Raw genomic sequence first — 482,679 nt, 5'->3', positions numbered from 1 at the left:
TGTGTTTGATTTCTGGATATGGACTTTGTATCCTGATGTTTTGCCAAATTCATTTATTAGGCCAAGCAGTTTTTTGGTGGAGTCTGTAGTATTTCCTATGTACACTATCATTTCATCTGCAAACAGTGACAGTTTTGTTTCCTCCTTTCCGATTTGGGTGTGTTTTATTTTTTTTTCTTGTCTGATTGCTGTGGCTAAAACTTCCAGTACTATATTGAATAGAAGTGGTGAAAGTGGACATCCTTGTCTTGTTCCTGATCTTAGTGGAAAAGATTTTAATTTTTGCCCATTGAGTATGATGTTTGCTGTAGGTCTCTCATATATGGCCTTTATTATGTTGAGGAATGCTCCCTCTATTCCCACTTTGCTGAGTGTTTTTATCATGAGTGGGTGCTGTACCTTATCAAATGCTTTTTCTGCATCTATTGATATGATCATGTGGTTTTTGCGTTTGCTTTTGTTTATGTGATGTATTACATTTACTGATTTGTGAATATTGTGCCATCCTTGCATCCCTGGAATGAATCCCACTTGGTTATGGTGTATGATCTTTTTAATGTATTGTTGTATGCTGTTTGCAGTATGTTGTTGAGGATTTTAGTATCAATGTTCATCAGTGATATTGGCCTAAATTTTTCTTTCTTTGTTGTGTCTTTATCTGTTTTTGGAATTAGGATGATGTTGTCCTCATAAATAGAGTTTGGGAGTCTCCCATGTTTTTGGATTTTTTGGAATAATCTGTGAAGGATAGGGGTTAGCTCTTCCTTAAATGCTTTGTAGAATTCTTCTGTGAAACTATCTGGTCCAGGGCTTTAGTGTGTTGGGAGTTTTTTGATTACTGCTTCAATTTCTTTTGCTGTTTTTGGTCTGTTCAAGCTTCCTGCTTCTTTTTCATTGGAAGATTATATTTTTCTAGAAACTTGTGCATTTCACCTAGGTTTTCAAATTTCTTAGCATACAGTTCTTTGTAGTAATTTATTACAATCCTTGGTATTTCTGGGGTATCAGTTGTAATCTCTTCTCTTTCATTTCTGATTGTGTTTATTTGGGTCTTCTCTCCATTTTTCTTGATGAGTCTGCTTAAAGGCTTGTTGATTTTTTTTATCTTTTCAAAGAACCAGCTCCTGTATTCATTGATCCTTAGAATTGTGCTTTAAGTCTCTATGCCATTTAATTCTGCTCTGATCTTGGTTATTTTCTTCCTTCTGCTCGCTCTGGCCTGTCTTTGTTGTTGTTCCTTGAGTTCTTGTAGACATAGGGTTTGGTTGTTTGTTTGAAATGTTTCTAACTTTTTTATGCGGGCCTGTTTTGCTATGAACTTCTCTCCCAGGACTGCCTTGGCTATGTCTCATAAGTTTTGGGTTGTTGTTAGTTCATTATATTTAAAAAATATTTTAAAAAATAATGCACAAAGAAGAAAACAAAGCTTCTCAGTATCCTGTCATCCAACCTCCTTCACTATGCCCCACATAGACTTGGGGAAATCTTAAGGCAGAAAAGGTCTGACTCCAAAAGAGCCTAACCAAGGAACCATCAACATTCTGGTTCTTGTTAAAATAAAAAACAAATGGAACCCAGCCTTGAAAATTCCCTGAGCAGACAAAACCCCCGTAGTCATACAAAGCTTAATTTAGCTTATTTTGCAAAACTAAGTTGACCTGAATCATTCTTTGGCTTATGCCCCTGGAAATCAGAAAGAGAGCTTAAAACTCTTTCCCAAAATTGACATGAGCTCACTAATAATCATATCCCCTTTCATTAAGAAAATTCTAATACCAAATCACTATAATAAGCAGTCACTGCCTCTTTATTATATAAGCTGCTTTATAAGAGTACTCCTAATCATTTCACATTATGTTTGCAAAGTCTGTTTGGTATATACACAATAAACTTATGCTTATTACAACTTTGGTGATTGATTGGTTTTACATCTACTCTTTTGGAACTTTTGACATCCTAAATACTAAATGTACTTCCACTCCTGTCTTCAAAATCTTGGATGCAACCATGGAGGGGGTGTAGAAGAGATAGAAGGGGCATAAACCTAAGGTGTCTGAAAACTTTTAGGGCACCTACTGAAGTGTGGGTCCATTCAGGACAATTAAAAGGAGTTATTGAAAATTAAGCAATTATACTACTCACAGTCCTAAATTATTAGACTGAAATTTATGGTCTCTGGATTATTTTATTTCATTTCCTTTTCTTAAAAGGCACTGAAGTTTCTGAATGAAGCATACCATGTGTCTGAATGAAATGAGATGCAAAGCCGGAGTCCCTGAATATAGGATGAAAACCCCACAAACCTCAAGTGGTGGAAAGGGGAGGGGATTGTGTGGCTTAAGATACTTTGCATAACAAAAGGCAAGTTAATAGCTATGCTGCCACCCTAGGTAAAAGGTCTATGTGACTTTCAGAGAGCTTATACAGCACCAGCATGAGAGGCAGGAGCCAGCTGTCAGTGCATCATGGGGAACTTTTGCCCTGACTAAACATGGCTGCCGAGAGAAGGTAAAGGATATGGGGGAATTGGTAAATGCAGCACATCGTAGGAGGGGCCAGATGTGAGGTCACATAGGAAGTACCTGACTGAGCATTTAAAATAAGGTTGGGCTGAAAGAGAAGGGGATTTTGCCATGAGGTCTTACAGGGGAAGCAGCAAGCAGTTATGCAGTTTCTTGTGAAGCAGTCTGCCATTAGGGCTGGTATGTAAAGTAGAAGCCATGCCCGCCAGGAGTCAGGATTCTGTCATGCAGCCTGGGGTAGTGAGGAAGGCAACCATGCGGGCTGAGGAAAGTGTATAAGGAGAGGGCTGATGGAGCTGTGCAGGAACCTGACTAACCAAGCATGGACTCACGGGAGATGCTTTGGAACTGAACTGTGACCAGGAATGTAGACTTCTGCTTCTCTGAAGGATGTACAGAGGAGCAACTCTCTTGGGACATGTGCCTCCCTGGACTCCAACATGATCCAATGTAACATGGCACATGTTTCCCTGAACCACTCATGGAAGCTGAGGACAGTACATTCCAGATCCTGAAAGAAAGAGTTGCTGTGAGAGGATGGCAACTCTGAAACACATAAGTATATCTTCCAGAGGGGATAGAGAACTGTTTCTGCTACAGGCTTAGGAACAGATAAGAATATGGTGAACTTTTGGGCATGCTATTGGCTTATAGCCTGGTGAGGAGCAAGGGAAGTGCTGGGTTTCAGGGGAGAGCAAGACTCTGAGCAGGAGTGCACTCAGCCACCCTGGGATTGGACCCCTGTAAATAAAAATCTGTTCCCTTTAACACTAATTTTTGGGTCATCATCAAGGTGACATGAGGACAGACTCCAGTTTGCTCACTTAAAATTAATGCTACTAAAACATAGGTAGGTACCTTTTTACTCTGCCTACTTTGCATAAAATGAAGTGACTAAGATGGCTTTTTCCTCTTTAACTTTAGACAGGTTTTTCCTGGCTCTGAGTTCTGAACTCCCTTTTCTTAAAGTATTACTTAAGAAAGCTTGCAATTAAAAATTCTTTTTTGTTCTTTATGTCAATGTCTGGTTGCATTTTGCTTGCTTGTTTCATTGATTTGGGGGGAGAGGGGAAGTGGAGGATAATAGGGGAAGGGCCATCAAGGAATATGTATAAAGGACACATGGACAAAGCCAAGGCGGGTGGGAGACAGGGATGTATAGGGTGGGGAGGTTGTGGTGGGCTGAAAATTGGGACAACTCTACTTGAACAACAATAAAATAAATAAATAAATAAATAAAATTTAAAAATAGGAGTTGGAAGATGGCAGTGAGGTAGGTGGGAGCTTAATCTGCTTGCTTGTGCACCCAACTGGGACACCTAGCTAATCTTCTGAAGAACAGTGAACAGCAAACAATATCCCAGCTTATATGAAATTTGGAAGTCAAAGGTTGCAGAAGACATTAAAAATCAAATGGTAAAGAAATTTTGTAAGTGGATGGGAAGGTTGCTGGGCCCTAAACCTGGGGCTGCAATGCATTGTCTGTGGTCCCTGCTGCTGTAGGAGCTTTGGAGGAGAGCCAGGTCAGCAATTCTAACTGTGCAGCTCCCTCCCCTCCCACAGTAGGAAAGCCAGTCCTTCCTAGGTGAGACCTGGATGTGCTGGGGGCATAAAGATGCAGTTGGAGACACACAGCAGTGGGTGTTCCCCATCTTGGACTGTGGTCACTAGGTGGGACAGTACCAGAGAAATCAGGGAGCAGGGAGACACCTGGAGATGGGAGAAGAGTTGGGTCATGACTGATGGTGACCCAAAGAGTCTCAGGACTGGTCAGAGAGTTCAGCTGTTTGAAAAGCTGGGTGCTTGTTAAGAATGGCAGCCCACAACCAAGGGAAATTTGCAAAAATTAAAAAAAAAAACAGGTATGCAGTCGCTGTGCAAGGAAATCTTTCATGCAGTAGCCTGGTCAGTGAAGAGGGAGGAGGAGGAGGGGTGCCACACGAACTGATCAGAGGAGAGCAGCAATGGCTCAGAGAATTAGCAGACTCCAGAGAGGTTTAGTTTAATTGGGGAACTAAACTGTCTAGAAGGGACTTTGAGCATGTGCAGCATACAGGCCAGCAAAGAGGGAGGAAGAAGAGTGCAAGTGTGCAAGTTACTCATAATCAGGCACAACATGGTGGATTAAAGGAGCTGACCTGGTTCAGATGGACACTGGGGGCAGTGCAGTGCTCTGAGAGCTTGGGCTGGAGGCTGGGCACCTGTGAATATTGTAGCCTAGACCTAGTCCCCATCCTTGCAAAACCACAGGAAAGGAAAAAAGCAAAGCCCAGCCCCCCTCTGCCTGCAGCATCAGGAAAGACCAACAGAACTCCCTTGGTGGATTTAAAGTCAGCAGAAGGCTTCCCCTCCCCACCCTAAATGTGAGACAATAAACCAGGAGCTGTGAAAGGACGAAAAACAGATCCAGAGAGATGAGAAGGCTAATGCCAACAATTGAGAAACAGACAAATTTCACTTTGCTATCCTACAGAACTTGCATTTTATTTTGATTTTTATTATTCTCTCACTATTTTTATTGCTTTTACTTTATTACACTTTTAGTTCTCTTCTTTCTGCTTAGTTTTCTTCATTTTGTTTGTTTGTATAATTGCATTTGTTTGACTGGCTTTCTTTGGTTTCCCCTTCACATTGCATTTTAATTTTTCTTCTCTCACTTCACTCATATTCCAATAACACATTACTCTTGGTCTTTTACTTTTTATTCTTTTTATTCAGATCATATATTTCTTGTCATTTTATTGTTGTTCCAATGCCCACATAGCACCCTTCCCTGGTCTTGGTCAATTTCAGTATCTTCCTGAGCTTTATTACTATTGTGGTTAACTTTATTCTCTCACACACTATGCCAAGTTTCTATCCCTTTCTCTCACTGTATCTCACCATCTAACTTAACATAAGTGTTCTGCTTTTGGAGTCAGCTAACTGATGGGAACCGCCCTGACTGGTATCAGGAGCTGAAACCCCCACCTAGGCTAAGGCTAAGGGAACGCCCTTGGAACTGTAAGCCAGCAAGGAGACAAAAGCTTATCTCCCTGGCAGGAATGCTGCTTCTTCTGCTTTATTCATAACTGAACCCCAAAAAGCTTGGTCGGTTAGCCAAAGACGGGTAAGATTCCCCACGGGGGGAACGACCTAAGACAGGCACGATCACTTTGGGAGGCCCCACAAAAGAAGGACTTGGGGGGCTGCAGCAAAAGGGGGTGATGGACCCTCGCTCCTCAGCTTTGACAAAGCCTGAGTTCTCTTCGTCTGGGAGAAAATCTCCTTATCTCTTGGTTGCCTTAGTTCCCTTGCTCCACCTAAGCCTGAAACAATGACAGGGTGGTGCAGCTCTGTGCTGAAAAGGGTGGATTCCCCAGGTGATCAGGCCTAAGAAAGAATATGTAAATTACTGTGAAACCTTCTTTGTTTAGATTGCTCTCAGTTGAATGAGAGGGGTGCAAGGAGGAAGTTAGTTTGTTCCTCAAAGTCTTACAGCTCTTTGACCCTGACTCAATAGACTGGCAGAGTTCCTTGTTTTCTATAGTTCCTTACTTCCCCCTAATGAGTACTGTACTTTACCTGAATTATTATGCAAAATGAGCCTAATAAAAGCAGGTATGGATGGTAAATTGGCGCGCTCCCCACTAGGGGGGGTGGCCATTTTGTCCCTACTTCCCCACAGAAACTAGTTTGTCTCTGTGCATGTTTTTTCTTGCGTGTTTATCGTCGAGCCACCCGCAGCGTTCTGTGGTCACTGCTGGCCGGTGACCCACGCAACAGCTAACATTCTTTCCCCCCTCTAATAAAAGTCATATCTCTTTTATAAAAAGTGGCTAGTTGGGTGAAATATCATGGTGATTGCTGTGCTTCTCCAAAGGATCTCCTATCTGTTCTCTACTTGTTGATACTTTAAATCCCCAAAATACTCTTGTGCTATCGACCCATTGCATCTTCACCCAGTACAATATCACATTCAAGATAAGGTGGGAGTTGTGAATATTAGTAAACCTGCTGGAGGAGACAACCCACCAACAAAGGAACCGCCAACAGGAAAAATCCAAGCACAAGAGAGCTCACACAAAAGAAAAAATGGCAACCCTAGAGCATCCAGACAAGAAGACCAAAGACACCGCACCACTGAGTCCCACAGAACTCCTGACATACAAGTTCACCCTGTAAAGACAGCTAGTAAAGCAGAGCATCAGGAATCTCAGAAACAAACCAAAAGACTCACCAAAAATGGGAGACAAAGAAAGAACCCACAATTGAAAGGAATGGAAGATTCCCCAGTAAAGGAGCTAAATGAAATGGAGGCAAGCAAACTATCAGATATATAATTCAAAAGAATGGTTATAAAGATGCTCAAGGAACCAACAGACAACTATAAGGAATTGAGTGGAAACTACAGCAGTATGAAAAAGGATATAGAAGCCACAAAAAAGAAACAGGAAAAAATGAATAATACAATGTCTGAAATAAAAACACACTAGAAGGAATTACAAGCAGGCTAGATGAAGCACAGGACCAAATTAGTGAGCTGGAACACAAAGTAGAAAGAAATACCCAGGTAGAGTAGTTGCACAAAAAAAAAAAAGACTCAAAAATATGAAAATAGCTTAAGGGAACTGCAAGACAACATGAAATGCAACAACATTTGATAATAGGAATACCAGAAGGAGAAGAAAAGGAGCAAGGAAAAGAAACCCCATCTGAAAAAATAATGAGAAAAAGATTCCAAACATGTAAGGGGGAAACCCAAGAAAGTTCAGGAAGCACAGAGGGTCCCAATCAGGATGAACACAAACAGGCCTACCCTAAGACATAGCATAATTAAAACCCCAAGTTTTAAAGACAAAGAGAGAATCTTAAAAGCAGCAAGGGAAAAACAAGAAGAAACATACAAGGGAGATGTGATATGGTTAGTAGCTGATTTCTGAACACACACACTTCAGACCAAGAGAGAATAGTAAAAAATATCCCAAGTAATGCAACCATGATTATTCTATCTAGCAATGCTTTCAACTAAAGTGGAAGGCAAAATAAGGAGTTTCCCAGACAAAGAAAGCTGAAAGAACAATCCTCCACCAAACTTCACTTCAAGATATGCTAAAGGAACTGCTATAAAGGTGGAAGAACAGTGAGAGAGAGAGAGAGGGACAGAAGGGATGAATAAGTACCTATCAAAAATAACCTTAAATGTTAATGGATTAGATGCTCCAATGAAAAGACATAGGATAGCTGAATGGATAAGAAAACATGACCCACACAAATCCTTCCTATAAGAGACCAATTTAAAAAAACACCAACTTACACAGACAGAAAGGGAAAGGTTGGAAAAAAATATTCCAAGCAAATGGACAGGGAAAATAAAAGGTGGGGTAGCAATACTTACATCAGACAAAATAGACTACAAAACAAAAGCCATAAAAAGAGGCACCAAAGGACACTTCATAATACTTAAGGGAAGAAACCATCAAGAAGACATAAACATTGTAATGATACATGTAGACAAAATAGGAGCACCTAAATATATACGGAAAATCTTGGAGAACTTCAAGGAGGATATAGAGAGCAACACAGTTACTAGGGGATTTTAACAACCCAGTGTCAAAAATAGATAGATCTTCCAACTGACATCTCAACAAAAATATTGCAGCATGGAACAATGCCCTAGATGAAATGGACTTAGCTGTTATATATAGAACCCTTTCATCCCACAGAATGAAAATACACATTCTTTTCAAATGTACATGGAACATTTTCAAAGATAGACCACATGACAGGACACAAAACAAGCCTCAACAAATTCAAGAAAATTGAAATCATATGAAGCATATTCTTGAACAAAAAGGGCTTGTAACCAGACACCAGCCTCAAGGAAAATATTCAAAAACACTCAAATTCATGGAGACTGGAAAGCATGGTATTAAATGATGAATAAGTTAAAAATGAAATCAAAGAAGAACTCAAAAAGTTTCTGGAAACAAATGAAAAGGAACACATGACAGTAAAAACTTATGGACACAGCAAAGCCAATCCTGGGAAGGAAGTTCATAGTGATACAGGTCTACCTAAAACAGATAGAAACATTTCAGATAAACAACCATACCCTACATCTACAAGAACTGGAGGAAAAAGAACAAAAACACCCCAGAGCAAGTAGAAGGAAGGAAATGACCAAAATCAGAGCACAAATAAAGAACATATAAACTAAAATAACAATCCAAAGGATCAATAAATCCAAGAGCTGGTTCTCTGAAAAGATAAAATTCAAAAGTCTTGAAGCAGACTCATCAAGAAAAAAAAGAGAGGCCCCAAGTAAACAAAATCAAAATAAAGAGATTACAATTGTTACCACAGAAATACAATGGATTATAAGAAATTACAATAAACAACTATATGACAAGAAATTTGAAAACCAGGGTAAATGGATAAATTTCTAGAAAAATATAATCTTCCAAAACTGAATGAAGAAGAAGTAGAAAGCCTGAACAGACCGATGAAATCAAAGAGGTATTCAAAAACCTCCCATCACACTGAAGGCCTGGACTGGAGTGTTTCACGGGAGAATTTTATATAGCATTTAAGGAAGAGCTAACCCCTATCCTTCTCAGACTATTCCAAAAAGCACAAGAAGAGGGAGGACTCCCAAACTGTTTTTATGAAGCCAGCATTGTTCTAATTCCAAAACCAAATAAAGACGTGGCAAAGTAAGAAAACTACATGCCAATATCACTCTTGAACATTGACTCTAAAATCCTCAACAAAATATTGGCAAAATGCATCCACTGAAAAAATCATACAACATGATCAAGTGGGATTCATCCCAGGGATGAAAGAATGATATAATATTCACAAATCAATAAATGTAATACATCACTTACACACAAGGCAAAAACAAAAATCACATGATCATATCAATAGATGTGGAAAAAGCATTTGATAAAATATAGCACCCATTTATGATAAAAACACTCAGCAAAGTGGGAATACAAGGAGCATTCTTCAACATAACAAAGGCCATATACAGGACACCTATAGCCAACATCATACTCAATGGGCAAAAACTAAAATCTTTCCCATTAAAATCAGGAACAAGACAAGGATGTCTGCTTTCACCACTTCAATTCAACATAGCATTGGAAGTGCTAGCCACAGTGATCAGACAAGAAAGAAAAATTAAAGGCACCCAAATTAGAAAGGAGAAGTAAACTCTCACTGTTTGCAGATGATATGATGGTGTACTTAGAAAACCCTATATACTTGACCAAAAAATTAATTGACTACAAAGTGAATTTGCAAAGCAACAGGGTTCAAGGTAAACATTCAGAAATCAAAAACATTTTATACACTAACAATAAAAGATCAGAATCAGAAATTAGTAAAAAGTCTGATTTGCTATACCAACAAGAAAAATAAAGTACCTAGGAATAAACCTTACAAAGTAGGTGAAAGATTGTACTCAGAAAACTACAGAATATGAAAGAAAGAAAGGAAGGAAGACATGAACAAATGCAAACATATACTAAGTTCATGGATTGGAAGAATTAACATCATCAAAATGTCCATATTTCCCAAAGCAATTTATACATTCAAAGCAAACCCTATAAAAATAATAGTAATATATTTCACAGATACAGAACAAACACTTCAAAAATTTATATGGAATTCTAAACAACCCCAAAGAACCTCAACAATATTGAGATAGAAGAGCAAAGTAGGAAATATCCAACACCTGATATAAAACTATGTTACAAGGCCACTGTAATCAAAAGAGTATGAAACTGGCATAAGAACAGACATAGACAAATGGAATAGAATAGAGAGCCCAGAAATAATCCCATGCCTCTATGATCAATTAATATTCAACAAAGGGGAAAGAAGCATAAAATGGAGTAAAAGTAAGCTCTTCACCAAAGGTGTTGGAAGAGTTGGAAAACTACATACAAAAAAAAAAAAGAAAAAAGAAACTTGATCACAAACTTATACCATACAAAAAAATAAATTCAAGATGGATAAGGACTTAAATATAAGTTGTGAAACCATAAAAGTTCTAGAGGATAACATAGGCAAGAAAATCTCAGATATCTGATGCAGCAATATTTTCACCAATACGTCCCACAGAGCAAGGGTAATAAAGGAAAGAATAAACAAGTGGCACCTCATTAAAATAAACAGCTTTTGCACAGCTAAAGAAAACAGAATTAAAATGAAAAGAGAACCAACTGTATGGGAAAATATATTTGCAAATAATACCTCAGACAAGGGTTTGATCTCCAAAATATATAAAGAACTCACATGACTCCACTCTAAGAAGACAAGCAAACCAATTAAAAAATGGGCAAAGGACTTGAACTGACACTTCTCCAAGGAGGACATACAGAGCTTCCAGAGACATGAAAAGATGCTCAGCACCGGTAGCCATCAGAGAGATGTAAATTAAAAGCACAATGAGATACCTCTTCACACCAGTCAGAATAACCATCATAAACAAAGTAACAAACAACAAGTGCTGGAGATGTTGTGGAGAAAAGGGAACCCTAGTACACTGTTGGTGGAGTTACAGACTGGTACAACCACTATGGAAAACAGTATGGAATTTCCTCAGAAAACTAAAAATGGATCTGCCTTTTGACCCAGCAATTCTACTGCTGGGATTATATCCTAAAAATCCTGAAACACTAATTCAAAAGAACCTATGCACCCCAATGTTCATAGCAGCATAATTTACAATAGCCAAGTGCTGGAAGCAACCTAAGTGCCCATCAGTAAATGAGTGGATCAAAAAAAAACTGTGGTGCATTTACACAATGGAATACCACTCAGCAGAGAGAGAGTAAAAGCTCCGACTCTTTGCTACAGTATGGATGGAAATGGAGAGCATTATGCTAAATAAAATAAGCCAGGTGGTGAGGGACGAATAGCATATGATCTCACTTTTAACTGGAACATAATCAACAGAAGAAAAAAGAAAACAAAATATAACCAGAGACACTGAAATTAAGAACAATCTAACAATAACCAGAGGGGAGTGCGGGAGGGAGGGGACAATAGAGGGAAAGGTTTTCAGGAACTACTGTAAAGGACACATGAACAAAACCAAAGGGGAGGGTGGAAGCAAGGGAGGGAGGTGTGTTTGTCTGGAGTTGGGGAGAGTGGTGAGGGGGAAATGCAGACAACTGAAATTGAACAACAATAAAGCAAAATTTTTTTTAAAAAGCAACTGTGTGCGGCTGCTTTGTAAGGAACTCTGGAGCAGCAGCTGCCTCACCCTGAGAGCCAGCTCTCCCAGAAACTGAGTAGCTGGGCAGAACCAGACACCAGAGCTTGTCCCACACTGCGTGCCCAAGAATGAGTAGCTAAGCAGAACTGTGCCCCTGCTTGTCTCACATTGCACACAAAAAGGCTGAGTACCTGAGCAGAAACCAGCACCCACCTTCTCTTAGACTCCACACCCAAGATAACTCACTGTGAGCAGCTGAATGGCTGATTTGAGCCTGGTACCTTACAGGGGACCTGGGAAACAGGACTGGAAACTGCGAATATTGCAACCCACACCTGGTCCTAATCCTCTCAAAAATATAGAAAGGGAGAAAAGCAAAGCCCATTCCCCCTCCTTCTTGGCATCTAGGAAGACTAGGGGAATTCACTGAACAGCTTTAAAGTGAGAAGGAGGCATTATTATTATTACTATTATTACTATTATTTTCTTTTTGGATCCTCTCATTTCCCTCCCTTCTTTTTTCTTCCCCCAAGTGAAACAGTAAGACCTGGAATTAAGAAGTGTCCAGAGACAGATCTGAAGTGGGGAGCACAAGGCTAACCCCAAAAACTGAGAAACTGAGACAAATGTCACTTTGCTATCCTATAGAGCTGACATTTTATTGGGTATGTGTATTATTATTATTACTTATTTTACCACTTTTATTTTATTAGTATCTTTTTCATTTTCTTCCTTATGTTTAGTTTTCCTCATTTATTTCTCTGTTACTTGCATTGCTTGACTGGTTTTCCTTATTCTCTCTTTATTGTATTTCAATTTTCCTTCTCTCACTTCACACATGTTCCAATAACACACAACTCTTGATCAGGTACTTTCTGTTCTGATTATCCAAATCATATATTTCTTGTCATGTTATTGTTGTTCCAGTACTATTGTAAATAATTGTTCCATACAATTGTACATACTACACAGCAACCCTCCCTGATCTTAGCCCACTTCACTTTAATTGTCAGCATTATTATTGTTGTGGTCAACTCTATTCTCCCTCTCACACTATGCACACTTTATAACTTTTACTCTCACTATATCTCATCATCTAACATTGCACAAGTGCTCCATTTTCTGGATGCAGCTCACAATCATCCTCCCCTCTACAAAGAGTCTTATCTCTCTTACACCTTTTATCAAAAGTGACTAGTTGGGCGAAATATCACAGTTAATGCTACACTTATCCAAAGAATCTCCTATCATTTCTCTACTTGATGGTACTTTCAATCCCATAAAATACTCTCCTGCTATCTTAGTCCATTTTGCCTACCCCCAGCCCCTGATCACATACAAGAATAGGTGGGAGCTGCAAACATCAGTATACCTGCTGGAGGAGAAGAACCACCAACAAACGAACCACCAAAAAGTAAAAGCCCAAGTACAATAAGAGAGCCCACACAAACAGAAAAAAGAGCAACCTAGAGCATCCAGACAAGGAGATCAAAGAGACCACACCACTGAACCTCCTGGAATTCCTACCATAGAAGTTCGCCTTACAAAGACGGCTAGCAAAGCGAAACATCATGAAGCGCAGAAACAAACAGAAAGAGTCACCCAAATGGGGAGGCAAAAAAAATATACAATCAAAAGGAATGGAAGACTCCCCACTAAAAGAGTTAAATGAAATGAAGGTAAGAAAACTATCAGATATAGAATTCAAAATAATGGTTATGAAGATGCTCAAGAAACTCACAGACAATTACAAGGAACTAACTGAGTGAGAACTACATCTTCATGAGAAAGGAACTGGAAACTATAAACAAAAACCAGGAATAAGTGAACAATAAAATATCGGAAATAAAAAGCACACTAGAAGCAATTACAAGCAGGCGGGGTGAAGCAGAGGATCGAATGAGTGAGTTGGAGGACAAAGTAGAAAAAAACACCCAGAAAGAGCCAGAAAAGGAAAAAAGACTCAGAAAGAACAAAAAGTTGGTAAGGGAACTGCTAAACAACATGAAATGTAACAATATCCATATAATAGTGATACCAGAAGGAGAAGAAGAAGAGCAAGGGATAGAAAACCTCTTTGATGGAAAACTTCCCTAATTTGATGAGAGAAAAAGGCACACAAATCCAGGAAACACAGGGAGTCCCAATCAAGAGGAATCCAACAAGGCCCACTTCAAGACACATCATAATTAAAATGGCAAAATTCCAAGACAAAGAGAGAATCTTAAAGGCAGCAAGAGAGAAAGAGGAAGTAACATGCGAGGGAGCCCTGATAAGACTAGCAGCTGACTTCTCAATGGAAACACTCCAAACCAGAAGAGAATGGCAAGAAATATTCCAAATAAGGAGAGCCAGAGGCCTACAACCAAGATTACACTACCCAGCAAGGCTCTCAATTAAAATGGAAGGCCAAATAAGGAGCTTCCCAAACAAAAGAAGTCTAAAAGAGTACACCTCCCTCAAACCAGCTCTGCAAGAGATGCTAAAGGGACTGCTTTAAGAAAAGGAAGGAGAAGAGTGGGAGAGAGAAACACAGGTATGAAGAAGTGGCAAAAAAATAAGTGCTTATCAATAACAACCTTAAATGTAAATGAATTAATGCTCTAATCAAAAAGACATATAATAGTTGAATGGATAAGAAAGCATGACCCACACACATGCTGCCTACAAGAGACCCACCTCAGAACAAAGACCTGCACAGACTGAAAGTGAAGGGCTGGAAACAAATTTTCTAAGCAAATGGAAAGGGGAAAAAAAATGCTGGGGTAGTAATACTCATATCAGACAAAATAGACTTCAAAAAAAGGTCCATAAAAAGAGACCCACAAGGTCACTTCATAATACTCAAGGGAAGAATTCAAAACAAAGACATAAACATTGTAATTATATATGCATTCAAAATAGGGGCACCCAAGTACATAAAGAAAATCTTGGAGGACTTCAAGAAAGATATTGACAGCAACACATTTATAGCAAGGGATTTCAACACCTGATTGTCAAAAATGGATAGATCTACCAAATAAAATATCAACAAAAAATATTGTGGCATTGAACAATGCCCTAGATGAAATGGACTTAAATTATACATATAGAACCTTTCACCCAAAGAAACAAAATACTTATTCTTTTCAAATGCACATGAAACATTTGCGAAGATAGACCACTTGATACGATACAAAACAAGGCTCAACAAAATTCAAGGAATGTGAAATCATATCAAGCATTTTCTCCAACCACAAGGGACTGAAACTAGAAAAGAACATCAGGAAAAAAAAACAAAAAATATTGGAACTCATGGAGATTGAATAGCATGCTATAAAACAATGAGTGGGTTCAGAATGAGATCAAGGAAGAAATAAAAATGTTTCTGGAAACAAATGAAAATGAACTCACAACACTCCAAAACATATGAGATACAGCAAAGGCAGTCCTGAAAGGTAAGTTCATAGTGATACAGTCATACTTAAAAAAACATAAAATAATTTCAACAACCTAACCTTACATCTACAAGATCTGGAGAAACAACAACAAAGACAAGGCAGAGCAAGTAGAAGAAAGGAAATAACCAAGATCAGAGCAGATTTAAATGACGTAGAGACCAAAGGAACACTTCTAAGGGTCAATAAATCCAGGAGCTAGTTCTTTGAAAAGATAAACAAAATTGACAAGTCTTTAAGCAGACTCATCAAGAAAAAAAGAGAGAGGATCCAAATAAACACATTCAGAAATGAAAGAGGAGCAATTATACTTGATACCACAGAAATACAAAGGATTGTATGAAATTACTATGAAGAACTATATGTGAAGAAATTTTAAACCCAAGGAGAAATGGACAAATTTCTAGAAAAATATAAGCTTCCAAAATAATGAAGAAGTAGAAAGCCTGAACAGACCAATAACAGCTGGCAAAATTGAAGCAGTAATCAATAAACTCCTGACACATAAAAGACACGGACTGGATGGTTTCACAGGAGAATTCTACAAAGCATTTAAGGAAAGCTAACCCCTATACTTCAGATACTGTTTAAAAAATCCAAGAAGACAGAAGACTCTCAAACTCCTTTATGAAGCCAACATCATCCTAATCCCAAAACCAGATAAAGACACAGCAAAGAAAGAAAACTGGAGGCCAATATCGCTGATGAATATAGACGCTAAAATCCTCAACAAAATACTGGCAAAATACATCCAGCAGTGCATCAAAAAAGATCATGGAGCATGATCAAGGGGGATTCATCCCAGGATACTGATATATTTGCAAATCCATAAACATAATACACTACATAAAAAAGTAAAGGCAAAAATTACATGATCATATCAATAGATGCAGAAAAAGCATTTGATAAAGTACAGCTCCGATTAATGATTAAAACACTCAGCAAAGTGGGAACTGAAGGAGCATTCCTCAATCTAATAAACATAATATATGAGAGACCTATAACCAACATCATACTCAATGGGCAAAAATTTAGAGCTTTCCCACAAAGATCAGGAACAAGAGAAGACTCCACTTTCACCACGTCTATTCAATGTAGTATTGGAAGTCCTAACCACAGCAGTTAGACAAGAAACAGAAATAAAAACATCCAAATTGGAAAAGTAGAAACAAAACTGCCATTGCTTGCAGATGACAGGATATTATACATTGAAAATCCTATAGACTCCAGGAAAAAGCTGCTTGACCTAATAAATGAATTGGGCAAAACAGTGGGATACAAAGTTAATATTCACTAATCAAAGCCATTTTTGTATAACAACGATGACATATCGGAAAGAGAAATCAGGAAAAAAAAATCCCATTTGATATAGCAACAAGAAAAATAAAGTACCTAGGAAGAAACCTAACCAAGGATGTAAAAGACCTGTACTCAGAAAACTACATAACCCTGAAGAAAGAAATTAAGGAAGACACAAACAAATGGAAGCAGGTATTGTGTTCACGGATTGGAAGAACTAACATCATCAAAATGGCCCACAGCAACTTATAGAATCAATGTAATCCCTATTAAAGTATCAATGACTTATGTCACAGACATAGAACAAACATTTCAAAAATTAATATGGAACCATACAAGACCCTGAACAGCAGCAGCAATTCTGAGAAAGAAGAGCAAAGTAGGAAGGATCACAATACTTGATATCAAACTGTATTACAAGGTCACTGTAATCAAAACAGCGTGGTACTGGCATAAGAACAGACACATGGATCAATGGAACAGAATAGAGCAGAAATAAACCCAAATCTCTATGCTCAATTAATATTTGACAAAGGGGGCAGAAGCATAAAATGGAGGGAAAATAGCCTCTTCAATAAATGGTGTTGGAAGATCTGGACAGCTACATGCAAAAAAAATGAAACTTGCTCACCAACTTACACCATACACAAAAATAAATTCAAGGTGGATGAGAGACTTAAATAAAAGCCATGACACCATAAAAGTCCTAGAGGAAAGCATAGGCAGGAAAATCAGATATTTCATGCAGCAATATTTTCACTTATATGTCCCCTTCAACAAGGGACATAAAGGAAGGGATAAACAAATAGGATCTTATCAAACGAAAAAGCTTCTACATGGCTAAATAAAACAGCATTAAAATGAAAAAAGAACCAATTATATGTGTAAACATTTGCCAGTGATACGTGGGACAAGGGCTTGATTTCCAAAATAGATAAAAAAGTCACACAACTCTACTCCAGGAAGACAAAGAACCCAATAAAAAAATGGGCAAAAGACTTGGACACTTTTGCAAGGAGGACATACAGAGGGCCCAGAAACATATGAAAAGGTCCTCAGCATCACTAGCCATCATAGAGATGCAAATTAAAACCCCAAAGAGGTACTACTTCACACCGGTGAGAATGACCATCATAAACAAAGCAACAAACAGCAAGTGTTAGAGAGGTTGTGGAGAAAAGGGAACCCTAGTGCATTGTTGGTGGGATTACAGATGGCTGCAGCCACTGTGGAAAACAGTATGGAATTTCCTCAGAAAACTAAAAATGAAACTGCCTTTTGACCCAGCAATTCCACTGCTAGGAATATATCCTGAGAACCCTGAAACATCAATCAAAAAAGAAACTATGCACCCCAATGTTCATAGCAGATAATTTACAGTAGCCAGGCTCTGGAAGCAATCAAAATGCCCATCAGTAAATGAATGGATTAAAAAGCTATGGTACATTTGCACAATGGGATACTGTGCAGCAGAAAGAAAAAAGGAGTTCCTACCCTTCAAGTAAGCATGGATGGAACTGGAGAGCATTATGATAAATGAAATAACCCAGGCAGTGTGGGACAAATACCATATGGTGTCACCTTTAAGTGGAACCTAATTAACAAAACAAACAGGCCAGCAAAATATAACCAGAGATGCTGAAATTAAGAACAATCTGACAGTAACCAGAGGGGAGGTGGGAGGGGATAATGAGAGTGAAGGGAGGAAGGGTTCTCAGGAACAACTTTAAAGGACACATGGACAAAACCAAGAGGAGTTGGAAACAGGGAAGGGAGGTGGGGATGGCTGGCATGGGGGGTACTGAGGAGTAAATGCCAAAAACTGTACTTGAACAATAAATAATTTTTAAAAATTATATGGAACTATAAATGATCCCTAATAGCTGCAGCAATTTGAGAAAGTAGAACAAAGTAGGAGGGATCACAATACCTGATATCAAACTGTATTACAAGGTCACTGTAATCAAAACAGCCTGATATTGGCATGAGAACAGACGCATGGATCAACGGAACAGAATAGATACCCCCCAGAAATAAAGCCAAGTCTCTATAATTGATTAATATTTGACAAAGGGAGCAGCAGCATAAAATGGAGTAAAAATAGCCTCTTAAACAAATGATGTTGGGAGAGCTGAACAGCTACATGCAAAAATATGAATCTTGAGCACCAACTTACACCATGCACAAAAATAAATTCAAGGTGGATAAAAGATTTAAATATAAGTTGTGACACAATTGAAGTTCTAGAGGAGAACATGGGCAGGAAAATCTCTGATATTCCATGCAGCAATATTTTCACTGATATGTCCCCTAAAACAAGGGTCACAACAGCCCAAAATTTATGAGACACATCAAAGGCAGTCCTTGCAAAGAAGTTCATAGTGATACAGGCCTACTTAAAAAAATGGAAATATTTGAAACAACCTATGTCCACACCTACAAGAACTCGAAGAACAAGAAAGACAGTCCAGAGAAAGTAGAAGCTAGAAAATAGCCAAGATCAGAGCAGATTTAAACAACATAGAGAGTAAAAGCACAATTCTAAGGATCAATAAATCCAGGAGCTGGTTCTTTGAAAAGATAAACAAAATTGACAAGCATTTAAGCAGACTCATCAAGAAAAAAAGAGAGAGGACCCAAATAAACACATTCAGAATGAAAGAGGATAGAGTACACCTGATACCACAGAAATACAAAGGATTGTATGAAATTACTATGAAAAACGAAGAACTATATGACAAGAAATTTTAAACCCTAGGAGAAATGGACAAATTTCTAGAATCATATAATCTTCCAAAACTGAATGAAGAAGCAGAAGGCTTGAACAGACCAGTAACAGCTGATGAAATTGAAGCAGTAATCAAAAAACTCACAACACACAAAAGCCGTGGAATGGACAGTTGCACAGGAGAATTCTATAAAGCATTTAAGGAACATCTAACCACTATCTTTCACAGAATATACCAAAAATCCAAGAAGATGGAAGACTCCTAAACTCTTTTTATGAAACCAGCATCACCTTCTTCCCAAAGCCAGATAAAGACACAACAAAGAAAGAAAACTTCAGCCCAATATTGCTGATGAACATAGACGCTAAAATCTTGAACAAAATATTGGAAAACCACATCCAGCAATACATTAAAATGAAAATACACCATGACCAATTGGGATTCATCCAAGGGAGGCAAGAATGGTACAATACTGACAAATCAAGAAGTGTAATATAGCACATAAAGAAAATCAAAGATGCCCTGGCTGGCGTAGCTCAGTGGATTGAGCGTGGGCTGTGAACCAGGCATCGCAGGTTCGATTTCCAGTCAGGGCATGTGCCTAGGTTGCAGGCCATGACCCCCAGCAACCGCACATTGATGTTTCTCTCTCTCTCTCTCTCTCTCGCTCTCTCTCTCCCTCCCTTCCCTCTCTAAAAAATAAATAAATAACATCTTATAAAAAAGAAAATCAAAGACAAGAATCACATAATCCTATCAATCGATGAGGAAAAAGCATTTGATAAAGTACAGAACCCATTTGTGATAAAAATGCTCAGCAAAGTGGGAATATAGGGAGTATTTCTCAACATAATAGAGACCATATATGAGAGATCTACAGCCAACATGATACTCAATGGGCAAAAACTAAGCTTTCCCACTAAAATCAGGAACAAAACAAGGTTGTCCACTTTCACCATTTCTTTTCAACATAGTATTGGAAGTTCTAGCCACAGAAATTAGACAAGATAAGGAAATAAAATAATCCAAATTGGAAAAAAGGAAACAAAACTGTCATTGTTTGTAGATGGCATGATAGTGTACATAGAAAATCCTATAAACTACACCAAAAAACTGCTCAACCTAATAAATGAATTTGGCAAAACAGCAGGATACAAAGTCAATATCCAGAAATCAAAGGCATTTTTTAATATCATGTATGAAACAACAGAAACAGAAATCAGGAAAAAATTCCCATTTGATATAGCAACAAGAAAAATAAAATACCTAGGAATAAACCTAGTCAAGGAGGTAAAAACCTGTACTCAGAAAACTACACAACACTGAAGAAAGAAATTAAGGAAGACACAAAGAAATTAAGGAAGCATATGCCATGTTCATTGATTAGAAGAATTAATATCACCAATATGTCCATTCACCAAAGCAATTTATAGATTCAATGCAATGCCTATTAAAGTACCTATGGCATATTTCACAGATATAGAAGTAACACTTCAACATTTATATGGAACCATAAATGGCTACAGCAATTTTGAGAAAGAAGGCTGAAGTAGGAGGGATCACAATGCCTGATATGAAACTGTATTACAAAGCCACTGTAATCAGTGGCCTTGTAATCAGTGTCCCTGTAAACAGCCTGGTAGTGGCATGAGAACAGATACTTGGACCAATGACACAGAATGTAGAGTCCAGAAATAAACCCAGTGTCTATGGTGACTTAATATTCAACAAAGATGGCAGCAGCATAAATTGGAGCAAAAATAGCCTCTTCAAGAAATGGTGTTGGGAGAACTGGACAGATATATGCAAAAGAAAGAAAAGAGAAGAAAGAAAGAAAGAAAGAAAGACAGAAAGAAAGAAAGAAAGAAAGAAACTTGAGCACCAACTTACACCATGCACAAAAATAAATTCAAGGTGGATAAAAGATTTAAATATGCCCTGGCTGGTATAGCACAGTGCATTGAGTGCAGGCTGCAAACCAAAGCATCTCAGGTTCAATTCCCTGAGGGCACATGCCTGGGTTGCAGGCCATGGCCCCCAGCAACTGCCCATTGATGTTTCTCTCTCTCTCTCTTTTTCCCTCCCTTCCCTCTCTAAAAATAAATAAATAAAATCTTTTAAAAAAGATTTAAATATAAGTTGTGACACAATTGAAGTTCTAGAGGAGAACATGGGCAGGAAAATCTCTGATATTCCATGCAGCAATATTTTCACTGATATGTCCCCTAAAGTAAGGGTCATAAAAGAAAGAACAACCAAATGGGATCTCATCAAAATAAAAAGCTTCTACACGGCAAAGAAAAACAGCATTAAAATGAAAAGAGAACCAACTGTATGGGAAAACATATTTGCCAATGATACCTCAGACAAGGGTTTGATCTCCAAAATATATAAAGAACTCACACAACTCCACTCTAAGAAGACAAGCAAACTAATTAAAAAATGGGCAAAGGACTGGAACAGACACTTCTCCAAGGAAGACATACAGAGTGTCCAGAGATATATGAGAAGATGTTCGGTATTGCCAGCCATCAGAGAGATGCAAATTGAAACCACAATGAGGTACCACTTCACACAGGTGAGAATGGCTATTGTAAGCAAAGCAGCAAACAAGTGTTGGAGAGGATGTGGAGAAAAGGGAACCCAGTGTACTGTTGGTGGAAATGCAGACTGGTGGAGCCACTGTGGAAAACAGTAGGGAATTTCCTCAGAAAACTTAAAATGGAACTGCCTTTTGACCCACCAATTCCACTGCTAGGATTATATCCTAAGAACCCTGAAACACCAATCAAAAAGAACCTATGCACCTCAATGTTCATAGCAACACAATTTACAATAGCCAAGGGCTGGAGGCAACCTAAGTACCACTAGTAAATGAATGGATCAAAAGACTATGGTATATTTACACAATGGAATTCTATACAGCAGAAAGAAAGAAGGAGCTCCTACCCTTTGCAACAGCATGGATGGAAATGGATAGCATTATGATAAGTGAAATAAGCCAGATGGTGAAAGACAAAAACCATATGATCTCACCTTTAAGTCAAACCTAATAAACAAAATGAATAAGCAACCAAAGTATAGCCAAAGGCATTGAAATTGAGAACAGGCTCACAGTGACCAGAAGGGAGAGGAGGGGGAATAATTTGGGGGAGACGTGAAGGGATTCCTGAAAGAATTATAAAGGACTCATGGAGAATAATAAAGGGATGTGGAAACAGGGGAGCGAGGTGAGGAGGTCTGGGGTGGTGGAGAGGGGAGGGGGGAAAAGGTAGAAAACTGTACTTGAACAACAATAAAAAATGTTAAAAAATAATTTTAAAAGAACACATGGAGAAAGTCAAAGGAGGTAGGTTGAAGGGTAGGAGGCAGCGATGGGTGGTGCAGGGCACATGATGGGGTGAAATTGGAGACAGCTGTACATAAACAACAACAAAAAAGGAAATTAAATATTTAATGTACTTTTAAATATTTAAAAATAATATAAAAACTCTCTTTGTGCTCTAAAAATATGTGCAGTTCTTTTAAAAATGCCCTCTTTCCTGTTTTACCCAAAAATGTCTATTCACAAATATCTGGAAGCTACCCTTTGCAATGGAATCACCAAGGAAAATAGCTCCCCAATTTCCAGTTTTGGTGAAAGGGTTGGAGCCTGCTTCAATTAGCACCAATCAGCAAGCACAGATGGCCTAATTCAGAGAAAACATTTGCAAACTCAGCAAATAACTCAATGGTTCTATTGAAAACTTCTCCCCAATGGCCTCAAGCACTTTTCTACCGTTTCAGTTCAAACCTGACTAGCTTACCAGCCTCTGTTCAGCCCAAAGGAGCTCATACTGAGCTCTGGCTTTCCTCCCTTATTCCAATAGCCTTGCTTGAGGTTTCGCTTGCATGTTTAACTTTGGTGCAATTTTTCATCTGACAGAGAGTTAAGACAACTTAAGCTACTTAACTCCCACATCCCTTTAAGAATTTTTGCTCTGTTCTGGCAATTTAAATATTGCTGTCACCCTCTGGGATAGGTAGAAGGAGTATGCTATTTCTTATAGATAAGGAAACTGAGGCTCAGTGAAATCAAGAGATTTTCCTGAGGCCATTGATATAAACTGAATGGTTGTGTCTCCCCAGATTTAAATGCAAAATCCTAAACAACCACATGATATTATCAAGAGGCAGAGATCTTTTGGGGGGTCATGAGGGTGGAGCCCCCATGAATAGGACTAGTTTTTTGCTAAAACAGATCACTAAATAGCTTCCTCAGTCTTTCCATCCTGTGAGGACAGCCGGCAGTCCTCTGTGAATCAGGAACTGAGCCCTCAGCAGACATGGAATCTGCATGGAGCCTTGATTCTGAACTTTCAGCCTCCAGATCTGTGAGAAACAAATTTCTCATGTGTAGGGCAAATGGAGTCACTCAGGCTCCCTCACCCGGATGTCCAGGCAACTAAGAGAAGCAGTATTCCCATAACCTTGAGAATGGGCCTGCATATGAAGAATTACGCTGTGTTATACAATATCTTGGCATCTTGCCAGCTTTGTGTGTATTTAGTATACAAGAGAGTTAGAATCCCCAATGGCATGACATAAGGCTTGCAGCATGCATGGATCCTCACCCTTGAATAAAGGCATGTTACACATCCCAAGGGCTCTGCATATATTCTTCCATCTGCCCGAATCCTGTGTGAGTCTGCCCAGCTTTGAAAGGCTACAAGACACCATGTTTTTAAGTCAATCAGTATTTGGCATTCTACTTAGCAATCCCAGAAGACTAGGACAGTCACACAGCACTAGAATCAAAACTTTAGCCTCCAGGGTCCCTGCTTTCAAAGACTGCACAGCCAAGAGAAGATGCCTAGGAACATCTTTCTGTGTGATGTGTTCTGGCAAGCATCTGTTGGTGCCCGGGAATAAGGGGAAGGCTCTGTTACTCTGAGGGTGGTGCACAGGCTTTCTGTGTAGGGGGTACACTCTCTCCTCCAGGACCTCGAGGAACAGTGGCCCAAGCGGGGCACTGGGGTAGGGGTGGGGGTCTCAGAGGCATGGGAACCAAAAGCGAAAGGTCCCGACACTCACCCCTCAGGCCTCAGAACAGCTTCCACCGTTGAAGGGCGCGGGCTTCTTCCCAACGCCCTCCCAAACCGCATGGAGTACAGAGCCGCTAGTCTCACCAGAACACCGAGGAGGGGTGACCACTCCCGGCACGCGCTGCTTGCCACTACCCCTCCCAGCTCACCCCGTCTCCACTCTGTCCCCTCCAGCGTGCTCTCCCTCCAATGAGTCCTGCCCAGCACCCAACCCTCCTACATTTACCCGCACTGATCCGCCCCGTCCTAGCACTTGCCCCTTTCTTGTACCCTAGTCCCTGGGCTCCACCCACTCCCAGCAGGCAGCTCCTAGTTCAGACCCTTCCCAACTGTGCCTCTGCCTAACCCTGGCTGCCTCCGCTGTGTTCTCCCTGGCTCTGCCTGCTTTGACTCCCTGGGAGGTAGTCTTCCCCCCATTTCATCCCCACCTCTACAGGTTCCCCTCTTCCTCAAACACCGCACTGAGTCCCATCCCAGACCCATTTGCAAGAGTAGGACGTTTAAGGAGATTCAGTGGCCGCCTTCTAAGGTCTGTAGAATTAGCAGTGCTTCTAGGGTTGCAGGTGCAGAGTCCAGCAAAGCCCTCTCACTGGCTCCCATTAGCTCCCTCCTGGGGTCAAGTCAGCATAAAGCACACGGCCCATGCAACCCATTTTTCTGGGTGTGCCTCTCCCCACCAACATCCCTCCTATCCACCCACAGTGGCTTCTGCTGGTGACAGCTCCACTTGCTTATCCCCCACCAGACTCGTTTTGCATGTTGCCCAGATCCACTAGGCACTCAGTGGGCTCAAGTGCAAACATTCCTCTGCTCCCTAAATCTGATGATGGTCCCCTGGGCTGATCCCACCCCAAGCCACCTCTGATGTAGCCTAACATTTGGACTCATAGGTTCCGAATTCCGACTCTGCAGACCACGTTATCAAGTGACTGCTTGTCTGGATCCAGGAAATAGGTTCTTTTTTCTTATTATTATTCTTTGTTATTGATGTTCAAATACAGTTGTCTCCATTTTCCCACCACCACTTTCCCACCCCCTGCCCATCCCTACCTCACACCCTCAATTCTACCTCCCTTTGGCTTTGTACATGGGTCTTCTATACATGTTCATTTATGACCCTTTCCCTTCTTTCCCACTTTACTTCCCTCCCCCTTCCCCACTGGTCCCTGCCAGTTCTTAATTTCAATCTCTCTGGTTATATTTTGCTGGCCTGTTTTTTTGTTAATTAGGTTCTACTTATAGGTGAAATTATATGGTATTTGTCTTTCACCACCTGGCTTACTTCACTTAGCATAATGCTCTCCAGTTCCATTCATGTTCTCTCAAAAGGTAGGAGCTCCTTTCTTTCTGCTGGGCAGTATCCCATTGTGTAATGTATAACAGATTATTGATCCATTCATTTACTGATGGGCACTAAGGCTGCTTGCAGCACTTGGCTTTGTGAATTGTGCTGCTATGAACATTGGAGTGCATAGGTTCTTTTGGATTGGTGTTTCAGGATTCTTAGGGTATAATCCAAGCAGTGGAAATGCTGGGTTAAAAGGCAATTCCATTTTTAGTTTCTTGAGGAAATTCCATACTGTTTTCCACAGTGACTGCACCAGTCTGCATTTCCTGCAAGAGTATGTAAGAGTTCCCTTTTCTCCACAACCTCTCTAATACTTGTTGTTTGTTGATTTGTTTATGATGGCCACTCTCACCAATGTGAGGTGGTATCTCATTGTGGTTTTAATTTTCATCTCTTTGATGGCTACCGATACTGAGTATATTTTCATATGTCTCTGGACACTCTGTATGTCCTCCTTGGAGAAGTGTCTGTTCCAGTCCTTTGCCCATTTTTTAATTAGTTTGCTTGTCTTCTTAGAGTGGAGTTGTGTGAGTTCTTTATATATTTTGGAGATCAAACCCTTGTCTGAGGTATCATTGGCAAATATGTTTTCCCATACAGTTGGTTCTCTTTTCATTTTAATGCTGTTTTCTTTGCCGTGTAGAAGCTTTTTATTTTGATGAGATCCCATTTGGTTGTTCTTTCTTTTATGACCCTTACTTTAGGGGACATATCAGTGAAAATATTGCTGCATGGAATATCAGAGATTTTCCTGCCCATGTTCTCCTCTAGAACTTCAATTGTGTCACAACTTATATTTAAATCTTTTATCCACCTTGAATTTATTTTTGTGCATGGTGTAAGTTGGTGCTCAAGATTCATATTTTTGCATGTAGCTGTTCAGCTCTCCCAACATCATTTGTTTAAGAGGCTATTTTTACTCCATTTTATGCTGCTGCTCCCTTTGTCAAATATTAATCAATTATAGAGACTTGGCTTTATTTCTGGGGGTATCTATTCTGTTCCGTTGATCCATGCGTCTGTTCTCATGCCAATATCAGGCTGTTTTGATTACAGTGACCTTGTAATACAGTTTGATATCAGGTATTGTGATCCCTCCTACTTTGTTCTACTTTCTCAAATTGCTGCAGCTATTAGGGATCATTTATAGTTCCATATAATTTTTTAAAAAATTATTTATTGTTCAAGTACAGTTTTTGGCATTTACTCCTCAGTACCCCCCATGCCAGCCATCCCCACCTCCCTTCCCTGTTTCCAACTCCTCTTGGTTTTGTCCATGTGTCCTTTAAAGTTGTTCCTGAGAACCCTTCCTCCCTTCACTCTCATTATCCCCTCCCACCTCCCCTCTGGTTACTGTCAGATTGTTCTTAATTTCAGCATCTCTGGTTATATTTTGCTGGCCTGTTTGTTTTGTTAATTAGGTTCCACTTAAAGGTGACACCATATGGTATTTGTCCCACACTGCCTGGGTTATTTCATTTATCATAATGCTCTCCAGTTCCATCCATGCTTACTTGAAGGGTAGGAACTCCTTTTTTCTTTCTGCTGCACAGTATCCCATTGTGCAAATGTACCATAGCTTTTTAATCCATTCATTTACTGATGGGCATTTTGGTTGCTTCCAGAGCCTGGCTACTGTAAATTATCTGCTATGAACATTGGGGTGCATAGTTTCTTTTTGATTGATGTTTCAGGGTTCTCAGGATATATTCCTAGCAGTGGAATTGCTGGGTCAAAAGGCAGTTTCATTTTTAGTTTTCTGAGGAAATTCCATACTGTTTTCCACAGTGGCTGCAGCCATCTGTAATCCCACCAACAATGCACTAGGGTTCCCTTTTCTCCACAACCTCTCTAACACTTGCTGTTTGTTGCTTTGTTTATGATGGTCATTCTCACCGGTGTGAAGTAGTACCTCTTTGGGGTTTTAATTTGCATCTCTATGATGGCTAGTGATGCTGAGGACCTTTTCATATGTTTCTGGGCCCTCTGTATGTCCTCCTTGCAAAAGTGTCCAAGTCTTTTGCCCATTTTTTTATTGGGTTCTTTGTCTTCCTGGAGTAGAGTTGTGTGACTTTTTTTATCTATTTTGGAAATCAAGCCCTTGTCCCATGTATCACTGGCAAATGTTTACACATATAATTGGTTCTTTTTTCATTTTAATGCTGTTTTATTTAGCCATGTAGAAGCTTTTTCGTTTGATAAGATCCTATTTGTTTATCCCTTCCTTTATGTCCCTTGTTGAAGGGGACATATAAGTGAAAATATTGCTGCATGAAATATCTGATTTTCCTGCCTATGCTTTCCTCTAGGACTTTTATGGTGTCATGGCTTTTATTTAAGTCTCTCATCCACCTTGAATTTATTTTTGTGTATGGTGTAAGTTGGTGAGCAAGTTTCATTTTTTTTTGCATGTAGCTGTCCAGATCTTCCAACACCATTTATTGAAGAGGCTATTTTCCCTCCATTTTATGCTTCTGCCCCCCTTTGTCAAATATTAATTGAGCATAGAGATTTGGGTTTATTTCTGCTCTATTCTGTTCCATTGATCCATGTGTCTGTTCTTATGCCAGTACCACGCTGTTTTGATTACAGTGACCTTGTAATACAGTTTGATATCAAGTATTGTGATCCTTCCTACTTTGCTCTTCTTTCTCAGAATTGCTGCTGCTGTTCAGGGTCTTGTATGGTTCCATATTAATTTTTGAAATGTTTGTTCTATGTCTGTGACATAAGTCATTGATACTTTAATAGGGATTACATTGATTCTATAAGTTGCTGTGGGCCATTTTGATGATGTTAGTTCTTCCAATCCGTGAACACAATACCTGCTTCCATTTGTTTGTGTCTTCCTTAATTTCTTTCTTCAGGGTTATGTAGTTTTCTGAGTACAGGTCTTTTACATCCTTGGTTAGGTTTCTTCCTAGGTACTTTATTTTTCTTGTTGCTATATCAAATGGGATTTTTTTTTCCTGATTTCTCTTTCCGATATGTCATCGTTGTTATACAAAAATGGCTTTGATTAGTGAATATTAACTTTGTATCCCACTGTTTTGCCCAATTCATTTATTAGGTCAAGCAGCTTTTTCCTGGAGTCTATAGGATTTTCAATGTATAATATCCTGTCATCTGCAAGCAATGGCAGTTTTGTTTCTACTTTTCCAATTTGGATGTTTTTATTTCTGTTTCTTGTCTAACTGCTGTGGTTAGGACTTCCAATACTACATTGAATAGACGTGGTGAAAGTGGAGTCTTCTCTTGTTCCTGATCTTTGTGGGAAAGCTCTAAATTTTTGCCCATTGAGTATGATGTTGGTTATAGGTCTCTCATATATTATGTTTATTAGATTGAGGAATGCTCCTTCAGTTCCCACTTTGCTGAGTGTTTTAATCATTAATCGGAGCTGTACTTTATCAAATGCTTTTTCTGCATCTATTGATATGATCATGTAATTTTTGCCTTTACTTTTTTATGTAGTGTATTATGTTTATGGATTTGCAAATATATCAGTATCCTGGGATGAATCCCCCTTGATCATGCTCCATGATCTTTTTTGATGCACTGCTGGATGTATTTTGCCAGTATTTTGTTGAGGATTTTAGCGTCTATATTCATCAGCGATATTGGCCTCCAGTTTTCTTTCTTTGCTGTGTCTTTATCTGGTTTTGGGATTAGGATGATGTTGGCTTCATAAAGGAGTTTGAGAGTCTTCTGTCTTCTTGGATTTTTTAAACAGTATCTGAAGTATAGGGGTTAGCTTTCCTTAAATGCTTTGTAGAATTCTCCTGTGAAACCATCCAGTCCGTGTCTTTTTATGTGTCAGGAGTTTATTGATTACTGCTTCAATTTTGCCAGCTGTTATTGGTCTGTTCAGGCTTTCTACTTCTTCATTATTTTGGAAGCTTATATTTTTCTAGAAATTTGTCCATTTCTCCTTGGGTTTAAAATTTCTTCACATATAGTTCTTCATAGTAATTTCATACAATCCTTTGTATTTCTGTGGTATCAAGTATAATTGCTCCTCTTTCATTTCTGAATGTGTTTATTTGGATCCTCTCTTTTTTTTCTTGATGAGTCTGCTTAAAGACTTGTCAATTTTGTTTATCTTTTCAAAGAACTAGCTCCTGGATTTATTGACCCTTAGAAGTGTTCCTTTGGTCTCTACGTCATTTAAATCTGCTCTGATCTTGGTTATTTCCTTTCTTCTACTTGCTCTGCCTTGTCTTTGTTGTTGTTTCTCCAGATCTTGTAGATGTAAGGTTAGGTTGTTGAAATTATTTTATGTTTTTTAAGTATGACTGTATCACTATGAACTTACCTTTCAGGACTGCCTTTGCTGTATCTCATATGTTTTGGAGTGTTGTGAGTTCATTTTCATTTGTTTCCAGAAACATTTTTATTTCTTCCTTGATCTCATTCTGAACCCACTCATTGTTTTATAGCATGCTATTCAATCTCCATGAGTTCCAATATTTTTGTTTTTTTTCCTGATGTTCTTTTCTAGTTTCAGTCCCTTGTGGTTGGAGAAAATGCTTGATATGATTTCACATTCCTTGAATTTTGTTGAGCCTTGTTTTGTATCGTATCAAGTGGTCTATCTTCGCAAATGTTTCATGTGCATTTGAAAAGAATAAGTATTTTGTTTCTTTGGGTGAAAGGTTCTATATGTATAATTTAAGTCCATTTCATCTAGGGCATTGTTCAATGCCACAATATTTTTGTTGATATTTTATTTGGTAGATCTATCCATTTTTGACAATCAGGTGTTGAAATCCCTTGCTATAAATGTGTTGCTGTCAATATCTTTCTTGAAGTCCTCCAAGATTTTCTTTATGTACTTGGGTGCCCCTATTTTGAATGCATATATAATTACAATGTTTATGTCTTTGTTTTGAATTCTTCCCTTGAGTATTATGAAGTGACCTTGTGGGTCTCTTTTTATGGACCTTTTTTTGAAGTCTATTTTGTCTGATATGAGTATTACTACCCCAGCATTTTTTTTCCCCTTTCCATTTGCTTAGAAAATTTGTTTCCAGCCCTTCACTTTCAGTCTGTGCAGGTCTTTGTTCTGAGGTGGGTCTCTTGTAGGCAGCATGTGTGTGGGTCATGCTTTCTTATCCATTCAACTATTATATGTCTTTTGATTAGAGCATTAATTCATTTACATTTAAGGTTGTTATTGATAAGCACTTATTTTTTGCCACTTCTTCATACCTGTGTTTCTCTCTCTCCCACTCTTCTCCTTCCTTTTCTTAAAGCAGTCCCTTTAGCATCTCTTGCAGAGCTGGTTTGAGGGAGGTGTACTCTTTTAGACTTCTTTTGTTTGGGAAGCTCCTTATTTGGCCTTCCATTTTAATTGAGAGCCTTGCTGGGTAGTGTAATCTTGGTTGTAGGCCTCTGGCTCTCCTTATTTGGAATATTTCTTGCCATTCTCTTCTGGTTTGGAGTGTTTCCATTGAGAAGTCAGCTGCTAGTCTTATCAGGGCTCCCTCGCATGTTACTTCCTCTTTCTCTCTTGCTGCCTTTAAGATTCTCTCTTTGTCTTGGAATTTTGCCATTTTAATTATGATGTGTCTTGAAGTGGGCCTTGTTGGATTCCTCTTGATTGGGACTCCCTGTGTTTCCTGGATTTGTGTGCCTTTTTCTCTCATCAAATTAGGGAAGTTTTCCATCAAAGAGGTTTTCTATCCCTTGCTCTTCTTCTTCTCCTTCTGGTATCACTATTATATGGATATTGTTACATTTCATGTTGTTTAGCAGTTCCCTTACCAACTTTTTGTTCTTTCTGAGTCTTTTTTCCTTTTCTGGCTCTTTCTGGGTGTTTTTTTCTACTTTGTCCTCCAACTCACTCATTCGATCCTCTGCTTCACCCCGCCTGCTTGTAATTGCTTCTAGTGTGCTTTTTTATTTCCGATATTTTATTGTTCACTTATTCCTGGTTTTTGTTTATAGTTTCCAGTTCCTTTCTCATGAAGATGTAGTTCTCACTCAGTTAGTTCCTTGTAATTGTCTGTGAGTTTCTTGAGCATCTTCATAACCATTATTTTGAATTCTATATCTGATAGTTTTCTTACCTTCATTTCATTTAACTCTTTTAGTGGGGAGTCTTCCATTCCTTTTGATTGTATATTTTTTTTGCCTCCCCATTTGGGTGACTCTTTCTGTTTGTTTCTGCGCTTCATGATGTTTCGCTTTGCTAGCCGTCTTTGTAAGGCGAACTTCTATGGTAGGAATTCCAGGAGGTTCAGTGGTGTGGTCTCTTTGATCTCCTTGTCTGGATGCTCTAGGTTGCTCTTTTTTCTGTTTGTGTGGGCTCTCTTATTGTACTTGGGCTTTTACTTTTTGGTGGTTCGTTTGTTGGTGGTTCTTCTCCTCCAGCAGGTATACTGATGTTTGCAGCTCCCACCTATTCTTGTATGTGATCAGGGGCTGGGGGTAGGCAAAATGGACTAAGATAGCAGGAGAGTATTTTATGGGATTGAAAGTACCATCAAGTAGAGAAATGATAGGAGATTCTTTGGATAAGTGTAGCATTAACTGTGATATTTCGCCCAACTAGTCACTTTTGATAAAAGGTGTAAGAGAGATAAGACTCTTTGTAGAGGGGAGGATGATTGTGAGCTGCATCCAGAAAATGGAGCACTTGTGCAATGTTAGATGATGAGATATAGTGAGAGTAAAAGTTATAAAGTGTGCATAGTGTGAGAGGGAGAATAGAGTTGACCACAACAATAATAATGCTGACAATTAAAGTGAAGTGGGCTAAGATCAGGGAGGGTTGCTGTGTAGTATGTACAATTGTATGGAACAATTATTTACAATAGTACTGGAACAACAATAACATGACAAGAAATATATGATTTGGATAATCAGAACAGAAAGTACCTGATCAAGAGTTGTGTGTTATTGGAACATGTGTGAAGTGAGAGAAGGAAAATTGAAATACAATAAAGAGAGAATAAGGAAAACCAGTCAAGCAATGCAAGTAACAGAGAAATAAATGAGGAAAACTAAACATAAGGAAGAAAATGAAAAAGATACTAATAAAATAAAAGTGGTAAAATAAGTAATAATAATAATACACATACCCAATAAAATGTCAGCTCTATAGGATAGCAAAGTGACATTTGTCTCAGTTTCTCAGTTTTTGGGGTTAGCCTTGTGCTCCCCACTTCAGATCTGTCTCTGGACACTTCTTAATTCCAGGTCTTATTGTTTCACTTGGGGAAAGAAAAGAAAGGGGGAAAAAAAGGAAGAGGAACAGAAAAGAAAAATAATAAGAAGAAGCTCCTGCTGACTTTCCAGCTGTTCAGTGAATTCCCCTAGTCTTCCTAGATGCCACAGAAAGAGGGGAAATGGGCTTTGATTTCTCCCTTTCTGTGGTTTTCAGTGGATGGCAACCTGGTCTAGGCTGCAATATTCCCAGTTTTCCAGCTTCCAACCCACATCTTCCATGATCTGCTAGGTCAAATCAGCCACTTAGCTGTGCACAGCATGAGACAAGCTGGGAGGCTTAGTTCCACACTTGGCCATTCAATCTCTGGGTGCATGCAGCTGAAATCACCCTTGGGGTGAGCCAGCTGCTTCTGGAGAGTTTCTTGCAAAGAAGCTGCCCCCTGTTCTTAACAAGCACACAGCTCTTCACACAGCCCAACTTGCCAACCATTCCAGAGACTATCCAAGTCAGGGTTCAATACTACCCAACTCCTCCCTTCTCCAGGTGTTGCCTGGCCCCTCAATTTCTCTGGTGTCTGCATTCACAGTTCAGCAGATGTGTACTTCCTCTGTGAGTCTCCCGTTTCATCTCTATTCCCTCCAGCAACTTCCAGTACTCAGGTCCCCCTTGGTGCCAGACTTCCCTCCCTGCTCTGGTAGGACAGGGAGCTGGTGATCTAACTCCACTCCCCATATCCTGCAGCAGGTGCAGGGCCAGGGGCCACAGCAGCCTTGGTCCCTGCACAGATCCCAGGGACCTTACTGTCCCAGCATAATCTCCTCACTGTCTATTTTTCAATGTCCTGTGCAATTTTTTGCCTCCAAACTTATATGAATATAAGCTGGGATTCTGTTGGCTGTTCATTCTGTTCCTCACATGATTGGCTAGGTATTCCAGCTTGGCACAGGGAGAACTGGGCTCTGCTCCCACCCACCTCACTGTCATCTTCTCACTTTGTGTCTTATTTTTCTTCTAAAAGTTTTATACCTTTAGCTTTTTTAAACATGTATTTTATTGATTATGGTATACAGTTGTCCCATTTTCCCATCTTTATTCCCTTCTGCCCTGCACAGGCTCTCCCACCACCATTTCCCTCCCCCTTAGTTCATGTCCATGGGTCATACATATAAGTTCTTTGGTTTTTACATTTCCTATACTATTCTTAACCTACCCCTGTGTGTTTTCTACCTACCACTTTTGCTACTTATTCCCTGTACATTTTCCTCATTCTCCCTGCTGCAACTCTCTGCTGATAAACCTCCATGCGATCTCTATTCTTGGAAATCCGTTCCTATTCTAGTCGTTTGCTTAGTTTTTGTTTTCATTTTTTTTTCTTTTCAGGTTCCATTGTTCATAGTTGTGAGTTTCTTGTCATTTTACTGTTCATTTTTTTGATCATCTTGTTTTTCTTAGATAAGTCCCTTTAACATTTCACATAATAAGGGCTTGGTGATGATGAACTTCTTTAACTTGACCTTGTCTGGGAAGCACTTTATTTGCCCTTCCATTCTAAATAATAGCTTTGCTGGATACAGTAATCTTGGATGTAGTTCCTTGCCTCTCAAGACTTGGAATACTTCTTTCCAGCCCTTATTGCCTATAAGGTTTCTTTTGAGAAATCAGCTGGTAGTTTTATGGGAACTCCTTTGTAGGTAACTATCTCCTTTTCTCTTGCTATCTTTAAGATTCTATCTATATCTTTAATCTTGGGTAATGTAATTATGATGTGCCTTGGTGTGTGCTTCCTTGGATCCAACTTCTTTGAGACTCTCTGTGCTTCCTGGATTTCCTGGAAGTTTATTTTCTTTGTTAGATTGGGAAAGTTCTCCTTCATTATTCGTTCAAATAAATTTTCAATTACTTGCTCTTCCTATTCTTCTTCTGTCACCTCTATGATTTGGATGTTGGAATGTTTAAAGTTGTCCTGGAGATTTCTAAGCCTCTCCTCATTTTTCTGAAGTCTTGTTTCTTTATTCAGTTCTGGCTGAATGTTTATTTTTTCCTTCTTGTCCAAACCATTGATTTGAGTCCCGGTTTCCTTCCCTTCACTGTTGGTTTCCCGTACATTTTCCTTTATTTCATTTTTCATAGCCTTCACTTTTTCCTCTATTTTGCAACCATACTCAGCCAACTCTGTGAGCATCCTGATTACCCGTGTTTTGAACTGTGCATGTGATAGGTTGGCTATCTCTTCATCACTTAGTTATATTTTTTCTGGAGCTTCGATCTGTTCTTTCATTTGGGCCATATTTTCTTTCTTTTTTTTCTTTTTCTTTTTTTTTTTTGTCTCTGCATGCCTGTTATATAGTAAGGGGCTGAGACTTGGGTATTTGTCAGGGCTTGGAATCTGACAGAGCTATTTTGTGGTGCTGTAAGTGAGCGAGGGTCCCAAGAGGGAATAGTGCTGCCTACTTGGATCTCTTCTAGCTTTCAGTCCTTTCCACTGCTACACACAAGCAAATTATACCCTTTTGGTGCTAATTCCCAGATGGGTGTCTTTATTTATGTTCTAGTACTCTGTGGTTCTCTCCAATGAACGGTCCTGTGAGGCTGGGAGGTTCTCCCACTGCCTCAACACCATATAGGTTTTTACAGTCATGTTTTGAGGCTTCATTTCCCCATGCTGGAATCCTTGGTTATGTGGTTTGTCTCGCTACCCTGTTGTTCCTCCCAGTTTATCCACATGCAAATTGGGACCACCCACTCCATCAGCCACTGCCTTGCTCACCCTGGTTCTCCAGCTGCCTTTTTGCCTAGAATCCTCTCCACCCTGGCTGCCTGTCTCTGACCTTTGTACTGTACTGGGTAAATATTTCTTCTTTAACTCCTTGGTTGTCAGACTTCTACACAGTTTGATTTTCTGGCCATTTTGGGTGTTTTTTTGTTTTTAAATTTGTCATTGTCCTTTTTTTGGTTGTGTGAGGAGGCAATGTATATCTACCTATGCCTCCATCTTGGCCAGAGGTCTTATATCTTTAGCTTTAATGTTAGATTTTTTGTTATTGCATGATGTATAAGGTAAGGGTTAAACATCATTCTTTGGCATATGGAAATCTAGTTTCCTCAGCACCATTCATTGAAAAGACTATTTTTTTCTTTATTTCTTGGTGGTAGAACTCTTGTTGAAGACCAATTGATCAGAGCTATGTGGGTTATTTCTGGACTCTGAATTCTATTCAATTATCTATATGTCTAGCCTTGAGCCAGGACCACATTATGTTAATTATCATCACTTTGTGGTAGGTTTTAAAATAAAAAGCAAACTAAGCAAACAACCAGAACAGGAACAGAATCATAAGCATGGAGATCATTTGGAGGGTTATTAGCTTGAAGGGGGAAGTGGGGGTAAGAGAGAAGTGATGCAGGGATCAAGAAACATAATTGGTGGAAATAAAATAGACAGCGGATGTCAAGAATAGTATATAGGAAATGGAGAAGCCAAAGAATTTACACTCATGACCCATGGATATGAACTAAGGGAGGGGATTGCTGGACAAAGGGGAATGCTGGGCTGAGGGGGACAGAGGAGGAAAAATTGGGTAACTGTAACAGCATAATCAATAAAATATATTTAAAAAAAGAAAGTTTGAGTATTTCAACTTTGTCTACTTTTTCAACATTGTTTTGGCTTTTTGTGAGTCACAATTCCATATGAATTTTAGAATCAATTTTTGTCAGCTTCTACAAAATGGTCAACTGGGATTCTAAGAGATTGCACTGAATTTATATATCTATTCAGAGAACATTTTCATCTTCACAATATTAAGTTCCAAAATTCATGAAAATAGCATTTTCCCATTTATTTAAATCTTTAACTTCTTTCAACAATGTTTTGTAGTTTCCAGAAGAAAAGTTTTGCACTTCTGTTAAATTTACATCTATTTTTTGATGCTATAGTAAATGGAATTGTTTTTATTAACTCCATTTTTGAATAGTTTATAGCTAGTCTATAAAAATAAACGTATTTGTTGTATATTGCTCTTGCATCCTCCTCCATCCTTGCTCAACTTGTTTATTAGTTGTAATAGTTTTCTAGTGAATTCCTTAGGATTTTCTATATACGATATCATGTCATCTGCAAGTAGAGATAGTTTTACTTGTTATTTTCTCACTTGTATGCTATTTATTTCTTTTTCATGTCTAATGGCCCTGGCTAGGGTCTGAGCAGAGATGATGTTAACAGAAGTGGTAGGAGCAAACATTCTGGTCCTATTCCGGATTATAGGGGAAATCTATCCAATTTTTCAACATCGAGGATGATGTTAGCTGTGATTTATGAATAGATGACCTTTCTCAGGCTGAGAAAGTCCCCATCGATTCCTAGCTTATTGATAAAATGACAAAATTTAAAAGATTTACACTATCAACAATTGCCATGGACGTGGAACAACTTAAACTATCATCATCTGGTAAGGGGAATATAAATTGATTAACCTCTTTTTCTTTTTTTTTAAATTTCAATCATTGTTCAAGTACAGTTTGCTCCTTTTTACTCCCATTCCAGGCCACTCACCCAACCCTGCCCACTTCCCTCCCATTACCACCATCCCCCTAGTTTTTGTCCATGTGTTCCTTTCAATTTTCTCCTGTAAACCCTTCATATTCTCCCCTGAAATTCCCTCTTCTATCCCCTCTGGTCATTGTCAGCCTGTTCTCTATTTCAGTGTCTTTGGCTATATTTTGCTTGTTTCTTTGTTTTGTTGATTAGGTTCCTGTTAAAGGTGAGATCATACGGTATTTATCTTTCACTACCTGGCTTATTACGTGTAGCATAATGCTTTCCAGATCCATCCAAGCTGTTGCAAAGGGTAGGAGCTCCTTCTTTTTTTTCTGCTGCAGAGAATTCCATTGTGTAAATGTACCATAGTTTTTGATGCATTCATTTACTGATGGGCACTTAGGTTGCTTCCAGCACTTGGCTATTGTAAATTGTGCTGCTATGAACATTGGGGTGCAAAAGTTCTTTTGGATTAGTGTTTTAGTGTTCTTAGGATATAGTCCCAGAAGTGGAATTGCTGGGTCAAAAGGCAGATCCAGTTTTAGTTTTATGAGGAAGTTCCATACTGCTTTCCATAGTGGTTGTACCAGTCTGCAGTCCCACCAACAGTGCACTAGGGTCCCCTTTTCTCCACAACCTCTCCAACACTTGTTGTTTGTTGCTTTGTTTATTATGGCCATTCTGACTGGTGTAAAGTGGTATCTCATTGTGGTTTCAATTTGCATCTCTCTGATAACTAGCAACATTGAACATCATTTCTTGTGTCTTTGGACCCTCTGTATGTCCTCCTTGGAGAAGTATCTATTCAAGTCCTTCGCCCATTTTTTAACTGTGTTGCTTCTCTTCTAAAAGTGGAGTGGTGTTAAGTTCTTTATATATTTTGGAGATTAAACCCTTGTGTGAGGTATGATTGACAAATATGTTTTCCCATACAGTTGGTTCTCTTTTTATTTTAATACTGTTTTCTTTAGCTGTGCAGAAGTTTTTTATTTTTATGAGGTCCCATTTGTTTATTCTTTCCTTTATGTCCCTTGCTCTAGGAGACATGTCAGTAAAAAAGTTTCTGTGTGAAATATCTGAGATTTTCCTACCTACGTTCTCCTCTAGGACTTAAATGGTGTCACAGTTTATATTTAAATCTTTTATCCACCTTGAATTTATTTTTGTATAAGGTGGAAGTTGGTGCTCGAGTTTCATTTTTTTTGCATGTAGCTGTCCAGTTCTCCCAACACCATTTGTTGAAGAAGATATTTTTATTTCATTTTATGTTGCTGCTTCCTTTGTCAAATATTAATTGACCATAGAGACTTGGGTTTATTTCTGAGCTCTCTGTTCTGTTCCATTGGTCCATGTGCCTGTTTTTATGCCAGTACCAGACTGTTTTAATTACAGTGGCCTTGTAGTATAGTTTAGTGTCAGGTATTTTGATCCCTCCTACTTTACTCTTCTTTCTCAAAATTGCAGCAGCTATTTGGGGTCCTTTATGGTTCCATATAAATTTTTGAAGTGTTTGTTCTATGTCTGTGAAATAAGCCATTGGTACTTTAATAGGTATTGCATTGAATGTGTAAATTGCTTTGGGCAGTCTGGACATTTTGATGATGTTAATTCTTCCAATCCATGAACATAGTATATGTTTCCATTTGTTTGTGTCTTCCTTGATTTCTTTCCTCAGTGTTATGTCGTTTTCTGAATACAGGACTTTTACCTGTTTGGTTAGGTTTATTCTTAGGTATTTTCTTTTTCTTTTTGCTATTTCAAATGGAATTTTCTTCTTGATTGCTTCTTGTGCAGTTTCATTGGTGGTGTACAGAAATGCCTTTAATTTCTGGATATTGACTTTGTATCCCGCTGTTTTTCCCAATTCATTTATTAGGCCAAGCAGTTTTTTGGTGGACTCTATACGATTTTCTATGTATACTATTACGTCATCTGCAAACACTGACAGTTTTGTTTCCTCCTTTCTGATTGGATGCCCTTTATTTCTTTGTCTTGTCTGATCGCTGTGGCTAAAACCTCCAGTACTATTTGAATAAAAGTGGTGAAAGTGGACAGCCTTGTTTTGTTCCTGATCTTAGTGGAAAAGATTTAAATTTTTGCCCATTGAGTATGATGTTGGCTGTAGGTCTCTCATATATGGCCTTTATTATGTTGAGGAATGCTCCCTCTATTCCCACTTTGCCGAGTGTTTTTATCGTAAATGGGTGCTATACTTTATCAGATGCTTTTACTGCATCTATTGATATGATCATGTGTTTTTTTTGTGTGTGTTTGCTTTTGTTTATGTGGTGTATTACATTTACTGATTTGTGAATATTGTACCATCCTTGCATCCCTGGAATGAATCTCACTTGGTCATGGTGTACGATCTTTTTAATGTTTTGTTGGATGCAGTTTGCCAGTATTTTTGTTGAGGATTTTAGCATCAATGTTCAACCGCGATGTTGGCCTGAAGTTTTCTTTCTTTGTTGTGTCTTTATCTGGTTTTGGAATTAAGATGATGTTGGCCTCATAAAAAGAGTTTGGGAGTCTTCCATCTTTTTGGATTTTTTGGAACAGTCTGTGAAGGATAAGGATTAGCTTTTTCTTAAACACTTTGTAGAATTCTCCTGTGAAACCATCTGGTCCAGGGGTTTTGTGTGTTGGGAGTTCTTTGATTATTGCTTTAATTTCTTTTGCTGTTATTGGCTTTTTCAGGCTTCCTGCTTCTCTTTCATTGAGTTTTGGAAGATTATATTTTTGTAGAAATTTGTCCATTTCACCTAGGTTTTCAAATATCTTGGCATATAGTTCTTTGTAGTAATTTCTTACAACCCTTTGTATTTCTGTGCTACCTGTTGTAATCTCTCTTCTTTCATTTCTGATTGTGTTTATTTGGGTCTTCTCTCCATTTTTCTTGATGAGTCTGCTTAAAGGCTTGTCAATTTTGTTTATCTTTTCAAAGAACCAGCTCCTGGATTCATTGATCCTTAGAATTGTGCTTTTAGTCTCTATGTCATTTAATTCTGCTCTGATCTTGGTTATTTTCTTCCTTCTACTTGCTCTGGCCTGTCTTTCTTGTTGTTCCTCAAGTTTTTGTAAACGTAGGGTTAGGTCGTTTGTTTGAAAAATTTCTATCTCTTAGGTAGGCCTGTTTCGCTATGAACTTCTCTCTCAGGACTGCCTTTGCTATGTCCCATAAGTTTTGGGTTATTGTGAGTTCATTTTCATTTCTTTCCAGAAACCATTTGATTTCTTCCCTAACTTCGTTCTTGGCCCATTCATTTTTTAACAGCATGCTATTTAATTTCCATGATTTTGAATGTTTTGGGTTTTTTTCCTTGGGGTTGATCGCTGTGGCTAAAAGGAGTTGGTTTCTAGCTTCAGTCTCTTGTGATCCGAGAAAATGCTTGGTATGATTTCAATGTTCTGGAATTTGTTGAGGCTTGTTTTGTGTCCTATCATGTGGTCTATCTTTGAAAATGTTCCATGTGCATTTGAAAAGAATGTGTATTTAGCTTCTTTGGGTTGGAAGGGTCTATATATATCAGTTAAGTCCATTTCCTTTAGGGCATTGTTCAATGCCATAATATCTTTGTTGATATTTTGTTTGGAAGGGCTGTCCATTTTTGACAGTGGGGTGTTAAAATCCCCCACTATAATTGTGTTGCTGTCAACATCTTTCTTGAAGTCCTCTGCGATTTTCTTTGTGTATTTGTGTGCTCCTATGTTTGGTGCATATATATTTAAAATATTTATGTCTTTTTGGTGGTTTCTTCCCTTGAGTATTATGAAGTGACCTTCTGGGTCTCTTTTTATGGCCCTTTTTTTGGAAGCCTATTTGTCTGATATCAGTATTGCTACCCCAGCTTTTTTTCTGTCCCTTTGCTTAGAAAATTTGTTTCCAGCCCTTCACTTTCAGCCTATGTACGTCTTTTATCCTAAGGTGGGTCTCTTATAGGCAGCATATGTGTGGGTCATGTTTTCTTATCCATTCAGCTATTCTATGTCTTTTGATTGGAGCATTTAATTAATTTACATTTAAGGTTATTATTGATAGGTACTTATTCATTGTCTTTTATGTACGTGTGTTCCTCTCTCTCTTTCTCTTTTCCTTTCTTTTCTTAAAGCAGTCCCTTTAGCATCTCTTGCAGAGCTGGTTTAATGGAGGTGTATTCTTTCAAACTTCTTTTGTTTGGGAAGCTTCTTATTTGGCCTTCTATTTTGATTGAGAGCCTTGCTGCATAAAGTAGCCTTGGTTGCAGACCTCTGGTTCTCATTACTTGGAATATTTCTTACCATTCTCTTCTGGTTTGGAGTGATTCTATTGAGAAGTCAGTTGTTAGCCTTATTGGGGCTCCCTTGTATGTTACTTCCTGTTTTTCCCTTGCTGCCTTTAAGATTCTCTCTTTGTCTTGAAATTTTGCCATTTTAATTATGATGTTTCTTGAGGTGGGCCTCTTTGAGTTCCTCTTGATTGGGAGTCTCTGTGTTTCCTGGATTTATGTGCATTTTTCTCTCATCAAATTAAGGAAGTTTTTCATCATTACTTTTTCAAATGGGTTTTCTATCCCTTGCTCTTCTTCTTCTCATTCTGGTATTCCTATTATATGGATATTATTACATTTCATATTGTCTTGCATTTCTCTTAACCCCTCTTCATTCTTTCTGAGCCTCTTTTCCTTTTCTTGCTGTTTCTGAGTGTTTTTGTTCTACTTTGTTCTCTAATTCGCTAATCTGGTCTTCTGCTTCATCAGTCCTGCTTTTCATTCCTTCTAGTGTGTTCTTCAGTTCAGAAATTGTATTCTTCATTTCCTCTTGGCCCTTGTTGATAGTTTCTATTTCCTTTTTCATGTTGATATTGTTTGCAATGAGATCATTGTAGCTGTTCTCTAGTTTCTGGTAGCTCATTGTCAGTTCATTGAGCTTCCTGATAATCATTGCTTTGAACTCAATATCTGATAGTTGAGTTGCCTCTATTTCATTTAGCATTCTTTCTGAGGCTTCTTCCTTTCCCTTCATTTGGGGATTGTTTCTTTGTCTTCTCATTGTTCATGAGACTCTTCTTGTTAGTCTCTGTTTCTTAAATTGATTTGTTCTCATTCCCTGTAATTATGGTGTGAACTTCTATGGTAGAATACCTGTGAGATTCAGTGGTGCAGTTTCCTTCATGTATCCTGGTGTTCACAGCTTCCCCCTACTCTTTTTTGTGATAATTTGGAGGAGTAAGGCAAAATGCTTTAAGATAGCAAGACAGTATTCAATGATATTTACATTAGCAACCAGTGGAGAAGAGATGGGATATCCTTTGGCTACATATAATGTTAACCGTGATCTTCTACCCCACTAGCCAGGTTTTAGAAAGGAGGAAAGAAGATAAGACTCTTATTGAGGACAAAAGGATTGTTAGTTGGATCTAGAAAGCTGTGAGGCTGTGGGAGGTCAGATTCTGAGGAGTCGTGTGTAAAAGAATAGAGACAACCCCCACAATAATATAGTTCAGGAAATTGTGAAGTGGGCTGAGATCAGGTAGGGGTGTTGAGTAGTATTTACAATTGTATGAACTAGGTCTTATTTACAGTAATATTAAAGCAACAATCTTGTGGCAGAATCTATGAGATCTAGATAACAAGAATAAGGAGTATAGAACCTTGAGAGGTGTACCCATGGAACACAGATGAAGGACAGTAAATTATCAACACACTGTGACTGAGAATACAGGGGGAACCTATCATATGACAGTATAACCAGCCAAGCAAAGAAGATTACACAGCATGAAAAAGAATATCAAAATACTATTAAAATAAAAAATGTCAGAAAACTGAGGAAAAGATAATACAAATTTGCAGTAACTTGCAGGCTCAAAAAAAAAGGGGGAAAAAAGCAGAGGATGGAATGCAGGAGAGATAAATTTTGAGTGGAAGGAATAATACTAGGATGAAAGGAAGAGAAACATAAGTAATTGAGAGATATAAAAATAGTAAGAATTAAAAAATAAAAAGTCAGTTAAAAAAAACAAGACAGAATGAAGCAATCAAACAACAACAGTCAAAAAGAAAGAGAGAGAGAGAGACAGAGAGAGAGACAGAGAGAGAGAGAGAGAGAAACCTCTTGTTGGTTTCTAACTGGCCAAACCAGTTTTTCTGGTCTTGCTGGCTTCAGCAGGCTGAGGGGCATTCAGAAATGCTTTTCACTCTTCCCAGTCAAAACTCAGTCAGTCTCTAGGGTACTGTCCCCAGGGCCAGCAGGGCACTCTCTCCAAAGCCAATCCAATGTCCCCCTGCAGGACACTGGATGTGGGTATGGGTGCTCCCAAGCATGCTCTCCGGAACTCACTGCCACATGGTCTCCTGGGCTCTGGGGCCCCGCAGAGCTCTTGTATCTTTTCCGGGTTCACGGCGCAAGCTCCGGGGATCACGAGGAGACCGGCCCTTCCCCCAAATTTCACCGCGGCAGGTTCTATGTTCTCGGGAAGCACCCACATCTTTTCTGGGTTCACGGTGTAAGCTCCAGGGATCACGAAGGGGCTCGCACTTCCACCAATTTCCCCGCTGTGTGCTCCAGGAACACCCGAAGCAACACGTCCCCTATGGGTTCACAGTGTGAGAGTCAGAACTCCCAGAGGGGTGTGTGTTCCACCAAGTTCACCACTGCAGGCTCCAGAAACCCAAGAACCCTCAAGTTCTTTCCTTGTTCAGGACTGTGAGGTCTGGGGCTTCCACAGATCCACACTTCTACCGGCCAGGGGGTGCTGGTGCATGTCCAGGCCACCCCTGGTCTCGCAGGCTGGGGGCACTCACCCCTCCCAGGGCTGTGCATGGGTGTCTGCAGCCCCTGCGAGACTGTCTCCCAGTCCAACTCCCCTCTCTGTGCCTTCAAGCAACAAGGCCTCCCCTCGTGTTGCTCAACCCCCATTGTCCCAGGGAGGAAGCAGTGACTCTGCTCTCTCGGGTGCCCTGAAGCAGACCCAGGAGCACTGGGCCTGGGGACTGCAACCCCTCTGGTCCCCGTGCTGATCCCTGGGTCCCTGTTGTCCTGAAACAGTCTCCTTACCATCTGGTTTTTCAATGTCCACTACAATTTTTGATGTCTTGTTTTCATAAAGGTTGCAATAACCTAGGCCCCTTGCTCTGTTCCTCCACCAATCTGCAGGTTTCTCTTCCCTGCATAGAAGAAGGGGATCACGTTCCCTCCAACAAAGCTGCCATCTTAGGACCTTAACTCGATTAACCTCTTTCGAGAGCTGGTTTCATTTGCTAATGTTGAATGCATGCATGTTATAATTAACTAGTTTTATTTCAAGGTATGCTATAAATTCCTCTCTCAAGGAGTTGCAAAAATATGAACAGAAGGTTAAAAAAAACTTTCATAGGAAACTCCCTCATGGCAGTAAATTTGAGCAATGAAAAAGTGCTCTGAAAACCTGAGCTGGGTACATTATGCCTGGCTCTCAAGAAAAAATTACAAGGCACCAAAAGGTGGGGTGGGAGACACAATTTTAAGAGACAAAGGAAGCACCAGTATCAGACATGGCAGGGATATTGGAATTACCAGACTGTAAATTCAAAGCAACTATGACTAATAAGGGCTCTAATGGCAAAAGTAGACAACATGTAAAAACAGAGAGCACAGACAGCAACATAGAAATCCTAAGAAAATTTTAAAAAGACACTAAAGATAAAAAATTCTATAACAGAAATGATGAATGCCTCTAATGGGCTTATTAGTAGACTGGACACAGCTGAGGAAAGAATCTCTGAGCCAGAGGATATATCAACACAATACTCAAAAATCAAAAAGCAAAGAGAACAAATGTTGAAAAAAACAAACAGAATATCCAACTACTATGGCAAAACAATGAAAAGTATAATATGTGTGGAATGGGAATACCAAAAGGGGAAGAAAGAAAGAAACAGAAGAAATATGTAAAACAATAAGACAGAATTTAACCAAATTAAATAAATATAAGAAACATCCCATGTTCATGGGTATGAATATGTGGATTCAATATTGTCAAAATGTCATTTCTTCCCAATTTGATGTTTAGATTCAATGCAAACCCAATTAAACTGATTCTAAAGTTTGTATGGAGAGGCAAAAGATATACAATAGTCAAAACAATGTTGAAGGAGAATAACCAAGTTGGACTATCTGTAAGGTTTTCTTAGACCCTGCTGAGGAAATAAACAGCCAATTAGCCATGGAAACAGGCAGATGAGCTTTATTTTGGAAGTTTGTGCTCCCAGCGACGTTTTTCCCCTGCCCAGAGAAGGGGCTGAGAAAAGACCACGTGGAAGAAGGGAAAGGCTGAGAGTTTTATAAGGCTTGACTTTGTGCGGGAGCCAAGGATTGGTTCTTGGTGAACAAAGAAGCAACTTAGCATTGGTGGCTCCTGGTCGGATGTCAGTCACCTCTTCTGGATCAGAGTTCAGTTGCCATATTACTTGTAGTCCAAACGGTGGCCATATTTGTAGTCCAAAATGCTAATTGTAACTAGATTCCCACTTGTCCTACCCTGCCCATCTTGACACCATCATTATCCTACTTCATGACATAAAGTAAAGTGACAGAAAATCAAGAAGTATGGTGTTAGCAAAAATCAGACAAATAGGTAAATGGATCAGAATAGAGAGCCCAGAAATAAACCCACATAAATAGTCTTTGTTAAAGAAGCAAAGACAATACAATGGGGCCAAGATAGTCTTTTCAACAAATAGTGCTGGAACTGGACACCCACATGCAAAAAATGAACCTGGACATAAACATTACACCCTTTGCAAAAATTAACTCAATGTGGATCACAGACCTAAATGTAGAATGTAAAACTATAAAACTCAGAGAAGATATTGTAATAGAAAATGTAGATATACTTATAGGCAATGATCTTTTAGATACAACACCAATAAACTTAGACTTGTATCTTAATTTTATTAAAATTAAAACTTAATTTACTGCCCTGGCTGGTGTGGCTCAGTGGATTGAGTGCTGGCCTGCAAACCATACGGTCACCAGTTCGATTCCCAGTCAGGGCCCATGCCTGGGTTGTAGGCCAGGCCCCTGGTGTGGGGTGCACAAGAGGCAATCACACATCAATGTTTCTCTCCCTCTCTCACTACCTTCCCCTCGCTCTAAAAATAAATAAACAAATAAATATATTTTTTAAAAAGCCATATGCTCTCTCCAAAAGAAAAAGTTAAGAGACTGAGACTACAAGCCACAGACCAGAAGAAAATAATTGTAAAAGACACATCTGATAAAGGACTGGTACCACAAATATACAAATAACTCTTAAAACTTAACAAGAAGAAAAAAAAACAATTAAAAACTGGGAAAAGATTTTGATCTCACCAAAAAAAATATACAGGTAGCAAATAAACATATGAAAAGATGCTCTACATAAGTCATGGAGAAAATGCAAATTTTCTATTAAAATACCAAAATCTAGAAAACTGACAAAACCAAAGGCTGTTGAGATGTGGAGCTAAAGGAACTTTCATACATGGCTGGCAGAAATGCATTCCAGGGAAGTGCAAGTATACACCTTCTCCTCAGGGTCTGTCAGGGGTTAGCAGGGAACTTCTAGGGGTGCAGGTGCAGGGGTGTGTTAACCCTCTTGCCTTGTAATTCCCACCCAACTCTGTCTGGAGAGATACAGTTGCCAAAGATTAGACAACATGACTTCCACTCTTGGGCTCTACCTGGTCTGAAATACCTTTCTTCTTCCCTATCTGCAAATGTAGCTTAATGGTTTAGAGTGTGAGTTCTGGAGTCTGACTTCAAGGGCAGATCCCAGTTCCTCTATTCACTTTCTGAGTGACTGAACAAAGCCCTCCTCCACCTCCAGCCTCAAATAGACAGTAAAGCTCATGACAACACCTACTTACCACAGTGGGATATAATTCATAAGATGATGAACAACAAATGCTTGGCACAGTACCTGATATAGTAGAATCAATAACCTGTCCTTGTTATTGTGGTTGTTATCATTATTAACTTCATATTTAGCCTTGGTTTATGCCCTGTCCTTTATAAAATCTTATCTAACCACTTCTGGTCAAAATAATTTCTCTCTTTTCTTTGAATTATCAAAAGCATTTACTTTTCCTATCACTGATTTGGCAGCTAATATTTACTGCCCTGCATCCTGGGTTACCTTTCTGTGTAATACTGTTTTATTTCTTCCTATCAAGTATAAGATTTTTAAAGAAAAGGCCTAAGTCTAAGTTGTCTTATGTATCTTGGCTTTTTATGTGATTGGGACCTTTACATCTTGTCCGTGGAACCCACCCCACCCTCTCCATTTAAAGGTAAAGTTAGCTGAGTCAGTTATTCTAAGAGAAAATTGTTCACGAAAAGCAAGGGTTAGCTTGGGATACTGAGGATGGAAATGGAAGTAGAAAATAGGTTGGGATCCTCAATTCTATTTCCAGATGGAGATAGAATAGAAGGAATTTTTTTTTAAATAACTGTCTCCTTTCATTTATGATCTTCCAGTAGATCGCAATAAATTAAGGGGAGAAAAGGAGCCCTGTCATCGTTTGCACCCATTTCTCCCGCCTCTTCTTTCCCAGGTAGGACGACAGATACAGCAAACAGCAGAGCTTGTGGGGAGAACAGGTGGGGTGCCAAAGCTCCTTGCAAGGACACTAACTACAGCTCAGGAACTGAGAAAGTGGACCCAAAAATACTAACTTCCAGGCCACCACCTCAATTCCAACGCTGGGAAACCGGAGGTTGGAGACTCAGCTCCCCAAGCTGGTGTGGGAGGGGCCGAGGGGTGTGGAACCTATCTTGCTCCGCCCCTGGAGCTGGTCGGTGACTGCCAGGCAGCACCTCAGGGCTGCGCAGGCTCTTTTCGGGGCGCAGCCTAGAGAGTAGGGAGAGCAGTTTCCTTGCTCAAGTTAGCAGGAAGGCAGCAAGATGAGCTTAGCACCAGCATTTCTGAGCGCGGAGGAAGTTCAGGGCCACCTCCGCAGCTCCAGCCTCCTCATCCAGCCTCTGGAGGTGGCTCTGGCGAACTTCTCCAGCGGGCCACAAGGAGGGGTCACGCAGCCAGTGCGCACCGTGGTGCCGGTGGCCAAGCACAGGGGGTGAGTAAGGAAAGCCAGGGCTGGTGGTTGGGGGTAGGGTGCTGGAGGAACTGGGAAGGAGGAAGAGTACAGGTACGGATGAAGCAGAAGGAGAGAAGGAGTGTTTGCCTAATCACTGCTAATAACAGCAGCCACCTAACACGTACACTCCCCAATGTGCCAAGTGCGCTCTTTACAGGAATTACCTTGTTTAAATTCAACACACTCTCCTTACAGGTAGGTATTCATGCAGTATTTTTCCGGTGGGAAAACTGAGACTCTGAGAGGTTAAGTGAAGTACCCAAGGTTGTCCAGTTAATAAGTGGCAGAACTGGGATGGTTTTTCTCATCCAGACCTGGACTCTTGAACTTGCTGTGTATATTGTCAAAGGGAAAGGCAGAGGAATGGGGGTGTGAGAGGGCCAGTATGGCAGTAATAAGAAAAGAGAAAGGAAGGTATGTGGGGCCAGCATTGGTGGGGAGAGGTTGAAGCTGCTCCCTCTCTCCTTGTAGTTTCCTGGGGGTCATGCCTGCCTACAGTGCTGCAGAGGACGCTTTGACCACCAAGTTGGTCACCTTCTACGAGGGTCACAGCACCACCTCCACTGTCCCCTCCCACCAGGCCACTGTGCTACTCTTTGAGCCAAGCAATGGCTCCCTTCTGGCGGTGAGCAACTCCTTGCCCTGGGGTGGAGTGGGGCCCTGGCCCAGAGCCAGACTAGGAATTAATTCTCCATGAGCCCAGAGGAGTTTTGATTATGACTACACATGCCCTTCTCTAAGTGGCTGGATACCAATGGCAGTGAAGGTTATCTGTGAGCATGAATCTGCTTCTAGATCCATAACCCAACAACAGAGCCCACTGCTGCTTCTAATGTGTGACATTGTAGAGGTAATCTCATCATTCTCTCTGGCCCTATACCAGTTACTGCAAATATGCAACTTGAACAAAGCCAGTAGCCAAGGAAATATTTAGTGAATCTCTGTACTGTGGAGGAAAAGGGGTATTCTGTAACCCCTGGAAATCTTTTCTGAGGGGTACCCAGTGTCCTGTTTTAACATTTGACAGTATAATACAATAGTGGTAGCCCACTTTTATTGAGCATTTTGTGTGTGTCAGGCTTTGTTCTAAACACTTCACGTGTATTAACTTTTTAACACAACCATTCTGAGGTAAGTAATATTATTACCCCCATTTTTCAGATAATGAAACTGAATCATAAAATAAGTGTGCCAAATTTACTTACCCAGGCTTAGGCAGTTAGTAAGAGGCATGGCTGGCCTTCAGACCTACTCAGTCTAAGTCCAGGGCCTGTACTTTCTTAAGACTATGCTATATTGCCTTTCTAACTGCCACCTGCTGAGAGTACTTACTGTGCGCCAGGCAGGAGAAACAATCTCATTAAATTCTTTCACTGTCCCTTTGTGGGATTTTCTTATTACACCCCCACCAATTTCTGTTGCAGTCCCAGAGTCACTTTGTTTGACATCACACAGATGGTTAATGAAAGACCCAAGAATGCCTACTCTATACCCTCCAGGCTGACTGTGATGCCAGGCATCTGAGAACTCGTCAGGGACAAGGACAATCACAATTTCACCTGAACCACCCCTGGGTCCTTAGCTCTTCCTGCTCCCCAAGGAACCTAACTGTTCATTACTCCTCTGGGAAGAGTATCTGGCTCTTCCCACCTATACTCATCACATGGAGATGACATCCATCAGTGGTTTCCCAGAAAAGTGTGACCAGCTCAAACTTCCCAGTTAAATGATAAGGCTTTAGATCTTTCCTGAATCTGTTCAGTAGTGAGGGATTCACTTTCTTGTCTATAAAATGAGAATACTAATACCTCCCAGTGAGGATCAAGATGAATAACTTATAAGTAGAGGAGAAGAGGCCGGCATAATTCAGAATCACTTGGGGAGCTTTTAAAAACAAGGATGTCTGGCCTGGCTGGCGTAGCTCAGTGGATTGAGCGTGGGCTGCGAACCAAAGTATTGCAGGTTTGATTCCCAGTCAGGGCACATGCCTGGGTTGCAGGCCACGGCCCCCAGCAACCACACATTGATTAAAAAATAAAAATAAAAATAAAATAAAAATAAATTAAAAAATTAAAAAAAAAACCACAAGGATGTCTGCCTGCCCTCCCAGAGAGTAAGATTCAGTTCATCAAGGGGTCCTATCCCAGTATCTGTATTTTCACAAATCTCCCTGAATATATAGCAGGAGTTGAGAGCCACTGAGGTAGAGTTTCATGGCTCTTGCACAGATGTCAAATGACTTATTCCTCAGGTTCCTCCTTAATTTGGTGTTTTGAGAATCCCAGGGCAAGAAAATGAGTTATTCTTGAGGGTTCAACATGTGCTAGATGTTTTCATGTATGTCAATGCATTTCTCCACAAAAGCCTCTGTATGGTTGGCATTTTCTTTGTTTTTACAGGCGAGGAAAATAAGTGCTTAGAGATTAAGATATTGGTTCAAAGTTGCATTTCTTGTAAGTGAAGGAATTGGATACAGGTCTGACACCAAGCTCCTCCTCTTTGTAGGATATGATAATACTTCCTATGGATACTCTTTTAGAATGCCTTCTCTCCACTTAAGTAGTGAATAGGGGTGCTCCTTGCTCACTGTCTTTTTCTCCAAGGTTATGGATGGAAATGTCATAACTGCAAAGAGAACAGCTGCAGTGTCTGCTATTGCCACCAAGGTAAGACTAGTGCTTGCCTGTGTTGTTGAGGTGAGTTGGTGGGTTGGATCAGGTGTCTCAAGCTTGAATGTCTAAGGGAGAGGTAGGGAACTTATTTTAGTTTTCCTTTAGACAGAGCTGGAACTCCACATGCCAAATAGGGGGTGTCTGGTGAACACAGTGTTTCATGAATTTATTAACTACCATTTAATGAGCATGGCCAGATTCCAGGTACCTTACATGCATTATTCCTGATCTTCATCTCAATCTTGCACAGTAGGTATCATTACCTCTAGTTGCCAGGAATAGGGAATGTGGTTCAGAGAGGGTATATAAGTTGCTTAGGATCACACAGCTACTAAATGGCAGAGCAAGAATTTAAAATTTGACCCCTTTCACTCCCAAGTTTGCTATGTGCCCCTGTACCACACAGTTACTGGTAAGTCTATAGTTGCCCCATAGGCTAGAGCCAGTACTGTACAAGGAGAAGAGAAATAGAGCCAAACAGATCCAAGCTAGACTCCTATGTTCATTCAGCCAGTATTCACTGAGACTCTGCCACATGTCAGTCACTGTTGAGGATGTGGCAGTGAACAAAACAGAGAGTGGCACATATAGGGGAGGTTAGACTATAAACAAAAAATTAAACACATAGTATGATTGCTGAAAAGATAATTAGCAAACAAGAAACATCTTTTGAGTTTAACAATATGTCAGGATTTGCTTTAAAAAAACACTGCCACCAGCAACAAAAAACAAATAGTATATTGGAAGGATGAAAATGAAGCAAAGTTGAGAGTATTGGGGAGGGATGAAATTTTAAATTATCAAGAAGAGACTTCACTGAGAAGGTGACATTTAAGTAAAGACTGAAGGAAGTGAGTAGAATGGGGAGGAAAGGATGCACTCCTCAGGCAGAAGGAATTGATGGGATGGTGCTGTTCCTAAGTAGAGTCAGGGCATCCTATAACAGTATTATTAGAGGTTAGAAGAGTTTTAGAGCTAAGAAGAGGACACCTAGAACACTGAGTATGGGGAATATAAAGAATATGGAATCTTTTACATTAAATGGAGAAGGACAAGTTCTGGGGACGCTGGTTTATGAGATGTAAGTATGAAGGAAATGTGATCTACCAGAGGGTGGGACCAGCAAAGACCAGGTGTTCAGATTGTGAGTGTGTTAATGGGGAGGAAAGGTGAGGATTGACCTGGTAATTGGATAAGAAGGCGTAGACTAGGTACATACCTTGATGAACTGGTTTTTAGAAATTATACCCAGGTGCAACTCAAATTAAAATGATAAATGGGCTTCTTTAGAAATGTCCATTGGTAACTTAGGAACAGAGTGACTCTAACATTGCCTTGCACTGGTAGGTGACTCTGGTCCTTTTCAAAATAATTTCTAACCCATTGTCTCCACTTATCTTTGGATTTCAGTGAGAAAGGCAGAGCAAACATTATTGACCTTATTTAATGCACAAGGAGATGGAGACTAGAGTTTCCTGAAGTTACACACCAGACAGCTGTGGGGTCTTCCAAGGCTTCCTGGTCTTCTTGTTCCAGATCAGTAGCTTCCAACCCAAGCTATGCAGCAGTATCAGCTGGGAAGTTTAAAAGAAAAAAAATTAAGTTCCCAAAACTCTGAATCAAAATCACTTGGGGTGGGGTTCAAGAACCTAGTTTTTTTAATAGTCTCTGGTCTATTCTGATGATCAACCAATATGGGAACCAAAGTAGTCTAGACCCACATCTTGCTGCCACTGTGCTTTGTTGCATTGACAAAAACCTGCACTCCCAGAAGAGCTGAGAATCATTGGACTGATGATTCAGAGTGTAGGCTGAAACTCCACAGCTCTATTTCCAGGGGCTCAGATAGGGTATTCTGTAAGGAGCAAAGAGTCTGTTTTACTCTTTGCCCTATAAGAGTACAGCGTTTTCTTTTTCACCTCTTCTTTTTCATTTAGGGCTTTTGGGAGGAGAAGCATAGGAATTCTCAGGTCTGACAAACATTGTACCTTCTTTGCATTTAGGTTAAATAGAACCTGAGTTGGGAGCTCTAACATGCTTCCTCAGGGAACACTATATATCAGGGTTTATCCTTGGCATGCATTTATTCAACAAATATTTGAATGCCAACCAGGTGCCAGGCTCAGTGCTCAGACACAGAATGGTGAGTAAAAGCATCACCAAGTCCATTTAGACAGACAAATACTAATCCAAAGATCACATCAATAAATCTGAAACCCTGCCAAATACATTGAATTAAAGGAATGAAGTGCTGTGAGAGTGTAAAACAGGGATCTTGGGAAGGCTTTTCCTGTGTAAGGGATATCTGATCTGAGATCTGAGGGATAATAGTAGTTAGTCATTGAGGGGCAGAGGGGAAAGTATCAGGCCCAGGAAACAATTTGTGCAAAGGCCCTGTGTTTGACAGAGGCACATGTGCTCAGGAAACTGCAAGGAGACAAGTGTGGCTAGAGGACAGGAGAGCAAGGCATGAGAAGGGACTGGAGAGCTCGGAGGGCCAGACCATGCAAATGCAAATAAAACACAGACTTTCCAACTCTTTAAGTGAGAAACTAACAGATTCATCTATGGTTTTTTTTTTTAATTATCTGCATGCTTACAAAAAAAGAATGAAGTGCCACTAATCCTGTTATGGTTTAATAAATTTTATAAACATTATACCATTTACAAAAAGAGATATCAGATATTACATTACTACCAAGGCAACAAATTATCAAGTACGGCAACCCATCAAAATTAGACATTTAGTTTAAGAGGTTGAAGGTTATTTTTACAGGACACTAACAATTTCTGAATCCCAAGTATATACTTCCAAAAATAGATTGATATTAACTGAGAACGGAAGACGATTTAGTTAAGAAAAAAATCACCTCGTTCTCCTTATTGGACAGATGTGTAAGAGTGGTAGTTTTGTGGATGCTGTCATTTTGAAACCTTTTCAAAGTAGATTCTTTGAACTACAGTTTATGTCACAGGACAGTATTTCTTCTGAAGCTATCAGAGAACATCTGGTAATATTCCTGAGACTTTTTGGCCAGTAATTAATGATTAAGAAGATGTTTGCATTTAAGGCTACACTTCAGAGTTTCAATAATTAGCATTGTAGGAAAGAGCAGACCCAAGAAGCTGAAATTTTTGCTAAATAAAACAGAAAAAGCAGAACAGGGTCTCACTTTAAAAAATGGTTCAGGAGACAGTGATGGGGGAAAATTGTGCACAACTGTAATTGAACAACAATAAAAAAAGGTTATTACAATTGCTATTTCTGAGTAAATTAGGCAGGCAACTTTAAAAAAAAAAGGTTTGAGGGGCAAGTGATGTCTTTCCTCTATACCAGTATTTTTCAAGATTCTCAAGCAATCTGGAGACATTTTTGGTTGTCTTAGTTGAAGAGGAGTAGATAGGAGGTGCTACCAGCATCTAATGGATAGAGGTCAGGGATGCTGCTAAATATATTGTAATGCACAGGACAGCCCACCCACCCATTTCCTGTCAACAAAGAGTTATCCAGCTCAGATTTCAGTAGTCCTGAGGTAAAGAATCCCTTCTCTGTTTCTTATAGGTAATAGTATATATGTGCCAAATATGTGCAAATAAGATAGTTCCTGTCTTCATGGGGCCTATATATCAGTACAGGAAAATAAAACTGTAAACAAATAAGTGCTATGAAGTGATGAATCCTTTCAGGGAGGTCAGAAAGACTTCCCTGAGATGGCAAGATGAGTTGGTGATAGAACCCCACTTCCAATTGCAGACACACATACACCCTCTGTCATTGCCACAAATACCAGCTCTACATTCCTCTTTAAAGGAAGACAGAGGCTTGAGGAAGGATAAACAAAGAGGGTCTTAGAAAATACAGCTGAGAACCCTGGGTGTCAAGGGCACCTGGATTCCAGAACTATGAGAAGTGGGTGGCTACCATGGGGCAGCACAGGAGAAAGAATATGGGCTTTGGAGAATGAAAGATGTGGTTTTATAGCCCTCCTGCATCATGGGATAGTTGTAGGGCCCTGAGCAAGTTACTTAACCTCTCTAGATCACAATTTCTTCATCAGTAAGAGGAATATAGACATAGGAGTGTCTAGCTGATGTGGTCATTGTTTGGACTAAATGAGATTATGCAGATAAAGTATTGGTATATATTAGATGCTCAGTGAAAGCACCTTCCTTCCCTCCCTACTCTCACAAGAGGAACAGAAACACTAAATGACATCTCCCTGATTTCCCAAGAGATTTTAAAAAATATATTTATCATCTAACACTATAAATTTAAAGGGTACAATGTGTTAATTTTGTATATTTATATATTGTAACATGATTGCCATTATAAGGATAATTAGTATGTCTATCATTTATACAATTATCCTTTCTTTTTAGTGGTTAGAATAATTAAATTGTTAAAAAGTTTGCTGATTATAATACAATATTGTTGACTATATTCACTATACTGTACATGAGATCTCTAGGGCTTAATCTAAAAAAAGCCAAACTGGTGAAAACAGAGTTAAATGGTGGTTACAAAGGGACAGGGATTGGGGGACAGGACAGATGTTGCTCAAGAGTTCTTGAGAGAGCTGAAGACAAGGCAGGAGTCATCTAATACACAAACTGTATTTGTTCCTCATGGAGCTGCCAGTGTCCCCCTTAATCTTTTCCTTCTCATTTCTTTCAAATAGTTTTTGAAACCACCCAACAGTAAAGTGTTGTGTATCCTTGGGGCTGGGGTCCAGGCATACAGTCATTATGAGGTCTTCACAGAGCAGTTCTCCTATGAGGAGGTAAGTCTAGGGCAGGCTGGGAAGTGGGAGGTGGGGGAGCTACTGTGACCTTTGTTTCTGTTCTGTCACTACAACATGGATTATGCTGAAATAGTTAGGTGGAGAATCCCATTTAGACCATTTTTTTTAATCCTCACCTGAGGGTATGTTTATTGATTTAGAGAAAGAAGAAGGGAGAGAGAGACATCGATATGAGAAACAAACATTGATCGGTTGCCTCTCATATGCTCCCTGACTGGGGATTGAACCCCCAACCTGTTGGTGTATGGGACAATGCTCCTAACAGCTGAGCCACCTGGACAGGGCTAGACCATTCTTTTAATGACCTGTCCAGAAGTCCCATTTTAGGTGAAGAGTAGGGGGAAGGCCTAAATCACCTCTTCTCAGTTTTTCAGTTCACAGGGTTTGCCTGAGGAATCAGTCAGCCTACTCAGTTAAAGGATTCTATTCTATTATATAATACACTCAGTTGTCCTTTTGGCCTTTTTCCCTGCATCTCTTAAGAGAACCTGGGAGTGTTTAAGTATTCGGAGTTATGGATCCAGGAACTGGGAATGAGACCTAGAGAGTAGGAGGCCACAGCATCCCCCTTCTCTATCCCAGATATGGGCCCACCTTTCTCTAGTTCTGGCTCACACTTCCTACTGGGAACATTTGATTCTGCTTTTATTTAATTTTTTGTATGTGTGTGAGAGGGATGGAGCAGATTTGAAGTATGATTTCATTTAGGATAAAAATTGTACCTCTGCTTTGGGAAATGGGGAATATAAGGAAAAAAAACAAAAGAAAAATGCCCTTTTATCTGTTTTCAAAAACAACAACAGTTCACATTTTCAATCTTATGTCACTAACTTTTTATAACATCATTTTAATCATGTTAGATATACAAAGTTATATATCCTGTCTGTTTATTAAATGTTCTAACATCATTATTTTACAGATTCCTTAATGTTTATATATTTGCTTAACTTTCAATCAAAAAGGGTGGTATGGTTAACCATTCTGTTATGACTGAGCATATTGTATTGGTTTTCACCTTGGTTGATGAATTTATTTAGATGTAATGTTTATATTTATTATATTTCCTTATGAGAGATTTTTTAGGTCTTATTTTCAGTTGAAGGCTAACAACCCCCTCCTCAGACATGGATATCTACTAAGCCAGCTATCAAGTCCCCAGCTCTGTAGTTACTGTAGTAATAACCTGTAGTAGTAACCTGTAGTTACTACTCTTGGCCTTGTCATCTGCTAACCACTTCTCAGATGCTTCTGATCTTTAATTCCATACATATCCTTCAGAGATCAAGTTATTCCATGCAAGGCACTGCCATAGACAAGTCCATACCTGCTATGACTCCTTTACAGGGGCTCAAACTTAAAGTGTGGCTTTCATGTTAACTTTGCCCAATTATCATTTGCATTTTACAGTCACAAAAACTTAGGCTGAATAAGGTTAAGTAATTCAAGGGTCAGTAAGTGATTCTAACCCTATCCAGATCCAGACCTTGCTCTGCTAATTATTGGGCTATGTAGTAAATTCATGTGTTGCATGTACTGAGCTAGAACTAAAAAACTTTTCCCCTTCTTTAAGAAGGAAGAGCTAGAAAAAAGTCATTTTCAAATATGTGGCCAGGTGTCTGCCCAGATTAATGGTGTATCCTTGATGAAATGTCTGTTCTCCCTAGAGGATGATTTAAATAAGCACAGCCCTGACCCTAGGGTGGTTCAGCTTTCCTTGGCACCTCTAGGCTTGATGAAATATAAAGAGCCAAACAATCATGACCCCAATGTCCCTCTTGTTACCCCCAATGAAGGTGAGGATATGGAACCGCACCAAAGAAAATGCTGAGAAGTTTGCGGACACAGTGCAAGGAGAAGTACAGGTCTGTTCATCAGTCCAGGAGGCTGTGACAGGTGCAGATGTTATCATTACAGTCACCATGGCAACAGAGCCCATTTTGTTTGGTGAATGGGTGAAGCCAGGGGCTCACATCAATGGTAAGCAGAGTGGCTTCATGAGCCATGGGTAGTTGGTGGCCAGCTCCTCCCTAAGCTAGACCAGGGAGTTGCATCTGCAGAGCTGTGTTACTCCTGCAAAATGCCTGAGCTTCTTAAGTGCTTCAGAAACATGTGAGCCCTGAAAAATAATAGTCACTGTAAAACATGAAATAAAAATCACAAAGCTGAAACTAAGACAATTTCTACATAATGTAACATTATGGCAAATGGTCAATCACAGGTCAGTTTTCAAATGTAATGAAGTTTACATGATAAGAGAAAATGATTACAGCACAAAAGACATTTAGTATGAAATGTGATTGGTTTTTAATATGTGATCAGATGGGTGCAACTCTAAACATAAGAGCTCATGGGGACTGTGAAGATCCTCAAATGGCCATAGGGTAATAGCAAGAACTATTGCAGGTGCTATTCTAAATTCTTTATGTGCATTATATATCATTTAATCCTTATAACAACTTCATAAGGTAGTAGCTATTATTACTATGATCCCCATTTTACAGATGAGTAAGCTAAGGCACAGAGAGATTAAGCCACTTGCCAACTGGCCAGAGGTCCTTAGTGGCAGACTGGGATTTGAATGGAGGCACTCTACCCTCAGAGCCCAAGCTCTTAAATACTACTCTGTATTATCTTTCAGTAAGAAAACTAGATTCTGGTAAGTGAGCAGACCAACACTAGAGAATTTAAGCATGCTATCAGGGCCCCATGTTTTAATGACAAGCATGTAGTGTGAACTCAAAACCCAAGATCTCTGTATACATTGGCAGATGAATTCGCAAAAGTCCAGTGTCATGATTATGCATTCATTCATTTACAAATGTTTATTGAATTTCAGCCATGTGCCATTACTGCTATAGATACTGGAGCTGTCACAGTAAACCAGCACTCAAGGTCACTGCTTTCCTGGCGCTTACATACTTTTGAGGGGAAATAGTGAAGAAGTAAACAAATAGGTGAACTGGAGAGTTCCAGCCAAAGATAAGTTCTGTGAAGGGAAACAAAACATGATATTTTCAGGAACTGAACAAAGCAAATTGAAGGTCTGAGCCTGCAGAAATGGAGTTATGATGGCATTCATAGGCAGGTAGTAAGTGGCTTAGCTCATAGGCAAAAGATGGATCAAGTCGGGCTTTATGGACAGTAAGACCATTTCTGAAGGGATTTGGGAAATCAAAGGAAACCAGTTCTTGGTGAAATGGACAAGAACTGAATTTTCAGCAAGACTGACTTGATGGTTTTTTTTTTTTCAGCTTAAAACAGCACATATTTATTATCTCACAGTTTCTCATTCAGGACTCTGGGTGTGGCTTATCTGGGTCCTCTGCTCACCAAGGATGAAACCAAGGTGTTATCCAGGCCACAGTTTCTTGGGGAGTGTGGAATCCTCTTCCAGGCTCACATGGGGTGGCAGATTCCTTATGCTGTAGGATGAAGGTACCCATTTCCTCGGGCACCTGTATGCTCCTAGAAGCAAACTATATGTTCCTTACCATATGCACACTCCATCTTCAAAGCCAAATAATGGTAGAATCTCTGTCACATCATATCCCTCTCACACTTGAATCTCTCCCAGTGAAAAGCCAACTTGATTTTGAGTCAAAACATCTCTTAAATTTTCCTGGCCTAAGGACAAAATTGGTTTATGTGTTCACAGAGGTGTCAAGTATACTTAAGAAAAGTGTGTTATAAGTGCAGCTAACAGGGAAATGCCAACAACAGATTTGACTTACTTTACATTCTGGTGGAGAGGTAGACTCAGTTCCAGCCCCCCTCCACTTGCATCATGCCACTCATGCCCCACCACCCAGTGTGTGACCCTCATCCATTCTATCCCCCTAAAGCAAGGTCATAGTCCAACCTGAACCAGGACTCCCTTTGCTACCTGGCCACTACTCTATCTGACTGAGTGGCCTCAAACAGCCCCCTGAGAATTCGCCCTGCCCAGAAGAATGTGGGGAACAGAGCAATGAGAAGAGGTGGTCTAAGAGGCTGGGGTTTTTCCCATCACCTGGTGATTTATTTATAAGCTTCATTAGTGATTTTATTCTGTAGACATCCTCACACAAACAACCTTCAAGAATTTTCCTTCAAGAGAGTAGACATTTCTACCACTCTCTTTGAAAATTAGAGTATCAGACTTTCTGTCTTAAACCATTTTGCCTCCCCTCTCCAACTGATCATAAAAAAGAGTAGGTGGAAGCTGAGAACACCAGGATACCCACTGGAAGAGGAAACCCAACAACAAAGGAACCACCAATAGGTAACAACAGAAGAAGGTGAAGGAGGGAGTGGAAGCCACACTAATCTCAATCTAGGAACTACCTGTAAATACAATGAAATAGTAGAGAAATTACCCAGAACAAACAATTGAACAAGAGCAAGGGAGAATCCTCAAAACCTTGTACACATGGAAGAACCACCCTCAAAACAACCTGCCCGCACCAGCACAATAAAATACAGAAGGTGGTGGACTCAGTTAACCAGCTGGTCGGAAGGAACCACCAAACAAAGACCCAACAACAATCAAAACCCAAAGACAAACAGAGCCAACTTAAACAACAGCCCAAGACCTGTGAGCTCAGGAGATCAAGGAGACTGCACCACTGAATCTCACAGGTCTTCTACCATAGAAGTTCAAACCATAAACCCAGGAAGTCACAACAGATCAATTTAAGAAGCTGAGGCTAACAAGAGGAGTCTCACAAACAATGGAAGACAAAGAAACAGTCTCCAAATGAAAGGAAAGGAGGAAGCCTCCAAACAAATGCTAAATGAAATAGAGGCAAGTCAACTATCAGATATTGAGTTCAAAGCAATGATTATCAGGAAGCTCAATGAGCTCACAGTGAATTACCAGAAACTACAGGGAAACTACAATGAACTCACTGCAAACTATATCCACATGAAAAGGGAAATAGAAAGTATCAACAAGGGCCAAGAGGAAATGAAGAATACAATTTCTGAACTGAAGAACACACTAGAAGGAATCAAAAGTAGGATCAATAAAAGAGAAGATCGGATCAGTGAGCTGGAGGACAAAGTAGAAACAAAAAAAAAACATCCAGAAAGAGCCAGAAAGGGAAAAGGGGCTCAGAAAGAATGAAGAGGGATTAAGAGAAATGAAAGAAAATATGAAACATAATAATATCCATATAATAGGGATACCAGAAGGAGAAGAAGAAGAGCAAGGGATAGAAAACCTATTTGAAAAAGTAATGATGGAAAACTTCCCTAATTTGATGAGAGAAAAAGGCACACAAATCCAGGAAACACAGAGTCCCAATCAAGAGGAACCCAAAGAGGCCCACTTCAAGACACACCATAATTAAAATGACAAAATTCCAAGATAAAGAGAAAATCTTAAAGGCAGCAAGGAAAAATAGGAAGTAACATACAAGGGAGCCCCAATAAGACTAGCAGCTGACTTCTCAGTGGAAATGTTCCAAGCCACAAGAGAATGGCAAGAAATATTCCAGGTAATGAGAACCAGAGGCTACAACCAAGGCTACTTTACCCAGCAAGGCTCTCAATCAAGATAGAAGGCCAAATAAGGAGCCTCCAAGACAAAAGAAGTCTAAAAGAATACACATCCACCAAACCACCTTTGAAAGAGATGCTAAAGGGACTGCTTTAAAAAAAAGAAGGAAAAGAAAGAGAGGAACACAGGTATGAAAATGGCAATGAATAAGTACCTATCAACAATAACCTTAAATGTAAATGGATTAAATGCTCCAATCAAAAGACATAGACTAGCTGAATGAATAAGAAAGCATAACCCACACATATGTTGCCTAAAAGAGACCCACCTCAGGACAAAAGATGTACACAGACTGAAAGTGAAGGGCTGGAAACAAACTTTCTAAGCAAATAGACAGGGAAAAAAAAGCTGGGGTAGCAATATTCATATTAGACAAAATGGACTTCAAAAAAAGTACCAACTGAATATTTGTCAATGATACCTCAGACAAGGGTTTCATCTCCAAAATATATAAAGAACTCGCACAACTCCACTCTAAGAAGACAAGCAAACCCATTAAAAAATGGGCAAAGAACTTGAACAGACACTTCTCCAAGGAGGACACACAGAGGATCCAGAGACACATGTAAAGATGCTCAATATTGCTAGCTATCAGAGAGATGCAAATTAAAACCACAATGGGATACCACTTCATATTGGTCAGAATGGCCATCATAAACAAACAGCAAGTGTTGGAGAAGTTGTGGAGAACAGGGAACCCTATTGCACCGTTGGTGCGATTGCAGACTGGTACAACCACTATGGAAAACAGTATGGAATTTCCTCAGAAAACTGAAAATTGATCTGCCTTTTGACCCAGCAATTCCACTGCTAGGATTATATCCTAAGAACTCTGAAACACCAATCCAAAAGTACCTATGCACCCCAATGTTCATAGCAGCACAATTTACAATAGATAAGTCCTGGAAGCAACCTAGATGCCCATCAGTAAATGAATGGATCAAAAAACTATCGTAAATTTACACAATGGAATTCTCTGCAGCAGAAAGAAAGGAGCTCCTACCCTTTGTGACAGCATGGATGGAACTGGAAAGCATTATGCTAAGTGAAATAAGCCAGATATAAGACAAATACCATATGATCTCACCTTTAACAGGAACCTAATCAACACAACAAACAAACAAGCAAAATATAATCCAAGACACTGAAGTAGAGAACAGGGTGACAGTGACCAGAGGGGAGAGGGGAGGGAATTTCAGGGGGAAAGGGGAAGGGTTTACAGGAACAAATATAGAGGACACATGGACAAAAACAAGGGGTGGGGGTGGAAATGGGAGGTAGGTGGGGAGGGCTCGAGTGGTGGGCTGGGATGGGAATAAAAGGCAGAAATCTGTATTTGAACAATAATTAAAATAACAAAAATAAAGAAAATTAGAGTAGGGGAGAACAGCAAGGGAAAGAACAATCAGAGAAATCTGCAAGGCATGTAATGCTGCCTTATATTGGAATAAGATTTTACAGCACTTTCCCCAGGATGACTGGTCCTGGGCTGGATCAGACAGCAGATGTGTTTTGTTTGGACCATAGAATATTCTAAAAATCAAGAAATAACCCATTGAAATAGATTTCCTGCTTTGAAAAAAAAAAGAATTAGAGTAACTAGCAGTGGACCTGCATTCTCACATGCCTGCAGGTATCTGGAGCTGACCAATGCCTGCCCCCTTTAGAAGGATCTGCTTTCTTCTGTCTAGTTGGGTCTCCTCCATTTCCAATCCCATCCCATCTGCTCATAGTCATCACCTGCCTGGGCCTGCCGGTGTCTGGTTGCAGCCTGTACCTTATCCTAGTTACTTGTGCCAGGAGTCATCATTATGGTTCAGGCTCTGCAGAGGACATGAACACTTGTCACCTGTTTGCTTTTTACTGGAAACTCTCCATGACTCTGACAGCAGGCTCTCTCATCACACTTAAGAGATAGTGGTTGGGGGTGAGGAGCAGGAATGATGAATAAGCAAACCGATAGAGGAGTGTGAGGTATAAAGGCACTGCACATGATGTTTGTTTTGGGGTTTAGGAAAGGAAGTCACTGCCCCCACAAATAGAAGCAGCATGAAAGGAATGGCACTGTTTTGGAGCCACAGGTATACATGCATTAGATATATAACCTTGACAAGCACTTTAATTTCTTTGAGCCCTAGTTAGTGCATCTTTCAAATGGGAATCAGACATGAAGTGAACTTGTAGGGACTATAAATAGGATATGTGAAACATCTCACAGATAGTAGGTATCCAATAAATGAAAGCAAAGTTACCTCACAATATTTTAGGAATAAAATAGGATATGAAGTGGAAAGGCAAGAAATGGCAGGTGTTATTCTTGTTAATGTGTAACCGGTGTTGCCGATTGAGAGGTGTTGGCCTAGAGACATGAGACATTCTGAATCTGAGTATATCCACACATCCTCTCTCACCATATTTCCCCACCTGTCTTCCATTCTTGAGTGTGTTTAATATCCCTCATGACTGTTTCTGGGCTCAGGGTCTGTTTGCTGTTTCTCAGCTATTGGAGCCAGCAGGCCTGACTGGAGGGAGCTGGATGATCAGCTGATGAAGCAGTCTGTGCTGTATGTGGATTCCCGGGAAGCGGCCCTTAGAGAGTCTGGAGACATTCTCCTGTCCGGGGTGAGCCTCCTGTACTGTAGCTGCTTCTCAGATGGCCTTGCTGGGGTCCCAGGCTTACATTAACTTCCCCTTCTCTTTGGCTTGCTCCAGACTTCATTCACCCCCAACTCTTTGTAGGGTGGGAGAGTCTAAACATATCAATCATTCCTAATCCCCTCTCAGAATAATATGGCCATTTTGCTGGTTCCATGTGTACTTTTTATCCCTTTTGCCTACAGAGAAAAGCTTGCTGGATTTTTTCATTGGACTGGGCTGTCCTATAAAGTAGTAGGATTAGGAGATGAGGTCTGTTGCAGCCAGAAAACCTTCCCAATGTGGCCAACAAAATAGGACTATGGTTGGCCACATTTGACCTTCTTTTTCATTTGTAATCAGGGCATGTAAGCCAGAAGGGGACTGCCAAAATTAGTGATAACATAAGAACATGCCTATTTCCTACTGACACAGGATCCTGGCAGGACATTTCCTGGCCACAGACTTGTATCTTTGCATTCACGGTATCACAAAGGCAGAATGTACCCAGAAAGGTTTCTAGGGGGAAGCATCCCCGTGACATCATCCAGTTTTCAAGTGGTCTATCAAATTTATCTTTTATCCAGTTCAAGGATGCCCTCCTGCCTGGCTGTATAAGCCAGCTGGAGCATACATGAGCTCCATGGCCTGGGCCCATGTGTATTCACTTCACAGGCTGAGATCTTTGCTGAACTGGGAGAAGTGGTGAAGGGAATGAAGCCAGCCTACTGTGAGAAGACCACAGTGTTCAAGTCTTTGGGTAAGGGCCATTTGTCCCAGGGCACAAATCTAACTAGGTCAACAAGGCAGGTTTTTGTCCATTGGTGGGAGGAGGAATGAGTCACCAGTTTCCATGATTGACTCATTATGAAATCACTTGGGTCAGTTATTTACATGTCTTAGTGTAGTGATTAAGCCCATGAACTCTGGAATCAGGTAGTCCCTGGATGGATTCTCTTCTCTGCCACTCCTTGGACATACATCCTTGGGTAAGTGACCTCACCTCTCTAAGCTGCTGTTTCTTTACCATATGTTACCTTGAGTTTTTGTGAATATTACGTGATGTATGCATGTAAAATGATTTGCACACAGCAAGCATCAGCAGTCCATCATTTAGACCTATGTCTAAATGAAGCTACCCTTCAGAGGCGGGAGGTGAGGGATAAAAAAGTTAAAATATGGAGAGCTTAAGGGAGATGTCAGGGATGCCCAATGTGAGAGGGACTCAGATAAGAAATATAGCCTGTGACTGCTTTTTGCCCTTCTTCTCTACCCTCCCACTTGCTGGTTTGAGTAGAGCTTCCACAGGGAGCCCCAGTACCACCTGAGTTGGTATAGGCAGAAGTCCAACAGAGGATGGTCTCAGTCTTCCCATAAGCCCAGCCCTCTCACCACACCAGATTTAAGGAGATGTACATACATAGAAACAGCTGGTATTCAGCTGATATACTTAAAATATTGAAATACTCCCAAACTGGTTATAAACAAGTGACTGCTCCTCAAGAATGCCCACTTTCCCTCTGTAAAGATCTGTATTTCTTAAGATCAAGCTCCAAAGCCTCAGTTCTCAGCAGAACATGAAGAATGCTCTTTGCCACCTACATTCATACCAGTGGGTCATTATTGGTGGCTTGCTAGCTGGTAATATTTTTTAAATCTCTCATGCACAGAGAGACAGGCAAAGGCAGTATAAGCTTTACCCAGATTCTGGTTCAAAGACATCACACTGATCCAGTTGTGTCTGAAAGTCTTTGAGTTCATAACAGATCAGAGGTCAGCCAACTCCTACAGGAAACAGAACGCTACAGAAAACTGCTTTATGCTCTTGAGTGATTGCTGTTTTCTCATTTTTGGGACTGGTTTATTGGCACATCCTTCCATCTAGCAGGTGCATATTAAACACCTATTATGTGTTAGGCTCCATACTAGATGCAGTGGTGGCTACAAAAAATAGTAAACACCAGACTCTGTCCTTGAAGAACCTATACCCATTCAAGGTTAAAATATGTATCTAAAATGACAAGACAAAGTGGGGTCACTGAGGGGTTCAGAGTTTGAACTAGAACAGGAGTCAGCAAACTACAACCTGTGAAGCAAACCTGGCCCACCACTTACTTTTGTACAACCAGCAAGCTAGGAATAGTTTTTACATTTTCAAATGTTTGGTGCGGGGTGGGTGAGTTGAACAAGATTTTGTGACACATGAGCATTATATGAAATTCAATTTTTCATGTCCATAAAGAAGTCTGATTGGAACACAGTTCATTTTTTTTTTTACCTATTGTTCATGCTGCTTCTGCACTAACTACAAAGGCTGAGTTGAGTGATTGCAACAGATACCATATATGGCCCCCAAAACCTAAAATATTTACCATCTGGCCCCTTACTGAAAGTTTTCTGACCCCTGAATTAAACTTTGAATGATGCTTAAAATTTGTTTGGTGGGCATTTCTTGCTTCATTTCATATTCTATGCCTTGTCCTGCCCTTAGCAGACTCTAAGCCTGAATTTACCTGGATGTCAGTCTTTGTTACCCTGGTAGATGTAAGCACCATGGATAGTGCATCCAGAAACTCTTGGTCCCAGGGCTGTTTCAGGAAAAGCTGTTCTGACAAAAAGTGAACCAAATTTCTCTCCATTCCAGGAATGGCGGTGGAAGACACTGTTGCAGCCAAATTAGTGTATGATTCCTGGTCATCTGGTAAATAAAACGAAGCAATGTTGTGTTAAACATGGATGCTGCAGCTCAAGAGGTGTTGCTTCCAGTTGTCTCATAATTTCTAAATCAAAAGAGGGAACCCTGTGCACAGAGATCTATAGTTTTGTGCTCATCATGTCTTATCTTAAATAATGAGATCCACATTTGTGTTTGTATTTAGTGAAATTAGGTGGTCATCCCTTCTTTTATGCCATATTACAGCAACACTTGCCTTTCCAGGTATTTCATGGGTTTTTGTTATTTCTGGAAATAAAGCAATTTTTCACTTCTGCAGTTCTTGCTTTGATTACTTCTAGCCCTGATGGCAAGGAAAGTGAAGGGATCGGGTGTTCCCATTCACTCATGGGGAGCTCCGATAACTATAATTATTTTTTCTATTTTTTAAATTGAGATACAATTTATATACCATAAAATTCACCAGTTTGAAGTGTACAGTTCAGTGGTTTTTAGTGCATTCACAGGTGTGTGCAACCATCACCACTGTTTAATTCCAGAACATTTTCATCACCATCAAAGGAAACTCCATACCCACTATCAGTCATCTCTCATTCCCCATTCTTCTCAACCCCTGGCAACCACTAATATATTTTCTATCTTTATGTATTTTCCTCTTCCGGACATTTCATAGAAGTGGAATTATACATTATGTAGTATTTTGTTTTTCACTTTCTACAGTTGAAGTTTAAAGGAACAATTAATTCAGCTTTCATATTGGCAAAGGCTCCTTTGGTCACAAGTAGTAGAGACCACCACTCAAACTACCTTCAGCTGAGTCAGTGAATGAGGAGTAGAATGATTGACTCTTGTTATTAAGAAGCACCAGATGATGGTTTCAGGTATAGCTGCATCCAGGGATTCAAAGTGTCAGCAGGACTGTCTTGCTCTCTCCACCTCCCACCTCTGTTCTTGTGGCTTCATTATAAAGCAAGTTTTCCCCTGGTAGTGGCAGGATGCTTGCCAGCAGCTCCTGAATAAGTCTGTCATCTCCAGCAACCCCAGCAGAAATAGAGATTCTCCTCAATAGTTAAAAGTCCCAGAACTGAGACTCACTGGACCATCTCGATCACATGCCTAACTCTGTGCCTAACATCATGGCTAAAATAGATGGAATACTCTGGCTTACATTGTGTAAGACAGAACCTGGCTTCTTTGATAGGGAAGTGGGAACCCTTTACTTGGCCTCATTTGCTCCCTGACACCTAAGACCCAAGTTAATTCTGACTGTTTTGTTTATATATTTTGAACCAATCTTTGGGATAATCACAGACATAGTATTTACTCTTTAATTGCAAGAACAGGACATGTTGAGGGAATTGTAGATAAGCTTATGGAGTCTACGAGCTAGGATATCTTAATTAAAATAAATTGCAAATATTCAAAAACCTACAAGTTAACCTTCTAATAACCTGCCCTGGCCTCACAGAAGTTTATGTTATTCACTGTGATAAAGGGATTATATTTGCTTCCTTCTTTTTAACCCAGCAATTTGATGGAATTTTTATATAAGGTTTTTAAATCCATGTATCCTTCAAATTTATACTCCTTTATTTCATCACAGAATTGACACGAATGCCAAGAGGATGGTTATGGTGAGAGCTTTCAGTTCTACTGGCAAATATACACACCTCTTCCCATATTTTTTTAACAAATTGCTACCCCTCTCCCTCCAGTAGAGCAGCATGGAAAATTCCATCTAGAAATGATCAACTCAATAAAGCAATTAGAACTAATTCCTACAGAGCTGACTTCCAATAACATTTCCACTGGCCTGCTTTATCTTGTTCTCTCAAAGCACACCTTTACATTTCCATAACTCTATATTCTATTCTTCAAATAGCAATGTGGGTTTCCAGCTCAAAATTCCTTGTACCACCTCACACTGCCTCTCATTTGCTAGAATATGTCACCAGCCTTTCTAAATCCCTTTTACCTCTGACAGTGATACAAAGCTCTATTGGAAAGCATCCTTTTTGTTAACAGCAGTACTTTCTTAGTGGCTTCTACTTTTATATCTTGGCAACAAGTGCCTCATCAGGAATATTTTAGGAAGTACCCAGGTCCTGGCACCTACAGTAATAAAGTCCTAATGCCACAATTGTTTTTGAGGACTTCTATGTGACAGCTGCTTCTTGCACATTATAGAAAGCAAATACAACTTCAATTTATTCCAACCAACAAAATGCAGTATTTGTAAACATAATTGTTCCTTAGGGCAGCATTTTTATTCGAAGACTGACAGCCTCTCTGAATCCATGCATTGTGGGAGAATGAACCAATTGTTCATCAGATTTCAGCACCTGTATCCTCCCTAAGCTTATGTCCTCCATGGTGTTTCCTGAAATAACCCAAACAGATGTGAGTCAGGAAGCATGCTCAAGAAACAACTGTTTCTATTTTATACACATAGTTGATGGTAAATTTCACTTGATGTAAGTCTGGCTTTAAAAATCCAATGAAGCTTAGCTATTCAGTAGGGTTTTGATTTGAATTTGACATTGTCACTCAAAAAATGTCAGCAGCAATGTTGCAAATTTATATTATAGTATACTTGAATTTAGACATGTAGCAATGATGATAGCAGTAAAAAAAAAAGCACATAATGAGCATGAAAACGTAAAATTTACTTTTACAATCAAGTTTTCCCTACCAAGAATCTAGATTTTTTCTTCCTATGTTTTTTAAAGTTGGAGGAGATACTTACCCTTAGAAAAATCATCAAGTATGCCAGACTTTTTTTCCCATGTATTTTTCTTCTTTCCCACCCCCTTGCTTAGGCACTATTTTAGTCTGCTCATGCTGCCATAACAAACTACCACAAACTGTGTGGCATGAACAATAGACATTTATTTTGTTACATTTCTAAAGGCTGAAAGGTCAAGATCAAAGTGTTGACAGATCTGATGTCTCCTGAGGCCTCTCCTCTTGGCTTGCAGATGGCCGTCCTCTTGCTGTGTCCTCACAGGGCCTTTTCTTTGTGCATGTACATCCCTGGTATCTGTTCTTCTTAAAGGACAAGAGTTATATGGGATTAGGGCCCCACACTTATGACCCCATCTAACTTAACAAAGGTACTATCTCCAGATACAGTTGTATTGGATGGGGCTTCAGTACATGAATTTGGGGAAAAACAATTTTGTTCATAGTAGGTATCCTATATTCTATTTTTCTCTTCATTCTCCCTACCTCATATTCTGTTCTCAGGTGGGGGTACTATAGATCCATTTTCATTACTTGTAAACCTGCAGACATCTGTTAAAAGTTTAGACACATTTAAGTTGGGTATCAAATCTTAGGCCAATAGAGGAATTTTAATTTCCACCAACAAAGTGTAGAGCTAAGGGCAGAATTGGAGTTGGAATCCCCGGAGCATGAAAATCAGAAAGTGAAAAGCAGTGTGTTGAGAGATTATAATCTTAAATCCAGAGTTGGAAAAGTAAAGAGAGTTTTTCCTCTTATCCCTCATACATTTAACCCTTTCTAGATTCAAAAATATTAAAAAGATAATCAAAGGGAAATGCCAGTTTTTATTCCCATGTCTCCTTGAGTTTCTCGCTGGTGGTTTATTTTCTCTATAGGTATAGAGAATTTCTCAAAGTAGAGCTTGGGCCTCTTTTTTAGGTGGGCAATTCCAAGAGCTCAGACATCATACCCAGTGGTTTGGCATTCAGTAGAGAGAAGGTATTGCCTGGAGTGCTTCCAGTAGACCACAGCATCACCCCACTGTTGCATGCTCACCCTGTTTGGCCAACACTCGGTCACAGGCTGGTGTCGACCAGTTGCCCAGGCTGTTGGAGCACTTGCTTCCTTCTGTTTATGGCATTGAGAACTTTCTTCCTGGGACCCAACTGCATTTGGATGCTCTGAAGATCCTCATCAGAGCAAAGCAACAGAGCTTCTAGATCAATCTGCTCTCTCATAAAAAAGGAAAGAAATTTTTCCAGGTGGTGAGACTGTAAGAATACTTCAAGGGGTGTAGCATCAACCATGTCTTCCTCCCACTCCATTGCATCCTCATCCCAGGGCAGGTCATCTTTCAGGCTGTTCTCCTCTCCCTCCTCACCAGCCACCAGTTCATCAACCTGTGCTGCTCCTTGTCTCTGAAGCAATTCACTGGACATTTTAAACTCTAACTCCTTCTTGGTATCTGAGATGTCTTCAGGGCTTGTTATTCTGTTCCTTCTAAAAACAATATTTCCTAGTCCTGGACGGCTGAGAATGGATTCATGTTGCACACAGCTGCCCTCTGCTGAAACCTGGAGCTTCTCTTTGAAATCCCCTGAGAATGTGTCTTCTTCTTCCTCTCTGAACATATCCATCACATTCCTCTGCTCATTTCTGCACTCCTTCTCTACCTGCTCTGATGTATCTTTATTCTTCTTGAACTTTATCTTGAAGGTACCTTTAATGCCCTTAGACAGTGACCCAAATGTGCTAGAAGCAGAAGCATTTGAAAGGGATGATCTGGAAAAAGTGCTCTTGGAAGAAAAAGTACCAGATTCCTCTCTATAGGTGCGGGCCATCTTATTTTCATGCTTCTCCTGGAGCCTCTCACACTCTTTGATCTGCCTCCTGGCATTCTTCTGAGACTGCTCCTTCAGCTTGGTGACCTTCTTGGGGTTCATGATGTTCTGGGCAGTAGCTGCCTTATCCAGGAGAGAAACACATTCATTCTGCTCTCTGCTAGCAGCAGCATCCAGTGGAGACTGTAAGTCATTGTCCAAGGCAAAGATGTTGGCACCAAAGTTGATTAGGAATGAGACACAGTGGGCATGGCCATTGGAGGCTGCGTAATGTAGAGGAGTGTTTCCCCAGATGTCACATCTATCAGGGTCCCCCCTAGAAAAGAAAATATCAAAAACACATGCTAATTTTTTCTCTGAACAGAAGGTGCAAAAAGTTAAAGAACAAAATGCATGTTAATCCTGACTTGGCACTATTAGAAGATAACTTCTGAAAGTCCAGACAACAGACATCATATGGTCAGAAACAAGAAGAGCCCATCTCTACCCTGGGTCTTATTTTTTAAATCAGGAAAAGATTTCCAAAACACTCCCTCAAAAAACGACTTTCATGTCTTATTGGCCTGAATTGAGTCACATGCTTAATGAGAAGGAAATAGAACTACCATGTTTAACTAAGATTAATGGAAATTTCTGGACCTCTGGTCAAGATGGTGGCATAGACAGGCATGGCTTGCCTCTTCATACAACCACATCAAAATTACAACCAAAACATAGAACAACCATTACTCAGAACTGTCAGAAATTAAGTTGAATGGAAGTCTGACAACCACAGAATTAAAGAAACCACAACCATCCAGACTGGTACGAGGAGTGCAGACTCAGAATAGGCTGGTCTCTCACCCATGTGTGGTGCATAAAAATTCAGGAGGGATATCTCAGGAGCAAAGAGTCTCAGTCCCACACCAGTTGCCCACACCAGTTGCCCCCACCAGGGTTCCAGTGCCAGAAAGATAAATCACCATAACTTCTGGTTGCAAAAACCAGTGGTGATTGAGTCAGTGGAAGGAAATTCTGGAACCCCAAGCAGTTCCTCTTAAAGAATCCACACACAGGCTCACCTTTTCAGACTCACTCCCCCTGAGCTCCAGCACTGGGGTAGGAGCTTGAAAGGCACCAGTGGCATACAGGGAGAAGCTGAAGCGTCTGGCATGAAAATGAGCAGAAGCCATTCTCCATTTTCTAGACCTTTCACCCACAGAGCTGGCAAGCTGGTACCATTTATGAGACTCCATAAATTTGGCTAACATTGTTTGACCTGCCTTGGATATCCTCAGAGATTCTGCCCCACCCAACTTACAGATCCACCCAAGCTGCTTTTCCATGACTGGTGGCTCTTGGCTTATGCATCACACCTTCCTAAATCCTATCAAACAAGCAACAGCTAGCCTCAGTGAGTCCCAGGCATGGCACTAACAGTGTCCAGCCTAGATTCACAGCTTGGCTTTGCCTGGGAAACTCCAAGCCCAGCACAAGTAGCAGCTATCTCAAATTGCTTTATAGCTTAGGTAGGATGGCCCTGTGAAAAACACAGGTGGGGGCTGACCTTGGCCTGCACCACCCAGGAAACCCCAGGGCCAGCATACTCAGTGGACAGTTACAGACCACAATGGAGCACTACCACCCTGCCCCTGGACAGATCTTCCACAGAGGGTGGAGGTTGGTGGTAAGTGGTCACAGCCAGTCCTTGCAGGTGACTGGCCTGGATAAATCCCTCCCATTGGCCTGCTAACAGCAATAAAGACTCAGCTACGAGAGGAGAGTATACTTAGTCCACACAAAGGGTCCACCTTGATAGGGGAGGCTGTGCTACTGGACCCTACAGGGTACATACTACATTAGGCCATGCTACCATGACAGGGAGTCATAGCAGCTCTACCTAATACATAGAAACAAACAGGGAGGCTGCCAAATGAGGAGACAAAGAAACATGGCCCAAGTGAAAGAATGGATCAAAACTCCAGATAAGGAACTAAATGAAATGGAGATAAGCAATCTATCATATGCAGAGTTCAAAACACTGGTTATAAGGATACTCAAGGAACTTAGTGAGGACCTCAACAGCATCAAAGAAATATAGTCAGAAATGAAGGATACACTAATTGAAATAAAGAATAATTTAAATGGAGACAACAGTAGAGTGATGAAGACCACAATCAAATCAATGATTTGGAAAACAAGGAAGCAAAAAACAAGCAATCAGAACAACAAGAAGAAAAAGAATCAGGATTCTGGCGAAGATGGAAGTGTAGGGAAACACATAGTGCCTTCTCACACAACCAAAAGAAAGACAACAACAAATTTAAAAACAAAAAACAACCAGAACTGACAGAAAATCAAACTGAATGGAAGTCTGGCAACCAAGGAGTTAAAGAAGAGACATTCATCCAGACCAGTACAAGGGGCAAAGATGGGCAGTCAGGCAGAGAGTACTCCAGGCAAAGCAATGGCTAGAGGACTGGGTAGTCCCACATTCACATGTAGATAAACTGGGAGGAACAACTGGGGAGCAAGATAGACCAAGGAACCCAGAGTTGAAGTACTGGGAAATAAAGAATCACAGCCTCTGACTGAAAACACCTGTAGGGGGTGAGGCAGCAGAGGGAGAAACTCCCAGCCTCACAGGAGAATTTGTTGAAGAGACCCACAGGGACCTAGAATGTACACAAACCCATATACCCAGGAACCAGCAACAGAAGGGCCCAACTTTTTTGTGGGCAGTGGGAAAAGTGAATGAAAACTGGCAGAGAGCAGAATGAGCAGCATACTTCCCCCTTGGATGCCTCCCCCACATACAGCATCACAATGCAGTAATGTGGGTTGTCCTGCTGCAGTGAACACCTAAGGCTCCCTGCCAACTATGTAACAGGTATGCAGAGACCAAAAAAAAAAAAAAGAAAAAAAAAAGAAAGCCCAGATCAAAGTGCCAGAAAAAATACAACTAAGCGACCAAGAAACAGCCAAACTATCACTTCAAAACACTGGTAATCAGAATGCTCAGAGAATTGGTTGAATATGGTCACAAATTAGAAAAAAAATGAAGGCTATGAGAAGTGAAATAAAGGAAAATGTACAGCAAACCAACACTGAAGGGAAGGAAATTGGGACTGAAATCAACAGTTTGGAGCAGAAGGAAGAAATAAACTTTCAACCAGAACAGAATGAAGAAACAAGAATTCAAAAAATGAGGAGAGGCTTAGGAACCTCCAGGACAACTTTAATCATTCCAACATCTTTATCATGGGGTGCCAGAAGAAGAGGAAGAACAAGAAATTGAAAACTTTTTGGAAAAAATAATGAAGGAGAACTTCCCCAATCTGGCAAAGGAAATAGACTTCCAGTAAGTCCAGGAAGCTCAGAGGGTCCCAAAAAGGTTGGACCCAAGAAGGAACACATCAAAGCAAATCAGAATTACATTAGCTAAGATTCTCCAAATAAATAAATAAATAAATAAAAATGAACTTACAACAATCCAGAACTTATGGGAAACAGGGAAAGGAGTCCTGACAGGGAAGTTCATAGTGATACAGGCCTACTTAAAAAAGATAAAAACATTTCAAATAAACAACCTAACCCTACATCTACAAAAACTGGAGAAACAACAACAAAGACAGCCCAGAGCAAGTAGAAGGAAGGAAATAACCAAGATCAGAGCAGATTTAAATGACATAGAGCCTAAAAGAACAATTGTAAGGATCAATAAATCCAGGAGCTGGTTCCTTGAAAAGATAAACAAAATTGACAAGTCTTTAAACAGACTCATCATGAAAAAAAAGAGGACACAAATAAACACAATCACAAATTAAAGAGGAAAAATTACAACTGATACCACAGAAATATAAAGGATTGTAAGAAATTACTACAAAGAACTATACACCGAGAAATTTGAAAACCTAGGTGAAATGGACAAATCTCTAGAAAAATATAATCTTCCAAAACTCATTGAAGAAGAAGCAGAAAGCCTGACCAGACCAGTAACAGCTGATAAAATTGAAGCAGTAATCAAAAACCTCTCGGTGCACAAAAGCCTCAGACAAGGCTATTTAACAGGAGAATTTTACAAAGCATTTAAGGAAGAGCTAACCCCTATTCTTCACAGACTATTCCAAAAAAAAATTAAAGAATATGGGAGACTCCCAAACTCTTTTTATGAAGCCAGCATCATCCTAATCCCAAAACCAGATAAAGACATAACAAAGAAAGAAAACTTTAGGCTAATATCACTGATAAACAAAGATGCTAAAACCTTCAAGAAAATATTGGCAAACTGCATCCAGCAATATGTTAAAAAGATCATACACCATGTTCTGTAGCTCTGTAGCCAGAGCTACACCAGCCAGGGCTGATTGTTCTTTCAATAGAGTAAATATACATGTGTGCATGTGCTCAAAGGGAAAAGTGTGGAAGGATATACATCTAAATACTGATGACTGCAAGAATTAATGTGATTTTTATTTTAATAATGTAGCTTTTCAATATGATGGGAAATGTTAATAAGTAGTATTCCTTTAAAAATCAGAGAGGAAAATATTTTCATTTTAGAAAATAAAACAAAACTAAAAAAATCATGGACATTTTAAAGGCAAAATGAAATTTTTATAATTGGGGCCATATTTCTAGTGTAGGACAATACATGTAATGATTGCTTCCATCATTAAATTTAAAAAAGAAAGAAAAATAGTTTTGTAGCAAAGCCAGAGTTTGGATCTTAATGGCTACCATGTGATCCAAGTTCTTAAACAGACAGTGACAGATAAACACTGAAATTATCAGACTGAAATAGATTTCAATGACTGATTAACTTCTAAGTTCAATTTTTAATTTTTCCCTTTTTATCCCCCTTAAATCTAATTGGCAATTTTATCTCACACAGTTTCCTGAGGATTGGCTATGGTCAAAGTGGGAGGTGACTTCACCCCTGGAAAACACCTTTTTTTTCAGCCTATAGCAGGCCAACTCAACAGAATTGGCCTTAAGTACTTCTGGAGAAAAGAAAAAAAAAATCTGAGATGTACAAGAATTGATCAGAAGCCAAGAGTTGTGAAGGAAAGAGTAAAAAAAGCAGGTTTAGAAGAATTTTTGTGGCCATAGTCAGTGTTTAAAAAATATAACTTAATGGACTGGATTTTGAAATTATATTGAGAGAAATCACTATGTCAAATAAATGGGCATTGGCTGAACTATACAGCAAATTGTGCTGGGGTAAATGACTAACCACTTGGGGAAGACATAATGAGGTCAAAAGCTCAAAACTTAAATCAAAATAAATAATATATGAATTAAGTATTTAAAATAAATATTTGATAAATAAAATACTTGATAAATACAGATAAACACTGAAATTATCAGACCGAAATAGATTTCAATGACTGATTAACTTCTAAATTCAATTTTTATTTTTTCTCCTTTTCTAGGGGAAAAGTATCTAGGCATAACCTCAAAGTTAGAATTACATACTAAAATTGATAGGTCTAAGTATATAAATTAATACTTAAAATATATGCTTAAATATATTTATATTTTAAATCGTTGTTGTCAAAAACAAATTATGAATTGTGAAAATATTTGTAATATAATGATAAAAGATTGGTATTAGAACTTTAAAAAGAATTTTTTATAAATCAATGAGAAATGTTGAAGACCCCGATAAAGTGGGAAAAGGTTATAAATACATCATTGACAAAAGTAGAAATAAACAATGGCCAATAAACATAAAAAGAATTTTGAATTTCACCTGTAACCAAAGAAAAGAGCAATAAAGACATAATGATATATCATTTTGGATTTATATTGACAAAAATGGGCACTTAATTTCTGGAAAACAATTTGTCAATAAACACAAAATATTTAAGTTGTGCACATGCCAGTTGATTCATAAATCTCACTTTGGAGAGTTTATCCTCAAGAAAATGAGAGCAAAGTTTATTTACAAAGATACTCATTGCAGCACTGTTTAAATAATGGGAAATATTATCCAAAAACAGATTGACTAAGAAATATATTTATTGGACTTCTGGCCAAGATGGAGGCATAGGTAGATATACTTTGCCTCCTGACACAACCAACAGAAGAAAAACAAAAAATTTAAAAACAAAATATAACCAGAACTGCCAAACAATCGAACTGTTTGGAAGTCCAACACCCAAGGAGTGAAAGAAGAAATATTCATCCAGACTGATAGGAAGGGTAGAGATGGGCAGCTGGGATGAAAAGGATTCATGGCAAGGCATTAGCTGGAGGACTGGGACAGGTGAGGTGGTGGTTGGTGGACTGGGCAAGGAGCCTGATGGCAGAGCAGGTGGTCCCACATTTGCATACAGATAAGCCAGCAGGAATAATGGGGGAGCAAGATAGGCCATGCAACCCAGGGTTCTAGCATGGGGAAATAAAGCTTCAAAACCTATGACTGGGCAGGCTGTCCTGGAGTAGCCCACCTGGTTTTGCTGATTTTCTGGGCCTGGAGCTAAAATATAACTGAGGCCTGGATGTTATCTCCGGAGAGCAAAGGCCAGGGGAGGGGAGATTACCCTGGGAGTGAGAGGTGAGGAAAATGCATATTCTGGCTGACTGTGAGATGGAAGATCTGTTACGATAGTCAGCTGGACTGCTGTTTAATGTCATATTGTAAGAAGAAGTAGGTGGGAGCTGTGAAGACCAGTATACCTGCTGGAAGAGGAAACTCACCAACAAAGGAACCACCAAAAGATAACAAGGGAAGAAGGTAAAGGAGGGAGTGAAAGCCACACTAACCTCCACCCAGGACCAATCTGGAAATACAACTAAATGGTGGAGAAATTACCCAGAACAAACACCTGAACAAGAGTAAGAGAGAAGCATGAAAACCTCATACAGACAGAAGAACCAGTTTCAACACAGCCTGTCCACACCTGCACAACAGAATATAAGACATGGTGGATGGAGTGACCCTGAGTTAACCTGCTGGAGGGAAGGACCCACCAAAGAAAGACCCAACAATCAAAACCCAAATACATACAGAGAACTGACATAAATGAAAACCCAAGACCAGCGAGCTTAGGAGATCAAGGAAACTGCACTACTGATCTCACAGGTCTTCTGCCACAGAAGTTAACACCCTAAATCCAGGAAGTCAAAACAGATCAATTTTGGAAGATGGCGGTAAGATAGGTGGGAGCAGAGTCCACTTCCCTCTGTGCATGGGTGAAAAACCTACCCAATCTGAGGAGCAGAACGAACAGCAAATGGTATCCCAGCATATATGAAGATTGGAGACCAAAAATTGTAGAGGACATTGGAAAATCAGACAGTGAGGAGAGTGTTTCAGGATAATAAGGTTCCTGGGACCAGCGTGGTGGCAGCCCCAGTCCCAGCTTCCACAGGGTCTGCCACAGGATTTTGGGGAGAAAGCCAGGTCAACAGCTCCCTCCCCTGACAAACAAGGTTTGAGCAGCACCAGGAGGGACCTGGATGCTTGAAGTCATGGGGAGGGAATAAGGACACAGTGGCAACACACAGGGGTGGTGTGCATGCACTGAGACTATGGACCCCAGCTGGGAAGAGTTGGGCAGTGACAGACCCTGACCTGGTGAGTCCCCAGTCTGGTTGGAGAGTTGGACTAAGTGAGAGGCCAGGCACTTGTTTGGAGCAGCAGGCTTGAATAGGAGGAATTTTTCAAAAAGAAAAAGAAAGAAGAGGCACTCGGCCACTGTTTGGGGAATTCTCCTTCAACAGAGGCCCCCACCTCCTAAGCCCCTACCCCCTCCTGGCTGTAATAGCTGTGCTCTTGCTGTGATGGTGAGGCCCTACACTCTGAACCTAAATCTTGGGGATAGTGTGCACCCAAACCTGTGCAGCTACCTGTCCTGCCCAGTAGCAGAGGTTGAGCATTCATGGCCACAGCCCTCGGGACAGTGCACACCTGATCCCACAGCCCAGCCACTGCCTGTTGCACCCCAGCAGCAGAGGCTGAGTACTCATGCCCACAACCCCAGGACAGAGAGCACCTGACCCTGCTGCCCAGAGGCACCTTGCATTTGGCCCCTGCACTCCAGAGGGGGCAGCAGAGGAAGTGTGCTCTAGCATTTGTCTGCAGTAGCATGCCTAATGGCTACCTAAGAGGAAGGCAGAAAAGCACCCCCAAAAGGAGAGCTGAAGGGCTCAGGGAGTCAGCAATCCTCAGAAAGACTTAACTCTGTGGGGAGACTGAACTACCCTGAAGGGACTCTGAGAGTCCCTAACATCTAGGACAGCAAAGAGTGAGAAGACGGTGTGTGAGTTGGCCCTAATTGACGCACCTAAAGGAAAGTGCAACTGGTGGACTAAAGGCTTAGGCTGGGTAAAGAAGGGCACTGGGGGCCTGCGGAAAACTGACCAACTAGGCTGGAGGCTAGGCAACTGCTAAGAGTGCAGGTCAGGAAGGGAGAAAAGCTAAACCAGTGCCCCCAACCCCCACCCTCAGCCTGTGGCAGCCAAGAACACCAGCAGTACTGGCTTGGCCTGTTTAAAGCCAGCAGGGGCTATTTTTAAAATTATTTTTCTTTTAATTCCTTCTTCTATTCCTCCTCTCTTTTTTCATTCCTTCTTCCTTTCTTCATTTATTTCCTTTCTCATTCCTTCTTCCCTCCTTCCAATTTTTTTCTTTCTTTTTCTTTTAAATTTTCACAAGTGAGACAATAAACCTAGAGCTGTGAAAGGACCAGAGTTGGACCCAAAGAGGAGTCCTCCCAACAACTGAGACAGTAAGATAAATTTCACTTTGCTACTTCCAGAGGATTTGCAAGTTATTGTATATTTGTATTATTATTGTTTTTCATTATTTTTATATCTTTTACTTTATTAGCATTTTTATATTTCTCCCCTTTGTGTTTACTCTTCTTCACTTGGTTTGTTAAACTACATGGTTTGAATGGTTCCCTTTGTTCTCTCTTTTACAGTGTATTTTTAATTATCTGACTTTCACTTGACTTGTATTCTAATAGCACACTACTCTAGGTCCTATACTTCCTGTACCTGTTATTCAGATCACATAGATTCTGTCATGTGAGTGTTGCTCCATTACTACTGTAAATAACTGCTTTTTCATACAGCTGTAAATACTACACAGCACTGCTCCTGGATCTTAGCTTACCTCACTGTTTCCTGAACTTTATTACTGTTGTGGTTAATTCTATGCTCTCACAAACTACACTTATTTTCTATCATTTACTTTCACTTGACCTCATAATCTGACCTCCCACAAGGTCACTGCTTTCTAGATCCAACTCACAGTCCCTCCCCCTCAAACAAGACCCTTATCTTTTTTCTGTCCCTTCTAAAAAGGAGCTGGTTGGGTCGCACTTAACACTATACATATCCAAAGGATATCCTATCCCTTCTCTAAGGGTTGGTATTTTAATACCATAGAATACACTCCCACTATTCTAAACCATTTTGCCTTCCTCTTCCACCTGATCACACAAAACAGTAGGTGGGAGCTGTGCAGACCAGTATATCTGCTGGAAGAAGAAATTCACCAACAAAGGAACCACCAAAAGATAACAAGGGAAGAAGTAAAGGAGGGAGTGAAAGCCACACTAACCTCCACCCAGGACCAATCTGGAAATACAACTAAATGGTGGAGAAATTACCCAGAACAAACACCTGAACAAGAGCGGGAGAGAAGCATGAAAACCCCATACACACACAAGACCCAGCTTCAACACAACCTGTCAGCACCTGAAAAACAGAACACAAAGTGTGGTGGATGGAGTGACCCTGAGTTAACCTGCTGGAGGGAAGGACCTACCAAAGAAAGACCCAACAACAATCAAAACCCAAATATATACAGAGAGCCAACATAAATGAAAACCCAACACTGACAAGCTCATGAGATCAAGGAGAATGCATCACTGAATCTCACAGGTATTCTACCAGAGAAGTTCACACCACAAGACCAGGGACTCAGAACAGACCACTTTAAGAAGCAGAGGCTAACAAGAAGAGTATCATAAACAATGGAAAGACAAAGAAGCAATCCCCAAATAAAGGAAAGGAGGAAGCCTCAGAAAGAATGCTAAGAAAAATAGATGCAAGTCAACTATCAGATACTGAGTTCAAAGGAATGGTTATCAGGAAGCTCAATGAGCTCATAAAGAATTACCAAAAACTACAAGGAAACTATAGTGGACTCACTGCAAACTATATCAACATGAAAAAGAACTGAACTATCAACAAGGGTCAAGAGGAAATGAAGAATACAGTTTCTGAACTGAAGAACACAGTAGAAGGAGTCAAAAGCAGGATTGATGAAGCAGAGGACTGGATGAGTGAGCTGAAAAAAAAAGGTAGGAAAAAACACCCATAAAGAGCAAGAAAAGGAAAAGAGGCCCAGAAAGAACAAAGATGGGCTAAGGGAAATGCAGGACAATATGAAACATAATAACATCGGTTTACTAAGGATACAAGAAGGAGAAGAAGGACAAAATAGAAAACCTGATTGAAAAATTATGATGATGAAACTTCCTTAATTTGATGAGAGAAAAATGACACCAATCCAGGAAACAAAGGGAGTCCCAATCAAGAAGAACCCAAAGAGGCCCACTTCAAGACACATCATAATTGAACTGGCAAAATTGTAAAACACAGAGAGAATCTTAAAGGCAACAGGGGAAAAACCGGAAGTAACATACGTGGGAGCCCCAATAAGACTAGTGGCTGACTTCTCAATGGAAATGCTCCAAACCAGAAGGGAATGACAAGAAATATTCCAAGTAAGGGAAACCAGAGTCCTGCAACCAAGACTACTTAATTGAGAGCAGCAAAGCTCTCAATTAAAATGGAAGGCCAAATAAGGAGCTTCCCAGACAAAAGAAGCCTCAAAGAATATACATCATTCAAAGAAACTCTGCAAAAGATAGTAAAAGGTCTGCTTTAAGAACAGGAAGAAAAAAGTGAGGGAGAGAGGACTACAGGTATAAAAAAATGGCAATGAAAAACTGCCTATCAATAATAACCTCAAGTGTAAATGGATTAAATGCCCCAATCAAAAGATGTAGCACAGCTGAATGAATAAGAATTCATGACCCACACATATGCTGCCTACAAGACACCGACCTCAGAAAAAAAGACCTTCACAGACTGAAAGTGAAGGGCTACAAACAAATTTTCCAAACAAACGGACATGGGAAAAAAGCTGGAGAAGCAATGCTCATATCAGACAAAATAGACTTCAAAAAAAAGAGCCATAAAGAGAGACCCAGAAGGTCATTTCATAATACTCAAGGGAAGAATCCACCAAGAAGACATAAATATTATAAATATATATGCACCCAACATAGGAGCACCCAAATACACAAAGAAAATCTTAGAGGACTTCAAGAAAGATATTGACAGCAACACAACTATAGTGGGGAATTTTAACACTCCACTGTCAAAAATGGGCAGATCTTCCAAACAAAATATCAAAAAAGATATGGTGGCATTCAACAATGCCCTAGATGAAATGGACTTAACTGATAAATGTAGAGTCCTTCATCCCAATGAAGCTAAATACACATTCTTTCCAAATGCACATGGAACATTTTCAGAGATAGACCACATGATAGGACACAAAACAAGCCTCAAAAATTCAATAAAATTGAAATCCTATCAAGCATTTTCTCCAACTACAAGGGACTGAAAATAGAAACCAACCCCAAGGAAAAAAAACCCAAAACACTCAAAATCATGGAGATTGAATAGCATGCTATTCAACAATGAATGGGTCAAGAATGAGATTAGGGAAGAAATCAAAAAGTTTCTGGAAACAAATGAAAATGAACTCACAACAACCCAAAACTTATGGGACACAGCAAAGGCAGTCCTGAGAGGGAAGTTCATAGTGATACAGGCCTACTTAAAAAAGATAGAAACATTTCTAATAAACAACCTTCTATGCCTAAAAGAACTGGATGAAGAACAACAAACACAGCCCAGAGCAAGTAGAAGGAAGGAAATAACCATAATCAGAGTAGAATTAAACGATGTAGAGACTAAAAGCACCATTCTAAGGATCAATGAATCCAGGAGCTGGTTCTTTGGAAAGATAAACAAAATTGACAAGTCTTTAAGACAGTTCATGAAGAAAGAAAAATGATCCAAATAAACACATTCAGAATGAAAGAGGAGAAATTACAACTGATACCACAGAAATACAAAGGACTGTAAGAAATTACTAGGAAGACATGTGTGCCAAGACATTTGAAAACCTAGATGAAATGGACAAATTTCTACAAAAATATAATCTTCCAAAATTGAATGAAGAAGAAGCAGAAAGCCTGAACAGACCAATAACAGCCAGTGAAATTGAAGCAGTAATCAGAAAACTCCCGATACACAAAAGCCCTAAGTTTCACAGGAGAATTTTACAAGCATTTCAGGATGAGCTGACCCCTATCCTACATAGACCATTCAAAAAAAAAAAAAACCAAAAACACAAATTCAAGAAGATGGAAGACTCCCAAACTCCTTTTATGAAGCCACCATTATCCTAATCCCAAAATGAGATAAAGACACAACAAAGAAAGAAAACTTCAGGCTAATATCTCTGATAAACATAGACACTAATATCTTCAACAAAATTTTGCAAACTGCATCCAACAATACATTAAAAAGATCATTCACCATGATCAAGTGGGATTCATGCCAGGGATGCAATGATGGTACAATATTTGCAACTCAGTAAACCCAATACATCACAAAACAAAAGGAAAGACAAAAATCACATTATCATATCAATAGATGCAGAAAAAGCATTTGATAAGGTATAGCACCCATTTATGACAAAAAAAAAAACAAACCCTCAGCAAAGCGGGAACTCAGGGAGCATTCCTCAACATAATAAAGGCCACATACAAGAGACCTACAGCCATCATCATACTCAATGGGCAAAACCTTACAGCTTTCTGACCAAGATCAGGAACAAGACAAGGCTGTCCACTTTCTCCACTGCTATTCAACATAGTATTGGAAGTCCTAGCCATAGCAATCAAACAAGAAAAAGAAATAAAAGGCATCCAAATAGGAAGGAGGAAGCAAAACTGTCATTGTTTGCAAATAACATGATAGTAAACATAGAAAATCCTATAGGCTCCACCAAAAAACTACTTGACCTAAGGTGAATTTGGCTAAACAGCAGGATACAAAGTGAATATTCAGAAATCAAAGGTATTTCTGTACACCAATGATGAAATATCATAAACAAAAATCTGGAAAAATATCCCATTTAATATAGCAACAAGAAAAATAAAGTACCTAGGAATAAACCTCATCAAGGCGGTGAAAGACCTGTACTCAGAAAACTACATAACACTAATGAAAAAAAATGAAGGTAGGCACAAACAAATGGAAGAAAGTACGATGCTCATAGTTGGAAAAATTAACACTGCCAAAATTTCCATACTACCGAAAGCAATTTATAGATTCAATGCAATCCCTTTAAAGTACCAAAGACATATTTAACAGATATACAGCAAATATTCCAGAAATTTACATGGAACCATAAATAACCCCAAATAGTTACAGCAATTTTGAGAAAGAAGAACAAAGTAGGACGGATCACAATACCTGATAAGAAACTGTATTACCAGGCCACTCTAATCAAAACAGACTGCTACTGGCATAACAGAATAAACAAAAATCAATGGAACAGAACAGATAGCCCAGAAATAAACCCTAGTCTCTGTGGTCAATTAATGTTTGACAAAATGGGCAGAGACATAAAATGGAGTGAAAATAACCTCTTCAACAAATGGTGTTGGGAGCTTTTGAAAGCTACATGCAAAAAAAAAAAATGAAACTCAATCACAACTTACACCATGCACAAAAATAAATTCAAGGTGGATAAAAGCCTTAAATATAAGTCATGACTCTATAGAAGTTCTAGAGAAAAACATCAGTAGGAAAATCTCAGACATTCCCTGCATGAAAATGTTCATTGATATGTCCCCTAGAGTAAGGGACATAAAGGAGAGAATAAACTAATGGGACATCATCAAATTAAAAATCTTCTGCATGGCTAAAGAAAACAGCATAAAATGAAAAGAAAACAAGTAATTTTGAAAACATTTTTGCCAATGATACCTCAGACAATGGTTTGAACTCGAAAATATATAAAGAACCCAAACAATTCCACTACAGGAAGACAAATAACCCAATTAACAAATGGGAAAAAGTCCTGAAGAGACCCTTCTCCAAGGAAGACATACAGAGGGCCCAGAGCCATGTGGAAAGATGCTCAGCATCACTATCTATCTATCAGAGAGATGGAAATTAAAACCATGATGAGATACCACTCCACACCAGTGGAATGGCCATCATAAACAAATCAACAAAAAACAAGTGTTGGAAAGGATGTGGAGAAAAGGGAACCTTAATGCACTGTTGGTAGAAATGCAGACTCGTGCAGCCACTGTGGAAAACAGTATGGAATTTCCCCAGAAAACTACAAATGGAACTGCGTTTTGACCCAGCAATTCCACTGCTAGGATTATATCCTAAGAACTCTGAATCACCAATCCAAAAGTACCTATTCATCCCAATGTTCATAGTAGCAGAATTTATAATAGCCAAGAGCTGGAAGAAACCTGAGTGCCCCTCAGTGAACGATGGGATCAAAATGGATCAAAATCTATGGTACATTTACAGAAAGGAATACTACACAACAGAGAGAAAGAATGAGCTCCTACCATTTGCAACAGCAAAAATGGAAATGTAGAGCATTATGCTAACTGACATAATCCAGGTGGTGAGGAACAAATTCCATATAATTTCATGTTTAATTGTAACCTAATCAACAACAACCAAAAAAGCAAGCAAAATATACACAGAAACATTGGAATTAAGAACAATCTGACATTAACCAGAAGGGAGGTTGGAGGGGATAATGGGAGGAAGAATTTTCAGGAACAACTATAAAGGACACATGGACAAAATCAAGGAGGGGGGTCATAAAAGGAAGTGAGGGAGGTGGGTTTGGCTGAGGTGAGTGGAAGTCGTGGAGGAAAAGTGCAGACAATTGTAATTGAACAACAATAATTAATTAATTAAAAAATTGTAAATTTACTTAAAACATTATGAGAAGTTTTTTATGAATCCATGTTCAATGTCACATAAAATAAATGTACCTGTGCTCTTGCAAAACAAACAAACAAACAAACAAACAAACAAGCAACTCTGAATTTAGAAGCATGTGGAGGTTATGGTGGTGGGAGAAATGTCCGGTCTCACAGAAGAGATCCTGTGGAGAGGATTTGTTGGAGAGATCCACAGGGTCCTAGAATGTACACAAAACCACCCCACCCCTGGAATCAGCACTAGAAGGGCCCAATTTGCTTGTGGGTAGCAGAGGATGTGACTGAAGGTCTGCCAAGAGCCAAGCAAGATGCATTGTTCTCTCTCGCACCCCACCCCAACATACAGCACCACAATGCAGTCATCTGGGTTGCCCTACCCTGGCAAATACCTAAAGCTCTTCCCTTTACTACATAACAGGCACACCGAGACAAGAAAATATGGCCCAAATGAAAGAACAGATCAAAGCTCCAGAAAAAAACAACTAAGCAATGAAGAGATGGCCAACCTATCAGATGCAGAGTTCAAAACACTGGTAATCAAGATGCTCACAGGAATGTTTGAGTATAGTCACAAAACAGGAAGAAATGAAGGCTATGAAAAGTGAAATAAAAAAATGTACAGGGAACCAACAGTGAAGGAAGGAGACTGAAACTAAAATCAATGGCTTGGAGCAGAAGGAGGAAATAAACTTTCAACCAGAACAGAATTAAGAAACAAGAGTTAAAGATAAAAATGAGGAGAGGATTAGGAACCTCCAGGACAACTTTAAAAGTTCCAACATCTGAATCATAGGGGTACCAGAAGGAGAAGAGGAAGAGCAAAAACATGAAAACTTATTTTAAAAAATAATGAAGGAAACATCCCCAATCTGGCAAAGGAAATAGACTTCCAGTAAGTCCAGGAAGCTCAGAGAGTCCCAAAGAAGTTAAACTTAAGGAAGCCCACACCAAAGCACATCATAATTACATTAGCCAAGATTAAAGATAAGGAGAAAATCTTAAAAGCAGCAAGAGAAAAGGAGACAGTTACCTATAAAGAAGTTCCCATAAGACAATCAGCTGATTTCTCAAAGGAAACTCTGCAGGCAAGAAGGGGCTGGAAAGACATATTCCAAGTCATGAAAGGCAAGGACCTACATCCAAGATTGCTCTATCCAGCAAAGCTATCATTTAGAATGGAAGGGCAGATAAAATGCTTCCCAGATAAGGTCAAGTTAAAGGAGTTCATCATCACCAAGCCCTTATTATATGAAATATTAAAGGGACTTATCTAAGAAAAAGAAGATGATCACAAATACGAACAGTTAAATGACAACAAACTCACAACTATCAACAACCAAACCTAAAAACACAAAAATGAACTAATCTGGAAGGGGGAGGGGGAGAATGGGGGAAAAGGTACAGGGAATAAGAAACATAAATGATAGGTACAAAATAGACAGGGTGAGGTTAAGAATAGTATGGGAAATGGAGAAGCCTAAGAACTTGTATGTGTGACCCATGGATATGAACTAAGGTAGGGGAATGATAGTGGGAGGGTGGGGTACAGGGTGGAGGGGAATAAAGGGGAGAAAATATGGAAAAACTGTAATAGCATAATTTAAAAAATACATTAAATTTTTGAAACAATATATTTATTGACTAGAATAACAATCTCTGAAAATTAAATTATAAAAGAATATATATTTACATGGAAAATTTTTCATTATATATTGAGGGTTAAGAAAATGCATGCTACCAAAAAAAGTCCAGTTAGATATCATTTTGTGCTTATAAATATGTACATATTTCATAAACAATAACTACATGTACATACATTATATAATATCTATACATGTACACATACATATAGGTTTATACACACTATAAATATTATATATATAACATACAGAATTACATCATAGGACATGTTTTCTATATAATCTGTGTGCATATATATGATTTAATTTTCTGGGTTCAACTTAAGCTACATTTGTCATAAAAAAAAAACAAACCAAACAGAAAAACTATTAAGTGTAAGCTTTGCACAGTGGCAGTATCATAGCCAATGAGGTTTATCTGAGGTGTGATTATTGCTCATTGAAAGCAGTTAAGTGTCATTTTTCAGAAATAAAGACCAACAGAAAAGTAAGTATAAGATAATGTTTCAAGCATACAAAGGAGAGAAGGAAGGAAGGGGGGAGAGAGAGAGAGAACACCTAGGCATTGCCTTTTAAATTGGACCTCAAGAAGGGCAAGGGCTTTCACTGGTTGTGAAGTAACTGATATCTTGTATTTGGAGCAGATGTGGAACACTAAGAAGTTGGAGAAAGTTTGGAAGAAAAAGAGAGATGGTATGGTGCTATAATCTAGAGAAGATTGATTGATGGTGATGGGGGTCAGGGTGCAGTCTGGGAAAAGAAAGTCGATCAGGCAAAAGGAATGGAAAAACACCACTCTACTGACTCCTTCATTCAATTCTCAACTCAGAAACTCTGTCCACCACGTTTGGTTTTTCTAACTTTTCCTAAAGTGCCTCCCCACTTCAGTAAATGGTGCCAACACCCACAAGATGTTGAAGCCAGAGCCTGGGGCCTTGATCCTCCTATTCCTTTATTTACCGATTCCAACATCCAGTCAATTACAATTAATTCTACATCCAAACTACAACTTGAATTCATCCATATCTCTCCATTATCATTGCTGTACCCTTGTTCATCTCAACCATTAAAAGAGCCCCAACTGTCTCTCTCTCTCTCACACACAGCTGTATAGCTGCCTGAACAAATTTTGTAAACACAAATTGACCAGGTAGCTGCCCTGCATAAACCCATAGGAATGGCTTCCCATGCTCCTTAACAGAGTTTACAAGGCTCTGTGATCTGGTCTCATCTCTTACAACTTGGCCTCTCCCACTCAACCCATGTTCAGCCATATTCAACTTCTTCAGTTCCCATAATGCACAGTGCTCTCACTTAGAAACCATCTTCCTTCCATTTTCATCTGGCCAACTCCTTCTCATCCTTCAAATCCCAGCTTAAATGCTCCAGAAAGCCTTTCCTCACCCCCTAGATTAGGAGCAATGCTTGTGTCATCTATTTAGTGCCCTCCATTTTCCTCTTTGTAACACATGTCATACAGGACTTGCTTAATTTTTGTCTGCCTCTCTCAATCTGATAACTATGAGCAGTCATTGTATCTCTCTTATTGAGTGCAGCATCCTGGCAGCTAGCAAATGGCTGACACATAGCAGGTATCTATAAATAAATATGTATTTAATTAAAATAAGTTCACTGGACTTATTTTAATTTGTTTACATTTTCTTTACCCCTCTTATATTATAGTTGCCAACACTACCTAGCACCTCTGGTAACAAACAGAAGAAAAGAACCAGCTAACTTCTGAATTAGAATTTGTGTGTGGGAGGAGTGTGTGCATGTATGTATCTGACTTCCAGAAAGGTAATAAAGGTAAGACAGGCTGAAGGTCTCGTATACAGCTTGTAAAGTCAGCAACTTCATCTAAGAATCATGGGCTTGTACAAGGATTGAGCATTAATAAAGGCTGTGGGATTTAAATGGCATAGATAGAAATATATGATAACATCATTTGTTCAAATAAAGGTTGGCATTTTAAAACCAAGTAGAACAGTGATCTCTTTTTAAAGGGAAAATAATTTAAATTTATGGACAATAATTTTTAAGGCTCAGAAAGATATTCTGTTCCTTAAAATTTCTTCCCCAATTAAAATATCTTCCCCATGAGGCAGCTAATATGCCTTAGAGTTCAGGGTTTTCCCCCTGCATGTGGCTCACAAAGGATGAGCCATCCCCATGGTGCCAGTTCTCAGTGAGCAAAGACAGTATCTCTGGTTGGTTTCTCCCTTTCTCTAAAAATACAATTATTTAGACAGTCTAGAACAGGGGTGTTAAACTCATTTTCACCAGGGGCCACATCAGCCTCATGGTTGCCTTAAAAGGGTCAAAATAATTTTAGGACTGTATAAATGTAACTACTCCTTAACTGTTAAGAAGTTGAAATTACATTGAGCCCTTTGAAGGCAACCACCAGGCTGATGTGGCCCCCAGCAAAAATGAGTTTGACACCCCTGGTCTAGAAAGATGGCAAAGTAATATTTTCCCTGAATTCCCTGCCTCTGTCTACTGGTCTGCCAAATCCTACTGTAAATAGGTTCCAGTCAAAATCTTTAGTCTGGCCCTGGCCAAGGGTCTCAATTTGTTGGAGCATCATCCCATACACCAAAAGGTTGCAGGTACTATCCCTGGTCTGGGCACAATCTGGTTGCAGGTTCAATCCCTGATCAGGGCATGCACAGGAGGCAACTGGTTGATGTTTTTCTCTCACATTGATGTTTCTCTCTCTTTCCTCCTCCTCTCTCCCTTTTTCCCCCTGCCTTCCTCTCTCTCTAAAATCAATAAACGTATCCTTGGGTGAAGATTAAAAAAAAAACTCAGGTTGAACTTACCCTCTACTGCAGATTATTTCTAGGGCTTCTAAATTCCCATGGTAGGCTGCCAGGAGTGTGGGAGTCATTCCATCTTCATCAGAAAGGTTCAGATCTCTTTTGGTAGCCTCTTTCAGAAGTTCCAGGTAGTTATCACTAGCAGCTTGGTGGTAGCGAGTGGACATTTTTTCTACTCACCAATACTTGGCCAGATGTCACTCTCAAGACAAAGCAGGATGTTTATGGAGCAGCCTTCCTATGAAGCTGGTTAATCAGTGACAAGGTAGAGTGTCACCCAGGGCAAAGCTCATTCCAGCCTCCCTGCTTGGAAGGCAGCCAGAATAGTTTATGGCACTGAACTTGGACCTTTTCTTTCCAGAATGGCCATGACTTTGAATATTGAGGACTACTATGTTCATCAAGGGCCAAGATGGAGGCATAGGTAGATATACTTTGCCTCCTTGCACAACCAAAAGAATGACAAAAACAAATTTAAAAACAAAAATTAACCAGAAATTTCAGAAGGTCTAATTATATGGAAGCTCAACAACCAAGGAATTAAAAAGGAAACGTTCATCCAGACCACTAGGAGGAGCAGAGACTGGCAACCAGGGCAGAGAGGACAAATGACAAGGGAGCATGGGGGCCAGGGCAAGCAAGGCAGTGGCTGGTGGATAGGGCAAGATGGCTGCTGGTGGAGCAAGCAGTCCCATATTTGTGTGTGGATAAACTGGGAGGAACAATGGGGGAGTTACACAGACCACACAACCCAGGGTTCCAACAAAGGGAAATAAAGCCTCCAAACCTCTGACTGTAGAAACCTGTAGGGTTTGTGGCAATGGGAGAAATGTCCAGTCTCACAGAAGAGTTTGTTGGAGAGATCCACAGGGTCCTAGAATGTACACAAAACCACCCCACCCCTGGAATCAGCACTAGAAGGGCCCAATTTGCTTGTGGGTAGCAGAGGATGTGACTGAAGGTCTGCCAAGAGCCAAGCAAGAGGCATTGTTCTCTCTCGCACCCCACCCCAACATACAGCACCACAATGCAGTCATCTGGGTTGCCCTACCCTGGCAAATACCTAAAGCTCTTCCCTTTACTACATAACAGGCACACCGAGACAAGAAAATATGGCCCAAATGAAAGAACAGATCAAAGCTCCAGAAAAAAACAACTAAGCAATGAAGAGATGGCCAACCTATCAGATGCAGAGTTCAAAACACTGGTAATCAAGATGCTCACAGGAATGTTTGAGTATAGTCACAAAACAGGAAGAAATGAAGGCTATGAAAAGTGAAATAAAAAAATGTACAGGGAACCAACAGTGAAGGAAGGAGACTGAAACTAAAATCAATGGCTTGGAGCAGAAGGAGGAAATAAACTTTCAACCAGAACAGAATTAAGAAACAAGAGTTAAAGATAAAAATGAGGAGAGGATTAGGAACTTCCAGGACAACTTTAAAAGTTCCAACATCTGAATCATAGGGGTGCCAGAAGGAGAAGAGGAAGAGCAAAAACATGAAAACTTATTTTAAAAAATAATGAAGGAAACATCCCCAATCTGGCAAAGGAAATAGACTTCCAGTAAGTCCAGGAAGCTCAGAGAGTCCCAAAGAAGTTAAACTTAAGGAAGCCCACACCAAAGCACATCATAATTACATTAGCCAAGATTAAAGATAAGGAGAAAATCTTAAAAGCAGCAAGAGAAAAGGAGACAGTTACCTATAAAGAAGTTCCCATAAGACAATCAGCTGATTTCTCAAAGGAAACTCTGCAGGCAAGAAGGGGCTGGAAAGACATATTCCAAGTCATGAAAGGCAAGGACCTACATCCAAGATTGCTCTATCCAGCAAAGCTATCATTTAGAATGGAAGGGCAGATAAAATGCTTCCCAGATAAGGTCAAGTTAAAGGAGTTCATCATCACCAAGCCCTTATTATATGAAATATTAAAGGGACTTATCTAAGAAAAAGAAGATGATCACAAATACGAACAGTTAAATGACAACAAACTCACAACTATCAACAACCAAACCTAAAAACACAAAAATGAACTAAACAGACAACTAGAACAGGAACAGATTCACAGAAATAGAGATCACATGGAGGTTTATCAGCAGGAAGGGGGAAGGGGGAATGGGGGAAGTGGTACAGGGAATAAGAAGCATAAATGGTAGGTACAAAATAGGACGAGGTTAAGAATAGTATGGGAAATGGAGAAGCCTAAGAACTTGTATGTATGACCCATGAATATGAACTAAGGTGAGGGAATGATAGTGGGAGGGGGGGTCCAGGGTGGAGGGGATAAAAGGGTAAAAAATAGGACAACTGTAATAACACAGTCAATAAAATATATTTAAAAATAAAAATAAATAAATTAAAATTTTTATTTATTATTTTTAGGAAGAGAGGAAAGGGGAGAGAAAGAGAGGGAGAGAAATATCAATGTGTGGTTGCTTCTCACATACCCCCAACTGGGGACCTGGCCTACAACTTAGTCATGTGTCCTGACTGGGTATCAAAGCAGCAAGTCTTTGGTTCACAGGCCCATGATCTATCCACTGGGCTACACCAGCCAGGGAAGTTTCTAGGTATTTTTTAATGGAATCGAAGATGAGATTGTTTCCTAAAATTCCCTTTCTGATAGTTCAATATTGGTATATAAAAATGAAACCAATTTTTGAATATTAATTTTGTATTTATTTCTGCTATTCTACTGAATTCATTTATTTGTTATAGTAGTTTTTGTTGGAGTCTTTAAGGTTCTCTACATAGCATCATAATATCTGCAAATAATGACAGTTTTACAACAACAATGAAATATCAGAAACAAATTAGAGAAAAAAATCCCTTATACTATACTAACAAGAAAAATAAAGTATCTAAGAGTAAACTTAACCAAGGAATTGAAAAACCTGTACTTGGAAAACTACAGAACACTGAAAAAAAGAAATTAAGGAAGATACAAATAAATGGAAGCATACACTGTGCTCATGGAAATAACATCATTAAAATGTCCATACTACCCAAAGCAATCTATAGATTCAACTCAATCCCTATTAAAATACCAATGGCATATTTCACTGATCTAGAACAAATACTCCAAAAATGTATATGGAACCAAAAATAACCCTGAATAGCCTCAGCAATCTTGAGAAAGAAGAACAAGGTAGGAAGGATCATGATACCAGATATAAAACTAAATTACAAGACCACTGTAATTAAAACAGTCTGATACTGGCATAAAAACAGACACATAGATCAATGGAACAGAGTAGAGAGCCCCCAAATAAACCCACGTCTTTATGGTCAATTAATATTTGACAAAGTGGAGATGGCAGCTATGTAGGTGGGAACTGAGCCCACTTGCTCATGCATGCAACTGTGACACTTAGTAGATCTTCCAAAAAAACAAAGTGAACAGCTAACAGAATCTCAGCCAATATAAAGTTGGGAAGCCAAAGTGTGCAGAGGATGCTTCCAAATGGGTGGTAAGGAGGTTTTATAGACAGATGGGAAGGTCCCCAGGCCTGGCACCAGAGACTGCGGTTACCTCAGGTACAGTGGAGGAGAGCTGGGTCAGTGATAACAGCCTAGCAGCTCCCTCCCCTTCCAGGGTGGGGAAGTCCCAGACCTGAGCCCTGAGATATCTGTATGTATAAAGTAGCTGGAACTGGGGGTATACCCAGGCTGGTTCAGTAGTTTCCAGCCTGGACAGTGCCAGAGAATTTTGGGGATCCTGGTGATAGCTGTAGCATGGAGAGGAGGCAGATTATGACTGGCCATGACACAGATAGACTCTGGACTTGACAGAGGGGTGGACTGCATGGAAAGCAAGGTGGTGCCTCATAGTGGAAGCAGTGTAGAAACAGACTTTTTTCAAAAGGGGAACTGAGGTGCTCAGTGAAGGGACCTCATACAAACAGCAGCCTGGTCAACAAAGCGGGAGGAGTGGGGGCATGATTTGCTCCCACTCAGTGTACCTCACACACTGATCAAAGTGGTGCAAATTGAGGTGGCTTATCCATGCTAGCGGGATGCAAATATTCAGAGTGGAGGGTGGGGGCTGCACAGTGCTCTGAGGGCATGGGCTGGAAACTGGGTCCCTGTGACTGCAGCTCAGGCTGAGCCCCCAACCTTATGGAACCACAGGAAAGGAAAAAAACAGAGCTCTGTCCTCTTCTGCCTACAGAAACCAAGAAGATCTGCAAAATTGGCTAGGCAGGCTTCATTTTTTTCTCTCTCTAAAGAATAAGACAGGAAAACCTGGAGCTGAGAGAAATCCACAGACAGATCCAGAAAGGAGTCAGAAGGTGAACATGAACAGCTGGGACAAATTTCACTTTGCTCTTCAGCAGAACTTGCATGTTTTTTAAATTTCTTTTTCTTCTTTCATTTATTTATTTTTATTGTTCATTTTGATTTTTTATTCTCCCTGTCATATTGCATATTAATTTTTTTCATGAGCTATTAATTAACAGACAAGGCCTAGAGATTCATGTCTTCTTGGACACACCTACACTGTAACTCTGGAGGCCTGTAGTCTTGGTGTGCTGGCTTCGAACATGAAGACCCCAGAAGTGGCACAGTCTTCTGGGAGCCTGAATTTTCTTAAGCTGTTCCAGGTCTTCACAAACCTTGTTGTCCAGACCATTGGCCAGGACCTGGCTGTATTTTCCTTCCTTCACATCCTTCTGTCTTTTCAAGAACAGTCTGGAATCTTGTACTGGTGTGGGTTCTGCATAATGGTATTCACCCGTTCCACCTCATCTTCTGTAAGTTCTGCCATCAGGGTGAGGTCAATGTCTGCTTTCCTCAACACCACATGAGCATATCTTCACCTCACACCCTTAATTGTGGTGATGGCAAAGGATATCTTTCATCACCCATGGATATTGGTGGTGAGTACTCACAAAATGTGCTGGAACTTCTCAGGAATAACTAGAAACATGGCTGCAGTGGCATGAAGGCCTCCTGTAGAAGTGCATGTTAATTTTTTTCTTTCACTTCACTCATGTTCTAAATAACTAATTTCTCTTTTGGCCTTTTATTTTTTATTAGTTTTATTCAGATTATATATTTCTTATCATACTATTGCTGTTTCAAAACCCACACAGCACCCTTCCTTGGTCTTAATCTATTTCACTATCTTCCTGAGCTTTATTACTGTTGTGGTTAACTTTATTTTCTTTCACACTACTCCAAGTTTCTATCCCTTACTATCACTATTTCTCTCTCCATCTAACCTCACAAAAGTGCTCTTCTTTCATAAGTAAATTCATATTCTTTTTCCCCTCTAATAAGAGTCCTATTTCTTTTCCACCTTTTATAAACAGTGGCTAGTTGGGTGAAATATCACCGTTATTGCTGTACCTCTCCAGAGAATCTCCTATCTGTTTTCTGCTTTTTGGTACTTTAAATCTCATAAAATACTCTTCCACTGTCTTAATCCATTTTGCCTTTTCATGCCCCTGATCAGATGAGTGAGGAACTTGATCTCATTGTTTCTCTCTCCCTTTTTTACCCCTTCTCCCAACCTGGGCTTTACTCCTTACACTTATTAGGTTGCCTACTTATCCTCTCAAAATCATTTTTCTTTACTGCAGACATCTCATATTCACTATTCACTTTTCTACAATATTCTTATTCCTGGTACACCTTTATTAAACTTCAATCAGCTGTCATTGTATCAACCTTCCTGTAGTTTTCCTGCAATTTTGATTCTATTCATCTGGTACCTTTTCAATTTTACTTCAAACTTCATAGTATACTCTACCCTTTTCTTTCTTTGTTTCTTCTTCTTCTCCTTCTCCTCCTCCTCCTCCTTCTTCCTTCTTCCTTCTTCCTTCTTCTTTCTTCTTTCTTCTTCTTCATAAACAATACATTTACTTTTACAGCTTCTGGAGAGTTTTCATAGTATTTTTCTTTTTTTTAATTGTTGTTCAAGAATAATTGTCTCTATTTTCCCCTCACCAATCCCCCCTGCTCCACCCCCACAACCTCCCAACATCCATTCTATTCCCTTTTGTTTTGTCCATGTGTTCTTTATACATGCTCTTTGTCAACTCTTCCCCTGTTTTCCCCCATTACCCATCTCCACCTTCTCCTCTGGTTACTGCCAGTTTGTTCTTTATTTCAATGTCTCTGGTTATATTTTTCTTGCATGTTTGTTTTGTTTACCCCAATGTTCCCATCCCCCTTTCATGTTTTACTTATATTTTAAATTTTGTTCTCTCCCTTTCTTTGCCTTGGTTCTATCCCAACAGTTATCAATTGTTATCCCTCTTATAAAATAATAACATTTTACCCTCTTTTAGTCATCTTCTATTCCCTTTGAAATACCCTAAATATCTGCATTCTGTTTCACCTTTATGAATCTTAGTTCAATTGTGGTTGAGATTGCTGATATGGTAGGGGGATTCTTTATCCTGATGTAGGTTAAGTGGTCTGATAATACTGTTTTATTAGTAAAAACAATGTAAAATAGCACAAGACAAGGTGGGAATTGTGACTACCAGTAAGCCAGCTGGGGGGAACTCACCAACAAAGAAGCCACCAACAGATAATCCCAAGTACAACAGGAGAGCCCACACAAACAGAAGAAAAGAGAAAGCCTAGAGCATCCAGACAAGGAGATCAAAGACAGCACCACCAAGTTACACAAAATGAATTACATAGAAGTTCACCCCACGAAGACACCTGGCAAAGCAGAGCATCCAGCATTACAGAAACAAACAAAAAGAGTCACCTAAAATGGGGAGACAAAGGAAGAACATCCAATAAAAATGAATGAAAGAGTCCCCAGTAAAAGACTAAATAAAATGGAGACAAGCAAATTATCAGACATAGAATCCAAAAAAAATGGATATAAGAGCACTTGAGTAACTCACTGAAAAGTATAAGGAACTGAGTGGGAGCTACAACAATATGAAAAAAGAAATATAAACTATAAACAAGAACCATGAATTAATGAAGAATATAGTATCAGAAATCAAAAATACACTAGGGGAAATAACAAGCAGGCTGGATGAAGCAAAGGACTGAATTAGTCAGCTGGAAGAAAGGTAGAAAGAAATACCCAAGTAGAGCAGTGGCACAAAAAAAGGGACTCAAAAAATATGAAGATAGCTTAGGGAACTCCAAAACTACATGAAATGCAACAACATTCAATCATAGGAATACCAGAAGGAGAAGAAAAGGAGCAAGGGTTAGAAAACCTGCTTGAAAAAAAGAATGACAGAAAACTTCCCTAACATGGAGATGGGAAAAACCACACAAGTTCAGGAAGCACAGAGGGTTCCAATTAAGAGGAACCCAAAGAGTCCTACTCCAAGACACATCACAATTAAAATGCCAAATTTTAAAGACAAAGAGAGAATCTTAAAAGCAGCAAGGGAGAAATAAAAACATACAAAGGAGCTCCAATAAGGCTAACACCTGATTTCTCAACAAAATACTACAAGCCAGGAGATAATGGCAAGAAATATTCCAAGTAATGAAAATCAAAAGCCTGCAACCAAGACTACTCTACCCATCAAGGCTCTCAATTAAAATGGAACATGAAATAAGGAGTTTCCCAGACAAAAGAAGGATAAAAGACTTCAACCCCATCAAACCAGTATTACCAGACATGCTAAAGGGACTGCCTTAGGAAGATGAAGGGAAAAAATGGGGGGAGAGAGGAACACAGGTACAAAAGGGGAACAGTGGTAATGAATAAGTACATATCAATAAGAACCTTAAATGTGAATGGATTAAATGCTCCAATCAATAGACATAGGGTAGCTGACAGATAAGGAAACATGACCTGAACATATGTTGCCTACAAGAAACCCACCTCAGAACAAAAGACATACACAGACTGAAAGTGAATGGATAGAAAAAAATATTCCAAGCAAATGGACAGGAAATAAAAAGCCAAGGTAGCAATACTTATATATTAAAAAAAATAGACTTCAAAAGAAAGGACATAAAAAGACACACAGAGGGACACTTTATAATACTCAGGGGAAGAATCCAAAAAGACATAAACATTGTAAACATATACACACACAATATAGCCATACCAAAATATATAAGAAAAATCTTGGAGGACTTCAAAGAAGATATAAACAGCAACACACTTATACTAACAAATTTTAACACCTCTGTGAACAATGGATAGGTCTTCCAAACAAAATCTCAACAAGGATATTGTGCCACTGAAAAACAAACTAGATCAAATGGAATTAAATGATACATATAGAATCTTTTATCACAAAGAAAAAATACACATTCTTTTCAAATACACATGCAACATTTTCAAAGATAGACCACATAAAAAGACACGAAGCAAACTTCAATAAATTCAAGAAATTTGAAATTGTATCAAGCATTTTAATGGACAAGGGCTTGAAACTAAAATTTACCTCAAGGATAAAACCTCAAAAACATTCAAACTCATGGAGAGTGAATACCATGCTATTACCAATGAATAGGTTAAAATTATATCAAGGAAGAAATAAAAAATTATCTAGAAACAAATGTAGATGAACACGCAATAGTCCAAAACCTATAGTACACAGCACAGGCAATCCTGTGAGGGAAGTCCCTAGTGATATAAACCTACATAAAAAAATAAAACCAAATAAAATAAACAACCTAACCTACTTGTACAAGAACTAGAGAAACAACAAAGTACAGAGTGACCAGAAGGAAGGAAGTAACCAAAATCAAAGCAGAATTAAATGACATAAGACTAAAAAAAAAATCCAAAAGATCAATAAATCCAGGATCTGGTTCTTTGAAAAAATAAAATCTACAAGCCTTTAAGCACACTCATCAAGAAAAAAAAAAAGAAATGGCAAAATCAGCAAAATAAGAAGTGAAAGAGGAGAAATTATAACTCTTACTACAGAAATATAAAGGATTGTACGAAATTACAATGGAAAACTATATGTCAAGAAATTTCAAAACATAGGTGATGGATAAATTTCTAGAAAAATATAGTTTTCCAACACTGAATCAAGAAGGAGCAGAAAGCCTGAACAAAGTGATAACAGATAGTGAAATGAAAGGTATAACCAGAAAACTCCCAGCACACAAGAGCTAACCCCTATCCTTCTAAGACTATCCAAAAATTCCAAGAAAAGGAGACTTCCAAACTTTTTATGAGGATAGCATCATCCTAATCCCAAAACCAGATAAATACACAGCAAAGAAAGCAAACTACAGGCCAATATTGCTGATGAATATAAATGCTAAATCCTCAATAAAATATTGGCAAACCAAATCCAGCAATACATTAAAAATACCAGACACCATGATCACATGGGTTTCATCCCAGGAATTCAAGGAAAGTACAATATTCAAAAATCAATCATTACAATAAATTACACAAACAACAGGGAAGATGAAAATGACATGATCATATCAATAGATGTGGAAAATGCATTTGATAAGATACAGCACCGATTTATAATCAAAACACTCAGCAAAGTGGGAGTAGGGGGAGCATACCTTGACATAAAAAAGGCCATATGTGAGAAACCTACAGCCAATATTATAGTCAATGGAAAAATATACCTTTCACAATAAGACCAGGAACAAGGCAAGCATGTCCACTTTCACCAATTCTATTCAACATAGTACTAGAAGTTCTAGCCACAGAAATCATACAAGAAAAAGAAATAAAAGACATCCAAATTGGAAAGGAAGAAGAAAAATTGTCATTGTTTGCACATGACATGTTAGTGTACATGAGCAACCCTATAGGCTCCACCAAAAAAACTATTTGACCTAATAAGTGAATTTGGCAAAGCAGTGGGATACAAAGTCAATATTCAGATATCAAGAGAATTTTTGTACACCAACAACAAAATATCAGAAACTGAAATCAGGAAAAAAATCCCATTTACTATAGCAACAAGGAAAATAAAGTACCTAGGAATAAGCCTAACCAAGGACATAAAAGATCTACACTCAGAAAACTACACAACACTGAAGAAAGAAATGAAGGAAGACACAAATTAATGGAAGCATGTACCATGTTCATGGATTGGAAGAATTAACATTATCAAAATGTCCATACTACCCAAAGCAATTTATAGATTCAATGCAATTTCTATTAAAGTACTAATGACATATTTCACAGATATAGAACAAACATTTCAGAAATTTATATAGAACCATAAATGTCCCCAAATAGCTGCAGCAATTTTGAGAAAAAAGAGCAAATAGGAAGGATCACAATACCTGATACCAAACTGTATTACAAGTCCCCTGTAGTCAAAACAGCCTGGTACTGGCATAAGAACAGACACATAGGCCAATGGAACAGAATAGAGAGCCCAGAAATAAACCCAAATCTCTACAGTTAATTAATATTTGACAAAGGGGGCAGCAACACAAAATGGAGTAAAAATAGCCTCTTCAACAAATGGTGTTGGGAGATCTGGACAGCAACATGCAAAAAAATGAAACTCGAGCACCAACTTACACCGTATACAAAAATAAATTCAAGGTGATAAAAGATTTAAATATAAGTTGTGATGCCATAAAAGTCATAGAGGAGGACATAGGTAGGAAAATTTCAGATATTGCACAGAGCAGAGTGTTCACTAATTTGTCCCCTACAGCAAGGGGCATAAAGGAAAGAATAAACTAATGGGATGTCATCAAATTAAAAATCATCTGCATGACTAAAGAAAACATCAGCAAAATGAAACAGCAAACCAAACATATGGGAAAATACATTTCAAAATAATACCTTGGTCTCGGGTTTGGTCTCCAAGATATATAAAAAACTCACCTGACTCCACTCCAGGAAGACAAACAAACCAATTTTAAAAATGGGCAAAGGGGACTGCCAGCCAAGATGGAGGCACAGGTAGACACACTGTGCCTCCTTGCACAACCAAGATAGGAACAATTTAGAAACTGAATAACAACCAGAACTGATAGAAAATTGAACTGTATTGAAGTCAGACAACCAAGGAGTTAAAATAGACATATTCCTACAGACTGGTAGGAGGGGTGGAGTTGGGCAGCTGGGCAAGGGTCATGGTGCAGAGAGCAGAGAACATTGGGAACAGGGGCATAAGGCATCCGAGGCACTCAAGACCACAGCACAAGGACCCTGGGGGCAGAAGTGGCAGCTGGCAGACCCTGGCCAAGGGATGGCAACCAGCAGACCCAGCGAGGTGGTGGTTGCAAAGCAAGGCACTGTGCACAACCCAGGATCCCAGTGCTGGGAAATAGAGACTTGGGGCACTGATTGAAAACACCTGTGGGGGTTGAGGTGCAGAGAGAGACTCCTAGCCTCACAGAAGAGGTCATTGGAAAGTCCCATTGGGTGCAAAAGCCCACCCACATGGGAATTGACACCAGAGGGGCCCAGTTTGCTCAGAGAGCAGAGCAAGCACCATTGTTCCCTCTTGGACCCCGCCCAGACATACAGCATCACAACCCAGAGACTGGGGTGCCCCGCCCTGGTGAACACCTAAGGCTCCGCCCTTCATACATAACAGGTGAGACCAGCCCAAAGGAAAAAAAAAGGATGGCTCAAACAGAAGAACAAATGAAAGCCACAGAGCCCATACTTTTAAGCAACTGAGAAATAGCCAGCCTATCAGACGCATAGTTCAAAGCACTTGTGATCAAGATGCTCACAGAATTGTTTGATTTTGGTCACTAATTAGATGAAAAAATGAAGGCTATGCTAAGTGAAATGAAGGAAAATGCACAAGGAACCAATAGTAATGGAAAAAAAAACTGGGACTCAAATCAATAGAGTGGACCAGAAGGAAGAAAGAAACAACCAAACAGAAAAGAATAGAGAAATAAGAATTTTAAAAAAATGAGGGGAAGCTTAGGAACCTCCAGGACATCTTGAAACATTCCCACATCCAAATTATAGGGGTACCAGAAGGACAAGAGGAAGAGCAACAAGTGGAAAACTTATTTGAACAAATAATAAAGGAGTATTTCCCCAATCTGGCAAAGGAAATAGACTTCCAGGAAGTCCAGGAAGCTCAGAGAGTCCCAAAGAAGTTAGACCCAAGGAGGAACACACCAAGGCACATCATAATAATTACATTAGCTAAGGTAAAAATAAAGGAGAGAACCCTAGAAGCAGCAAGAGACAAGGGTACAGTAACCTACAAAGGAGTTTCCATCAGACTGTCAGCTGATGTCTCAAAAGAGACCTTACAGTCAAGAAGGGGCTGGAAAGAAGTATTCCAAGTCATGAAAGGCAAGGGCCTACACCCAAGAGTGCTCTATCCAGCTAAGCTTTCATTTAGAATGGAAGGGCAGATAAAGTGCTTCTCAGATAAGGTCAAGTTAAAGGAGTTCATCATCACCAAGCCCTTATTTTATGAGATGTTAAAGGGACTTATCTAAGAAAAAAAAGATAAAAAACATGTATAGTAAAATGACAGCAAACTCACAATTATTAACAACTACACCTAAAACAAAAACAAAAAGAAACTAAGCAAACAACTAGAACAGGAACAGAGCCACAGAAATGGAGATCACATGGAGGGTTAGCAACATGGGAGTGGGAGGAGGAGAGGGGGAAAAGGTACAAAGAATAAGTAGCATAGATGGTAGGTAGAAAATAGATGGGGAGGGCAAGAATAGTATGGGAACTGTAGAAGCTAAAGAACTTATGACACATGGACATGAACTAAAGTGGGGGAATGTGGGTGGGAGAGAGTGTGCAGGGTGGAGGGGAATGAAGAGGGGGTAATGGGACAACTGTAATAGCATAATTAATAAAATATATTTTAAAAAATAAATAAAAATAAAAATGGGCAAAGGATTTAAACAGGTACTTTTCCAAGGAGGACATATAGAGGGCCCAGAGACACATGAAAGCATGCTCAGCATCATTTGCCATCAGAGAGATGTAAGTTAAAACCATAATGAGTTACCACTTCACACCAATCAGAACAGCCATCATAAGCAAATGAAGAAACAAGTGCTGGAAAGGTTGTAGAGAAAAGGGAACCCTAGTGCACTGTTGGTGGGAATGCAGGCTGGTGCAGCCACTGTGGAAAATAGTATGGAATTTCCCCAGAAAACTGAAATGCAACTGCCTCTGACTCAGTAATTTCAATGCTGGGATTATACCTTAAGAGTCCTGAAACACCAATTCATAAGAATCAATGCACCCAACATTCATAGTAGCACAATTTACAATAGCCAAGTGCTGGAAGCAACCTAAATGTCCACCAATAAATGAGTCGATGAAAAATCCCGTGGTACATTTATCAACACAATGGAATACTACACAGCAGAAAGAAAGAAGGAGCTCCTACCCTTCTTTCTTTCCACCCAACAGGATGGAAGGAACTGGAGAGCATTATGCTACATGAAATAAGCCAGGCAGTGAATGGCAATTATCATATGATCTCACCTGTAAGTGGAACGTAGTCAACAAAACAAACAAGCAAGCAAAATATAACCAGAAATACTGAATTAAAGAGGAAACTTAGTGACCAGAGGGGTGGGGGGAGAGTGATAATGAGCAATAGGGGAAAGTCAGTCAAGGAACTTGTATAAAGTACAAATGGACAGCCTCAGCTGCATATCTCAGTGGATTGAGTGTGGACCTGTGAACTAAAGTGTTGCTGGTTTGAGTCCCAATCAGGGCACACACATGCCTGGGTTTCCAGCCACATCCCTGGTAGGGGACACTCAACAGGCAACCACACATTGATGTTTCTCTCCCTCTCTTTCTCCTTCTTTTCTCCTCTCTCTAGAATGAATAAATAAAATCTTTTTTAAAAAAGAAAAGGACACATGGACAACGACAAAGGGGGTAGATTTGAGGGTGGGGAGTGGGGATAGGTCAAGCAGGGGGCCTGAGATAGGAGGAAAATGGATACAACTGTACTTGATCAAAAATTTAAAAAATTGCCCACTTAATAAAACCAGTGCAGGTCTCAACAAATACTAAATAGTGAATTTCATGCAAACCATGTTTTCTACAGACACTACAATAAAATTAGAATCCATCAAATACATTTATATATATATAAATATATATATACATTATATATACATTTATATATTATATATATTATATATATATATATTATATATATTCAGAAGGTATCCTGCCATGTCATATGAAAAATAGAGACATATATTGAAGACACAAGATATAGGAAACATTGTACATAGGACAATGATGCCTCAGTCCTGTTCAAAGTTGGTGCCTTGGGACCTCACACAGTTTTCCCATTCTCCATCAGCTGCCCTGTTGTATTCTCCTGAATCTCATTAGTGGTCTGAAATCTCTTCCCTTTCAAAGGTGATTCTAGTTTTTGGAAAAGCCAGAAGTTACAGGGTGCCAAATCTGGGCTGTAGAGGGAGGGGTGCTGAACAATCTGGGTCATTTGATGTTTTGCCAAAAACTCTGCATGAGACATGCTGCATGAGCACATGTGTTATTGTGATGAAGCTGCCAATCAACTATTGCCCATGCTGGGATGTTCTGAATCACCTAAATAGTTTCTGCATAGGAATGTTCAAGCTTAATGCAAAATTTGATGCAGATTCACTGCTCTACTCATTCAGTCCTTTTGAATGTGACAGCCACACAGTACACATTCTCACTCAGCAGCATCTACTGCCCCCACTGACTAGTACAGTGAAACTGTCATTGTTCATGCATGAGGCATTCCAGTCCATTCTCCTCGGCTGCCAGGTTAGATTGATGTCACTCAAACCATTCTCATTATATTAACAATGGCTGGACATTTTATGAACAGACCTCATATATATATGTATATATATACATATATATATATATTCATTCTCTAGTGGTATAGTTTTACATACTTTTTCTCATCAAATATATACCATTTTGCACTGAGTTTTTTCTCTTAATTCACCATACATTTTTTCTATATTGTTAGAAAATCTTTAATATGTTCAGATACTAGTCCACTGAATTGAGGTGAAGTTCTATTTTTGAAATCTGTAACTGTTTAGTCCTCATCTCTCTTTGTCTAAGTCTTTATTCTAAAATAAATTATTTGCCTTCTCTGAGAAAGTACAAAGCTTTCATCTGCAGTTTCCTCACAATAGTAATTAGCCCCAAGAGTCAATGTTCATTCCTTTTTTCTGATTTCTATGAGACTCACAGAAGCTGTAGAAGTAGCTTAGAGGGTAACATTATTTAGCTGCAAAATAAATTTTTAGTTTAGCCCAGAGAGTGCAATATCCAAACATGGTTGTGGATACTTTGGGAACAAGGTAATGTTGTTCCTCAATTTATTTTTGCATGAGCCACTTTAAGCACAATTGCATTCATTAATGCACTCTAAAATTAAACATAATCTACAACCTGAGAAAGGACTTCTCAAAGACAGATTATTTGTAGTAGAATGCTAAGTGCCAATATAACAAGGAGTCTGGTACCAGATGAAGGTGATGGTGGTGATTATGGTAATAATGAGAAGAATAGTAAGGATGAGGATGGAAGCAAAAGAGGAGGACAGAGCGATTATACAGGAGAGGAAGAAGGACTGGAGATTCAGGGTAAGGAGGAGAAGGAAAGTTTCTTGATTCCAGTAGTACTTACAACTTGGACTCCAAATTTCCTATGAAATGGTAAAAAATGTCCCAGCTGTTTTTGAAATGGTAAAGATCCTGGAATCCTTTTGGCATTTTCTTGGGAAAAAATCTTCCTTGAAAGAAGGGATGGAGAGGGGAAGGGGAAGTAGCAAAAAAATCCTGAACTTGCAAATCCTCCCTTCAGGATGAGGGTGAGAAAGAGAGTGGAACTTGGAGCTAAAATACCTGGAATCCATATGATCTTCGGCAAGTTACTCCAGCTATTTGAGTCTCCATTTCTTTGTGGATAAAATTGGGGGACATTGCTCATGATCATATCATCATTACTTAAGCTAAGTGGGACTTAATAAAAAAGTAAACAGCTCTGAGAGGAGGAAGATGGAGGCGTGGTAGGAGGGAGCAGATTCCACTTTTCCCTACACATGGGAGAAAAACTACCTGATCTATGGAGGAACAGAGCAAAAAGCCAACAATATCACAACATTTATGAAAATAGGAGATCAAAAATTATAGCAGACATTGAAAAACCAGACTATAAGGAGACTGCTTCAGGATAATAAGGGCCCAGAGATCAGCACCGGGGACCAGGGAGGCTGCAGCCTGAGGCCTGGTGCTCCCGAGCATGCCTCAGGGCACTTGGGAGAGAGCTGGGTCAACCACTCCCTCCACGGCCAAACAAGGATTGAGCAGCACCCGGAGAGGCCTCATTGCTTGAAGGCACAGAGAGGGGAGTGAGGACTGAGAGACAATCACACAGGGATTGTGAGCACCTACACATAGCCCTGGGAAGAGCGTGTGTCCCAGCCCGTGTGACCAAGGGCAGCCTGGTTGTGCGTCCACACCCCCAACTCGGACAGAGTGTGGTTTTGTGGAAGACCCAGACCCAACAGCCCTGAATACACAAAAAGTATGGGCACTCTACAGGATCCCTGGTGCCCACAGCCGAGAACTTAGGGAAGCGCACACCCTTCGGGATTCCCAGAGCTGACACCATGAATCCAGAAAAGGCACAGGTGCTCTGTGAGATGCCAGAGCCTGCGGTGGTGAGCTACAGAGAGTGTGCTTAGGAGTGCGCAGACCCACACCCAGGGCCCTGTGGAGAAGCACCAGACCACATCTAGGGAGAACACATGGCTAGCCCTGAGGACAGTACCCAAGAGGCTGAGTTCTGCCAAAAAAGGGAGAAAAGAAATTCCAATTGCCCCTCAGCCTGCTGAAGCCAGCAAGAACAGAAAAACTGGTTTGGCCAGTAAGAAACCAACAACAGGTGTTTGTTTTGTTTGTTTGATTTTGTCTTTTTTAAAGTAACTTTTTATTTTTTAATTCTTATTATTTTTATATTTCTCAATTCCTTATGATTCTCTTTCTTTCACTCTAGTGTTATTCCTTCTTTTCCAAATTTATCTCTTCTTCATTCCATCTTGTGCTTTTTTTCCCTTTTTTTTAATGAACCTGCAAGGTATTGCATATTTGTATTATCTTTTTATTTATTATTCTTACATTTTTATTTTAATAGTATTTTCATATTCCTCTTCTTTCTGTCTAGTCTTCTATGCTTGGCTGATTATACTGTATCGTTTGATAGGTTTCCCCTGTTATCTCATTCATAGTGTATTGCTAATTTACTGTCCTTCATTTGTGTTCCATTAGCACAGTACTCAAGGTTCTATACAACCTATTCTTGTTATCTAGATCTCATAGATTCTGTCATATGATTATTGCTGTAATATTACTGTAAATAAGACCTATTCCATACAATTGTAAATACTACACAACACCCCTCCCAGATCTCAGCCCACTTCACGGATTCCCAAATTCTATTACTGTAGTGGTTAACTCTTTCTCTCACACACTACACCAATTTACTATTCTTTACTCCCACCCTACCTCAGAATCTGACCTCTCCAAGCCTCACTGCTTTCTAGATCCAACTCACAATCCTTTCCTCCCCAGCAAGAGTCTTACCTTCTTTCCATCCTTTCTAAAAAGTGGCTAGTGGGGTGGAAGATCATGGTTAACATAATACATAGCCAAAGGATCTCCTATCTCTTCTCTACTGGCTACTACTGTAAATATCATACAATACTCTCTTGCTGTCTTAAACCATTTTGCCTTACTTCTCCAACAAAAAAGTAGGTGGAAGCTGTGAACACCAGGATACCTGGAGACTGCACCACTGAATCTCACAGAAGTTCACACCATAAACCCAGGGAGCAAGACAGATCAATTTAAGAAACTGAACCTAACAAGAAGAGTCTCACAAACAATGGGAAGACAAAGAAACAACCCTCAAATGGAAGGAAAGGAGGAAGCCTCAGAAAGAATGCTAAATGAAATAGAGGCAACTCAACTATCAGAGACTGAGTTTAAAGAAATGGTTATCAGGAAGCTCAATGAACTCACAATGAGCTACCACAAACTACAGGTAAGCTACAATGAACTCACTGCAAACTATATCAACATGGAAAAGGAAAGAGAAACTATCAACAAGGGCCAAGAGGAAATGAAGAATACAATTTCTGAAATGAAGAACACAGTAGAAGGAACCAAAAGCAAGATTGATGAAGCAGAAGATTGGATCAGCGAGCTAGAAGACAAAGTACAAAAACACACCCAGAAAGAGCCAGAAAAGGAAAAGAGGCACAGAAAGAATGAAGCCAGATTAAGAGAAATGCAAGACAGTATGAAATGTAACAATATCCGTATATTAGGGATACCAAGGAGAAGAGGAAGAGCAAGGGATAGAAAACTTATTTGAAAAAGTAATGATGGAAAACTTCCCTAATTTGATGAGAGAAAAAGGCACACAAATCCAGGAAACACAGAGAGTCCCAATCAAGAGGAAACCAAAGAGGTCCACCTCAAGACACATCATACTTAAAATGGCAAAATTTCAAGACAAGAGAGAATCTTAAAGGCAGCAAGGGAGACACAGGAAGTAACATACAAGGGAGCCTTGATAAGGTTAGGAGCTGACTTCTCAATGAAAACACTCCAAGACAGAAGAGAATGGCAAGAAATATTCCAAGTAATGAAAACCAGACGTCTGCAATGAAAAGTACTTTACCCAGCAAGGCTCTCAATCAAGATAGAAGGCCAAATAAGAAGTTTCCCAGACAAAAGAAGTCCAAAAGAATACACCTCCACTAAATCAGCTCTGCAAGAGATGCTAAAGGGACTGCTTTAAGGAAAGGAAGAGAGAGAGAGAGAGAGAGAAATGAATAAGTACCTATCAATAATAACCTTAAATGTAAATGGACTAAATGCTCCAATCAAAAGACATAGAATAGCTGGATGGATAAGAAAGCATGACTCACAAACATGCTTCCTACAAGAGACCCACCTCAGGATAAAAGACCTACACAGGCTGAAAGTGAAGGGTTGGAAACAACTTTTCCAAGCAAATGGACAGGAAATGAAAAAGCCAGGGTAGCAATACTCATATCAGATGAAATAGACTTGCAAAAATGTGCCATAAAGAGAGACCCAGATGGTCATTTCATAATACTCAAGGGAAGAATACACCAAGAAGACATAAACATTGTAAACATATATGCACCCAACATAGGAGCACCCAAATACACAAAAAAAATCTTAGAGGACTTCAAGAAAGATATGGACAGCAACACAATTATAGTGGGGGATTTTAACACCCCACTATCAAAAATGGACAGATCTTCCAAACAAAATTTCAACAAAGATATTGTGGAATTGAACAATACCCTAGATGAAATGAACTTTACTGATATATACAGAGCCCTCTATCCCAAAGAAGCTAAATACACATTCTTTTCAAATGTACACAGAACATTTTCAAAGATAAACACATGATAGGACACAGAACAAGCCTCAACAATTTCAAGAAAATTGAAATCATACCAAGCATTTTCTCAGATCACAAGGGACTGAAACTAGAAACCAACCCCAAGGAAAGAAATACAAAACACTCAAAATCATGGAGATTTAATAGCATGCTACTAAACAAGGAAAGGGGCAAGAACAAAATTAGGGAAGAAATCAAAGTTTCTGGAAACAAATGAATATGAACTCACAACAACCTAAAACTTATGGGACACAGCAAAAGCAATTCTGAGAGGAAAGTTTATAGCTATACAGGCCTACCTTAAAAAGATAAGAAATGTTTCAAACAAACAACCTAACCCTAAGTCTACAAGAACTCAAGAAACAACAAAGACACCCCCAAAGCAAGTAGAAGGAAGGAAATAAACAAGATCAGAGCAGAATTAAGTGGAGATGAAAAGCACAATTCTAATGATCAATGAATCCAGCAATTGGTTCTTTGAAAAGATAAACAAAATTGACAAGCCTTTAAGCAGACTCATCAAGAAAAAAAGAGAGAAGACCCAAATAAACACAATCAGAAATGAAAGAGGAGAGATTACAACAGGTAGCACAGAAATACAAAGGATTGTAAGAAATTACTAGGAAGACCTGTGTGCCAAGACATTTGAAAACCTAGATGAAATGGACAAATTTCTACAAAAATATAATCTTCTAAAACTCAATGGAACAGAAGCAGAAAGCCTGAACAAACCAGTAACAGCAAAAGAAATTGAAGCAGTAATCAAAAAACTCCCAACACACAAAAGCCCTGGACTAGATGGTTTCACAGGAGAATTCTACAAAGCGTTTTTAAGAAGAGCTAACCCCTATCTTTCACAGACTATTCCAAAAAACCCAAAAAAGATGGAAGACTCCCAAACTCTTTTTATGAGGCCAGCATCATCCTAATCCCAAAACCAGATAAAGACACAACAAAGAAAGAAAACTTTGGCCAATATCACTGATGAACACAGACACTAAAATCCTCAACAAAATATTGGCAAACTGCATCCAACAATACATTAAAAAGATCACATCATGGCCAAGTTGGATTCATCCCAGGGATGCAAGGATAGTACAATATTTGCAAATCAGTAAATGAAATACATCACATAAACAAAGCAAAGACAAAAATCACATGATCATATCAATAGATGCAGTGAAATCATTTGATAAGGTACAGCACCCATTTCTGGTAAAACCACTCAGCAAAGTGGGAATAGAGGGAGCATTCCTCAACATAATAAAGGCCATATATGAGACACCTACAACCAACATCATACTCAATGGGCAAAAACTAAAATCTTTTCCACTAAGATCAGGAACAAGACAAGGCTGTCCACTTTCACCACTTCTATTCAATATAGTACTGGAAGTTTCAGCCACAGTGATCAGACAAGAAAAAGAAGGTGGTGAAAGGCACCAAAGGAATCCAAATTATAAAGGAGGAAACTGTCACTGTTTGCAGATGACATGATAATGTACATAGAAAATCCTATAGACTCCGCCAAAAAGCTGCTTGACCTAATAAATGAATTTGGCAAAACAACAGGATATAAAGTCAATATCCAGAAATCAAAGACATTTTTGTATACCAACAATAAAACAGCAGAAGCAGAAATTAAGAAAAAAATCCCAATTGATATAGCAAAAAGAAAAAGAAAATACCTAGGAATAAACTTAACCAAAGAGATAAAAGACCTGTATTCAGAAAACTACACAGCACTGAAGAAAGAAATCAAGAAAGACACAAACAAATGGAAACATATACCATGCTCATGGAATGGAAGAATTAACATCATCAAAATGTCCATACTACCCAAAGCAATTTACACATTCAATGTAATACCTATTAAAATACCAATAGCATATTTCACAGACATAGAACAAACACTTCAAAAATTTATATGGAACCATAAACGACCCTGAATAGCTGCTGCAATTTTGAGAAAGAAGAGTAAAGTAGGAGGGATCACAATACCTGACACTAAACTATATTACAAGGCCACTGTAATCAAAACAGCCTGGTACTGGCAGAAAAGCAGGCACATGGACCAATGGAACAGAACAGAGAGCCCAGAAATAAACCCAAGTCTCTACAGTCAATTAATATTTGACAAAGGGGGAAGCGACATAAAATGGAGTAAAATTAGCCTCTTCAACAAATGGTGTTGGGATAACTGGACAGCTATGTGCAAAAGAAAATGAAACTTGAGCACCAACTTACACCTTACACAAAAATAAATTCATGGTGGGTAAAAGACTTAAATATAAACCATGACTCCATTAAAATCCTAGAGGAGAACATATGCAGGAAAATCTCAGATATTTCATGCAGAAACCTTTTTAGTGACATGTTCCCTAGAGCAAAACACATAAAGGAAAGAATAAACAAATGGGACCTCATCAAAATAAAAAGCTTTTGCACAGCTAAAGAAAACAGTACTAAAATTACAAAAGAACCAACTGTATGGGAAAACAGATTTGCCAATGATACCTCCAACAAGGGTTTAATTTCCAAAATATATAAAGAACTTACACAACTCCACTCTAAGACAAGTAACACAATTTAAAAGTGGATAAAGGACTTGAACAGACACTTCTCCAAGGAGGACATATGGAGGATCCAGAGACACATGAAAAGGTCTTCAATATTGCTAGCCATCAGAGAGATGCAAATTAAAACCACAATGAGATACCACTTCACACCAGTCAGAATGGCCATCATAAACAAAGCAACAAACAACATGATGTAGAGATTGTGGAGAAAAGGGAACCCTATTGCACTGTTGATGGTACAACCACTATGGAAAACAGTATGGAATTTCCTCAGAATACTAAAATTGGATCTGCCTTTTGACCCAGCAAATCTGCTGGGATTATATCCTAAGAACCCTGAAACACCAATCCAAAAGAATGTATGCACCCCATTGTTCATAGCAGCACAATTTACAATAACCAACTGCTGAACGCAACCTAAGTGCCCATCGGTAAATGAGTGGATCAGAAAAGTATGGTACATTTACACAATCGAATTCTGTGTAGCAGAAAGAAAGAAGTAGCTCCTACCATTTGCAACAGCATGGATGGAGCTGGAAAGTGTTATGCTAAGCGGAATAAGTGAAGCAGTGAAAGACAAATACCATATGATCTCACCTTTAACAGGAACCTAAACAATAAAACAAAGAAACAAGCAAAATATAGTCAAAGACACTGAAATAGAGGACAGGCTGACTGTGACCAGACAGGAGAGGGGAGGGAATTTCAGGTGAGAATGGAAAGGGTTTACAGGAACAAATATAAAGGACACATGGACAAAAACTAGGGTTGGGGGGTGGAAATGGGAAGGAGGTGGGGAGGGATGGTGGGTTGGCTGGATTGGGAATAAAAGACAGAAAACTATACTTGAACAATGATTAAAATAAAATTTTTAAAAAATTAAAAAATAAAGAAACAGCCAAATAGAACCATAGACATGAAAAAAGAGAACAAACTGACATTTAGGTATTTCACTTTAAGAGACCCTTCTGCCCAGATACCACTTCGTTTTGCCAATGGCACAGACAAAAACAAGGTGAACAGTCCTCCAAAGGCAGCACTGTAAGAGATTCTCCAACCAATGTTTCTCCTCCTCCACACAAAGTGATGGCATTATCACCTCCTGCTTGATGTGTTTATAATTTGGGGCCTCTGTTGCTTTTTTAGCCATGACCTGACAGCTGGGTGGTCAAAACAGATGTTCTATCCACCATGGAGTTCAATCTTAGCCAAGAAGATGGACAATTCAATTGGATGGAGAATTCACCTACAACTTCAACCTACCTATAAAACAGTCCTGTTTTCCTTTGCTCAGACAGAAGAAAAGAAGGGACAAAAGTTAGTGGTAGTTGATACTTGCACTCTACCCCAAGAAACACCAATGCCAGCAAAGTAGAAACCAGACTTCTCCCTTATTGTTCTGGAAAACCATTCACTTCTAATTTGGAAGGAAATACAACAGTTTGTGCAACCCAGAAACACATATTTTTATTAATGAGATTGACCATGCACCTCAAGAGATTTGGCTTTCTTAAGCAGACTGTTCTCCAAAGCTATTCATGTCTAATTACAGAGGAAATTAAATTCACTTGCATAGTAGAAGCATATTTTTATTTCATAAGAAATAAAAGATTCAAGCAGAATATTTGCTCTTAACAAAGTTGCTTTATCTAATGAGTATCTTATTATGCATTTTAATAAAGAGAAAAGCAATACAGAAAGTAAAGAGAATTACAAAAGCCTATTGTTGCATGGAAAACTTATAGGAATCAGAAGAAGGGTAGAATAAGGCATATTAACACAATACTGTAGGTGTTAAACTTGGATTTATAAGACACACATCTGGTGAGGAAAAGACATTTTCAAATGCATTTTTCAGAAAATCACTTAGACGTGTTTTTTCCTCTTCAGCATAGTAATAAAACTCCACAACCAATTTGATGTTGGGTTTTCCTACTCAAAAGAGATTTTACAACCCCACTTCTCATTTGAACCCATATATCACTCTTAGAATACGGAGTACTTTCTTTCTTACATCAAAGGCCATTGGCATTATTTTCCTTAGAAACATTACATACAAATATGAAACAATCAAAGGAACCATTGTCTGCCCCTTTGTTTTCCTTCTTCAAGTGAAAACATTTATAAAAATATTTAGGTGGGTAAGTTGGCTATTGAAATTGTAATGTCCCAGTGTCGCAGGTTTGATTCCCAGTCAGGGTACATGCCTGGGTTGCAGGCCGTGACCCCCAGCAACCGCACATTGATGTTTATGTATCTATCTATCTATCTATCTATCTATCTATCTATCTATCTATCATCTATCATCTCTATCTCTATCTCTATCTACCTCCCTTCCTTCTCTAAAAATAAATAAATAAAATCTTTAAAAAAAAAAAAGAAATTGTAATGTCCCTGAAGTGTTGGTTAGGTTTAATTTATTCACATGAATTTCAAGCCATTCAATGCTCTAGTTTTAATGTCAGAAAAGCAGACAGAGCTGTTATTGTACCATCTGGTTTTCATGAGGAATCTCTTGGCATATCTTGAGTGTACATTTTATAAATGCTACAGCTGGGTGGTCAAATTCTCTATAATGTGCATACTGGGTGGTCTAATCAGAGACTATGAATTTAAAGTCTATATGGATTAAACCAGCTTTGTTAGCTGGACAAATTTCCTTTTTCTTATGATTTTTCCCTTCCTAATTAATTATTGGTTCTGTCAATTGAAGACTTCGATCATCTATAGTAATCATATAACCTGAAACATCATCCAAAGCTTAAGTTCCAGAAAAACTACAGGAACAATGATTACTAGAAGGTCTGTATTAGTGCCATTTTGTTTTAACATGGCAGTTTACCACAAGGGTGGCATGTTATAGCACCCTATAGCAAATCATCAGATGCCATCAACACCATTCAACTGTCTCCAAGCTGATAGCAGGGCTAGGAAGACAAACAAATGTAAATGCCAAGCATTGTGTTGAAATAAAACCAGAATACAGCAATGGTTAGGAACACTGGTTCTTAAGGCACAGGCTGACAGACATGCAACCAGAAATTTGATCCAACCATTAGCTTGGGCAAATTACTTCTCTCTGAGCCTCGGTTTCCTAATTCATAAAAATGGAAAACAAAACCTTTCAAAATAACTTTCTAATTATTCACTGGGCTGTTACAAGTAATTACGAAGTTAATATTTGTAAAATAATTACACAATGAATGGTGCAGTCAGTACTCAATGGATGTACATTACTACCAATGTCAGTGATGGTCATACTAGAAGCAGAAGTAGGGTGGAAATAGTTGTGCTGGTAGTGGAAAGGTAGAGAAGTCCTCCCTTCTTTAGATTAATTGTAAATGTATAATTGCTATATTTTCTTAAACTATTTCTTTCCTCTGCATTTTTCTTCTCAGTCACAACTGGGACCTATTTTTGTTTGTTTGTTTGTATTTGGCCCTGATCCTTGTCATGATACAGTGAAAGGGGAATATGTTTTACAGTCACACAGAGTTGTATTTCAAGCTGGGAATTTGTATTCATTTTCTCAGGCTGTCATAACAAAGACCTCAAAACTGGGGTCTTAAACAGAAATTTATTTTCTCACAGTTTTGGAAACTAGAAGTCCAACATTGAACTGTCAGGAAGGCTGGTTTCTTCTGAGAGATATAAAGGAAAGAGTCTGTTCCAAGCCTCTCTCCTTAGATTGTAAAACTCCACCTTCTCCCTGTGTCTTCACAAGGTCTTCCTCCCGTACATGTCTGTGTTCCAGTCTCCTCTTCTTACAAGAACATCTGTCATATTGCATCAGGGCCCCACTTACACACTTGATTCTGAGGTACTGAGGATTAAAACTTCAATAACAATAAGAAGCATAAATGGTAGGTACAAAATAGACAGGGGGAGGTTAAGAATAGTACAGGAAATGGAGAAGCCAAAGAACTTTTATTTATGACCCATGGACATGAACTAAGGGGAGGGGGAGAGAATGCTTGTGGGAGGAAGGGTGCAGAAAGGAGGGTAGTAAAGGGGAGAAAAAAATGAGACAACTGTAATAGCATAACCAATAAAATATACTTAAAAACAAAACAAAACAAAAGACTTCAACTTCAATTGGGGGTATGGTGGGGGAAACATTAAGATCATAAGGCTTTCAGCTTAGTAACTATCAACTGGGAGGCAAAATTTATTTCAAGGACCCTTCATTTCCTTTTTATTCCTACCTCAAAAGTCTATGCATTAGTGTCTAGCACAAGATATATACACAGTGGGCCTTAATAAAAATCTCCTTCCCTCCTTCCTGCAGACTCACCAAATCACACGGTTTTCAAGAACCACTATTCCTTCCCAGTACTCTGTTTGAAATGTGAATGATAAAGGTGTGGATTACAAGCCTGCAAGGGACCCAGAGAGGAAGGGGTGGATTACAGAGATGCCATGAGGGGAGATTTAACATAACTCAGCTGTTACCTAAATAAGAGACAATCTTCAAAAAATGAGCTGAGTTCCAACCTGTGATACCCTGATTAAGATAAAAATTCCAGAGTGTTTGGTTGTTTAATTAGCTTCAGTCATGTGCCTAGCCCTCAACCAAAGGGTGATGGACACAGCTTGACTAAAAGTATCACCAAAATGATATCTAATGTGAAAGAGACTTACTTCCCTACAGCCACATCATGGTTACATTAACAAAAGAAGAGAAAAGGAGATGGGCAGAGAAGAATATACCTGTCTGTTTTCAAGCTTAGTTACGTATGCTTAGATTTTATGTATTGTATAACTACTCATTTGCTCTCCCCCTTCAGAGAGCTAGCCCCTTAAATATAGAATCTTTGAACTCTCACAAATGTGCCCATTGCATCTCTTGAGACTTCAAACTTTCATGGTTGCTCAGTAAATGCTCCCATAGGAGGATATCTGCTGTTTCATAATTTAAAGCTAGGGTGAGATAGGAATTCTGAAAGGATGCTAAGCATCACTAGCCATCAGAGAGATGCAAATTAAAACCACAATGAGATACCTCTTCACCCCAGTCAGAATGGCAATCATAAACAAATCAACAAACAACAAGTACTGGTGAGGTCGTAGAGAAAAGGGAACCCCAGTACACTGTTTGTGGAGATGCAGATTGGTGCAGCCACTGTGGAAAACAATATGGAATTTCCTCAGAAAACTAAAAATGGAACTGCTTCAGGACCCAGTGATCCCACTGCTGGGATTATACGCTAACAATTCTGAAACACCAATTCAAAAGAACTTATATACCCCAATGTTCATAGCAGCACAATTTACAATAGCCAAGTGCTGGAAGCAACCTAAGTGCCCATAAGTAAATGAGTGGATCAACAAACTATGGTACATTTACACAGTGGAATACTACTCAGCAGAAAGAAAGAAGGAGCTCCTACCCTTCGCATCAGCATGGATGGAACTGGAGAATGTTATGCTAAGTGAAATAAATCAGGCAGTGAGGGACAAATACCATATGAGCTCACCTATAAGTGGAACCTAATCAATAAAAGAAATAAGCAAGCAAAACAACAAGAGAAATTGAAATTAAGAACAAACTGACAGTAACCAGAGGGGAGAGGGAAGGGGGGTAACAGAGGGAAAAAGGGGAAGTTGTCAAGAAACATGTATAAAGGACCCATGGACAAAGCCAAAGTGGGGGAAGGATTGAGGGTGGGAGGTGGGGGTGGGAGGGGTGGGTGGAAAAAATATAAATAAATAAATAAATAAATAAATAAATAGTCATAGCTACCTATTGCTACAATTGTGTTGCCTAACAAACCCTCCGAACTAAGTGGCTTAACCATAAGCACTGATTTAGCTCACAGGTCTCTAGTCAATTGGTGCATCCTTCTGTGCTCAGTTAACCTTGGGCGGATTTACCTCTTCTTTCATCATTAGTGAACTGATGAGTAAGCTGGGGAGTGGTTGCTCTAGGATGATTTTGACTACATGGTCTGCCTCTGCTACTTGTGATTGTCCATCACCTGGCAGGCTAACCTTGGCCTGTTCTCATGGTGCATGAAAAATGCTAAAAAACAAAGCTTAGGTGTAACAGGCCTCAACAGACCTAGTCTCAGAACTGGCAAATCATAGCAACAAGAAAAATAAAGTACCTAGGAATAAACCTGACCAAGGATGTAAAAGATCTACACTCAGAAAACAGTTTCTACAAAACTGAAGAAAAAAATTAAGGAAGACACAAACAACTGGAAGCACGTACCATGCTCATTGATTGAAAGAATTAGTACCATCAAAATGCCCATGCTATTCAAAGCAATTTATAGGTACAATGCAATCCCTATTAAAGTACCAATGACATATTTTACAAATATAAAAGGAACACTTCAAAAATTTATATGGAACCATAAATGACCCCAAATAGCTGCAGCAATTTTGAGAAAAAAGAACAAAGTTGGAGGGATAACAATACTTGATATCAAACTATATTACAAGTCCCCTGTAGTCAAAACAGCCTGGTATTGGCCTAAGAACAGACACATAGGCCAATGGAACAGAACAGAGAGCCCAGAAATAAACCCAAGTCTCCATGGTCAATTAATATTTGACAAAGAGGGCAGAAGTATAAAATGTAGTAAAAATAGCCTCTTCAACAAATGGTGTTGGAGATCTGGACAGCTACATGCAAAAAATGAAATCTGATCACAAACTTATACCATACATAAACAATAAATTCAAGGTGGATAAAAGGCTTAAATATAAGTTGTGACACCACAAAAGTCCTAGGGGAAGGCATAGGCAGGAAAACCTCAGACATTCTATGCAGCAATATTTCACCAATACGTCCCCTGGAGTAACAGACATAAAGGAAAAAATAAACAGATGGAACCTCATCAAATTAAAATGTGTCTGCATGGCTAAAGAAAACAGCATTCAAATAAAAAGAGAACTAACTTTCTGGGAAACCATATTTGCCAATGATACCTCAGACAAGGGTTTATTCTCCCAAATATATAAAAAACTTACACAACTTTACTCCAGGAAGACAAAAAACAAATTAAAAAATGGACAAAAGTCCTGAACAGACACTTCTCCAAGGACAAACACAGGACCCAGAGACATATGAAAAGATGATCAGCAACACTAGCATCAGAGAGATGCAAATTGAAATCACAATGAGATACCACTTCACACCAGTCAGAATGGCCATCATAAACAAAGCAACAAACAACAAGTGTTGGAGAGGATATGGGGAGAAGGGAACTGTAGTGCACTGTTGGTGGGAATGCAGACTGGTGCAGCCACTGTGGAAAACAGTATGGAATTTCCTCAGAAAACTAAAAATGGAACTGCCTTTTCACCTGGCAATTCCACCGCTGGGATTATACCCTAAGAGCCCTGAAACACTAATTCGAAAGAACCCATGCACCCCAATGTTCATAGCAGCACAATTTACAATAGCCAAGTGCTGGAAGCAACCTAAGTGCCCATCAGTAAATGAGTGGATCAACAAACTATGGTACATTTACACAATGGAATACTACTCAGCAGAGAGAAGGAAGGAGCTCCTACCCTTCACATCAGCATGGATGGTACTGGAGAGAATCATGCTAAGTGAAATAAACCAGGCAGTGAAAGACAAATACCATATGATCTCATTTTTAACAGGAACCTAATCAACAAACAAACAAGCAAGCAAAATATAACCAGAGAAATTGAAATTAAGAACAATCTGACAGTAACCAGAGGGGAAGTGGGAGGGAATAATGGGGGGAAGGGTTTTCAGGAACAACTATAAAGGACACATGGACAAAACCAAAGAAGTGTGGAAGCAGTGGACCGAGGTGGGGATGGCTGGGGTAGGTGGGGAATGGTGGGGGTAAATGCAGACAACTGTAATTGAACAACAATAAAATATTTTTAAAGAAAAAACTGGGGAATCATTACTACTATTACATTCTATTGGCATATTCAAGGGAGAAGGAGGCTGAGAAAGGAGAGTTGGGAACAGTCTGATGGTAAAGCACAGTTGCAAAAGATAGGAATATGGGGAGAGGGGATAGACTGGGACCTTTATAATCAATCTACCGTATCCTTCAAAACAAACATTTAACATGTTTTATATTTTATCAACTGAAGGAATGTTGCATTGTTGATGGGAACATTTCCTCTATTTCTGTCTTGACCATTACCCTAGCTGTTAATGTCTGTATGTAAATGAGTTTGTATTTAGAACTTCTGAGCCTTCTCTCTTATCCATTTATCTAAGATGCCCTATCTGTTTTTGTTTATTGACTTAGAGAGATATAGAGAAACAGAGAGACATCAATTTGTTGTTCCACTTATTAAGCATGTTTTGGTTGATTGTTGTATGTGCCCTGACTAGAGATCAAACTTGCAACCTTGGCATATTTGGACAATGCTCTAACCAACTGAGCTACTTGCCCAAGGCCTAAGTTGGCCTGTCTTTATAGCTACAGGTCAACAAAGCCTTTTATTCTTCTACCCTAGTTCTTTCAGAATTCTTCACTGTAAGGAGTTTCATTCAATTTGGATCTGTCTAAATATCCAAAGGGGAAAACGACATTAACATTGTACAGTTACATTGTTAAAAGAACTACCATGTGATGTTCAAGAAGATTCTCATTGACCTAATCTAATTTTTCCAAGTTAAATTCATGTTTGATATTTGAAAGCTATTTTAAGCTATAGTACCATACTGGTAGAAGTTTCTTATTTATCTCATACTGCTGAATTCTAATAAATGCCATCTTGTACTTTTAAAGCTAAGTGAACTGCAAGAGAAGCATAAAGTTTTAAAATACTCCCTCATGCACACATATGTGCACACACACAAACACACAGAAATTAATAATTAGAAGGAGCTTGGGAACAAGCATCAGGACCTGATTTCTCACTGAAGCTCTCCTACTCACTTGCTGTATGACCTTGGGCAAGTTACTAAAACTCTTAGGCTTCACTTCTTCACTTTACAGTAGGGACCTGAACCCTGGCACTGTACTTTTATATCATGGGCATTATACTTTTATATCGTGAAGTTTGAACTCAGGGACCTTTGATTCTATAGGTTCTATAGCTTCTATAGATCATTTGTATACAAATCAGATTGACTGTTCTCATTTTAAAGTGATTTTAATTGACTTAATTCAGTCAGTACAGAAATAAATCAAATCATAAAATCAGGAATCTTCCATCTCCCTGTTCCTATTCCTAGGGATGATATTCCCAGTAGAGCAAGAGCACAAACAAATCATAATAAATGACAGTGGTAAAGTGCCCAGCTAGCTAGCCAGACTAGGGTGAACTGCCTTTAGACCTGCACAATCTGCCCCCAGGGTCACACTGTTAGCTCTCTGGTGTACCCTTGTACACTTTTAATGCAAATACTCATTTCTATTCCATTTTTTTCCTATTTACATTTTTATTTTTTAGATTTCTTTTTTTTATTGTTGTTCAAGTTCAGTTGTCTCCATTTTCCCACCTCCCACCCTCAATTCTAACCCCCTTTGGCTGTATAGACACACACACCTAGGTTTCTTCTTTTTTTAAAGGCAAAATACTAATTATGCATACTAATTATACAGCTCTAAAACTCCAGTGTTATTGTGGACATCTTTAATATCAGCATTCAGAGATCCAATTGAATCCATGAATTCATTTTTTTAGGACCTGAAGAGGAGTCCACAGATTATCTAACAATATCCTGATGAAGACATTTAGGTTGTATTCACTTAATATGTTTACAATTGTGAAAAAATTAAACAATAGGCTTAAAATTTAAGAATGATAAACTGTTGTTTATAAGAACATAATTGCAGAAATAAGGAGTGCACCTGTACCAATGAGGGAACAACTCTGTGTTGCTTTATGTATAACAACCTAAATCTCCCTTCAAGAAATACCTGGTGGTTAGTAACTGAGAAGCAACCTCATGACACTCAAGGAGAGACCAAGGCATCCCCAGAGAGGAGAGGAAATACCTTTGTTGTCATAAATTAGCAAACGTACAAAAGCTCATTGAAAAGAATGTGGAAAGCCTACATTGGAAAGAGATATCACTGTTTATTCAGTAAAACACTAAGGATTTATATCATTTCTGTAAAGATTTTAGTTTTCCTAACTATGATATGAGACACCATCTTATTATGGAACAGCTATATCTTCCTCATTCTCACAGCTGGCTGCCCTGCACACATTTGTATCCTCATGCACTTGTGCAGGATTGGTTCCTATGAGGACTAGTGCCACTTGTTCAGTACTGTCCCAATCACAGCATGGTCTGGAACATGTCCCAGACCATGGGACATGCTGTCCCATGGACACTAAGCTTGGCACACTCACTACCTTCACTAGCTCCCCCAGTGGACCCCCATCCCTCTATGCCTCTTGTCAGGGCCTTTGTGCTACCTCTTAGCCTCTCAGAAGCCTGCTTTTGGGGCTCTGACCTGAGCTGCCCTTTCTAGGGCAAGCCCCACCCTCTTGAGAAAAGTCTTGCAATGAGTCTGAGGGTGAGGCCTGGGAAGAAAAAGCCACACATTACCCTGTTATCTCTCTGACTGCCTTCTTAACAGGTGTTTCTGAGTCTTGCTTCCAAATTCCTTTCTCTGTATTCTCATCATAGTTTTAACCATTATGGTAGCAAATTACCTTCACATTTGTAGAAAAGGTACCTACCACTTTTGCAAAATAGTCTTAGGAGGAGTGACTATTCCTTTGGTGCTGCTGCTCAGAATCTAAATCCTCTCATCCTCTCTACCCCCCAAACCTATTTATCCTGGATTTTGCTCCCTCTTCCCAGTTCTGTTGGGACTAAACCAATTAGTTTCCATAAAGAGGCTAACCACTGGCAACCACTTATCCTCTTTCCTCCCTCCTCCAAGTATGTCTCCAATTTTCCTGATCATAAGACTCACCTGTAGTGTTTGCTGAATATACATTACCCCAAGGCCCTGCCCCTGGAGTGCCTGCTTCAACAACTTTTAAGTGGGACCCAGACATTTGTGATATTAATGGGAGCCCCACATAATCCTTTTGATCAAGGATGTTGGGGAACACTACCCAACCTACTTCAGACACCTGTAACAAGGAGTGGAGATAACTCCCCAAGATATACCACAAACACAACACATAAATCAATAATTGCAAATACCACCCACACACAGAATTTGAGCACATCTCACCTGTTATGGAACATGTGTTACAGAGATCTAGGTGGCTCAAAATGCAATGAAAGATGCTGAAAAGATATGTTGATTTGTTCTCAGATAATCTTGAGTTCTCAACCCAGCCCTGACAGTCAGCAGTCAAAGTCTGGGCAAGATGCTTTGCCTCAGTTTCCTCATCTGTACTCTCCCAATTGCTACATACTATGATATTCTTATTTAGATCACTACTCACTTTGACCCAGATTTTCTATTTCCAGGAATTTTTTTCTGAGGAACCAGGGAGATGTACAAGAATGTCTATTATACCATTATTTATAATGACGAAAAATGGGAAGCCACCCTACTGTCCATCATTAGGGAACAGTTAAATACTGCTTTATTTAGACATTGAATACTATGCAAACTTAGAATGATAGTGGAGATCTTTATGTGTATACGGAAAATGTCTATGACATGTAAGGTAGTAAAAGCAGTTTATAAAAAAGTTTAAACTTCAATCCTAGGTTGTGGTTGTTGTTTTAAGTGTGTAAGGTGTTTGTAGAAAAAGTCCATAAAGTTACATACCTAGATAGTAGCAGTGGCAAGATTATGAGTAACTTTTTCTTTTTCTATCTGAGTATAATTGTCTGCATTTTTATTTTTTGTAGTACATTTAAAATTTATAGTTGGGGGAAATAACGCTTCATCCATTTTGTAAAGCTAATTCTTCCTTGCACATTGATGTCTGCAAGAGCCAGGAGACTAGGGGTTACTTAAAGAAAAGATTTGCTGCTTAATAAAGGTAATGAGAAAATGAGATGTCTTTTTTCAACAAAGCCCATCACACTCTTTCACCTTACACTGGAGTTATAAATACTTTGTCCAAAAGATGCTAATTTTTCCCAGTGTTTCATTCACCTGGAGATCATTTCGGGAAACTCTGATTTTGTGGCTGGCCTGCAGAGCAGCTGGTGGAATTCCCAAAGCCAAATATCAGGATGGCAGGACTCTGCTTGTTTCAGGACTTTTAGAAAGCCTCTCCTTCCCCAAATCCCTCTTCTCAGCTGGGAGGGCTGAAGATTCAGGTGTCTCCAATGGGGAGTAGGCAGGGTCTTCCCCAGCTTCCTGTTCTAAAAGCACAGAGCAGTTCACCCCTCTACCTGGTTGATCTGGCAGTGCTTTTGGCCATGGTGTGCTGGCAAAGTGGATGTGGTGGGAGTTGCTCAGGCTGGTTCAGGACAAAGTGGAGGTGAGTAATTCTTGGGGTAGATGGAAGGGACAGTGGCCTTGTCTGGTTAAGGACATTCCCTAACTCTCTCTTCCATCCCTTTCTGACACCTACAGGTCCCTTTCTCTATTGTTATCCCTTGTGTCTTCAGTGAACTCAATAGATGTTACTCATTTGGGGATTTCTGCCTTCTCAGGTATGCCTCTTGAGTGGGGGAAATGCCCTTAGCATCTCTGAAGCAGATTAGAGCTAGGGTGGTTAGATGACCAGGAGACACAAACGTGGGTCAGACAATCTCCATCACCCCCTTTTTTACCTTGAGCAAGTCCCTGGATTTTTCCATTGCTTACTATGGCTTGCTATATAAATGAAAGAGCTTGCAAACACATCTGCACTGCTTATTTCCTCATTGCCTCAAGCTTTGTGGCACCCAAAGAACACAAACCACAACACTAAGAGCCCCTCTGTGAGAGTAGTCTTCAAGCACAAACTCATGCTTAAGGAAAACAGCAACATAACAAGATCAGAGCTGTTTCACTTGAAATGAATTTTTAGAAATGTTCACCTAGTGAAAATGCAGAGTGGCAGATTATAGGCAGAATTTAGCCTTAAAAAAAGTGTCGAAGACCTACTACCTCCACTTCCATCAGCATCACGGTTAAGGTTCCAGCCTGGTTCCCATACACACTAACAAACTCAGGCTTATCCCTCAAGTGCTTTAGAAAGTCCTGGGTATTTAAATAACACCTTCCTTACAGTGCTTGGTATCTCAGATTGTAGTTATGTCTTTCCCACTAATTTGTGAACTCCATGAGGGTAGGGGACAAGATTTGCCTCTTCCCACTGGTATCCTTCTTGACACCTGCTGGAGAGGAGAAATCCCTCCATATAATCCTGTGGAAATCTTGCCTCCTATAGTTCAGAGGCCCCACATGCTCTTTGCTTTTCAGGTACTGTCACTTGCCATGAAGATAGAATGATAGTGGAGTTTTCAAACAATCTTGGCATCAATGAATGGCATGCATCTGTGATGGGTAGGTAATGTATACAGTCTTATCTTAATCTTACTTAGTAAAAAAAAAAAAAATCTCCTGACTTGAGACCAGCCCAATTTCTTCTAGTAAGCAGGACCACACAAACTCTGGAGCAACTGTCATCTAGTTCCCAGGATGCCCCAAGGACCCCTGATTTGCATGACATCATCAAGAGAGGAAGACCTTGTCTTTCTCTTATCTCAGAACCTCCTGGGGAATTTTTACTTGGGCAAATCACAGCATTGGGTTATATCACCAAGATGGGACAATAGAAAGTGAAATAAAGTGTGTTAGAAATGGACTGGCAGTATTGGCTATGTAGCTTTGGTTGACTGTCACTGAAACATACTCCTTGACCATCTTCTGTCTACATTGCTCTGGCTTCTGTAGATCCATTTGGTCTTGAAATGCTGAATTGCACTTATGTCCTTGACCCAGAAAATCTTACCCTGTGGGCCCCATATGAGACCTGTACCAGGACAGTGGTAAGTAATTGCTTGAGGAATGATTTAGGAAGTAGTGATGTAGTAGTTACTAATACTAACCTAGTAGTTAAGGATATAGGCTTTGGGATAGAACAGTGGTTCTCAATCAGGGGTGACATTTTTTGTCTCCCCAGAGGACAATTGGCAATGTTTAAGGACATTTTTTTTAGACATTCTTGGTTATCAAAACTGGAGAGGGGGAAAGCTGGTACTGGCATCTAGTGTGTATAAGCAAAGGATGCTGGTAATTAGCTTACATTGAACAGGGTAATCCAGGCTTCCCTGCATAACGCAGAATCATTAGGCCTGAAATCCAATAATGCTGAGGTTGAGAAATATCAGAATTGAGGCCTTTGGCTTGTGTCCTGGCTCTGCCACTATTTATGTGTGACCTTGAGCAAGTTAGTTTACCTCTCTAAGCCTCTGCTTGCCATTAGAAAATGGGGGTTAGGGTACCCTCTCTACATGGTGTCTAAAAATTAACGATATAATGTAGGTAAAGGACTTGGAGCAACACCTAGGTAAAACAAATTCTCAAACATGAGCTAGTTTGATGTGTAACCCCCAGGAGAAATGGGAGGCTATTTTGGTGCTGACAAAGAACCTCTATGCTGTAAAAGCAGGTGTTGAAAAGCAAGCCACTGCTGAGCAATAGGATTGCCCAATCAAGGTTGATAGGAGCAGCAAAAGGAATCCTCAAGTTTTAGTATGAAAAGAACCACCCAGTGATCTTGGAAAGTACAGACTTACCTCATTTAGTTGATGACTTAGGTCTGGGGTACACCATATAAACCTGTATGTCTAATAGGCCACTTCATCTGATTCCACAGTAAAGAGCTCCAGTAATGACATTTTTTGCTTCCCAACTTCATAAAGTTTAGAGCTGCAGTCCTTTAGACCAGAGCTCTGTAAACTACAATGTGTGGATGATCACCTCCAGCGTAAGGCATGTGTGTGTGTTGGTCCTTGAGCTAAGAGTGACTTTTATGTTTTTAGAGACTTTTTAAAAATATATTTTTGAAATTATATATGGCCTACAAAGTATAAAATGTATACTAACATCAACAGAAAAAGGTTGTCTGACCCTCCTTTGGACTGAGTTTCCTAAGGCAGGGGAAATGTTCACATATGGCTGTCCCAGCACTGTGGCTGCTGCACTGATGCTAAGTGTATCAGAATGACTTGGTAGAGGCCCCAAACCAGCCAGGAGTATGATACTTTGACAAAGGGTAAGTCTAAAAAGAAAATAAAAACTCAACTCCAATCCCTGAAGTTCAAGCAACTGTTCTCTGCCAATGTATCTGATAAACAAGGTTCCTCTTCCTGGGATATCTAAAGTGCTAGCTAACTAGACTCTTGGTATAGGAATGAGGAACCTTACAAAACCTGCATCTTGGGTAACTTTAAGAGTGTTGCACTCAGCAGGTTAGATGGTATTCTGGAATCACCTTTCCCACTGAGGTTCCAGCACTTCCTGTTCTTACTATGCCATTTGCATTCAGCTTGGTCAGCACCAGATGATGATCAGAGTCATGGACAACAGTGCTGCTATAAGACGCAAGGCTTTCATGTATCAGATTAGCTGTCCAGCTGTGCAAGCAGGAGGAGCCCATGAGCACCCAGGATCCACCCAGTGCATGAAGGATTTCATGTCTGTGAGTGAAGCAAGCTAACTACTTCTCCTATGGCTAATGCAGGGGAAATGGGATAGTCCAGACAGAGTTGGGCTAGGAACTGTGGCTTTGGACTGATATCCTAAGCACACTAAGTTTTTGTTTCTAAGCCCAGAGTGGGAAAAAATAACAATTTCCTTATAGGGTGTCTCTAAAAATTGACTGAGAGAGTATATATACTGCTTAGCACACCATATCTGTCAATAGAAAGGATTTAATTGGTAGCTACAATCACATTAATAATCTTTTGACAATGAATATCCATTATGTGCCAGGCCCTATGCCAGATGATAGGATACAGTAAATGAGCAAAGCAGCCAAATCACACACTCGTGGATTTTATAGTCTAACATAGCTAATAGAGACAATGGAAAGATTCAAGAAATATTCATACTTTATTATAGTAATAATGGTAAAAATCTAGTTTTTGAACTTACAACTGGAGGGGAGCATAGATCTTCTTCTGGCTGCCTTCTGGTACCAGAAGCTCTCAGAGGCAAGATGATGTCTAAGGGCTCAGCTGGGATTTGTGTCTGGTCCTGTGCTTCTCTAACTACATCCCATAACAGGGCTTCTTGGTGTAGGAACTACATGGAGCTGTTCTGGGTGTCTTCCACATACTGTCAGGTAACACAATTCAGAAACTGTCCTCCAAATCAAAGCCTCATATCACAAATTTTCTTCCCTTACAGTTTACCTTTCACGCTGTAGCTGGCATGGCTGATGAAAACATGGTATGAAAGTAATTCTTTAATTTACAGACCTAAGTAACCTCTTTTTCTATATTAAAGGTAACATAACTTCAGTCCTGATTAAAATATTAGATGATGATAGTTTTAAGGTTAAGAGGAGTGCCTGCCCTCTAAATGAAACTGTTGACTTTAGGATCTCCAACATCAGATGGGATGGAGCATTGAGGTTGGTGATGGTGCAAGAGCCCTAACTCTGACCCTTCTGGAGGCCATGGAACAAGGATATAATGTCCTGATTGACAGCTATAAAATGACCATACAAGTGTCATTCAATGCCACTGGAGTGACTCACTACATGGTAGGTGTGAGTCTCTTTTGCCACCACCCAGGCACAGACCAATATTTTTAAATCCAAGCATGATCTCAACTATGTCTTCAAAGTAATTGAGCCTACAACTCATTCAACAGGTATCTGCAAGCTTACCATGTACCAACACTGTACTGAGTACTAAAGATACAATGTGAACAAAAGAGATGGTCCTTACTTCAGTCTGCCCTCCCTCTTCCCCATAGATCTATATCTACCATATAATGCAGAGTGAGAGTACTACTCAAATCTGTAAATTGAAGTGTTCTGTTTTTGTTTTCATTGTTCTACATTGTGTCTTATAATAGGTATTGGTGCTTTTGGAGCCAACAATCAAGACTGTATGTTAAATAAGTTAATGTATCAAAGTACTTAGAACAGGTCTTGGCCCTACGTGCTCAAATGTCAACCGTTTTAAAAAGAAGTCCTGAGTCTTATAAAGACTTTTTCTGAATTACAGTACCATAAAAATAGTCATAAAATAAGAGCAGTTTTTGCTCTCTCTCTCTCTCTAAGTGATCTGCTGCAGGCCACATCAGTAGACAACTCTAGCTTGCCTGATATTCGAAATACAAAATTTTAAAACTAGAGCACCTGGTAGTACAACCATTGGACAAAATGCTTAAATTCTACTTGTGTCAAAATAGTGCCTAATACTTGAGTATATGCTTGCCTAAACTATTCTTCTAGCATTTTTAAGGAATTCAATTAATCCAATGTCTTTGAAAATGTCTCCCTATCCCCCAGCAAGGTAATAGTCATCTCTACACAGTACCTCTGAAGCTTATCTATGTAAATTTTGGACATAAGACCATTTTATCATCACAAGTGACTTGTATATCAGGTAAGGCCCTAGAAAGGGGAACTCCAGTTGTAGAAGACATTTGGGTTTTGTTTTTTTTGAGGGGGTGCTTAATCAAAGCTGATCATGGACATCCTTGTCCATCATTCCCTCCAGGTCCTGTGACCTGTAATGCCACACACATGACTCTCACCATACCAGAATTTCCTGGGAAGTTAAAATCCGTGAGCTTTGGAAATAGAAACATTGCCATAAACCAAATGCATAAGCATGGGATTGATACAGAAGCAACAAATGGTCTGAGACTGCACTTCAGCAAAACTCTTCTTGAAATGAAAGTAGGTTCTATTATTGACCATGGAGCCTGAAAAGTGTGACTTGAAGCACAGTCTTATAGGTAACCCTGATATAGCTGATGACTGGTCCACAAATTACAGCTTCCCGTGTAACAGGTTAAGACTCTGGAAGGCCTCATTGGATCACTGTGCATAAGTAAATTCTCTAGTAACTGAAATTCATTTGTGAACACCAAACCTCTTTGACCTCCACAACGAAGCCTTCTTCAGTTTTTCTCAGCTCATTAAATAATACAAACCACTTACAAGTTTCTAATGATGAACATCTTATGCCCTATTAAAAAAACAGGACAGCTTGACCCAAACAAAAGTATCCCAAACTGTCCTCAGAGTTCAGTCTTGACTGATGCTATTGCCAGGGACCCAGAGTAATCATCCCAGTGTGTGGGTGTCTGTGTTGCAATAACATAACATTATAGAGTTCTTTTCACTCAGACCTGGCTTGGCAGGATACTCAGTTCTTCTTTGGCATTTGATCTGTTAAGTCAAGCTCCTGGTGCTTGAATTAAACTCATACCTAAGAGCATGAGTTTAAAAGAATAACTTTCCTGGAAGTGAGGAATCCTGCTCTACAGAAGTGATAGGGTCTCTCTCTTGTTCTGACTTAAAAGGAAACCATCTATAGTATGCCCTGCAGGTAGTCAAGGTACTTCCTTTCTACCTTCTTAACTGCTCAGGGCCCAATTTGAGGGCCTGTGGCTGCTAATTGACATTCTTCTCTCATTTCAGTTGTCAGAAAAATGTCTGCCCTATCAGTTCTACTTATCTTCACTCAAGCTGACTTTTTACTTCCAACGGGAGATAGTATCCATAGTGGCTTATCCTGAGTGTCTCTGTGAGTCACCAGTTTCTATAGGTAAAGACCTTTTTTTAAAAAAAATGGCTCTCACATTCTTTAATTTGTCTGTAGCCCTTCTAGTACACATGAGAAAGAAAATACATGGAAGTTCAGACTCTGTATTGTTCATACTTCATGGAAATGAAAGACTGATTAGGTCAGATATCAGTCTAGCTGCTATGATTGGGCTTTAAGGAAGACAATATTTTCAAAAAATATATATAGGTAGATCCCACTATAATTGTTCATGTTTAAGTAACCAGGGTACATTTTTGTATTGGGAGCCTGACCCTATTATCTAAATAAAATTGCTTTCAATCTATACTAGAGGGATTATAAAAATTTAAGATTTTCTCCGAACTTTTGCCAATTCCTTAAAAAGAATATGGAGTATTTTGTCATTCAGTATTGCCTCAGCCCCTGTGCTTCTATTACTCACTGATCTTATCAGGTCAAACCAAATAGGGAAACCAAACCAAAATTAACTCCTGCCTCAACTTCTCCCAAACTACTCAGAATTTGTAAGTTTTGGAAGAAGAGACATAAGGACATAAGGCACTACACTTTAAGCCACAAATAATATGACTCTTAAATTAGGATTTTCTCATGGGTCTCTTAGTCTACATGGTGCTTCTTTCCATGTCTCCTGCTCCTTCTTCCTGTGGATGAAACATCCCTCTATTCCTACAGAGCAGCTTCACTACTGTCCAGGCACCCTGGGGTCTCCCCTTGTAACTCAAGCTACTTATCAAGGTATTTTTCCCAAAGACTTAAGACATATTCTGGTGCCTCCTGGTGAAAACCCAAATGTTTCCTTCATCATACTTCAAGGTCGACAGATGACAACATTCACATGGCATCTAACTAATTACAGGTGAACTGTGTACTCAGGATGGGTTTATGGATGTCAAAGTCCATAGCCACCAGACAAGACCAGCTCTCAATCTGGACACCCTCAGAGTGGGGGACTCATCCTGCCAGCCAACCTTCACAACTCCATCTCAGGGGCTGGTATGGTTTCACATACCCCTGCATGGATGTGGAACAAGACATCAGGTTAGTATGAGCAGATAGCAAGAGGTTAAGACTTGCCTTTGAGACAACTGGTAAACACTCTAACTTTTCTCTAACTTTAAGTTCAAGGATGACAAAGTCATCTATGAAAATGAAATACATGCTCTCTGGGCAGATCTTCCTCCTAGCGCAATTGCCAGAGATGGTGAATTCAGGTGTGAACCAATTGCTACTTGACTTTTAAAGCTCCAGATTAAATTCAAAGTTTTTTTAACCTAAAATTCTTTGTACTCCCACCTCCAACAACTCTTACAGAATGACGGTGAAGTGCTATTACAACATGGATGACATGTTAACAAATACCAGCATCAAAAGTCATTCCCCTTCAGTGGCACTAGTGAAGCCAGGTCCACTTGCCTTGATCCTACAGTCCTTCCCAGGTGAGACATTACAACTTGAGAAATCTGCTTAAATATTTCAAGAACTCTTCACTAATCTGATGCCACCAGACAAGTGTAGTAGTTGTGATACTTAAGCTCCCATTGCAACCATCAACTACTTGAGTACTGAAGAGGTTTCTATTCCATTTAAGATAACTCCTACCTGAAACCTTATGGGGACAAGGACTACCCTGTGGTGAGATACCTCCGCCAACCAATTTATCTGGAAGTGAGTGTCTTAAACAGAACTGACCCCAACATCAAGCTAATCATAGATGACTGCTGGGCAACACCCACTGCAGACCCAACCTCTCTCCCCCGCTGGAATATTGTAGTGAATGGGTAGGTATTCTCCACACATAAGGAATCCCAGCTGACTCATTAAACTGCCAGAGAAGAGAGAATAAATCCTCTTGCACTTCAGAGGAATGCTACATCACAAAGTCCCTGATATTTGTCCTGGGATTTTCAGTAATTAGTCCTTGGTCTAATAAATTAACCATACTTTCTATTACCCCGAATCTAAAAGAATGGAATCTTTCCCCAAAAGGTCTGTCCATAATATTCTTTTATCTGGACTGAAAATAGATCTCCACTTTCTATTTACTGAACACCTACCATGTGCCAAGTGCTGTGCATTCTACATGCATTGTTTGAATCTCATTGCTCCATGAGATTCTAGCCCACTAACTTTATGAAGAAGAAATTCAAGCTTTCTGCTTAAATAACTATCCCAAAATATAACTTAATAAAATGGTGCAATTTGGATGTCCAATTGGCTCTAGACCTGAACACCACAATGCTCTAAAGTTATAACTACACAAACACTTGTGCTCTGCCTACTTGGCTCTGCACCTTCCTTTTCTTGAAGCTGTTGTCATCTGTTGCTAAGCTCTTAGACTCTAGATACAATCCTGACCAAGAACCATGTGTAGCCAGCATCCATGCAGCTCATTCCTTCACTCCATTCAAAACCTATTTAAGTGTCCCCTCCTCCATGAAGTCTACTCTGACCCTCCTGCTCATGTAGCCTGGTCTAACTCTTCTTTGCTTGGCACTTACCACCTAACATACTACTTTTTATACCTCTTATTCCCTGCTAGCATCTAAATTATAAAATGATAGGACTTTCCTACCTTTTTTTTTTTTGGTCACTGGCATATACTACCATAATTAGTATACTGAGACATAACAAGTATTCACAATAGTAAGAAGAATTAAGCCTATGTCATATGAAGACACATAAAAACTTGTAGCTTTTGTTGAGTTTAGCTGGCAAGCAAATAGGCACTTAAATTGTATCAATACAACTTTAATAGTGTTGCATGCACAACTTAGGATTCCATGGATATTGTGGGATAGGAAAGTCAGAAATATAAAGTAAAATGTACAGGTGGAAGGTATAGCAATAGTCCTGAAAGTGCTACATGTGACTGAATTTGGGCAAACACTGAGTTAGACTCAGTTAAATGTGGCTGATGTCCTTCCTGGTACATGCCTCTTAGCTGTGAATACAACCTGGACAACCACAGAACCACTTTCCATCCAGCTGGCTCCTCTGTGACCTATCCTAATCACTACCAGAGGTTTGATGTGAAGACCTTTGCCTTTATATCAGCGACCCAAGTGCTCTCCAGCCTGGTGAGTAATTAACAAGTCACCTGGAACAGGATGCCTGTCAGGGCACCAACCCCACCTGACTCTCTCCACTTCCAGGTCCACTTTCACTGCCATGCCTTCATTTGCAATCAGCTTTTGCCTGATTCCCCTCTGTGTTCTGTGATGTGCCCTGTGTCATCTAGAAGCAGGCGAGGTAAAAATGTCAAGTCCTCATTACTGTCAATTTACTCAAAACAAGCCTCATCCTTTCAGAATTTAAAGAAGAGTGCCTCATTCTTTTTCTAGTCCCAAGAGCCCAAGAAACTTTAGTCCAGTCTACCTTACCTGTATGAGTCTGAGATGGGCAGACTCTTCTTAAGCAGTCCTATAGACAAGTTTGATCTTTTGCATATGTGACTAAAAGGTTAGTCTTCCTGAGTCTAGGTAGACTCTGAGCCTAAAATTCTTTGAGAATCCATCCTGTCTTTAGAGTAAGGTGTTTGTCCTGTTCTGCAAAGGCAGGCAAACTGCACAGAAGATCAGGAATGCCATGGAGATCTGCTCTAGAAACTCCATAGACACACCTCTTACCAGTCACCACTCACTATTTCGGTGTTCAAACCCTGTATCTGTCTCCAGCCACAGGGGCCACTGAAGAGAAAAAAATACTAAGTCTTCCAGGACCTATCCTCCTGTTGTCAGATGGCTCTTCGGGCAGAGGTATGGATTCAAAGCCTAGGGCCCTTTCTGGTTTCAAGTTTGTGGCTTTACGTCAAATTTAATTATGCATAAATAACATATGCTTAGTGTAAACCTGAACAAGAAAAGACAGTTTCTCTTCCCAGAGATAGCTTCTGCTAAGTCTCCTGTGTACCCTTCTCCAAATCCCCCTTTAACACGTGGTATTATATATTCTACCTGAAGTTCTATAACTGCTTTTTAAAATTATATCTTACATCTATATAGAGACCTACCTCAGTGTTAATAACTAAATAGAATTCCAATTAGGTTACTTCCAGTTTTTTCATTAATGCCAAATTGGAAGCCTCTTAAATGTTTGCCTCATAAACAAGAACTACAAGATATGTTTCTAGATGTAGGACTAATAAGCCTGAAGGAATGTGCCTTGCTCCTGCCACACTTAATTTGTTCCTGTTAATATCCCACATCTTCATCCCAGGTGGTCTTAATTTTAGGCTTAAAATTTGAAATTAAGCTTTCCTAAATCCCTAAGTAATAACCTGCAAGAGGTCACATACTTGAGAGAGCTGAGCATTTCTGCTGGTGCCAGGATGTTGTGTAAGACAGCAGCCTGGGAATATAAGCATCTTTCCAGATATCAGCCAATTGACTTTAAGTCAGTAAAAGCAAGTGGGAAATGGGACAACAGTGGGTATGGAACAGGGAGAGGAGAAGTTTGGCTCAAGGGGTTAAAGCTATACTCTGTTGCAAGCTTCCCAAATGAATCCTTTGATATTTAATTTTACTTCCTTTCTGGGGAGCCCTCACATGTAAAGCTTCAACTTTAACTTATGCCTAAGATTTAATTATGACCTTAAGACTTGAATGTCTGCTTCTTTTCCAGATGTTGTATATTCTAAAGGGCATGGGACTGCTGGATATATTGCTTTTAAAACTATGGCTGTTGTGGTTGTCTTAGCAGGTGTTGTAGCAGCTCCAGACCTCATCTATTACCTGTACAAAAAAAGAACCATAATGTTAAATCATTAATTGAATTTTCAAATAAAGTGGTGGAAGTAAGCCTCTTGCTTCTATTTTCTCATTAAGATTAGATGAAGTTCAAGGATTATTTCTTGCAGTTGCTTTTCTTTCAAGTGAACATAGTAGCTCTCCATAATCCTCTGGGCAGTTTTTGTCTGTGTGAACATGAATAAGGAAATTGATGACTTCAATGCTTCTGGTCACTTAGTTTTTTTCTGACTCCCACCTCCAAAACTGTCAGTGCCAGAGAATTCAATCAACAGTGGGGATTAGGTACAGCCTACCTCTGGGGGTGCATTTAGGTGACTCCAATGCCTTTTACTCTTCCATTCATATATACAAGATGGAGATGGGGAACAGGAAGCCACCCTTATTCTTTAGCATAATTTATCTTCTCTGTAAGGGACTGGAAACCAGGTGTTCCCAAGGCAGTAACCTAGCATCCTACTTAGGAAATATTTCCTAACTCAAATTACTCTGTCAAATAAGTAGACAACTTTCCCCAAGAACTTAAAGGGATTTAGCCACATATTCCCTGAGCTCCAAATTCAATTAAAGACCAGAAATCCCTTTTGGAAGAGTGTAAGGAATACTATGAGGTTCTAGTTTTCTCAGGTGTAATTACAACATCCCTAATCTAATAAAGATTCTCCAGCTGAATACCAACCTTTCAGCAGAGCCTGGAGAGCCACTTTTCCACTCCTATGCCTGCATTACTGCTTCCTGTGGCTGTTTCCTGTGGGTACCCATCTTATGCCAAGCTGCAGCTATATATCATCCATATCATTGTCTGCTTCACACTCTACATAGCTCTTAACTGACTACATTCAAGATATCAAACAAAAATAAATTTATTGTATCCTTCAACTAAAAAAACCTCTGGATCTAAATTAGAATTTTTGCTAAGAAAAAAAATTATAAAGCTTTTAAGTCTCTGTACATGGTGGGGAGGTGGAAATAGAAATATGGAAGTCTTTTAATGTTTTGTAGAGTTTTCACCCTCAACTGTGAGTTGTCAGTCTTGTTTTTTTCCTTTTTTAACATTTAAATTATTTTATTGTTGTTCAATTATAGTTGTCTGTATTATCTCCCCACCCCCTCCAAGCCCATCTCCCCCTCTTGCTTCCATCCTCCCCCTTGGTTTTGTCTATGTGTCATTTATAGTAGTTCCTGAAAACCCTTCTCCCCACTGTCCTCTTCCCCCTCTCTCCTCTGGCTATTGTTAAATTGTTCTTAATTTTAATGACTCTGGTTATAGTTTGTTTGCTTTTTCCTTTTGTTGATTATGTTCCAGTTAAAGGTGAGATCATATGGTATTTGTCTTGTTTATTTTTTTATATATTTTTTCTTTTTATTTTAATTGTTCTTCAAGTACAATTTTCTACCTTTTACCCTTATCCCAGCCCACCCCCCCAGTCCTCCCCACCTCCCTCCCATTCCCACCATCCCCCTTTGTTATTGTCCATGTGTCCTTCATACTTGTTCCTGCAAATCATTCACCCCTTTTTCCATGAAATTCCCTCCCCTGTCCTCTCTGGTCACTGTCAGCCTGTTCTCAATTTCAGTGACTTTGCTTATGTTTTGCTTATTTGTCTGTTTTGTTGATTAGGTCCCTGTTAAAGGTGAGATCATACAGTATTTTTTCTTTCATCTTCTGGCTTATTTCACTTAGCATGATTCTCTCCAGTACCATCCATGCTGATGCAAAGGGTAGGAGCTCCTTCCTTCTCTCTGCTGAGTAGTATTCCATTGTGTAAATGTACCATAGTTTGTTGATCCACTCATTTACTGATGGGCACTTAGGTTGCTTCCAGCACTTGGCTATTGTAAATTGTGCTGCTATAAACATTGGGGTGCATAGGTTCTTTTGAATTAGTGTTTCAGGATTTTTAGGGTATAATCTAAGCAGCGGAATTGCTGTGTCAAAAGGCAGATCCATTCTTAGTTTTTGAGGAAATTCCATACTGTTTTCCATAGTTGTTGTACCAGTCTGCAATCCCACCAACAGTGCAATAGGGTTCCCTTTTCTCCACAACCTCTCCAACACTTGCTGTTTGTTGCTTTGCTTATAATGGTCATTCTGACTGGTGTGAAGTGGTATCCCACTGTGGTTTTAATTTGCATCTCTCTGATGGCTGGTTATGCTGAGCATCTTTTCATGTGTCTCTGGGTCCTCTGTATGTCCTCCTTGGAGAAATGTCTGTTCAAGTCCTTTGCCCATTTTTTAACTGGGTTGCTTGTCTTCTTAGAGTGGAGTCATGAGTTCTTTATATATTTTGGAGATTAAACCCTTGTCTGAGATATCATTGGCAAATACGTTTTCCCATATGGTTGGTTCTCTTTTTATTTTAATACTGTTTTCTTTAACCATGCAGAAGCTTTTTAATTTGATGGGGTCCCATTTGTTTATTCTTTCCTTTATGTCCCTTGCTCTAGGGGACATATCAGTGAAAATATTGCTGCATGAAATATCTCAGATTTTCCTACCTATGTTCTCCTCTAGGACTTTAATGGTACCACAACTTATATTTAAATCTTTTATCCACTTTGAGTTTATTTTTGTGTATGGTGTAAGTTGGTGATCCAGTTCCTTTTTGCATGTAGCTGTCCAGCTCTCCCAACACCATTTGTTGAAGAGGCTATTTTTATTCCATTTTATGTTGCTGCCCCCTTTACCAAATATTAATTGACCATGGAGACTTGGGTTTATTTCTGGGCTCTCTGTTCTGTTCCATTGGTCTATCTGTCTGTTTTTATGTCAGTAGCAGGCTGTTTTGATTACATTTGTCTTTTTTTAAAACCTAATCCTGCTTGGGAAGGAATATTATATATACTTAATCGTCATGTGACACTGTAGGTCTTTACTATTGAATCTTTGGTCTTATCTTCCAAAATGTCCTTTCATTCTCAATCCTCTTGTTAGATTCAGGTAGTAAATCTCAACTACATAAATGGAGGAAGGGAACAGCTATACCTATACTGTAAGAGGTCTGGTCTTTCCAGAGTAGGGGTGAGAATTTCAAGTCATCTCAAGACCATTCTCTGGGCACTGCTTTATAAGGGAATAAATCATTCTGCTAATGATACAGCAAGAAAGAGCCTTGGATTCAAAATTTTCTGTGTGACTACACCATGTTAGCGTTAACCACTAGAATCAGAAATATTGCATGTGTTGTACTTTTTAAAATGGGAACTTAAAGTGTTGGCCCTTAACTGGCTTTCTGTTCCAGTATGGTAGGCTGATTAATGACTACCTCCAAAATGTCCACACCCTAATTCCCATAACCTAAATATTCTTCCTTTTACATGGTCCCAAATGGATTTTACAGATGTGGCTTGAGGTCTTAACATGGGGAGATTATCTAAGTGGGCCCAATCACAAGGATCCTTATAAAACAGGAACAAGGATCAGAAGCAGAAGTCACAGTGATGTGAAAAGCCAATGAATGTGAGTACCTCTAGCAGTTGAGGGAGGCCAGGAAGTAGATTATCCCCTAGAGCCTCCAGAAGGGCTGTGTCCTGCTGCTCCATTTTGACTCTGACTTCTAGAATTGTAAAAGACTGTTATAAGCCTTTAACCTTGTGTTATTTGTTATGGCAGAAATAGGCTAATATACTCTCTAGTGGGTCACTACCCACAACTTGAAAAACACTTGCTAGAATTGCTAATTTTGCTAATGAGAATCTTGAGCCCTATCTTATTCACAAGTTGTATAGAGTCACCAGATCAAGGTGACCTCGACCTCAAGGCTTCCCTACAGCAGAACCCAGTCCTGATGTGTTTACCACAAATGTTGAGGCATAGCTATAAGAGGACGGCCAAGCTGGTTGTGGAGCATTGGCTGGGATGAATACTTGTTGCCATGGCTGCCTGGACAAAGTATAATGAGCTGTTTATTAAAGCCCCACTATCAATTTCTGAAGGTACGTGGGGGAGGCAGTCTTATCTGAGGGACCACGTGGGGACATAGTAAGCTCAAATCCTAAAAGGCTGCCTTCTGATCCAAACTAGAGTTTGCAATCTCCCTTATCAGTAGCAATGGACTGTAATTGTCATCCAGGTGCCAGGAGGTGGATGAAGGACATTTGGGATTCTACTTTACTAGGAAGTTCAATGGAGGTTACAGGGGTAAGACTGGACTTGTGTGCCTTAGCAAGCCCCCTCTAATGAACTTTACCTCCCTGCCCCATTCTGCTGCTTCAGGCAGTTTTATGGAATATGTAGGGTCTCTAAAACAAGATCTGAGCTGGGATTCTGGATCTATGTCTTTTTCATTATTTGACCTTGGGCAGATGGAACATCCTCTGAGCCTATTTCCATATATGTAAAATGGGATAAAACCTACTTTGCAAGCATGTGAGTGTTCAATGAGATCATCAGGGTATTGGTGTATGAGCTGCCCAGTCAGCAGTGGGGCCATCTAAATACCGATATAACCATTATGGACAATAAAGGGGAGACATACTAAGCCTGACAAGCTCAGGGGAGGCCTACATGGTGGGCCTTACACACTCAGTGGCCAAACTAACTACATAGAATGGTCTAAATGTAAACTTCTTAACTAAAAGTGAGTCATGGTAGGTAGTCCATGTCTTAGGCTGCTATTGTCCTTGACATAGGTCAATCTTTACCTAAGCTGAGCCAGTCTATTGTCTTTTTGCATCTATGATAACCTATTTTTGGAGAGTTAGAGTAATCCTGATGGAGTAGGCAGTTACAGTGGCAGAAGCACAGTAGCAACAATAGGCCAGATACAGAATGTCACCAGAGTGAAAAGTCCTTGGTACCTAGCAATGGAGAAAACTATTATAAGCTAGGACCTTACCTCTACAGTGACCTTTCCTCCCCCAGAATGTCATAGTTATGCAGTTTAGATCCCCTGACCTTTCAAATCACTAGTCATGCAGTTTAGACCCCCTTAGAGGATGGACAAGGAAGCCAGAGAATAGCCTCATGTGACTTCCATACAAGCCTTTGCATGACCACTCCCTTAAACATTAAGCCCTTGGGACAATAGGGTTCTGACCCACGTCAAATAATTGTAGGAAGAAAGCCTTGGTTCTTTGAACACAGACAGAGCTTTGGTCAAACTAGAGATGACATTTAGACCTCAGTTGTATTTCAGCTCCAGGCCCAGAAAAGCAGTGAAACCAGACAGAGTACACCACACCTGGCATCAGGACCAACTGTGGTGGCTAATGTGGTAGAGATTATTACTCTGAAAGGACACACTTGGAATGCTGATGAATACTCTATTGAGATCTTTCCCTGAGATCTCCCCTAAAATCCTTGCCTTTGGCACAACTGGTTGGAGTGTCATCCTGTGCATCAAAAAGTTGCAGGTTCAAATCCATGTCAAGGCACTTAAAGGAGGCAATTGATTAATGTTTTGTTCTCACACCAATGTCTCTCTCCCTCTCTCCCCCTTCCTCTGTCTAAAGTCAATAAACATCCTCAGTGAGGATTAAAAAAATAAAATAAAGCCCTGACCAGTGTGGCTCAGTTGGTTGAAGTGTTATCCCATAAACCAAAAGTTTGTGAGTTTAATTCCAGTCAGGTCACATGCCTGGGTTGTGGGTTTGGTCCTGTTTGGGGCACATGAGAGTGGCAACCAATGGAAGTTTCTCTTCCACTCCTTCTTTCTTCCTTCCCCTCTCTCTTAAAATAAAATCTTTAAACAAATAAAAATAAAATAAAATACACCTCCCACCTTTGGAAAACAGAAAAACCTTTAAAACAGGGGACCCAGTATTTTCTCTCTCTCTCTCTCTCTCTCTCTCTCTCATATGCACACCTTCTCTCCCAGGTGCATACCTTTACTTTTGCAATGGGGTAGGTCAGACCAGAGGTCACTGGAGAATAAGGGACCTCAGATCTAGCAAGAGCCAGCACCTCCCCACCCCTGGAAGGGTGCTGAGGCAGCAGATTAAATACCCCAAGGGGTGGAGTTGAGGAAGGAGGCTGCTGCTTGAGGCAAACTGTAAACAAAGACAACATGACTGTACAAATGGGCCAGCAGTCACGTCACTTGTAACATAGCTGGGGTTGGGGAGCTCATACAGCACCTGCATGAGCTGTGGTGGCTGGACACCCCACCCTGAACAGACAGTTGTGTGCCTCTATATGGCTGGGAAACTTTTGTCCTTACTAAAAATGGAAGCCAAAAGAGGGTCAAAGATAGTGGGCAGCTGACAAAAATAGTAGAGATTGATGCACTATAGGAAGAGCTGGATGTTACGTTACACAGGAATTTCTGAGCTAAGCTATTAAAATGCAGCATGCTGGGAAACATTTGGTTAGTAAGCTTTTTGCCATTCTCCTGGCTAACCTCGTCAGCTGCAGGGAAATGGAGGTCCTGAGACTTGGCAGATCCTGGAGACTATGTGGTTTGGAAACAGCCTCAGCACCCCTCCCACACAGAAGAGGGTGGTGGAGCTGGTAGCACTGCAGGGCCCTGCCTGGCCAAGCACACAAACACACTGGTGAGCTGGTGGCCAGAGATAATGTAGCCCAGTGGAGAGAAATTGATGCTGCAAGATGGACTCGGGCAGGTGCACACAGATTCGTAAGAGATGCCTGGAGCTGAACTCTGATTGGGACTGCTGACTTGCAGACTTTTGCATTTCTTGGAGGCCAATACTTTTAAGTATCATATTCTGAAACTTATCTGGCTTGGCAGAGGGCAGCAGGTCCATTTGTTTTGGGGTGCTTTAAAGGGAACAGGACTTAATGGTAGAAATTTGCCATTATTCTAAAACTGTATAGCCTTTAAAAAACAACCACTTTCCTTTTTCACTTAACTGTTTTCTCTGGAGTCATGCCCCTTGGTGGCAAGCAATCAAACCCCACTACTCTTTTGGAATACCACTGGCTGGTTCTGTTAACACTTTCTTTCTCTTAAATTCCAAGGACCTTTCTTTTGCCTCTGCAATTTGTTTCTTGAGTCCATGTAGCCAAGCTGACTTACTTCGTCTGCCTCTGTGACTTTCTTTCTCTAAATAAACTGTCTCTTGTATTAGAGTTCTTGACTCTGAGTTGCTTCATAGCCAAACTCAAGAACCAATATCTAACATTCATTGTTAACAATCCCCTTTTGCAAAGGGAGATCCAAAATGGTGGTGGAGTAAGTGGAAGCTACACTAACCTCCTCCCAGGACCAATCTGAAATTACAACTAAATTGTAGAAATAGTCCTGAATGACCAACTGAATACTAGCTGGATAGAAGCCTTAATACTACAGATAGAAGAAACCACTTCACCACAGCAAGACAGATAGGGATTGCAAAGGAGGTGCAAGAGGCCTGGCTGGGCTCTCAAGGATGGCAGCTGGATTTCCAGAGGAATATTTCAGAGGTTGGGGGGTTTCCCCTGAGAAGTGTGGAGTCTAAACCCTAAGCTGGATCCCCAGGGGAAAGGAATCCAGATAACATCCAGCTGTGAAAAGCAGCAGGGTTTCTCACTGCCAGGGAGAAATGGCTGGAGACACGGAGAGCCTCTTAAAAAGCCAACACACAAAATTTAATTTGCAGCCACTTACCCTGGGATCCAGCAGAGGGAGGGCAGAGTGGACTAGAGATGCTTAAAAAAAGTCTGGGGTTGGTAGCTCTGGAGAGACTGAAGGAAGAGCTGTAAGAATCCCTCTGCTGAGTCATTTCTCATACCACAGGAGTCATCTTTCTCAGGTGGGGCACTCCTCTCAGGAAGGCTATGTTCACAGGAATTACTATGTTCCATCCTGTGGTGCTAAATCTGGGCTGCTAATTACAGCTTAAGGCTATAAAACTGATTAGTTCAATGAACTAAAGTGGGAGGACAAAGAAACAGATCTCAAATGAAAGAACCAGAGAAATTTCCATGAGAAGAACAAGATGAAATGGGGGCAAACAATTTAAAAGATAGAGAGTTTAGAGTAATGATTATAAGGATACTCAACAGCAAGAAGATATAGAAACCATAAAAAAGGTCAGTCAGAAATAAAGAATGCACAGAATTTGTTGATTATGGTTGCAAAATAGAGGAAAAAGTGAAGGCTATGAAAAGTGAAATAAAGCAAAATGTACAGGGAACCAACAGTAATGGGAAGGAAACTGGGACTCAAATCAATGGTTTGGACCAGAAGGAAGAAAGAAACATCCAATCAGAAAAGAATAAAGAAACAGGAACTCAAAAAAATCAGGAGAGGGTTAAGAACCTCCAGAAAAACTTTAAACATTCCAACATTCAAATCATAGGGCTGTCAGAAGAAGAAGAGGAAGAGCAAGAAATTGAAACTTACTTGAAAAAATAATGAAGGAGAATATCCCCAATATGGGAAAGGAAATAAACTTCTAGAAAGTCCAGGAAGCTCAGAATCCCAAAGAAGTTGGATCAAAGAAGAAACACACCAAAACACATCATAATTAAGTTACCCAAGTTTAACCATAAAGAGAGAATTTTAAAGGCAGCAAAAGGAAAGGAAAGAGTTACCTACAAAGGAGTTCTCATGAGATCATCAGCTAATTTCTCAAAAGAAAGCTTACAGGCAGGAAGGGGCTGGAAAGAAGTACTCAAAGTCATGAAAGGCAAGGACCTACATCCAAGAGTACTCTATTCAGCAAAGCTATCCTTTAGAATGGAAGGGCAGATAAAGTGCTTCCCAGATAAGGTCAAGTTAAAGGAGTTCATCATTACCAAGCCCTTATTATGTGAAATGTTAAAGGGACTTATCTAAGAAAAAGATCAAAACTGTGAACACTAAAATGACAACAAACTCACAACCATTAACAACTGAATCTCAAAACAAAAACAAAAACAAACTAAGCAAACAACTAGAATGCAGCAGATACTGGCTATCAGTATCCATCTCTGCTGCAGATGCTCATCAAAACATGAGAAAAACATACACAGAGACAACCATGTCCTGTGGGGAAATAGGGACAGAAGGGCCACTCTCTCTAGTGGAGAGCGCGTAGTCTCCATCCTCAAGAAGATTTTTATTGAGAAGACAGACGTAGTTTGTGGATTCACAGTCTGGCAAAAAATATTAAAAAAAGTAAGTGACTTACAAAGGTGCAGACAGAACCCCCACTGTGATTGGGGTTTTATTTAACAGGGCTCAAAGGGCAGTTTTGGTTTCCTGTCTGTGCCTTCAAATTCTAATCTAATAACATCCTCCAGCAAACAGATCTCACAGGATCTTGCATATTCTATGTCCCAGGCCTGATTACCCCAGGGGTCTGCTGTTTCTGGTCTGGGCTGCACCGCCCCTGCTATTTCCACAGGCCTGAGTTAACAGAGAAGACAAAGGCAGCCAGGAGACTTGGATTTCTCACATCTAAGAACAAGGACTCAGGCTTTGACAAAGCCTAGGGGGCAGGGGTTGATGTCCATCACCCCTTCATATCCACAGACCCGTGAGTCTCTTCCCTTAGGGCATTCCCACGTGATTGAGTCTGTCTTAGATTCATTCTCTTTCTTAGAGAATTGTTACCTGTCATTGACTGCCAATCATGCAAAGGTAGCCAGGCATTAGAACAGGCAGTGTTCATGTCAGGGAAATAAGTTTTGTATCCTTAGTGGCTCCTGGTCTGGAGGTCTTTCACTCAGCCTAAGTCACGGGGGGTTACAGCTTCCTGAGACCAGGCAGGGCAGTCCCCAGCACTAGAATAGGAGTAGAATCATAGAAATGGAGATCACATGGAGGCTTATCAGTGGGGAAGTGGGAAATGGAGAGAGGAGGAAAAAGTACAAGGAATAAGTAACATAAATGGTAGGTAGAAAATAAACAGGGGGAGGTTAAGAATGGTATAGGAAATGGAGAAGGCAAAGAACTTATATGTATGACCCATGGACATGTTGGGGGGGTGCAAGGGAGTTGGGGGGGCAGAGTGGAGGGGAATAAATGTGGGGAGGGGGAATGAGACAACTATAATAGCATAATCAATAAAATATGTTTAAAAAAGAAAGAAAGAATGCAGCCCTGGCTTGTGTGGCTCAATGGATTGAGTGCAGGCTTGCAAGCTAAAATGTTGCTGGTTAGATTCCCAATCAGAGCACATGCCTGTGTTGCAGCCCAGGTCTCCAGTAAGGGGAGCACAAGAGGCAACCATACATTGATGCTTCTCTCCCTCTCTTTCTCTCTCCCTTCCCCCTGTCTAAAAGTAAATAAAAACAGTTTAAAAAAGAAATAAAGAATGCAATATCTGAAGTAAATAAGACAGTGGAAGGAATAAACAGTAGGTTAGATAAAACAGAGGATAGAACCAGTGATTTGGAAGACAAGGAGAAAAAACACCCAGGCAGAGCTGCAAAAAGAGAAAAGAATTTTTTTAAAAATGAGGAGAGATTAAGAAACTTTTGGGACAGTATGAAGTGTAACAACATCTGCACCATGAAAATACCAGAAGGAAAAGAGTGAGCAAGGTATCAAGAACCTATTTAAAGAAATAATGGCTGAAAACTGCCCTAATCTGATGAAGGAAAAAGACACACAAGTCCATGAAGCTCAGAGAGTCCCAAAACAAATTGGACCCAAAGAAGCCTGCACTGAGACATATAATTAAAAATGCAAGGCTTAAAGAGAGAATCCTAAAAGCTGCAAAAGAAAAGCACATAGTTACATACAAGGGAGAACCAATTAGACTGTCATCTGATTTGTCAACAGAAGCATTTTAGGCCAGAAGAGAGTAACAGTAACATGAAATATTCAAGGTGATGAAAAACAAGGATCTACAACCAAGGCCACTTTACCCAGCAAAGCTATCTTTTAAAATCAAAGAAGAAATAAGGAGCTTCCTAGACAAGAAAAAACTAAAGGAGTTTACTAACACCAAATAAGTACTGCAACATATGTTAAATAGCTTGCTTTAAGGGGAAGACAGAAAAGAGAAAAGACAAAATAACAGAGGAAAACTGTCTAACAATAAAATGTCACTACATATGTATCTATCAATAATCACCTTAAATGTAAATGGATTAAATGCTCCTACCAAAAGACTTGGGGTAGCTGAATGGATAAGAAAAAAAGATCTATATATATTCTGCCTCCAAGAGACAAATCTCATATCGAAAGATACACACAGGCTAAAGTAAAGGGATGAAATAGATATTTCATGCAAAAGGAAAGGAAAAAAAGCTTGGGTTGCAGTACTTATATCCAACAAAATAGACTTTAAAACCAAGGCTATAGTAAGAGACCTAGGAGGACACTGCATAACAATAAAGGGAACAATCCAACAAGAGGGTATAACCCTAGTAAACACACAACCAAGATAGAAGCACCTAAATATGTAAAGCAAATCTTGATGGACATAAAGGGAGAATCAACATAAATATAGTCATAGTCAAGGATATTAACACTACTTTGACTTTGATGGATAGATCTTCTACAAAGAAAATCAACAGGGAAAGAAGAGCCTTAAATGACACACTAGATCAAATGGAATTATTTGATATCTTCAGAGCATTTCACCACAAAGCAGTAGAATACACATACTTTTCAAGTGCATATGGAACGTTTTCTAGGACAGACCACATGTTAGGGCACAAAACAAGGCTCAATAAATTTAAGGAGACTGAAATCACATTAAGCATCTTCTTTGACCACAATGCTATGAAACTAAAAATCAATCACAAGAAGAACACTGAAAAACACACAAACACATGGAAGCTAAATAATGTTATTAAACAATGAATGGGTCAATGACAAGATCAAGGAAGAAATCAAAGATACCTTGAAACAAATGAAAATAGGGACATAACAATCCAAAATCTGTGAGACACTGGGAAAGCAATCCTAAGAGGCAAAGTCATAGAATTACAAGTCCATCTCAAAGAAAGAGAGAAGAAAAGAAAGAAAGAAAGAAAGAAAGAAAGAAAGAAAGAAAGAAAGAAAGAACGAGTGAGCTCAAATAAACAATCTACCTTCACACTTAAAGGAACTTGAAAATCAACAGCAAACAAAGCCCAAAGTGATTTGAAGGAAGGAAATATTAAAGATCAGAGAAGAAATAAATGAAATAGAGTCTAAAAAATGATATGAAAGATCAATGAATTCAAGAGCTGTTCCTTTGAAAATAAACAAGATTGACAAAACTTTAACCAGACTCAACAGAAAAAAAGAGAAAAGACCCAAATACATAAAATCAGAAATGAAAAAGGAGAAATAACAACTGACACCAAAGAAATACAAAGGATTGCATGAAAATATTATGAACAACTATATGCCAACAATCTGGACAACCTAGATGAAATGGATAAATTCCTAGAAACATACTATCTTCCAAAACTAAATCAGGAAGAATCAGAGGATGTGAACAGATAGATTATACCTAGTAAAATTGAAGCAGTAATCAAAAAATTCTCAACAAACAAAAGCTCCAGACCATACAGCGTCACAGTTGAATTTTACCAAATATTCCAAGAAGAACTAATACCTTTCCTCAAACTATTTCATAAAATTCAAGAACAGGGAAGTCTTCCAAACTCATTTTATGAGGCCAGAATTATCCTAATCCCTAAATCATATAAAGACACTACAAAAAGAGAAAATTATAGGCCAATATCCCTGATGAACATAGATGCTGAAATCCTCAACAAAATATTAGCCAATTGAATATGGCAATGTATCAAAAAGATCATATACCATGATCAAGTTAGATTTATTCTGGGAATGCATGGTTTTTATATTTTCAAATCAATAAATCTTATATACCACCTAAACAAAAAGGAAGGGTAAAAATCACATGATCATATCAATAGATTGAGAAAAAAGCATTTGATAAAATTCAGCACTCATTATGGTAAAAACTCTCAGCAATATTGGAGTACATACCTAAACATAATAAAGGCCATATATGACAAAACCATTGCCATCATCATACTCAATGGGCAAAAACTACAAGTGTTTCCCTTAAGACTGGGAATAAGACAGGAATGTCTGCTTTCACCTCTCTTATTCAACATTGTGCTAGAGCCCTAGCCATAGCAATCAGACAAGAAGAAGAAATAAATGGCATCCAAATTGGAAAAGAAGAAGTAAAATTGTCATTATTTGCAGATGATGATACTGTACATAGAAAACCCCAAAATTCCACCAAAAAATGACTGAACTGATCATTGATTTCAGGAAAGTAGCAGGATACAAAATCAATATCCAGAAACCAGTTGCATTTTATATGCTAATAAGAAACTAACAGAAAGGAAATTAAGAAAACAATCCCATTCCAATTGCTACAAGAAGAATAAAATACCTAGGAATAAACCTAACCAAGGATGTAAAAGACCTGTATTCAGAAAATTATAAAACACTGAAGAAATAGAAGAGATAGAAATAAGTGGAAGCATATACCATGTGGATGGAAAGGAACAGTAGGTTTAAAATGTCTAAAGAATTCTGTAGATTTAATGCAATTCCTATCAGGATTCCAATGACTTATTTCCCAGAACTAGAACAACTATTTAAAAAATGTGTATAGAACCACAAAAGTCAACAATGATCCTGAGAAAGAAGAACAAAGTTGGAAGAATCATGCCACCTAATATGAGACTCTACTATAAGGCCGTAATAATCAAAACAGCATGGTACTGACATAAGAACAGACACATAGATCAATGGAACAGAACAGAGTCCAGAAATAAACCCATACCTTTATAGTCAATTAATATTCAACAGAAGAAGCAAGCACATACAATGGACTAAAGATAGTTTATTCATTAAATGGTGGGAAACCGGCCAGATACGTTCAGGAAAATGAAATTGTACCACCTTCTTACAATACACACAGGAATAAATTCAAAATGGGTCAGAGACTTAAATGTTAGACCTGAAATCATAAAAATCCTAGAAAAAACATAGGCAGCAAAATCTGGGACATTGCTTGTAGCAATACTTTTTTCTGGCATATCTCCAAAGGCCAGGCAAAAAAAAAAGAAAAATAAACAAATGGGACTACATCAAACTAAAAAGTTTTTGCACAGCAAAGGAAATCATCAACAAAATAAAAAGACAACCCACAAGATGGGAGAACATACTCACTGATACATCTGATAAGGGGTTAGTGTCCAAAATTTATCAAGAAATGACAAAACTCAGTGTTAAAAATCAAACAACCCAGTTAAAAAATGGGCAGAGGACCTGAATAGACACTTCTCCAAAGAGGACATACAGATGACCAATAGATATATGAAAAGAGGCCCAATGTCACTAATCATCAGAGAAACACACATTAAAACCACAATGATACATCATCTCACACCTGTCAGAAGGCTGTCCTCTATAAATCAACAAACAAGTGCTGGCCAGTATGTGGAGAAAGGGGAACATTTTTGCACTGTTGGGTAGGAATTCAGATTGGGGCAGCCACTGTGGAAAGCAGTATGGAGATACCTCTAAAGACTCAAAATGGATCTACCTTTTGACCCAGTGATCCCAGTTCTGGGAATATATCTGAAGACACTCAAAACACTAATTCAAAATAACATAAGCACCCTATGTTCACTGTGGCATTTTTTACAGGCGCCAATATATGGAAGCAGCCCAAGTGTCCATCAGTAGATGAATAGATAAAACAACTGTGGGACATTTACACAATTGAATGCTACTTGGCTGTAAAAAAAGAAGAAATTTTTACCCTTTGAGACAGCATGGATGGACCTGGAAAACATTATGCTAAGTGAAATAAGAGAAGGTCAGAGAAAGACAGATACCATATGATTTCACTCATATGTGGATTCTAATAAACAAACTGAACTAAGAAAGAAAATGGGGACTCATACATGAAGAGCAGGATGACAGCTGGTAAGGGTGAGGTGAGGAGGGAGAGGAATTGGGCAAAAGTGAAAAAGGACTCATGGACACAGACAATAGTGTTGAGGCAGGAGATAGTCAGGAAGGAAACTCCAGAGGCCCCACAGGGCTGAGATGAAAAATATCTATACATGACAAATACCCTCCTAAGACTGGTTGTTCCTGTTTTCTGGGATAACTCTGAATCATGGAATGTGCCTGCTCACTACCCCTGATTCATTATAATATCATTATAATGAATTAACATTGTGGGACTCCCTTCTCCAGTAGCCAATCAAGAAAATCATGGGAAACCACATATGTGCAGTAGCTTTGAAATCCAACTCTTTGTACCTGCACAGGAAAAGCCCGCCAAAGACTAGCCAGGGAGCTTCTGCCCTATAAGAATAGAATCCCCCCAGCCCACGTGTTCCTTCCCTACTCAGAGTTGGCCCACTCCCATGTCCTGTGGAGTGTACTATTGCTTAATAAATCTTCCCTCTTTCTTTATGCTATAAACTTTCTGTGTTCGGTTCAATTCTTTGTTCTCAATCACTAAGAACCTGGTTACCTGTGCACACCTGTGACAGTGTGGTGATTGCTGGGGGGCGCGGGGGGTATAAAGGGACTAAATGGTAATGGGAAAAGTATACAATAATGATTAAATTTTTAAAAAATCCCCTTTGTCATATCCCTCAGGTACAACTTTCAAACAGAATAGGGGACTACAGAACATCTCATTATTATTTTGTTCCCTGCATACCATCTCTATGTTCTGTAAATGTTGATTATTAATCCTCTACCCACCAATGTAAAAGAAATATGTCTATTCATTTTACTTTTTATCCAATCTCAGGGATTTTCCCACTTTGCTTTTTATAGCCTCCCTAGTCTATCACCAATAGATTTCATATAACTCTCTTATGGCTTCCCCTTTGATTATACAATAAAATAACTGTTAAACTGCCATTTTCTCGATCCATTGAGATTTTTTTCTTCCCTGCAATTGTCATCAGTTTGGCTCAAATAAACTAAAAAAAATCTCTACAGTTTTGGGCATTCTTATTCTTATGTTGACACAACAGCACTCTTTTAGGCACTTGAAATAAAAAACTTCAAGATAAACAGTAAATGTAAGTTGGATAAAGCTATAAGTCAGATGAGAGGTTCTTAATCAGACACATATTTTGTAAGATATACATGTCTGAATTGAAGCTTGTAAAGCTAGAATCTTTAAGGAATGGGGTCTAAGTATGGTCAGACTCTCTAGGAGGTTCATTAATGGTCCCCAAAATGTCCACATCCTAATCTCTGGAATCTGTGAATGTTACCTTTATGGCAAAGGGACTTGCAGACATGATTAAGTGAAGGATCTTGGATGGGGCAATTATCCAGATTATACAGGTGGGCCCTAAATGTAATCACAAGTATCCCTATACAGAGAAGATGACAGAAAGGATTTCTCCCTACTTTTCCTGTGATATTGTTATTTATAATAAGAGGTACATTTGGTCTTAGTCTTTGTTTCTGGAAGAGAGCACCTAAATTCTTAGAATTTCTTAAGTTTTGAAAGCAAAGTCTTTTATTATGTTAATGAGATCCCTTTTGAAAAGCCAGTAGGCAACCTAAGTATGAGAGCTGGTTGCCAGGGAAACCAACCCTGAATAAGAGGGTTGGGACTTTTTTTTAAAATCCTCACTCAAGGACATGCTTATTGATTTTAGAGAGAGGGGAAAGGAGGGGGAGGTAAAAGGAGAGAAACATTTCGTAAGTGCCCCAACTAGGATCTAGGACCAAACCCAGAACCTAGGCATGTGCCCTGACTGCAGTTTGAACCCACATTCTTTCAGCTTATGTGACACACTCCAACCAACTGAGCCACATGGGGCCAGGGCAAAGGTTGGAAGTTTTGGTCCCACCCCACTGAGAACAGAGGTGCTTGAGGCCAATTGCTAAAGGCCAATGATATTATTAATCATGCCTAACTAATGAAGTCTCCATAAAAAACTCAAAATGAAGGGGTACACAGAGCTTCTGGATAGGTAAACATGTGGAGATGTGGGGACAGTGGCACAGATGAGGTTGTGTGATAATTGTGATTCCTCAACCTGTGGCAGCCATCATGGTAACAAACCTAAGGACACTGAGAATTGCAGAGCAATTGTCCTGTAGCTCAGAAAGAGGGCTAGGGCCCACAGCTGCTGTGCCACTATTCCTGTATCTGAGGCTCCACTAGTCCAACTTAGTCTCTGTTCTCATCCAGTCTGTGATCAGCACTGCAGTTAGGCCAACATGGCAAGAGAGAGAGAGAGAGAGAGAGAGAGAGAGAGAGAGAGTGAGAGAGAGAGAGAGAGAATGCCTCAGGCCTTGTTAAGCTTTGATTATATTTCCTTGGGCTGGGGAGGGAGCAGGTGTTCTTTCAAGCTATCCAAGCTCTCTTTCCTGATTCTTCCTGGGGCTGTGCTGGTGCCTCCCCCTATCCAATCCCTTTCCTGGATCTTCAGGGATTTTGTGCCCTTATCCTATTCAGCATATTTCCCAGATTTTCCCAGGCTAGACTCCTCCTCTTTATGGTTGCCATTTTTGCTTCTGCACATGCCTCATAGTTTTACTTTGTCATCTGGCTTCTACTGTGCATGTCTCAGCAGAATTTCCCCCTCAGTGTTTATCCCCCTCTGTTAATCTGAGGGAACAGGCTGGTTGTTCCCTGTGGAGACTGGAAAGCAGATCTTTCCTGCCCACTTGGATGCCTGGAGTGACTGTGAAGCTGCTCCTTCCTATTTAATTAGGGTTTAGTCTGATTCCCTCTGCTCCCTTCTTTTGTTAGTAACTAACCACTGTAACACTGTGTTTCATGAACCAACCCTGGGACCACTTGCCTCTGGATTTCATGTTAAATGAGCTGTTCAGAGTTCTTATAAAGGAATGCATTCTGTTTGTAGGTAAATGCATCCAAATTGATTTAGGCTTAAAGAACCTTTATTTTTAGGAAAAAAGCTATGACTATAATTTGCATCTGTAAGAACACACAAAGTTATGTAAGCTTTTCTTTGGATTAATAGCCAGATCTGTACAATACCTTTTGTTAACAAATTTACTTTGCCTTGGCTCCCTCTAGGCCCAAGAGGCCGAGATTTTGGTTCTGTTCATCTTTGAATTTTCACTGGTTCTTCTGCAAGGAAAGTGACTTGACCAAAAAATGTAGATCAAAGAAGCTTGATTCAAGGCAGATGGTAGCATCTTACTTCTCACTCACACTCCAGTACTCTCTTCCTTAACCCTACTAAGGGTCAGAGGGGCAGGGAAGGATGTCAGGAAGCAAGCACAGTGTGTAAGAGATGTGGGTTCCAGCCCTGGCACTGCAGACTTAGAGCACAGAGAAGCCATTTTCCCTCTCTGGGTCTCAGCTGTGCCATCTACAGGGGAGAATTGGCTAGGATGCCCATTGCCTTGCCTCTCAAAGTGTGATTCGTGGAAAGTTTTACCTAGAAGGCTTCTGTAAGCAGTATGGAAACAAAGGTCCTGCTCCAGACCTACAGACTCAAAATCTGCCTTTTAACAGAACTACTTGTAGGTATGTACACAATGAAGAAAGAAGCACAAGTCTAACACTTTTTCCAGAGCTGGGTCAGCATTACATCGCCTGGATGGGAGTGCCCTCTACTGGCTCCAAAATGAAGCACTTTCTTTCAGAAACTCGTGCCATTTCCTTCTACTGGTTGTTCGATATTCCCAAATGGAACTCAAAGCACAGGGACTATAAGAATGTGAATGGGGCCTTGAGTTTTGGAAAGCAAACTATGTCTCCAGGCTGCAAGGATCTCTGACTCCTGGTGGTGAAGTCCATTTTCCAGGTGTTTCATCCTTGTCACTTCTGATTTAACAATGGGCAACAGAGAGCAAAGATTATGCTGGTGATGAAATTGTCATGGCTTAGTCACTAGCTAGCTGTGAGACCTTCAGCAAATGACTTACCTGTTAGCCCGGTTTCCTCTTCTGCCAGTTGAAAGTGGGCATGAAGATGAGAACAGTAGGACCTCTCAGGACTATTATGAAGGATCACAGGTGGTAACAAATGTAAAAGTGCTTTGAAAATCTGAAATACTTCTCATATGTGAAAGTGTATGTTATTTAGATGCCACTAGTATAACTGGCTGCTCTGGTGCACACCTGGTCAATCCCAGCCCCACCCTAGACTAGTTATGCTGCTACTTCGCCTAATGCTCTTCATGCTCATTTGTCTAGATCAGGGTTTCTCAACCTTTGAACTACTGACATTTGGGCCCAGATAATTCTGTGCTGTGAGGGCCATCCTGTGCATTATAGAATGTTGAGCAGCATCCCTGGTCTCTATTCACTAGATGCCAGCAGCACCCCCACCCAAACACACAGTCATGACAATCAAAAATACCTTCAGACACTGCCAAATGTCTCTGGGGGGGGGGGTGAGGGTGGGGGTGGGTGTTGCAATATCATCCCCCAATTGAGAACTGCCCTGGATTGCTCAGGAGTGTCTACATATAATGTTCTAATGTTTTGGCTATCTGAAGAGAAAGATATAGACAATGTTTCCATTCCCAGATCACTGGCAGAGGGGAGGCAGGTAGGGAATGGGGAGGATGGAATAACAACAAACAAGATACCGTCTAGTGAAGAAAATATTTAATCATTCTAATGTTTTATAGTACTTATATAATTTAGAGATCATTTGTCTCAATTTCCCAATGACTTGGGTTGGACGGCATTCTTGTTACAGATTAAGGAAATCAAAGCACAGAGAGACTGTCACTTGCTCACTATGCCTGGTCCACAAGGATTGTAGAGATGGCACACACTAGTAAGAAAACTGGGTCATAGAAGTGAGAGTGTTTGAATGTAGGGGACAATTCTGTGTGGCGTGGGCCCAGCTCCCAGAGGAAAGCAAGGTCCGATGCACAGGACCCATGCTCATGGATAGGTTCTCCCGTGGGGAATCAGGTCTGCATTGTACCTAGACTTCTACGAGACTTGCTTTTGCTAAAACTCCCTTACCCTGAATTGAGACAGCAAGTGCCTACTGTAACCCCACGAGCTGGGGTCTCCATCATTTGGAAGTGGGAGGAATGGAGGGGAATGTTTCAATATGATTGATTTTCAACTTTCCCACCACATGTGATGGATAATATTCACTATAACAACATATCTAAGAGGCATAACAAATATGTATATAATTCCTACCTCATTACTTTCTCATAGGAAGGCCAAGAAAACATTTCAATAATTTGTAATTTTCATAGCTCCCCTATCACTCAGGGTGTATGTGTGTGTTCTTATACACATTTAATTCCTCAGGGCATGTGTCTACCTGCACACACATATTTTAGGGGTGATGTGTCATAGTTAAGACATTGCAGGTTTTCTCATTTTGTACCCGCTCTGTCTTGAGATCCTCTTTCCTCTATTGCTCAGGGAAGCACAAAGGAATGTAAGCAAAAGTCCAGTAACCATGCTGAACCTTCCTCTGACAATCACACTCAGCATGCCACTCCAGGGTGCTGCAGCTTCTGGGATGAAGGTCCTGTTATACAAGAGCAGACAAAGAAGCCACACAGGGGTGCAGGTTGAAATGATACTTCTATGGGCACAACTCTAGGGGAGCCAATACATTCCATTCTATGAAAGAGGTGCTCCAGAGTTACTGAACACAGCAGCAAAGGTTATAACTGCAGTAGACAACATTCATGAGGACATGGGCCACATCCCAGAAGGCCCCAAAGGTAGGGAGAGGCATTAATGTTCAGCAGCACACCAGTTACAAAGGTGGGTTTTGCAGAGGAGCAAATTGGGCCTTAATCTCACTTCTGCTTGTGTACTCTCATTCTTTCAGCTTCCTTATCTTAAAATGGGTGCTAGTGAAAACTGCACACAATAGGTATGCATAGAGTTTAAGTAGTACTGGCATATGGCAAATGCTCAAACACGGATAATTTAACATTCTGACTTACAAAGTCACAGTTTTCATGCTCTGGGGATTAATTACCTTTCATGAGCCACACACTGAACTGTACCTTAAAAGCCAACAATATTTGAATAACCAGCAAGTCCTAATGTTCTTCCAAGTGTGGGTAACAATAGGCCTTTTACACATTCCTGTTCCTCTCATTTTTATTTTTATTTTTAAAATATATTTTATTGTTCATGCTATTATAGTTGTCCCAATTTTCCCCCTTTGCTTCACTCCACCCAGACCATCCCCACTCCCACAGCCAATCCCCACACCACTGTCCATGTCCATGGGTTATTTATATATGTTTTTTAACTAATCCCTTCAGCTTCTTTCAACCAGTCCCTACTTCCTCCCTTCCCTCTCATAGCTGTCAGTCTGTTCCATGTTTCCATGCCTCTGGTTCTATTTTGCTCATTCATTTTTTTGTTCATCAGATTCCACAGGTAAGTGAGATCATATAGTATTTGTCTTTCACCTATTGGCTTATTCCATTTAGCATAATAATCTCCAGTTCCATCCATGCCATTGCAAAAGGTAAGAATTCCTTCTTTTTTACTGCTGAGTAGTATTCCATTGAGTAAACATACCACAGCTTTTTTATCTATTCATCTATTGATTGTCATTTAAGCTGTTTTCAACTCTTTGCTATTGTTAATAGTGCTACTATGAACATAGTTTTGCATAATTTCCTTTGAATTAGTGTTTAGGGATTCTTAGGATATATTCCCAGAGGTGGAATTGCTGGGTCAAATAGTTCCCTTTTTAATTTTTTTAGGGAATTCCATACTGTTTTCCACAGTGCCTGCACCAGTCTGCATTCCCACCAACAGTGTATTAGGGTTCCTTTTTCTCCACATCCTCAACAGCACTTGTTGTTTGTTGATTTATTGATAATAGCCATTTTGTCAGGTGTGAGGTGATATCTCATTGTGATTTAAATTTGCATCTCTCTGATGGCTAGTGATGTTGAGCATCTTTTTCACATGTCTGTTGGCCATCTGTATGTTCTCTTTGGAGAAGTGTCTGTTCAGGTCCTTTGCCCATTTTTTAATTGGATTGCTTGTCTTCCTGGTGTTGAGTCATATAAATTCTTTATATACTTTGGGGATTAAACCCTTGTCCAATGTATTGTTGGCAAATATGTTCTCACATACAATGGATTCCTTTTCATTTCTATGGTGGTTTCTTTAGCCATGCAGAAGCTTTTTAATTTGATGTAGCTCTAAATGACAGTGCCGTATGCATTTTGACAACTGTCCTTCATGAGTTTATCCTGTGGCAGGTGCTGTGCTAAGTGCTGTGTATTTTACTTGGTTTCTTTCTTTGTTTTTAAATTACTTTATTGTTGTTCAATTACAGTTGTCTACATTTTCTCCCCACCCCTTCCCCTACCCCCAGTCAAACCCACCTCCCTCCCTTGCTTCTACCCTCCCCGTGGTTTTGTCCACTGTCCTTTATAGTAGTTCCTGAAAACCCTTCTCCATACTGTCCCCTCCCCCCTCCCCTCTGGCTATTGTTTCATTACCAAAGGCCTTAGGACTCAAAGAATATGACAGACAAAGCCTGAAACAAAGTTTTGACTCAAACACCATAGTTCTTGGCTGTATTGGGTGAGTCATGTAAGCTTTGAACCTTAGTTTCACCTTTAAACACCAGAGCATGAAGGCATACGAAACACACAGCTTACAAGGGGTCTTATCCACTAATGGGATTAGAACTTTTAAATACAGTTGGAAAGCACCTTGTACTTTGCAGTTTGAAGCAGGGATGTTTATGTTTTAAGATTATCTATTTTGGGCAATTTAAACAGTTCCCTAGCCTAATCCAGGGGCTTACACACTCCCCAGGTGAATATTGTTTGACTTGTATATGTTAAGTGTTCTTATCACAAATAATTAAAATAACAAGAAGAAGAAATAGAGGGTTTGAGAAAACTTTTGGAGGTGATAAATGTTTATGGAAAATTGTGGTAATGTATACTTGATGAATTTGCAGACAAATATATATTTATCTGCAAACTCATCAAGTTGCATTCATTAATTGTGTATAGCTTTTTGTGTCCATAAAGTGATTTAAATTTTCTTTAATAAAAGTAAATAAAATGATCTCTTGGCTACTCTGGGAAAGCATTCCATAAGAAAGCAGGGTAAAGCTCTCAGCACTGAAAATACTCCCAAATCTTGCATCCCAACTCAGACCTACTCCATTAAGCCATCTCTCCCCTTAACACATCTTCCTTCTGGCTTAACATGAGCAGAGCAGATTTAAACTTTTCACATCGCCCCAATCTCAGAAAATAGTGTCATTGCCTACCCACTTACAAATTTACAAATTTATGTACCACCCTTGTGTCCCCCTTTCCTTCACCATCCACAGGCAAATGCTACAGACTCTCCAAGCAAGGAGGTGTCTGTTAACTCCATCCTACTGTACCACAGCCATCCTCTGTTCTGGATATCACAGATCTCCTAACTCACCTTCTGCTACCAATCCTTTGGCCAGGCCATGGAGTGATCTATAAAAATCTAAGTGTGATTATGTCTTTTTTAAAAAGATTTTATTTTTAAAATATATTTTATTGATTATGCTATTATGGTTGTCCCATTTTCCCCCTTCACTCCCCTCTACCCTGCACATCCTCTCCCACCCACATTCCCCCCTTTAGTTCATGTCCATGGGTGATATATATAAGTTCTTTGGCTTCCACATTTCCCATACATTTCCCATATTCTTACCCTCCCCCTGTCTATTTTCTCCCTACCATCTATGCTATTTATTCTCTGTACCCTTTTCCCCTCTCCTCCTCCTCCCACTCCCCTGTTGCTAACCCTCCATGTGATCTCCATTTCTGTGGTTCTGTTCCTGTTCTCTTGGTTTGCTTACCTTGTTTGTTTTTATTTAAGGTGTGCTTGTTAATAATTGTGAGTATGCTGTCATTTTACTGTACATATTTTTAATCTTATTTTCCTTAGATAAATCCCTTTAACATTTCATATAATAAGGGCTCAGTGATGATGAACTCCTTTAACTTGACCTTATCTGAGAAGCACTTTATCTGCCCTTCCATTCTAAATGAAAGCTTTGCTGGACAGAGCAAACTTGGATGTAGGTCCTTGCCTTTCATGACATGGAATACTTCTTTCCAGCCTTTCTTGCCTGTAAGGTCTCTTTTCAGAAATCAGCTGACAGTCTGATGGGAATTTTTTTGTAGGTAACTGCCTCTTTTTCTCTTGCTGCTTCTAGGATTCTCTCCTTATCTTTAACCTTGGGTAATGTAATTGTGATGTGCCTTGGTGTGTTCCTCCTTGGATCCAACTTCTTTGGGACTCTCTGAGCTTCCTGAACTTCCGGGAAGTCTATTTCCTTTGCCAGATTGGGGAAATTCTCCTTTATTATTTGTTCAAATAACTTTTCCACTTGTTGTTCTTCCTCTTCTCCTTCTAGTATCCCTATAATTCAGATATTGGAATGTTTCAAGATGTCCCGGAGGTTCCTAAGCCTCCTCATTTTTTTTGAATACTTCAAAAAAATGTTTCTTCATTCTTTTCTGTTTGGTTGTTTGTTTCTTCCTTCTGGTCCACTCCATTAATTTGAGTCCCAGTTTCCTTCCCATCACTATTGGTTCCCTGTACATTTTCCTTCATTTCACTTAGCATAGCCTTCATTTTTTCATCAAATTTGTGACCAAATTCAACCAATTCTGTGAGCATTCTGATCATCAGTGCTTTGGACTGTGCATCTGATAGGTTGGCTACCTCTTTATTGCTTACTTGTACTTTTTCTGAAGCTTTGAACTGTTCTTTCGTTTGGGCCTTTTTTTTGTCTTGACACGGCGCCTGTTACGTATAAGGGGCAGAGCCTCAAGTATTCACCAGAGTAGGGTAACCCACACTGCTGGGTTGTGACGCTGTATGTGGGGGAGGGGTCCAAGAGGGAACAATGGCCCTTGCTCCACTCTCTGCTGGATTTCAGTAATTTCCCCTGCTTCCCACAAGGTAATTGGGCCCTTCTGGTGCTGATTCCCATGTGTGTGGGTTTGTGTACATTCTAGGACCCTGTGGGTCTCTCCAACGAATTCTCCTGTGAGGCAGGGAGTTTCTCCTGCTGCTGCCTCAACCCCACAGGTGTTTTCAATCAGTGGTTTGAGGTTTTATTCCCCCGTGCTGGGACCCTGGATTGTGTGGTCTGTCCTACTCCCCAGTTTCACCTGGTTTATCTGCACACGAATGTGCCCAGTCTGCCAGCTGCAGCCTTGCACGCCGTGCCCTGTTCCAAATCTACTGCCTCACTGGGTCTGCCAACCGCTGCCTTGTGTGCCCGCCACCGCTCCTTACCACTCCTTACGCCACTCACCAGCCAGCACTTTGCTGCAAGCTGCCCGACTCCACTCCTTATCAGTCTGGAAGAATGTCTTCTTTAACTCTTTGGTTGTCAGACTTCCATACAGTTCAATTTTCTGTCAGTTCTGGTGTTTTTTTGTTTTTAAATTGTTGTTGTCCTTCTTTTGGTTGTGCGAGGAGGCACAGTGTGTTTTCCTGCGCCTCCATCTTGGCCAGAAGTCCCAATTTTTTATTATGTCTCTCTTAAAGTATAAAATTTGTCATTGTCTTTCCTTTGCTTTTTGGTATAAACTTCTTGCCCTGCATAATGGGCTCCTATGTCTCCCCCAGTTACCAGGCGCAGCCACACTGACATCATTTCTTTTTCTTAAATACAATGAGCTCCTACCAGTTTCTGGGCCTTTGTGTTGCTGTGAACACCCATCCCCAGCTATTGGCATGGTGGCAACTTCACATTCTTCAGTTCAGGAACAAGAAATCCCTGATCTTTGGGGCTAACGTGGCCTCCCCCAGTTATTTATTACCCTTTTACTTTCTTCAATAAACTTATCACAATCTAATATTTTCTTCCCTTATTGTAGCAAGTAGACTAAGGTGGAGCCCTTGATCCCCACCAGATCACGGGCTCCACCTTAGTCTACCTGCTCTGTGGGATCCCTTGCTCCTGAATGTGAGTGGGACCTGTAATTTTGACTAATGCACAGAATATGGCAAGAGTGAGGGGATAGACATGATTCTGCATTGCAAGAATGTAATGTCTGTCTTACTAAGAGACTCTCTCCCTTTGTGGCTATGAAGGAGCAAGCCAACATTTGTAAACTGCCACATGAAAGGGACTGAGGGTCTTAGCCCCACAGCCTATAAGGAACTCGATGCTGTCAGTGACCATGTGGGCTTGGATGTAAATCCTTCCCCAGTCAAGCCTCAAGTGAGAACCCAGCCCTGGCAACACTGTGACTGAAGTCTTACGAAGGTCCCAGTAAGCCATGCCAGGACTTCTAACACAGAAAATGTAAGATACTATGTTCTTTTAAGTTCATAATTTGTGGTAAATTGTTATGTAACAACAGAACTGATATACTTGTTAAGTGATTCCTACATTAGAGAGTAAATTTCAGGAAGCCAGGGACCTTGTTATTCTTTAATACTGAAACCTCAGAACCCAACTGGATAGATAGCATGAACACATAAGAGCAGACACATGCATGAAGGAAACATTCAATAAACACCACCTGGTAATATGAATACCCCATGTATTGGCAGGAATAGGCAGTTCTTCTCTAGAAGAGGTAAAGGCACTTTTAGTGACACATTTGACTGTCGTGAGCTCCTGAAATTTTCCAAATTAGGGCCTTTATGTCCTACCATGGCAAGTAGCCCATATTTGTTTTTGTCTGCCTAGCAAACATTTCCTTTTCTTCTGATATTCCTTTGTGAGGCTCCTTCCATCTCTCTGCACCTCAGCACCCCTACCCTATGTGGAAGCAGTAGGGCTGACCTACACCCTCTCCTGGTTCCTGAACACACATTCTAGCCCTGCCCTATCAGCACATTCTACCCACCCTGGTCACTATGATTGGTACAGGGTTGCTCACATGACCCAAGTCTAATCAGAGCCAAGCCCGGAATATACGTATGTACTACGTACATGCAGAGTGGGCCTGCCTGAAAAAGCACTCACACTGAGGAAAGCAGGGCTGGGTCATGAGGGGCAAGATGCCAGAGGACACCACTGCAGCTTGGAACCAGCAGTGCCTGAGACCTACTCCTGGCTTTTCAGTGATGAAAGGAATCCCTTCTCCGAAGTGCCCCCATTTTTAAGCCATTTTGAATTGATTTTCTATCACTAGCAACTAAAATAAAAAAGCCCTACGCCCAGGATCTGCCATGAAATAGACAAAGAACAAGGGTATCTGATGTCTAAAATGGAAGGGAATAAAAAGTAAAGAAAAAAAGCTTGTTAGAATATTTATTGAATAAAATTCCACAACAAACCAACCACAAAAGTAGAAATCCCATAGGATTTAAAAATTTCTATAGTCCTTTAGCATTTTAATAGAATTTTTTAAAGAAATGGCTTAACAGGACAAGTTCTTTAAAACAATACAAAAGTATCAAGTACAAAGAGTAATAAGCACTTAACAGTACTCAACAGTGGAAGCTATTCATTCCTTTTGGCTTTTTCAAAAATGTTCTGCCTTTTACAAAATTAAGTTTGGACTCTGTTTTCCAACTTTGAGTGTCCATTATTGACCAATGTTGCTGGTTTTTTTTTTTTTCCTGATAAAAAGCAAATAAAGCAGAAGAGCTTATTCTGTTTTGGATATTTTCACCCTTACTCTTGTTTCAAATGAGTAGAGAAGGAAACAGTTTTTCTCATTTCTAAAAAAAAGAAGAAGGAGAGAGAAGGAAGGGAGGGAGGGTCAGGGTGAGAGAGGAGAGGGGAAAGAAAGAGGAAGGAGGGAGGGAGGGAAGGAGGGAGGGCAGATGGACGAACCCATAATTGCCCCAAATTGGGCCCTTAGACACAAGATTCTTGTGTCAAGTTGACCTTGGGGTCAAGTTCCCAGGCTCTAGGGGTTTAGGACCCTGCCAAGGTCAACTCTACATCTTTGGGGAGAAGGGAGAGGTAGGAGGAGCTGCTGAGCCACAACAATTATTAAGTGGCTACTGTAGGATCCTACTAACAAGTGAAAAAGCCAGAGTACACATCCAAGGAGTGTGTAACTACTTAGCATCCTCTGAGTCATAATCCCAAGGGGCATGTATGATCCAATAACCTTCCAGAGATGACTGGAAAAAAGCTCTGGTTCTGTTCGCCTGGTCACTCCTGGTAAGCCCCTCTAAGTTTGCAGACTTCATAGCCAGCCAACAGTTGCCACTGGAGTTTTCAGTCAGTGGCCTGTTTGATAACAAAAGGAAAAGGTTAGCTCTAGGGTCTCTTTAAAAAGCAGTGTTGAGCCCTGGCTGGCATAGCTCAGTGGATTGAGTGCAGGCTGCCAACCAAAGTGTCGCAGGTTCAATTCCCAGTCAGGGTACATGCCTGGGTTGCAGGCCATGACTTCCAGCAACCACACATTGATGTTTCTCTCTATCTCCCTTCCTTCCCTCTCTAAAAGGAAAAATAAATAAAGTCTTTAAAAAGAAAAGCAGTGTTGAGGGTGTACACAGGTGAATATGACATTCTTTGTTTATTTTTAGTTGCTTGTTGTAACCATATCAGATTTGGGGCTATCCCAATTTTATAGGTGAGGAAACTGAGGGCACAAGAGGTTGTTAAAAAGACTAAGCTGGGGGTAGGAATGCTGGCCCCCCTGTCCCTTTTTCTTATTGGAATATAGTGCTTTCTCTTTTTGTTTGTCCTCAAAACAATCCAGGGGAAAAAAGCAAAGCAAGGAGTAGCCCTATTTCGCCAATGAAAAAAACAGCCCTGGCTCAGGTAGTTGATTAGAGCATCATCCCGGTACACCAGGGCTGCAGGTTCAACCCCCAATCAGGGTACATTTAAGAAACAACCAATGAAAGCATCAATAAGCGGAACAACAAATTGATGTTTCTTGTTCTCTCTCCCTCCCTTCCTCTTTCTTTCTAAAAATCAATAAAATAAATGATAAAAATAAAAAGGTAATGTTGTTTTTATATAAAATATTTTCCAAATTTCCACATAAGTAATTATCAATACACTGAAACCACATAACCAAAGACTGACAACTCATCATTTTTAAGAAGGTAAAATGGGATCTGGGAGCAGAAGGAAATGGAGACCAAGGACGAATCCTGAATATCTTTTTCAATCTTTTCATTGATAAACAGGTGGTACTCCAATTTTGCTACTTCCTGTGGTATAGCAGGGTCCAGAAGCAGGGAGGGACCTGGGCTCAGAAGCATCAGCCTCAATAACCCAAACAGACCAATATTTCTCCTTTTATCTCCTGAAAGACTGATAGTGATCAAAACAATCTAAATAACTCCAGGAATACTAGCTAAGCTCAAGAGCTATTCTGTAGAAAAACAAAATTCAGAATACTGGTTCTTTTTGAGCAAGGGTTCACATACCATGTTCCACAGGCCAAATGTAGCCCACTGCCAATTTTGTAAATAAAGTTTCATTGGAACACAGCAACACTTTTGTTTGATTATTGTCTATGTTGCTTTCATACCATACCACCAGAGTTGAATGGTTATATCAGAAACCACATGGCCTGCAAAGTCTGAAATAATTATTTGCCAGTCCCTGTTGGAAAGCCATTTTGTTTCCTGGTTAAAAGGCTTTGGAGTTAACTGATCTGAATTTGAGTCCCTTCCCTGCCACTCTGTGCTTTGGAACTTGGCCTCATTTTCCCTGTCGCAGAATAGGGCTGGTTCCTGCTGCACAGGATGGTTGTGAGGATTAATAGAGCTAAGGCCTGGAAAATATATAACTGGGTCCCTGGCACAGAGCATTAATTCAGCAAGAGCTTAAATGAAGTACAACGGGGTCGCATCCCACTTGGGACTCAAGATTCAAAAATCTACAAGGACAAAAGAGCAAAATCCAAGCATAAAAAAAAATTACCTTGGAAAACCCCTTAGGATAGCGGCCTATTAGAGACAAACATGCTGTCTTCCACTAAGTTCACAACAATGCAGGTTTTCTCTCCAGCAGTTAAACAGATCACTACTCCTTCTTTGAGGCCCCAGATAAAGTAGCTGGCATTTACAAGTCATGTAGGAACAAAATCCATATATTCAAACACAAAACTCATACTCGGTGTGATGAGACACTCACTCTGAAGAACAGAAGGATCAAAACAGGCCATACATATTCCCCCTTCCTCCCAGAAAAATACCTTCATTTGAATTTCTGTAAGTTAATGAACATCTTTTTAAAGGAATGAATAACTACTTCATTGAGTTGCCATGACAACAAAATGAGCTGTCATATGTGGTAGATGATGATAACAATAGTTTTGTTTAAAAATCCATGGTACTGGACTGGGAAGATGATGGCAAGATAGGTGGGAGTGGAGTCCACTTCCCCCTGCACACAGGTGGAACACCTAGCTCATCTTCTGGGGAACAGAGTGAACAACCAATGGTATCCCAGCATATATTAAGGCTGGAGGCCAAAATTATAGAGGACATTGAAAAATCAGATGGTGAGGAGAGTGCTTTGGGACAATAAGGTTCCTGGGACTAATGCGGGGACCAGGGTGGATGTAGCCCCAGGCCCAGCACATGCTGGGCCTGCCCCAGGATTCTTGGAAGAGAACCAGGTCATCAGCTCCCTTCCTTGCCAAAGAGGGAGGACAGAGTGGCACCAGAATGGATCTGTATACTTAAAGTTGCTGGGGGGAATAAAGAAGTGGCAGATGCACAGGGGCAGTGTTTACACGCTGAGACTGTGGACACCAGATGGGTCATTACCAGAAAAATTGGGGAGCCAGGTGATACCTGGGAAAAACATGAGCCACAACTGACCCTGACCTGTATAGCATCTAGTCTGGTTGGAAAGTTGGGCTGTGTGAGAGGCCAGGTAACAGGCTTGAACAGGAGGAATTTGTTTTCAAAAAAGGCTCTTGATGGCTGTTTAGGGAACTCACCCACAGCAGCCACGCTGCCTCCCGAGGCTGCACCCCTCCAGTTGCAGCCACAGCTGTACCCTTGCCTGCTCTCCTACCTGCCATAGTACGTGCCCAACCCCACCACCAGCTGCACCCCCAACCCATGCCCGCTGTGCCAGCAGTGCATGACTGCACCGGGGCACCATCACCCCGTGGGGGCAGACTGCCTCACTAAGAGGAAGGAGGAGGCATTCCCCTACCCCCAGCAGAGGAGAGCAGCAGGGCTCAGAGAGTTTGCAATTCCCAGAAAGACTTAACTCAGTGGGGTAGCTGAACCCCCCTGAAGAGTTTTTAAGAGGGCCCAGCACCCAGAACACCAAAGAGTGAGAAGGTAGTGTGTGAGTTGCCACTAATTGGTGCACCTCAAGGACAGCACAACTGGTGGACTGAAGGCACAGGCCTAGAGCAGAAGGGCACAGGGGGGCTGGCGGTGGACTGAGGAACTGAGCTGGAGTCTGGGCAACTGAGAACAGCGTGGTCCAGACATGGTCCCCATCCTCACAAAACCATAGGAAGGGAGAAAATGAAACCCAACTCCCCTCAGCCTGTTGCAGCCAGGAAGACCACCAGAACTAGCTTGGTTTAAAGTCAGCAGGAGACTTTCCTTTCTTTAATTTTTTTCTTTTTTTTTAAATTTTTCCCCTACAAGTGAGACAATAAGATCTGGAGCTGTAAAAGGACCAGAGTCAGAGCCAAAGAGAAATCATATCAACAACTGAGAAATTGAGACGAATTTCACTTCACTATTCCAGAGAGCCTGCAAGTTATATTTTACTTGTATTATTATTACTTTTTCATTACTTTTACTTCTTTTATTTTATTAGTATATTCTTTTTCTTTTCTGTTTAGTTTTCTTCATTTTGTGTGTTTAATTGCATTGTTGACTGATTTTCCTTCTTCTTTCTTTTATAGTATATTTTTAATTTTCCTTCTTTTGCTTCACTAGTATTCCAATAGCACACTACTCTAGGTTGTGTACATACCATTGTTGTTATTCAGATCACATAGATTCTGTCATATGATTGCTGTTCCAGTACTACTGTAAATAATTGTTGTTTCATACAATTGTAAATACTACACAGCACCTGGATCTTAGCCCATTTCACTGTCCTCTGGCAATTTATTACTGTGGTTAACTCTAGTCTCTCACACACTATACCTATTTTCTATCCTTTACTCTCACTGTATCTCATAATCTGACCTCCCACAAACTCACTGTTTTCTAGATTACACTCACAATCCTTCCCCACTCTAACAAGAGTCTTATCTCTTTCCCCCTTCCTAAAAAGTGGCTAGTTGGGTAAAATATCATGGTTAACACTATATTTATTCAAAGGATCTTTTATCTCTTCTCTATGTGTTGGTACTTTAAATCTCATAGAATACACTCCTTCTGTTTTAATCCATTTTGCCTTCCCCCTCCAACTGACCACATAAATGAATAGGTGAAGCTGTGAACACCAGTGTACCTGAAGGAATAGAAAACCCACCAACAAAGAAATCACCAACAGATAATAGAGAAAGATGGTGAAGGAGTGAGTGGAAGTCACCCTAAACTCCACCCAGGACCAATCTAGAAATACAACTAAATGGTGGAGAAATTACCCAGAACAAACAACTGAATGATAGTGAGAGAGAAGCCTCAAAACCCCATACACACAGAAAAACAAGCTTCAAACAACCTGTTCGTATCTGAACAACAGGATACAAGAAATGGTGGGTGGAGTGCCACTCAGTTAACCAGCTGGAGGGAAAAGACGCACCAAAGAATGACCCAACAACAATCAAAACCCAAATACATACAGAGAGCCAACAGCCTAAGAACAGCAAGTTTAGGAGATCATGGAGACTGCACCACTGATTCTCACAGGTCTCCTACCATAGAAGTTCACATCATAAACGCAGGGAGTCAGAACAGATCAATGTAAGAAGTAAAGGCTAAACAGAAGAGTCTCACAAACAATGGGAGACAAAGAAACAAACCCCAAATGAAAGGAAAGGAAGAGGACTCAGAAATAATGCTAAATGAAATACAGGTAACTCAACTATCAGATATTGACTTCAAAGCAATGATTATCAGGAACTTCAATGAGCTCACAGAGAATCACCAAAAACTACAGGGAAACTATGATGAACTCACTGCAAACTATATCAACATGAAAAAGAAAATAGAAACTATCAACAAGGGCTAAGAGGAAATGAAGAATACAATTTCTGAATTGATAACACAGTAGAAGGAATCAAGAGGGCTAGATGAAGCAGAGGAGTGAATCAATGAGCTGGGAGAAAGGTATAAAGAAACACCCAGAAAGAGCAAAAAAAGGAAAAAAGATTCAGAAAGAATAAAGAAGTGTTAAGGGAATTGCAGGACAACATGAAATGTAAAATATCCGTATACTAGGGACACCAGAAGGAGAAGAGCAAGGGATAGAAAACCTGGTTTAGAAAGTAATGATGGAAAACATCCCTAATTTGATAAGAGAAAAAGTCACACAAATCCAGGAAACACAGAGAGTCCCAACCAAGAAGAACACAAAGAGAACCACTTCAAGACACATCATAATTAAAATGGCAAAATTCTAAGACAAAAAGAGAATCTGAAAGGCAGCAAGGGAAAAACATGAAGTAACATACCAGGGAGACCCACTAAGACCACTAGCTGATTTCTCAGTGGAAATGCTCCAAGTCAGAAGGGATTGGCAAGGAATATTCCAAGTAATGAAAAACAAAGACCTGAAACCAAGGCAACTTCACCCATGTAGGTTCTCAATTAAAATGGAAAGCCAAATAAGGAGTTTCCCAGACAAAAAAAGCCTCAAAGAATGCACCTCTTCCAAACCAGCTCTGCAAGAGATGCTAAGGGTCCGCTTTACAAAAAGGGAAAAAAAAGAGTGAGAGAGAGAGAAACATAGGTATGAAAAAATGGCACTGAAAAAGTACCTATTAATAATAACCTTAAACTTAAAGGGATTAAATGTTTCAATCAAAAGACATAGAGTAGCTGAATGAATAAGAAATCATGACACACACATATGCTGTCTACAAGAGACTGACCTCAGAACAAAACCTACAGAAGTGGAAAGTGAAGGGGCGGAAACAAATATTCCAAGCAAAGGGAAAATTTAAAAAAAAAGCCGAGGCAGCAATAATCATAATGGACAAAATAGACTTCAAAACAAAGGTCACAAAAAGAGAGCCAGGTCACTTCATAATACGCAAGGGAAGAATCCACCAAGAAGACATAAACGTTGTTATTATATATGCACCCAACACAGGAGCACCCAAATATATAAAGAAAATGTTGGAGGACATCAAGAAAGATATTGACAGCAACACAATTATAGTAGGGGATTTTAAGACCCCACTGTCAAAAATGGTAAATCTTCCAAAAAAAAATCAACAAAGATATTATGGCATTGAACAATATCACAGATCAAACAAACTTAATTGACGTATATAGAGCCTTTCATCCCAAAGAAGCAAAATACACGTTCTTTTCAAATGCACATGGAACATTTTCAAAGATAGACCACATGACAGGACACAAAACAAGCCTCAACAAATTCAAGAAAATTGAATCATATCAAGCCTTTTATCTAACCACAAGGGACTAAAACTTGAAACCAACCCTAAGGAAAAAACCCCAAAACATTCAAACTCATGGTGATTGAAAAGCATGCTATTAAGCAATGAATAGGTAAAGTATGATATTAGGGAAGAAATAAAAAAGTTTCTAGAAACAAATGAAAATGAACTCGCAACAACCCAAAACTTATAGAACACAGTGAAGGCAGTCATGAGAGGGCAGGTTATAGTGATAGAAGCCTACCAAAAAAGATAGAAACATTTCAAATAAATAACCTACCCTACACCTAAAAGAACTGGAGGAACAACAACAAAGATGACCCAGAGCAAGTAGAAGGAAGGAAATAACCAAGATTGGAGCAGAATTAAATGACATAGAGACTAAAAGCACAATTCTAAGGAGCAATAAATCCAGGAGCGGCTTCTTTGAAATGATAAACAAAATCAACATGCCTTTAAGCAGACTCATCAAGAAAAATACAGAGAGGACCAAAGTAAGCACAAACAGAAATGAAAGAGAAGAGATTACAACTGATACCACAGAAATACAAAGTGTAGTAAGATATTACTATGAAGAACTATATGCCGAGAAATTTAAACACCTAAGTGAAATGGAAAAATTTCTAGAAAATATAATCTTCCAAAACTGAATGAAGCAGCAGAAAGTCTGAATAGACCAATAACAACCAATGAGATAGAAGCGGTAATCAAAAAACTCACAACACACAAAACTCCTTGACCAGACGTTGTCAGAGGAGAACTTTACAAACCATTTAAGGAAAAGCTTACCCTAACCTTCACAGACTACTCTAAAAAATCCAAGAAGATGGAAGACTCCCAAATTCTTTTTATGGAGCCAGCATCATCCTAATCCCAAAAGCAGATAAAGACACAACAAAGAAAGAAAACTTCAGGCCAATATTGCTGATCAACATGGACACTAAAATCCTCAACAAAACATTGGCAAATGTATCCAGCAATGCATTAAAAAGATCATTCACCATGATCAAGTGGGATTCATTCCAGGGATGGAAGGATGGTACAATATTCACAAATCAATAAATGTAATACTTCACATAAACAAAAGGAAAGACAAAAATCATACAATCATATAGATACATGGAGAAAAATCATTTGATAAGGTATAGCACCTATTTATGATAAAAAACACTCAGCAAAGTGGGAATAGAGGGAGCATTTGTCAACATAATAAAAGCCATATATGAGAGACCTACAACCAACATCATACTCAATGGGCAAAAAATAAAAACTTTCCTACTAAGATCAGGAACAAGACAAGGATGCCCACTTTCACCACTCATATTCAACAAATATTGGGAGTCCTAGCCACAGCAATCAAACAAGAAAAAGAAATAAATTCCATCGAAATTGGAAAGCAGGAAGCCTGTTATTGTTTGCAGATGACATAATAGTGTACATAGAAAATCCTATAGAGTCCACCAAAAAATACTCGACCTAATAAGTGAATTTGGCAAAAGAGGGGGACACAAAGTCACTATTAAAAAAATCAAAGGCGGACTTCCGGCCAAGATGGAAACATAGGTAGACACACTGCCTCCTCGCACAACCAAGATAGGGACAACAACAAGTTAGAAACAGAATAACAACCAGAACTGACAGAAAATTTAACTGTATGGAAGTTGGACAACAAAGGAGTTAAAATAGACATGTTAATCCAGACCGGTAGGAGGGGGTGGAGTCAGGCAGCAGGATGGAGAGGGGTCAAGGCACAAAGAGTAGTGGGACCAGGCAAGTAAGGCATCCCAGGCACGGAAGACCACAGTGGGTGGACCCTGGGCATGCAGGTGGCAGCTGGCAGACCCCAGGCGTGGGGTGGCAACCAGCAGCCCCAGCAAGGCGGCAATTGTGAACCAAGGTGGCAAATGTGAAGGAAGGCACTGTGCGCAACACAGGGTCCCGGAACCAGGAAATAGAGTCTCTGGAAACTGATTGGAAACACCTGAGAGGGTTGAGGCGCAGGGAGAGACTTCCAGCCTCACAGAAGAGTTCCTTGGAGATACCTGCAGGGTCCTAGAACGTTCTCAACCCCACCCACATGGGAATTAGCACCAGAAAGGCCCAGTTTGCTTGGAGGGGCAGCAGAAGGGACTGAAGTCTGACGAAGAGTGAAGCAAGCACCATTATTCCCTCTAGGACCCTGACCCCACATACAGCATCACAACCCAGCAACTGGGTTGCCCTGCCCTGGTGAACACGTAAGGCTTCCCCCCTCATACGTAACAGGTACAACAAGATAAAAAAAAATGGCCCAAATGGAAAAACAGATCAAAGCTCCAGAAATAATACAACTAAGTGATGAAGAAATAGCCAACCTATCAGATGCACAGTTCAAAGCACTGGTGATCAGGATGCTCACAGAATTGATTGAACTTGGCCACAAGTTAGATGAAAAAATGAAGGCTGTGCTAAGTGAAATGACGGAAAATGCACAGGGAACCAATAGTGATGGAAGGAAACTGGGACTCAAATTAATGGAGTGGACCAGAAGGAAGAAAGAAACAACCAAATAGACAAGAATAAAGAAACAACAATTCAAAAAATGAGGAGAGGCTTAAGAACCTCCAACATAACTTTAAACGTTCCAACATCCACATTATAGGGGTACCAGAAGGGGAAGAGGAACAGCAAAAAGTGGAAAAGTTATTTGAACAAATAATAAAGGAGAATTTCTCCAATCTGGCAAAGGAAATAGACTTCCAGGAAGTCCAGGAAGCTCAGAGAGTCCCAAAGAAGTTGGACCCAAGGAGGAACACACCAAGGCACATCATAATTACATTAGCCAAGGTAAAAATGAAGGAGAGAATCCTAGAAGCAGCAAGAGATAAGGAGACAGTAACCTACAAAGGAGTTCCCATCAGACTGTCAGCTGATTTCTCAAAAGAGACCTTACAGGCAAGAAGGGGCTGGAAAGAAGTATTCCAAGTTATGAAAGGCAAGGACCTACATCCAAGATTGCTCTATCCAGCAAAGCTATCCTTTAAAATGGAAGGGCAGATAACGTGCTTCTCAGATAAGGTCAAGTTAAAGGAGTTCATCATCACCAAGCCCTTATTATATGAAATGTTAAAGGAACTTATCTAAGAAAAAGAAGATAAAAAACATGTATAGTAAAATGACAGCAAGCTCACAATTATTAACAACCATACCTAAAACAAAAACTAAGCAAACAACTACAACAGGAATAGAACCACAGGAATGGAGATCACAGGGAGGGTTAGCAATAGTGGGGTGAGCGGAGGAGAGAAGGGGGAAAGGTACAGAGAATAAGTAGCATAGATGGTAGGTAGAAAATAGACAGGGGGAGGGCAAGAATAGTATAGGAAATGTGGAAGCTAAAGAACTTATGACACATGAACATGAACTAAAGCAGGGGAATGTGGGTGGGAGAGGGTATGTATGATGGAGGGGAATGAAGGGGGGAAATAGGACAACTGTAATAGCATAATCATAAAATATATTTAAAAAAATCAAAGGCATTTTTGTACACCAACAATGAAATATCAGAAACAGAAATCAGGGGAAAAATCTCATTTGATATAGCAACAACAAAAATAAAATACCTAGAAATAAACCTAACCAAGGAGGTAAAAGACTTGTACTCAGAAAACTAGACAACACTGAAGAAAGATTAAGGAAGACAAAATTCATGGAAGCATGTATCATGCTCATGGATTGCAAGAATTAACATTGTCGAAATGTCCACATTACCCAAAGCAATATGTAGATTCAAAACAATCCCTATTAAAGTACCAATGATATATTTCACAAATATAAAACAAATATTTCAGAAATTTATATGGAACCATAAATGACACCAAATAGTTACAGCAATTTTGAGAGAGAAGAACAAAGTAGGATGGATCATAATACCTGTTATCAAACTGTATTACCAGGCCACTGTAATCAAAACAGCTTGGCACTGGCATAAGAACAGGCACACAGACCAATGGAACAGAACAGAGAGCCCCAAAATAAATACAAGTCTCTACGGTCAATTAACATTTGACGAAGGGGGAAGAAGCATAACATGGAGTAAAAATAGCCTCTTCAACAAATGGTGTTGGGAGATCTGGACAGCTACATGTAAAAACATGAAACCTGATCACCAATTTACACCATACACAAAAATAAATTCAAGATGGATAAAAGACTTAAATATAAGTCATGACACCACAAAAGTCCTACAGGAAAACATTGGCAGGAAAATCTCAGATAGTCCATGCAGGAATTTTTTCACAGATATGTCCCCTAGAGCAAGGGACATAAAGGAAATAATAAACAAATGGGACCTCATCAAATTAAAACGCTTCTGCATGGCTAAGGAAAAGAGCATTCACATGAAAAGAGAAGCAACTGTATGGGAAAGCATATTTGCCAATGATACCTCAGACAAGGGTTTAATCTCCAAAATATATAAAGAATTCACACAACTCCACTCAAGTAAGACAAACAACCCAATTAATAAACGGGCAAAGGATTTGAACAGACACTTCTCCAAGGAAGACATACAGAGGGCCAAGAGGCACATGAAAAGATGCTCAGCATCACTAGCCATCAGAGAGATACAAATTAAAACCACAGTGGGATACCACTTCACACCAGTCAGAATGGCTATCATAAACAAATCAACAAACAAGTGTTGGAGAGGATGTGGAGAAAATGGAACCCTAGTGCACTGTTGGTAGGAATGCAGACTGGGGCAGCCACTGTGGAAGAAGTATGGTATTTCCTCAGAGAACTAAAAATGGAACTGCCTTTTCACCCAGCAATTTCACTGCTGGGATTATATCTGAAGAACCTATCCAAATCCAATCCAAAAGAACCTATGCACTCCAATGTTCATAGTAGCACAATTTACAATAGCCAAGTGCTGGAAGCAACCTAAGTGCCCATCAGTAAATGATTAGATAAAAAAAACTATGGTACATTTGCACAATGGAATTCTATGCAGAAGAAAGAAAGAAGGAGCTCCTACCCTTTGCAACAGCATGGATGGAACTGGAAAGTGTTATGGTAAGTGAAATAAGCCAGGCAGTGAAAGACAAACACCATATGATCTCACCTTTAACAGGAACCTAATCAACAAAACAAACAAACAAGCAAAACATAGTCAAAGACACTGAAATAGAGAACACGCTGACAGTGACCAGAGGGGAGAGGGGAGGGAATTTTAGGGGAAAAGGGAAAGGTTTGCAGAAACAAGTATAAAGGACACATGGACAATAACAAGGGTGGAGGTGGAAATGGGAGGGAGGTGGGGAGCACTACTGGGGTGGGCTGGGATTGGGGTGAAAAGCAGAAAATTGTACTTGAACTACACTAAAAATAAAAATAAGAAACAAAAATAAATAACTATGGTACATTTACACAATGGAATACTACACAGCAGAGAGAAAGAAGGAGCTCCTACCCTTTGGGAATGCATGGATGGAACTGGAGAGCATTACGCTAAATGAAATAAACCAGGTGGTGAGCGACAAACACCATCTGATCTCACCTGTAACTGGAACATGATCAACAATAAAAAAAAGCTAACAAAATATAACCAGAGTTATTAAAATTAAGAACAATCAAATAATAGCCAGAGGGGAGGGGGGAGGTGAGAGTGGGTGAAGGGTTTTCAGGAACAACTATAAAGGACAGATGGACAAAGCCAAGGGGGAGGGTGGATCAAAGGAGAGAGGTTTGGCTGGGGTGGTGAGGAGTGGTGGGACAAAAATGCAGACAATTATAATTGAACAACAATAAAATAATTTAAAAAATAAAAATAGAAAAATAATAATTTTTTAAAATATTGATTACATGTTGAAATTACATTCTTTTGGTTATACTGGGCTCTATATTTTATATATGTGTGTGTATATGTATACAGATGTATATATGATGTAAGATGTAATATACATCTATATATACACACACACACACACACACTCACACACACATATATAGTTAGAGTGGGGAAAGGAGGGAGAAAGAGAGTGAGAGAAACATCAATGTGATTGACTGTCAAGTGCTCCCTATGGGGGAAGTGGGCCACAACCCAGGCATGTGTCCTGACTGGGAATCAAACTAGAGACACTTTGTTTCACAGTCTGGCACTGAATCCACTGAGCCACACAAGCCAGAGCTCTCTAAAATATATTATTAAAATTAATTTCACCTGCTTCTTTTTTATGATTTTTTTTAATGTGACTACTAAAAGTTTTAGAATTATATGCATGGCTCACATATTTCCATTTGAAAGAGGAAGGAAGGAAGGAAGGAAGGAAGGAAGGAAGGTAGGGAGGGAGGGTGAGAGGGAGGGAGGGAAGGAAGGAAGGAAGAAGGGAAGGAAGGAAGAAAGGAGGGAAGGAAGGAAGGAAGGAAGGAAGGAAGGAAAAATGAGAAGCACACTATTGGCATTTGAGCAGTATTGTGATAAGAAATTAATTTAAGAAAGATGAGCCCGGCAGTCACGTGCATGAGGGAATGAGGAAGATTTGCAGGAAATCAGGCAAGCCATACTGATAGCCAAATCCAGGTTGCTGGCGCAGAGGAAATAGGAGGAGATGCAGTATGAAAATGAAATGACAGAAGCACCAACAGGACTTGGAAACAGTTTGGCATTGGATCTAGGAGGAGAAAAGCAGAACTGTGTTACTTCCAGTCCTTAAAGAATCTATTTTTTCTTAGCCTCTTCTGAATATGGGCCCTACAATTAATATTAATTAAATAAACATTTTTAAAGAAACTATCTCAGGACTATCTGTAGAACATCAGGGTTTAGCTGACTGATAATCTGTTTCATTGTTCTGGAAATCAGCTGGCCAGGAAGTCATGTAGCCATTGGAAGTCATGGTCATGTATTCCAATGACCATGGCTGAAGATCTAAGATGAAGGGAAGAAATGCCAAGATGCTAGAGTTCATATGCTTTGAACACCTACTTAGAAGGTGGATGTGAATATTACATAAGTCATGCCAAATCCCTAGCAAAGTGTTTGTCCTATAGTAACCGCTCCGTCAAGGTTAATTATACAGTCATTCCCTACTAATTGTGGATTCTGTATTTCCAAAACTGCCTGCTCACTAGAATTGATACTTGCGATGCTTTCGTGAATATGTACAAAGCAGCAAAAAATATGAGTCACCTGATGCACACATTTCCAGGTGAGGTCAAACTAGGTGACACTTGCCTTCTATTTTTGGCTCTCTAAAAAACTGTCCTGTTCCTGGTCCATCTAGTACATCTTTTTAAACATTTTTATGTGTTTTTTTGTTGTTGGTGGTGGTGATTTCACCATTTAAAATGGCACTCACGTGCAGAAGTACTGTCTCATGTTCCTGAGTATAAGAAGGTAGTGATGTGCCTTACAGAGAAAAAAAAAATGTGTTAGATAAGTTTTGTTCAGGCAAGAGTTATGTGCAGTTGGCCATGAGTTCAACATTAATGAATCAACCTCACATACTAAATAAAGTGTCTTTAGAAAGAAATAATCATAAAACAGGTTACGTATCGATATTTATCATTGATGAAAATGCTGTGACCAGAAATTTGCCAGAACCTAATCTTGTATTTCCCCTAGGAGTAATGATTCAGTATTTGCTAATTGAGTGTCGGAGGTGACATTATAGGACACACTCAAATGTACAATGAGAATCAAATATAGAAAGTAGATGAGCATGAGGACCTTTCTTACTGAACTTAAATTTTAGTAACAAGAGCTTCGGCCTACTGACTAGAAAGCTGCTTATCTAATTTTAAAATAGTTTGCTAAATCCACAAAGAATACCAGAGGCATTGGGACGAGTCTAGAAAAGATCTTTTATAGAGTATATGACTCTAGATCACAAAGTGGTATCTTCTCAAATGGACTCTAGTGGAGCTGAGCTATCCAATACAAAAAAAAAGAGATCACAAAACAGTTCATTTTGTTACCCATAGATGTGCATTTTTATGAACATAATGAATGGAAGAGATTCCAGGACATACAACAAAATGTTAATAATTCTGTATCTGAGAACTATTACTTTTCCCTGACAAAATACTGAAAGGAATATAAAAGAGAGCTATAAAGTGTCTATACTATCTGAAGTCCCATCACCGCTGAATAGCTACCAAATACCTGAAAAGTGGCCAGATCAAAGTAAAATATGTATAGTAAAATACACATTTATTTCAAGGACTTAATACAGAAAAAGAATGTGAAACAGCTCAATAACTTTTTTCATTAGTAATTTTTATAATGATGACATTGTTTGAAATGATATTTTGGATATACTAGATTAAATAAGATACATTATTAAAATTAATTTCATTTGTTTCTTTTTACTTCTTAATGTGCCCACTAGAAAACTTTAAATTACATATGTGGCTCATGCCATTTTTTAATTGGACACAGGTTTCTGATGGATTATGAAAATCAAATCTTAACATAGACTTTAGCCTCCTCATTTTTAGGGTAACAGATAAGCCATAATTAACAATAAAACTAAAAAAACTGGTACTTCCGGCCAAGATGAAAGTGTAGATAGATATGCTTTGCTTCCTTGCATAACCAAAAAATGGATAACAAATTTACAAACAAAAAACAACCAGAACTGTAAGAAAACCAAAATGTATGGAAATCTGACAAGCAAGGACTTAGAGAAGAAACATTCATCCAGACTGTAGGAGAGCGGAGATGGGGAGCCAGGGTAGAGAGGGTTCACTGCAAGGTAATGGACCAGGCAGGGGAGGAAGAGCCTAGAGGACTAGGTGGTACCATATTCACATGTGGATAAGCCAGGAGGAACAGCTGGGGAGTGAGACAGACCACACAACCCAGGGTTCCAGCGCAGGAAATAGAAGCCTCAAAACCTCTGGCTGTAAAAACCTGTAGGGGTTGCAGCAGTGGGAGAAACCCCCAGCCTCACAGGAGAGTTTATTGGAGAGACCCACAGAGTCCTAGAACATATACAAACCCACCTACCTGGGAATCAGCACCAGAGGAGCCCAGATTTTTTGTGGGTAGCCGAGGAAGTGACTGAAAGCAGGGTAAGAGTCACGCAAGCAGCACTGTTCCCTCTCTGACCCCTACCCCACATAGTGCCACAGCACGGCAGTGTGGGTTACCCCACCCTGGTGAATGAATACCTAAGGCTCTGCTCCTTACTACATAACAGGAAAGCTGAGACAAAAAAAAAAAATATGGCCCAAATGAAAAAACAGATCACTCTGGTCAAGAGGGAGGCATGGGTAGATACACTTTGCCTCTTCACACAACCAAAAGAAGGACAACAACAAATTTAAAACAAAAAATAACCAGAACTGCCAAAAAATCGAACTGTATGAAAGTCCAACAACCAAGGATTAAAGAAGAAACATTCATTCAAACATGTAGGTGGGGCGGAGATGAGCAGTCAGGGTGGAATGGATGTGCAGCAAGGCGGCACCTGGAATACCGAAATGGGCAAGGTGGTGACTGTTGGATGGGGCGGTCCCACATTTGCACATGGATAACCAGGAAGAACTACTGAGCAGCAAGACAGACCTTGCACCCAGGGTTCCAGTGTGAGGAAATAAAGTCTCAAAACCTCTGGCTGTAAAAGCATGTATGTGTGTGTCGCGGGGGCGGTGGCGTTGCAGCAGTGGGAGAAACTCCCAGTCTCATAGGAGAGTCTGTTGGAGAGGCCCATGGGACCCTAGAATGTACACAGGCCCACCCACTTGGGAATCAGCACCTGAAAATGCATGATCTGCTAGTGGAAAGCAAGGGAAGTGATGGTAAGTGGGGCAAAGACCAAGCAAACCAGCAAGATGTATTGTCCCCTTTCTGATCACTCCCCAACATACAATGCCACAAAGCAACCAAGTAGGTTGCCTCTCCCTGGCGATTACCTAAGGCTCCGCCCCTTACAGTGTAACAGCTGCACCAAAACAAAAATATGGTCCTAATAAAAGAACAGATCAAAGCTCCAAAATTAGAACTAAGCAAGGAGGAGATAGACAACCTATCAGATGTAGAATTCATAACACTGGTAATCAGGATGATCACAGAAATGGTTGAGTTCAGTTACAAAATAAAGGAAGAAAGGAAGGCTATGCAAAGTGAAATAAAGGAAAATATACAGGGAACCAGCAGTGAAGGAAACATTCAAACATGTAGGTGGGGCGGAGAAACTGGGACTCAAAATCAACAATTTGGGACAAAAGGAAGAAATAAATATCCAATTAGAACACAATGAAGAACCGAGAATTCAAAAAAATGAGGAGAGGCTGAGGAACCTCTGGGACAACTTGAAATGTTCCAACATCCAAATCATAGGGGGTGCCAGAAGGAGAAGAGGAAGAGCAAGAAATTGAAAACTTATTTGAACAAATAATGAAGGAAAACTTCCCCAGTCTGGCAAAGGAATGAAACTTCCAGGAAGTCCAGGAAGCTCAGAGAGTCCCAAAGAAGTTGGATCCAAGAAGAAACACACCAAAACACATCATAATTAAGTTACCGAAGTTTAAGCATAAGGAGAGAATCTTAAGAGCAGCAAGAGGAAAGGAGCGAGTTACCTACAAAGGAGTTGCCATAAGACTATCAGCTGATTTCTCAAAAACAAACAACAAACCCCTGCCCCCCCCACCCCGGCAAAAAAAAAACCCCAAAACCTTGCAGGCAAGAAGGGGTTGGAAAGAAGAATTCAAAGTCATGAAAGGCAAGGACCTACATCCAAGATGACTCTATTCAGCAAAGCTATTATTTAGAATGGAAGGGCAGACAAAGTGCTTCCCAGATAAAGTTAAGTTAAAGGAGTTCATCATCACCAAGTATTGGGAACTTTCCTGCCTGGTTTCAGAGGCTGTAACCCTGCCGACAGGTGAAAAGGCCCTACAGCTAGGAAACCTTGGGACCATAAGTCACTAAGGAGACAAAACTTATCTTCACCCTGCTTGGCCCCAGGCGATGACTGGTAGCCAATGACTCAAGGGACAGACAATCTAAGACAGGCATGGTCAAAAAGGGGCCACCAGGGAAGGACTTAGGGGATTGTGAAGAAGGGACAAAAAACCCTCACCCCTCGGCTTTATCATAGCCTGAGTCCTCGTTCTATCTGTAAAATATCCTCTCTTGGCTGCTTTGCTTCCCCCGCCTGATTCAGGCCTGAAACAAGGCCAAAGAGGGATGCAGCCAGATTGGTGGTTCCCCATCAGAAGCAATTAGGCCTAAGAAAGAATGCATAACGTCCTGTGAAACCTGCTTTGCTAAGAATGTCCTCAATTTAAATGTTAAGGGTCCAAGCACAAAACAAGTTTATCTCCCAAGCTTTTACAGCTGATCTGCATCACCCTACCAGACCCTGACTTAAGAGGACCCCCATGATCTCAGAAATGTTATCTGTAAACCATACCTCCTTTCTTTGACATGCATCCCTATGCAAGCTAAACTCAATAAAAGCCCTTTGAGAGAGAGGCTAAAACACCTTTCTCCTCTGAGAGACTGGCCAGCCTTCCTCCCCATGCAGATCATGTCTTGGTAGAATTATTCTCATCCACGGCAGCCTGGTAGAGCCCTCCCATAACCAAGCCCTTATTATATGAAATGTGAAAGGGACTTAGGTAAGAAAAAGAAGATCAAAAACTATGGACAGTAACTGACAACAACTGAACCTAAAAAAACAAAAACAAAAGCTAAGCAAACAACTAGAACAGGAACAGAATCAAAGAAATGGAGATCACATGGAGGGTTCTCAGTGCAGAAGAGGAGGGTGAGAACAGGGGGGAAGGTACAAGGAATAAGAAGCATAACTGGTAGGTACAAAATAGATGGGGAACTTAAGAATAGTATAGGAAATGGAGAAGCCAAAGAACTTGTATGTACAACCCATAGACGTGAACCAAGTGGTGGAGAGAATGCTGGTGGAAGGAGATATACAGGGTGGAGGAAGATAAAGGGGAGAAAAAAATAGGACAACTGTAATAGCATAATCAATAAAATATACTTAAAAAGAAAAATAATTAAAGATTTTTTAAAAACTAAAAAAACTATGGTATCTGTGACAGACTGAGAGTCGCTTCTCTATATCGAGCTAAAGAACTGAATTTGCTACAAGGGGTGGTCATACAACAGAATTTTGGTCTATGAGATGAAACTGTATGTGTTTTATGCTTGCCTTACAGGAAGTCTCCTGAAATTCAAGGTGGCTTGCAAGTCTTTTTTCTCCCTCTTCTCCATACTATTGTCTGGAATATGGATATGATTGATGATAACCATTTTGTACAATGAGTTTGAAGGTTACAACTTAGACACTGCAGGATGGAAGCTAAAGATTCTTGACCTACCTCCACATTTTTCTACTTGACAGATAGCTTTCTATGGTGTTTCAGGTAATGTTAACTTGGGATTTTCCATTATACGTACTGACTGGGAACTGACCTTTGAGTTATTCTGGACAGATTCTATGAGCAACGACAGCTTCCTCTGCAACTCCTGCAAGTCCTTTGATGTACTCAGGGTCTCCTCTTCAGCCATCCTGCAACCCACTTCTGTCTCTTATGGAATAATTCTTCTATCAGTAAGCTCTCCAGTGCAGGGTGCAGGTGAATTACTCATATTGTGTTGTCAATGGAGGGAACAAAAGTTTCTTAAACCATTAGTGGTCTTACCCAACTGAACCAATAAGAGCTTTTACTGTCTTCACACATTGATAGTGGGCACACAGATGGAGGGTAACTTGGCAACATCTATCAAAATTTTAAATTGCCCACACCTTGATCCAACACTTTCTTTTCCAGGAACCTGAAAGAAATAATCAAACAGGTATATCAAAACATACCCAAAAGATGTGCAGTGCATCCCTGATTATAATATATAATAAATAGCAAAACAATAGAAAGAAGCTAACTGTGCATTAGTAGAAAATTGGTTAAATGATAAATATATCAATGAAGTGTTATTCAATAATTAAAATGATAATGTAGCTATTTGGTGACATGAATATATACCCATAAGTGAGAGATTATAAAATATGTAATATGGTTAAATATTTTATACATATGTCCACAGTAAAAGGTCTAAAAGGTCATCTAACAAAATGTTAAAGGTATTATCTCTGAGAACTTATGTTTATTTTTTGGCCTGACAAAATATTGAAAAGAATATAGAAGGCTGAATATACTATTTCAAGTCATTGCCTTCTTTTTCCCCCCAAAAAACCCTTCTCAAACAACAATAATGGTGGCCAATTTCTGTATTTACTACCCACACCAAACTGACTGGCTGCCAACTGCCCTGTGCCATAAATCATGCTCTATTTACTTGTGTGTAATTAAGTCTTTGTCTCGTAACAAGGTGTCAAAGGGGCAGACCTGGCTACACTTATACTCTGTGACTCAACAGCCTGGAATTTCCAGGACTGTCCCCATCTCACATAATTATTTATTTTTTATTTTATATCCCACATACTAATTGAATATGTTTGGGGGATCTATTAATATTTATTGGATCTAGTAGCAAATTAAAGCACATCGTAATCACCTCAGCTAGAGACCCTCTGCTACCAACTCTTCTGTGAAACAGGAATTTCTTGGACAGCGAGGACTAACTACTCCACCCCCCAAATTCTGTCTTTGAAACTGCAGCTAGCACAGATCTCGGATTTGGGATGTTCCCAACACTCAGCTCTCCGAATGTGGGTTCTGCAACAAGCTGAAACAAGCCCGACTCCCCTTACTGGTCTACCGGGACCCCCAGGACCGGTTTGGGCAGGTTGTCAGGGTGGGGGTGAGTTAGGTGCAGGGCCGTCCAGTGCCTTCTCCTAGCCTTCCTTCCGCCATCCTGCCCGGGGCAAACTGCGCGCCAACCGCTCCCAACCGGGGGTGAGGGGCGTGAGAGCTGTGTGCCGCCTCCTCTAGTCCCTCAGGCGCCGGGACGCGAGCGAGGCGGCGGCGCCCAGATTACTGGGATCCAAAGTGAGGCGATGCCGCTGGAGAGGGGGCTCCACCCCGACAGGACACAGAGACTGAGTCCTGTCACGAATTTGGGGACCTGCAGTCACGGCAATGGGGTTCTCAGGAGAAAAGAGAGACCCAGTAAGGAGGGCACCCGTTTTCATTAATCCTGGTTTCCCAATAATGGACTAGGTCGTGACGGGGCGCTGGGACCAAGCTGGCCGGCCCCCTTCCCTCAAGCCCAGCGGTAAGTGCAGGGCCCTGTGTGTGTAGTGTACGCGCTCCAGTCCCAGAGCCTCCAAGGATTACACCCACCTCGATCTAGTTCTTAAATTGCGGTCGAGGACTGGGTGCGGGTGGGGGGTGCTGCAGGCGGGGTAACCGGACTGCCTTCTGAACAACCGCCCGCGCCGAGCGCGTACCTGCCCTGCCTGGCAAGGGGGCCTGGCCAGCGGGGCACCCGGTACCCACGCGCAAGAGATACGAGTTCTCACCGGGCGCTGGCAGGCCGCAGTGCTCAACAGCGTAGAAGGAGGCGCTGAGGGAGCTGGAGGAACCGAAGAAGGTAGAGACAAACGGCAAAGGCGGGAGTAGGAGCGTGCTGCTTGCTGCTTTCTAGGTCCCGCCCCTCTTGGGTCCTGGGCGTGCGCGAGGATTGTTTAGTCTAAAGTACACTCTGCCTCTGAGCCTGACCTGGCCTAGCAGAGAGCACGCCTCCACCCCACTCCGAGCTTCTTCCTCCACCAGGACAAGCCCGGAGAGGTTTACAAATGAGGAAGCTGAGGTTCACAGAGAGTTTCCCACTCTTCTGTCCTGATATGAGTGTTCAGGCCAACTCTGAGACAGCTATAGATATCCTGAACCAGCTCTCCTGGAAGTATCTCTGGAGCTCAGGCTATCTGGAGTAGGATTTCAACTGGACGGGTTTTTTGTTGTTGTTGTTGTTCTCTTTTTTTAGTATATTTTATTGGTTATGCTATTAGAGTTGCCCCAATTTGTTCTCCTCTTTATGCCCCTCCACCCTGCACTGCCCCATCCTCCAGTATTTCACCCCAGCCTTACCTTAGTTCATGTCCATGGGTCGTACATGTAAGTTGTTTGGCTTCCCCATTAACCTTCCCCTGTCTATTTTGTACCTACCATTTATATTTTTTATTTCCTGTACCTTTTCCCCCATTCCTCCCCTCCTCCTTCCCACTGAAAACCCTCCATGTGATCTCCATTTCTCTGATTCTGTTCCTGTTCTAGCTGTTTGCTTAGCTTTTGTTTCTGTTTTTTAGATTCAGTTGTTGATAGTTGTGAGTTTGTTCTTGTTTTACTGTTCATAGTTTTTGATCTTCTTTTTCTTAGCTAAGTCCCTTTAACATTTCATATAATGAGGACTTGGTGAACATGGACTCCTTTAACTTGACTTTATCTGGGAAGCAAGCACTTTGCCTTTCCATTCTAAATGATAGCTTTGCTGAATAGAGTCATCTTGGATGTGGGTCATTGCCTTTCATGACTTTGAATTCTTCTTTCCAACCCCTTCTTGCCTGCAAGGTTTTGGGGTTTTTTTTTGCCGGGGTGGGGGGGGCAGGGGTTTGTTGTTTGTTTTTGAGAAATCAGCTGATAGTCTTATGGCAACTCCTTTGTAGGTAACTCGCTCCTTTCCTCTTGCTGCTCTTAAGATTCTCTCCTTATGCTTAAACTTCGGTAACTTAATTATGATGTGTTTTGGTGTGTTTCTTCTTGGATCCAACTTCTTTGGGACTCTCTGAGCTTCCTGGACTTCCTGGAAGTTTCATTCCTTTGCCAGACTGGGGAAGTTTTCCTTCATTATTTGTTCAAATAAGTTTTCAATTTCTTGCTCTTCCTCTTCTCCTTCTGGCACCCCTATGATTTGGATGTTGGAACATTTCAAGTTGTCCCAGAGGTTCCTCAGCCTCTCCTCATTTTTTTGAATTCTCGGTTCTTCATTGTGTTCTAATTGGATATTTATTTCTTCCTTTTGTCCCAAATTGTTGATTTTGAGTCCCAGTTTCTCCGCCCCACCTACATGTTTGAATGTTTCCTTCACTGCTGGTTCCCTGTATATTTTCCTTTATTTCACTTTGCATAGCCTTCCTTTCTTCCTTTATTTTGTAACTGAACTCAACCATTTCTGTGATCATCCTGATTACCAGTGTTATGAATTCTACATCTGATAGGTTGTCTATCTCCTCCTTGCTTAGTTCTAATTTTGGAGCTTTGATCTGTTCTTTTATTAGGACCATATTTTTGTTTTGGTGCAGCTGTTACACTGTAAGGGGCGGAGCCTTAGGTAATCGCCAGGGAGAGGCAACCTACTTGGTTGCTTTGTGGCATTGTATGTTGGGGAGTGATCAGAAAGGGGGACAATACATCTTGCTGGTTTGCTTGGTCTTTGCCCCACTTACCATCACTTCCCTTGCTTTCCACTAGCAGATCATGCATTTTCAGGTGCTGATTCCCAAGTGGGTGGGCCTGTGTACATTCTAGGGTCCCATGGGCCTCTCCAACAGACTCTCCTATGAGACTGGGAGTTTCTCCCACTGCTGCAATGCTGCCACCCCCCCCCCCCGCCCCCGACAAACACACACATGCTTTTACAGCCAGAGGTTTTGAGGCTTTATTTCCCCACACTGGAACCCTGGGCTTCGTGGTTTGTCTCATTCCCCCTGTTGTTCCTCTGGGCTTATCCACACTCAAATATGGGAAATCCCATCTGCCAGCCACAGCCTCACCTGTCCTGATCCACCCATGCTGCCTTCCAGGGCCTCCTGGCTGCCCCATTGCCAGTCTCCACCACTTCTGCCAGTCTGTATGAATATTTCTTCTTTAACTCCTTGGTTGCTGGACTTCTATGCAGTTTGATTTTCTGGCAGCTCTGGTTGTTTCTAATTTTTAAATTTGTTGTTATCTTTCTTTTGGTTGTACAAGAAAGCAAAGTCTTTCTACCTATGCCTCCGTCTTGGCCAGAACTCTCATGGAAGGTTTTAATTAAGCATTACTTCTGAAATACAAGTGTCATGAGCTAGAGAGAGCCTTAAAGATTGATTAGATGAGTAGCTCCATTTTTTAAAGGTGAATCTAAGCTCAAGTCCCTTGGTTCTAGGCAGAGCCAAGAACACATACTCCCTGACCTGATCAGCCCTTCTCGCAGGGTTTCTTAATGGCAGGTGTGTTGACATTCTGCACTGGAAAGTCCTGTGTTGAAGGGCCCATCCTGCATTGCAGGAAGTTTAGCAGTATTCCTGGCCTCCACCCACTAGATTCCACTAGTATTTTCTATTCTCCCCAGTTGTGACAACCAAAAATATCCCCAGGCATTGCCAAATGTCCCCATGGTTCAATCATCCCTGGTTGAGAACCACTGTCATAGAGCATACTGGTAAAGACCATGGGCTGGAGGGTCCAACAGTCCTGGGCTCTGGTCCCAGGACTGACTCTGACTGTGTACCTTGGGATAAGTGACCTCTCTGAGCCTCAACTTTATCTGCAAAAGGATAAACCTGAGCACCATCCTGCTACTGCACCACAGTTCATTGTTAGGCACTTTCCATCCTGAGACCTATGTTGACCTACAATTTCTTTTGTGTCCTGTGTCCAGGACATCCTGGAAAATAACTCTTTAGGCAAAGAGAAAAGCAACCACAGGGTTGCAGTGAGGACTGGCTACAAAGAATTTAGCACATAGCTGGAACATAGGCTCCAAAATATTTGATGGTATTACTTATACCAACTCATGTTTGTAAAAGTAATCAGGCTGGCAGACTGATTAGAAAAGTAAACTTGGAGTTATAATAAAAATAAACTAAGGGATCAGGCTCTATCTCCACAGTAGTCAAGAAAAGAGAGCTAATGGTGGATGGAAGTTGGAGGATGTGCATGGAGGTTGGAGAATGTGGACAGATAAAGAATCCCTAAATTGTTATGTTTAGGTTAGTCCATGTGGCTTCCTGCACTTGGTTCAGCTGCAGTCTGATGGGTGTCCCAACCAGAAAAAGGTTTTTGTTTATTTTAGAACAAAACTTTAAGACCACTATTCCCTGGTGGGTATTGTTTTGGAAAGCTGAATGGGGCTTCCACTAGTATTTTTGTTCAAGGATGCCATCTAGGGTCACCTCTGTGAATCCCTAATTCCTTCCACCTCTGTCATTTTTGTAGGACCTGCCAGATTTTGTTTTTCTTGTGTGCTGTCTACCTCCTCCACCACATTATTTATTTCTTGATGGCATCTCTCCATGGCATCAGGATGTGGCCTTTGATGGCTATTTGATGGGTCAATAAAACAAATCAATGTGCAGTCTCTTATATGTCTTTACAGTTAGCTCTGGCTAAGTAGCCATTTCAGGACTCAGGAAACACCTGCCAAGAGTGCTGGCACTGAATATGAAATGAGTAAAAACTATTCATATCACAGAGATGAGGACAACCTAGACTCCAGTGGACCTCTTCTCTCCGTATGGCCAGATTTAGCAAATAAAAATACAGGATACCTTGGTTCATTTCAATTTCAGGTAAGCAGCATAACATTTTAATATTAGTATGTTCAACTGTTGAATGGGACATACTTATACTAAAAAATTTTTTGTTATTTACCTCAAATTCTAACTCTAAAGGCCCATTCCCTTAATGACACTCACCTCTACATTCCTGGATCACTGCCAACCACCCTCCCATCTTTCCTTCAGTCACCATATTTTCTGCTGACTGGCTGAACCTTCACTAAAGGTACACCAGGACAGCAAGTGAAGTCAAGCCCACTCTTGTATATGGGCACAGAAGAGGCCTCTCTTTCCCTAGCAACAGATGCTGAAGGCTGGTTACAGGCTCCAGGACTTATGTTACAGCACCTGCAATGTTAAAACAGCCCAAGGGGGAAGAGAGGGAAGAGTTCAGGCTGCTGGGGATATTGTTTTGTAGGGTGCTTTCTCCCTATTCTCTGTTTTATTATGAAACTCTGCTTCAATTTTTGCAGTGAACTCAGTGCGTTCCTGGAAAAGATCCAAGAGAAGTGGTTCAGTAGGAAGGAAGAGTGTCCACAGCAGGAGGAGTTGGGACTACAGCACAAAGCCCAGCAGAACCCCAATGCTGCCTTTTTTTCCTTCTAACTTGCCTTTCTCTCCTCTTCTACCATGGAACTCCTCAGGGGGCTGAAGCGTATGACCTCAGAGAGGCAGCTCTGTGAACAGAGCTTTCAGAACATCTGGAAAGTTCCATTTTCTGTGTATTCCCATTATGTTCTAAGGAAGTGTGCATTTCAGAGCCACTGGTAAGAAAGGAAAAAACTGAGAACTCTTTTCATTTTTAATAGGTACAATTAGAAGGTACAACATGAATGATATGGACTGCTCATCTCCAAAGGTATGTATGAATTTTAAGGTGTATTTCTTTTTTTAATTAAATATTTTATTGTTGTTCGTGTATTTCTTTTTTTTAACCTATATTTTCAACATGTAGGGAATTGGGGAGTGGATGGAAAGGGGATATTTCGATCATAGACAAATTGCCACGTTAGATTCCTTGACTGAACAAGTGTGCTACTCACACTTTTATGTTGTGTCCTTTGAAATATGATTTTTGCTGAATTAGGCTTTTTAGTTTTAGTCCAGGCCTCCAGTTTTACTGGGAAATTTCAAGAGTAGACACCTATTGTTCCTTTCCCTTCACTTCTAGGGCCAGTAGACCATACATCCCTTCCCACAGTTCCCAACACTGGCTGCACATCAGAATACCCTCATTCCCAAAAGGGAATGATCCAGAAGGTTTGGGTGAGGCCCTGGAATCTGTGTTTTTAGCTAAGACTCTGTGATTCTGCTAGAGCCTGTCCTCAGGAGAGAATTTGAGAATGGCCTCTTTGAAGGACATATGAACATCACATGCAGTCAGAAATAAGCCACATGAAAGTAACAGTTCTACTCAATCTGAGTGCCAGAATCTTGGTTCTAAGAGCCAAGATCTACTAGGTGCCCAGGTGCATCGAAGTGCCCAGAGGCACATTTTAAATGGAAACTTTATGAAATTAACATAGATTTGCTTATAATGAAGGAGCCATCCTCTGAAATGAAAACTCCCTGTAATTTAAAAGAAAACTTAAGGATTAATATTTTTAACAAACCACTTTTGCATAAATGGGTAGTTTTTACAAAAAGCTCCATCTCTTCCATATGAAGAGAGAATTCTTAGGTAAGTATGGTCAAGAAAACTTCCTATGTTCTGTTCTGGAATTGATATCTAGATCTGCTGATCTTCAGTGTGTCCCACATGTTCCTGTCCCATGGACTGAGATCTTTTCTGCTATTAGGATATTTATGGTTCTGTGTGTATTTAAGTCTTAGTTTGTGCCTATGAACTAGCTCAAAGTTTAATTTGTTCTTCAGAAGTTCTGCCTCCATGGTGCTCTGCAGAATGCTTTAGGCTGGTTTGCTTTCTTTAATATCCCAAGACTAGCTTATCTCTCTGTGACTCAGCTACCTCTGTGTCTATCCCTTGGATGACCATCTCACAGTAAGAACATAAATAAGCCCTGACTGGTATAGCTCAGTGGATTGAGTGTGGGCCTGCGAACCAAAGAGTTGCCAGTTCGATTCCCAGTCAGGGCACGTGCCTGGGTTGCAGGCCAGATCCCCAGTAGGGGGTGTATGAGAGGCAACCACACATTGATGCTTCTCTCCTTCTCTTTCTCCTTCCTGCCCCCTCTCTAAAAATAAATAAATAAATAAAGTATTTTTTAAAGGGAAAAAAAGAACATAAATAAAATTCACCCTGGCTCAAACCCAAAGGAAATCTATGGGCTCAAGTAACTGAGAAGTCCAAGTTGGATCCAGGGGTCTAGCTGATAACATTGGAGTTTGTCTTTCTCCTTCTGGTGTCTCTGCTTTCTTCTATGTTGGTTTCATTCCAAGGAAGACTTTTTCCCCCATAAGGCAAAGTTTGCTAAGAGTGCCTCTTTCTTAATAGCTCTAATGAAAGTGTGAGGAAAGATGCTGAGCAGCCCAGCTTGGGTCACAGGCCTATGGCTGAACCAATCACTATGTCTGGGAGAATGAAGTATTCTGATTGGCCAGACCTGTGTCATATGCTCTGTCCTGGAGCCAGGGGTTTGTATCAGCCCTCTGTACAACATGGGCTAGAATTAGAATAGAGGCAATTAAGTCTACTAGGGCTATATTCCACTCCTTCTGGTAGGAAGAGTAACTTCTCAATTGGCGTCAGGACTGAAATCAGGTTTACCCCAACCATGAGCGGAAGCACTAATGCCAAGACACCTCTTAAATAATGTCAACACCCTCCTTGACCACAGAAGTCAGGGTTTTGAGGGGGTTTGTTTTTAGTTTTGGTTTAACTACTCATTCCTTCTCTTGTAACTTACTCAAGGTGACTGAAATTTGTGCTGTTTGCATGTTGCTCTTTTAGTGAAAAATTTTATTTGAAATTATTTAAAAACTAGGCCAAGGGAAAGATTTCCACTGACCAGAAATCTTGCTTGGCAAAGATGAAGTACAGACAACCCTAAGTCATCAATCAGTGTCTGTTGTACATTTGGGATCCTGAAGGAAACCATGAATGCCTTCTGTACTGCTGCCTGAACCTACCTTGGATAGTATAGTACCTGCTTTCAAGTTGATGCTAGGATGTTTTCATTTTATTCACCTCATCTGATATTAATTTTGGTAATGAAAGAGGAGGCTCTTGGAGATGATTGTTCAATTCTTAGATCTTTCAAATCAAGGTCAAGAGCAGAGAGACATTGATTTAAATCAACAAAGCAAGTTCTCTAAGTTGATAAACAACAGTGTCTGTGGGTCTCAAACTCATCTTGTTTGAGGTGCAGTCTGAGCATCCCCATGTTTCATAAAGTTCTGTTGGTTGCTGCCACCATTTTTTAGAACTACTGAGTGAGGCCATTAGATCAGTAGTTTACTGACTGCAAGCTCAATATGAATTGCTGTTTACAGGTTTGCACATTTTTAAGACCAGCACATTCCTAAAGTAATTTTTTGTGGAAATGATATTTACTGTTTCCATTGTGTTGGGATATGGAGTAATGTGCATTTAAAAGCATCTTTGTGTGGCCAGTATGTGTCACCTTTCTTCTCAGAGCCTAATTTCTTCAGCTGGAATATGGTTATAAAAATTGTTATATAAAAAGTGCCCAGCACTTAACACATTGTATGTGGGAAACGTATTTATATGTTTTACGTTGACCGGTAGTAGAGCGCACAATGAAAACTACCTGCAAACAATGTGTTAATAATTTGGAATAATGGCAGATGTTGTTATTTTGCAAGATTGAGAGCCATCAGTGAGGGGTTGACTGGGGATTAGGGGTGGCTAACATCTGATTCATATATTCCTATCCCCACTACCCATTGCCAGGTACCCTGCATGATATAGTTTGCTGACCCAAATAAATCAAACCAATCTAATGTCTCATATTACACAGGAGTTCAATCCAAAGCCATCACCTAGGGAGAAAATTCACAGAGAGGCAAATTACCCTTGAGAATCCCTTAAACTATCCTTAATGTGCTGTATAACAATACCTCTCAGTAAGTCTGGCCCAGCAGTTTTCGTCTAGTGTTAGGACAAATTGCAGTGTCTCCATCACTACCCCAGATGAAGTAGTTGCCTTGCATGTAGGGGCTGTATTATAGGACAGAAGTACACACAACATCATACAACACTGTAGTCACTGTCATCTCTGCTCAGGAGAGGCACTTGGTAACAGAGAGTGTACCTTGAGGCTTATTCTCTGAATGGAATGGTGGGCTCAAACACTCACATGTTTAAATGATATATATTTTTTACAGGAAGCACAGGATTGCTATGTTAAACACACATAACGTATAATGCTATTGCATGAGCAAACTTCTATTTGGCATTTTGCATATGTGAAATGCAAGAATCTATTTTTGAAGGCAACCCCTCTAGTCACAAGCCAGGGCAGGATGCCCTTAGGATGCCCTTAGAATTTGGGCTCTTCCAAGGAGAAAAAATATCTGAATTTGCTCATAGAGGTGTAGCTAAGGAGGAGATGTGGAAGGAGAGACAGATAGATGATTTAAAAATGAGACCTACACAATGCATGGGGATGGGAAAACTGTTTTGTGACAGAACTCTGAGCCTAAAACTGTTTCTGGGGATCTCTTTACTCCTTCCCCATCTGGAGGCTTGGGAATCCTTCCTAATTTCTAAAGAGTGACTTTGTTCCTGTTTTCCACAGATCCCCAAAAGTGACTCCATACATCATATGAGCCACTCCCAGATGCAGCCTGAGCTGCCCCCTCTGCCTGTTTCTGCTAAAGAGGAACCATCTGAAATCTATCAGGTACATTCTCCTGGCTTCTGGTCTTCTGCTGGTACTAGTGGGGGGCAACAGTCAAGACTTTACAAGTGTGATTAGTGGTTTTGATTATTTCTGTAAATGGAAGTGGCTACAGCAGCAAGAGAGAAAGAACTATGCAGTAGCACAAAGGTGAGTTAGAACTTGGTCTTCTCACTTACCTGTTGTGTTCTTTAAACTCTCTGAATTTCTTCATCTTCAGTTGTAAAGTGAGAGTAATGATTTTTACTTTATAGCCATGTCTGTAAGAAATAAAGACAATAGAAATAAATTACCTGACTCACAAACTTACTGCTTATTGAAAGTCAGACTTCAAAAATCATGATGACAGCGATCAGAGAAGTACAATTGGCATCCATTCAGAAAGTATTTGTGTACTGGCCAGTGTGGCTTAGTTGGTTGGAGCATATCAGTTGCAAATTCAATTCCTGGTTGGGGCACATACTTAGGTTGTAGGTTTGATCCATCCCTGGTCCAAGAGGCAACCCATAGATGCTTCTCTCACACATTTGTGTTTCTCTCTCTTCCTTCCTCTGTCTCTAAAAGCAATGAGAAAATGTCCTTAGGTGAGGATTAAAAAAAACATTTTTTAATGAGATTATTTGCAGTGAATTTGCAGCATATATTGGGTTGGCCAAAAAGTTTGTTTAGCTTTTTCCATACAATGGTTCTAGAAGTATTTAGTTGTCTTTAACTTCATTCAAAACAGTCACATTATATTGTGGCAGCTGTCATATCAGTGTACATTTTAAAAACATCAAAATTGGTGGATTTTTGTGTAGCTGTTTTAATATTGAAGATGGAAGAAGATACGCAGAATTGTCAGTGTATTATGCTTTATTATTTCAAGAAAGGTAAAAACTCAACTGAAACACAAAGTAAGATTTGTGCAGTGTATGGAAAAGTTGCTGTGACTGATTGAACATGTCAAAAGTGGTTTGTGAAGTTACTTGGCACTATTGACATTTTGGCCAAATAATTCTTTGCTGTGAGGCTGTCTTATGCTTTGGAAGATGTTTAGCAGCGCCCCTGGCCTCTACCCACCAGAAGCCAATAGCAAGAGATAGCCAACATTCTCAGAATATCCAAATCAATAAAGTTATTGGTGAAAATGAAAAATATGTCTTTTATTTTATGGAAAAAAAAACTAAACAAACTTTTTGGTCAACCCAATAGAAACAGCTTAAGGCATGTGGAACCCTATGAGTCTCAATGAGAGTATAGCCCTGGCCCTTCCAATCCCAGACTCTGCAAGACATGATCCTCATTGTGTCTTACTCTGCATTTCTACCCTTGTAGACTGTCATGTTGCACAGCTTTTATCCCCCATTGATGCAACGCACATCATGGACCCTGGCTGTACCCTTCAAAGAACAGGACCACCACCGTGGACCCAGTGATTCCATTGCCAACAATTACTCCTTGACAGCTAGGGATCTGAAGATGAAAGACCTACTGAAGGTCTACCAGCCGGTCACCATCAGTGTCCCTAGGGAAAGGACCATTCAGCAGCTGCCATCAGGTATTTGTGGCCTTGTGCCATAACAGCTCTGAATGGGGTCTTGGAGGGAGATTTGTAATCCTGGGTTTTAGTCCTGGCTTCACTTCTTGCTGCAGCTAATTTTGGATAACCTCGGAGAGTCTCAGTCTCCTCGTCTATGAAGTGGGAATGATTGTGGTAGCTAACCTTAATTTACCATACACGATGAACCTTACATTACAATGCACCAAACACTGTTCTCTGTGTACTTGTGGTAATTTGTTAATTACCCCCAAAATCAACAGTTTAAAATAACCACCAGTTATTATCTGATAGTTTCTATGTGTTAGGAATCTGGGCATGGCTTAACTGGGTGATTCTGGCTTAGAGTCTCTCACAAGCATGCAATCAAGGTGTCAGCCAGGGTCATGGTCATCTAAAGGTCACTAGGGAAAGATCCTCCTCCAAGTTCACTCACATTCTCAGTCCTCTCTGCCTGTTGACCATAGACATCAGTTTTCTACCACATGGCCCTCTTGACAGGGCAGCTGTAACTTCTGACTTCCCTTATAGAGAACAAGGGGAGAACAAGAGAAAGAAGGCTCTACCACAGTCTTTTGGGAACTTAATTTTGCAAGTGACATTTTATCACTTTTGCCATATTCTGTTTGTTAGAAGTGAGCTGCCAAACCTACATTTATAGGGATTTCACAAGGGCATGATACCAGGAGGTAGGGGTCATTAAGAGCTATCTTGGAAACTGCTCACCATAGTACTTTGTATGTATTATTTTAATCCACCTGGTACACATATATCTGATCCTTTAGCAATTCTTGTTAGATATATGTCAGAACAATGTCTTTTTAATTTTTAAAGAGTGTTTTGTCTATTATTGTTATGTCTGGAATAGATTGAGGAGCTGAAGTATGAACTCAAAAATACATATTGAGTCTTCAGTTCTCTTTGATTCTCTCAGAATGTCAATTTAATATTAGTATGTCATTAACACTTCTCTATTACTTATTAATTTCCTTAGGTTAAAAACTTAAACAAGTTTAATAGTAGAGTTTTATGTCATTTATTAAATTTATTTGTAGTTACTCTCTGTTCCAAATGATACTGTTTTTTCTATTTGCAATAATTATATTTATTGCAAATGATACTTATGTTTTATTATGATAGTCATATAATATTTCCTTTAAAATAAATATACTAGTTTTAAAAGTCTGAGTCTATTTAAAGAAAAATGTGAAACAATAATATACCTGACATTTAGAAAACAGAGCAACAGTGTTGGTGAGTGAATCAAGTAGGCAGTTATTAATACCTGTCAAATGTATGGATGAATGGACAGTATGCTCACCCCCACTTCACAGTTGGGGAAGCTGATACCTGAATTGATGAAGTCACTTCTTCAGGGTCACGCAGGTAATTAGTGGTGCAGGTGGGACAAGAGCCCATATCTCCTGCCTCATCCCACCACACCAGTTCACTCTCTTTGTATGCTTCTGGACAGTCCTGAGAGTCACATCCCTGTGGACAGAGGATGGCCCAGGGCCACTGCTATCACTGGTGTCTTTCTTCTCCACTATTCTAGTAACAAAAACCTCATCAGAGCCCAACAGGAAGAAAATGAAGTTTTCCCCCAGAGACAAAGAGGATCCCACCAGGTAAGGTGTCCCTGTGGGTACAAGGGATTTCAGAACACCAGACTGAACCAGAAAAAGCTGTGTTCTCATTAAAACTATCCTCTGCTTCTTGGCTTCCCAGCATTCCTAGACACACAGTAACCAATGACTTTTTTACCCCCACAAATCCCCTTAATCCAAAACAATGTTAGACTAAAAAAAAAATAATAAATTAATGAACTGAGCAAACCAATGCTAACATAACTATATTGTGTTCCATAGTTAAAGGTCATCAGTGACACTCATATGGCTAGAGAAAAAAAAGTTGACAGCACAGAACTTCTGCACAGAACCAGGGGCTGAGCTGTGTCTTCTTTTCAGGACCAAATCTGCCCACCACACCTCAACCTCCTCACCCAGGAAGAAGGAGGTGGTGACCTCTTTGACACCCCCAGGAAGCAGACCAATGAGTCCAGAAGAACAGATTAACATGATGTTACAGAAGGAGATGGAAATAGACAGTAAAGAAGCAAAGCCATCTGAATCAGACTTGGAGGTATGTTCTCATTACTTCCTTTCTCTCAGTTTGTTGGGTGTTACTATTGGCATCTCAGTGATTCTGACCTGGAGGAGAACAGCAATCATCCAGGGCATTTTAAAAATACCAGACTTCAGAGCCCAGAACAGTCTACTGAGTGAGGGTGTGTGTGTGTGTGTGTGTGTGTGTGTGTGTGTGTGTGAATTATCTGCTCTAGAAATCAATACCTTTAAGTCCTCTGAGAACATAAGTTGCAAAATGGTGCCCCACAGGCAAGGGTTGCCAGATTTTGAAAACTAAAAACAAAACACAAAATAGGATACCCAGTTAAATTTGAATTTCAGGCACACAATGAATAATTTTTAGTATAGGTATATCCCAACACATCTAGCAACCCTACCACAGGATAAATTTGGTCTATTGATGGGGTTTTTTTCCCAGATTTTATTTATTTTCAGAGAGAAGGGAAGGGAAGCGGAAAGAGAGGAAGAAAAACATCCATGTGAGAGAGAAACATCAATCAGTTGCCTCTCCCATGCACACTGATGGGGACAGAACCTGTAATCCAGGCATGTGCCCTAACCAGGAATCTAACTGGCAAACTTTTGCTTTGTGGGACAACACTCAACCACACTGGTCAGGGCATATCAATATTTGTTGAAAAAAAGGGGAATCTCACATAAGCTAGATTTTTAACCTCTCGAGAAAAATTAAGTTGTTTGAAGCTGATTAGTAAGCTGCCTCATTTAGATAAGAGATACATTCTCCAGTTTGTCACAGTTTCCACCATTTCTTCTTATCTTTTTATGTTCAGCCAACTTTCACTTGTTAATGTTACCTGCTTGATTCCAGGTAGGCTTTCAAGTTTCTAACCTCTATCTTAAAAGAACAATAAAACTTTAGAGCAAATAGCTCATGAGTGTATATTGTATAATAAAATGATTAACAATAAAAACTCATATGTGCTATTGGCAAAATTCTATGCTAAACCCATGCTTGAGCCCATTCAAGAGCTGGGTACTATGATTATTCCTATTGCCCAGGTGTGGGAATTGGGGTGTTGGCTGATTCAACAACTTGCTCAGGATTATACAGTCAGTAAGAGACAAAGCTAGAACTTAGCTGACACCAGGTCTGTCTGATACTAAAGTCTCTGTGCTCTTAAGAGCTACCCAGCATTTCTCAAAATTGCCTGAAAATTAAAGTCATTTGAAGTGCTTCTTTAAACTACCCCAAACTACATGAGGAGGCATCTGTGAACCTACATTTGAACCAGAGCCTCTCTCCTCACCCCAGGCAGTTCTTATAATGTGGGAGTATGGAAGTTGTTCCTATATAATCAGCTTCCATTATGATTGGAGAAAGGTGAGCTCAGCCTCTTCTGACCACAGACAATCAGCACTGAAACGCAAAGCTAATTTCAAACCATTTCCTACATTTAATGCTTCTCATCCATCTAAAATAATTCATTTCTAAAGCAACTCAGCCATCCAGCTGCTTAGAGGCCAGCCCTAAATAAACAAAACTTTCTGATGTTACCAGGTCACATTGGCCGTTTTTGTTCACCTTGTGCATCTGTTGCTTTTTTAAACTCAAAAGTCCATGGTTAGATTTGAAGAACTGTAACTCTCACTAGGTCTTTGGGGAATTTTTCCCCAACTGATAGCTACAAGCCACAGGATCAAAGTACTCTGTAGAGGATCATGTTGTTGAGGAGAATGAATTATTTGAGTCCATTTAAGGAGTTTGTCATTCCTCTTCTTAAAGCTCATCAGATATGCTACCTTGTCCCCAGACTCCTTCCTCTGTTTCTGTCTGATGGCATTTGACAAGTCCTTTACAGTTCACTGAAATCTCTGCAGCTTTGACTGAATCCTCCAGAGTCATGGGGAAAACTTGCCAGTGATCTTATACCAATGAGCATGAAATAACAGGCCCAGAAAGCATGATTGTAGTGAGTGAAGCGTGGGGATGGGTGCTATGTGAACACAGCCTCCTGGCAGCTGATGGGTGTGGGCAGGTGGTCACAGTTCACCAATCATGACTATTTTCTTGCTGGTGGCTTGTTTATGGAAGAGATATTCTTACTATTTGACCAATGGAATCCGAAAAGACATGATTGCCCCTGAGGAGGACGAAGTGATGGTTCGGATTTCAAAGCTGATTCCTAACACACTGCTGACAAATCCCTTCCTGGAACCCCTGGTGAATTTCCTCGTGGAGGAGAAGGAAAATGACTATTACAATAGCCTCATCAAAAGTATTGGTAAGGCTGGGCAGAAATGGGGCAGGGGTTCCCATGTAAGGGGTACCTTCTTTCCTCTCTCAGTGTTGTACCTTGGTTCTTCTGAAAATGCCAAAAGCATTATTTACCTTTTAATTCACCACCACTCATGCCTACACCAACCCTTTTTGCACATTAATGTGCATCGGCTTAATCTGGGGGTTCTGGTTAAAATGCAGACTCTGATGCAGTAGATCTGGGGCGGGCCCAAGGTTTTGAATTTCTAACAAGCTCCTAGGTGAGGCAGCTGCTCCCCTGAGGGCAACATTCAATACATGCCTCTTCTATCAAGTTTTTTTAAATTTCTATACAACCTTCTGTGGTTATTCTATCCTTTTCACTTACAGCACTTCTTGTCTCCTTTCAATTCACCCTGCTTTGGAACTTCTATGCTGCTAATTCTTTACTGTTATTTAAGACTGGCCTTGCCTTTGCATTTCTCATGGGTATTAGCTGCCTTATCAGTCTGTTAGCTATGGTGGTGAAATATGTCTTATTGACTCTCACTTCCCTTCATCTGTGGTCCCAGGTCTTGTACTCATAGTAGGTCATGGGAACTATTTAATGATGGTGCATAATGTGAGAAATACATCAAAGAGGGGGCTTGATCATGTTAGTTTCCTATCTTCCTGTTTTATCTGGCTAACAGCTATCCTTAACAACTTGTCTAGTTATTTTCAATTTCCTAATGAACTTTCTAATGGTGTCAGGGGCATCTAATGGTTCCTTGCCTACTACAGGGTAGAACCAAACTTATAAGGATAAACATGCATAGTTCTTCGAATTCCAGCCCTAGCCTTCTTCTCCGTTCTTACCACTTTAAACTCTAAACACTTGCACCTGATATTTCTGCCACAGAATGAACAATAACTCCTGGAGCGTGTTATATAAAAGCTATGAAACCGTGCTTCATTACATGCTGTTTCTTCTCCCATTAGTATTCTTCTTGTCCTGAGAAGATCCTACTCATTCTTTGTGACCCAACTCAAACGTCACCTTCTCTGTGAAGCTTTTACCAATCTTTCTTTCCTTAGCATGTGAGATTTTTTGGTCTCAGAATTTCCATCATAAGTATCTGGTATCATCCATTGTGTTAATTTTGCTTGGTAACTATTTTGGTATAAGAAGTCAATTAGTGATTAATGAGGTATCAGCAAATACTAGCTTATTGTCATGCATGATGCTAGATATTCTAACAGGATACAATTCCAGGTTCTTTTAGTGCTCTAAACTGTGCAGTCACCCACCTCCTTCCAAGATATACCTTCAGGAAGAAAAAACAGAACAGAGTGGAGTTTCCCCAATTTACTTATCTTCAGGGGATTGATTACCAATGACCTTTCAAGTGTTTACCTTCTAAGTATTGAAACTAAGAGCACAGAATACTCAAGGTCTCTGATGAAAACAGTATTTGCCCTGTTGGTTATAGTTGATTACATCCTCATGGATCCAGAGGAGAGAAAGAGGCTCTTCATCAAGAGCATCCCTTGCCTGTTCCCTCAAAGGGTGATCCGGGCTCCTGTGCCCTGGCATGGTGTCTACAGGAACACCAAAAAGTGGAATGAGGAGCACCTGCACACAGTGAACTCCATGATGCTCAGCCTGGAGGAACTATGGTTTTCAGAGTAAGAAAAGACCTCTTTCTCTTCCTTTTCCTCTCTTTATTGCTTCCACATAGAAGAAAACATCTTATGCTGGGCACTGTGGACTAGCCCTGTGCTTGAAGTAAAATGGCAAGAATCCTAGAAGCACATCCAAGAATCCTAAGCGCCACATCCTTCTCAACAAAAAAGTGTGTTACACTGTCCACAAGAGATCAGTGGCCCTCCTTGTGCTCCCTGGCTCCCTTGTCTCTAAGCACTGGAGCACACTGGTTAAGAGCACAGATGTGGAGCCAGCCTGCTCAGGTCCTTGATTCTACTGCTTCATGAGTAATACATATGGGTGTGTCATATCACCTCTCTGTGCCTTAACACTGAATTTGAGATAATGAAAGCTCCTACTTCATAGGGTTGTAGGAGGAATAAATAAGTTAATGTATGCATTAACGGTGCCTGACATAAGTACCCAGTATGTGTTAATTAGCCATTACCTCCATTATGACATGTGTCTCACTGAATTCTAATATATCTATTTGTTTATCTCTCTCTAATGTATGAGATGTATGGATGCTTGGGTATTATTCCTTTATGTAACACAGTTTCAGCACAGTATGGCAAGCAGTAGTCTCAGTTTAATACATCAATGACTAAATTGGCTACAGGAGTTATAGAAGTCAGAGGACACAGGAGTCACTTTTTTTTCTCTTAAAGTTTTCTAAATTGAAATATAATTCACACACCATAAAATTCACCCCTTTAAAATATACAATGCAGTAGTTTTCAGTATATTTACAAAGTTTTTACAACCCTCACTACTCTAATTTAAGAATATTTTAATCATCCCAAAAAGAAACCGTGCACCCCTTAGCAGTCACTTCCCCTTCTCCCTTCCACTCTGTACCAGACAACCACTAATCTGCTTTCTCTCTCTGTGGGTTTACCTATTCTGAGCATTCCATTCCAGCCATAAATGGAATCATGTGGCCCTTTGTGTCTGGCTGCTTTCACTCAACATGATGTTTTCACAGTTCATTCCACATTGAAATATGTATTAGGATTTCATTCCTTTTTATGGCTGAACAATATTTCATTGATGGCTATTCCATATTTTGTGTATGCATTCTTCAATTGCACTAGAAAGAAAGACTGTCATTTTTTTATGGGCCACTCAAGAAAGGGTGCAAATCCTGGTGGGAGAATGAGGTCCCCAGAGTTCATTGAAAGATCAGACTAATGACACAGTAAGCTGACACCATCTGGGTTTTTTATTAGAAAAATTAGAGGCAAAAAATTAAAAGTATGTTTCATTTTGATTGGCTTAACTTATTAGCTCAAATATTTTGTTTTGGGGAGGCTCTCTAGTGTAGAATGTGTTTTATCTTGGAGAACTTATTTGTTTTTCACATTCTTAGTTTAACCTATATTTTTGAAAGGAATTGTAGAGGAAGTCAACCTAGGATGGAGCCCACCAATGATTAAAAATAAAAGCATTCCTTCTTTGAACTGAATTCTGTTTTCTAACTGTTTGGAGGTGCCAATCAAGACACTGAAAAAATAAGTAATTTTCTAACTAGGTTGAAGTAGATAGGGTAATAATTTATAGAATGGGCTCTGAAAGTAGATGGCCAGGTTCTAGTTTTTGCTGTCACTAAAGGGGGAACTTAATCTCTCTGGGCCCCTGTTTTTTATATGCAAAATGGGAATAACTGCTTATGTCATGGAGTTGTTGGGTGAAAAGCTTAGAACAGTGCTTGGCATGCAGTTGTTTAATAAATAAAGATACCGCTGTAACCATAAGCATGTTTATGGCCTCAATACATAAATTAACCTAGAAATTAACACGGAACTCAGTCTCAGGCTGGTAAAACTGCCAGAGGCTCAGTGCCTAGAGGATAATGCATGTGAGTTTAATTTGATTACATAATGAAGATGGGAAATTATTGAGCCTGTAGCCTATAATGAGAAGAAAGGATTCTTACCACCTGCTTTTCAAAGCTCTGTGAAGAAAGTTATGTAGACAACAAAGGCACAAAAATGAACGAGAATCAGAATCATTCATTAAGCTTTTGTCACCTAAATCCCAAAAAAATTGCATGACAAAGATTTGTTAAAGAAATGACATACAGAGTAATTTTCTTATGTGACCTGAATAATTTAACTTTAAAAATTTCTTTTTTAAAAAAATTTATTTTAATCATTGTTCAAGTACAGTTTTCTCCCTTTTACTCCCATTCCAGCCCGCCCACCCATCCCTTCCCACTTCTCACCCATTGCCACCCTGCCCCTGGTTTTTGTCCATGTGTCCTTTAAATTTGTTCCTGTAAACCCTACCCATTCTCCCCTGAAATTCCCTCTTCTCTCCCCTGTGGTCACTGTCAGTCTATCCTCTATTTCAGTGTCTTTGGTTATATTTTGCTTGTTTCTTTGTTTTATTGTTTAGGTTCCTGTTACAGGTGAGATCATATGGTATTTGTCTTTCACTGCCTGGCTTATTTCGCTTAGTATAATGCTTTTCAGCTCCATCCAAGCTGTTGCAAAGGGTAGGAGCTCCTTCTTTCTTTCTGCTACATAGAATTCCATTGTGTAAATGTACCATAGTTTTTTGATCCATTCATTTACTGATGGGCACCTAGGTTGCTTCCAGCACTTGGCTATTGTAAATTGTGCTGCTATGAACATCGGGGTGCAAAGGTTCTTTTGTATTGGTGTTTTAGTGTTCTTAGGATATAGTCCCAGCAGTGGAATTGAAGGGTCAAAAGGCAAATAGATCCATTTTCAGTTTTCTGAGGAAGTTCCATATTGCTTTCCATAGTGATTGTACCAGTCTGCAGTCCTACCAACAGTGCACTAGGGTCCCCTTTTCTCCACAAACTCTCCAACACTTGTTTATTCCTTTGTTTATGATGGCCATTCTGACTGGTGTGAAGTGGTATCTCATTGTGGTTTTAATTTGCATCTCTCTGATAGCTAGCGATATTGAATATCGTTTCATGTGTCTTTGGATCTTCTGTATGTCCTCCTTGGAGAAGTGTCTGTTCAAGTCCTTTGCCCATTTTTTAATTGGGTTGCTTGTCTTCTTAGAGTGAAGTCGTGTAAGTTCTTTATATATTTTGGAGATTAAACCCTTGTCTGAGGTATCATTGGCAAATATGTTTTCCCATACAGTTGGTTCTCTTTTTATTTTGATACTGTTTTCTTTAGCTGTGCAAAAGCTTTTTATTTTGATGAGGTCCCATTTGTTTATTCTTTCCTTTATGTCCCTTGCTCTAGGAGACATGTCAGTAAAAAAGTTCCTGCATGAAATATCTGAGATTTTCCTACCTACGTTCTCTTCTAGGACTTTAATGATGTCACGGTTTATATTTAAGTCTTTTATCCACCTTGAATTTATTTTTGTATAAGGTGTAAGTTGGTGCTCGAGTTTCATTTTTTTGCAGGTAGCTGTCCAATTCTCCGAACACCATTTGTTGAAGAGGCTATTTTTATTCCATTTTATGTTGCTGCCCCCTTTGTCAAATATTAATTGACTGTAGAGACTTGGGTTTATTTCTGGGCTCTCTGTTCTGTTCCATTGGTCCATGTGCCTGTTTTTATGCCAGTACCAGGCTGTTTGTTTACAGTGGCCTTGTAGTATAGTTTAGTGTCAGGTATTGTGATCCCTCCTACTTTACTCTTCTTTCTCAAAATTGCAGCAGCTATTTGGGGTCCTTTATGGTTCCATATAAATTTTTGGAGTGTTTGTTCTATGTCTGTGAAATAAGCCATTGGTACTTTAATAGGTATTGCATTGAATGTGTAAATTGCTTTGGGCTATCTGGACATTTTGATGATGTTAATTCTTCCAATCCATGAACACAGTATGTTTCCATTTGTTTGTGTCTTCCTTGATTTCTTTCCTCAGTGTTATGTAGTTTTCTAAATACAGGTCTTTTACCTCTTTGGTTAGGTTTATTCCTAGGTATTTCCTTTTTCTTTTTGCTATTTCGAAATGGGATTTTTTTCTTGATTTCTGCTTCTGCTGTTTCATTGTTGGTGTACAGAAATGCCTTTGATTTCTAGATATTGACTTTATATCCTGCTGTTTGCCAAATTCATTTATTATATCGAGCAGTTTTTTGCCAGAGTGTATAGGATTTTCTATGTACATTATCATGTCATCTGCAAATAGTGACAGTTTTGCTTCCTCCTTTCCAATTTGGATGCCTTTTATTTCTTTTTTTTTTTTTGTCTGATTGCTGTGGCTAAAGCTCCTAGTACTATATTGAATAGAAGTGGTGAAAGTGGACAGCCTTGTCTTGTTCCTGATCTTAGTGGAAAAGATTTTAATTTTGCCCATTGAGTATGATGTTGGCTGTAGGTCTCTCATATATGACCTTTATTATGTTGAGGAATGCTCCCTCTATTCCCACTTTGCTGAGTGTTTTTACCAGAAATGGGTGCTGTACCTTATCATATGCTTTTACTGCACCTATTGATATGATCATGTGATTTTTGTCTTTGCTTTTGTTTATGTGATGTATTACATTTACTGATTTGTGAATATTGTACCATCCTTGCATCCCTGGAATGAATCCCACTTGGTCATGGTGTATGATCTTAACTTTAAAAAATTCTAAGAGGTTACTTAGTCATTTGTGAAGGGTGAGATGTTTGGAGACAGAATGAGGGTTGTGGTCTAAATAAAGAGTTAATTTACTGACCACTGTGGGTAGTTTATTAGGAGTCAATTAAAGATGTTTAACATAATTATCAGGTGGCAACAAGGGCCATGTTGGGGTTGAATAACAAGTGTGGTGTGTGAAGTCCTCAGGTTCTTTGTTTCCCTGGCAGTGCTCTGTGACTGGCCAGACAAGATAAAGACTAAGTTCCCCACCTCCACCAAAAAGGAATCAAGGCTGTCAATCTTTAGGGAGAAGAATGCCTGAAAGTCATTACAGTGGGTGATGAAAATGAGAAGCAAAATCTGAGACAAGCTAAGAAATAGAGAGAGATCTCATTGGGGAAGTATTAGGCACTGATGATTTAAAAAAGTGATTTATAAGTGCATGGAATAGATGTCAGGAAGAGAAATGGTGGTCCTAAGAGCTGAAAAAACACTTGGGGAGTGTGGTAAAAGTCAACTTATTCATTGATCTGAAAGAAATAGGAAAAGATAGCATCACAGAGGAGGGCATTCATCCAACAAATATATGCTGAGCGTCTGCTTCATGTAAGGCAGTGTGCTGAGGGAGGTGTTGTGTGTGTGTCTTGGTGGAACTTTCAGGAATAGGTCGTATAGGGTTTTGGGAGTTCAGACCAAAGCTGTCTTCCAAGTTTCCTTGAGTAGCTCAACAACCCACTTGATCGCGAAGGTGGTGCTTTGCTCACCCTGTCCCCTGTGTCTCTTCTTGTCAATACCTTTCATTGGTCCCTTTGATATCCTAGTTCCCAGCCAGTGAAATAGGAAGTTGGTGCCAAAACCTCCTCCCCAGATGGGTTACCCAGCATGACACACAGGAAATTTGGTGAGCACCTGTTGCATTAACTCATTTATTTACTCTTTGCAAGAGTTTTTGTGAACTATCCACTTCCTCTCATACTCCCATATTTTTCAGACATACGTAGTTTTGATTTGTTTAAATCTCCTCTCATTGAAGAAAGAGAATATATGCCCCTTGAGCCCATCCTACACGATTTGTCATTAAGCACTTTCTCAGCTGAGGCGGTTTCTCCCTTTCTTTGGCAGATTCAGAGACCTCAGGTTTGTTCGAACAGCGGAATTACTGGTGGGGAAACTGCCACTTCAGCCTCAAGAGTATTGGGATGTAATCCAGAAACACTGCGCAGAAGCACGCCTCATCCTCCTCAACAAGTCAGTGTCTGATCTTAGAGTGTGGCTGCCTCACAGAGTCAGAAATACAGAAAACTCTCTGGCATGAACACTGACTCCCAGCCAGGGAATGCACAGTCTGTTGACTTCCAACTGACATCTTTCTCTGTCCTCTTCATTTTAGTGTCCCTCCTCCCCCGCTTTTGTGTCTCCTCACATCCATTGCTCTCCAAACCCTCCAGTCTCTCTCTGACTTTTTAAACTCTCTCATTAGCTTTAATAGTGAGGTGCCACTTCCACCCCACTCCACTGAAATCCTCAAGGCCTTTCTGGGTTACAGGACAATACAATTGAATGACGTGTTCAGGTGGCCCAAATAAACAGCTACAAGTTTCCATGGTTAGGGGGTTTTCAGTCACTTAGACAATTCTTTTTTCTTTGCAAATGCATGCAGGACTATGTCCAGAGCCAGAGAAATCCCTTATGTAAAATAATGATGATAATACCTACCATTGGGTTTTTATTATTAAAGAATATGTATGTATATGCAATAGCTGGCACATAGTAGCTGCTTGGTAATGTGATCATTATTACTAGATTGCTAGAGTAGTAGTTTCCTGGAAATCAGAAAAGAGACATAATAGGATGAAAAGACCAGTGGTTCCTACTGAAAATTGGGAATTAGAATTTGGGGGAAGTAGGAAGAAAGGAACAATGAGGCATCTTTCGGTTTTCTAATTTCTCCTCTCAACTTATGAACAGCCACTGCCATGCTGGAGTTTCTCCTCTTGCATTTTCTTTCTTTTCTCCTCTTTCTCTCTTTCCTCCTAAAAAGTCTGAAACAGAGAGCAAGCATTTAGCTGGGAGAAAAGTTGCACAAAACATTCCAATTCCTTAGGCTCCTTCACCCCAATCTCTGATTATAATGGAAAAACTATAGACTCTCAGCAGAACACGGCACTAGTATCCTCTGTTCATCTGGGTATTGCTAATAGAAGAATAATCTCTCAATTCAAATCTTAGTACTTTCTTCTCAGGAAAGGGGTGTTGGCAAGTGAGGCGGTCAGGGGTATGAAAGTACCAATTGGCAAAGCTGCTGTCTGCTTTGTTGCAGAAAGTGAGAATAGCTGAGAGAATTTCTTGGAGTTTGTAAGCCATTCTCCTTTGAATGTCCCCCTGTCATTGTAGGTGGATCCCCGCCTGTGCCCAGCTTTTTCTCTCCTGGAAGGAGCAGTGGGTCCATTTTGCTCCCAAAAGTGAATATGACTCCTCCCGTAACATTGAGGAATATTTCGCTTCTGTTGCATCATTCATGTCACTCCAGCTCAGAGGGTTGGTCATGAAGTCTCTTGAGGATCTTGTTTCCTTTTTTATGATACACAAGGTATGTAGGGGACCATAAAGAGGCCCTTCTGAGGGGAAATGACCAAGAAAGAATCGGGATTCCATTAACTACAAGCCAGAACAAAAAATTAAATTCTTGATTCACACACACTTCGGGTCATTATTAGTATAAAAACTAATAATATAAATACACAGCAAGCTTTCCTTAGATAATTACCTACTATTAATTGAGTAAAAATATACAGAAATTGAGAAGTTAAGACAAATACAGAAAGATTGAATAAGATGGAATACATACCTTTTATAGTAGGGAGTGTGGTCACTTTTTCACCCTCTCTGTTAAAGGACAGGTTTGAAAAGATGTTGTTATCAACCATTACCTTGATGTTTAGGGAGTATTGGATGTATCATTGCAGGTACTGACTTTTGTTATTTGGTTTTTGAAAGGGGCATCCCTAAAAACAAAAGGCTTGGTTGACTTAATAACATCCTTCATGAAACTACTTCAGTGAAGTAGAAATAAAAACCCAAAACACTAAGTCCTGGTTTTCAGAGCATCATAGCATCCTCTCAACTTATGGAACCTGGAGATCAAGGAAGATTCTTTTGGATTTTATGTCATGTGGACATCTTACCTTAAAAAGAGTAATAAGAAGTTAAAGTTGTCTGGTTATAAAAAGTTAAGTTTGAGCATTTTTCTAAATGAAATAATGATGAACAGTTGACCTTTTGCTAAAAAAAAATAGAAACAAGTGTTGTTAAATTTAGACTGCCATGTTAGCACTTTAATGAGGACCAAACCATAGGTGTCACTGTAGCCTTCTACTCTGCCAAGCACAAGGGACTCAGATGTGTGAACAAATCTTACTCTAAAATTCCACACAGAAGGATCTTCATATATCTGAAAGAAAGGGGGAATTTATGAGTTGTAGGTGGCCAACATATGTTTGTCAGTCATCTTTAAACTGATCTAGAAATGTCTAAAAGCAATTAGACAAGTACTTCACAGCTGCCCTAGGGCAATTTCATTAGGCACTGTCATTTATGAAAGGCATCTTATATGACTAGCCTGTATAGAGAATTAAGAATATCGCTATGCCAATATTTTTGTTGTAGAGAATCTTGACATTTTGAGTGTCTAAAATAGACTACAGGTTTATTAGCAACTTCGATTGAGGTATACAGATAATTAATTATACATTTGGATTTAGTCAAATTTTTATTGAACATCTACTATGTGCTAAATGCCATGTTGGATATTTTAGAAGAGGTAGATGGTTCAGACACAGGTTGTGCCCTCAGGTTTAGAGTAGAATAGAAAAGATAAGATGCACATCTAAATCTCTATGGGAAAGAAAGATGAAGTAGAAATATGAAAGTTCACAAGTGGAAGAGATTATATCTTTCTGGAGAACAGGGAGACTTCAAAGGGAAAGGATTTTGAGATGAATTTTTGAAGGATGGGAAGGATTTGGAAATACTGATCCAGAAATTTCCAAGCAATGTAAACCTACTGAGTAAAAGCTATGGTATAGAAGAAGAGGATGAACTCAGAGTGGGCTAACCCATCTTGAGCCTGCATTTTAAATGTGAGTAGTACATGATACTCTTCACTTACTCTTCTGATGCTCATAGTACTAAGAATGATAAAATCCACTCCCTTGGTTCTGGAAGGCCTCATTTTGTAACTGTTACCATGGTTTATGTCCCCTAAAGGATGGGAATGACTTTGAGGAGCCCTACCAAGAGATGGAGTTCTTTATACCTCAGCTAATTATGATCAGACTTGAAGTCAACGAGCCCATTATTGTCTTCAATCCATCTTTTGATGACTGCTGGGAGTTAATACACAACTCTTTCTTGGAAATTATTAATAACTCTAAGAGGATCCCCAAGGTAATATTCACCTAATCATCCATTTGTACTTTTTTGCTTATTGCATAAAATATATTAAAAATAATTATTTATATAAAATATTTAGTCAAGGAGTTTCACTTTGGGAGATCTATCCTGAGGATTCTCCCTTAACTCCAGGAGGAGTAGTTGTACCATAAAGAAATGTTCATGTATCCCAGAACTGTGCATGTAACAAGGGCATTAAGAGTTACTTTGTGAGAGAAAAAAAAAAGAATTATTTTGTGGGATAGTAGGTGCACTCCCCTCCCCATAATGCTAACTTGGAAAGAGCAAGTGTGTCCCAAGCTGCATCCAACTTAGGTTGATAATTCATGATGGAACAGTTGCCACAAACTTGCCAAGAGTCTTCATAAAACTATATCTAATTTAGCTCTTAAAGTACCTACCATGTGTTTTTTGTTTGTTTCTTGAGCCACTCTCTGTGTCTACGGGATAGAGTAAAGCCTCCCTTCTGGACCCAAGCCCTTTCCAGTTTCCTTTCCAGGATGACATTACTAATCAGATACCAGACATTTGTTAATTGAGTCTTAGGATTGGGCCAAATCACCCACAAGAATTTGATTATTTTGTGCATCACCTTCTGTTTTCCTCTGGGTGGTTGGTGTGGCAAGGGGGCCAGCGTTCAGGCTCACATAGGAAAGAAACCTGTGGGGTATTCCTCTTCCTCCCACCCCACCTCCCAACCACACACTGTATGATACTTGGATGCTCTTAAGCTCTCCTCTCTCTGCAGTTCTGTACTTACAGGGCTGGTTCTAAGAGCTCAAGGTTCAACTTGGGTTTGTAGAGAAGCATGTGAAACCAATGCTCCAGTTGTTTTCACTCTAAATTTGGGGTTTTGAACTCAACCAAGCCTGGTTAACAAGAAAACTGGGTGTGTGGAGGGGGAAGAAACAGTGGGCAGGTCTTCTACAATCAGCATCCCAAGGAAGGACATGAAAGAGCAGAGCCTATAGTTTGGAAGGATCAGTGTGGGGCTTGGGGATAGAAGAGCTCACACTGCTTGAGCTCTCCAACACTGCTTGTGAGCAGCAGTGTCTGTAGGCATCTAGGCTGGGAGAGCCCAGGGCTCACATGGCTGCTACTGCAAACAGCCCAGTAGGAGTTTGCATTAGATTCAGTGGATTATAATGACAAGAAGACATTGTCACAGGTCACAGGTTGTACCAGGTTTGAAAGCTAGACCCAGGTGACAACCAGTAACTTTATCAGACTATGAGGAAAAGCAGCACAGGCCCAGAATTCCCCATATAGAGATACACACAACTCTGGCTCCCACCCCAAATGACTTGGATGGTTTTATCTCTGAACTGGGTAGTGAAAATGTAAAGAATAGTTCTGTAAGTTGAATATCTAAGAAAACTATCTAAGAACAGCAATAGGTAGACAGTCCCCTAGCCACTACCAGTCTTGCCTTATTTATGGTTAAACATGAATTTTAGAAGTTGGAAAAAAGTCAGCATGAAATGTTTGATAATAGGTGAAGAAGGAAAGCATATTTGTGAGAAAGTTGCTAAAGGAAACCAAAGCATATTTTAGAAAATACTTGTCTTAATAAAAATAAAATTTAGGGAGTTCCAGTCAAGATAGCAGTGTGGGTAAATGTGGTACTGAAATTCTCCCACAACCACATCAAAGCTACAACTAAACTACAGAACAATCATCATTCACAATCACCTGAAGTCTAGCTAAACAAAAGTCTTATAACTAAGGATATAAAGAAGCCACCACATCAAGACTGGTACAAGGGGCAGAGACTCAGGACAGGCTGGTCCCACACCCACATATGGCTGTGGGTGTGGGACCAGCCTGTCCTGGGGGTGGGGGTCACTCCCTCCCATTGAGGTTCCAACAACAATCAAGGCTCAACTACTACAGGAGGATGTACCCAGGCCACACAACAGGAGCACATCTAGAGGGAACAAATCAAGAGGGATATCTTAGCTGCTGAGATTCCCCCTGAGGAGGAACGGGTCCCAGCCCCACAGCAGGTGCTCTAGCCCAGAGTGGAAGAAAGAGAAGTCCCCATAACTTTTGCTTGTAAAAACCAGCTCAGATTGTAGCTGAGTGAGACTGGGGGCTTCTGAAGTCCCAGGCATTCCTCTTAAAGAGCCTTTGTATGGACATACTCAGACTCACTCACTCTGAGTTCTAGCACTGGGGCACCAGTGACAAATGGAAAGGAACTGAATAGTCTTGGATCAGGGCATTAGCTGGAGGCAGGCAGCTTTTCCTAGACAAAAGTGCTGGCAGAGGCCATTGTTCCAATTCTGGGCTCTCCCCTGCAACGTAGAGCCGATGGTGGGTACCATATCTGAGTATCCATCCATTTGGCTAACACTGTTAGCCCTACCCTGGTGATTCCCTGGAGATCTCACCCTACCAAACTTGCATGCCCCATTCCAAGCTGATTCCAGAGGCTGTTCCATACAAATGTCTTGTCTTAGTTCATTTTTTGGACTTTCCTAAAATCTCTGAAATAAGCAGCATCTGGCCTTGTTGTGTACCTCTTGCTAAATGGCCCCAAGCCTGGCACTAGTGGCAGCTGGCCTTGGCTTGCACCTTGATCTTTCCTGAGTACCTCTAAGTCCCACAAGTAGCAGTCATCTGCAGATTTCTTTATAGCTAATATCAGGTAGCACCAGGCAGAACATAGGCAGCGGCTGACCTTGGCCTCTGAGGAGGCCCCAGAGCCATCTCACACAGTGGACAGCTTTAGGTCATGTCAAAGCACCACCCAACCTCCTCCACAAGAATACATTCAAGGGGTGGACTCAGCAGGCACCAGAGACCTAGTGAAGTAAGTCCTTCTCTGTGGGGTTGGCCCCTGCATAGCTGATCCTTCATGGTGGTTGCAGCTGGTTCTTGCAACCAGTTGGCCTGGGGGTGGGGGTCACTCCCTCCCATTGAGGTTCCAACAACAATCAAGGCTCAACTACTACAGGAGGATGTACCCAGGCCACACAACAGGAGCACATCTAGAGGGAACAGCTTGAGTGATTAAGGAGGCTGGGCCATTAGACCCTAGAAAATACACCTACACATAAGTGCACTCTACAAGCCCAGGAGACATAGCAGCTCTACCTAATACATACAAACAAACATGGGAAGGCAGCTAAAATGAGGAGACAAAGAAACATGTCCCAAATGAAAGAACAGAACAAAATTCCAAGAAAAGAACCAACCAAAATGGAGACACACAATCTATTCAATACAGAGTTCAAAACACTGGTTATAAGGATCCATAATGAACTTAGGGGCAGGATAAATGAACTTAGTGAAAACTTCAACAAAAAGATAGGAAATATAAAAACCAGTCAGAAATAAAGAATATACTAACTGAAATGAAGAATACATTACAGAGAATAAATGGTGGAGTAGATGAAGCAGAGGATCAAAACAGAAATTTAGAAAACAAGGAAGCAAAAAACATCCAATCAGAACAGCAAGAAGAAAAAAGAATCCAAAAGAAATGATGTTAGTGTATGAGTCTCTGGGGCAACTTCAAGCTTACCAACATTTGCATCATGAGGGTGCCAAAAGCAGAAGAGAGAGACAGAGCAAGGAATTGAAAACCTATGTGAAAAAAAAAAATAATCATGGAAAAGTTCCCTAAGCTGGTGAAGGAAATAAACATTCAAGTCTAGGAAGCATAGAGTCCCAAACAAGATGAACCCAAAGAGGACCACAGCAAAGTACATCATAATTAAAATGCCAAATGTTAAAGACAGAGAGAGAGTTAGAAAAGCAGTTCATTATCTACAAGGGAGCTCCCATAAGACTATCAGCTGATTTATAAACAGAAACTTTGCAGGCCAGAAGGGACTGGCAAAAAAATATTCAAAGTGATGAAAAGCAAAGTAGATAAACATGATTAATCTACTCAGCAAAGCTATCATTTAGAATTGAAGGACAGATAAAGTGCTTCTCAGAAAGAAAAAGCTAAAAGAGTTTGTCACCACCAAACCAGTATTACAAGAAATGGTAAAGAGTCTTCTTTAAAGAAGAAGAAAAGGTAAAATATATAAATAATAAAATGGCAATAAATACATATCATCTATCAACAATTACTTTAAATACAAATAGATTAAATGCTCCAATCAGAAGACATATGGAGGCCAAATGAAAAATAAAACAAGACCCTTACATAATCTGTCTATAAGAGACTCATTTCAGATTGAAAGATACATACAGACTGAAAGTAAAGGTGGGGAAAAAGATTTTATGAAAATGGAAACAAACAAAAAAAAAGCTGGGGTAACAATACTTGTATGAGACAATATAGACTTTAAAACAAAGGCTCTGTAACAAGAGACAAAGAAGGACCCAACAATTTTACATCTGGGTATTTAGTTGAAGAAATCCAAAACACTAAAGTCAAAGGTCACATGCATGCATATGTTTAATGCAGAATTATTTACAATAGTCAAGGTATGGAAGCAATCTAAGTGTCTACCAATAGATGAATAGATAAAGAACAAGTGGTGCATATGTACAATGATATATGACTCAACCATTAAAATGAATGAAATCTTGCCATCTGTGACAACATGGATGGACATAGAGGGTATTCTGCTAAGTGAAATAAGTCAGACAGAGGAAGGCAAATGTTATATGATTTCATTTATATGTGGAATCTAAAAAACAAAATGAGCAAGGAGAACAGAAACAGATTCATAGATACAAAGCACATTTTAATGGTTGCTAGGTGGGAGGGAGCTTGGGTGCAGGTGAAAAGGGAGAAGGTATTAAGAAATACAAATTCAAGATGTAACAATCATGGGGATGTAAACTACAACATAGGGATCATTATAATATTGTAATAACTGTATGGTGTCAGATGGGTACTAGATTTGTGGGATAATCACTTAGTAAGTTATATAATGTCTATTCACTACATTGTACACCTAAAACTAATGTGATTGTATATCAACTGTAATTGAAAAATAAAAAATTGTTTAAAAACAAAAATAAATTAAAAAATAAAATTAAGGAAGACATGAATGCTGTCCTGATATAATACTGATTAGAATACAAAGAGGTGAATGAGAGGCAAAAATAAAATGAAAGTGGATGAGGTAAAAGAAGGGTTTTTGAAAACTCAAAAATAAAAAAATAAGCAGAATTTTAATCAGCATTAGCAACTATTACTAGCATAATCAGAAATAATATATATTTAACTATAGAAAGGGGTGCTCAGGCCAGTCTTTCTCCTGCTGGTGCATTTTCTCACTTAAGAGTGCCATCAAAATGCCAAAGTTGAAGTGTGCTGGCATAAACACTGAGGGTGATGACAAAACCAAGAAGTCCAGGATCAGAGAGCCAGGGAAAAAAGAGATAGTAACACTGATAACTGGGAAAAGGCACTGTTGTTCTCAGCTCAGTTTTACAGATGGCCCTGCAGGGCATGGGAGTACCAGCCATGTGTAAAGGGCAACAAGAGGTGTTGCTTCATCTTTTCATTGACAACTTCTCCCCCAGAGACCATCCATTATCCTGCCTACATGTGTCTGTTGTGTGGTATGGATGTACCAGTTATACTGCCTGAAATCATTTCATACCCACCCTTGACCAGTGCCAGATCCTCCATCTCCTTGCTTTCAATCACTGGCCACAGCAAACTTGTCCTTCCACTGTCTTAAAAACCTGTGGATTGACCAAAGAGTTGGGAAACAGATCACTTGCACTTGCTTCTCCCCTTTCTAAACTGATGTGTCTTCCCTAATAACACATAACTGGTATAACCCAGGGAAGCACTCTGAAGGTCTTTCTGACACTGATCACTAAAACCTTTCTTTGTGGAGAGGACAGTGGAGGGTAGTGGAGGACAGTGGAAGGCAGTAGAAGGTAGTGGGTCCCCAACAGGGATTTTGCAGCCTTCAAGAGTTATGCAAATGAGAACATTTCTCAGAGACATACACATACCATTGAGAAGCTGGAATGTTTGACTTTTCAGAATGACACTGTTTATGCCTCATGATCATCAAATCATAGATTTTGTTCCCCTGAGCTGAGAGAAGAATGTAGTATAGCTCTCCTATTCTTCAGATGAGAAAATAGAAGTCCAGAGACAAGTGGTCTTATCTAAGGTCACAAAATCAGTTATTGGCAATCAGGATTAAAACCCATGTCTCTGTTAGCCTTTCATTAGAGAAAAGTTGATAGGTGGCTGGGCACCACTATGATATCCATTCAGTCACACATATTTACTGAGCACTCACTATGTGCCAAGCTCTTATTGGGCCCTCCCCAATGGTGCAGAATTCAAGTATGATCCAGGCTATCATGGTCTCTGACACACCTACAACAGCTCAGTATACACATTTAGTGACAGCTGTGATGAGAATATTCAGACTGCTAACTTTAAGCAGGGAAGCCTAACATCCACATGGGCCTAGGGGGACTCACCAAAGATATAAGACTTGAAAGAGCAAGGATTTGAATGATGAGTAATCCACAGAAGGTGAGAGGAGAGCCCAGCCTTGTTCAAGAAAAAAAGGAATAGGAATGCAGCTGCTGTCTCTGGAAATGAACCCATTGCAGGACTTTGCCTTTTGGTTCAATCTCTCTATAGTATCTTACAGTTTTTACTCTTTAGGTGGAATCTGTCCTATTCCCAGAGTTGAAGGGATATAATCTGATTCTTGGAACTATTAATCCTGAAGAAAAACTGGTTTCTGATTTTGTGGATCAAACTTTCAAGGTATTTCAGAAAAACCAAGTTGGCCCCCACAAGTAAGTTGGTTTAGCTGTAACTTAGTTGGCCTTTTTTAACATTAGCTCAGAGTTCTTAACTGTCTTCAAATGAACAGTCTCTGTTCCCACAAACCTGAAAAAATATATAATATTAGTCAATACTTACTCATGGCTATTACTATTTATTCCCATTTTATACATGAGGGAACTGTAAGTTTCCCAGTGTGACACAGAAAATAAACAGGAGAGCCAGAATTCAAATTCAGTTATAGGTCCACTTTCACTTTCTGAAAGCTGTGGGGTCAGACAGATTTTGTCATTAAGAAATTTCTGGATTTTAGGAAAGTACCATAGTGCATATGTCATATATTGTGCTGCAGCTTCAGCAAGCTGTAGGGCAGCACCCCTTCATTTAATTCAACAGACTGATATTTCTGCAGTGAAAACTGTGAATATTCACACCAAGAGCCTCACATTAGTTTAGGGTAGCTTTTGCTATCAAATGAATTTTGAAGCAACTTTCCATTTTCAGAGCTTTCTGGACTCAGATATTAAAGAAAAAGATTGAGGAGAAGTTATCTAAATGTTCCTTAGTAATAACACTGTGGAACATCTGGCATTTGCTCATTTGAGTAGTCACAAGTTTAAGGTGATCACAGAATACAGCTTCCAGCTTCTAAACTGAGGCACTTTAAGAATGAAGAGGTATAACCTGGACTGTCCCATGCAAACCAGTACATATGATCACCCTAAGCTGGGGCTGCTTGACTATGGCTCTATTCATATTTTAGAACATAAAATTCTAGATTGTGGAGCTATCCTGTACATGGAGACTTCTTAATAGTATTTCTGGCCTCTACCCATTTGATGCTGGTAGGATTTTCCATTAGTTGTGACAACAAAAAATGACCCCAGACATAGCCAACTGTCCCCTGGGAGCAAAATCACCTCAGTGTTGAGAACTACTGCTACACTAGTCTGAAAATCATCGACTTAGATTTAGAAGCTCCTATCTCCTGCTTTTGGTTTGAAGCATCAATTTGAAACCCCCATTATCCCTGTTTATGGAGCATCATGCATGCAGTTTGCTCTTTAGATGGCAGCTCCATGGCTTCTTCTGTACCTCGGTTTCAGAGTCTCTGAAGTGTTGATCAACTTTTGGAAGTGTACTATTGGATCCCACAAATTTAATTCTGCTTATTCCATATCATCTTTATTTTCATTTAAACTTACTGTATGTCAGAACATCCCAAACACATCCTCCAACTTGAGGGAAATCTTCCCAGCCATTTTTACGTGATCTGTAACACAGAGAGAAACAATTCTGCTCAACTGATTTTAGGTTCATTAGTTCAAAGTTTTCATCTTAAAATTTAGACATAGAATTTTAGAGCTGGAAGGAGGGTTAGGAAATAATGTTTATTGTATGCCTACTGTATGTCTTAACTGCTTTATATATACATTGTTACAGTTATGCTATGGGTTGTTACATTTCCATTTAAAGACACTGGTCTTTAGAAAAGAGAAATATTTTTGTCTCAGTTTATGTAGCTAGTAGGTAACAAAATTGGAATTTTCAACCAAAGTTCCAAATTTCTAGTTCAGTGCACCTTTTGCCACTTTATATTTTTCTGTCTTGGTTTAGGTTGATTTTTATGTTGTATTTCTTCATTTGCCACTCTGACTAATCTGATTTGGTGGTCTGTATTTTTGTTTGCGTTTATGCTCTTCAATATGGAAGATACTTAAATGTCTACAAAAAGTACAGTGACTTATTGGACAATATGGCAGAGCAAAACATCACTGCATTCCTGAAAGAAAATCATGAAATTGAGGATTTTGTGATGGTAGGAGATGCCACTTGACATTTCATATCTTGGTGATATGTGTTGCAAACAATTCAGTGAGTAGTCAGTGGGTTTCCTTAGTTTACACTGTGCTCAACATTGGACTAGGTTCGCCAGGGGTGAGGCTGCAGGCAAATGCATAGAGACTGAAGACAAATTAAGCTACTGAATATGCTCTTCTTTTACAGAGGATCAATAGCATTAAAAAGCGGAGAAATGAAATTGCATCCATGCACATTTCTGTGCCTTTGGCTATGTTCTGCCTTGACGCCATGACCCTAAATTATGATCTCTGTGAGAGAGCCCAGAATCTTAAAGATCGCCTGATTCAGTTCCAAGTGGATGTAAACCGGGACACTAATGTCAGGTACTATTATTATGTGCAGAAAAATAGTAATGATATTTGGCATAAACAGGAGAATGCAAAGGAAGACAGAATTTGAACCTCCCAAAAATGACCAGGCTGAACTTCTAGTTCAAGTTGTTTCTGCCCCAAAATGAGGGTGGCAGGGAATTCAATTGTAAACTAGAAGGTGAACAATAGTAAGAAAACTACGTGGGGCTTGGAGTAGGAGGGTGGGAAGTGTCCTGGAGCAGTCCATCTCTGATCCTTCAGTTTTCACTTTCTTACAGCCAATGTCTGAGAGACACTGCTTCATGGGTCTGGATTTCTCAGGTCACAAATCCTCTGACCATCACCTAGCATATATTCAGAGATAGCCTTTAGAATCACTGTTATGAAAGACTTCTGCTGTATAGGTCTGGGGAGTCTGTCATTCAATCTAAAGCCCAATATTGTGCCTTCATTATACTGATGACTATCTATATACTATTCAAAACGTTTTTGGTTGTAAGAGATAAAAGCTCAAACAGACTGGCTAAAGTAAATAAAGGAATTCAGGGCTCACATGTTGAAAAGTTCAGGAGTTGCCAGCTGCAGGCCCTCCACTCTGAAATTGGGATACAATCTTCCTCCCTCTAATCAGCTTTTCTCTTTGTGGGCTCCATTCCCTGACAGGCTCTTTCTAGTGTGTGCACCCAGCAGCTCCTGGCTCCCATCCTCCCATGTTCCCATCTGATGGGAAAAAACGGTTTCTCTTTTTCCAACTGCCTCCCAAATTCTGGCCTGTGGGACACTGGCCTGACTTAGCTCATCTGAGCATCGCTGGACCAATACCATGGCCAAGAGGATGGCTGATATCTGAGTGGTGTTTCCATCTTTGGGGTGGATGTTAGCCCTACCTAGACTACAGGGACTGAGAGAGGGAGAGGGGCTCCCCAAGAAGACTTAGGGTATGGTTACCAGAAAAGGAAATAATGCAAAGAGGCTGGGACAGCAACTGTCTACTATTATGTCTCTATTGAATATTACAAAATAGTTAACATAACCCATGTTATTCTAGCTCTCTTCTTTAGGCAGCATTAAACTATAGACTAAAATGATTTAGGAATAATAACCACTGTTAACATAAAATATATTATATTATTCACATATATATATAAGTATATATAATTTTAGTATTTTATAGCACTTTAAGATTTGCAAAATACATGTCAGAAACTCACCAGCAAATTAGTAATAGTAAGAGCTACTGTTTTTCCTACTGTTTTTATAGTTCAGTCACTGGGTAAACATTATAGATCTAGTCAGATCTTCATAGCAACCCTAAGAAGTTGTACAATTTTCTCTCTATTACGTTGATGGAAAAGGTGAGACTCCAAGAGGTTAGCAAGTGGCACATTCATGGCTTAGCCTAGTTCACTTTGACCCCAAAGTCCATGCTCTGTACCACCACACAGCTTTCTCACTGAGTGACTACATGGTAGAATCCTGGTTTTGGAGCCAGAAGACTTGGTTTTGAACCCAAGACCATCTGTTTACTAGCTATGCATCCCCTACAGTCACCTGTCAGGACTTCAGTTTCTGTGCCTATAGAATAAAGGTTTGGGAGTGGGACAGTAAAAGATTTTCAGCCTTCATGCTACTATAACACTTTTTTGGAGAGTTTGAGCATTAAGAATTTTTTCATAAGCAATAGTGCATTGACCCTCATCAAAATAAAAGTATAATCTCTTATATATCTTAAATGTAAGTGAAAATAATGTCCCATTGTTAACCCTCAAATTTTTAAGGATACAGGTACTTGGTGGCTGTGTTCTGACATTTCTTTCTGCCTTAAAAATAGTGACCTTCTCAACAACCTCATGAGGTAGGTAAGACAGACAGAAGAACCCTTACTGAATGGAGGAGGAAATGAGGCTCAGAAAGAAAATCTAGAGTGCAGATTGCGAACCAAAGCATCGCAGGTTCGATTCCCAGTCAGGGCACATGCCTGGGTTGTAGGCCACAGCCCCCAGCAACCGCACATTGATGTTTCTCTCTCTCTCTTTCTCCCTCCTTTCCCTCTCTAAAAATAAATAAACAAAATATTTTTAAAAAGAACGCAAAGAAATTAGCATTAAAAAATCTAACTTGCTCAAGTAAGTGAGTTTGAATTAGAGTCTTCTCATCCCAACCCTGTTTGAGCCATTTCACTATCCTAAGTGGGATGCCTTCCATTTCCAAAGCCAAGGTGCTCCCTAAAATGAGGTGCTCTGGGCAGGGGGTGCCTTTCAGTACATTGGTAAAAAAGTGGGCATACCATGTATGTCCAATAAAGGTACATTGATCTAAAGTTGCTAGAAAAGTAACCTGAAATGTTGATAAAAAAAGCGGGACCTTGAGTAGAGAGATACAAGATGTGGAGCCCTGAGTAGATATACAACATTGTTGGGCCCTAAGTGGAGGAAGAAGAAATCATTCTTTTGATCCAGCTGCTTGTTTTCTTCAGGGTGGAAAATCATTGTCCAAAAAAATGGCACCAGGCAAAAGGACACCCCAGATTGGTGCAAAATATGTGGATCTTTTTTTATGCCATTTTCTACATGAGACAGAAAATACCCCTGTGCTTTTGAGACCCCTGGCATTTTAGATGATTGGTTTTAGAAAAACAGAGGGAGAGAGAGAAATACTGATGTGAGAGAGAAACATTGATCAGATTCTTCTGATATGTGCCCTCACCAGGGATCAAACCTGCAACCTAGCTATGTGCTCTGACCAAGAATTGAACCTGTAACTTTTGGTGTATATGCCAATGCTCCAACCACCTGACCCACCTGGCCCGGGCAAGGCCTGGCCTTTTAGATTTTAAATGATATAAAGAGTATATGTAGAAGGTAATGTTTCCTGTCTTCAGATTATCTCTGGATATTGCAAAGGTGTTGTGTTTGTCAGATTTCTGATATCATCAATTCATGCTTAGGACCATTTGAAAGGTCTAGCAGATAGTGGATCTGCTACCAGCATTCTGGGCCTTCTCAGGCAACTAATATTCAGGAGCAAAAATATATTTACTCTATGCATTCTCTTACAAAAGGAAAGAAAAATAGATTCTCATCAGGTAAGAGTCTATCAGACTGAGAGGGTGTACCTGCATTAGTTATGTTAGTCCAGATACTATGACAAATAGACCCAAGATACCATGTTTTAACACAATACAAGTTTTTAAAATTGCTGTTCAAGTACAGTATTCTGCCTTTTACCCCCATCCCAACACAACCCCCCAGTCCTCCCCACCTCCCTCCCATTTCCACCCACCTTGTTATTGTCCATGTGTCCATCATACTTGTTCCTGTAAACCCTTCTCCTTTTCCCCTGAAATTCCCTCCCCTCTCCCCTCTGGTCCCTGTCAGCCTGTTCTCAATTTCAATGTCTTTGGTTATATTTTGTTTATTTGGTTTTCTAGCTGATTAGGTTCCTGTTAAAGGTGAGATCATATGGTACTTTTTCTTTCATCTCCTGGCTTATTTCACTTAGCACAATTCTCTCTAGTTCCATCCATGCTGTTGCAAATGGTAGGAGCTCCTTCTTTCTTTTGGCTGCGCAGAATTCCATTGTGTAAGTGTACCATAGTTTTTTGATCCATTCATTTACTGATGGGCACCTAGGTTGCTTCCAGCACTTGGCTATTGTAAATTGTGCTGTTATGAACATTGGGGTGCATAGGTTCTTTTGGATTGGTGTTTCAGGGTTCTTAGGATATAATCCGAGCAGTGGAATTGCTGGGAGAAAAGGCAGATCAATTTTTAGTTTTCTGAGGAAATTCCATACTGTTTTCCATAGTGGTTGTACCAGTCTGCAGTCCCATCAACAGTGCAATAGGGTTCCCTTTTCTCCACAACCTCTCCAACACTTGCTGTTTGTTGCTTTGCTTATGATGGTCATTCTGATTGGTGTGAAGTGGTATCCTACTGTGGTTTTCATTTGCATCTCTTTGATGGCTGGTTATGCTGAGCATCTTGTCATGTGTCTCTGGATCCTCTGTATGTCCTCCTTGGAGAAATGTCTGTTCAAGTCCTTTGCCTATTTTTTAATTGGGTTGCTTGTCTTTTTGGAATGGAGTCATGTGAGTTCTTTATATATTTTGGAGATTAAACCCTTGCCTGAGGTATCATTGGCAAATATGTTTTCCATACAGTTGATTCTCTTTTTATTTTCATACTGTTTTCTTTAGCCATGCATAAGCTTTTTATTTTGATGAGATCCCATTTGTTTATTCTTTACTTTATGTCCCTTGCTCTAGGGACATATCAGTGAAAATATTGCTGCATGAAATATCTCAGATTTTCCTATCTATGTTCTCCTCTAGTACTTTAATGGTGTCATGACTTGTATTTAAATCTTTTATCCACCTTCAATTTATTTTTGTGTATGGTGTAAGTTTGTGCTCGAGTTTCTTTTTTTTTTTCTTTTGCATGTAGCTGTCAAGCTCTCCCAACACCGTTTGTTGAAGAGGCTATTTTTATTCCATTTTATGTTACTGCCCCCTTTGTCAAATATTAATTGACCATAGAGACTTGGGTTTATTTCTGGGCTCTCTGTTCTGTTCCATTGGTCCATGTGCCTGTTTTTATGCCAGTACCAGGCTGTTTTGTTTACAGTGGCCTTGTAGTATAGTTTAGTGTTAGATATTGTGATCCCTCCTACTTTACTCTTCTTTCTCAAAATTGCAGCAGCTATTTGGGGTTGTTTATGGTTCCATATAAATTTTTGAAGTGTTTGTTCTATGTCTGTGAAATAAGCCATTGGTACTTTAATAGGTATTGCATTGAATGTGTAAATTGCTTTGCGTAGTCTGGACATTTTGATGATGTTAATTCTTCTGATCCATGAACACGGTATATGTTTCCATTTGTTTGTGTCTTCCTTGATTTCTTTCTTCAGTGTTGTGTAGTTTTCTGAGTACAGGTCTTTTACCTCCTTGGTTAGGTTTATTCCTAGATATTTTATTTTTCTTGTTGCTATATCAAATGGAATCTTTGTGATTTCTGCTTCTGCTGTTTCATTGTTGGTGTACAGAAATGCCCTTGATTTCTGGATATTGACTTTGTATGACACTGTTTTGTGAAATTCATTTATTACATCGAGCAGTTTTTTGCCAGCGTCTATAGGATTTTCTATGTACACTATCATGTCATCTGCAAACATAGACAGTTTTGCTTCCTCCTTTCCAATTTGATGACTTTTATTTCCTTTTCTTGTCTGATTGCTGTGGCTAAAACTTCCAGTACTAGGTTGAATAGAAGTGGTGAAAGTGGACAGCCTTGTCTTGTTCCTGATCTTAATGGAAAAGATTTTAGTTTTTGCCCATTGAGTACAATGTTGGCTGTAAGTCTCTCATATATGGCCTTTATTATGTTGAGGAATGCTCCCTGTATTACCACCTTGCTTAGTATTTTGATCACAAATGGGTACTGTACCTTATAAAATGCTTTTTCTGCATCTGTTGACAGGATAATGTGATTTTTGTCTTTACTTTTGTTTATGTGATGTATTACATTTATTGATTTGTGAATATTGAACCATCCTTGCATCCCTGGGATCAATCCCACTTGGTCATGGTGTATGATCTTTTTAATGTATTGCTAGATTTGGTTTGCCAATATTTTGATGAGGATTTTAGCATCTGTATTCATTAGTGATATTGGCCTGAAGATCTCTTTCCTTGTTGTGTCTTTATCTGGTTTTGGGGTTAGGATAGTACTGGCCTCATAAAAAGAGTCTGGGAGTCTTTCATCATTTTGGATTTTTTGGAATAGTCTGTGAAGGATAAGAGTTAGCTCTTCCTTGAATTCTTTGTGGAATTCTCCTGTGAAACAATCTAGTCTAGGGCTTTGGGTGTTGGGAGTTTTTTGATTACTGCTTCAATTTCATCTATGTTATTTGTGTGTTCAGGCTTTCTGCTTCTTCTTCATTGTGTTTTGGAAGATTATATTTTTCTTGAAATTTGTCCATTTCACCTAGGTTTTCAAATTTTTTGGCATACAGTTCTTCATAGTAATTTCTTACAATCCTTTGTATTTCTCTGGTATCAGTTGTAATCTCTCCTCTTTCATTTCTGATTGTGTTTATTTGGGTTTTCTCTCTTTTTTTCTTGATGAGTCTGCTTCAAGACTTGTTGATTTTGTTTATCTTTTCAAAGAATCAGCTCTTGGATTCATTGATCCTTAGAATTGTGCTTTTAGTCTCTATGTCATTTAATTCTGCTCTGATCTTGGTTATTTCCTTCCCTCTACTTGCTTGGGCTGTCTTCATTGTTGTTCCTTGAGTTCTTGTAGGCATAGGGTTAGGTTGTTTGTTTGAAATGTTTCCATCTTTTTTACTTTTTGTATTGATATGAAATTCCCTCTCAGGTCTGCCCTTGCTGTGTCCCATAAGTTTCAAGTTGTTTCATTTTTTATTGTTTCCAAAAACTTTTTGACTTCTTCCCTAATTTCATTCTTGACCCATTGATTATTTAATAGCATGCTATTCAATCTCCATGATTTTGAGTGTTTTGGGTTTTTTCCCCTTGGGGTTGGTTTCTAGTTTCAGTCCCTTGTGGTCAGAGTAAATGCTTGGCATGATTTCAGTTTTCTTGAATTTATTGAGGCTTGTTTTGTGTCCTATCATGTGGTCTATCTCTGAAAATATTCCATGTGCATTTGAAAAGAATGTGTATTTAGCTTCTTTGGGATGAAAGGCTCTATATATAGCAGTTAAGTCCATTTCACCTACAGCATTGTTCAATGCCACTGTATCTTTGTTGATTTTTTTTTTAATATCTGTCCATTTTTGATAGTGGGGCATTAAAACCCTGTACTAAAGTTGTATTGCTGTCAATATCTTTCTTGAAGTCCTCTAAGATTTTCTTTATGTATTTGAGTGCTCCTATGTTGGATGCATATATATTTACAATGTTTATATGGTCTTGTTGGATTCTTCCCTTGAGTATTATGAAGTGACCTTCTGGGTCTCTTCTTATTGCTCTTTTTTTGAAGTCTATTTTGTCTCATATGAGTATTGCTACCCCGGCTTTTTTTTCCTGTCCATTTGCTTGGAAAATTTGTTTCCAGCCCTTTACTTTCAGCCTGTGTAGGTCTTTTATCCTGAGGTGGGTCTCCTGTAGGCAGCATGTGTTTGGTCATGCTTTCTCATCCATTCAGCTATTCTATGTCTTTAGATTGGAGCATTTAATCTCTTTACATTTAAGATTCTTATTGATAGGTACTTATTCATTGCCATTTTCATACCTGTGTTTCCCTCTCCCTCCCCACCTCTCTCTCTCTCTCTCTCTCTCTCTCTCTCTCTCTCTCTCTCTCTCTCTCTCTCTTCCTTCCTGTCCTTAAAGCAGTCTTTTTAGCATCTCTTGTAGAGCTGGTTTGGTGGAGGTGTATTCTCTTAGACTTCTTTCTCTTGGAAGCCCCTTATTTGCCCTTCTGTCCTGATTGAGAGCCTTCCTGTGTAAAGTAGCCTTGGTTGCAGGCCTCTGGTTCTTATTACTTGGACTATTTCTTGCCATTCTCTTCTAGCTTGGAGCATTTCCATTGATAAGTCAGCTGCTAGCCTTCTTGGGGCTCCCTTGTATGTTACTTCCTGTTTTTCCCTTGCTGCCTTTAAGATTCCCTCTCTGTCTTGGAACTTTGCCACTTTAAGTTGATGTGTCTTGAAGTGGGCCTTTTTGGGTCTCTTGATTGGGACCCTCTGTGTTTCCTGGATTTGTGTGCCTTTTTCTCTCATCAAATTAGGGAAGTTTTCCACAATTACTTTTTCAAACAGGTTTTCTATTCCTTGCTCTTCTTCTTCTTTTCCTTCTGCTATCCCTATTATATGGATATTATGTTTCATATTGTCCTGCATTTCTCTTAATCCCTCTTCATTCTTTCTGAGCCTGTTTTCCTTTTCTTGCTCTTCTGGGTGTTGTTTTCTATCTTGTCCTCCAGCTCACTGATCTGATCTTCTGCCTCATCAATCCTGCTTTTGATTCCTTCTACTGTGTTCTTCAGTTCAGAAATTGTATTCTTCATTTCCTCTTGGCCTTTGTTGATAGTTTCTATTTTCTTTTTCATGTCAGTATAGTATGCAGTGAGTTCATTGTAGTTTCCCTCTAGTTTCTGGTAATTTTCTGTGAGCTCATTGAGCTTCCTAATAACCATTGCTTTGAAGTCAGTATCTGAGAGTTGACTTAGTTGCCTCTGTTTCATTTAGCATTCTTTCTGAGGCTTCCTCCTTTTCTTTCATTTGGGGATTGTTTCTTTGTCTTCCCCTTGTTTATGAGACTCTTCTTGTTAGCCTCAGCTTCTTAAATTGATCTGTTCTCACTCTCTGGATTTATGATGAGAACTTCTATGGTAGAATACCTGTGATATTCAGTGGCGCCATCTCCTTGATCTCTCGAGCTCACTGTACTTGGGCTGTCGTTTATGTTGGCTCTGTGTTTGTCTTTGGGTTTTGATTGTTGTTGGGTGTTTCTTTGGTGGGTCCTTCCCACCAGCTGGTTAACTGAGGCTCACTCTGTCCACCACCTCTTGTATTTTGTTGTGCTGTTGTGGGAAGATTTTATCGAAGCTGGTTCTTCCATATTTACAAGATTTTGAGGATTCTGTCTTGCTCTTGTTCAGTTGTTTGTTCTGGGCAGTTTCTTCACTATTTATTTGTATTTCCAAATGGGTCCTGGGTTGAGGTTAGTGTGGCTTCCACTCCCTCCTTCACCTTCTTCTGTTGTTATCCATTGTTGGTTCCTTTGTTGGTGGGTTTCCTCTTCCAGCAGGTATCCTGATGTTCACAGTTCCCCCTTACTCCATTTTGTGATCTGTTGGAGGAGAAAGGCAAAATGGCTTAAGACAGCAAGACTCTAGTTTATGATATTTATAGTAGCAGCCCATAGAGAAGAGATAGGAGATCCTCTGGCTATGTGTAGTGTTAACTATGATATTCCATGCAACTAGCCACTTTTTAGAAAGGGTGGAAAGAAGATAAGACTCTTGTTGGGGAAGGAAGGGTTGTGAGTTGGATCTAGAAAGCAGTGAGCTTGTGGGAGGTCAGATTCTGAGGTAAGGTCAGAGTAAAGGATAGAAAATAGGTGTAGTGTGTAAGAGAATAGAGTTAACCACAACTGTAATAGATTTCAGGGAACCATGAAGTGAGCTAAGATCTGGGAGGGGTGCTGTGTAGTATTTACAATTGTATGGAACAAGAATTATTTTCAGTAGTAATGGACCAACAGTCATATGACAGAATCTATGTAATCTTGGTAATAGGAGTGGGAGGTATAGGACCTTGAATATTATGCTAATGGAACACAAGTGGAGTGAAAGACAGTAAATTAACTATACACTATGAAAGAGAAAACAAAGGAAACCAGTCAAACAATACAATTTAACCAGCTAAGCAAGAAATACTAAACAGAAAGAAGAGGAATACAAAAATACTAATAAAATAAAAGATGTAAGAATAATGAAAAATAATAATACGAATATTGCAATAACTTGCAGGTTCTCTGTAGTAGCAAAGTAAAATTTGTCTCACTGTCTCAGCTATTGGGATGACCCCTCTTTGGGTCCAGCTCTGGTCTTTTCACAGTTCTAGGTTTTTTTGTCTCACTTGTGGGAATTTTAAAAAAAGGAAGGAAGAAGAGATAAAATGGGAAAGAAAGGAAGAAGGAATAAAACAAGAAATAAGGAAAGAGGAAAAAGGAGTTGAAAGATAAAAAATAAAAATTAAAAAAATAAAGAATTACTTAAAAAAAATCTTTTCTGGATTCATACTGGTCAAACCAGTTTTGCTGGTCTTCCTGGCTGCAGCAGGCTGAGGAGCTATTGGTTTTGTATTTTTGTCTTCCTGATCTGTACTCAGTCAGCCTCCATCCCAGTTCCCCAGAAGCCTCTGGTCCCTCAGTTTCCTCAGGTTCAGGTGGTGTGCTCTCTCCCTGGGGCTACAAGTGTGAGCACTGGGTGCCTCTTCCCAGGGCTTTGGGTGTGGGCTCAGGCACTTTCAGCAGTGCACACTCTTCCTAGGGCTACAGGAGTGTGTGCAGAAAAGAGGTTGTGCAGGGCCCTTCTACACCATCTCCAGAGCACCGAGCAGCTGGATGGGGAGGAGGCTGTAGTGGCTGCTGCAGGAGAATTCCCCAAATAGCCACCAAGTGTCTGTTTTTTCACTTTTTCTTTTTGAGAAATTCCTCCTGCTCAAGCCTGCCTTTCCATATAGAGACCTGGACTCTCGCACAGCCCAGTTCTCCAACCAGACTGGGTACTGTGCGGGTCAGGGCCCATCACCACCCAACTCTCAACTCTCCCCAGCTGGCATCCACAGACTCGGTGGGTGCTCACAGCCCCTGTGTGTTTGCCACTTAGTCCTTATTCCCCTCTCTGTGACTTCAGGCAACCAGGTCTCTCCCAGTGCTGTTCAATCCTTGTTTGACAGGGGAGGGAGCTGTTGACCCAGCTGTGTCCCAAGAACCCTGTGGCAGGCCCTGAGGGTGCCAGGCCTGGGGCTGCAGTTGCCCTGGTCCCTGTGCTTGTCCCAGGGACCTTATTTTCCTGAAGCACTCTCCTTACTGTCTGGTTTTTCAATGTCCTCTACAATTTTTGGTCTCCTATCTTCAACATGTATGCTGGGGTACTGTTGGCTGTTTTCTCTGTTCCTCTGTGGATCAGCTAGGTTTTTCTCCTGTGTGTAGGGGGAAATGGAATCCACTCCCTCCTACCTCGCCACCATCTTCAGTTTCCACAATACAAGTTTATTTGTTGCTCATGGTAGCTCCACATTGGTGGAGGAGACCTACTATGTGCATTCAGAAGCTCAAGTAAAATGGTGACTTGACATCTTCAACGTACTTTCAAAGTCTTTCTTGAGACTTTCAAGGTCATTTAAGTGTTGAGATTCTAGACAGTGGGGGGAAGAAAGAGCATGGAATATGCAAAGACACCTTTATGTGCTGCACCTGAAATTGATAGTCATCACTGCTTCCCACTTCCCTCAGACTATAACTCAATCTCATGATTGTACATGCTATTAACTGAATTGTGCCCTCCCAAAATTCAGTCTGAAGTCTGTCTTAGTCTATCTGAGCTGCTATAACAAACTACCATAAATTGGGTGGCTTATAAACAAGAGAAATTTGTTTCTCACAGTTCTGGAGGCTGGGAAGTTTAAGATTAAGGCTCCAGCAGATTTGGTGTCTGTTGAAAGCCTGCTTTGTGATTCATAGGCATCCTTCTTCTCAATGTGTACTCAAATGGCAGAATGAGTGAGGGGGCTCTTTTATGAGGGTACTGATACTGGTCAAGTGCTCATAGCCCTAAAAAATTAATAACCACCCAAAGTCCACCTCCAAATATGACATTTGGGATTGTGTTTCAACATATAAATTGTGGGGTGGGGCACAAATGTTCAATCCGTAGCAAAGCATTAATGCCCAGTGTGACTCTACTTGGAGACAGGGCCTATAAAAGAGGTGATGAGGTGAAATGAGGCAATAGGGTTGTGTTCCTTATAAGAAGAAACAAAGACACCAAAACTCTCTTCCTCTCTGCCATGGGAGGACACAGTGAAAAAGCATCTGTCTGCAAGCCAGGAAAAGAGTTCTCACTAAGAACCAAGTCAGTTGGCACCTTGGCCTTGGACTTCCAGCTTGCAGAAGTCTAAGAAAATAAATTTCTGTTATTTAAGATTCCAGTGACATTTTGTTATGGTAGCCCAAGCAGATTAGTAAAGCACTCAATTAAAAATATGAAGGAGGTTGAGAAATGTAATCTACCTCTGAGTCTAAGAAGCGGAGAATACTCTGAACCCATGCAGTGCAGTAGATAATTTTTCTCTATATAAAGTTCCTGAATTGTATAAAAATTGATTTCTAAAATCTCAGCATCATCTGAAAAGATGTTATAATAATTTTCTCTTCGGTTTGACCTAATTAGCTTTCTTTTGGAGTAGTATTCTTATATTATGAAGGACTATATATTTGAGGAGTATTTTTTTAACTGATATATATCAGCATGTATTAATCAATAATAAACATTATGATAGCTATTATTGCTAACATTTCTTGAGGGCTACTTAGTGGTAGACATGGATGTATTGGGGATAATTTGTTCCTAATTGTACTTAAAATGCTAAAGAATGTGATTCATTAGCTTTTGTATAATTTAGAGCATATTCAAATTATTCATATATTAATACTCTTTTTCACAATCTTGTGTTTGAGGAGAAATGGACAGTTAGATCTCATGGTCCCTTGAGTTAAATCTCAAGGTGTTGAACGTAAATTTCTCTGTGCCACAAGGTATTACCTGCAGCACATGAAGATAAGCTTGCTAGTATACTGTGAGAACTGGTGATTACAGATTGCTTTAGTGCTCTACTCCAGCGTAAAATTTGATGAATTGCTGGTGGTAGTGGTGGTATTCTTGTTTTTATTTTGGTCTAAATATGGATTCTACTTAGGGTTTATTTGTGAAGCTTATAAGCTTTGGAATCAGTTGAACTAGATTCGGATCCTGGCTTTGACACCTCTACATCATGTTGCTTTGGGTAAAGTTACTCAGCCCCACTGTCTTCTAAAAGTTGATAATGATAATCCCTACCTCTTAGAATTTTGAGGATTAAATAAGCTAATATATGATTTAAGTGGCACATGGCACCTAGTAATAGGCTTAATATATGAAAGACATTACTATCTTTACTACTGTAATTATTTCTGAAGTGTAATATAAATGTGAATATCATCCATCAAAGATTTGAAGGTAGAAAAATGTTGGAAAACATCATTCTGGTCACCAAATAGGAATCATGTCTGTTTAGCATAATGAGTCTTCTAAGAAAGTTATTTTAGAGAATGATGGTGATGATGATGGCTGGTTTTTATCCCAAAGCATTTGTAATCAGTACAGCAACATTGCAGATAAAGTCAGTGAGATTCCTGCCAACACTGAGGAGCTGGTATTACTCATTGACTTCTTAAAGAAATCCAGTGATGTCACCGTGTTCACACTCAGAAGGCAACTTAAAGATGCAGTTGAGCGACTAGAGTTCCTGATGGACTATGCAGATTTGCCCCGTAAGTCTAATGCCATATACGTTCATGCAAATGTAGGTATATATTTCTATTTTTAAGGAAAGAGTTAGGGAAAGTACAATTGGCAATCCCACCACTGAGCGTCAAGACTGGGAAAGCTGCTTTCAAGTGCCCCCATGTGTTAGAGGCACTCGTCACAGGGCTCTGTATCAAACAAAGGGAATCTGATTGTTAGAAATAAAGAAGAAATATCTGGGAATTTGATATCTTGTTCCTGGTGTTCCTGGAAAAGTCACTTCCAAATGAAACCTTTTATAAATGGGTAGATTTCATTCATCTGTAATCAATAAAATCTCACCTTTGAGGGCACTTTCCTTCATGCCCCTGCATATCACTAAAGGAAAGAAGTGCCTAGGGTCCCTTCAAGGCTTATTAGACAAAGTTTGAGTTTGTAAGGACCAGGTTCAGAAGGAAAAGTTGATATGCTCTTTACAAGCCAAGTTTCAGAGCTGTTTTTATATGGAAATACCTGTAAATTACTTGGTGTTTACAATGTTTGGCATGGGGGGTGGGGTGATGAAGGAAGAGTTATGCACTGGGAGTAAGAAGTAGCTCTCTAACCAACCCCCACACATTTCCTGAGCTGTGCCCTTGACCATGTGAACATACACCAGACACTCTCACTGTGGTCTCTGTGTCCTAAACTCCAAAGGTACAGGGGAAGCCAGGACATTTTAACTGATGAGAGCCCTAAGGTAGGTAGGTCATGTGGACATTGATATTATTACTGACACTTAACCAAAAGGGGGACTGAGACTCAAATGAGTTAAAATAGTTTAAAGATTAGAACCAGAATGTCACCCTGGGTGTCTACTCTACTGCCTGGAGACAAGTAAGAATAGAGGTGAGAACATAGGCTTGCAAGTTAATTTGACCTGGGTTTGATATCTGCTCTCCACATTCCAGTGGTATGACCTTAACCACTTTCTTAACTATTTCCCATCTGTAAAAACAAGGATGATAATACTGTCTACCTTCTAGCCCAAGCCTTGGTAAGTGCTGAATAAGTTTTGGCTGTCATTCGTACATAATGGCCCCATGCATTCATTTTCTGCCCTCCATGTCTATTGACCTCTGTTCTGCTGCATGCTAACCCACTGAGCAGTGTCCTGAAGCAGACTGTCTATGTTTTGCAGAAGAGGACATCAAATTGAACAGCACTCTGTTCCTCTGGCCAGACCAGATTGAAGATGTCTTTGAAAACAGCCGAAATCTGCTCCTTAGCAAGAGGGATCAGGCAGAGATGGACCTCATTAAAAGGTAAAGGAGGTATCTGAGGATGTTTTAGAAATGACACACAACTTGATAACACACTGAAGTTTCTTGGTTCTGTGTGGAACTGATCCCCACCCCATCCTCAGCAATGCATGGGCAAAGGCAGAAGACAGTGGTGGAGAAGAAATTTCCTCTTGTTTCCCACTGAGGGGTGTTCTCAAGCCTCTTTCACTGTAGTAACCCCTGCCAACACCTTCCCTCCCTGCCTCGAAAAATTGAAATTTAGCTGTGAAGAGAGAGAAAAGACAAAAATAGTGGCATTAATAAGGGCCTTGCAATAGCAATAGCTGAATCATCAGCCTTACTCTGAGACAACAGATCTGTGACATACTAAAAAACATAGGCATGAAAAAACAAACAGAAAAAACATACAGAAAAAACAAAGGCATGGCAGTAGGCTCAGAAATTGCCTATTGTGACTTCCAGTCAAGATGGAGGTGTAGGTAGACACACTTCACCTCCACATGCAATAATAAGAATCACAGCTAAACTCAAAACAAAACAAAACAAAAAAACACCCAGAACTGCCAAAAAATTGAACTGTGTGAAAGTCTGACAACCAAGGATCTAGGGAAGCCATTTTCATCCAGATGGGTAAGAGGGGCAGAGGTAAGAAACCCAGCTGGACAGGATTCAGAGTGGTGCAGAGAGGCAGCAGTGGTGGCAGAACAGGGGATCCCACATTCACATGTGGTGGTTAAAAATCAGGAGGATACCTTGATAGCGAGTGATCCCAGGCACAGACCAGATGGAACAGCCCAGGGTTCCAGATCTGAGAAGAGAAAGCTTCATAATTTCTGGTCATAAAAACCAGTGGGGGTGGCAGAAAAAACTGCTGGTTACTCAGGACAGTCCATTTAGAGGGCCTACACAGTCTTAGATAATACGCAAACCTACCTACTCCGGGAATTTCCACCAGGGTAACTGCTAAAAGGGCTCCAGTTGCATACAGAAAGTAGGTGAAGTGACTGGAAGGAAATGGGATGAGTGAAAGGCAGGCTTCCAGAAGCCAGACAGCTGAACTGTCCCTTGTATGACCGCTCCCTCCCACACAGCACCACAAAGTGGTAAAATGGGTTGCCCCACCCTGGCAACACCTAAGGATTCACCCCATACAACTTAACAGGTGCATTAAAAAAGTGAAAGCAGCCCTACCTAATACATAGCAACAAACACAGGGAGGCTGCCAAATTGAGGAGACAAAGAAATATGGCCCAAGTGAAAGAACAGAACAAAACCCCAGAAAAAGAACTAAACAAAATGGAGATAACCAACCTATCAGATGCAGAGTTGAAAACACTGGTGATCAGGAAGCTGAGAGAACTTGCTGAGTATGGCAACAACATAAAAAAAGACCCAGGAAGAAATGAAGGTCACCTAAGTAAAATAAAGAAAAACCTACATGGAACCAACAGTGGAGGAGATGAAGCCAGAATTCAAATCAATGATGTGGAACATAAAGAAGAAATAAACATTCAACCAAAACAGAATGAAGAAACAAGAATTCAAAATATCAAGGAGAGTATAAGGAGATTCTGGGACATCTCCAAATATAATAACGTCTGAATCATAGGGATGCTAAAAGGAGAAGTGGAAGAGCAAGAAGTTGAAAACTTATTTGAAAAAATAATGAAAGAAAACATCCCTAATTTGGTGAAGGACTAGACATACAAGTCCAGGAAGCACAGAGAGTCCCAAACAAGTTGGACCCAAAGAGGACCACACCAAGACACTTCATAATTAAAATGCCAAAGGTTAAACATAAAGAGAGGATCTTAAAAGCAGCAAGAGAAAAGCAGACAGTTACCTACAAAGAAGTCCCCATAAGATTATCAGCTGATTCCTCAAAAGAAACTTTGCCAGCAAGAAGGGACTGGCAAGAAGTATTCAAAGTGATGAAAAGCAAGGACCTACAACCAAGATTGTTCTATCCAGTAAAGCTATCATTAGAATGGAAAGGTAGATAAAGTGTTTCCCAGACAAGGCAAAGCTAAAAGAGTTCATTATCACCAAGCCATTGTTACAAGAAATGTTAAAGGAACTTATTTAAGAAAAAGAAGATCAAAACTGTGAACATTAAAATGACAACAAACTCACAACTATCAACAACTGAATCTAAAAAATAAAAACAAAAACAAACTAAGCAAACAACTAGAACAGGAACAGAATCACAGATATGGAGATCATTTAGAGGGTTTTCAGCTGTGGCGGGGGGAGAGGAAGAATGGGGGAAAGTACGGGGATTAAGAAACATAATTGGTAGGTACAAAATGTTCTAGGTAATGTTAAGAATAGTATATATAGAAAATGGAGAAGCCAAAGAACTTATATTCATGACCCATGGACATGAATTAAGGGTGGGAATTGCTGGAGAGAAGCAGGGTACTGGGCGGAGGAGGCAAAGAGGGAAAATTGGAAAAGTTGTAATAACATAATCAATAAAATATACTTTAAAAATTGCCTATTGTGCAGCTAGTCCTGTTCAGTGCTAATATGTCAATAATCATTTATTCCTTCATTGTTTATTGTTGATGTTTTACTATGCACTGTGTTCTATTCCATCTGTATATGTAAGTATGTTTGCCTGCTAATATTTTAATACAGTGACAAAGATAGCATAGGCATACTGAAAGATTAGACAATGTCAAGTGATGTGGGTAAGTACCATGTATGTGGTAAAGACACACATGCATGCATGCATGAGCACACACACACAGCCCATCTTATGACACATTGTTTATGATCAAAGACTCATACTAATTACTATCCCCTCCACACATGAAACTCCCACTGCTTAACTTTATGTCCTATCCTCCCAGCAAATGCTCACAAGAAAGGGACAGAGTAGATAAAAGCAAGGTGTTCTACATAGAATGGTAATTTGGGCTGAAGGGTAAAACCATTTAGTTGCTTCCTTCAAAATATATCCTAGGTCTGCTGCCCCCTCAAAAAAAAAAAACAGTAACAACCAAAGGTGTGTGTGTGCATTCATGTGTATGCATGTGCACACACATTTATTTTTCTTCTGGCAGCTTAATATTCTTGCTACCTGAATGGATATACTCTCCAGAGCCCAGTGAGTAGAACTGATTTTTGTAATTAATAGACTTTATTTTTTGAACAGTTTTAAATTAACAAAACAAAACTGAGCAGAAAGTACAGAGTGTCCAGAAATCTCTCCATTCCCACACAGTCTCCCCCATAGAACTGATTCTGGGTGCCTAACCAGGAAGCAGGAGCACTGTTTGTAGGTTTGATGAACAGGAGCAAGTGACTTCATCCTTTTGAGCCTTGGTGTCCTCATCTGGAAAATGGGATAATAGAACTCAGATTATCTTATTTCATGAGCAGTGTCTGTGCTGGAGGGTAAAATGAGGTGATCTGAGATGGTACCTAGGTGGTACCATGGCAGGCATTCAGACACTGTCAATGACTTTGAACAATGACTTTGGGGAGAAAAATTATTCTTCACGTCAAACTCCCACCTTGAAGCATACTTTCAGAACATTACTGTAAGGCTATTTAGATACAATAAGTGCTGTTGAGGTTAAGAGGAGTGCAGGTGGCTCTAGGAGAAGTGAGCACAACTGTTATTTACAGTGAGAGGGGAAGAGTGCTGGGTTTCTCCTTTTAGAGGGGTGACTCTCAGCTAGATACCATTGATGATTCCTGAGCTCTTAACAGGACAGTTCAGCAGAGGAGCAGCTCTATAAAACGCCCAGAAAGGATAAAACTTCAGCCCTGGGCTCAGCCCTGTTTAGTGAACCCTTAAACCTCAAGTTCATCATCTTTGCATTAATCCTGAGAACAATCTGTAAAGAGAGCTGAGCAATATTTATTCATTCATCCTCTGTGACAACAATCCCATTCCCTCTCCAAGAAATTTGACCATATTTTCCAGGCCATAGTTAATTTTTGGCTTCACTGCTAATTATTCTACATTTACTGTGCACATTCCCATCCCCTAGTTAATTCTCCACCCTCCTCCACTAGCCCAGTGCTGGGTTGGCTGATGCCCAGTCTGCTGTCTCTGGCTCCCTGGTCAGTAGTATTTAGGCAGAGCTTGGCCAACAGAGAGCTCAGGTTGGAGAGTGTGGCAGGGCTTTTCCTCCTCTCCCTCCTATTCAGCCTCAGTCTCTGGTAGTAGCTGCATTACTCTTGGACAATTATTTCTCCTCCATGGTTTCAGTTCTCATTATCCCCTCGACCCAAGGGGTCATAGTGGCTTCCATCTGAGACTGTCTCTAGGTGCCTCACTATCTCCTATTCACTCCTTTTTTAAAAAGTAATGTATTTTTATAGATTATGCAATTACAGTTGTCCCAGTTTTCCCTCTTTGCCCTCCTCTGCCAGGTACTCCCAGTCCCTTGAGCAATCTCTCCTTTGTTCATGTCCATGGGTCATGAATATAAGTTCTTTGGCTTCTCCATTTTCTATATATACTATTCTTAACATTACCTAGAACATTTTGTACCTACCAATTATGTTTCTTAATCCCCGTACTTTCCCCCATTCTTCCTCTCCCCCCGCCACAGCTGAAAACCCTCTAAATGATCTCCATATCTGTGATTCTGTTCCTGTTCTAGTTGTTTGCTTAGTTTGTTTTTGTTTTTATTTTTTAGATTCAGTTGTTGATAGTTGTGAGTTTGTTGTCATTTTAATGTTCACAGTTTTGATCTTCTTTTTCTTAAATAAGTTCCTTTAACATTTCTTGTAACAATGGCTTGGTGATAATGAACTCTTTTAGCTTTGCCTTGTCTGGGAAACACTTTATCTACCTTTCCATTCTAATGATAGCTTTACTGGATAGAACAATCTTGGTTGTAGGTCCTTGCTTTTCATCACTTTGAATACTTCTTGCCAGTCCCTTCTTGCTGGCAAAGTTTCTTTTGAGGAATCAGCTGATAATCTTATGGGGACTTCTTTGTAGGTAACTGTCTGCTTTTCTCTTGCTGCTTTTAAGATCCTCTCTTTATGTTTAACCTTTGGCATTTTAATTATGAAGTGTCTTGGTGTGGTCCTCTTTGGGTCCAACTTGTTTGGGACTCTCTGTGCTTCCTGGACTTGTATGTCTAGTCCTTCACCAAATTAGGGATGTTTTCTTTCATTATTTTTTCAAATAAGTTTTCAACTTCTTGCTCTTCCACTTCTCCTTTTAGCATCCCTATGATTCAGACGTTATTATATTTGGAGATGTCCCAGAATCTCCTTATACTCTCCTTGATATTTTGAATTCTTGTTTCTTCATTCTGTTTTGGTTGAATGTTTATTTCTTCTTTATGTTCCACATCATTGATTTGAATTCTGGCTTCATCTCCTCCACTGTTGGTTCCATGTAGGTTTTTCTTTATTTTACTTAGGTGACCTTCATTTCTTCCTGGGTCTTTTTTATGTTGTTGCCATACTCAGCAAGTTCTCTCAGCTTCCTGATCACCAGTGTTTTCAACTCTGCATCTGATAGGTTGGTTATCTCCATTTTGTTTAGTTCTTTTTCTGGGGTTTTGTTCTGTTCTTTCACTTGGGCCATATTTCTTTGTCTCCTCAATTTGGCAGCCTCCCTGTGTTTGTTGCTATGTATTAGGTAGGGCTGCTTTGATCCTCTGTCATAGCAACATGGCCTTGTAGAAAAGGCACCTATAAATTGTGTGGGGCAGAACCTAATAATCACTGGGGTGGGGCAACATGCTTCACTCTTTTGTGGATCTCTATGGGGTGAGGGCTTAGAGAGGGGACAATCCTGGCTGCCTTGCTCCTGGAAGTTTGCCTAGCACTTGCCCTTTGAGATTGGTGTCCTTCCAGCTATTGTCCTGATGCTAAATCCCAGGGAGGTGGGCCTGTGTATCTTTTAAGTCTACGCAGTCTCTTTAAGTGTAGTCCTCTGATAATCTGGCAGCTTCTTCCACCACTCTAATCCCCACTGGTTTTCACAGCCTGAAGTTACAAGGATTCATCTTCCTGTTGCTAGAACCCTGGGCTGTATGGGAGGCTTAGGGCTGGGATCTTTTGCTCCCAAGGCATCCCTCCCGTTTTTATCCACCACACATGAATGGGGGACCACCCATTCACCTTTGCTATCTCTCTGCACCACACCACATCCCCATGCCTCTCCACTCATCTCCACATCTCCATCCCTCCTACCCATCTGGGTGAATATGGCTTCTTTAAATCCTTGATTGTCAGACTTCTATACAGCCTGATATTCTGACAGTTCTGGGTATTATCTGTTTGAAGATCTAGTTGTAATTTTTTCTGTGGTTGCATGAGGAGGTGAAGCATGTTTACCTTGGCCTCTATCTTAACCAGAAGTTCTCTTATTTGCTCCTTTAACCCTATCCACAACTCATCTATATAAGTAGCTCTGTCATTAAAGTTTGTTTCTTTGAACATCATTATAAATATTTCTTGCCAGAATTCTGCTCAGTCCACTTTCTTTAAATCCCTTCATTGTCCTCCCTTAGACTCCAGGTGGTCTCTCCAATACAACTCATTTACTCAACCTAATTTTCTGAATGCCCACTATTTACTAATAATTGTATTAATATATTGAATACATATATGTATATGTTATAGACATGAAAGTCTTTGGAAACTATAATGTGCTAAATAATTATAAGGAATTAAAATAGTAATTCCAATAATAGTGATATGTTAAGCTGATCAATAAGTTTATATACCATTGTCCTCTGGGAAGAATTCAAAACTGCTTGTATCAGAGGTTTATCTTAGTATGTGGGTGCTGTATTTGGAGACTCAACAAGAATTTTAATGATGTGAAAAGGCACCCAGCAGCACCTGATTGTGTGGATGGCAGAAAAATAAGTGTTTCTTTCATTTGTCCCATTCAGTGTCCCCTGGTCTTGGAAGCATCCTGGAATATTCATGATGGATATCCAGGGATGTGAGCTGTTCTTACTATGAGAGTTCAGTGGAAAACTGTTTGACATCTTGGGGGAAGAAGGAAAGGTATCTTAGAGAGAGAACCCCAGACTGTATTCTGAGGTTTAGATAAAGCACAGTGCCTTGCATCTAGTAAGTAATTAATGTTGTGATGATGGACGGAAGGAAGGAAGGAAGGAAGGAAGGAAGGCAGCTTTTTCACAGTGAGAATATTCTCCAAAATTAATATCTGTCAGAGTCTAAAATCACAGCTTATTAGAAAACAAAAAACAAATAAGAAGCTGAGAAGCAGGCTGTCTCCATGGCACCTGTGTTTTCTAGCCCTGAGTCTTAAGACCTCAGTGAAAAACAGCCAGGGGACAGAGAGGATGGCTAGGCTAACTTCCCTCCCCCTCCCCGTGCTTCTGTCTCCATTCCTCTTCTCTGAGGATACTGAGAACAAAAGTGACATGAGAGGTGGGAGATATAGTAGATAAATATAAGTTCTAAAGAGGAAAGGAACAGGGAACAGAACCCAGTGATTGAAAATAGTAGGTGGTATGGAAGGGGCTTACGTAAGAAGAGACTTGAAGGATGAGAAGGAGCCCGTTAAGTGAAGATGTGGAGAAGAGCAAGTAGCAGGGAATTTCTCCAGACATTAAGCTCAGCATGCAAACAGGTTGGCCATGGGAAGACCTTGGCATAAGGAGGAGAGTGGCGACAGAATGAGGTTGGAGAGTCAGAGAAGCATGTCTTTGAGGTTACAGTAATGACTTTGAATTCCTTTTTAAATACAATAGAAAGTAACCTAGGGACGAAAATGAGCTAATTAATTTTTTCTTTTTATAATTTTCTTGCTTGAACCAGAATCCAAAAATGTCTATGTAGTTGCATTTGTCTCTGAAATTTCTTTTCCTTTGTGAATCCCCCTTCTTCTTCTTTGTTTTTTCCTTGCAATTTATTTATTAAAGAAACTGGTCATTTATTCCAAAATCTGTATTTTGCTGATTGCAGCTCTGATGTGTCATATAACATGTTCCTCTGTCTTCTTTTTTTGTAAATTTTTAATAACTGATTTAACCTTGGTACTGATCTAATCTTTGTTCCTGATCCTATTCTGATGGGTAGCAGAGAAAACGTAAGTTTCTCTATGGGCAACAGTATGGCATGCAAACACAAAGAAAAAGCAAGGAGAATCAGCTATGTTAATATGAGGCAAAACCATTAGTGCTCCAAGATGGTTAGTTAGGTAGGCAGAAGAAAGTTAAAGCAGGAGCTAAGATGGCGTCAGAGTAGGAAGGAGCAGATTCGGCTTCCCTCTGCTCAGGGGAGAAAATCCTGACTGATCTATGGAGTAGAGAAGCAAGCAACCAACATACTTCAGCATATGTGAAAATAGGGGACCAAGGATTGTGGCAGAACTGAAAAACCAGACCCTAAGAAGAGTGCTACAACAAGGTAGGGTCCCAGGGACCAGCGTGTGGTCCAGGGGCTGCAGCCCCAGGCCCAGTGCCTACTGCTGGGTTTGCCACAGAGTCCTTGGGAGAGAGCAGGGACAACTGCTCCCTCCCCAGCCAAACAAAGACTGAGCGGCACTGGGAGGAATCCAGGTGCTAGCAAACACACAAGGGCTGTGAGCACCTTTGGAGGCTATGGACACCGGAGAGGCTGGGTCGCGCAGTGGGCTCTGATCCCCACAGTCACTGGTCTGGCTGGAGGTTTGGCTGTGGGAGAAGCCAGGCCACTGTGTGGACCGGCAGGCTTGAACAGGAGGAATTTCTCAAGAGGAAGGAGTGAATAGACAGACACTATTTGGGGAATTCTCCTGAAGTGATCAATCACTCCAGCCTCCCTGCCACCCAGCCGAGGGCGAGTGTGCAGGGAGAGCATCCCCGCACCCCAGTCCACAGCAGTAACCCTGGGGAAAGGCCTGATTCCCATACCCAGGGCACAGAGCTGAGGAGCCATGTTAGCTTCACAGACAGCGCAGTAGCCAGTGCGGGAGCCGCTGACCAAGGAGGAAAAGCCATACCAATCACCCCTCAGCCTGCCTCAGCCAGCAAGAGCAGAAAAACTGGTTTGGCCACTTTGAAACCAAGAAACTTTTAATTTAAAATTCTTAATTTTGTAATTTTTATTGTTTTTATTCTTTTGACTTCTATTTCCTCTCGTTCCTGATTTCTTGTTTTATTCCTTCCTCCGTCCTTTCCTCCAGTTTTATCTCTTCTTCCTTCCTTCCTCTGCCTTTTCTATTTTTATTTTTTAAATTTTTTTCTAAATACCTACAAGTGACACAAAATCCTGGATTTGTGAAAAGACCAAAGTTGAACCCAAAGAAAGGGCATCACAACAGATGGGACAGTGAGACAGATTTCACTCTGCTATTACAGAGAACCTGCAACTTATTGCATATTTGTATTATTACTATTTTTCCAGTATTCCTACATCTTTTTTAATAGTATTTTTGTATCCCTCTTCTTTTTGTATAGTCTGCTTTGCTAGGCTGGATATATTGTATGATCTGACAGCTTTCCCCTGATATCTCTTTCCATACTGTATTGCTAATCTACTGTCCTTTAACTCACCTGTGTCCCATTAGCACACTGCTCGAGGTTCTGTACTCCCTATTCTTGTTACCTAGATCTCATAGATTCTGTCATATGATTGTTGCCATAATATTATTGTAAATAATTGCTGTTCCATGCAATTGTAATTACTTCACAACACCTCTCCCAGATCTTAGCCCATTTCAAAGTTTCCTGAACTCTAATACTGTAGTGGTTAACCCTATTCTCTCACACACTATACCTATTTACTATCCTTTACTCTCACCTTACCTCAGAATCTGACCTCCCACAACCTCCCTGCTTTATAGATCCAACTGACAATCCTTCCTTCCCCAACAAGAGTCTTATCTTCTTTCCATCCTTTCTAAAAATCAGCTAGCTGGGTGGAAGATCACGGTTAACACTATACATAGTCAAAGGATCTCCTATCTCTTCTCTACTGGCTGCTACTGTAAATATCATAGAATACTCTCTTGCTGTCTTAAACCATTTTGCCTTCCCCCTCCAACCAATGACAAAAAAGAATAGGTGGAGGCGGTGAACACCAGGATACCCAATGGAAGAGGAAACCCAACAACAAAGGAATCACTAACAGTTATCAACAGAAGAAGGTGAAGGAGGGAGTGGTAACCACACAAACTTCAATCCAGGACCTATCTGGAAATACAACTAAACAGTAGAGACAGTACCCAATACAAACCACTGAACAAGAGCAAGGAGAGAATTTTTTAAACCTTATACACATGGAAGAACCAGCTTCAACACAACCTCCCCTCACCAGCACAACAAAGTACAAGAGATGGTGGACAGAGTGACCCTCATTTAACCAGCTGGTGGGAAAGAACCACCAAAGAAAGACTCAACAACAATCAAAACCAAAAGGCAAACACACAGCCGACTTAAATGACAGCCCAAGACCAGTGAGCTTGGGAGATCAAGGACACTGCACCACTGAAACTCACTGCTATTCTACTAAAGAAGTTCATACCATAAACCCAGGGAGCCAGAACACATCAATTTAAGACACTGAGGCTAACAAGAAGAGTCTCACAAAAAAATGAGAAGACAAAGAAACAATCCCCAAATGAAAGGAAAGGAGGAAGCCTCAGAAAGAATGCTAAATGAAATAGAGGCAATTCAACTATCAAATATTGAGTTCAAAGCAATGATCGTCAGGAAGATCAATGAGCTCACAATGAGCTACCAGAAACTACAGGGAAGCTACAATGAACAAACTGAAAACTACATCAGCATGAAAAAGGAAATAGAAACCATCGACAAGGGCCAAGAGGAAATGAAGAATACAATTTCTGAAATGAAGAACACAGTAGAGAGAATGAAAAGCAGGATCGATGAAGCAGAAGATCAGATCAGTGAACTAGATGACAAAGTAGAAGAAAACATCCAAAAAGAGCAAGAAAAGGAAAAGAGGCTCAGAAAGAATGAAAAGGGATTAAGAGAAATGCAAGATAATATGAAACATAATAATATCCATATAATAGGGATACCAGAAGGAGAAGAAGAAGAGCAAGGGATAGAAATACTATTTGAGAAAGTAATGATGGAAAACTTCCCTAATTTGATGAGAGAAAAAGGCACACAAATTCAGGAAACACAGAGAGTCCCAATCAAGAGGAACCCAAAGAGGCTGACCTCAAGACACATCATAATTAAAATGGCAAAATTTCAAGACAAGAGAGAATCTTAAAGGCAGCAAGGAAAAAACAGGAAGTAACATACAAGGGAGTCCCAATAAGGCTAACAGCTGACTTCTCAATGGAAACACTCCAAGCCAGAAGAGAATGGCAAGAAATATTCCAAGTAATGAGAACCAGAGAACTGCAACAAAGGCTACTTTACTCAGCAACGCTCTCAATCAAGATAGAAGGCCAAATAGGAAGCCTCCCAGACAAAAGAAGTCTAAAAGAATACACCTCCACCAAACCAGCTCTGCAAGAGATTCTACAGGAACTGCTTTAAGGAAAGGAAGGAAGAGAGAGAGAGAGGAACACACGTACATAAAAGACAATGAATAAGTACCTATCAATAATAACCTTAAATATAAATATATTAAATGCTCCAATCAAAAGACATAGAATAGCTGAATGGATAAGAAAGCATGACCCATACATATGCTGCCTACAAGAGACCCACCTCAGGATAAAAGACCTGCACAGGCTGAAAGTGAAGGGCTGGAGACAAATTTTCCAAGCAAATGGACAGGAAAAAAAAAAAAGCCGGGTAGCAATACTCATATCTGACAAAACAGACTTCCAAAAAAGGGCCATAAAGAGAGACCCAGAAGGTCACTTCATAAGACTCAAGGGAAGAATCCAACAAGAATATATAAACATTGTAAATACATATGCACCCAACATAGGAGCACTCAATGTATAAAAAAAATCTTGGAGGACTTCAAGAAAGATATTGACAGTAATACAACTAGTACAGGATTTTAATACCCCACTATCAAAAATGGGAAATATTCCCCCCAAAAAATCAACAAAGATATTGTGGCATTGAACAATACCCTAGATGAAATGGGCTTAACTGATATATATAGAGCCCTCCATCCCAAAGAACCTAAATACACATTCTTTTCAAATGCACATGGAACATTTTCAAAGATTGACTGCATGATAGGAAACAAAACAAGTCTCAACAATTTCAAAAAAATTGAAATCATACTAAGCATTTTTTCAGATCACAAGGGACTGAAACTAGAAACCAACCCCAAGGAAAAAAACCCAAAACACTCAAAATCATGGACATTAAATAGCATGCTATTAAAAAATGAATGGGTCAAAATGATATTAGGGAAGAAATCAAAAGGTTTCTGGAAACAAATGAAAATGAACTCACAACAACCCAAAACATATGGGACACAGCAAAGGCAGTCCTGAGAGGGAAGTTCATAGTGATACAGGCCCACCTAAAAAAGTTAGAAACATTTCAAACAACCTAACTCTACATCTACAAGAACTCAAGGAACAAAAACAAAGATAGCTCAGAGCAAGTAGAAGGAAGGAAATAACCAAGATCAGAGCAGAATTAAATGACATAGAGACTAAAAGCACAATTCTAAGGATCAATGAATCCAAGAGCTGATTCTTTGAAAAGATAAACAAAATCAACAAGTCTTGAAGCAGACTCATCAAGAAAAAAAGAGAGAAAACCCAAATAAACACAATCAGAAATGAAAGAGGAGAGATTAAAACAGATACCACAGAAATAAAAAGGATTGTAAGAAATTACTATGAAGAACTGTATGCCAAAAAATTTGAAAACCTAGGTGAAATGGACAAATTTCTAGAAAACTATAATCTTCCAAAACTCAATGAAAAAGAAGCAGAAAGCCTGAACAGACCAATAACAGCAAAAAAATTGAAGCAGAAATCAAAAAACTCCCAACACACAAAAGCCCTGGACCAGATGGTTTAACAGGAGAATTCTACAAAGCATTTAAGGAAGAGCTAACCCCTATCCTTCACAGATTTTTTAAAAAATCCAAAAATATGGAAGACTCCCAAACTCTTTTTATGAGGTCAACATGATCCTAATCCCCAAACCAGATAAAGGCACAACAAAGAAAGAAAACTTTAGGCCAATATCACTGATGAACATTGACGCTAAAATCTTCAACAAAATACTGGCAAACCACATCCAACAGTACATTAAAAAGATCATACAACAAGACCAAGTGGGATTCATTCCAGGGATGCAAGGATGGTACAATATTTGCAAATCAACAAATGTAATACATCACATAAACAAAAGCAAAGACAAAAACCACATGATCATATCAATAGATGCAGTAAAAGCATTTGATAAGGTACAGCACCCATTTCTGGTAAAACACTCAGCAAAGTGGGAATCAGAGGGAGCATTCTTCAACATAATAAAGGCCATATATGAGAGACCTACAGTCAACATCATACTCAATGGGCAAAAATTAAAATCTTTTCCATTAAGATCAGGAACAAGACAAGGCTGTCCACTTTCACTACTTCAATTCAATATAGTACTGGAAGTTTTAGCCACAGTGATCAGACAAGAAAAGGAAATAAAAGGTGTCCAAATCGGAAAGGAAGGTACAAAACTGTCACTGTTTGGAGATGACGTGATAGTGTACATAGGAAATCCTGTAGACTCTGCCAAAAAAACTGTTTGATCTAATAAATGAATTTGGCAAAACAGAGGCATACAAAGTCAGTATCCAGAAATCAAAGGCATTTATGTACACCAACAATGAAACAGCAGAAGCAGAAATCAAGAAAAACATCCCATTTGAAATAGTAAAAATAAAAATAAAATATCTAGGAATAAACCTAACCAAAGAGGTAAAAGACCTGTATTTAGAAAACTACATAACACTGAGGAAAGAAATCAAGGAAGACACAAACAAATGGAAACATATACTGTGTTCATGGATCAGAAGAATTAATATCGTCAAAATGTCCATACTACCAAAAGCAATTTACACATTCAGTGCAATACCTATTAAAGTACCAATGGCTTATTTCACAGACAAAGAACAAACATTTCAACAATTTATATGGAACCATAAAGGACCCCAAATAGCTGCTGCAATTTTGAGAAAGAAGAGTAAAGTAGGAGGGATCACAATACCTGACACTGAACTATACTACAAGGCCACTGTAAACAAAACAGCCTGGTACTGGCATAAAAACAGGCACATGGACCAACTGAACTGAACAGAGAGCCCAGAAATAAACCCAAGTCTCTACAGTCAATTAATATTTGACAAAGGGGGCAGCAACATAAAATGGAATAAAAATAGCCTCTTCAACAAATGGTGTTCGGAGAATTGGACAGCTACCTGCAAAAAAATGAAACTCGAGCACCAACTTACACCTTATACAAAAATAAGTTCAAGGTGGATAAAAGACTTAAATATAAACCGTGACACCATTAAAGTCCTAGAAGAGAATGAAGGTAGGAAAATCTCAGATATTTCATGCAGGAACTTTTTTACTAACATGTCCCCCAGAGCAAGGGACATAAAGGAAAGAATAAACAAATGGGACCTCATCAAAATAAAAAGCTTTTGCACAGCTAAAGAAAACAGTAAACTGAGAGATAAATAAAAAGAGAACCAACTGTATGGGAAAACATATTTGCCAATGATACCTCAGACAAGGGTTTAATCTCCAAAATATATAAAGAACTCACATAACTCCATTCTAAAAAGACAAGCAACCCAATTAAAAAATAGGCAAAGGACTTGAACAGACACTTCTCCAAGGAGGACATACAGAAGATCCAAAGACACATGAAACGATATTCAATATCGCTAGCTATCAGAGAGATGCAAATTAAAACCACAATGAGATACCACTTCACACCAGTCAGCATGGCCGTCTTAAACAAAGCAACAAACAAGTGTTGGAGAGTTTGTGGAGAAAAGGGGACCCTAGTGCACTGTTGGTGGGACTGCAGACTGGTACAACCACTATGGAAAGCAATATGGAACTTCCTCAGAAAACTAAAAATGGATCTATCTGCCTTTTGACCCTTCAATTCCACTGCTGGGACTATATCCTAAGAACACTAAAACACCAATACAAAAGAACCTTTGCACCCCGATGTTCATAGCAGCACAATTTGCAATAGCCAAGAGCTGGAAGCAACCCAGATGCCCATCAGTAAATAAATGGATCAAAAAACTATGGTACATTTACACAATGGAATTCTATGCAGCAGAAAGAAGGAAGGAGCTCCTACCCTTTGCAACAGCTTGGATGGAGCTGAAAAGCATTATACTAAGCGAAATAAGCCAGGCAGTGAAAGACAAATACCATATGATCTCACCTTTAACAGGAACCTAAACAATAAAACAAAGAAACAAGCAAAATATAACCAAAGACACTGAAATAGAGGACAGACTGACAGTGACCACAGGGGAGAGAAGAGGGAATTTCAGGGGAGAATGGGTAGGGTTTACAGGAACAAATTTAAAGGACACATGGACAAAAACTAGGGGAACGGTGGCACATGGCGGGAAGTGGGAAGGGATGGGTGGGCGGGCTGGAATTGAAGTAAAAGGGAGAAAACTGTACTTGAACAATGATTAAAATTTAAAAAATTTAAAAAAAAGAAAGTTAAAGCAATATCGACTCTTACATATCAAAAACCATAAATAAATAAATAAATAAATAAATAGTGAAACTTGAATAAGGACACAGCAGAAGTAAACAATTACATATCAAGCATTCTCCTCAACAATGAAAAAAAAGCTATTCTTCTTAAATGTCCATAGTATATTTTTAAAAATTAACCATATTTTAGAACTTGAAAAAAATTTTGAAGAGACAGAAATTATATAGGCCACATTCCATTATAATAGTGTATATTCATTATTTATTGCCACATGGAAAATCATCCCCAAACTAGCAACTTAAAACAGTAAATATTACCTCACAGTTTCTGTGGTCAGAAACCCAGAGTCTGCTTAGCTGTATGCTTCTGGTTCAAGGTCTCTCATGAAGTTGCAGTCAGAATTTCAGCTAAGGCTCATTCTCATCTGAAGGCCCAACTGGGTTAGGATCCATTTCCACGCTCACTCACATGATTATTAGTAGAATTCACTTCCTCACAGGCTGTTGGCCAGAAACTTCTCTCTCTTCCTTGCTACATCAGCCTCTATGTAGAATAATTTACATGGCAGCTGGCTTCCCATAAGGGGAGAGGGAGAGAGATTCCAGTCTTTTTTGTAACCTAATATTAAAAGTGACATCTTGCACTTGTTAGAAGTGAGTTATTTGGTCTCTAGCCCAAACTGAAGAGGAGCCAAGCTTGAGAGGAGACAATTGCACAGTGTTATAAATACCAGGGGGTCTTGGGGAACCTGTCAGAGGCTGCTTACCACACAGTGCAGTTAGAAATAAAACCCAAATCAAACGACTTGAAAATTAACTTTCATAAACTTTTAAGGACAAAAGAACATTAAAACTTCCATAACAGAATTAAGTATTCTTAAAATAATAGCCAAATTTATAGTGTGTCACTGTACCTGTTCTCAGTGGGCAGTCCCTTATCCTTCCATGAATATTGATTGTTTGGTTTTTGCCAGACACTGTTCTAAATGCTGAAGATACAAAAAGGAATTAAGGAAATAAAATCCACACTGACAGAGTTTAAAATACAGTGAATGAGAGAAAACACTTGTATAGTGATTATTATAGACTTGGCTCAATTCTGAGTATTTTGTATGTGTTAGCTTATTAAATATTAAAGTAGGTACTTTTCCATCTCCATTTTATATATCTGAAATGCACAAAGGTAAAGTGACTTAACCAAGGTCACATAGCTACTAAGCAGCAAAGGAGGGATTTGAACCTAGCCTGCCTAGTTCTAGAACCTGTCCACTTAACTCTGCTTTACTCTACCCCATTAGGAAAAGGGAGAAGTAAATTTAAGACCTGATTTGTTGATGGTATGGATGAAGTAGATAAATCTCTGGATAGATTTTCTCTGGTCACTCTAAAGTAGCTTCACTTCCATCCACTAATCACTCTGCCCTCTTTTATTTTCTTCAGAGCATTTATTATCAGATATATTTTATCTTTGTCTATGTATGGATTTATCCATTCATTCATCCATCTATCTATCCATGTATGTTTATTGTCCAGCTCTTCTCCAACTAAAATACAAGCTTCATGAGGGTAGGAAGTTAGTAGTGTACTCAACAAATATATTCTTGATGCCTAGAGAAGTTCTTGGAATGTATTAAGTACTTAATAATATGTAATAGATGAATAAATAATGCACATATACACAATATATTATGTATTTAATATAGAATATATATAATTTCTATTATTAGTCTATTCAGACTCCTGTTGTTGTTTTCCTTTCAAAACCATCTACTACATCTCTTTATTTTCTCACTTTACACTGATACTACATAAAACCAGAACTATGTATGTGTTTTTTTCATTCCTGGCATGAGTCAACTCTTAAATGGCTTTTTTTTTTAACCTAAAGCATCCAGTGTATCATTTACTAGCCTGACAAAGTTGCTCCATATTAACAAATAAAATTAAAGTATCCTTTCATTGACTATTACAATGTATGTGTGTGTATATATGTATACATACACATATATTTAACTATAGAGGAAAACATCTAAAAGTATTTAATCACCAAACATAGTTTACAGCAGCTATCTCTTGGAAGAGGTATTATAAGTAGTAAGATTAGATAGATAGATAGATAGATAGATATCGATATCTTAGGTATAGATATATAAGATATATACATATATATTATATTTTACCATGTATAGTGCACACTTTTTTGACCAAATTTTGTAGAGAAAAATAAGGATGCATATCCTACATGGGTAGTACCTGAAATACCTTGTAGTTATTCTTAGGTTTTATAATTATTTGTTACATAAAATTTCTTTTACAATAATATGTTCAAAATTAAATGCTAAAATTTCTTTAAAATACAAAAAAACAAGTATCTAAATATAAATGAATAAAAACTAAATAAAAAAATTAAAACAAAATATTTTTCCTGAAAGTTTGGGCCAAAAATGTGGGTGCACATTATACATTGAAAAATATGGTGTGTGTGTGTGTGTATTCATGAGATCAGATTATGGGTGAACAATGCTATGATTTTGAAAATCACAAAATGGAAAGTCCAAATGTGAGCAGCCTGTCTTTACTTTCAGGTGCTCAGAATTTGAGTTGAAACTTGAGGGCTACAACAAGGAGCTAGAAGGCTTTAGAAAACGTGAAGTGATGACTACAGAAGAAATGAAGAACAATGTTGAAAAGCTTCATGAGCTTTCCAGGAACCTAGATCAGGCACTGGTGGAATTTGAGGTTCGGGGTCTCAGGATGGGGACTTATGACTCTATACTTCTGTTGGTTCTGGTCTTTGGTTTTGTATTTTTCTAACATTACCTGTCAGCTTGATAATATTGATTGATAGATGGGCCAGTTCTTTCATAGGCACTTTCAGCTACCTTTTTATATGCTCCTACATTATACTAGCATTTTCATTAATCATTGAGTTTGGACACAGAGGAGAAATTATAACAGAGTAATATAGAATAATTGCTCACATGTATTGAGAATTCATTATGTGTCCAACAATGTACAAAGGACTTCATATATGCTATATCACTTAACACCATAACAAACATGGGGGTAGGTATTGTTATTATCTCCATTTATCTCTATTTAAAATGAGAGAACTAAGGCTTGGAGAAGCTAAGTAACTTTCCCTGAAGGTCATCTATGAAGTTCTTCAACCATTAAAGTTCTTACCTTTGAGGCAAGTCAACACAAGAAGGTAACATCATGTAAACAGCAAATGTACACATGAAAATTGTGAAAATGGGGTTATGGATATGTTACAGTGGGAACAAAGTTGGTGGAGCAAGTAGCAAATTATGCTCGAGTTTTACCCAGCTAGATCTCAGATGCCATGGCCTTCAGAGGTGCAAAGGGCCTTCCTGATTGAATTTACACCTTATTTTCCTCTCTTGCTAACAAGTATCTTTCTCAACTGGGTTTTAAAAACATTGAGGAGTTTGCCATGGTAGCTTGTAGGGGTCAGGAGAACCACCCACCTAATAGACAGCATCCCATTTTGCCTGCAGTTAATCAATAAGGAGGAGGCTCTATTGGAAAAGGAGAAGAGTACTTTCCCTCTTCTGCAAACTGTGATGACAAACAGAGTGCCTTATGAGCAGCTGTGGGTGACAACCTATGAATTTAGCATCAAGTCAGAGGAGTGGATGAACGGTATGTCACAGTCTCACTATGCTGGGGCAGGATGGGGATAGGGTTAGGAGTCTACCTCAGTCAATTCTGAAATACAGTTTGAACTTCAGATTCTGGCTGGACTTTGTATCATATTCTGATACTCTGGATTAAGGCAACCACATTCAAATGTTTCTGATATGATAATCATGGAAGGTAGGGATCAAAGAGCCAGACCTATTGCCAGGGTAAAACAGAATAGGCAGTCACCCAAAGACATGGATTGGGTAGTGACTCAGAGAAGCAGATGGTGGGAGAATAAGATATCAGTTCCATTAGAGTGCTGTTTTAAAAAAGGCCAAGTACCATTAATACCTATAAACTGTCCCCTTTTACTCTAGATCCTGAAGGCTAGAGAGATATTAGGAAGGTAGAGTCAACAGAAGTTAATGATTGATCTGATATGGGGCAAGGGGGCATGGAGAGAGAGTAAAAGACCAGAATGACTTCTAGATGTTAGCTCAGGCAATTTAGTGGATATTGCCATCACTAAAGATCATTATTCTAATTTTTGGATTATCTTCTTCTTCTTTTGACAGTGTCTTTCACTGAATAGAACTTTTAATTTTAATGAAGTCTCGCTTGTCATTTCTTTCAACTAACATACGATGCCTATAGTGTTGTATCTAATGTTATCACTAAACCCAAGGTCATCTAGATTTTTCTCCTATGCTGTCTCCTAGGAGTTTCATAGTTTTACATTTTACATTGAAGTTTATGATCTATTTTGAGTTAATTTTTATAAAGAGTAAAAGGTCTGCATCTAGATTCATTTTTGTGCATGTGAATATCCAGTTGTTCTAAAGTCATTTGTTGAAAAATTATTCCTCCATTATATCAATTTTGCTCCTTTCTGAAATTTTGCTTCTTCTGAAGACTATATGTGGGTCTATTCCTGGCATCTCTGTTCTGTTATATTTACCTACTTATCTATTCTTTTATGAATACCACACTTGATTATTATAGCTTTATAATAAGTCTTGAAATTACGGAAAAATGTCAGCCCCCCAACTTTATCTTCTCCTTCAATATTATATTAGCTACTTGGGGTCTTTCATGTATCCCAAGCTCATGTATAAGCTTTAGAACCAATTTTCCAATATACAAAAAATAAATAAATAAATAACTTGCTGGGATTTCTATTGGGATTGTGTTGGATCTATATTCACATTGGAAAGAACTGATATCTTTGACATCGTTGAGTGTTTCTATCCATGAACATGGAGTATCTCTCTGTTTATTTTCTTCTTTGATTTCTTTCATGATAGTTTTATTATATAGATCTTTATTATTATATAGATGTTGCACATATTTTGTTAGACTTATACTTAAATATTTCAATTTTAAAAGTGCTGATGTAAATGGATATGTTTCTTTTAATTTCAAGTTCCACTTGTTCATTAATGGTATATAAGAAAGCAATTGAGTTTCATGTATTAACCATATTCTGGAACCTTGCTATAATTGTAAATTGGTTCCAATTTATTTTTTTTTAATTTATTTTATTTTAATTGTTGTTCAAATACAGTTTTCTGCCTTTTACCCTCACCTCCCTCCCGTTTTCACCCCTCCTTGTTATTGTCCATGTGTCCTTTATACTTGTTCCTATAAACCCTTCCACTTTTCCCCTGAAATTCCCTCCCCTCTCCCCTCTAGTCCCTGTCAGCCTGTTCTCAATTTTAGTGTCTTTGGTCATATTTTGCTTGTTTGTTTGTTTTGTTGATTAGGTTCCTGTTAAAGATGAGATCCTATGGTTCCAATTTACTTTTAATTCTTTTAGATTGTCTATGTAGAGGATCAGGTTAAAGGCAAATTGTTTTATGTATACCTTGTATCTCCTACTCTTTTAGTACTAGTTTTTTGCATTAGCTAGTATTTCCACTGAATGATGTTGAAAAGGAGTAGTGGATGGGGACATTACTGCTTTGTTCCTGATTTTAGCAGGGAAAATTCTAGTTTCCTACCATTAACTATGATGTTAGTTGTAGGTTTTTTGTATATGTTCTTTATATCAGGTTGGAAAATTTCCCCTCTATTCCTCATTTGCTAAGAATTCTTATCATGAATGGGTGTTGGATTTTGTCAAATGCTTTTTTTTAATCTATTGATATGATCATGTGATTTTTCTACTGTAGCCAATGGATGTGATGGGTTACATTAATTGATTTTCAAATGTTGAAACAGCTTTACATACCTGGAATAATAAATCCCAATTGACTGTGCTATATAATTCTTTTTATATATTATTGGACTCAATTTCCTAATATTTTGTTGAGGATTTTGCATATATATTAATGAGATATATTGGTCTTTAATTTTCTTTTCCTGTAAGAATTTGTCTGGTTTTACTTTTCTTGTAATGTCTTTGTCATAGAATAATGATGGTCTAATAGAATGAGTTAGGAAGTATTTTCTCTGCTTCTATTTTCTGGAAGAGATTGTTGAAAATTGGTAAATGTTTGGTGGAATTCACCAGTGAACCCACCTGGGCCTGGTGCTTTCTGTTTTGGAAAGTTATGAATTATTGTTTAATTTCTTAAGTAGATATAGACATATTCAGCCTGTCTATTTTTTCTTGTGTGACTTTCAAGGAATTGGTCTAGTTCATCTAGGTTATCAAATTTGTGGTTATGGAGGTTTTCACAATATTTCTTTATTATCCTTTTAATGTTCATGAGATGTGCATTGATGTTCCTTCTTTACTTCCTGATATCAGTACTTTGTCTCTTTTGTTCTTGTTTTGTCTGGCTAGAGGTTTATTTATATTATTGATCTTTTCAAAGAACCAGCTTTTGGTTTTATTATTTCTTCTTTTCTGCTTACTTTTTATTTAATTTTCTCTTATTTTATTAATTTCTTAAAAGCATAGATTATTCATTTTAGAATATATGTATATTCAATGCTATAAATTTCCCTCTAAATACATCTTTTGCTACATCTTACAACTTTCGATCAATTATATTTTTATTTTTCTTTAGCTCAAAATGATTTTTATTTCTTTTGAGATTTCTTTCTTAACCCATGTGTTATTTAGAAGTATGTTGTTTAATTTCCAAATACTTTGGGATTTTATCAGCTGTCTTTCTGTTACTGAGTTATGATAATGTAAATCCTTGCCTTGTTCCTAATCTGAGGGAAAAAGTATTCCATCTTTTACCATTGAGTAAAATATGTTGTTTTGGTTTTTTAAAACCACTTTATTGTAGTATGATTAACATGTAAAAGCTGTACATATTTAAGGTACACAAAAGTATAATGTTAGTGCAGTTGTTCATAGATGCCCTTTGAAATCAGATTGAGGGACTTCCCTTCTATTCCCTTCTAAACACAATAGTTTAGAGGGTTTTATCATGAATGATACTGAATTTTGTCAGATGTTTCTTCTGCATCAATTAATGTTATCATGTAATTTTTCTTGTTTAGACTGTTAATATGGTACATCACATCATTTACTTTTCAAATATTAAACCAGCCTTGCATTCCCATGATAAACATCACTTAGATATGGTATATTATTCTTTTTATATATTACATGGAAGTCATGCACACTCGTTTCTTCTTTTTGAAAAATTTAAATTTTTGATTACTTAACAAAAATGTTGGGTTGATGAAGCACATTAGTATCAATGAATATACATTCATGAAGCAATGTTTGGTCTCAGCAACCCTGAAAGAAAAGTTTTTGAATTGATTTGCAACATCATGATGCAATAATTCATACTAACTTGAAATATTGAAGGGGAAGGAAGCAGCAATATGAAAGTTTTTTACTGAATGTGAAACCCTACTGAGGGGTCACCTAAAAGAAAAAGAGGAGAAGAAAATTAATCTTTGGGCATACTTTTTTTTAAATGAGTTATTCTTTTAAAATCATCTATCTTAAAATAATTTCAAGCATACATAAAAGTGGTAAAACTATACAGAGAACTTCCATATCTCTATTCACCCACATTCCCACGTTGCTAATATTTCACAGCATTTGTGGAACACCTTTCAGTACTTATATAATAACATCTATAACCAATGCTAACAATTGATTCACTTTCTGCATTGTATTATATGCCAGGTGTTACGTTACTATACTTACCTTTTACCATCATCCCCCAGGTATTCATTATTACTCTTGTATCACAGGTGATACTGGTAAGACTTCAAACAGTTCAGTAAACACACCCATAGTTTACTGGCTAAGCAGATATTTCAGATACAGACCCAATTCTAAAGCCTGTGCTTATTCCCGTATCCATACCATAGGCCCAATTCTAAGTTCAGGGAATTAAAGGTACATGTGACTGACTTTTACTTGATGGTCTGACTCTTCTCACAATCCATCTTTTTTATTTCAGGACCACTCTTTTTACTGAATGCTGAAGAAATTGCAGAGGAAATAGGGAATATGTGGAGGACAATATATAAATTGACTAAGACCTTCGCTGATGTGCCTGCACCCAGGCGCTTGGCAGAAAATGTGAAAATCAAGATTGATAAGTTCAAGCAGCACATCCCTATCCTCAATATTTCCTGCAATCCAGGAATGAAAGACCAGCACTGGCAACAGGTCCCTGTCCCTGCCTACCCCCCACAAGCCCAGCCCATACCTGGTCCTGGTGGCCCTTTGGAAGATAGAAACTATTACTAGGATAAGCTTTTTGAAAGGAGAATCTACTTGAAGCCAAGGGGGTAGTGGTGGGGGCGATAGCCTTCTGACATAAGGGAACAAGCAGGATGAGGGAAGAACTGCTTGTCTTTTCACATGAGCAGGTTGGTGCCTTTTTTTTGGAGACCCCAATTGCCTGTGGTTGAGTACTATTCCAGCCATTGGCTACCAAGGCTCTCCTTAGCATATGACTGCTTAAGGTTCTAAAGGATGATAAGGGTGTCACATCACAGTGGGATGGTCATTGCTTTGTTCCCAACCTAGGCTACACAGAAGAGAGAGTACCTCTTTTCCTGGGGGCTCCAAACAATGACTGATGCCTCCTGCTTGGGCTGGCTGTGCTATGGAGTTTCATCATCCAATAGGCAATGTTCAGAAATAATTTTGCACTCTCCTTTCAACCCTTTGAGTCTATAAATGAGAATAATAAATATCCTTCCTAAAAATAGTTGGGATTTATATAAATAACCGAGTGTGAGAGTGATAAGTGTGGTGTGCACACTAACCAGAAAAAAGAAAAATTCACTGTGTTTCTGTAATATTATCACATTCAAGGTCTATCAATGGCCTTGAAACAGCCTCAACCAGGGAGTTGCTCTGTGTAGAGGTAGAGATGAGCATTCATAGGCAGATAACTCTCTGACTTGGCCTGGAATTCCCTCTCTCAGAACCATGCACAAGACTGAGAACACTGTCTTTAGAAGGTCCCAATGTGAGGGCACACTCTTGACCTTCTATAGAATGGAGCCTAAGCACAGTTGCTAGAAACATTTTGATATCCCTGGGAAAACAAAGAACTCAGTACATGAGAGATTCATGAGTTTTCTGTGGAAGGGAGCTGCTTTCAATTTCCCAGAAAGCCTTGAAACGCAAGATTACATAAGACAGGGCCATAAATAAGGGCAGACAAGAGGTCATCTGAGTAGACTTCTACTCTTGAGCAGAGGTGCAGCTGCTCTCTCTCGGTGTTCATAGGGTGCTTCTCCCTGTTGACCTATCCTGACCAGAACTTTAACCATTTGAAGGGTTGGGAGGTTGAGTAGTGCTAGGTGTCTTCTTGAGATCGCACTGTAGAAAGCACCTTCATCAATGGTTAAACAACACTCCAGGGGGACTTAGAAAGCCATACACCCTCCACCTGGTGCTCCACCTATGATGATACTATTCTCCCGCATGGTCACTTTCAAAATCCCAACCATTCCTAGACATTCATAATTTTCATTTATAGACCACTTAGATAGACAAATTGTAAAAAATATTCCTTAGGATTAAAATATAACAATAATAATGACTAAGGCCTATTGAATACCAACTATGTACTGGGTACTCTGTTTCATACTTTTTGTGGGTTCTCTCATTTCATCCTCCCTGCAACCTTTGATGTAGGGACTATGATTGTCTCCATTTCACAGATAAGAAAACTAAGGCTTAGATAGATTAAGTTGTCATGTGGCTAGTAAGTGAGGGGGAGGAAACTGACATGTAGGTCTCTGACTCAGCTTAGGCAAAAAAGGAACAAGAAATAGCAGATGAGAGGGAGTAGAAGGTATGGTACAGTAAGCTCCAGTTGAGAGTGGAGTGCAGCCAGAGAAAGGGGCTCCAGAGTGATGAGCCCCTGAAGTGAAAGTCCAGTGGGTGAGCTCAGAAAAGACACAAGATGCACTTAGGGTTGCCCCACTCTAAGCCCCTTCCTTACTACATTATAGGTCACACCACGAGCCATGCCCTGTGACAGCCCCCAGTCTGGGGAAGCTCTTCTCTGTCCTAATGCCTAACTCAGGAGACCCATTTGCACAGATTTTGGTTTTGAAAGGGGGAAGGCTAAACAACCTGTAGCTCCAAGGCTGTAAAATGGATCTTCTGGAGTTCTAGGGTAGATCCATGAGGTTTCTGACCATTTCACAGGTCTTAAGCAGGAAAGGCTGGTTCCTGTGTTTAAGGCATAGACTCTACTGCTATCAGCATAGGGATTGCTAGTACAGTTTAAAACAAGGTGGAGCAGATAACATCTGGCCTTAGGAAGAAATTGCACTGATGAGTAACAGAGTTGACTCTCTAGGATGGTGTTACCTAACGGAAATATAACATGAACATGTGTAATTTTAAGGTTTCTAGTAGCCACATTTTTTAAAGTATAAACAGGTGAAATGAATTTTATGAATAAATTGTATTTAACCAAACATATCCAAAATATAATTTCAACAGGTAATCAAAATAAACATGTTAATGAGATATTTTACATTACTTTTTTCATACCAAGTCTTTGAAATGTGGTGTACTTTTATTCTTACAGCACATCTCAGTTTGGACTAGTCACATTTCAAGTTCTCACTGGCCACTGGAGTCGAGTGGTTGCATACTGGACAGCTTAGTTCTAGGCTCATAGAATAGAAAACCAGGTGCTTTGTTAATCTCCATAATTAACAAAAGCACTTTAATTAATATAGCTACCAATCTGTGAGTCTTTCTTATGGACCAAACACTATGCCAAATGCTTTACATAGTTACATCATTTAGTGCTGAACTAGCCAGTGTGTTATTCTAAGCCATACTTAGTGTAAATGAGAGCCAGGACCAGCAAGGACAGCTGTGCAGACTGAGCTCCATGATTCTGAGGAATGCCATTTATAACCACTACAGCGTGGTTTTACTTTCTAGAGCTCTGCAATGTATAACCTGCACAGTTATACATAGTAAACCTAAGAGAGATGGATAAGAGCTTTGGAGTCAGAGCTGGATCCAAGACCCAGTTCTGCCATTTACTAGCTGGATTGTCCTGGACAAGTCATTAATTTCTTTGCCTTAGTTTCCTTATATATAAAATGAAAATAATAGCACATTAGTACCTTTCTAATTGTGTTGGGAGAATGAAATAAGTACATAAAGGTATTAAAACAGTGACTGTACAGAGTAAATTCTCAATAAATGTTAATTACCTTTATTATTTCTATTACCTTAGTAGTCCTACAGGTGTCCTCAGAAGGCAGGTTGCAAGCCATTTGAATTAACTCATTCACTCAGTGCTTTCTCTTATGAATATTTACTGATGCCTACTAAGTGCCAGGCCCCAAGAACACAGGCTAAACAAGAAAGAACATGACACAAGTCTCCTATTCTTTTCTTCTCTGACATTCTTTAGTCATACTGGGGTTGGATAGAGACAAAACTGGACAGTAGGTGAGGTTTTCGACAGTGCCTCTTCCCTTCAATCCTAGTGTTCTTCTTTAGCACACATAATTCTCAGACTGCCCAGATCTCCCACTCCCTAAAAAAAGTGTTCAAAATCTGTCAGAGACCTTATTGAATACCTATCTTGGGGTATTTTCACTTAAAAATAAGCTTAGGATAATATTTACACCAAGGAAAAGGCACAAGTGCTAACATTTCCAGCAAGTTAGCACACTGGGATGAAAAGGAAAATATTGTAGAGGAACCCTTCCTCCTTCCAATATCCTCAGATCACAGAAATTAGGGCCTGCCTGTCACATGTACTCAGGACTCCCTCATTTTATTCAGCAAACATTGCAGTTTCTTTCATGGACCAGACTTTGCACTAGGCCCTGGAAGCACAAAAACAAACAAAACACACTCCCTACCCAAAGACGCTAACAGATTTGCACTGTGCCAATTGCTGGCAAAAGACCAGCTCCCAGTAAAAGACCAGCTTCTCACACTATGAATATAATGCAGTGTGGTCCCTGGGCTGCCCTTGAATCTTTAGATCTGTAGCATCTAATTCTGTAGGCACTAGTTACATGAAACTATTTGAACATAAGTTAAATACAATTGAAAAGTCAGTCTCTTGGCCATACCAGCCGCATCTCTAGGGCTTGGAAGCTGAATGTGACTGGTGGCTACTCTAAGAAGCAGTGAGGACATTGAGCACTTTCATCATCACTGGAAGCCCACTGGGCATCACTATGTTGAACCATAAACACTTTCTTTCATCTTTTTTTTGCAGATTAGTGAGCTCGTTGGCTGTGAAATAAAGCCTACAGAGACAACTTGTCTGGCAAATATGCTGGAATTTGGATTCAGCAAATTCATTGACAAGTAAGGTGCCTCCCTTCCTTCGGGAAGTGCTTTGGTTGAAGTACCTGTAAGTTCCCAAAATGATAGGACTGGCCTCATAGCAGGCTGTTTTCTTTCCTCTGATTTGTGAAACCTAATATTTTCTTTTTTTAATATATTTTATTTATTATGTTATTGCAGTAGTCCCATTTTTTCTCCCCTTTATCCGCCTCTGCCCTGCTTCCCCCCTTTCAACAGTATACGCTCCCTTAGTTCATGTCCATGGGTCGTACATGTAAGTTCTTTGGCTTTCCTATTTCTGATAGTATTCTTAACCTCACCTTGTCTATTTTGTACCTACCATTTATGCTTATTATTCCCTGAATTTTTCCCCATTCTTTTCCCTCCTCCTCCCTACTGAAAACCCTTCATATGATGTATATTTCTCTCATTCTGTTCCTGTTCTAATTGTTTGCTTAGTTTGTTTGTTTTTTAGGTTCAGTTGTTGATAGTTGTAACTTTCTTATCATTTTAATGTTCATAGTTTTGATCATCTTTTACTTAATTAAGTCCCTTTAAAATTTTATATAATAATGACTTAGTGATGATGACCTCCTTTAACTTGACCTTATCTGAGAAGCACTTTATCTGCTCTTCCATTCTAAATGATAGCTTTGCTGGATAGAGTAATTGTGGGTATAGGTCCTTGCATTTCATGGCTTGGAATACTTCTTTCCAGCCCCTTCTTGCTTGTAAGGTTTCTTTTGAGAAATCAGCTGATAGTCTTTTGGGAACTCCTTTGTAGGTAACAGTATCATTTTCTCTTGCTGCTTTTAAGATTCTCTCCTTATCTTTAACCTTGGGTAATGTAATTATGATGTACCTTGGTGAGTGCTTCCTTGGGTTCAACTTCTTTGAGACTCTCTGAGCTTCCTGGACTTCCTGGAAGTTTCCTATGCCAGATTGGGGAAGTTCTTCATTATTTCTTCAAATAAGTTTTCAGTTTCTTGCTCTTCCTCTTCTCCTTCTGGCACCCCTTTGATTTGGATGTTGGAACATTTAAAGTTGTCCTGGAGGTTCCTAAGCCTCTCCTAATTTTTTTTTCTTCATTCTGTTCTGGTTGAATGTATACTTCTTCCTTCTGCTCCAGACCATTGATTTGAGTCCTGGTTTCCTTCCCTTCAATGTTGGTCCCCTGTATATATATAAATATATATATATATATATATATATATATATATATATATATATATACATATACATATATATATATTTTATTTCACTTTGCCTAGCCTTCACTTCTTCCTCTATTTTGCAACCATACTCAACCATTTCTATGGGCATCCTGATTACCAATGTTTTGAACTGTGCATCTGATACATTGGCTATCTCTTCATTGCTTAGTTCTATTTTTGGAGCATTGATCTGTTGTTTTATTTGGGCCATATTTTTTATTGGTGTGCCTGTTATGTCCTAAGAGGCAGAACCTTAGGTACTTGCCAGGGTGGAGCAACCCACAACCCACTGCATTGTGGCACTGTATGTGGGAGAGGGGTCCAAAAGGGAACAATGCCACTTGCTCTGCTCTCAGCCAGCTTTCAGTCACTTCTGCCACTACCCACAATCAAATTGGGCCCTTCTAGTGCTGATTCCCAGGTGTGTGGGCTTGTGTGCACTCTAGGATCCTGTGGGTTTCCCCAACAAACTGTCCTGTGAGGCTGGGAGTTTCTTCTACCATCACAATTTCCACAGGATTTTTACAGCCAGAGGTTTTGAGGCTTTATTTCCCCTGCACTTAAACCCTGGGATGCCCAGTCTGTCTCACTCCCCAGTTGTTCCTACTGGTTTATCCTCATGCAAATGTGGAGGACTGCCTGGTCCTCCAGCCGCCACTTTGCTGAGCATATTCTCCACCCTGGCTGTCCATCTCCACCCCTTCTACCCATCTGGATGAATGTTTCCTTAACTCTTTGGTTGTCAGACTTCCATACCACTCAATTTTCTGCCAGTTATGGTTGTTTTGTTTTTAAATTTGTCATTGTCCTTCTTTTGGTTGTGCAAGGAGGCAAAGTGTATCTACCTACACCTCCATCTTAGCTGGAAGTCCAGATTTGTGTAACTTAAGAGTTTTCAGTAATGTCCTCTTCAGGTAACTAGCCACTGATTAAGCTTTCATTTCATTGACTAGAAAATTGAGTCTGAAATTTTAGTTCAAAGAGAAATTAATTTTAAAAGTTTTTTGAACCAGAACTGCAAACCCAGCTCTCTCTCTCTCAGTGACTTTGGGTAAAACCATTTAACCTTTCTGGACCTAAGTTTCCTCTTCTTAAACAAAAAACAACAACAAACAAGAATGTCTGTCTGTACTCTAAAATTCTCTGAAACATGGCCATGTGAGAGATCTCTTCATTTGCATACTTCCCTTCTCCAAATGCCCCTGGATTTTGTGAGTGAAAATTTGTACAATTTAAATTGCTATTCTCAGGACCCTGATTGTCTTCACAGTTCCTTCAGGGCAATTGATGGGTAAGGAGATTTGGTGTTGCCTGGACTTGAGAAGCCCTGTTAGGCAGCTGGGTTCAGGTCTAGCTCCACACTCAGGTTCTCAGAGTGTAGCCCCAGACCAGCTGCATTGACGTGACCTGGGAACTTGGTAGAAATGTACATTCTCAGGCCTACCAAAATCTACTGATTCAGAAATTCTGTAGGTGGGCCCTGCAGTATGTATTTTCACCAGTCCAGGTCAACACTCTCCATTGGGGGAGTCACTAACCACATAAAACTATTGGACCCTTGAAATGTAGTGATTCTGAACCAGATTTGCTGGAAGTGTAAAATACAGGTTGGATGTCAAAGACTTATTAAGAAGAAAAGAGCAAAACATCTAATAAATTTTAGTGTCAATTGTGTGTTAAAAAGACAAGGGACATAAAGGAAAGAATAAACAAATGGTTTTTTTAGGGTTTTTTCCTTAAAGTTGGTTTCTAGTTTAAAGCCCTTGTGATCCAAGAAAATGTTTGATATGATTTCAAATTTCTTGAATTTGTTGAAGCTTGTTTTGTGTCCTATAATGTGGTCTATCTTTGAAATTGTTCCATCTACATTGGAAAAGAATGTATATTTGCTTTACTGGGGTGAACTATATATGGGGTGTATATATCAGTTAAGCCCATTTGATCTAGGACATTGTTCAATGCCACAATGTCCTTATTGAAATTTTGTTTGGAGGATCTATCCATTGTTGACAGTGGGGTGTTAAAATCCTCTAATATAAGTGTGTTGCAGTCAATATCTTTCTTGAAGACCTCTAAAATTTTCCTTATATATTTAGGTATTCCTGTGTTAGGTGCATATATATTTACAATATTTATAATGCCTTCATGAATTCTTCTCTTAAGAATTATGAAGTGACATTTGCCTCTTTTCATGGCCTTTGTTTTGAAATCTGTTTTGTCTGATGTAAATATTGCTACCCCAGCTTTTTTTTTTCATGTCTTTTTACTTGGAATATTTTTTACAGCCCTTCACTTTGAGACTGTGTAGATCTTTTTTTTAAGTTATATTTTATTAATTATGCTATTATGGTTTTCCCAATTCTTCCCCCTTTATCCACCTGCACCATGTACCCCCAACCCTCCAACATCCCCCCCTTAGTTCATGTACCTGGTCTGTACATATAAGTCCTTTGAATTCTCTGTTTCCTGTACCATTTTTGACCTCTCCCTGTCTATTTAATGCCTACCAATTATGCTTCTTCTTCCCTGTACCTCCCCCCCCATTCCTCCCATCCCCCTCCCCACTGAAAACCCTCCATGCAATGTCCATTTCTCTGATTCTGTTCCTGTTCTAGTTGTTTTCTTAGTTTTTGTTTTTCATTGTTTTTCTTTTATTTTTTTTAGATTCATTTGTTAATAGTTGTGACTTTGTTGTCATTTTACTGTTCATATTTTTCAACTCCCTTTTCTTAGATAAGTACCTTTAACATTTCATATAATAATGGCTTGTTGATGATGAACTCTTTTAACATAACCTTATCTGGGAAGCACTTTATCTGCCCTTCCATTCTAAATGATAGCCTTGCTGAATTGAGTATTCTTGGATGTAGGTCGTTCCTTTCATGACTTCATATACTTCTTTCCAACCCATTCTTGCCTGTAAAGTTTTTTTTTTTTTGAGAAATCAGCTGATAGCCCTGTGGGCAATCTTTTGCATGTAACTCTTTCCTTTCTTCTTGCTGCTATTAAGAGCCTCTCTTTGTCTTTAATCTTCAGTAATTAATAATGATGTGCCTTGGTGTGTTCCTCTTTGGATCCAACTTCTTTGGGACTCTCTGGGATTCCTGGACTTCCTGAAAGTTTATTTCCTTCTCCAGATTGGGGAACTTTTCCTTCATTATTTGTTTCAACAAGTTTTCAATTTCCTGCTGTTGTTCTTCTCCTTCTGCCACCCCTATAATTCAGATATTAGAATGTTTCAGGTTGTCCCAGAGTTCCTCAGCCTCTCTTCACTTTGGGGGGTTCTTATCTCTTCATTCTGTTCCAGTTGGTTGTTTATTTCTTCCTTTTGTTCCAAATCGTTGCTTTGAGTCCTGGTTACCTTCTTGTGACTGTTGGCTCCCTGAATATTTTGCTTTATTTCATTTTGGGTATCTTTCATTTGTTCTTTCATTTTTCAACCAAGCTCAATCAGTTCTCTGAGCATTTTGATTACCAAGGCTTTAAATTCTCCATCAGATAAGTTGGCTATATCATTCTTGCTTTGCTGTCTTTATGAGGTTTTGCTCTGTTCTTTCATTTTGTCCCTATTTCTTTGTTTGGGGCCTCTGTTCATTTGTAAGGGGGTGAGGCCTTAGGTATTCACCCCAGGCAGGGCAAACCTTGCTGCGCTGGGGCACTGCCTGTGGGGGAGGGGCCAGAGAGAGAGAACCATACTGCTCACCTGCTCATCTCTAGCACATTTTTCAATGACCTCTCATGTGAGACTGGGAGTTTCTCCCACTGCAGCAACCACCATAGTCCACAGCCACCTCTGAGTCTCAGTTTCTCTTTAAGTCACCCCCTCCCAAGTATCCTGCCACCTTGCCACAGCCTGCCCCATCCCCATGGTCCACCACCTCACTGCAGTTTCACTCCATCTGCCACATTACCAGTCTGGTTGTTCTGTTTGACTGTTTCTTTAATTCCATGGTTGTCAGAGTTCCATGCAGTTTGATTTTCTGGCACTTCTGGTTGTTTATTGATTTTAGATTGGTTGTTATCCTCCTTTTGGTTGTGCAAGGAAGCAAAGTATTTCTCCCTATGCCTCCATCTTAGCCAGAACTCTCTGTGTAGATCTTTTATTCTGAGGTGGGTCTCTTGTAGATAGCATATGTGTGGGTCACTATTTCTTTTTTATTCATCTATCCTATGTTTTTTGGTAGGAGCATTTAATCCACTACATTTAAGGTTGTTATTGATAGGTACTTATTCTTTGCCTTTTTTCTCCTTTGCAACTGTGTTCCTCTCTCTCTCACTCTTTTCCTTCATCTTCTTAAAGCAGTCCCTTTATATGTCTTGTAATGCTGGTTTGATGGAGGTGTATTCTTTTATCCTTCTTTTGGGAAACTCCTTACTTTGCCTTCTATTTCAAATGACAGCCTTGTTGTGTAGAGTAGTCTTGGTTGCAGGCCTTTGGTTTTCATTACTTGGAATATATCTTGCCATTCCCTTCTGGCTTGTAGTGTTTCTGTTGAGAAATCAGCTGCTAGCCTTAGAAGAGCTCCCATGTATATTACTATCTGTTTCTCCCTCGCTGTCTTTAAGGTTCTCTCTTTGTCATTAAAATTTGGCATTTTAATTATGAGATGTCTTAGAGAAGGCCTGTTTGGGTTCATATTGTTTTGGACCCTCTGTGCTTCTTGAATTTGTGTGGCTTCTCTTCTCTTCCAGGCTAGGGAAGTTTTCTGTAATTATTTTTCAAACAGGTTTTCTATCCCTTGCTCCTTTTCTTCTCCTACTGGCATCACTATAATGCTAATGTTGTTATGTTTCATGTTGTCCTGAAGTTCCCTTAAACTATCCTCATCCTTTTTGAGTCTGTTTTCATGCCATTGTTTTACCTGGGTACTTATTTGTACCTTGTCTTCCAACTCACTAACTCAGTCCTCTGCTTCATCCAGCCTACTTGTACTTCCTTCTATTGTGATTTTTATTTCAGATATTTTATTCTTCATTTCTTTTTGGTTCTTGTTTGTAGTTTCTATTTCCTTTTTAATGCTGTTATAGTTCCCACTCAGTTCCTTGTAGTTATCACTGCATTTTTTCAGCATCTTTATAACCATTTCTTTTTTAATTCTGTGTCTGATAGATTGCTTTCCTCAATTTCATGTAGCTCTTTTTGGGGGGATTCTTCCATTCCTTTCAATTTGTGCTTCTTTCTTTGTCTCCCTTGTTTAGGTGACTCTTTTTGTTTGTTTCTGCATCTCAGAATGCTCTGCTTTGCTTGCCTGTCTTCATGGGGAGGACTTCTGTGATAGGTATTCTGTGGGACTCAATGGTGCTGTCTCTTTGATCTCCTTGTCTGAGTGTTCTAGGGTTTTCCTTTCCTCCATTTGTATGGGTTCTCTCATTGTTCTTGGGCTTTACCTGTTGGTGGCTTCTTCATTGGTGAGTTATCCCCTCCCACTGGCTTATTTGTACTCACAATTTCCACCCTGTGTTGTATACTTCTTTGTTAACCAACACTTCACTAACAACTAACAAGTGTTGGTTAACAAAGAAGCATAACCAGACAACCAAACGTATGCCAGCAAAAAGAACACCCTTACCACATCAGCAATATCAACTGCAATTGAGCAGATTAATAAAGGTGAAGAGAGATTAATAATATTATAAGATAGGACAAAGGGAGTACAAGATGACTTAAAGAGGGGAAAATGTGTTTTGGAAGAAGGAGGAGAGTTGATAAGGTTAGAGATAGAACCAAAGTGAAGAAATGGAAAAAACAAAATTTAAAAATATAAGTAAAACATAGAAGGGCAATGGAAAAAATGGAGTAAGAAAAAGGAAGTGTATGCTATAAAGTTTAAAGTAAAATTAAAAAGGTATTGGCCCAATGGGAGCAAAATTACAGAAAAACCACAGCAGGGTCAATAGCAATGACAGCTAAATGAAGTTTAATAAAAGTGGAAATGGAATAAGAATATTGTAGAAGAGAGATAAGTGAATATGAGATGTCTACAGTGTAGAAAATAATTTTGAGAGGATGGGGAAGGCAAACTAATAAGAGTATAGATAATGCCTGGGCTAAGAGAGGGGAAAAATTGAAATAAAATTCCTCACGCAACTGGTTGGGGGTTGGAGGAAGGCAAAATGGAGTAATACAGGGGGAGACTATCCTATGGGATTTAAAGTACAAATAGTAAACAAATAGGAGTTCCATTGGAGAAGTACAGCAATAACCATGGTATTTTGCCCAACTAGCCACAATTTGTAAAGGTAAAAAGGAAATAAGACTAAATAAGACTCTTATGAGAAGGGGAAAAGAATGTGAGCTGACTTAAAAAAGAAGAATGCTGCCCTGGCTGGCATAGCTCAGTGGATTTAGCGTGGGCTGTGAACCGAAGTGTCGCAGGTTCAATTCCCAGCCAGGGACATTCCTGGGTTGCAGGCCATAACCCCCAGCAACCACACATTGATGTTTCTCTCTCTCTCTCTCTTTCTATCTATCTATCTATCTATCTATCTATCTATCTATCTATCTATCTCTATCTCTATCTCCCTCCCTTCTCTCTCTAAAAATAAATAAATAAAAACTTTAAAAAATAGTTAAAAAAAAAGAAGAATGCTTATGCAAGATTAGATGAAGAAGAAATAGTAAGAGTAAGGAATAGGAACATGATATAATGTGAGAGAAAATACAGTTTACAACAACAGGAAGGAAGGTCAGGAAAATGACAAAATGGGGTAAGGCCAGGGAAGGGTGCTGTGTGAGATTTGGAATAACAATAATATGAAAAAAATATATAATCTGAATAAAAAGAATAAAAAATAAAAGACCAAGAATAGTGAGTTAGTTGGAATATGAGTAAAATGGGGGAATAAATATTAAAATTCTATATGAAAGGAAGAAAAAAAGAAGAAAGAGAAAAAAACATGGAAGTTCTGATTTAGAGCAAGTGAAATTCATCTCAGCTCTTAGTGTTTACCTTCTGGCTTCTTTCTGGATTTGTCTCTGGTTTTCTATCATTCCAAGGTGCCAGGGTGGCTCATCCAACTTCTGTCAACACTGCCTGTATCTCCTCCCCCTGCCTCTACAGGGAGCTTCTGTTGTGATCAAGAGGGTGAGGTCTCTGTGTCTCCCCTTGGAGGCACTGTTCAGTCTTCTGGGAAAATTGTGGGTACATTTCCCCTGCCTCTACACCTTTCATCTTAGTCTGTCCCAGTTTATTTCCAATAATGTGTAGTTTCTGCTTAAATAGTTGTCTGTTTCATGGCAGAAGGCAGATGGCAGGGGAGTGAGCAATTAGTTTGAGTGTCAGCTCTCTCCTACTTGGCGTAGTCTTCTGCTCTGTGCGAGCCAAGTGTGGGCAGCACCCTGAATCCCCCTTGTTGCACCCTTTTTTGAATTTCTGTTTTGATGGCCTGATGTGTGGGTCACCGGCCAGCAGTGATCACGGAACGCTGCGGATGGCTCATCAGAACTCGAGAAAAACATACACAGAGACAACCAGGTCCTGTGGGGGAATAGGAACAGCAGGGCCACTCCTCACGTGGTGAGTGCCTTGGCTACCCTCTCTCCTGGAGGGCACCATGGCCACTTCTCATGTGGGGAGCGCGCTGCTCGGCCACCCTCCCTGGTGGGGAGAGCGCCCCATTCCCCCTCTGGAGAGGCTTTTTATTGGTTTTGTTTGCATAAGAATTCAGGTAAAAGCTCATTACTCATTGCTAGGAAGTAAGGATCAAACAATAGATAACAAGGAAGGCTGAGGGCCTATTTTGAGTCAGGATCAAAGAGCTGTAAAACTTTGAGGAACAAACTATCTTCCTCCTTGGACCCTTCTCATTCAACTGAGCGCATTCTAAACAAAGAAGGTTTCACAGGAATTTACATGTTCTTTCTTAGGCCTGATCACCCAGGGAATCCATCCTTTTTAGCACAGAGCTGCACCACCCTGCCATTGTTTCAGGCTTAGGTGGAGCAAGGGAAGTGAGGCAACCAAGAGATAAGGAGATTTCCTCCCAGATGATGAGGACTCAGTCTGTGTCAAAGCCGAGGAGCAAGGGTCCATCACCCCCTTTTGCTGTAGCCCCCAAAGTCCTTCTTTTGGGGGTCTCCCATATGATCGTGCCTGTCTTAGGTCGTTCTCCCCTTGGGGAATCTTACCTGTCATTGGCTAACCGATCAAGCTTTGGGGTTCAGTTATGAATGAAGCAGCAGAAGCAGCGCTCCTGCCAGGGAGATATGCTTTTGTCTCCTTGCTGGTTTACAATCCAAGGCCACTCCCTCAGCCTTAGCCTTGGCAGGGGTTACAGCTTCTGATACAAGGCAGGGCAGTTCCCAACAATGGCCTCAGTGAAATAGGGCCCTAGGACCCTGTGTACTTTGTCTCTCTGTGGGGAATTCTAAAAGCCTAAGACCTTTTAGGTCTTCTTAGCCTTGCTGTCTTACTCTTGCAGAAAAGCCCCCTGCAGGTTGTTAAGCCTGCCCAACTGGATTTGTAGATCTTCCCCACTCCTGCCCAAGGTGGAGGACTGAGTTCAATCTTCCTTTCCCAGAGGTTCCACCAAGGAAGAAGGTCTGGTCTAGCTCTAATCTCAGGTGCACAGTTCCCAGCTCACTGCCCTAAAGGCACCCTGTAGCCTGCATTCTCCACTCTGCACCACTGCGCCAGGCTGGGGCCAAGAAACCACCTTACTTTGCACCCCTTTGATCAAACTGCCCAGGTGTACTGATTGGCAGCAGATTGTGCCCACAGTCTTCATCTTTGTTGGCCAGGAAGCTGCTCATGCATGGGGTCTCTGCCCAGCATGCATCAGCTCCCCTTTTGAAAAGAGTCTGTCTGAGTGCTACTGCTGCAGCTCTAAGCCACTGCCTGACTTTCCACACACTAACTCTCTGGCAAGTCAAGAGTCCATCTCAGTCACTGCCAGTTGTCACGACTCTTCCCCCAGCTCTAAGTGTAGCCAGAATCCCCTCCACTCTCTGGCACTTTCCTAGCCAGCAACCACCACACCAGCTAGTATGTACTGCCAGCTGTGTGAGTGTGTACAGCCTATTTCTCCCTGGCAACTCTGTGCATTCAAGTTGCTCCTGGCACAGGTCTGTGGATTCCCCACCCTAGGATTGAAGGGAGCCACTAGGCTGCTATCCCTGACCAGGCTTTCCTCAGATGTTGTCCCCATGGCAGCCAGTTTCTGGTGCCAGCCCCCGAACTTTCCCCGTCCTCCTATAAAACCTTGTTACTGCCTATTTTGAAGCATCCTCTGCACACTTTGGCTTCCAAACTTCATATCAGCTAAGATTCTGCTAACTGTTCACTTTGTTTTTCAGAAGCTCAGCTAAGTGTCCCAGTTGGGTGCATAAGCAAGTAGGCTCAGCTCCTACCTATTTCACTGCCATCTTATAAAAAAGTTTTTAAAGCCATGGCTGGTATGACTCAGTGTATTGAGTGCCAGCCTGTGAACCAAAAGGTTGCTGGTTTGACTCCCAATCAGGGCACACACCTGGGTTGTGGGCCAGGTCCCCAGTGGGGGCAAGTGAGAGCAACTGATCGATCTATCTCTCTGTCTCCTATACATTGATATTTCTCTTCCTTTCTCTCTTCCCCTCTCTCTAAAAGTTAATAAATAAAATATTTTAAAATTATTTTTAAAAAGTCATAAGATGCATTACAAGCATTTTATCTTATTTAATTATACCAGCAAACCCTTATATGGACAGCTGCAGACTTAAGGCCTTTCAAGGGACTTGGTCGTGGTCACACAGCCAGCCTTGCATCTCATACTCACCTGGGCTGGCACCTGCCTTTATTAATTATTCCCTATGCATACACATCTTTTGGCTGTCTCCTAAGAAGGCCACATTTAGGATGTGACCATTGCTGTTGAGGTTCTGATCAGTCATTGTTTGGCATTACCTGTGCCTCATCTACCTCCCAGATAAGGCTAAATTGGGGTTCTCAGCTCTGTTTAGTTAGCACTATTTGGCTGACTATGTGAACAATTCTGCTCCTTTTTACAGAAGGTAGAAAGCACACAGTATACAAGGAAGAAACACTAGATTAGGAGTCAGAGAAACTGGTGTCTGGACATTGTTCAGACATTCCCCACCTATGCAAATGCCTTTGGACATGTTCATGGCTTCTTCTGGGCTTCAGTTTTCTGATCTGTAAATAAAACCATATGGTCTCTTCTTCAGTCAAGAATATAATGAAAACCCAGCACTGAGGCAGAGAAAGTAACTTTCTTTTGCTTCCAAGAATTTGGCTTCCCAGTTCTCTTACCACATCAGGGTTTAAGACCCAGATATCTATGTGGATATCAAAAGAAGAAATTTGTCTTCCCCTTGTCTCCTCCCTCCCTCCACTTTTCTGTGGAACAAAGGGGCTATAGATGGGTGGACCCAGCATATCAGTAAAACAGCAGGTTGGGTTTTTTGTTTGTGTGTTTGTTTGTTAGTTTGTTTAAAAGGTAGGGCCAGGAAGTAGAGCAAAAGCCAACACATAAATTAACAAATACTCCAAGATCTGAATAAAAAGTAATAGTAATTATGGAGTAAATAAGGAACAATAAGAGGTAAACAAAAATGAAAAAAAGGAGATCTTGTGTTAATGGCCTTAAAACAGTGGTTCTAAACTGGGGACAATTTTCCTCCCCCAGGGGACATTTGGCAACACCTGGAGACATTTTTGATTACTACTGCTGCAGATGGCAATGAAGTCCAGGTTCTTGGTAGTTGCAAGCAAAGGACTGAATGGACTACACAAACCATTAAGCAAGTTAAGCAAAGCAAGCAAGATTTATTAAGAAAAGTATACATTCCAAGATATAGAAGCAGGCCACCTCTGACCTGCTTTATGCTGCCCCTTTATGCTGAAAGGGTGCAGGCTTTATAGGGTGTTGGTTTACTCTGAATTCTTTTGTTCCATTTGGCAGGCTTTTTACAGCACATGCACAAGTGCTTATATAACTTTTAAGCTTTTGCACATGCAATTTCTGACAGTCTTGCTTGATTACCAACTCAGGGACCAAACCACAATACTTATTTATTATAATAGCATGATAATGGAGCGGAGGTGAAACAATGGTCAACTATGGCTACAGTGTGTACACGTGGCTTCTTGCTAGGTCCTACAAGGTGTTTCTTGGTAACCAGGACACTAGACACTGGCTGATAACAGCATGGCACCTCAGGACTTCTTCATTTCTATTCTGTCTCCTGCCTCAACTTCCCCCTGAGAGACATGGTTTTCAAAAATTCTTTTTTGGGTTGCTGAGAGAGGACAGTCAATCTTCTGTATCTACTTCCTGCTAGAAAGGGACAGTAGACACTGCCTGCTGAGAACTACGAAACTCTAACCCCATTTTATCTAGTGGTTGGAGAGGAATTCCTGAGACCATCATGGACACTATCTGTTGGTCAGCTCTCAGGATTGGTTGGAAACCCTAGAGCATCATCTTCTTGATGTGGAACTGTTCAAGTCTAGAAGATACAAATTTAAAAATTAATTAGGTTAAATACGCAAGGGCCACAGAGCAATAGGGTTAGGAGTATTGCTAAGGGACCTAATATGGGCAGTTGCTGAGATGTACTTGAGAGCCAGGAGGTCAAGGCATCTTGAATACTCAGGTTTTGTTTGTTATACTTATGTAGCCATTTTGCTTGTTCATAGATATTCTTTATATTGGTATCAACTAGCCCAGAGTTATTTACATAGACACAGCAAGTCTTATTAATTGTGCAAACCCCACCTGCTCAGCCAGAAGGTAATCAAGGGCCAGATGATTGTCCATGAGTACATTTGCTAATGAACCATGTATTTTTGCTAGGGCATCAGCAGTGTTCCAGATGATATCATCCATAATCTGAGTGAGCTCTTGTAATGTATTTTCATGTTATACAAATTCTCCCCACAGAGTGGTAGCAGCTATGGCCAATGCTACCCTTGCTACCACTAAACCAAAGGCTTGGTTTTTCCTTGCTGTTATCTGCCTTCCTGAGCTATGGGTAATATTTTTTTGGATCACAGGCTAGATAAATGTAAATCTTATTTTTAGAGAGAGGGGAAGGGAGAGAGAAAAAGAGGGAAAGAAACATCAATTGGTTGTCTCTTGCATGCCCCCAACTAGGGACCTGGCCCACACCACAGGCATGTGCCTTGGCTGGGAATTGAACCAGTGACTTTTTGGATCACAGGCTGGTACTCAATCCACTGAGACATACCAGCCAGAGCAGCTATGGGTAATATTTAAAATAGTAGGGCCATGAGGGACCAAAGTACCAAGAGTATAGTCACCTCCATGGAGAGAATTATTAAAATGTGAGTGGACAATTGCCTCTAAGAGTTTTGAATGAGTAGTTAAAAGGTTATTAGGAGTCCCACATAGCCAGCCAAGGCCTGGAGGTACAACAATAGAGTTGTATTTCTTAAGGAGTATGGAGACAGGAAATGAAGTACAACCTTTAAAGGGGTATAATTTTAGGTCTTAAATATGTTGCCCTGTGGGGGGTTGTGAGAATTTAAATAGGACTCCTTGAAGTGGTTTTCCTAATTTCTAACTAGTGTATGGCTCCCTCTGCTGGGCTTGTTTGTGTGCAGAAAGAATCAGGCTGTGTACCAAGGCTGGCTTTTATTAGCCATAGGCCTAAGTGAGGGTCAGTTGAAGTCTCATTGAGCTCCCAGAGATCTACCTTAGTTGTTAAACTAATCAATGATGTAACCCAAATCTGTAATCAGCAGCCCAGCTTAAGCTCCACAGGGTAGGGCAGAGTAATTTCTGTGGGGGACTATTGCATCCCCTCAGACTGATGCCATTTGGAGAGGAGAGCTCTGCCTGAGAAAAATGGCTTCTGCTGTATAGGGAATGACTCAATACAGGTGTCCTGACAGCTGTTCCTTTAGTTCTCTCCCCTGAGCCACCAACAACCAGACTCTCCTCAAGCATTTATAGTCCACTCTGCCCACCCTCTGCCAGAGCCCATGGTAAGTGGCTACAAATGAAATTTTGTGCATTGGCCCTTTAAGAAGTTCTCTGACTCTCCAGCTATCTCTCCCTGGCAGACAGACACCCTACTGCTTTTCACAACTAGATGTTATTTAGGTTCTTTTATGGCTCTGGTACTGTAGGCTGGGGAACCCAGCTTAGAGTTTAGACCCCATACTTTTCAGGGGGAATCCCCAGCTGCTAAAATATCCCTCCAGAACTTCAGTGCCACTCATGGGAGCCAAGCCAGCACTCTCGAGCCTCCTCTGCACTCCCTATGAGTCCCATTGTGGTGAAGTGGTTTCTTCTCTCTGTCCATGGTTATAAGGCTTCTCTCCAGCTAGTGTTCAGTTGGTTATTCAGGATGATTTCTCTACAATTTAGTTGTAATTCCAGATTGGTCCTGAGGGGGAACATCTGTTAGTGTAGTTTCCACTTACTCCTCCACCATCTTGGATCTCAAATAATCCTGCTGAGTCTCATTTCAGGAGGTGGAAAAACAGATGGGCTTCTACAGTGTGGCCTATACTGTGCTAAGAAGCATTCGGGTAAATAGGGTGATAGGCATACACTATTTAAAAAGGAAAAAACACAAACATTAATGAACATAGAAAATCATAATCAAGTTTCTGAGTCTGCGAGCATGTCAGCTGAGAAGACTCCCAAATGCAAGACTTTTGCTAGAATGAAATTAAGAAGTGACATTCTGATAGATTCTCTTTTTCTGCAGTTTAAATATCTCAGGTGATATAATCAGGCACTCAGGTACAATCCATATGGCTGACACTTCATCAATAATTCTCAGTAATTTTAAGTCAGAGGATGAGAGAGAAAAAAATGAAACATTAGCTTGGAAGAAAAGTAGCAAAATTAAGATTCAGTTCAGTTTGTGGGTGACAATGGGGCATTATTACTTCCATTGAAACATAATTTGTCTTCCTAAAATTACCTTCATTTTTATCAAAGAGATTGCATTAAGTCCAGTTTCAATTTGGCCTGATTATTTGCATAGACACAACAAGAGTTATAATTGATCATATAGGCTCTTTTAAATCTGCTTTGCTGGAATTTCAATAGGAACCTTCAGATTGGGTTTTAGCCAGCCTCATAGAACAAAGAAGTGAAGCCACACAAGTGCCATATGGCTTTGCCCGAAATACCTGTAAGTGTGGGTGGATTTCTCAAGTTCTTGAGATCCCCAAAATGTTTGAGGTTCCTTCCTTCACATCTTTCAGAATGCAACCTTCATTCCTTACCTGGAAAGACTGTCACGAACCTCATGACCAACCAAGGTACCAGGCCATTTTTGTAGTGGGCTTCTATTAGCTTTGAAACTCAATCTTTAGTCCAGGCATAACTCTTTTGATCATGACATTCCAGACAAAGACTTGGTTAACAAATCACAATTGGAAACTGGTCCTATTATAAAGAGAAGAGATTCTTATTGGGCTTATGCAAACAAACATATTGTCATGAGAATAATATTCAGTTATTAAGAGCTGTCAAATTCTGGAGGGATTAGGTAGGAGAAAAATATAAATGTTTCAGTATTGCTTATAAGGGTATAATTTACAAAATTGCTCTAGGAAAAATAGTTTCCTTGTATTTGGAAAACAAAAAGAACAAAGCCATAAGTATAATTATCTTTAGTTTATTTAGTCCTATATAACCAATTTTTGTTTGTTTTGATTATTTGCCAGTATTTCCATGAATCCAGTTATTCCTTAGAGTTCAATAAATTGTCATTTACTTCAAAGATATGACATGCTTAGGTACCTGTAATTTAGGGTAAGTCAGAGTCCTTTTCATGAACCTTTTCAAGGATACATTTGCAAATTCATTAAAGTAAAACAGTGACTTTATAAATGACAGAATTTAAAATGACAAGATTTTGTTACAATGGAATTGATAAAGAACTTTGTTTCTTTGTAAGATACAACATCCTATGGTAACAATTTCTTAGTAAGTAATAATTACTATGAAATGACATAAAAGAACACCACAAAGCCCATACTTTTAGATTTAACATACAATTTCAAAATAAATGAAGACCAAACAGTATGCGAGGGTTTTCTTTTCAAGATTTATTTATTTATTATATTGTAGACAGAGGGGGAGGGAGAAAGAAAGAGAGGGAGAGAAACGTCAATGTGTGATTGCCTCTCATGTGCCCCTACTAGGGACCTGGCCCACAACTCAGGTATGTGCCCTGACTGGGAATTGAACTGACGAACCTTTGGTTCTCAGGTCGGTGCTCAGTCCACTAAGCCACACCAGCCAGTGTGGTTCAAACCAGTATGCATGGTTTTAAAACACTGTACATGACTTATTAGAAGTGTGCACTGAGCATTGGAAACAATTAGTATATTCCCAATGTGTGGATTATAATCACTCAGAATACCATTGCTCAGTGTCCCACAGGGAACCATCATTCTTGGATTGTCTGGTGTCACTAACAGGACACCTACTACCCCTGAGAGTTTTCTGTTTGAGGTTGGCTCTAAATGTTTGTACATTTCTTCTTAGGGCAGGCTAAAATCTCTCAATTATCCATTCAAATTAAAATATATGTACACAAATAGAACATAGATATTATTATTATTCTGTTTGGCAAAACTTCTCATGTAACTTCAAGCATAGTAAATAGGTCTAATTAGCTCAAAATTTTTCTTTTTATAAAGAGAACAAACCCTTGAGGTTCCAGGGGCCCCTTGAAATAACTCAAAGTAATTTCTTGGTTTTAAAATTTTAAACTTTGGGAAGTTTGTCAAACAAACATAACCAAAAGATCGTAACATAAGCTTTTTGTAAAACAACATATTTTTATGGTACTAACTCAAAAAATGAATCAAATTTAAAACTGGTTTTAATATCAAATAATTTGTCCAAACCACAGAATCCTGTTCAATTTATTTTAGTATTTAATTTATTTAGGCCAATAAAATATTACATGCTAGTTATGCTATCCAAAGCAGAAAATGTACCATATGTAATACATAGACAAAGACTTACTACACAAAGACCATATACATGAAGACTGAACATAAAAAGACAATATACATAGTTTCAATTACTACTTTTTATAGAGAAAAAACAAGCTTTTTCTTATTTGCTTTTGACAACTTTTAAGACTGGGAAAGGGGATGGAAGGTCCTAAATACCAAGCAAGAAGACCAGTTGAGATTCTTAATAAAAGCTTCAAGGACTGTTAGTGAGCAGTAGAATTAAAGAAAGTCTCCGCTCCAAGGAATCTAGCAGCAAGAAAGAGCCTGGGCAGAGCTCCTTTGGCCCCAAGTATGTCTTGCTGGGCTAGGTTTCTCTCCAGCTGACAATTTTGGGTATGTTGGAGAGTAGTTGTACATCATAGATGGCTCAGGGGTTGAGGCCTCTGGACTCTGAGGCCTACTAGAATATCATTGTTAGCTCCCAAAAGAGTTATCTTCTTTTGCTCAGAGCAAAGAGATAAATTTTGATATAATGCCACAAAGGCTTGAATGTAGGGGACCTCTGGCCACTTACCTAACCTCTGACAAAATAGGTCTAACCGGGGTGTGGTGTTGTAATTTTTGCTCCCATTTTCAGGCCATATATCCCCAGCTCCTAGCCTATACTGAGGCCAGGCTATATTGTAAAAGAAAATTAGCCTCTTCTTCTTAAGGTTTTCAGAGTCAAATTTATCTCAATTTCTAAGAATGCATCCCAATGGGATCCTGAAGGGATAGAGGGTATATTTTCCCATCTTGTCCATGGCAAACATAGAGAAAAGAGTGGAACTCCCCAGGTCTCTAGAGGCATCCACTTTCAGTTGCTCAAGGAGTCCCCTAGTGGGTTACAGAGCATCCCCCATTGTCCCACCATTCAAAGCTGTCAGATATCTCTGGCGAATCTAAAAGCTTATGTATGCTGACTGCCGAATTAAAGTTAGATCTAGGGTAGCTATGGGTTACCTTTGCCTCAGTTTCCCATAGTTAAGGGTGGAATCTACTCAATGATTGGGATTTATCCTTTTGCTGCTATAGTTCAGGTTCCTTGTCTGTTTCAGTCTGACAGACCCAGCTAAGATCCTGAATCAGGATTGCATTTTCCCTGGTTGATACGAGATATTGAGCATGACTATCAGCTGATTCTTTAGCATAAGCCATAGCAACCCCTATCATGTGCCACTTTTTGTTTACAGTGCAGCAGTGGAAGAGAACAATCTGCAAATTACTCCTAGTTAGGTCGTAAGTCAGTGCTAAATGATTAAACCCTTTTGTCAACTTGCTAGGATTTTCTGAAAACTGACCAAGTTTTTCTTTGCAAAGCATCAGATCAGACACAGAGAAGGGAGCATGTACACAGATAATTCCTCCACCAATTCCCCACTTACTCTCAGCGGGTGACATGTTAGGTTTTGGGTGATAACAAGATTCATTCCTGGTAGTGGTGGGCGCTGGCCTTTCTCTAGTGTAGGGATTAAACAGTGGCAGCTATTCCCTGGGAGGCAGCAAGGATAAGATGCTCAAGTAGAAAAGCAGCTTCAGCTTACAAGTGCCACTTTTTTCTCTCTATGTTGAGAGTAGGTCCCATGCTGTTTCCACCACCTGCAATGAGTTTGAGTAGCAGCTTTAATTGCCCTGTTCTTCCCAGGAGTTAGCATTTGGGGGTTATTAGATTGCTGCTCAGTTTGAGAAAAAAACACAGTAATTACTCCATAGCAAGACAGAGTTGGTGGAGGGGAATTAGAAATGTAAATAAAGTAGCCAGAAAAGAAGGGATGAAGATTGTGAGCAAGGTAAATTTAAATGAAAATGCATAGTTAGAAGAAGGAGACCTGGAAAGGCTGGAAATTTCTGCTGAAGGTTAAATCTTTGCCTCCTACTCTCAAACACTAAACCCAAGTAGGGGATGCGCCATAGGGATGGGACAATGTCTTCAAGTGGTGGGCACCTACTCACCTCTTAACTGTCTGACCCATGCCTTTGGGGGTTTGGCTAGTTCTCCAGAGAGAGAGAGAGACAGCAAGATATTCACCTGGCAAAAACAACATTACCCCTCCCTGAAGCTCTGGCAAGGGGTATTCAGATGCAGATCAAGTTGAATGCTCTGCTCAAGCCTGCACAAAAACAATAGACTCTCTTCAAGGGTCTAGGATGACCCAGGGCATCAGAAAATGAAACAGAATGGACAGACTGAGAAAATGAAAATATCCCTTAGCTGCTGGAGCAGTAAAGAATTTTGTTACTGCACTGGCACTCTTATAGATTTCATAGCTGGCTCACCAAATGCTGCAGATGGAGACAAGGTCCAGGTTCTTGGTGGTCACAAAGTATTGAACAGACTACACAGACAGAGTTAAGCAAAGCAAGCGAGATTTATTAGAAAAAGTACAGTTCCTGGGCTTCCAGTTAAGATGGCAGTGTGGGCAGACATGGCTTGCCTCTTCTTATAACAACAGTAAAATTACAACTAAAATATAGAACCACCATTACTCAGAACTATAAAAAATTGAGTTGAAGAGAAGTCTGACAACTACAGAATTAAAGAAACCACATCCATCCAGACTGGGAGGAGGGGTGCAGACATGGAATAGGCTGGTGTCTCACCCATATGTGGCACATAAAAATTTGGGAGGGATATTTCAGGAGTGAAAAGGCCTAGCCTCATGCCATGCCCCCAAGCCCAGGTTTCCAGTGCCAGAAAGATAAGTCCCCACAACTTCTGGTTGCAAAAACCAGCAGGGATTGAGTCAGGGTAGAAATTTCTGGAGCCCCAAGCAGTTCTTCTTAAAGAACCCAGATATGGACTCACCTACTCAGACTCACTCTGAGCTCCAGTGCTGGGATGGCAGCTTAAAAGGCACCAGTGGCATACAGGAAGGAACTGAACAGCTGGTCTCAGTGAGCTCCAGGATGGACACAAGTAGTAGCCAGATTAGTTTCACAGCTCAGCTTTACCTGGGAATCTCCAAGTCCATCACAAGGAGCAGCCATCTCCAATTGCTTTATAGCTCAGTAAGGGTGACCCCTGGGGGCTAACCTTGGCCTGCACCACCCAGGAAACCCTAGGGCTAGTGCACCCAGTGGACAGCTACAGACCATGTCAGAGTGCCATCACCCTGCCCCTGCACACTGATCCTCCACAGAGAGTGGAGGTTGGTGGTCAGTGCTCACAGCTAATCCTTGTAAGATGACTGGCCTGGGTAAGTCCTTCCCATTGATCTGCCAACAGAAACCAAGTCTCAACTAAAAGAGCAGAATGTAATCAGCCCACACAAAGGGCACATCTCAAATACCCAGCTTGGGTAATAGGGGGAGATGTGCCACTAGACCCTACAGGACACCTACTGCATTAGGGCACACTACCAAGACACAGAGTCAAAGCAGCTCTACATAATACATAGGAAAAAAAACACAGGGAGACTGCCAAAACCAAGAGACAAAGAAACATGGCTCAAAAGAAAGAACAAATTAAAACTCCCGAAAGAGCTAAACAAAATGGAGGTAAGCAATCTATCAGATGCAGAGTTCAAAACACTGGTGATAAGGATGTTCAAGGAACTTAATGAGGACCTCAGCAGCATAAAAAAGATCCAGTCAGAAATGAAGTATTCACTAACTGGAATAAAGAACAATTTACAGGGAAACAACAGTAAAGTGGATGAAGCAGAGAATAAAATCAATGATTTGGAACATGAGGAAGCAAAACCAACCAATCAGAACAAGACAAAAAAGATTCCACAAAAATGAGGGTAGTGTAGGCAGCCCCTGGGACAACTTCAAGAGGTCCAACATTTGCATCATAGGGGTGCCAGAAGGAGAACAGAAAGAGCAAGAAATTGGAAATCTATGTGAAAAAAGAAAGAAAACTTCCCTAATTTGGTGAAGGAAATAGACATGCAAGTCCAGGAAGCACAGAGTCTTAATCAAGCTGGACCCAAAGAGGACCACACCAAGACACATCATAATTAAAATGCCAGAATTAAAGATAGAGAATCTTACAAGCAGCAAGAGAAAAACAGAGTTATCTGCAAAGGAGTTCTCATAAGACTGTCAGATTATTTCTCAAAAAAAACTTTGCAGGCAAGAAGAGGCTGGAAAGAAGTATTCAAAATCATGAAAAACAAGGACCTACAAACAAGATTTATCTAGCAAAGCTATCGTTTAGAATGGAAGGACAGATAAAGTGCTTCCCAGACAAGGGAAAGCTAAAGGAATTCATCATCACCAATTATTATTACATGAAATGTTAAAGGGACTTATTTAAGAAAAAGATGAAGATCAAAACTATGAACATTAAAATGACAAAAAATCTCATAACAACTTACATTAACAACTGAATCTAAAATATAAAAGCAAAAACTAAGCAAACAACTAGAACAGGAACAGAGTCATAAGAATGGGGATCATTCAGAGGGTTATCAGCTGGGAGGAGGAAGGAGAAGGGAGAGATGGTGCAGGGATCAAGAAGCATAATTGGAGATACAAAATAGACAGGGGGATGTTAAGAATAGTATAGGAAATGGAGAAGACAAAAACTTTACATGTACAACCCATGGACATGAATTGAGGTGGGGGGTGCAATTGCTGGAGGGAAAGAGGGCACCAGGTGGAGGGAAAAGAAATTGGGACAACTGTGACAGTGTAATCAATAAAATATACTTTATTAAAAAAAGAAAATTACATTTCCCAAGATACAGGAGCAGGCCACCTCTGCCCAGAATATGGCCTCCTTATACCTAAAAGGTACAAGGCTTTATAGGAGGTTGTTTTTTTCTGAATTCTTTTGTTTCATGTGGCTGTCTTTTTACGGCACATGCACAAGTGGTTATGTAACTTTTAAGCTTCTGTGCATGTGATTTCCCATGATCTTCCTTGATTGCCCACTTGGGGATCAAAGCACAATGCTAATTTATTATAATAGCATGATAATGAAGCAGAGGTAAAACTGTGGTCAACTACAGCTACAGTGCATATGCATGGTCCCTTTCTAGGTACTACATGGCGTTTCTTAATAACCAGGATGCTGGATGCTGGCTGACATTAGGACTTCCTGTCATGGCACCTCAGGGCTTTTTTATTCTTGTTCTGTCTTCTGCCTCATCACAACTGGCTAGGGGTGGGAATGTGAAGAGCCTGCTACTGGCATCTAATAAACAGAGGCCAGAGATGCTGCTAAAACTGTTCAGGACAGCCCCAAAACACAGAATTATTGACCCTGTATTAGTTTGCTAGGGCTGCTGTAACAAATACCACAGACTGGATAGCTTAAAGAACAGAAATTTATTTTTTTACAATTCTAGAGGCCTGAAGTCCATGATAAAAGTGTTGGCAAGATTAGTGTCTCCTGAGGCCTTGCTCCTTGGCTCACAGATGGCTGGCCACACTTTTGTATCCTCACATATTATGCCTCTGGGTATCTTTCCTAATCTCCTTTTCTTAGAAGGGTGCCAGTCATTTTGGATTAGGACCTACACTTAATGATGTCATTTAAACTTAACTACCTTGCTAAAGACTCTATGTCCAAGTAGAGTCTCTCACATTCTGAGGTGCTGAAGGCTAGGATCTCAACACATGATTTTTAGAGGGGCATAATTCATCCTGTAACACAGACCAAAATGCCACTAGTGCTAAGGGTAAGAAACCTTGCAAAATACTGAAGATAGCTGGCACATATTAGATAATAAATACTTTAGTAAAATTCAGGGGTTTTAAATTTTTCTTAAGGTTGATCTGAAATTCTTACTCTGCAGTGTTTTCACTGCCTCCCCCTATTGATGTTGCTGTCACTATGTTCTTTTTTTAGACTGGAGCCCATTGGAGCAGCTGCCAGTAAAGAATACTCTCTGGAGAAAAACTTGGAGAAAATGAAGTTAGACTGGGTCAACATGACATTCAACTTCATAAAGTACAGGGACACTGTGAGTCTCAGTCCAACTGTCCAGCCCCAAGAACAGCCCATTTATTTTATAGTATATAATAGAGGGATCCATTCAGAATTTCAACAGAACTCACAAAGGAAGGATCCCTAACATTTTTTTTTAATTTATTGAGATATAATTGGCACATATCATTATATAACTTGTATAGTGTGTGGATTTGATACATTTATCTATTGCAATATGATTATCACCCTAGTATCACCTAACACCTCTATCACGTCACATAATTATCATTTTCTTTTTGTGGTGGGAACAATTAAAATCTAGTCTCTTAGCAACTTTGAAGGTTTTAATACAGTGTTGTTGACTATAATCACTATGCTGTGTGTTAGATTATTTTCTGCAGGCTGCCTTCCTGGGCCATTTCTTCCTCCAGGCACCACTGAAGGGATGCACTTTCTATTCTTTCCTTTATAATTTCATTATGCAAGGAGGGATGCACTTTCAAATGAGAATGCCTTTTGATACAGAGCAACAAGCTCTCTCAGTACAAAGGAACTGAGTAAGCCTCCTAAATTAGCCTCTCCTAGGGAAGGCTTCCCAGGTCCCTCAGAAGTATACCTGGGGTAAATAATACTTAGCACTTCTCAAAAAACAATATCAATTGAATCTTTCTGACTCCTCCACCCCCAAAATGCCTGAATATCTGTATTTTTAATGCACCCCTGGTCTTTCAAGTGTGCAATGTAGATTGAGAAGTAAAACCTTAAAGGCCTTCCATATCTGCCCCAGTCCCCAAGCACATGTGATGTTTTTGTAACTTCTCTCTCCCTTCAGTTTCAATAGTACCAGTGCCTTGATTTCACCTGGATAAGAATTATGGATGAACCAATGGGAAGGGAAAAGAATGTGGGGCCTCTTCAGCAAACCCCACCCATGGGTCCCAGTAGATTGGTGCTGTACCATCTGATTGGGTGAAATAGTCCTAGAGGCAGGGGCTGAGATGAGGTGTTAAGCTAGGGGACCTAGGAATAATAACTTAGTTACTCTCAGCCAATTTTCAGTTTTTAAGTGATGCAACTATAGAGAGAATCAACAGCAAAAGGAAATCAAGGTACCTCTATATTAAGAGCTAGACACACCTCCCAGTGTAGAGCTACTAGTAAAAATAGGTGGATAGATGAGAAACTATATCCTATATATATAATATACAGAAAGATCAGACCTGCCACAGAGGGAAAGACCCTAGTCAGCCTCCTTGCCACAATGGCCTAGGAGGAAAAGTGCCATGCTTAGGGGCTGACCTTTAAGTCACAGTAACCTTACCTACTAGTAAAATATGGCCTAGTAAATGTGGAGTAAGAGGTTTCCAAACTTTCTTTGTTCATGTAGCCTTTTGGATCTAGTATTTTTTCATTGTTCCCCTCCCTAGACCAAAAGAAATAGCTCACAGCTATTTTTGAAGTAATTATATTCAAACAATAAGTATTCATGTCCTGTCACCTTAACAACTGTTTGAAAAAATACATATAAGTTGAAATAAATACATTTGTATTTTATTTTTAAATAACCACTATTATTTACTCTGAGTTTGTTGCAGTGCCCTGGGCACCTCAGCACATAGTTTGAGAACCACCAGTCTAGGCTCAAGTGGTCAGCTTAGAGGTGTTCCTGCCTGAGGGAGAGAGGTGAGCAAGTGCACAGGAATTGGGAGCACAGGGCAGGCTGCAACTCTTTCCCCTACAATACACACAAGTTGCAGGTCTGGGCTTCGGCCATGTTTGATTTCTGCAAAGAAGGTAGAAAATATGTGTCTTTAAGAACATTTTCAAGGAAGAAAATAGATACTCCACCCCTTGTAAGACATAGATTCCTGTCCCACTGGAATGGAGATCTGAGCTGTAAGGTTTTGGGGATCAGCAAAGATAGTGAGAGTGTTGTGATTCTGACAGGATGAGATATGTTTATTTGCAGGATACAAGCATCTTGTGTGCAGTTGATGACATTCAGCTGCTACTTGATGATCATGTGATAAAGACCCAGACAATGTGTGGCTCTGCATTCATCAAACCAATAGAAGCAGAATGCCGGGTAAGAGGAAATGAGCCTGAGTGTTTCATGACATTGGGTTAGCTCTTAGTTTCTCAGAGGAGGGAGAAGCCTTTTAAGTTAATTTAACAAACACACTCATTTTCTCCTGATTGGAAAAAAATAACACAAGGCTAAAAGAAATTAACCATTCAAGTCAGCATATTGCATGCTGAGCCTTTGCAAGCCTGCAAAAAAAATATGAGAATATTTTAATATACCAAATAAAAATACATTTGGAAAGAATGTGAGTATCATCTGGGTTAGAGTAATCTAGAATGTAAACTACTTAAGGGTAGGGACTTGGCTTTATTTTGTCATTATTTATAGAAGTGGCATAGGCTGAGGGCAAAGATTCTGAAACCAGACTGCCTGGGTTCAAAGTCTGACTCTGCCACTTATTAGATAACTTTGAACAAGTTACTTAAACTGTTGTCTCTCAGTTTCTGCATTTGTGAAGTATAATGTGTATCAATATTTTCACCTAAGTCTATTGATTAAAAATTTCACCTCCATAAAGCACTTAGCCCATCACTTGTTATAGTAATGATAATAATTATATATAATGATATATAATAATGATTACTATTGTTATTATTCCACTGGAATGCAAGCTCCATAAGAGCAAGGACTCACTTGTTTCTTTTATTGCTGTATTCTCATTGCCTAAAACAGTGACCAGACCAAAGGGGACACTCAATAAGTATTTGCTAAACAAGAGAATGAGTGTATAATAAATAAGTCCACCCATTTGAGCCTGTTAGGCAGAATGGAAAGTTAATGATTCAGACATAAAATGCTAAATTTACAGAAGTGGGAAGAAAAGCTAGTCCGTGTGCAGGAAATTTTGGACACCTGGTTGAAATGCCAAGCCACCTGGCTGTACCTAGAACCAATCTTCAGTTCGGAAGACATCATAGCCCAGATGCCAGAAGAGGGGAAGAAATTTGCCATTGTTGATAGTTACTGGAAATCACTCATGTCCCAAGCGGTAAGTTTGTACTTCCCAGCACATCTCACCAGAAGGAACATGGACTGCCATACAGATGTTCATTGTGCATTATAGCGATGACTCTTAAAACTTGTAAGTTTTTGCAAATTTGCAAAAACTTTTCGCAAATTTGATAGTTATATATTTATTTTTATATATATTTTAAGTATATTTGATTGATTATGCTTTACAGTTGTCCCAATTTTTTCTTCCCCTTATCCCCCTCAGCTCTGTACCCCCTCACTCATCATTCCTCCCACCCTTAGTTCATGTCCATGGATCATACATGTAAGTTATCTGGCTTCTCCATTTCCTATACTATTCTTAACCTCCCCCATTTTGTGGCTACCAATTATTCTTCTTATTCCCTGAAACTTTTTCCCCCATTCTCCCTTCTCACTGATAACCCTCGATATGATGTCTGTTTCTATGATTCTGTTCCTGTTCTAGTTGTTTGCTTAGTTTCTTTGTCATTGTTTTTTTTTTTTAGGTTCAGTTGTTGATAGTTGTGAGTTTCTTGTCATTTTAATGTTCATAGCTTTGATCTTCTTTTTCTTAGCTAAGTCCCTTTAACATTTCACAACAATAAGGGCTTGGTGATGATGAACTTTAACTTGACCTTATCTGGGAAGCACTTTATCTGCCTTTCCATTCTAAATGATAGCTTTGCTGGATAGAGTAATCTAGGTTGTAGGTCCTTGCTTTTCATGATTTTGAATACTTCTTTCTAGCCCCTTCTTGCCTGCAAGGTTTCTTTTGAGAAATCAGCTGATAGTATTATGGAAACTCCTTTGTAGGTAACTTGCTCCTTTCCTCTTGCTGCTTTTAAGATTCTCTCCTTAGCTTTAATCTTGGGTAACTTAATCATGACGTGTCTTGGTGTGCTCCTCCTTGGGTCCAACTTTTTGGGGACTCTCTGGGATTCCTGGACTTCCTAGAAGTCTATTTCCTTTGCCACACTGGGGAAGTTTGCCTTCATTATTTCTTCAAATAAATTTTCTATTTCTTTCTCTTCCTCTTCTCCTTCTGGCACACCTATGATTCAGATGTTGCAATGTTTAAAGTTGCCCCATAGGTTCCTAAGCCTCTCCTCATTTATTTGAAATTCTTGTTTCTTCATTTTGTTCCTGTTGAATGTTTTTTTCTTCCTTCTGTTCCAAATATTTGATTTGAGTTCTAGTTTCTTTTCCTTCACTGTTGGTCCCTCATATATTTTTCTTTATTTCTCTTTATATAGCCTTCACTTCTTCCTCTATTTTGGATCATAACACAAATATTTCTGTGAGCATCCTGATTACCAGTGTTTTGAACTCTGCATCTGATATAGGTTGTCTACCTCCTCATAGCTTAGTTCTTTTTTCTGGAGTTTTCATCTGTTCTCTTATTTGGGCCATATTTCTTTCTCTTGGCACAACTGTTACATTGTAAGGGGTGGAACCTTAGGTATTCTCCAGGGCGGGGCAACCCACATCACTGCCTTGTAGCACTGTATGTGGAGGAGGGGTCAGAGAGGGAACAATGCAGCTTGCTTGCCTCTTGGCCAGCTTTCAGTCACATCCCCTGCCACCCACAAGCAAATTGGGCCCTTCTGGTGTTGATTCCCAGGTGGGTGGGTTTGTGTACATTCTAGGACCATGCAGGTCTCTCCTGTGAGGCTGGGAGTTTCTCCTGCCACCACAACCCCCACAGATTTTTACTGCCAGAGGTTTTGAGGCTTTAGTTTCCCACATTGGAACCCTGGGTTACATGGTCTGTGTCATTCCCCAGTTGTTCCCCCTGGCTTATCCACAAGTAAATGTGGGATTGCCTAGTCTGCCAGCTGCCACCTCGCCTGCCCAGTTCTCTGCCTTGCTGCAAGTCCTCTCCATCCCAGCTGCCTGTCTCCACCCCTTCTACCAATGTAGATGAATGTTTCTTCTTTAACTCCTTGGTTGTCGAACTTCCATACAGTTTGATTCTCTAGCACTTCTGGTTGTTTTTTGTTTTTAAATTTGTTGTTGTCCTTCTTTTGGTTGTGTAAGGAAGCAAAGTGTATCTACCTACTATTGTTATATATTTGTAATCTCAAAAGTTATTAAAATTCAAACATGGATATATTTAATATAAAAAATCGAGGACTTTGAAATCCCATCTCCCTAGGGGTAAGTACTAACTGTTTGTGTAATTAAGCTGTCATTCTAATGAGGTAGATTATTTATTATGGAGTAATGCAATAAAGCTTTTACAGATTGAGAATCCTTTCAGAATTTAAATGATTATCTATATTCAGTTACTCAGATATTTAGCAAGTGTTTATTCAGTACCTACAATGTCCCAGATATTGTACTATCAGTCAGAAAACACTTGCAGATGACCAGAAAATGATATTTGCCTTCACAGAAATCACTGTTTTACGAGAGACAGACTTAGACACATAAGAGCTATAATGGAAATGTATGCAAGAGATTTTAGAACAGAGTAAAATGATTTAGTTGCCTGGGAATGTCAAAGAAGTCCTCCAAAGGGGGTGACATTGGAAATACACCTCAAAGTATGAGTTCACTGGGTGTGAATAGATACTCCCAATACAAGACATCCAGGAGTATCTATTAAGAGATGACATTTGTTTTCCTTTTTGAAGTCAAGTCTGCTCTAATTGGGGTGCATTTATAAAGAATTTGTTTCAAGGGAACTATCCACCCTGGTTGTTTGTAGAAATGAGATAAGAGGTCATTCCTATTGCTTGGCCATTATAGCCAGTTTGCATTATATCCTGCTTCCTCCACCCTCATATTAGTTAAGACTTTCAGTTGCAAGTAACAGAGACTCACTGGAGGTAGCTCAAACAAAAAGAACAAATGGTGTCACATGGAACTCCAGGGCAGAAAGCTTATAAAGGATGGCTCTAGAACCCAGGACTCTCAGAAAATCACAGAATGCTCTTTCTATACCTGCTCCCACCTGTCTCACAGACTAGCTTGTCCTGCCACTTAGTTACATCATGGGAGATAATCTTCACACAGCAGCAAAGTCCCCTCCTTCAAGGGGCCAGCCCAGACTAGTATGGAATGTTATGGGCTAAATTCCAAAATCCCAGCAGTTAAAATATAATTGGGTCAAATGGTTTCAGGTTCCCAACCCTGACCTAGTCAACCATGGCCAGAAGAACAGCATCATGTTATATGAACATTCACCCTTGTGGGACTATGAGACACTTAGCTGAGCAAGACATCATTAGTTGATTGGCTGGTTATATACTCATACAACCTGATCATTCTCAGAGTCTGGGAAGTCCCCATGATGATTCTTGCCTTTTTTGATGAAACCTAGGTGAAAGATGCCAGGGTTCTGGTGGCTGCAGACCAGCCACGGATGGCTGAGAAGCTTCAAGAAGCTAACATTCTGTTGGAGGACATCCAGAGGGGGCTAAATGATTACTTGGAAAAGAAGAGACTATTTTTCCCCAGGTATTTATTATTGTCCTTTTGTTTGGAATTGCCCATGTATAGGTAGAATTACATTTTTCATAGTGAGAGTTGGTTCCTGTCAATCTATTCCATATCTTTTCCTAGTTTCCCCTCCCCCAAGGGATAGTTCTCAGAGGTAAGGGATGTCTTTGTGATTGTTATTTAGAGTGAGGTTGAATGGACACCAGTGGGGGCCAAATCCACACTTTGGCCAACCAACATTGTCAAATGCACAATTAGAGGGATATAGCAGTCATGATTAAGAACCTGGGATTTGGAGTTAAACAGACCTTGGTTTGAGTCCCAGCTCTTTCACTTCATAATCTTGAGACCTTCAGCAAATCTATCCAAGCCTTAGGTTCTCTATTATTAGAGATATAATAACTGCCCCTCCCTAGTATATTTGTTGTGCATGTCAAATGAGATAATGCATGTAAAGCATTTAGCATCTAGAATATGTGTTTAAGAAATGTCAGCTAAGTTTCATTGTTTTTTTTTTTTTGCTATCAAATTTTGTAGTTTCTGGTAGGTATGTTTATAAATATTTGACTCTTTTCCACAAGAACCGATTATTCTTCTGTGTAAAAATCAAGGTAGTTTTAGAGGGATAGTTTCAAGAAGGAGGGTCCTCACTCTTGATAATTTATCCATGTATAGTTAACAATGGATGTTCACTCCATGTATTTGATTCTAATTAAGATGTAGATTTAATTTCAATTTTCCTTTAAGGAAAATACATGTTAATGTTCCCCTATATAAAGACAAATTTAGTGTTCTGCTTTCCACCAAGAAAAACAAAAGTGGGTTGTTTGAAATTCAGAAATGTCCTTGGTATCTATTTAGTGCAGTATATCCAGTAGTTTTCCCAATTACAGAAATGTTCTATATGTGTGCTATCCAGTACAGTAACCATGGGCTACATATGGCTATCCAGCACTTTAAATGTGTCTAGTGTAAATGAGAAAGCCAGTTTTCCATTTAATTAGTATTAGTTTTTAAATATACATAACCACAGGTAGCTAATGCCTTCAGTATTAGACAACACAGACAGAGCATAAGTAGTGGAAGGAAACTCAATTTGGAAGCACAAAGCTTGGGAATAGGAAACTTCTAATATTTGGACTTCTAATTCTATGCCCATAGCTGTTGTTCCCAATAAAAATACAAATAACAGCCAAAACTAACACACCATTTATCAAATGCCAGGACACTACTCTAAGTGCTTTACACATATTAACTTATTTAACCCTTACAATAATCCTATGAGGCTGGAAGCATTATTTTTATCTCCATTTTATAAAGGGGGAAACAGCAACTTGCCAAAAACCACAATACTGGTAAATGGAGAAGCTAGAAATCAAATCCAGGTTGTCTGGATAAGAGCCTCTCTGAGCCTCATTTTAATTTTAAATTATACAAAGATATTAAGTGTTACTCTTACAACCATTGAGCATTATTCATTGTCACATATAATGAATCTATAAAGATCACCTGTTTGAATTTTATTAGGGAGTGTGAGAGAAATTGACATTTTCATTAGTCAGTCAGCCAACAACTAATTATTAAGCTCTTCCTATCTGTGCAAGACTACAGCTACAGTGATACTAGCTTGCTTTGCTGCATATCAAACCACCCCAAAACACAAGCTTAAAACATCAATTATTTATTTAGCTCACAACTCTGTGGGTTGGCAAATTGGGCTGGGCTCAGCTAGATGGCTCTTCTGTTCTCATCATGGCCTACTCATTGACTACAGTCAGCTGGTACTCAATGGCTCTAATCATTTATATGGTGGTTGGCTTCCTGTTGGCTAGGGCAACAGAGGTAGTTGGGCCACATGTCTTTTAGCCTGCTGAAGGATAGCCTGGGTTTATTCATATGGTGGTGGCCACAGCATTCCCAAGACCAGCAATAATGGAAGCTTCAAGGCTTCTTGAAGTCCAGGCTTCAAACTTTGCACAAACTCATGTTTACTACAGTGGGACATAGAGCCAGCTCAGGTTCAAGAGATATGAAAGTAGACTCTGCCTCTTGATGAGATTAGGTGCAAATATTGTGGCCATTTTTGTAATCCATCATGTATAATGAAGACTATAATTATATAGTCCCTTCATTATGGAACTTTCAGCCTAGTGGTCACAGTAGAGGTTTGTTTCTTCAACATTTTCTGAAGGTTTGTTGTTGCTGCCTTGAGGCCCTGAGCAAGAGAATGAAGCTGCATTATTAAGAGTAATTTAAATCAAAATAAAAGCCCCTGCATGTAAATAAGTTCATTATTAACATGTACTTATTACTTCACACCTGTCCTACTTTCTGCCATACCTGGAGATAAGGAAAGAAAAGAAAGTCTCTCTTTCCTTCTCCTGCCCAGTGATTCTCAAATCTAATTGCACATTAGAATCACTTGGGATTTTTATTTTTATTTTTTAATTGAATTTATCGAGGTGTCATTGGTTGATAAAATTATATAGGTTTCAGGTGTACAATTCTATAATACATCATCAGTATGTTGCATTGTGTGTTCACTACCCAAAGTCAAGTCTCCTTTCACCATCATTTATCTTCCTTGTACCCTCTTCTACCTGCACCCACCTGGGATTTTTAAAAATACAAATACCCAAGTCCATAACCAGATCAATTATATATGAATTTCTGGGCATTAGGCATTAATGCTAAGAAACTTGGCATTCGGATTTTTTAAATAAGTTCAGTAGGTGATTCTGAAGTGCAGCCAAGGTTGAGAACCACTGCTCTATCTGGTTGTCTTTCAAAAGATAACACCACCTCCCAACCATATTAAACTCAGACATACCAGCTTCCATTATTTCTCTTGCTCTCAGAGTCATAATCATCTCCACCTTACATGCATTAGATGGAAAATAGTGAAAGGAGTAGGACTTAGAGCAGACCCTACAACATAGCTGGTCTTCATCTGAGTGCCATTTACCTGTTGGGATTATAAACTTGTTGGAAAGAATTGATCTCAGAAGAGATTTCAGTTGCCATCTTCCTTTGCTTTGAAACAGGTTCTTCTTCCTGTCAAATGATGAACTGCTGGAGATCTTGTCAGAAACCAAGGACCCCCTCCGAGTACAGCCACATTTAAAAAAGTGCTTTGAAGGAATTGCCAAGCTGGAGTTTACAGACAGTTTGGAGATTGTGGGCATGATCAGCTCAGAAAAAGAAACTGTTCCATTCAAACAGAAAATCTACCCAGCTCAAGCAAAAGTAACTTCCCTTACCCATTTTTGGTTCTTTTCTCCATAACGGAGCAAAACAGAAAGGCAGAGAACACATGGGTTAAGCATTTAGACTGTAGTTTCAGTCTGCCTCAAGGTGGAATACATGGATTCTACAACTTAATTAATGACTGGGTGACTTTAGGAAGTGACTCCATCTTTTATAGTCTCAGTTTGTCCACCTCTAAAATGGGGAGAAGTCCTGCCTAGTGTGGCTCAGTGAGTTGGGCCTCATTTCACAAAGCAAAAGGTCGCTGGTTTGATTCCTGGTCAGAGCACATGCCTGGGTTGCAGGTTTGGGCTCTCATTGGAACACATACAAGAGGCGTATGATCAATGTTTTCCTCTTGCATCAATATTTCTTTTCTTCTCTTTCTCCTCTCTCTAAAAATAAATAAAATATGAAAAAATAAAATGGGGAATATACTGCAGCTAATGTGACATACCATATTTGTGGAAGGATTTCAACCAAACTTGATGTGGAGGCAGTAGCAGGAATCAGATCAAAACTGATGCTGCTCAGATTTCCATGAGCAGTTCAAAGTAATTCAATCAGAAAGCTTGCTGGGGCAGGTGTTTTCAAGGGTCAATAAAATGTGGAATCAATTCCATTTAACTTCAATTTTTATACATGTATCCTTATATAATGAGTATAGTGTAAATTACTTCTACTCCTGCTGGACATGACAGCATGTTCATTGAAATGGGTAACCACTCAGCCTCATTTTGCTTACTGTTTTTGCCAACACACGCAAGTTGGAATCAGGTAACCCAGCCACACATCACCTCACTCATTTGTGCCTGAAATCAACAGCTACAGTGGCCAGAAATTCTGGAACTGAATAATTAGCTGCACATTTGAATCACCTGTAGAGCTTTGAAATAAATCCAGATGCCCAGGTTACATCTCACACCAATTATGTCTGGAAGTGGGAATCAGGTCTCTGTATTTTTTTTAACAAATCTCCAAGCAATTCAAATGCACAGCAAATTTGGGAACCACTGGAATAATGTAAGAATTAAAACTGTTCATTAGAAATGAGCAGTTTTCGTCCTGGTAAGTGTAGCTGAGATAGTTGGAGCATCATCCCATAACAAAAAAGTTGCAGGTTTGATTCCTGGTCAGGGCACATATCTAGTTTGCAGGTTGGATCCCCAGTCTAGGTGAGCACATCAAGGCATGTGTGGCAGGCAACTGATTGATGCTTCTCTCTCACATTGATGTTTCTCTCTTTCCCTTCTTCTCCCATCCTCTCTCTCTAAAAGCAATGAGGAAGGAAGGAAGGAAGGAAGGAAGGAAGGAAGGAAGGAAGGAAGGAAGGAAGGAAGGAAGATTATTTCATTAACTGAAATATAAATGTCATTTTCCCCCCAACAAATTGTCTGTTTCAGAAAATATGAAAGAAATGTATGTTAAAAATCCCTTATTGCACCTTTTCCAAGACACACACTTCCTAGAATGCAGTAAATAAATGTAAAACAAGTAGTTAAAGATTATTGGCTTGAAGGGATGTGTGGGGAAGAAAGAAACTTTTCTCTACCCTCAAGGTTCTTTTGGCTGGTCTAGTAATCAAATAAACATGAGCTAAGAACAGAAAATAACCAAATGTAATTACATACATATGTAAGGGAGCACATATATGAGAGTCAGAGACCCCACATACATGAGAGGTTCAAAGACAGACAGGGAAACTAAGGTCTAGAAGAGCTTCTGAGCTAGGGATGAGATAATGCATCTTGGGGCTTCAGCAGGTCACTGCAGGGAGAGCACATATTCTGTAATTAGTAATTTGCTTCACCATATGGATCAATAAAAATTCATTGCTAGTGGTTCTTATCATAGACCAGGCCCCTAATTTATATTCTAGATAGTTAAGAATATCTTAATCTTAATTTTCCTTTTTAAATATCTTAACTTGGGGGGGTGGCAGAAGTTTCTCAAGCTCAAAGGGTCATTATTGCCTTTAGCTCAAAATAATTTGCATACCACTGAGACACATCTTGGGGTGGCTGGTTCTGAATTCCCAGGTGCACACCCTTGGCCTACCTCCAGCCCTGTCCAGAGAGAAAGCTGATTTTGCAGATGGTCTCTTCCTCCGGAGTTGGCTAATGGTTGCTGCCTGTCTGTCTCACTTGCAGGGCATGGTGGAAAAGTGGCTCCAGCAGGTGGAGCAGGTGATGCTTGTCAGTATGAGGGAAGTTATTCGACTTGGGATTGAAGCATATGTCCAGGTAAACAAGAATGGGGTTCATATGCCAGGGTGTTGGTACAGCAACAAGAACTTTGGGGAGGTTAAATGAATTAGTTCTGACCACTCCTCTGTCTTCTATCAAAGCTCACATCAGTCCTGCTAGGTATATCTGACCCTTCTGTGCCTCTCCTTCTTGCAAATTTGTTTCTGGTGAAATGTTTGCAGTAGGCCAGTCCTTTCTGTGAAATTAATTAGTGGCAAGAGCCCCTTCTAATCAAACATTCTCCCCATCCCTAGGCTCTTCATTCACATGACACATGCCCTAACTGGCATAACTCATTCAGTCCCAAAGCTTTAGGGGAAACAAGGAGGACAAAGGCATAAGAAAAAAGAGCCATTTTAGCCAGCTCCTAGCAAAGAAAAGAATATTCAGTTAACACCTCACTCAAGTACAACACTGACCCTGCTGTTCCTTTCAGTGGTATTTTCATTGTAAATGAAATACCAATCCTTTGTCTTACGATATATTCTGAATCAAAAATTAAAGAAAAACCTGTGGGGAGTTATTTCATGCAATTGCATCTATAGCAAGAGTCAGCAAACTATTTCTGTAAAGGGACAGTTAATAAAGATTTTTAGTTCTGCAGGCCACTCACACTATTTCATCTTTGCCTTTGGAGATGATAGGTAAACAGTGGGCCTAGCTGTGTTGCATTACACCTTTATTTACAAAAATAGATTTGACCCTCAGGCCATAGTTTGCCTGATTTACAGTTAAAAAATAGGGGGGCATGACTAAGGAAACTGTGGGGTAGCACTGCAATATTATGTAGCCATTAAAAAGAGTAGTTGTGAATACTTTCTGACCACCTCAATTATAACTAGTAAAGTCCCTGGGTAGGAGCCTGCAAAAAAAAGTTAAGAGCTGATGAGATTGTTGGTAATTTTTTTTCATAAAATTCAAGGAGGAAGGCATAAATCAGTAATCCCAGAGACGTCAAGCCATGTAGTTTGAGAGGAGGGAAGGATTTTTGTGTATGTGTTGTGAGGGGATAAGATGGTAGGGGATGTTTTTAAGTCAGGTTAAATCGTGCAAGATGAACGGACCCTAGAAAATGCTCCACTGCACTATTTTAGGTCTCCCGTAATCAGTGGGTCTTGCAATGGCCTGGCCAGGTGGTTATCTGTGTGTCTTCCATCTTTTGGACCCAGGAAGTATCTCAAGCCCTAGTGGAAAAGACCCTACAGGTAAGTGAGCCTGTCATGAAGCTTGCAGAGGAGATTCCAGCTCAGTTAGGATTTGAATGACATATATCAATAGTTAGAGTAGCTATGTTTTCTAAATAAAAAATAATAATCAGACATCCAACCCATGGCATCACAGAAGCCAGGTTTTCATGGGGGCCTTTGGACAGAGAATTTGGAATTGGGGCTGTTCTTGAGTTCTCTAACAGCAACAACTCTCACAGTCCTTCTCAGGCAGAAATCCTAGGCTGCATAATTCTGAGATTTAGCAGGCTTTGCTTCCAGGGTCAATCTGGCATAATTTCCACCAACTGATCTGGCACCAACTGATCTGGCAATCTGGCACCAACTGATTTTTTTTCCTTTTTAAAATTCATTCTTGTTTTTTCACTCATTATTTTTAAATAATGTCAGAAAATCTTGCAAAAATAATACAAAGAATTCCATATTTCCTTCATCCAGATTGTACCAATATAAATACCTTACATAACCACAGTACAGTTGTCCAAAATAGGAAACCAACATTGATGCAAGACAATATATTATTATCTAATATGAATTTAGCCAGTTACCCCACTAGTGTCTTTTTGTCTGGTCCAGGATCCAATCTGGGATTACATGTTTATAGGCAAAATTTTCACATTTCCCATGTCTCCTTTAATCTCAGAATATTTCAAGGTTGTTTTGTTAATTCTGATTTTCTTTATACTTTACATACAGTAAAATTCACACTTTTTAGTGCACAGTTCAAAGTTTTAACAAACATACATTTTTATAATGCTCAAATTCCCTCATGCCCTTTATAGTCAACCACTTCCCCTATCCAAGTCTCTGGCAACTACCAATCTGTTTTCTGCCCCTGTTGTTTTGTCTTCTCCACAATATTGAAAATAAAGCCATACAGTATCTAGCCTTTCAAATTTAGCTTGTTTCAGTTAGAACAATGCATTTGAAACTCATGTAGAGGTTAATGACTGGTTAATGAAAGGAAGCTGGAGGGATGACACCCAGGAGTCTTGTGGAAGGTGACATTCCCCTAGAAGGGATTACCAGGGGAGAATCAAACATAACCAGTTGTGCTCCTCCTATGTTCCTGCCAGGATTTTCTGAAAAAGAGCAATGATCAGATTACACAGATTGTCCAACTGGTGCGAGGGAAGCTGAGCAGCGGGGCTCGCCTCACCCTGGAGGCCCTCACGGTCATCGATGTCCACGGTGAGCATGGAGGCTCCCCTGATATCCTTGTGCCAGAAGAGCAGCCAGGCTTGCCTGTCTCTCTCCTCTGGATGGAGGGACTCAGGGTCTCCTTTCCCTATATAGAGAAGATTCTCCAACTAAGATTAAGGTGTGGGGGTAAGGAGAGAAGCCAATGGTTCTGAGCTGGGCTGTTACTGAGACTGTGATGGCTACTGCCATTCCTGAGATTTGCCACTGGGAACTATTTCCTTGCCCTGACCAGAGCTAATATTTTTGAATATTCACCAATTAGCAAGTTGTGCTTAGTGCTTGACGTATATTATCTCATTTTTACATACTTTCCACAGATTAAGAACCTGAGGCTTAGAGAGGTATATAACTTGCTGAGTGGCACACAGCTAGTAAGTAGCAGAGACTCTGTCATTTGAATCTGTCTGTGATTCAAAACCCAGGAGACTGGAAATGTGCAGTGGTGCAGGGAAGGAATGGGTGAGAGATGATGCCTTCCAGCTCTTCCTTTAAAAACAAAAGGAGAAATTAGTGGGGTTTTTATGTAAAATAAACCACATCCACATCCTCACTCCATCATCACCAAGGAATTAGGAGCTAGACCAGGCTGGTTGCCTAGGAACAGTGTCCCTCTTGCTCACACTCAGATTCCTGCTGGCATTTCATGACAGCTTCATCTCCTTAAGGCATCAGCCTGATATCCATTTGGATAGACCAACATGAAATCAGGGAGAAGGGAGAATGTGATCCTCATCTGGCCACAAATCCAACTGGTAGAAGTAATATGTGCACGTGTGGTTACTGCCCAGGGTGCCCCAGAGTGGTTGGGTTCACAACATATGCTCATACACACACACAGCATAATATAGGTATCCTCAACTCAGGCCTTTGATATTTACGTTCCTCTTGGGTCTCTGATGCTACCACTCTGCATTTCTCTCAAGAACCTGGAAGGGAATTAAAGTCTTTGGGAAAAAAATTCCATACTGTTTTCCACAGTGGCTGCACCAGTCTGCATTCCCACCAACAGTGTACTAGAGTTCAATCTCACCTATAAGTGGAACCTAATCAACCAAAAAGCAAGTGAGCAAAATAGAACCAGGGCATGGAAATAAAGAACAAACTGACAGTGACCAGAGGGGAAGAATGAACAGAATAATGGGGAAAAGAAGGGAAAGGATTGTTAAGAAACATGTATGAAGGACCCATGGACAAAGAGAATGGGGTGAGGGGAGGATTGAATATGGGAGGTGAGGGTGAGTAGGGAAGGGGAGAGTAGTGGGAAATGGTGACAACTGTAATTGAACAATAAAAATAAATAAATACTCATTAATACAATATAATGCTACTGAAGTTTGAATGTATAACACTTGAGATACAAGAATAGACGGCCAAACTAAAACAAACTGTACAAGAAGAAAACTTAAATACAAATATATTAAAAAAAGATGAATAAATAAATAAATAAATATGGTTAAGTTCGTAAAAATATCTCGTTGAGAAGGAAAGAAGAGCTTTTGGTGTAATCTTGTTCAAGGATTTTTTTCTGCAGGGGTTTGTATTTTACTGTAATAAAGATTTTCTTCATGGAGAGGCATCCCTTTGCAAAATTATATTTCTAAGATCCTAATCTTGAGCTGCTGTACTCATTCTGAGATCTCAGTAGCTCTTGCCCTGTGAATTACCGAAAAAATAATTAATGATTCCAATAAACCTTTTGTTCACTCTTCAACTTCAGGGCACCCATCACTGTGAGAAAATTAGGCTCACAATCCTATGAAAGGAGAAAACCTAGAAATGTGTCTCCCAGCTTGTTTCTTGGGCCCCCAGGTGAAAAGAATACATCTAACCATGGATTCATGAGTTGCCTTCCCTACTATGTCAGGCCAAGCTGACTGTATTCTCTTAGGATATCCTAGAGGCCTGGAGCAGAGCCCACAAGATCATATTAGGGATAAGACAGCATTTGGGGGTAGCTACATATTGCAAAGTCCTCTGAGTCAGCCCCACAAGAGTTTAGGAATGATAACAATAGCTAATACTTGTGTAATGTTTTTATATGCCAGATGAAATTCATCTTTCTTTTTTCTTTCCTTCTTTCCTTCATTCCTTCCTTCCTTCCTTCCTTCCCATCTACCTATTATCTAGTATATGTGAACATATAGATATGTATATAGGTATATAAATATGTGTGTTTATATGCATAGCTATTCATTTAATCCTTATCATAACCCTATCAGGAGAGCATTGTTATCTGCACTTTACAGATTATGGAACTGAAGGAGAAAGAGGTTGAGTAACTTGCCCAAGTTCACATAGCTAGTTAGAATTTGGACCCAGGCATATGAGAACAGACACATAGATCAATAGAACAGATTAGAGAGTCCAGAAATAAGCCCAAGTTTCTATAGTCAATTAATATTCAACAAAAGGAGCAGAAGCATAAAATGGAGTAAAATGGCCTCTTCAACAAATAGTGTTGGGAGAACTGGGCAGCTACATGCCAAAAAAAAAAAAAATGAACCTTGACCACCAACTTACACCATACACAAAAGTAAACTCAAGATGGATAAAAGACTTAAATATAAGTCATTTCACCATAAAAGTCCTAGAGGAGAACATAGGCAGGAAAATCTCAGATATTCTATGCAGCAATATTTTTACTACTATGTCCCCTAGATCAAGGGGCATAAAGGAAAAGATAAACACATAGGACTTCATAAAAATAAAAAGCTTCTGCATGGCTAAAGAAAGCAGCAATAAAATGAAGAGAACCAACTGTAAGGGAAAATATACTTGCCAATGGTAACTCAGACAAGGGTTTGATCTCCAGGATATATAAAGAACTCACACAACTCCACTCCAGGAAGACAAACAACCCAATTAAAAAATGGGTAAAGGACCTGAACAGACACTTCTCCAAGGAGGACATATAGAGGACCCAGGGTCATATGAAAGGATGCTCACTAGCCATCAGAGAGATGCAAATTATAACCGCAATGAGAGACCACAACAGTCAGAATGGCCATCATAACCAAATCAACAAATAACAAGTGCTGGCGAGGTTGTGGAGAAAAGGGAACCCTAGTGCACTGTTGGTGGGAATGAAGACTGGTGCAACCACTATGGAAAGCAGTATGGAATTTCCTCAGAAAACTAAAAGTGGAACTGCCTTTTGACTCAGCAATTCCACTGCTGGGATTATGCTTTAAGAATCCTGAAACACCAATCCAAAAGAACCTATGCACCCCAAAGTTCACAGCAGCACAATTTACAATAGCCAAATGCTGGAAGCAACCTAAGTGCCTAGCAGTAAATGATGGATTAAAAAGCTGTGGTACATTTACACAATGGAATACCACACAGCAGAGAGAAAAAAAGGTGTTCCTACCATTTGTGACAGCATAGATGGATCTGGAGAGCAGATGCTAAGTGAAATAAGCCAGTTGTGAAAGACAAATACCATATGATCTCACCTATAAGTAGAACCTAATCAACAAAACAAACAAGCAAGCAAAACATTACCAGAGACAATGAAATTAAGAACAAAGTGACAGTAACCAGAGGGGAGGTGGGAGGAGATAAAGGGGGGAAAGTGGGAGGGGTTTTCACAGACATGTATAAAGAACCCATGGACAAAGCTAAAGTGGGGTAGGATCTAGAATGGGAGGTTGGGATGGGTGGGGCTCGGGGGGAGTGGTAGGGGGAAATGGAGACAAGTGTACTTGAACAACAAAAATAATAATGAATAAATAAGATATAGAAAATTAAAAAAAAATAAGTTTGGACCCAGGTAGTCTGATTTCAGAGTCTGTGCCTTTACTGCCTCTGCTGTACTATAGAGCAGACAGTGCAGCCAATCCTGCGCCTGGCACCTTGGGAGAAGCAAAGACTAGCATCTGAAAGACATTGCTGCCTGCAGGTTGAGGGTAGGCAAGAAAGGTACTTGACCCTAAAGTTTTCTGAAGAATGAGGAGTGGCCTGGATGACATTTACATACCTCCTCTGATACAAATGGGAGGATGCTGATAGCTCTACATGTATGTGTTTCTATCTGTCCCAACAGCTCGTGATGTGGTAGCCAAGTTATCTGAGGACAGAGTCTGTGATCCAAACAATTTCCAGTGGATCTCCCAGCTGCGCTACTACTGGCAGGCAAAGGATGTGCAGGTGCAGATGATCACAACAGAGGCCCAGTATGGCTATGAATATCTGGGAAACTCCCCCCGGCTGGTGATCACACCCCTGACTGACCGTTGCTACAGGTGAGCTCTGGATGAATAGAGAACTCTCAAGGAAAATCTTCTAGGGGAGAAGGTTAAGGGCATCTTGAGTTTGTTACCTTTACCTTCTATATTTTAGCTTCTCAGGGTTTTGAATTTTGCCCTTAGACACCAGGGTCTCATGGAAATTAGATCTGGGGCCAGAAAGGAGAACCCAATAGGAGTCCTAATGAAAATTAATGCGGTCAAGCTAACAAGCAGGTTGATGCCTGTCCTTGAAGCTTCCAAATGGCAGAATCAAGATGGTGGCTAGAGATCCTGGGCTAAGAGATAACCAAAGGCCAGATAAAGGACCCAGGCCCAGAGTCTTCAAGCTCTGACAGCCTGATGAAGAGGTATGCCACTCTGAGTTCAGCACAGAAAGTGCTTTGCCACTTTCCTTGGAATTCATAACATTAGAAATCTGGACATTATTAACCTGTCCTATGGTGTTTAGATTATCTTCAATTTTGTATATTCTTGACAGTGGAATTTTTAAAATTTTAGCAATAATACTTGAGCACTTTCTCCTTTCAAAGTCGTCAATCAGTTGTTTTCTATGCTCTTCATTCATTTTTAGCCTAATAAACATGTATTTTTATGTTTTACATTTGTTCCAATTATTTTCCCTTCCCCCCCACCCAGCCTGCCCTCCCCTTCCATAGTGATTCCCTATCTCATTGTCCATGTCTTCATATATGTTCTTTGACTAATCCCTTCACCTTCTTTCAAATAGTCTCCCCATCCCACCTCCCCTCTTGCTACAGTCAATCTATTCTGTGATTCTATGCCTCTGGTTCTGTTTTGCTGGTTAATTTATTTTGTTCATTAGATTTCTCTTATAAGTGAGATCATATGGTATTTGCTTTTCACCAGCTGGCTAATTTCACTTAGCATAATGCTCTCCGTCCATGCTGTTGTGAAGGGTAGGAGCTCCTTCTTTCTTTCTTCTGCATAGTATTCCATTGTGTAAATGTACCGTAGTTTTTCAATCCACTCATTTACTGATGGACACTTAGGTTGCTTCCAGCATTTGGCTATTGTAAAGTGTACTTCTATGAACCTTGGGGTGCATAGATTCTTTGAATTGGTGTTTCAGAATTCTTAGAGTATAATCCCAGAAGTGGAATTGCCAGGTAAAGAGGTAAAGAGGTGGTTCCACTTTTAGTTTTCTGAGGAAATTCCATACTATTTTCCACAGTGGCTGCACCAGTCTTCATTCCCACTAACAGTGCACTAGGCTTCCCTTTTCTCTACAACCTCTCCAACACTTGTTGTTTGTTGCTTTGTTTGTGGTGGTCATTCTGACTGATGTGAAGTGTATCTGATTGTGGTTTTAATTTGCATTTCTCTAATGGCTAGAGATGTTGAGCATTTTTTCATGTGTCTATGGGCCCTGTGTATGTCCTCCTCAGAGAAGTGTCTATTCAGGTCCTTTGCCCATTTTTCAATTGGGTTGTTTGTCTTCCTGGTATTGAGTCATATGAGTTCTTTTTATATGTTGGAGATTAAACCCTTGTCCGCTGTATCATTGGCAAATATGTTTTCCCTTACAGTTGGTTTTGTTTAGATTTTGATGATGTTTTCTTTAGCCATGCAGAAGCTTTTTAATTTGATGCAGTCCCATTTGTTTATTTATTCCTTTATTTCTCTTGCCCTAGGAGATATATCAGCAAAAAATATTGCTACATGAGATATCTGAAATTTTACTTCCTATGTTTTCCGCTAGGATTTTGTGGTATCAGGACTTATATCTAAGTCCTTCATCCTATTTAAGTTTATTCTGGTGTATGGTGTTAATTGGTGGTCTAGTTTCTTTCTTTCTGTCTTCTTTCTTTCTTTCTTTCACATGTACTAGTATAGTTCTCCCAACACCATTTATTGAGGAGATTATTTTTACTCCATTGTATGCTTATGCCCCCTTTGTCAAATACTAATTGACCAAACATATGGATTTATTTCTGGGATCTCTATTCTGTTCCATTGATCTATGTGTCTGTTTTTATGCTAGTACCTGACTGTTTGTATTATAGTGGACTTGTAGTATAGTTTGATATCAGGTATTACAATCTCTCAAACTTTGTTCTTCTATCTCAAGATTGCTGAGGCTCTTTGGGGTTTTTTGTTTTGTTTTGTTTTTTGGTTTTGGTTCCATATACATTTTTGAAGTATGTTTTCTAAATCTGTGAAATACGCCATTGGTATTTTAATAGGAACTGTGTTGAATCTACAGATTGCTTTGGGTAATATGGATATTTTAATGATGTTAATTCTTCCAATCCATAAACATGGCATATGCTTCCAATTTTTGTATAGTCCTCAGTTTCTTTCTTCAGTATTCTATAACTTTCTCAGTGCAAGTCTTTTACCTCTTTGATTAAATTTATTCCTAGAATCTTTATTTTTTGTTATTATGGTAAATGGGATTTTTTCTTAGTTTCTTTTTCTGATAGTTCATTGTTAGTGTACAAAAATGCCATCAATTTCTGAATATTGACTTTGTATCCTGCTACTTTGCTGAATACACTAAATTAGGTCAAGAAGATTTTTGGTGGAATCTGTAGGGTTTTCCATTTACACTATCATATCATCTGCAAATAATGACAGTTTTCCTTTCTTCTTTCCAATTTGGATGCTTTTTATTTCTTTTTCTTTTCTGATCACTGTGGCTAGAACTTCTAGTACTATGTTGAATAAGGGTGGTGAAAGTGGATACCCTTGTCTTGTTCCTGACTTAATGGGAAATACCTGTAGTTTTTGCCCATTGAGTATGTTCACAATAGGTTTTTCACATTTGACCTTTTTTATGTTAATGTATGCTCCCTCTGTTCCCTCTTTGCTAAGTGTTTTTATCATAAATGGGTGCTAGATATTATCAAATGCTTTTTCAGCATCTGTTGATATGATCATGTGATTTTTTGTCCTTCATTTTGCTTATACAATGTACTGCATTCATTGATTTGTAAATATTGTACCATGCTTGGAATAAATCCTTGGAATAAATCCTTGGAATAAACCTCACTTGATCATGGCATATGATCTTTTTAATGTATTGCTGGATCCAGTTAACCAATGTTTTGTTGAGGATTTTAGCATCTATGTTCATCAGACATATTCGCTTGTAACTTTCTTTCTTTGTTGTGTCTTTACCTGACTTTGGAATTAGGATAATACTGGCCTCTGAGAAAAAGTTTGGGAGTCTTTCCTCTTATTGATTTTTTTTGAATACTTTGAGCAGAGTAAGTGTTAGTTCTTTGAATGTTTGGTATAATTTGCCTGTGAAACCATCTGGTTCAGGGCTTTTGTGTATTGGGAGATTTTTTATTACTGCCTTAAATACTGGTTTTTATAAGTCTATTTAGGTTTTCCACTTCTTCTTGGTTAAGTTTTAAAAGATTGTATGTTTTTAGAAATTGTCCATTTTACCCACGTTGTCCAATTTCTTGGCCTATAGTTGTTCATAATAATCTCTTGCAACCCTTTGTGTTCTGTGGCATCAGTTGTTACTTCTCTTTAAGTTCTGATTTTATTTATTTGCATACTCTTTTTTTCATGATGAGTCTGGTTAACAGTTTTTCAGCTTTGTTTATCTTTTCAAAGAATCAGCTCCTGGATTCTTTGAGTTTTACTTTTTATTTATTTATGTATTTATTTATTTTTAGTCTCTGTGTCACTTAATTCTGCTCTGATCTTGATTATTTCTTTCCTTCTACTTGGTCTGGGCCTTTTTTGTTATTATTTTTCTCATTCTTTTAGATTTAGGGTTAAGTTGTATATTTGATTTTTTCTATCATTTTTTAGGTAGGCCTTTATTGCTATGAACTTCCCTCTCGGGACTGCCTTCACTGTGTCCCATAGGTTTTAGGTTGTTGTGTGTTCATTTTCAATGGTTTCCAGGTACTTTTTGTTTCTTCCTTGATCTCACTGCTAACCCATTCATTATTTAATGACATATTTTTCAGCCTCCACGTATTTGAATGTTTTTGAGTCTTTTTCTTGAAGTTTGTTTGTAGTTTCAAGCCATTGTGATCGAAGAAGATGCTTGATATGATTTCAATTTTCTTAAATTTGTTAAGGCTTGTTTTGTATCCTATTATGTAGTGTATCTTTGAAAAGGATCTACATGCATTTGAAAAGAATATATATTTTGCTTCTTTGGGATGAAATATTCTGTAAATATCAATTAGTTCCAATTGATCTAGAACTTTGTTAAATAGGGCAATATCCTTGTTGATTTCATGTTTGGAAGATCTGTCCATTGTTAACAACAGGATGTTAAAATCCCCTAAGATGACACCAGCCATAAGAGAGATGCAAATTAAAACTACAATAAGATATCACTTCACACTAGTGAAAATGGCCACCATAAACAAATCAACAAACAACAAGCATTGGAGAGGTTGTGGAGAAAAGGGAACCCTAGTGCACTGTTGGTGAGAATGAAGACTGGTGCAACCACTGTGGAAAGTAGTATGGAATTTTCTCAGAAAACTGAAAATGGAACTGCCTTTTGACCTAGCAATTCCACTGCTGGGATTATACTCTAAGAACCCTGAAACACCAATCCAAAAGAACCTATGCACCCCCATGTAAATAGCAGCTCAATTTCCAATAGCCAAGTGGTGGAAGCAACCTAAGTGCCCATCAGTAAATAAATGGATCAAAACTCTATGGTATGTTTACACAATGGAATACTACACAGCAGAAATAAAGAAGGTGCTCCTTCCCTTTGCAACAGTATGGATGGAACTGGAGAGCATTATGCTAAGTGAAATAAGCCAGGTGGTGAGAGACAAATACCATATGATCTCACGTTTAAGTGGAACCTAATCAACAAAACAAACAAGCAAGTAAAATATAACCAGAGACATTGAAATTTAGAACAATCTGACAGTAACCAGAGGGGAGGTGGGAGGAGATAATGAAGGAATGGGGGAAAGGGTTTTCAGGAACAACTATAAAGTACACATGGACAAAACCAAGGCAGGGTGAAAGCAGGTGAAGGAGATGGTGATGGCTGGGGTGGGGGTAGGGTGTTGGGGGGTAAATGCAGACAACTGTACTTGAACAACAATAAAATAATTTTTTAAATCCTTTAAAATGATTGTATTGCTATCAATCTCTTTCTTAAAGTCCTCCAGGATTTTCTTTGTATATTTTGGCTCTCCTATATTGGGTGCATAAATGTTTACAATGGTTATATCTTCTTGTTGGATTATCTCTTTAAGTATCATGTAGTGACCTTCTGTGTCTCTTGTTATGACCTTTGTTTTGAAGTCTGTTTTGTCTAATATAAGAACTGCTAACGCAGCTTTTTTTTCATGTCCATTTGCACAGGATATATTTTTTCCACCCCTTCACTTTTAGCCTATGTGAATCTTTTGTTCTGAAATGGGTCTCTTCTAGACAGCATATGTGCATGTCATATATTCTTATCAATTCAGCTACCCTATGTCTTTCTATTGGGGCATCTAATCCATCTACATTAAAGGTTATTATTGATAGGCATTTGTTCATTGCAATTTTTCACCCTTTTTACCTGTGTTCCTCCCTCCCTCTCTCTCTCTCTCTCCCCCCCTCTCCCTTTCTTCTTTCCCTTCTCCTCCTCCTCCTCTTCCTCCTCCTCCTCTTCCTCCTCCTCCTCTTCCTCCTCTTCCTCTTCCTCCTCCTCCTCCTCCTCCTCCTCCTTCTTCTTCTTCTTCTTCTCTTCTTCTTCTCTTCTTCCTCACCTCCTCCTTCTTCTCCTCCTCCTCCTCCTCCTTCTCCTTCTTCTTCATCTTCGTCTTCCTCTTCTGAAAACAGTCCCTTTAGCATCTCTTGAAATGCTGATTTAGTGGAACTGTATTCTTTTAGCCTTTTTTTAGTCTTGAAAGCTCTTTATTTCTCCTTCTATTTTCAATGAGAGCCCTACTGGATAGAATAGTCTTGGTTACATGTCCTTACTTTTCATCACTTGGATTATTTCATGTCAGTCTCTCTGGCTTGTCATATTTCTGTTGATAAATCAGCTGACAACCTTATCAGAGCTACCTTATGTGTTATTAGCTGTTTCTTCCTTGCTGCCTTTAAGATTCTTTCTTTGTCTTTAAATTTTGCCATTTTTATTTTGATATGTTCTGGAGGGGACTTCTTTTGGTTCATCTTGATTAGCATCCTCAGTGCTTCTTGACCTTTCATGATGTTTTCCTCATACCGAGTCAGGGAAGTTTTCTGTCATCATTTTTTTCAAAAAGGTTTTCTCTCCCTTGCTTTTTTTCTTTTTCTTCTGGTAATACTATGGTGTGAATATTGTTATGTTTCATGTTGTCCCAAAGTCCCCTTAAACTGTGTTCATTCTTTTTGAGTCTTTTTTGTTTTGTTGCTCTGACTGGGTGCTTTTTTCTACCTTGTTCCAACTTCCTGATTCAATTATCTGCTTCATCTAGCCTGCTTTTGATTCCTTCTAGTGTGTTCTTCATTTTAGATATTGTATTCTTCATTTACACCTGGCTGTTATTCATAGTTTCTATGTCCTTTTTCATTCTGATGTAGTTCCCACTAAGTTCCTTATAGTTCTCACTAAGTTCTTTGAGCATCTTTATAACCAGTATTTCGCATTCTATGTCTGATAAATTGTTTGCCTTAATTAATGTAGCTCTTTTTCTGGAGATTCTTCCTTTCCTTTTGAGTGGGATTTTTTCTTTGTCTCCCCAATTTAGGTATATCTTTTTGTTCACTTCTATGTATTAGATTGATCTGCTTTGACATCTGTCCTCATGGGGTGGCATTCTGTGGTAGGAGTCCTGCAGGACTCAGTGATGCAGTCTCCTTGATCTCCTATGCTGTTGTACCAGTGCTGACAGAGCAAAATAAATCAAGATAGAGGAAACAAAACCCACACCAGCAAAAATACACCTCATAACAACAGCAATATCAGTGACAAATGAGCAGAGATTAATGAAGGTGGAAAGAGAATATGATTATTATAAGAAAGATAAAAATAATATGAGATGACTAAAGGAATAGAAAATGATTTTGAGAGGACAGAGGGAGAAGAAATGATAAGAGTAAGAAACAGGAATGAGGTGAAGAAAGGGAAAATAAATTTTAAAACAGAAATGAAAACATAAGAAAGGGCATGAAGAAGGCAAAATTGAATAAGAAAAGGGAGAAATAAAATATGGGATCTAAAATGTAAAAAATGTGGTGAACTAATTGTAACAACATTGAAGATAAAGAAAAAATGTTTAAAAAGTTATGGGAAAGAGAAAACCAAGCAAACAATGAAAAATGAGGTGGAATTAATCTCAGCACAGTTCAGTGCTTGGCTGCAGGCCTCTCCTTCTAGATTAAACTCTGTCAGTGTCAGACATCTTCCCCATCTACCTCTAGGCAGCCTGTTTGAGAGTAGAAGCAATCTACAGCCTGTGGCTGTCTCTTTCAGGCTTGGCTGCATCTGGGATGGTCCTCCTGCTCTGCCCTGCTGGTTTTTCATCAGCACAAGGCCCAGTGGTAGGTCATCCAATATCTGAAAGTACTTCAGGTTCCACCTCCACCTGCCTCTGTCTGTGCTCCTGCTATTAGTCCTGGCCTCACTACTGACCTGTCTGTGTCTAAGAGGGCTTCTGGTGGGATCAGGAGGATTGGGCTCCTGGATCTTCCCCTTGGAGGCAGTGTTCAGACTTCAGGGGAGATAGTGGGTATGTTCTCCTGCCCCTGTGCCACACATCTTCATTTGTCCAAGATTATTTCTAATAATGTATAGTTTCTGATGAGTTAGCTGTCTGTTTCATGTGAGGAGCCAAACTGTGTAAAAGGGTCATCTCTTTCCTACCTGGTGCTGATGTCAGCTCTGTATAAGAGCCAAAGCTGGGAAGGGTCCTGAATCCCCCTTGCTATGCCAGTGTCATTCTCTACCCAGATGGTTTCAGTGGAATAGGACCCTGGGAACCAGCATCTTGTTGAGGCTTATAAAAGTTCAGAAAGTCCCCCCTTGGCATCTCCCTTTCTTTCCCCTCAGGGTATGTACCCAGCAGGGGGCAGCTGAGCCTGTCCACACTTCTATAGGAAGGGGATGGATGTGCCTTTCCCTTCCTAGATGTTTTTACTTTGTGGGGGATGGAGAGGAGGGGTCTGCCTGGCTGCAAAGAATCTCTGGTGCTCAAATCTTACCCATCTAACTCCCAGCCCACTGCCTTTGTAGGACATGCAGTCCAGAACTCTGTGTTCTGCAAAGCCCTTTGCCTGCTAGCCAAGCCAGGCAGAGCCCAACAAACCCCTTGTGCAACTCTCTGACTCCAGCCCAGCTTGATTCAGTGAGAATGAACTGTACTTTCAATCTGGTCTCTTTGCTGAATGAGCAGCTATGTGCGGGGTCTTTGCCTAGTCCCTTTTCAGCTCCTTTTTTAAAAGACCCTGTGTGTTACCCATACTGCAGTACTGAGTCACCCTCTGGTTCTCTCCACATACCTCCTCCCAAAAAAGCAAAATGTCTCACTGTCATGGCTGGTTACAGCCTTCTTGTGCCTCTGACAGACTCAAGTACAGCAATCTGATTGTTTTAGGAGATTGAGTCCCTATTTGGAATTCTCCAGGTTGGCACTGCCATTATGGACATGCTGCTTGCTGTTTGTGTGTAGCCTGGGTCTTTATATATCCTCCCAAGTCTCTCCCAATTAGAGATGGGGATCCCTGTGCAGGTCTAGAGCCCCCTGCTCTGAGATAGCAGGGAGCTCCTACCCTGCAATTTCTGTCTGGTCTTTCTGCTGCTGCAGGTGTCACACACAGGATATTTCCCTTCAACTTATAACATCTCCTTACTGAATGGATGGTATGAAGTATTTTCTGTACTCCTTGGCTTCAGAACTACATATTAGCTAAGAATCTGTTGATTGTTAGGGTTAATTGTTGGAAGATCAGCTGAAGATCCGAGTTGGGGGCAAGAGCAAGTGGACTCAGCTTCCACCTACTTGACTGCCATCTTCAACCTTCTCATTTATTCCATTCATTATTCAACAGCCATTTCTTGAGCCTTCCTGTGCACTGTGCATGACCTCCAGGAATCCTCAACCTAATGGAGTGGGGGAGATACTCAGATGATTACAAGACAGTGTATTAACTGAAATTATAGAAGCTTGTGCAGGGGGCTGTGGAACCACAGTTAACACAGCATTTATTTCTAACATTTACCTTGTCCTATACCATGTGCCAAGAACTGTCAGTTTAATGAGGGTATAGAACTAAATTAAATTTAATTCCTGAACTCAGAGTTCATAATCTAGTGTGAGAAATATATTTACTTTCACCATTCCATTAGCAGTGTTGGTGTTTGGAATATGGAGTTTATGAGAATTTTTTATTTGATTCATTTATATTTGTATGTGTTCATTTATTCATGCAATCGTTCAAACAAATGCTTATGGGTGTCACTCATGCATGGAGCATTCTACTTGGCTCTGAGGTTGCATTGCTGAGTGAAACAGAGTTCTTCACAATGGTGGTCATATAATCAGGGAAAATGTTTAAACTATTTGTATGAGTCAAAACAAAATAAACTAAAAACCAGTTTGCCTCCTGTGTCTTAAGACTCAGACTCAGACACTGAATTCTTGTTTTCTTCCCCTTAGGACACTGATGGGGGCTTTGAAGCTGAATCTTGGGGGAGCTCCAGAAGGTCCAGCTGGGACAGGCAAGACAGAAACCACCAAAGATCTGGCCAAAGCTCTGGCTAAGCAGGTAGGGAAATGCTGTCCATCTTTACTCTTTCCTCCTATTCTAGACCCCTATCCCTCTCTAGACCCCTGTCTAGGGAAGCTGGCATGAAGTTCAAGATGGGTTGGTATAATAAGCAGAGTGGATCCCAGCTCCTCATGGAATAGGAAGCAAGGAGCCCCACACCTGTTTCATGGTGCAGAATAATTCAAATGTGTGGAACCTATCCTGAATGGTGCCCACATTATCCCTCTCTCTAGTGTGTAGTCTTCAACTGCTCAGATGGTCTGGATTACAAAGCCATGGGGAAGTTCTTCAAAGGCCTGGCTCAGGCTGGAGCATGGGCCTGCTTTGATGAGTTCAACAGGATTGAGGTAACACTGCTACTGGAATACAGAGGGATTGGATATACAGGGGCTTTTTTTCTGGGTTCTCAGCTCCTCAATGACAGGGTCATATGTATCTTCTATAGTCTCTTGTATAGAGTAGGTATTCAATGAACTAAACAAAAGCATCCCCAACAATATTAAATGCCTGTTTTATACACATATGCACCCTCATTATAGTTAATATTTCACTAGCTAACTCAAAAATTTATTGAGCAGCTAGTGTATCAGATATGTTGCATGTGTTTATGATACAAAGGTAAAAAAATGTTTTTCCCTCTAGGCTCTTACAATCTAGTGAAGGGAAATAAAAATTAAATGAAACAAATAGAATATGATAGATATCTACATCAGTGGCACAAAATAGGCCTCACAGAAGAGGGATGATTAATTCCATTTGGGTGCAGAATTGAGATCAGGACATATAAACTTGCAATTGAACAAAAAAATGCTGTTCAAATATGTACTATGGGTGAAGCATTATGGTAGGTGCTGGGAGAAAGATGAAATACTATGGAAACCATACACACACACACATACACATACACACACTTTTCTTTATCAAAACTCCAGTCATGCTCCTAATTTTTAATGTAAAGGTCTGGTTCTTGAGTGACTAGGTTCTATTTCTGCTAAGTGAAGGGGACTCAGGCAGAGTTGGGTGGGTTCCCATCAGAAGCAGGAGCTTGCATCAACCAGCCATTCTCACCCTAGGTAGAAGTGCTATCTGTGGTGGCTCAGCAGATTCTTAGCATTCAACAAGCTATTATCCGGAAGCTAAAGACATTCATCTTTGAAGGCACTGAGTTGTTGCTGAACCCAACCTGTGCTGTTTTCATCACCATGAATCCTGGCTATGCTGGCAGGGCTGAGCTGCCAGATAACCTCAAGGTAAACATCAGTATGAATGAATGCTGGGCGTACTTATGGTGTAGAAACCTCTGGGAGTACTGAGGGTCTCAGAGAAGCCAGATAATGGGACCAGGTGACATTCAGCTGTGGTAATAGTGGAGTGTTGATGGAGGTAAGATAGTACTTGCCCCTAGAACAAAGCCTCTTCCTCTCTCATGGGAGGTAGGGTGGGGGAAAGGAAGAAGTGAGGACAGATATACATAATAACCAATGGCAAATAGGAAATAATGTGCATTAGAACAAGAGTCACTATTTCTATTGTCTTCAGGGGTCAGACACATAATACAAATGAAGAAAGCCATTTGGACACAGTGGGAACTCTGATGAATGCCCCATCTAGAGGCAGAAGCCCATATTTAGCCCAGCCCAGCAGAAATTGTCAAATCATCTCATTTTTTAGGAAAAAAACAGAAATTTTGATTTTTACATAAAATCTGATTTTTAGATGCTGGGTCAATCTAAGAAGATAATCACTGTAAGCCAAACAAAATATATCTACTTATAAGAGAACATCGAAGTTGGATACAGAGAACTGTAGTAAACCTAAGCTGGAGCTCCCCTTTGTTACCAAACTAGTTAATGGACATTCTGTTCTAAGCAGTGTCCATACCAAAGCAGCCTGTCTCAACCAGCTAGAGAGATGGCAAGAGAACATGCTTGTCCCCTGTACCTGCTGATGAGCTGGCCCAAGCTACAGCCATGGCGATAACCATTGACCCTGCTGCTAGTGGGATAAGGAAATGCCTCTGAAGGAGAAGAAAGAGCCAACCAGGCCATCTTGAAGTGAATAGACTCTGGATGACCTTAGCATGCCTCTCTCATGGAAGGAAAAAAATCCAAAGCATAAAATGGTTGGGTCTCCTCCTGTGGGAAGAGCACCTAACACTCTAGCTGCAAGAAAAGAGTGACTAGAGGGCAACTTCTAGGTCTGCTTTTTTATTGATTTTGTCCTAAGTTATTGTTTCATCTCCTTGAGTAGAAGACACAAGAGACACCCAGACAAAGCCACACTTACTGACCTTAGCACAGTAAGTTCTCACTTAATGTCATTGATAGGTTCTGTGACTTTAAATGAAATGACATAATAACAAAACCAACTTTACCATAGGCTAATTGATATAAATAATTTAATTTCCTCTAGCATCTTTTCAATGCTATAATGAAATAACACATTGAACAAAACAATGTTATTTGAGGACTTGCTGTACATGATACTCTACCTGCTAGAAATGCATTCTGATTAGTGCCCTAGAATCTTGTTCAGACCCACCATCCTTCCTCTTCCCTGGAATGGAGATGAGTCAAAGCGGTTCTTAAGTGGCTTCTTCCCTCTAGGTGAACATAGGCCAGTGAGAACCAAGGTAGAGTTTGGACTCATATTTCTCATTTTTTCCATCCAGTTGTAACTGCCCCCTGTACCCTTCTCAGCCAACAACCATGTTAGATCTGCACAAGAAGCTTCCATGAGGTGGAGTAATATAGTAGAAAGCACAAGGGGTTGGTATCAGGAAGGCAGGGTTTCAGTCATGGCTCTATCCCTAACTACATGACTCAAACAAGTCATTTATCTTATAAGATCTAAGGTAATAATAACAACAGCTGATGTTTATTGAGCACTCTCTATGTGCTACATACTTTTCTAAGTATCCCACTTATGTGGCATCATTTGTTCTAATGATAACTATGAAGAGGGTACAATTGTTAGCCCATTTAGAGACAAAAGAACTTATGTCTAACAGAGTTATATAACCTGTAACAGAACAAAGACTCAAATCAAGGCCTCTCTGACTTCAGGAGTCTTCTGATACATACAGGTCCTGCATTCCTAAATGACTCCTGCTGTAGATCTCCAAAAGTCGAATGGTGCTTTTTTGGCTTAGGAGAATGAGATGTTGTTAGGACACCAGCACCTAGGGCCTCTGCACACTGTGGAGGGCCCCAATGTGACATCATGCACCTACACAGGGCCCGTGGAGAGGTCACTGGAGCAGGGAACCTGTTCAGTGAAGATAGTTCCTCTGCATTGGCTTGTCCTCCTCCCACCTTTCCTTGTTTGTCAACAGCATGGCCTCGATGATCGTGCCACTTCTCTTCACCTCTACAGATGTGCCTCGCCATTGCTTACTGTATGCTTTCAGGTTCTCAATGCTGTTTCTTTTCCAGGCCTTGTTCCGGACAGTGGCCATGATGGTACCAGATTATGCCCTCATTGGAGAAATCTCTCTCTACTCTATGGGGTTTATGGACTCCAGGAGGTCTGTATATTGGTTTTCCGGGGGTCCTAAAGGTCCCCAAAGGGTGGCTTTTGTGTGGTAGATTAAAGGTGGGTTGCCCATTGGAAAAGAGAAACTGAGAAAAAGCTTCTGCTTACACGTTGATGTAAAAGCAGCTAGCCCCGGCCTTGGTCCTGACCTCACCCCTGACTAGAAAATGATCCAGATTCCCAAGAAAAAGCCACTACTTTCATTATGTTCACCTACTATGGACTTCTGTTAAAGAAAGCAGCCACTCATCTGTTCCCTATTCCTCCCTGCAACATTCCTAAATGGCTTAAGGCAACACTGAAAAACATGAAATTACTCGAAGATTTAAGGGGAAATTTTAATATAATTTAGAAATAACATTGTTATCAATATAACATTTATTTACTTTAACCAACTGGGAATCTCTCATTTCAGTATTACCCAGTTTTCTAAGACACACATGCACATACACACATCAGTGCCTTTATCACATGTACCTAGAATTATTAATATCATTATGAAATGCCTTTAATGACCTATTTCAAATTTTACATTTATCCTTTTTTTACATTATCTTGGCCATAATCAATGTTTTGCTACCACAGAGGTCTCCAAAGGCCCAGTGTCTTTGTGACCTGGCTATTCTCATTTTCAGTCCAAGGGGCTGTGTGCAGACATCCTGAGCAGCATATGCTCCCTTTCTAGGCCAAGACACTTCTTCAGTCACATGAAGTTTGATTTATTTTTGCTGTAAGAAATCTGGATTACATTTCTTTGCCCATTCAATTCATTTATTTTATTCAATTATCAAACTTTTGTTGAACCACCTGCCTTATATCCAGCCCTGTGCAGCACCAAGTCTTTGTGTTTAAAGTAAATTGGTATTGTAGAGGGGATTCATCACAAAGAAGATGTACATAAGCATATTACTTGGGGTAACCCTGCCCTCCAAATCCCATTGACTTACCACAGAAAAGTTTATTTTTCACTCTGGAAAATCCAAATGGGTGTTTGTGATCAGGGATAGTCCTTCCCCAAGAGAAGGTACCCAGTTCCTTATATGTCACTGCTACAACACACAAGTGTGAAGGATCTCACAGAGGGAGTTTCTATGGACCAGCCCTGGAAGTGGCATACTCCCCTCTCATTCACATGCCACTAGCTAGGACTCAGTGGTGTGACCACCCCAACTGCATGGGAGGCTAGGATATGTGATCCAGCAGTGTGCCCAGAAGAATAAGAAATGGTAGTACATGTGAATATACATGTGTTGGGTGCTGACCATATTAAAGTTTGAATTGGTTCTTAAATTTAAAAAGTAAAACATGGACATAGAAAAAATTGTAATGTTATAGAAGTTTAAAAAAGTGAGAATCACATCAGCAACCCTTAGTCTCACTCTGCAGGAATTAACAATAACATTATTAATAGTTTGATGCATTCTTTCCAAATGTGTGTGTATATGTCTCTCTCTGTGTGTATACATATACATTCATATGAACATGTAAAAGTATATACACATATAATTTCTCATACCATATATTACACATCTTTGTGTGTGCTTGCTTTTTTTTTTCACCCTAACTTTGAGGGTTACAATGCTTCCTTACTCATGGCAACTCTGTTAGAAGGCCTTCAAATGATAGAGCTTCTTCATCAAGTCCATGGGCAAGCCTGGTTTTTGAAGGGGCAGGACACAAGGATGTTGGGAATATGTGATGAGAAGGACATGGTCCTCTCTGGGGATATGCAAATATGTGTAATTACCTTCCAGTCTCGCCCAGAAGATTGTGGCAACTTACCGCCTGTGCTCTGAGCAGCTCTCCTCTCAGCATCACTATGACTACGGCATGCGGGCTGTCAAGTCTGTGCTCACTGCTGCTGGCAACCTCAAGCTCAAGTACCCAGAAGAGAATGAGAGTGTCCTGCTGCTGCGGGCCTTGCTTGATATCAACCTGGCCAAGTTCTTGGCTCAAGATGTCCCTCTTTTTCAGGTGTGCAGTGGGACTGGCTCTGGGACTCACCTTCTGAAAGTGAAATGTTTCCTTCCTTGGTACCCCCTCCCACCCTGTCCATCTCCTGACAGCCAGTATCCCTGTTATGAGATACCCTGACCCAAATGTTAAATAATAATGGTGATGGAAATTTTTCTGTCTAGTTCCCATTTTAATAAAGATAGTTTCACTGATAAAATAATATTCACTATTAGGCATGGGTAATTGTTTTTATCAAATTTAATTAGTTTCCTTTTATAATTATTTTAATACCTGTCTACCAGGTTGTAAGTACCATAAAGACAGAAATCATGACTTTCTTGTTCATTCCTAATACAATGAGTGGAAAACAGCACAGGCTCATTCAATATTTACTGACTTTTAAAATTATTTGGGAGGGAAATCATGTTGAACAGATAGTGTCAGAATTTCTACTTGTGGATGAGTTTTGGTGCAGGAAAAATGAGGTTTTGAATTTTTCAAAGATTTTTGCATATCTCATTTTAAGACAATGTAGAGGTCACACAGCTAATAATTCATCCTTTCTACCTTCTCTCAAATTTTGGTTATCAGGGAATTATATCAGATCTGTTCCCTGGAGTTGTTCTTCCAAAGTCAGATTATGAAGTTTTTATGGAAGTGCTGAATGAGAACATCAGAAAGATGAAACTCCAGCCAGTACCTTGGTTTATAGGGAAAATTATCCAGGTTGGTTCATTGGGCTTACATGGGCAGATACCTATTTTACTCTTCACTAAACTCGGGAATTAAAAAGAATTGTGGCATATGGGTATTATGACAGCAATCAGAGGTGCCTGAAGGGAGGTCGAAGGAGAGATGAAATCACCTTAAATTTTTTATGCCTCATTTCATTTCCAAGTTGAAGTTTAAAATCCAATATTTTTCCTATAATCATCTTCCTTGGGGTTTCTTTTTTTAAAAACGGGGTCTTCCCTTTTGGGCACTGGACTTCGAATTAGTCAGAAATGTCTCAGAACCCAGTGATAGAAACCTGACTCAAACTGCTTAATCAACAAAAAGGAATTTATTCACTTATCTAACCTGTATAGAATAGAAATATGTTGGCCTCAGGCACAGCAGGATCCAGATTTTTACATAACACCATCTGGAATCTGTCATCTTTTCTGGGCTCTCTCTGCTTTAAAACTTCATTCTTCATTAGGCCTCCAGCAGCCACAGGCTGAGATTGTAACAGGTTAAAGCCCAGGGGAAAAACCATCACTCTCCAAGGGGCTTCGCATAAATCTCTGGATTAGCTGTGAAAGGTGCTAATAGTCATATGACCATCTCTGAACCAATAACAGAGAAGGTCTCTTATATTTTAGAGTGGGGCCTGGCTCAGAAAATACATTTCATCTTCTGAGAGTTCCAATCAAGTCGGAACAGCATTTAGGCTTCAACACAGGATATTTCCAATGGAAATGTAATTTGTTAAAATGATCACTGTTTCCTTTTCTTACAGAGAACAGACTGATGGTTTCCAGAGGGGAGGAGGGAGTGGAGGACTGGGTAAAAAAGGTGAAGGGACTGAAAAGTACAAACTGGCAATTACAAAATAGTCATGGGAATGTAAAGTACAGCAAAGGAAATAGTTAATAATATTGTGATAACAATGTATGGTGTCAGGTGGTACTGGAAATATCAGGGGGAACACTTTGTAAAGTGTTTGATTGTCTAACCACTATGCTGTGCACCTGAAATTAACACAAAATGATCTTGCATGTAAACTATAATTGAAAAAATAATATAAAAGTAAAAAATATAAAATATAAAATGAATCAATTAAAAATAAACAAAAAAGCAAATGGAAATGGTGTTATGTAAAGATTATGGGCACTGCAGTCAGAGAATCTTCATGTTCAAATCCTGGCTCTGCCACTGATGAGCTCAGGCAAGTGACTTAACAAGCTCTCCTAAGCTTGTTATTTCCACCATTAGAAGGTGATTAATGACACCTGAATGGATTAAATTACATAAGTTAGGTAAGTCACTTGATGCACTTGATGCTTAGCACATAGACAGGTGCAGAGTAAATAGCAGTTCCAATCTCTTAAACAATATGAGACACACACACATATATTTATTCATCCAAAAGGTATTTAAAACAGCATATCATAGAAAGGACTGTGGCTCAGCAGAGTCTGTGACTGTGGGAATCCCGTTTGACCCCTTATTTTTCATTGATTTCTGACTAATTTGTAATTCTGGGAGGTTTATAATGATTGACTTCTTATATGATGTCTCCTCTCAGATCTATGAGATGATGCTGGTAAGACATGGCTTCATGATTGTTGGAGACCCCATGGGTGGCAAGACCTGTGCTTATAAAGTATTGGCTGCAGCTCTGGGTGATTTAAACAAAGGTAAAACTCACAGCCCCAGCTTCCAGGGAGACTGGGACTCCTCAGTCAATTGGCTAACTCCATGGTGATAACACCAGGCTGGGTTTTGTTGTTGTTGTTTGTCTTTATTTTTGATTTGCAAACCCTGGATTGTAATGTCAGAGCCAGAAACAGACCCTGGCATACAGAAGTCTGCAAGCAAAAAATAAAGGGTTGGAGAGAGCTTCCAATGGGATTTTATGTACACATCATTAAGGCTGGAGGAACTTTCTCAATTGGTGAAGAGTTGACTTCTCCAGAGGTTTCCTGGTGAGAGAAATTCTGCCACTGCCCTAAACAAAATTATTCTAAAAGAAAATCATTGCATGGTTTCTTTTCTTCCTTTTTTCTCCCATCCTTCTCTTCCTTTTAACGTAGAAGATAAGACCTCAGACTTTAGAATCAGACCCAGACCTTGGGCAAATGACTAAACCTCTTTTAGCCTATTTTTCAGCTGTAAATGGGATTACTGAGAGAATTATGTGACATTATGCAGGTAACTAACCTAGCATGGTTTGTATTCAACAATGGAAACTATGTTTATTGCCAAAGAAAGTTTCTTTTTGGCGGGGGGGTTGTTTGTTTTTAAAACAAACCTGTGGTTTTGAAAGCAGTGCTTGCTGGCTATCCTTACACAATGCCTTCCAGTACTTTAATAGTGTTTTTTTTTTCTAATAACATAGGGTAATTGAATTGCTGTTCGATTTTTGAGTTTTTGTTTTGGGGAACTGACTTGGCGTTCATAAGTAATTTGGTCATTTCAAACTTCAGTAGTTTTAAGATTTGAATATAGTTTAGGAAACTGAAGGGAAAGAAGGCAACCTCATCTCTGCTTTGGGATTCTACAGAAATGGTGCTTAGACATGCCAACTCTTCCTTACTTTGAAGGATCATGTAAAATGATGGTTATTTTCTGTGAATAAATACATACCACTGTGTCATCCATTAGGCTGGACATTCCAGTTGGGTCCTGGTACTACCACAGTATGCATTTCTCAGGGGACATCTACTGAGCAGCTAATGAAGAGGTTTCAGGGCTAAAGAAAAGTGGCATCATCTTCCAGATTCTTTTACCCATCAGCTGTTTCTTCATCTCAGGTCAAGCCAAGGTTCTCAGGGTAGCTGTGAGAGCCAAGTATATTAGGAGGCCTGATAATGTGGCACCTCTGTCCTTTCCTGCCAAAGCTGTTTTAGACCCAGGCAGGTTTCTTCAGATCTGACTGGCACATTTGCCCTGTTTGAAATGAGCCTCAGAAGAACACATGGCAAGAAACTAATGGTTGTAATAACCTAACAATCTAAGGCATTGCCTACCCAGATATCCCAATCTTTAAAAAACTGAGCACAAATTTTATAAGATTGTCCTTGGATGGCATAGCCATAATGGTTGGTTGGTCATTAAGATGACATTATGTCCTATCTAATGTTCTGGTCTCACCAGAGCCTTTGTAACTTGCCCAGCCAACCAAATGGAGGAGTATGCCGTGGTGTTCAAGATCATCAACCCCAAGGCCATAACCATGGGGCAACTGTATGGGTGCTTTGACCAAATCAGCCATGAATGGACAGATGGTGTCCTCGCCAATGCTTTCCGGGAGCAAGCGTCTTCAATGTCTGATGATCGCAAGTGGATTATATTTGATGGTCCAGTGGATGCTGTTTGGATTGAAAACATGAACACTGTTCTGGATGACAATAAAAAGGTAGCTCCTGAGTCTGATATCATTTTTACATGGGTACAATATTGCACTAAGAAAAAATGCCCCCAAAACAAGTAACAATTGTCAATTCATGAATGATGCTTCTGTTTATATTAATAGTGGGTAAGCTATGTGTGTTTAAAGACAGGGCTGTCTAATGGTTAAAAGCCTTGATGCTGGCATCAGATTGGACCTCTAGCTTTACAACTGAAATGTGTTGTTTTGGGCAAGTTACATAACTTCTCTGGACCACAGTTTCCTCATTTGTTAATTGGTAGGCATAAAATAGATGGGGGGGAGGTTAAGAATAGTATAGGAAATAGATAAGCCTTATATGTGCAACCCACAGACATGAACTAAAGAGGGGGATGCTGGAGGGTGAGGGGGGTATAGGGCAGAGGGGGGATAAAGGGGAGAAAAAAATTGGGACAACTATAATAGCATAATCAGTAAAATATACTTAAAAATAAAAAAGTAATAAAATAGGGGTATTGGTGATTAAATAATATAGTACATAGTACTGATATATGGGATATGCTTTGATTATTCATTGCTATACAACAAACTACCTTAATACTCAGTGGCTTAAAACAGCCATTTTCTTTGCTCAAGATATTGTGGATTACAAATTTTTAAAGGGCTCAGCTGGGCTTAGCTAATCATTGTGGTGTTAGCTGGAGCAGCTATGGCTGGAGGATTCACATCATAGGTCACTTCTTCACTCAATATCTGGGACTCATTTCTCCTTAGCAGCGCTCTCTCTCTCTTTCTCCTTCCCTCCCTCCCTATCCAAATAACACTTCATCCTCCGGGCCTCTGCATATGGCTTGGGCTTCTCACTTGGTGGTCTCAGGGTTATGGTACTTATTATGTATTGACTAATTTCCAAAAGGCAGTAAATAGAAGTTTCCAGGAAATTAAGAGCTATGATTGGAATGGTCACACCTTCACTTCCTTTGAATTATATTGATCAAAGAAGGCACAAGGCCTGCCCAGGTTCAAGAAGATGGAGAAACAGACTCTCCTTAGTGGAGGTGGGTAAGGACCCATTGCAAAAATGCAAGTGGGGCAGGAGACGCTGTTGGAACAGTCTTTGGAAATACATTCTGTTACATGAAGTGTAGTGGCTAGGGAGCTTGGACTCTGGAGCCAGACTGTGTGGGTTCAGGTCTTGCCCTGCCACTTACCAGTTGTATAACCTCAGATAAGCTGATTAGTCTCTGTGCCTCAGTTTTATCATCTGTAAAGTGGGAATACTAGTATCTACCTCACATTATTGTTAGGAAGACTAGATGAATTCATACTCGCAAACTGCTTATAATAGTGCCTGACATATAGCAAGTGCTATATGACTGTTAAAGTGAGATAAAATGTATCACCATTTCAAGGAAGATTTCCAATACTGAATACATGTCAGTGTCAAATCAATTTTCCTACTGTGTTTAAGTTTCACAAGATGAAGCGTGAGTCATGCTCACCATGGAAGACCTAGTTATCCAAATATACACATGTACTAATTATATCATGTATGTAACTATTATTATATAACAAATAAAATAGAAAGAAATTTTATTACATGATATGGACTATGTTATTAGTTTAAAAACTGTATAAATATATCAGTTGGCTTAAGATTAGAAGTATAGAGTCATAATCAATGAAGTTCCTGATGACTATTCTAGGCTTTGGGTATAAATTATATTGCCACAAGTATGGGTATATTTTACTTTTCTTGATATTCAGAGATGACACTGCTGGTAATGTCAGGCCCATATAGCTGAAACCTCCCTAGAGACATACATAGTGATCTCTTTCTAGGAGTGTTTGATGTGGGCCATGTCATATGCAGGGAAATTTTTAGCCACAACTTATGATGGGCAGCAGGAAGCAGTGAGGTTTCCTCTTTTCCCTGATAAGCCAAGGTCGCAATCTTATGGATTTTACATCTCACTGGAACCTCTGTTGACAAATGAGGAGCAGCACCACTATCTTAGTCTCTAGCTAGAGTCTGTGCCGTGTATCTGCACTACTTTCTACAGGGATGTGCCTGCTGAACACGAGGACTTCCCATAGTCTCTCTTTCTACTCCAGAAGGATTGATGGTGATAGTCTTCCACTCTAGCCCTTGACCAGTTCATGGAGGTTCCAAAAGAAGTCTTTTATGAGAGACTTGGGCAAATAAAACAAATAAGGGTATGCAGTTAAGTTTTGTAGTAACTGAGTAAGGAACAGTAAAATCTGGTGTGGTGATAACTTCTTGACTCTTCATCTAAGGCTGCAGTTCTCTGACTCTCTCACTTCTATGTAAAATTACAGCTCACCCAACCCTGACTGAGCATTCTGTGACCCCATCTCCTACTTTATTTTTCTCCAAAGCACTTTTACTGTTTTACATACCCTATATTTTGTTTATCATCTGTCTCCTCTTAACACAATGTAAACCTCTAGACAGGGCTTTTTGTCTGTTAAGTCTATGTACCTGGCACTCGTAGGAGCTCAAGACACCTTTGTTGAATAGAGTCTAATCATTTCTGCATCCACTGAGGCCTCTTTACTTGCAAACAGAGTTCCATCTCTCTGCTTTGCCTTTCAGCTATGCTTAATGAGTGGAGAAATTATCCAGATGAGCTCCAAGATGAGTCTGATCTTCGAGCCAGCCGATCTGGAGCAGGCCTCTCCTGCCACTGTGAGCAGGTCAGTCCTCCTGCAGTAATACCTGAGGGAGACTTGGTGTCACTAACCCTAAGCAGGGGAAAAGCTCTAAAACCCCTTAAGTGTGATTAAGCCCTAGCAGATTATACACATTATTGTCACATAGATTTGTTATAAAATCAGTCCTCAATCTGCATGAGTGGTAAGAATTTCAAATATGGAAAACACTTGGGAAAAGAGTTTGACATTATCTCCTAAGATTAAATGTTCATATGCCTCCTGACTCAGCAAGTCTGGTCCTAAGTGTAATGCCCCCCAAAACCTTTGCCCATGTATAAGAATTTCCGTGGTAGTATGGTTCATAGTAAGAAACACTTGGAAACAACCCAAATGCCCATTAACAGGAGTGAACTAATATATAATAAAGGCACACATTGTAATATTTATATAACACTCAAGATAAATGAATTATACTGACATGCAACTCTATGGATAAATCTAAGTTAAATATATTAAGGATAAAATCTTAGCAATATTATGTATAAGCATAAGCCCACAATATTACATACAGTGTAGTGTCCCTTTTAAATTTTAAAAAATTTTAAAAAATCATATATATATATAAGATGCTATAAAATTGTATAAACCCTGGCTGGTGTGGCTCAGTGGACTGAGTGCTGGCCTAGGAACCAAAAGGTCATTGGTTCAATTCCCAGTCTAGGATACATACCTGGGTTACTGGCCAGGTCCCCAGTAGGTAGGAGGTGCACAAGAGGCAACCACACATTGATGTTTCTCTCCCTCTTTTCCTCCCTCCTTTCCCCTCTCTAAAAATAAATAAAATCTTTTAAAAATGTATAAGAAAGAAAGGAATCAAGGAACAGGTGAACATAGGTGTTAATGTGTTGTGTTACCTCAGGCAAGGAAAGCCATATGGTAGAAGGTTACTGTCAAGATCATAGCTTCTGTCTGGGTGGTGGGTTCATGGGTACTTACTACATTGTTGGAAACAATTAACTAAGAAATTTCATGTATGGGCTAATGATGTGTGTGCCAGGGATAATAATTAATCCAATCCTTATCATTAAAGTCCATAAAAATAAAATAAAATAAAATAAAATCAGCCCACATTCCCAAAGACAATGTGAGGGAGTAGAAAAAACACATGGCAAGTTAGACCAACTTGGACTCCCAACCTGGTCATGCAATTTGCTAGCTGTGTGACCTCTTCCAAGTCACTTAGCTTCTCTGAGCCATGGTTCCCTTATGTCTAAAACTTAGACCATAAGGAGAAATATTTAGAGAGGAAGGCATTATTAGTACCTAACATAGTGCCTGGCATGTAACAGGAGATCCAAAAATAATAGCTGGTGTTAATAACAAACAAGAGAGCACCTGGATATAACAGACAGAAAAAGAACATGCGCTGCATGAACTGTTGTATGTCAGTCAATGGTGATATACTGACATTATGGTAATGATAATGATGCGGACACCAGCCCGCAGTGTCCATGGCATTATGGATGAGATGAGACATTCACACAGACTACCATGTCCTTTGGAGGAAAAGGGATGGCACAACCACTCTCTCAAGAGGAGAGCATACTTACCCATGCCTTCACAAGCTTTTAGTGGCTTTCTAATAGCATATATCAAAGAAGGTTTTCAGTCATTATACTTAAGGTTTTCATTCATTATACTTAGGTAATTACTTTTTATAGATAGCAAGGAAGGGATGTTACTGATTACTTCTTACAGATTAACAAGGAAAAAACCATTGCAAATGCAAAGGAACCATAAGAGTAACAGGTCTGGTTACATTTCAGTCATTGGGAGAATTAGGACAGATGTCAGGAAGTTACTTTAAAGACATGTAGCAAGCATTTGCTGCCTGAACTCAGGGTGAGAGAGTTTTAGCAAGAGCAAGTCACAAAGCAGCTTAGGTATAATGCAGGCCTGATTTCCCATGGAAGAACTACTTCACAGGTGTGGTCCTGTGTTCCAACTCACTCCCCACTGGTTTTCCACGTGGGTGCTGAGCTACATTTCCACGTCCTGTGAAGTGGTCCCCTACAGATAATAGTTTCCATTGATTAAGAGTGTTCTATATGCTGGGCATGGTGCCAAATTCTTTACTGGCATTTTATTTAATCAGTACAACAGCATTATGAACTGCATTTTAAAAATATCCCTCAATTTTTAGACAAAGATATAGAAGTTCAGAGATAGTTAAGAAACCTTGCCAAGGTCACTTAATTAGTAGGATCTGTGGCTTGGGATTCAAACCCAAGTCTCTTTGGCTCCCATGACCCACTCTTATCACTGGTCTCTACACTTTCCTGATAAAAATCTGTGCGCCTTCCCTGTGGCCTGGAGCTGGTGAGGGTCTGTGACCTGGTCTAAGGTCAGCCTCTTACTTCATCATGACCACGGCATTTACTTCCCCCCATGTGCTTGGGAGACCAGGTGAGTTTCTGTCTGTGCTTTCCAGGTGTGGAATGATCTACATGGAGCCCCACCAGCTTGGCTGGAAGCCCCTGAAGGATTCCTACATGGACACCCTGCCCTCCAGCCTCACTGAGGAGCACAAGGAGTTGGTGAGACACCCAGGTCTTTTCCCTCCCTCTCTGGCTCCCTACTCTTCATCCCAAAGGCCTTCTAGGAGAATCTTCACCATCATAATTCCAGGAGGCAAGAAAGAGCAGGGAATTACCCACCTGTGCCCAGTTATCTTATTTTCTGGCTATCATTTCTCTCATTTTCTTCTCCATGCAGTGAGGAGGTTAATTTCTTTCTTCTCTTCTACCCTCTCTATCACTCTTCATCCTCCAGTGGAGAATTCTGATGCCTGAGATATGTTCTATATGAAGGCAGAAATGTCACCCTTCCCATTGCTCCACCAGCAGAAATGTCTCTAGAAGTCGCTCTGGAGGTGGATGGAGTTAGGAAGAGCTGTGTTCCTCTCTGTACTGCCACTCCTCATGCCAGTAACCAAGACTCCACACCTCCCTCCTCTAGGGAGCTGGAACAAGTTTGAAATGCTTTGATTGCAGCAGTTCCCATTCCTTTCTTCCCTTACTAAAAGAGGTGTAATTGTTCAGGTTAGGTGAGTACCAGAGCACACTCTTAGACTGGGGAAATGGGAAAGGAGAACCTTTGCTAGTGGTGCCTCTTGTCTTTCCCTGCATCTATAGAGCTCACTACGAAAGTTTCCCACTGACGAAGCCAAGAAAGTTTTTTCCACAATGGATCTGCTCTAGGGACTTTGTAGGACAACCCTATTCCTGTCACATGTACATACATGTCCAATATATATAAGCATATACATTTATATAGACACATGCCCATGTGCACACTCAGAGGCCATCCTACATACAGGCATGGGAAGCCTTCAGGGATTCTCCAATGTCCTTAGCACAAAGTCTAACTCCTTATTAGGGCCTCTGAGAGTGATCTGACCCTGCCCACCTCTCCAAACTCGTCACCTACCCTCTTTTTTAGACTCAGTTCATTATCCTCCAGCCTCATGTGTTGTTTCTACTCCTAGAAAACCCCAGGTTTCACCACCTCAAGTCTTTTGTACTTTTTGTTCCATTCCTAGAAATCTTGCCTCATTTCATCTCATAAGGCAGGATTCACCTTTGTCCTCCAGGGCTCAGCCATGAGAGCCTCCTCCTTTAAGAAGCCTTCCCTACAACAAATCAGTAGAGAACATGACTCTCACTCACTTAGTCACTATGAGTAGTGATTTTTCCCCTATATCACCTATCCCATGAAAGCTATCAGGGAACCAGGTCTCTGAGCATCAGCTCACCTGTGACTCTGGGCATGGAGCCATTTTCTTAATTAATAAACCCTTACTTTCTTGGCTGCCAAAAAAAAAAAGAAGAAGAAGAAGAAGACTTCTCAGAATATCCTATTAAACCCTACTGTAATTTCCCATTGTTATACCTTTATTTGTTTCCTGGTAGTAGTTTCCATGATTTATAAATATTTTATTGAGTTTTTACATGTTTAGTTCTTTACTGTTTGTCTTCCCTACCCCTTAATAAGCTCCACAAAGATGGGGATTTTATCTACCTTGTCCATCTTTTATCTTCAGTACCTACTACATGGCAATTACTCAATGAATATTTGTTGATTGAATGAATATAGCACCTATCCATGTATGCATGCACATATATTCATATAATGCATCTATATATTCATACATACCCACATCTATATGCACCTATGAAAATATTTGTTAAATGATGACCTACCTACCTCTGAAAAAATTACTCAAGATAATTTTCAGTGACAGTCACAAATAAATTATAAGAAAAATGAAGAAAACTAAAATAGGAGGAGAAAGTAAGTCAAGTAGTTTTTTAAATGAGTAAATGGGGTAGGGAGCAGAGACAAGAGACTATAATTATTATACCCACAAATAGGTATGTATATTCATATAGGGAATTACTGAAAATGAGCCTTGAACTTAGCTCTGCACTTCCTTAAGTCCACTTGTTACAGGAGTCCTGCCAAACAGTCATTTGCAAAACAGTTATTTAGAATTTCTAACATTTTATAAAAAACAAAATCAGCCATTAAGTTCAGGTTTTAAACTGTTTCACATGCTCTGGGTAGTAGAATGGGAGGAGTGGGGATGGCCTATGGACTGCACAGTTCAAGCAGGAAGTTGGGAGTAAGGGCCTTGATGCCTGTTGTTCTTCCCTCATAAAGACCCTTAAAGCAATCAGCAGCCTTGCCAGGATTCCAGCCTCACCGAGGTATACCAAGCTCTTGGCCTTCAACTCATCTTTTGATAACATCTCTAAATTTCACTTTTTACTCTGAGGTCAATGATATGTTCATGTGGCTTGTCCAGCCCTGCCTGGAGTTTATTCGCCTTCAGTGTAAATTTGTGGTTCAAACATCTCCCATCCACCTTGCCTTCTCAATGATGAGACTGTACTCCTCTCTGCTTGGTAAGTGCTACCTCCTATTCTTAAGCCAGATGTGGGTGGGGTGTGCCTTTGCTGTTTCTTCTGTTTATACCCCAGTTCCTTCCCTCTACCATGATTACAGTAAGATCAGCATTTTGATCTAGAACAAGCAAGCCTTTGGAGTGTACATAGTAGAGCTTGCTTATAGATAGTAGAGCTGTAGAGAGGTGGAAGGAGTCCACATATTTTGGCTTTAGCCTTGATCTTAGATTGATTTTCTGGTGTTCTTGTGCAAATTACCCTATCCTTTCTCAGTTTTAAGTTCCTCACCTGCACAATGGGAGTTATAATTGCTATGGTAACATTGGTTTAGACATCCTGAAGAAGTTCTCTGTAACTGTTTCACATAAGTCAAATTACATTGAATTCTACTGGAAATGACAAAAATATGTCCATTTGAAAAACAACTTTTATTCTACATTTTAAAAATTTTAATGTTGTGCAATTACAGTTTTCCAATTTTTCCCCCATTGCTCTCCCCTGCCCTGCCCACCCCCTACTCCTACAATCAATCCCCAACTTGTTGTTCATGTCCATGGGTCCTTTATACATGTTCCTTGACTAAACCCTCCCCCATTTTTCCCCATTGTCTCCCTCCCATTTCCCCTCTGGTCACTGTCAGTTTGTTCTTTAGTTCCATGTCTCTGGTTCTATTTTGCTCGCTTGTTTGTTTTGTTGATTAGGTTCCACTTATAGGTGAGATTATATGGTATTTGTTTTTCACTGCCTGGCTTAATTCACTTAGCATAATACTCTCCAGTTCCATCCATGCTCTCACAAAGGGTAGGAGCTCCTTTCTTTCTGCTGTATAGTGTTCCATTATATAACTGTACCAGTTTTTTGATCCACTCATTTACTGATGGGCACTTAGACTGTTTCCAGCACTTGGCTACTATAAATAATGTTGCTATTGTTGCTATAATAATGTAATGAACATTGGGGTGCATAGGTTCTTTTGAATTGGTGTTGCAGGAATCTTAGGGTATAATCCCAGCAGTGTGATCACTGGATTAAAGGGCAGTTCCATTTTCAGTTTTCTGAGGAAATTCCATACTGTTTTCCACAGTGGCTATACCAGTCTGCATTCCCACCAACAGTGTACTAGGGTTCCCTTTTCTCCACAACCTCGCCAGCACTTGTTGTTTGTTGAGTTGGTTATGATGGCCATTCTGACTGGTATGAAGTGGTATCTCATTGTGACTTTAATTTGCATCTCTCTGATGGGTAATGATAGTGTGTACCCTTTTATATGTCTATGGGCCTCTGGAGGCAATTGGAGGCAATTTCTATCTCAAAATCACATGTAACTCAAACTCAGAATGGATCTTCTTATAACTTATTCTACATGAACATATTTTCTTAACCCACTTCTTCCAAAGGCATTATAGGTGTAGACAAAAATATAACATGGTGAACAGTTGAGTGGAGACTTTCTTTGGCTAAATATCAATTTGATTTGCTAAGATTAGAATCCAATTCAAGATGCTACATTATATTTAATTATTGTAACTTCTTGGTCTCCTCTAATCTGTGACAGCTCCTCTGTCTTTCCTTGTCTTTTATAACCTTGTCTCTTGATAAATACTGCCCAGTTATTTTATAGAATGTCTCTCAATTTGTTCATCTCATGTTTTCTCATATTTAGATGAGGTAATGCCTGTTTAATATGAATACTCCAGAAGTGATGATGTGTCTTCAGTGCATCATCAGGGTTAAACAGTAAAGACTCTGGTCAAAGTTTACTTTGGTCAGAACCATCTTTCTCCATAGTAAAGTTACAATTTTTTTCTTTGTGTTTAATACGTATCTTGGGGAACATAATTTGACACTATGCAAATATACTATTTCTCCTCAAACTTTCACTCACTAATTTTAACATCATTGGTTAATTTTGTCAACATAAATAGAGTTGTCAAATTTATAGAGACATAAAAAATTGAATTGTGGTTGCCAGAAGGTGGGAGAGAAGATAATGACAAGTTAGTGTTTTATGGGGACATAGTTTCAGTTTTGAAAGATTAAAGAGTTCTGGAAATGGATGATGGTGATGGTTGAAAAATATGAATGTACTTAGTACCACTGATGCAGACACTTAAAAAATTATTAATGGTAAATTTTATGTTATGAATATCTTACCACAATAAAAAATAGAAAAAGAAATCTATGTGGGTAAAGGATCTGGCACATGAAGGCCACTCAGCCAACATCCGTTCTTTCCCCCAGGCCCCTTGCAGACAAAACCACCAGTTCACATTGTTTGCATCTGTTCTACAGGTTTCTACTTTAGCTCAGGTTTCCTTTTCTGGGTTTTAGATGAAATAAGGGAAATAAAAGAAGATGAAAGTGAATTATCTGAAGGTCTGACAAGCCAACAGATCTTCCTCTGGCTGCAAGGTCTGTTCCTCTTTGCCTTGGTGTGGACTGTGGCTGGCACCATCAACACAAACAGCAGAAAGAAATTTGATTTGTTTTTCCGCAACCTAATCATGGGCATGGATGATAATAACCCAAGACCCAGAAGTGTCAAACTCACCAGAAACAACATCTTTCCAGAAAAAGGTAATTCAGTACTTGTTTTTTGTCTTACTATAATTGTTTGGATCCTATGTTCCAAACTCAACAAAAATGTTTGGACCAAGTCAGGCCTTTATAAAAGCCAGGGAAGATTTGTAGCTTGCCTGGGTGGGTTTGCTTCTTCAAGTTGGCCCACGTATGCAGAGATGGGTGGCCCTCAGGCAGGGTCTTATGGGATATTTTAAGTACTTCTTTAATTTGGAAAAAGTTGTCATAACATATTATTTTTTTGCAAAATTACTTATAATCTCCTTAGTCAAATAGGCCACAGAAAACAAAATGAGAACTATTGCCACATTTGTTTTTCTTACTCCCTTCTAGTCCTGTTCTATGTGTTTTCATGGATCATATCATAATTATGGTATGACTATTCCTTTAAATTTTATCCCTGAAATCTAATACAATATTAAAATGTTTGCAATTTTGCTATATACAAGGTCTGTCTAGAAAGTATCCATCCACATACTATGAAAAATTGAGACATTTATTGAAGACTATACAACATACAAGAAACAGTGTACATAGGACAATGATACCTCAGTCTCTTTCAAAGTAGGCACCTTGGGACTTCATTCATTTCTCCCAGCATCTCTTCCCCTGTTCAAACACTGCAAAATCCTTTGTAGGGATCTCTGTCAGCTATCCCATTATATTTTCTTGAATTTCATCAACAGTCTGAAATCTCTTCCCTTTCAAAGGTGATTTTAGTTTTGGGAAAAGCCAGAAGTCACAGAACACCAAGTCTGAGCTATAGCGGGGCTGAGTCATCTGAGTAATTTGATATTTTGCCAAAGAAACTCTGCACAAGATGTGATTCATGAACAGATGCATTGTCATAATGAAACTGCCAATCACCAGTTGCCCATAGCTGCAGCCATTTTTGTCATATTGCATCTCTCAACAGAGAACATTGAGGTAGTACTCCTTATTAATTGTTAGGCTGGAAGGGCATACTCGTGATGAACAACACCTTCCCATTAAAAACCAGTTAACATGGTCTTGATCGTGCAACTTTGCGGCACCTTCTTCGGCCATGGAGAATCAGATGACTTCCATTGGGAGGACTGGGCCTTCTTTCCAGATCACAGCCATAGACCCACCATTCATTCTGGTTATTAGCTTCTTTAGGACATTCTGGTTCATTGGTAGTGGTTTGAATCAAGTCATTAGCAACTGCAGTATGGCACTTCTACTGCTTTGGCAGCAGAAGCTGTGAAACAGATTTTGCCACAACATGTTTCATGCCAAGATCCTGTGTCAAAATCTCAGACAGAGTAGTTTTTGGAATCCCAGATCAGTTTCTAGTTCTTGCACTATCAGTCACTGATCTTTGCTGATTGCAGCCCAAACACAGTCAACCTTCTCAGGTGTTTTGCTTGTTGCAGGCCTTCCAGAATGTGGATCACTATCAACGGATTTTCAACCTCTTTGAAGCATTTGTGCCACACTTTTATTTGTGCTGCACTCATTGCATCATTCCCAAAAGCCTTCTGAATCATCTGAATAGTTTCCACAGAGGAATGTTCAAGCTTAATGCAAAATTTGATGCAGATTTGTTGCTCTACTCACTCAGTCATTTTGAATGTGATAGACACACAGTACACATGCTCACTCAGTGGTGTCTACCACCCTCACTGACTAGTCCAGTGAAGCTGTCATTGTTCATGTATTCACATTCTAATCCACGCTCCTTGGCTGCCACATTACATTGGTATTGTGCAAACAGTTCTCATATTAACAATGGCTGGACTTTTTCAGGACAGACCCCATATATCATCTTCAAAATGATCACTTGAATGATCTGTTAATATTTTCTTATATGTGTGACATCATTTATTATTGAAAGAGGTTTCCTTTTAAGTATCTTTTACTGTTTCTTTCTTACCACCAACCTAATACAATATATAAAATTTAGAAAATCCAGAGAAGGGAATAGAAGAAAACAAAGATCAATGGTAATCCCATTCTCTGGAAATAATCCCTTTTTATTTTATTTTTTTAGTTTTTTTCTGTATTTCTATTACAAAAAGAGGGTCATAATATAAATCTTCCAAATAGTTTTACTTCTTGTGATTATAAAGTACATGAAAGGACCATGAGGGCACTTCCTGGGGTGATGATAATGTTACATATACTAAAATAGATTTGGGTTACACAAATATGTGCATTTGCCAAAACTCAGTGGATATATACTCTTTCCCTAACACACCTGGCACGGTTCATATGATACATGGTCATCTGTCAGAGGAAATGCATGGAGGTCTTGGACCAATCCACTAGTTAGTAATATGTTCATTCTTTTTTCCCCTTTCTTGAGATGGAGGGGAATTTTATTTTTCTTTCTTTTTTTGTTGTGGTAAAAATACATATCATAAAACTTACCATTTTAACCATTTTTAGTTGTACAATTTTGTGGTATTAAACACATTGACATTGTTGTGCAAGCATCACCACCGTCTATCTGCATAACCATTTTTATCTTCCCATACTGAAATTCTACTCTATTTTTTTAACTTTTAAGTATATTTGATCAATTATGTTATTACACTTGTCCCATTTTTTCTCCTCTTCATCCCCCTCTACCCTGCACCCATCCCACTTTCCAACATTCCCCCTGCCCTTAACCCATGTCCATGATTCATGCATATAAATTCTTTGGCTACTCCATTTCTTACACTGTTCCTAACCTCCCCCTGTCCATTCTGTACCTACCAACTTGTACTTTTCAATTCCTGCATCTTTTCCTCCACTATCCCCTTCCCCCTCCAAATGATCTCCATATCTGTGATTCTTTTTCTGTTTTTCGTGTTTGCTTATTTGATATTTAGATTCAATTGTTGATAGTTGTGAATTTATTGCCATTTTAATGTTCATAATTTTGACCCTCATCTTTTTCTTAAATAAGTCCCTTTAACATTTCATGTAATAATGGCTTGGTAATGATGAACTCCTTTAGTTTTACCTTGTCTGAGAAGCACTTTATCTGCCCTTCCATTCTAAATTATACCTTTACTGTATAGAGTAATCTAGGTTGTAGGTCCTTGCTTTTCGTTACTTTGAATACTTCTTGCCAGTCCCTTCTAGCCTGCAAAGTTTATTTTGAGAAGTCAGCTAGCAGTCTAATGAGAACTCCTTTGTAGGTAACTCTCTGCTTTTCTCTTGCTGCTTGTAAGATTCTCTCTTTATCTTTAACCTTTGGAAGTTTAATAATGATGTGTCTTTGGGTCCATCTTGTTTTGGACTTTCTGTGCTTCCGGGACGTATGTGTCTATTTCCTTCACCACATTAGGGAAGTTTTCTTTCATGATTTTTTCAAATAAGTTTTCAATTGCTTGCTCTTTCTGTTCTCCTTCTGGCATTCCTATGATTCAGATGTTGGTACATTTGAAGTTGCCCCAAAGGTTCCTTAGCCTTTCCTTATTTTTTTGAATTCTTGTTTTTTCATTCTGTTCTGGTTGGATATTTATTTTTACCTTTTGTTCCAAATCATTTATTTGAGTCCTGGTTTCTTAGCTTCACTGTTGATTTCCTGTAAATTTCTCTTTATTTCATTTAGTGTAACTTTCATTTCTGGCTGGACCTTTATTATGTTGTTGAAATACCCAATGAGTTCCTCGAGCATCCTATTAACCAGTGTATTGAACTTTGTATCTGATAGATTGCTTATTTCTATTTTGTTTAGTTCTTTTTCTGAAGTTTTGTTCAGTTCCTTCATTTGGGCCATATTTCTTTGTCTCCTCATTTTGGCAGCCTTCCTGTGTTTGTTTCTATGTATTAGGTAGAGCTGCTTTGATTCCCTGTCTTAGTAGCATGGCCTATTTTTTTTTTAAAAAGGGCAGCTATAAATTGAATGGGCAGAGCCTTAGGTAATCGCTAAGGTCAGGCAACTCATGTGAACCAATTTGATGGAGTCTCAGATATGCTGTTTCTACTCCGTGGCTCTGTGTGGGGAAGGGTCCAGAAAAGGGACAATGGCTGCTGCCCAGTATCTGTGGTTTTGTCTGGGAAGAAACTGTCCCCCAGCACTTGCCCTGATTCCAGACACCAGTTTCTTCTGTGTGCCACTGGTAAGCCTCCAACTACTGCCCCAGTGCTGGAGCCCAGAGGGGGTGTCTATATAAGTCCTAAGTCTGTTTCAGGCCCCTTAAGAGGAGATGCCAGAGACTCCTGAGGTTTCTTCCATCACCCCAACCCCCACTGGTTTTTTTCAGTCAGAAGGTATGAGGACTTATCTTCCTGGCACTGAAAGCCTGATCTAGTGGTCTGATGTGGGGCTAGGATCCCTCACTCCTGAGGTATCTCTTCTGATTTTTATCCACCACATGTAGTTGTGGGGCCACCTCTTCCACATCTCTGCATCTCTGTGTCTCTACCCTTCCCAACTATCTGGATCAATGTAACTTCTTTAATTCCTTGGTTGCTGGACTTCTATATAGCCCTATTTTCTGACAATTATCTCCTTCAATTTTAAATGATAGCCTTGCTGGATAAAGTTGCCTTGGTTGTAGTCCTTGCTTTATATCACCTTGAATATTTCATGCTAATCCTTATTGGCCTGAAATGTTTCTGTTGAGAAATCAGATGACAGTCTAATTGGAGTTCCTTTATAGGTAACTACCTTCTTTTCTCTTGAGGCTTTTAAGATTCTTTCCTTGTCTTTAAGCTTTGCCATTTTAATTATGATGTGTCTTGGCACGGGTCTCTTTGAGTTCATCTTGCTTGGGACTCCCTGTGCTCCCTGAACTTGTGTATCTTTTTTCTTCCCCAGATTAGGGAAGTTTTGGTCATTATTTCTTTAAATAGGTTCTCTAGTCCTTGCTCACTCTCTTTTCCTTCTGGTATTTCCATTATGTGAATGTCGTTAAGTTTCATGTTGTCACAAAGGTTTCTTAAACTCTCCTAAGTTTTAAAATTATTTTTTTCTTTTTTGCTGCTTTGCTTGGGTGCTTTTTTTCTACTTTATCTTCCAAATTTCTTCTGGCTCATACTGTGATCCCTTGTAACCTCAGGTTTTTAATTTGATCACTTTCAAACTTGAAAGATCCAGGTAGAAATATTTTTACTATGCTGTAATAATTCTACAGAATACCTGAATTCATAACACTGTTATGTTTCAGTATAAGTAGTGACTTTTTCTTTTTTTAATATATTTTATTGACTATGCTACTACAGTTGTCCCATTACCCCCCTTCATTCTCCTCTGCCCTGCACACCCTCTCCCACCCACATTCTCCCCCTTTCATGTTCATGTCCATGTGTCATAAGTTCTTTAGCTTCTGCAGTTCCCATACTATTCTTGCTCTTCCCCTATCTATTTTCTACCTACCATCTATGCTACTTATTCTCCATACCTTTTCCCCTCTCTCCTCCTCCCACTCCCCTGTTGATAACCCTCCATGTGTTCTCCATTTCTGTGGTTCTCTTCCTGTTCTAGTTGTTTGCTTAGTTTTCTTTTGTTTTTGTTTTTGTTTTTAGGTGTGGTTGTTAATAATTGTGAGTTTGCTGTGATTTTATTATACATGTTTTTTTATCTTCTTTTTCTTAGATAAGTCCCTTTAACATCTCATAAAATAAGGGCTTGGTGATGATAAACTCCTCTAACTTAACCTTATCTGAGAAGCACTTTATCTGCCCTTCCATTCTAAATGAAAGCTTTGCTGGATAGAGCAATCTGGGATGTAGGTCCTTGCCTTTCATGACTTGGAATTCTTCTTTCCAACCCCTTCTTGCCTATAAGGTCTCCTTTGAGGAATCAGCTGACAGTCTGATGGGAACTCCTTTGTAGGTAACTGCCTCCTTTTCTCTTGCTGTTTCTAGGAGTCTCTCCTTCATTTTTACCTTGGCTAATGTAATTATGATGTGCCTTGGTGTGTTCCTCCTTGGATCCAACTTCTTTGGGACTCTCTGAGCTATCTGAACTTCCTGGAAGTCTATTTCCTTGGCCAGAATGCGGAAGTTCTCCTTTATTATTTGTTCAAATAAGTTTTCCACTTGTTGCTCTTCCTCTTCTCCTTCTGGTACCCCTATAATTTGGATGTTAGAATGTCTAAAGATGTCCTGGAGGTTCCTAAGCCTCTCCTCATTTTTTTTTTTGAATTCTTATTTCTTCATTCTTTTCTGATTGTATGCTTTTTTATTCCTTCTGGTCCACTCCATTGATGTGAGATCCAGCTTTCATTCCATTACTATTGGTTCCCTGTGCATTTTTCTTCATTTCACTTATTGTAGCCTTCATTCTTTCATCTAATTTGTGACCAAAATCAATCAATTATGTGAGCATCCTGATCACCATTGCTTTGAACTGTACATCTGATAGGTTGGCTATCTCTCAGTTGCTTAAAAGTACTGGCTCTGGGGCTTTCATTTGTTCTTCTGTTTGAGCCATCTTTTCTTTCCCCCTTTGATCTTGTCATACCTGTTACATGTGAGGGGCAGAGCCTTAGGTGTTCACCAGAGCGGGGCACCCCAGTCTCTGGGTTGTGATGCAGTATGTGGGGGAGAGGTCTGAGAGGGGACAATGGCACTTGCTCCACTCTCCGTCAGACCTCAGTCCCTTCCGCCACTTCCCCTGAGCAAACTGGGCCCCTCTGTTGCCAGTTCCCATGTGAGTGGGCTTGTGCACCCCGTGGGACTTTCCAACAACCTCTCCTGTGAGGCTGGGAGTCTCTCCCTGTGCCTCAACCCTCACAGGTGTTTTCAATGAGTGCCCCAAGGTTCTGTTTCCCAGCACTGTGATCCAGCACTGAGGGGTAGCACTCAGTGCCTTTCTTCACAATTGCCGCCTCGCTGGGTCTGCCAGTTGCCACCCCTCAGTGGGTGTCTTCCAGCTGTGGTGTTGCACACCCAGGTTGCCTTACACACCCAGTCCCAAAGCTCTTTGCTCTCTGCACTCTACACTATGACCCACGCCCAGCTGCCTGACTCCGCCCCTCCTACTGATCTGGATGAACATCTCCTTGGTCCAACTTCATTCAGTTCAATTTTCTATCAGTTCTGGTTGTTATTCTGTTTCTAAATTATTGTTGTCCCTATCTTGGTTGTGCGAGGAGGCACAGTGTGTCTACCTATGCCTCCATCTTGGCCGGAAGTCAGTAGTGACTTTTTCTTATCCTGTCTTTGGTTTGGTTTTGTTCCAATAATACAGTGACTCAGTTTTGTGAACTTTTTCCCTTAATAACAGAAAGCAAAAAAAAAATAATAATAAACCTAAATTACTGATTTGATCCTGTGCTTCATCTAACCTACTGTTTATTCCTTCTGATGTATTATTTATTTCAGAGATTGCATTCTTTATTTCTGTCTGGTCCTCTTTCTGGTTTCTCTGTCTTTTTTCATGCTGTTGAGTATCTTTATACTCATTATTCTAAACTCTATATTGGATAAATTGTTTGTCTCCATCATTTAGTTCTTCTGGAGAATGCCTTTGTTCTTTCATTGGGGCCTGTTTCTCTGATTTCCCATTTTGGCTGCCTCTTTCTGTTTGTTTCTATGTAGTTGATAGACCTGCGAAGACTCTGGTGCAACCCTATGTCAGACACTGCCTGTGACTGGCCCTGGACAACTTCTTTGGAACTATCAGTGATCCACAGCTTTTGGCTCCCACTTCTGGGCCTGAGTGTGTGTGGAAAGAAGTAGACTATGCACCAAGCCCAGATTTTACCATCACTGGTCCCTAGGGAGTGTCAGCTAAAGTCTCAGAGCTCCCATAGAGCCTCTTTTACTTGTAGGCTTTCTGTTCATCTTAAACACTGAAATATCCTCCAGCTGTACTTTTCTACAGCCCAGTTTAAGCTCCACTGGGTGGAGCAAGAGGGATTTCTATGGGTGGGGCTATTGCTTCTCACCAGGCTGATGCCTTATGGAAGGGAGTGCTCTGCCTGAGTAAGATGGTTCTGCTCTATGGGGAATGACTCAGCACAGGAAATCTGGAGGCTGACCCTTCAAATCTCTCCCCTGAGGCACCATCTCAGGCTCTCCTCATATGGCTGTAGTCCACTCTGCCCTCCCTCCACTGAAGCCAAAGGTAAGTGGTTGCAAACAAAAATTTGTGTAGTTGCCCTTTTAAAAGGTCTCTGCATCTCTAGCCATTTCTTCCTGGCAGACAGAAACTCCACTGCTTTTCACAGCTGGATGTTATTGAGGTTCCTTTTCTGGTTCTGGTGCTCTGTGCTAGGGAGACGAGCTTGGGGTTTAGACCCCACACTTCTCAGAGGGAATGTCCCAGTCACTGAAGTATCCAACTATAACTTGAGCTGCTGCCCATGGGAGCCCAGCCAGCCATCTCATGCTGCCATGCTTCCCACCATTCTTGTTGTGGTGATGTGGTTTCTTCTGTATGTCCTTGGTTATAAGGCTTCTCTCAAGCTAGTGTTCAGTTGTTTATTCAGAATGATTTTTCTATAATTTAGTTGTAATTCCAGTTTGGTTCTGGGAGATTAGTGTAGCTTTGCCACCATCTTGGATCTCTAAATTATTATTTTAGAACCTGCTCTTTAGGAACTAGGTTGGAAGTGATTTATCTGAAGTTCAGTAGGTCCTTCATTTTCATGTTAACTCCTTCTGCTAGATTTGGATAAAATTAAATGTCTTTATTTTAAAATAGAGCATATCAGGTGATCCCATTCTTATAAAATCCTTCCTTTCATCTATCTGTCCTTCTACCTCCAATGTGTTTGTCTACTTAGAGAGAAGGCTAGAAGGGTTTTCATCAAAAGTTATTTTTGGCCCTGGCTAGGTAGCTGAGTTAGTTAGAGCATCACCCCAATACACCAAGGTTTCAGGTTTGATCCCTTGTCACGGCACATATAAGAATCCAGCAATGAATGCATAAACAAGTGAAACAAAAAAATCAGTGTTTCTCTTCTCTTTCTCTCCTTTATTCTCTCTGTTTCTAAAAAAAGTTTTTTCTGGATGTAAGGTTTAGAGTGACTCATTGCTTTCTTTTTTGTTGTTCTTTTCAATGTCCCCTGTTTACACTATTAAAAATAATGCATTTGTATACATGGCAACTAATATTTTTATACAAATAATGAAGTCATTACTCTTTAAAAGATGTTGTTCCAGTTTATTCAGCTACTAACAGTGTATAAGTTTCACCACAACTGTGCCAGCACTGGTAGTTATACATTTCAGATACTTCTACCTGGAGTAGTTCAATACCTCAGCTGTGAAATATAAACCTCGTTGTGCTAATGACTTGTCCTGTTTCTCTGCATCCAGGAAGCATCTATGACTTTTATTTCCTCAAACAAGGTGGTGGATATTGGTACACATGGACAGAGTATATCACCAAAGAAGAGGAAAATATCCCAATTAATGCAAAGGTAAAAGAGAGAGATAGGCCATGGAACTTTGATTTCCAAAATGACCTGAATCCTCCAAGGTAAAAGAATTAATACCATTTCTGTGTTAGCATTTTAAAGAACTTTCTTTATAAAAAGTTCAAACAGAGGCTGAGTCTTCGAAAGCATGGGCTTTAGAATCAGAGAGACCCAGATTTCTTACTCAGCCTTCACCCCTGCCTCAGTTTACTCAACTACAAAATAACAGGAAAAAAAGGAGACTTGACTTGGGGTAGTGAACACACTACAGTGTACAGGTGATGTGTTGTAGAATTTTGCATTTGAAACCTGTATAATTTTGTTAATCAGTGTCACCCCAATAAATTAAATAAAAAGGGAGAAAAAATAAGAGAAAAATGTTTAAATGATGGTTGCAAGAATTGAAGATAATATACATGAATACATGGCACATACTGTATGCTAGATCAATAGTCGTTGCTGTTCTGATTAGTATCATTATCAATAATGTCAAGTCGTCATTATTCTACCTCTCAGATATCTCAGCCAGAAAGGATCTTGCCTTTTTTAAAAATCCCCAGAGAAAGATTTCCTTGATCAGAATTCTCAGCAAAACAGGTTCTGATTAATAGGTTTTCTGGTTAGCAGATGATGATTCACTGACAGTTCTTATTCATTTCCTCATGGAATATTTTTCTGGGTATTCATTTTTAAGGCTTTGTGTAGTATCTGGTCGATACAATTTATCTTTCTGGGTGATGGCTGATTGTTCAGGTCCTGCGTGGAATATAGGTAGTGGATGGGAAAGTGGGACTATTGACAGCCAAGTCAAATAGCAGGCAGAATGTAGCTGCTGGTGTTGAGTTCAGGGCATATCCTGGGGGGCTGAGTGTTATGAAGAACACCCCACCCCCCAGCACTGAGATCCTAAACTTTAATTCTCATTAAAGAGCTTAGTCACCTGAAATCCAGGGGTTTCAAATCTTGCTGAATTCATGCTAATAAAAGAGCTTAATGCAGAAAATGTTTTCAGTTCTGCTGCAGATTTTTCCCTTGTCAAACAATTGTCTTAGTCCCTGACAATAAAAATCTATGAAACCCAAATTGCTTTAAATTCCCAGTCTTAGTAGCAAAATGGGCTTCTGGCACCTGGTTCTGCATTTGGGATCACTTACTGGCTATGTAGCTTTAGACAAGTTAGAAGCAGTCCTCCAGCATCAGTTTTTTTTTTCCATCTGAAAAACTGAGCTAATAACAACATACCTGCCTCAGAAGGTTACTGGGAAGGCTACAAGGGATAATATAGGCAAAACACCCTTAGTTCAACACCTGTTAATTCTTTTCCTCTCCACTGCAATTCCCTTGCCCTGTCTGACCTTTTTTCCTTTGATCAAGTTACCTACCAAAGAAGCTAAGCCTTTGTATACAAGCACACAACGAGCCACCATGTTGCGCACATCAATCTGTCACCATGTGCATAAACCACAGTGTGATGGTGCTTCCTGTAGCGGTGCAGCAGAGTGGCCCTATGTTCCCTAGCCTTTTCCAGCCTAGACATATACAAAGACTTCAACATAAGATGTACATCTTCCTGTCCTTTCCTCTACCCCCATGGAGGGAACAAATGGGACCAAATGACTGATGAAAGGGTTTGGGTTAAGAGAAGGCAAGCTAAGGTAAGATGTTCTACCCAAAGTAACAGGGATGCCAGGAGCCCAATACCAAGCCTTTAGAGTACAATTGGGGTCTGAATGCCAGGAAGAATGTTACAATCCCCATATTGGAAAAGGGGTTATGAGGGGGTAGATCTTACAACAAAAAATTTGGATGTTGAGAAAGGCCGATCAGGAACAAGCACAGGGAATGGGGATTGGGGGTCACACCTAACCCTTCTCAGTCAAGAACATGAAGGCAGACAGGATGGTTCATAGCAATGGTCTTATAGGGCAGCAGCTATAGACCCATTCTTATTGTAACTGGTGTTTATAATATAACAGTTGAGTAGTTAAGAATATAGACTTCGGTATCAGACAAGTTGAGATTCAAATCCTTGCATTTGCATTTACTTGCTGTGTTACTTGGTCAAGTTGCAGAAGAGGTCTTGGCTTCAGTTTCCTCATCTACAAAGCAGGGACAATAATGCCTGTCTTTAGATGCATGATCTCATTTAATCCTTAAACCAGCACAATGAACTAGGTGCCGTTATTGCCCCATTTCATAGATTAATAAACTGAGGCCCCTGGAGCAATTTTACTCAAGGTAAAAAAGATAAGAGATGGAACTGAATAGAAAGTAAGTATTGAGCTGAATCTTGTGAATGCCAGGACCAAGACCCAGCCTCCTGGGCCCAGTACCAAAGCTCTTCCATGTCTTTGTGGTACAGGTCTCAGAACTCATCATCCCCACAGTGGAGACAGCCCGGCAGTCATTCTTCTTGAAAACCTATCTGGACCATGAAATTCCAATGCTATTTGTGGGACCCACAGGCACCGGCAAATCAGTCATCACCAACAACTTCCTTCTTCGCCTTCCCAAAAATACCTACTTGCCCAACTTTATCAATTTTTCTGCCAGAACTTCAGCCAATCAGACCCAGGATATCATCATGTCCAAGCTGGATCGAAGGCGGAAGGGCCTCTTTGGGCCTCCCATAGGGAAGAAGGCAGTGGTATTTGTGGGTAAGGCATTGGCCTGAATCTGAACTCAACCAGATCCTTCCACTCTAGACTACAGCAAACCAGAACCTCCCTTTGTGGGGCCACTCTACAGTCCTTTATCTCTCTCTGAGAGATAAAATATTTCTAGTTAACATAATTTAGTATTTTTTCCTTCCCTTCCTCTTTTCCTCCCTCTCTATTTGCCTCCTTCCCTCCTTTTCTCCCTTCTTTAATTTTGCCTTTTCTTTTGTCTCATTTTTTTTCATTACCAAGTATTTTTTGACCAAGGACTACATGCCATATTTTAAAAGTAAGACAGTAACCAGAAGGGAGGTGGGAGTGGATATTGGGGGGGTTAGGGGGAAGGGTTGTCGAGGAACAGGTATAAAAGACATGTGGACAAAGCCAAACGGATAGGATTGAGGGTGGGAGGTGGGGATAGCTGGGCTGGGGGGTGGGGAATGGAGACCACTGTACTTGAAGAACAATTAAAAAATAAAATAAAAATAAAGGTAAGACCTGGTCCAGGCCTTTGTGCCTGAGCTGGGTTTCCAGTGTCTCCTGAGGTAAAGCTGAGCCCTTGGGTCAGGCAAGTTTACCTCACAGTGAGATGTAGTTCCAGAAGAGGATTGTGGTATTTGCCCTCTTACATCTTCAAAAGCAACATACACTCTGATGAGATCCTTATTCCATTTTTTGTCAGATAAATATGTTATCAGTAAATAAAGAAATGCAATAGCTGCCAAATAAATATTTGTGAAATAAGCACATTGATGCTTCCCAGGATTTTACCTGTTTGCAAAGCACTTCCTCATTTATCTCAGTTGAGCCTCACAACCCTGTGAGGTTATTACCATCATTATCATTTTACTAGTCAGTTAATTGAGGCTCCAGAATGTTATATATATTCCCTATTCAGAGTCAAACGTCTGGAAAATTCTGGAGCTGTAAGCCAAACCCAGGTTTCTTGGTGCCAAATACATTTTCCACAAGAGTGCTCATTTAGGTATAGTAGTGTCCAACTCTTATGAGTTATTTCATTGTCTTTCAAATTCACATATTAATAATGAATATTATATGAATTTATATCCTTGCTAGATAAAACCAGCTTTTTAAAGCCAAGGATCATGTTTTATCTTATTTTCCATTTTTCTTTCTTCCTTTCTTCTTTCTTCCAACCTGTTTTTTTTCTTCCTATTTTAATGGTATATCCAAAAGCAGTTTGAGTAGTGAACATGCAGTACAATATATAGATGATGTATTATAGAATTGTGCACCTGAAGCCTAAATAACTTTATTAACCAATGTCACCCCAATAAATTCAATTAAAAATTTTTTAAAAACAGTTTAAGCTTTGCAGCCAAACAGATCTAGGTTCAAATCTTACTTTTTAACCCTATGTATATTGTGACTTAACTCCCATGACCCTCAGTTCCTCACTTCTAACATAAAGATAAGAGTGTCTTCCTTACAAGTCATTATTTGGATTAGATGAGATAATATATGTTGAACTCCTAAAATGTTACCTGACACAAGCTGGGCATTCAATTAGTATTTTGTTAGAGAAAAATTAAAAGAGTTTCAACTTTAATGAATGCCTTCTTTGTGCACAGACTTGTGCTCTTGGAGAAAGTCGGTTCCTGCCCTCAGGAAAATCACAATCTATTCTTGCCATTTTGGTTTTGCTCCACAATAGCCCTAGTCCAAAGCCTTGCTCCACAAACACTGGAATTCAACTAATATTTGCTGGTCAGATTAAATACCCTATCAGCTAGAAGTATGACTGTCTTCCTTACATATCCCCAGAAATTAACAAAATATCTAATACACAGAAGACAATATATTTTGTTTGAGGGAATGGGAAAAAAATTAAATACCTGTTAATGCCAATCCATGCAACCTTAGAGTCATAATGGGCAAAACTCAAGAAAACCTCTTTTTATAGGGTGAGAATATCCACTAGCTGACCCCTGCCTGAATTGGGGGTGGGACAACTGGGTATACACTCTCCCATGGAGGGAATAGTAATCTGTTGCTTCCTGTGAGAGCAGAGGACCCCATAAACTAACCATGTGTGGCCCTGTCTTCTTCCCCAGATGACCTCAACATGCCAGCCAAAGAGGTGTATGGGGCCCAGCCCCCCATTGAGCTCCTGAGACAATGGATTGACCACGGTTATTGGTTTGATAAGAAAGATACAACCAAGCTAGACATCGTGGATGTGCTGCTTATGACAGCCATGGGACCCCCTGGGGGAGGAAGGAATGACATCACCGGTATGTGAAAGAGAAGTTCATTCCTCCTCAGCCCCCAGCAAAGCTGGACCACCTTAATGGATGGAGGGTTGGTGCAGGTACTCTGTCCTGATGGAGGGTGGAGAAAAGTATATTTAGGCTATAGCCACAGTGATTTGGGCTAGCTCCATAGAGTGGTATTGGAAGACTTCATGTTGGAAGTTGTGGAAATAGGATGAAAAGAGGAACAGAGTCTCAGATGAAAAAGGGAAAAAAGGAGAGTTCAAATGGCCAACATGTGTTCCAGGAGGGAGGCTAAATCAGGTGTTCTTAACTAAGGGTGCATGACAGATTCACCTGTTGTGTTTTTAATAATTCTTCATATGGCCAAAGAGAGAACAATTAACCCAAAGTAGCCTAATAATAATGATAATAATAATAATAATAATAATAACAATAATAATAATAAAGATCCCCTCCCACATCATTCATCATCTAATAGTTCAGGAATATATGGTATTTTGCTTCAGGTACAACTTGAGCCATCTAAGATCTGCATTTTTATTCTGAAATGCATCAAACATGTCCTTACATAAAAATCTTAGTACCATTTCCAGACTCAAGATTTTGTGACCTTGTTGTCCCCTCTGGAATTTGGCTTTCTCATCTGTAAAAGAAGAAAATGGGCAGGTTGATCTTATTTGGTACATTGTGTTCCTAAGAATACAGACTCAAAAATGATCACTCTGAAGATATATAATAGTAAAATACTGAATATTAAAGAAAAAGAAAAAAATCTTTTGGCATTTAGGCAAAAAGAGGACATGATTTATAAGAGAAATAAATTAGTTTATCTTAAGACTTTTCTTTTTTTTTTACTTTTTTTTGAATTTTTTTTTAATTTATTGATTACGCTATTACATTTGTCCCTTTTCCCCCCTTCCCTCCCCTCCACCCTGTACCCCCTCTCCCACCCACGTTCCCCCCCTTTAGTTCACTTCCATGTGCAATTCTTATGAGTTCTTTAGCTTCTACCTTTCCCGTACTATTCTTGCCCTCCCCCTATCTATTTTCAACCTACATTCTATGCTACTTATTCTCTATACCTTCCCCCCCTCCCCTCCTCCCCCCCCCCCCTGTTGCTAGCCCTCCATGTGCCCTCCATTTCTGTGGTTCTGTTCCTGTTCTAGTTGTTTACTTAGTTTCTTTTGGTTTTGCTTTAGGTGTAGTTGTTAATAATTGTGAGTTTGCTGTCCTTTTACTATACATGTCTTTTCTTTATCTTCTTTTCTTAGATAAGTCCCTTTAGCATTTCATAAAATAAGGGCTTGGTGATGATGAACTCCTTTAATTTGACCTTATCTGAAAAGCACTTTATCTTCCCTTCCATTCTAAATGACAGCTTTGCTGGATAGAGCAATCTGGGATGTAGGTCCTTGTCTTTCATGACTTGGAATATTTCTTTCCAGCCCCTTCTTGCCTGTAAGGTCTCTTTGGAGAAATCAGCTGACAGTCTGATGGGAACTCCTTTGTAGGTTACTGTCCCCTTATCTCTTGCTGCTTCTAGGATTCTCTCCTTCGTTTTTACCTTGGCTAATGTAATTATGATGTGCCTTGGTGTGTTTCTTCTTGGGTCCAACTTCTTTGGGGGCTCTCTGAGCTTCTTGGATTTCTTGGAAGACTGTTTCCTTTGCCAGATTGGGGAAGTTCTCCTTTATTATTTGTTCAAATAACTTTTCCACTTGTTGCTCCTCCCCTTCTGGTACCCCCTATAATTCGAATGTTGGAACGTTTAAAGGTGTCCTGGATGTTCCCAAGGCTCTCCTCGATTTTTTTTAATTCTTATTTCATCATGCTTTCCTGCTTGGTTGATTCTATCTTCCTTCTGGTCCACTGTATTGTTTTGAGACTCAGATTTCTTCCTTTCTCTATTGGCTCTCCTCCGCGTATCTTCCTGCATCTCTTTTATGGTAACCTGCATCCTTTCATCTAAATTGCACCCAAAATCAACCAATTCCGTGAGCTTTCTAATCACCAGCGTTTTGAACTGTGCATCTGATAGATTGGCTATTTCTTGGTCGCTCAGAAGGATGAGTCCTGGGGGACTGATCTGCTCTGTTGCACATATGTCTTATGTCTTTCCCTGTCTCTCTCCTTCCGGTCTGGTCGCTCTTGTTAAGGTGGGGGGGGCGGAGCCTTAGGTGTTCACCGGGGCTGGGCGCCCCAGTCGCTAGATTGTGACGTTATATGTGGGGGCGGGGGGGAATCAATGGCGGCAGTTCAATTCTCCTGGGCCCAGACCTTTCCCCGGGCTCCTGGGCTGCGAGCTCTGCCCTGGTCCACAATCGCTGCCCCACTGGGTCCGGCAGCCGCAGCTTGCATACTCAGGGTCCACCACTGCGTTCCTGCGCCCCGGGTGGCTGTCACGCCGATTCTGCGCCAAATTTCCTCCGACCTCCGTGCGCTGCCGACCTGCGCCAGCCCCGCGCCCACTCGGCTCGTTGTCTCCTACCAGTCTGGATGTATGGGTCTACTTCAACTTCTTGGCTGTCCGACTTCCATTCAGATGAATCCCCTGTCGGTTCTGGGTGTTATGCTGACTGTATTTTATTGTTGTTCTAATCTTGGTTGTGCGAGGAGGTACGGTGCGTCCACCTATTCCTCCATCTTGCCGGAAGTCAAGACTTTTCAACTGTAATACTTTATTCCATAAGAAAGTAGAATAACATTTAAAATACTCAAGGGAATAAAATGGGGGTCAAGAATTTTATAGCCACCAAAGCTAAACTTTAAGTATAAAAAGAAAACCGTTATCAGCATGAAAGAACTCAGAGACTTTTTTCCATAAATCCTTTTTCAGGAATCTACTAGAATATGGGTTTCAGATTATCTAAATGATTATGAATTATATCTCAATAAGGCTAATATATAGATATAGATGATATAGAGATACAGATATAGATAGATATAGATATAGATATAGATAGATATAGATATAGATATAGATAGATGTAAGTAGGGGTTAGTCAAAACCCCCTACTTAGGGGTTTGTTTGTTTTTCCATAACATGGTTCTAGTAGCACTTAGGTGTGTTTAACTTCATTCAAAACAATTTTGTTAGATTGTATTGTGACAGCTGTCATATCTGTGTACATTTTTAAAAACTTATCAGGATTGGAGACTTCAGTCAAGATGGAGGAGTAGATAGATACACTGTACCTCCTCACACAACCAAAAGAAGGACAACAACAAATTTAAAAGCCAAAAACAACCAGAACTGACAGAAAATAGAACTGTATTGAAGTCTGACAACCAAGAAGTTAAAGAAGAAACATTCATCCAGACCAGTAGGAGGGGCAGAGACAGGCAGCTAGGCATAGAGGACTCACAAAAATATGGCAGCTGGAGGATCGGGGAGGTCAAGGCAGTGGCTGGTGGAGTGGGTGGTCCCATATTTGCATGTGGATAAACTGGGAGGAACAACTGGGGAATGAGACAGACCACGCAACCCAGGGTTTCAGGGGAAATAAAGCCTCAAAACCTATGAATGAAAAAACCTGTGAGGGTTGAGGTGGCAGAAAAAGCTCACAGGAGGGGTCACTGGAGAAACCCACAGGGTCCTAGAAACCCACAGGTTCCACCCATCTGGGAAGCAGCAGCAGAAGGGCCCAATTTGCTTGGGGGGAGCCATGGAAGTGACTGAAAGCTGGCAGAAGGCTGAGCAAGTAGCATTGTTCCCTCTCAAGACCCCTCCCCCACATACAGCATCTCAACTCAGTGATAAGGGTTGCCCTGCCCTGGCAAATACCTAAGACACACCAAAACAAAAAAATATGGCCCAAATGAAAGAGAAGATCAAAGCTTCAGAAAAAATACAACTAAGCAATGAAGAGATAGCCAATCTCAGATACACAGTTCAAAACACTTATAATCAGGATGCTCACAGAATTAGTTTAGTATGGTCACAAAATACAGGGAACAATGAAGACTATGAAAACTGAAATAAAGGAAAATGTACGGGGAACCAACAGTGACAGCAAAGAGACCAGAGGGGAATAAAGAGGGGGAAATGGGACAACTGTAATAGCATAATCAATAAAATATAAAAATAAAATAAAAATAAATCACATATATATAAAAACTTATCAAAATTGGTGAATTGTTGTATAGCCATTTTAGTATTGAAGATGGAAGAAAATACACAACATTTTTGGCATATTATGCTTTATTATTTCAAGACAGGTTAAAACACAACTGAAATGCAAAACATATTTGTGCAGTTTATGGAGAAGATGCTGTGACAGATCAAATCTGTCCAAAGTGGTTTGAGAAGTTTTGTGCTAGAGATTTCTTGCTAGACAATGTTCCATGGTTGGGTAGAGCAGCTGAAGTTAATAATAATCAAATTGAGACATTAATTGAGAACAATCAACATTATACCACATGGGAGATAGCTGACCTACTGAGAACAATTCAAATCAATCAAATCATTGGTGAAATGAAAAATGTGACTTTTATTTTACAGAAAAAAACTAAACGAACTTTTTGGCCAACCCAATATATAACTAACATTAGATAGATGTAGATATGTAAAGTTATCAAATTAGTAGCAGTTAATTTTGGGGGGAAGAATGGATTTGGTATGTAGGAGGTAAGTGAAAGGCTATGCTCACTTTCTGTAGAAGCTTTTCTGAATTTTGATGATTTTACAATGATCATATATTGCCTTTATTTTTAAAAAACAAACCTGAGCGCTACACTAGTACTGTTACCAGAACTTCTACAATTACGGGGGATGTTCTATGTCTGTACTACGCAGTACAGTAGCAACTTGCCACATGTTACTCTTGAGCACTTGAAAAGTGACTAGTGAGACTGAGAAAATCAGTTTTTAATGCTATTCATTATTAATTAATTTAAGTTGAAATAGCCACATATGACTAGAGGCTGCCATATTGGACAGCAGAGCTCTAGAACATTAAGGCAGAGGGAAATCTAATTTCTGTGTCTCAGACCCACTAGGCCCAGGAAGTAAAAGTGTGTGTGTGTGTGTGTGTGTGTGTGTGTGTGCACACATTTTTTTCCAGGACGATTCACTCGCCACCTAAATATCATTTCCATCAACGCTTTTGAGGATGACATTTTAACAAAGATTTTTAGTTCAATTGCTGACTGGCACTTTAAGAAAGGGTTTGACGTGATGTTCTTAAGGTAAGAGGTTACTGTGTCTTCCAGAGTATTGATTTGGGGTCCTCAGTGCTGGCCCCTCCTTGCCTGGTCTACTTTCTTCTTCCAGATATGGAAAGATGCTGGTACAGGCTACTATGACAATTTATAAAGCTGCAGTGGAGAATTTCTTGCCAACTCCCTCTAAGTCACATTATGTCTTTAATCTGCGGGACTTCTCACGGGTGATCCAAGGGGTGCTGCTTTGCCCTCACACCCACCTACAGGTCAGCCACTGTCATTTCCATTGCTAAGATCATTTAGCATTATACTAACAGTAATAGCTAACTTTTATTAAACATTGACTCTGTACTAGGAATTGTGCTTAACATTTTATAAGCATTATCTTGTTACATTCTCACATGAACCACAGGATTAGAAACTATTTGAGAATTACCACCTCAAGCACACTCTTACAATCATTCAAGTAATCAACTCTGAATTTTCAGGATGTAGAAAAACTTATCCGGCTTTGGATCCATGAGATTTATCGGGTCTTCTATGACCGTCTGATTGATGATGAGGACAGACAGGTCTTCTTCAACATGACAAAGGAAACCACCTCTAATTGCTTCAAACAGACCATGGAGAAGGTTAGCTAGACCCTATGATTCATTTGGCCTCATAAATGGTCCCAAATATTTGGCCATGTTAGTCTCAGAGTTCAGGTTCCTTTCCTGATCAGACTGAACTCTGTTCTCTGAATCTCAAGTAACAATATTGAGTCAATGAGTCACTTGATTTGGTGATATACTAGGCCCAATATTGCTTCACTTTCCTGGTAACGTAAATTTTGAACAGTTCAAGGTAATTTGCTATATGATGTTATTGTTTATACATTTTCAGTGTCAAATTAATTTGTGAATTGAGAAATGGTCCATGAATTTTCATGGCTTGATTGAAGCCCTGAAAAAGACCAAGTGAAAGATTGTCATGGTTTTTCAGTCATAAATATTTTATCTTTCTCATTTGACATAAGAAAAATTGTTTTAAGAATTATGTGATTCTACCTCTATTTTTACGAAGCTGCAATTTCTCCATAGAAATACTGCAAAAGTGTTTCACATTGCAGCCAGAGACTAAGTGCGGAAGCACTATTGGGTTATAACAACAGGAGGAGGAAGCATCAAAAACATTCCTACTCTAGGCACAGAGTGGGGGCCAGGACTACCACCTGTACCTCTATTTGGTAAAGGAGCAAGTACTTTAAAAATGACACCATCCTTTGACCATCTCCTCTGGGGAATCTTACAGTCTAACCACCTGTTTTAACTATTTAAGAAGCAGAATGACCCTCACTTTTATACTCCTTTCTCAAATGTCCTTTCATCATAGTCTTTACAACCATTAGATCCACATATCATGGTTTGTTTTGTCGTTTAAATTGTTAATGAACCATGACTTTGAAGAAAGTGCTCAGAGGAAACAAGCCCACTTCCTGTTCTCTTCCTCTGCACCTCCCACTGCCATCCTAGATGGACCATGGCTGAATGCCTGGCTAAGTCTTACCTTTCCCACAGGTCCTCATCCACCTATCACCCACTGGAAAGATTACTGATGATAATATCCATAGCCTCTTTTTTGGAGATTACTTCAAACCAGAAAGTGAACAAAAAATCTATGATGAGATCACTGATCTGAAACAGCTCATGGTGATCATGGAGTACTACCTAGAAGAGTTCAACAACATCAGCAAGGCCCCCATGTCCTTGGTCATGTTCAGGTTTGCCATTGAGCACATCTCCAGGATCTGCAGGGTCCTGAAGCAAGACAAAGGCCATTTGCTCCTGGTAGGCATTGGGGGCAGTGGGCGACAGAGTGCCAGCAAACTGTCCACATTCATGAATGTATATGAGCTGTACCAGATCGAGATCACTAAGAACTACTCAAGCAACGACTGGCGGGAGGATCTGAAGAAGATCATGTTGCAGGTCGGTGTGGCCACCAAGAGTACTGTATTCCTTTTTGCTGATAACCAAATCAAGGATGAGTCATTTGTTGAGGACATCAACATGCTGCTGAACACAGGCGATGTGCCCAACATCTTCCCTGCTGATGAGAAGGCTGACCTTGTGGAGAAGATGCAAATAGCAGCTAGAACAGCAGGAGAGAAGATTGAAGTCACTCCACTTTCTATGTATAACTTCTTTATTGACAGAGTGAAAAAGAACCTTCACATTGTCCTTGGTAAGAAAGAAGCAAACCCAGTTTCTCTTTTTCCTCTGGGTCTTTCAGAGTCTCTCCTAAGTGCCCTAAGCCCAATCCTCTTGCAATGGTCTAAGGATTGATCCAACCAAATTCTAGGCCCAAGAATCACTACCTAGAATTTCTATGGAAACTTTCACTCTTCTAAACAACTATTTTAAACCTGTTCTCCTAATTCTTTGAATTCTCCTTTGAACCCTCTCCTTTCTTTCATTGCATTACTCTTGTGGCCTCACAAAACATCTGGAGATCCCCCTGTGAATGTCATTTCCAATCTATCCAGAAACCTAGGGGTTGTGTTTAACACTTCTCTCTCGGTAGCATATCATGTGAATTCCTGCCTCCTTTCTCTGTCATATTTACCCACTTCTCTCCATCCCTATCACGTTCACATTGGCTAAGCCACTGTTACCAGACCTTGCTTCTGCAACCTTCTAACTATTCTTTCTATGACCACTCTTGGCCATTCCAGACCTTTCTGTTCCACTGAGCCAAGAAGGGTTTTTCCTCATATATTGCAAATATGATCATTGTGGATATACAAACACATACACATACACATGCACACACATTAAAACATTTAAATTGCTTCCTATTAGAATGAAGACCCCAATTTCTTATGTTTTTAAAAAGTTACTTGCCAGACTGTCCTCATATCCACTTCACTCTCATCTCAAACCAGGCTTCTCCCTTCTCTCTTTTTTAACCACACTGACCTTCTCACACATCTGCCTGTGCATCACGCTTTCCATACCACATTGAGTCTAAATAAAAATGAATGACATTTGGGGTAAAGCCCACAAAATTTGTGGTTGGAGAGGGTCAGAAACAAGCTGATGCCCCTCATACTTCTATAAATAGCTATACATAACGTATCCATTGCTCCCTTATGTCTGAGTGAGCACAAATAGAACAAGTGGATCAAGGGCTCAAACCACTCTGACATAGTGACTCAAATGATCTGGAAGCAGTAATAATGGATATGGGAGATCAATCACTGAATTCTCATCACAGAACTTCATAAAAATATCCCATGACTCCACCTGCTTCCCAGGTACTTATCATGACTATTCCCTGTTATATCCCTGGGGTACCAACAAAAAACATGACCATCCCACCTCACCAGAATCTTTAGTAAGACCTGCCTGCTGCCTTGGTCCTCCTTGAAAAAAGGGAACTAACAAGGTCTGTTTCTTATTAGCCATGAGTCCAATTGGGGATGCCTTTCGGAACCGCCTGAGGATGTTCCCTTCACTTATCAATTGCTGTACAATTGATTGGTTCCAGTCCTGGCCCACAGATGCCCTGGAGTTGGTAGCTAACAAATTTCTGGAAGATGTGGAACTTGATGACAATATTCGGGTAGAGTAAGTGTCACCTGTATCTTAGTACCCCAACCATATATTCCAAATTGAAAATCCAGATATTGGCTCTATTCTTGTTATTGTTTTAAGATTTCTCAATTTAGGTATAAAAAATATTATGCTTTTAAATCACATGTAGTTAGATATTTAATAAATAAAATACTTTTCTGAAAAAGAATAAAATTGTATTGCTCAGAATTGACCTGTTGTACTATTGTACTGGAGATGTACTGTTATAGCTGTGAGAACCTGAATATAATAATGTAGTTATTTCAATAGTCTTAGAGCTGTCATTCTCAACAGGGCAATATCACTGTCACTGCCAAAGGGAAGAAAATGGATTCTTGTGAGGGTAAATGAGCCCGGCTAGGTAGCTCAGTTGGTTGGAGTATTGTCAGGTATACCAGAAGGTTGTGGATTCGATACCAAAAGGTTGTGGATTCGATACCAAAAGTTTGTGGGTCAAGGCATGTACAGGAGGCCAATTGATGGTTCTCTCTCATATCAATGTCTTTCTTTCTCTCCCCGCCTTCTAAAATCAGTTTTTAAAAATCCTCTGGCAAGGATTTAGAAAAATTTACTAATAAAAAAAGAAAGAAAAAATACTCTTTGACATATAAAACACAGATATACAAAAACCAAATTAAAAAGCTAGAATAAGGAAAGAGGTGATAACATCAACTACCCTAGGTGCCCCACGAAGGCAGGGTCAATGTCATTTCTCTTGTCTGCCTCTGTATCCTCAGTGCCTAGCAGATGCCTGTGATTTATTGAATGAATGAATGAATGAATGAATGAATGAATAAAAATGAAGAAGTAGGCAGGGTTCCGAATGTTCTTGGCTTTAGGTTTTGCCTTAAGAACCTTGAACTCTGTTCTGTAGGCCAGAAGACCCTTAACCTGGGTCTATAGGCCCATGAATAGAATTCAGAGGGTCAGTGATATGAATGGGGAAAAAATTGCATCTTCATTCTCACTGATATCTAGCTGGTATTTTACATTTCTTTCAATGATGAATGTAGGCAATAAACTCAGTAGGATTAGCAGGACCTGTGACTTTGTTACCAATGAAAATCATGTTTGTTTGCTTGTTTTTTTCCCCATAACTCATTTAATCATTATGGGTACCTGAATGTATCATTTCCTTCAAAACTGGTAGCTTTTAGACTTGCTGCCCAATTTTATTTAATGTAGTAGTCAGCAAACTATGATTCATGGAACAAGTCCAGTTTTCAGCCTATTTTTCGTAAATAAATTTTTATTGGAACCATGGCCCTTTTTTCACACTATAATGGCAGAACTGAGTAGTTACTACAGAGACCATGTGGCCCACAAAGTTCAACAAATTTACTTTCTGCCCTTTCCAGAAAAAGTTTACCCCAGTTTAATGCATTGATAAAAAGAACATATATAACTATAAGACAAGTTGGTTTTTAAATATTTTGAAAACTCTGCTTCAACATAATTGTTTTCATTTATAACTTTATTTTACTTTACATATTTAAAGCATGGTTTTGCAAAGTCCACAGTCTTCATCAGATTTTCAGAGGGTAAGAACTCCTGCTTAACACTGAGAATTCACCAAAGTGACCAGAAAGAGAAATCACTTGATTGAAGATCATTCTAGTAAGAATATACAAGGTCTGTCCAGAAAAAGTCCAGCCATTGTTAATATAACAAGAACCATTTGTGCAACTAAGATGTAACCTGGCAGCCCAGGAGAGTGGACTGGAATGTGCATGCATGAGCAACAACTTCACTGTACTAGTCAGTGAGGGCAGTAGACACCATTGAGTAAATATGTGTACTGTATGGCCACTCTCAAAATGACTGAGCAAGTAGATTAACAAGTCTGCATCAAATTTTGCATTAAGCTTAAATATTCTTTTGCAAAAACTATTTGGATGATTCAGAAGGCAGAAGTTATGGGCAACTGGTGATTAGCAGCTTCCTCACAACAATACATCTGCTTATGCATCATATCTCATGTAGAGTTTTTTGGCAAAACATTAAATTACCCAGGTTATTTAGCTCCCTACAGCCCAGATTTGGTGCCCTGTGACTTCTGGCTTTTCCTGAAACTAAAATCACCTTTGAAAGGGAAGAGATTTCAGACCATCAGTGAGATTCAGGAAAATAAGATGGGGCAGCTGATGGTAATTGGGAGAATTGTGTGAGGTCCCATGGTACCTACTTTGAAGGGGACTGAGGCAACATTGTCTTATGTACAATGTTTGTTGTATCTAGTATCCTCTTCAATAAATGTCTCTATTTTTCATATTACATGGCTAGATACCTTTTGGACAGAACTAATATACCTCCCCAATCCTTCTTGGGACTCTGTTGACCTGCTTTGGAGAATTTAGGATTTCAGTGGGCTACACTAAGTGTGCCTTCTTATTTATATCCTCATGTCTGTAACCAAAGTTGTGCTAGATGTCTCAGAACCAGCCTAACCACCCTTGTGCCCTTGGCAGGATCATCTCCATGTGCAAATATTTCCAGGAGAGTGTGAGGGAGCTGTCACTCAATTATTACAACACGCTTCGCAGACATAATTATGTCACCCCCACCTCCTATCTTGAAATGATCCTAACCTTCAAGACACTCTTGAATAGCAAGAGGCAAGAGGTTGATATCATGAGGAACCGCTACCTGACAGGCCTGCAGAAACTCAACTTTGCAGCTTCACAGGTGAGAACTACCAAAGAAGATCAGGGACAAAGAGGTCCAGGACTAGGGGATGCAGTGAGCCATTTGTTCAGGTGAAACATTCAAGAGGGCCCCAAGCTCTGGCTGGTGTAGCTTAGTGGATTGAATGCCAGCCTATGATCTCAAAGGTCACTGGTTCAATTCCCAGTCAGGGCACATGCCTGGGTTGCGGGCCAGGTCCCCAGTTGGGAGTGTGAAAGAAGAAACCAATCACTGTATCTCTTACACCCTGATGTTTCTCTTCCTCTCTTTCTCCCTTTCTTTCCTTCTCTCTAAAAATGAACAAATAAAAATATTTTTTTAAAGAGGGCACCAAATAAAGTCAGCATCTGACCCAGCCTTTGCAGAACTCACCTCACTTGCTTCAGTCTAAACCCAGGTTTATGGGGTAGTTTTTATTCAAGATTTTGATATTTTGTTCAACATGTATTTTTTTGCATTAATTTTGACTTAAATATTTCAATAAAATATTATTTATCTAGGGTACTATTTTTTGGTGCCCCCTTAAATTTTGTGCTCAAGGTGAGTGCCTCACTTGCCTCACCTTTGCCTTGGCCCTGGATAGTTTACAGGGGAACTGGGACAGGTAAGGCAGTAATAAAGAGCTGGGCTTTGTGGAGTCAGATAGTCCTTTGCTCAAATTCTAGCTCTCTAACTTACAGCTATAGAACTTTGAACCTCTTGGGGCCTCAGTTTCCTCTTCTGTTAAAAAGATGATAACCGTCTTTATTTCATAGGCCTATTGTGAAGATAAAAAGAGCTAAAACAAGTACAAAATGTCTGTCATGTGAATTAGTAAGTAATTTGTGCTGGGAGCCACTTGACAAGCCATCTAAGATGAGAGCCACATTAAGGCAGGAATTTTCATCACCAATAAAGGGCTGAGACAATTGAATGGTTTATAGTAGGTTGACCTGCTGCTGAGTATAGCAAATGTACCAACACTACAGAACAGGGATGGTAGAAAACGTAAGGGGTGTACTTCATTGCTCTGTTTCTGGGGTTTCTGGGTCCAATTCAGAGTCCTTTGCTTTTAGAGAGAGAGAGAATGAAGGTGCAAGTTAATATTCCTTGAGCCCTACTGCATGGCTAGTGGTGTATATTAGAAAAGTTTCACTCAGAGAAACCAAGACCCAGAGAGATTTGGTGACTTGCACACAGTCATACAGCCTAGTAAGTAGGTGTCTCAAGTGGTCAGGTCAGAACTGAAAGTCATATTTGCATGACTACAGGACCTGTGTTCATAGGCCTGTGTGATATCAGGCTGGTATTTTGCTTCTGTCATATGGGCTTGCTGGGGGCAGTGGGTGCAATGTCAAGAAACCCTCTTCAAATAAGTGTCTGAGCTGCCTTATAAAGCAGAATCAGGACCAGTGGATGAAACTGCATGGGGGTAAATTCCAACTGTTCATCAGGAAAATCTAATGCATTTAGTTGTCTGAAAAATGGCCCAACTTCTCTTAGAGGTGATGACCTTTCTATCATTAGAGGTATTCAGAGTGGCCAGAAAATTACGTGGCAGAAATGTTTGAGAGAATATCACTGTTGGAAAAAAATGACCTTGAAAGTTCCTTCTATCCCAGGTATCTCAGTCATATATGTATTCTTCACAGACTTTTTAAAAATGTAGGTTTTCCCTGGCCAGATAGCTCAGGTGGTTAGAGCATTGTCCCGATATGCCAAGGTCATAAGTTCAGTTCTTGGTTGGGGCACATACAAGTAGCAACTAATGAATGTGTAAATAAATGGAACAACAAATCGCTATTTCCCGATTTCTCTCTATCTCTCCTTCTTCCTCTCTCTCTCTAAAATCAATAAATATTTTTAAATGTAGATTCCCCCCCCACAACTTGCTTTTGTTCTACTTCTCCCCGCCCCCATATTACAATATAGGCTCAACAAGAAAGAATACTTAAAAAAAAAGTTTGTTCCTTTTTAAAATGTTTAAGTTTATGATTATATGTCTAATGATTAACAGTGCTCATTAACTACAACATATAGTGTGAACTCAGTTACTAAGTATTAAAAGATCAAAGTGGTAAACTACAGCCAACATATATATCCCATGTTAAAATCCACTTTCTGCATATATAATAGGTTGGAGAATGGTTTCAGCTCCTGCCACTGTCATTTTCGGTACTGACATAGCCCCCATCCCCTTGCTAGGTGGCAGTCATGCAAGTCGAATTGACCGCCCTCCAACCCCAGCTCATGCAGATGTCAGAGGAGACTGCCAAGATGATGGTAAAAATTGAAGAGGAGACAAGAGAAGCTGATGCCAGGAAAGTCCTGGTGCAGGCAGACAAGAAAGAAGCTGATGCTGCTGCCGCTGTGGCTCAAGAAATCAAGGTACAAAGAGCCAGAGGAAAGGGAGGGAGCCAGTGTTTTATGGGTTTGTCCATTACCTCACTAGAGCTGACACAGTTCTGCAGAATATGTATGATCATGCCCACCCTGCAGATGAGAAAAGTGAGGCTTGAAAAGGGAGGTGGCTTTCCTAGCAGAGCACAGCTAGTAGGTGATAAGCAAATCTTTCTGACACTTGGCTGTCTCCAGGAAGCACTGTCACTTTTCAAATATTCTTTCTCTCATTCAGAGTCAAGGCCTAGAAGACCCAATATGGTCTAACCTCATCTCTTATGACTTTCCCCTTATTCACTCCTCTCTGGCCATGCTGGCCTCCAAGATCTTCCTTAAAAAACAAAAGGCACATTCCCACTTCAGGACCCCTGTGCTGGCTCTTTCTCCTACCTGGAATACTCTTCCTCCAGATTGGATATCTCTTTCTCCTCCATCATGATTTTGATCAGGTGTGCCTGGCATGTCATAGGAGTGGAATAAACAGTTGTTGAATGATAGATTGTTGAACCTAGAGTTCTCCATTTGAAGGCCCTGGGACAGGCTTCTCCTACTTTTAAACTATTTAAAAAAATCTGATTTACATTCATGTAATGTCATATATTTCTCAAAGCATTTTCAACTACACAATTCTGTTGGAATAACACAACTACCTTGGAAATAGGAATGACAGGTAACAATTATCTGAATATCAGCAACATTGAAGTTCACCACTGGGTGAAATGACTTTCCAGAGCCGTGTAGCTAGTTAGTGGGATTAGAATCCAAGATTTTGTGGCGCTTAGTTTAAGGTACTTGTCCCTATGCTCCAAATTAGCAGATAGAAAATTCTTTTGACCATTCTTCAAATAGGAACTTAAACAAGAAGTAGCCTGTCTGGCTTCTAAGATAAATAACCAGACACTTTCTCAAAAAGGACAGGCCTTCCAGACTAGCTTCTCTCCCATGAGTCTTAAGACCTGTCCTCTCATAGATTCCCTTGGATCTAATCCCTGGTCTCAGAGTCACACTAGAAATGTGTGGCACAGGCAGCATACCAGTGGAACCATAAAAAACAGTGACCACTGGACACCAAGAACCATTTATTGTTTTATAACAAGATGATGATAATAACAGCTACTACTTACCAGCACTATGGTGATTTCTCCTGTATTCGTTCATTTAACAAGTATTTATTGAATCCATGTGTGCTGGCACTTTTCTAAGAAGTGGGGAAGCAAGAGTGAACAAGGCAGAGAAAATTTCTTCCCTTCTTGACACTGGAGTCTCCTCTACTTGGTCTGTATTACCTTTTTAATCCTGAGCCCTGCAAGGCAAGTGGTATCATTCCCAGTTTACAGATTAGGAAACCATAGTCTATCAGGTGACTGAAGCAGGATTCCACCCAGAGTTCTCTCTGATTCCAAAGCCCCTATATCTGACTGTTACTCTGGAAATTGTAAGTGAGCAGCTAGAGAGCACATACATATTGTGACACACATGTTGTTTTGTTTTGTTTTGTTTTGTTTTGGAATAATTATCAATTTTTAAAAATCAAGAGGTTTTAAATAATATTTGTAAAGTTTCATCTTTTCTTAGAACAGAAATCAAGCTTTCTGGCATCACTAGACCTGTGTTTCTGGGTGTAGCCATCAGCAGCATTGGCTTGCAGCTGCTGAGCGTGTCCCAGTTCACAAAGCCCCAGCCAGACCTTGTCCCATGCATATATTGCTGGCCTGGCTCCAGAAGATGCATGAATTTGCAGCTCTTTCGTGGCTGTACTCTAGAATCAGGCACATCAGGGCTCAATATTTTCTATGTTTCCTCATCTGAAAAATGGGGATACTGACAAAACATGTAAAGTTTGTAGTATGTATCTAGCACATAGTCAGAGCTTAATGACCCTTATTAGCTATTCCCCCAAACAGTTGTTCTTTATGCTGTGCTAGACACCAAGTGGATTTGCCTGTTTGATAAAGCCAGCCTGTCACCACATGTGGGTACATCACAACCAGGATTCTGCTCTATAATGTCAGAGGGAACATAATTACAGGTGCAGGAGAGACATAAGAGGTGGCATGAACCTTACAAGGTAATGACCCCCCACACTCATTCCTGGGCAATAAATTGTCACTTTGGGTTTTGTTGTGAAGGGTGAGGTCTAATGCTCTGTCACCCTGTGCCCAGACCAGGAGTGACATCCTAGAGGTGAGTCATGAAGGGAAGAAACTATCCAGGAGGAGAGGAAACCTGCACTTGCTCTGAGTTCCCCTGAGGCTTTTGTGTGGACCCAAATCCTTTCCTGAATCTCTCCAAGCTATATTTCTTCTCCAGGACTGCTAATTTCCTCTAATGTCCTCACACCCCACATGGAGAGCACTCCACATGGGGTGCATATTGGGAGATGAGGGGACTGGCTGATGAAGAATCAGGCCCCAACACTGGCTTCCTAAGTACAGCAGTTGGGTTAAGTTGTTTGATTCTTTTTAAGCTAATGAACCATTTTTCCCCTAAATGAGGATAATAAACAATGCCAAAATTACTGCACAGCTGGTTACATTTCATCAGTGTGCGTTCTGTTTCCTACTTCTCACGCAGCCTTGCTAAGCCACAGGACTCATTTTTAATTATAATATCTTTAATCAAAGAAACAAATGACTTAGCAGTAATAACACAAAGGAGAACATTTTTAAGAAGTCAAATTGAAGACCTTTCCAATTTTCCAAGTTTTCTTCCAACCCCAGTCTATACCTATCAATAGTTTTATGTTACTGTAGTCATAGCATAGCTGTAATTTGCATCATACTTTTTAAATATTCTTAACATCCTATCACAAATGTTTTCCCAAAATGTCATATAATAATTTTAATGATCATTTTACATAGGTGTTTCACCCATTAAGTAGTCATTCCTTTGTTGAGCATTGAAGCTTCCTGCCCTGTTTTCAGTATTTCAAGGGTATTAACCAGACTTTCTTAACAGCTGCAAAGCAGAATCACCTTTGGCATTTTGGGTTGTTTTTAATATTTTATTTATTTTTAGAGAGAGAAGAGAAGGGATGGAGAAAGAGAGGGAATGAAACATCAATGTGTGGTTGCCTCTTGTGTGCCCCCTACTGGGGACCTGACCTGCATCCCAGGTACATGCCCTGACTGGGAATTGAACCAGCAACACTTTGGTTCACAGGCCCACACTCAGTCCACTGAGCTACACCAGCCACAGCACCTTTGGAGTTTTAAAATGCAGATGCACAGACCCCACCCTAACTGAATGAATCAGAATCTCTGGGTGTGAGGCCTGATGATGAGGACACCCCAAATGCTCCTCAGTTCCAGGGTTGGGAATCACTATGACAGATAATCTTACAATTAGCATTTTTGAGTCACTTGACAAACAAGCTTGCTGGAACCCAGGTGTTGTCCCCCAGAAAAGGGAGCAAGGTGACCAGGCCACTAGGAGGCACAGTGTGTCTAGGACCCTGTCTGGAAGATTCTAAGAGAGTGACACTGAACTACCAATAATATGAAACCAGGGGCACCTGGGATGGTGGAAATTCATGGAGAATCCAAAGCTGTAGCTAAACAAATGCCTTTGGTGTCCTCTGCTACCAAACCCTTTCTGCACCTGCCTGTGAGAAACAGCAGGGACCAGTTTCAGTTCTTCCTCTTGCCTCCCACTGAGGTGCACATCCTACAACTGAAAGGGGCAAACTGAGTCACCTGGGGGCTGAGCCATTATTTATAGTGGGGATATCCAACATGGCTTGTTTTTGGGGTGGAGGATTGTTTGAATATAATGAAGCTAAATTAAACATTGCTATAAGTTTTTAAGAAGAGCAGAAAACCTAAAATAAAGAATCCATGATACACACCTGTACATGTATACATGTGCACACACATATATAAGAAAGTGGGACCACCTATGTCTTGTTTGCCTATCACAATAAACCTACAGGATATAGACTTCAACACTTACTGCTTTGTTTCAGAATTGGTGTTCTCTTGTGAAGCTTCACATTTGCTTGTGGCTGTGGTGACTCCTTGGGCTGGGGGACTGATAAAATTCACTGCATGAGGACCCAGGACCCCAGGGTTGGAGCTTGGCCTCCTGAGACTTTGTTTTTATTTGTTTGTTTTCAACTTAGCAATTGGACCTCTAAGTAATCTATAAGACCCCTTCCTATTGTAAAAGTTTTATAATGTTAAGCTTTCTTTTTTAAAAAATTGAGATATAATTCATATAACATTAAGATTCGCCCCTTCTGTGGTAAGCATGTAGTGCAATATATAGATCTTGTATTATAGAAATGTACATTTGAAATCTATATGATACTATTAACCAAGTCACCCCAATAAATCTAATTAAAAAAAAAGATTCACCCTTTTAAATTATTTAATTCAGTGGGTTTTAGTATTTTCACAGAGTTGTATAACCATCAACATTATATAATTCTAGAACATTTTCATCACCCCAAAAAGAAACCCATCAGCAATCACTCCCCATCCCTCCCTCTCCCCAGCCCTTCCTCTCCCCAGCAACTACTAACCTTCTTTATGCTTTCATGGAAACTTTTTTTCTGCATATCTCATGTAAATGAAGTCATGTGGCAGATGAAATTTTGAGTATGGCTTCTGTCATTTAGCATAATTCTTTCAAGGCTTATCTGTATTATTACATGAATCAGTACTTCATTTTTTGTGGCTGAATAATATTTCATTGTGTTAATTTTGTTTTTAAATGAAGAAATAATGGAAAAAACATGTACTGTCTCCTCCTAGATTTTACTACCCAGCTCCAATCTCTATCCCTGTTCTTTATTCTTAGACTCTGGCCTTAAATTCCACCATATCCCCAAGCTTCACTCCATCCTTGACTCTACCCTTTCCTATCACTGAACTGCAATACATCTGGACTCTCACCTCATCTCTGACCTTCCCCTATTCCTCACACCTCATTCTTCCCTAAACTTTCCCTGATTCTTTTCCCATCTGTCATTCACTCTTAAGCTTCATCCTTCATCTCTTAACCCATCCTTGATCAATGGGTGTGAAATCACCTACTGCATATGTCTCTTAGAAATTAGTTTTAGAAAACAAAGACTTAATTATTTCTTTTAAGATCACAAACCAAATAAATTCTTAAATGTCCAAGATATCCAAGTTGCAGCCCCCAAGGACCATTCAGGCCTTCCTGTGCACAGAGCTCCAAGTTGGGGCAGCTTCCTGGAAGAATGGACATCAGGATGATGCCTCTGCCCACTTTCCCAGCTTTCTCCAGGCACTGGCACTCACCCCTTTTGTCTCTGTGCTGCCCACAGAACGAATGTGAGGGGGACCTGGCAGAGGCAATGCCGGCATTGGAGGCTGCACTGGCTGCACTCGACACCCTGAACCCTGCGGACATCTCACTGGTGAAGTCAATGCAGAACCCCCCAGGCCCCGTGAAGCTGGTCATGGAGAGCATCTGTGTCATGAAAGGGCTGAGACCAGAGAGGAAGCCGGACCCCAGTGGCAGTGGTAACTTCCTTCAGCTCCCCCCCAGTGGACTGCATGGCTGCTCTTCCCTGGCAGGAAGGGTGCCCAAGTCCCTGACCTCCACCCCACTCTAGGCCTGCAGGCAGTCCCTGGAATCTTAGAGGAAACAAGAAAGGCACCAGGATGTGCATGAGGACCAAAGAGCTCTCTTGGGTTTCTTCACCATCCCCTCTTCTCTCAATAAGTCAGGAAAATACAGGTATCTGAGTCAAGGCCCCTGCCTGCAAATCATTACTAAAATGAAGGTCATGGAAACAAAGGGGCTGATGTAGAAGAAGCACACAAAGACTAGCATGTGGGTCAGAAGGAAAGAGAGAAACAGAAAGAGCTAGAGAAAGACAGATAGACAGAGAGATAACCAGAGAAAGAAAGAGAATGGGACAAAGAAAGAGCAACAGAGACTTATGAGAAGGAAATGGAGACCAAGACACCTAGATGCGTACACACATGTACATGCACATAGACACATGTTCACACATAGACATGTGAACCGACATGCACACACATGGACATGTTTGTGTGTGTGCATGCACATACATTGCAGGCAGACATGCATGCATGCACACGTGCACATAAACATAAAGATATAATGAACAGAGAGAGATCAGGAGACAAAGAAAGAAATTAGAAGGGGAAGAGACACAGAGGGACACACAGAGAGAGAAAATGAGGAGGGAGAGACTTACGCACATAGTGAGAGAGAAACAGGAGAAAGATATGAAGGAGTGTGGAGAGAAACAGACAAAAACAGACACAAAGGCTGGCAGTGGGAGAGAAAGGGAAAAAGACCAAGAAATACAAAGACACAGAGATACACAAACATAAAGTGAGTGGGAAGAAGAGAGAGACAGAGATAAAGATATAGCAGAGAGAAAGAGAGGTGAGGTGGGGTGGAACATAAGCTAGTAGAGAATAATTCATGGGAGAAAGATGAAGCAGAGGGAGGCAGAGGCAGAATCAGGGAGTAGGGAGACAAGATTTCTGGGAAGAAGGGAATAGAGGAGGGAGGAGAGCTCCTTATGTTTTTGAGCCTAGAAGCATTAAGAGGTAACTATTCAATCTTCTTAAAAATCTGAATTAGATGTAGGATCTTGTATCAAGATAGGTGTCTTGGAATTGAACAAGAATTTTGGTGTCTGCTTCCTACTGGTTAGAATTCCCTCCTCTCTGGCTGCTTTCAGACCAAAAACCACATGAAGAAGACTCAGAATGGATTGGGAATGGACAAAAACAGTGTGAACACTACAGGAGAATTTTTTAGGGGAGTAGCTGAGGTGTGTTAAGTGGGTCTGAGCAAGGATGAGCCAGCCAGCACTTCTCCACTCTGGCCATACCTACAATCACTTGGGAGCATAAAGAATGCTGAAGCCCCTTGCCCTCTGCCCTCCCTCTCCTAGAGATCCTTATTCCATTGATCTGGGACATTTCTGAGTATTAATTAGTCTTTTTTTAAACACCTGGATTGTTTGAAGGTACAGCCAGGGTTGAAAATGGTACACAAATCATGGCTAGGACCCAAGAGTCAGTTCTCTTCTTGGTTCATTGGTAATCCTCACAAGACCCATCATTTGCCTTTCTAGTTCAAAAATAAAGCAAATTGTGCATATTGTTCACTTAGCCTGCAGAATTTAGCCAGTATATTGGGATGCAACAAAAGAACAATTGATTCATTTTGGGCATCTTGAATTTAAATGAAGCAGATCATTTTCCTGAAAGTAAACAAACACCTTCATGGGAAATATTTGACTTCTGTGCTTGCATTAGGAACAGGACACATTTGGCCTGTTGTACTTAATATTATATCTCAAGTACTACTTTTTTGGATGAACCAGACTTGGCAAATACTTACAGTGCTGTGAACCAAAAAGGGCCCCAACCTTTTCTCAACAAGTCAACCTTTAAAAGGAGTGCTTCCCTTGGATGAGGTTGGGGCTCACTCAGTTAGGCTTTGGTCAGCATGATGTTGGCTGGTAGAGAAAACAGGGCCCTGCTCCATTTCTGGGTAGGCCATGGTGGCCTCTGTACACCTACAAACTTCTTTCCCCACCCTTGATTTCTCTTGTGCCTCTCCACTCACTCATAAAGAGGACTGTTTGGGTTCTATCCAACCCACCTCCCAAACTTGAAAAATAATACTCAAACCCTGGCTGTGTGGCTCATTGGATTGAGCATTGGCCTACAAACTGGGGGGTAGCTGATTCGATTGCCAGTCAGGGTACATGCCTGGGTTGCAGACCAGTTCCCCAGTTGGGGGTATGCAAGAGGCAACCAATCAATGTATCTCTCACACATCAATGTTTTTTTAAAAATTTCAAAATACTTGCCCATAGCTCCTTGGCCATCTCTATCTATGACTGGGATAAGGGCCAATAGTCATTCAACACATACTCATTGATAATTGAATTTCAGGCACTATGCCAAAGTATAGTAAACACAGCAGGAGCTTACAGCTTTGAGGGAGAGGCCAACAATAAAAAGTAAACAAAAAAATTCACAGATTGCAATAAATGCTATAAAGGGAATGGATGTTTTGGCAGTTGAGATGGAACAAATGTTGGGGGAGCTATAGAAGGGCCCACCTTAGTGAGGGACATATAGGGAAACCTCTCTGTAGAGGGGTGGCTTTAAAAATGAGCCTAAACACTGGCAAGGAGCCAGTGAGATGCCATTTCCAGCTCATGGTAGGAAAGCACTTGAAATCACAGAGGAGTTGAAGGAAGGTCCTTCATGACTGAAGTCCAGCGAGCCAGCAAAAAGGAGGTGGGTAAGGTCACTGGGCCTCCCAAACCATGGTGAGGAGTTCAGATTTTTCTTTTTTTAATTTAGATTTTATATTTTTAAAGCAGCTTTAGATTCCCATGAAATTTATGTCTCATATTCCCCTGCCCCCATATATGCACAGCCTCCCCCATTACCAATATCCCCCACCACAGTGGTATATTTGTTATAATTGTTGAACCTACACTAACACATTATAATCACCAAAAGTCTGTATTTACATGACATTCTGCTCTTGGTGTACATTCTATGGATTTGGACAAATATATGACATATATCTATCATTATGGTATTATACAGAGTATTTTTTCTGCCCTTAAAGTCCTCTGTAGGAGTCAGATTTTTTTTTTAACCAGATCTGAGGAGTAGTCACTGCAAGGCTTTAAGTCTCAACCAGAAAGTCTTAATAATAGTCTTATCTCTGTTTCTCATCCCAAACAGGTAAAATGATAGAAGATTACTGGGGAGTATCAAGAAAGATTCTTGGAGATCTGAAATTCTTGGAGAGTCTTAAGGCATATGACAAAGACAACATCCCTCCAATGATCATGAAACGGATCCGAGAGAGGTTTATTGACCACCCAGATTTCCAGCCAGCTGCCATTAAAAATGTTTCATCTGCCTGTGAGGGTCTGTGCAAATGGGTGAGGGCCATGGAAGTGTATGACCGAGTGGCCAAAGTGGTAGCTCCAAAGCGGGAGCGGCTGAAGGAAGCTGAGGGAAAGCTGGACACACAGATGCAGAAACTGAACCAGAAACAAGCAGAGCTGAAGCTGGTGGAAGACCGCCTCCAGGCCCTGAATGATGACTTTGAAGAGATGAATACCAAGAAAAAGACCTTGGAAAAAAACATCGATATCTGCTCCCAAAAGCTGATCAGGGCAGAAAAGCTGATCAGTGGTCTTGGAGGAGAAAAGGACCGATGGACAGAAGCAGCCCGGCAGCTGGGGATCCGCTACAATAATCTGACAGGGGATATGTTATTGTCCTCAGGGACCGTGGCTTACCTGGGGGCCTTTACTGTGGATTATCGGGCCAAATGCCAAAAGCAGTGGTTGGCCCAATGTAATGATAAGCACATCCCCGGCTCCAGTGACTTCAGTCTCAGCAACACATTAGGGGATCCCATAAAAATCCGTGCCTGGCAGATTGCTGGGCTGCCAGTCGACTCCTTCTCCATTGACAATGGCATCATTGTGTCCAATTCCAGACGCTGGACCTTGATGATTGACCCTCAAGGGCAGGCCAACAAGTGGATCAAGAACATGGAGAAAGTGAATAGGCTGTCGGTCACGAGGTTCTCAGATGCCAACTATGTGAGAACGCTGGAAAACGCTCTACATTTTGGCACCCCTGTCTTACTAGAAAATGTTGGAGAAGAGCTAGATGCCTTTATTGAACCCATCTTGCTCAAGTCCACATTCAAACAGCAAGGGGTTGAGTACATGAAGCTGGGCGAAAACATCATTGAATATTCCAAGGATTTTAAGTTATACATCACCACCCGTTTGAGAAACCCACATTACATCCCTGAAGTCGCTGTGAAAGTCTGCCTCCTCAACTTCATGATCACTCCCTTAGGTCTCCAAGATCAACTCCTTGGTATAGTAGCTGCCAAGGAGAAGCCAGAACTAGAAGAAAAAAAGAACAAGTTGATTGTAGAAAGTGCCAAGAACAAGAAGCAGCTAAAAGAAATTGAAGATAAGATCTTGGAGGTCCTCTCCCTGTCAGAGGGCAACATCCTTGAGGATGAGACGGCCGTCAAGGTTTTGTCCTCCTCCAAAGAACTGTCTGAAGAAATCTCTGAGAAACAAGAAATTGCTTCAGTGACAGAAACACAGATTGATGAAACTCGGATGGGCTATAAGCCAGTGGCTATCTACTCTGCCACAATCTTCTTTTGTATCTCTGAGCTGGCCAACATTGAGCCCATGTATCAGTACTCCCTGACATGGTTCATAAACCTCTATGTGCACTCCTTGGCCCACAGCAGGAAGAGCGAAGAGCTGGAGCTGCGCATTGAGTATATCATTGAGTATTTCACCTTCAGTATCTACAACAATGTCTGCCGCTCTCTATTTGAAAAGGACAAGCTGCTTTTCTCCCTCCTCCTGACCATTGGCATCTTGAAAGAGAAAAAACAAATTAGCGAAGAAGTTTGGTACTTTCTTCTAACTGGAGGCATTGCCCTGGACAACCCTTTCCCCAATCCAGCTACTGAATGGCTGTCTGAAAAGGCATGGGCAGAAGTGGTTCGTGCATCCACATTGCCAAAACTGAAAGGCTTAATGGAACATTTTGAACAAAATGCTAATGAATGGAAGCTCATCTATGATGCAGTCTGGCCTCATGAAGAGAAGTTCCCTGGGTCTTGGAACTTCCTTCAAGGGTTGGAGAGGATGGTGATTCTCCGATGTTTGCGGCCTGACAAGATGATTCCAGCCATTCGAGAGTTCATTGCTGAGCACATGGGCAACATGTACATTGAAGCCCCTACATTTGACCTCCAGGGTTCCTACAATGACTCCAGTTGTTGTACACCACTGATTTTTGTATTGTCTCCTGGTGCAGATCCAATGGCAGGTAAGGGTCAAAATGTTGTGTGAAGGACATAAAGAGCCCAGAACATGAATGAATGACAAATTGCATGACCCTTGTAGCAGGAGTCTCTAATTCAGGTGATTTTAAAGTCTGAGCAGTTAATAGACCAAGATGGGTTTGGGCTACTAAAGACTTTTTTCCCACCAAAAGGGGCCAACTGCTAATCAGTGCCCATGATTGTGCACTGACACAAATGATCTGTGAGCCATATCATCTAATTTTTTAAGAGAAACAAGAAATACAGAAATCACCCATTTTTTACATCTTGATAATTCATTCATATTTTTTCTTAAAAATTGTATGAAGGCCAGGCTGGGGCTAGATTTAGCCTGGCTGCTAGTTTGTCACCTGTGTCTTAAGTCATTTTTTCTATCACTTCTCTCAGCTAGGCTCTTCTCTCTTCTTTTAATTTTTGAATAATTAATACTGTGAGTAATAATAAAAAAATTAAACAATGCCATCAAGTATAGGATTGTGGCTCAACCAGGGCTATTTTGCCCCCTCAAGGGACATTTGACAAAGTAGGGAAATACTTTTGATGTCACAACTAGGGGGTACTACTGGCATCTAGTAGATAGAGGTAAAGGATGCTGCTAAACATCCCGCAATACATAAGACAGCCCCCACAACAAAGGATTATTCAGCCGAGAACGTCAGTAGTGCTGAGATTGGGAACTTCTCATACAGAGTGAAAGGTACATCTTTCTCCTAATGTTCCCAGATGTAACTACTATTACTAGTTTGTGTATCTTTCCAGAAATCATTTGTACTTATTAAATGGTATGAGTTGTTGACAGGAATAGACTAGTTTTCTGTCATGTTGGAATATCTCAAAGCTTTACTTTTCTCTATTGCTGAATGAAGAAAGAGTACCAGAAATGCACATGACAAGGTTGAGGTGTTCTCCTATGAAAACTGAGGAGTTTGACACATATCCTGACCCAGATAGAAAGCCAGTACCCTGCCCCTAAAAGGAAGTCAGAGGAGGCAGCTGATATGAATTGGTACCTTTCCAGGTTCCTATGCCAAGATGTTATTGCCAAAGATCAATTTATGACCCCTAAGTTGTACCTTTGCTTTTTTTCCTATATGTCCTTTATGTGGCAGATTTAAGTAAGAGAAAGTAGCAGAAACCAGGAAAGGTAAAGAATAGAAATGGGGAGAAGGTCAGAATATGGTCTATGAATTGATGGTGTGCTGGAAGAGGACAGGGCACACATCCAGAGGCGAACTATAACATATTCCTTTCCCCTGTACTAGCAGCTTGATCAGATTCAGCATGAATAACTTCTTGGGAAACTCCAAAGGTCAGGAGTGACACACTGTCTGGTTGTCCTTATTTTTCTATTAAGATATATCAGTGGACTCAAGCATTGTCCACCTGACCCAACTTCTGACTCCTCCACCACCTCCCTAATAAAGTTTCCCATCAGCCTTTCACTTAGTGGAACAGTTCGCAGTCTTCACTGCACATGGGAATCACCTGGGGAGTTTAAAGAAAAATCTCCATGCCTAAGCCACACCCTTGATCAATTAAATTAAAATCTTTGTAAGACCCAGGTATTGTGTTTTATAAAGCTTTTCAGGGATTTCTAATGTGCATCCAATATTGGAACCATTGACCTAATGGTTTTAGCGGCCTTAGAAAATCATTACCTAGATCCATTATTTCATTAGAGGCTGCAAAATGCTGGTATTTTGATCCTATCATTCTTTCCACATTTATTAGCTAAAACTCTCCTATAAAGAATTTTTTTAAAAAGAATTTTCCTTTGTCAACTCTGAATATAGTTTTAAAAGAACAAGCTGAAAAGAAGCTTGGTTTATTTTCTTTATCAGCTTTCTGAATAATGAGTTTGAGCCCTATTAACTTCCAAAGTTAGTTAAGCAATGAGATATTTTTTGGTTCCATTGTGAATGCATGGATTTTAAAAGTCCAGATGTTTCAAATATGGCGGTATTTTAATCTACTGCCATCAGTGTTCTTTTTGATGCTCAAATTATTCAATCATTGGCCTGTGGGAGCACCTTCATGCCTATATCTTTTTCATATAACCCCAGTAGTTTTTAATTTTTAATAGCTTCCTTGCTATAGAAAGTCCATATATTCCAGGCTCACCTTGTATAGACATTTCTTCAAGGAGCTCCAGTTCTCTGAGCAGCTCATGGTATTTGGAGGCCACAACCACAGTGCTGGAGTGCCCATTACTACTGGATGGATCCTTATTGGCAGACTGTACTGATTCTCTTTTTTATCCTCACCCGAGGACATGCTTATCAATTTTAGAGAGGGGGAAGAGAGGAAGAAAAAGAGAGAGAGAAACATATGCGAAAGAGAAACATTGATCTCGCTTGACTCTTGTACACATCCCATTTGGGGACTGAAGACATAACCTAGGCATGCGCCCTGCCTAGGGACCAAACCTGCAACTTTTCTGTTTAAAGGATGACACCCAGCCAACTGATTCACACTGGCCAGAGCAACTAATTCTCTCTTTGTCTGCATCTAACCTACTGTTTTAATTAATCAGTGCTTTGAGCTTTTGACTTCAGTAACAATGCTTTCATTTCTCAAAGTTTTATTTGTTTTACCTTAAACCCACGTATTTTTTTCATAGCATTCTGAATTTTATCAGCTCTATGTTCCTTTTTTAATGATTTTTCAGATTTGTTTTTTTATGCTCTTTTTCAGAGGCTATATTAATCTGCTAGAGCTTCCACAACAAATAACAAAGACTGGTGGCTTAAACAACAGAAATGTATTTTCTCCCAATTCTGGAGATTAGAAGTACAAATTTAAGGTGTTGGCAGGGTTGATTTCTTCTGAGGCCTGTTTCCTTGGCTTATTCATGGCTATCTTCTTTCTATGTTTTCACATAGTCTCAATGAGTGTCCTAATCTCCTTTTCTTATAAGGACACCAGTCATATTGGATGAGGACATAGCCTAATGACCTCATTTTAATTTAACTACCTCTTAAAAGACCCTATCTACAAATACAGTCACATTCTGAGGTTCTGGGAATTAGGACTTCAAGATATAGATTTGGAGGGGTCAGAGTTCAGCCCACAACAGCGACCATATGTAATCTTTGGGTCCTCCTGTTTGTTGTATGTGCTGACTATCCCTAATAGTGATGCATTTTCTCATGTACTTGGTAATTTTTTATTGTGAATTGACAATCAGAAAGCTTGTGTTATTTTGTGAGAATGCCAAATGCCTTGGGTTTAGGAGTGCCTTAACAGAACAATTTTACATATGCAAACAACTGTGCCCCAAGGGCTTTAAGTTCTGGATCAATTTTATAAGGGAAAGTTCTCAGTTTGGTAATCCTACACACAGGTAAAGTCATACCCATCATTATATTTGGCATAGGCTGGGTATTGATTTCTCACTAGAGAGTTTTCATTTTTTTTCCATCCAGGCTACAAGCTTTCCATCCAGGATGGACAAGCTTTCACATTACTTCTTGAGTCAGTGACCAGATTTCTGGCCTTCTCATCATAAAGGTGCAGTCCTTTGAGAATCCTAACTTTATTTAAAAAAAAAAGTCTTAGTTCTAGAATCCCATCTCTTTTGAGTGCAGAGTTGTTATGCCCATCTCCCACAGACAAACTCCAACCTTCAAACTGGTTAAATGAAGTATAGTATTTTACCAATGGTGAAATACTATGTAACCATGAAAAAGAATAAGGCCTTTACAAATATACTGATGTGGAAAATTCTAACAGGAAAAAAGTAAATGTAGTATGCTACAATTCATGTAAGTACAAGAGTATGTATGCATGATTTAAATGCATAAAATATCTCTGGTAGGACTCACAAAACCTAGTATTATTGCTGCCTCTGAGAGAGAGAAAAGTGAAAGAGACTTGCTTGAAATTTCACTGTACAAACACTCTTTTTCCTAGTAAAATAAATTTCTAAAAACCCAGTCCCCAGTTCTTTGGTTTTGTGCTCACCTCTCTAGTTTTGATTTCCCTTTTTATTTTTGGCACATGGGAATTTCTTTTTCTTTCAAACTATGGTTTTTTTTTTCAGTTTGTGTAATTTTCTTTTAAACAAGAATGTCTGTGCATTCAGAGCAAAAGAGGAATCAATAGTATCTGCATTCTCCATCTTACCAGATCTAAAGCTTCCCCAGAGATTTGCTCATTTTGTAATCAACAGAAGCCAGTGAGTTTCTTTCTGAGTCCAGAATTTTAATGTAACCCCTCCTTTTGTGATGTTATTGTTGATGTGGTCTTAGGTGGCTTGTTGTCTTTTAAAAGACCCTTTTCTTTCTGGTCTCAGGCTTACTGAAATTTGCTGAAGATCTTGGCATGGGAGGTGCCAAAACACAGATCATATCCCTTGGACAAGGACAAGGCCCTATTGCAGCCAAAATGATCAACACTGCCATCAGAGAAGGCACCTGGGTGGTCTTACAGAACTGCCATCTGGCCACAAGCTGGATGCCTCCACTGGAGAAGATCTGTGAAGAGGTGATTGTTCCTGAGAGCACCAACATAAGATTCAGGTGAGATGCTACCCTACCTCTTCCTGTCTCTGGGCCTCAGCTGGAGCGCCAGACAACATGCTGGTGGCAGGGAAGGCAAAGTTGAATAAGACACTGTTCTGCCCTTAAGCAGTGTGGGGTCAATATGGCTCTCCCATTACCCATGATGAGGACTAGCCAGGGGGTCCCTGGCTAAAAATAGGAGGTGCCCCCTGCAGAGAAGAGCAACAAGGCTCAGAAAGCTAGCAGTTCCCAGAAAGACAACACAGTGGGGGAGCTCAAATACCCTGAAGAGACTTTGGAAGTGCCTAGCACCTAGGAAAGCAAAGAGTGAGAAGGTGGTATATGAGTTGCCCCTAATTGGTGCACCTCAAGACCAGCACAACCGGTGTACTGAAGGCATAGGCTTGACGCAGAAGGGTGCTGCAGGCCCAACAACAAAATGAGGAACTGGGCTGGAGGCCGGGCAACTGTGAAGAGTGCGGCCCAGACATGGCCCCAATCCTCACAAAACCATAGGAAGTCAAATAAGTAAAACCCAACCCCCTCATCCTGCTGCAGCCAATAAAACCAGGAGAACCCACTTTGCCACTTTAAAGTGAGCAGGCGGCATTTCTTCATATATATATATGAAGAAGTTATATATATAGTTATATATATAGTTATAGAAGTTATATATATATGAAGAAAATTATATATATATATAATTTTTTAAATTATTGTACTGTTTTTTCCCCCAAGTGAGACAATAAGACCAGGAGCTATGAAAGAACCAAAGTCAGACCCAAAGAAAGATTATACAGCTAATCCCAACAATTGAGAAATTGGGACAAATTTCACTTTGCTATTCCAGAGAATTTGCATGTTATTGTTTATTTATATTATTATTATTGTTCATGATTTTTACTTTTTTTAATTTATTAGTATTTTTTAGTCCTCCACCCAGGACTTTCTCTTATTTCTGTTTAGTTTTCTTCATTTTATTTGTTTAATTACACTGTTTTACTGGTTTTCCTTGTTCTCTCTTTCATAGCGTATTTTTAAATTTCCTTCTTTCACTTTATTTGTGTTCCAATAACACACTACTCTAGATCCTATACTTCCCTTTCTTTTTATTCAGATCACATAGATTCTGTCATATGATTGTTGCTCCACTAGTATTGTAAATAATTGCTGTTCCATACAATTGTAAATACTACACAGCATCCCTCCAGGATCATACCACATTTCACTGTCTTCCAGGAACTTTATTACTGTTGTGGCTAACTCTATTCTCTCCCATACTACATCAGTTTTCTATCATTTAATGTCACTATATCTCATAATCTGACCTTCCACAAACTCTCTGTTTCCTAGATTCAACTCACAAGCCTTCCCCCCTCTAACAAGAGTCTTATCTTTTTTCCACCCTTGCTAAAAAGTGCATAGTTGGGTGAAAAATCATGCTTAACACTATGCTTATCCAAAGGATCTCCTATCTCTTCTCTACAGGTTGATACATTAAATCCCATAGAATACATTCCCACTGTCTTAATCCATTTTGCTTTCCCCCTCCAACTGACCACATAAAAGTGTAGGTGGGAGGTGTGAACATCAGTATACCTGCTGGAAGATAGAACCCACCAACAAAGAAACCACCAACAGATAATAAAGGAAGATGGTGAAGGAGTGAGTGGAAGCCACACTAACCTCCACCCAGGACCAATCTGGAATTACAACTAAATGGTGGAGAAATTACCTAGAACAAACAACTGAACAATAATGAAAGAGAAAGCTCAAAACCTTGGACAGACAGAAGAACCACCTTCGACACAAGCTGTCCACACCTGAAAAGCAGCATATAAGATGTGGTGGGTGGAGTGACCCTCATTTAACCAGCTGGAGGGAAAGACCCACCAAAGAAAGACCCAACAACAATCAAAACCCAAATACATACAGAGAGCCAACATAAATGACAGTCCAACAGCAGTAAGTTCAGGAGATCAAGGAGACTGCAGCACTAAATCTCACAGGTCTCCTAGCATTGAAGTTCAAACCATAAACACAGGGAATCAGAACAGATCAATTTAGGAAGCAGAGGTTAACAAGAAGAGTCTCACAAATAATGGGAAGACAAAGAAATAAGCCCCAAAACAAAAGGAAAGGAGGAAGCCTCAGAAAGGATGATAAATGAAATAGAAGCAAGTCAACTATCAGATATTGAGTTCAAAGCAATTGCTGTAAGGAAACTCAATGAGTTAACTGAGAATTACCAAAAACTGCAGGGAAACTATCATGAACTCACTGCAAACTATATAAACATGAAAAAAGAAATAGAAACTATCCAAAAAGGCCAAGAGGAAATGAAGAATATAATTTCTGAATTGAAGAACACAGTAGAAGAAATCAAAAAGAGGCTAGATGAAGCAAAGGATCAAATCAGCAAGCTGGAGGACAAGGTAGAAAAAATCACCCAGATAGAGCAAGGAAAGCAGAAAAACTCAGAAAGAACAAAGAGGCATTAATGGCATTAAGAGGCATTAAGGACAACATGAAACATAATAATAACCATATAGTAGGGATATCTGAAGGTGAAGAAGAAGAGCAAGGGATAGAAAACTTATTTGAAAAATTAATGATAGAAAACTTCTTGATGAGAGAAAAAGTCATACAAATCCAGGAAACACAAGGAGTCCCAATCAAGAGGAACCCAAAGAGGCGCACTTTAAGACACATCATAATTAAAATGGCAAAGTTCCAAGATAAAGAGAAGATCTTAAAGGCAGCAAAGGAGAAACAGGAAGTAACATATAAGGGAGCCCCGATAAGACTAGCAGCTTACTTCTCAATGGAAACGCTCCAATCCAAAAGGGATGGGCAAGAAATATTCCAATAAAAAACAAGGGCCAGCATCCAAGGCTACTCTATCCAGCAAGGCTCTCAATTAAAATGGAAGGCAAAATAAGGAGCTTCCCAGACAAAAGATGCCTCAAAGAATACACATCTTCCAAAACAGCTCTGCAAGATATGCTAAAGGGTCTGCTTTAGGAAAAGGAGGAGGGAGAGCCCTGGCTAGTGTGGCTCAGTGGGCTGAGTGCCAGACTGCAAAGTAAAGAAAAGGAAATAAAAAAAAGAGTGAGAGAGAGAGAGGAACACAGGTATGAAGGAAGTAAAATGGCAATGAAAAAGTACCTATCAAAAATAAACATAAATGGATTAAATGCTCTGATCAAAAGACATGGAATAGCTGAATAGATAAGAAAACATGACCCACAAATGTGCTGCCTACAAGAGACCCACCTCAGAACAAAATACCAACACAAACTGAAAGTGAAAAGCTAGAAAGAAATATTCCAGATAAGTAGACAGGAAAAAAAAAGCCGGGATAGCAATACTGATATCAGACAAAATAGACTTCAAAAAAAGAGCCATAAGAAGAAGCCCCGAAGGTCACTTCATAATACTCAAAGGAAGGATCCATCAAGAAGACATAAACATTGTTAATATATATGCACCCAACATAAGAGCACTGAAATATTTAAGGAAAAGCTTGGAGAACTTCAAGAAAGATATTGATAGCAACACAATTAGAGTGGGGAAATTTAACTCCCCACTGTCAAAAAATGGATATATCTTCCAAACAAAATATCAACAAAGATATTGAGGTATTGAGCAATGCCCTAGATCAAGTGGATTTAACTGGTATATCTAGAACCTTTCATCCCAAAGAAGCAAAATACACATTCTTTTCAAATGCACATAGAACAGTTTGAAAGATAGGCCACATGATGGGACACAACAAAAGCCTCAACAAATTCAAGAAAATTGAAATCATATCTATCAAGTATTTTCTCTGACCACAAGGGATTGAACCTAGAAACCAATCTCAAAGAAAAAATTAAAAAACACTCAAACTCATGGAGATTGAATAATATGCTATTAAACAATGAGTTGGTCAAGAATGAGATCAAGGAAGAAGTCAAAAATTTTTGGAAACAAATGAAAATGAACTCACAACAATCCAAAACTTATGGGATGCAGTGAAGACAGTCATGAGAGGGAAGTTCATAGTGATACAGGGAAGAGTTTACAGGAACAATTATAAAGGACATATAGACAACAACAAGGGTGGGGAAACAGAGGAATGAGGTGGGGAGGGCTAGGAGGGTGGAGAGGTGTGGGAGGAAAAGGCAGAAAACTGTACTTGAACAACAATAAAAAATGTTAAAAAATAAAAAAGGAAACATTTCAAATAATAACCTATCCTACACCTAAAAGAACTGGAGGATCAAGAACAAAGATAGCCCAGAGCAAGTAGAAAGAAGGAAATAACCAAGATCAGAGCAGAATTAAATGACATAGAAACTAAAATCACAGCCCTAAGGGTCAATAAATCCAGGAGCTGATTTTTTGAAAAAGATAAATAAAATCAACAATCCTTTAAGCAGACTCATCAAGAAAAAAAAAGAGAGAGGACCCAAATAAACACAATGAGAAATGAAAGAGGAGAGATTACAACTGATACCACAGAAATACAAAGGATTGTAAGAAAGTAATACAAAGAACTGTATGCCAAGAAATTTGAAAACCTAGGTGAAATGGAAAAATTTCTAGAAAAATATAATATACCAAAACTCAAGGAAAAAGAAGCACAAATCCTGGACAGATTAACAGTTGATGAAATTGAAGCACTATTCAAAAACTCCTGACACACAAAAGCCCTGGACTGGACAGTTTCACAGGGGAATTTTACAAAGCATTTAAGGAAGAGCTAACCCCTATCCTTCACAGATTATTCCAAAAAATCCAAGAAGATGGAAGATTCCCAAACTTGTTTTATGTAGCCAGCATCATTCTAATTCCAAAATGAGATAAAGACATAACAGAAAGAAAACTTCAGGCCAATATCACTGATGAACATAGATGCTAAAATCCTCAACAAAATGTTGACAAACCACATCCAGCAATACATTGAAAATATCATACACTGTGATCAAGTGGAATTCATCCCAGGGATGCAAGGATGGTACAATATTTGCAAATCAATGAATGTAATACATCACATAAACAAAGGAAAGACAAAAATCACATGATCATATCAATAGATATGGAAAAGCATTTGATAAGATACAGTAGCCATTTATGATAAAATGGTTACTCATCAAAGTGGGAATAGAGGGATCATTCCTCAACATAATAAAGGCCATATACAAGAGACCTACAGCCAACATCATGCTCAATGGGAAAAAAACTAAATGTTTTCCAAAACTAAAAGCTTAGTTTAAAAATTAAGATCAGGAACAAGATAAGGATGTCTGCTTTCACCACTCCTATTCAACATAGTATTGCAAGTCTTAGCTACAGCAATCAGACAAAAAAGAAGAAAGAAGGAAGGAGGGAGAGAGGGAAGGAAGGAAGGAAGGAAGGAAGGAAGGAAGGAAGGAAGGAAGGGAGGGAGGGAGGAAGGGAAAAAAGGAGGAAGGGAGGAAGGGGGAAGGAAGGAAGGAGAAGGAAGGGAAGGGAAGGGAAGGGAAGGGAAGGGAGGGGAAGGGAAAGGAAGGAAAAGAAAAGAAAAGAAAAGAAAAAAGAAAAGAAAAGACACCCAAATTGGAAAGGAGGAAGCAAAACTTTCATTGTTTGTAGATGACAGGAAAATCCTGTAGACTCCACCAAAAAACTATTCAACCTAATAAGTGAATTTGGCAAAAGAGCTGGACAAAAGTTAATACTCAGAAATCAAAGGCATTTTTGTACACCAGCAATGAAATATCAGAAACAAACATCAGGAAAAAAAATCCCATTTGCTATAGCAACAAAAAAAAAATAAAGTACCTAGGAGTAGACCTAACCAAGGAGGCAAAAGACCTGTGCTCATAAAACTACACAACACTGAAGAAAAAAATTAAGGAAGACACAAACAAATGAAAGCATGTACCATGTTCATGGATTGGAAGAATTAACATCATTAAAATGTCCATACTGCTGAAAGCAATTTACAGTTTCAACACAATCCCAATTAAAGTACCAATGACATATTTCACAGATATAAAACAAACACTTTAAAAATTTATATGGAACCATAAATGACCCTGAATAGCTGCAGGAATTTTTAGAAAGAAGAACAAAGTAGGAGGGAATACAATACCTGATATCAATCAGTATTACAAGGCCACCATAATCAAAACAGGCTGCTACTGGCCTAAGAACAGACACATAGACCAATGGAACAGAATAGAGAGCCCAGAAATAAACCCTAGTCTCTATGACCAATTAATAGTTGACAAATGGGGCAGCAGCATAAAATGTTGTAAAAATAGCCTCTTCAACAAAGGGTGTTGGGATAGCTGGACAACTACATGCAAAACAATGAAACTCGATAACCAACTTGCATCATAAACAAAAATAAATTCAAGGTGGATAAAATACTTAAATATAAGCCATTTACCATAAAAGTCCTAGAGGAAAACATAGGCAGGAAAATCTCAGATATTCCATGGAGCAATATTTTCACTGGTATGTCCACTAGAGCAAGGGACATAAAGGAAAGAATAAACAAATGGGACCTCATCAAAATAAAAACTTCTGCACATCTAAAGAAAATAGCATTAAAATGAAGAGAGAACCAACTGTATGGGAAAACATATTTGCCAATGATACCTCAGACAAGGGTTTGATCTCCAAAATATGTACAGAACTCCCAGGACTCCACTCTAGGAAGATAAACAACCCAATTAAAAAATGGGCAAAAGACCTGAACAGACACTTCTCCAAGGAGGACATATAAAGGTCCCAGAAACATATGAAAAGATGCTCAGTATGATTAGCCAGAAGAGAGATGTAAATTAAAACCACAGTGAGATACCATTTCCACTGGTCAGAATGGCCATCATAAACAAATCAACAAACAACAAGTGTTCGAGAGGTTGTGGAGAAAAGGGAACTCTAGTGCACTGTTTGTGGAAATGCAGACTGGTGCAGCCACTGTGGAAAATAGTATGGAATTTCCTCAGAAAACTAAAAATGGAACTACCTTTTGACCCAGCAATTCCACTGCTGGGACTGTACCCTAAGGACACTAAAACACCAATCCAAAAGAACCTGTGCACCCCAATGTTCATAGCAGCACAATTTCCAACAGCCAAGTGGCAAAAACAACCTAAGTGCCCACCAGTAAATGAGTGGATCAAAAAACTGTGGGACATTTAGTCCATACTACCCAAAGCAATTTACACATTCAATGCAATACCTATTCAAGTACCAATGGCTTATTTCACAGACATAGAACAAACACTTCAAAAATTTATATGGAACCCTAAATGACCCCGAATAGCTGCTGCAATTTTGAGAAAGAAGAGTAAAGTAGGAGGAATCACAATACTTGACACTAAACTATACTACAAGGCCACTGTAATCAAAACAGCCTGGTACTGGCACAAAAACAGGCACATGGACCAATGGAACAGAACAGAGAGCCCAGAAATAAACCCAAGTCTCTATGGTCAATTAATATTTGACAAAGGAGGCAGCAACTTAAAATGGAATAAAAATAGCCTCTTCAACAAATGGTGTTGGGATAACTGGACAGCTACATGCAAAAAAATGAAACTAGAGCACCAATTTACACCTTATACAAAAATAAATTCAAGGTGGATAAAAGACTTAAATATAAACTGTGACACCATTAAAGTCCTAGAGGAGAACATAGGTAGAAAAATCTCAGATATTTCACCCAGAAACATTTTTACTGACATGTCCCCTAGAGCAAGGGACATAAAGGAAAGAATAAACAAATGGGGCCTCATCAAAATAAAAAGCTTTTGCACAGCTAAAGAAAACAGTATCAAAATAAAAAGAGAATCAACTGTATGGGAAAACATATTTGCCAATGATACCTCAGACAAGCGTTTAATCTCCAAAATATATAAAGAACTTACACAACTCCAGTCTAAGAAGACAAGCAACCCAATTAAAAAATGGGCAAAGCACCCTGGCTGGCTCAGTGGATTGAGCATGGGCTGCGAACCAAAGTGTCGCAAGTTTGATTCCCAGTCAGGGCACATGCCTGGGTTGCAGGCCACGGCCCCCAGCAACTGCACATTGATGTTTCTCTCTCTCTCTCTTTATCCCACCCTTCCCTCTCTAAAAAATAAATAAATAAAATCTTTTTAAAATTATTAAAAATGGGCAAAGGACTTGAACAGACACTTCTCCAAGGAGGACATACAGAGGATCCAAAGACACATGAAATGATGTTGAATATTGCTAGCTATCAGAGAGATGCAAATTAAAACCACAATGAGATACCACTTCATACTGGTCAGAATGGCCATCATAAACAGAGAAACAAACAACAAGTGTTGGAGAGGTTGTAGAGAAAAGGGGACCCAAGTGCACTGTTGGTGGGACTGCAGACTGGTATAATCACCATGGAAAGCAGTATTGAACTTCCTCAGAAAACTGAAAATGGAACTGTCTTTTGACCCAGCAATTCCACTACTGGGACTATATCCTAAGAACCCTAAAACACCAATAGAAAAGAACCTTTGCACCCCAATGTTCATAGCAGCACAATTTACAATAGCTAAGTGCTGGAAGCAACCTAGATGCCCATCAGTAAATGAATGGATCAAAAAACCATGGTACATTTACACAATGGAATTCTACGCAGCAGAAAGAAAGAAGGAGCTCCTACCCTTTGCAACAGCATGGATGGAGCTGGAAAGCATTATGCTAAGCAAAACAAGCCAGGCAGTGAAAGACAAATACCATATGATCTCACCCTTAACAGGACCCTAAAGAACAAAACAAAGAAACAAGCAAAATATAACCAAAGACACTGAAATAGAGGACAGACTGACAGTGACCAGACGGGAGAGAAGAGGGAATTTCAGGGGAGAATGGGAAGGGTTTACAGGAATAAATATGAAGGACACATGGACAAAAACTATGGGGGTAGTGTGGTAATGGGAGGGAAGTGGGGAGGGTTGGGTGGGTGGGCTTGAATGGGAATAAAAGGGAGAAAACTGTACTTGAACAATGATTAAAATAATAATAAAGCAAAAAAGAAAAAATTAATAAGATTAAATAAAAAAAGGCTATGGGACATTTACACAATGGAATACTACACAATAGAAAGAAAGAAGGAGCTCCTACCCTTTCCAATAGCATGGATGGAACTGGAGAGCATTATGCTAAATAAAATAAGCCAGGTGGCTAGGGACAAATACCATATGATCTCACCTTTAAGTGGAATCTAATCAACAAAAGAAACAAGCAAGCAAAATATGACCAGAGGCATTGAAATTAAGAACAATCTGACAGTAACCAGAGAGAAGGTGGGAGGGGCTAATTAGGGGAAAGAAGGGAAGGGTTTTCAGGAACAACTGTAAGGGACACATGGACAAAACCAAGGGGAAGTGGAATCAGGGAGTGGAGGTGGCTATGGATGAGGAGGAGAAGTAGTCAGGGGTAAGTGCAGACAACTGTACTTGAACAACGATAATATATTTTAAATAAATAAATAATAATTTGTCTTTAAAAATATCTCACCTGTAATCTCACTACCTTTGTCCTTATTCTAACCTATGTTTCTGGGGCTCCATGGAATTTTAATCAACATTGGAAACAGCTATTTGTTTTTTTGTGAACTTTAAAGCCTAGTAACTGGGACTTGGGTTTTGCATTTGCAGAGTGATGAGATGAACTATACAGACTTCAAAGCCCCTTTTAACTTAAATGTTCAGTGAGTCTCTTATTCCAGGCAGGGATCAGCCAACAATGGCCAATGGGCCAAATCTAGTCTATTTGTTTTGCATGGCTTGTAAACTAAGAATTGTTTTCACATTTTGAATAAAATCAAAAGAAGAATCATATTTCATGACACATGAAAATTATGAGTAATTAAAATTTCATTGTCCATAAATAAAGTTTTATTGAAATACAGCTATGCTCACTTATATATTATCTCTGACTGCCTTCATGCTACAAGTAATTGTGACAGAAACTACATGGCCTGCAAAGGCTTTTACATTTACCATTTGATTCTTTGTAGGAAATGTTTGTCAACTCTTGCTTTAGCCAACAAAGCTTGGTGGGATTTTTCATTTTAGTTGTGTCTGCCTGAAAATAGGAAAGTGTTTGGTGATTATTTACAAAGCCAGATTGAGTTATAGTTGATTCTATTTATGCAAGACTCAGGTAAGATTCATGTGAGAGTTTGGAGGATTCCCTAATTTCAAGAATTTCGTTTGATTTGGGATGGTGAGTTGATTCATTGACCATCAATGACATACTCAATAAGGAAAAATTGCTCATTCTGACCTTTAAGGTCTTCTATAATATGGTCCTAACCCAAAAGTCATGAACTTAAGTGCCTACAGTAGCCAGTATATAACATAAATGAGTGAGGAACACTAAACATAAGAAATCTTCCACTTTTCACAGCACAGTAGCAACCATCTTGGGCAGTCAGCCTCAGAGTTGGATACAGTAGGGAGTGGTAGGGATTGCAGTGAACTAGAGGCACACACTGTGTGAAGGAAAGCAGTCACTGCTTAATACCAGCTACTGTGCCATGCACAGATGCAGGCCTCTGGTGATTAGTCTTTCTTAAAGAGAGAAAGAAATCTAGAATTTTCAAAGAAAGTCCTAGAGTTTTAAAAGTTGGCAACTACTTCAAAAATTTGTTACAGCATTATGTTTGTTTCATGGTGTGAGCTAAACATTACCAGTTTATGGCCTCTTCTTTCCCCTCTGAGTCCTGTGACTAGACCACAACAAATGGTCCACCAAACCTTACCACATCCTGCCTCTCTCTCTTCCCCGTGGTTACTCAGCCTGTGTCCTGTGTTTTTAATGACCTTCCATCCCCAAATCCACCTGTTGGAAACCTCCCTGATGTCTAGCAAAACAAACCTACAAACAAAAACCTGCAAAAATTAAACAGATCAGGATTCCATGGTGTGTATGTAACATGAGTGTGGGTAGGAAACACAAATGAATAAAAACCTGGAAGAAAATATGCCAAAATATTACCTCTAAAATTATAGTTTTTTTCTTCTACATAGTTTTACGTATGAGCCCCCCCCCCCCACAATGGAATTATCTTCTGGAAGGCAGGCCCCTGTAGTGCAATCTTCCCCTGCTAGGTAAGTGTTCTAGGAACCCATCTGTATCAGTGTACCAGCTGGCATTACTGTGAGAGGCTATGTTTAGGTTCAGCAAATTTTTTTCGAAGACTCTTTTGATGCATTTGCCCAATTCATGATGGGTGATTTAAGACTGCACCTGCCCACATCATGTGAATGTTCAGCAGTTTTTGACCAAAAATGGCATGAAAACCTAATCCCAACTCTCCATATTCACCCAATCATGCCCCAAGCAACTTTTTCTTTGTTTCCCCAGATGAAAAAAGCCCTCAAAAGGAAATGTTTTGCCATTGTGGAAGAGGTGAAACAAAAAACTATAGAAGCACTAAAAGGCATCAAAATCAATGAGTTCAAAAACTGTTCTGAGCAGTGGTAAAAATGTTTCCATAGGTGTATTGCATCAAACAGAGAGTACTTTGAAGGTGATTGAAGTTTAAACATGTAAGAATAAATACACAATTTTTAAAAAATAAATTCCTTTTTTTGGAGGTGCCTCCTCATATATTCCCTTTTTTGTGGGCATAGATGAGCTCTTATATTTTATAGGAAGAAATCTTCCATATTTTCAAGGCCTCTTTCAAATGCCATTTCCTCTATGACTAGAGGTCAGCAAACTTTCTGTAAAGAGTTAGATAGTAAATATTTTAGACTTTGTGAGCCATATCATCTCTGTTGCAACTAGTCAATTCTGCATCAAAGCAGCCTTAAATAATATGTAAATGAAGAGGTATAACCAGGTTCCCATAAAACTTTATTTACAAAAACAGACCCCGGATTCAGCTCCCTGGCCATAGTTTACAAAATTGTCTCCCCAATGGAAATCTCCTCTTCCTATGAACCTGAATATCCCATTATTTCCTTTCCTCCTGATGGTCTTGGTTCTATAATGCCTGTACTATAACATGCCATTTGCTTATCTTTTCTTTCCTGCCTGGCCCTATTTTCTCCCCTAGCAGCAAGGCTGTAAGTATCTGGAAGCTGGAATCAATGTTTTGGCCACTTCTCCCTTTTCTGGGGTGTGGTGTACAGTACTTGACCAGTCCAGAAGGGGAGGATGGGTGTGGGGATTAACAGCAACTTTAAAGTCTGGGAGCACTGAGTTCACATCTCAGTTCAGCTGTTTCTAGTGGTGTGTACTTGAAAAACCCACTTGATATCTCCAAGCTCCATTTCCTCAATGGTAAAAGGGAGTAGCAAACCTCTCTACAGAGAGTGGCTATGAGGACAAAAGGAAATAAAGGGACATATTAAGTTCTTAGCATGGGTTTTGGCATCTAGCAGTGCTTAATAAATGTTAGCTATTACTTTTTGTTATTGTTTTTTTCAATTTGAGTTATTGTATTACTCTAAGTAGTTGGGTCTGTTGTCCTTCCAGACTCTGGCTAACCAGCTATCCATCAGAGCAGTTTCCGGTCAGCATCCTCCAGAATGGGATCAAAATGACCAACGAGCCTCCTAAAGGGCTCCGGGCCAACCTTTTGCGCTCCTACCTCAATGACCCCATCTCGGACCCTGTGTTCTTCCAAAGCTGCACAAAGGCAGTGATGTGGCAAAAGCTGTTGTTTGGCCTTTGTTTCTTCCATGCTATTGTTCAAGAAAGGAGGAACTTTGGACCACTGGGTAAGAGATGACAGCACACCTGGGTTGCCTGGGGAAGGTCACAGACAGGTACAGGTGTGTGCTCAGGTTATACTCAGAAGGGGTTACCAGTAAAATATGGTAAGATTATGTTCCATGTGATCTTTGGGACATACTTATACTAAACATGACTCATTTTTTGGAAATTATAATTTTACTGAGTGTCCTGTGTTTTTATTTAATAAATCTGGTAATCCTATAACCAGGTTAGTGTCACTGACAAGAAAAGAGGTGTTGCTCCTAAATCAGAGGACCTCTAATTATTGAAGTAATGTGAGAATGAAAAATTGTAAGCCCTTCCCTTTGGCATGTAGTTGCCTATCTTAGGCACAATGGTCATTCTCCATGGAGTTATCATCAGGTAATTTATAACATTTTAGGTAGCTCTCTTTATATTTGCATAACAGTGAAAGAAATACAGCTGGGACACATTTGTCTGTACTTCTTCCTGAAAACAATTTTTTTTTATCTTACCAGTCCATGGCCTAACTTAACTAAATACTAACCTAATACTTGGGTTGCACCTGATCAACAAAGTGCTAGAAACAAATCCTATGTCATTGTGGGTTAAGGTTGGATTTCCTCTCATCCATGGCTGCCTTTGATTCTGTTCAACAGCCTTGAAATGACCTACTACAGAGTATTCTCAACTGTTCTTTTCAGATAATGAGGCAAATTGCTTCCTGGTGATTCTCTCTGAGCATCCACTTCCTTTCCTTCTACCTATACACCCTAGCCCAGTTAACTGCCCAGACCAAGAGAGCCAAGGAGGATGCTTCTGCTGTGTCTGCCTTTCACATCCAGGTCCTCCCACAACCACTGTCCCACTGTGCCAGATCTCCAAACATCCATACAACAGCTGGGCTTGCAACCAACTGTCCAGTTGTGTTTTGTTTGACAGAACACAACTTTTACTATATTTTTATTATTTTTAATTTGAATGTGAATGTTTAGGAGGAAATGAAAGGTTTCTGTCAAGCACAGATCCCATCAAACCCTGCTTACCTGTCAGGGTAAGTCACTGTCAGGCCCAGTTCACACACTTATGTTATTGTCCAACCACCTGGGCATTTATTGTTATACCCTTGGAGATATAAGTGGTAGTTTTGTCAAGGCTGGCCATGCACTCCTCTCATGGGCACCAGGAGGGGAGTCTCAAAGCTAATTTAGTTTTACAGTCCAGTTGTAGATGTTGTTCTGTAACTACGCCTTTGTGTTATTTTTGGACCTCTGTGCATTACCACAGATTTCCAGCCTGGATGAATAATTCTCATTCCACAAATACCAGGGTGCTAATATCTCCCTTAACAAATGGAGAGATCCATAAGGAAATTGATTCTAGAATGGATCTTTTCTCAAACCAGATGGTTCATATGTTGGTGGTAATTATATTTGTGTGGCTGAAAGAGGCTCTTCACTCATTTTGATGTCTAACTCTACCAGCTCATGTCTGAGTAGAAATTAAGAGCCTTAGTCCTGAAGCCTCTTCTTCTTCTCTGGCTCATGCAGGTTGGAATATTCCTTATGAATTCAATGAATCCGACTTGAGGATTAGTATGAGGCAAATCCAGATGTTTCTGAATGACTACAAGGAGGTACCATTTGATGCTCTGACCTACCTGACAGGTATCTATGGGAGAAGCCTTTGCAGCTGTGCACCTCCCTGTCCACCTTCCTATTCTTTTGCTCTCATCTCCATTCATTGATTCACTCATTCGTTCTTTCAGCAGACTCTGAGATCTTACTAAAGCTGTTAACATGCTACATATTGTTTTTAAAAAAAGAAAGAAAAGAAAAAAGTGGACTTCAGACCAAGATGGAGGCATAGGTAGACACACTGTGCCTCCTTGCACAACCAAGATAGGGACAACAACAATTTAGAAACAGAATAACAACCAGAACTGATAGAAAATTGAACTGTATGGAAGTCGGACAACCAAGAAGTTAAATAGACCCGTTCATCCAGACCAGTAGGAGGATTGGAATCAGGCAGCTGGTCGTGGGGTGTGGCATGAAGAGCAGAGAGCATTGGGACTGGGTGTGTAAGGCATTCGGGGCATGCAAAACTGCAGTGGGTGGACCCTGAGCATGCAAGCAGCAGCTGGTAGACCCCAGCCATGGGTGGCAAATGGCAGACCCAGTGAGGCAGCGATTATGAAGCAAGGCACTGTGCACAACCCAGGATCACAGCACTGGGAAATAGAGCCTCAGGACATTGATTGAAAACACCTGTGGGAGTTGAGGCACAGGGGGAGACTCCCAGATTCACAGGAGAGGTCCTTGGAAAGTCCCACAGGGTACACAAGCCCACCCACACAGGAATTGGCACCAGAGGGGCCCAGTTTGCTTGGGGGAATTGGCGGAAGGGACTGAGGTCCAATGGAGAGTGAAGCAAGTGCCATTTTTCCCTCTCAGACCCCGCCCCCACATACAGCATCACAACCCAGAGAATGGGGTGCCCCGCCCTGGTGAACACCTAAGGCTCCGCCCCTCATACGTAACAGGCACAACCAGACCAAAGGGGAGGGGGAGATGGCTCAGACAGAATTGAAATCTCCACAATCAATATTTTTAAGCGACTGAGAGATAGCCAACCTATTAGATGCACAGTTCAAAGCACTGGTGATCAGGGTGCTCACAGAATTGGTTGATTTTAGTCGCAAATTAGATGAACAAATGCAGGCTACAATAAGAGATATGAAGGAAAATGCACAGGGAACCAATAGTGATGGGAAGGAAACTGGGACTCAAAACAATAGAGTGGATCAGAAGGAAGAAAGAAACAACCAAATAGAAAAGAATGGAGAAATACTAATTCAAAAAAATGAGAAGAAGCTTAGGAACCTCCAGAACATCTTTAGACGTTCCAACATCTGAATTATAGGGGTACCAGAAGAAGAGGAAGAACAACAAATGGAAAACTTATTTGAACAAATAATAAAGGAGAACTTCCCCATTCTAGCCAAGGAAATAGACTTCCAGGAAGTCCAGGTAGCTCAGAGAGTCCCAAAGAAGTTGGATCCAAGGAGAAACACACCAAGGCACATCATAATTACATTAGCCAAGGTAAAAATGAAGGAGAGAATCCTAGAAGCAGCAAGAGATAAGGAGACAGTAACCTACAAAGGAGTTCCCATCAGACTGTCAGCTGATTTCTCAAAAGAAACCTTGCAGGCAAGAAGGGGCTGGAAAGAAGTATTTTAAGTCATGAAAGGCAAGGACCTACATCCCAGATTGCTCTATCCAGCAAAGCTTTCATTTAGAATGGAAGGGCAGATAAAGTGCTTCTCAGATAAGGTTAAGTTAGAGGAGTTTATCATCACCAAGCCCTTATTTTATGAGATGTTAAAGGGACTTATCTAAGAAAAAGAAGATAAAAAAACATGTATAGTAAAATGACAGCATACTCATAATTATTAACAATCACACCTAAAACAAAAACAAAAGAAAACTAAGCAAACAACTAGAACAGTAACAGACCCACAGAAATGGAGAACACATGGAGAGTTATCAACAGGGGAGTGGGAAAAGGAGAGAGGGGGAAAAGGTATGGAGAATAAATAGCATAGATGGTGGGTAGAAAATAGACAGGGGGAGGATGGGAATAGTGTGGGAATTGTAGAAGCTAAAGAACTCATGACACATGGACATGAACTAAAGGGGGGGATGTGGGTGGAAGAGGGTGTGCAGAGTGGAGTGGGATGAAGGGGGGTAATGGGACAACTGTAATAGCATAATCAATAAAATATTTTTAAAAATGAGGAGAGACTTAGGAACCTCCAGGACATCTTTAAACGTTCCAACATCCAAATCATAGGGGTGCCAAAAGCAGAAGAGGAAGAGCAGGAAACCGAAAATTTATTTGAAAAAATAATGAAAGAGAATTTCCTTAATCTGGCAAAGGAAATAGACTTTCAGGAAGTCCAGGAAGGTCAGAGAGTCCCAAAGAAGTTGGACCCAAGGAGGAACACACCAAGGCACACCATAATTGCATTAGCCAAGATTAAAATGAAGGAGAGAATTCTAGAAGCAGCAAGAGAAAAGGAGACAGTTACCTACAAAGGAGTTTCCGTAAGTCTATCAGCTGATTTCTCAAAAGAAATCTTATAGGCAAGAAGGGGCTGGAAAGAAGTATTACAAGTCATGAAAGGCAAGGACCTACATCCAAGATTGCTCTATCCACCAAAGCTATCATTTAGAATGGAAGTACAGATAAAGTGCTTCTCAGATAAGGTAAAGCTAAAGGAGTTCATCATCACCAAGCTCTTTCTATATGAAATGTTAAAGGGACCTAGAAAAAGAAGATGATCAGAAATATGAATGGTAAAATGACAACAAACTCACAACTGTCAACAACTGAACCTAAAACAAAAACAAAACAAAGTAAACAACTAGAAGATAAACAGAATCACAGAAATGGATGTCACATGGAAGGTTATCAGTGGAGAGGGGGGAGAATGAGGGAAAAGGTACACAGAATAAGATGCATAAATGGTAGGTACAAAATAGACAGGTGGAGTTTAAGAAAAGTATAGGAAATGTAGAAGCCAAAGAAGTTATATGTATGACCCACAGACATGAACTAAGGGTGGGGGAGAATGCTGGGGGGAGGATTTGTGCAGGAAAGAGGGGGATAAAGGGGGAAAAATATATAGGACAACTGTAATAGCATAATCAATAAAATATACTTTAAAAAATAGGAAAAAAAAAGAAAAGAAAAAAGCACTGATTAGTGTGGCTCAGTTGGTTGAGCATCATCTTGCAAAGTGAAAGGTCACCAGTTCAATTCTAGGTTAGGGCACGTGCCTGGGCTGTGGGTTTTGTCCTCTGTCGGGGCACGTACTAGAAGCAACCAATCAATGTTTCTCTTTCACATCATTGTTTTTCTCCCTCTCTTCTCCTTCCCTTCTCTCTCTAAAAAAATTAAATAAAATCTTAAATAAAAAAGAAAATTAAGATATAATTCCTACCCTCAAATGGTTCACAGAGAGAAAAATATTTTTTAAATGACAATATAGTGATAAGTTCAACAAGAGAAACACTTATAAAGGAGAAAGTCCAACCAGTGATTAAGTCTCATTTATGGGGCAGGAGATGATCACAGAAAACCTCCTAACGGCATAAAGATAGATTTTTCAGGGATGAGTAGGAGTTTTATAAGTGAAAGAAGAAAGGGGTATAGTCAGTGGGATGAGGAAAGAGTATCCCCAGTGGATCCCTGAGATAAAAACTTGCTGTTTTGTGTTAAAGAAATGCAATGAACACAGTCCAATCAGCAACCTTTTATTAGTCACCTAGTATATAATATAGAAGAATGTAGATATATGAAAGTTGGTTTTATTCTCAAGAATAAAATAGTGATGTGCTGAATAAATGGAATGCCATGGCCAAAGGTCAAATACAGTTCAATGGGAAAAGTCCATAGCTTTAAGACCACAGAGAAATTTCTTCCTCAGCTCCCTATGTTAAGCAGTTTGAATCCTTTTCCCAGTCATATGGCAGGCACTTTATACACACTGTTGACATAAGAAATGTACAAACCTGTAGAGGCCTGTAGATTCTTTTATAAGCATTTATTTGAGCCAAATGGAATATTCCTGAAAGCAAGATCTTAACAGACTGAGAAAAATGCTTTCCAGAATGACACTTGGCAGCTTCTTTTATGCATTTGAAATTAAGGAGAGAATGAGAGGAAGATTACATGGAGGTGAGAGAAAGCAAGGTGAGAATCAGATTACAAAATAGTTAAGATTATGTGCTGTCTTGAGGGTGGTTTCCCTTGAGGGGTCTGAAAAGAAGCATTTCAACATGTGCTAACCTATATGCACAGAACCAATGGACAAGACTTGCTTAAGGCAAAGATAAAACTTTTACTAAAGAAGTTATATGCCTGGGGTATGACTACAAGCCATGACCTACCCAGTTTGGAATTTATTATCAGATCATCTATGAGGTTACATCCTGTAGAACCCTTTCTCTGTCCACAGCAGATGAGCACACTAAGTCTCACAGCAATCTATGAGCTCCATATTAACACATTTCACAACTGATGAGACTGAGGCTGAAGAGCAGGGTTCTCTACTATGGATGATTTTTCACCCCAGGGGACATTTGGCAATGTCTGGAGACATTTTTGGATTGTCACAACTAAATGGGAGTGGTACAGGGTGGATGCCAGGGATGCTGCTAGGACAGCATTCCTACAATGCACAGGACAACCCCACATCACAGAACTCTTCAGTCCCACATGTTAATAGTGCTAAAGCTGAAAAGTCCTGCTTTCAAGTGATTAAGTTCATGTGCAGAAAGTCAGACAGACCTTCACAGTGTCCCATGACACAAAACCCCAAGGTGTAACCAAACACAGGTTTGGTTGCCTGATCAGACCCCGTGGTAATGAAAGCCAAAAATCATGAGATAGGTGCTGATACAAAGGAAAGTGGGTTTTGGGGGGCTTTTTTGTTTGTTTTTTGTTTTACTTTTTCCTTTAATCCTTATCTGAGGATGTGTCTAGCAGTTTTTGAGAGAGAAGGGAAAAAAGAAACACCAATGAGTCAATCAGCCAGCCACCTCCCATATGCACCCCAACTAGGGATTGAACCTCCAATCCAGGCATGTGCCCTGACCAGGGATCGAACCTATAACCTTTTGGTGCACAGGATGACACTCCAAACAACTGAGCCACCCAGCCAGGACAAGGAGAGTGGTTTATTCAGATATCAGCAATCTGAAAAGATGGGGGACTCTTGTCCCAAAACCCATCTCTTTTTTTTCCATCTTAACATCTCAGTGCAGGCAGAGGCCTTTATAAGAAGGGAGAGGAAAAGGAGAACAAAGAAATCAAGGGAGGAGGTTGAAAAGTTCTCTATGTGCAGATGAGCACAGTCCATTTCCATAAGGACCCTGAAACTGGCCAAGTAGTCATCAGGTATGCATCATCCTGGTCTTTATCATTCTGGTTTTACATCATCCTGGTTTTATGGTTGAGGGTCAGAAAATCTCCCAGAGCTGAGATGACTAAAAGTTGGACTTTATATCTTTTGAAGTTAGTTCTTAGTTATACATATGTGCTGTTTATCTACAAGTTACGTATTCATCAGAGTCAGCACTTACAAAAAAATTTCAAAAGAATGGTGATGTGGGTTACAATTTCTCACCATTACAAAGTGACACATACAGCATAAGTCCCATGGACATTAGTTTGTTGAAGATCTCCAGAAGCACCACAGGGGTCCTCTGCAGACTGAAGAATGAATGCATGATTGCTCTGGCATATGGTCTTGGTACTGAACTGCTTGCAGCTCAGAAACCAACCTGCCCCAAATATGCCAGCTGGCTTGAGGATAGTGACTTTGCAACTGTACAGTCAGCATAGACTAGTTAGGTTGAGGTAACAAACAATACCCAATCTCAAAGGTGTGAGACATCAAATGTCCACTTTGTATCCAATCAACATGGTCAACAAGAACTGGCATTTGATTATGTCAATAGAATTGTTGGCAAAGGCTTCACAAACTTTTGATGCCACCATTTCAATATATACTTGTGTGGTCACTGCCAGAGAGAGAGCACTGAAGTGCTCACACAAGGAATTAAATGCACTAGAACTTGTCACCTGGCCCCACCCTACTGCGAGGAGCACAGGGAAGTGTAGACTTCCTATGTGCCTGAAAAGAACTGTTAGAGATGGTCATTGGAGTTCTGTACTGACGCACACCAAAGAGACGGGTCTCCTTTGGAAAGTGACTATCAAATTAGGTGGGTTGAAGTCAATATACTCTTAATCTGTGCCCCACCCCCAGCCCTGCAGCAGGAACAGTGAGAATTTAAGAGATATAAGGCACATCCTGGTCTCTGTAGGAACTTGTGCTCTTGCTTCAGAGAGTAGACGTAGACATTGCTATAAAGGAAGCTGCTTCCTTCTTAAACACAAAACTTGGAATCTGCAGGAGTATCCCCTGAAGGAAAACTTGCTGGAGGTCACAGTACCTTCCATAAAGACTCTGTTCTTGAGGTTTATGTTCACTTGTGTCACTCTTGGGTGCCTGTTAGCACTGTCACACTGACTTCAGAGTACAAACCACTCTCCTTTTGATACTGTAGTTCTAGTGCTGTAATAAATCCCTTTGCAGCTGAGACAAGACACTTAATGTTCGAAGTAAACTGTGCTAAAGGTCTGAGAAGTCAACAGGGGGAGCTTCAAACATCTAGTAGTCTGGCTTAACGTGAAACAGCTTCTGCAGGGCTCAAATTACTCAAACACGTGAGCTTTCCCTTAGTTCCTTATTTCTCCTTTGACAAAGCACTGGGATCCTCTTCGTAGACATTTAGACCCCTCCAACTCAAGACCAAGAAAAGCTGAGGCAGCCTGTCCCCAACTTGGGTTATACTACCTGTTTGCCTGTAGACGTCCCTGTTCCTGGAATTGTTGGAACTGGAAATGAGCCTACCCTTCAGGAGAGCCCCTACACACACACACACACACACACACACACACACACACACACACACCTCTGTCTCCTCCTTGGTAGTGTGTTATCTACAACTACCAAATACCAGGTGATACCACATACTGTGGAATCTGGACCAGCTAGAAAATGTTACAAGGTTGGCAAGGTGCATTTGACATACCCTTCAAAGAATTACCTAACTCTTCTTGTTGAAATGTGAGTATAGAAACCTGAGTCTCAGGAAATGATGTTAATGATGGAGGTGGAATGGGGAAATCATATCCCAAAGCAGTATAAGTAAGGTAATCTCACCTTTCCAGAAAATACTATGTGTTTGTAACCGCTATAATTAATTGAATGCTTTCTGTGTGCTGAGATTTGTGCTAAATGTTTCATAGATGTTTTAATCACAGCCTTGTAAGATGGACACTGTAGTTATCTCTACTTCTTGACAGATGAGAAACTGCAGAGGTTGGAACCCAGAAATATCTAGAAGTGGCAGAACTGGAACCCAGGAATGTCTTATGCCAAAGTTCCTGACTTCAATCACATTTCTGTAATGTCTTCACATACATGTACACACACATGTGTATGCACGCACACACACACATCTGGAAGATGCCTATGTTAATAGTTACCTTTGGTGGAATTATTGGTGATTGTATTGCTTTTCTTTTGGATTATCTCTGTTTTCTAATTTCTAATGTTGGCCATGGATTTTTTTTGTAGCAACCATAATATCAAATAGGCCTGTTCTCATTCCAGGCTGACCATGGTTTCAGCAACCCTGGATCTCAGTAGAACGCTTTGCCTCAAAGAATCCTCTAAGGTTAATGGGTGAGTCCATTATGACCTTCACTGGACTCAGCTTCTTCCTCTGCTCATTGTCTCCAGGAGAGTGTAATTATGGAGGCAGAGTGACTGATGATAAAGACAGACGTCTCCTGCTGTCCCTTCTGTCTACTTTCTACTGTGAGGACATCCAGCAGGACCATTACTGTGTCGCTCCTGGAGACACTTACTACATTCCTCCCCATGGCTCCTACCAGGTGAGGAACAGTGGAGGGAGAGGCCCCTTTGTGTCCCAGGGGAGTTCAGCAGTCTCCATGTGGCTAGGGGGTGAGGTGCATCCAATGAGGGCCCAGGAGGAGCCTTGAGCTTCCTGATTTGGTTCCATAGTTATTTCCAATATTCCAAAAAGCCTATGAAAGAGACATTATCACTGTATAATGAACACTGGATAATTGGCAGGCAAAGTCTTTCAAAACAGGTTTTTTTCTGGGGGTTAAGAAGGGAGTTAAGATGAAACTTTGGATGTGAAAAGGCTGGAAATTGCTAATTGGGAAAAAAAAAAAAAGGTTCAGAAGGTGGCCAAAGGGTAGGGACCAAAAATCTGGATGGGAGAATTAGAAAGAAGAAAACAAGAAATCTGAAGGCAGGACTAAAAAGAGCTGCTTTTATTAAGCCCCTGTTATACATCAAGGCCTTATTCCTATTTTTAAAGGCCTTATTCCTTCATAACCTTATTTGTTTTCCCATTGACAGATAAGGAAACTTGTGTTTCAGATGATTAGCTCAATGTCACAGTTTGTGTCGGGGCTGGATCCAAACTCGGTTCTGTCTGACTCCAAATCCCACAAATGGGGAAGAGCTTAGGTTGTGTTCACCTTGCACGCGTGCGCGCGTGTGTGTGTGTCCCATATTCCCACTCTGGTGTGAATTCCTTCCTGGGTTGGATCTGATCAAGCCCTAAGTGATCTGTGGGACCACAGGGTACTTACATTTATGTCAACTGAACATATTCCTTCCAGTCCTATATTGAATATCTCAGGAACCTCCCCATCACAGCACCCCCAGAAGTGTTTGGCCTCCATGAGAATGCCGACATCACCAAGGACAACCAGGAGACCAATCAGCTATTCCAGGGTGTGCTGCTGACTCTCCCCAGACAGGCAGGAGGGAGTGGCAAGTCCTCTCAGGTAACCTGGATTGAGTTCAATTTCCCAGGCACTTTCCATGGGGGATGAGGCATAAGATTGTGGGTGATGAGCGAGAAGGCAGAAAAGTGGAGGCCTGGCAGTCCCTGGAGGGAGGGCACAGATGTGCTGGTCTTATTGCTGAGGGTCCTCAGAGAGCAGAAAGAGCACAAGTGTTTCCAGAATGTGAGCCATTCCTGCATAATTTATGACTTGTTGCTTTACCTCCATATTAGCTATACTCCCTTTATATATTTAAAAAACAACTCTACTTGGCTTAAAATCATTTATTTTAAAAATTACATATCAGTACCATTAATGGAAACCCAGTCTCATTTCCATAAAGTCATGACAGCCACACAGAAAAAAAAAAGTTAAACACTTACTAGGCTCTTTCCAGATGCTGCTGCTGAGGCCTTGCTGGCCTCTTGTGAAAGGGGAGAAACAGCTAGTGTTACAGGGTGTTTAGCTAGCACTGGCCTGAGACTTTCTCATGGGGAATGAAAAGAGAAATGTGGCCAAAACTGGAAAGAAGGCGACTTTCACACTGTGTGATTCAATATGATTTGCTTTATATCCTGGAAGCACCTGGAATCACTTTTGGAGCATCTCATGGTCAGTTCACCATCCTCAGTCTACAAATGAGGGTAAAGTGAACCCTGTGAGAGGAGGTGACTTGTTTCAAGGCATCCATAGACTCAAAAGCAGAGCCAGACACAGAACCACCAGCTGGTGACTCCACCACACCTTCCTTTCTCCCACCCTCCCCTTCCCTTCTCCACTGTCCAAGCTCTGCCGCCTCAACCCTTCAGCTGTGGATTTTGCATATTTGATTTCTTGATTGGTTCATAGTGCTGGAAGTAGGAATAGCTCTGAAGGAAACTAGCTTGGTTGGGGTGTCTCAATTTAGGGGTGGAAATTCCCTTCACAGTGGGAAGTGGGAAAGGAGTATACATTCCAGCCTTGCAGAGCCCACACCCAGGTCCTGCTCATCCTCGTTCCTCTGGGCCTATCCCTCCATAGTTGGCAAAGCCACTGCTCTGAGCTGTTCTTGTTCAATGCTGAGGAATGGCCTACTGACTTCCCAGGTGTCTACAAATTTAAACTGTGGTACTTTTAAACAAGTACCAGCTGTGGTACTTGTCACTGAGCAAGAGTCCCATCTGTATTAGGAATTAGTCCTCAGAGACCAGCTGTGAGAGCTGTAGGAGATTCTCACCTAGGGATGACTTAGAGGTAGGAGGAGTTCTGCAGTGTTCTTGGCTGCCCTGAGGCAACCTAGCTGAGGCCAAGCAGCTATTCTGGGCCTGGCCCTCATGCCCTTGCTCCATTTACTTTCTGGGCCAAAAGGTGGTATCTCCCCTCCAAGGTTAGGGCGAGGTGTTTGTCTAAGACCCCTCCCTGCCTCTTCACCAGCAGAACTGGTTTCTGTAGTAACATTCCCAGGAAGGTCCAATAGACTATGTTTATAATGGCAAATGCAGACTGCTTCAAGTTTACCCAAAGTCACAGATCATAGACTTGTTTCTTATTGACTTCTCTGCACTTTAAGGAAGTGATTGAGGAGCTGACCCAGGATATACTCTCCAAACTTCCCAAAGACTTTGACTTGGACATGGTCATTAAATTGTACCCTGTGGTCTATGAGGAATCCATGAACACTGTCCTGAGGCAGGAGCTCATCAGATTCAACAGGTGGGCCAGATGGGCTTACTTGGAGTGTGAGGGGTGGGATGTAATTAGCAGTAACCGAGATGAACACTGGATAAGGGGTTGCTATGTGGAGGAAGTGGTTTGCCTTACCCACAGAAAGGACTATAAATTGGGACATACCAATAGGTATTGGCCAGGATAAATCATTCCATCTATTCATTCTCTCCTGCTCATTTATTCATGTGATATCTATAAAGTCAGGTTAAAACTAATACCAAGCACAAGTAAAAGGAATCATTGCAGCCACTTTCATCGAGCCCTTGGAGATATTTGCATCCAGTCACCAAGCAGTCTTTTGAAACATGCAGTTAGTGATTCCTCTACCACCATTTTACAGATGAGAAAACTGAGTCCCAGACAGATTAAATAACTACTGCAAGGCCACAAAGTCACTCAGTAGAAAGACTGAATTTGAACCCAGGCTGTCTGATCCCAGAGCCCATGCACTTATCCAATATGTGAAATCAGGGTATATGGAGCAAGAGGAGGGGAGTTCATCCCACTGCCTGTTCCACAGAGGTAGGGAAGGGGTATTATGGGCTGGCCATGGGGCTCCCTCCTCATTTCTCCAGTTACTGTATATATAGCATTGAACTTTGTGGGATTATCTTTTTCTTTTGGTTCATAAAATAAAATATCCACATTTACCAAATAAAAAGTATTTTTGAGTCACCACAGCAAGTGGATGACTGATAAGCCACCTAACAAGTTAAGAATGACACTTTTAAGCAGCAACTCAGATTACTCTGAGTTATCAGTGACATAAAATTAAAAACCAGTTTAGTCTTAGGGTGCAGATTAGGGAAGAATGTAACCAATTTGTCAATGTAGTAGAAACATCTTGGTGATGTCTGTGGGATTGTCTTGATTGACTTAGTCAAAACTGAAAAGTCCCCAAGACCATCTAAGCCAGATCAGGAAACTCATAGCTTCTGCCTCCAAGGTCCTTATTGCTCCAAACTTTCCATGTGTTGCTTTCTCCATTTGCCTCATTAGTCATTGCTCAGCTTTAGGGACAGCTCTGACTGTGAAGGACTAGGGAACTAGAAGAATGTCATCCAAGAATTTCTTGGCTTTTCAAGTCTTAGGGCTCCTCTCTAGATTCAGTAGGCAGTTGGCTATATGGGGGACCAAGCAAAGTACAGAGTGTGAACCTATTACAGACCAAAAGGGGGCCAAGGGTAATATACTATTACTGAAAGGAACCCCCCAGGTTCATTATGTCCACTGCCTTATATGAAAGACATCTCTCAATGCCAGGGATTCGTGAAAAGGAAAGGAAATGTTTATTTAATGCTGTACAGACTTAAAGTAGTGACCTAATGTTTTCATCAAAATCCCAAAGTCCCTTAGAACACCCACAAACACACAGTCCTTCCTTCCCTCTTTGGCCCAGTCTGGGGTATCGTATCTCAGGAAAAGAAATAGAAGTCCGTGGCTCAGGCAGCTCCCAGTTCTTCCCAGTAATCCATGCTCAGCTGGTAGGCCTCCCTCAGTTCCCAGCACCATCAGCTGTGTCGCCGAGGTCTCCGCTAAAGCCTAGTAGTGATTCCCCTACTAATGCTGCGGGGTCCCCACTCTGGCAAAGCCACGTGGCTCTCTTACACGTCCACAGCCAAGTGGTCCTCTCTGCACAATGGCTGTGGGAGTCCCCACTCTGGCAAAGCTGCGTGGTTCTTCCTTCAATGGCTGCTGTGTCTGGGTTTAAATCCCCACGCCAATCTTCCTCTGCAGCCCCATTTCTGACTCCTCCCACCATTGGCTACACTTGCCAGCACTCTCATACCCTTCCAATTTACTGGGCTGCCATCGTGAGTCTGGGCAGGTGTGGCCCCATGCCATGGAGCCAGTCTTCTCCAAGTTCCCATGCTGGGGCTGTAACTCGGGGGCCCTGCCCCCCAGTTACATCTTGATGGGGAAGTTACTTCCATTCCCCTGGCTCAGAGCATGGCCACAGCTATTTAACATATCTATGTAACCAGTTAAAGGTTATAGATATGTTAAATGATCACGCCAGAGGTTAGCTGCAAAACTGATGCTATGCAAAACAGCTCTCAATGGCCCTGTTCCATGTGTCCCTTCCCCCAACCCACACCTGTGCGGGGGAGGGGTGAGGACATCCTAATATTTCCCGAACACCTTGAGTTCTGGACCCCATTCCAAATGCCTTTTTGGAGCCCCCCACTTGGCTGCACCCTGTAACAAGCCTAGGATGGTGCAACACTGTGGTGAGTCAGATAATTTGGCACATACATCCAGACACCAGGCTAATGGTTTTCCAGTCCCTGCTGAGGTCACTGAAGCTCATCCTTGCTGGTTGCAGGGACTTTCACTAGCCTTGTTCAGTGGCCATTGTAATATAAGCAAACAGGGTAACTGCAATCTTATTTTCCAGTGATGGTCAGGCATCACATTGGGCAATACTCTTAACGTGCCTTTCCACTACCTTTTTGACCTGTTCACCCAGTGGTATAAGTGCCCCATATGACTAGGTGACAGTTCAGTTTCCATTTCAGAAGTACCATTATACCACTATGTCTTCCTTGAAGCTAGCAGAGTTTCTACTTGCAAGAATAGAAAGAAAACTTTAGCAAGTAGGTTTTTAGGTTTTAGTTTGAGGCCTGTGGTGTGATGCCAATGGCTCCTCAGCTACTAAGCCCATGCATCAAATGCTTGAATCTTAAAGTCTTCATAATATGAATGTTTAGTGGTTGCACATCCACAATTTTCTGTTTTGCATTTGACTATTTTCATGTCCATTTGGCTGGGATTTCATAAATCCTAAGATAACAAACTCTGCAGCAGACTCTTTGGCACCCTCAGGTGTGCTCCTGCTGGGCTGGGCTGAGCCTTTTAGAGAGGCCAGAGAGAGACAGGTGAGCTTGGCATTGCCCAGGTGGCCCTTTAGTTGCCTTTTCTTGGGTATGTACCTCATAATCAGTCTGTTAAAATGAACAAGTTGTATCAAAATGGCAATTTTGATCAAAACCCTTAAAACTGCATTATCCTTTAACCTAGAATTTCCACTTTTAGCAGAAAAATCGTTACACATTTACACAAAGACTGATATGGATGGATATTTCTAGCAATGTTGTTTACAGTGACAACAATCTAGAAATAATATTTCAGCAATAGGGTAATAGTTAAATAAAACTGAACACCTTGCACTTAATAAAAAGTGTAATTTAAATCTATTGAATTGGGGAGAAGATCCCTATATGCCAAGAGAGAAAAACAGATTACAAAAAAGGTAACACCATACGATCCCATTAAACATAATTTGTTTCCATGCAGAAAAATCTGGAAAGATATATGTACATCAAAGTTATCTTTAGGTGCTGGGATAATGGGTGATTTAATTTTTCCTCAGCTCTATAACTTTTCTACCTGAATGTACATTAATCATCTGACCTGCTGAAGGAGGGAAAAGTAAAAGGAGATCAAGAGTCAGTATCCTCAGGTAGAATGAGCCCACTGGAGAGGTGGGCTAAGTGGCTCCTTTGTTCTTACAGGTTGACCAAAGTGGTTCGTAGAAGTCTCATCAATCTTGGCCGAGCCATCAAAGGGCAGGTCCTGATGTCCTCAGAGCTGGAGGAAGTCTTCAATAGCATGCTTATGGGTAAAGTGCCATCCATGTGGATGGCCAAGTCCTACCCTTCGCTGAAGCCCCTGGGGGGCTATGTGGCTGACATGCTGGCCCGCCTGGCCTTCTTCCAGGTACATGGGAATCAGGATAACTGGGCACCTGGCATGCTCATTCAGGTGGAGAGGTCATTCTAAAATGACAGACTAGAGGCAGAGGAAGTAGATGAGGCAGCCATGCAGCATCCTGGATTGAGTTCCTACTGGAAACAGTCTTCCCAGAATTGAGGGCAGGAGGGAGTTCAAAGGTCTTGGAAAGATTGTAGCCTATGGAGGCAAGAGTAGAAACTATTATAAATGTCACAAACTAGTGGCTCATGGGCCAGATTTGGCTAAAAGACATGTTTTGTTTGGCTGCCTGGTAATTTAAGATTTTTGAGCTAGTATGTAAACATTGGATTATTACACATAAATATCAAGATGCTTGTCCTGCAAAAAAAGATCTGAAACATTACTGCATTCTTATATGGCAACTGTTGCTGCAGGAGTGGTTGTTACTCAGTCCTGGACACCAGCTTGCCCAGAGTTTTTCTTCAAGTAGAAACATAATTATTTGTACCTTCATTTCAAAAGTGGGAAAACAGAGGCTAAACTGAGAGGCTTTTTTCTCTTTTTCAAGGAAAAAGAGAAAAAAAAACATTGCTTAATGGGACTTATTTATATTACCTGCCTTAGAACGATCTTTGATTCTTTTTGTTGATTGTTAATGATTTCTATGGCCCTCCAGAACTGGATTGACAATGGACCCCCTGTGGTCTTTTGGATCTCTGGATTCTACTTCACACAGTCTTTTTTAACGGGTGTCTCTCAAAATTATGCCCGGAAATACACCATCCCCATTGATCACATTGGATTTGAGTTTGAGGTAGGTGTGCTTTGGGTAAGGTCAGCCCAAGGGATCAAGCAGAAAAGCCAATGTTGTCCATTTCCTTATTAGTCTAAACATTTGGATGCGTTAAGGCACAAATACTTCTGTGATGGTACAACTGAAATGTTTAGCATGACTTAAGTTAGTTCCAAAAGTTATTCCTGACAGAGGATTCCCAAGGCTTTGTCTCTGTATATAAAAAGATTCTTCCAGAAGAAAAATGAGCCACCATTATACCAAGAAAAATGAAAGCACTCTCCCATGCTATGTAACATGGTGGACTCTTCATTTGGAAAGATGTTAATGGTGTTTGGTGGTCTTTTGCTTGGAGTCAAGTTAAAGGAATAGCCAATAGTCAAGTATCACTCTGCGCATACTACATAGAGTGAACAGAGCAAGACGGACTATAATAAAGCACTGTAAAAATTAAAATTCTGTGGAAAGGTCCTTTGTGATCTAGACCAGAGGTCACAAACTGGTTGCCCTAGGTCTCAATTTGGTTTATGAATAAACTTAACTTGGTGGACCTTTGAAGACAACGTTAGCCAAAATTAATGCAGTAAAAAAATCATAACTGGGGTAAACATTGGAAAAACATAAAATCATATTTTTTGTTGTTGAAATGATTGTATACTTAGAAATCCTAGAATTTGTAAGGTAACTGGTTAAATTTACAAAAATCAATAGCCTCTTCCTATTCTACTGATAAGTACTTAGAAATAGGAAAAACATTCCATTCACAAAAAAAATTAGAAGATTTGAATGATTTTAAAATGGAGCTTATGCTCTCTGGTTCACCATAATCCCCACCAATCCCTATTCTGTAAACCTAGATCATTTTCTGCACTTACCTGAAGAAATCTGAGTTCTTTACTAACTCTGAATCTAAATTGTGGTGGGCTGGAGCTGGCTCCTATCAACTCACCAGAACCAGCTGGAGCTGTTTGTTAAATAGCTGATAGCCTGAAATTGACTGTGGTAGGAGTCTGCACACTACAGAAATTGACAAAGACTACAAAATATGCATTATTTCTGCCTCCAGATAACTGTTTTACTAGTATGCATATGAATCTAACCCCTCACTTTATAGATCCAGGTTCAGAAATGGGAAGGATTGTGCAAGGTCACTAAGCTAGTTGCAATGAGTTAATGTGGCCTCCTGGCTTCTAGTTCAGTGCATTCTCTGCCTGCCATATAGAAATGCCACCTAGAAATCTCACCTGGTCCATGTATGGTAGGCAGAAATATTATCATAGAAGCCCCTATGACATAAGTGTCCTGGGAGGTGTATTCTGGGAAAGGCAGACATTGCAGCCAGGCTGCACTTTTCCAGACTCTTAAAAGGTAGAAAATGGCAAGTCACGAAACTCATAGCTTCCACTCTTTCAGGTAACCACACAAGAAACCATCATGGAGAGTAACCCAGAAGATGGGGCCTACATAAAAGGACTCTTCTTAGAAGGAGCTCGTTGGGACAGGAAAAGGATGCAGATTGAGGAATCTCTCCCTAAAATCCTCTATGACCCGTTGCCCATCATTTGGCTGAAACCAGGGGAAAGTACAATGTTTCTCCATCAGAGCATTTATGTGTGTCCAGTCTATAAAACAAGTGCCCGGAGAGGCATCCTCTCCACCACAGGCCACTCTACCAACTACGTCCTGTCCATTGAACTTCCCACAGACAGGCCCCAGAAGCACTGGATAAACCGAGGGGTAGCCTCTTTATGCCAGCTGGATAACTGATAGCATCTCTCTCAACACAGAAAATAAAAGGAATTTCATTCTTGATTATGTCTGTTTCCTTTCTTGAGAGTGACATGGTATGATGATGATAGTGATGATGATGAGGTATTAACAGCACATTTGCTGGGAGCAAGGTACTTCAGAGTAGCCCCATAAAGTAGTATTTTTTTAAAAATCCTTACCCAAGGACATTTTTTTCCATTGCTTTTAGAGAGAAAGGGAGAGAAACACTGATGTGAGAAATATCAATTGGTTGCCTCCCATACGCACCTGGACCAGGGATTGTATGCTCCCAAATCAGGGATAGAACCCACAACTTAGATGTGTGCCCTGACCAGGAATCAAACCCACAAAGTTTGAGCTACAGGATGATGCTCCAACCAACTGAGCCACATCAGCCAGGGGCTAGGTTGTTATTATCCTTATTTTATGGCTACAGAAACCAGGATACAGAGAAGTAATATCCCTCCAAACACACAGCTATTTGAACAGTGGAGCTTGGACTGAACACAGGCAGTGGCACTCTTCAACTAAGACTTTTCACCATGTAGCTAAGCTCCCTGTGGTTACTTTTCCTGTATTGTTTTGCTGTAATGTCCTGTTTTAATTGCTTCTTTCTTAGTCCATTCACTTGGGCTAACACTAGGGCCTGTCAGAAGTTAAAAGACGCTGTGCCACTTTTGTTTTTTAAGGCTCTTGAGATTTAAAATGCATTGCTCACAACCATCTGGTGTGGTAGGTATTACCATCTGCATTTTAGAGATGTAGAAATGGAGGCTTAGAAAAGTAACAAGTCCAAAGTTCCACAGCTGTCTGTGGTAGCACTGGGACCCAAATGCTTCTCTACTAGCCTACACAGATATAGACTGAAGCTTCAGGAACAAAGGAGATGTGAGAGGACCAATATCTGTCACATGGCTACAGTGTGCCATGGGTTGCATCCAGGCCTTCAGATATCTTGCTTGTGCCTGTATTGGGCACCATTGCCTTTCCCGCTGGAGGTTCAGGGAGATTAAGAAACTTGCCTGAGATTACCCAGCAATATCAACACTGCAGAGACAGGTTTGGAGCTGAGGTCTGTGGGGCTGTCAAACTCTGTTCATTTTTCAAGGTCACATGCTGCCTCCCTGCTGAGGACTTGGCAAGTTGTGATGCAGAATCTTGAAAGAGATTAGCTTCAACCATGTCCAAGAAATTTTTAGTTTGTCATTGTTTCTTCTAAGGGCCACTGGAAGAGAATCCTAAGGAAGATAAAAATAAACATTTTAAAATCCTCACCTGGGGTTATGCTTATTGATTTTAGAAAGGGTTGAGAGAGAGAGAAACACCAATCAGTTGCTTTCTGTATGCACCGCTTACTGGGGATAAAATCTACCTAGGTATGTGCTTTAACTGGAAATCAAACCCACCACCTTTTGGTATATGGGAAAAGGGTCCAACCACTGAGCAGCTAACTCACTCTACCTACCTACCTACCTACCTACTTATTTATTTATTTATTTTCAGGACATTCCATTGATGGGTTCGTAACTGAACAAGACATAAAGCTGTTTAAGAGTCTTAATGAGTATGTCTGGCTGCTTCACTTCTTCACTAGAAGAAATGTCCTGACTCAGAGTTGTTGATTTCTTCTGCATGTGGGAAGCTTCTGAGAAACAAACTATTTTGAAACCTCATTTCTTCATGGGACCACGGTGCCAATCAAAATCTGATTTCAGGACTCTGAATTGAGAAATTAGCAAACCAGCTAAGTGATGCCAGAGAAAAAGTGCCTATGAGGAGTTTTGATCTGACCAGGGGTAATCAAGATACCAGAGGAGCCAGTCTCCTGTTCAAAGTAGAGAGGTTAGCTTCCCTGCCCTGCCCCCTCCTCAGAAACACAACTTTTTCTCATGGGGGAAAATATCAGAATGGATAGACAGCTGGAACTGCCTTATCATTCCAAGTGAGACCGTTAGTCATATGAGATGGAAAGATGGTTGGGATCCCAAATCACTGAATCTTCAACTGGTTTGGGTAAGTCACATTGCAAGCTGCAAGGCACTGAGGGGGTTACTAAGACAACTGAATTTAAAATTTTAATTACAATTATCTAACTCCCTCTTCAACAACAAAAGCTGAGGGAGGCAGGGACTGGCCGTTTCATTCATCAGGACTCAAGGGACAGAATGTTTCTGTACAAAAGATTAAATTTTTGTAATTACAAATTTTCCTCCACTTTGAAAAGAAAGATTGCCACAAGTTTGAGGTCCAGTGTGATTTATTAAAGTCTTTCCCTGGAAAAGAGCAGTGTGTTCTTCAGAAGTCCTAATGAGTCAGAGGCTAGAGTCCTGGGACAGAGATGGCCAGAGGTCAGCTCAGTGAGAAGCTGTCAGCCCTGTCTACAAATAGCTCAGCAGATGAAATCAGAAACCTTGTCACCACGCTACTCCTTGCTTTTTAAAAATCTAGTTTTGGGGTAGTTTTTAGTCCTTGTCAGTGTTGGGAGGAAAGTACATGGAGAGAAGGGATGTAGGAAGATAGGTTCTGCCATTAAAAGACTAAATCATGGAGTTCTGGCTGGTGTAGCTCAGTGGATTGAGCATGGGCCTGTGAACCAAAAGGCTGCTGGTTTGATTCCAAGTCAGGGCCCATGCCCACATTGTGGGCCAGGTCCCCAGGGGGGGCATGTGAGAGGCAACCACACATTGATGTTTCTCTCCCTTTCTCTTTTCCTTCCCCCCTCTCTAAAAATAAATAAAATCTTTAAAAAAATAAATTTTAAAAGACCAAATGATGGAGATCTTATAGTCTTGGAAAGAAAATGAAGAAAACAAAAAGAATATGCATCTTTGCAAAGAAGGCAAGGTATATAAAATTCACAGGTTAAGATTTTTGGCACACAAAAGAAACTCAGAGGCCAGCCACCAATTAGACTGCCTCGCATCTTGGAGAAGGCTGGGTGGGAAAGGTAGTTTCTACACTCAATATAGTAAGAAAAAAAATGTACAGTTAAAATCACCTTGAATTACTGATGGAGACAGGTAAGCCACATGTCACCTGGTCCAGCAGTTAGTTTTTCTTCCACTGCAAGAATAGATCAGCATTTCATTGGATCTGAAGATGAAGTAGTTGAGTTCACAGGCCCTAGATTGAATGAGAATACTTAAACATTAGAATTTCCTCTGGGCAGGGAGACGTATTCACAATGAGACTAACTACATGGAAGAATGACTGATGAGACAGCAGAGTCATGTCTTCAGTTCAAGATAGACTGGGGTGTTGTACTAATTGAATGGCCAACACACCTGCCAGTACATTTGGAGTTCTGTCTCTTTAGCAAAGGCCTATAGCTGCACTAATGTTAAATACACCCATGCTCTTAATCCCCTGATACAGTATTGTATAGTAAAAACTATATTGTAATAGTATTATAGCAATATGTATTTCCATTGCCAAACCCTGCAATACTTACCCAGAGCATAAAAAGCTATGCTCCTGCTTACAGGAGCAAGCTCTAAGATTGGAATATAATGCCTATTTTTAAAAATTTATATTGTGTTTTAGAGAGAAGAGGGGAGAGAGTGAGACAGTGAGAGACACTGATTTGTATTTACATTTATTTATGCATTCATTGGTAGATTCTTATATGTGCCCTAATTGGGGATCAAACCTGCAACCTTGGCATATGGGGACAATGCTCTAACCAACTAAACTTAATATGCATTTAAGTGAAACATGTGTTTTTGTGTATGTGTATGAAGGAGATAGGGATGGGTCTCACAAAATTTCCATGAAAAACCATGCTCAATCCAATGATGCACTTTGTAAAACAAACAAAAAAAGATTTTACTTATTTTTAGAGAGTGGGGCAGGGAAGGAGAGAAACATCGACATAAGATAGAAATATCCGTTGGTTGCCCCTTCCGGGGACCAAACCCACAACCCAGACATGTGTTCTGACTTTGGGAATCTAACCAGCAACCTTTTGATTTGCAGGACAACGCCCAATCAACTGAGCCATACCAGTCAGGGCATCCAATGATGCACTTTTTAAGGTGACATTTATCTGGAAATTAGAAGGTGCAAAAGATAACAAAACACACACAAAAAGCCCACTTTTAAACAAATCTGTAACTTAAAAAAAAAGCCTACAAATATTGTGAGGGAGGTATATTGTTTCATGGCAGTCATCAGAACTTCCTGCAAGTAGGTAACTTCTTTCCATCAGCTGACATGTCTGGCGATGGCATTTCCATGAGAAGCCCTGTCATTCTTCAGTCTTCCTCCCATAGGCTTCCAAATGATGCTTTCAAGGAGGCTGTAAGGCCCATGACTTCAAGGATTAGTGTTGTCCACTCAGGCATGATGCTACACATCATGTGGTAAGTACCAATATTTTGGAGGTTTTTAAGAAGATAATTTGAATTTTTGCCCCAATCAAGGAGAAAGATTTTGTCGTCTGGTTTACATTCAAGACCTAGTTGGCTCATTATTCTGAGAAATAAACTTTCTTCTGGATTAAGAAACCTCATCATGAGACTTGAGATATACTGGTTTGGAAAGTTTCCTCAGTTTTTCTTGGCTTTGAAGTCGCCGGCCTCGTAGTGGGGTAAGCCCCATTGGAGGCAGATGAATCTGAGTAAGAAAAATAAGAATAATGATAATATTAGGAATTATAATCATTGCAGTAACTTATATTTATTGAGGACTTACTAAATACCATGTTCTCTCCTAAGCACTAAATCTACAGAGTCACTAATCCTTATAATCATCTCATAAGGAACTATATCAACATTAATAGATGAGAAAATGGAGGCTCAGAAGTTACAACTTGCTGAAGACTATACAGTAAGTGGTGGAACTGGGATTTGAACCCAGATATGTCTGATGCCTGCACTCTTCACTGTGTTGCCTGCTTGGAGGAAAAAAGGGCCACAAACAACACAGTGAGATAAAAACGCAAAGACGATGAGGAAAAAAGTGTGTACACAAAGATGTTATGTGCATAGTAGCAAATGGGGACTGACTTAAAATGCCTACTAAAGGGCACTGGTTGAATGACAGCACATTCTCACAATGGGACACAAGGCAACCAGGTGAAAAGACAGAGGCAGACATGCCAGGATGTGAAGTAAGACACACAGGCCATAAACAGCACACACTAGGGTTCCATGTACTTAGTGAAGAAAGTGTACATACATGAGTGCACAGACAAAACTACAAGGGTAAATAACTAAACTGTTAGGTTGAGCCAATACCATAAAAAACTGCTGTTTTTTGTAGGTCAAGTGTAGAAAATTGGCAATTTCATATGGTCAACCCAATAGTCATAGAGGTTACTTCCACAGGGTGTGAATTTGTGACAAATTTCACTTTCTACTTAAGCATTCCTTTAATGTATGAACTTTATTTGTTTATTAATACACCTGTCCTTCATAATAAAGAAATCTTTCCATAAAAGTGAAAAGAAAAAGAAAAAGCTATGTAAATGTGAGCTGGCTTTCCCTTCTACAAGTAGGAAAGTTTTGCAAGTAGGAGAAATCAGGCATTCACTGACATTTGGGTTGGTTGTGATGGGTTGGAAGCATACAAGTACAGCTTGTTTTCAACATGTCTCCTACAATAGTTCTAGACTTCTCAGCAAACCCTCAGCAAAGGATAAGTACCCACCACGTATTAACTGGGGTCATACTTACTGGCCTTGGATAAGGAATCTGGTAATGTAGTCCAATTTCAATCCTGGCTGTGCATTCATCTATACACTGCTTAATCAGGTCTGTGTCTGTAAGCTAGTAAAAGAGGAAAACAGATATCTTTCTAATGCTATTGCTACACAGAATATAGGTGCATGTTTTCTGAAACTTTCAGTTTACCAGCCAAGAAATTAAATATTGAAATTTGAAAATTCAGAAGCAATTTAATGTAAAATTTACTGTGGATTAAATTTTTAAAATAAAGTCTACCTCTTACCTCTGTCTCCCCGTTCCTCTCTCAAGGACAACAGTAACCAGCAGTTTTTTGTTTGTCCTTCCAGCAATATTCTCTGAATATATCAGCATACATTTATACACTTCAGTTTTCTTTTTGTACACAAATGACAGCTCACTCTGTTCTGAACTTTGCTTTTCATCACTAATAAACTGAAGCTCCTTCTACATGTACACATATAAAACTACCCCATTCTTTTTAACGGCTACACCAAACTCCAACATAAGTTAACCAATCTTCTACTGGACATTTAGGTTATCTCCAATCTTTGCCATCTTAAACAACTCTGTTATTGATCCCTCTAAATTTTTTTGGCTCATTGCAAATTATCTAAAAGATATTATCTAAAAGATAATTTCCTGCAGAAAAGAACTGTGTGTCAAAGGGTATATGTTCGTGCATTTTTAATTCTCACGGAATTAAATTAATTCTCTATATTCAAATTACCCTCTAAGACAGTGACTTTCAGCCTTTTCCATTTCATGGCACACATAAACTAATTACTAAAATTCTGAGGCACACCAAATAATATATTTCTTCTCATCTGACAAAAAAAAAAAAAAAGGAATAAGTTTGATTCATTCACACCAGACAGCTATTGTTCTGTTGGCTGCTGTACTTTTTTTTTAGTTTGACAGTCTAAGGGAAAAGAAGTCCAGTGCCCAACTGAATAGTCAGGTATTGTATGTTTTAAAAATTGTTGTGGCGCACTGGTTGAAAATTGCTACTTTAAGAGGTTGACCAATTTAAATTCCTACAAGCAAGCTATAAATTATATTCCCACAACACTGAGTGTCTTCTTCATATCCTCCCCATGTTGATCAAATTTTGAAGTAACCCAACTGGGTCAGCAAGTGCTGTCTGGACACCCCTGAGATATTGGAGAATGAATCATTTCTCATTTTGCACTGTGAACTGCTTTGCTCATTAGTAAGGGGAAGAAATGGCTTTTGAAACCCTAAAATAGTCAAATCGTTGTAGTCCAGTTTCAAGTAACAGAATGACAAATACATTCCAAAAAACAGAAAGCTAGGTGAAGGGGAGAGAGCCTCTGATTCCAAGGATGCTAAGAGTTTGCAAGTGGCCTCAAAGTCAAGCTGGGACTGCATCAGCCCCACATGATACCCACAGGGAAGTCTGGGCCACATGGCTTGGAAATTCCAAGGTGTCCTATGGCACCTCTTGAAGTAGAGGAATTCCAGGACTTGCAATGCACAGAACCCAGTTGAGTCCCTTGGAGCAGAGGCTCAGCTTTCTGACCTTCATGCTTCTAGGAAGCTATTGCTTTGATGTCCACCTTGGGAACATGTCCATGTTCTTCCCCATTTGCTTCTTAGGATTCAGAGCAATTCATGAGATACCCTTGGAGTATTATCAAGCTCTTATAGACAGTAAGGTTATGAGAAACTACTTTTGTCTGTTTGCATGAAGGATGGTGGAGAAAGAAGCCCCTGATAAAGCTATGGTTAAAGGGATTGAGGGCTCCTGGGGCTCCAGTTGTCCATTTGAACAAGTCTGGGTTAGAGTTCTCCAAATCCCACCTTTTGGAGGCTGCGTGCATGATTTTTCTACATCTACATACCACTTATACCAATATTAAATTTTTTCTTTTCTTTTCTTTTTTTTCTTTTCTTTTTTCTTTTCTCTTTTCCTTTCTTTTCTCTTTCTTTTCTTTTCCCCTCCATCCCTCCCTACCTTTGTTTATTTATAGAGAGAGGGAAGGGGAGAGAGAAAAAGAGGGAGAAAAACATTAATGTGTGGTTGCCCCTCATGTGCCCCCTGCTGGGGACTTGGTCTGCAACCCCGGCACATGCCAGGAATCGAACCAATGACCCTTGGATTTGCAGGCCAGCACTCAGTGCACTGAGCCACAACAGCCAAGGCATAAACTTTTTCTTTAAATGGATTTTCCTAAGCATTGTATTTGTGAAATGACCTGATACTCTGTTTTCTTTCTAATACATAGTAAAACAAGCACATATGTTAAAATTAAAAGCCCATGTACCTCCCTCAACAAATAAAATCTCACTCATGTACCATCATTGGCACATATGTGCCCTCTGGCTCCCACCACATTAGGCCAATTCAAGCAGAAGCAAATGAAGGATTGATTATTGCCGTAACTGAAAACCCAATGGATCAATGAGCCCTCAGGTGAGTGAGCCTGCAGGGGTTTACTGGGCATGTACTACTGTGATATCCTCAGCACCAGGCTGGACACTGTTATGCCTGCCTTTATTGGTCCCTGCCTTTATTACCTAGGCAGAACAATTCTGACACTTGAAGCTGCAGAGAAGACACAGTGGTACATAATCAACTAGTATATAGGAATTCATCTTGGGGTCGGGGAAGGGCAGAGAAATTGAAGAAGGCTTCCTGAAGGTCAACTGAATCAAAGTATTTGTAAATGCTTGTTAATTTATGACAACCACAAGGCAAGGCCCATGGGATACGCTAGGAAAGTACAAGTCACTGTCTGTGCATCTGAGGAAATGACAGCCTGGTTGGGGAGCCCATAACAATATAAGTGAAACAAAGAAAGGAAGAAAAAGTCAGTGGTCTGCAAACTTTTCAGATCACCAACTCCTTTCAATAAATACCTTTGAATTCACAGATTCCATATAGGTATTTATATTGATTTTTTTTAAAGGATGCAATAAAAACAGAAACAGCACTTACAATATTCAATTTCCATTCCTCCCAGGACAGTTTTAAGGATCTCAGAGCTATATATACTCTGTTGTGGCATGCAGGGTATACACTAGAAACAAAAAGTGTTTGGAGAAGCTGGAGGAGGGTCAGAGGGTAGAGAAGCTTCACATGCAAGTTGGCTGTATAAAGCAGGGAGCTTTAGGGATTCTAAGAAGGTAAAGTACTAAAGATGGGGAGGGTTTCTTTTGTAGCACTTATCCCAACTGTAATTTTACACTTCTTTCCCTCTAATTCTGACACATCTTTGAGGGGCCCATGTCTTGGTTTTGCTCATTTTATATACTCAATGTCTAGTCTGGTGTTTGGCACATGGAGGGCACTCAGATACCTGTTGAGTGAAGGAATGAGAGCCAAGCGTTTTAGAGTGGTGACAGGAGCCACAACAGAAATGGACAAGCCTGGAATGGGAGAGGAAGGGAGGCAGTCTTGTGGAAAGATGAGTTCTACCTTAACCATTATGCTTGGGGTGGGGGGGGAGGCTCCTTCAAGTGGGGTGGTGAAAAGCTGAGGCTGGGTGTTCAGACATGGGAGCTGGAACCACAAGGTGGATGCTGGCTTCTTCAGCCTCAGAGCATATGGCTGACCTTCGGAGGACCCATAGAGCTGGCAGCAGGGTATGTAGAGAAGGCAGAGCCAAAAAGGAGACAGAGACAGGGGTCAGAGAGGAAAAAAAAAGAGTAGAAGTCAGGAAGTTCATGAGGGAACAGGAACAGCATTGAATCTGAGAGATCAATGCAGCGGATGCAAGAAAGGTCAGGAACTGGAAGCCTCTTCCCAGGCTCTGTGCCAGGCACTCTTCCTAAGCTACCAGATAATGTTTAAGGGTGTACTGGGACAAGTCAAATTGAGCCTCTTAGAAATGGTTTTTGGCTCCCTAGTGTTTGTCTGGGTGTACAATTCCATTCAACTAGTTCACGGGAACACTATTTTACCCAATTCTGTGATTCCAGAAGGCAAATTCATTATACTAGCCAAAGAGGCTTGAGTTCAAAGCTAAGTTATAAAGGAAGCCCTGTGTCTTAATCCTGTTCTCCTCCCTCAGAATGGGTTTATACTTGGAGGCTTTGAATAGTTTATGAATTGAAAAAAAATTAACTGTGTATCTCCTGTGGGAGTAGCCCGCAATAGGCATAGCATGTGAGGGCCTATTCCTCCTTTGAAAACTTTCACTGGCCTGACTCCTCTCACCTGGCTCGGTGGTCTTCTCAGGATGCTGGGACACTGAGCTAATTACTAGCTGGACCAAGACTGAGATGAGTGCAGAGAGATACCACAGCTAGTCTGTTTTCTGGTGGCTGGGCAGGTTAATCAGGCTGTGCCTCCAGCCCCTGCCTGCCCATGTTCTGCCACTGTGATTGTTCAGTCCTCCCAATATTAGGACAGAAAAGAAATAACAAACACATGAAACTGCTCTCCTTGCAATCTCCAATGGAGGCTACTCACGTTTTTGTTTTTCTGGAACAGCATCCTGGCTTCATTTAATATGTATTGTTTTTCTTTAATGGTGTCTTCCATCTGCCCTGATGCTGCCTGCCATTTCCTCACAAGCCTGAAAATTCGGCGGTAGAGGGCAAGAACTTCTTGTCTTGTTGCTGTTGTCATCCTCAGACCCACCAAAATAGAAGAGGGGAAATTTGAATAAAAATCCAACCTGACAGTAGGCAGCTAAGAGATACACATTTTTAAAAAAACAATAAGGCTCTTGAATTAGACTAAAAATAATTGCCCTTTCTCAAGTAGTCTTTTTAGTAGCATTGCTGGACAGTTGTGGTACAAGTACCAACTATCTCTCAGCTGGCCTGTGCATCACTGCACAGTTGAGGGCCACTCAGCTACACCATGTTCCAAGACAGCCATTCTTATAAACCAAAACCAAAATACACATTTACTATTCATTAAACCACTACATGCTTTACCAGAGAATCTTAGGAATGATGGTTTCAGGGTGTATTCTGATAAAATTACATCACTGATCTGAGAGCCTAGGAGATGGCACATTTTGAGTGATTGAATTTAATGCAAGGATTGCAAACTTAAGTTCCTCTAAGGATGGCCTGCAGGAAACCTTGCTGGGTAGGGATAGTGGCCAACTGTAGAAGACATGCCGCCTTAAAAGGGGATAGTTGCTACTCAGCCCCAGCCAGCTGCTGCCATGTAGAAATGAGGGCCTAGGGATGCCAGATCTCCTGATAGCTAAATAAAAGGCCACCTAGATTTTTAAACTATAAAGTTTCAAAAGTGATACTAATTCATTCCTTTTGAAAATGTGAGTACCACAAAGGCTAAACAAATTTTGCCTGCAGGTACAATTCTACCTCTTATTTGATCATAACCTTTTTGAAAATATTTCTTAAAATTATTGGTCTATTTCCTTATGCAGGTAAGAACTGTGCAATCAGTGTAACGGAAAATCTTTATGATGGATGACTGAAATCTTGTGGATCCTCTGGGTTTTTACTCTGAAACATCAACATTTTATGTTCAAAGCACTTGTATAAAACCTGACCTAAATGCATCCTCTAAAGTTAACTGCATTTTTTGCATCACCCACCATCAGAGAGATGTAAATTAAAACCACACAATGAGGTACCACTTCACACTGGTCAGAACGGCATCATAAACAAATCAACAAACAATGAGTGTTGGCAAGGATGTGGAGAAAAGGGAACCCTAGTGCACTGTTGGTGGGAATGCAGATTGGGGCAGCCACTGTGGAAAACAGTATGGAATTTCTTCAAAAAACTAAAAATGGAACTGCCTTTTGATCCAGTGATGCCACTCCTGGTATTATACCCTAAGAATCCTGAAACACCAATCCATAAGAACCTATGTATCCCAATGTTTATAGCAGCACAATTTACAATAGCCAAGTGCTGGAAATGGCCTAAATGCACAACAGCAGATGAGTGGATAAAAAACTATGGTACATTTACACAATGGGATACTATACAGCAGAAAGAAAGAAGGAGCTCCTATCCTTTGCGACAGCATGGAGAGCATTAAGTGAAGTAAGCCAAGCAGTGAAAGACAAATACCATATGATTTGTCTTATAAGTGGAACCTAATCAACAAAGCAAACAAGCAAGCAAAATGTAACCAGAGACACTGAAATAAAAGAGCAAACTGACAGTGACCAGAGGGGATGGGAGAGAGGGATAATGGGGGAAAATAGGGAAAGGTCCATTAAGGATCATATATGAAGAACATATGGACAAAGCCAAAGGGGCTAGGTTTGAGGGTGGGAGGCAGGAATGGGTGGGGTAGGGGGCTGTGGGGTGAAAATAGAGACAACTGTACTTGAACAATAAAAAAAGCAAGCAAATAAAAAAGTTAACTGCATTTTTAAAATTTGTGTTATATTTATTTTTATTATAAAATATTTCAGATATACAAAATGACAAAGTAATACAATTAACAGCCATATATTCACAATGAACCTTTAAAGAATAAATTATATACAAAGTTGAAACCCCCATTGTACCTCTTCCAAATCACATTCCCTTTGTTCTCTACTAGAAGGAAACACTATCCTATATTCATCTTTCTCACACATATCTTTACATTTAACATTATATAGTATTACTTAAGTTTAAAAACTATACACATAAAAAGTTGTCTTTTCACAATTTGATTTTTTGCCCATATTTTTAAGATTTATCCATGATGTTCCACATAGTTCTAGTGCACGTATTCTCACTATTGCAATTCAGTGCATTGTATGAAATTATCCTGTGTGTACTACTCTCCTGCTGATGGACATTTGGCAAAAACTTCAGCCTATTTCTTTACTATTAAATTTAAATATAGGAAAGAAAAAAAGAAGTTCTACACTGGAAGATTCTGATTAAGTCAGACTTAAGAGAATGAATCCTGTCCTGCCTTTAACAAGTGGGAGGCAGAGAAGAAAACCAGAACACAGATTTGGAGTGAGTGTAGGGCCAGGCACTGGGACACCTCATCATGAATACCGGGCTTTTCTCAAACAAGCTCATCAGGATCAAGAAGTAGACTGTTCACGCCCTTTGGGAACATGACCTATATCCAACCCAAATGGGAGGGGTAACAAACAGAGATAGTATGCTTTAGAGTAGTATTGAGTTTATAAGAATTTGGGCAGCTAAAGAATTTGATGGGAGCTGGAAGGTGATGTGTTTATCCAGAAATTCTAAGTACCAGTAAAGAATTCACCGTACAGAGAATCTTTCAAATATGATTATTTGTTCTACTTACCCTGACCCTGGTGAATTTTCTTGAGCAATGAAAAATGAACCAAGGCTTAACTATTTGATGAAAAGCTTGAAAGCACTACTTCACCCAATTCAAAAGTTAACAGGACTGAAGTTATATTTAACACCAATTCTGATGTCCATGATGCTTAAAAGAATTCCTGAAAACCAGGAATTCTTTGGAACATAATACTTTGTGGCTAATCATTAATAAAAACCCAGCTGAAATGATGACATTTTTCTTAAGGAAAAAGGTTTCTGAGTTTCTGGCTCTCCCTAAAGTTCCATGGTTTCATATGAAAATCTGTGAGTGAGTTCCTGTGAGAGGCAGGGAGTCTGTAACTAACTTCCATTAATGACTGCCTCACTTCCCCATCATTACCAATGGAATGGAACTGACTATATGACCCTGAAGCAAAAGGAAGGTCTGGCATATTAAAACAACAGCAATCCTCTGCTAAGTCGGACTTTTAATTGGTTTCCTTCTACTCTAGCTTCAATCGGTAACTGATCATACACCAGAATCTGTTATAGGAGCCCTGTAATTAAGGTACTCAAGGTAACAAGCAGAAATAACAATTGGTACTTAATAGGCCTATTTTCAAAACACTTTAATAAATGTTTAAGTACTTGGAAAACTAATACTGAAAGAGAGTTAAGTAATGTCTCCCTCTCCAACATCAGTTGACCCAGAAAACCTAAATCTGCTACTGAAGGCATCCATTCACGGGCATGAATCAAAACCCAACCAAATGGTAACAGGAGTTTACAACAAAGTAAAGGTTTATTAGTTGAGGAAATGCTGCCAAATCCAGGGTCATAGATAAACTGGTGCTTAATGACCTGGTTCCTGAATGGCTTCCAGGGGATAGGTTGTATAGGGGAAAATCATTCCACAAGGTGGCTGAGGGGACTGGAGTTGTGGGCTCCACTAAGTGGTTGGGCCAGGATAGAAGTAGTTGGTCACTGTGTTAGGTTTTGTGAGGATGTGGTTGCAGGGTCATTCTGTGTTCATTGGTCTGGGGCTGAAACACAACCGAAATCAAGGTATTATTTATCATTAGCTTGACCGAAATCCTGTTTCTGTGGTCAATAGGCCTGAGGCTTTGTTGTTAAGACAGTTTGATACTGCCCAGAATCTGATGTCCTAAGGGCTTAATGATTAAAGAAAGGAGTGGATGGACAGAAAGGAGAGAAGTCACGTTAAAGAAATGGAGTTTCTGCACAGTTACAAATTCCAAGAATTTCCATAGAGAAGGGTCTAAAGCAGTTTTCCTGTGGTGTACTATTTACAAGCCTGGTCTACTACTTCTAATTCTTGTGTGAAAATGCAAGAAAAAAAATGCTTCTTTTTGTTTTTTCCTTAATAGAAGAATCCTTCAGTTCTTTGAGGAAATCATGTTCTTTCTTACCTTAGGGGTACATACCCATCTGTTTTCCCTTTCTAGAAGGGTCTCCTCTGACCCCCTCCCATGTACCTAACCAACCAACCAACTCCTAGTCATCCTTGAGTTCTCAGTGAAAACATGAGTGTCTCGGATGATCCTTCCCCCCTCCCAACCTCCTCCCACCTCCAGCTTCCTCACTATATGCACCAGATCAGTTCTCTCTGCTGAACTGTCCTTGGTTGCTTGTATTTCTTCTTTGAAGCACTGATCACTCAAGGAATGGTTTGTTAATGTCTGCCTTCCTCGGTAGATTCTAACCTTCATGGGGGCAGTAACATCTGTATTATTTACTGCTGAATTCTCAGCACCTATCAGGGTGCATAATTGGTAGTCAACAAATGCCTGCTCAATAAATGAAAATATCTCATGCTACAGAAACTTGAGATTCTGGAAACAAAATCAGCTGTATATAGCCCTGACTGGGTGGTTCATCTGGTTGGAGCATCATCTATGCAGAAAAGGATTGCAGGTTTGATCCCCAGTTGTGGCATGCATGGGAGACAACTGATCAATGTTTCTCTCTGTCTCACTCTAAAATCAATGAGAAAAAACCATATCCTCAGATGAGGATTAAAAAAATTGTCATATATGAAAAAATTTTTTTTAAAAAGCTCTTTTCCTTTTGGTTTACATTTATTTGTCTCAGTTACTAGGAAGTAACCAGTTTGGATAAAAATGCCTTTTCCCTAGGAGTCTTCCTTCCTGTGGATTTAATGGCTCAAAAAGAACATGTATTCCTCAAACTATCAATGACCTCTCATTGATGCATAACTGGAGGAACCCTTTTCATTCCCCACTAGTTTTAGGGGTTGATCTGATGCAATGGAGTCTCCTAGGATTTTCCCACTGGTGACACCAGAGATAAGAAATTGTTTAGAACACCCCAATTGAACTGCAGTCTCAAATGCCTGTGAAGTCTATTCTTATAGAACTTTTACAGTAAAAATTTTTATATCTTTCACTCTGAGACTGATATTTCTTTAAACTCTGTGTCCTTTCACCTCCTTAACCCCAAATCCCACAATGAGGAAAGGCAAGACATAAAGTGTGAATGGAAGAAATTGTGATGGGAAAGGGGCCTCTTTTTTATTTTTATTTTTTAAAGATTTTATTTATTTATTTTTAGAGAGGGAAGGGAGGGAGATAGAGATAGAGAGAAACATCAATGTGCAGTTGCTGGGGGTCATGGCTTGCAACCCAGGCACGTACCCTGACTGGAAATCGAACCTGTGACACTTTGGTTCGCAGCTAGCACTCAATCCACTGAGCTACGCCAGCCAGGACTATGGGGCCTCTTTTTTAAAAATCGTATCCCATGTATAAACAATCCCAAGCTAACAGTCGTTACCAAGCAACTGTCCTGCGTAGCCTGTGCCAGTAAGAACAGGATGACAAGGCTTGCTGCTAGTGCACTTGGCCTCTGGTCACAGTTGGAAAGTTTCCCCTACAGCAGGTGTCCCAAAGATTGGTCAATGAAGTGATTTTTGATATAAAATACAACTATTTATCTTACTGTGATTCTCTTAATGTTTTTATGGCCCAACAAAACCATGATTTAAAGTAGCTTTGATTTTATAGTGATAATACTTCGTTTAAATAAATGTATCACAACATATTTTAAGCTAGTTTAATGTATAGATAAATAATAAAAGCTGTGATAGTGGAGTCTGAAAAAGAAATTTGGGAGCTGCTGCTCTAAGTCACCTGCTGTCTTGTCTAGTTGTTTGTCTTGGCTGAGCCATCCACTTAGAATGCCTATTGATGGCTAGCCACCCCACCCACCTAGTATATACCTATTCACAGTACTCATGTTTTTCTGGAACACCCTTTCACAGCCAGCTACTGCTCTTTTGCAATTTCAATGAGTCCTTTTTTCCCTCTGAATTTCTGGAGAGCAGGGACTGTTTTGCTCACTAGAACAGTAGTAGTATACTACTACTACTACTGCTGCTGCTACTACTACTACTAATAACTACATTTGCTGTGCACTTATTCTGTGCCAGAGGCTTTACTATGTTCTTTACATATGTTACTTCCATAATCATCACAAAAATTCTGTGAGGTAGATATTATACCACCAATCTGTTTTTATAAAGAAGGAACCTGACATGCAGAGAGGTTAAGTAATTAGTCCAAGGTCACACCAGTGGGGTCATAATTCAAAACCAGACAGTCTGGAGTTAGAGCCCAAAGTTGTGATAACCCAACCTCAGTAGCTGTGTTGAATGTCTGTTGAGCAGAGGTGTCTAATCCATGGCCTATGGACCGCATGCAGACCAGGATGGCTAAGAATCCAGTCTAAAACAAAATTGTACATTTACTTAAAACCTTTTTCTTTGCTTATCAGTTTTCCTTAGTGTTTGTGTATTTAATGTGTAGCCCAATACAACTCCTCTTCTTCTAGTGTAGCCCAAAGACACCAAAAGGTTGGACACCTGAGAGTTCAGCCAATTGTGACAAAGTGAACTAAACAATTCTATTTCCATCCCACAAAGAGGAAAAGACCATTTTTTGTACCTTGATAAGGAAGACAATTATCTTTTTATAAGATTCCCTATATAGTATCTGTCCATCCCCCTCCCTTGGAGCTGCCTGCCCTCCTTCAATTACATTTCACATCAGCACCTTCAAAGGAGGTAGACATTTGGCTGGACTGTTCTGCTTTTCCATTTCCTGCAGCAGCCAAAGGGAGCTGACATCACAAAAGAGATACTAGAGCTCATTACAGTGCTATCAGCCTGCAGGCTCCACACTACTGTGGAGGAAAAGGGATTCTACAGAAAATAATCTCACAGGTGATCTGATCCTAAATTCCTAACTGTGTAGGTTATGGCTTATAGTCATACCCCAGGTATATTACCTTCTTTAGTAGAAGGCTTATCTTTGCCTTAAGCAAACCCCATTCATTGTTTCTGTGCATCTAGATTAACACACCTTTGAAATGCCTCTTTTCAGACCCCCTCAAGGGAAACCACCACACTCAAGAGAGCACGTACTTTAACTATCCTATAATCTGATCCCCACCTTTTCTTCTGCCTCCATATGGTGTGATCTTCCTTCCTTAATTCCAAATGAATAAAAGGAATTGCAAACTGTTATTCTCCAGAGTATCTTGCTTCCCAACAAGTATTGTCACTTCCACTCAAATAAACTCTGAGAAAAAATGTCTAAGTTTTGGACTTTTCTTATGCTGGCACTTGCCTCCCAGGCACCCATCCATACATTCAACTTTTGTTCAGTGTCTACCATGTGCCAGGCTCATGTGTTTCTAAGGATAGTGATAAACAAGCAGCCATGATCTGTGCCCTCCTATGCTTATATTCGAGTGGCAGATGATACACAAGAAGAAATTTCTGGTGGTAAAATGTGCTCTCCAAGAATGAAACAGTAATAGATGAGTGAGCAGAGGTGGGGGTTATTTTATTTGGGCAGCAACATTTGAGCAACCCCTGAATGCTATCAAGGAGCCTATTAATGGGAAGAGTTAAGAGGAAGGTGGATTAGGAAGAGGAAAGGGCAAGAACAAAGGCTAAAGTGGGAACCAACCTCAATATTGATGTAGTCAGAGCTTATGGGGGAGGTTAGGCCACAGGTGGCCAGAACTGCACACAGGTTGGGAGGGGAAGGCCCTGGGAAGTTTGGTTTATAACCTAAGTGCAAAAAAGGAAGACACACTCATTTTGAGCAAGTTGGAGCACCATGGTCTGATTTCCATATTTTAAAATGTGCTGAATTTCAAACTATATCATAAGTACTTCTGATTCTACCAATCTTAGATATGGTGAAGAGTCTTGCTGTCAATGTAAGAAATTTACAAACCTATAGAATTTTTTATTTTGAGGCAAACTGACAACAATCACTAGGAAGCAAAATCTCAATGGATTGAATAAATGCTCCAGAGAATGGCAGTTTTGCACCTTATTTTATACATTAGAACCAAAGGAGAAGACATGAGGGGGTTACATGAAATCCACTAGTGGTAGATTAGGGAGGCAGGAGAAAACATAGTAGGGAAATCTCTGAGATTGGATAAAAACTAAAACAGACACATACTTCCTTTACATTGATGAGTACAGCATCATTAACAATATTTACAGGACACAGAGATGGTATGCAGGGAACAAGATAACAATGAGGGGGTTCTGTGGTCTCTGCTCTGGTGGGAGATTGTGCCTGGAGGGGTGTGGAAGATTACTCTTACATTACAAAGTCATATTACCATAGATGCGAAAAGATGACAGGCTTGGTTAAAGTGAAGACTGACCTTTCTCAGAGAAGACACTGGCCTAGGACATGACTATCTGCCATGATTTGCTTTTAGTTAAGATGTTTTAATTTCAGACCATCATATGTGGTTACTTCATGTCCTCTAGAGTTTGTACGGCCGCCACAAAGGCCTCCCCTTGAGCTTGTCAGGTTTCGTATATGGCCCCCTTTTCGTCCACATTACCTAATACAACTCAAGTGACAGGAGAGCTGGAATCAGTAGCCAAAAAAGCTGGATAATTGTTTCCCTCACCATAAATAAACTTTTCCCTGTTTTTAATTTGGAATCATTAGTGGGAACTTGTAATGGGCAGGGATGAATCTCCTAAAAAAATAGAGCCCTAGCCAGATAGCTCAGTTGGCTGGAGTGTTGTACCATGCACCAAAAGGTTGTGGGTTTGATTCCCAGTCAGGGAGTATACCTAGGTTGCTAGTTCAATCCCCAGTCGGGGTGTGTACGGGAGGCAACCAATGGATGTTTGCCTCCCTTCCTCCCTCTCTAAAATCAAGAAACATATCCTCTGGTGAGTATTAAATAAATAAATAGAAAACAAGGCACTGACCTTGCCAGTACAGTAAAAGGGTCTGCAGAGAATTGAGAACCCCCTTTCTCTAGCATATGTAGGTAATGGGCATGTCTAGATCTAGTTTTATAGGCAGCCTAGGGGAGATTTGATAGTACTAGGGGCTTTATCCACTTCACCTTTTCCCTACCTTTAGAAAGACGATAGTAGCATGGATACTGGGGACTTTCAGAGCAGAGATGAAAATTCCTTCTCACGATGAAATTTATAGAAGCATGACTCTGTTGTCAGGAATGTCAAAATTCCAAATATTGAACTCTCATGAAGCTTTGCCTTCTATTGAAGAAAAATGGTTACAGCACAAACAAGGGATAGAAAAGGCAAGTTCCAGAATCCCTCACTTTCAAGCCCCAGGCAGAAGAGCTCTTTCCTTTCTTTCAAGATCTGGCCCTGGTACACTTTTTTCTCATGATGACTAAATGAATGTAATGTAGTCAAATGTCTCTCCCAAGTAAATTATGGTTTGGAGGAATGGGCAGAAGGTAGAGATTGTGAAATTTGCCCAAAGGAAATCAGTCTCATGTGTTTATTGTGTACCAGTAGTGGCTGGACCCAGGTCGTGCGGCCCTATCTCCTTTGATCTGGGACTCTGACAAATGAAGGTCTCCACTCACACTTCTTTGCTTAGCTGCTGACTCTTATCCTTTGGCTCCCATCACTTTTAAAGGTGCCTTCTTCACACTAAGACTGGGTCAGCATCCTGTCCGTGCATACTGCTGGCACGTCTTGTACACTCCCATCATAATGTTCATCCTGCTCTATTATAATTTTGTTTGATTTACCTTTTTTTTTTAAATATTTTATTTATTTATTTTTAGAGAGGGAAGGGAGGGAGATAGAGAGAGAGAAACATCAATGTGCGGTTGCTGGGGGTTATGGCCTGCAACCCAGGAATGTACCCTGGCTGGGAATTGAACCTGGGACACTTTGGTTCCCAGCCTGCGCTCAATCCACTGAGCTACGCCAGCCAGGGGTGATTTACCTTTCTTCCTCTACTGTGCAAGCTTTGGAGGGAGGTGGAAGAGAGGTTATCTTTCATTCATTACACTCATAGGCCAGGCATGTAGTTGGAGCTTGCCCCACGCGGTGGGGCAAAAGTAGGTTTACAGTTGTTGGTATGGGAAATAATACCATAATTAATAAATAATGATACAAGTATAAACTGTTTCATGTATTCACAATTGTAAACCTACTTTTGCCCCATGCTGTATATCTGCAGGAAGAATAAATTATACACAAAGAATGGTAGCCACTAATATCCATTCTCATCTTGAGATATATGTGGTAATATATGAACCAGGTTTTCCAACTGAAGACCCTAGAGCATTTAAAAATACTAATAAACCCTCACAATGATGTTTTTGAGAGTAGTGCTGTACATGTCAGGACAAAGAACTGAAGATTCAATGTTATTTGGCAAAGAGGCCTTATCAGTTCCATCCAGGGTAGTATAAGATATTCAACACACAGCTATAAAGGAAACCTCAGTCTTCAGTTCGTCTAAGGCCAGTTAGGGTTCATCCACTGGACTAAAGTGATTTACTATGTTTCTGCTAAGCTTAGAACCAAGCATATAGGAAAATAGATTGTGATACTTTGTTTTTGAAAAACAATCCTTTAGTGGGATAAGGTTCATTGTACCCAAATGATCGGGGGTCAAAGCCAACTCAGAAAATGTTCATTTTAAGTTTGTCTTTGGAGAATCTCTAGGGAACTGAAATGTTCTTATAATGCCAAAGCAAACAGATTTGTGGGCCTTGATAGCAAAGTAGAGAATGACTGTCTTAGTTTTGGGCAATTTTTCCACAAATGTAAGGAAGGGGAGACATAATGCAAAAATGAACTAACGGCTCTGCAGTGGTCAAACCTTGGCTTGGATCTTGTCTTCATCACATTGGCAAGTCTTCCTGAGCCTTACTTTCTTAAAATGTACAATGGGGCAACATCAGAACCTTCTTCAAAGATTTCTTGTAAGGATCATCCATGAGATAATCCATGCAAATCACTAAGCAAAGGGGAGTTAACAAAGACAAATGTTACCTGAATAGCAGGAAATGAAGGTTGCTTTTATGTATGCTAAGCTTTGTCTGCAGAAGTGGGGAAAAGAACTGGATAGCCCCTTGGCAAATTTATTAAGACCTTTGTGGTAGTGATTTTCCTACAGCTGCTTCCCTTTGATCATTAATAATCCCTGTATAGTAAATGGCTAATGTTCTTTGGTATGAGTCAATAACCCTGTTGGAGGCAGTGCTTATCTTCAGACACAGAGCATCTTCTTATTGAAAATATAATGTAGGTGCCAACATTACAGGCATGATCATGATCTCTTCTTATTTTTCTTCCTTCATCTCTTACTCCTCACATACCCTTTTCTTCACTTTTTACTCCATATAGGAAGTACTCCCCTATTCTCCCTACTTTCTGGCCTATACCCACATCCTATATAGAATCATCCCTAGTCAAATATGATATCCTTGAAGATAAACTGTGCCCCACATTTCTCTGTCCTTCCTCACCTTCATCAAACAACACACTCACCCCATGAACTTGTTCCCTGTTCTGGGTTCAGTTTTTGATTACTAGAATCCAAAAAGGGAAGTGTCTGCCCTGGCTGATGTGGCTCAGTGGACTAAGCACTGGCCTGTGAAGAGTAAAGGTCCCCATAGGGTTTTCTATGTACACTATCATGTTGTATGCAAACAATGTCAGTTCTACTTCCTCCTTTCCAATTTGTAGGCCTTTTATTTTTTTGTTATCTGATCACTGTGGCTAGAACTTCCAATACTATATGGCATAGAAGTGGTCAAAACAGACAACCTTGTCCTGTGCCTAATCTTAGTGGGAAAGCTTTTAATTTTTGCCTGTTGAGTATGATGTTGGCTGTGTGTTTCTCATATATTGCCTTTATTATAGACTCCACCAAAAAACTACTGGACCTAATAAGTGAATTTGGCAAAGCAGCAGGATACAAAGTCAATATTCAGAAATTGAAGGCATTTTTGTACACCAACAAGAAAATATCAGAAACAGAAATCAGGAAAAAAAATTCCATTTGATATAGCAACAAGACAAATAAAGTACCTAGGAGTAAACTTAAATAAGGAGGTAAGACCTACACTCAGAAAACTACACAACACTGAAGAAGGAAATTAAGGAACACAAACAAATGGAAGCATATACTGTGTTCATGGATTAGAAGAATTAACATCATTAAAATGTCCATACTACCCAAAGCAATTTATAGATTCAATACAATCCCTATTAAAGTACCAATGATATATTCCACAGATATAGAATATTTCAAAAATTAATATGTAACCATAAATGAGCATGAATAGCTGCAGCAATCTTGAGAAAGAAGAACAAAGTAGGAGAGATCAGAATACCTGATAGCAAATTGTATTACAAGGCCACTATAATCAAAACAGTATGATGCTGGCTCAGGAACTGACACACAGACCAATGGAACAGAATAGAGAGTCCAAAAATAAACTCAAGTCTCTATGGGCAATATTTGACAAAGAAGGCAGGAGCATCAAATGGAGAAAAGATATCCTTTTCAATAAATGGTTTTGGGAGAGCTGGACAGCTACATACAAATAAATGAAACTCAACCACCAACATATACCATACACAAAAATAAACTCAAGATGGATATAAGGCTCAAATATAAGTCTGAGCACTATAAAAGTCCTAAAGGAGAACATAGAGAAATTTCAGATATCTTACACAGCAATATTTTCACCAATATCCCTAGGGCCAGGGATATAAAGGAAAGAATAAACAAATGGGACTATATTAAATTAAAAAGCTTCTACACAGCTAAAGAAAAAAAAATCAGCAAAATGAAAAGCAAACCAAACACAGGAGAAAATATTTTTGCCAATGATACTGTGGACAAGGGTGTTTTATCTCCAAAATAGATAAAGAATTCATAGGACTCCACTCCAGGAAGACAAAGAATCCAATTTAAAAAATGGGCAAAGGACTTGAGCAGACACTTATCCAAGGAGGACATACAGAGAGCCCATAGGCATATGAAAGGATGTTCAACATCACTAGCCATCAGAGAGATGCAAATTAAAACCACAATAAGATACCACCTCATACTGGTCAGAATAGCTATCATAAACAAATCAACAAACAAGTGCTGGCCAGGTTGTGGAGAAAAGGGAACCTCAGTGCACTGCTGGTGGGAAAGCAGACTGGTGCAACCACTGTGGACAACAGTATGGAAGTTCCTCAGAAAACTAAAAATGGAACTGCCTTTTGATCCAGTGATTCTACTCCTGGGATTATCACCCTATGAATCCTGCAACACCAATTCAAAAGAACCTATGCACCCCAATGTTCATAGCAGCATTATGTACAATAGCCAAGTGCTGGAAACAGCCTAAATGCCCATCAATAAATGAATGGATGAAAAACCTATGGTACCTTTATACAATGGAATAGTATGTAGCAGAAAGACGGAACTCCTATCCTTCGCAAGAGAATGGATGGAACTGGAGAGTATTATGCTAAGTGAAATAAGACAGGAAGTGAAAGACAAATGTCATATGATCTCACTTATAAGTGGAACCTAATCAACGAAACAAGCAAACAAACAAACAAGCAAAATAGAACCAGAGACATGGAAATAAAGAATAAAATGACAGGGACCAGAGGGAGGGGAGAAGATGATGTCGGGAGAAGAAAGGTGAACATGTACAAAGGACCCATGGACAAGGACAATGGTGAGGATATTGTCTTTGGGAGTGAGGGTTGGATCAGGCAGGGGAGAGCATTGGGGAGGGGGCAGACAACTGAAACTGAACAACAATAAAAAAAGAAGAAAAAAGAAAAGGTCTCTGGTTCCATTTGAGGTCAGGGGACATGCCTGGATTGCAGGCCATGTGCCCATTTGGGGGGCGTGTGAGAGGCAACCAAGTGTATACCAATGTTTTCTTCCTCTTTTTCTCTCTCCGTTCTTCTCTAAGAATAATTAAACATCTTTTTTAAAAAAGGGGGAACTGTATTGCCACAGTTTTGCAAATCTGAGGATACTGTGGCATACTTAATCATACCATAGCTATTTTCTGGACAGTATATTTTTACAGAAAATGACAATATGGTGTGTCAGATAGGGGGCAGATCATGTTTTTATTATACCTACAAGAAATAGAACTAATTAGGTTAAGCCCTGTAATATGTATGGGAAATCTTTAGAACATAGGAAAAAGTAAAAAAAATATTGACATCTGACTTTTAAACTCCTTCAAACAAGATCTTATGGGTTAAGTACATGTACTCTAAATTGTTTTTTAAAGATTTTATTTATTTATTTTTAGAAAGGAAAAGGGAGGGAGAAAGAAAAGGACAGAAACATCAATGTGTGGTTGCCTCTCAGTGCTCTCCACTGGGGACCTGGCCTGCAACCCAGGCACGTGCCCTGACTAGGAATCGAACTTACAACCCTTTGATTCATAGCTGGGCATTAAATCCACTGAGCCACACCAGCCAGGAAGTACACTCATTCTAAATATTCCAGGACCGGGGAACATACAAAATTGCACTGGTAAGAGGATCCAATCAGGTTATTGTAACCATGAAATTTACAGGTTTTCTTCCCATCAGGGATAACAATTCTAAATGAAAAACCAACTTTCTAACCCCAAGTCAAAAGAAATGGAAGTATGTGGTTCCTTATCTGTGTATTTTGAGACAAAGACAAGGTAAAGGGTCAACCAGAGGCGTTGGGAATCAGTAACCACAGTAGCAAGTGGTGTTACAGGTGTGTGTGCTGGAAATAAATGAAAACTAAGTTAGGTCCATGCTAAAGATCAACCCCAGTCATTCCTTCATTAACTACCCAGGATTTCAACTCTTCACAGAAATTAGGGAAGTTGGAGAACACAAAACACTTAAATTTAAATTAACATTTAGATCCCTCATTTTGGATTATTTCCTAAGGAGTTCTGGTTTTAACATTAGATACAGCCGAAGCTTTCTAGCACCTGAGAATTGATCCAACCATATGATAAATAACTTCACTGTGCCCAGGAGTCCCCACCTTCATGACAGTTCCCAGGTACCCTCCAATTATCAAATAACTATTAAATAAGCAACTTTTCTCATCTACAGAGGTACTGAGCTCCTTACCACACAAAATTCCTTGAGTAGGAACAAAGATTGTCCACTTTCAGCTTTGTGGAATGATTAGCATCCAGAGTACCTTCTAGCTCCATTTTCAATGATGAAAATATTCTGTATGCATGCTGTTCAAGAGAGAGACCACTGGCCACATGCTGCTATTGGGCACTTGAAATATGGTTAGTGCACCTGAGAACTAAATTTTAAATTTAATTTTACTTAAATTTAAGTAGTTACATGTAGCCAGTGGCTACATATGGACAGCCCTAGACTCAGAACTGCAAATCCAATGCCCACAGGGACCAGGTAGGTAGTGGAGAAGAGAGACCTTTAGGCAAACTTGATCACTGAACCACAAAGAGGGAAGCAGCTCCTTGGCTCCAGGTAACTGTTGCTATGTAGGAGTCTCAGGCTGCTGTTGCTAGATTGCTTCATTTTTCGAGTGAAGCCAAAAATCTAGATTTTGATACAAAATGTTTATTTATTTAAATTTTTATGAGTTTATTTGAGCCAAACTGACAACATGCCAGAGAGCAAGATGTCAAAAGCCTCCAATGTCCCATATTGAAATGTTGACAAGTAAATTAGAAGATAATTTAAATCACTGTGGCTGGTGGCTCAGTTGGTTGGAGCATCATCTCATACACCAAAAGGCTGCAGGCTGAATCCCTGGTTAGGGCAGATATCTAGGTTGTGGGTTTGATCTCCGGTTGGGAGGCAACATATCTGTTTCTCTCTCTCTACCACCCCCTTCCCCTCTCTCTAAAAATCAATAAACATATCCTCGATGAGGATTACAAAAAATTCAAATCACTTTCTGAGCTCAACAAAATGTTTGCAGGCAATATCTATCTTGCCAGTCTGCAATCTCCATTCAGGCCAATCCCTTCTGCTCAAAGAAAAGGGCCTATCCAAGGCCACTCTGCAGATCTGTAGCAGATCCAACACTGAAATCCAGGCTTTCTGATTCTTCTTCTGATACTCTTTCTCAATTTTATGAGATTGAGCATATCTAGATGTGTGGCAGTAGTGGCAGCAACAGGGACAAAAGCCCCTATCAGATGCTGTTGAAGTCTACGTGTGATATGTTATAAAAACTGTTTCTACCTGGCTATAGCCACATGTTGAACCCTATGGGTAAGGCTCTATATTAGGAGCCAGCAGGACACAAAGAAATAGTCCGTGGGGGAGACAGGCATATCAACAATTAACAAGCAAAGTTGGGTTTGCTACTGGGCACAAATCATGTGGGCACAAGACCAAAAGCACTGCCCTCAGGAGATCGAGAGAAAAAGATTTAAGCCAAACCTTAAAGGATAAATAGAAGCTGGCTATTGGGTGTGTCACAGGTTAGCACAAGTAACCAGGTTCTTGGTGATTGCGACAAAGAATTGAACGGAACAACCAGAGTTTATGGCAGAGAACACGGAGCAGGCCTACTCCACACAGAGATTGACCTCACGGGCTAGAGGGACTCTCCTCTTAAAGAGCGGATCCTTCCCGGCTAATTTTGGTGGGGTTTTACTGCGCATGTGGTCTCCCATGATTTTCCCTGATTAGCCACCAGGGAAGGGGGGTCCCACAAAGTTACCAAATTGACCCCCCCTTTTCCTGGGGTGCCCCTGTACTAGGTTCACCTTGCCCATCGCCAGAGAATTATAGCTCTCCATGTTAGAGACTGGCAAAAAGGAAAGGAATTATTTATTCAAATTATACAGACTTAAGAGTAATAACTTAATGTCTTCATCAAAACCCCAAAGTCCCTTAAAACACCCACAAACACACACAGTCCTTCCTTCCTCCCCTTTGCCTGGTCTGGTGCATGATATCTCAGGAAAAGAAATAGAAATCCATGGCTCAGGCAGCCCCCAGTTCCTCCCAGTAATCCGTGCTAGGCTGGTAGGCCTCCCTCCGTTCCCAGCAACATCAGCTGTGTTGTCGGGATCTCCAGTTCTTATTCCAAAACCACACGGCACCTTCTCATGGCCCACCAGCAAACGTCCTTTCACCCCTTTCCTTCCTGCAGCGTCTCTCCTGCATTCTTCCGAACTGCTGAGAAACCTCTGCATTGCTGTTACACCTTGCTTTCCAGCTTCCTAAGCTGTGTGGCAAAGGGAGATCCAAAGCCACAGGATTCTCCCCTGCCAAAGCCACATGATGATTCTCGTGGCTGCTGCACCTAGGTTTAAATCCCAGCTCTAATCTTCCTCTGCAGTCCCATATCTGATTCCTCCCACAATAGGCTACACTTGCCAGCACTACTGTATTTTCCAGCTTTTCTGGGCTTCCATAGTAAGTCTGGGCAGGCATGGCCCCGTGGCATGGAGCCAATCATCTCCAAGCTCTCTTGAAAGTTCTGTAACCAGGGGGAGTTGCCTCCCAGTTACATCTTAGGTGGAAGTCACTCCCTTCTCCCTGGCTCAAGGCAAGGCCACAGCTATTTAACATATCTATGAAACCAGTTAAAGGTTATAGATATGTTAAATGACCATTCTAGAGGTGATCTGCAAAACTGTTGCTATGCAAAACAACTCAATGGCCCTGCTCCATGTATCCCATCCCCAGCTTAGATTTGTGGGGGTGAGGACATCCTGTATTTTTAATATTTCCTGGACACCTGAGTTCTGGACCCCATTACAATTCCTTTTATGGGGGCCCCATGGCTGCACCCTCTTACAGGTGGATGAGTCTCACTGATTATGAGGGTGGGTCCTGTAAGGAGTAGGGAAAAACTTAGACCATGAGAAAATAGGAACCTAGCTAGCTAGAGCCAGGAGATTACTAGGTTAATGAATAAACATCCTGCCTTCCCGCTTTATACAAGAATGCTTGGTTTGAAATTCCCGCGCGCGGTCTTTGTAAGCGAATTGCTAACTGCCACGTCTGCTTCTGTATAACGCTTGCTTGCCCGCCCCTATATAAGGACTTAGTTGTAAGCGCTAGGCGCAGCTCTCGTTTGCAGCTCCTTGTGGGCACTGTGTCGCTGGACACTTTGAGAGTTCGCCCCTGTGCAGGTTAAACTTGGCCAATAAAATAACATCTTTGATACCCTGAAAGTCTCCGATATTTGTTCTCACGTTTGCTGGATGCTCCAGGTCCTATTATTCCAAGATATCTTTTAGGGCTTGTCTGTGTTAGGAGTTTCCTTTGCAGGCTTCTCCTTCTCTGGATAATCTCTAAACGTGAAGAGCCCCCAACAGTTAAGAGGCCTAGGTGATCTAGAAATAAATCCCTACCTACATTTATTATCTCTATGACTTTTTCCCCTGACTTGTATACGCAATTTCTTAACATCTTCACCTGGATGGTTAACAGACTTACCAAACCTAGTATATTTACAAGAGAACATAAGGTAATTCCCTTCATAGTTTTCCCTTAGGAGCCATCCTTCATTTCTTCCTCTCCTACTCACTGCATGTCCAATTCAGCAGCAAATCCTACAAACTCTACTTCCAAAATAACACTGAGGGCCAGCTCCCCCTCCCAGCCTGGGCCTTTCCCTGGCCCTTCTTCTTCCCTCCAAGCAAGTTACCTTTGCCATTCTCTCTCCAAAGCTCCCAGGCCCTTCTTTTGCCACTGTAGGTTTCTAAATAAACTTTCTCTTATAATACACTTGTTACAGGGTGCAGCCAAGAGGGGGGACCCCAAATGGGCATTTGAAATGGGGTCCAGAACTTAAGGTCTCCAGGAGATTTTAAGATGTCTCCATCCCCCCACCCAGGGTGTGGGTTGGGGGAAGGGACAAATGGAGCAGGGCCATTGAGATCTGTTTTGCATAGCAACAGCCTTCCAGCTACCCTCTGGAGTGGTCATTTAACATATCTATAGCCTTTGGCTGGTCGCTTAGATATGTTAAATAGCTGTGATCATCTCTGAGCCAGGGGAATGGAAGTAACTTCCCCACCAAGACGTGACTGGGGGCAGATCCCCCAAGCTACAGCGCCTGCGTGGGAGCTCGGAGAAGACTGGCTCCAGGACATGGGGCCACACCTGCTCAGACTCATGATGGCAGCCCAGTAAAGCTGGAAGGATACGAGTTCTGGCATGTGAAGCCGAGTGTGGGAGGGGTCGGAAATGAGGCTGCAGAGGAAGATTGGCCGCGGGGATTTAAAACCCAGACTTGGCGGCCATTAGGAGAGAGAACCTTGTGCAGCCCTGAGAAAGAGAGCCATGCGCAGCCCTGAGAAGAGGGAGAACCATGCGGCTTTGGCAGAGTGAGGACTCTCCCTTCCCGCAGCCATTGAGAAAGAGAACCATGCGGCTTTGACGGAGTGGAGACTCCTGCATCCCAGAGAGAACCGTGCTGCTTTAGGAGAGAGAACCACGCGGCTTTGGCAGAGTGGGGACTCTCCCCTTCCCGCAGCCCTGAGAGGGAAAACCACAAGGCCTGGACAGAGTGGGGACCCCCCACAGCTTTAGAAGGGGAACCACCACCTGGTTTTAGCAGAGATCCCGCGACTCAGCCGAGGGTGCCGGGAACCCAGGGAGGTCTCCCAGTCGAGATGGAGGACTAACTAAGAACCAGAGGACTGCCTGAGCCATGGACTCCGTTTTCCTTTCCTGAAATACGGTACTCTGGACTGGGCAAAGGGGGAAGGAAGGAAGGACTGTGACTGTGTTTGTGGGTGTTTTAAGGGACTTTGGGATTTTGGATAAAGACATTAGGTCACTACTTTAAGTTTGAATAGCATTAAATAAACATTTCCTTTCCTTTTCACGAATCTCTGGCATTGAGAGATGTCTTTCCTCTGGCGGCGGACGTTAACGGACCCGGGGCCTTCTTTCAATAATAGTATATCGTCCAAGGCCCCCCTTGTCTGTTCTGTAATACACTGACTTTAACTACCTCAGTTTATTTAATCCACTGCTACTGCAATACTGCCTTCATCTCTCCCTCAGCTACTGCAGCGGCGTAACAGGTCTGACAACTTCCACCCTTTTCCATCCAGCAGCCATGTTGGGGACTGCCCTGCCTGGTCTCAGGAAGCTGTAACCCCCGGGACTTAGGCTGAGTGAAAGACCTCTGGACCAGGAGCCACTAAGGAGACAAAACTTATTTCCCTGGCATGATTGGCAGTCAATAACGGATAACAAGAAAGAGAATGAATCTAAGATAGACACGATCACATGGGAATGCCCTAAGGGAAAAGACTCAGGGCTGTGGATATGAAGGGGTGATGGACATCAACCCCTGCCCCCTGGGCTTTGTCAAAGCCTGAGTCCTTGTGAGAAATCCAAGTCTCCTGGCTGCCTTTGTCTTCTCTGTTAACTCAGGCCTGCAGGGGTGGCCCAGGCCAGAAATGACGACCCCCCCCCCCAACCGCCCCCAGTGTAATCAGGCCCAGGACATAGAATATGCAAGATCCTGTGAGATCTGTTTGCTGGATAATGTTATTAAATTAGAATTTGAAGGCACACACAGGAAACCTTTGGAACCTGTAGTCCTTTCATATGATAAAACTCCAATCTCTGTCCAGAATCACAGCAGGAGTTCTGTCTGCAACTTTGTAAGTCACTTAATTCTTTTGATCTTTTCTGCCAGACTGTGAATCCACAAACTAAGTCTGTATTCTCAATAAAAATCTGCTTGGGAATGGATACGGCAGTGCGCTCTCCACTAGAGAGAGTGGCCCTTCTGTCCCTATTCCCCCACAGGACCTGGTTGTCTCTGTGCATGTTTTTCTTATGTTTCGACGAGCATCCGCAGCCAAGATGGATACTGCTGGACAGTATCACCCACACAGCCACGAATAATTTTTTTTAAAAACGTAAGTCTGATCATGTCACTTCCCTTTTTAAAGCTGTCCAGTAACATAACCAAACCCTTATCTTGGGCTAAAAGGCTGTGCTTGACCAGGCCCTGCCACTTGTCCATCACAAACCACTGTCACAGCCGCCTTGCAGTGATCCTCAGAACACTTCCTACTGGCTTTTTTCACCGCCTAAAAAGGTTTTTAGCCAGTCCTCCCTTTTGTCCATCTCCGCAAAACCTGGCCTTCTCAAAACAGCGTCACCCGATTTAGAGTGGCGCTCCCCCCATCTTCTACCAGTTCACCTGGTGTTACAGTCTTTGGGTGCATTTCTCACTTGCTGATGATCTACTTTTTAACTTTCTCCTGAACTTGAATAAAAAGTTATAGAGCGAAGCCTCCTTTAAAGGACCGAGGGAATTACAATGCTGGTTCTCCCTACCCTGGAAAGTCTCTGCAGCGCCCGTACGGGGCTTCGTTTGGGTCAACTTCCTAGGCTACACGTTCTCGCCTCTGGAATTGCCCCTGCTAATTTCCCACTTACAGACGGGGATCCAAAGGATTCAGTATAGTCTCAGAGGAGCGGCAATCCGGTGTCCCAGCGTATCCAAACCAGGCCTCTTCCTCCCCTTCCTGGCTCTCCCGCCACATCCCTGGGCAAGTAATCTGGGACCGAGGCGCGGACCCGGAGCCGCCCCCGCGAGGCTAGGGTCACACAAAAACGTCTCCTAGCAACGTTGTAGCCCTCCACCCCAAACCCATCCCTGCCCCAGGGGAGCCAATCCATTCCCCCAGTCTCCCGCGCCAGGAGTCCGCGTCTCCATCCAGTATACTCACTCCGCGTCAGTCCTGCCTTCCCCCACCCACAGCAGCACCGCAGCCCACGGTGGGCTGGGAGGGAGGAGGTGGCGCCAGAAGCCAAGCAGAGAGGCCGCGACCGACGGAGCTCTGGCGAGTCTGGCAGTCCAGGACGGACCAAACCACTGGGCGGACCTCTGTGAGAGAACTGTCCCAGGTTTGAGGTAGTTTCGAGTCTCCCTTAAATCTCAATCTCTAGTCTAGCTCGCCCTCCTCCCAACAGTATAGCCAAACATCATCCTCTCTCCCTGGCTTCCCTTTACCCCTTTCGCTATCTTTTCCCCTCTTCCAGCCACCCAAATGGTTCAGCCCTGGTCTTCCTAACCCAAGGGCGCTAGATCTTTGCCCTAACTAGGCTACGGCTTCGTACGTCTCTGCGTAGATCGTGATGCAATCTTCCACCCGTTCGCTCCCCTCCCCTCTTCCATTCTTTCTCCTGGAGCCTTCTGCTCGCGGGGTTACCGGAAGTGATGATGCAGGAGGGATGGAGGGGCGGGGCTCCGGGGCGGCCGCGGCCGGTGGGCCGCAGATGAAGACAAGGCGGCTCCTGTGGTGGAGGAAGAGGCGGCGGCGGGGACGGCGGCGGCGGGGGTAGGGAGCCCGAAAACGCGAGCGGGGATGGTAGGTGGTTTGGACTCGCCGGGCCGCCGTCGTTTCCAGAAAAGGTTTGACTGGAGGAACCTCTGGAGCAACTGTGAGTTTGTTGGGGGGAGGGGTCGAGGAAAAGGGGGGAACGTTGAGTGCTGAAGGGGGTTGGGTACCTCGGAAAAAGGCGGGGGTAAGGGGAAGAGTGGAAGTCAGCGCCTTGTCTGGACTGGTTTCTCTGGAAGGAGAGGAGGTGAGGGGAGCCTGTGGCGTGTCAGACGCAGGGCTCAGAAAACTTAACCTACTATCCCTGCCTCCTCACCGCCAGCACCTCTCAACCTAGGGTTTGGGAGCCGGAGCTGCCCTGGAAGTGGTGCAGACTCTGGTCCTGTGCCCCGGGTAAGCGCTCGGAGGTGGGAGCCTAGGCGGGAGGTGGTGGGTGAATCTCCAAATCCCTTCGCCCTCATTTCCCTCCCCACCCCCATCCTTCTATTTAATCATTAACAGGTCTGGAATTAAGGGGCTCAGACCTGAAGGCCTTGCTCTGCACCTTTGCTATAAACGATAACCGTCTGTGCCCTAAGTAGTGGGGCTGGAGGCTTTGCCTGTATCCTGTATAGGAAGTGGGACAGGGTGACAAATGTATTTTTTTTCCATTGCCCTTCACTCCCCTCCCCAATACACCCCTTGTTTTCACGGTAATTCTCTCAGGTTAGGTGGTAATTAAGGGTTTTTTCTCCCCCTTTGCGGCACTTGGTACCTTGGTCACCTCTTTGGAATTTCGTGTTCAGCCTCCATCCAGATCTTAAATGCAAGCTTTGTAAATACTTCCGTTACAGGCTGTGTCACTTTGAGGGTACTTCTCAAAGCTCGGTAGCTCCGCTTCAAATGAGCATTTTCTCCAGTGAATACTGGAATTCCAAGGCCCTTGCAAGGATTTCTACATACTATCATAGCCCAGTCTTTTGCTCTAAATACTTTAATTGTGTGGAATTTACATTTTGTCAGCTCTTTTCAAAATGATTTGATGTTAGGCTAATTCTGGATTTCTGTGTTTCTCTCCATCCGCACTTAATGATGTACTTCAGAGAAACCCATATTACTTTTTAGTTTTTACACTTGTACAATAGCTCTTTTATGTTTTTCTCCATTTGTGTGTCTGGCACACAAGTCTTCAGTGACATTCGGCTTGTACTAATGTCCATTTTATTTTGCTGATTATTTTTGTATAGTTGGTTTTAAATTGGAAAATGTGATCTGTTAAGTTTTGTTTTATAGAAGAACACAAATCAATAACGTGAAAAAATTATTTGAAGAAAGTAAAGAACGATTGAAAAGGTCTGTTTATTGATGTTCTTTTCGTTAAAAAAAAATCTTCAAGTAGTGTGCTTGCTCCTTCATCCTGTCACAGGGATTTCACAGTGAAGCGTGATGACTCATATTTTGTTCATATTTTCTTTGGAAAACATCTGTTGAATTTGGAACTCTGTTTTCTGAAGAACTTTAAGAGATAGTGTCTAATTTTGGGATCCTTTCGTTATAAAGAGTGCATGAATTCTGGCACTATATGACTTGAGTTTAAATGATTTGATTGCTCCCAGGGACAACATGTTTAGGTGTTTCACAGAAATGCAACAAAAGAAAAGAATGATTGCTGCTCTCACCTTAATTGATTTGGAATTATTGAATAAAAGGTCTATAATTCATTCATTCATTCAATAAGCATTTTTGAATGGCTACATAGCCGATGTTTTGGGTGCTGGGGTACAAAGATGAACATAAGCATAGTGTCCACTCTCGGGCATCTTACATCGGGGTAGTGACACATAATCAATAAACAAATCAGATTTTGATGAATGCTAAAAAAACAAGAGTGATGTGATAGAAGGTGATTGGGATGCAGTCAAGAAACAACTTCCTGAGGAAGTAACTAAAAAGTAGCCAGCATGGGGAGGTGCCTTCTGGGTTCTGGGACTAGGTAGGTAGTGCAGAAACTGGCTGGAGTGACTTTGGCAAGTTTCTGAGGACTGGGAGGAGAGGGGTGGGGTGGAGAGGAGGTGGGAAGAAGGTGGAGGACAGGAAATGGGCAGCAGTAATAACCAGAGCCTTGTGAGCAAAAGGGAGAATGAAAAGAGCCTAAGTCAGAGAGGAACAGGCAGGGCAAATAAGAAGATGGAAAAGGAGATATAGAATCACTTTGATTCTCCCTACAGCCTTTTCCTAGAGTCTTACCTCTTTCTGTTTTGTAGGTACTGATGGGCTACTCAAACAAACAAAAAAGTTACCCACTGAGAGTGAGAGAGGAGGTGGTGGTGGTTACCTGAGTCCTTTCTGGCAGCTAAAGCTCTGTTCATAATTCAGTGGATGTTCAACTGAGAGCATATTTTTTTCTTACAGGATTTTTGTCTTATATACTACTATTTAAAACTGCATATCAAGAACCCTGAATGTGTTTTAGTATATGAATCATTTGCTTCTAGCTGCTTATGAATTTAGGGTTGAGGGTTGGGCACGTGGTAATAATATGCCCCTGTTGGTCTGTAAAGATGACCATCAAGATCTTAGTTGAAGTTGGTTTTTCTAGGGAGGCAGGTTTTGTGTTGCAATATTTCTGCTCATGTCTGGTCAGCCTGATGGCTAATAACACCCAGCTGAGATGTGGGTTGGTGCTAAAAGTTCACTCTGTGGATTCCATTAGATAAATGACCATTGTGGATCCAATCCCAATGTGTCTGCATCTTTGGACTGGCATGTAACTAAGGGATGTAACTGACTTTTGCCTTTTGTTGGGGTCATTCATCTCCAATAGTCAGCTACTTTTCAGTCTCAACTTGACCAGATTGTATACTTAGAAGGGCCAATTGGACTCCTCGATTTCTCTCTCTTGAGCCATGTTAAAGTGGGCTAAAACAGAATATGCTATTTTCTTCTTTTGAACCCCATGACAGTGACTAGTGTGTTCTTTGAGTGTATTAGTTCTTTGAGCCAGGGGTTAAAAGACCCCTTAATATTGCTTGGTCTACATGTATAAAAGTAAGTATTAAAAATGCTAAATAAAACCTTTTAGTGTTTGGGGAAAACAGTAAAAAATTGAGGACTTGTCACCTGTTGTAGGTTCTAGTACTTTAGTAGCATGGGTGGGTGGATTGTCAGAACTTGAATAAGTGTATACTGGGAAGTCTTGAAGGGGATGGAATAGAGAGATTGGTACTAAATTCCAACTTGAGTGCAAATGGAAAGTCTTTTACTTAGCAAGCAAGTGACTAGAGTGAACAATTAGGGTGAGGCAGCCAGTAGACTACCCTCTGTACTGCAGAGTAGCTCAAAGGAATGGAGAATTCCTTTGTGAGTGATTCTCCATATGCGAGGGGGGGCCCCCAAAAATGGTAATTTATGTATAAAAAATTGTGTATTTATTCTTAAACCAGTCACCTTCAGAGTACTCTCCATTTGATGCAATACTCCTATCTAGACATGTTTTTTTCCACTGCTCAAAACAGTTTTTGAACTCATTGATTTTGATGCCTTTTAGGGCTGCTGTTTTTTTGTTTTACCTCTTCCACATCAGCAAAATGTTTCTGTTGGAGGACATTTTTCATCCTGGGAAACAAAGTCACTCGGGTGAGATTAGGTGAATAGGGAGGGTGGGGCTTGGAGGCTCATGCTGTTTTTGGTCAAAAACTGCTGAACATTCAACATGGTATGGACAGGTGCACTCTTAAATCACCCATCATGAACTGGGCAAATGTGTTGAAAGAGTTTTCAAAAATACTCACTGAAGCTGAACACAGCCTCTCACATCACCACCAGTGGGTACACTGATACAGATGGGTTCCTTGAATACTTACCTAACCCTGCCCTTCAGAAGACGATTCCGTTTTATTTATTTTTTTTTTGCGCCTTTGTGCAGAGCTACTCTGCAGTACAGAGGGTAGTCTACTGGCTGCCTCACCCTAATTGTTCACTCTAGTCACTTGCTTGCTAAGTAAAAGACTTTCCATTTGCACTCAAGTTGGAATTTAGTACCAATCTCTCTATTCCATCCCCTTCAAGACTTCCCAGTATACACTTATTCAATAAATATATATATATAAATATATGAATAACTTGCCTTTGGCCTAGGTTATAGAATTTTGGACTTTGTGTCCTAATGTTGGGCTATACATGCTCTGGTCAATAGATTATTAAAATATGCTCTATTCATCTTTATTTCAGTGGTTTAGTATAACTCATGTATGAAAATATCCTGTTGGCTGAGATTTCATTAGCCAGTTTGGAGACTTTAATTTCCTAAAGAGCGTTGGATCGGTAGGAGGGGACTTGAACACAGGGAGAAGCCATTGATTTCTACATTTGGCACTAAATATGTCTGGGGAAAGACTCCACAAATCTAAATGAATTTAAAATCTAAGAACTGGGCTTTTTTTCTAGGTTTCCAATGAATTTGTTTCTTAAACTCTGAGGGCTTTTGGATAAACTGAAAGGTGGACAACCTAGAGCCAATTGATGCCACTTGCTATTAGAGTTATGGGTATTTTGCATTGCATTAGATGATTTAAATTAATTGGATTTTGCTACTGTTTTGGTAGGTGTGCTGAGTAATGGAATTACACACTGGCTGCCAGTTGATCTGAGGTGAAGATGGGGTAACTCAGATTGAAACAGTGGTAATTAACTGTTAACTCTTTAATTACGTCTTTGTATCTGTTTACAGATGTTGATCCAAGTGAACCAGGATGAGTTCTTCCTGAATGTTCCGAAGCTCTTTGCGCAGTAGAACATTGTGTTTAATTGAGTTAGTGTCTTTGAATTAAAGTCAAGTTTCACTAGTTCTCATGTCTGGTTTTCTAGGTAATGGAGGGTCCTATTACTTTTGGGGTTTACAAGATTACCATAGCACCTGACCATTTGATTGGCAAATAACTACAAAATAGAATTAACATAATTTAGTGACGTAACAAGAGAAAACACTGGAAGTGGCTCAAACTCAATTTCTTCAAAGTTGTGATGTTGAAAGGAGAAAATGGGAGGGGCAAAATGCCAAGTGATTTTTTAAATAGTGCAAATTTTAATACTGTACATCAAAATAAGGAAGCTCAGTAACATTCTTCCATGGTGAATTGCTTTTATTGTGGCAAAATAAGCCACCTATAGCTAGTACTCCACCCCATACCAACCTGATTGCAGGGGTTGGCAGGACATCCTGTTGATGGTTCCTCCTGAGGGCTTGACCTGCTCTGGAGTGTCCTGTGAGCTGTGCTAGATTGTTGGGTTTCTGGCTGAACTGCAGCATGGAAGCTTAGGTTGCATAGTGTTGGGAAGCCTCATTTATTTCCTGTTCTGCCCTGACCTGCTGGAGGGCTCATGAAGACTGAAAATAATTCTGTCACTAAGGCCTGTAGATCCAGACTAGATATGATGGTTGAGGATCTTGGATAGCAACACTGCACAGTGTAGGACTTCTCATTTTTGGAGATGTTCGTTTAGCATTTTTTTTGTAACCACTGCTCCAGTCTCAGCTTGTAGTCTAGAAGACTGTCAGAAACATTTGCCCCCTTATCTGATTAGCAGATTGTTTCCATCCTAACAAGACAGCAGACTTTAGTTATAGCTTTTAGCTCTTGTCAGTTGGTGAAGGGTTTAGACTCCTCAGTTTTTGCCTAAAGTGGGTTGGCGTATGACCTATAATTTTGATTCTGAATAAGACTGAAGTTACATCATTAAGTATGTCGAATACAGTTAATTCTGCTTTCTCCAGTTTAGCAAGAAGCAGGAAAAGACCCTGAAAAAACCTTAGAATATATCTAGTGTCATATTTTTTCAAACTGGGCTTCAGGGACCCCTTTCAGGGGTCATTGCTAGGGAATGCAGGGATGAGTGGTCTTCCTTCCATTTCACTCCACTATGCTTCACTCTGAAAGTTATCTTAATATTGTTATATTGGATTTCACCATGAGATTTCAGTTGAATAGAGTATTTTGAGACTGAAAACAAGTTGAAAAATATTGATTTAGTAGGGAAATAGAAATCTAGAAAGGTTAGTAAACTTACTTTAAAGTTACAGAGCAAGATACTGCCAGCTACAGGACTAGACTCAGGCCTTCTCTGCATTAATTTTGTTTTCTCATTTATACTACCTCATATACATCATTGTTGGAACCTTAAGAGTTTGTTTGAGTTTAATTGACTCCAAATGTTATGTGACAACTACTGTTCTTTTTCAAAAAAGATTCCCTAGAACTGTCTTTGAAACATATGCAAAGTGAAGTTATTAATGGGTAGTGGTAGTAATAAGTAGCTGCCCTTTTTTCCTCAGACCATTTCTGAAAGTGACAGTAGGTCTTTCAAAAAGATGGTGAGTCTTTATCACTCACATTTTTAAGCTAGTGGGCCTGCTGTGGAGAAGACCTTTGCAAAATACCGAGTTGAATACTGCCTCTTCCCAGTGACCTCTGTAATCTGAACAGGGAAACCCAGGTGTACCCACTGACAGCTTTCAAACAGCTCTGTGGAAATAACTATAGTGGCCACCTCCTTTTTCAAATGTGAAGCAAATTTATTTTCAGTTGAATACTTGCTTTGTTGCTACTTGATGACTACTAGTGGCTGTTCTTTAGACAGGAAGGAAAGGTTGAGAGGACCACTGCCATGAGGATCCTTGGTAGCAGGATCATGCACATGCTGCAAGTCCCTGGTCCTTAGAGAAGGCATTTTTCCCAGTTGTGACATTTTCTTCCAAGTGAGTAGAAGTCAAGTGTGAGGAATGATATAGTGAACATTCTTGTATCCATTTTCAAGAATATTTCCATGGCCCTGGCCAGGTGGCTCAATTTGTTGGAGCATGATCTCAAACACCAAAAGATTTCTGGTTCGATTCTGGGTCAGAGCACATATCTAGATTGCGGGTTTGACTTCCTGTTGAGGCATGTACCGGAGGCAACTGATCAGTGTTTCTCTCACACATCAATATTTTTCTCTCTCCCTTCTCTCCCCTCCCCTCTCCTCCCCTCCCCTCCCCTCCCTTCCTTCCTCTCTCCCCTCCCTTAAAAATATCAATGAACATATCCTTTGGTGAGGATTTAAAAAAAAAAGTATTTCCATGGTTCTTTTCTTCTAGTCAGCTTTACTTTGAAATAACTAGTCACTTCTCCAGTCATTTATTCAAGACAGTTGGTTTATAGCTGATGTCTATGACAAGGAGAATCTTGCTTGGAAGAGAAAGAGAAAAGTCCGAAGACTTGTCTAGAGGCAGTTTGATGGCAGGGTTCTGTTGTGGGGGAGGAGGAGGAGGTGGTGGTGGTAATGGTGGTATTGTGGACTGGCTGTATAGGGTGAAGAGAAATGCCCTTCCTGGTCCTGCTGGAAATGTATTGAAAATGCTCACAATGGCACTTAGCTGTGGGAAGAGTGGGTGGGGAAGGATTAGGCCTAGAAGATGGCCCAACTCCAGGGACCACTATTCACAAGGAGAGGGCTGGGGGCCTGTAAAGTTGAGTAATCCATAGCCCTGACCACAATCGCTCTCTTCCATGACTAGAATTTGTATTCCTAATGGGGAGGGATGTATGAAGGAACTCAGAGGCTGGTTTGACTGGATTGATCTTCAAGATTGACTTGTTAGTCATGGTTGACAGTTCATGGGGTACTAGCCTAATTTTTTTTGAGATCTCTGGCTCCTTTGACTTTATTTTTGACAGAAGTTGGTAAACAAGAGGGACTGTCATGTCCCTAGGTCCACTCAAGTTTGGTTTCAAGTATATGTTGAAGCAAATACAAGGCAGTGTCTGTTGTCATTTAACAATGTCTGCTATCCACAGGGACCAGTTACATATAACTATTGAGGTAATTATCCCATGGGATCTATAACAAATGTGAAATAAATCATAATTAAGATGATTAATACATCAGTTTTAACTTCACACTTATACAACATTCTGTACCAGGTAAAATTAGTATTTTGGTCTTCTTTTAAAAGCGATGTTGTTTTACCAGTTACTTGTGGGTCTCTCCATAGGGCCAGAATTTCCTGCTAGTGCTGAAAACATCAAGCAGGACTCTGAATTGGTGATAACAGCGGATTTAATGATTAGATCAAGCAGGGAAGTGACTTTCAAGGTATCTGTTAAGTTGGTTTTAATGTGGACTTTTTTTTTTTTTGAGGTTGTTAATTATATCATTCCAACAATTATCTGACTCCAACTAAGTGTCCAGCAACAATTCAATTCAATTCATTTCTGACGCAGACTGCCTGGAGTTAGTGTTGACCCCACAAGTTAATGACTCAGTCTCACAAGATTGCCCCATTTCAGATACTAGCCACAAGTATGAGATAGCCCCAAGTTACCTGCACTTCTGCCTGGCAGACTATGAATTTGGGAGTTCCTACAATACCTCTTACCCAGGATGATTTGCTAGAACATGTGACACTCAGAATGCAGGAAAGCATGATATTTAGGATTACAGTTTCATTATCAAGGATATAACTTAGGGACAGCCAAATGGAAGTGATGCATAGGGCAAAGTAGGAACTGGGGACATAGAGCTTCCATTTCTCTTCTGGGCATACCAGCCTCTCAGCATCTGAATGTGTTCACCAACCCTGAAGTTTCCCTAGTCTTGTTCAATTCCAACTGTGGTTCCTGTATGTAGGCACAATTAGATTAAAATACTGGTAATTGGTTATTGAACTTCAGCCACCTTTCCCTTCCCTGTGGTCTGGAGGTGGCACTGAAAGTTTCTACTTTCTAATCCCGTGCCTGCTCTTTCTGATATGGCCAGACCCTCTCTTGGATTACACCCTGAGTCACATATTTAGCATGAATTCCATTGTGGGCCTTATGAATAACAAAGGACATTCTTATCTGTAAGGAAGTTCCAAGGGTTTTAGGGGCTTTAGTTGGAACTGGGGACAAAGACCAAATATATTTTTTATTATACCACTTTAGTACTCCAGAATGGTATATATTCTTGAACTTCAAATTACACTAGCTCTAGACCTCCATAATGCAAGAAGTGAATTCACTGTAAGATACCGGGTATAGCCCTGGCTGTGGCTCCGTGGATTGAGTGCAGGCCTGTGAACTGAAAGATTGCAGGTTCGATTCCCAGTCAGGGCACATGCCTAGGTTGCAGGACAGGTTCCCATTTGGGGGCGTGCAACAGGCAACCTATCCATGTATCTCTTGCACTTCAATATTTCCCTTTCTTTGTCCCTCACTTCCCCTTTCTTTAAAAAATAAATAAATAAAAGCTTTTTTAAAAAGGTATCAGGTATACAGAATTCATGTTTTCTTTCAGTGACTATAAAAAGGGTCAGGTGTACATAGTGCATTGGTTAAGAGCATCAGGCTACAGTCTGTTTGGGTTTGTCTGAACTCTATCACAAACTTGTCACTTGACTTTGGATGAGCCACCTAACGTCTCTAAGCCTCATTTCCTTTAAGTGTAAAATGAAGGTAATCACAGTAAAGTGTTTTGTGGATTCAGTTAGTTAGTGCACTTGAAGGATATGGCATAGTGCCTGGCATATAATTAAAAATTAGTAACATTAGTTCTTATTATCTACATGCATGCATAGCTAAGCTCACCTGGATTGACAGCTCCCCAAAACTATCATTTTAGGACATTGTATGAAACATTGCTAGGCACACAGTAGACACAAGTGAAAATAAAACCTGCTCTGGGTATCTGGAAAATTCAGGAATGACTCTGTAATGGAAACTTTCACCCTGTTTTCAAAACCAGCCTAAAACCCAGAGATGGAAAATCTTTCTCCAGGAATCCTGTAGAACATGCAAGGTATAGCAGTGGGGGCAGGGAGGGAGATGAGATGCGGGCTCAGGGTCTAGGAGTCTGCTGAATCAAAAAATGGGAAACTGATTCAGAAGATTTTTTTGTCTTTGGCAGTATGCTTTGAGGTTCAATGAGTTGGGCAAAACCACATGAGACTTTGGGAAGGAAATATATTTCCGCAGGTCAAGACAGTCTTTGAGAATGGGCTGTCAGATACCATGTTGTGTGATTTAAAGCATTTGGGTGTGGAAAGCAGTATGGAGTTACCTCAGAATATTAAAATTGGAACTGCCTTATGACCTAGCAGTTCCATTTCTGGAAGTACTTGTATATCTGAAGAAACTCAAAACACTTAATTCACGAGAATGTATTTGTACCCCTGTGTTCACTGCAGCATTACTTAAAATAGCCAAGATTTGGAAGCAGCCCAGGTGTCCAGAAGTAGATGAGTGGATAAAAAAGCTATGATACATTTACACAGTGAAATACTATTCAGCCATAAACAAGAAGGAAATCTTACCCTTTGCAACAGTATGAGTGGACCTGGAGGATGTTATGTTAAGTGAAATAAGCCAGTCAGAGAAAGATAAGTACCATATGATTTCACTCATGTGGAATCTAATGAAGAAAAGAAGGTAATGAACAAAGTAGAAGCAGACTCATAGATACAGAGAATAGACTGACAACTGTCAGAGGTGGTAGAGGAGCTGGGTGAAAAGGTGAAAAGATTAAGCAAAAAAAAAAAGAAAGAAAACCCTTTTAGACAACAGCATGGTGATGGGGGGGAGGTAAAAGAGGTTAAAGCAGGGGATAACTGGTGATACAGATGACATATTGTAGAATTGTACCCCTGAAACTGATACAATGTTATTAACCAGTGTCAACCCAATAAATTCAATTTAAAATAAGCATTTGGGACTAAATCACTTTCTCATTGTGGCTTTTGACTACATTTTTTGTGTATGTGCTGTTTGACAGAACACTTAAGAGTGTTTTTTTGTACTGTTTATTGTAAGATGATTTTTGGGTGGTATTTTGATGAACACTTTCATGTTCTGTATTTTTATGTGTGTCAATGAAAACATAATTAGCATATCAGATCTGTGACCTCCAAGGATAGTGATTTTTAGGATGATATTACAATGGATATTATTTTTTAAGCTTTTAAGAAAAGTATTAGGTGAATAATCATTGGGATGTTAAACAGATGTGTAAGATCATAAAGGTTGTATTGGAGTGGTTGACATTTCTAATAATTCTGGTTCAATAATTCTGGTGCAGTGCCCCACCTTCATGAAGTCTTTGTGGGATGGACAGTGTGGAGAGACCAGTTGGATTTACTAAATGCATTTGAAGACTAGCTTAACTTAAGCAAATTGACAAATTTCTGTTTGTGCATTTATGGTGAAAATACCTGTAACTAGATTATGTAGATTTTAAAATATGTTAGATGTTAGTAGTCTAGCTTTTTTAATAATGAAAAATGAATACTACTGCTTTCACTTTCACCATTAGCAGTTTCCCCAAAGCCTGGAGTGATCCTTAGTTCCTTCCATTCTTTGGTGTTGGAACACCCCATGCTAGGAGTTTATGTTCTGGCTTTTAGGTGGGACAAAAAGCCACCCCTGTCTTGAGTGCATGCCAGTGCATATATTCTAGGTTCTGGAAGGCTGTGACTCTGTCCCATCTTAATGACCTGTACATTACTTCTTGCTGGAAACTGCTTTAAAGTTACAATGTGAGCCCTGGCTGGTGTAGCTCAATGGATTGAGCACTGGCCTGCACACCAAAGGGTCGCCAGCTCAATTCCCAGTCAGGGCATGTGCCTGGGTTGCAGGCCACGTCCCCAGTTGGGGGTGTGTGAGAGGCAACCACACATTGAGGTTTCCTTCTTCCTTTCCCCTTTCTCTAAAAGTAAATAAATAAAATCTTAAAAAAAAAAGTAAAGGTACAAGGTGATATGAGCCCTAAAGTGAAGTCATTCTTTATTTAAAATTTCATTTCATTGTCTGCTATATCACTGATAACAGGGGGGTCTTGAGAGGTAAAACGAACAGTCAGAAATAAAACAAATGTGGGAGGTGCTTTTTAAGTAAAACCCCAGAATGAAGTTGAAGTCTCAGTTGTGTAGTAGTAGTTATCAGAGCTGCTTCCAGATTTGGTTTCTTGACATTATTTTATTTTAAGCCTTAATTACATGTGTTTCCTTGACATTTTCTGTGTATCCCGACACTGTAATACTTTATTATCTACATTTGATTGTTGGCCTGTGTTCTACAAGTGATTTTGTTCTATAGTTACCTCAGCATTAAGGGCCATACACCTGGTATAGTATTTCAAATTTAGTTTAAAAAATTGCTCTAAAGATGGTTCCAAGTCTGTTATCTTTCTGTACCATGTGTTATCTAGTCAAAATAGGTTAAGACACTAAAATGGTGACAGTAATATAGCCCAAGATTTTTTTCTCCATTAATTTAGTACAAAATTTCTACATGATTTTATAATCAGAAACTCTCAGAGTTTTCCCAGCTGAGGTAGAATCTAATGTTACAAGCCGAGAGCCCTCATACTTTCTAAATTTTGGCTTTGTCATTCATACTGTCTTGTCTCCTGAGAAAAGTGGTGAGCTGTAATATTCGATGCATCGGGAAAGGGGAAAAGTCTTTACTCAAGGCTATATTTTGCAGGATTATAAATCTCTTCTCACTAAAATCCATTTCATGATGTCCATCCTTTGCACAGATTCACAAGACCTCCTTACACAAGGTAGATGTCAGGTTTCTAAAATAGTTGTTAGTCATTATTTATTGATAGTTGCTGGTAAGTGAGAGATTCTGAGGAGTGATGGGCGGGAGTTGTGACATTTGCCCTTGGTCTGTAGATTAGGATTTGCAAAGCCAGAGTGAGGTGGTTCATTTCCTTCTCTTCTTGGGAAATTGCCATGGGATCAATGAGTCTTGGTTAAGATCTCCTATGGGCAGTTGAGTAATTGGACTTTTGAGGATGAGAGTCAAAAGAAACAATATTCTTTCCCTATCATACAAATAATTATCTCCGTGGCAGTATAATGTCCATGTATAAGCATTCAAGGCCACACATTTGAAAAGATTAAATATAACTTAGATCAAAATAAGACATGTACACACGTAGTGGTGGAGTCAGATCTTCTCTAGCCATTCTTACATGTTTCCAGCACTACTCACTCTGGTCTTCTCAGGACAGACTAACTTTGTAATTTATCTGCAGTCTTTTCATTTCTATAATAAAGCCCTTTTAGGTTATTGGAAACTGGAAATTTCATGGTTATCCAAGTAAAAAAATAAAAATGTGTAACTGAAGACTTTCCTTAAACCTGTTCAGGCAAAGAACTGGAATTGCTTAATTTATCTGAGTATTTGCATTTCTAAGTTTCCAACTCACAACAATTGACTTGGCCTGGCAGAAAGAGATAATAAAAATTTATGTAACAGGTAAAAAATCTGTCTAGTTGCTTTTTCCAAATTTGGAAGGGAACAGTTTTTCCTTCCCTCTGAGCAGTTTAGCCTAAGTTCCCCCTCTTTCTGGTTTCTAGCTTTACTATTTGCATAGTAAATAAAAATAAATTGATTCATTCAGTACCAAGCTCTGAGGTTCTCCAGTATTTAGTACTTCTGACCACCCGCTTAAGCAAAAGAGTTTTTGGTTACAATAGCAGCTTAATAGAACACAGCTTTTAAAAACACACTTCTAACAGTTCTCAAGTTTTTGCTATACATACAAGTTTTCTCTAAGAACCAGACTATGGTAGTTCTCAAGTTAGATGTATGTGAGCAATGAACCAGCTTTCCTAGACAGAATATGGATCATAGGGGACTTCTGAAACTCAAAAGCAGTCTTGTAAGCTAGAAAAGTTTGGCATCCAAATTTGAGTTCCTCACTATTGAATTCAAAGTGAAGTATATATAGTCTGAATTTTTCTTAAGGACTGATCCTAGAATTGGTTACATGATGTTTCAGGAAAAAGAAATACTTTCATGTTTTGCCAGTTATACCAATAAATTTGAGTGCCTATTGTGAATCTGGTTTTTAAGGACATTTATGGTGTGGTAGGAAAACACAGCTAACAGTTATAGACATCAGAACAATTAGAAAATGTAAAGTCAGTACTAAAAAGTGTAAGTGCTGTCATGGAAGGTGTGGAGGGACAGAGAGTCTCTAGGACAGGAGAGGAGTCCTGTGGGAGGTAAAGTCTGAACTGGGCTTGAAAGACCAACACTAGAGAGTAAGGCGATCTTCCAGGCAGAAGTGAGATAACAGCATGCGTAAAACTAGAGTGGCTCAAGGGGCCGTAGCATCTTGGGAATGGCAGATGTTTTGGGATGCCTGTGGAATAAGGGGGAGAATGATAGGAATCAAGGCCAAATTCAGAAGGGCCTTGTGTGCTTTGTTGAGTTTTGAGTTTTATTGTATAGATAAAGGGGTACTATTAAATAATGGCATACTCCCTTGGAGCATGTGTGTGGGTATATGTATTTTAGATCAGTCCAGTGGCAGAGAGATTGGAGAAAAGAGTAGATTAAACTATTTGTGAGGGTATTGCAGTAAAGACAGCAGGGGCCTGAGCTGTAGAATTACTGAGGAGTTAGAATTTACAAAGTTTGTCTGAGTCTGATAAAAGTTTATTGCTTGCAGCTTCCACATGGGTCAGTAGGCTGAAGGGTGCTTGCTTTATATAATCACCTAGAGAGCCAGGCTGATGGATCTTCAACTGTCAGGGACTCTCTTGGTCCCCATAACAGGGGACAAGATGGCTGGGATGTCACATGCCAGCTCTATGCTTGGGTTTGGAAATTCTAGGTATTACATCTGCCTATTGGTCCAAAATAGGCATATTTCCCCACCTAACTAAAAAGAAGCTGGGGAACTGGGGGGAGCAGATGGAATGTTTGGTGAGTTCTGTTTGTGCCACAATGTAGGAACTTGAGTAACATGCTTTATTTCTGAGTTTATTTCTCATCTGTAAAAGGGGAATATCAGTAGTACCAGCCTCATAGAGTAGCTGTGGAGATTAACTGCTATAACAGCTATAAAATGCCTAGTGGTGTATCTGGCACAATGAAGCCATTGGAGGAAGTCTTTAAGTTTAATCGTGAGATTTTCTTACTGTGGGTCATATCTAATTAGTAGGTTATAATCAATAATTTAACACCAATCCCCCCATACCCCCAAAATGAAAAGCGTAGAGTGCATCATAGAACTGAGAGTGGGTGCTGCTGTAAGAAACTTTCAAGTTGCACATGTACTGATTTATTTGGTCAGTATGTAAAGTGTTGTTCTCACTGAAGGTTGCAGATAGAGTTTGAAAGACATTGGTCTAGTTCAGTCGCTCATTTTGCAGTGACTGAAAGACTTACGCATACCAAACAAAGAACCCCATTCTATTGTATACTTTTTTTTTTGAAAGAGTCAGTTTAAACTTCCAGATTTTTAAAAAGGATTAATCTTAATTTTGAGAAAGTAAAACATGGGTTTGAATTTTAGCTTTTCCACTTGGTAGTTCTGTGCCCTTAGGCAAGTTCCTTATGCTTTCTGTGCTTCAGTTTTCTCATCTATAAAATCATGATGATAATACCTAACTCATAGGGGTATTATTGTTGGGTTGTTGGATTAGTTGATAGATGTAAAATGTTTTGAAAACAGGCTGGCACATAGTAAACTTTATGTAAGTATTTGTAGACAAGATCATGTGAAAGAGGCTAGTACTGTGCATGTATGTAGATTTGCACAGTGCACTAGGCACACAATAGGTATTTATTTTTCATTTGAATCTTTAGAAAGTATTGTTTGATGTTACTTAGCTCTTTTCATGTTACCATACACACACACTCTGCCTTCTTAGGACTGGCAATCTAAGATACCGTCACTGAAACAGTGACATCCTTTCTGTTCTATGTACTTGTCATTTTTGAGTGTTTGAGAGTCACGAATGTTTATGTTCTATAGGAGTAAATAATGCACAGTGCATTTAAACCTTGAATGTGTAATAGAAACAAATAATAAAAAGTCATAATGGATGATTTTAAAAATTTAGTCAGAAAAACTTATTAGTGAAATATTTTTCTTTCCTGTCTTTATAAAAAGTTTTTGACTGGGAAGAAGCAAGTATCAAAGTTGTTTTAACATTATGAGGTTGACTTCTTTTGCAATGAGTAGTTGATGTCAGCAGACTGGTGTGCAGTGAGAACACTGTCTTTTGCCGGATCAGTGGGGGATGCTAACTTTACCTTCCACTCTGATACAGAGTGGTACTCTGGGTGAGTAGGAGCTAATCCTGGCTGCCTGGCAGAAGTGGATTTGTTATGTAATTTATGGTACCCAGAAGCCCTTTGCGGGGGGGGTCTTTATTATCTTACCATGACACTATCCATTTAGGCCTGAAGATTAATTATTGTTCCCATCTAGGTCCACCAGAGTGATTCTCATAACTGAAAGGGTAGCAACTTACTGTTAAATGCCTGTGCTTGGCTTTTGTTTTGACAAAAGGTATGTTAATCAGGAATGGGTGTTAGAAATTCAGAGATATTTCACTTAGTGATTTATTAATAGCTTAGAAGGCTTTTTTTTCCTTGTTAAGCTGATTTAACTTCTGAAAAATGAGTCATGTTTAGAGTTTCAAACATTTTCTCTTTTACTAGTCTCAAAAAACGTATATTAATGTTTCTATCTTGTCAGTTGCTATAGCCGTTCATTTGTGTCACTCCTACCACTCCTGAAAGCAAATGTCAATTTGGTTTTCCATTACCTGACACCAGTGGACTTCTTAATTCTCTTACTGTGGCCATCCAGTGTCAAACAAGCCTGCACTATTTTTTTGACTTACTGAGAAATGTGGTAGTGTGATTCCTGTCCCCAGCTACCAGTGCTTAAACTTGTAATTTTTCAATGTTTTGTGTTAAAACAAACTTCTAATTCTGGCTATTTTTCTTTTTGATTTTAGACCTCAAATTGGAAGCTCTATTTGTGTAAAACATTCTCCTAGAAAAGTCACTAGTGTTGCTATCCCAAATATTATTACTAGTCCTGGGGGTGGAGGGAACAGTAGCTGGGTGTTTCATGGGGAGAGCAGAATGTGTGGACCTGCCACCCAGTGGAGTTGGAGTCTGCCTTTTGCTTTTTGGCAGCTGCAGCTGGCTTTGATGTCCCTGATTAGAACTTTAGTTCTTGGCCTTTTTTCTTGCTGTCCTCTGAGACATAGCCCATTGTTTCCAGTGGTTCTGATGAGATGGAAGACCTTGATGGTCCACATCTCTCATCTTTGACAATGGTGCCTGCTTCCACCCTTAGTTAAAAGCCTCTGTGTTATCAAGTAAATTCAGTAAACATGAGTGGAATAAGATACAATATCTCAGAGTATAAAACTGGCTGTGAGTCCTTTGAGGTCAGTGTGCAGTATTCAGAAAAGCTGCTGGCTTTTGCTCTGGTATCTGCAGACACTTTGAGTGGGCTGCCTTTGTTAACTGAGGTAGAGAAGATGCAGTTCAGACCAGCACTGGAGAGTTTCTTATAGAGGCTCACCCACTGGCAAACCTGGGAGCATCCTGGGATGCTACTTAGCCATGGCTTCACTACACCCTCTGGACTTCTCCTTGCTAACAGAGGCAGGACTGATCCCATTATTAATGTGAATTTTCTCCAAGGGACTGAGGTGCAGGTCAAAGGAGGCATGACAGGATGACATCTTCCTTTTTTAACTTCACATTTTGGCTTTTGCTCTGTTCGAGGTGAAAGTCCACTTGAATGAGGAGAGAAGGGACACATAGTACTGGCCAAGAAGCTATGCTGGTATCACATCTGGGAAGTGATGAGGTGGGGAGTGCTGGGAGGACAGGGTCCAGGAGAAACTGAACCTTAGGAATCTGTTCTTGAGAGAGGCAATGAAGAACCCTTAGGCCTCCATTCCCTTCGCTGTTGAGTATTTGGTAACATCATCATATAATCAGAATCGGTGTGTTGTTAAGAAAATCCGAAGGAAGAGAAAATGCAGTACAGATTTAAAAAAAAATCCAGGTAAATGGACTTACACAGTTTAAACCTATGTTGTTTAGGGGTCACCTGTACTAAATAACTGTGCTAAGAACAGTGCTCGGTATGTTGGACTCACTTATTTAGTCATCATTTAAGGCATTTGAAGTACATGGACTAGTGCCTTCAACAGAAGTACCCAGTATATATCAGTGATTATTATCCATTTAACAGCTATTTATCAAACATTGCTTATGTAGCATAGCTGAGGTACACAGGATCAAGAACTGGACAGGTAAAATTCCTGTTCCTGAGGCGCTTACTTTCTAGTAGGGGACCAGACAATAAATAAGTCAACAAATAAGAATTTCAGAGAGTGAGAGTGGCCTGTGCTGTGAAGAAATAACGTACTGCGCTGGATAAGAGTGAGACAATTCTTTAGATTGGACAGGGACTGCATCTCAGCGTTTGAGCTGAGACCCATCTGATACCAAGGACCCTTTGATTTCCCTAACCTCCAGGTGAGAAAATGGAGGCACAGGGTGATTAGGTATGTGCTGGAGCACAGCAGAGCTTGGCTGGACAAGCCCAGTCATTCTGCACCCAGAGCATGGCCTGCTCTTACAGAAGGCACACGCTGCAGGGCCAGCTGGTGTTGAATGGAGGGAAGGTGGGGCTGCAGTACAGATGCCTTTGAGAAGATGCACATCATTTCATGGTCCCCAGTCACAGGACATAGAGTCTGAATGTGTGTTGGGGTCCAAATCTGTGTTCACATTTTCCATGGTATAGATGACCAAAATAAAATAGCTGATAGTACTGCTGGCTGGTTTTAGGATTTTCTTTCTTTTCGTCCTTCAAGCGGATCAGAGTTTATGAAGTAGGGGGTGGAGAAGGTATGGCAGAAATAGAAGTATGGAACATCCAATCGGAACAGAACCTAAGATTTTGGCGGGGGGTGATGAGGTACTCAGCTCTGGCTGGCATAGCTCAGTGGATTGAGCGCGGCCTGCGAACCAAAGTGTCGCAGGTTCAATTCCCAGTCAGGGTACATGCCTGGGTTGCAGGCCCTGACCCCCAACAACCGCACATTGATGTTTCTCTCTCTCTATCTCCCTCCCTTCCCTCTCTAAAAATAAAATAAATAAAATCTTTTAAAAATTATTTTAAAAACATCAGGTACTCAATTGGCCAATTCCTCCCCCATTGACACAGGGGCTTGTCAGGGGAGAAGAGGGAATAAATCTGGTGGTTGGACTGGTGGTTCCTCCTGGACCTGGGAATAAACTCTGTGGAGATTTCAAGGCCAGGCTGCAGACTTAGGGTCTAGATTTAAGAGCAAATGCAGCCAAACCCAGCAAGATGGCTGAGACCATGAAGCCCTGGGTGGCTATCCAGCTGGGCATCATGAACTGGAAGTGCTGGCTCTAACTCTGGTGGAAGCGTAAAGGTGAGGGCAGCCACCATGCCTAGGCAGCCTATGGGTATGATTGGGTTCTCGTGAGTCTTGAGAAGAAACTTTTCCTTGAAGCTTTCCTGATTGCTGTGAACACTGGAACTAAAGCCCTCAATGCTCAGGGGCTGCAGTGGTTCAAAGGGTGCTTTTAGAGGGAGTAACCAACCATGTCTGGGTCAACAAGCAGCCTGAAAAAAATGGGTATTGTAAACTCTGCCTCTTGCTGAAGTCATGAAATCAGCCTTTTTCAAAAGGCTGATTTTAGGATTTTCTCATGGTGTTTTGTTTCGTTTTGTTTTGTTTTGTTTTAAATAGGGCCTCGCTGTTAGCACAGAGGGGTTTTTTTTCCCATTATAATAATTTTACATCTTTTTATTGTAGTTTTTCCATTACCATTTACCTCCTACACCCTCTTCCAGCACAGAGTTACAGTAGACAGCATTGCAATGGCCATTAAGTGATGGCAGCTTTGGCATGAAGTGGGCAGGGACTGGACTGGGATCATCAGATGTCTTACTTTGCCAAGCATGTAACACCATGGTACCAGCTGTCAGGTCTAGATCTCTATTTCAATTTAATTATTTGCTTATCTTTACAAATGTTAATGTACCCCTTGACCATAGGAGCACACATTTGAGAAGTCAGTAACTATTCTATTGGGGCCTCAAGTTTCAGCCTACAGGGAACTTTATTTTCAATAGAGATACATAGACAAGAGCATTTCCTATCACTGACCTCAAAACCTAAATACTTTCTAAACAGCATTTTTAGTACTTGAAACCAAAGAGAAATTGTTTCAGTAATAGTAATTGAAACCAAGAGGGTAGCAAAGTTCTGGTCAGATCTGGTTTTTCAGTTTCATAGGATGTGGCTATGATCAAATTTATCTGTTAACATCTGAAGATTGGTCATACTGTTATTGCACAAAGAAATTTCCAGGAGCTCTTGCTTTATGGCCTTTCATGTGACATCTGAGTGCTGGGAGAAAGTTTCTTCTTGGAATGTAAAGAAAGGTATGCACAACAGACTAAAGCATCTGTATATTTGCTTGAAGGAACCTAAGGCTACGAAGATTGAAATTGGGAAGGTTATTTTAGCTTATTTGTCATAGCATCTTATAAATAGCATCCTAATGGCCCAGCTGTAATGGAATTTTACAGTTTGCACAAGTTTGTTACTGGTCCTAATGTTCAGATAAGGGTTCCCTTGATATATTGGGTTGAAATTGTGGCCCTGTAAGTTGGCCCCAGTTTGTGAATCAGAAGGTCCAGGTATCAGATCTTCTCTTTTCTTTGTTTTGTGAATAGAAGAAATGTGAGTAACAGAGCCTGTCTTGGTAGGAATTCCTTTTATTACAGAAAACCTAACATTTGGCTTATGCAGAAGGGGAGTTTATTGGCTGATATAACTGAAATTTAGGCTTCAATCTGACTTTAGTTTAGGTACAGTTGGATTCAGGGTGCAAATAATGCCTTCAAAACTCATTTTCTCCTTGTCACTTGTGGTTATTCTTGGCTTCCATGGTAAGAAGCAACCATTTAACCTTTTGATAGGCATTATTATTTTCCCTGGTGGCTGTTTCTGATCAGATTAGTGTAGCAGCTCCAGCCTCCTGTGTTTGCAGTACTTAATTCACTCTGGCTGGCTAAGGTCACCTGCTTATCCCTGACCCAGTCTTTGAAGCCAGGGGCATGTGATCTTTGGTGGGCCTGAGTCACATGGTCCATAATGAGTGCCACCCTACCACTTGGCCAAGAGCGAGCAAGAGGGGTCTTCTGATGAAGATCTTGGATGCTGGGGAAGACTCTACTGCATGCAGTAGTAGTAGCCATGGCTTCATTTTGAATTAGAAAGCCCATATAATAAGTCTGTGGGCCATATGATAAGGTAGGCCAGCATATTAATCATTTCCAGGGGTTCAACAGTTCTATTTTTTTTTTTCTTCTTAAATCCTCACCTGAGGATTTGTATTTGATTTTAGAGAGAGAAACATTAATTGGTTACCTTTTGTACATGCCCTGACCAGGGATCGAACCTGCAGCCTTTTGGTGTACAGCAGGGGTGTCAAACTCATTTTCACCAGGGGCTACATCAGCCTTGCGGTTGCCTTCAAAGGGCCAAATGTAATTTTAGAACTAAAATTAACTACTAAAATAAACGTAACTACTCCTTAATAGTTAAGCAAGAGCTCTGCGCTGCCGCCTGGTAGAAACAAGGTGCCAGTCTGGATAAAACAAGGTGGAGGGCCAGATTTATCCTGCAGGCCTTGTGTTTGCCACCTGTGGTATACAGGATGACACTCCAACCAACTGAGCTGCTGGACCAGGGCCCACAGTTCTATTTTGAGCAAGCCTCAAGCTCCCTGGGAATGTGATTTCCCTCAGGTTCTGGCTGTTACATTGGCCAGACCCTTCTACCCTTGATGCTAAACCTGTATAATAAGGGAACTAGTCTTCATCAGACCTTAATATGGGAATCATCATTGCTCTTCTTTCTTTCTTTCTTTTTATCTTTCTTTTTTTTTTCTTTTTGGTGGGGGCAAGGAAGAGAGGTTGCTTTTCTTTTGAAAGAATAAATTTGGGAAATTCATATATAAATGAAAGATGTCCTTATGATTAATCTCTTTCTGCCCTTCAACCCCTGCCCCTAATCACTATTTACCAACATTGCTTTGCAGTCCTTGGAGCTAGAACCATTGGATTTGTCAGCCTTTCTGAAGTGATTTACAGTGAAGCAAGTGGTTTCCTTCTTTACCTGTTTTTCATCTTCCTTTGGCAGTTTGACATTTTTCCTTAAAGATAATATCTTAATGTGCTTTGGGTAAGGATTTTTTAAAAACTTAATTAGATGGCCAGTATTACAAGATGATGTTGGGAGAAATATATACTCTAATATATTGCTGTTATGTGAATTATCACTACTTTTTTGGAATTCACGTTGGATAATTTATATAATTTTTTGCATATATTTTCATTTGTTGGTTTCATTTCTGGGAATTTGTTCTCAGGAAATAATTATAAAGATTTTAGTTTATTAGCTGCATATCCTGTTTATTGTTCCAGTATTGTCCAACAATGGGATTAAATGAACAAATTGTAGTATCCCAATCCAGTGGAAGGCTTATCTATTAAATATATTTTAAAAGAGTCTCAACCTTTTTGTACCCCCTTTGCAGTACAGCACCAAAGTTTTGATAGATTGAATAGTAGAATATAAATAGTCTGTGGGTTACATGAAATGGCTAGTACATTAGTAGTAATGCTAGTACTACTATTGAATTGCTGCTCTTTTAAAAGCATTGTATGAGACGAGAATATTGATATACCAAAGTGGCAATGGAAAAGTTTGCAAAATAGAATGTACAGTACAACTCCAGTTTTGTTTAAAAGTTCCATGTGCATAATATGTACAAGCATGGGTGCCATCCATCTCTGTGTGCCACCTATGTGTGCTCATAGAAGAGACTGTGTGGATAGACTCCCACATATTAATTGTGGGTGGCAGGTTACTAGGGGACTTTCTTTCCCATTTGCTTTGTATTTTTTAAATTCTATATAATAATGTGGAATGCTTCTGAATTTGGCAGTGTAAGAGAAAGCCTTAGTGGCCTCCCTTCTCTGACTAGCTTACTGAGGTGGCTGAAAACATATATTCTTTGATTGTACAGATCTTTTTTCTGGTCCTCTTCCTGCTAACTATGCGTTAACAGTCAGCTACCATCTTGGACCTCTAGGGAGAAACTGGTAAATATGGCTTAATGGATTTGGGTTTTTTTCCTTAAAGAATTAGCAAACATTTTAAGAGATTGATGAATTACTGTGTGGTGAATCTGAGGCCTACTTAGAGAAAATGTAGCTCTGGGAATCACACAGAGACATTTGAGGTCACTCACGTACCCCTTTAAGGCATGTCATCTTTGTATGGGGTTCCTTCCTCATCTTTTGATTCATTTCATAATTTCCTTTCTTGCCTTCCTTTGGCTTAGATGCAAAAACCAAGTATCATCTCCAGTTAACTATTTTTCAGTCAGTTACTGACAACTGAATTCCTGAAAAGATGACTGAAAAGTGAAGAGTTGATGTGGTGATTGGGTGTTGAGGATTAGTCATCCTCAACCTGAGTGGCTGGTATCCACACACTAAGGGAAGCAGGGAATTTGTATCTGGTTAGTGGTCTCCCTTCCCCTGGGTCCAGGGTGCCCGTCTGCTAGGTAAGAAGATAAACTCCAAGCTTAAACTCAGAGACAAAGTGTGGCAGGTGTGCCATTTTCATTATGATGCCATGCAGCACACACCTAGTACAGCCCAGCCCTCTGGCTTTAAACAGGGGGAGTAACCAAAGAGGATGGGGAAAAAGCAAATAGTGGCCAGTTTAAGACTCTGTGCCCTCAGTGGGGCTGTCTGCACAGAAGTAGGTAGTATGACAGCAAAAAGTATTCCAAATATGGGTCAGTAAAGTGATACGACTCCTTTTGGGTTATTTTGAGTTATGTGGGGATTAATAATATAGTTTAGTTCTGGAGTCCAGAGACCCAAAAGGCTTTATGATTTGGTATTTGGAAATTTTATAGTGTGTGTGTGTGTTGGCTTGGCTGTATTTGGCAAGTAGTATTTGTTTTAGCAACCTAAACTGGCTGCAGTCCTCAGGTCTTAACTGGGTAGATATTCTTATTAGTGTATTTGAAGTATGCAAGGTAAGGAACGGTAAGAACATGTTAAAAAGAAAAGAAAAATTACTTTGTGCAAACCTGGTTGGTCTTAGGAGCTAAGATTATTTTACAGAAACATACCAATTAGTTTATTTTCTTCAAAATTTTTTTTGTTTCCTTCCTTCCTCTCTCCCTTCATCCTTGTTCTCTTTTTTTTTTTTTTTTCACTTTTAAGATTGGTTGATGTAGAAAGTCACGTGTTCCTACCAACCCCAATTACAACTCTTGTCTTAGCTTGTTGCTGCAGTACATTTTAGGACAAAAAGCCATTTAAAGGCGTGAAAATAGCAGCAGATGGGGCCTGTGTGCTTTAGCAGAAGGAAGAGCTTCCCCTCCCAAGTTGCTATGGGTAAGACCTAATTTCCAAAGACAGTCTTGTAAATCCCAAGTTCCAGGTGACAGCAAGTGACTGCATTTACAATACTCAGCCTTCCTCCTCATTAATTTTGGAAATTTACTTTCTAGGAAGTAACTCACAAGTGGGCACCACCCAGTCCCAGCCTTTTCTTGGTTGGTCATTCAGCTTCTGCAGCTGCCTGGTGAGAACAGGGGCCCTCATGATCTTGGCTTTGAGATTCCCCATAGGGATGGCTGCTCTTGTGCAGCGGCTTCAGCCCCTGGCAGCCAATGAAGAGCTAAGGAACTCATGTCCTCATGTTCTCTGGCCTTTGAGTATCTGGCAGATAGAGTAGGAAAAAAAGCATGCACCTGACTAGCTCTACTAACCGTTTACTTGAAAGTTTGAAAGATGGATTTCTTATTACTGATATGTAGAAACACCAGCATTTGTCAGTGGCTCCTTGCTTCTGAACATAGGAAAAGAATGAGAAGGGTAGATTGGATTAGTCCCTTTTCTCAAGGAAGCCTTGCTGACACTGACGCTAGTGTTTCGTGCTTAGCATTTGCCTCCTGATTTTAGTTGCTTATTTCCCAGGGCTGTTTCCTTAGGTAACAGACTCCCTTTAGCAGCCATCATAGCATTCCTCTGAGTGGGCTTCCTGACCAACCAGCTGCAGTATGGAGCCATCTTGTTCTGGTCTGTTTTCCATATGTCAGGGCCTGTTGCTGACTCTGGAGAGATCAAACTAAGATGATTAAAGAGAGAGAGGGAAGGCTGGACCAACAGGATAATTTTTCACTCCTTGTTCAGATTGGTGTAGCCCTGCTTTCACTCTCCTCTTGGTCTTACCTGGTTTTCTGTTGGCTTGGATAGGCTTGGGCAAGAAATGTGAGAGCTCTTCTCTAAGGAGGACAGTGTTTGTCGTCAGAAGACTTGCAAATTAGAACTTTATCCTCTTTGGGTAACAAAAAGTGAAGGTAATCCCACAATAGTCCAGACCCCATATTTCAGTGTTAGGATCCCAGAAATTCAGAGGTTAAATGACATGTTCAAGGGTACACATTGCTCAGGGAGATCCCAGACCAGAACTGAAGGCTTCCTGGGAGTTGACTCTCTTCCTATTGACTAAGTACCACTTGAGAACACCCAAGTGTTAATGTATCTTTTCTTCTTGCTCATTATCATCTCCCTAGGGGAAAGGTATATCCTAGCACACATCCTAGCAGACAGAGAACAGAGTAAGGCCAGTGAAGTGGAATGATACATCAGACACCAGAACTGAAATCCTTTTTCCTTTATAGACTGATGTATGACCTTCAGCCAAATCCCTTAATCTCCATTCATTTTCCTCTCTGTAAAAGGAAGATTATATTCTCTTCCGAATAGTGTTGTAATGGGTTAAATGCAACAATTTATATCAGTCTCCTCAGTGAATATATGTAACTTAAAAGATACTGCTATCAATACATATTTTTTAAATTTTATTTATTTATTTTTAGAGGGGGGGGGAAGGGAGGGAGAAAGGGAGAGAAACATTAATGTTTGGTTGCCTCTCATGTGGCCCCTACTGGGGACCTGTCCTGCAACCCAGGCATGTGCCCTGACTGGGAATCGAACCTGTGACCCTTCAATTTGCAGCCCGAGATCAGTCCACTGAGCTACACCAGCCAGGTCTATCAATACATATTTTAAAATCACCTCTCAACATGAACCAGCTGGATGTGCTCTTTGCCTCCTTCCTTTCCATTCCATGCTCCAGTCATTGAATGACTCAGAACAGGCCTTGCGGTCTGATGGACTGGTTTCATTTCCTAGGCTCAGTGCTGAGTAGTGAAGAAACCTGTTTCATAATGGGTACAAGCTTTGATAGTCCAGTGGTTAGGAAATGTGAAGGTGAGGATGTGTGTGAAGTGTGCAACCCATGTCCCACAACTGTGAGTTCCTCCTCGTTAGTCCCTCCACATTTCTTTCTGTAACACGAGTTCACACTCGTCTCTCCCTTTCCTGTCTCCTTTTGCACTGTGTCTGTGTGGTTTATCCCTTAATGGTTGTTCAGTTCTCCAAGAGGCGATTTTTTCTCAGCAGTAGACAGTAAGTCCTAGAAAACAGGGACTAGCCTGATGGTAGCTTCACAGAACTCCATGAGATGGAAGCAGCTTCCTGGTTGCTCTTTGGGTCAGAGCCGCCTGCAGGGATCACAGCCTCCGGGACTGCCCTCAGCCTATCAGTGCCACCAGCTTCAGGCCTGGGTCCAGGCAGACAGCCAAGCCCATGCCCATGAACAGCAGCCAGGGTTGGCCCAGGGAAGGAGGGAGGCTGGAGGCTGATGTTCAGAGAGGGAGGGAAGGAGGGAAACAGAAGCCACTGGAGTTGAAGTTGAAGAGGAAAACCTGGAGACTGATCTTGGTCCAGCATAGGCTGAGCAGTTGCTGTCTTCCATCTTTCAGGTAATCCCCAAGCTATAACTGTTTGTTTGTTTGTTTGTTTGTTTGTTTGTTTGTTTTCTGTCACCAGATTATTTCTTCCTTTCCTTTCTCTCCACCCCTCCTCGTCCCTGGCTCCATTCAACTCATTTTTGCCACTTAGTAGAAGGAGGCAGCAGTCACTTACTGTGAGCAGAGCTGCTGTGGGCACCTGGGGAGTTCCGCATGCCTTTCTGGTGTGGCAGAGTGGGATGGCCTCAGAAAAGGGCACTGTTACAAAGGAGGCTTGATTCTGTCATGGACTTTTTTGATATTAACAACTCTAATAAATGGCTGAGTCCTTTCTGTGAGTCAGGTATGGGCAGAGCATTTTACATGGATTATCGCATTTACTGCACCCAGCAGTCCTTGAGGTCCAGCTGTCCAATTTTAAACTTACCTGCTGAAGCCACATAGCTGGCTCCATCCCAGTGACTCAGATTCAGGTTTATCTGCCTGCTAAGCTTACCCTCTTAATTATTCCACTCCTGTTTCTGCCTCCCTAGGTAGCTCCTTGACAATGGTATGCCTTCACTTCTTTTCCTATGAAATGGGGTTAATGAATTCCCAGAGCTACATTTATGTGGATCTATTATAATGTACTAATAAATACAGAGTGGTATTCATTGATAGTGATGCTGTTACTGACGACTGGCTGATGGAGTGCCCATACTGTTCACGTCAGACACTTAGCAGGAGAACTGAATGGGAAGGCATTTCCATTAAACTGAGTATAAGAAATGAGTAGTTAGAAATACTGTTTTTTTGCAAACTTACCTGGGACTAAGTGGAAAGGGAAGGACTCTGGAACTGGCTGGAAGCTTGCCCACTGGACAGGGAGTGACCAGCGATTCTGAATGTCCATAGGGGACAGTCAAAACTTAGCTTGATTTTATTCAGGATCTGTCGCAAGGAGTCTTATTCTATGGAGAACCTGATCTCCCAGGTATTTCTGGGCAGTGGTGCCTTGAGCAGGATCAGTGCCATGGTTCAAGGGACTGTTTTTGAATAAGACCCAAGTGCATGACTAAAGGACGGGTTGGTGTCCTGGCAGGGTCTGGGAAACAGTAACCTGGAGCCCATTGTTCTGATGGGACAAGCTGGGGTTTCGAGTAGGCTAACCAGATACTATTTGGCTGATAATAGTTGTCATGTTAAGTGGCTTCAGGAGGTAGGGAGACAGTGTGTGACAGGTACCCTTCATCTGCATTTCCTGATGCATTCTTACAACAGTGAAGCAGACAATATTTGCAAGTTGAAGAAATTCAGGTGTCAGTCAGGGTCAGACAGCATTGGCAGAGCTGGATCTCTGAACCATACTAGTGAGCTGAAGCTTCACAGGGTTAGGGCCTCTGGAATCATTTTAGTCCCCACTTCTGGGAGGCTGAGCCCAAGGGCATATGTCCTACCTGAATCACCAAGGACTCACCTGGGAGAGGGCAGTGAATAGGACACCTTCCTTGAGTACTGGGCACAGACCACATGTTGTTGTCTTTCCAGTGGCTGGCTGATGGAAAGACTCATTACTCTGGAATTGTGTGGTAACACTCTTGAGCTTGGGACCCATCTGTTTGTGGGCTTTCCCCGAGATGCACTGTTATGGGTGGGCTCAGCAGGTAAGGGTCACGGTTTCTCAAGCCCGACATGCCGTGTTTTGTGTTTGTGATGTTAGGTAATTTGCTTTGTGCCTCAGTTTGTCTTTAAATAGGGTTGTGGTGAGGATATACGAGTTTTAATGTCCATACTAGTGCTTTTTCTTAGCACCAATGTCCAGCATGATATCAAATGTTCAATAATTGATAACTGCTATTATTAGCTATTAGCCAACAGCTAGTGGGACCAGAAAAAATTTCAACTGTAAAATACTTAAAGAAGTGTGGGCAGCCTGGGACCCAGGGTTGGGCACTCTGATTGAGCCTGGGGAAAGTGTGGGAACAGAACTAGAAGGTAGACATAATAGAAGAGAGCCCGCTTGCATAGTCAGGTGGCTGTCCTCACCATCATATATGAAAACATTTCCTCCTGTCTCAAGCCTACCACTTGCCTCAATACTCAGTGGGAATGGGGGTATTTCAAAGATGGGACCAGAATGAAAGAAAGGGACGTAATGCTGACACTCGCTGATTGATCATCTTTTTAAGTCAATTTTTTTCCCTTTCTTTTTCTCATCTGCTTGGCATGTTAAAAGCCTTCAGGTTTCAGCTGGCTGTGCTGTATCAGATCATCAAAGATGCTCTTAACTTGGGGGGGCTATGTGTATAAGTTGGATTTGGAGTCTTTGGGAAGCCCACCTTTTTTGCCCCTACTTGAAGGCCTTGGCACAAGGCTTTGGAGGAAGCTGGTACAATGACACATCCATCTGGTGGGAGTGGGGTAAGTGGCTTGAAGTAGGTGAGTCAGAGGGAGGCCAGGAAATCCTCTTACCTTACCTGGTACCTGGATCTCCATCAGCAGCAGGAACTGAGCAACAGACCTTGGTGAGTAGGGTTCCTGGAATTACAGCAGCCAGTTTGCAAGCATGGAGGGGAGGGTGGAGTCTGGGCCTTTTGTTTCTTTCAGTTGCTTTCAGTTTCAGAAAGCAACTACTTTTAGTAGTTCTAGTATTTAGAAACACAAATCTGGAAATCAGACCCGCTACATGGTATATTCTTGCTTATTTTGAGATAATTCAGCTCAAACAGTTGCTTCCCTTAAATGCTTAATAAGCTATGCTTTTGTCTTAGGCGTTGAACTCTTAAAGCATAAAAAGGCTTAAAAATACTTATTAGTGTCTGTCATTTTCTACATCAAAAACTGTTTAAGGATTTCAATGTGTTTCTGAAGACTAAGTGAAACTCTGAATCTTTTGAGGGCATGTACAGACGTAGACTTCTCTCTATTCATTTATTCTTTTTGAGGGTGGAGAATAGGACACACCCTGATACAATGAATCTCCCATAACTCCAGAGTGATTCTGCTCTTCATTTTAAACATGTACACTCAGACTTTCCCTTAGAGTTCCTTTTGATGATAATCTCGAGTTTATCCAGGCACCATTTGGAGGAAGCTAAAGTTCTTTCTGTAAAGTTCAGAGTTTCAACCTTCCATAAAAAGCACCATCTATCCTACTATCAGTCTCCTAAGACCATTGAACTTGCATCTTGAAGGTTCTTAGAGCTGAGACATGGTACTGATATTGGTTGATCCACTTTCCCTATTATACTTCTGGCTCCTGGTCTAAATTCTATTAACATTATAACTTGAGTTATAGAAGGTGGTAAAATTTTATAAGTACAGGTGCTCCTCCACTTATTGTGGGTTTTGCCCCAATAAACCTGTTGTAGGCTAAAAATATCGTAAGTCGAAATGCATTTAATACACCTAGCCTACCAAGCATTCCAGCTTAGCCTAGCCTACCTTAAACATGCTCAGAATTTATAGTAGTCTACAAAATCATCTAACAAAAAGGCTGTTTTATAGTAAGTGTATCTCACATAATTTATTATCCACATAGCTTTTGCAGCATTGTAAGTTGAACCATCATAAGTCAAGGACCATCTGTATTAAGTTGTAGATAGATCTAGTGGACTAGTCGAAAGTAAGAATTAAGAGTCTTGAGTAGACAGGGGCATCGGGGAAATTGTCTTACTCCTGGCCCAGAATTTCTAGCATTCTTTAAAAAATACCTTCTAGCCCTGGCTGGTGTGGTTCAGTGGATTAAGTGCTGGCCTGCAAACCAAAGGGTCGCTGGTTCAATTCCAAGTCTAGGGCACATGCCTAGGGTTGTGGGCCAGGTCCCCAGAGGCAACCACACATTGATGTTTCTTTCCCTCTCTTTCTCCTTTCCCCTCTCTGAAATACATACATACATACAACATACAATCTTAAAAAAGTAAAAATAAAAAACACCTTTTAATTACCTTAGTAATAAACCACCATGATGAGTTCGTTACGTAGACTTTTCTTTTTCATGTAGCAATTTTCCTACCATTTAGAGATTGTATTTGCATAAATCAGCCCTGCTTTTAAGATGGAGACAACCTTTTCTTTAATTGTTGTTCAACTACAGTCATCCCAGTTTTTCCCCTGTTGTTCTTCCCTGCTCAGTCCCCCACTCCCAACATCAATCCCCACACCCTTGTCCATGGGTCCTTTATAGTTGTTCCTTGACTTGGCTCTTCCCCTTCTTTCTTTTGTTATCCCCCACGCCCACCCCTCTACTTACTGTCAGTTTGTTCTTTATTTCCATCTCTCTGGTTCTGTTTTGATCATTTGTTTTGTTGATTAGGTTCCACTTACAGGTGAGATCATGTGGTATTTGTCTTTCACTGCCTGGCTTACTTCATTTACCATAAAACTCTCCAGTTCTATTCATGTTCTCGTGAAGATTAGCAGTTCCTTCTTTCTTTCTGCTGTGTAGTATTCCATTGTGTACCACATTTGTACCACAGTTTTTTATCCACTCATTTACTGATGGGCACTTAGGTTGCTTCCAGCTCCTGGCTATTCATTGTAAATTGTGCTGCTATGCACATTGGGGTGCATAGGTTTTTTTGGATTGGTATTTCAGGATTCTTAGGTTATACTGCCAGCAGTGGGATCGCTGGATCAAAAGCATTTCATCTTTAGTTTTTTGAGCCAATACCATACTGTTTTCCACAGTGGCTGTACCAGTCTGCATTCCCACCAGCAGTGCACCAGGGTTCCCCTTTCTCCACAACATCTCCAGCACTTGTTTGTTGCTTTGCTTGAGGGCCATTCTCACCAGTGTGAAGTGGTATCTCATTGTGGTTTTAATTTGCATCTCTCTGATAGCTAGTGATGGTGAGCAGATGTTTCTGGTCCCTCTGTATGTCCTCCTTAGAAAACTGTCCATTCATGTCCTTTGCCCATTTTTTAAATTGGATTGTTTGTCTTCCCGGAGTACAGTTGTCTACATTCTGTATGTATTTGGGAGATCAAACCCTTGTCTGAAGTATCATTGGAAAATATGGTTTCCTTTACGGTAGGTTCCCTTTTCATTTTGTTGATGTTTTCTTTAGTTGTGCAGAAGCTTTTTACTTTGATATAGTCCCATTTGTTTCCTTATATTCCTTGCCCTAGGGGATATATCAGTGAAAATATTGCTATGTGGGATATCTGAGATTTTCCTGTCTGTGTTCTCCTCTAGGACTTTTATGGTGTCACAATTTATATTTAAGTCTTATAAGTTGGTGTTCTAGTTTCATTTTTCTTGCATGTACCTGTCTGGCTCTCCCAACACTATTTATTGAAGAGGCTATTTTTACTCCATTTTATTCAGCTTCCTTTTTTGTCAGATATTAATTTGTCAGATATTAATAGATCACAGAGGCATGGCTTTATTTCTGTCCTATCTGTTCTGTTCCATTGATCTATATGTCTGTTCTTATGCTAGTACGAGACTGTTTTCATTACAGTGGCCTTGTAATATATTTTGTCAGGTATTGTGATCCCTCCTAGTTTGTTCTTCTTTCTCAAAATTGCTGAGGCTATTCAGGGTCATTTATGGTTCCATATAAATTTTGAAGTATTTGTTCTATATATGTCATTGGTATTTTAATAGGGATTGCATTGAATCTATAAATTGCTTTGGGTAGTATGGGAATTTTAATGATGTTAGTTCTTGCAATCTATGAACACGGTACATGCTCCCATTTATTGTGTCTTCCTTAACTTATTTCTTCAGTGTTCTGTAGTTTTCCAAGTACAGATCTTTTATCTCCTTGTTTAAGTTTATTCCTAGGTACTTTATTTTTCTCGTTGCTATAGCAAATGGAATTTTTTTCCTTATTTCTGTTTCTGATATTCCTTTGTTGGTGTACAAAAAAGCCTTCGATTTCTGAATACTGTCTTTGAATCCCACTGTTTTTGCCAAATTCACTTATTAGGTTGAGTAGTTTTTTGCTTAAGCCTAATTCACTTATGAGGTCAAGTAGGTTTTTGGTGAAGGATTTTCTGTTACTGTCATGTCATCTGCAAACAATGCAGTATGGAGGAAGAATTTTACTTCCTCCTTTCCAATCTGGATGGCTTTTATTTCTTCTTATCTGATCACTGTGGCTAGAACTTCCAGTGCTGTGTTAAATAGAAGTAGTGAAAGTGGGTATCCTTGCCTTATTCCTCATCTTAGGGTGAAAGCTTATAGTTTTTGTCTGTTGAGTGTGATGTTGTTTGTAAGTTTCTCATATAAGGCCTTTAGTCTATTGAGGTATACTCTCTCTACTCTCACTTTGCTGAATGTTTTTATCATAAATGGGTGGTGTACTTTATCAAATGCTTTTTCCACATCTATTGATATGATCATGTGGTTTTTGTCTTTCATTTTGTTTATGTGATGTTACGTTTATTTTTTAATATATTTTATTGACTATGCTATTATAGTTGTCCCATTTTTTTCTACCCTTTATTCCCCTCCACCCTGTACCCCACTCCCTCACCATCATTCTATCTTAGTTCATGTCCATGTGTCATATATATAAGTAGTTTGGCTTCTCCAATTCCCATACTATTCTTAACCTACCCCTGTCTATTTTGTACCTACCATTTATGCTTCTTATCCTTGTACCTTCCCCCCATTCTCCCCCCACCACCTCCCTGCCGATAACCCTCCATCTGGTCTCTATTTCTGTGATTCTGTTCCTGTTTTTGTTGTTTGCTAAGTCTGTTTTTGTTTTTTTAGGTTCAGTTGGTGATAGTTGTGAGTTTCTTATCATTTTAATGTTTGTATTTCTTACCTTCTTTGCTTATAGAAGTCCCTTTAACATTTCATATAATAAGGGCATGGTGATGATGAACTCCTTTAACTTAATATCTGGGGAGCATTTTACCTGCCCTTCCATTATAAATGATAGCTTTGTTGGATAGAATAATCTTGAATGTAGGTGCTTGCCTTTCAGACTTCGAATAGTTCTTTCCAGCCCCTTCTTGCCTGCAAGGTTTCTTTTGAGAAATCTGAGAAAGCTGAGAAATCTGAGAAAGCTGATAGTCTCATGGGAACTGCTTTGTATGTATCTGTTTTCCTTTTCTGTTGCTGTTTTAAGATTCTCTTCTTATCTTTCATCTTGGGTAATGTAATTATGATGTGCCTTGGTGTGTGCTTCCTTGAGTCCAACTTCTTTGGGACTCTCTGAGTTTCCTAGACTTCCTGGAAGTCTATTTCCTTTGCCAGATTAGGGAAGTTTTCTTCCATTATCTTTTCAAATAAGTTTTCAATTTCCTGCTCTTCCTCTTCTCCTTCTGTCATCCCTATGATTCAGATATTGGAATGTTTAAAATTGTTCTGGAGGCTCCTAAGCTTTCCTCGTTTTTTTAAATTCCTGTTTCTTCATTCTGTTCTGGTTGAATGTTTATTTCTTCCTTCTGGTTCAAACCATTGATTTTGAGTCCTAGTTTCCTTCCTTTCACTGTTGGTTCCCTGTGTGTTTTCCTTTATTTCACTTTTCATAGCCTTCAGTTTTTCCTTAATTTGCAATCACACTCAACCATTTCTGTGAGCATCCTGATTTCCAGTGTTTTGAAATCTGCATCTGGAAGGTTGGCTATCTCCTAATCACTTAGTTGTATTTTTTCTGGAGGTTTGATCTTTTCTTTCATTAGGGTCATATATTTTTGTCTCAGTCTGCCTGTTTTGTAGTAAGGGGTGGAGCCTTAGGTATTTGCCAGGGCGGGCCAACCCAGGTCACTGAGTTTTGGCAGTATGTACGGGAGGGGTCCAAGAGGGAACAGTATTGTTTGTTCAGCTCTTGCCAGCTTCCAGTCCCCTCCACCACTGCCCACAAACAAATTGGGCCCTTAGAATGTGGACTCCCAGGTGGGTGGTTTTGTGTAGGTTTTAGGACCCTGTGTGTCTCTCCAGTGAACTTTCCTTTGTGGCTGGGAGTTTCTTCTTCTGCCTCAACCCCCGTGGGTTTTTACTCCCAGAGGTTTTGAGGCTTTTATTTCCCTGCAGTGGAACCCTGGGTTGTACAGTCTGTCTCTCTCCCTAGTTGTTCCTCCAGGTTTATCCACATGCAAATGTGGGACTGCTGGCCCCTCCAGCCAGCGCCTTGCTATAAGTCTTCTCCACCCTGGCTGCCTGTTTCTTTCCCTCCTAACAGTCTGGATAAATGTTTCTTCTTTAACTCCTTAGATGTTGGACTTCCATACAGTTTGATTTTCTGGCAGTTCTGTTTTTGTTTTGTTTTGTTTTTCTGTAAATTTGTTGTTGCCCCTTTGTTTTAGCAAGGAGGCAAAGTGTATCTACCTATGTCTCCATTTTAGCTGGAAGAAGCTATTACATTTATTGATTTGTGAACATTGTTCCATCCTTGCATCCCTGGGATGAATCCGACTTGATTATGGTTTTATCACCTTTTAAATGTATTTCTGGATCTGGTTTGCCAATATTTTGTTGAAGATTTTAGCACCTATATTCATCAGCAATATAGACCTGTAGTTTTCTTTGTTGTCTTTGTCTTTTGGGGGATTAGTATAATGTTGGCCTCATAAAAAGAGTTTGGGAGTCTTCCTTCTTCGATTTTTTGGAATAGCCTAAGAAGGATAGTGGTTAGGTCTTTCCTAAATGTTTTATAAAGTTCTCCTGTGAACCCATCCAGTCCATGGCTTTTGTGTTCCAGGAATTTTTTGATGACTGCTTCAATTTCGTCAGCTGTTATTGGCCTTTCAAGCTCTCTGCTACTTCTTGATTCAGTTTGGGGTATTATATGTTTCTAGAAATTTGTCCCTTTCACCCAGGTTTTCATACTTCTTTGTATATAGTTGTTTATAGTAATTTCTCACAATCCTTTGTACTTCTGTGGTATTTGTTGTAATTTTTCTTATTTTGTTTCTGATTTTATTTGCATCCTCTTTTTTTCTTGAGTGCTCTGGTTAAAGGCCTATCAATTTTTTGTTATCTTTTCATAGAACTAGCTCTTGGATTTATTGGTCCTTTGAATTGTTCTTTTAGTCTCTGTGTCATTGACTTCTGATCTTGATTTCCTTCCTTCTCCTTCCTCTGGGCTTTGTTTGTTATTGTTCCTCCAGTTCTTGTAGATGTAGGGTTAGGTTTTTTATTTGAAATATTTCTATTGGAGACACCCTCTTGGAGGACTGAGTCGATTAATTAGGCCTATAGGACATTAATAGATAGTGTGAACTTGGCTTGCATTCTGCCTACATACCACTTTGCAGAGAACCTGATGTGGTGAGGAAAGCTGCTTGGGGACTGGGAACCTTGGCATGGACTACAGGTTTTGTGGGTGGCTCCTAAGGTGGAGAAAGCGCATTTCATGTACTATGTGGGAGTCTCTGAAAGGACTCTGAAGAGATCATAGACAAATTTTACTTTGCTTTTTGGCTGGGACTCTTCTTGTAGCCTTGACTCTTTACCTCATCCTTTGAGGTCATTATGAAATCTATAGTTGTGTTGGATGCAGATACCCCTTCTCTCTATTCATCATCGTACTTGAAAAGGAAATCTGAGAATTTTGACCTCAGAGACCAGAAGATGAACCTTTTATGTGCTCCTTCTGGTTTAATTCATGTTCAAATAACTTTCTTATGTGATGGCAAGTTAGCAAGACAGATTTCCTCTGGAATATTTCTGGCAAACATATAGTTTTCCTTGATGCATTCTGCACATGAATCAGCTTCTTTGTAGCCTACATTATTGTAGGAATTTTAGAAATTTTCTGTATTGGTTCTCCATATGTGCTGTATAGCCACTGCATTTCTAAGGTGAATGTGCAGGGCTGCCTTACAGGGAAGGTGCTGATGAGCCCAGTGTTTGTCCTGGTTTGTGGTTGGCTCCATGTGCCGTCCAGTCCCTGGAGGGTGGCTTCCATATCCTTTTTCCTTGTCCACTGGTGACTACTTTCTCATTTTCTTCCAGTTTGGCTGGCTTCTCTGGCTGATGGCATGTTGAGATTCAAGGGCCAGTGGCAGCGAGGGCATCTGATCCAGACGGGGCCACTCTAGAGGCCAGGCTACCAGTACCATGGGCCAGTGTGTCACCAAGTGCAAGAATCCCTCATCAACCCTGGGCAGCAAGAATGGAGATCGAGATCCCAGCAGCAAGTCACACAACAGGCGAGGTGCAGGCCACCGCGATGAACAGCTGCCAGCTTGTGGCAAGCCAGGTGGGGATATCCTCGTTAATGGGACCAAGAAGGCAGAGACTGCCACTGAGGCCTGCCAGCTGCCAACATCCTCAGGAGATGCTGGGAGGGAGCCCAAGTCTAATGCCGAAGAGTCTTCCTTGCAGCGGTTGGAAGAACTGTTCAGGCGCTACAAGGACGAGCGGGAGGATGCAATTTTGGAGGAAGGCATGGAGCGCTTTTGCAGTGACCTATGTGTGGATCCCACAGAATTTCGAGTGCTGCTTTTGGCTTGGAAGTTCCAGGCTGCTACCATGTGCAAATTTACCAGGTTAGTCACAAATACTTTTCCAAGTGAGCAGAGAAGGAAAGAGACCACCACTGGACAGTGGTGCCCAGCTAGGATAAAACTAGGTTGGCTTCAAAGGGTTTAGGTAAGTCTTTCTCTCTGTCAAATTATCCTAAAGCTATTCAGCCTTTGGATAACTGGGCACTTGCCATCCTTGCCTGAAGTTAAACTAGGTATAACCCATGTTGAGCCCTGTTGCCAAGTTGCTGCCAAGCCTCACTGTTGCTTCAGACCTTTCACTCCCCTAATTGTCAGTTCCCTCACTTCGATATTTATTGTGCACTTGTCACATGCCAGACCCTGAGAGTGCCTGTAGAGTGAGTGCCCTCAGCTGGCCCAGTTATCTAGCAGTAATTGCACGTTGTCATGGTCATACATCCCTATAGAGGTTGTTTGTTGGAAAGGACATGGCAGGATCACCCCAAGGTGTGGTTTGCAAAGTGCTAGGCGATAAATAAGAATTAACTTTGAGCCCTCGCTATTGTGGCTCAGTGGGTTGAGTGTCAGCCTGTGAACTGCAAGGTCGCCAGTTCAGTTCCCAGTCAGGACACATGCCTGGGTTGTAAGCCAGGTCCCTTGATGGGGCATGCAAGAGGCAGCCAATTGATGTTTCTTTCATACATTGATGTTTCTCTCCCTCTCTCCTTTCCACTCTGTCTAAAAGCGAATAAATAAAATCTAAAAAAAAAAAGAATTTACTTTGAGAAGTCCCTCCTATAATTTCTATCCCCTGGGTAGCTTACCCAGCAGACCTCAGGGGCCTTGTATCTTTAGTGGATACTGTAGTTTCTGAGAAGATGATCAATGTGAGACCATATTTTGAGCTGAAAGTGTTACACAGATATTCAGAATACATACACAGTTTTTGTTTGTTGATAATGGAACTTTGATCTATGGTGGCAGTTACTCAGGTTCATGCAGCATCTTTGGCTTTAGAAATCTCTCTTGGCAGTCACCAAGAATATTCCAAAAACACTCAGAGAATCAAAAGGAGAGCAGGAAGGGCCCCATATGGGAGGAAAGTCCGAAGCTCAGTCACTATTGCAGGATGGAAAGCAGGGCATGGAGTGGGAGTTTAACTTTGGGAAGGTGAATACATGAATGAATAGACCATTGTCAACTGCCTACCATGTGCCAGGCACTATTAGAATCAGTTGACATATACTAACTTGTCCTCACCAAAACCCTGTGAAGCAATGTAGTAACCTCAGCATTTCACAGATAAAAGAAAAGAACTCATAAGTAGAGGAGTAGGAATTCACACCCAGGCCACCCAGCCCCTCTCAGAGCCATGGTATTAATCACTACACTGTATTGCCTCACAGGAAATGATTCTCATTTACAATTATTAATTATGCCTCTTACTTCCTGTTGCAGGAAGGAGTTTTTTGATGGCTGCAAAGCAATAAGTGCAGACAGCATTGATGGGATCTGTGCCCAGTTCCCCAGCCTCTTAATAGAAGCCAAACAGGAGGACAAATTCAAGGATCTCTACCGGTTTACATTTCAGTTTGGCCTGGATTCTGAAGAAGGGCAGCGGTCACTGCATCGGGAAATAGCCATTGCCCTGTGGAAGTTAGTCTTTACGCAGAACAATCCTCCAGTGTTGGACCAGTGGCTAAACTTCCTAACAGAGAACCCTTCTGGGATCAAGGGCATCTCCCGGGACACTTGGAACATGTTCCTTAACTTCACTCAGGTGATTGGCCCCGACCTCAGCAACTACAGCGAAGATGAGGCCTGGCCGAGTCTCTTCGATACCTTTGTGGAGTGGGAGATGGAGCGGAGGAAAAGTGAAGGGGCTGGGGGAGGTGTGCTCAGCTCAGGGCCCTTGGGCTTGTGTCCCCAGGAGCAGACTTAGTGCTCTGTTCTGGGCAGCCATAAGGCTCTGCCCACTGCCCTGGAGCCACCCGAGGAATTGGACCTTTCTGGAAATTACCTAATATCCAGATATTTTCTACTCTACACCTTTCTCTGCCTTGTATCTGAAAGGGCTCTAAAATGCTGTATCATGTTTTAGGCACTTTCTTCTTTTTGGGGGGTTATTTTGGTTATTTCTTTTTGGGGGTCCCCCAAAATATTTTAACCTGGCTACATGTTGTGTATCTTCTTCCTTTTTTTTTTTTTTAAGCCTTCAGATTGCATTGGCCTGCCATTTGTTGCACTTTTTGGTCAGGGAGGGCATAGAGCAGGGTGGGGAATAGGCGAGTTAGGTTGAATTAACATTGCAAACAATGCAGTGCCAGATCTAAGTTTTGCATAGTCTTTTTCAGGGCAGGTCTGTACTGTGTGTAGTGCTGTTTACATGGTTGAATTTAGGTTGTGATAATAATTTTTAAAGATTTACACAGAGTTGATTAGCAGTGTTAACTGTTAACCACATTGCATTAATTCCCAGGTGAGTAAAAGCTCTTGGAGAGCCAAGGCCAGTCAGAGTGTCTGTAGTCTGGTGACAACCCCCTTTTAAGCAAATTTATCTGAAATTCTTCCTTCTCAGTCTTCTTGCTCATTCCTTCTTTGACCCATTGCATTTCATGTTGAGTTTATGTACCAACATGCTGCACCTGTCAGTCAAGTGAGCAGTGATTTTAGAATACATACTAACAACCACTTAAGTACTGAATGCAGAGAAAGCAGTGCTACCTCAGGTTTGCTGGAAGTAGACTTTGATAGTTTTTGTTTTTGGTGAATTTTCTGTATTTTCATGTTGTAAGTGGAAATACATTTTTTATTTGCCTCGGAGCCAAAGTTTCTGTTTCTGGTGGTTGGAAAACTGCCTGCTGGCCACCTGACTTGAAGGAAAACTGTGGTGTGGAGCTCTGCTTGAATACTTTTTAAAAAACATTTTGAGTGTCATCAACTTACTTGTCTGGCAAGTGCAAAAGCCTGGGGCTGGCCTGAACTCTGCCAAACAAATACAGACAGGTATTGAGTAGTTAATGTGTGCCCTTTCCCTTTTTGCTGCACCCATGTTGTCACTTTACCCCTAGGTGTTATTTATTATTTTTTCTGTTAATGTCAGGCTCATTTGGGGTAATGTGATGACTGTTTAGGTTTACATGACCCTCTTTCCTTCCCCTCCACCCAAATATGTATATATACATATATATGTATATATTTTACCTATCTAAAAATATATATACATGTATATGTATCTATATTCTTGTTTCTTTGCCTGCTAAAACTGGCCATAAAAGAGGGAGATGTCTTCAATATATAAAGTATTAGAAGAGCGCCAGGGAATGTCATAATGGAAGCTTTTGAATTTGAGTTTGAACCATTTTCACTAAAGAGAAAATGAATTTTCTCAGCTCTTTCCTCATTAGAGGGAGACCCAGTTCCCCAAACTCCTCTGCGTGCTCGCTCCATGAGGCCAGCTTTGGACAAACTGCCACATAGGAGCTGACTCTGGTCCTACCTCGTTGTAGTAGAAGGTATTCTTGCCATTTTTTCATTTTAAAAAATGTCCTTAGAAAACTGAACTGGAAGGGTAGGTGGCAGGTACTGTACAGTTCAGCTTTCAACACTTTGGAACAGATTAAAAAGGGAATCTTTTAAATAAAAACTTATAAAAATATTTATACTTTTGAAATAACAAGAGTTTGTCTATAGAACATTGGGAGTTTCTTCCCCTAGCTACCCCCATCTGCCTCCCAGGTATGTTTCTCAGCCTGGGCAGAAATTTGAGTTTATTACTAGCCTTATGGATTCAGGCTCCCATCTTTACAATGATTATTTAAGGAGATTCTACAGTTGATGTCTTTCTGAAATTGGCATTGAATTGGCATGGATTTTTGCAGTCCTAAACCTGACAGATATCCCTTTAGCGGGGCAGATGGGGAAATTTAAGGTCAGCCACAGCAAGTTAGCAATCCTGCTAGAAAATGTAAGAGGGTTGGATTTCAGTCCACACGTCTGGCTTTGTTCTAGCCTAAGACACAAGATCCTCGTATAAAGCGTTTCTAGGGACCCCAGCTAGTTCTCTGGGTTCAGTTGTAGTCCTGAGTCCCCACGCTGAGATCTCATCTAGTCAGTCAGCAATTCTGAATTTTTCCTTATTTTTTCCAATTCTGTATTGGGTAAAGGTAAAGTAAGGCAAAAGGCAGGCTCCTCCTAGCCAGGTAAGGTTCCTTCTGTCCCAGATCAGATAAGTGTAGAGAAGTGCACAAAAGAGGGAGGCCCCAAGGATTCTGAAGACTTGGGAGAGGCACTGGCTTCTATCCCCAGCCTACCAGAAGGCATTCCATGCATTAGGTGTGCTATAGTGGGTGGATTTTGTTTTTTAATTAATTGTTCAGCTTCCCCAGTCCCCACAGAAGAACCATTTAAAGATTGTTTTTGGTTATATTTTTACTGATACAGTTGTTACAAAAATAAAAATGAGAAACTAGAAAAGGGAGAGACTTACCAGATACTTCCAAGTTTGAGTCCCTGATACAAGGAATTCTGTAGTCGCTCTGGGCCAGTGCTTTAATAGTTTCATGACCACAGGAAAATGCAGTTTTTCTGCAAAGGGATCCAAGGTGAGTGTGTAGGGTTTTCACGTGTACTTCTGGGAAATGAAAGAGCCTGTTCCTCTTACCTTATAAGTAGGTTTCCTACTTAATGAGCAGGAACTGTGTGGAAGAGCCCAAATGCATGCCCCTCAGCTAAGCAAGGCACCCTTCACTTGAACAGTGTGACAGGGTGTGGAGGGGCAGGATGCAGATTCCCTTTTGAAAACAGGCAGATATCCGAGGGAGAGTTCAAACTGAATTCATGTGTTAGCAAATTGCTTGGCTTTGGCAGATGGCTTTGTGAGCTTCTGTGGTGTTTCTTTAGCAATTTATTAGAAAATTGTATGAGATGGTCACTTCATTGAATTGCTCTTCCCCATCCCTGCCATGTTTCATTCTTAACCCCACCTCCTGTAATGGTACTTTGCTATGCTTCAGCTGCTTGACTCAGCAGTTCTCCCGCATCCCTGCCAGATGTGCCCACATGTGTGAATTGATTCCAAGACTCCATACTGAATTCGTAACAAAAATCTAGAGCTGGGTAAAGATAGAGATTTCAACCAAGCTCCCAGACCCAAGGAAATCCAATTGAAAATGTATAGGAATTGTTTTCAATATTAAAAGGCTTAAGCCACACAGTATTAGATGGTCTTTGAAACAAATCATCTCTCAGGGGCTGGAGCATGCAGGGTGTGGGATGTCATGGGTCATGTGATGGCTTCATATTAGACTAAGCCAAATTGTATTAAATAGTGGTAGGGAAAATACCAGGATAAGAACTTGGGTCTAAGTTCCAAAACCAAAACATCTGTTTTTAGGACTGTTTGGTATGCCACACTGAAAATGAAGTCTTCTATGCAATGAAATCCCCAAATAGACCCAATTATACAATTATAAGGCAAGAACTGTAAGGAAGGTGCTGCTAGGTTTGTTAGTTACCTGAGTTTCCATTTTCCTTACATCTCTGTTTGCTTAGTGAGGACTTAAGCAACCAAGTAATGGGCTCTAGCTGAAAGGACTCTGAAGTCACAAGGGTGTTAATGGGGACTCACTTGAGGGCATATGAAATTGACCCTTCTCTTACTTCAGTCTTGTTCTCTGAATTATATCAAAGGTGTT

General features: G+C 40.2%; 6 protein-coding genes, 1 non-coding gene and 1 pseudogene across 18 annotated transcripts; 5 read left to right on the top strand and 3 right to left on the bottom strand.

The window, feature by feature from the left end:
- Positions 1 to 48,129: 48,129 nt before the first annotated feature.
- On the top strand, positions 48,130 to 67,067 carry CRYM (crystallin mu). Of its 4 annotated transcripts, none has more exons than XM_045849309.1 (9): positions 48,130 to 48,407; positions 48,900 to 49,053; positions 51,032 to 51,094; positions 55,780 to 55,881; positions 57,696 to 57,879; positions 63,942 to 64,063; positions 64,751 to 64,835; positions 65,016 to 65,064; positions 66,720 to 67,067. In XM_045849309.1, exons 1-9 carry the CDS (start codon positions 48,238 to 48,240, stop codon positions 66,760 to 66,762), a joined length of 972 nt encoding a protein of 323 aa, XP_045705265.1. In that variant the 5' UTR covers positions 48,130 to 48,237; the 3' UTR covers positions 66,763 to 67,067. The 4 variants fall into 4 exon arrangements, with proteins under 4 accessions (XP_045705265.1, XP_045705266.1, XP_045705267.1 ...); XM_045849310.1 differs by having other exon boundaries at positions 65,012 to 65,064; XM_045849311.1 differs by lacking the exon at positions 65,016 to 65,064.
- Positions 67,068 to 69,394: 2,327 nt separating this feature from the next.
- ANKS4B (ankyrin repeat and sterile alpha motif domain containing 4B) lies at positions 69,395 to 182,977 on the bottom strand. Of its 3 annotated transcripts, none has more exons than XM_045848937.1 (4): positions 182,868 to 182,977; positions 90,848 to 91,090; positions 70,530 to 71,630; positions 69,395 to 69,797 (listed from the first exon to the last, which is right to left on the bottom strand). In XM_045848937.1, the coding sequence occupies exons 2-3, from the start codon at positions 91,009 to 91,011 to the stop codon at positions 70,550 to 70,552; spliced, it is 1,245 nt and encodes a 414-aa protein (XP_045704893.1). In that variant the 5' UTR covers positions 91,012 to 91,090; positions 182,868 to 182,977; the 3' UTR covers positions 69,395 to 69,797; positions 70,530 to 70,549. The 3 variants fall into 3 exon arrangements, with proteins under 3 accessions (XP_045704893.1, XP_045704892.1, XP_045704895.1); XM_045848939.1 differs by having other exon boundaries at positions 69,619 to 69,794; XM_045848936.1 differs by having other exon boundaries at positions 69,395 to 71,630; positions 182,868 to 182,976.
- On the top strand, positions 88,401 to 88,536 carry LOC123825731. The gene has a single exon (XR_006786953.1). It is a non-coding gene; the product is annotated as a U4 spliceosomal RNA (small nuclear RNA).
- Positions 95,322 to 95,776, bottom strand: LOC123825426 (annotated as a pseudogene).
- On the top strand, positions 106,203 to 136,170 carry ZP2 (zona pellucida glycoprotein 2). The gene is made up of 20 exons (XM_045848810.1): positions 106,203 to 106,356; positions 107,317 to 107,435; positions 124,976 to 125,160; positions 125,256 to 125,335; positions 126,090 to 126,173; positions 126,564 to 126,658; positions 128,161 to 128,313; positions 129,024 to 129,065; positions 129,217 to 129,381; positions 130,138 to 130,234; positions 130,349 to 130,530; positions 131,278 to 131,404; positions 132,261 to 132,442; positions 132,524 to 132,615; positions 132,716 to 132,840; positions 132,993 to 133,182; positions 134,346 to 134,481; positions 134,557 to 134,653; positions 135,079 to 135,159; positions 136,025 to 136,170. Exons 1-20 carry the CDS (start codon positions 106,203 to 106,205, stop codon positions 136,168 to 136,170), a joined length of 2,532 nt encoding a protein of 843 aa, XP_045704766.1.
- A 1,460-nt stretch (positions 182,978 to 184,437) lies between the features above and the next one.
- DNAH3 (dynein axonemal heavy chain 3) lies at positions 184,438 to 407,349 on the top strand. Its single transcript, XM_045848935.1, has 63 exons — positions 184,438 to 184,628; positions 188,709 to 188,901; positions 189,699 to 189,748; positions 193,611 to 193,715; positions 195,030 to 195,252; positions 196,808 to 196,880; positions 197,220 to 197,394; positions 199,453 to 199,642; positions 201,090 to 201,285; positions 206,987 to 207,112; positions 208,259 to 208,454; positions 210,131 to 210,310; positions 216,930 to 217,066; positions 218,769 to 218,874; positions 219,063 to 219,241; positions 232,108 to 232,292; positions 233,447 to 233,570; positions 251,733 to 251,886; positions 252,669 to 252,813; positions 257,178 to 257,389; positions 261,450 to 261,541; positions 284,467 to 284,581; positions 286,517 to 286,633; positions 287,442 to 287,621; positions 290,931 to 291,067; positions 294,094 to 294,295; positions 296,446 to 296,538; positions 297,636 to 297,746; positions 298,844 to 298,958; positions 303,016 to 303,214; positions 312,817 to 312,925; positions 313,162 to 313,275; positions 314,002 to 314,178; positions 316,363 to 316,454; positions 318,217 to 318,436; positions 319,010 to 319,144; positions 320,709 to 320,820; positions 322,300 to 322,541; positions 325,132 to 325,232; positions 327,682 to 327,787; positions 330,028 to 330,157; positions 332,489 to 332,734; positions 341,969 to 342,072; positions 344,432 to 344,726; positions 346,802 to 346,981; positions 352,027 to 352,150; positions 352,236 to 352,392; positions 352,615 to 352,758; positions 353,686 to 354,352; positions 355,572 to 355,737; positions 358,212 to 358,428; positions 360,613 to 360,795; positions 366,101 to 366,299; positions 369,537 to 371,678; positions 375,989 to 376,214; positions 388,695 to 388,939; positions 390,467 to 390,583; positions 398,302 to 398,456; positions 399,219 to 399,386; positions 400,936 to 401,078; positions 404,609 to 404,813; positions 405,466 to 405,603; positions 406,996 to 407,349. The coding sequence occupies exons 3-63, from the start codon at positions 189,719 to 189,721 to the stop codon at positions 407,347 to 407,349; spliced, it is 12,210 nt and encodes a 4,069-aa protein (XP_045704891.1). The 5' UTR covers positions 184,438 to 184,628; positions 188,709 to 188,901; positions 189,699 to 189,718.
- Positions 407,350 to 408,378: 1,029 nt separating this feature from the next.
- On the bottom strand, positions 408,379 to 439,705 carry LYRM1 (LYR motif containing 1). 6 transcript variants are annotated; one of them, XR_006786920.1, is made up of 7 exons: positions 439,275 to 439,705; positions 438,982 to 439,142; positions 417,475 to 417,634; positions 413,028 to 413,120; positions 411,484 to 411,966; positions 410,351 to 410,475; positions 408,379 to 408,590 (listed from the first exon to the last, which is right to left on the bottom strand). XR_006786920.1 is itself a non-coding variant. In XM_045848942.1 (5 exons), the coding sequence occupies exons 2-5, from the start codon at positions 439,086 to 439,088 to the stop codon at positions 411,850 to 411,852; spliced, it is 477 nt and encodes a 158-aa protein (XP_045704898.1). In that variant the 5' UTR covers positions 439,089 to 439,142; positions 439,275 to 439,705; the 3' UTR covers positions 411,445 to 411,849. The 6 variants fall into 6 exon arrangements, 4 of the variants coding, with proteins under 4 accessions (XP_045704898.1, XP_045704901.1, XP_045704900.1 ...); XR_006786921.1 differs by lacking the exon at positions 410,351 to 410,475; XM_045848942.1 differs by lacking the exons at positions 408,379 to 408,590; positions 410,351 to 410,475 and having other exon boundaries at positions 411,445 to 411,966.
- An 82-nt stretch (positions 439,706 to 439,787) lies between these two features.
- On the top strand, positions 439,788 to 479,160 carry DCUN1D3 (defective in cullin neddylation 1 domain containing 3). Of its 2 annotated transcripts, none has more exons than XM_045848940.1 (3): positions 439,788 to 439,989; positions 476,511 to 477,046; positions 478,442 to 479,160. In XM_045848940.1, exons 2-3 carry the CDS (start codon positions 476,616 to 476,618, stop codon positions 478,923 to 478,925), a joined length of 915 nt encoding a protein of 304 aa, XP_045704896.1. In that variant the 5' UTR covers positions 439,788 to 439,989; positions 476,511 to 476,615; the 3' UTR covers positions 478,926 to 479,160. The 2 variants fall into 2 exon arrangements, with proteins under 2 accessions (XP_045704896.1, XP_045704897.1); XM_045848941.1 differs by lacking the exon at positions 439,788 to 439,989 and adding an exon at positions 440,184 to 440,279.
- Positions 479,161 to 482,679: the final 3,519 nt, after the last annotated feature.

Source organism: Phyllostomus hastatus, unplaced genomic scaffold, assembly GCF_019186645.2.
Source record: "Phyllostomus hastatus isolate PE091 unplaced genomic scaffold, TTU_PhHast_1.1 phas_contig_64, whole genome shotgun sequence".
Taxonomy (NCBI): domain Eukaryota; kingdom Metazoa; phylum Chordata; class Mammalia; order Chiroptera; family Phyllostomidae; genus Phyllostomus; species Phyllostomus hastatus.
The sequence above is the reverse complement of the archived record's forward strand: the minus strand, read 5'-3'. Positions and strand labels throughout refer to the sequence as shown.

Excerpts from the sequence above, each read along its gene's own strand:
- CRYM (XM_045849309.1), top strand. The coding sequence starts at position 48,238 with ATGAGCTTAGCACCAGCATTTCTGAGCGCGGAGGAAGTTCAGGGCCAC. Across the intron at positions 55,882-57,695 it reads AGCAGTTCTCCTATGAGGAG|GTGAGGATATGGAACCGCAC; the intron begins GTAAGTCTAGGG and ends CCCCCAATGAAG. Across the intron at positions 64,064-64,750 it reads GAGACATTCTCCTGTCCGGG|GCTGAGATCTTTGCTGAACT; the intron begins GTGAGCCTCCTG and ends TTCACTTCACAG.
- ANKS4B (XM_045848937.1), bottom strand. The coding sequence starts at position 91,011 with ATGTCCACTCGCTACCACCAAGCTGCTAGTGATAACTACCTGGAACTT. Across the intron at positions 71,631-90,847 it reads GAAATAATCTGCAGTAGAGG|GGGGGACCCTGATAGATGTG; the intron begins GTAAGTTCAACC and ends TTTCTTTTCTAG.
- ZP2 (XM_045848810.1), top strand. The coding sequence starts at position 106,203 with ATGCTAAGTGCCAATATAACAAGGAGTCTGGTACCAGATGAAGGTGAT. Across the intron at positions 130,235-130,348 it reads ACAAGTGACTTGTATATCAG|GTCCTGTGACCTGTAATGCC; the intron begins GTAAGGCCCTAG and ends CATTCCCTCCAG. Across the intron at positions 132,841-132,992 it reads GATCCTACAGTCCTTCCCAG|ATAACTCCTACCTGAAACCT; the intron begins GTGAGACATTAC and ends ATTCCATTTAAG.
- DNAH3 (XM_045848935.1), top strand. The coding sequence starts at position 189,719 with ATGAATGATATGGACTGCTCATCTCCAAAG. Across the intron at positions 195,253-196,807 it reads CATTCAGCAGCTGCCATCAG|TAACAAAAACCTCATCAGAG; the intron begins GTATTTGTGGCC and ends CCACTATTCTAG. Across the intron at positions 298,959-303,015 it reads CACGGTCATCGATGTCCACG|CTCGTGATGTGGTAGCCAAG; the intron begins GTGAGCATGGAG and ends CTGTCCCAACAG.
- LYRM1 (XM_045848942.1), bottom strand. The coding sequence starts at position 439,088 with ATGTGGCGGGAGAGCCAGGAAGGGGAGGAAGAGGCCTGGTTTGGATAC. Across the intron at positions 417,635-438,981 it reads AATCCTTTGGATCCCCGTCT|GATGACAACAGCAACAAGAC; the intron begins GTAAGTGGGAAA and ends GGTGGGTCTGAG. Across the intron at positions 413,121-417,474 it reads TGTTCCAGAAAAACAAAAAC|CTTACAGACACAGACCTGAT; the intron begins GTGAGTAGCCTC and ends CTCTTTTACTAG.
- DCUN1D3 (XM_045848940.1), top strand. The coding sequence starts at position 476,616 with ATGGGCCAGTGTGTCACCAAGTGCAAGAATCCCTCATCAACCCTGGGC. Across the intron at positions 477,047-478,441 it reads ACCATGTGCAAATTTACCAG|GAAGGAGTTTTTTGATGGCT; the intron begins GTTAGTCACAAA and ends TTCCTGTTGCAG.